The sequence below is a fragment of the Ovis aries genome, chromosome X, assembly GCF_016772045.2.
Source record: "Ovis aries strain OAR_USU_Benz2616 breed Rambouillet chromosome X, ARS-UI_Ramb_v3.0, whole genome shotgun sequence".
Classification (NCBI taxonomy): Eukaryota; Metazoa; Chordata; class Mammalia; order Artiodactyla; family Bovidae; genus Ovis; species Ovis aries.
This window is the reverse complement of record NC_056080.1, coordinates 122,402,622-122,885,257: the sequence shown is the minus strand read 5'-3', so window position 1 is coordinate 122,885,257 and position 482,636 is coordinate 122,402,622. Positions and strand designations below refer to the sequence as shown.

The 482,636-nt window shown below is 39.4% G+C and overlaps 1 long non-coding RNA gene and 1 pseudogene across 2 annotated transcripts; both read left to right on the top strand.

Moving 5' to 3' along the window:
• The first annotated feature begins 729 nt into the window (after nucleotides 1-729).
• LOC132658857 (uncharacterized) lies at nucleotides 730-428,388 on the top strand. Of its 2 annotated transcripts, none has more exons than XR_009598942.1 (3): nucleotides 730-824; nucleotides 4,808-4,872; nucleotides 423,984-428,388. It is a non-coding gene; the product is annotated as an uncharacterized LOC132658857 (long non-coding RNA). The 2 variants fall into 2 exon arrangements; XR_009598941.1 differs by lacking the exon at nucleotides 423,984-428,388 and adding an exon at nucleotides 399,307-404,121.
• On the top strand, nucleotides 133,466-134,090 carry LOC132658856 (protein FAM209-like; annotated as a pseudogene).
• Nucleotides 428,389-482,636: the final 54,248 nt, after the last annotated feature.

Here is a 482,636-nt window from a genome sequence, read left to right as displayed (position 1 = left end):
CGCTAGCTTCTCCCGGCTCGCTGACCCAACCTGGGTGCCTTCAAACACACGCACCCCCTTCACGCAGCGTACTGCACAGTGAGAGCACGGGAAGAAACTGACACGGGAAACTGACAGAGATAGCTGACGCGGGAGTATGAAGGAGACAGAAAAGACATAGGAAGAGACAGAGACCAGCATTCGCACTCTGACATGCACAAACGCATACTCCTGCGCCAGCTGCTAGGTACTGGCTGGCGGGAGCCCCGGTCACCCTTCCGAATCTTTCTAGACTAGAGGTTTCTGTCCCCTTCTGCTGCCGCTTCTGAAAAATGCTATACAACGAAGGGGGAGAGAGAGAAGCAAAGAGGGGTGGGGAGGTAAAATCGAGGAGGCGCGCTCCTGTTCTCCTCCCCACCCCAGCTCCAAAAATGTCCAACCCTGAGCTCTTCCTTTTCGCTTCTATCTGCTCCTGGCTTTCCTCTGCTCCTTTTCTTTTTCCTCTCCTTTGGGTGGCTGCAAGCTGGAAGAACCCGTCGCGATTGGGGGCGGGGGTGTGGGGTGGGGTGGGGGAGACTGCCGCTGTTGGTGAAAGCACCTCTCACCTCCCCCAGTCCGGACCTGGAGCCTCACACAGTCTGAGCTCAAGGCAGGGGCGGGCGGGGCGGGGCGGGGGAAGCGGGCAGGGGGGAGGGAAGGAGGGAGAGGGAGGATGGGGCAGCCTGCAGGGGCAGCAGCTCCTGCTTCTCTGCAACTCGGTAGCCAGGGGTGGAAGGAAGCCGCAGCCGAAACCCCAAGGCAGCCCCGGCGCTGCCCTGTCCCACCGTCTCATCTCTCCCCCCTCGGTACGGAATTTTCTGTTTCCTTCGTTTGCTCTTCCCCGGGCCTCCCCTCCCCTGGGTGGTGGCAGAGTCTGGGTGGCTGAGCGTGGTGGTTTTCGGTAGAGGGGACTGGACTGGAGCACCTCAGAACGCCTGGCTGGCAGAGTCTTTCTTTGCCCCCTTGTCCTGAGTGCCCCTACTTTGGACTGTGACCCCCAACCCCTACCCCGCTCAACCTGGGCTCTGAGCCGGCAGGCGGTGGCGGGGCTGCGCGGGCAGCCACGGGTCATCCCGGAGGAAGTGGAAGTGAGCCAGGGAGAACGCTGGTGAGCGCCGGGGGAGAGGAGGACCCTGAGTGGCCAGGAGCTAACCTGGGGGTCTTCTATCCCTGACGGGTCTAGTGTAACCCAGTGCAGGCAGCCTGGCAGCACAGCCCAGTTCTCACATCCTTGCCCCTCTCACCCATAGGTTAGAGTCGGTCTTCCCAGCGCCAACCTAGATTGAAGGGGAGAAGGGATGGTTAGTGGTATTGTAGCAGGAGAGAGTTAAGTTGCTTAGTGGTGGCAGCGGTTTCTCTATGTGTGTATGTGTGTGGAGGGGAGGGTGTTACTGAACACTTGGACCACTCTTTGATCTTTGCACTTTTGGGTCATGTGAGACACCTTTCCACCCCTACCACTCTGGTGCCCGGAAAGACTGGCGGCCCTCTTGGATCTTCCTGGAAGGGCAGAAATGGCCCTGCCCCCACCACAAGCCTGAGACTTAACACCTGCAACCTGCAGGCGCTTAGGTCCGCTAGCTGGCAGCATCTCCTGGTTTGGCCTGCACAACCCCACAGCTCGGCTTTGTCTTTTATCTCCCTCTCTACCTCTCTCCAGAAAGGTGGGTGCCTGAGTTCTGCCATTCTGGCCGCTGGGCTGATACCTGATACCCCTTTCCCTATCCATTCTTAGAACAACCTAGATCTCAGAGGAAGCTCCCCTGTGCTTCTCACTGTTGCCTTAAACCCCTGAGCACACACTGCGAGCTTGAGTAGAGCTCCAGAAAGAACAGTCTGCCTTGCCTAAATGGCTGAATGTTCCCATTGCTGTGCTGGTGAACTGGCATATTTATGTTGAGAGGGAGCCCTAGCAACTCTCCTAGGTTATCCAGAGAAAGTCCCTTGGGGCACAGAGCAAGACAAGTTTTTACATTGTCATCGGTTCCCTTAGCCTCCAGGTGGCCCAGTATTCTGGAGAATATTAAGCTTTTGTGTGGGAGCGAGGCAATAGATAAATATATTGCTTTGGGGAATGAAGAGTTTGTGTTCCTGTGAGTGGGAAGGGGGAAGGTAGGGATGGGGGGTGGAGCCACCCTTTACACACTCTTTCAACAACTTCAAGTGTTTCTGAAGATTGGCCTATGATGTAGATTTAAAAAAAAAAAATCTCAGTTCTGGAACTCTGCTGCTTTTCTCCCATTCAAAGGCAATTTTGCTGTGGCCAGCCACGTCGAATATACAGCCTTCCAAACAAAAGAGGTCTATTTTGTGATTAAGCTGATCCTTCCTTTGTCAGGAAGCAAGGAGGAAATGAGGCTCTATACAAGACTTTGGGGCATCTTCCTTTCTCAGACCAAACTACAATTCAGTCGAGGCTTCTACTTCAAGCCTAGGGTACAATCAGGAGCAGTGTCCAAGGAGAAGGAAATAAAGTTCCATTCTTGTGAGCTGTCTCCTTCAAAGGCCCTCTGTATATAGTGCAATCATCTTTAACATAGGAGGCTTCTGGGTGGTGGTGAATCTGGGGGCTTTCCCAGTATATGGTAGATAAGACTCATTTTTTTTTCTACCTGTTCTTGCCCTACACCATTAACCTCTTTAAGAGCTTCAGGATATACAAAGGAAAACCCTTTCCAAAATTAAAAGCACCATGCAAAAGTCAGGCATTACTATACCAGGACAAATCTGCTTGTGGATCTCCTAGTGCAATTAAGAAGCTGACCTGAGTAGGAGCCTAAGCTTGCCTAGGTTGCTTGTTAGACTTGGGGGCTGGGGGAACTCATCTTCTCTGGGGATATGGAGAAATTCAGGTTTTCTACTTGGTGGCTTGAAAATATATATTTGTTTGAACTCTCCCAGGGCAGATTGCAACCAGAGGCCACATCTGCAAGAGTGGTTCAAAGTGAAAAACGGAAGTGACTGTGGATAATTTAAGCCCAGATCTATCTGGCTTCTAGGCAACCTTTATTCACATGGCTAGGCCTATCCAAGCACCATCCAGATATGACTGTTAAAGTGCAATGAGACAGAAATATTCAGGGGCCCTCTCTCTTCTCTGCTCTTCTTATAGCCTTGATGAGAGTACTAAGTAGGATATGTAGACTGAAGTGGAGTGTAATAGGCATAGAGAAACTGATATGAGAAACCTACAGAGTAAAGGCATTTTGTTCTTCCAATTAAGCTGAATTTTTCAATCTGGGCACTATTGACATTTTGAGCCAGATGATTCCTTATTGTGGGAGGCTGTCCTCTGCATTGTAGGATGTTTAACAGTATCCCTGGTCTCTATTCACCAAATGCCAGTAATACCCCATGTTACAGATCTCAAGGTCATGTGCCCATTGCACAGTGAGGCCAAACAAACGTAATATCCTGGTTTGGAGCAGAAAAAAGGTGCCTGAAGTTACCTTCCTCCACCTGGGTGTGGACCTTATTTCCTGCAGAAGAACTCAAAGATATAGTTATATATTCCTTCAGGAGGAACCAGGAGCCTGCTCCAAGGCTGTGCGATATTTTCTTGATAGTTCCTCCTTTGTTTCCGCATCCTTCCCTGGTTAGCAACTGTTCGAATCTGCCCTGTGGAAATCAGGAAGTTCTCCAAGGCTGAATGAAGCCCGTTTTTCCAAACAAGAAACTGAGGGTGTAGCGGTGTGGGTGGGGGGATGGCAGGGGTGGGGGTGTGCAAAGGAAGGATTTGTACCTGGGAGGGCTCCACAGCATCCTGCTCAGTTTCACCCCCATCTTGTGATAACCCAAAATGCCAGATTTTGCTAAGTATTCCCTATGCAAAATCATCTTCCCTATGGTGAATGTAATTTAATGTAGTATCCCATTTAATGTAGTATCCCATTTAATGTAGTATCCCATTTCAAAGATGGGATTTTACCTTTATTTTATCCACATGGGCTTGTCCAGATCTTGTATGGAACAAATGGAATCTCAAAAAATATGAAATATTTTGTGAGGAAACAATGGGAAAAGGAGTCCTCATGAATTAACAGATTTTGACAAATGATTGAATTCATTCTTATAAACATTTCTACCTCCCCATCACCATCTAACTTTTGTTGAGCACTCACTATGAGTGTGCGTGCTAAGTTGCTTCAGTTGTGTCTGACTCTTTGTGACCCTATGGATTGTAGCCCTCTAGGCTCCTCTGTCCATGGGATTTTTCCAGGCAAGAATACTGGAGTGGGTTGCCATTCCCTTATCCAGGGGATTTTCCTGACCCAGGGATTGAGCCCAGATCTCTTACATCTGCATTGGCAGGCAGGTTCGTGACCACTAGTGTCACGTGGGAAGCCCTACTCACTTAAGAGTAGAGTGTTGATTATAGCAAAGATCTATAATGCCTAATCCCAGCTTTCAGTACACTTAGAAACTGTTGACTATTTCATCCCCTAAGGGAAAGGGTTACAGATTTTCTTGGAAAGATAGTTTCAGAATTGAATCCTACCTGACTTTCTACCTTTTATTTCACTTTTGTCCCCAAACAATGACTTATTCTTTAAGGCTCTGCCTTAGGGAGATTGCTCTTTGTCTTGCTAATTACCATAGTTCTCTGTTAAATTTTTTTGTGTGACTTACCTATGTAAGACATTCAAACTATAACAGTGTGTTCAGCATTGACATGACCACCTCACAAAGGCTTTAGCAAATCGAGCAGTTTGAAGGCAGGTTATTATTTCCTGTTGACTGAAAAAAAAATGCAGAACCTAAAAGTTGAGAATTATGTTTTATTTGGCAGGCTTTCTGAGGGCTTAAGGCTGGAAGGCAACCTCTCAAATAGCCGTGAGGAAGTGCTCCAAAGAGGTAAGGGAGGAGCCAGAGTATATGGGGGTGTTTGTAACAAAGACCAGGTAGTTGGAACATCAAAAGATTGCCACTGTTAATTACAGAAAACCAGATATCTCTAGTTAATGAATTTAGCAGCTTTTCTATATTTGGGAAGATACAAGACTCTGGGCTCATTGAAATCATTCCTTTGATATGCACCTTAGTGAATCCTGTTCCTTCCCTTGCTGAGCACCCCCTTCCCCATCCTGAGCACACCGCCCCTCCCCGCCCCCCCCCACCTCAGTTTGTCTCCATCCTAAATTCTCTCAGGGCTTACCTTTGGGGATGTGGTAGTGGCTGATGGCTTAATGGCCTCAGCATTCTTTGTTTGCTGATTTGGCAGGCCACACTTTTCATTCACAGTACGTAGGAAAGGACTTCTAGTCACTAGCTTGTTAGAGAAATATTCAACAATGGAAATGGAAAGGAAGAAGAGATGATTCTTAAAATACAGTGGAGTGTTGAAAAAATGTCTTGGTGTGATTGTGGGTTTTAACACTCAGCAGTGTCTCTGCCTCAGGAAGTCAAACAATGCTGATGTGAGTTGTGGAGTCTAAATCAGGGATATAGCAAAAGAAAATGCAGAAGGAAGTGTGGAATATTCCTTCGAAAAACAGCTGAGTAAGCACCTGCCTTGAAAATAAGTTACCAGTGAGCCAGACTTACATCGATGTCACTTTGAATAACTCCTAACCCAACACCATGCATACGTATATAGTAACATGCCACTTATCAAGTCCAGTGCAGGGACCAACAACCAGTATATTCAAACTTGTGTATTCATAAATTTTGATTCTCTTGTCAAGACTAATTACTCATTTAAATAAAAGTTCGTATGAATTGGGACCATGAGTGGCTCTCAGTAACTGAAAACATGTCTCACATTTCAAAAGTATGTTTAGATTTTTATATAGCAAAAGGATCCCTGTAATCAAGGCATAAGGTCTTAAATAGCAATTAATCTTAATAAAATAAGCACAGAGACTCACATCACGGATTAGTTAAGGACTTTGCTGTGCTTACCACTAATAAGAATACGGAGGGGACTGACCCTGGGCAAATTTATTAAGTGCAATTTCAGAATCACAGATTAGAAAACACTGGGCTAGTGAGAAGGGCCTCGCTTGAGGTTCCATGATAGTTAGCGACAGAGACAAGTCTGTGACTGACTGTGTGTGGTCTCGTGTGGTCTCAGGAAATGTAGGTTTAGTTTTTATTCTGTCTGCTCCATCCTCAACTTATTAAAATCTGCCCTTGTGAAGTGGTGTGATCTTCCTTAATCCAAATACCAGTGTGTTTTCTCTCCCAGGAATAGTTCTGTCTTCAGCCTGTTTTTCCAGTTGTGAACCAAAGACTCTTCTCTCCTTAGTAAAGAGAGTTCAAGCATGAGGAGGCAGGTATTTCTTTGTGATAAAGACTTACTAAGCCCACCAAATCACCCCACTTACAGATCAGGCCTTGTGAATCTATGAAGGCTGTTTGTTTTTCCTGCCTATTCAAGGATGGCCTTTTTTTTTTTTTTTCAGGAAGTGTGGTTAGTCGCTAAGTTGTGTCTGACTCTTTGTGACCCCATGGACTGTAGCCCGACAGGCTCCTCTGTCTGTGGGATTTCCCAGGCAAGATTGCTGGAATGTGTTGCCATGTCCTCCTTCAGGGGATCTTCCCAACTCAGGGATTAAACCCAGGTCTCCTGCATTGCAGGCAGATTCTTTACTGTCTGAGCCATCAGGGAAGGCTCAATTTCAGGGAGGGCTTGGTATAAAAATAAAATTTTAATTTGAGATTTTTTTTTCTCTAGGGGGTTTGTTGGTGTGAAGGAATATCTGGTGAACTGTGCTTTATTTTTGATCCGTGACACAGGTCCTTATGGATAGAATAATGAGGGGCTAGCTATGGAAGCTTCTTGGAGAATAGGTTATGCTGCAGAGTGTAGACTTTGGAGTCAGACCTGGGTTTGAATTATACAGCTCCATGTAGTATTAGTTATGAAAATTAAGTTACATGGACCTTGGTTTGCTGATCTATGAAATAGCGATAATGACCCATGGTATTGTTTAGTGGCTTTAATTGGATAATACATAAGCTTAACCTTAGCACAGAACCTAATATATGGCAGTAGGTCAAACAATTGCTAATTTCCTTTCTTTTCCCTTCTACTTTCTTGTATTGGGGTGACACATATAACATAAAATTGACCATCTTAAACTGTCTACCATTAAATTGGGGATGAGTTTAGGAGGGATACAAAATTCAGTCCATAGCAACCACATTTTGTATTATCTATTCATCAAGTGATGGACATTTAGTTGTTTCTACCTTTTTACTATTTTCAGTAATGCTGCTCTGAACTTTCATGTACAAATATTTGTTTGGATACCTGTCTTCAATTATTTTTGGTACATACATGTCTAGGAGTGGAATTGCTGGGTCATATGGTAATTTTATGTTTAACTGTTTGAGAAACAACCAAATTGTTTTCCACAGTGGTTGCACCATTTTACATTCCCACCAATAGTGTACAAAGGTTCTAATTTCTCTACATCCTTGTCAATACTTGTTCTTTTCTTTTCTTTTATTTTTTTTTCCTATTACAGGCATCCTAGTGGGTGTGAAGTAGTATTTTATTTAGATTTTTATTTGAATTTCCATAATGATTAGTGATGCTGAACATCTTTGCATGTACTTGTCAGCCAGTGTATATATCTTTTCTTAATTAAAAAAATTTTTTTTTAATCTAATATATGTCTTTTTTGGAGAAATGTCTATTTATCCTTCAGCCATTTTTAAATTGAGTCAGTTTCCTGTTATTTGTTGAGTTGTAAGATTTCTTTATATATTCTAGATACTAGACCCTTATGAAATGTATGATTTGTGAATATTTTATCTCATTCTGTAGTTTGTCTTTTTACTTTCTTGGTAGTATTCTCTGATATACAAAATGTTTTAATTTTGACTGAGTCCAGTTTATCTATTTTTGTGTTGTTGCTTGTGTTTTAGGTATCATATTTAAGAAACTATCAATCGCATTATTTAAGGTCATGAAGATTGCCCCCATATTATCTTCTATTATCTTCAATTTATGGTTTTAGCTTTTATGTTTAGGCCTTTGACTTATTTTGAGTTAATTTTTGTTTATTATGTGAGATACGGGTCCAATTTCATTTTTTGCATATGAATATCTAGTTGATCCAGCACCATTTGTTGAAGAGACTGTTCTTTCTCTATGGGATGATCTTGGCACACTGTCAAAAATCAATTTGCCCTAGAGGTATGGCTTTATTTCTGGACCCTGAATTCTATTCCACTGGTATAATTTATCTATGTGCCAGTATCACATTTTTTTGATTACTGTAGCTTTGTATTTAGTTTTCATATAGCAAAGTATGAGGCTTCTAACATTGTTCTTTTTCATGATAAATTTGGCTATTCAGAGTCCACCAATTCCATATAAATTTCCATTTCCATTTTTTCAAAATGGGCTAGTATTTCCATTTCTTAAAAAAAGGGCTTTAGGATTTTGATAATGATTATATTGAATCTATAAATCACTTTGGGAAGTATCTTAATAATATTGTCTTCCAATCTATAACACATGATGTTTTTCTTTTCATTGACTTTTTTTTTTTTTAATTTCCTTCAGCAGTGTTTTGTAGTTTTTGGTGTGTAAATCTTATACTTTGGTTAAATTTATTTCAATGTATTTTAATCTTTTTGATGCTGTTGAAAATTTAATTGTTTTCTTAATTTTATTTTTGCATTACTCATTCCTAATCTATAGAAATGTGAGTGATTTTGCATATTGATATTGTATAACATTCAGCTTGTCAAATTCATCCATTGACACTGACGGTTGTTTTGTTTATTCTCTAGCTTTTTTTCTGTATATAAGATCATGTCATCTGTGAATAGAGATAGTTTTACTTCTTCCTTTCCTATTTGTATGCTTTGTATTTCTTTTCTTGCCTAATTGGTATGGCTAAAACTTTTATTCCAATGTTGAATAGAAGTGAAAAAACATGACATCTTTATCTTCTTTCTGATCATAGGAGGAAAGCATTCAGTTTTACATAATTAAGTATAATGTTACCTGTGGGTATGTCATAAATATCCCTTATCAGGTTGATGAAATTCCTTTCTATTCCTAGCATGTTGAGTGATTTTTATCATGAAAAGATGTTGAGATTTGGCAAATGCTGTTTTTCTTTATTAATAAACATAACTGTAATTTTTCCTCCATTCTATTAATTTGATGTATTACATGGATGATTTTCTTGAACCAGCCTTACATTCTTGGGATATTTCTTATTTAGTTCAGTTCAGTTCAGTTGCTCAGTCATGTCCGACTTTTTGCAACCCCATGGACTGCAGCGCACCAGGCTTCCCTGTCCATCACCACCTCCCGGAGCTTGTTCAAATTCATGTCCATTGAGTCGGTGATGCCATCCAATCATCTCATCCTCTGTCATCCCCTTCTCCTCCTGCCTTCAATCTTTCCCAACACCAGGGTCTTTTCAAATGAATCAGCTCTTTGCATCAGGTGGCCAAAGTATTGGAGTTTCAGCTTCAGCATCAGTCCTTCCAATGAACACCCAGGACTGATCTCCTTTAGGATGCACTGGTTGGATCTCCTTGCAGTCCAAGGGACTCTCAAGAGTCTTCTCCAACACCACAGTTCAAAAGCACCAATTCTTCGGCTTTCTTTACAGTCCAACTCTAACATCCATACATGACTTCTGGAAAAATCATAGCTTTGAAAAATGTCTCTGCTTTTTAATATGCTGTCTAGGTTGGTCATAGCTTTTCTTCTAAGGAGCAAGTGTCTTTTAACTTCATGGCTGCAGTCACCATTTGCAGTGATTTCCTACTTAGTCATGGTATATACTCCTTAAATATACTGCTCAATTCAGGTTACTAGTATATTGCTGATACTTTTTGAATTTATATTTAAAAGGGATATTGGTTTGTAGCTTGGTTTTTATGTCGTGGTCTGGCTTTGGTAACAGAGTAATGCTGGCCTCATAGAATGAGTTGGGAAAGACTTCCAAAACTCTTTATTTTTTTTAGAGAGAGTTTAACAAGGATTGGTTTTCATCCTTCTTTAAACAGTCATAGCATTCACCAGTGAATTCTATGTATGATTTCACAGTAAAATCATCTGTATGGAGTTTTTCTTTCGGATATTTTTGAGTATTGATTCAATCCCTTTATCTGTTATAGGTCTGTTCAAAATTTCTGTTTCTTCTTGAGTCATATTTGATAGTTTGTGTATTCTAGGAATTTTTCAATTTTATCTTGGTTTTTTAATATTTTTTGTTGTTCTTCATTTTCTTATTGTTTTTTAGTCTTATTTTTAATATAAATTTATTTATTTTAATTGGAGGCTAATTACTTTATAGTATGGTATTGGTTTTGTCATACATCAACATGAAACCGCCATGGGTGTACACGTGTTCCCCATCCTGAACTCCCCTCCCACCTCGCTCCCCATACCATTCCCTCTGGGTCATCCCAGTGCCCCAGTCCCGAGTATCCTGTTTCATGCATTGAACCTGGACTGGCAATTCGTTTCATATATGATATTATACATGTTTCAATGTGATTCTCCCAAATCATCCCACCCTCTCCCTCTCCCACAGAGTCCAAAAGACTATTCTATACATCTGTGTCTCTTTTGCTATCTCACATACAGGGTTATCGTTACCATCTTTCTAAATTCCATATATATGTGTTAGTATACTGTATTGGTGTTTTTCTTTCTGGCTTACTTCACTCTGTATAATAGGGTCCAGTTTCACCCACCTCATTAGAACTGATGCAAGTGTATTCTTTTTAATGGCTGAGTAATACTCCATTGTGTATATGTACCACGGCTTTCTTATCCATTCATCTGCTGATGGACATCTAGGTTGCTTCCATGTCCTGGCTATTATAAACAGTGCTGCGATGAACATTGGGGTCCACATGTCTCTTTCAGTTCTGGTTTCCTCGGTGTGTATGCCCAGCAGTGGGATTGTCATATGGCAGTTCTATTTCCAGTTTTTAAAGGAATCTCCACACTATTCTCCACAGTGGCTGTACTAGTTTGCATTCCCACCAACAGTGTACGAGGGTTCCCTTTTCTCCACACCCTCTCCAGCATTTATCACTTGTAGACTTTTGGATAGCATCCATTCTGACTGGCGTAAAATGGTACCTCATTGTGGTTTTGATTTGCATTTCTCTGATAATAAATGATGTTGAGCATCTTTTCATGTGTTTGTTAGCCATCTGTATGTCTTCTTTGGAGAAATGTCTGTTTAGTTCTTTGGGCCATTTTTTGATTGGGTCGTTTATTTTTCTGGAATTGAGCTGCAGGAGTTGCTAGTATATTTTTAAGACTAGTTCTTTGTCAGTTGCTTCATTTGCTATTATTTTCTGCCATTCTGAAGGATGTCTTTTCACCTTGCTTATAGTTTCCTTTATTGTGCAGAAGCTTTTAATTCTAATTAGGTCCCATTTGTTTATTTTTGCTTTTATTTCCAGTATTCTGGGAAGTGGGTCATAGAGGATCCTGCTGTTATTTACGTTGGAGAGTGTTTTGTCTGTGTTCTCCTCTAGGAGTTTTTGTTGTTGTTGTTGTTGTTTTGTTTTTACTTTATTTTGCTTTACAATACTGTATTGGTTTTGCCATACTTTGACATGAATCCACCATGGGTATAATTGCGACCCCAAACATGAATATAGTCTCTGGTCTTACATTTAGATCTTTAATCCATTTTGAGTTTATTTTTGTGTATGGTGTTAGAAAGTGTTCTAGTTTCATTCTTTTACAAGTGGATGACCAATTTTCCCAGCACCACTTGTTAAAGAGATTGTCTTTAATCCATTGTGTATATTCTTGCCTCCTTTGTCAAAGATAAGGTGTCCATAGGTGCGTGGATTTATCTCTGGGCTTTCTGTTTTGTTCCATTGATCTATATTTCTGTCTCTGTGCCAGTACCGTACTGTCTTGATGACTGTGTCTTTGTAGTAGAGCCTGAAGTCAGGCAGGTTGATTCCTCCAGTTCCATTCTTCTTTCTCAAGACTGCTTTGGTTATTTGAGGTTTTTGTATTTCCATACAGATTGTGAAATTATTTGATCTAGCTCTGTGAAAAATACCATTGGTAGCTTGATAGGGATTGCATTGAATCTATAGATTGCTTTGGGCAGTATACTCATTTTCACTATATTGATTCTTCCAATCCATGAACATGGTATATTTCTCCATCTATTAGTGTCCTCTTTGATTTCTTTCACCAGTGTTTTATAGTTTTCTATATATAGGTCTTTAGTTTCTTTAGGTAGATATATTCCTAAGTATTTTATTCTTTTTGTTGCAATGGTGAATAGAATTGTTTCCTTAATTTCTCTTTCTATTTTCTCATTATTTGTGTATAGGAATGCAAGGGAGTTCTCTGTGTTGATTTTATATCCTGCAACTTTACTCTATTCATTGATTACCTCTAGTAATTTTCTCATGGAGTCTTTAGGGTTTTCTATGTAGAGGATCATCTCATCTGCAAACAGTGAGAGTTTTACTTCTTCTTTTCCAATTTGGATTCCTTTTATTTCTTTTTCTGCTCTGATTGCTCTGGCCAAAACTTCCAAAACTATGTTGAATAGTAGTGGTGAAAGTGGGCACCCTTGTCATGTTCCTGACTTTAGGGGGAATGCTTTCAATTTTTTACCATTGAGGATAATGTTTGCTGTGGGTTTGTCATATATAGTGTCATATATAGGTTTTATTATGTTGAGGTATGTTCCTTCTATTCCTGCTTTCTGGAGAGTTTTTGTCATAAATGGATGTTGAATTTTGTGAAAGGCTTTCTCTGCATCTATTGAGATAATCATATGGCTTTTATTTTTCAATTTGCTAATGTGGTGTGCTACATTGATGATTTGTGGATATTGAAGAATCCTTACATCCCTGGGATAAAGCCCACTTGGTCATGATGTATGATCTTTTTAATGTGTTGTTGGATTCTGACTGCTAGAATTTTGTTAAGGATTTTTGCACCTATGTTCATCAGTGATATTGGCCTGTAGTTTTCTTTTTTGTGGTATCTTCGTCAGGTTTTGGTATTAGGGTGATGGTGGCCTCATAGAATGAGTTTGGAAGTTTAACTTCCTCTGCAATTTTCTGGAAGAGTTTGAGCAGGATAGGTGTTAGCTCTTCTCTAAATTTTTGGTAGAATTCAGCTGTGAAGCCATCTGGACCTGGGCTTTTGTTTGCTGAAAGACTTCTGATTACAGCTTCAATTTCCATGCTTATGATGGGTCTGTTAAGATTTTCTGTTTCTTCCTGGTTCAGTTTTGGAAAGTTGTACTTTTCTAAGAATTTGTCCATTTCTTTCAAGTTGTCCATTTTATTGGCATATAATTGGTGATAGTAGTCTCTTATGATCCTTTGTATTTCTGTGTTGTCCGTTGTGATCGCTCCAGTTTCATTTCTAATTTTATTGATTTGATTTTTCTCCCTTTGTTGATGAGTCTGGCTAATGGTTTGTCAATTTTATTTATCCTCTCAAAGAACCAGCTTTTGTCTTTGTTGATTTTGGCTATGGTCTGTTTTCTTTCTTTTGCATTTATTTCTGCCCTCATTTTTAAGATTTCTTTCCTTCTACTAACCCTGGGGTTCTTCATTTCTTCCTTTTCTAGTTGCTTTAGGTGTAGAGATAGGTTATTTATTTGACTTTTTTCTTGTTTCTTGAGGTATGCCTGTATTGCTCTGAACCTTCCCCTTAGCACTGCTTTTAAAATGTCCCACAGGTTTTGGGTTGTTGTGCTTTCATTTTCATTCATTTCTATGCATATTTTTATTTCTTTTTTTGATTTCTTCTGTGATTTGTTGGTTATTCAGCAGCGTGTTATTCAGCCTCCATATGTTGGAATTTTAAATAGTTTTTCTCCTGTAATTGAGATCTAATCTTACTGCATTGTGGTCAGAAAAGATGGTTGGAATGATTTCAATTTTTTTTTTTTTTGCATTTACTAAGACTAGATTTATGGCCTAGGATGTGATCTATCCTGGAGAAGGTTTGGTGTGCGCTTGAAAAAAAGGTGAAAATCATTGTTTTGCGGTAAAATGTCCTATAGATATCAATTATGTCTAACTGGTCAATTGTATCATTTAAAGTTTGTGTTTCCTTGTTAATTTTTTATTTAGTTGATCTATCCGTAGGTGTGAGTGGGGTATTAAAATCTCCCACTATTATTGTGTTATTGTTAATTTCCTCTTTCATACTTGTTAGCATTTGTCTTACATATTGTGGTGGTCCTATGTTGGGTGCATATATATTTATAATTGTTATATCATCTTCTTGGATTGATCCTTTGATCATTATGTAGTGGCCTTCTTTGTCCCTTTTCACAGCCTTTGTTTTAAAGTCTATTTTATCTGATATGAGTATTGCTATTCCTGCTTTCTTTTGGTCTCTATTTGCATGGAATATCTTTTACCAGCCCTTCACTTTCAGTTATATGCGTCCCTTGTTTTGAGATGGGTCTCTTGTAGACAACATATATAGGGGTCTTGTTTTTTATCCATTCAGCCAGTCTTTGATTTTTGGTTGGGGCATTCAACCCATTTACGTTTAAGGTAATTATTAATAAGTATGATCCTGTTGCCATTTACTTTATTGTTTTGGATTCGAGTTTATACACCCTTTTTGTGCTTCCTGTCTAGAGAAGATCCTTTAGCATTTGTTGGAGAGCTGGTTTTGTGGTGCTGAATTCTCTCAGCTTTTGCTTGTCTGTAAAGCTTTTGATTTCTCCTTCATCTTTGAAGGAGATCCTTGCTGGGTACAGTAATCTGGGCTGTAGGTTATTTCCTTTCATCACTTTAAGTGTGTCCTGCCATTCCCTCCTGGTCTAAAGAGTTTCTAATGAAAGATCAGCTGTTATCCTTATGGGAATTCCCCTGTGTGTTATTGGTTGTTTTTCCCTTGCTGCTTTTAATATTTGTTCTTTGTGTTTGATCTTTATTAATTTGATTAATATGTGTCTTGGAGTGTATTGCCTTGGGTTTATCCTGTTTGGAACTTTCTGGGTTTCTTGGACTTGGGTGATTATTTCCTTCCCCATTTTAGGGAAGTTTTCAACTATTATCTCCTCAATTATTTTCTCATGGTCTTTCTTTTGTCTTCTTCTTCTGGGACTCCTATGATTCGAATGTTGGGGCATTTAACATTGTCCTGTAGGTCTCTGAGATTGTCCTCATTTCTTTTAATTCGTTTTTCTTTTTTCCTCTCTGATTCATTTATTTCTACCATTCTATCTTCTACCTCACTAATCCTATCTTCTGCGTCCATTATTCTACTATTTGTTCCCTCCAGAGTGTTTTTGATCTCATTTATTCCCTGGTGGTGCAGAGGTTAAACTGTCTGCCTGCAATGTGGGAGACCTGGGTTCAATCCCTGGGTTGGGAAGATCCCCTGGATAAGGAAATGGCAACCCACTCCAGTATTCTTGCCTGGAGAATCCCATGGACAGAGGAGCTTGGTGGGCTACAGTCCACGGGTCACAAAGAGTCGGACACGACTGAGCGACTTCACTTTCACTTTCACTTTCATTGCATTATTTATTATATATTGACTCTTTTTTATTTCTTCTAGGTCCTTGTTAAACCTTTCTTGCATATTCTCAATCCTTGTCTCCCAACTGTTTATCTGTGATTCCATTTTGTTTTCAAGATTTTGGATCATTTTCACTATCATTATTCAGAATTCTTTATCAGGTAGATTCCCTATCTCTTCCTCTTTTGTTTGGTTTGGTGTGCATTTATCCTGTTCCTTTACCTGCTGGTATTCCTCTGTCTCTTTCTCTTGTTTATATTGCTGTGTTTGGGGTGGTCTTTGTGTATTCTGGCAGTTTGTTGATTTCTATTTATTGTGGAATTTCCTCGCTGTGGGTGGGGTTGTACAGGTGGCTTGTTAAGCTTTCCTGGTTACGGAAGCTTGTGTCAGTGTTCTGATGGGTGGAGCTGGATTTCTTCTCTCTGGAGTGCAATGAAGTGTTCCATAATGAGTTATGAGATGTCAGTGGGTTTGGAGTGACTTTGGGCAGCCTGTATATTGAAGCTCAGGGCTGTGTTCCTGTGTTGCTGGGGAATTTGCGTGGTATGTCTTGCCCTGGAACTTGTTGGCCCTTAGCTGGTGCTTGGTTTCAGTGTAGGTATGGAGGCGTTTGATGAACTCCTGTCAATTAATGTTCCCTGGAGTCAGGAGTTCTCTGGTGTTCTTAGGATTTGGACTTAAGCCTCCTGCTTCTGGTTTTTAGTCTTATTTTTACAGTAGCCTCAAGACTTCTCCATCTATACAGCACCGTTGATAAAATATCTAGGTTAGAGGTGAAAAGCTTCTCTAGATTGAGGGACACCCAGAGAGGTTCACAGAGTTACATGGAGAAGAGAAGAGGGAGGAGGGAGATAGAGGTGACCAGGATGAGATGAGGTGGAATCAAAAGAGGAGAGAGCAAACTAGCCAGTAATCACTTCCTTATGTGTGCACCACAGTCTGGGCCGCTCAGAGATGTTCACGGAGTTACACAGAGAAGAGAAGAGGGAAGAAGGAGACAGAGGTGGCCAGGAGGATAAAAGGGGGACTCAAAAGGAGAGAGACAGATCCAGCCAGTAATCTGTTCCCTTAATGTTCTCCACCGTCCAGAACACACAAAGAGATTCACAGAGTTGGGTAGCGAAGAGAAGGGGGAGGGAGGAGATAGAGGTGACCTGGTGGAGAAAAAGGAGAGTCCAAAGGTGGAGAGAACAATCAGGCCAGTGATCTCGCTCCCAAGTAAAAATGGGTAGTGAAGATTGGGTTCTTAAAGGTACAAAATTAATAACAAATACCAAAAATCAAAGATTAAAAATCTAGAGTTTGGCTTTTCAAAAATACAGTATTAAAGAAAAAAGTCACAAAAATTATAAAATATATTTATATGAAGTTTGCTTTAAAAAATAGGTTCTCTTTTTTTTGCAAAGTTATAAAAATGAAAATTAAAGGAGTAATATAGAACTTAAAATTTTTACAAAATTAAAGAATGATAGTAAAAAAGTAAAAATATATCTAGGACTTTCTCTGGTGTTGTTATGGGCAGTGTGTGGTCAGTTCATTTTCAGATAGTTCCTTGATCTGGCTTATATTTCTCAAGAGCTATAGGCCCCTTCCTATGTAGTCGGTACTAACTACAGGGTTTTAATCTATTGCACCTGTCACTTCCAAGGACATTCCCTCTGTTTTAGCTTCTTCTGTTTGCTGGTCTCTTCAGTGTCTAATTTCTGCCCTGACGAGAGGGGGCTGTGGTGGACACTTTTTTAGGCTCACTTGTTCAGTTGTGCTGTGGGGAGGGAGGGACGCTGCAAACAAATAACACTTGAGCATGATCACAGTGTCTCAGCCACACTGGGTTTGCCCCCACTCACAGCGTGTGTGCTTTCCCTGTGTACACTGCTTAGGCTCTAGATTGCTCTGCTGGGAACTGTCTGAGGCTGGCCCTGGGTTGTATGCACTTCCCAGGTCTAAGTAGCTCAGGTTCTGGTACTTGGGTAATCCTCAGAGGCACAGATTCGGTTGGGCCTGCGTTTTGTGCCCTTCCCAGGTCCGAGCAGCTCAGGTGATCAGGTGTTTGGTAGCATGGTCGCTGTGACTTATTGCCTCCCCCAACTCTGCCGTTCATTTTTCTCGATGTACAACCGGCACACCTTCTCAGGCGGATGTTGACCATCCAGCATCCCAAGAACTCTTGGTTAGCAAGGAAGCCTGCTTGCAGTTTGGCAGATAATGCCTTTCTTGGGCTGCAATTGCCCCCTTCCGGCTCTGGTTGCCCTTGCCTGCCTGCTACCAGGGGGGATGGGTCGGTCTGCATCCAGCTAGCTCTGCTCAGTCCTTTGTTCTATGAGCGGGCCTTGCAGTGTCTTAGGTTAGGGATTTTCACGTGGTAGCTATCCCACAGGCTGGTTTGCTATCCCAAGTTAGTTCCCTCAGATTACCCTTGGGGCATTCAGGCCTGGTCCTTATGCTAAGCAATGAAGCCCATGCCTCCCTGCCCAGCCCCAGCTTGCTAGTGGCAGATGCAGTCATCTGTGCTGCTTCTCCACTGGGGGAGTTACCGTTGGGCATGTAATCTGTGAGTTTTCATTATTTATTTATTTATCCTCCTGGTTATGTTGCCCTCTGTGGTTCCAAGGCTCACCACAGACTCAGCAGTGAGAGTGTTTCCTGGTGTTTGGAAACTTCTTTCTTTTTTAAGACTCCCATCCCAGGACAGAGCTCCATTCCTACCTCTTTTGTCTCTCTTTTTATCTTTTATATTTTTTCCTACCTCCTTTTGAAGACAGTGGGCTGCTTTTCTGGGAGCCTGATGTCCTCTGCCAGCATTCAAAAGTTGTTTTGTGAAATTTTCTCAGTGTTCAAATGTTCTTTTGATAAATTTGTGAGGGAGAAAGTGGTCTCCCTGTCCTGTTCCTCCACCATCTTCTGTTCTTCCTTAAATATCTTGATATACAACCGTTTCTTTTATTTTATGGTCTTTTAAATTTCTGTTAGGTTTCCCTGGTTGCTCAGAGGATAAAGCATTTGCCTGCAGTGCAGGAGACCCGGGTTCGATCCCTGGGTTGTGAAGATCCCCTGGAGAAGGAAATGGCAACCCACTCCAGTATTCTTGCCTGGAGAATCCCATGGAGAGAGGAGCCTGGCAGACTACAGTCCACGGGGTTGCAAAGAGTCAGACACAACTGAGCGACTTCACACACAAATTTCTGTTATATTAGTAATAATGTCCCCACTTTCATTTTTTACTTTAATAATTTAAGCTTTTATTTTGTTCTTTCTTAGTCAATCTAAATAAATGTTGTTAATCTTGGTTGATCTTTCCCAAAACACAACTTTATTTATTGATTTCTATTGCTTTTTTTTCTATCTTTGATTTATGTATCTTTAATCTTTATCATTTCTTTCTTTCTACTAGATTTGGGTTTAGTTTGTTCTTTTTCTAGTTCTTCAAAGTATAAAGTTAGGTTATTGATTTGACTTCTATTTTAACATAGGTGTTTACAATATAAATGTACCTTGGAGCCCTTCATTCACTGCATCACTTAAGTTTTGGTGTGATGCATTTTCATTCTTAAAGTATTTTAAATTTTTCTCTTATGATTTCTTCTTTGAGACTTTTGTTGTTTAAGGGTTTGATGTTTAGTGTCTGTCTACAAAATTTCTTTCTATTATTGATGTTTATTCTTAGCCCCTCTCCATTGTGGTTGGTGAAGATACTTTGTAGGATTTTAGTATTTTAAAATTTATTGAGGGGCTTCCCTGGTGGTCCAGTGGTTAAGACTCCATGCTTCCACTGCAGGGGTCATGGGTTTTTTCCCTGGCTGGGAAACTAAGATCCCACATACCAAGCAGCATGGCAAAAAATAAATAACTAAAATAGTATAAAATAAAACTTATTGAGAATTGTTTTGTGATCTAAACTATAGTATGTTCTGAAGAAATTTCCTTGTACACTTGAGAATAATGTTTAATTTTGTTGTTTTGGGATAGAGTGTTTGCATATGGGCTTCCCAGGTGGTGCTAGTGGTAAAAAACCTGCCTGCCAATGCAGGAGACGTAAAAGACATGGGTTTGATCCCTGGGTCAGGAAGATCCCCCGGAGGAAGGCATGGAAACCCACTCAAGTATCCTTACTTGGAGAATCCCATGGACAGAGGAACCTGATGAGCTGGCTACAGTCCATAGGGTCACAAAGAGTCAGACAGCACTGAAGCAACTTTGCACACAACACAAGCATGTTTGGCATGTATCTATTACTTCTAGTTAGCTTATAGAGTATTCAAGTCCTCTGTTTTGTTAACCTTTTCTGTCTCATCATTCTAATCATTATCGAAAGTTGGATATTGAAGCCTCCAAGTATTATTGTAGAACTATCTACATCTCCCTTCAATTCTTGAATCATATATTTTGAATCTCTGTTGTTTGGCATATATATGTTTATATGGTTATATCTTCTTGATGAATTGGCCCTTTTATCAGTATGTAATATCCTTCTTTGTCCCTTATAACAATTTTTGGCTTAAAAATCTGTTTTCCCCCCCCTGATATGAGTATATTCATACCAGCTCTCTTTTGGTAACTATTTGCATCAAGCATCTTTTCCGTCCTTTTACTTTCAACCTATTTGTATATTTGAATCTAAAATGAGTCTGTTGCAGACAGGGTACTTGAATCATGCATTTTTTTTTGAATCATGCATTTTTAAAAATCTATTATGCCTATCTTTGTCTTTTAATTAGAAATTTCAATCATTTACACTTCAAGTCATTACTGATGAGGAAGAACTTACTTGTGCCCTGTTGCTATTCTTTTCCTATACATCATATATATTTTTTTGTCCCTCAGTTCTTCTATTTCTATCTTATTTTTTGTTTGATTGACTTCCCCTTCAGCTTTGGGATTCTTCCTTATATAGGACTGATAAAGGAAAGTATACACCTGTTCTTCTACATTTGTTCAGTAACTGTGTAATAGCACACTCTCACCTCCTTCTGTATCAACTTCTACATCATCTCTCATAGGCATGCAAATGAGCCTCTCTGGTCCCTACCACTCACTGTCATACCTATCCACTTAAATGTTCAACCATCAATGCAAGCTCAGTGGTTCTGAAGTTGACTACCTCTCCCCACAAAATCCATTGTTTTAATAAGTAAAATATAATAACTTTTATCATCCCAGTCTCCTAGACATAAGTTGATCTTGGCTTCTCCCCTCTCACTTATTCCCCTACTTCCATAAAATCACTAAGGTTTTTGTTTTTTTTTTCAGCAATTTCTCCTTTTCACTTGAATTTGGGATGTTTTGAGGGCAAAATTCCAGACAAAAGTAATAGTATGTGAAGACTCTTTGGAAAAGCATGCTATGTTCAAGAAAGTGAAATAAAATAAAGCTACTATCATGCAGATTCCAAGGAGAAAGAATGGCAAGAATAGTCAGGCACTACATTGTGCAATCATGTAAAATCGTGTGAGGACTTATCATGCTAGGGACTTTTAATTTCATCCTATGGAAAATGAGAAACCACTGAAGAAGGAGAATTACATGACCAGCAATCCATGTTAGAAGGATTACTTTGTCTATGTAGAATGGGTTAGAGGGGAGGAAGACTAGAAGAAAAGAGATGAGCTAAGAGGGTGTTAAAATAATATAAGAAAGAAGTGATGGTGGCATTGAATAAGGTAATCACATTCAGCATGCAGGAACAAAGGACAGAACTATAAGATAGTTTGAGCATTCTTTGGCATTGCCTTTCTTTGGGATTGGGATGAAAACTGAAATTTCCCAGTCCTGTGGCCACTGCTGAGTTTTCCAAATTTGCTAGCATATTGAGTGCAGCACTTTCACAGCATTATCTTTCAGGATTTGAAATAGCTCAACTGGAATTCCATCACCTCCACTAGCTTTGCTTGTAGTAATGCTTCCTAAGGCCCACTTGACTTCACATTCTAGAATGTCTGGCTCTAGGTGAGTAATCATACCATAGGGATTATCTGGGTCATGAAGATCTATTTTGTACAGTTCTTCTGTGTATTCTTGCCACCTCTTCTTTATATCTTCTGCTGTTATTAGGTCCCTACCATTTCTGTCCTTTATGGAGCCCATCTTTGCATGAAATGTTCCCTTGGTATCTCTGATTTTCTTGAGGAGGTCTCTAGTCTTTGCCATTCTGTTGTTTTCCTCTATTTCTTTGAATTGATCACTGAGGAAGTCTTTCTTATCTCTCCTTGCTATTCTTTGAAACTCTGCATTCAGATGCTTATATCTTTCCTTTTCTCCTTTGCTTTTTGCTACTGTTCTTTTCACAGCTATTTGTAAGGCCTCCTCAGACAGCCATTTTGCTTTTTTGCATTTCTTTTTCTTGGGGATGGTTTTGATTCCTGTCTCCTGTACAATGTCATGAACATCCATAGTTCATCAGGCACTCGGTCTATCAGATCTAGTCCCTAAAATCTGTTTCTCACTTCTACTGTATAATCATAAAGGATTTGATTTAGGTCATACATGAATGATCTAGTGGTTTTCCCTACTTTCTTCAATTTCAGTCTGACTTTGGCAATAAGGAGTTCATGATCTGAGCCACAGTCAGCTGCCAGTCTTGTTTTTACTGACTGTATAGAGCTTCTCCATCTTTGGCTGCAAAGAATATGATCAATCAGATTTCAATGTTGACCATCTGGTGATGTCCATGTGTAGAGTCTTCTCTTGTGTTGTTAGAAGGTGGTATTTCCTATGATCAGTGTGTTCTCTTGGCAGAACTCTATTAGCCTTTGCCCTGCTTTATTCTGTACTCCAAGGCCAAATTTTCCTGTTACTCCAGGTGTAGCTTGACTTCCTACTTTTGCATTCCAGTCCCCTATGAAGAAAAGGACATCTTTTTGGGGCGTTAGTTCTAGAAGGTCTTGTAGGTCTTCATAGAACTGTTCAACTTCAGCTTCTTCAGCATTACTGGTTGAGGCATAGACTTGGATTACCGGGATATTGAATGGTTTGCCTTGGAAACGAACAGAGATCATTCTGTAATTTTTGAGATTGCATCCAAGTACTGCATTTCGGACTCTTTTGTTGACCATGATGGCTACTCCATTTCTTCTAAGGGATTCCTGCCCATGGTAGTAGATATAATGGTCATCTGAGTTAAATTCACCCATTCCAGTCCATCTTAGTTGGCTGATTTCCTAGAATGTCGATGCTCACTCTTGCCATCTCCTGTTTGACCACTTCCAATTTGCCTTGATTCATGGACCTAACATACCACCTTCCTATGCAATATTGCTCTTTACAGCATCGAACCTTGCCTCTATCACTAGTCACATCCACAACTGGATGTTGTTTTTGCTTTGGCTCTATCCCTTCATTCTTTCTGGAATTATTTCTCCACTGATCTCCAGTAGCATATTGGATACCTACTGACCTGGGGAGTTCCTCTTTCAGTATCCTATCATTTTGCCTTTTCATACTGTTCATGGGGTCCTCAAGGCAAGAATACTGAAGTGGTTTGCCATTCCTTTCTCCAGTGGACCACATTCTGTCAGACGTTTCCACCATGACCAGGCCATCTTGGGTGGCCCCACACAGCATGGCTTAGTTTTATTGAGTTAGACAAGGCTGTGTTCTGTGTGATCAGATTGGCTAGTTGTCTGTGATTGTAGTTTTAGTTTGTCTGCTCTCTGATCCCCTCTCTCAGTGCTTACCATCTTACTTGGGTTTCTCATACCTTGGACGTGTGGTCTCTCTTATGTCTGCTCCAGCAAAGCACAGCTGCTGCTCCTTACCGGAAATCAGTCCTGGGTGTTCATTGGAAGGAATGATGTTGAAGCTGAAACTCCAATACTTTGGCCACTTGATGCTAAGAGCTGACTCATTGGAAAAGAACCTGATGCTGGGGTAGTTTGAGGGCAGGAGAAGAAGGGAATGACAGAGGATGAGATGGCTGGATGGGATCACTGACTCAATGGACATGAGTCTAAGTGAACTCCGGGAGTTGGTGATGGACAGGGAGGCCTGGTGTGCTGTATGTTCATGGGATCACAAAGAGTTAGACACAACTGAGTGACTAAAAGGAACTGATAAGATAGTTAAGAAATATAATTAATGAAACAGTAATAGATTGGGGTTTCCCTGGGGGCTCAGATAGTAAAGAATCATCTGCAGTGCAGGAGACCTAAGTTTAATCCCTGGATTGGGAAGATCCCCTGGAGGAGAGCATGGCAATCCACTCTAGTATTCTTGCCTGGAGAATCTCCATGGATAGAGGAGCCTGGTGGGCTACAGTCCATGGGGTTGCAAATAGTCGGACATGACTGAGTGACTAAGTACAGCACAGGGATAGATTGAATGTGGTTGATGAGAGAGATGTACCTAAGATAACTTCCAAGTTTCTGGTTTGGACAAGTAGGTGAATAGTGATACAATTTTACTGAAATGGGGAAAGTGAAGACTATGCATATTTGATGAGAAGAATGAGTTCAGGTAGAATAGGAAGAGTATAAGTTGACTGTAAGGAGGAAATCTAAGATCTAAGAGAAGAAATCTAAGATCTAAGAGAAGATGTTAGAGTTGGTCAACAGAGAGTTCAAGGTTGGTGACAAGATTTGTAAGTTGTCAGCATGTAGATGGTATTTTAAAACATGTGGACTTACTTGGTGGTCCAGTGGCTAAGACTGAGCTCCCAGTGCAGGTGGCCCTGGTTCAATCCCTAGATTCTAGATTCTACATGCCGCAACTAAAAGATCCCGTATGCCCCATCCAGGATCCATGATCCCACGTGATACAAGTGAGTTGGCACAGCCAAATAGCTAGTTTTTAAAAAGAGTTTCTTGAATTCATGAGTAAATAGTTAAAAGATTAAAAAAGTGATTGAGTGATATTATCTAGGGAGAGAGTATAAACAGAAGCGACTAGAGGGTTGAGCTGTGAGTCCTCCAAAATTTATGTATCAGGAAGTGAAGTCAAGGCCATCAAAGAAGACTGGAAGTACTAGAGAGAAAAGAAGAAAAATAAGAATAATATCATATTCCAAACAGCTGATGATAGTGGCCAAGGGATAAATATTTCACATGGGAATAATCAACATTATCTGATACTGCTGTGGAAGACAAAAAGTGACTAGGGGCATTAATGACATGATAGTCATGGATTCCTTGATTTTAGTTAGAATGGACTGGACTGAGGAATGAGAGAGAGGTGAGGAGATGGAAACAATGAGTATGGAAAACTTGTTTAAGACGTGGAAGAAAAGAGGAAATGAAAGGAACAACTAGTTCGTGAGGCCTATGGCGTCAAGTGAGGTTGGATTTCTTTTTCAAAATAGGAGAGGCTTTGATATGATTAGATACTGCCTAGAAACAACCAACAGGAAAGGAAAGAAGGAGAAAGGAGGTAATCAGTATGGCAGGGTTCCCTAAAAGCGAGCAGGAGTGGCCTTAGAAAGGAGAGGGACATCATTTTCACTCTAACATGAATGGTGGAACAAAAGTATCAGTGTAGACTTAGATACATTTGTAGATTTCATGGTATAAAGGTGTGATGGTTTCCTTCTGACATATTTTCTTTGGAGTTTTAGGAAATGAGACCACTTGCCGAGAGAGGGGGTTCAAGGTATGAGAACCTGGAAGTTTGAGGAGAGCAGAGAAAATAATTTTGAGAATGGGAGGTCTAGCTAAGTAAATAAACTAAAATTACCAGGCAGTGTTGAGAGTGGGTTGGTGATTTTCTAACACAGCTCAGCAGACTGAGTGCAGATGTGCAGAAATGAGATGGTTCACTTATCCAGGGTTTCCCCAAGTGGTATAATAGAAGTTCAGCGGATCCAGAGAGCTGGAGATATGATTAGCCACTGAATCCAAGCTTGAGATAGAGAAAAATGAACGCAAGTGGAGGGTATGAATAGGTTTTTAAAATGAAGGCAAGTGAGGGTTCAATGTCCAGGTGGTCCCAGGGAGGTTGAAGAATATTTTGTTGAGAATTATAGTGTCCATGCAGCAGAAGGACACAAACTTTTGGTAAGAGAGTGGGGTCAGAAATTGTCATTTTAGAGAATGAACAGTTTCTGGTACTGACAACATCAGGGATGTGGCCATGAGTGTGGATGGCTGAGAAGATAATTATCTGAGAGATAATTGGAAACAGAGCTGAAGGGTTAGGGTGCTGTTTGGATCATCCCAACACCTTGGATGTCACCCTTGGCAATGGCAGGAGTTGATATGTAAAGGAAGTTGAGGACCTAAAGTTTTCAGTGAATGGCAGAGGATAGAGATGTGGTGGAGTGTGGTGAGAAAGTGACTGAAACATTATTGTTGCTTAGTCACTAAATTGTACCTGACTCCTTTGAGACCCTATGGACTATAGCTACCAGGCTCCTCTGTCCATCGGTTTTCCCAGGCAAGAATACTGGAGTGTGTTGCCATTTCCTTCTCCAGGGGATCTTCCCAAACCAGGGATCAAATTCACATGTCTTCTGCATTGGCAGATGGATTCTTTACCACTGAGCCACTTGAAAAGCCCTGCAGGAAAGTTGGTGCCTGATAATAAGAATGATTAGAAATAAGACTATTTAGCTGAATGGTGTTAACTTTAAAGCAGCAGTGGTTGTATGGAATCCAGAGTCACACTGCCTGAGCTTGAATTTTGATTTCACCGGAGTAATGACTGTCAAATTACTTAATATCTGTGCCCCAGTATTTTATCTGTAAAATGGATACAATAATAATACTTGCCTCATAGTCTTGTTAAGATTATTTAGAGCAGCATCTGGTCCACAGTAATTGCTATTATGTGTTAATTTTTATGTAGCGGTCTTCTTTACAGAAGATTGGGTACCCATCTCTGATTACATTGAGAAGTAAGATTTCAACCAGCTATCCCATTTATCAGCTTAGGGGTTTTTTATTCCTCTCATCTGTGACCTTCTTACCAGGGCTATGCTGAGTATGTCAGTAGTCAGATTCTCTGACTCAGCAGGGTCATCAGCAGGGAAACCATGCCTTCTGAAGCCTAATTTGTTGAGAAAAAGACTAATGGGAAATATATTAGCAGTACCCTTAAAGACTGTATCAGTAGTGAGTGACATTGGAATTCTTAAAAGCAGAGTGACCTGGCAGGAGCTTCATCAGCACTTTTAGAGTCACATAAAACAATGTGGAGTAACCATTCCCAGTAACCATTTTCCTATTTGGAAACCAGAGCCAGCCTCACAGTATGAGAACCTTACATGACATAACAAGGAAAGGATGTTGGGTAGGGAGGTAAAAGGGTAGATAGTTTTGCATGTTTTCTATTTTCCTCTACTTCCCCAGTAAGTGCCTACTGCTGAAAATGTACTCTTTACACCCCCTCTATCACAATGTGTTCTCTGGAAAAGATCTGATAAAATGATAATCAAAACTTATGATCCATCCAAGAGACAAATTGTACAATGATGGATGTCTTAGGTCACAGATTGAAAGGTATAATTTTAGGCATTAGTGAGCTGGAAGGGGGTAGGTGTTTTGAGGACCAGGAACCTTCTCTTTCTTCTGGCCCTGACTATTGGCCTCTTTTTTGAGAGATACACTGTGCTAGATCTTAAATCTGAACACGATAGTTCTTGATTTAAAAAAATCTCAAGATCTGTAGGAGAGAAACAGACACTGTAAAACGTAATCACAACATGATTAGTACTGTATCAGTGGCATGGGCAAAATGGCGATCTACAGGAGAAAGAGTGACTAGTTCCTAACCCTCTCTGTGGGACTCAGGGAAGATTTCATGGAAAAGGTGATATTTTTAACTAGGACTTGAAGGATGAATGAATGTGCTGGAGGAAGAATACAGGGAATGGAAGATACTCTTTGCACAGAGAAAAATGTGTGCAAAAATATGAATCCATGAAAGGATTTACTAAAAGCATATTTTCTAGTGGTGTGAAAACTCTACTATAGCTAGAAAGTGTGTGGGGAAGGTGTGGCAGGAGGTGAAGTGGAAGGAGTATCACAAATTGCTAAGGAAGTTTATTTTTATTTTTTAGATAATGAGATTTTGGTAGCTTATGGAAAATGAAGGAGAGACTAGAGGAGCAGAGAGCTAGAATGCTGTTGGAATAGTCCAAGTAAGAGACAGTGAGCATCTCAACTAAAGCTATGTCTGTGATGCACAGAATTGAAGAGACATTTCTGAATTAAAATAATAAGATTTGGTAACTAATAGGAAATACATAGTGAGGCAGAAGGAAAAGTGAAGGATCATAGTAAGGCTGGCTGTAAAGAGCCTGTTTACCAGTGCAAGAGACTTAAGAGACCCACGTTCAACCCCTGGGTCAGGAGGATCCCCCGGAGAAGGGCACGTCAACTCACTTGCCCAGAGAATTCCAAAGGCAGAGGAGCCTGGCGGGTTGTAGTCCATAGGGTTGCAAAGAGTTGGACATAATTGAAGTGACTTAGCACACACACGTGTAGATATTAACCAAAATGAGGTATACTGAAGGAAGTAGGCTTAAGGGAGAATAAGACTAATTTAGTTTTGAGATAGTTGTAGGGCATTCAGCTAGGTAGTCAGAAATATAGCTCTGGGCTTCAGGAAGAAAACCTAAAGAAAAAATTATCCTGCAAAAAAAAAGTGTGAAATTTTGCAAAAAGATAAATTAAAGTGGAGATGAAAAATAGGCCATAAAAAATCTAAAAAACACAGCAAACTAGTGAATCTAACAAAAAAGAAGCAGACTCACAGATATAGAGAACTAGTAGTTACAAGTGGGGAAAGGGAAGGGAGGGAAGAGCAATATAGGGGTAGGTGATTAAGAGGTACGAACTATTATAAATAAGCTATAAGGGCATATTGTACAACATGAGGAATGTAACCAACATTTTATAATAGCTATACTTGAAATATAACCTTTAAAATGTATGAATTGCTATATCGTATACCTGTAACTTATATAATGTTGTACATCAACTATATTTCAATAAAAATTAAAAATAATAAGTAAATAAATAATAAAAAGAAAAGTAGGCCACAGGAATTTAGCAATAAATGGACCTTAACTAGAGCGGTTTTAGTGTGTGCGTGTGTGTGAAAGTCACTCAGTTGTGTCCGACTCTTTGAGACCCCATGGACTATACAGTCCATTGAATTCTTTAGGCTAGAATACTGGAGCGGATAGCCTTTTCCTTCTCCAGGGGATCTTCCCAAGTCAGGGATCAAACCCAGGTCTCCTGCATTGTAGGCAAATTCTTTACCAGATGAGCCACAGGGGAAGTCCCTGGAAGTCCCTTAGTGTTGTAGGGGCCAGATTAATATTGCATTGATTTAAAGTTTAATTGAGAAAAGTTAGAAACAAAGAGATTGTCAAAGAATTAAGAAATAGAGTAAAATTCATGTCCAATTAAAATAAAGAGCAAGGCATAAAGTATTAATTAAGAAAAAAACACTATTCTTTATGGACAAAAGCTATAATCTACAGTAAAATATGAATCGTGATCTTTTTATACACCAAGTAATGTAGCATGGCAGTTTGTAAAACAAAGCCTATAATAAGGAGAAATTGACAAAATTATAATCCTAGTGTTAGAATTAGTTTGGGCTGTATGCAAGGAAAAACAGAATAGCAAGGGCTTAAACTGGATAGAGGTTTACTTATCCCTTGTGGAAAAGAAGTCTAGATGTAGATATTCTAGGGCTTATATCTTGCTGTTCTCTCATTATTAGCATATCACCTTATTGTCCAAAATGACTTCTTGAACTCTAGCTATCTTATTTATATTCCATGTAGGAGCAAGGGAGAATGATAGGAGCTGCCCTCAACACACATAAATCACAGTAGCCAGCACTTGCTGCTGCTGCTGCTAAATTGCTTCAGTCCTGTAGTTGTGTCCTACTCTGTGCGACCCCAGAGACGGCAGCCCACCAGGCTCCCCTGTCCCTGGGATTCTCCAGGCAAGAATACTGGAGTGGGTTGCCATTTCCTTCTCCAATGCTTGAAAGTGCAAAGTGAAGGTGAAGTCGCTCAGTTGTGTCCGACTCTTCCCGACCCCATGAACTGCAGCCCACCAGGCTCCTGCGACCATGGGATTTTCCAGGCAAGAGTACAGGAGTGGGGTGCCATTAGAGATGAGCGCTATAAAGGGGGCTGGAAAATGTGGTTTTCTATTCTGAGTGGCAATGTGTGCATGCATCCTAAGTTTGCTTCAGTCATGTCCAACTCTTTGTGACCCTATGGACTGTAACCTGCCAGGCTCCTCTGTCCATGGGATTCTCCAGGCAAGAATACTGGAGTGGGTTGCCATTTCCTTCTCCAGGGGATCTTCCCAACCCAGGGATCGAACCTGCATCTCCTGCATTGCAGGCAGGTTCTTTACCATCTGAGCCACCAGAGAAGCCCCTGAGTGGCAATACTCCTAGCTAAAAGTCAGACAGGCCTCTGCTACAGAGAAGAAAGGAAGAAATGAATGTTGGGTTGGCAAGTAGCAGTCTGCATTATAACTGTCTTAGTCTGTCACAGATCAAATAGTCAGAAAGGAAAGAAAGAAAGTGAAAATTGCTCAGGCGAATCCAACTCTTTGTGACCCCATGGACTATACAGTCCTCGGAATTCTCTAAGCCAGAGTACTTGAATGGGTAGCCTTTCCCTTCTCCAGGGGATCTTCCCTACCCAGGGATAGAACTCAGAAAAGAAAGAGAACCAACAAATTAAATCATATAATTAATAAGGTTAATTTTACACATGTATCTGTATCTACACTTTTGTGCCCTCCACAGAACACATAGTTTTACTATGTGCTCATGAAGCATTTACAAAAAATATTTTAATTTTTAAGATCAAAAAAGAAATCTCAATGTATTACAAAAACAAGGGTGGCTTAGGCTATAATCTTTTACTCTCTGCTCACAACTCAATGTACCTAGATATTAAAGCACAATGGTAAATAAATAAAATCAAAACAACAGGATATTACAGGATATTAAAAAACTTACTCTAATAATTTTTGAATCAAAAGTTAAAACCAAAACTTCAATTATATATTATTTACATAATAATGATGAATGTAACATTAGCAATTTAGAGAACACATATAACACTTTATTCAGAGGAAAGTCTGCATAATTTTTTGTCAAACAGGAAAGGAGGAAACTAGATCCTGAAACTAGAAAAGGAAAATAAAATTAAATTACAAGTACATGAGTAATTTATTACTATAGATGAAAGAAGAAACAAGACAGAAAACAAACTCAGGGAAACTGATAAATAAATCTAAAAGCCAGATTTTGAAATGACACACAAGTGACAAATCCCTGGCAAGAATATAAAAGGAAAAGAAGAGTGAAGCAAAAGAAAGCACAGCATTAGAAATGTTATGTAGTTGGTTGAAGAGTGTCCCCTCTCCTCCCTAATTCATGGCCATCCAGAGGATCAGAATGTAACCTTACTGGAAATAGGGTCTAAGATAAAGTCATACTAGATTAGCATGAGCCCTAAATTCAGTGACTGGTAAACACACAGAAGAGGGGGCACACTGAAACACAGTGATTCAGATGAGCACACAAGGAAACACAGACACAGGGAGAAGGCCCTGAAGATGGAATTATGCTGACATAAGCCGAGAAGTATTAGCCTCCAGAAGCTAGAAGAGGCAAGGAAGGTTTCTCCCCTCAGAAATTTTGGAGAGAGCTGTTGTTTAGTCATTAAGTTGTGTCCAACTCTTTTGTGAACTCATGGACCGTAGACTGCTAGGCTCTTCTGTCCGTGGGACTTCTCAGGCAAGGGAGTGGGTTTCATTTCCTTGGGATCTTCCCACCCAGGGATCAAACTCACATCTCCTGCATTGGTTGGCAGATTCTTTACCACTGAGCCACCTAGGAAGACCTTGGAGAAAGTAGGGCCCTGTAGATACCCTGATTTTAGAATTTGGCTTCTAAAACTGTGAGAGAATAAAGTTTAGTTGTTTTAAGCCTCTGAATTTGTGGTACTTTATTGTGGCAGCCCTAGGAAAATAATATGGATAAAATTTTTAAAAACTGAGAGCTAAGTAATAGATTATATATGTTCTAAATATTTTATATTTTTACACCTATTAACTCATTTAATCTATACAATGCCTAGTGAAATAGGTGCTATTTTACAAATGAAAATACTGAGAGTTTAAGTAATTTGCTCAAATAAAGTATTCAAACCTAGATAGATAGATTTCAGAACCTGTGGTCTAAATTAGTACAATTAACTTTCTCTCAGACATAGTATAGAATTATACATTTAAAATCTTGGGGGAGATGACAAAAATCAACACAAAAATAATAGAAAATTAATAACTATGGAAAGTATCATTGAATATCAACTTTTACACCCCAAAATAGACAACAAAAAAACAAGCAGAAATAATACCATTTGAAGTTCCATAGGTGAGTTCTTTCAAACACTGAAGAAAGTGTTTGTGGAAGGTAATTTGCCTATGTATTTTAAAAGTTTAAAAACATTTATAGGCTTTAAATGGGAAATTCTACCTCTGATAATTTATTCCAGGGAAATAATACTATATGTCTGCAATGTTTAATGTATAGGTACATCAATTATAATATTATTGTAATTTAGAAACAACCTAAGTGTATAATAGTAGAGGATTAACTGGTAAATTATGGTTTATCTTTAAAATATAACAGTTATTAAGAATAACCCTGGGATTTCTTTGGAAGGAATGATGCTAAAGCTGAAACTCCAGTACTTTGGCCACCTCATGCGAAGAGTTGACTCATTGGAAAAAGCTGTGGTGCTGGGAGGGATTGGGGGCAGGAGGAGAAGGGGACGACAGAGGATGAGATAGCTGGATGGCATCACTGACTCAATGCACGTGAGTCTGAGTGAACTCCGGGAGTTGGTGATGGACAGGGAGGCCTGGCATGCTGCAATTCATGGGGTCGCAAAGAGTCGGACATGACTGAGCGACTGAACTGAACTGATGGCTTATAATTATGGACATGGAAATAAATTCTTTAAAAAATTTCCCCCAGCTTTATTGAGGTATGTTTGACAAAAATTATATATGTTTGGGCTACATGACTTTTTAAGGTGTACAATATGATAATTTCTGGGTAGCTCAAATGTAAAGAATCTACCTGCAATGTGAGAGGCCTAGGTCCAACCCCTGGATTGGGAAGGTCCCCTGGAGAAGGGCTTGGTAACCCACTCCAGTATTCTTGCCTGGAGAATTTCATGGACAGAACAGCCTGGCAGGCTACAGTCCATGGGGTCACAAATAGTTGGACACAACTGGGTGATTTCACTCACTCATACATTGTGAAATGATTACCATAAACAACTTAATTAACACATCCATCTTTTCATGCAGTTACCTTTTTGTGTATGAGTGTGTGTGTAGTGGGGGAGAACAATTTAAGATCTACTTTCAGCACATTTCAAGCATACAATACAATATCATTAACAATAATCACCATGATGTACATTATATACCCAGAATTTATTTATCTTGTAACTAAAAGTTTGTATCCTTTGACCAACATCTAACTCTTCCCCCTACTCCTCCTCACAACCTTTGGAAACCAGCAGTTTTGTCTCTGGATCTATGAGTTTGACTTTTTTAGACTCTACATATAAGTGAGATCTACAATATTTGTCTTTCTGTTTCTGTTTTATTTTATTTAGTATAATATCCTTGAGACTCAACCATGTTTTTCCAAATGTCAGGATTTCCTTCTTTTATGGATGAAAATGCTGCATTGCATGTAGCTATATTACATTTTCTGTATTCATCCATTGACAGACACTTTAGTTGTTTAAATATCTTAAGTATTGTGAATAATACAATGAACATGGGAGTCAGTTATCTCTTCAAGATAGTGATTTCATATTGTTTATATATATATATATATATATATATATATATATATATATATATATACACACACACTCAGCTAGATCATATGGTAGTTCTACTTTTAAAATTTAAAGGAACCTCCATACTGTTTTCTATGATTGTACAAATTTACAGTCCCACCAACAGTATACAAGGGTTATCTTTTCTCCACGCCCTTGCCAACATTTATTGCTTGTCTTTTTGATGATAGTCATCTTAACAGGTGTAAAGTGGTATATCATTGTGGCCTTGATTTGCATTTTCCTGATAATTAGTGATGTTGAGCACCATTTCATACACCTGTTGGCCATCTGTATGTCTTCTTCTGAAAGTTGTCTTTTTCATGTCATTAGCCCAATTTAAAATCAGGTGATTTTTTGCTATTAAATTGTATGAGTTCCTTATATATATTAGATATTAACTTTTATTATATCAATGGTTTGAAACAATTTTCACCCATTCTATACACTGCCATTTCATTCTATTTATTGTTTCTTTTGCTGTACAGAATGATGTAGTTCCTCTTGTTGATTTTTGCTTTTGTTGTCTCTGCTTTTGCTGTCATATCCAAAAAAATCACTGCCAAGAGCAATGTTAAGGAGCTTTTCCCTATATTTTCTGTCTTCAGGGAGTTTTATGGCTTCAGGTCTTACATTTTAGTCTTTAATCCACATCAAGTTAATTTTTGTGTATTGTGTAATATAAGGTCACATGACATGTGGATATTGTTTTTCCAATACCATTTATTGAAAAGACTATCCTTTCCCCATTATGTATTCTTGGTAGACTTGTCAAAGATTTATATATATATATATATATATATATATATATATATATATATATATATACACACACACACACACACCTGGGGTCTCTCTTCTGTACCATTGTTCTGTGTCTGCTTTGTCAGTGCCATACAGTTTTGATTACTGTAGCCTTGTAATATAGTTTGAAATTAGGAACTGTGATACCTCTAGCTTGTTTCCCCCCCTCAAGATTTCTTTGGCTGTTTCAGGTCTTTTATGATTCTATAAGAATTTTAGTACTTTTTTGTATGTGAAAAAAATGCCACTGAAATTTTGATAGGGATTGAGTTGAATCTGTATATAGCTAGGGTAGTATGGACATTTTCACAGTGTTAATCCTTTCAACCCTTGAACACAGGATATATTTCCTCTTATTTTTCTTCAACTTTTTTCATCACTGTCTTATAGTTTTCAGTGTATACTTCTTTCACTTCATTGATTAAATATATTCCCGAGTATTTTAATCTTGTTGATGCTATTGTAAGTGGAATTGTATTCATTTATTTTTTTGTATAGTCTACTGTTAGTGTATAGAGACATAGCTAATTTTGTATATTGATTTTTACCCCGAACTTTGCCAAATTCATTTATTATTTCTAATACTTTTGATGGAGTCTTTAGGTTTTCTATATAATATCATGTCACTGCAAATTGAAACAATTAACTCTTTTTTCCTTATTTGGATGCCTTTTATTTCTTTTTCTTACCAGTTTCTCTAGCTTAGGCTTCTAGTACTGTGTTGAATAAGGGTTGTGAGAGTGGGCATCCTTGTCTTCTCTAGATCTTAGAGAAAAAGTTTTCAGCCATTTACCATCAAATATAATGTTGGCTGTGGTCTTGTCATATATGGAAATACACATTACTCTTAAACAGCACAGGGGTTAATTTGTGCATAATTTATAGTTAGCCCTCAGTATCTGTGGGTTCTCTGCATCCATGTATTCAACTGACCATGGACTGTGTGGTACTTACTTACGATTGAAAAATATCCAAGTATAAGTGTACCTGCACAATTCAAACTTACATTATTCAAGTGTCAACTGTATATTCTTGAGAGAAGCTGGTTCCAGAACAATATTGTGTTAATTATTTAATGCTATTTAACAAACTATACCAAAATTAAGCAGTTTTAAATAGCAAACTTTTATCATATTAGGAGTAATAAGTGTTTTTGAGATTCAGAAATCTGGGAGTGGCTTCTCTGGGTGGTTTTGATTCAGAGTCCTTATGCATTTGCTGACAGTACATTGGCCAGGACTGTGGTCTTCTCAAGGCTTGACTGGGATTGAAGAATTCACTTCCAGATTTATTCACATGTTTTTGGCATGCCTCAGTTTCTCCTTGGTAGTTTGCCAGAGGCCTTTTTCTCATCATATGGGCAAACAAATAGGCTGCCTGAGTGTCCTCCTGACATGACAGCTGGCTTCTGCTAGAGCAAGTGATTCAAAACAGAGCAGAGACAAAGAAGGAAGCCACAGTCTTCTGTAACCTAATTTCAGAAATGTCATACCATCACTTCTGTCATCTGATATTTGTCACATAGACCAACTCTGTTAATGTGGGAAGGAGCTACACAGGGCGTGAATACCAGGAGGTGGGAATCATTGGGGAGCATTTTGGAAGCTGGCTCCAACAGCAAATATGCTCAATAAATATGCATATATTTGTGTATAGGGAGATATAGAGGAAAAACATAGCCATCAAAGTACTGAGAATGCATATCTCTGGGTGGTGAGATTATGACTTTTAAAAATTTGTTTTTCTTTTTTATCTATTTTGCAGTTTTTATGGGGAACTCAATTGCTGATGTTTGGTAAAATCAGAAACCAATCAATACAGTTTATTAAAGGAATTGAATGGGAATTGAGGAAATGAAGAAAATGTACTATTCCTTCGAGAATTTTGATAGTAAAAGTAAGGTAGAGGGATGAGTTTAGTTTTAGGAATAGGTGTAATTTTTTTTTTCAGGCAAGGCTTTATTGGGACCCCTGTGGCAGCAGTGGGCAGTGAGAACAAAAACAGTTTCCCTTGCTTGCTCACTCCCTGGTGGGAGAGGGAGCAAGCTTGTTCTTCTGTGGGGTAAGGGTAGGGGTATGTTCAGGAGTGGACCAGAGGGGTGGCTTAGGTGTTTTGCCCACCCCTTAGGTGGTGTTCTGTGCAGAGGGCATGTGCCTTACCCTGCTTTTGCTTCCTAGCCCCTGATTTTGCTTCCTACCCCTTGCTTTTGCTCAAGTCTCTTCAAATGTGGCTGTTGGGTTTTTTTTAAAAAATAAGAAAGAAAATATGTTTGTAGACTGAGAGGAAGAATCTGGAGGGAGAGATCAAGATCAGAGGCACAGGAGAGAGAAAAGACTATTGATGAAGTTTTAGAGGTCGTGGAAGGAAGTGCACTACAGTGTGGAGAGGGAGGTTGTTGTCATAATCACAGTGAATGATAACTGAAGTCTAGATATGTGAATGAGTTGGTCTTGGGCATGAGAATGTGTAAGCCTTGGACAAGATATGTTAGCTTTGACTAAGAATAATTAACCTTGAGTTGGAGTGGGAAAACATCGACCTTTGAAATATGAGGGGAGGAAAATATGGGTGCCATTGTTAGAAAATAACTAGAGTATTAATGCAGGAAATTTGTTGGCATTCACACTTAAATGGTTGTTTTTATTCCTCTGAGAAAGGCAGCAAGACATTCTACTGAGTCTGACTGTGATAGGGTAAAAGGCCTGGAGAGGGTCGTTACAAGTTTAAAACATCTGTTGTTTGGAGTGGTAAAGTGCCAACAAGGAAAAGGACTGTGGAGAAAGCTTGAGAGCCCAGTTGATAGTATCTGTGGTCTCTTGTGTCATCTTTAAACACAGAGAATGGTGTTACTGTGTTTATGTATAATAATGTTTATATGTTGGTCATTAAAATACTTGCTTCCTTTCATGTTACAAGAAAATGTTTCTCTACTCACAATACTTCTGGCACCAAATATATGGCTTTTTCTCTGACATCAACCAATTTTTCCAACTCTCTGGACACTAAGCAAATGTCCTATAATTTAACTCAGTTCTGAGTTAGTCAATTCTAATTATCCGGAGTTACTGTTAGTCTTCATATATTTGAGTTCAGTTCTATAAGAATGCTCTCACTTCAGATGCCATTGACAAGCAATGTTGGTTTTTGTGGTACCCACACTTCTGTTTGACTTGGGTACAAAGTTGGGGGTTCTCACACAACCCTCCTCTGATTTGATAATTTGTGGAATGGCTTATGAAACTCAGTGAAATGTTTTCATTTACTGGTTGATTATAAAGCATGCAGATGGACAGCCAAATAGAGAGGGATGTAGGCCAAGGTCTAGAAGGGCCCTGAGTGCAGAAGCTTCTGTCTCCAGGAGAGTTTACCATACTCTTGGCACATGGATGTGTTCACCAACCTGGAAACTCTCCAAACCCCATAGTTTGGGGATTTTTATTAAGACTTCATCATGTAGGCATGATCAATTATTAACTTAATCTGTATGCCTTCTCCCCTCCCAAGAGGATGAGGATGGAGCTGAAGGTTGCATGTTTCTAATTATGGCTTAGTCTTTCTGGTGATCAGTTCTCATTCTGACTACTACAAGAAGTCTCCTTTTTAGAACAACAACAAAATGCTCCTATCACTCAGGAAATTCCAAGGGATTTAAGAGCTCTTTGTAAGATGCTCCTATCGCATCTATCAGTCAGGAAATTACGTTTCAGGAGCTCTGTGTCAGAAACAGGGGCAGAGACCAAATATATATCTTCTTATGTCACACATGTTATTGGTCAGCCTCTGACATAGTTTATATCTTTTTTAAAAATAGTGAGTTAATGTAATATGTGTTCAAAGCATTTCTCCTTACTTCATATTAAGTTATCTTCCTTGAATTATGTTTACAGAAATCCCATGATGTAGCTAGCTTCAGTTTTAGGATGACAGTTATCAGTCTCTATGGGCCAAACTGAAATTTTGGTCTTCATTTTGAAATAGCTATGGCCATCAAAATGTGATCTTTGCACAGATGTAGGTTATAGGAATTTATGTAGGTAATATGAATTATTTTTAGGTAGAAAGTTTACATAGGTCAAGAGTTTACACATAGGTACATAAAGGTTTGGGTTTTAGAACTCAAAAGCTCATTAACATTTAAGAGAAGCCCTCAGTGTTAGCAGTTTTCCTTTTTCTGAAGAAAACCTCCAAAACCCCATTTACTGGAGAACACAAAAACCACTATGTACCTGAGCATAGGAGCTGAAAGATACATTAAAAACACCTTTCAACAAATTTAAATGTAATTCTTTTCATCCCTCAGAGAATTTGATATACACAAAAATTATATTCACATTCCAGTCCCTCTGTAAAAACCTGTCTACTTGATGTCTAGGACTCACTGAATGCTTGCAGCTAGTAGGCTCCTCTATATTTTTTAATTGGAACATAATTGCTTTACAATATTGTGGTGGTCTCTGCCATACATCAACATGAATCAGTCATAATTTTATACACACACACACACACACACACACACACACACACACACACACACACACACACATATATATATATATATATATATCCTCCCTCTTGAACCTATCTTCCCCCATTCCACACCCCCTCCCACCAGGTTGTCAACTGACTGCCACAGGCTGGGATCCCTGAGTTACACAGCAGCTTCCTGCTAGATACTTTACACATGGTAGTGTATATATGTTGATGCTGCTTTCTCAATTTGCCTTACCCTCTTCTTCCTCCAGTTTGTCCACAAGTCCCGTCTTTCTGTGTCTCCATTTCTTCTCTGCAAATAAGTTCATCAGTATTGTTTTCCTAGATTCCATACACATACATTAATATATGATATTTGTTTCGTCTTTCTGACTTTGTATAACAGGCTCTAGGTTTATCTACCTCACTACAACTGACACACATTTGTTCCTTGATATGGCTGAGTAATAATCCATTGTATATATGTACCATATCATCTTTATTAAGTCAGAATACTCTTGCTGCCAACAGTTGAGAAGAGTGAGTCAAGACAGGGTTGTATTTGTTTTCGTACTTGTTTAGGCCCATTGAACTTGCTATTGTAATTCCATAATTTACCTTTAATATTATGATAACCAATTGAAACATGACTCCAAAAATTGTTATTTTTTCTATAAAAACCAAGTTGACTGAACAATATTAGAAATAAAGCAAAGAACTTAACTAGAATTAGAGATAGATTAATAAGAATATGCTAATGTACTTTGTGCCAATATTGTTGAAGAATTAGATGAAATGAATATATTTCTAGAAAAATATAAATTACCAAACGTGACTCAATAAAACAAAAGAAATGCCTTAATTAACATTAATAACATTCAGGGAACTTACTCAGCATTTGAAAATCTCCTAATAAGGAAAACACCAGGCTCGGATAGTTTTACCATCTTACACAAAATATTTTATGGGAGAAAAAGGAAATAATTCTAAATTATTTTATTGGGTGAGTATATATGATACCAAATCAGAAAATGATAATATGTGGAAGGATAATTAGAAGTCAAATTCACTTATGAATATAGATACAAAATTTTAGTAAACATATTTAAAATTTTATTCTAGCAATATTTAAAAACATAGTTCATTAAGATCCAGATGGATTTATTTCAGATATATAAGAGTTTATTTAAGAAATGCTATGAAAAAAAATCTTTAGGTTCCTCTGTGAGAATTCTTAAGTAATAATATATTAGAAAATTGATTGATGTAATTCACCACATTAATATGTCTCCTTAGATACAGGAAAAGCACTTGATAAAAGTTTTTTAACATATATTCATAATAAACATAAACACTTAGCAAATTAGTTATAGAAGGAAATTAATTTGATAAAGAAGACCTAAAAGTGTCCTAATGCAAACGTCATACTTAAGGTTGAATTTTTAAAAGCATTCCTTCAAAATTAGACATAGGGGTACCTATGAACATCATTTATATTTATTATTTATGAATTATTTATTATTATTTATAAAGTATCTAAGCCAGAAGGCTAAGACAAGTTAAAGAAATAGAACTTATAAAGATTTAAAAGTAAGAAACAAACTACAATCTTTTTCTAAGATGTTATGACTTTGTGTCATTTTTCTCAGATTTTATGCCTATGTAATATTATATGACATTTTTATATCTGGGAGTAGGAAGGGTTAATTTACTTGAAACAGCCATCTTGCTGGTACTGTCTTACTTACATTGATGAAACTGGATGCAGTGTTGTGAACTGCCCTATAGAGATACCCATATGCCCAGGAACTTGTCTTCTGACCAACAAGCAGTGAGGAACCAGAGCCCTCAGCCTCATAGCCAACAAGCATATGAATCATGGCAAGAATTACTAAGTGATCTTGGAATCAGAACTTCGCCCTCCAGAAAAGAACCTTGGGATGGCCATGGCACCAACCAACAACTTCATTGTAGTTTGGTGGGCAATTAACTGAGACGCAGATGCAGGCAAGAATATCCAAATTCCTGGTACACAGAAATCATGAAATAATAAATTATTTTTTAGTCCCTGAGTTTGGGTAGTAATTTTTATGTAATAATAAGTAATACACAGAATTATATTAAAATTAATTGTTTAAACCAGTGATATTATAAGGAGAAAAATCTTAAAAGTAGCAATAGAAAAAGAGAGATATTACTTACAGAGAACAAATAAAGGATGACAAAGATTTCTTATCAGAAAAAATGCAAATAAGGTAGCAGTAGAACAACATCCTGAAAGTTTAAAAAAAAATGTATGAACTTGGATTCCTATAATGTAGAAATATTGCTTTAAATGTAAATTACCTGAACATCACAATTAAAAGGGAGAGATTAATAGCTTGGATAAAAACAACAAAACCCAACTATTTGCTGCCTATAAGAAACCCACTTTAATAAAGAGATACGTGTACCTTTAAAGTAGAAGCTTGGGAAAAGATATGTTTTAGTACTATTTAAAGGAAAGTAGGACTGGCTATATTAATAACATACAAGTAGATTTCAGAGCAAATTATATTGTCGGGAAAGTAATTTCATAAGTGATAATGGTGTTAACTCACCAGGGAAACATAAACCTAAATGTCTTTTTACCTAATAAGAGAGTGCCGTTGATTGAATGTTTGTCCCCTCATACACACCAATTCTTAGAAATCCCATACATCTCATATGGTATTTTCATCTTTTTCATTTGTCTTTCTGTCTTCTGTTCTAACTGGCTGATTTCCATTATTCTAACTTCCAGTTCACTCATTTATTCTCCTGTATTATTTTGTTTGCCATATATTGTCCTAGGTTGGTTTTTCTCTTGGCAATTGAGTTATCTAATTTTGATTGGCTCTTCTTTATTGTTTCTAGTTCCTTGTTCCAGAGATCTGAATTTCCATCAATAGTCTCCCCAAATTCCTTTAGTGTTTTCATTACCTCCTTTTTGAAATCAGCGTCTGGTAGACTGGAGAGGTCTGTTCTTTGGGAGGGATTTGTCTTGTCCTTTTATGAGGGAGTAACTCTTTTGCCTTTTTGTTTTACTTATATATCTTACATGCCTTGGACCCTATGAATTTAGGAAAAATAGTTATCTATTGTCTTAGAGGGCTGTTTTTATATGGGGGCAACCCTGTTTAGACTGTTTGAGGCCAGTATTTTTGGTGTGAGGTTTGGTTTTTGTATGGATGCTTATCACATCTTTCCTCAGGGTATGGTGGCCATTCTTCTCTTGATAGGGGTGTGTTTGGTCTTGTGGTGACATGAGCTGGCACTGGATATCGGGTGGAGCCTCCCCTTTGCTCTGTGGTTGTCACAAACCTGTCAGGGGCAAGATCTACTTCCCAGTTGTTGGAGTTGAAGCCCCTAGATCCAGTTCTAAGCTCTAATGTGAGGTAAGCAGGACTGCAGTCCTCCCTCTGGGGAAGGAGCCACTGTATTTTCTTCTCCAGGACCTCTCTACTGTCATGTGATGCTGCCTTCTGCTTGGTGTCCAAACCCACAAAGATCCTTGTGTCTGGCATTGCTTTCAGGTTGTGTCCTCTATGGGCTGCCCCTCTCTGTTGTACTCTGGAGCTGTTCCTCTGAAAGCTCTGCAAGCTTTCAGTCAGTATTCTGTGAAAAATATTCCATATGTAGATGTATTTTTGATGAATTTGTGGCAGGAGGTAATCTTCACATCGCTCCACTGCACCACTACTTGATCTCTTTCCTTTTATTCTTTTTGATGCAATATAAGTGTGATTGTTTTCTTGCTTTCTCTTTCTGATTTTAGTAGTTACTGCAGATGGTGATTGCAGCCATGAAATTAAAAGATGCTTACTCCTTGGAAGGAAAGTTATGACCAACCTAGATAGCATATTGAAAACTAGAGATATTACTTTGCCAACAAAGGTCTGTCTAGTCAAGGCTAGTCAAGGCTATGGTTTTTCCAGTGGTCATGTATGGATGTTAGAGTTGGACTGTGAAGAAAGCTGAGCACCAAACCATTGATGCTTTTGAACTGTGGTGTTGGAGAAGACTCTTGAGAGTCCCTTGGACTGCAAGGATATCCAACCAGTCCATCCTAAAGGAGATCAGTCCTGGGTGTTCATTGTAAGGACTGATGCTGAAGCTGAAACGCCAATACTTTGGCCACCTCATGTGAAGAAGTGACTCATTGGAAAAAACCCTGATGCTGGGAAAGATTGAAGGAAGGAGGAGAAAGGGACGACAGAGGATGGTTTTATGGTATCACCAACTCGATGGACATGAGTTTGAGTAGGCTTTAGGAGTTGGTGATGAACAGGGAAGCCTGGCGTACTGCAGTCTGTGGGGTCACAAAGAGTCAGACATGACTGAGCGACTAAAATGAACTGAACTGAACAAATGTTTTATATACTAACATTTCATTATTAGTCTATAGAAAAACAACAGATTGCTGTGTATTAATCTGTCCTGAAACGTTACTGAATTAATTTTTAAAATAGCTTTTAGGCAGAGATTTTCGAGTTACATATAGTATCACATCATCTACAAATAGTGACAGCTTTACTTCTTTCCCCCCCATTTGGATGATGTTTTCTTCCCTTTTTCTTGTCTGATTGCTGTGGTTAAGATTCCTAGTACAGTGTTAACTAGAAGCAACAAGAGTGGACATCCTTGTCTTGTTCTTGATTTTAAAGGAAATAGTTTTAGCTTTTCACCATTGAATATGGTGTTAGCTATGGGGTAGTCATAACTGCCCTTTATAATGTTGAGAGGTGTTTCCTCTATACTCACTTTGGTGAGAATTGTTTTCCTTAATGTATGTTGAATTTTTTCAAATGTTTCTTCTGCATTTATTGAGATAATCATGCGGTTTTTATCCTTCCTTTTGTTTATATGGTGTATCACATTGATTTATTTATGAATATTGCACCATTCTTGTGTCCTTGGAATAAATCCTACTTGTTCATGGTGTATGATCCTTTTTGTATGTTGCTGAATTTGGCCTGGTAAAATTTTTTTGAGGATTTTTGCATCTATACTCATCAGAGATATGTCCTGTAATTTTCTTTTGGTAGTGTCTTTGTCCTGGTACCAGGTTATAGGTAGGTGGCCTTGTAGAATGAATTTGTTTCATTTACTTCAATTTTTTGGAATGGTTTATAAGAATCAGTATTATGTCTCATTTATGTTTGGTAGAATTCCTCTGTGAAGCCACTTGGTGCTGGACTTTAATTTGCTAGGGGTTTTTGATTACCAATTCATTTTACTGCTGGTGACTAGTTTATTCAGTCTATTTCTTCCTGATTCAATCATGGATGATTGTATGTTTATAGAAATTTATCCATTTCTCCTAGGCTGTCCAATTTACTTTCATATAACTGTTCCTAGTATTTTCTTATGATTTTTATACCTCTGTGTTATTGACTATTATTTCTTCTTTTTCATTTCTTATTTTGTTTCAGTCTACTCTTTTTTTCTTGATGAACCTTGCTAAAGGCATATCAATTTTAAGTTTTAAAAAACTAATCTTGGCTTCATTCATCTTTTCTATTTTTTGTGTGTTTTAAAAATTTATTTCTTGATCTTTATTATTTCATTTCTTCTGCTTACTTACTTTGTTCTTTTTCTAATTCCTTTAGATGGTTGATTAGGTTGTTTGAGATTTTTCTGTTTCCTTGAGGAATACTTGTATTACTATAAACTTCCCTCTTGGAACTGCTTTTTAGCATTTCATAGATTTTAGAAAGTTATGCTTTTAGTTTCATTTATCTTGAGCTATTTTTCTTTCTTTCTTTCTTTCTTTTTTTTAAAAAGAGCTGAGAAGATGCCAAGATAATTGAATTAGGATCATGAGGAAATGGAGCTATTTTCTGATTTCCACTTGGATTCATTCATTGAACCAATTGCATTTTAGTATGATGATGTTTAGTCTCCATGTGTTTGTATTTTCCCCATTTTTCTTCTTCTGATTGATTTCCAGTCTCATACCATACCACTGTGGTTGGAAAAAATGCTTGATACAAGTTTTATCCTCTTAAATTTGTAGAGACTTGTTTTGTGGCCTAGCATGTGATCTCTCTAAGAGAATGTTCATTGTATACTTAAAAAGGAGGTGCATTCTGCTGTATATGCATGGAATCTTGTAGACCTATATTAAACCCAACAGGTCTAATGTGTCATTTAAGACCTTTTTTTTTCCCCTTTTCGGTTTTATGTCTGGATGATCTGTCCACAGATAAAAGTGGAGTATTGAAGTCCTCTACTATTCCTGTATTACTGTCAATTTTTCCCTTTGTACTATAATTGTTAATAATTGCTATATATATATATATATAGGTGTTTGAATATTAGATGCATACATGTTAACAAATATTATATTCTCTTCTTTATTGATCCCTTTATCATTATATAATAATAATATTATCTTTGTCTTTGACTATAAATTTGTTTTAAAGTCTACTTTGTCTGATATGGGTGTTGCTACCACATCTTTGTTTTCATGTCTATTTGTATGAAATATCTTTTTCCATCTCTTCACTTTCAGTCTGTGTGTGTCTTTAGCTCTCAAGTGAGTCTCTTTTTAACTACCATATTGATGAGTCTTTTATTTTTTTCTAGTCCAATCAGCTACCCTTTGTCTTTTGATCAGAGCATTTAATCCACTGACATTAAAGTGATTATTGATGGATATGTACTTATTGCCAGATTTTGTTTTTCCTGGTAACTTTTGTAGTTCTCCATTCTCTCTTTTGTTTTTGTGGTTTGATAATTTTCTTTAGTGTTACAGTTGTGTTCCTTTCTGTCTAGTTTTTGCTTATCTTTATTTTAGATTCCTGATTTGTGGTCACTATGGTCTTCATATATGTTGATTTATAACTATATGTACGTATTTTAAACTGATATTCACTTAAGTAAAAAATATTCTAAAAGATCTGCATTTTCACTCCCTCCCTCCTCACATTTTGTGTTTTCTTATGTCACATTTTACATCTTCATATTTATCCCTTTACTATTTATTATAGTTGTTATCAATTCTACAATTTTGTCTTTTAATCTTTGTACTAGCTTATTTAAGTGATTAAAACCACTGTTTCTATCATATATTTTTCTTTATGAATGGGACTTTTCCTCTTCTATAAGTTGTTACATCTCTTCCTAGTCTTTTTTTTTCTACTTTGAGAAGATCCTCTAACATTTCTTTTAAGTTTGATTTAGTATTTATGAACTCTTTTTATTTCTCTGAGTTTTCTTTTTTTAAATGTCTCCTGTTATTCTAAATGTTAGTCTTGCTAGGTAAAATGTCTTAGGTTGAAGGTTTTTCACATTGAGCACTTTAAATATATCATGCCCATCCATTCTTGCTTGCAAATTTTCTGCAGAAAAATCAGTTGATAGTTTTATGGGGTCCCTTGTATCTGAGTATTTGTTGTTTTCTTGCTGTCTTTACAATTCTCTCTTTAACTTTTACTATTTCAAAAGTTGTGTATCTAGGTGTGAATCTCTTTGGCTTCATCTTTTTGGGGGACTTTCTGATTCTTATTCCTAAATATCTCTTCTTGTTTAGTATGTTTTCAGCCATGATTTCATCAAGCTTATTTCTACCCCTTTATCTCTCTGTTCTCATTCTGGGACTTCTACAATGCAAATGTTAGTACACTTGATATTGGCCCCAAAGTCCCTTAAACTATTCTGTTTTATTTTTTTAATTGTTCTTCTTTTTGCTCTTCTGATTCATTTTCCATTATTCTATTTTTCACATCACTTATGCTTTTTTCTGTATCACTCAGTCTGCTCTTAATTCCTATTAGTTCATTTTTCATTTTGGTTATTGTATTCCTCAGCGATGACTTGTTCTTTTTTATATTTTTAGTTCTTTGTAAAAGTTTTCACTGTGTTCATCTATTCTTTTCCCAAATCTAGTTATCATTCTTATTCCTAATACTTACAACTTGTTTTCTGATATATTATTTAATTCTGTTTCATTAGTCATCTTAGCAGTTTTTTGTTGTTGTTGTTGTTATTGTTGTTGTTGTTCAGTTCAGTTCAGTCACTCAGTCATGTCTGACTCTTTACAACCCCATGAAGCACAGCACACCAGGCCTCCCTGTCCATCACCAACTCCTGGAGTTCACCCTAACTCATGTCCTTTGAGTTAGTGATGCCTTCCAACCATCTCATCCTCTGTCATCCCTTCTCCTCCTGCCTTCCATCTTTCCCAACATCAGAGTCTTTTCAAATGAGTCAGCTCTTTGCATCAGGTGGCCAAAATACCGGAGTTTCAGCTTCAACATTAGTCCTTCCAATGAACACCCAGGACTGATTCCCTTTAGGATGGACTGGTTGGATCTCCTTGCAGTCCAAGGGACTCTCAAGAGTCTTCTCCAACACCACAGTTCAAAAGCATCAATTCTTCCATGCTCAGCTTTCTTTATAGTCCAACTCTCACATCCATACATAACTACTGGAAAAATGATAGCCTTGACTAGACAGATGGATCTTTGTTGGCAAAGTAATGTTTCTGCTTTTTAATATGCTGTCTAGGTTGGTCATAACTTTTCTTCCAAAGAGTAAGCGTCTTTTTATTTCATGGCTGCAGTCACCATCTACAGTGATTCTGGAGCCCCCCAAAATAGAATCAGCCACTGCTTCCCCATCTATTTGCCATGAAGTGATGGGACCAGATGCCATGATCTTTTTTTTTTTTCTGAATGTTGAGCTTTAAGTCAACTTTTTCACTCTCCTCTTTCACTTTCATCAAGAGGCTCTTTAGTTCTTCATTTTCTACCATAAGGGTGGTGTCATCTGCATATCTGAGGTTATTGATATTTTTTCTGGCAATCTTGATTCCAGCTTGTGCTTCTTCCAGCCCAGCGTTTCTCATGATGTACTCTGCATAGAAGTTGAATAAGCAGGGTGACAATATATAGCCTTGATGTACTCCTTTCCCTATTTGGAACCAGTCTGTTGTTCCATGTCTAGTTCTAACTGTTGCTTCCTGACCTGCATACAAGTTTCTCAAGAGGCAGATCAGGTGGTCTGGTATTCCCATTTTTTTCAGAATTTTCCACAAAATTTTCCACAATAATTTTCTTGTTCTTAGTTTGCAACAATGTCCTTTCTCTTCTGATTTTGTTTAGCTTTTTTTTTCCACTATAACATTAAGTGAAGAAGTTACTTATCTCAATCTTAAAGGGGTCTCCATTTTTATACAGTCTACATGGGTCTGTTAGCTTTGGTGGAAGAGCTAGGTCTGAAGTGAGTATAGTTCTCATCTTTGTCAGTGTGTGCTGACATCTATCTTCTGGGTGGGATGGAGATGGAGGAATCACAGCCAGGTGTGAGCTGATATTTCTCCTATGCTCAGTGGCTGTCTCTGCCCTATCATGGATGAGTTCTGGCCCCAGGATGCTGGAGCAGAATCTTTGAGGGTCTGATTTGAGCTTGTTCTTGCTCTCTTTCCTCTTTACTCAGAGATTAGCAGCTCTAGATCGAGATGGGGTCAGAGTTGGCACTCATCGTAGGCTGGGGCATGTGTTGGGGGTGATCCCAGCATACCAGTTAGAGTTCCAGACTACACACCATATCTCACCTCCATGAACACTCTTAATGGCTGCTTTTGCCCCATTTAGATCCATACTGGGTCAGAACTGACTCTAATACACCCCCCTCCCACCACAAGTACACTCTCTCCTCAGCAATAACAGCCTTCTCTCTATGTGGAGCTGGTCAGTAGCTAGAGATACTGAATTGGGTACTGGGCATGGACTGGGTCATGTGCTGGAATGGTCACAGTAACCTGGCCAGAGCTCCAGGCAGTTCCATACATTTCTTCCTCCTTGTTCCCGGGAGTTAGCAATTATGCATGTACTCTTCACAAGTGGAGTCTAGGTTTCTTACAGCCATCCTGTAAGTCCTACTGATTTTTAAACCAGCTAAGGGTACTCATCTTCCCAGTGTCAGATTCCAGGACTAGAGTGCTCAATACATGGTTTGAACTGCTTATTCTCCAGGGAGGATATCTGAGCCTGTGTAATCCCCTTCCTCTTCTGTGTCCTTGCCTATGGATGTATTAGGTCCTGACATGATCAATTGTCTTCCCATTCTACCAGACTCTGTGTGTCTTTCTTTGCAGCCTTGGTTGTATAAGAGTTTTTCTGGCAGTCTCCAGTTTATTTTCAGTAGAATTGCTTCACATGTAGATGTATTTCTGATATGTTCATGGCGGGTATTTGAGCTCAGTGTCCTACTCTGCTGTCTTGATCTCTTCCCTCTACAATTCTATCTACAGATTGTATAAAATCCCAATAGAAATGCTGGTGTGATTATTTTTTGAAATTAATAAGCCAATTCTCAAATTTACATGGAAATATAAAGAACCTGGATCCACCAAAACAAGTTCAAAAAAGACCAAATTTGGAGGACTTGCACTAGCTGATTTTCAAGTCTTATTATAATGCTATAGTAATCAAAACAGTGTGGTATTGGCATAAAGAGAGATAACTAGATTGACTTTTGTCAGCCTCCATGAAACTGGCAGACCAACTTGTCAGCTTGCAAGTATGATAAAATCTCAGATGCTTCACAGTTCTTGACACAAGGGCTTTGAAGTTATCTGTAGTGATAACTTTCTTAAACTGGATTGTAAGTACATGGATGCTCTTTTTCTTATACTTTATAGCTTACATATACACTATATATAATTTTGTATGACATATTTAATAATAAAATTTAAAATACTAAAATTTTTTAAAATTCAGTGAATCTGTGTCACTAGAAACATTGCTGTCAACCCAGTTGGAATTATGACAACTATATATAGATAAGCATTAGATCATAAAATCTGGAAGGATTCTTTATTTAATATGCTTTGTAATTGTTTGTTGGTTCTTAAACTCCATGTTAATGAGACTGAAACTAAAAGTTATTGATGATACTTATGTGTAAATTTTATAAAATTAAATGATAATATAAGCATTGATTTTGCATCAAAACGTTATAAAATGAATAAACATTTTTGTTTTATGTTAAAATTAAGTATACATGTCATTTTTGTTTTCTGCTTTGAAGGAGATTTTTAAATTAGTAAAACATCTACTTGCCTCTCTTGCATTGGTTGAAAGATTTGTTCCATATTTTAATTAATTATTGTAGCAAAAAAGACCTTGGGTAAGTATTATTTGGATGTTTGGCTTTTCATTTAAGTAAAAGTTTAAGAGCTTGGGGAGAACTTCAAATTTCCATGGCACATAGGGACTTGTTTGCAGCACAGAGTACAGCAGGAAATCTGACATTGATTTTGGCTGAGATTGAGCCATTCAAGGGGATAGGGTATGTTTATATGTAATCATGTATTTATATATGAAATTTCTGGTGAAGATTCAGTAACTCAATAATGAGATATGGTATTCCTTGAAATTTGGCTTACCAAATGGTTTTTATTTTCCATGGACTATTCATGTCTTAGAATCTTGTTAAGTTTGTTCATATTTCCCTGTTTTCTGACAAGTGGATAGCAGGGAAGACAGGTATAGAGTGAGATAAAGAGAGGCATTAAAGAGAGTAAAAGTAAAAGAAATTGAAAAATAGAGTGGGGAAAAAAAGTAAAAGAAAGGGACAATCAGAAAAAAATGATATAATAGTACAGAAAGAAAAATAAGTAGAGAGTATTTTAAAAACAAGAGTAGGAAGACTGTGACTATGATGATAATAGTGAATTCTCATATGAATTTCTAGTTTTTATTATTCCCTTTTTCTTTGCTAGATACCTTGCATATATCATTTAATCTATCCAACAATGTTATGAAGTAGCTCTTATTATTTCCATTTTTTAAATGAGGTAAGAGAGGCTTGGACAAGTTAAGTAACTTGCCCCAGAGCAGTAAGGTCTGGATTTGAATCCAGGTCTGTTTGTCCCTAAAACCAATACTTTCCCCCACTATATCAGGCTACTTCTATATGAAATAGGTTAAAATGCAAAAAGTTACATTCAACAAGTTATTTGGCATCATTTAAAGAGACCACAAAGCACAAAATACCTAACTTATTTCTCTTTATTACCTGTCTTCATGCTCCCTTTAAGATCAGCAGGCAAAATAATAAAGCCTTAGCTTCAATTGTCACTTTAAAAAATTAATGTATATTTTAAAATTGGAGGCTAATTACTTTACAATATTATGGTGGTTTTTTGCTATACATAGACATGAATCAGCAATGGGTGTACATGTGTCCCTTCATCGTGAACTCCCTTCCCACTTCCCTCCCCACCCCATCCCTCTGGATTGTCCCAAAGCAACGGCTTTGAGTGCCCTGCTTCATGCATAAAACTTGCACTGGTCACTTTTACTAGGGCTTTCAGGTCAAGACGACGGCTTACCTCATTCTGATCTCAGAAATGGCGTAATGCCTAGTTCAGTCATAAAACCTTGGTCCAAACCAGAGTTTCTAATCTTACGGGGATTGTGAGCTCCTTTGATTCTGAAGAAAGCTTGACTCACTCTCCAAAAATCTGCACATACCTCAAAAATTTTGCATAGATATTGAAGAGTTTCATAGGCCCCTTCAAAGTTCTGAGATTTGCATCTGAGATAAAAATGCTAGGGTCTAGAATTGCAAAGAAAGTGACAGTAAAATCTGAGACAGAGGGTGAGCACAAAGCCTAGAACCCTGGCTCTGAAAGAAATTTGATGAGTCCTTTTCAAGTGCAGGGTTTCCTATGGTTGTCTTATCTTCCATTTTAAGGCATATTCCTATGAAATATTTGATGCAAGAAACTTAAGCTTAAATTCCTACCTAGATTCCTATCTGATTTGCACTAAGAAAGATAAGTTCTATCATAGAATTAAATTTTTGTACACTCTAGTGTCCACTGGTGGTCAAGGGAAAATCTTTTGTCTTGAGTATGTTGGAGATAGCTATTACTTCCTGGGGAAGGATAGCTCACTCTGAGTTTCAGAATAATAGTTTCTTCTCTCTAGATGTTGCTTACTTTTAATTTTGATTTTTCAAAGGTCATGTATTCTACTGAAATTTTGATGAGATCTTTTTGGGGTTCATGGTAAAGAGGTGGCCTGCAGGAAAGAATACTAGACAAAGAGTCATGACCTACCACTGACTTGCTGTTATTTCTATTGATGGTAAAGCCCATTCCCCTTGTGTTCTCAGTATTATCATCTGTAACATTAAGAGATTGTACTGTTATCAGAGCTTTTCAAACTTCTTAATTTTTTTTGTTTTTAGTGAGTTTTTTTGTATTGAAATCTTGTATGGAATGTGGATATATAAACAAAAGATCTGCTGTGATAGAAAAAAGTGAGAATTGTGATGACAAGGGGTCAAACTCCCTTCCACCTTCTCACTCTCCCTCTACATCACCAACACATCTATGAAACACTTCCACAGACTATAGTTTGAAAACATTTCATCTAGAGAGCAACAACATGTGATGGTCAAGACTGTATGCTTTGGAGTCAAGCATATGTAGGTTCCAGTATGGGCTTCGCCACTTAAATAGCTCTGTGCTCTTGGGAAAACCACTTAAGCTCTGTATGCCCCAGTTTCCTTGTCTGACAAGTGAGGATGATAAGTAGTTCTCATCCCATAGGGCAGCTGTGAAGATTTAATGAGTTAATACATGTAAAGTGATTAGTCTGGTACCTGGCACATGGTAAGTGCTCAATAAATGCTTGCATTTGTTACTAATATTGATCTAGACAATTTTAAAGAAACATGTAGTTCACGAAAAATTAGATCATCCAACTTTCCCATTTTGCTCTCTTTCTCAATAACTCCTTTCTTCCTATTACATGCTAGAGCTGGTGTAACTACAGTGGTAAAAAGGATTTCTCAATCTCTCTAATATTTTAGCTATAGTAAATAACTATAATAAATGGATGTAGTGAAAAATTAGTCACACAGCAACATGAGCTACACCTGTAGATTTTCCACTTTTTTCTTTTCAGTTCTGGAGTGCTTTCATTTTTACAAATGAAATATTACTCTGAGAATTTAGTATGTAGCAGATAAGAATGGAAATACTTTGAAGCAGAATGGAAGAGGGAGTATTATCTTCTATGTCTTCTCAAACCTGGCAACAGCACCCCCCTCCTATACACATACACTGGGGAACTTAGAGGAACTCCAGTGTTCTATGGAGCAATGTTTGAAAACTGCTGAACCACTAAAACCTGTCCAAAACTTAGGTTCCCTGGAACTAACCTTTTTAGACTTGGACATACAATTTGAGATTTTCATATTCCCATCATATCAAGGAAAATATAGATCTCCTACAATACAGAAAATTTACACCCATTGAATGAGAAAGTTAGGGTTCCCTGTCCAACTACTGTGATCTGTCTTGAGCATGCTTACTCTGAACTCCCATAGTACTTTAAAAAATGAAAACAGGTTTGTGGAGGTATAAGTGACATACAATAAACTGTGTATACTAAGAGTGTACAATTTAATTATGTTTTCACATCTGACTACACTCATGAAACCATTACTGGTGATAGTGGACATATCCATCATTTCCCAAAGTTTCAATAGGCCCCTTCAGAATCCCCTCTCAGCCCCTGGATACTGCTTTTGGTCAATGTACATTAGTTTACATTTCTTAAATTTTTGTATAAATGGGATCATACAGTATGTACTCTTCTTTGGGGGGCATCTAGATTCTTTAACTCAATGTCATTGTTTTGAGATACATTTAAATGTTGAATGTGTAACACCAATTTATTACTCTTACTTATGAGCCATTGTGTGGCTATACCATAGTTTGTTAATCCATTCACATGTCGATGGACAGTTGGATTATTTCACTATTTAACTATTTCAAATACAGTTGTTATGAGGATTTATATACAAGTTTTTATATGCATACATGCTCTCATTTCTCTTGGATAAATACCTGGGAGTAAAATGCTATCACAGTTACATATTTAACTTTTAACATTTTAAGAAATTGACAAAATATCTTCAAAAGTGGTCTTAACACTAAATTTCCTGCAACAACGTATGAGACTTCCAATTGTTTGAAATCCTCACCAGTACATAGTAAGGTCAAAGTTTTTAATTTTAAGCCTTTTGATATATGTGTAATTGTATTTTTCTAGTAATTAATGTTGTTGAGCATCTTTTCATATGCTTATTGGTCATTTGTATATTTTCTTTGTTGAAGTGCCTGTTCAGATTTTTTTGTGCATTTAAAAAATTGAGTAAATATTTTCCTTATTATTGACTTTTGAGGGTTATTTGCTTTGCAATGATTTTCTTTCAGTCTATAGCTTGTCTTTTCAGTCTCTTATCAGTATCTTTTAAAGAAAGGGAGGTATAATTTTGATGAAATCCAATCTATCAGTTGTTTAGTGTGCGCTACCCTTCTGGTTTGCAGAAAACAACAAAATCCTGTAAAGCAATTATCCTTCAATAAAAAATAAATTAATTTAAAAAAGAAGCTGATATAAGCTATGGACCTCTTCAAAAGACTGTACATAAGCAAAACTGTATATACATGCAAAACCTCCTTACAACATATATTTCATGGCATTGTAAATCAATTTCTGTTGAATAAACAGCATCTTAAAAAGCAAGAACAAAGAATGAAATTAGAACACTTCCTAACACCATACACAAAGATAAATTAAAAATGTATTAAAGACCTAAATGTAAGACCAGAAACTATAAAACTCTTAGAGGAAAACATAAGCACATCACTTGATGACATAAATCAAAGCAAGATCCTCTATGACCCACCTCCTAGAGTAATGGAGATAAAAACCAAAGTAAGCAAGTGGGACCTAATTAAACTTAAAAAATTTGCACAGCAAAGGAAACTATAAACAAGGTAAAAAGACAACCCTCAGAATGGGAGAAAATAATAGTAAATGAAACAACTGACAAAGGATTCATTTCCAAAATATACAAGCAGCTCATACAACTCAATACCAGAAAAACAAAAAACCCAATCAAAGAGTGGGGAAAAGACCTAAAAAGATACTTCTCCAAAGAAGACATACAGATGGCTATCAAACACGTGAAAAGATGCTCAACATCACTCATTATTAGAGAAATTCAAATCAAAACTACAATGAGGTATCACCTCACACCAGTCAGAATGGCCATCATCAAAAAGTCTACAAACAATAAATGCTGGAGATGGTATGGAGAAAAGGGTACCCTCTTGCATTGTTGATGGGAATGTAAACTGATACAGCCAATATAGAAGATGGTATGGAGATTCCCTTAAAAAACTAGGAATAAGACCACAATATGACCCAGCAGTCCCATTCCTAGGCATATACCTTGAGGAAACCAAAATTGAAAAAGACACATGTACCCCAATGTTCATTCTAGCACTATTTACAATAGCTAGAACGTGGAAACAACCTAAATGTCCATCGACAGATGAATGGATAGAGCAGTCGTGGTACATATACAAAAAGGAATATTCAGTTCAGTTCAGTTCAGTCGCTCAGTCGTGTCTGACTCTTTGTGACCCCATGAATCGCAGCAAGCCAGGCCTCCCTGTCCATCACCAACTCCCGGAGTTCACTCAGACTCATGTCCATTGAGTCAGTGATGCCATCCAGCCATCTCATCCTCTGTCGTCCCCTTCTCCTCCTGCCCCCAATCCCTCCCAGCAGCATATTACTCAGCCATAAAAAGGAACACATTTGAGTCAGTTCTAATGAGGTAGATAAAACCAGAGCCTATTATACAAAGTGAAGTAAGAAAGAGAAAGAGAAATATCATATACTAACACATATATGGAATCTAGAAAGGTGGTACCGATAAATTTATTTGCAAGGCAGCAGTGGAGAAATAGAGATTGAGAACAGACTTATGGACATAGGGAGAAGGGAGGAGAGGGTGAGATGTATGGAGAGTAACATGGAAACTTATATTAACATATGTAAAATAGATATCCAATGGGAATTTGCTGTATGTCTCAAGGAACTCAAACCAGGGGCTCTGTATCAAGCTAGAGGGGTAAGATGGGGAGGGAGATGGGAGGGAGGTTCAAGAGGGAGGAGACATATATATATATATATATATACACACACATATATATATATATATATGGCTGATTAATGTTGATGTTTGACAGAAAACAAAATTCTGTAAAGCAATTATCCTTCAGTTAAAAATAGATTTTTTTTTGCTTATTACTGTAATTTTATTTTATTTTTTAAATATAAATTTATTTATTTTAATTGGAGGTTATGTATGGAAAAATGAATAAAATATTGTAAAGTAAAAAATAAATTTTTTAAAAAAATAAAAAAGAAATTTTGTCTTACCCATGGTCAGAAAAAATAATCTTCTATGTTTTTTCTAGAAGTTCTAAAGTTTTATTTTACATTTAAGTCTATGGTACATTTTGAGTTAATTTTTATATATGGTATAGGATAATGATTGATGTTCCTTCTTTTGCATATGGACCTCCAATTATTTGATAACCATTTACTGAAAACACTGTCATTTCTCCTTTGAGTTGCTCTTGCTGTTAAGTCACTTCAGTCGTGTCCGACTCTGTGCAACCCCATAGATGGCAGCCCACCAGGCTCCGCCATCCCCGGGATTCTCCAAGCAAGAACACTGGAGTGGGTTGCCATTTCCTTCTCCAATGTATGAAAGTGAAAAGTGAAAGTGAAGTTGCTCAGTCGTGTCTGACTCTTGGCAACCCCATGGACTGCAGCCTACCAGGCTCCTCTGTCCATGGGATTTTCCAGGCAAGAGTACTGGAGTGGCGTGCCATTGCCTTCTCCATTTGAATTGCTCTTGAATTTTTGTCAAAAACCAATTGAACATATGCATGTGGATCTATTTCTTGGTTTTATATTTTGCTCTATTGACCCATTTATGCATTCTTACATTAATGTCACACTGTCTTGGTTACTTTACAAAATATCTTACAATTTCACAGTGTTTGTCTCCAACTTGGTTCTTTTTTTCCAACGTTGTTTTGTTACTCTGTTAATTTTATTTGCAAATTAACTTTAGAATTGGTCCATCTATAATAAATATTGAAAGAATTTTCCAACTATTTAAAAAATACTTCTACACTTACTAAACGTTGCAAAACTAGCTCATAACACACCCATTTATTCTTTGCCCAGGTTCTCCTAATATCTTATATAATCATGATATAAGGGTCAAAACTAAGAAATTAACATGAGTACAATACTATTAACTGTAGACTTTATTCAAATTTATCCTGTTTTCTACTAATGTCCATTTATTATTTCAGAATCCAAACCAGGATATCATTGCATTTAGTTTTCTTTCTAATCACTGGAAAAGAGACAGTCTTTCTTGTTTCATATGGCCTTCACATTTTTGAAGAAACCTTCTCAATATTCTATTGAATTCCCCTCAGTTTAGGTTTGTATGATATTTTCTTATTATTAGATGAAGGTAATAGATTTGGGGAAAGAATACTACAGAAGTTAAGTGTTTTTCTGATCACACAATATCAAGGGTTGCATAATATCAAAATAACTTATTATTGGTAATATTAACCTTGATCATTTGTGTAAAGTGGTATCTGATAGATTTCTCCACTGAAAAGTACTATTTTTCTGTTTCTATACTTTTTTCACTAAAAGAAAAATATTAAGTATAGCCAACACTCAACAGGATAGGAATTAAGCTCCTTCCATCTCAAGGAGGGAGGAGTATCAAAAATGATGGTATATGTTAAGACCAACAGTAATTAATTAATTTTACTTGGAGGGTCATTTAAATATCTTGTTTATCCTTAAAGTTTTACTCAGTAATTTAGCATTTATGAGTGGAATTTTTGTTTGTCTGCACAGTAACCCATTACAAAATTTACATAAGTAAAACTCATTCTTTATAATGTACAGTTCAATGAGGTTTGACAAATGCATGGTTTTCCACTGCCACAGTATGATACAGAACAATCATAGCACAGTGTTGTGTCTTTGTAGTAAATTACTTCTCCACACCTACAATCTCATACTGGGGTTTTGATTATGATTACATGTGTTCTATAGATCAATCTAGGGAGAGTCAACATCTAAATATTGAATCTTCTAACCTATATACAGAGCATATATTTCTATTTATTCAGGTCTTTGTTTTCTCTCAGCAATGTTTTGCAGTTTTCTGTGTACAGCTCTTGCATATACATTGTCAGATTTATCCCTAAATATTTTAATATGTTTTGATACTTTTGCAAATGGTATTTCTACTTTTATTTCAATTTCTGAGTGTTCATTGTTAATCTAGAAAAAGATAATGTCTATATTGATATTTTATTTGCAATCTTACTAAACCCACACATTGGTTCTAGTAGCTTTGTTGTTTTGTAGATTCTACATAGACTCCATCAAAATATCTACATAGATAATCCAGTCATTCAAAAATAATAGATAGTTTTACATCTTTCTTTCCAATCTTGACAATTATTGCATCTTTTTTTCTAATTGTAGTTAATAAAACCTTCAATACAATGTTTAAAGGAAGCAGAGAGTATAAATATGCTTTGTTTATTCCTGATCTCAGGAAAAAAGCATTTACCATTAAGTATGTTAGCTGGGCTTCCCTGGTGGCTCAGATGTTAAAGAATGTACCTGCAATGCAGGAGACCTGAATTTGATCCCTGGGTCGGGAAGATCTCCTGGAGAAGGGAATGGCAACGCACTCCAGTATTCTTGCTGGAGAATTCCATGGACAGAGAAGCCTGGCAGGCTAGAGTCCATGGGGTTGCAAAAAAGTGGGAAATGACTGAGAGTTAGCTGTAAGTTTTACATTTATGTCCTTATCGAGTTGAGAAGTTTTTCTTTTATTCTGCACTTGTTGAGACTTTTCCTCAGTATAGATGTTAAAATTTTATAATTTTTTTGCATTGATTAAGATGACCTATATAGTTTTGCTTTTTTTTGGTTTGTCTGATTTAGCCACTCTGACTTTGATTACTGTTAGCAAAGTGTATCTTTTCCCATCATTGTACTTTTATTTGTAGGGTTTTTATTTGAAGAATGTTCTTCAAGACAGCATACAGTTGGATCTTGTTACTTTAGCCAATATAATAATCTTTGTTTTTTAATCAGACTGCTTAGACAGCGTACCTTTAATGTGATTATTGATATGGCTAGGTTTAAATCTCTCCTCTTATGCTTTTCATTTGTCCCATGTATTATTTTTCCTCTTTCCTGTCTCTTTTTTTGGCTGTCTTTCGAATTACTTGAAATTTTAAAATTCAATTTAACCTTCTTTATTGGCTCATTTTAACCCTTTGTTTTGTAATTTTATTGATTGCTTTGGTGTTTATAGAGTACATGTTTAACTAATCACAGTCTATACTTTCTGTGTAGTGTAGGAGTCTTACACCAGTTTACTTCCATTTCTCTCCTCCAAGCCTTTCTGCTGTTACTTTGTAAATCTGTGTGTGGATTAAGCACTCAAGAGCTGTCAGCCTCAGAATTATCTGAAAATCTAACTAAAGATGTAAATTTATAGGCCTTACTCTATACCTGCTAAATCAAAATCTCTGGATGTGGGACCCAAGAATCTACATTTTTAATAAGCTGCCCAGAGGTTTCTGTGGCACACTAATAAATTTTTTAAAGAACTTCTACAAAATTAGTATTTCTTAAAAGAGAGACTCCCCTAAGTACACATCAGCCCCTTTACTGTTAATCCTTAAATGTTTCCAGATATAGAATCTTCTAACCGTGAATTTAATCTTATATTTGCATTTTGCTTCAGTGCTTGTGTTTAAGTCACTAACATCTCTCGGGGGTGGGAGTCCTACAAAAACAGTTCCAGCTTTAGTGCTTCAGTTGTTTGGATTCAAAGTATATCTAATTTGCTTTGGATTGGATTCAAAGTATATCTAGTTTGCTTCCTGCATCGCCAGCTATTTAACTCTGTTATAGTCAGAGGGATATATTCACTTTTCTCAATATGCCACTTGTAGGGCTTGTTAAACCACACATTACTGAGTCCCACCCCTAGAGCTTCTGATTTCTTAGATCTGAGGTCGGGCCCCATGATTTGCATTTCTAACAGGTTCCTAGCTGATACTGTTGCTGCAGGTCTAGTGACCACACTTAGAGAACCGCTGAATTAAGAAAAACAGGCTTAGGATTTGGGTCAGCTAAAAATGGTTCTCAAACTTCACTGCACATTGGAATCACCTGGGAAGCTTAAATAACATAGTATTGCCTGAAGCATACTCCAGATTAAGTAAATCAAGAATTCTGGGAGTGATGCCTAGGTGTGTCTTAATATTCACAGTTGATTCTAAATGTGAATTCAGTGTCAGCCCAGCCACTGTGCTACAAGTGTGTGTGAGAGTGCTTACTCACTCAGTTGTGTCCGACTCTACGAACCCATGGACTGGGGCCTGCCAGGGTCCTCTGTCCATGGAATTTTCCAGGCAAGAATACTGGAGTGGGTAGTCATTTGTTCTCCAGGGGATCTTCCTGATACAGGGATCGAACCCACGTCTCCTGCATCTGTCTTCTGCGTTGGCAGGTATATTCTTTACCACTGTGCCATCTGGGAAGTTCAAAATACAGATCAAATTCCCTTCTATTCCTTCACTTCTTCTTTTCTGTGTAGCTGAATAATGAAGGGAGATAGTGAAAATCCCCCTTACACTTATTACTACCTTCATCGGACAACTTCTCTCCTTGTACAATGCTGAGCAGAGCCATTGTTTTTTAATCTCAACTTTGACCTGTTTTTAGGGCTCCCAATGCTGGCTTGGAGTGATTTTGCACATCAGCATGCTCTTCTTCTCCTCCTCCGTGTCTGTGGTTCTACACATTAGTATCTTTCTGTAGCAGCAAGTCGTTCATCATCAGAACTATTATCCTGAAGAGTTCTGTGCAGGATCTCTTCTCCCATACAATGTTTGCACAGGTGATGTTTTAACCTTTTTATTTATAGCATCTTTCTTAATTGGAATGTGCCAGGCAAGTGGCACTAGTTGGAATATCTTAATTATTGTACATTCATCACAATCATAGGAACAGTACTTTTGATCATGATGGATCTTTTCTCATTAAAATATTGTAGACTGGAGAAATCACAATTTTGCTATGAAAATAAGACTTTCAGAGAGCTATAGTGAAGTCGCTCAGTCGAGTCCAACTCTTTGCGACCCCCTGGAGCCCTACCAGGCTCCTCCGTCCATGGGATTCTCCAGGCAGAGTACTGGAGTGGGTTGCCATTTTCTTCTCCAGGGGATCTTCCCGACGCAGGGATCAAACCCAGGTCTCCCGCATTGTAGGCAGATGCTTTACCGTCTGAGCCACCAGGGAAGACTTCAGAGAGCTATAAGGATGCTTAATTCACCTGTCAGGGTCCAGGTGGGGTGAAAAGCAGTTTCTTCCCAGACTCCTTATGGTCTTATCTAGCATGTGGACTTCATTTTGGAAGGAGACTTCACAGAGACAGGCAGTGCATGTTGGGACCCAGTCAAGTTGGGCCTCTAGTTAAATTTATATTATTCATGTACTAAAAAAAAATATTTTGGGCTTCCCTAGCGGCTCAGATGGTAAAGAATCTGCCTGCCATGCAAAAGACCTGGGTTCGATCCCTGGGTTGGGAAGATCCCTTGGAGGAGGGCACTGCAACTCACTCCAGTATTCTTGCCTGGAGAATCCCCATGGACAGAGGAGCCTGGCAGGCTACAGTACTGCTGCTGCTGCTGCTGCTGCTACATTGCTTCAATCCTGTCCGACTCTGTGTGACCCCATAGACAGCAGCCCACCAGGCTCCCCCGTCCCTGGGATTCTCCAGGCAAGAACACTGGAGTGGGTTGCCATTTCCTTCTCCAATGCATGAAAGTGAAAAGTGAAAGGGAAATTGCTCAGTCGTGTCCGACTCCTAGTGACCCCATGGACTGCAGCCCACCAGGCTTCTCCATCCATGGGATTTTCCAGGCAAGAGTACTGGAGTGGGGTGCCATTGCCTTCTCTGAGGCTACAGTACATGAGGTCACAAAAAGTCGGACATGACTTAGTGACTGAGCAAGCACAGCACAGCACAAATATTTGCCGAAGGCCTACTGTGACAGGCACTCTTTTAAGTGCTGGGGAGAGAGCAGTGGACAAGATAAAGTTCCTGCCTCATAGAAATGACACTCTATTTGTGTGTGTGTATGTGTGTGTTTAAGATATTTCAAATGCTGAGCAAGTAAATATATATATATATATACACGTACATATAGTTTCAAATAGTCAAAATTGTTGTGAAGGAAAGAAGTGGGAGAGCAGGAAAGAAGGTGCCCTGGCAATGAGGGCAGAGTTATACCACTTATCCAGGGATATCCAATAAGAAGTCACTGCAGGAAGTTTCAAGCAGAGAAATTGCATTATCTGAATAATGATTTTCAAATGCTCACTCTGGCTGCTACATAGAGAATGGTCTATAAGGAAGCAAGAGTGAATGCAGGGAAATCAGATTGGAGGTTTTTGCAGTAATTTAGGGCAAAGATAATGGTAGCTTAGCCTAGGATTTTCGGAGAAGGCAATGGCACCCCACTCCAGTACTCTTGCCTGGAAAATCCTATGGACAGTGGAGCCTGGTAGGCTGCAGTCCATGGGGTCGTGAAGAATCGGACACGACTGAGCAACTTCACTTTCACGCATTGGAGAAGGAATGGCAACCCACTCCAGTGTTCTTGCCTGGAGAATCCCAGGGACGGGGGAGCCTAGTGGGCTGCCGTCTATGGGGTCGCAGAGAGTCGGACACGACTGAAGCGACTTAGCAGCAGCAGCAGCCTAGGATTTTAGTAACACAGGGTTGAAAAGTGGGTGAATTTGTGAATATCATGAATCTCATGAATTTCATATTGGAGAAGAAATGGCAACCCACTCCAGTGTTCTTGCCTAGAGAATCCCAGGGACTGTGGAGCCTGGTGGGCTGCCGTCTATGGGGTCGTGCAGAGTTGGACACGACTGAAGTGACTTAGTAGCAGCAGCAGCATGAATTTCAGAGGCATAGCCAACAGTATTTGTTGTTGGATGAGATATGGGAAGGGAGGCAAAAAGAGGAGGTGTCTGGGTTTTTGATTAAAGGTACTGGGAGGGTGTTGGGGGCATTCACTGAAACGGGGAACTGTAGAAATAGAAGCAAACCTGGGAGGAAAATAATTCTATATTGGACATATTTGAGCTGTCTATATTGAAATGGAGACACTAGATTGGTATCTTGACTCTGGAGCCCAGGGGAGAGAGGTCTGAGCTGGAGATATGAATCTGTAAGCCATCAACATACAGAGGGCGTTTAAAGCCCTGGGCCTTAATGAGATGTGGTGTACAAATGGATGAGTGTAGAAGACAGAAAAGATATTTGAAGGCTAAGTGCCAAGGCAGTCTAAAGGTTAATGGTGAGAAAAATAAGGCAGTAGCAGAGAAGGCTAAGAAGGATCAGCTAGTGAGGTAGGACGGGAAACCTGGTGAGTGAGTGCCTTTCCCAGAAATCCAGATGAAAAAAATGAATCCAGGAGGGAAGAGTGGTCAGTGACGTCAAGCCACACTGACTGATGCCTGTCCTGAGGTAGTGTGATGTAGAGAGTGGAATGCCTGTTTGTAAAGCAGAGAACTTGACATTTAAGAAATTAACTGAAACTGATTGCATTATCATCACATTTATGCTACTAATAATCAATATTTTATCCTATATCTAGTATGTTTGTGGTATTGGCATAAGTATTTGAATGCATTAGCTCAATGAAGCTTTAAAGCAACCATATGTTGTTATTGTTCAGTCACTAAGTCATGTTGAACTCTTTGTGACCCCACGCCAGACTTCTCTGTCCTTTACTATCTCCCAGGGTTTGCTCAAATTCAACTCCATTGAGTTGATGATGCTATTTAACCATGTATAATCATATATTACCGTGTGTGTATATATATATATATATATGTGTGTGTGTGTGTATATATATATGTGTGTGTGTGTATGTATAACTATGTATAATCATATGTATCTGTGTTAGTCGCTCAGTTATGTCTGACTCTTTGCGACCCCATGGACTCTAGCCCACCAGGCTCCTCTGTCCATGGGATTCTCCAGCCAGAATACTGGAGTGGGTTGCCAGTTCCTTCTCCAGGGGATCTTCCTGACCCAGGTCAAACCCAGGTCTCCCAAATTGCAGGCAGATTATTTACCATCTGAGCCACCAGGGAAGTATATAACCATTAACCAGGTGTATGTTATAATCATTCCCATTTCACAGGTGGAGGAACTGAGTCTTGTAGAAGTAAAATCACTTGATCAATGTCATACAAAGACATTGGGGTGAATTATTTTCCTTCTTTGAGCCTCAGTTTCCCTCTTCTGTGAAGTGAGTGGATCAGTTTAAATTATTTTCAGCAACAGGACTCTCATCTCAAAAGCAGACACAGAAACTCAATATATAAAACAGCAGAGTTGCATTGTTTCAAGCTTGCGTGTAGAGTCTTTTGCCCCATACCCTGGGTTTCTGCCCTACTCTCTGCCCTGTGGTTGCAAACCACTCAAGTGAATGGATTTTAAAACTCTAGAACTCAGATGCTCACCTGTCCCCCTTGTGACCAAGAGCTGGCATTACAGGTCTATTGGTCACTGTTAGGGAATTCTGTGGCTCTGGACTACATACCACAGAGATACCAGTACACGTGGGATAATGGTATATACTTGAAGTCGTGACCTCTTGCACGTCAGTGAACTGACCATGATGAAAGTTCCTCACTTACTTTACAGATGTAAACATCTGGATGGTTAAATCTTAACACCATATCTTGAAAAAGTTTGTTTCAGTGAGTGGTTGATTTAGAAAAGAATTAACTGAGTGGTGCTTTGTTATCTTGTTAGGAAAACCTTTCTTTACATCCTCTAGTAAAAGCCAGATTTACTGCTTCTTTATGTGCTTCCCGTATCCTCTTCCTACCCCTCATTATAGTCTTTGTTACACTGGGTGGTCATCTATCATCTGATTACATCTCTCTCTCCCCTGTTGGATGGAATCACAGTCACCTTTCTGTCCTTGGCACCTCACACAGGGTCTGGCCTGTGCTCATCTAATATACATTGAGTGAAAAACAGACTCTCCTTTTGGGGAAGGGGTGGCTGTAAGAAATGGAAGAAAATCAATTGGCAGGGGAGTCTGCTGCCTTCTGCTCATTTGGTGTTCAGTTGAATATTTTGTCTCTGGGAGCTTGCTCTATACACGACATAGGCTTGACATTTCTTAGAGCCTATTAGCATTCCATAAACAAGGGCAACTACATGCGATCCGTGATCACATGTGATCAAACTGCTATGTGACAATTACCAAGCAAAATTCTGGTTTTGGTCTTCCAGCTCCAGGTCTGCTAATGGAAAAGAAATATAGTCAGGGAAATATAGGCAAATACAGTCAACAGCCTGCAAGGGAAAAGATTGATATTTGTTGTGATGTGCTCCAGGGAGTAGGACAGGGCAGCAATCTCATTCCTGTCAGTGCAGAGCCTTTTTGTAGCTGGGAATGGAAAATACTACAAGTGCCAAGTCATTTCAAGTCTGAGGGTTTTGACTTGTTTGACAGAATGAAAACTTGGAGGAGGGTGCATTCCCTCTCCTTAACTACTGTAGTACATAGTGCAGAAAGAACAGAGTCTCTGCATGCTATTGACCTGGCTTGGAAAACCAGTTCTGTATATTTCTAGTCATTTGACATTGACAAGTTACTCAATTTCTTGTAGTCTTAGCTTCCTCTTCTATAAAAGTGGGATAATGGTATATACTTGAATACGTTTGTGTAAGGATTTTAAGTGGTTACATAAAGGTCCTGATACACAGCAAATTCTCAATATCTAGTAGCTTAATAAAAATTAGCCAAGTTTTATTTATGCCAGAAATTATTATATCTCATCCTACTAATGTGTCTTGTCCTTTAAGCACCTCACGTAGGGAGGGGAGTGATGAGGCACTTCTGCAGGCAGGTAGGGTAGGCAGTCTCCCTGACTTTAAGTATCTCAGTATCTCTGTCATCTGTCTGCAAATGGAAGCGTGTGTATTTTCATATTTAAGCCATTCAGTTATTGTTTTCTCCTGGAAATAAAAAAAAAAACTCAACTGATGATTGCACAGTTTACCTTAGAAGATTCATCTTTTTCATTCATTTATTCATTCTTTCTTTTTTGTGTGATTTAAAAAAAAATATTTATTTGTTTGCTTTGGGTCTTAGCTGCGACATGTGGGATCCTCATTGTGGGGCATGGATTGTCCAGAGTGAGCAGGCTCAGTTGTTACCACATGCTGGCTTAGTTGCTCCATGACATGTGGGGTCTTAGTTCCCTGACCAGGGATTGAACCCTCATCCCCTACCTTGCATGATGAATTCTTAACCACTGGACTACCAGAGAAGACCCTCACTTACAATTCTTTAACAGATACTTAACAAGTGCCTGCTAGGAGTGAGGTGCTTTCATGGGTGCTAGTGATATAAAATAGACAGAAGTCCTCCTTTTCAGAAAGTTTAAAATCTTTCTGAGGGAGACAGACAATAAAAAGAGCGAAGTAAGCTATGTCATTGTGTGTTAGATAATGCTAAGTACCAGGAAGATAAATACAGCAGGAGAAGGTGATAAGAAGTATTAAAAGGATCCTAAGTGACGGAGTTTTACTTTGAGAGAGAGAGATCAGGGAAAGGATCACTGAGAAGGTGACATTGTGTAAAGAACTGAAGAAACAAAAAATCTGGCACTCTAGGCAGAGGGTACAGGACAAGTGCCCAGGCTCTTGAGCATGGGAATGGCTGATGTGGACACAGGGTGGCAAAGGGGCCAGAGTGGCAGAAGTTGAGTGACCCAGAAGAACAGTCATAGGAAATGAAGCCAGAAAGGTAAATAGGTAATGGAGGGCAGATGGCGAGGGCCTTGTGTTCTGCTTTTTATTCAGTATGAGTTGGAAAGTGATGGAGAATTTAGAAGGATCTCTCTGGTTACTCTGCATGGATTAGACTTCTGTGAGGGGGCAAAAATCGAGGCAGGATATCAACTTGGGTAGTTATTGCCCATTTTACCCACTATGGGCTTCCCTTGTAGCTCAGCCAGTAAAGAATCTGCCTGCGGTGCAGGAGACCTGGGTTCGATCCCTGGGTTGGGAAGATCCTCTGGAGAAGGAAATGGCAACTGACTCCAGTATCCTTGCCTGGAAAATCTCATGGACAAAGGAGCCTGGTAGGCTGCAGTCCACGGGGTCGCAAAGAGTTGGGCACGACTGAGCAACTAACACTTATTTACTTATAAAGAAAAAAAAAGTGGTAGAAAGAGAAAGGTTTTCTTGGAGCAGGCCACTGGCCTGTCAGTCAATCTGAAACAACGACTGATGTAGCTGGGGAGCATGAAAAAGGAGTGTAGAAAGATATGCAAGTCCCAGTTTTTCTATTATCTGGTTTTTCCTGGCCATGGTGTGTGGAGAGGTCACTCTGACAACAGCCTCATCTTGGGTCTGAATCTGGCTGTGGATAAAGGCCCAAACTCCTGGTGAAATGCCAAACTGCAAATGCCTCTTCCTTGATATGTCTCTTTTTCATCATGTTTTATTTTCCCCCACTCAGGTTTAATATTGGATCTTTGCCAGGCACTCATCACCAGTTTCCTTAGTATAAGCTACTGGATATCTGAGAGATCTGAGAAGGTAGTTACATAGTTACATATGTCATTTCCTCTTTGGATGAGGAAATCATGGGTGACATGCTCTCCAAGGTTCAAGGCTTTAATAGTGTCACTTGTCTTAAATTACATTTACTTTGAATGTGAGCATGGGGCTATTTCTAACTTTTCTGTCATCCTAGAAGTGGTCTAGGTTCTTATGGCAGATTGTCACATCCTGCCTGTTGCTAATTGAACCCAGAGGCAGAGAACACATTTGGCAAATTTAGCAAATAAGTAAATAGGCTCCAAGAAGGATGAAAGAGGGCTGTTTTTAGCCATCAGGTGGCCATAATGAGGGAAATGCTAAGGCTGAATGATGTGATTGTGGCAGAGCTAATCTGTTGATTTCCACCACTTTAATGTTACCCTGCTTGCCTCATGGCACAGCAGTGAGTGCAAAGACGGCTGACAAGAATCAGGCTGTTTCACCACACGATACCGTGATGCTAGACTCATCATCTGCCTCCAGTTTTTCTGATACAACATCACTAATATGCTTAGCTCTTTTCAGGTTATTTTCATATGTATCTTATTTCATCATTATAGGATGGGCAAGGCAGGAATTATTAGACCCATTTTCAGATGAGGAAATTGAGATCTAGAAGAGGGGAAGGCTCTTTCCTATAGCCAAAGCACAGACCCATATCTTGAATCTGTCTTTATTGCTCCAACCTGAATGTGAATCACAGTGCCTACCACAAAATTATTAATCAGACTTTATTAAGTGCTTATTTACACTAGAAGCTGTGTTAGGCAAGAAACCAAAAAAGTGCATAGGCTTGTTTTCTCTATATCTTTGTTCTCATATGATAAATAAGAACACAGAGATAAAATAAGTAATAGCCTTGTTGTTGCTGTTGTTTAGTTGTTAAATCATGTCCAACTCTTTGCGACCCTATGGACTGTAGCCTGCTATGCTCCTATGTCCATGGGATTTCCCAGGAAAGAATACTGGAATGGGTTGCCATTTCCTTCTCCAAATATCAGATTTGGTGACATAAAATTTGAGTTGAAGTATGGACTTCCCAGGTGGCTCAGTATTAAAGAATCCGCCTGCCAATCCAGGAGATGTGGATTCGATCCCTGGGTTGGGAAGATCTGCTGAAAGAGGGCATGGCAACCCACTCCAGTATTTTTGGCTGGAGAAGTCTATGGACAGAGGAGCCTGGTGGGCTACGGTCCATAGGGTTGCAAAGAGTCAGGCATGACTAAAATGACTCAGCATGCATGCATGAGAAGGTTTTTGGGACACAGAGCTTTCAGTGCTAAAAGAAAAAGACCTTGGCAAACCAGGACAGGTTTTTCACCCTGGACAGCCAAGCTTTCCTGGGGGCAGAATGTGGAAACAGAAGGATGTGATGGAAGGAAGACTGGACTTGAAGTTAAAATCTAGGTTAAAATCCTGACTCTGTCGTGTACCAGCTGTGTTATCTGGGAAATGTCATTGCTTCTGCCAAGGTCATAGCTTACTTATGTGGAAAATGGTGCTATTAATAGTACCCATCTCCCAGAGTAGTAGAGCATTAAATGAAATAATCCACATAAATAAAAATGCTAAGCTGTGACTAGCTCTGCAAATGTGAGGTTTTGTTTGATGGTAGCTCCAAAGAAGACTCAGGAAAACAATGAGAGCAAGTTTTATCCTTGTCCTCATACATCATCTCTATATGTGAAAATGGAGTTTCAATGAACCTTGAGTGATTTGAAGAGCCAAATCACTCAGCCAAATTGTCAAATCAAAACAAATTAGAGACTATACTACATGTCCGCTTCTTTCATGGATCTGGAGAGTAGAACACTAGCAATTATAGGTGGTACTTATCTTCTGTATTAAACCAAGTATGAGAAAGCATCCTTTTCCCACTTCCTTCTGTTCACCAATTTTCTCAGAATCTGTGGTCAGACACCATATGAATATTGACCACACAATGTCAAAAATGGAAAGTAAAATATTCATGTTAATTGGAGGTTTACTTTCCTAAATGTCCCTGCTTCTTCAAATCCTCAAACAATGGTTTTGTGGGAGTTACCCATTTATTTTTAAAGTGCATCCCCATCATTGGAATTGGAATTGGGATAGCTAAAAAAAAAAAAAAAAGAATTTAACTTCTATAAAGATCTTCTCATTTGTTCATTTACTTGTTCAACTAATCTATTGAGAGTCTACCAGGTCCCCATCAATGCTAACAATACAAGTAGCCAGCAAGGTTGAGCAGTTCTAGTACCCCTCACCAGCTTTCCTTCTAATGAAAGGAAGCATATGTTAAACATCTTCGAAAAATAAATACATGATCATTATACGTGTTGAATAGTGCTATGAAAGAAAAGGACGGGGAGCTTTGACAAAGAATAATGAGCATTGTAATTTAGATTGAAGTTCTTGGCAGTGAAACTTATACTTCAAGGTCTCATCTGACTTTCAAATAGAAATGAAGTGCATGGTTAATATAGATTTTTTTAAAAAAATTTTACTTTACAATACTGTATTGGTTTTGCCATATAGATTTTTTTTAAAATTTTTACCTGAATTCTCAATCAGAAACTCAGCATGGGAACTTTGATATTGAGCTTTTGGCTTATCCTTCACTGCTCATTGTTCACTCAGTAGGTACTATGCACTAGACATTGTCTAGGTGCCTGGATAAGGTATAGGCAGCAAGATAGAGTTTCTGCCTTTGTGGAGCTTACAGTCAAACAGTGGGGGGAGAAAATAAATATATGTCAGATAGTGAGATATACTAACAAAAATAAAACAGAGTAAAGGGAAGCTAGAAAGATGAAGGGGAGTGAGTCACTCTTTCAAATTAGGTGGTCAGGAAAGAGCTTTCTGATCAGGTGATATCTGAGTACAGACCTAAGGAAAGCAATGGAGTTGGCTTTGGTGGTTTCTAGTGGAAGATCGTTACTAGATGCAGTGAACAACCAGTGCATGGGATTTGAGGCTAGAGTGTGCTTGTGTGTTTGAGAAACGTGAGGCAGCCAGTATGGCTGGAGCAGCATGAGAGAGGAGGAGAATGGCAGATGATTTCAGAAAAAGTAGTGAGATTGATGGTGGGGTGGATGGATTGGGTGGATGCAGTCATGGAAACTTTGTAGTCCATTGTTAGACATTTGGTTTTTATTTATCTGCTTGAAAGAAATGATGGTGATCCTTTAAGAAAATACTATTTCTCAAACTTGGCAGGACCATTCTTCTGTCCATATGAAGGGGTATGTACACCGCCTAGGAAGCTAGAATGATGCTCAGCAGCACTAAGTTAGTCATCCATGTTTTAGAATTTGTCAGAAGATAGGCTACTAGCTTTTCTTAGAAATGGAAATTTCAATTTGGTACATGAAAAAGAAAACGAAGACCATGTGATGGGAAGAATTCCAAGTGTGGACAGTGTCATGGGATATGAGTAAAACAAACTTGGCGCCCAGGATAACATTCTTAGAAGAGAATTTTTTAATCAGGTAGAATTTTTCAGATAGAAGTTTGAAGTTTCTTCACTTCTGGAAGGAGCAGATAGCATGGAGAAGGCAGGTATAATCTAAAAGAGATTAAAGGACGTGGGCAGAGCAGTGGAGCTCCTTTTAGCTCTTCCAGCCAGTGGCTCCTGACTGAAATGATCTGCCCCTTTCCACCTGTCCAGACATGGCCTCTTAGCGTTTACCTCTCTCTTCCCTTTGAATCTGCTGAAATTTGAGAGGGAAGACATATAGATGTTCAGTAGTGGCAGCATCCAAAACAGTGGCGTTTAATCTTTTTAAGAGTAAAAGATCCCTTCCCTGGTGGCCCAGTGGTTAAGAATCCATCTTGCAAAGCAGAGGATCGGAGTTTGATCCCTGGTTGGGAAACTAAGATCCCACATGCCTCAGAACAACTAAGCACTGTGTGTCATAACTACTGAGCCTGCATGCTCCAGGTTCTGAGTGCCACAGCTAGAGAGTATGCACTGCAATGAAAGATGCCATATGATGCCAGGAAGATCTAAGATCTTCGAAGATCTATGAACTAAGCATGTGTGCTGCAACTAAGGCCCAAGGCAGTCAGGAAAGAAAAGAGCAAAAGATCCCGTGATGATATGATCAAAGCTATGAAATACATTTTCAAAAAATTATATGAACACATGAATGTGAATTTTTGTTTATTTCCATAGGCTCCTGGCCCCCCTGATGACCATCTGTGGATACTCTTGGGAAACATGGAGTTCCAAGTTAAATAACTGTGCTAAGAGGTCAACCAGGGCTTTTTCTTTAAAAAAGGCAGATGTGGGATGGGATGTGGAGGATTATGAGAAGGAATGATAGAGAGTCATTACTCTGATAGCATTAATTGAGATTATTTTCCCACCTACCCATATTCTCTGCTTCTGTGAAGCACTCTGTTTCTGCCCTTCTTGGTACTGACCATCTGGTTGACACAGGGGCTTCAGGGGGACATCAGGCAGGGACTTCCAAGTATCCTTTGCTTTTTCATTCTTTCATGGGAGAGGGTTCTGGCCACATTGTCTAATATAGAAAGAGGAGCAGTCAGGCTACATTAAGGAGTCCAAATCTCCTTTCATTTTCTCCTTCCAAAAGAAAGCATGTCCGTTTCAATCAGGTTTAGGCTGGCTGTGAATGCTGATGTCAGTGCGTGGTCTCACAGATATTTGTTCCATTGGGGATATTTTTCTCTTTTTCTGGAAGCTTCCTTTTTTGTGCCTGATTTTTAAAGCCTCTCAGCAAATATTCAATGGAAAAAAGCTCAGGCCTGAGCCAAAGGCAATTATGAAGCGCTTATAGAGTTGGAGACTGACAAGTGGTAATTATTTGGAGATGCTTGTTTTCCTTTCTTCTTCACCACTCTTTCCAACCCCACCCCACAACCTGGTGTGGACTGTCTGTTCAGTTTATTTTGTCTCATTACCAAAGTTTCCCTTTATCAATTCTACATTATTTAGAGAAATATCAGTAATGAAGCCATTTATGCTACTTTACCACCACCAGAGTTAGTTAGAAGTCCGATGATTTCATGCCAATGCTGAATGTATTTTCACTAATTCCTTTCTTTCATTAGCTGCTGGGGAAAGGAAGAAACAGATTTTATGGTATTCAATATGCCCTATACAGTTCCCTGGAAGCAAACTGTGTTTAATTCGTTTCTACAGTCTCACCTTTTGTCTTCCTCAGCAAGGCAGGTGTGCATGCTGCTTTAATCCATTCAGAGCAATGACTAATCAAACTATTTTACAGCAATTCTGTTCTAAGCCCTGACCCCATCGTGTCTCTGATCACAAAATCTCCATGTGAACATCCATGCAGGTTTCCAAATGGAATTCTGGAAGGAAACAAAGAAGGAAGTAGATCCTGTGGGTCAACACGGTTTCTAATGTGCTTATTGAGCATTTGATTAAATCCATAAAATGAAGCACCATTTTGGAGGGAGTTGTTCTTCCTGTCAGATGTCTAGGCTTCCAAGGATCAGTTAAAGACAAGGGGATAAGGTTATAGTATCTTGCTCAGGGCACTTGCTATTTTATTTGGAATGAGAATGCTATCTTCAGACTGGGCCTCAGAAGAACAAACATGACAGAAAAGGCTATAGTTTCCCCTAACAGCTTTGCAGGAGATAGTACTATGGTCTTTAGGGTTGTAAATGGGGCATGGGTAAGAATTTGTTGTTTAGTTGCTAAGTCGTGCCCGACTTTTTCTGACCTCAAAAACTGTAGCCTGCCAGGCTCCTCTGTCCATGAGATTTCCCAGGCAAGAATACTGAAGTGGTTAGCCATTTCCTTCTCCAGGGGATCTTAGCAACCCAGGGATTGAACTCGCATTGCCTGAACTGGCAGGTGGATCCTTTACCACTGAGCCACCAGAGAAGCCCCTGGGTAGGGGTAGAGGTTTCTAATTTTTGCCCTATGTTCTGCATTTGAAACATGCTGAAAAATGTTTCACTTCATTCTTGGTTTCAAGTTTTACTAATTGATGGCTAACATAGATTTGGAGTGGACTTTAAAGGCATTGAGGGATCTTTGACGGAAGTTTGTATAGTTGGGAACTTGGAGAAGAAAATTATTCCTTGCCTGACTGTAAACCTCTGTAAGAGTTAGAACTGTGTCCATTTATATTCACTATTGTATCTCCAGGGCCTAGTACAGTGCTTGGTCCATGATACCTTTCTGTTATATATTCGCTGAATGAATGAATGAATGACTTACTGCCCTAGTAGCACCTTGACTTTATCTCCTTTCCTGCAGAGCGAAACAGGCGTTTAGGGAAGAGAGGTACTATAGATTAACCCAGCTAGGTAGCATGCTTGTGAAAGAAGGCCAGAAGAAGCAGCCTCTACCGCCTTTCATGTCCTGTAAACTTTCTGAAGTATTTTCCCAACAGGTTTATACTGGCCTTATCTCCACTAGAGAGTTAGAATCAATGAAAACAAGACTTTGATTGTTTTTTTTTTTTCCTTCGATAAAGTTCATAGTTCTTTCAAATTGTTTGAGACATATTCTTTTGTTACATCAAAGTCTTACTGGGTTTAAGAAAGATACTTTAGGAAGTTGAATTCTTATTCCTGTCCCTAGAAATCCTTAAAGATACTATGAAAAAAGCTTAGTATACGTTGTCCCAGTCTTCCAAAAGCATTCAGTAGCTTCTAGGGTACTTAATTTATAGTCAGATAAAAAATTATTTATGTATCTGAAGTCCAGACTATGTAAAAGATCAAATAAACAGATTTCTTTGTCATTTTCTGCCCACTACTTTGATGAGAAAGAGTAAGCAAACCAACATAAAAAATAGATTTTTTTAAAACAATGTACAAGGACTAATTAGGACTTGCCAACATAAAAAATAGACTTTTTAAAAAACAATGTATAAGGACTGGTTAGGACTTGGTCCATAATCAGCCCAAGTTTCTAAAACCAGTTATATCTCTAGTACTGGATGATGAGAAATCATATTTTCCATGGGGACATTAAAGCTATAAACAAGGTTCAATCACTAAAGAAAAAAATGGTAATTCTCACCAGAGTATATATATTTTCTCTTTTTCATGTTTTTATGTCCTGATTATTTGAAAGATGGCAATTTATGTAAAGTAGAGAGGGCTGACAACTTTTAGTTGCTCAGAGTGATGAATTAAGAAATATGCCATTTCTCTAATCAAACAATAAATGAAAGTTGATTGTTGAGATATTTCTGTAATGGTTTTTATATTTTGATTTATTTAATAATCAAGGTTTTTTCCCCCTCAGAGGACAATTCGCCTGTAAGTACTTTGATTATGGATCCTAGATCCAAGCAATCAGATTCTGTAAGCTAATATAACAACAGAAAATAGTATAATTTCCCATACAAGTATTCATTTTCATAAAAATAAATGTCTAATGCATGTGTTTGGCTATTTGAATATAGAGTGACATAGATAATCCTAAACCATACATTTTAAAATAAAAAATAGAGACAACTAAGTACCATACTTTCAAGATTCTCTTTTTTCTTTTAAAAATTAAGTGTTGAGGTATATCTATCTTCTATTTTGTGGAAGAGAAATCATATTTAAGATTTCAGCATTTGGTTTCATTGGTAGAACACTCCTGCTCTTGGGCCAGAATCAGAATAATAAACATTCTGGCATATTTGCTTCTCAGAAAAAGGGGAAAATCTCACTTTTTATCTTCTAGCAAAATCTATTCTTAAGAAAGACTCAAGTACCTGTTTACGCTAAAGTAAAAATGACTGAACACCACTTAAAATATCATCTTCTCTCCCAAAGGAAGTTGTAGCTTCACAAGGATCAAATCTTTAGGTGAAAGAGTGGAATCCTCCCAATTATTGATTTATGTACTTGTCTGTTTTTTTCTTTCTTAAAATTAATATTGTAACTTTGTTCCAAAGGGAGATTTTTAAGGCCATGCTTCAGATGATAAAAAATTAAAACTAAATAATTGAGAAAACAGATTTTCTTACTTTCTTTGACTTTCAAACAATTTGATTATGATGTATTATAACAAATCCAGAAAAATCAAAATTAAAACCACCAAATCAGTAAGTAGTATTTGTTAAATGTTTATTGTGCGTGTATGAACAGTTCACAAACTGGGAGACTGTAAATTTAAAAAGTGATACAAAGGTCAGGGGCATGATGTTACAGGATGGACTTATAAAGTATAAATGACCAAGTTATTTAAACTTTTATGATTATCAGAGGTATTTATGAGAAGTGGCCCAAGTTAAGTTTCACCTATGTGACTTAAGTGGTTTTGTCTGTTCAGGGAATTTTCGAAGTCAATCTCCATTTTGTATTTAATTTTAATAGAGTCTAATTATGGATCTTTTGAAGTTTATCCTACTTAGAATTAATTGAGCTTTTCATATGCATAGATTAAGGCTTTTCATACAATTTTACAAAGTTTGAGCCGTTACTTCTTCAAATATTTTTTCTGCCCCTGTTTCTTTCTCTTCCCCTGGAACTCTTATTAGGTATATCTTGGTATATGTAATTAGGTCCATAGATCTTAAGGCTCTGTCCACTTTTCTTTCTTCTTTCTCTGTTTCTCAGACTGGATAATCTCAACTGACTTATTAGGTTGCTGATTCTTTCTGCCGTCTCAGAAAGTCCTTTTAGTGAATGCCTCATTTTAATTATGATATTTTTAAATTCCAGAATTTCTATTTGGTTATCTTAATTTCTAATTCTTTATTGATGTTCCTCCTTTAATAAGACAACATTCTCATACTTTGCATTTTTTTAAGTTTTTAAAACATATTTAAAATAGTAGACTTAAAGTATTTTCTAGTAAAGCTAACACCTGAGCTTCCTCAGGAATATTTTTTTTACCAACTGCTACTTTTCCTATGAATAAGTTATAGTTACTTGTTCCTTTGCACGTATTATAAATTTTTATTGAAAACTGTGTCACATTTGGACATCAGATTCCCACTGCCCCAGGGTTTATTGTTGCCATATATTTTGTCGTGGCCATGTTGTTTTTGTTTGCTTATTTAATTACTCTCTTGGATTAACTCTGTGAGTCTGTATTTTTTGTCATGTATGGTCACTGAAGTCTCTGCTTGGTTTTCCTAGTGGTCAGCTAATTATTGGACAAAATTTCCTTAAATGATTTGAACCACAAAGTCTTTTACCTTTTGCAGAGGGTTTCTGTGATTGTTGGGGCATGCCTTCAGCCCTCCAGAAGTTTAACTGTGCCTTATCCTTTACTGCCTGTTTGCAAATGTTGAACCTCAAGGTCATCTAGAGGTGAGATATTAGAACCTTAAGTATTTCCTGAGCAAGTGCACAATCCTACCTTTTTGCATGACTTTTTAGTTCCTGAGAAATGTGTTTGAGCTTTGCAAGCCCCTCTGTATGCATCTCATGCCCTAGTTTTTTCTTGTGAGTTTTTAGGTTATCTTATTTGGTCCAAATTTTATTGGTTTCTTAGGCATATATGATATTAAATGACTGTCAGTGGTGGATTTCAAAACTTTAGGGTAAAGGCTGTTCACCCTGAGAAATGTCTGAGATCAAATAAAGACAAGTACTGTAAATTGAGGTTTTAATGGAACCACAAGGCCGGTCAAATAATGACAGTATTGCAAATACTTTTGGAAAGCTTCAAAACCATTCCTGTTGGTTTTCACATTATGAAGCTCTTGGTTTTTAAGGTTACATAGTAAATGGGGGTTATGAGCAGGGCAAGCACAATATCATAAAGCTCAATGTTTTTCCAAGATTCAACTTTTTTTTAAAATAAATATTGTTCAGTTCAGTTCAGTCACTCAGTCATGTCTGACTGTTTGTGACCTCATGAATCACAGCATGCCAGGCCTCCCTGTCCATCACCATCTCCAGGAGTTCACTCAAACTCACGTCCATCGAGTCAGTGATGCTATCCAGCCATCTCATCCTCTGTCATCCCCTTCTCCCCCTGCCCCCAATCCCTCCCAGCATCAGAGTCTTTTCCAACGAGTCAACTCTTTGCATGAGGTGGCCAAAGTAATGGAATTTCAGCTTTAGCATCATTCCTTCCAAAGAACACCCAGGTCTGATCTCCTTTAGGATGGACTGATTGGATCTCCTTGCAGTCCAAGGGACTCTAAAGAGTCTTCTCCAACACCACAGTTCAAAAGCATCAATTCTTCGGCGCTCAGCTTTCTTCACAGTCCAACTCTCACATCCATACATGACCACTGGAAAAAATACTGTTCAGGTTGTTGTAATTCTGTAATTAATTTCCAGAGCTCTGAAAAAGTTGATTTTGCCATTTTTGGCCATTGTTCTTATTGGTTTTATGGAGGACTAATTTTTTAGAGGTCCTTAGATATACAGGTGACACCATGAAATGCTCGGCTGGATGAAGCACAAGCTGGAATCAAGATAGCTGGGAGAAATACCAATAACCTCAGATATGCAGATGACACCACTCTTACGGCAAAAAGTGAAGAGGATCTAAAGAGCCTCTTGATGAAAGTGAAAGAGGAGAGTGAAAAAGCAGGCTTAAAACTGAACATTCAAAAACTAATATCATGGCATCTGGCTCCATCGCTTCATGGCAAATAGATGGGAAAAGAGTGGAATCCGTGACAGACTTTATTTTCTTGGGCTGCAAAATCACTGCGGACAGTGACTGCAGCCATAAAATTAAAAGATACCTTCTCCTTGGAATGAAAGCTATGACAAACCTAGACAGCAGAGACATTACTTTGCCAACAAAGGTCCCTCTACTCAAGGCTATGATTTTTCCAGTAGTCATGTATGAATGTGATAGCTAGACCATAAAGAAGGCTGAGTGCCAAAGAACTGATGCTTTCGAACTGTGGTGCTGGAGAAGATTCTTGAGAGTCCCTTGGGCAGCAAGATCAAACCAGTCAATCGTAAAGGAAATCAACTCTGAATATTCATTGGAAGGACTGATACTGAAGCTCCAATACTTTGGACACCTGATGTGAAAAGTCAGCTTGTTGGAAAAGACCTTGATGCTGGGAAAGATTGAGGGCAGGATGAGAAGGGGGCGACAAAGAATAAGATGTTTGGATGGCATCACCAACTCAATGAACATGAGTCTGAACCAACTCCAGGAAATAGTGAGGGACAGAGAAGCCTGGCGAGCTGCAGTCCATGGGGTTGCAAAGAGTTGGACAAGACTGAGCAACTGAACAATAGCAACAACTTTGGTGCATTATAACACTGTTAGAGAAGTCTGTAGTTAAAACTTGTTAAAAATTTAAAGTTACTCACCAAAAAATTACTAAAACTTATAATTCCAAGCAGGTGGAGAGGAAATGAAATAAAGGAAACTGTAACTCAAGAAAAAAGTAGGAATGGACAAAAACAAAAGCCAGAACTCACAGTTGATGTAAATTAAACTTTTTCTAAGCCAGGGCCCATCAGATTGGATTTAAGATAACAAAATATAGCTGTAGACAACATAGAACACATCTGAAAGAAGAATACAGAGAGAATGAAAATAAAGGAATAAAGAAAAAATGAATGAGACAAACACTAGGAAAATAAAAGCTGGTGTGACAAAATTAGTATCAGACAAAAATAAAATTTAAGCCAAATAGCATTAAAGGTGATAAAAAGGATACTACCTAGTAATAAAAAGAACAATATGTTTTACAGATAAACTATTATTATTGATAACTAATAAAAGAGTTCAGCAAGTTATCTAGATATAAATATTATAAGAAATCAAGGGCATACTTCTACGACAGCTATTAAGTTTAGAAAAATATGTTGGAAAAATTCACTCATAAAAGTAACAAGCACTATATAATTATAAAACATTTGATGAAGGAAATAAAAATAATCCTGAAGATAAAGACATGGATATACTGTTTTTATAACCAGAAGATTTAGCAGCACATGAAGACTTAAATAAGGAAAGCGAAACTATTATTTTTGTATAGGTGAATATGTAACTTCAGAGCAGGGAAAGATTTCAAAAAACATGACATCAAAAGAACAAACCATAATGGAAATTTTGATAAATGCATTAAAATGAAATTCTCTGTGTATCAAAAGACAGTTCTCAGAGTGAGGTGTCTGTAGTGCATTCAGATGGCAAATGGTCCAGAATATATTAGTAACATACACACACGTATTAAAAAAAGGCTAACAGCCAAACTAGGAAAGTAGAAATGTCTAAACAGTCACTTCACAGAATAGAAACCTGAATGGCCAGAAAAGTTGCCCATCTTTACTAGTTAGGAGGGAAATGCAAATTAGAATAACCAGGGACCACTCATTTATCATATGGGCATGATTTAACAAATCTAACTACTACAAATCTTGTGTATGTTGGGAAAATGATACTCAAGGGGTGCAAAGTGGTGCAGACACTTTTGGTGAGCAATTTGCCAGTGTCTGGTAAAATTGAAGATGTTAATTACCGTATGATGTTGCTGATAGTGAAAGCATACTTGAACCCCACTTCTGACATTTCCTTCCACACTGAAGGAGTCCTACTGGTGTAGCACTTTTTTAAAAAAAAAGAACTAAATTTATTTATTTTTAATTGAAAGATAATTTCTTTACAGAATTGTGTTGGTTTCTACCAAACATCAACATGAATCAGCCCTAGGTATAGTTTTTGCTATACAGTAAAGTTACTCAGTTATGTGTGTGTGTGTGTGTGTGTGTGTACACACACACCCTCTTTTTTGGATTTTTTTCCTATTTAGATCACTACAGAGCACTACAGAGGACAGAAATGGTATGGACCTAACAGAAGCAGAAGATATTAATAAGAGGTGGCAAGAATACACAGAACTGTACAAAAAAGGTCTTCATGACCCAGATAATCACAATGGTGTGATCACTCACTTAGAGCGAGATATCCTGGAATGTGAAGTCAAGTGGGCCTTAGGAAACATCGTTACGGACAAAGCTAGTGGAGGTGATGGAATTCCAGTTGAGCCATTTCAAATCCTAAAAGATGATGCTGTGAAAGTGCTACACTCAATAGACCAGCAAATTTGGAAAACTCAGCAGTGGCCACAGGACTGGAAAAGGTCAGTTTTCATTCCAATATCAAAGAAAGGCAATGCCAGAGAATGCTCAAAGTACTGCACAATTGCACTCATCTCACACACTAGCAAAATAATGCTCAACATTCTCCAAGCCAGGCTTCAGCAATACGTGAACTGTGAACTTCAAGCTGGTTTTGGAAAAGACAGAGGAACTAGAGTCAAATTGACAACATCTGATGGGTCATTGAAAAAGCAAGAGAGTTCCAGAAAAACATCTATTTCTGCTTTCTTGACTATGCCAAAGCCTTTGACTGTGTGGATCACAATAAACTGTGGAAAATTCTTCAAGAGATGGGAATACCAGACCACCTGACCTGCCTCTTGAGAAACCTGTATGCAGGTCAGGAAGCAACAGTTAGAACTGGACATGGAACAACAGACCGGTTCCAAATAGGAAAAGTAGTGTGTCAAGGCTGTATATTGTCACCCTGCTTATTTAACTTATATGCAGAGTACATCTTGAGAAACACTGGGCTGGATGAAGCACAAGCTGGGATCAAGATTGCCAGGAGTAATATCAATAACCTCAGATATGTAGATGACACCACCCTTATGGCAGAAAGTGAAGAACTAAAGAGCCTCTTGATGAAAGTGAAAGAGGAGAGTGAAAAAGTTGGCTTAAAGCTAAACATTCAGAAAACTAAGATCATGGCACCTGGTTCCGTCACTTCATGGTAAATAGATGGAGAAACAGTGGAAACAGTGACAGACTTTATTTTCTTGGTTGCAGATAGTGACTGCAGCCATGAAATTAAAAGATGCTTGCTCCTTGGAAGAAAAACTGTGACAAACCTAGACAGTGTATTAAAAAGCAGAGACATCACTTTGTTGACACAGGTCCGTATAGTCAAAGCTATGGTTTTTTCAGGAGTCATGTATGGATGTCTGGTTCTAACTGTTGCTTATAATGTAATATAAATAAGTATTCATATATATTATAATTAATTATAAACAAAATATATATTATACTACATCTTATATTATGTATTATATTATATTGATTTCATATATTATAATATATAATATATATTATATAATAATATATGATGTATTCATATATTATTATATTGTACATTATATATTACATTATATAAATTAAACAATATATTGTATTTAGTTATAATATATATTATATTTAAAGTATAATGTTCATCACAGCACTGTTTATAATAGCCAGGACATGGAAGCAACCTAGATGTCCCTCAGCAGATGAATGGATAAGAAAGCTGTGGTACATATACACAATGGAGTATTACTCAGCCATTAAAAAGAATACATTTGAATCAGTTCTAATGAGGTGGATGAAACTGGAGCCAATCATACAGAGTGAAGTAAGCCAGGAAGAAAAACAGCAATGCAGTATACTCACACATTTATATGGAATTTAGAAAGACGGTAACGATAACCCTGTATGCGAGACAGCAAAAGAGACACAGATGTATAAAACAGACTTTTGGACTCTGTGGGAGAGGGAGAGGGTGGGATGATTTGGGAGAATGGCATTGAAACATGTATAATATCATGTAAGAAACGAATTGCCAGTCCAGGTTTGATACAGGATACAGGATGCTTGGGGCTCGTGCACTGGGATGACCCAGAGAGATGGTATGGGGAGGGAGGTGAGAGGGGGGTTCAGGATTGGGAACTCATGTACACCCATGGCAGATTCATGTTGATGTATGGCAAAACCAATACAGTATTATAAAGTACAATAAAGTAAAATTTAAAAAAAAAAGAAAAGAAATAAAAACAAAAAATAAATAAAGTATAACACATAACTGTAAATATTATTATAAGTATATTTTCTTGGGCTCCAAAATCACTGCAGATGGTGACTGCAGCCATGAAATAAAAAGACGCTTACTCCTTGAAAGGAAAGTCATGACCAATCTAGACAGCATATCAAAAAGCAGAGACATTACGTTGCCAACAAAGGTCCGTCTAGTTAAGGCTATGGTTTTTCCAGTGGTCATGTATGGATTTGAGAGTTGGACTGTGAAGAAGGCTGAGTGCTGAAAAATTGATGCTTTTGTACTGTGGTGTTGGAAAAGACTCTTGAGAGTCCCTTGGACTGCAAGGAGATCAACCAGTCCATCCTAAAGGAAATCAGCCCTGAATATTCATTGGAAAGCCTGATGTTGAAGCTGAAACTCCAATACTTTGGCCACCTGATGTGAAGAGCTGAGTCATTTAAAAAAAATCCTGATACTGGGATAGATCAAAGTTAGGAATAGAAGGGGATTAGAGAGGATGAGATGGTTGGATGGCATCACCGACACAATGGACATGAGTTTGAGTAAACTCCATGAGTTGGTGATGGACAGGGAGTCCTGGCATGCTGCAGTCCACAAGGTCACAATGAGTCAGACACGGCTGATCAACTGAACTGAACAGAGCACTGAGTAGGGTTCCCTGTGCTATTTTATCTAATTTAAATACAGTAATGTGTATATATCAATCACAATCTCCCAATTAAGTAACTGATTTTTATTGGTGAATTTGGAAGGAGGAACTGAGTCTGTGGAGCCCAGCCCTTCCTCTTGGGAGGCTAGGATCATGCTGAGCACCTGTTCTCCTATACTACTCTGTGGTTTAATGCCAAAGATGCTTGTGACTTGAGTGGAGTAAATTTGTTTTTAGAATTAGAAAGTATACCTGGCTGCAGATATAACCACATTCTCTAATGTCAGCTTTATTTGTCAAAAACCATCTTCCTTATTCTTGAACCAAACTTCTCAATCGATAACATGAGGAACAGAGATGCTGTTTATTGAAATCTCAAAACACAACAGCCATCATTCTACTTATGTATGTGAACTAAAGAAACAATCACACATGTATTCAAGGGGATATTTAAAAAAAATATTTATGGTAACCTTACTTATCAGAATGAAATGAGAAACCACCAAAGTAAATACAATGAAGTAGACCTACTTATAACAAAATGTCACAAAACATGTAGTGAAAACAACATAAGAATGATATGTACTGTGTGAAACCATTTACAAAAATATTTCAAACATATAAAATGACACCATATTGAATACAAACACATAGGAAGATGAAAAATATAAAGACATCTTTTTGAATGATTATACCAATTTAAGAGCATTGTCACCTCTTGTAGGGTCATGTAGGAATGAAGTGAAATTCGAGAAGCATAGAAATGAATTCCAACTGTCTATGTAAAGCTGCTGGAAGGGGTTGGGGGCAGGAGGAGAAGGGGACGACAGAGGATGAGATGGCTGGATGGCATCACTGACTCGATGGACGTGAGTCTGAGTGAACTCTGGGGGTTGGTGATGGACAGGGAGGCCTGGCATGCTGCGATTCATGGGGTCGCAAAGAGTCGGACATGACTGAGCGACTGAACTGAACTGAACTGATGTAAAGCTGGGTTTCTTAAAAAGATCTAGAGCAGGATATTAGAATTTATTAGATCTGGATGGTGGGAATATGCCTGTCTGTTATATTGTTATATGTACTTTTCTCTATGCTTTAATAATACAAAAGATATCCCAGAATATCAGCTTAATAAATTGACCTCGATTTCTCACTGAAAATATTTTAAAAATATCTTTGAACCCTGAATTCAGATCATGGGGCTATTGAATGAACTTGATTCCTTTCTCTGTTGTGTGTTTTCTTTGTTTTTAAAGTGAAGCCTGAAGCATATCCCTTCTATTTTTCTTAGGGCTGAATTTCCTCATTTATAAATCAATGGAGGTTGGGCTAAATGACCCCTAAGTATAGTTTTAGCTCTGATGTTCTGTGAGATTGGAATGTTTTCCACAAGGCAGATATCGAAAGAAAGGGAAAAGTCATATAACAGCAGTCTAAAGGTCTCTGAATTTAGGGAAAACGTATAATGTCCTGCCACTCAACCTTCAGCTTTTCAGGTGTTCTGCTCTGTTTTATTCTCCACCGTCCGTGTGATCAGTGCCTTAGCTAGTATAGCACAGGTGGGTAATGGTAGACAGGTGCCATGTGTTTGCCTAGGCAGCTATGACCTTCCACACATGCACAGTGAGTGCGCAGTCCTCAAGAAGTGCACGGCTGGCAGTCTCTTTCTGTGTATGAAGGATGGGAGAGGGGGGCGTGCTCATGTTCATCACAGAGAGCCTCAGTGCTCACACCCTTCTGTGCTGCTTCCTGGGTGGCTGTCTTGTTCTTTCTGACTAGTCCCTGTTCTTCAGCTATTTCATTTTGATTGATTTAAGGCTTCAGCCCTGGTCTTCCTATAAAAGGCAGATCCTGCTCCCACCCATGCACTTCAGCCCAATTTGATCCTGTAAAAATTGACCTTTGCCAGGCTCACTGGCTGATGTCTTGCCTTTACCCTGTTCTCTCTGGATCCATGGGACACTATGGACAGTCACAGGCCCTGCCCTTGCCTCCCTTGGGACACTACTGTTCCTGTGACCTCTCTTTGCTACACTGGCCTGGCCCCACCTGTCCTGACCCATTGCTTTGTAGGTGGCTGCCTGGAAAGGCAATTTGAATATCATTTGGTTCCAGCCTCCAAGGCTGAAAGGAAACTGCCTGCCTGCCTTTGATAAAACAAGGCATTGTAGCAATCAGCTTAGACCAGAAACTCTTCTAAACAAGTGAACATCTTTTAAATAATAAGTCATTTTTATAAACTAGTAGACACCTAAAGTGACTTTAAAATAATCTTTTAAAAATATAAAAGTAATGTTTATTATGTAAAATATAGAATACAGACAAGCAAAAAGATGATAATAAAGTACTTGCAATTACAATGAGAATACTAACATGTTGGTGCATATCCTTTTGACTGTCTCTCTTCACATATATGTGAGAGCTATTATGTGTGTATATGTACATATCTGTGTGTGCATGCTCAGTCACTTGTCCTGTGAAGGAAAGTTACATGGCTCAAAATAGCCTGGAGTTAAAACTCCCCTCTGGGTCCTCCCCACCATTCTATGCCAAACAAAGAACTCTTTCACCCAAAGGAAAAAAATGGACATTAGGTTTGACTACGCCCAGCTCCCAGGCGGTCCAGCCTCTGGCCAATCTCCAGAATTCCTTGCCCCAGCCGTTTAAGACATAACTACTCCGAACAACCTTGGAGAAAAACAGGCCCCCTTAAGACAGTAAATTTCTACATATATGCCTATATTTACTTAGTCTTTTCTTGGGTTAGTGCAGCAGCTCACTAATCTGACTTCTGCCCTTTCTCGCTTCATTAAAGGTGATCTGTTCCTGTAAAGTGCTGGTCTCGTTCTTTTTCTGAACCTCTCCTCTAACTCCCTTACCCTACATTGTGTCTGTCTCTTTGTGACCCCGTGGTCTGGAGCCCGCCAGGCTACTCTGTCTGCGGGATTCTCCAGGCAAGGATACTGGAGTGGGTTGCTTTACCCTCCTCCAGGGTATCTTGCCAACTCAGGGATCGAACCTGCGTCTCCTATATTTCCTGTATTGCAGAGGGATTCTTTACACACTGAACCATCTGGGAAGCCCATATGTACATATATATGGTGTATATCCACACATATGTGTATACACATACAATATACACATGCATCTGTAGACACAGACTTGGAACTTTTTTTAACCAAACATGATTAGATTGTATATGATGTTTTCCCACTTAATGATATCATACCATTTTTAATGGCTGCGCAGTGTCTACTGCAGAGTAGGAAATGGCAACCCCTCCAGTATTCTATTATGGATGCACTAAGATAAAATTTAACCATTCTTTAATTGTTATACATAAAAGCTGTTGGAGGTTATTTTTGCTATTATAAATAATATATAATTAATCTATCTGTGGCTAAATCTTTATGTCATTATCTGATCATTTTCTGAAGATCAGTCTTTAGATACACTGGGTAAACGAGAATGCATATTTTGAAAGTGTTTGAAATATATAGATTGGCTGGCTTTCAAGAAGTTTGCAAAAAGATATACTGTAATGAGCATATAGAAGAAAATCTCTTTCTGGAATTTTTTGTCAAACTGGATATAACTTATTTTAAATCTTGGAGAATTTGTTAGAAAAAAATATAATTTCATTCTTTAATTTGCATTCTTTGATTATCATCATGATATTTATTTTACCATATCCTTCTTGTCCACTTGTATTTCTTTTTCTATGAATTGCCTTTTTGTGTCCTCTGCCCAAGTTTCTATTAGTGTGTTTGTCACATCTTCTAATGACATTATTTTCAGGCAGAGATGTGAAGTGGCTTCAGTGCAACCTTCCTAGACAATTTTAGTTATAGGTAGGAATAGAATCTTTTGCTCATTTATTATTTCAGCATCGCTGTAAGTCAGGACTGAAGCCCTTAGGCAAGATAGACACAGTTGGGAACATGAAAGTAAGTCCCAGAGAGGTTCAGTGGCTTACCCAGTACCTCTCTGAAGTTCAGTGGCTGATCTGAGATGCAATGCCCAATTTCCTAAGTAGTCTCATGTTAAATGACTAATCTCATGTTCCAAAGAGATCCAGAAGGAAAATAGTGAAAATACATCTTTTAATGCCAATGTATTTAGATTCAAATAAATCCAGAAGCTGTTTTACACGGACTATTTAATAATTGACTGGGCAAGGTAAAGCAAACATTTTATCACTGCATTGTTCTGTCCACTTTATTCCTCATCACATAAACCTCTGGTCACTCTCCATTCTTTCCAGGCATGTCCAGACTCCCTAGCTTGGCATCTAAGACTCTTAGTAATTGCTTCTATACAATTCCATGCTCTTCTCTCTCCCCAAATCCACTCCACTAAGATTGTCCCCCCAGTGATCTCTCATGTGCCATTCTCTGTAGCAGTCCCTGTGGGGGCAGCAAAGAACCACATGAGGGGAGAGAGCCCTAGAGGGCAGAGAATATAGAGTTATTCCTGCCATAGAAGTAGAAATGGACAGGCAGAAACTCAAACACACATACTGAGACCACAGCAACTTGAATTTCCTGAGCACCTGCTATGTGCCAGGAGCTGTGCTAAGTGTAAATATTTTTCTTATTCTTTAAAACTACACACAAAAATACACACAGTGCAACATGGGTGCAATATGGGTCTGAACATTATTCCCATTTTACAGATGAAGAAAGTCAGGCACAAGGAAAAGTTGAGCCACTTGCTCAGGCTATATGGTTACAAATGGGCCAACCCAGAACCCTGGCATGAAGCCAGAAATCCCTGACTCTAGAGCTTGTTTTCAGTAACAACAGCAACATTATATCCCCCAAAGAAATTTTTCTGAAGGAAACATCACATTGAAATTGCATTCATTTATTCTGGGGACCTTTCATCGATAAGTACTTACTGAGCTTCCCCTATATTCCCAAAGAGTGTTAGGCTGTACAGAAATTCATGTTCTAGGGAGGTGCAAGAGGGAGAGGATATATGTATATGTATGACTGAATCATTTGGCTGTACAGCAGAAACTAATATAACATTGTGATGCAACTATATTACAATAAAATAAATAAAATTAACAATAAAAAATAAATGTATGGTCTGATAGGAGAGATAAGACCAATCCATATGAAGTAGTAGAAAGACTCTAGTGCAGGGACTTTGTCCATGTAGCTTGTATGTCTCCATTCTACTCTCTTATGCCCATTGCTAGGTACTGGTAGACTATCACTTCATTCATAAAGTGAATCTGAGTCTATGAAGCCTGGACTCAGATTCAGAATCCTTCTCAACACAGATCTCCAGTCAGTCACTACTAATGAGAAATGGTGTGCAAGATGAGACCTATCTCACTTTCCTTTTCTAGGAGGCCAGAGTTCATGGGGGTGTAGAGCTGTGAGAAAGAGTAGATTGACTGGGAGGGAGAAGGTTGCACCTGCACAGATTATTGTGAGTGAAAGCACATAAATAAGAAAGAGCCTGGTGTATTCAGACACTGTGAAGCTCTTCATAAATTAATATGGCAGTTATCCATGCAACACTGTTGGGAAAATAAATGGAGCCAAATTATGATGGCTACTGAAGATTGTGCAGACCCATTTAGATGTAGTGTTCCTGGCAGTAAATCCTGGTGACTTTCAGAGATAAATAGCATGTTAAACAGTGTCTTTAGAAATATCAGTCTGGTACAATGAGTTTGGGTTGGATTGACAATGAGTATGGGAGCATAGATCTTATGGAAGGAAAAAGTGACATGATTTACTAACTGGATAAGGATGAGTAAAAGTCGTGTGTGTGAGACAATCAGTTATCCTTATATAATAGCTCCCTTTTTTTCTGAAGTATCTTGATTTTGGAGCCCAGAATAATAAAGTCAGCCACTGTTTCCACTGTTTCCCCATCTATCTGCCATGAAGTGATGGGACCGGATGCCATGATCGTTTTCTGAATGTTGAGCTTTAAGCCAACTTTTTCACTCTCCTCTTTCACTTTCATCAAGAGGCTCTTTATTTTCTCTTCACTTTCTGCCATAAAGGTGGTGTCATCTGCATATATGAGGTTATTGATATTTCTCCTGGCAATCTTGATTCTAGCTTCTGCTTCCTCCAGCCCAGCATTTCTCATGATGTACTCTGCATATATGTTAAATATGCAGGGTGACAATATGCAGCTTTGACGTACTCCTTTTCCTATTTGGAACTGGTCTGTTGTTCCATGTCTAGTTCTAACTGTTGCTTCTTGACCTGCATACAGGTTTCTCAAGAGGCAGGTCAGGTGGTCTGGTATTCCCATCTCTTTCAGAATTTTCCACAGTTTATTGTGATCCACACAGTCAAAGGCTTTGGCATAGTCAATCAAACAGAAATAGATGTTTTTTTTTCTGGAACTCTCTTGCTTTTTCGATGACCCATCGGATGTTGGCGATTTGATCTCTGGCTCCTCTGCCTTTTTGAAAACCAGCTTGAACATCTGGAAGTTCATAGTTCATGTATCACTCAACATTCAGAAAACTAAGATCACGGCATCTGGTCCCATCACTTCATGGCAGATAGATGGGGAAACAGGGGAAACAGTGGCTGACTTTATTTTTCTGGACTCCAAAATCACTGCAGATGGTGATTGCAGCAATGAAATTAAAAGACGCTTACTCCTTGGAAGGAAAGTTATGACCAAGCTAGGCATCATATTAAAAAGCAGAGACATTATTTTGCCAACAAAGGTCCATCTAGTCAAGGCTATGGTTTTTCTAGTGGTAATGTATGGATGTGAGAGTTGGACTATAAAGAAAGCTGAGCACCATAGAATTGATGCTTTTGAACTGTGGTGTTGGAGAAGACTCTTGAGAGTCCCTTGGACTGCAAGGAGATCCAACCAGTCCATCCTAAAGGAGGTCAGTACTGGGTGTTCATTGGAAGGACTGATAGTGAAGCTGAAACTCCAATACTTTGGCCACCGGATGTGAAGAGCTGACTCATTGGAAAAGACCCTGATGCTGGGAAGGATTGAGGGCAGGAGGAGAAGGGGATGACAGAGGATGAGATGGTTGGATGGCATCATTGACTCAATGGACATGGGTTTGGGTGAACTCCGGGAGTTGGTGATGGACAGGGAGGCCTGGTGTGCTGTGGTTCATGGGGTCACAAAGAGTCAGATGCAACTGAGCGACTGAACTGAACTGATCTTGATTTGGATGATAAATTTTCTGGTCACCATGGTTTTGAGCCTTGAGAACCAGAATAATGGAGTACAATGACTGAGAGAGACACCTAAGAGAAGGTTATGATGACTTAATACACTGAGTTTGAGGTGACAGTAATGTATGCTCAGTAGACTGGACCCAAGAGCCAAAGATAACCCTCCAGTCTGACTTCCCTTATGTAAATCCCAACAGAAACTAAAATCCATATTCTTGGCTTACTTGTCAAACCTCATCCTTGCTTGGTCTCTACTATCAAATTGCAAATTTTTGGTCTCCTTTTATTTTTTATTTTAATTTTTTTAAATTTTTAAATTTTTAAATTTTTTATTTTTTTGGTCTCCTTTTAATATTCACTTAATCACTTCCATGGAGGGAGAGCAGGTTCTAAAGAGAAGACATTTATAAACCAAGCAGCCAAGCAGCAAATCTAAGACTTCCCTCCACTACAACATCATGCTAGTCACTACTGGGGAGAACAAAAGCAGCAGAATACAAGCTCCTCACTTTTGATCATATAGCAAGCATTTTGTTAATAGTTTATAAAGCAATCTTATAATCAGTTCAATTGATTTTTACATTTTTGATTTAGAGAATAAAATACAGATTGTATTTTAGAGAATAAATACAAATTGTGAGCATGGCATTTCTGTCATCATCTAAGCTTGAAAATTTGAATATTAAAAAGGTTAGCCACCTCTCTAAATCTGACCCTGAAACTTAAATATTCTGACTTTAGGTAGCTAATATACATCTTGAATCATTGGTCTACAATATTTGAACAACAGCAATGTGTTCTCTGAGGTCCAATTATAGGTATTATTTGTTGTAGCTTTCTTTTGCAATATCTATATCTATGTCCTATCTGTTGCACCTCTGGATCTTAAAATAATATAAAGCAAATTAGTAAGTATATTTTTGGAGCAAGTTTTGAAGGAAATAAACATGTAGATACAATATGTTACCTTTCTCTTTAACCCTTCACCATAGTTAGTTAGTTACAGTTTAATCCACCATAAAATTTGCCCTAGTCCTTAATTCAATTTAGAAGCTATCCTAAATACTATCTTCATGTTAAATCACATGAAAGATTGTTGGAACTGCAGTACTGGGGACTTATAACAGTTGAGTTTCAAATCCATTTTAGAGTTTTATAGTTGCCAACTAGAGTACTTCAGCCTAAGGAATCATCACACAGCTTGTTATCAAACGTATTCCCTGTAACTCTTCACCTTTCATTTCTCTCCTTATGTGGGAAAGAAGGCAGAGCACAGGAGATGGTGGCTCAGAGCACCATCAAGTATTGTTCTTGCCAGGACTAGTCTTTCATGTAGCTCTTGTTTCTTTTTTATTTAGAGGAAAAGTCTATTTAATGTCCCCTTGCCTTTCTAATCAATACAACCGTGTTTCCACATGCAAACCATGATCTGCCAGAGGAAAGTCCATGTCCTTATAAATAGCAACTTTTACAACTGGCTTCAAAAGGATAGATTTTTAAAAATTATGTACATTTCTTTTATTTAAACATAATTGCATTAGCTGTTTACAAAGGAGAGCTTTGGAAAGAAATCTTTGACAGTTGTATCACAAGGAGTATTGGGATGTGGTTCATGGTTAAACAAATCAACCTGGTTTAATAATAATGATAACAAAAATAAACAATAAAATTGCATGAAACATTTATTTCACTTAGAGTCAGTCCTGAATGAAGAGAATCTTTGTGAGTCAAAAACTGGCTTCCAGGGAGGCATGTTTTCTGCTTGTAAAATGTAGGAAAACTCTCCATTTTTTTCTTACTCTTCTCATTGGTAGATTGGTTTTTCATACGGATGTTGTAGGGGACAGTGTTTGCATAGTTGGTAATAAAACTAACAAAAACTGTGATATTCCTTTTACAGTTGAGAAGATATTAGCCTTGCACATATTTCCACTAATGAAAAAAGAAGTGATTTGCCTGTAATTTGTTTGAGAACCTCCTGCCCATGATATTTTCTACTATAGTACATTTCCTAGCAGACCTTCCCTTCCCTGAAATAGTTCTTCAGAAAAAATTATATGGGAGAGGGTAACCCTCAGGGCAAAAAGTGACTTTAGCACTAAGCCATTGCTGCTGCTGCTGCTGCTAAGTTGCTTCAGTTGTGTCCGACTCTGTGCGACCCCATAGAGGGCAGCCCACCAGGCTCCCCCATCTCTGGGATTCTCCAGGCAAGAACAGTGGAATGGGTTGCCATTTCCTTCTCCAATGCATGAAAGTGAAAAGTGAAAATGAATTTGCTCAGTCGTGTCTGACTCTTAGTGACCCCAAGGATTGCAGCACACCAGGCTCCTCTGTCCATGGGATTTTCCAGGCAAGAGTATTGGAATGGGGTGCCATTGCCTTCTCTGCACTAAGCCACTTGTAGACCTTTATTATGGTTGTCATTGACCCCATCTCAGAAATTCATAGGTTCATTTCATCTCCTTTGCTGTCTAAAGTAGCCAAATCTCCCCTAAATGTAGTTTCTTCAAGAATTCCTATTACTGATTTGTTTGCTCAGTATTTTCTGCTCAGGAGGCTCCTAAGGAAATAAAGTTGTATCTTGAAAAGTTAGGAGAATTTATTACTATTATTGTCATACCAGGGAAAGGAGATGAATTTATTTAGCAGAGTCTGAAAATAGAATTGCCTCAATGTTGATGCCTGCTGCTGATGCTAAATGATGAATACTAAGCACCTGGCACCCACTTTGCACTTCTCTTCATTTATCTATTCTTCATATGCTGGTGCTTAAGGATACACAGAGCCCATTTTCACAGTGTTCTACTCTGGATTGAGAGCCAGGCCGTAGATGTCATTGATTATTTTTTGAGTGTCCATACCACATGGGGAACTGTACAAAACATAGCATGGGATTGTAGAAAGATCTTAAGTTTGTAGAATCTGACCAGAAATCCAGCATTTGAACTTCACCAAAGTTTGGTGACCTCGGGCAAATTACTTAACTTTCCTGGGATTCACTGTCAACTCTAAAATGGGAGTAATAATAGCTGTCCTGTAATTACTTAGAGAGTTGATATGAGGTTCCAGTGTGTTATTGGTTGGGCTAGAGTTCTCCAAGGGCTTCCTTGGTGGCAGAGTGATAAAAGAACCCACGTACAATGCAGGAGATGCAGGTTTGCTCCCCCGGAGAAGGAAATGACAACCCACTCCAGCATTCTTGCCTGGCAAATCCCATGGACAGAGGAGCTTGGTGGGCTACAGACCATGGGGTCACAAGAGTTACCAACTAAACCACCACCACGAGAGTTCTTCAAAATGTGGTGTTTCTGCATGCTGAAGGCCAAGGACAGTCCCTACTATAGCTATAGTGGGAAGCATCCTCCTTGCTTCATGAAGTACCTCCCAATACTTCTACCATGGAAACTTTGAGCCCTACATTTATTTTACTGGAGTATTAAACCTTTCATTATACAGAGATCTGCTTCAAATGGTGGTCCTATGCAGAGTGGAAAGTGTGTACATGAACTCTGGAGCCAGACACATTCAGCTACTGTGTGATCTTGGAAGTGATGCATAAACTCTCTCAGCATCCATTTCTTTAACTGTAAAGTGGAGATGAGTAGTGGTATGTGCTTCAATAGGGTTGCTAGAAGGTTTGAGCTATGGTTTTTCCAGTAGTCATGTATTGATATGAGAGCTGGACCGTAAAGAAAGCTGAGTGCCAAAGAATTAATGCTTTTGAACTGTGGTATTGGAGAAGATTCTTGAAAGTCCATTGGACTGCAAGGAGATCCAACCAGTCCATCCTAAAGGAAATCAATCCTGAATATTCGTTGGAAGGACTGATGCTGAAGCTAAAGTGCCAATACTTTGGCCACCTCATTTGAAGAACTGGCTCATTAGAAAAGACCCTGATGCTGGGAAAGATTGAGGGCAGGAGAAGGGGAAGACAGAGGGTGAGACAGTTGGATGGTATCACTGACTCAATGGACATGAGTTTCAGCAAGCTCCAGGAGATGGTGAAGGACAGGGAAGCCTGGCGTGCTGCAACCCAGGGGGTAGCAAAGAGTCGGACACGACTGAGCAACTGAACTGAGGAGGTTTGAATGAGATGTCTTCTGAGTACCTAGCAGACAGTGGAATCACTAAATGGTAGTTCCTTTGGGAAACAGGGGAGTATAGTGGATGTCCACAATGCTCTCTCACTTAAGAGTTTTAATCTCTTCCTTTAAGGTAGGCAAGAATTACATGAACCTCTGGGAATTTGACAGTTTGTTTTCTGTCACTGCAATCAGGGGGAAAGGGTTTGATGAAGGACCTAAAAACTCAAAATACATCCTTTAGAAACCTCAGCTACACATCATCAGTAAAATTGAGCTAATTTTTTAAGTTAAGAAAACTTAAGTCCAGAACAGGGGAAATGGGTTGTCCATGTGAGCCAATTAGTAAGTGGTAGAGCTGAGACTAAATGCAGGCAGTCTAACCCCAAAGCCTGTGTGGTTTCCACTGATGCCAAGCAACTTCACGTAACTAGAGTCTCAGGATACTACTTGTGGCAGGTGATGGGGCAGGAGGTACATGGCAGGCATCCCAGCCCCTGGCCCCCACGTCTGTTCACTAATGAGGGTGCTTGCTGAAAATGGTAGTGGCACCTTAACTGTCATTTCCTCCAAAACCATCCTGCTGAAGCTCCCAATGTCTGCTAAGATTTTGGCAGAGGAAAAAATAAAACTCTTCTCTGGAATAAAGTATTAGGGAGATAAAATCTGCTCTGGTCAGTTGCTAAGACCATGGAGGAATGGGTTGATAGGCAAGTCCTGTTTCTCTCTGGTTTCCTCTCTCACTTGCTAGCCTTTGACTACTCACAGATGACCCAGCATGGCATGGAGTGGGTGTGTCACTGTAGTAGTGCTGCTGGTTGTATCTGTTGCCCAGGGGAGACTGAGTCTCAATATCTTTACCCATCTAAATTTGAGAACCCGTCTGTCACCAGCTTCTAGCCTGTCCTTTCTTGTTGGTCTAGAACCCCTTGTCTCTGACTCTGGCCTGTTTCCTGGCTTCTTGTTTGTTTCCTTACAGCTGTCCTTCAAAGGCTCACCCATCTGACTCATCATTTCCGAGTGCCTTCATCAAACAGCTCATTCCCTGACCATGACTATTCAGGTGTAGGATACCTCATAGTGTGTTGTTGTTGTTCAGCAGTTAAGTCATGTCTGACTCTTTGCCATCACATGTACTGTAGCATGCTAGGCTCATCTGTCCTCCACTATCTCCTGGAGCATGCTCAAATTCATGTCCATTGAGTCAGTGAGGCTATCTAACCATTTCTTCCTCTGCTGCCCTCTTCTCCTCCTGCCTTCAATCTTTCCCACCATCAGCGTCTTTTCCAATTAGTCAGCTGTTCACATCAAATGGCCAAAGTATTGGAGCTTCAGTTTCAGCATCAGGCCTTCCAATGAATATTCAGGGTTGATTTTTTTTAGGATTGACTGGTTTGATCTCCTTGCAGTCAAAGGGACTCTCAAGAGTCTTCTCCAGCACCACAGTTCAAAGGCATAAATTCTTCTGTGCTCAGTTTTCTTTATGGTCCAGCTCTCACATCTGTGCATGACTACTGGAAAAACCATAGCTTTGACTATATGACAAGCTGGAATCAAGATAGGTGGGAGAAATATCAACAACCTCAGATATGCAGATGCCATTCTAATGGCAAAAATTGAAGAGGAACTAAAGAGTCTCTTGATGAGGGTGAAACAGTATAGTAAAAAAGCTGGCTTGAAACTCAACATTGAAAAAAATAAGATCTTGGCATCTAGTCCCATCACTTCATGGCAAATAGAAGGGGAAAAAATGGAAGCAGCGACAGATTTTATTTTCCTGGGCTCCAGAATCACTGTGGATGTTGACTGTAGCCATGAAATTAAAAAAAGATGCTTGCTCCTTGAAAGGGAAGCTATGACAAACCTCATAGTGTAGGCTTCCCCAAAAGAGCAAGACCTATTTGTTTCTCTTGCCTGATCTTCTACTATTCATGTAAATAACTTCATCTCAAGCTAAGCTTCCCTACCTATTTCCAGGGCATACTCATTCCCGTACCTGGCACTGTTTGTACTATTTCTCTGTTCCTTACCATTACTGACACTAGGAGTGCCTTCTCTCTGTCTGTCTAATTCCATTGCACCCTGATCAGATACTGCCTCATGGTTAGTGACTATCCTTAATAGTGGGATCAGAGAGATTGTTTCCATCTCAGACAATCAGAGCTCATAAAGCATATTTCCATCATTCTAAGAGGCAGCATTTATTTTTCAGAACAACTTTTCAGAAAGTAAAATGAAACAGTGAAGCACTACATGAAATGTATATAACAAGTAGAAGACAGCTTTCATTTTCAGAACCATTAAAATGCCAAAAGAAACACATGGGCCATAGCCTTGAGAAGAATTTGGTGCTTGTACAACCTTATCCAACACTTGCTCATAGCTTGAGGTAACTACCCTTTGTCTCCTGTGACTCTGTCTTGCTTCCCCAACTAAGTTGTCCATGCACTGGAGGAAAGGACTTCTTATTTTATCTTATTTTTAAAATCCTCCCCCCAGATCCATCTTCACTTTTCCTGTCTATCCTTGTTCTGAGCACAAAGCCAGGCACACAGCAGGGTCTCAGGAAATCCTTGGAGAATCGGATTGATTGAATCCAGTCAGCTTAAATCATCTGTCTCCTGCTGGGCCAAGACCAGTACAAAGTTGTATTCCCTGCACACAGAGCTCACTGGCTTAAGTCTGTTCTCTTTTGTTTTTAATGTTGTTGACTCTAGTTTATTTTCTGCACTTTTCATAACTTTGGCTTTGTGTTCATATCACCCCTCCTCCACAGTCAGGTAGCAACAAAGAAAGGCCTTTCAGAGAGCACTGTGAATGAGCTGTCACTGTAACTGTTTCTTTTCTTGGCTTTTAGATGCTCTTCTTGTCCCAAGATGGTGGGGTCCTACAGGTGTATTATCGGGGGGCCTCCTCAGGTTTCCATTCTGGCCAGCATTGTAGCACTTTGCTTTCCACTCAAATGCCATTAATGGAGAACATGTTCTTTAGAAATGGGAAATATGTTTGTAAAAATCAATTCATACAGAAAAATACAGCCCTCTTCACAAAGAAGGAAATTAAGCATTTTTGCAACCTGAGGAATAATTGACTTTGTTGAAATCCCTCCATCCAAAAGATCAGGCCTTTCTTAAAAGCTCTAAAGGGTAATTAATATGGTGTTCTTGACAAAAGTGCTGATTAGTAGTGGCTTGCAGATCCATATTATTCAGCAATGTCTTTCAGAGGCTGTGTCCAACAAAAACATTCCAAGTGCCAGGGGAGCTGCTGGGTCTGCTAATTGGAAATATGAAGATAGGGTGCAATGCATTCTTTGGGCATTTAATTCTTTCAGTTGCCTTTCTCATTTCCTATAAAAGACCACGTCTTTTGAATGACCTGAATTGGCAGGAGGAGGGAGAGTAGTTAAGTGTGCAGTAGACAATCATTTTTTGTAGGTTGGCAACTACCAAGGGGACAAGATCCAGTAAGTTCAGATGAATGAAAAGCCAGGGAAGAGGTAAGGGGTTAATTTTCAGGACCTGCTGAAGACAATGTCTTACTGCAGTATCTTTTTGAAGATCTTAGTTTTCAGTAAGTGTGGGTGACATGACTGCAGATTGGAGGAGGTGAGCCGGTAGAGATAAAGATGAATTTTTGAAAAGAAAAGCTATCTAGAAAAATGGAGAAGGAGCACTTAGGGGTTAACTGCAGCCTGTGCTTAAGAGCGCTTTCCTTCCTAGCAGAACAACATGGCACTGTGTTTACAAGCCGAGACTTGAGAGTCAGGCTGGTTCTACCACTTACTACCTGGGTAACCTGAGTGAGTCTGTGCCTCAATTACTTTATCTATAAAATGGGTTAGTAAAGGTAGCTACCTCATGAGGTTGTGTGAAGATTAAATGAGTTGATGTATGCAAAGTATTAAGAATAGGGCCTTGATGATATTACTTCCCAAGTAATTTTGAGTATGTTTTTTGGTTTAGGATGATTTGTAATAAATCATAATCCCCTTGTGCTCCAGCTGCCGATCTTCAGCTTTTGGCTTGACAGGCAGTCCCTACTCTGTTCTCTTACTTGATTACCCCTGTCCAAAGACAAACACACTGAAAGTCACTATCTGTGTGTACCTAATAGGAAGCAATGAGATAAGACAAGTGTCTTTAGAGCAAAAAACTATACCATAGACCCTGAGTTTTCAGGTGCAGTAGGTAAGATTGGCTTGAGCCAAACCATTTGTCCATTTAAAAAGTCTCAGATCATTATGGTCAATGACAGAAAGGACAGATTTGCATCTGTGTGTTAGAGTTACATCTAACAAGATGTATTTTCCAGTGACATACTTGGGAACCCTCTTTGGTTTATTGAGTCTTTAATATCACCAGGGAAAGGAAAAACAGGGGAGTTAAACCAAGAGTGGAGTGAACAATGGCACTGCAAATTAGTAGAGTTTGGTTAAGTTTCCCCCTTGGCAATAAGGTTCCTCATTCTATTTAACATGCTTCATGTGTTGCTTTTTCTGACCCCTAGAGGCACAGGCACTTAGCAGTCTACCCCGAATTCAAAGGCTTCTGTTGTTTTCCTTTTTGCAGAATTAACCTCATATTTTTATCACTGGCACCCTCCTTTCAGAAGGCTTGTTTGTTTTTTAAAGAAATATGTATTGAGTTCCTGGACATGTCTTACTGTTTCTTTTGATCATTGTAACAACCTGTAACACTCTGGTGTTATCCTTGTTTTATAGAGGAACTGAGTTTAAGTGAGGTTGGAGGTATCTGAGGTCATGAACTACTTTATTTGTTGTGACATTTTCCAAAATGGAAATAGATTTATTGCTATCATTTTTATTATAGGAAAAACTCATACACGGTGTTAAAATAAATGAGAATATACAGAAAGGCCTAAGGAAATGGAAAAAAAAAAAACACTATGAACATTTTGGTATATAGCCTTTAAAGACTGTTTCCCGTTATCTACATATCTATTTCTTCTTTTTTCTTTTAGATTATGGTTTATTAGAAGACACTGAATATAGTTCTGTATGATACACAGTAGGATCTTCTTGTTTCTCTATTTTATGTATAGTAGTTTGTATCTGCTAATCCCATACTCTTGGTTTATCCCTTCCTCTTCCCTTTCTGCTTTGGTAACAATAGTTTGTTTGTTTTGCCTCTGAGTCTATTTCTTTTTGTTAAATAAGTTTGTTTGTGTCATATTTTAGATTCCGCATAGAAGTGAACATATCTCTTTCTCCATCACTTCATTTGTATTTGAGGAACCTCTAAGATAGCAGTCCGTCGCTAACCAGGGCTGCTCTGACTAACACAAGTATTGTAGAAAGTTCCCCTATTTGTCAATAGGCCCATTTCTGCTTGTGCATCTATCTTGCATGCTGGACATGCAAAGCAGATTAATCAAGAAAGTTGGAATCACTCTAAAATGTTAGACATCAGTTTCCCTTGAATGCCATGAGCTCCCCTCACTCTGGATGGACTCTGCTTCTCTTCCACACTTCCTCTCATAGCCCACTCTCCTAATTTTCTGAAAGGCACTGTGAATCTCTGACATCATAGCAGACCAGGAGAAAAGAAGAGGTTACACATTGGGTGGGTATAAGGCATGAAATCTTTGGTGACCTGAATGTCAATTTTCATCATTTTCAAGGTCAGTGCTTTCCAACCCCCTGCATCGCAACTGTGACATCAGTGGACAACATTTCTATGGAACCCTGGTGTAGAAAGATGAGATTGTAGCTCCCAGGGGTGATCAGTATTGGGACTTTGAGACTGAGGGGTCAATATATCATCAGTGCATAGACAGACTTGTAACCCTTTGCAGCATACCAGAGTGCTAGGCCTGGAGGAGGAAATGGCAACCCACTCCAGTATTCTTGCCTGGAGAATCCCATGGACAAGGGAGTCTGGCAGGCTAGAGTCCATGGGGTCGCAAAGAGTCAGACATGATTAACTAAACCAGAGTGCTGGGGCAGGCTGATTAGGAAGCACTGCTAGTTAATAACATTCTGTCCACCTCTCCTCACATAGCTCTCCTGGTTATATCTCTATTGGCCTCTCCTGGTTCCAACTTCCTCATGGCTTCTGGCAGATATTCTATCAGATAAGATTTGGCTTATAGACTATAATTAGATTGCTGGTGACAATGCTTTGGCTCCAAGAAAGAAGACTGGGTGAGTAACAGGTGCTGCCAGAATATAAAGTGAGCCTGTGAAATCCCTACAGAAACATAAGACAATGCATCAGGTACTCTAGAAAAGTACCTGATCCAAACATACTAAAGTCTCTTGTTTTTCTGATATTTCACTTTTAGCAACAAGGGATGATGGAGGATTACAGAGGATGTGAAGGGCTGTCTAGTGTGGTGGTAAAGAGTGTGCTGCTTCAATCATTTCAAGCTGGGTTCTGATCCCAATTCTGCCACTTCCTGTCTGTGTGATGTGGGACGCATTACTTGGCCTCAGTTTTCTCATCTCTAAAATGAAGACAATAAAAACAATATGGTTCTATACATCTGTGTCTCTTTGCTGTCTCACATACAGGGTTATCGTTATCATCTTTCTAAATTCCTTATATATGCGTTAGTATACTGTATTGGTGTTTTTCTTTCTGGCTTACTTCACTCTGTATAATAGGCTTTTGGACTCTGTGGGAGAGGGAGAGGGTGGGATGATTTGGGAGAATGGCATTGAAACATGTATAATATCATATATGAAACGAGTCGCCAGTCAAGGTTCATTGCATGGTACTGGATGCTTGGGGCTGGTGCACTGAGATGACCCAGAGGGATGGTACAGGGAGAGAGGGGTGGGTTCAGGATGGGGGACACATGTATACCTGTGGCAGATACATGTTGATATATGGCAAAACCAATACAATATTGTAAAGTAATTAACCTCTAATTAAAATAAACAAATATATATATATATATATATATATAAAAGCAATATGGTTGTATGATTTCTGAGGTGTAGGAGAATGAGCAGCATGCTCTTGAGAGAGCCTGAGGAGAAGCCAGGGGACTGGTGGTAGAGCCAGATTTCAGTTAAGGAAAGGTGTTCTGAGAAGAAGTTGGGCGTGTTGGAGAATTTGCCTACCTTGCAGTGCTGATTGCAGAAAGCTCAGTGGAAAAGCTTGGCCAGATGATATAGGGAAAGGAAGTACAAAGAAGTCCTAGAAGTGAAATGGGATTTGGACTAAATCAGGACATTCAGACATTTTGATCCTTTCTCTATTGTACTTTTATGAGAGGTGGTTGGGTGAATGTCTTTTCTTCCTCACTAAAGTCCTAAAGGGGATAACTCCTCTTGGTAGTCCCACAGGCCACACAATAAGTATTTAAGAAAGACTTGAATGATAAAAATATTCTCATCTGGAACTTCTTTGGTAGCCCAGTGATTAAGACTTTGCCTTCCAATGCAGGGGGCATGGGTTCTCTCCCTGGTCAGGAAGATAAGATCCCACATGCATGCTAAGTTGCTTCAGTCATGTCTGACTCTTTGTGACCCCACAGACTGCAACCCACCAGGCTCCTCTGTCCATGGGACTCTCAAGACAAGAGTGCTGGAGTGGGTTGCCATTTCCTTCTCCAAGGGATCTTCCTAAGATCCTACATGCCTCATGGCCAAAACACCAAAACATAAAACAGAAGCAATATTGTAGCAAATTCAATAAAGTCTTTAAAAAATGGTCTACATCCAAAAATTTTTTAAAAAGTTATCTGATGATAATATAATGTTTTAAGGTCACCCAGAAGGTACAACCTTGTCAAAGGAAAGCATTAAAATATTTAAATAGATTATACCCAAGGGTTTCCCTTATTGCCATTTCTCAATATCACTGTACTCCTGCCAAGATCTCCCAGTGCATTGGTCAGGAGTGATTTCCCTCTTCCTGCTACCATGCCATTCCAGCTTTCCTGCGATCTATACTTCATCAGAGTTTCCAGCAACTGGGGCCTGGAGTACAAGCCAGGCTCAGAAGTCTGATCTTTCAAGAGTCTCCAGGGAAGCCTCATTTGTTGCTGAATATGCCCCTGTCCACACACTAGACCTCTGACATAAGTTGTGCATTTGGCTAATATCTGCCCTTCCACTTGATAGAGACCATTCAGGCTCTTATTTCTCTCCCTGTTGATTAAATCTAGATCACTTTCTATAATAGGCCAGCTAGTAAATATTTTGGGCTTCTCTGTTGGCTTAGTGGTAAAGAATCCACCTGCCAATGCAGGAGATGTGAGTTTGATCCGTGGGTTGGGAAGATCCCCTGCAGAAGGAAATGGTAACCCACTCCAGTATTTTTCCCTGGAGAACCCCATGGACAGAGGAGCCTAGTGGGTCCATGGGTTCACAAAAGAGTTGGACAGGACTTAGCAACTAAACAGCAGCAACAAAGTAAATCTTTTAGGCTTTGTGGGCAATAGAGTCTGTCACTACTAATCAACGCTGTCTTTGTAGTGCAAAAGCAGCTATAGACAATACTTAAACAAATGATAAATGACTAAGCATTCCAATAAAATGTTATTGACAAAAATAAGCAGCAGGTTTGGCTGGCAGGGTGGAAGTTTGCAACATTTGGAAAGTTCCATGTGTTTGCACACTTTGATTTCATAACTGTAACATGGCTACTTGATCATACAGGTTTGCTATTCTTTTTTTAATAATATTTATTTGGCCTCCTCTGGTCTTAGTTTTGTCTCACAGGATATTTGTTGTATCATGTGGGATCTTTTGTTGTGGCACATGGACTCTCTAGCTGTGGCACACAGGCTCAGTAGTTGAGATGCTTGGGCTTGGTTGCTCCACAGCTTGTGGGATCTTAGTTCTCTGACCAGGGGTTGAACCCACATCTCCTGCATTTCCAGGCAGATTCTTAACCACTGAAAAGTGAAAGTGTTAGTTGCTCAGTCATGTCCAACTCTTTACTACCCCATATACTATAGCCCATCATGCTCCTCTGTCCATGGAGTTCTCCAGGCAAGATTACTAGAGTGGGTTGCTATTTCCTTCTCCAGGGCATCTTCCCAACCCAGGGTTTGAACCCAGGTCTCTTGTATTGCAGGCAGATTCTTTACCATCTGAGCCACCTTAACCACTGAGCCACCAGGCAAGCCCCCAGCTTTGCCATTCTTAACAGAGTCAAAGACAGGGAATTCATTCAGTGTGTCAGTCTGCATCATCATCTTCTTCAGTCACTGAGTCGTGTCTGATTCTTTGCGATCCCATGGACTGCAGCATGCCAGGCCTTCGTGTCCATTGTGTCAATGATGCCATCCAACCATCTCATCCTCTGTCATCCTCTGAATAATAGGCAGCCTGAATACCTGACTATTATTGCCCTTTTAGCCCTGAGAATGTCTTTGCCACTATGGTCAACATGGGGAACTACTGAATTCTCGGGGTTTCTTCTCCAGGCTGCATTTTCAGGAAATCTGATGAATTTTCAGGAACCTTGGAGTCTCTTGGTAAATGGCCATCAAATTCCTTTTTGTCCACCTAGTCTTTACTTGGCACCTGATGTTGTTTTCTTTCATGCTTTTCCATTATCTGAAAGATGACCGTCCCCTTGCAATATGCTTTTTGATTTACTGTTTAGCCAAGATCCCCTTGACTTTACCCCACAGTACAGGTTAACCAGGATTTGTAGTCAGAAAACGAGAGGCCTGAGTGAGCAGTTTTCCCTTCATGAGCTTGGCCTAGGTTTGGCCTCTTGATTAGATCTTCTCACAATGTACCAAAAAGACATCTGTTAAATGTGAAATGATGATTAGATCCTAAAACAGTAAAAGGGCATTAGTGGAAAAAATGATGAAATCTAGTAATTTAGTTAATAAGAATACACCAATTTTTTAAGCTTATTTTATGTTGGAGTATACATGTAGTGCTAGTTTCAGGCAGACAACAGAGGGACTCAGCCATAAATACACATGTATCCATTCTATCTCAAACTCCTCTCCTATCCAGGCTGCCACATAACATTGAGCAGAGTTTCCTGTACTATATAGTAGGTCCTTGTTGGTTATTCATTTTAAATGTAGCAGTGTGTACATGTTCATCCCAGACTCCATAACTATCCCTTCCCCCTGGCAACCATAAGTTCATTCTCTAAATCTGAGGAATAAACCAGTGTTAATTTCTTCCTTTTGATAAAGGTACTATGGTTACAAAAGATATTGACATAAGGGGAAACTGAGTATAGAGTATCTGGGAGCTTTCTATACTCTTTCTGCAACTTTTCTGTGAATCTAAAATTATCCCCAAATACATAGTATGTATATTTTTAAAGTACTGCCTGCTTAACTGATCTGTGTGGATCACAACAAACTGGAAAATTCTTAAAGAGATGGGAATACCAGACCACCTGACCTGCCTCCTGCAGGTAAAGAAGCAACAGTTAGAACCATACATGGAACAACAGACTGGTTCCAAGTTGGGAAATGAGTATGTCAAGGCTGCATATTGTCACCCTGCTTATTTAACTTATATCCATCATCATGCAAAATGCCGGGCTGGAGGAAGCACAAGCTGGAATCAAGATTGCCGGGAGGAATATCAGTAACCTCAGTTACGCAGATGACACCATCCTTATGGCAGACAGTGAAGAAGAACTAAAGAGCTTCTTGATGAAAGTGAAAGAGGAGAGTGAAAAATTTGGCTTAAAACTCAACATTCAGAAAAGGAAGATCATGGCATCTGGTCCCATTACTTCATGGCAAATAGATGGGAAAACAATGGAAACAGTGAGAGACTTTATTTTGGGGGGCTCCAAAATCACTGCAAATGGTGACTACAGCCATGAAATTAGAAGATGCTTGCTCCTTGGAAAAAAAAAAGCTATGACCAACCTAGACAGCATATTAAAAAGTGGAGACATTACTTTACCAACAAAGGTCCATCCAGTAAAAGCTATGGTTTTTCCGGTAGTCATGTATGGATGTGAGAGTTGGACTATAAAGAAAGCTGAGTGCTGAAGAATTGATGCTTTTGAATTGTGATGTTCAAGAAGACTCTTGAGAGCCCCTTGGACTGCAAGGAGATCCAACCGGTCAATCCTAACGGAAATCAGTCCTGAATATTCATTAGAAGGACTAACATTGAAGCTGAAGCTCCAATATTTTGGCCACGTGAAGCAAAGAACTGACTCACTTGAAAAGACACTGATGCTGGGAAGGATTGCGGGCAGGAGGATAAGGGAACGACAGAGGCTGAGATGGTTGGATGGCATCACTGATGTGATGGACATGAGTTTGAATTGGTGATGGACAGGGAATCCTGATATGCTGCAGTCCATGGGATCGCAAACAGTCGGACATGACTGAGCAACTGAACTGAACTGAGTTAACTGATCTCTTACCCTCACCCCTCCTACTTCATTGCTAGTTATGATGACAATCTTTATCTGTGAAAGCAGCTGCAAGGTGATTTCCTCTGCCCCACCCCCTACATTGCTTCCCTGGAATGACATAGACTGAGGACACTTCTGGACTAGATACAAATGCACTTATTTCATACTTCTCTTTTCTGGCTACATACGTCTTCAAAGACAGATCCTTAACACACAGTGAGAGCAAAGAGTGTGAAGAGTCTTTTGAACTGTCAATAGAAAAAGAATCCTTTTGGGTTTTTGGTCTAGAGGACATAAACTGTAACAGTGGGCAAAGAAAAAAATAGTTTGTTGGGTTGATCCCTTGTTAGGGAATAGATTCCTAATATTCAGTGTTTCCTAAATTCTTTTTCAATGACTGCCTGTTCAATGGGCCAGTGGAAAAGGGGGCCAGACAGAGAGACTTGACAGGAGGTTAAAAAGGTCTGCAGTTTTTGTTGCCCCCTAATTAATGTGGCCCAGAGTTCTTCATTCTTATGAGCTAGGCCTAAGGCTTTAAAATGTTCCCTATTAAAATGCAAATGTTGCCTAGTTAGGGGTATAAGTCAAGTAAAACTAAACAGTGCCTGAATGAAGTATGAGGACCCGCAGGGGAGCTGTGGTGGGTAGTTATGTTTCTGCTTCATATGTTTTGGTCAAAACTATTTTAAGTACTCCCATGTACAATAATATAAAAATAGCTCTAAGGAAAAATACATAAATGGGTTGTTTTTTGGTTGGGCCCTTTTATATGCAAAGATACTTTGATTTAGCTATTTTTTTCATTGGGTTAAATGTAGGTCCAGTTCACCATCTGTTTGTTGGGTAGGACAAGCAAAGGTTTGATGCCTTGCTGCTGCTGCTGCTGCTGCTGCTGCTGCTGCTGCTGCTGTGTTGCTTCAGTCATGTCTGACTCTGTGTGACCCCATCAGGCTCGCCCATCCCTGGGATTCTCCAGGCAAGAACACTGGAGTGGGTTGCCATTTCCTTCTCCAGTGCATGAAAGTGAAAAGTGAAAGTGAAGTCACTCAGTCATGTCTGACTCCTAGCGACCCATGGACTACAGCCTACCAGGCTCCTCCATCCATGGGATTTTCCAGGCAAGAGTACTGGAGTGGGTTGCCATCGCCTTCTCTGGTTTGATGCCCTAGGAACAGTAAAATTAGGCTGATGCAGAAGATTATTAAGATGTGGAGATTGAGGCCCAAAGAGTCAGGTATGGCAAAAAGGAAGAGGCAACCTATCACTCATTCATTGGTTAATTCAACACAGTTTTTGGGGTGCTCAACTGTGAACCAGGCGCTATTCTAGGCACCGAGGGAACAGACAAAATTCACTGTCTTCTCAAGGCTTGTAAACAAACATATATGTTAAGAGGAAGTAAGTGCTATGTAACTAAAAAAAATCGGAGCAAGGAAATAGTAATAATGAGACAAATGGGTGCTGTCTCAGAACTAGGGGAGCATTGATATAGAGGCTGAAAACACCAGTGTAGCAGCAAGCCAACACCAGTGAACAAGTGATGCTAAAGACAAATGCTAACACTTGGGCAGAAGTATTTTTTCTCTACTTTGGTCTGTCCTTTGTCAGATGTGGTGGACTTCAGCCCATAAGTATTGATCAGAATCCTAAAGGAGTCTAAAGAACAGGGGCAAATCTTGCCTCTGATTGAGAGTGGTGTGGAGTTTTATATATGCTCATTAAAATATCTTGACATTTGGAAATATTCCTTTATATGCCAACTGTGGCTTGTATTTATGCTGTCTTGCAAACCACATGCACTTCTACTTTCCTCATAGCCTACAGCTTGGATTAAACGGGTATGTGCTGGAGTTAAACCAGAAAGGGAGGAATTTTCCAAAGCCAAATGGATAATCTTAAAATTGGTGTTAAAATTTTGGCCCTGGAGGCTTAACATCTAAGCAGTTCTTAAAAGCCAAAAAATATGACAATCTCTAATACCATACTTGATTAAAATCTGTGTTTAGTAGATATTTGAATGTATGAATGAATGAATTAAACAAATGCCACACAGGAGAAACTCGAAGCAAAATTTTTTTTAAAAAATGGCTTTCTGTGATAGGAGTTAGACTTTTTCTCCAAACGTAAATTCCCACTGTAGATTTGCATCTTTTGAAATAAGGCCATTTACAAGCAGTTAATGAAACCTCTTTTTTCCTTAAAAGCCACTGTATACTAATTAAATGGGGTCAGTTCATTTCTCTCACTTAAAGAACTGGTTAATGTACCTTATGTACTTATAGGTCAAAACACTGATCTCATTGCATCCACATCATTTCAGGACCTTGGTGTTCATAGACCTAAGAGCAATCTTTTAAAATAAACTAATTCTCTTTAATGATAAGCAGAAGACACCCCCCCCCCAGTTTTTCAGTTATCCGATTTAGATGCCTCAGAATTCTTTCTCCTTTTATGAGATGACTGCTCAAATTATCTTAGCCATGGTACTTGAACTCCTCATTTACCTTAAAATGCTACTATTTTAAAATTTAATCAGAAAAATGTATTCTGTCCAAATTGCAGATCAACAAACATAATTGAACAGGACAAGTATTTTCTCTCTCTTTACTCGCACATATCAAGAAGATACAAAGATTTGTATCCAGACTCTTCAAAATGGAATTTCTAATGCCGTCACTCCTGCTTTATCCCAAGAGAAGAGAGCAAATCAATTCTAGTTTATGTTTTTCTTCCTGGCCAAGGCAGAAAATATTCATCATTCACTGGGCAGAAGGTCATGAGGTCTCCTTGAATCATGCTTTGCTTTCACATTCAGCTATTTGATAAAAGTTTCCCTGGAGACTTTTTGGATAAAGAGATCACCTCTCCAGAATAAATGTGTTCACCTTTTTTTTTTTTTATTATTGCAACACAAGAATTCATCTGAGATCTTGATGAGAGAAATAGCTTACAGACTATAGCCAGTGACTGCAAGACTGGTTTATGCCAAGCCATCCCTTCTTTCTCATCAGGAACTCAAGTGAAACTATCTAAATGTTAACTATCTTGTTTTTGATTAAGAGTCTGCAAACAATCACTTGTGAATCCCACGTTCATTACCCAAGTAGTTTCTTAACTGTGATGAATACCTGGACAGACTCTAATTTTATAGGCTAATGGTTATAGAAACCTAGAACTCGAAGAGATCTTAGAGATTATAAAGTCCAACCGTATCATCTGATAAAGGGGAAACTGAGACTCAGCAGGGAGGTAGCTTGCACAAGTCAGTGGTATACCTGGGATTATAAGGCAATTTTCTTGAGTCCCAATCTAGTACACTTTAAACTATCCTTTCATTGGTTCAGTTTAGTTCAGTCACTCAGTTGTGTCAGACTCTGCAACCCCATGGACTGCAGCACACAAGGCTTCCCTGTCCATCACCAACTCCCAGAGCTTGCGTAAACTCATGTCCATCAAGTCGGTGATGCCATCCAACCATCTCATCCTCTGTCGTCCCCTGCTCCTCCCGCCTTCAATCTTTCCCAACATCAGGGTCTTTTCCAAAGAGTCAGCTTTTCTCATCAGGTGGCCAAAGTATTGGAGTTTCAGCTTCAGCATCAGTCCTTCTAATGAATATTCAGGACTGATTTCCTTTAGGATGGACTGGTTGGATCTCTTTGCAGTCCAAGGGACTCTCAACAGTTTTCTCCAATACCACAGTTCAAAAGCATCAATTCTCCAGTATGTAAATATCTTCAGCATGGTTATGTTCCCAGCAGACTACTTTCTCTGTGTGTTGTTGATGACCATATTCCATTGGTGGTATTAGGAGAAGGAAAGTAATCTTGTCTTTTTTTCACCTTTGCCCTAATGTTAATCACCTTCCATCTGGCATCAGCTATTTTGTTAAAGATACATATTTTCCTCAGTAGATATCTCACACTGATGAGTAGACAGATAACTTCAGGCTCTTTTGTTATCTGCTATTATATAACTATGTTCTTTTTATCATAGTATTTATTTACCTCTGTGTGTCTAATTTCAGACTGAGGTTTGAGAGGCAGATTGTGTGATGGTTAACCACATACACACTCTTAAGTCTAACTGCTTGGGTTCAAAACATGGCTCCCCCAATTTAACTGTTTGACTTTGGGCAATATGCTTAATGTCTTCATTCTTTAGTGTCATCATCTTCAAAATAGAGATAACAATGGTACCCACCTCAGTCTCCAGAAAGGTTCAATCAGAGAAGCAGAACCACTAGAGGTGATAGAGAATAAAGGATTTTGTTATAAGGATTAGATGTGATGCAACTTTAAGAGCTAATTAGTTTCCATAAGGCTCATTTCAGCATTTGACATTGAGCCTAAAGTCAGCAGGGCAAGTGGGAGAACAAAGATAAATTGGAACCTAACAGAACATCATCAATCCTGCAGGACAGTCTGGAAACTGTGACTGGCTTTCATTGCATCCAGCCCTGGTAATGTGAGTGACCTACAGGAGAAGCTGGTGCTCTTCACTGTGTTGCTGCAAACTTACCTGCTCCAGAATTCAGAGTAGCTGTAGTTCTGCTTCCTGTTCTATGCCAGTGAGATAGGCCAGTGGATCAGCAACCATGATCATGAACTGAAGCAGCTCCTGGCCCCACAGTGACCTTCAGAGTGTTAAAAATGTGTGCTGACACACACTGACTGAATTCTTCCCTCAAAGGCCGCAGTTTATTGGGGAGGGGCTCCAATCTCCGACAGGCACAGCTGTGAGTCTCTCCCTGCTGCTGCTAAGTCACCTCAGTTGTGTCCGACTCTGTGCAACCCCATAGACGGCAGCCCACCAGGCTCCCCCATCCCTGGGATTCTCCAGGCAAGAACACCAGAGTGGGTTGCTATTTCCTTCTCCAGTGCATGAAAGTGAAAAGTCAAAGTGAAGTTGCTCAGTTGTGTCTGACTCTTAGCGACCGCATGGACTGCAGCCCACCAGGCTCCTCCATCCATGGGATTTTCCAGGCAAGAGTACTGGAGTGGGGTGCCATTGCCTTCTCTAGAGTCTCTTTCTAGGTTCTAGTAACTGCTCCCTCTACTTGTCCCTGAAGGCCTAGAGGTGGTAAAGGCTCCACTGCTATTGCCAACTTTAGAGTGCCTCATCATCCTTTGTTGGTTCCCCTTAACCTTTCCCACACCACTGAAGTAGCCCCTTCATTAAACTCTTCTCAAATACCCTTCAGAATGTGCCTTATGTTTCCTTCTATAACTTGAAACATCATCAGTCTAATACAGTATGCAAAGGAAGTATTGAGGCTTGTGAGGTATGGGAACAACAGGGTCTAGGTGCCAGATAACACTCATAGTCTATTGTGGAGCAGCATCCTGGTTCTCAGTTATGGTAGTGAGAACCCCAGTATAGCTGAAGGTGCCATGATACAGAACCAGCTTCCTCAGAAAGAACTGGTTAGATCTAGGTGGACAGACAAGATAAACTTTACTCTCATCAGGAAACTAAGGCAGAAGCTCTGTTATCTAGATTGAATCATCATGAGATAAGGAGCAGGCATGTCTAGGAGCCACTCTGGGCTCTATGGATACCATACATGGGGCAGAACAACTGAGGTCAACCCTGCCCATCAGAGGAGATAAAGCTCCCAATACACTCCCAGACATAGTTAGGAGTTGTAGGGTAATCTAGCAGACCTAGGGTCTTCCTGGTGGCTCAGCAGTAAAGAATCCACTGCAATGCAGGAGCCACAGGAGACATGGGTTTGAACCCAGGGTCAGGAAGTTCCCCTTAAGAAGGCATAGCAACCTACTCCAGTATTCTTGCCTAGAGAATCCCATGGACAGAGAAGCCTTGCAGTCTACAGCCATAGGGTTTTAAAGCAGGCCTGTAGTTGCCAGTAAATAGTAAAAGACATGGTGAAGTAGGAGAGGGCAAACTGTGAGTTCAGTTCAGTTCAGTTCAGTTGCTCAGTCATGTCCGACTCTTGGCGACCCAATGAATTGCAGCACGCCAGGCCTCCCTGTCCATCACCAACTCCCAGGGTTCACTCAAAGTCATGTCCATTGAGTCAGTGATGCCATCCAGCCATCTCATCCTCTGCCGTCCCCTTTTCCTCCTGCCCCCAATCCCTCCCAGCATCAGAGACTTTTCCAGTTAGTCAACTCTTTGCATAAGGTGGCCAAAGTATAGGAGTTTCAGCTGTAGCATCAGTCCTTCCAACGAACGTCCAGGACTGATCTCCTTTAGGATGGACTGGTTGGACCTCCTTGCAGTTAGATGAGGCCAAATTGTGGAGGGCATTAGTGCCAAACAAAGGAGTTTGGATTTGAAATTGTATTAGATAATGAGCCATTGATAGCTTTTTAGCATTTAGCTTTTTCAAAGGTCAACTTTTGAAAAGTAAATTGTCATGTTAATGATTTAGGGATGTCTTTACTGCCAATATGGAGAGAAACTGATAGTGGTGATGATAACATTTGTCATTTATTGAGCACATTCTAGGTGTCAAGCACATGCCCCACCCTTTATATACAATATATTATTTAATCTTTAAAATAATTCTTATATACTCAGTATTATTAATATTATGCTTGTTTTACACATGAAGTAACTGAGCCTCAAAAAAGGTAGAACATTTTACTCAAAGTGCTAAAGCTAGAGTTGAGCCTAGGATTGAATGGCTCCAAACTCTGGGCTTAAAATCTCATTAATAGACTGTCTCCATTTCCCATTCTGTTGTCTTCTCATCTCATCTCATCTACCTGTGGCCTTTTTATGCTGAAGTTGGCATTGTCCCCTCAGCAATATTACAAAGGATACCAGCTTTATTCATGAACACCAAAAACTGCCTTCATTCTCAGGCAGATACTGGGCTCTCTGCCAAAGTAATGGCCCTGATAGAAATCTTCATCCAATCCTCCTACATTTGGACAGCAGATGATGAGAAAGGAGAGTCTGGAAACTTTGAAGCTGACTTTGGAGTTGCCCTCTACGGTTTCCCTGAGGAGGCCTTAGAATGAGTTACCAACTTTTCTGACTGCATTTGCTGATCCTTGGAGAGGAACTGTTATCTAGCTCTCTCAAAGGACATTTATGAACCTTGGCTTCCAGTGACCAGCAAAGCTTTGGGAAGATACCTGGTGCTTTTAGAAGAGGAAAGAAATTCATCTGAAAAGCTAAACCTTCGTTATCATGGGATGTTCAATTATCTTCTCCCCACTTTCATATACTCCCTTGGTATTTCTTTTTATTTATTTATTAGTTGAAGGATAATTACTTTAGAGAATTTTGTTGTTTTCTGTTAAACATCAACATTAATCAGCTATAGGTGTTCATATGTCCCCTCTCTCTTGAACCTCCTTCCCATCTCCCTATTTCCTACTTATCTAATTTTTGGCTGCCCAGTTTGGCATGTGAGATCTTATTTCCCAACCAGGGATTGAACCTGGGCAGGCACTCAGCAGTGAAAGCACAGAGTCCTAACCAGTGGACTGCCAGAAAAGTCTCCTTTACTTGTTATTTTCAAGTAAGTGTCTGAGTTAGGAAGAGCCTTGAGGATCTAGTCCACTCTCTTCAGCTTACACATGGGAAAACCAAGGCCTATAGAGCAGAAAGGACGTGCTCATAGTCACAAAGTAAGTTAATGTTAGAGCCAGAACTAGAAACTGTGTCTCCTGGCCTCTTGGTCAGTTACCCCTTCCTGATTCTTTTTACTGTCTATTCTTGGTTTATTTTTTATAGTTAGCATGTAAGCTGCTGAAGAAAGTAATGCATTCTATATTTTTTATATGCTTATGAAATGCTTAAAGGTACTTGGCCTACAATAGATTCTCTGTGAATGATTGTTATTAAAATGTTTTTTCCCCATTGACCACAGTTGGAGCAAAACAAATCTCTCACAGGTTTGAGGCATTGGGTCAGATTGAAATCATCTTTCCCATTTTAATTTCATCTTGGTCCTGTGGTCCTGTGGCCACTTCAGTCTTCTCATTAGGCAAAAGTCCCATCAAACAGGCCCAGGTCACCAAAGGAGATTATCTAATCCTTAGAAAAACTCCTCTAGAAACGAATGTGTTACTCAGTCGTGTCTGACTCTTTGGAATCCCATGAACTTTAGCTTGCCAGGATTCTCTGTGCATGGAATTCTCCAGGCAAGAATACTGGAGTGGGTAGACATTCCCTTCTCCAGGTTTCCTGCATTACAGGCAAATTCTCTACTGTCTGAGCCATCAGGGAGGCCCCCCTCCAGAAACAAACTTCCTAACAAAGCCTGATATCAATTTTTACTTTTGGAGGTAAGAGTTGGTAAAATCTCATTGGAGATTCATTCTCATAAATTACATGCCACAAGAGCCTCTCAATATTTTTTCCTTCATGTGAGAAATTCATGAATGTTAACACTACAACTCAACTTCTTTGTCTTTTCTCATCAGGATCTATAATTAGATGCAATATAAGTGTATTTCTCTTTTCCTGGGGCCAGCAAGTTTGAAAGTGATTTAGAAGCACTGTCAGAGTCTTTGGAAATGAAATAGCTGCATCTTGTGGGAGGAACTCTCTTCCCTTTTTGAGATTAACTTTCTCTATGTGGTTAATCCCTTTGATATGGTCATTGATGATGGGTAACAGTGCCATGGCTGTAGTATTTATACATTGATTTTCAGACAAGATTCCTAAAGCTAGAGGGTCACAACTCACCTTCTACCAAAGCAGAGAAATCCCTTTCTCCATACTCTAAGAATGTGCTGGTAAGACCACCAGGAGCAGGGTAAGCAAAATGCCATAATGCTCAGTCCCTCGAATGGGCAGGGGGTATCTTTCAAGGTAGTGACAGTTCATGATGATGAACCAGTAAGTAGAAAAATTGCCCCCCAAAATGAAATACCGGTTTCATGCTCTGATTGCTGTTTCTGCCTCCTTGTAACTTCTGTTTAGTCTTCAAGTGCCCCATCTTCAATTATTCTATTGGAAAACTGCATGTGTTCTTTCCTAATACTTCTTTCTCCTCAAAATAGTCTTGATCTGATATGTTCACATTAGAAGGTATATAAATGCTGTGGAAAGAGCAACGGACTTGAATTCAGCATATCTACGTTATTTATTAACTTTATTAAGTCTGGTAAATTATATGGCCATTAAAACCACTTTTCTTCCCTGCCAGGGTCCAGCCCTGGTGGATCCAGGGTGATTTGAAGGTGGGGACGGAGTTGGCGTCCTTGGAAAAATACATATTTAATTATAGATATATAGAGAGATTAGAAACGGATAGTGTAGTAGGAAAATTAGTGGAGAAAAAGAGGCTGAATAACTTGGTTTACGTGGAATAGCATCCATGCTCCAGATGGGAATTCAGCAGAAAAATGGGGAGCAAGAAAGAAACGACATGGGGGAATCAGTCTTTCCGGAAACTGATCCAATTTCTTTATTTTGGGGTTTGCTTATATACCTTTTGTTACACATAGGGATGAATACAGAGTCACACGGGGTCAGCAGTCCTGACCTTTATCAAAATCAGGTGCTTCACATAAAAAGGTCTTAGGGATTTTACATCATCTTCTAGCCATGAGACTTGCTGACATTTTATGATCCTTTCTTTCTGATAACCAAAACCTTATTTTTTCCAAGTGTGTTTTTTCTTAAACCAGGCACCACCCTCCAAATAAAGTTGCATTCCTATAGGGTGAGGGTGTAGTGAGTTACAATCAAGAAAGGAATTTATTTAACCCAAGGTTAACATGATTAATCTTAAAGGTTAATGCTTATTTCTCCTATATGCTTAAAGGTTAATACTTATTTCTCCTATATGCTAGTTATATTCATTATAAGGGCAGGGAATATGGAGATTTAGCAGCAAACATCAGCCCAACAAATGAAAATCCTTTCACCAATGTTCCCCTAAAGATCTATTTAGTCTTAAGATAGTGATAAAGTTACATTTTTACATAGCAAGGACATAGTGATTTATAACAAAGTACAGTGATCTATTACAAAAGAGAAAAGTCATTAACTCAAAAAGTCTAGTATTGCTAACCTCAAAAACTACTATATTTCCTTTTCTATATTTCAAATACATTGATTAATATATTCCCAGGTGCCTAAGGATATGGAGGCCTGGTGGCAATCATTGATTCAACAATGAGAAAAGCCCTATGCTAATTAAGACTTTCAAAATACTCCAAAACTCTCTGTGCTGTTTATGGTTGAGAGGTAGTAAACAATCATGTGTGTAGTGGCAGGAGTATGGATAATCCTGTCACACAAGCTAGTCTGTCAGCAGAGAGGTTTGACCTAAGACCCTTGTCCCACCCAGGGCAGGGAATTAGCAGCAATTATTGGCACAACAAATGCAAAACCCTTCACCAATATAATTCCTAACCAACCCACTATACTGACAATTTCCCAAAAGAATTTGCCTTTAGTAAGTCTAAAACATCTCGTGCCTCTCAGGTTAGGAGGCTGCAAACAATCACATGTGGCCGAACGAACCTATACAGGTGGGCTAGATAACCTTCAGAGGAGTCCGTAAGCTGAAACACTCTTGTCACGCCCAGGAATTTCTATTGCCTTGGAGCTGCACGTTTACTCCTTCTCTGAGAAAAACGGTTATAGGGGAGAGCCCCCCGTAAAGTCAGAGGTGTAGGTGAGAACATAAAACAGACTCTGGTTTTGGGGTAGATGCTCGGGAACAGGGGGTTTCCTGAGGCTTGATCACGCTTTTGCATATGCCAAGCCTCCTTCCTCATGACCTTTGCCATGGGCGGAGTTCCTCACGCTGGTCCCCAGCACTTCCCTTCTTCTCTCTCCCTTTCCTCTCACCATTCTTGGCACATGTGGTCATCCTGGAATTTGAGGGTATCATAAAGAAAAGCCTAGACCAGTTTTGATTGAAATAATTTTAGAAATGTTGTAGATTTCATGCTTGCTGTCACCATGGGATTAAGCATCAAAGTTATCTTAGTGTTGTTAGTCACTCTGTTGTGTTCAACTCTTTGAGACCCCATGGACTGTAGTCTACCAGGCTTCTCTGTCCATGGAATTCTCCATGCATGAATACCAGAGTGGGTTGTCATTCCCTTCTCCATGGGATCTTCCTGACCCAGGGATTAAACCTGGGTCTCCTGCATTGCAGGTGGATGCTTTAGTGTCTGAGCCATCAGGGTCTCAAAATATCTTAAATACAAATCAAAGTAGACCTCTTTGGCTGTGTTTTATAATCTTTCTTTTACCACCATTGTTTAAGATTTTCAGGATCTCCTTCTAATTCATATTTTTCCTCCTATCAACAAAGAAAAGGGGCATAGGCAATTTGAAAGACCAAAGGGAGGGGTAAACCTGCAAATGTGACCTTCATCTCCAATTCAGTCATGCCATCATCAGTGATCTTATCAAGTGATTTTTGAATAGTTTTTGGCATCTTGTGGCATAGAGCTGCTGCTCATTGCCTTCTCCTCTCAAGAAAAAAGAGAAAGAAGGCGCTGAGTGCTCCATAGATTTTGGTACTAGAGATGTTGTTTAGCTTCATGTGTCTCTTCCCAAATATTCAGCTTAAATTGATAAGAACTCAAAAATGAAACCACCATTACCAGTCAAATGGAGAAAGGAAAATAAGAAAGCAAGTTGTTGGTGAGCAGCCACATTCATGAATAAGAAAATGCAGAGTATTAGAAAGTTAGAAACATACCCTTCAGGGAGAAAAAGAAGAGAGGAAATACTCATCAAGATAGGCCAAATACAGATCACAACCTCTTAAACTTGGGGGTGGGATAAAACTTATCCTCATTCTGCTAGCAAACAACAATAATAATAATTATTATGATAATAGTAATAACACATTGGATGATCACTCTAAATCAGGCACTATGTTAGAGGAATTATGTTTTTATTCTTATTTATACTACTATTACTGTGTGTGTGTGTGTGTGTGTGTGTATATTTTTTTTTTGAGCTTGCCACATGGCATGCAGGATCTTAGTTCCCTTACCTGGGTTTGAACCTGTGCCCCCTGCAGTGGAAGCATGGAGTCCTAATCACTGGACTACCAGGGAATTCCCTATTATCACTGTTTTATACATGAGGAAACAAACTAGAGACAGTTTAAATAATTTATCAAAGATCATAAAGCCATAACATGAGGCAATTTGGATTCTTTTTAATTCACATATAATTCACATACAATAAATTTCACCATTTTAAAGTGTACTACTCAGTGCCTTTCAGTATATTGACAATGTTGTGCAATCATCACTAATTCCAGAATATATTAATCAACCCCCAAAGAAATCCCACACACGTTAAGTAGTAATTACCCATTCTCAGTTTTCATTCCAATCCCAAAGAAAAGCAATGCCAAAGAATGTTCAAACTACCACACAATTGCTCTCATTTCACACACTAGCAAAGTAATGCTCAAAATTCTCCAAGCCAGACTTCAACAGTACATGTACCAAGAACTTCCAGATGTTTAAGCTGGATTTAGAAAAGGCAGAGGAATTGGAGATCAAATTGCCAACATCCGTTGGATCATAGGAAAAGCAAGAGAGTTCCAGAAAAATATCTACTTCTGCATTATTGACTGTACCAAAGCCTGTGACTGTGGATCACAACAAACTGTGGAAAATTCTTAAAGAGATGTGAATACCAGACTGCCTTATCTGCCTCCTGAGAAATCTGGATGCAGCTCAAGAAGCAACAGTTAGAACTGGACATGGAACAATGCACTGGTTCCAAATTGGGAAAGGAGTATGTCAAGGCTGTATATTGTCACCCTGCTTATTTAACTTATATGCAGAGTACATGCAAAATACCGGGCTGGATGAAGCACAAGCTGGAATCAAGATTGCTGGGTGAAATATCAATAACCTCAGATACACAGCTGACACCATCCTTATGGCAGAAAGCGAAGAGGAACTAAAGAGCCTCTTGATGAAAGTGAAAGAGGAGAGTGAAAAGGCTGGCTTAACTCAACATTGAAAAAAACTAAGATCATGGCATCTGGTCCCATCACTTCCTGGCAAATAGACTGGGAAACAATGGAAACAGTGAGAAACTTTACTTTTTCGGGTTCCAAAATCACTGCAGATGGTGACTGCAGCCATGAAATTAGAAGATGCATGCTGCTTGGAAGAAAAGCTATGACAAACATAGACAGTGTATTAAAAAGCAGAGACATTACTTTGCTGATAAAGGTCCATCTAGTCAAAGTTATGGTTTTTCCAGTAGTCATATATAGATGTGAGTGTTGGGCCATAAATAAAACTGAGCACTGAATTGATGCTTTTGAACTGAGATCTTGGAGAAGACTCCTGAGAGTCCCTTTGACAGCAAGAAGATCAAACCAGCCAATCCTAAAGGAGATCAGTCCTGAATGTTCATTGGAAGGACTGATGCTGAAGCTGAAACTCCAATACTTTGGCCACCTGATGCGAAGAACTGACTCATTTGAAAAGACCCTAGTGCTGGGAAAGATGGAAGGCAGGAGGAGAAGGGGACAACAGAGGATGAGATGGTTGGATCGCATCACCAACCCAATGGAGGTGGGTTTGAGCAAGCTCCAGAAGTTGATGATAGACAGGGAAGCCGGGCGTGCTACAGTCCACGGGGTCGTAAAAAGTTGGACACAACTGAGTAATTGAACTGATACTGACTGATACCCATTCTTCTTTGGCTCTGGCCCCTAGCAATCCACAGTCTGCTTTTAAAAAAAACATTGAAGTATTCTTGATTTAAAATACTATATTATTTTCAAGTATACAGCATAGTGATTCAGTTATTTTTTTCTGATTATATTCCATTATAGGTTATTATATAATAATAATAATATTGTTGCTTATCTGTTTTATGCATAGTAATTTATATTTGTTAATGACATACTCCTAATGTGTCCCTCCCTTCTCCCTCTCCCATATGGTAACCATAAGTTTATTTTCTGCTTATGAGTCTGTTTCTGCTTTGTACAATGTATAGATTCATTTGTATTGTATGTTTAGATTTCACTTATACTATTTTCCTTTCTCTGACATACTTCACTAAGTGTAATATTTCGATGTTTATCCATGTTGCTGCACGTGACAATATTTCATTTTATATGGCTGAGTAATATTCTTGTGTGTGTGTATAATTGCATGTGTGTGTATATTCTACATCCTCTTTAACCACTCATCCATTTATGGGCACTTGAGTTGTTTCCATGTCTTGGCTATTATAAATAGTACTGCTGTGAATGTTAGAGTATCCTTTTGAATTAGCATTTCATTTTGGGGGGATATATAACCAGGACTGGAATTGTTGGATTATATGGTAGCTCTATTTTTAATTTTTTAAGGAGCCTCCATGATGTTTTCCACAGTAGCTGTACCAAGTTACATTTCCACCAACAGTGCATGAAAGTTCTCTTTTTTGCACATACTTTTCAGCAATTATTATTATACACTGTTTGATGATAGCCATTCTGGCCAGTGTGAGGTGATACCACATTGTGGTTTTGATTTGTATTTCTCTAACAGCAATTTTGAGCATCTTTTCAATGCTTCTTTTCCATCTGTATATTTTATTTGAAAGAATGTCTATTTAAATCTGCTGCCCATTTATTGATTGGATTGTCTATTTTTTCAATATTGAGTTGTATGAGCTATTTGTATATTTTTATTTTAATCCCTTGTTGTTTGCACCATTTGCAAATATTTTGTTCCATTCTGTAGGTTGACTTTTCATTTTCTTGATTTTTTTCCTTCCCTGTGCAAAACTTTTCAGTTTGATTGGGTCACATGTGTTTATTTTTGCTTTTATTTCTTTTGCCTTGAGAGAGTGATCTAAGAAAATATTGCTATCATTTATGTCAGAAAATGTTTTGCTTATGTTCTATTCTAGGAGTTTTATGATATCAAGTCTTATATTTAGGTCTTTAAACAATTTTGGGTTTATTTTTGTATGTGGTATGTGGGAGTGATCTAATTACATTGGTATCCATATAGCCATTCAGATTTTCCAGCACCGTTTGTTGAAAAGACTGTCTTTTCTCCATTGTATATTTTTGCCTCCTTTGTTGCAGATTAGTTGACTGTAGGAGGTAAGGATTATTTTTAATTCTGTTCTGTTCAATTGATCTATATATCTGTTTTTGTTCTAGTATCACAGTGTTTTGATTGCTATATCTTTGTAGTATAGTCTGAAGACTGGAAGGCTTATACTCCAGCTTTGTTCTTTTTCCTCAGGACTTTTTTCCCTGTTTTTGTTTTTAATTAATTAATTTTAATTGGAGGATAATTACTTTACAACATTGTGGTGGTTTTTATCATACATTGGCATGAATCACTCACAGGTGCACATGTGTCCCCCCCCATCCCGAAACTCCCTCACACCTCCCTCCCCACCCCATCCCTCTGAGTTTTCCCAGAGCTTGGGTGTCAAATGCCCTGCTTCATGCATTGAACTTGAACTGGTCATCTATTTTACATATGGTCAGGTGCATGTTTCAATGCTATTCTCTCAAATCATCCCACCCTCACCTTCTCCCGTATAATGCAAAAGTCTGTTCTTTACATCTGTGTCTCTTTTGCTGCCTTGCATATAGGATCATTGTTATTGTCTTTCTAAATTCTATATATATGCATTAATATATTATATTGGTGTTTCTCTTTTTAGCATAATTCTCTCTGTATAATAGGCTCCCATTTCATACACCTGATTAGAACTGACTCAAATGCATTCTTATTTATATTTGAGTAATATTCCATTGTGTATATGTGCCACAACTTCCTTATCCATTCATCTGCCAATGGACATCTAGGTTGCTTCCATGTCCTAGCTGTTGTAACTGTGCTGCAATGAACATTGGGGGTACATGTGTCTCTTTCAATTCTGGTTTACTTGGTGTGTGTGCCCAGCAGTGGAATTGCTCGGTCATATGGCAGTTCTATTTCTAGGCTTTTAAGGAGTCTCCAGACTGTTCTGCACAGTGGCTATACCAGTTTGTGTTCCCACCAACAGTGTAAGAGGGTTTCCTTTTCATCACATCCTCTCCAGCATTTATTGTTCATAAACTTTTTGTTGGTGGCCATTCTGACTGGCGTGACATGATACCTCATTGTGGTTTTGATTTCCATTTCTCTAATAGTAAGTGATGTTGTGCATCTTTTCGTGTGTTTATTAGCCTTCTGTATGTTTTCTGTGGAGAAAAGTCTGTTTAGTTCTTCAGGCCACTTTTTCATTGGGTTGGTCATTTTTCTAACATTGAGCCACGTGAGATGCTTGTATACTTTAGAAATTAATGCTTTGTCATTTTTTTTGCTATTATTTTCTCCCATTCTGAAGACTTTTTCACCTCTTTATAGTTTCCTTTGCTGTGCAAAATCTTTTAAGTTTAACAAGTTCCCATTTGTTTATTTTTGTTTTTACTTCCTTTACTCTGGGAGTGGATCATAGAGGATCTTGCTGTGATTTATATCAGAGAATGTTCTGCCTATGTTTTCCTCTTAAGAGTTTTATAGTGTCTGGTCTTACATTTAGATCTTTAATCCACCTAGAGTTTATTTTTGTGTATGGTGTTACAAATTATTCTAGTTTTATTCTTTTACATGTGGTTGACCAATTTTCCCAGCACCGCTTGTTAAAGAGATTGTCTTTTCTCCATTGTATATTTTTGCCTCGTTTGTCAAAGATAAGGTGTCCATAGGTGTGTGAATTTAATCTCTGGGCTTTCTTTTTGATCTATATTTCTGTCTTTGTGCCAGTACCATACTGTCTTGATGACTGTAGCTTTGTAGTGTAGTATGAAGTCAGGAAGGTTGATTCCTCCAGCTCCATTTTTGTTTCTCAAGATTGCTTTGACTATTTGAGGTTATTTTTGTGTTTCCTTACAAATTGTGAAATTATTTGTTCTAGTTCTGTGAAGAATACCATTGGTATCTTGATAGGGATTGCATTGAATCTATAGATTGCTTTGGGTTGTATACTCATATTCACTATGCTGATTCTTCCAGTCCATGGATGTGGTATATTTATCCATCTACATGTGTCATCTTTGATTTCTTTCATCAGTGGTGTATCATTTTCAATATATAGGTCTTTTGTTTCTTTAGGTAATTGTTTTCCTAAGTATCTATTATTTGCATTGCAGTGATGAATGAGATTGTTTCTTTAATTTCAATTTCTGGGTTTTTTTTTCAGTTAGTGCATAGAAATGCAAGGGATTTCTGTGTGTTAATTTTATATCCTGCAACTTTACTATATGCATTGATTAATTCTAGCAATTTTCTCGTGAAGTCTTAGGATTTTCTATGTAGAGGGTCATGTCATCTGCGAACAGTGAAAGTTTTACTTCTTTTCCAGTCTTGATTTCTTTTATTTCTTTTTCTTCTCTGATTACTCTGTCTAGGGCTTCCAAAGTATGTTGAATAGTAATGGTAAGAATGGACGCCCTTGTCTTGTTCCTGATTTTAGAGGAAATGCTTTCAATAGTTTTCATTGAGGATTAGTCTTTTCATTTTTTTTTCATTTGCTCTGGGTTTGTTGTATATGGCTTTTACTATGTTGAGGAATGTTCCTTGTATGCCTGCTTTCTGGAGAGTTTTTGTTTTGTTTTGTTTTGTTTTATCAGTAATGAGTGTTGAATTTTGTCAAAGGATTTCTCTGTGTCTATTGAGATAATCATGTTTTTTTTTTTAGTTATTAGACTTTTAAATATTTTATCTTATTTTATTTTATTTTTTTATTTTTTTATTTTTTTTATTTTTTTATTTTTTATTTTTTTTTAATTTTAGTTTTTTATTTTTTAAATTTTAAAATCTTTAATTCTTACATGCATTCCCAAACATGAATCCCCCTCCCACCTCCCTCCCCATAACAACTTTCTGGGTCATCCCCATGCACCAGCCCCAAGCATGCTGCATCCTGCGTCAGACATAGACTGGCGATTCAATTCACATGATAGTATACATGTTAGAATGGCATTCTCCCAAATCATCCCACCCTCTCCCTCTCCCTCTGAGTCCAAAAGTCCGTTATACACATCTGTGTCTCTTTCCCTGTCTTGCATACAGGGTCGTCATTGCCATCTTCCTAAATTCCATATATATGTGTTAGTATACTGTATTGGTGTTTTTCTTTCTGGCTTACTTCACTCTGTATAATCGGCTCCAGTTTCATCCATCTCATCAGAACTGATTCAAATGAATTCTTTTTAACGGCTGAGTAATACTCCATTGTGTATATGTACCACAGCTTTCTTATCCATTCATCTGCTGATGGACATCTAGGTTGTTTCCATGTCCTGGCTATTATAAACAGTGCTGCGATGAACATTGGGGTACATGTGTCTCTTTCAATTCTGGTTTCCTCGGTGTGTATGCCCAGCAGTGGGATTGCTGGGTCATAAGGTAGTTCTATTTGCAATTTTTAAGGAATCTCCACACTGTTCTCCATAGTGGCTGTACTAGTTTGCATTCCCACCAACAGTGTAGGAGGGTTCCCTTTTCTCAGATAATCATATGGTTTTTAATCTTTCAATTTGTTAATGTGATGTATCACATTGATTGATTTGTGAATATTGATTAATCCTTGCATCCTTGGAATAAAGCCCACTTGATTATGATGTGTGATCTTTTTTAATATGTTGTTGGATTCTGTTCACTACAATTTTGTTGAGGATTTTTGCATTTATGTTCATCAGTGATATTGGTCTGTGGTTTCTTTTATGTGGCATCTTTGTCTTGTTTTGGTATTACGGTGATGATGGCCTCATAGAATGAGTTTGGGAGTTTACCTTCCTCTACAGTTTTCTGGAAGAGTTTGAGTAGGATAGGTGTTAGCTCTTCTCTGAAATTTTGGTAGAATTCACCTGTGAAGCCATCTGGTCCTAGGCTTTTGTTTATTTTAAGATTTTTTATTACAGTTTTGTCTTCATGCTTGTGATGGGTCTGGCCAGATTTTCTGTTTCTTCCTGGTTCAGTTTTGGAAGGTTATACTTTTCTAAGAATTAGCCCCTTTCTTCTAAGTTGTCCATTTTGTTGGCATATAATTCCTCATAGTAGTCTTATATGATCCTTTGTATTTCTGTATTGTCTGTTGTGAATTCTCCATTTTCATTTCTAAATTTATTGACTTGCTTCTTCTCCCTTCTTTTCTTGATGAGTCTGGCTAATGGTTTGTCTATTTTATTTATCTTCTCAAAGAACCAGTTTTAGTTTTGTTGACCTTTGCTATAGTGTTCTTCTTTTCTTTTCCATTTATTTCTGCCCTAATTTTTATTATTTCTTTCCTTATACTAACCTTGGGGTTCTTTTTTATTTTTTCTACTTGCTTTAGATGTAAAGTCATGTTGTTTATTTGATATTTCTCTTGTTTCTTGAAGTAGGCTTGTATTGCTATGAATCTCCATCTTAGCTCTGCTTTTACTGAATCCAATAGGGTTTATGTTGTATATTCATTTTCACTTCTTTCTATGTATATTTTAATTTCATTTTTATTTCTTCTGTGATCTGTTGGTTATTCAGAAGCATGTTGTTCAGCCTACATATGTTTGTACCTTTTTATAGTTTTTTTTTCCCTGTAGTTGACATCTAATCTTACCACATTGTGATCAGAAAAGACCCTTGAAATTATTTCAACTTTTTTAGATTTACCAAGGTTAGATTTACAGCCCAGGATATGATCTATTCTGGAGAATGTTCAGTGTGCACTTGAGAAAAGGTGAAATCCATTGTTTGTGCGTAAAATGCCCTTTAGATATCAATTAGGTCTAAATGGTCCATTATATCATTTAAAGCTTTTGTTTCCTTGATAATTTCTTGTTTGGTTGATCTATCCATAGGTGTGAGTGGAGTATTAAAGTACCCCACTATTGTGTTACTGTTAATTTTTCCTTTCATACTTGTCAGCATTTGCCTTATGTATTGTGGTGCTCCTATGTTGGGTGCATATATATTTATAATTGTTATATCTTCTTCTTGGATAGATCTTTGATCATTTTGTGGTGTCTTTTTTTGTCTCTTATCATGGTCTTTATTTCAAAGTATATTTTATCTGATATGAGTATTGCTACTCCTGCTTTCTTTTGGTCTCCATTTGTGTGAAATATCATTTTCCAGCCCTTCTCTTCAGTCTGTATGTGTCCCTAGGTTTGAGGTGGGTCTCTTGTAGGCAGTATATACAGGGGTCTTGTTTTTGTATCCATTTAGCCAGTCTTTGTCTTTTGGTTGGATCATTTAACTCATTTACATTTAAGGTAATTGTTGATAAGTACGGTTATGTTACCATTCACTTTGTTGTTTTGAGTTCGTTCTCATAAACCTTTCTGTGTTTTCTATCTAGAGAAGATCCTTTGGCATTTGTTGAAGAGCTGGTTTGGTGGTGCTGAATTCTCTCAGCTTTTGCTTGTCTGTAAAGCTTTTGATTTCTTCTTCATATCTGAATGAGATCCTTGCTTGGTAGAGTAATTTTGGTTGTAGGTTTTTCTCTTTCATTACTTTAATTATATCCTGCCATTCCCTTCTAGCCTAAAGAATTTCTATTGAAAGATAAGCTGTTATCCTTATGGAGATCCCTTTGTATGTTATTTGTTGCTTTTCCCTTCCTGCTTTTAATATTTGCTCTTTGTGTTTATTTTTTGTTAGTTTGAATAATGTGTCTTGTGGTGTTTCACCTAGGGTTTATCCTGTTTGGGACTCTCTGGGATTCTTGGACTTGGGTTGCTACTTCCTTCCCCATTTTAAGGAAATTTTCAATTATTGTCTCCTCGAGTATTTTCTCAGGCTCTTTCTGTCTGTCTTCTTCTTCTGGCAAACCTATGATTCAAATGCTGGGACATTTAACATTGTTCCAGAGGTCTCCGAGGTTGTCGTAATTTCTTTTAATTCTTTTTTCTTTTTTCCTCTCTGCTTATTTCCACAATTCTAACTTCCACCTCACTTATTCCCTTTTCTGCCACAGTTATTCTACTGTTTGTTCCCTCCAGAGTGCTTTTTATCTCAATTATTTCATTGTTCATTATTGATCGACTCCTCTTTATTTCTTCTAGTTCCTTGTTAAACATTTCTTGCATCTTCTTAGTGCTTATCTCTAGTCTATTTATCTGTAAGTCCTTTTTTTTCCCTTTTTTTCAACTTTTGGATCATCTTTACTATTATTCTTCAGAATTCTTTTTCAGATAGACTCCCATATCTCCTCCTCTTTGCTTTGGTTTGGTGGGTTTTTATCATGTTCCTTCACCTGCTGAATATTTCTCTGCCTTTTTATTTTGTTTAGATTGCTGTGCTTGGGGTTCCCTTTCTGCAGGCTGGAAGGTCATTGTTCCTCTTAATTGTGGAGTCTGTTTCCTCTGGGTGGAGTTGGACCAGTGGCTTGTTAAGGTTTCCTGGTTGGGGAAACTTGTGTCTGTATTCCGGTGGGAGAGAACTTCCCTTCTAAGAATAGAAGAGAAGAGGGAAGAAGGAGATAGAGGTGACACAGAGGAGAAAAGGAAGAGCCAAAGGGGGAGAGAGCAGTCAAGCTAGTAATAAAATCCCTAAGTGAAAAATGGATATTGAAGACTAGATTCTTAAAGGTAAAAAACTGAGAACAAATAATAAAAGCAAAGATTAACACCTAGAATAGAGTTTAGACTCTCAAAAATATAAAAAATACAAAACAAAATTGATCACTAAAATTAACAACATGTATATGGAATTTGTTTCTAAAAATTAGGTTCTTTTTGAATGGTAATAGTAAGATATGCAAATAAAAGTAAAGAAGTAATAAGGAACAAAAATTTTAAAAAATTGAAAAGTGATAATAGTAAAAATATATCTAGGAGTTTCTCTGGAACTCTTGTGGGCAATGTGGGGTCAGTTCAGTGTCAGATAGTCCCTTGTTCCAGCTTGTACATGTTCTCAAGGTCTGTAGGTGCCCCTCAAATGCACAGTTCAGTTCAGTCACTCATTCATGTCTGACACTTTGTGACCCCATGAACTGCAGCAGGCCAGGCTTCCCTGTCCATCACCAACTCCTGAAGCTTGCTCAAACTCATGTCCACTGAGTCAGTGATGCCATCCAACCATCTCATCCTCTGTCATCCCCTTCTCCTCCTGCCTTCAATCTTTCCCAGCATCAAGATCTTTTCCAAGGAGTCAGTTCTTCACATCATGGGGCCAAAGTACTGGAGTTTCAGCTTCAGCATCAGTCCTTCCAATGAATATTCAAGACTGATTTCCTTTAGGATGGACTGGTTGGATCTCCTTGCAGTCCAAGGGACTCTCAAGAATTTCCTCCAACACCATAATTCTTCAGTGCTCAGCTTTCTTTATGGTCCAAGTCTCACATCCATACATGACTGCTTGAAAAACCATAGCTTTGCACAGTCTCAGCATTAACTGCAGGGTTTTAATCTGTTCCACTTGTCATTTCCAGGGTGGTTCCCCCTTCTTTATTTTGGCTTCCTCTGTTTGCAACTCTCTTCAGTGTCTAATTTCTACCCTGACACAAGGGGGCAAAGGTGGCCCCTTATTTAGACTCACTTGTTCAGTTGTCCAGTGGAGAGGGAGGGACATTGCAAACCAATACCACTGGCATGTGGAGGGAGTGCTTGGAGTGGATGGACAGCACTTGATTTGCCACAGCCCAAGGCAGCTTGTACTTCCTGGATTCACACTGCTCAGGCTTCAGGGTGCTCTGCAAGGGCAGTGTCCCAAGTGGGCCCTGCATTTGGTGCACTTCCCAGGTCTAGGCTGCTCAGGTTCTCAAGTGCTCTGCCAGATGGGTTCTGTGTTTTGTTCCCTTCCCAGGTTCAAGCCACTCAGGCGACTGGGTGCTTGGTAAGTGCACTATGACAGGTGGGCCGTGTGTCTGATGCACATCCCTGGTCCCTGCCACTTGGTTTCCTGGGTGTGCCACAAAGGCACAGTCCCATGTGTGCTGTGTATCTCCTCTGGAGAGCTGATCTCAGGCTGTGACACTGCTTCATATATGAACCACCCAGATTCCTAGGAAGATGTGGTTCGGAGTTGGCAGCCTGCTCCAAGTTTGGTGGAAGATGCAGTTTCTGTGGCCAAGAGTGCAAGAGCCCCTTACCTTCTGGCTCTGGCTGTCGCACACCTGCCTCTCTGCCTCTGGGGAGGGAGGGCCCTAAATGGCAGCTGGCTTGCTCTCCTTTGGTATTCACTAGGGGAAAAATCTGTTTTGTGAGTGTGCCGGTGGTCACCATGTGGGTTACAGTCTTTTGTGGGACAGGTCCTTTTTTCCTTTTGTGATCCTATGGTTCGGGTTTCTATGTCACGTTAGCTCCCTCAGATTGTCGTCAGGTCACTCAAGGCTGGTCCTTACCATAAGGATCAACGATGGAGCCTGCACCTTCCTGCCCCATCCCCACTCACTGCTGGCAGATGCGCAGCATCTGTGCCACGTCTCCACTGTCAGTTGCAGTTAGGTTTTGTTGCCCTCAGAGGTTCCAAATCTCCCCACAGACATGCTTGTGAGAGGGTTTTGTGCTGTGTGGAAACTTCTCCTTCTTCACGACTCCTTCCCTGGGACAGGTCTGCATCCCTAAATCTTTTGTTTCTGTTTTTGTCTTTTATATTTTATCATACCTCCTTTCAAAGAGATTGGGCTGTCTTTCTGGGTGCCTGGTATCCTCTGTCAGCATTCAGAAGTTGTTTTGTGGAAGTTGCTCAACATTTAAATGATCTTTTGATGGGTTTGTGGGGGAGAAAGTAGTCTCCCCACCCTATTTTTCTACCATCTTGGAACTGCTGTCATAACTTGTCTACTTTTGTAAAGCAAAGAAATTTACTAAAAATGGTAAGTAGTATAATATTACCATGTTTAGTCTGAGGTAGTAGATAACAAATATTTTGCATTTAGAACTGATGGTCCTACATTTCATAATTTTGCTTGTACATTGTGAGTGTACAATGATGTTGTGTAGACTATGATGATGTCTTCAGAATGCGCAGTAATTAAGAAAGTTAACCCTAAAAAGCTACATTTTGGGGATGGACTTACTTTTGATGAAATATAAGAATAATGCTTTAGAACATGAAATGCTATTTACCTCTAGATTAGAGAAAAACATGAGAATTACAGGAGAAAAGCAGGATTGGGAAAAGGAAGGAGTGACTTAAAATGGACACAGACTGATATATATTACTAGTGTGCCACAGGAGAAAGATCACAAAAATTAAAAAAAAAACAACTTGATGTGTAACCCCAAAAGCTCTCACTCCAATTCTGCTAATTGTACTATAGAATCTATGTGAAAAATATAAGTTTTATCATGAGCTGATTTTAGCTGATTGGTATTTGAGTTATATAGATAATGCTGTGGAATTTCAGAAGATAGAGGGACCACTGTATCTTTGGTGAGCTCTAAAGAAAATGTGACTTAGAGAAAAAATACCACAGTGCCAAGTTTTTAAAAGATAAAGAGAAATGTGAATGTGTATGAAATATTTTGCTTTATTTTTCTGCTGAATATTTTCTATTTCTCTGACTTATTAATCTAAGTCAAATAGTTTATTAATGACTGTTAATAATGGAGCTCTTTCTTAATTTCAGATTATTCATACAAAAAAAGAAGCCCTTTCCAATCAAGATTCACTCTATTGATTCAATAAATCTGAGTCTTATGGCCAAATGTTAGATATGAAAGTGAAAGTGAAAGTTGCTCACTTGTGTCCAACTCTTTGTGACTCCATAGACTGTAGTCCATGGAATTCTCTTGGCCAGAATACTGGAGTGGGTAGCCTTTCCCTTCTCCAGGGGATCTTCCCAACCCAGGAACTGAACTTGGGTCTCCTGCATTGCAGGTGGATTCTTTTCCAATAGAGCTACAAGGGAAGCCCAATGTAAGATATGAGTCTTATCAAATTGAATTTTATTTAAATGTTGAATAAATTTTATTTTGAATTGATTGTTTTCTTAAATTGTTGTGTTGTTCAGTCACTCAGTCATGTCCTACTCTTTGCAGTCCCAAAGAGTGCAGCACACCAGGCTTCCCTGTCTTTCAACATCTCCCATAGCTTTCTCAAACACATGTCCATTGAGTCGGTGATGCCATCCAACCATCTCATCCTCTGTCATCCCCTTCTCCTGCCTTCAATCTTTCCCAGCATCAGGGTCTTTTCTAATGAGTCAGCTCTTCGAATCATGTGGCCAAAGTGCTGGAGCTTCAGCTTCAGCATCAGTCCTTCCAGTGACTATTCAGGACTGATTTCCTTTAGGACTGATCTCTTTGCACTCCAAGGGAATCTCAGGAGTCTTCTCCAACATCTCAGTTCAAAAGCATCAATTCTTCAGTGCTCAGCCTTCTTTATGGTCCAGCTCTCACGTCCATATATGACTACTGGAAAAACCATAGCTTTGACTAGATGGGCCTTTGTCAGCAAAGTAATGTCTCTGCTTTTTAATATGCTGTCTAGGTTGGTCATAGCTTTTTTTCCAAGGAGCAAGTGTCTTTGAATTTCATGGCTGCAGTCACCATCTGCAATGATTTTGGAGCCCAAGAAAATAAAGTCTCTCATTGTTTCCATTGTTGCCCCATCTATTTGCCATGAAGTGATGGTATTGGATGCCATGACCTTGGTTTTTTGAATATTGAGTTTTAAGCTGGCTTTTTTCACTCTCCTCTTTCAGCTTCGTCAAGAGGCTCTTTAGTTTCTTCTCACTTTATGCCATAAGGGTGGTGTCATCTGCATATCTTAAGTTATTGATATTTCTCCTGGCAATCTTGATTCCAGCTTGTGCTTCATCCAGCCAGATATTTCACATGATGTACTCTGCATATAAGTTAAATAAGCAGAATGACAGTATCCAGCCTTGACATACTTCTTTCCCAATTTGGAACCAGTCCATTGTTCCTTGTCTGGTTCTAATTGTTGCTTCCTGACCTAATCTGTGATGTATTCTTAAAGTGATTTTGACACTTGCACTGAATCATAGAGATATTGTCAAATCTGAAAGATGAGATTCTAGTTTTTGTTTTTGTTGTTGTTGTTTAATTGCACTTTGGATGAAAGTATTCACCATGAATGAGATTATTTGGCTTTAAAATAACCTATGGAGAGGATTAGTAAGAAGCAAGAAGTTTTAAATACATTCATATTCTAAATGTGTGCTTCCCATTTCATGAAAAGGTGGAAACATGCAGTGTGTAAAAGGCTGAAAATTATGAAATGAGGGGAGATCATATTTGGAATATTCAGATGTTACAAACTATACAAGTTTGAGAGTTTCCTATGCTGGTTGGCAGACAGCATTTCCTGATTTCTGATGGTGAGATTTTTTTTTTTTAGTTAGTTCAGAGGCCAAAAAGCACAAGCCTCTGAAATCAGTAAGAAGCCTTTTAAAGGTACTTGCAAATTTCAAACTAACTGACAGTAAACTTCCAGTAGAAGATGTCACTACCTAGGTACAAGACAATTACTTTAAAATTTAGAGAATAATGATCTACAGATTACAGTTAATTTTTAGATCAGTATCTAATATTATTCATAATGATTCTGCTCTGTGGTCCACAGACCATAGAGTGGGGATTTCCTGGGAACTTATTAGAATAAATGAAGAATCTCAGGCTCCATCCCAGACCTACTCAGTTAGCAGTCTGCATTTTAACGTCATCCCCAAATGATACATTTGGACATTCAGTTTGAAAAACACTAACATATTGCAATATTCTAGAATGAAAAAAGACTAAAATAATTAGTCCATGGGCAGATTAACTGCAGCTTTGACTATCATTGGCACTAATCATCTGTCTCTGAAAGGAGAAAAAAGAGCTAAACTGAGATGTAAACTAGAATACCATCCTCTGCTATCACTTGTAATCAGTGCTAGGATGCACCACCATTTCCTTAATGCAGATCTATATTTGTTAAACATTAAAACCCCAATGGTGGGACTTCCCTGGTGGCCTATTGGTTAAGAATCTACACTTCTACTGCAGGGGGCATGAGTTTGATCCCTGGTTAGGGGACTAAGATCCTGCATGCCACATCATGTAGCCAAATAATAATTAAAAAATTAAAAATTGAAAAATAAAGAACAGACTACAAAGAAAGCATAGTATTGATGAACCAATGAATTGATATATAATATAATTGGCATATTTCTCTTAAGTCAGAGCTTTCTAGAGTTGTTCTTAGTGTACTGAGGGATTTGCTGGAGAAAGGAGAAATGCAGCGGGTCGAGGTCGAGGCTAGAACGAGAAATGGTAGGCAACCCCATGTTTGGAGGCTGAGTGGGTCTTCAGGACTTAGTATTTCCATTTGCTGGTTCAGAACATGCATAACAAACTATTCTAATCAAAGATTTATGGATTTACATCAAAGATTTATGTCATAGTTTCTTTCAGATGTTGGGAGTATCATTTCTTTTAGACCCTTTCAGCTAACAGAACAAAGAAATAAATGTGTGTATACTCATGTACCATCCATTTGACTGTTTAATATAAATAGACATGTATAACGGTATCAGGGTTGTTGACGTGTACCCCTACAAGAAAGAACACTATCAACTAGATTACAGTGCTTTTTTTCTTTTGCTTTTAGTCTTGTAAACTCCGTTCATTTTTGAAGTTACTTAAGTCAGGGTATCTTAGTGAGGTGGTTTCATACATTTGTAATATAATTAGATTGTTTAGTCAAATTCTGCATTCCATTCTTAATGTCCAAATGTTGGTTTTCTTTTTTTTTAATATGCATACATTGATTCACTTTTTGAGCTGTAAGTTTCTTTGGGTTTTGACAAATATGTAGTGTCAATGTATTCACCATAACTTTGTACAGAATAGTTTCACTGAGCACAATCATCTTTAGGAATTGTGTAGGCCACACAAAACATACCAGTGGCTCCTAGTTTGTGGCCTCTGGTTTAATATCTTTCTTTCTCCCTTTGCTCTCTGCTCCACAGGGGCACATGCCCCTGGGTCTTCTCTGCTCACCACAGTGTCTTGATTTAATAAATGGAAAAATAAAAATAGAAGATGAGACCCCCTCCCAGTAGAACACCAGGTTCAGAAAGAATACACTGACAAGGAGATGGCATTCTGTCACTCCCTGCCTCTTTTTCAATTACCCACTGGAAATGTCCCTTTAAGCCCTACTCCCAGTTGACCCTTCCTCCCCCACCCCACAAGCCTCCTTATCCTCTGCCTTGAAGTTATCACAATGGCCAGATGGATTCTGGCCAGGGTGGGGCCCTCTGTGACATCACTAAAGGCCTAGCCCTGCTTGTTCCTGAGTCTCAGGGCAGACCAGCACACCACGAGCCACTTCCTTTTGGCTCACTATGCAGTCTGTAATATGGTTCTTTCTCTGGCCTATGTGCGTGTCCTTTTTCTGTACCTATGTGTTTTATGTTCTGAGAGATGAAGTTGTAGATCTCCCGGGGAAGGTGCCCTGTGGAAGGCACTTTTGAATTTGGCAGAATCAACCAGAGCATGCCCAAGGCTGGCTTGGGAGCAAGTCACACTGGGTTTTTCTCCTCCTTGTGGTGTTGGTGATACTGAAGTTTCCAGGAGACAGTGACAAGGGTAAGGTGCCCGCTCGTCGTGCCCATTGGGGCTGTTCATTTTTTCTCCAGGAAAGAAGAAAAAGGCTTCCCCCGACAAAGACTATATGTTCGGTACCTTAATCCAGCTTGAGAGGGACCTTGTGAACTTTGTGTCCAAGGTGCAGAATCTGAAACTCACTGCTGCAACCACTGGTAACCACAAATGTCCCTATATCGAGGTTCCTGCAGACAGACACAATAACATTACAATATATGAGGTATGGGGTGACAACGATGGCTCGAATTGAGTGGATTTGTGTGTCAAAGTAGATGAGGCATAGTTGAGTGCCGACAAACTGTATCCAAACTAATAAAACTATTCTGAAGCAAAAGAAAAAGCTTCTAATATTTTTTATTTGCTGTACAGTTTTACCTTTTCCAGAATGTTGTATAATTGGCATCATGCAGTGTATAACCTTTCCCAGACTAGCTTAGTTTACTTAATAATATTCATTCAGGTTTCATCCATTTCTTTTTGTGATTTGATAGCTCATTTCTTTTTATTCTTGAGTAGTATTCTGTTATGTTGATGTACCATAGTTTGTTTATATATTCATCTGTTAAAGGACACTTTGGTTGCTTCCAATTTGTGTGTTTGTGTGTGTTTGAGAGAGAGAGAGAGAGGGAGTACAAATTAAGCTGTTATAAAATTCATGTTCATGTTTTTGTGTGGGCATTAGCTTTCAAATCATTTGGTAACCTGTCTAGGAGCATAATTGCTAGATCATGTGGTATGACAGTGTTTAGCTATATAAGAAATTACTTCCAAAGTGACTGTACCATTTTGCATTCCCATTAACAATGAATGAGAGTTCCTGTTGTTCCTCATCTTTGCCAGTAATTGGTATTGTCAGATTTTTGTATTTGACCTTTCCAATGAGTGTGTAATGGTATCTCATTGTTTTAATTTCACCAGTCTACTTTAAACAGCTATCTTATTTCCATATTTCCATTGTAGCATTTCCATGGTGTTTTATTACCATAGAGTCCTCGGGTGTTTTATCGTTAATCTGAGGTTTAAATAGATCTGCTGCTCAGCAAAACTTCTGCTGGTGTTTATACCATCAGTTATTACTTTGCTAAGTTAGTTGTCAAATAATTTTTTTCATGAAGGACTGATAACTTGAGATCATGTATGTTGGAAAAAATTTATCTTTAATTGAGCAACACTGACCACATTTTCTTTTCCTGAGTATTCCTTTGTCCACTAATGTTTAATGCCTCCACACAAAAGTTTAAGTTCTGCATGAACTTCTCCCCACTTTTTTGTTTGTTTTGATTTTCTTGTATACATACTAGATGTTAACCAAATCTGTATTAGTACCATTTGCAGTTGTACATTAACTCTGAAGTTTTACTTATAAGCATATATATATTTTATCAGAATCTTGACTTTATTATGTGTCTTTCATGGTTTTGAAAAACTATGCTCATTAGTTAAGTATTTTTAGTCAGCCTCATCTCCATTGAGATTCAAATGAATCCATTTATATAATTTAGAAAGAGGGAACAATCACAAATGTGTTGATATAGTTACTGAAGAAAATATATTTTAAAAAGAACAGTAACAAAATATTTGCTAGCAAAACTAATTTTCTCTCTGTGTGTTTTGTAATTATGAACATCCAGCTGCTCTTACATACAGTCTATAAACAGACCAGGTAAATTAGCAAGCACCTCAATCAAACAGAATTTCCCTCGTAGCTCAGTTGGTCAAGAACCCACCTGCAATGCAGGAGACATGGGTTTTATCCCTGGGTTGGGAATACCCCTGGAGAAGGAAATGGCAACCCACTTCAATATTGTTACCTGGGAAAGTGCAAGGATAGAGGAGCCAGGCTAGCTACAGTCCATGGGGTCACAGAGTCAGACATGACTTAGTAACTAAACTACCAAACCACCAGTCAACCATAGATTTATAGAAAATCTTATGTTTGGTTTTAACTAGTTTATTTAGAGTCTTGTTACAGTTATCAACATTCTTGTTTTTCTCTCAGTAAAAAGAATGTGCTAGTTCTCTTGGGAGGAAGACAGTTTTAATCAATATTTTCCTATGCTTTTGATTTTCAAGAGAACAGAAATCTTAAACAAGACACTTGTTTTCAAGGGTATAGTACTGTGCCTAAAGAATATTTTTCATTAATTAATATGTTATCATTAGTAAAATGTACATTCTGTTTACCTGCAACACTGATTTAAAGTGATTTATGATAAAAGATAAATATATTTGGGATTGACATGTACACACTGCTATATTTAAAATGGGAAACCAACAAGGACCTGCTGTACAGCACAGGGAAATCTACTGAATACTCTGTAACAACCTAAATTGGAAAAGAATTTGAAAAACAATAGATATCTGTATAACTGAATCACTTTGCTTTACACCTGAAACTAATACAATGTTGTTAACCAATTATATTGCAGTATACAATAAAAAATTTAAAAAAGAAAATAAACTCACAGAAGACAAAAATAGCAATATAAACTAAAAAACATTGAGAACAAGGCAAAATACTATTATACTTCACAGTATACTAGCTTTATCAATATAAATAGTAGTCATTATTTGAAATGGCTGAAATTAACTCAGCATTGCTCTTTCACATGAAGGCATATAAATACATATACAAATATAGATATAAACATATCATGGCATTTGTATCAATCATTCATCTCCTTTTATGTTGTTTCATTATGATAAAAACTGTGTATTTGTCATGTCTCAATATAGTGGTATCATTCTCTTTCATACATCAGATGTTTGTTAAGCACCTACTCTGTGTCAGAGTGTTTCAGGCACTGGAGGTACAGTGATTAAAAAAAACTTCCTTGTCCTCACAAATTTATACTTTATTCCCGAGTTAGGTAGAGATAAACAATAAGCAAAGAAGCAAAATATATCATATAATCACTAAAGGCTATAGACAAAAAAATAGGCAGAGAGAGAAAGAACTCAATTAACTAAAGATAGATGGAATAAAAATGAATATTTACTTCTATGTTTTTCAGTTTTGTCGCTAATATAGGAAATCTGAGACTGTGTGAAATTGATATTGAGAATGTCGTGCCCAGAATCACATCTTTTAAATGGCACCCCACTCCAGTACTCTTGCCTGGAAAATCCCATGGACGGAGGAGCCTGGTAGGCTGCAGTCCATGGGGTCGCTGAGTCGGACGTGACTGAGCGACTTCACTTTCACTTTTCATTTTCATGCATTGGAGAAGGAAATGGCAACCCACTCCAGTGTTCTTGCCTGGAGAATCCCAGGGAAGGGGGAGCCTGGTGGGCTGCCCTCTCTGGGGTCGCACAGAGTTGGACAGGACTGAAGCGACTTAGAAGCAGCAGCAGCATTAGTCAAATCATTGCTTAAAGTAGACATGGTGAGGTTTTAGCCATATCCTCAAAATATGCATCCTTTTATGGACTTTGCATACAATCTTCTTTTTAAAGTTGAAGTATAGTTGATTTACAATGTTGATTCTTTGGGTTTTTTAAAGAACTTTTTTTATGTAATCTTAACTGTTGTATTGATGGCAGATTTTTTTTTTTTTTGCACTGATGGCTATCTCTTTGTAGAATCTTAATAAGTTTTAGATTAGAAACAAAGACTTTCCTGAAATGCATGAGGTCTTAGTCCTTTTGCACATTTCTTATTGGATGCTTTAAGTAATAGAAAAATAGCACAGTAATTTTTTTTTTAAATGACAATGTATCTTATTCAGGATTAACTCTGGAACTGCACAAAAGAAGCCCATTTTCCCACTGTTAGTTTTGCATCCCAAAAAGCTCATATCATTAGTCATTTTTCTGGATTATAGCCTTGAAATTCTTAACTGAACCTATGAATTTGGTAATTTTCTAGTAGAAAATAATATCCAAAGGGAATAAGAGACCAAGAAAAAGGTGGGAATGGAGATAGTTTTGAGTAGAGTGTGTGTGTGTGTGTTAGTCGCTCAGTCATGCCCGACTCTTTGCCACCCCATGGACTGCAATCCACCAGGTTCCTCTGTCCATGAGATTTTCCAGGCAAGGATACTGTAGGCCTAGAATTCAAGATGTTCCATAGTATTGAAAACACACATGGGGGATCCTGGTTTTAGAAGGACAAGCCTTGTATACTTCTTAAGTTTGTCTAGTGTTGGCTCATTTCTTGCTATGCAGTGAAAGTGTTAGTTACTCAGTTGTGTTGATTCTTTGTGACCCCATGGACTGTAGCTCACCAGGTTCCTCTGTCCATGGAATTCTCCAAGCAAGAATACTGGAGTGGGTTGCCATTTACTTCTACTGGGGATCTTCCCAATCCAGGGATCAAACCTGGCTCTCCTGCATTGCAGGCAGACTCTTAACCCACTGAGATACCAGGGAAGCCCTTGCAATGCAGAAGAACCATTAAAATTTCATCCCTTAAAGAAAAGAAAGGTAATAAGAAAAACCTCCTTTCTTTGGTCTCCAGAATGTGAGACGACTTTAAAAACATGACCTTTAAAGACTAGTGCCATTATTTGCACTGAGATTTTTATTGAAGACCAATTTTCACTCACTACAGCATTGGATGATATAAACATTTGACTTATTCAGAGTTAAGAGATACATAAGGCATGTTTATCTATTCACTTTGCTAATAGTTCACCACTTTGTTATTATGAAAAAGTCACAAGGACAAATTTGAAACAAAATCATATAAGAAAAGAAGAATTGGGGGGTACTTCTCTGGTGGTCCAATGGCTAAGACTCTGTGTTCCCAGTGTAGGGGCCAAGGTTCAGTCCCTGGTCAGGGAACTAGATCCCACATCCTTCAACTAAGAGTTGGAATACCAAAACTAAAGATCTTATATGCCGCAATGAAGAAAATATTTTAAAAAAGAAAATAAGAATGGGGCTTTAGGTCGTTATTTTTCTAAGCAAAATGAAATTAGTCGTTCTATTAAAAAAAAAGTAGTTGTATAAAAAAAATTGCACGAATGAAAGGAATGCTATACTGACATAACTATGGTATCTATGTACTAACAGATACGGCAGAAGTTGCCAAGTTTAACTCAGTTCTTCTCCATTTATTAATTTATTTATAAAATAATTCCATTTTCAAAATAATTGTACATATCTAACCCTTCCCCCTTTTTTGTGATTTTAATCATAGATGACAGATGGAAGTAAACCTTCATATTTTTCTTGATACCATTGTTCTTGTCTCATTTGTCTTGGTAATAGCTTGTCTATTTTTATAATTATTTATTTTAATTAGAGGATAATTTCTTTACAATATTGTGGTGGTTATTGCCATACATCGACATGAATCACCCATGGGTGCACATGTGGCACCCCATCCTGAAACCCCCTCCCAACTCCCTCCCAACTCCATCTCTCTGAGTTGTCCCAGAGCACTGGCTTTGAGTGCCCTGCTTCATGCATTGAACTTGAACTGGTCATCTGTTTTATATATGGTAATATACATGTTTCAATGCTATTCTTTCAAATCATCCCACCCTTGACTTCTCCCACATAATCCAAAAGCCTGTTTGTTACATCTGTCTCTTTTGTTGCCTTGCATATAGGATCATTGTTTCTGTCTTTCTAAATTCCATATAGATGCATTAATATATTGTACTGGTGTTTCTCTTTTTGACTTAATTCACTCTGTAAAATTGGCTCCCATTTCATCCACCTGATTAGAACTGACTCAAATGCATTCTTATTTATATTTGAGTAATATTCTATTGTGTATATGCACCATAAGTTCCTCACCCATTCATCTGCCCATGGACATCTAGGTTGCTTCCATGTCCTGGCTATTATAAACAGTGCTTGTGATGAACATTGGGGTACACGTGTCTCTTTCAACTCTAGTTTCCTTGGTGTGCATGCCCAGCAGTGGGATTGCTGGGTCATAAGGCAGTTCTATTTCCAGTTTTTTAAGGAGTCTCCACACTGTTCTCCACAGTGGCTATACCAGTTTGCATTCCCACCAGCAGTGTAAGAAGATTTCCTTTTCTCCACACCCTCTCCAGCATTTATTGTTTGTAAACTTTTTGTTGGCGGCCATTCTGACTGGCATGACATGATACCTCATTGTAGTTTTGATTTTAGTTTTTATTTTGATTTTTTTTAATTTACATACTGGCTTACTTAACTGATCTTCAATTCTTTTATATCTTTACTTTTCCTATTGTGATTTTCCCTTTCCTATAGACTGTTGCTTCATTTTTACTTAGAGAATACCATTCAATATAGAGAAGTGTATGTTTAGTATTGCTGAATTCTTTTAGTTTTTCTTTGTCTGAGAGATTCTTTATATCTTCTCCTTACTCTAAATGATAATCTTGCTAGGTAGGGTATCCTTGGTTTCAGGTTTTTCCATTTCAGGTCTTTGAATTTATCATGTCACTTCATTTTGGCCTACAAAGTTTCTGTAACGAAATCAACTGACAGCCTTATGGGGATTCCCTTGTAACTGACTCTTTGTTTTTCTCTTGTTGCCTTTAGAATCCTCTCTTTGTCTTTAAATTTTTCTGTTTTAATTATAATATGTCTTGGTGTGGATCTATTTTGGTTTATATTATTTGGGGCCCTCTATGTTTCCTGTACCTAAATATCTGTTTTCTTGTTTAGATTTGGGAAGCTTTCAGTTGTAATTTCTTCAAACACATTTTTTATCCCCTTTTCTCTCTTCCCCTTCCAGAACCCCTATTATGGATAGATTAGAACATTTTATATTATTCCATAGGTCTTGTATGTTGCTTTCATTTTTTTCATTTGTCTTTCTATCTGCTCTTTAGATTGGGTCATTTCCATTATTCCGTATTCCAGATCACTTATTCAGCTACAAGTCTAAGTTGTAGGAGGCAAAACAGAAACACAGGAACCTCATGTCTGCATTGTTCCCTGGATCCTGAGGTCCCTAGCTGGTGTGTGTGCCTTTTTTTTTTTTTTCTCCTTTTCATCCCTCAGTATCTCCTTATGTTTGTTTCTCAATGTAATTTTCATGATTTTAGTTGTCCTTAGTGGAAGAAATAGGGAGAAGTATGTCTATCACATATTCCTGGAAGCAGAAGTCCCAAATTAGTTTCTGTAAATGTCAATTTTATGACCGTTTCTCTCCACAGCCTCATAAATAGCTAATCCCTGACTGGTTTTCTATGGTACAGAGAAGCAGTAAAAGAGAATTTCAAAACAAAAAGCCCTATCTGAGGGTTTGATACTGGGCACATGGTGGTTGATTAGGACTCAGTGAAAAATGTAGTTTGTCAGAAAATGGAGTACTAAAGAGATTTAATGTTGTGATGGTCCACAGGGGAGGTAGCATGCTCTGAAGAAGATGTGTGCATGTGTGGACAAATAGAGCAGAAGGAAAGAACCTTGGATATGCTACTTTATTTTCTTTTTAATTCTTAAAGAATAGTAAATGAATCCAGAATAAGCTCAGTGTATGTTTAAGGAGCAGATATGGATGTGCAACTTTCTCACACAAAATTTACTTGCCTTATTTATAGTGTCTATCTCCCCACAAGTAGATAAGCTCCAAGAAGGTAGGATTTTTTGCCTGATTTGTTTGCTGATATATCCCTGGAGCCTAGAATGGCGTCTCTCATGTACTGGCTCTCAGCAGATATTTGTTGAATGAAAGTATGAGGGAATGAATAACTTGTAGTTGGAAGACCTAGATTCTGGTTCTGATGTTGCCACTAACTAGAGATCTTAACCAGGCCACATTCCTTTTTTTGGATTCAGTTTCTAAGTTTATGAAAGATGAAGATTACATTAAAAGATCATTTGGGTTCTTTTGTACTCTATTATTCAGTAGTTCTGTGAATATTTATATTTTTCTATGATATTCATTCATCTATTTTCTCATTAATTCATTCATCATCCCCTCTTCATTCTTCCATCTATCCATCCAATATTTCTTGAAAACTTGTGTGATGAGGACTTCAGGATATACAAGGATTTATGTCAGAGGTGAAGTAGGTAAGTAAATTATACAGAGTGTTACTATGGATAACTGTGGGGTATCATGGAATGTATAACTAACTATAAATAACCTCTAAGCTAAGGGGCTAGACAGAGCTCTGTGCTGAAACTAGGTGAGAGCAGTGGGGTTGCAGAAGTGGGTAGAGCATTACCACTAGAAAGATCAATAGATACAAAAGCTCTGAGGCAGAAAGGAGCTTTACCTCTATAAGGGAAATAAAGAGCTGTTCATGGAGGAGTTTAGTGAGCTAAGAGCAGGGTGGGTATGAGATAAATTCAAGAAGCAGATAGGTACATGTAAATCCTTAAAAGGGTGTTAAGAGATCAGCTATGTATTTATCTTATCTTTCCTTTCACCTCCTTGAGGAAGAATAGATGGAATGATGAACAGAGGAGGCCCCATTAATTTCCTATTAGCTTCCCTCTCTATATTTATATTTCTCTCTTGGAGACATTTTATGGAATGAGCAAGTAGTAAATAACATTTTTAGATTAGCGTCAAGAAAGTAATAATCTAGTTAAAATTATTAGACTTGCTGTGAGACTGACTACTGTGTAGGTCACTTCTCATAAGGCCATTTGGAAGAAACTCACTTCCCAGAAGAACCCTTAGGCTCATCAAAGTCTACCAAAAATTTGCTCAAACATTTTAAAATAAATGTTATATACCACCCAGAAGTGGCTATTAATCCCATTGCACAGAAAAGTTTCTATTCAGATCATCTTTCCTCAGATTTAAAAAAAAAATTCCTTTTTTAATTATAAGAATAATAATGTAATAGTAGTTGTAATAATTAAAATTTATGGAGTGTTTACTAGTGTCAGGCACATCAGTAATGATTTTCCATGCATTATTTCATTTATTATGTGCCAAGCACTATTCTAAGTGCTTTACATAACTCACTGAATCCTCACCATAACCAAAAGTTCAGAACCATTATTATACCCATTTTACAGATGAAACTAAAATCTAGAGCAGTAAGTTTGCCATTCAAGATCCCCCAGTTAGTAAGCAGGGAATTAACAATTCAAACTTAGGCAGTCTAAATCCAGGGTTTAGCCATTCAATTGTTTTGCTGTATAATGAGGTAAGCCAACATGAGCTGCCAGTGCCAAGATATTAAGAAATCAAAAACAATAGAAGCTAACAGACACCAGAATCCAGTTAGTGAATTAGGAATTGGAGAGAAGGACAAGCTGAGATATAGGGTTCAGTTACCCACTTGGGCACCAAAGTTGGTGGGGTGATCCTGAGTCAAAAGGCAACAGGAACAAACCAGAAATTGGGGTGGGGACATCCTTTATGAGTCTATAAATAAACTTCTGATTAGTTCTGATGGTTGGAACACATGTTCTCTTTGAAAGCCTGGTGTCTCCTCTCCCAGCAAACTATCCAACTTAAAGGTATCCTTTTGCATTTTTAAGGAACAGCATGGAAAATCAAGAGTGGTAGAATAGAGGGAGTATACAAAGCAAAAGAAAGGAGAGGCATAATGAAGAAGGATCTCTTCAGTTATTATTATTTGAGTGTCATCCCCTCTTTGTTAAATTCCTTGGTGGTTCAGGTGGCAAGAATCTACCTGCAATGCTGGAGACCTGGTTTTGATCCCTGGGTCGGGAAGATCCCCTGGAGGAGGGCGTGACAACCGACTCCAGTATTCTTGCCTAGAGAATCCCATGGACAGAGGAGTTTAGCAGGCTACAGTCTATGGGGTTGCAAAGAGTCAGATACAACTGAGCGACTGCTTCCAAAGTGGTGCATTTGGTAAAGAAACTGCCTGCCAATGCAGGAGACAGAAGAGGTGCAAGTTCAATCGCTATGTCAGGAAGATCCCCTGGAGAAGGGAATGGCAGCCCATTCCAGTATTCTTGCCTGGGAAATCCCAAGGACAAAGGAGGCTGGCAGGCTACAGTCTATGGGGCCACAAGAGAGTTGGACATGACTTAGAGACTAAACAACAACTCTCTTTGTTGTACCATTGTACTATTTCTACTTTGTTGTAAAAACCACTTGCATGCAGTCCCAGATTCCTCAAAAGGAATTCTCTACTCATCTGCTTCCCACAAGCATCTTTAAGAGAGTAAGTGCCTTTCATCAGTGGTTAAAATGCACTCAAAACATGTCAAGGACCAGAGAAATACAAGTAATACACAGCAGGAAGGAGAGGAAACTGAAGAGCACCTAACCCATTGGGAACACAGTTAAGATCAGATAATAAGGAGAAAAAGAGCCTTTGAAAAATCAAATTAGGTTGACACAAGAGCCTGTAGGAGAGCCTTCTTGTATGTGAGAAATGCATTCATTTTAGGACATCGATTTTGCATTATCTATTCAATTTTTAAAGTGTGCATTGACTTTTAAGACATTTTGAGGTAATTTTATTAGATGAAGTTGTAGAAAATAACACAGTGATATCTTAACCTGTACCTAGGTTCTCCCAGTGATAACAGCTATATGTGACTTTAGAACATATCACACTAAGAAACTAATATTGCAACAACCCTATTATCATATTCAGATTTCCCCAGTTTTACTGGTTGCATGTGTGTATGTGTGTGTTTACTTCTATGCAGTGTTGTCACATGAGCAGATTTGTGTGACCACCATCACAGCCATGATAGACAAACATTCGGTAACCACAGGGCCCTCTTTGTTGCCCTTTAAAAGCAAATTCGCAAAACCATACAATATTGTAAAGTAAATAATAATAATAATAAAGTAAAATAAAAATAAAAAGCAAATTCACCTCCCTATAGCATTCACTAAACCTGTCCTTAACCCCTAGCAATCACAAATTTATTCTCCATTTCTGTAATTTTATCATTTTATCATTTTAAAAAGTTATATAGATGAAATCATACAGTATGTTAACCTTTTGTGATTGCCTTTTCCCCCACTCATCATAATTTTCTGGCGATTCATCCAAGTCATTGCTTCTATCTATCAATGGTTTGTTCCTTTTTCCTGCTGAATGGTTTTCCATGGTACAGATGTAATATGGTTTGTTTAATCATTTATTGTTTGAGGACCTCTGTGATGAATCCAGTTTTTGGCAAATGTGAATAAAGTTGCTATTGCCATCTGTGTACATGTTGAAAGTTTTAGTTCTCTGGGATAAATGCTCAAGAGTGCAACTGCTGGGGTCATGGTAGTTGCATGTTTAATTTTATACAAAAACAAAAACTGCTCAACTTTTCTCCAGAGTGACTGTAGCATTTACATTCCCAGTGATAATATGTGAATGATCTTATTCTTTTGCATACTTTACACCATTTGGTGTTGTCACTATTTTTTATTTTAGCGTTTCTAGTAAGTGTGTAGTAATATATCATTGTGGTTTTAATTTTCATCTCTCTAGATGGTTAATGTTGCTAAATATAGGTATATTTCAGATATACTGCAGGTTTGGTTCCAGACCAATATAATAAAGCAAATATGAAAATAAAGTAAGTCACCTGATTTTTTGGTTTCCCAATGCATATAAAAGTTATATTTGCTGTATTGTAGTCTATTGAGTGTGCAATAGCATTATGTCTAAAACAATGTACATACCCCAAAAGACTATTGCTAAAAATTGGTAACCATCATGTGTGCCTTCAATAGTCATAGTGTTTTTTCTGGTGGAAGGTCTTGTCTCTATATTGATAGCCGCTGACTGATCAGGATGATGGTTGCTGAAGGGTGGAGTGGCTGTGGCCACCCATATTTTATTTGTCTTAAAATAAGACAACAGTGAAGATTTCCATATTGATTGACTCTTCCTTTCATGAATGATTTCTCGGTAGTATGCAATACTGTTTACTAGCATGTTACCCACAGTAGTACTTCTTTCAAAATTAGAGTCAGTCCTTTCAAACTCTGCTGCTACTTTTGCCAACTTAGTTTATGTAATATTCTAAATCTGTTGTTGTCATTTCAACAGTCTTCACAATATCTTCTCTAGGAGTAGATTCTATCTCAAGAAACCACTTTCTTTGCTCATCCATAAGAAACAACTCCTCACCCATTGAAGTTTTACATAAAATTGCAGTTGTTCAATCACATCTTCAGGCTGCCCTTCTAATTCTAGTTCTCTTGCTCTTTCCACTACATCTGCAATGACTTCCTCCACCAAAGTCTTGAACCCTTCAAAATCATCCATGAGGGTCAGAATCAACTTTTTCCAAATGCCTGTTAATGTTGATATTTTGTCCTCTTCCCATGAATCACCAGATTCTTAATGGCATCTGGAATGGTGAGTCCTTTTCAGAATATTTTAATTTACTTTGCGTAGATGCCTCAGAAGAATCACTATCTATGGCAGCTATGGCCTTATGAAATGCATTTCTTAAATAATAAGACTTGAAAGTTGAAATGACTCCTTGATCCATGGGTTACAGAATGGATGCTGTGTTGGCAGGCTGCAAAACAATATTAATCTCATTGAACATCTCCATCAGAGCTCTTGGGTAACCTGGTACATTGTCAATAGCAGTAATATTTTGAAAGGAATATTTTTGTTCTGAGCAGTATGTCTCAACAGTGGGCTTAAAATATTTGATAAATTGTGTTGTAAACAGATGTGCTCTCATCCAGGCTTTGTTGTTCCATTTGTAGAGCATAGGCAGAGTAGATTTAGCATAATTTTTCAGAGCCCTGGGGCTTCTCTGGTGGCTCAGAGGTTAAAGTGTCTGCCTGGAATGCTGGAGGCCTGGGTTCGATCCCTGGGTTGGGAAGATCCCCTGGAGAAGGAAATGACAACCCACCCCAGTACTCTTGCCTGGAGAATCCCATGGAGGGAGGCTGGTAGGCTACAGCCCATGGAGTCGCAAAGAGTCAGACATGACTGAGCCGCTTCACTTCTCTTTGAGAGCCCTAGGATTTTCGGAATGGTGAATGAGCATTGGCTTTTCAACTTTAAGTCTCCATCTGCATTAACCCCTAACAGGCCTGTCCTTTGAAGCTTTGAAGCCAGGATTGACTTCTCTCAACTGTGAAAATCTAGGTGGCATCCTCTTCCAATACTAGACCATTTCATCTACATGAAAAATCTGTTGTTTGTTGTAGCCATATTCATAATTTTTTTAGCTACATCTTCTGGATAGATGTACTACAGCTTCTTCATCAGCACTTGCTGCTTCACCTTGAACTTTTATGTTATGGAAACACCTTTCCTCAAACCTCATGAATCAACTTCTGCTAGCTACAAACTTTTCTTCTGCAGCTTCCTCACCTCTTTCAGCCTTCACAGATTTGACGAGTTAGTGATATTAAGGGGCTTCCTATGTGGCTCAGTGGTAAAGAATCTGCCTGCTAATGCAGGATATGCAGGAGACATGGGTTTGATCCCTGGGTTGGGAAGATCCCCTGAGAGAAGGAAATGACAACCCACCCCAGTATTCTTGCCTGGAAAATTCCATGGGCAGAGGAACCTGGCAGGCTACAGCCCATGCGGTCTCGAAGAGTTGGACATGACTGAGCACAATAACAACAAACTTTTATATCAGGTAGAATGATTTCTCCTACTTTACACTTCTTTGTCAAGGTTGTTTTAGCAATACTGGGGCTTATGCCTTTCCATAGTAATTTTAGAATAATCTTATCTATGTCTCAGATGAACTTGCTATGATTTTGATAATAATTGGTTAACTCCAAGTTAATTTGGGGAAAATCTTTACTATGTTGAGTCTTCTAATCCATGAACATGGTATCCTTCCATTTAGTAGATTTTCTTTGAGTTTTCATCAGTGTTTTGTAAATTTTTGTATGCAAATCAGATACATATATTTTAAAGTGTATACCTTAGTAATTCATTTTCACTGGAGCAATGGTAAATGGCATTGTGTTTTAATTTTAGTTTCTATGTTTTCATTGTTAAGCATAGAAAATATGATGGACTTTTCTACATTGCTCTCGTATTCAACAAACTTGGTGATATTTATTCACTTTTATTCTTCTCATAGTCGAACCTGGTTTCCACAATTGCTACTACTTAGGAGGGAGAGAGATTGCTTCAGACAGATGCACTTACAGCACTACAATATGAAAGTTGACATGAGGGGAGGAGGGATGCAATTTAACTAGGTGGGCTATAAGGACTCCCAAAGTACAGGGATATAAAGGCCCTTTGGCAAAGGGGTATACAGATTACACTCCCTCAAAACATACTTGTGAAACTGAGTTCTTGATGACCTAAGTGGTCCTTAAGAGGCTGTATATGACCTAAGAGAACATAAAATGCTGTTTTTAATATATAATAGTTAAGGACAAATGCTGAAATTATAGAAATGTATTTTATTTATTAAAAAAATAAAAACAAAAAATAAATAAAACATGAGATAATTTTCAAAAAAATGTTTTATAAAATAAAGCTCAAATCACATTCTAGGTTCTTTAATAGAGATAAATGCAATGGAATTGTTCATCCTGAATAATTCATTTCTCAAGTATATGATGTGCTCAAATATATGAAGTGACTTCCCTCGTGGCTCAGACGGTAAAGTGTCTGCCTACAATGTGGGAGACCTGGATTGGATCCCTGGGTTGGGAAGATCCCCTGGAGAAGGAAATGGCAACCCACTCCAGTACTTCTGCCTGGAAATTTCCGTGGATGGTGGAGCCTGGTAGGCTTCAGTCCATGGGGTCGCAAAGAGTCGGACACAACTGAGTGACTTCACTTTCACTTTCATGATGTGCTTAAATTCACAGATGCACATGTTCATACACACACACACACACACACACACACACATCTGTGAAATCCCTCCGCATTGCAAAGAGTGAATTGATCTGCATTAAATTTAACATGAGGTACTTATTACCAACAGTTTTAGAAGGATCATTTATTTTTAAGCTAGCCAGTATTGAATCCCAGTGGTAATAAATGATTCTAACTATTTCATCAGTTTGGGTCAAAAGTCCTATCTCTATCATGTATTAAAAGATATATACTGGGGAAACAGCCACAACATTCGGGAAAAAGCTAGTTAAACGTGAACCAGCAAGATAGGAAGTATGTCAAAGTAGGATCTGATAATTATATGTTGCAATATCTTTAGGGACTGGGGCTTGTGGGACATCTTCTTTAAATTTAGATAGTGGCTTTAAATTCTTTGCACATCTTTCTTCCGAAATAATTTAAATGTTGTTTGCACAGGGTTGATATTGGCAGTGTCCTGTGCATATTTCGTATATCTCTGTATTGACTCTTGGTTTTCTCCTTAGGTAGCAAAGGAAGTACTTCTTTCTCTAAACACATCTGTAGTTATGTTATTGCCTTTACCACCCCACTCCCAACAAATCAGACTTGATCTGTTAAATTTTAGTGGGCTAGATCTCATTCCCAGCAACAATTTTAAGCAACAATTGGCAAGAAGATACTTGTTTGCAATAGTTTCTCTTTATAATTTCCTCTCTAGTTCTTTTATGCAGTCTTCTACTGCCCATGGCTGTTCTTATACCATTACAAAGTAGGCAGCTAGCCAAGTGACAGTATTTCAGAAATAATGGAGTGTTTTTCCCAACTTATATGATCCCACTCTCCTAGGTTTTCCCTTACCCGATGGAGTGTTTTTTCTGTTACTTCATTGGCCTCCTTTTTCTCTGTCTTCTAAAATTGGGGTTCCCCAGCATTTATTTTTGTCATGGCTTTTCTTTTCTATGTATATTCATTAGGTTCGAATCTCATTTAGTTTTACGGCTTCTATATTGCCTCTGTGCTGATGACTCCCAAAGTTCTATCTCCTTAGTAGTTCAGACACCCATCTCCAATTGGTTTCTTGTAGGGCAGAAAGTGAAGAGGAACTAAAAAAACCTCTTGATGAAAGTGAAAGAGGAGAGTGAAAAAGTTGGCTTAAATCTCAACGTTCAGAAAACAAAGATCATGGCATCCGGTCCATCACTTCATGGGAAATAGATGGGAAACAGTGGAAACAGTGTCAGACTTTATTTTTTTGGGCTACACAATCACTGCGGATGGTGATTGCAGCCATGAAATCAAAAGACGCTTACTCCTTGGAAGAAAAGTTATGACCAACCTAGATAGTATATTCAAAAGCAGAGACATTACTTTGCCAACTAAGGTCCGTCTAGTCAAGGCTATGGTTTTTCCTGTGGTCATGTATGGATGTGAGAGTTGGACTGTGAAGAAGGCAGAGTGCTGAAGAATTGATGCTCTTGAACTGTGGTGTTGGAGAAGACTCTTGAGAGTCCCTTGGACTGCAAGGAGATCCAACCAGTCCATTCTAAAGGAGATCAGCTCTGAGATTTCTTTGGAAGGAATGATGCTAAAGCTGAAACTCCAGTACTTTGGCCATCTGATGAGAAAAACTGACTCATTGGAAAAGAACTTGATGCTGGGAGGGATTGGGGGCAGGAGAAGGGGACGACAGAGGATGAGATGGCTGGATGGCATCACTGACTCGATGGCCGTGAGTCTGAGTGAACTCCGGGAGTTGGTGATGGACAGGTAGGCCTGGCATGCTGCGATTCATGGGGTCGCAAAGAGTTGGACATGACTGAGCGACTGAACTGAACTGAACTGAATGAGTATAGCAAATATATGCTCAAAACATAATTCAGTTTATTCTGTCCCCTAGTTCCCTCCTCTGCTCTGGTCAAACCTATCTGTTCATTACATAGTATTTTCCATCTGAATGGTAGTACAATTCGCCCAAATGTTTAACTGTAAAACTCAAGAATCATCCTTGATTTCTCATTTGCTCTCAAACTCATATTCAATTCACCATCAAATGCTCTCAGTTTACTTCTAAAAGTATATACTACATATACCTAAGTTTCTCAATCTTCCCTGTTAGCACTCTAGTTAGTAATCATCATTGCTCAACTGAATTATTATAATAGTTTCCTTAATACTTTTTGTCCTCCTCTACAACCAGCCCCAGGACTACTCTTTTCCAAATGTTAATAAATCCCCTTCTTAAAGTCATTTGGTGGCTACATGAAGTACCTCTCTGGTCTCAACTTGAGTGACACTACATAGAATGCAATGGTTTACTAAGTTCTAGTGGAATTGTTTTTTTCTCCAAACCACTTCATCCCAAAAGTTATCCCATAGGTGCTCCTTGACCCTTATCTTATCTAAATAGTTCCCTCATCCACCAAGTCAACCTATCCCATCATCCTGTTTTGTTTTCTTCTTTGTAGTAATGACTATCTGAAAGTACTTGACTGTATTTTCAGTTCAGTTCAGTCGCTCAGTCATGTCCAACTCTTTGTGACCCCATGGACTATAGCAAGACAGGCTTCCCTGTCCATCACCAACTCTTGGAGCTTGCTCAAACTCATTTACATCAAGTCAGTGATGCCATCCAACCATCTCATCCTCTATCACCCCCTTCTCCTCCTGCCTTCAATCTTTCCCAGCATCAGGGTCTTTTCGAATGAGTCAGTTCTTTTCATCAGGTGGCCAAAGTATTGGAGTTTCAGCTTCAGCATCAGTCCTTCCAATGAACACTCAGGGCTGATTTCCTTTAGGATTGAGTGGTTTGATCTCCTTGCTGTCCAAGGGGCTCTCAGGAGTCTTCACCAACACCACAGTTCAATAGCATCAATTTGGCACTCAGCTTTCTTTATGGTCCAACTCTCACATCCCTACATGACTACTGGAAACCATAGCTTTGACTAGATGAACCTTTGTTGGCAAAGTGATGTCTCTTCTTTTAATATGCTGTCTAGGTTTCTCAGGAGGTGGCTAAGATGGTCTGGTATTCCCATCTCTTTAAGAATTTTCCACAGTTTATTGTGAGCCACACAGTCAAAGGCTGTAACATAGTCAATGAAACAGAAGTAGATGTTTTTCTGGAATTCTCTTGCTTTTGCTACGATCCAACAGATGTTGGCAATTTGATCTCTGGTTCCTCTGCCTTTTCTAAATCCAGTTTGAACGTCTGAAAGTTCTCAGTTTTCATACTGTTGAAGCCTAGCTTGGAGAATTTTGAGCATTACTTTGCTAGTGTGTGAGATGAGTCCAATTACTCAATAGTTTGAATATGACTGTAGTTTTGGCTGAAAAATTCACTTCCAAAATGGATGTGATTTAATGGATGGCAAACTTAAACACATAGTTTTGAATGGGCAGCTTTTTTTGACCTCCAATTTAACTACTTGGAGACTACATCCATGGTCATGACCAATCATGTCTGAACTGATTGCAGCAAAGGCTTGTAAAGGTAATATATATTTTTACCAGTAGCATCACTTTTTCAAATGAAATCATCTGTAGAACCCCAATGAATCAAAGAGATAAAAATAGAATCACCTGGTAAAGCAGAGGAAGAATTGATGCTTTTGAGTTGTGGTGTTGGAGAAGAGTCTTGAGAGTCCCTTGGACAGCAAGAAGACCCAACCAGTCCATCCTAAATGAAATCAGTCCTGAATATTCATTGGAAGGAGTGATATTGAAGCTGAAACTCCAATAATTTTGCCGCCTGATGCAAAGAACTGACTGATTGTAAAAGACCCTGATTCTGGAAAAGATTGAAAGCAGGAGGAAAAGGGGATGACAGAGGATGAGATGGTTGGTTGGCATCATAGACTCAATGGAACTGAGTTTGAGTAAGCTCTGGGAGTTGGTGATGGACAGGGAAACCTGGTGTGCTGCAGGCCATGGGGTCACAGAGAGTCGGACACGACTGAGCAACTGAACTGAACTGAACTGAACTGATTGAGGTTGGTATACTGAGCCTGCTCAGTCGGTCTTTAACCCTGAAGCTTCTCTAGAGGGCCCTAACCCCCACCATGCGATCCTGTGGCTCTACACCATGAATGGCTTGAAACATTGGTTTAGACATTTAATAGAGTACAATATACGGTAACAAGACTAAGCCCTATTCCTCTAGCTTAAGGCCATTTTAAATACATATTTAGCAGTATTAATGGAAATCAGAGACCCTGTACAAATTGACCCTATTCAGTTTATGACCAGAGAATATGTCCTATTTAGCAGATAATAGGCCAGGACATGGTTCAGTTTGCTAGGATCAGGGACTTGTGGCACTGAAGTCAAAGATTAAATCTGAGCACCCAGTGCAATGCTGGGGAAATTACCCTTAAGATTAATGGATGATTCCAAACTGCTAGTAGTTGAAGAGTTCAGCTGAGATCACTGAATGATTGTTTTCATAGAAAAGATGTTCATGTTTCTCTTGTTTCTTTATAAGTCATTGGTATTGTTACAAACTGTGACATTCTGTAGTGTTGGGAAATAAAGCCTTGTAGGAGTGGACAGCTCAGGAGACATGCTTGATCTGAGTCCTTACCATCAGTAATCAAACCCAGATACTGTTTTGCCTGAAGGATCATTTTCTTATAATAGTGAGTGGTTCTGTGACGAACAGGTAACTTGGCAAGAGTTTATCAGTATTCTTTTGGTAATCAATTAAAAAAATAAGATTACTTCAGTAAGATTATTTCCAGGAACTAGAATGATATCAATAGCAAAGGCCATTTGGAGAGAATGAAAATGTCAATATAGCTATCATCTATCTATGGCCCAATTAAGCTGGCACTTTAATCAAAAGAGAAAGTCAATTTCAATATCTGTCTTACTAGATAAAGACAGCTGCTTTTTAAAAAGCAGTTTTAAGCTGCTTAAAACCAGTTTAAATGATCAGAGATCCTGTGTGTGTATGTGCAGACCCAACCAAAGAAGACCCATAGATACTCTCTCCCATTTTAGGCCAGAAACTGACCTAAAGAGCACAGTTCAACTGCGTTTCTTCTTGGGAGAAAGGGTAATTTTTTAGCCTCTCTCAAAACCTTCCAGGTCTTACATGTATCCAAGCCTCAATGTGATGTGACAGACTGAGGACTGTACTATGGTTTATCTAGGTCCTAAATCCTTTTGTTATCAATTCACAGGACACTTTTCTTGGGTTTCTAGTGATGACCTGGGTGGTTTAGATGGTAAAGAATCTGCCTGCAATGTGGGAGACCCAGGTTTGATCCTTGGTTTGGGAAGATCCCCTGGAGAAGGGAATGGCAAGCCACTCTAGTACTCTTGCCTGGAAAATCCCATGGACGGAGGAGACGGTTGGGCTGCAGTCCATGGGGTCACAAAGAGTCGGACTAGCTTGAGTGACTAACACTTTCACTTTCAGTAATGACAACATAAACTTTCAGATTGGTACATCAATCAATTCTCCATAAACAGCATTGGGTTAGAAATAGGATCAACCTGTTTACCAAAATGCACCTAAAGAATGAAGGTTCAGTGTAACTGTGCCCTTTCCCACTACTCCTGCCACCATACACAGATGCCCAGAAGGAGGGACAGTAGTGTGGCCAGCCAGTGCTGCCGTCGTCTAGGCGTCCTGGCAAGCTTGAGAACAGGGCTCCCAGTGTCTTCAGAAAAGTAGATCACAATTGAACTTGAACTTTCAGCCCTTTTTTTTAAACATTTCTATTTCTGAAATAAGTTTCTGCCAACAGGCTCTTAAACCTTCTGATTTCATTCTAATCGAAATTCTTGGTTTTGTGGGTTTTTTTTTTTTTCCCCAAATAACTTTTGTGCTAAGTTGCTTGGTCATATCCGACTCTTTTGCGACCCCACAGACTGCAGCCCACCAGGCTCTTCTGTCCATGGGATTTCCCAGGCAAGAATACTGGGGTGGATTGCCATGCCCTCCTCCAGAGATCTTCAGAGAGTTGTTCTTCCAGGGATTGAACCCAAGTCTCCTGCATTGGCAGGCAGATTCTTTACCACTGAGCCACCTAGGAAGCCCAATAATAACTTCATTAATACACAACTCACACACCATAAAATATGCCCCTTTAAAGCATACAATTCAGTGATTTTAATATATGCACAGAGTTGTGCAACCATCACCACTATCTAATTTCAGAACATTTTCACCTCCCCTAAAAGAAACCCCATACTTGTTCACAGTGACTCCCCTTTCCCCAGCCCCAACTACTGTCTCTATAGATTTGCCTACTCTACAAATTATTATTTTGTGAACTGCATTATATTTTCCAAAGGTGTTTTCCTAAATGTTAGAATAATATCCTGTTTTCTTTCAAAGCTTGCATACAATAAGTAGATTCTTAGAGTTTGTTTCACTGTAGAAAGAGCCCAGTCATGATTGTTTCATGCTATTTTTTTTTTTACCTAGTCCTCTTCAATTTACCTACTGCTTGTCTTATCTGAGAGGCATTATAGGTGGCTAAGAGACTGGTATTTGGAGACCTGTGTTTTCATCTCTGCTGTCAGTTATGAGCTCTGAGATAGTGGGGCAAGTTATTTACTTCTCTGTACCGTTCAGTTGCCTCAGTCATGTCCAACTCTTTGTGACCCCATGGACTGCAGCACTCCAGGCTTCCCTTGAATGAAAAAACAAGGCATAGTGCCCGACGTATATAAAGTGCTTTCTTAATGATAGCTTTTATTATATATAAGTTACAGAATATCACCTAAGTTGGATTGTTACAAACATGCAGTCTTGACAGATTCTGAATGAGTTAGTTCAGCTGTAACAATAACATTGAAGATATTGACATGCAAAGCTAATATTTTAGTTTCTTGTATATTACTATGTCATTATTATCTCTTATCCCAAATTCACATTAATAACTTTCCTAAAGATCTGAAATCCCTGTATCTTTTCTTCCCAAATTCAACTAAGGTCTCCTAAGCCAGTGGGGACTCCACAAAGAGTAACACAAACCAGTGATCTAGCCAGTTGATTTGCATTCACTAAAGTCTTAACTGACATTTTCAAATGGGTTTCAGGGTATCACATCCAAGAAGAAAAAAGCCTCTTGGTTGCAGGTCTTAGGTTTTTCAGCTCATGGGAGACTTAGAGAAAACATTTTACATTTTAGCTTGGGTTTCACCAAGTCCTAGAGAATATCAAGTTTTCCCTGAAAGAGAGCTATTTTGCCTGGAGGACTGTCTTCACTGTGTCATGGGATATGTATTCACTTTTCACCATTAGAATCCAGTAATAGGAATGGCAAGGACATAAGGAAGCTATTTCTTCAAAACAGTTGGTTTATGTATTCTAAAACTCTCTGTAAAAAAAGAATAGGAAGGCCTTGGAGACGAGACTTCACCCCCTTCAGAAAATGACACCACATGGAATGCTGAATACATCTTTCTCTCTGCATGAGATGATATTAGTGGCCTAGAAATAGAACTTGGTAAAATGAAGCTCACAGTCATAAATAGACAACTGAAGGTTTGGAAGTGCAGGGAGGGGATTTAATCAGGAAACCGTTCTTTTAATTTTAACAGTTTTTCATAGCAAAGCCACCAAGGAGCTTAGAAAGAGAACTAATTAAAACAGAGGGACAGAGGGTAAAATGATGATTCTTATACCAAGGATGCTGCAATGCAAGAAAAATGCTTTGGCATATTTCCTTCTCAAGAAAATCGTGGACCTGCTTATGTGAGCCACATCCCAGGTCAACCGTACATGGTAGCATGCTTTGTTAGAATGTGTATTCCAATTAGAACAGTGCTGCCTAGAATTGGACCACGAGGGTGGCAAGCAGAGGAAGACAGCATTTAATAGACTGTCTGAGGAGCTGTGCCTGCTGTTAATTTGGCGGCTTTGAAATGGCACATGGATCTGGGTTTATTGTGAAATTTGCAGATGACTGAACCAGAGTATTGGCCAAAATTTGGCGCTGGCAGCCTGCAACAATTCAGCAGCCTCATTTGGTAGTTAAGAGCACAGGCTCTGGAAGTAAATCTGCCTGGGTTTTACTTTTTCTGTCCTTCTTTGCTTACCTCCCTCCTGTAAGTGTTTAGTAAGTGCTAAGTAACATATAGGCACCATGCTAGGTGGAGATACAATGTGGAGCAATACTAGATATGGCTCTTGTCCCTTTAAAGTTTCACATCTAGGATGGGGAACACGTGTACACCTGTGGTGGATTCATATTGATGTATGGCAAAACCAGTACAATATTGTAAAGTAATTAGCCTCCAATTAAAATAAGTAAATTTAAATTTAAAAAAATAAATAAAGTTTCGCATCTAGTTAGGGAATGAACAACAGCAAAAAAAAAAAAAAAAGACAAATTGTAGGAATTAGTCTGGAAGAAACATACAAGGTTTAGTGATGTGGTAAACAGGGAGTGTATAATCAGGCAGTGTGGTAAATTTTACTATCTAAACTGTGTCAATTTGCCCTTTCTTAACCTAAAATTTATCTCATCTATAAACCAGGGATAACAATGGTTTGTTGTCTATTCACTCAGTCGTGTCCAACTCTTGCAACTCCATGGACTGTAGCCTGCTAGTCTCCTCTGTCCGTGGAATTCTCCAGGCAAGAATACTGGAGTGGATTGCCATTTCCTTCTCCAGGGGATTGTCCCAACCCAGGGATTGAACCCATGTCTCCTGCACTGGCAGGAAGATTCTGTACTGCAGAGCCACAGAGGAAGCCCAGGGATAACAGTAGAACTTTCTTTATGGGGTTTTTGTGAACATTAAAAGAAATAATATGTGGTCCATGCTTCAGGTCACTTCTTGGCCGTAACAACCATTGTTATGGCTGTTCTATTATAAACAAGGGCTGCTGCTGCTGCTTCTGCTGCTGCTGAGTTGCTTCAGTCGTGTCCAACTCTGTGCGACCCCATAGACGGCAGCCCACCAGGCTTCCCCGTCCCTGGCATACTGACACTAAACAGTCTCTTTCTCCAAACCAACATTCTAAGTCCTTTGGTCATTCTTCCCCTAAAATGCTTTCTTGATCTCTTGCTGTTTTGTTTCTTTTTTCCAGACATTGAGACTGGTGTTTGGAATAATCTCATAAACTAGCACTGGGAGAGTACTCAACTGAGGTTCTGAGAGATGGTTGCTAGTGGAAAAGTTGAAGTGCAAGCATATTGGCAAGGCGCGGGGGAGGGGCTAAGGCGGAATAGCTAGCAATATATTAGGTGTTCAGTATTTCCACTAGTCTTCTTTCAGTGTCCCTCATTTGATCAGTGGACATTTTCCTTCTCAAGTTCAATCGAGATTCTCTCTCCATACTGGAACCTGTTTATGTAGGAGCTGCTACATTTAATTACAGTGATGTAACCCAGGTGGTGCAGCAGTAAAGAATCTGCCTGCCAATACAGGAGACGTGGGTTTGATCCCTGGGTTGGAAAGAGATTTCCTGGAGAAGGAAATGGCACCTCACTTCAGTATTCTTGTCTGGAAAATTCCATAAACAGAGGATCCTGCTGGGCTACAGTCTATAGAGTCACAAAGAGTTGGACACAACTGAGTACACACACACATAAATGACTAAATTGGCCTTTAATGTGGGTTTCAACCTGCTGACCCCACCTCAGCCCCTTCCCCGATGTTGGCTTTTGGTGTCAAATGCCCCTGGAGGGGGTATAGATTTACTATGTGATATTTGTTATCTTCAGTATTTTTGTCCTTTTGGAAAACCTGATAAGCTCACTTCTATGTCTTTATTCCAAGTTGGGAGGAATAGTCAGTAAAACAGAAAACAGAATAATCATGGCAATGGGAGAGAAATGACAAGGCAGCAATACATGGAAATGAAGAAAGTAACTGGAAGTTTGTAGTCAACAGCAATCTAACTATGTATTAAATGCTTTAGAAGCCACATCATGATGTTGGCAGGCTTTGGTTTCTTCCTCAGTTAAATAAAGCTAAAACCAATTACTTCACAGGATTGTGGGGAGGCTTAAATGAGTTAATAACTGAATGGTGCTTGAAGCAATTCTTTTCATAGTGTAAGCACACATTGAGAAAGTGTCACTATCTTAGTATGAGAATGTATTTGCTTATTAAAATCCCTGAGCTAGATCAAGAGAGGTGGTAAAGTCTACTGTACAGGGTGCTGTCTAGACCTCAATTAGACTCTTGCATCCAGTTCTTGGTGCCATGTGGACACATTTTATTTGTACCACTGGGTATTTTTTTAACTATTAATTAAGCTTCATGTTTGTTCAGATTTAACCATTTTTAAAGTGATAAATATAAATAACATAAAATTTACCATTTTAACCATTTTTAAGTATATACTTCAGTGCTTCCCTTGTGGCTCAGCTGGTAAAGAATTTTCCTGCAATGCGGGAGACCTGGGTTTGATCCCTGGGTTGGGAAGATCCCCTGGAGAAGGGAAAGGCTACCCACTCCAGTATTCTGGCCTGGAGAATCCCATGGACTGTATAGTCCATGGGGTTGCAAAGAGTTGGACATGACTGAGTGACTTTCACTTTCACTTTTCAGTGACATTAAGGATATTCACATTGTTGGGCAACCATCACCACCATCCATCTCCAAAGTTTTCTCATCCTCCAAAAGTGAAACTCTGTACCCATCAAAAAATAACTCTACATTCCCCATTCCCTACAGCCCCTGGCAACAATCATTCTGCTATCTATATCTATGGATTTGATTACTCTGCTACTGCTGCTGTTTAGTTGCTAAGTCATGTCCAACTCCTTACAACCCCATGAACTGTAGACCACCAGGCTCCTCTGTCCATGGGCTTTCCCAGGCAAGAATACTGGAGAGGGTTGCCATTTCCTGACCCCGGATCAAACAAGCATTTCCTTCATTGTCAGGTGGGTTCTTTACTGCTGAGCCACCAGGGAAGCCCTTGATTACTCTAGGTACCTCATGTAAGTGATATAATAAAATACTTGTCCTTTTGTGTCTGGTATATTTCACTTAGTTTAATGTTTTCAAAGTTCATCCATGTTGTAGCATCTGTTAGTATTTCCTTCCTTGTTAAGTCTGATTAATATTCCATTGTTTGGATATACCACATTTTATTTATCTACTCAACTCTTGATGAACATTTGGGTTGTTTCCACCTTTTGGATATTGTAAATAATGCTCCCGTGAACATGGGTGTACAAATATTTCTTTGAATCCCTGCTTTGAATTCTTTTGAGTATATACCTAGAGGTGGAATTGCTGGATCATATTGTAATTCTTTGCTAAATTTTTGGGGAGATGCTGTACAGTTTACACCGTGGCTGTACTATTTTATACCCTTACCAGAAATGCATAGTATTCCAATTTCTTTCCACTGAGTAGTCTTGGGGCTTTCAAATTAGTTGCCAACACTTAAAAGTCAGGAGATTTCACATCTGTCAACACACCTTTCCTTTATGTCAAAGGCTAGGGAGAGGAGGTATTATTTGCTTTAATTTCAGATTGAGAGTCTAGGTACCAACGAAAAGGAGTAGAGGTTCTAGGGACGTCAGTCTGGACTCAATCTGAAACCCCTGTGACATAATGGACTACTTTGGAAAATAAAGAGTTCCCAGTCATCTCTTGGCACCTTATCTGTCAGAGATGTGGTAGAGGAAATTGGTGATCTGAGTGAAAGTTTGAAATTGAAGGCCTCTTTGGACTTATCCACATCAAATATTCCACCATATTAAATACTACATTTACACAACAGGAGTTATTTCCATGAATGCTTTAAAACATCATGACTTTACAACCATCATGCACCTAACCATAAGATATTTGTATTTTAATATCTGCTGTAGTCTTCAACCCCCAATAATGAATCTATCTGTAAAGGAAGAGTTTTTGGGTGTTAGGATCTGGGATCAGAGGAATACTTTGCCTGCCTTACCCCATTACTTATTTTGTCTATATAAGTTCTGGTTGCAGGAGCTTTTATGAAACCTATCTAAAATTCCAGGTTAATCTGCTGCTGCTGCTGCTGCTGCTAAGTCGCTTCAGTCATGTCCGACTCTGTGCAACCCCATAGACAGCAGCCCAGCAGGCTCCCCCGTCCCTGGGATTCTCCAGGCAAGAACATTGGAGTGGGTTGCCATTTCCTCCTCCAATGCATGAAAGTGAAAAGTGAAAGTGAAATCACTCAGTCATGTCCGACTCTTCACAACCCCATGGACTGCAGCCACCAGGGATTGACATCAAGCCACTTAAAATGGAAAAGATAGGGTCCTTCTTGGGTTCATGAAGTATTATGTTTCCTTTGGTCCCCATCTCCTATATTCACATGCCCCATGGACAGAGGGTACCATACATTGACATCCCGCTATGGGATTTTCCAGGCAAGAGTACTGGAGTGAGTTGCCATTGCCTTCTCCAAAGTTAATCTGAAATCTGTATTTTCCACTTCCTCTACTTCCTTTGCTTCTTCATAAATAGCTTTCCTACAATGATGGATGGCCTGTATTTTTAATGGACTTGTAAAGATGGAAAGTATGACTGGCTTAAAGGGAATTGAGATAGAGATTTTGAGTATGTTTATTTTAGTACAAAGGGGATAAGAACCTTTAGGATCCAGCACCTGTAGGATGAGAAGTTGGTCCATTTCCCCTAGTGGCAATGGGAAAGCCCATTAGCATCTATCCATAAGTTGAGGGCATCTTGTTGCTTATTCCAAAATTTTGGCCTCTGTATACTTAATGGGAAATTTAATCTAGCAGCCCTTCACTAGATGTGTGAAGAGTTAATGATCCATTCTTGACAACAGGACTTTATGAGCCTTGAAATCAATAGCTCTCATAACATCAGAAAAATTGACATTCTTCCACCACAGATTAGCACTGGTCAATGCTACCATGCGTGAAAGGAGATTAGAGAATGAGATGGGGAGAGAGAGGAGAATAGAAACAAAATTCTCATTGTTTGTGATCCCAGGGAAGCTGGGCAATATAGGCACTAACTCTGCAGAACCCTTCTTCCCTTCTGCAAGGGTCTGGAACAGTGGCAATAGGCAATGTCCTGAGTAGTCTTAGAAAGTAAGATGTATGGTACCCTCTGTCCATGGGGCATGTGAATATAGGAAATGGGGACCAAAGGAAGCATAATACTTCATGAACCCAAGAAGGACCCTGTCTTTTCCATTTTAAGTGGCTTGATGTCAACAACACTACAACTCTTTCATTTCTGATTCCCAACAGGCAGTATAATGTAATTTTAAGCATACCAACTTCAGAGACACCCTGGGTTTCAAGGTCAGCTCTGCCAATTGCTGTCTGTCTGCTTTTATCTAATTCCTGAACCTCTTCAAATTTTAATGTACTCATCTATTAATGGAGAAAGTCAGAATAGCACAGGCCACATATAATTGTTTTGAGTATCAAGTGTGGTAATGAACACACCAAACAACCAGATGTTGGCTAAGGAGAAAGAATATGTCAATAATATTTCCTGCCAATAGTATATACACAATAAATATCTAACTGCTCTGCTTAACACAGAGTTGGCCTTGAAGGAGCCTAAGTAGTATGATTAAAAGTTATTGGGTGAGTTCCTTATATGAGATATCTCCATTCCCTGTCATGGCATCTGAAATTTCATTTAAGATTTAATTTACTTGTCTATGGAAGACTTTCTGGTCCTCAGTAGTGTCCTTTGCAAAACTGGGGGGGCGGGGGAAGAGGGTAGGGGGAAGAACCTCTGTGAAAAGGAATACCAGAAGCCATTAGTAGACAATTCGTCAAAAATTTTTATTGAAAGTTCATTTGATAGCCAACCAGAACTAGCTTTTTGAGAACATCTCGGTTAAAGTGAAAGTGAAAGTGAAGTCGCTCAGTCGTGTCCAACTCTTTGCGACCCCGTGGACTGTAGCCCTCCAGGCTCCTCCGTCCATGGGATTCTCCAGGCAAGAATACTGGAGTGGGTTGCCATTTCCTTCTCCAAGGGATGTTCCCGACCCAGGGATCGAACCCAGGTCTCCCGTATTGCAGGCAGATGCTTTAACCGCTGAGCCACCAGGGAAGTGGAGAAATCAAGACTTCCAGAAAAGGGGTAAAAGAAATTAAAGGAGAGTTAAAGTGAGTGAAGTTGCTCAGTGGTGTTCGACTCCTTGCGACCCCATGAACTGTAGCCTAGCAGGCTCCTCTGTCCATGGGATTACCCAGGCAAGAATACTGGAGTGGGTTGCCATTTCCTTCTCCAGTGGATCTTCCCAACCCAGAGATTGAACCCAGGTTTCCCACATTGCAGGTAGATGCTTTACCATCTGAGCCACCAGGAAACTGGGGGTACTAAAACCCAATATTACAAATGGTACAATTTGCCCAGTAGTTCATCAGGAGTTCAGGATACTTAGCACAGGTGGTAATTTTGGTAGGGATCAAACTAAACAACAGACTGTATATAAGCAAGGAATACAACCTCCAACTCTGTTTCTTGGCTAGGATGAACTAACCTCTCAGTGTCTCAGTTTCCCTGTCTCTGTAATGCCAATCTGCATCAGGTCATCTACTGAACTCCCAACCAGACAGGCTATGTGTCGCTAGCTGATACTGAAGACAAGCACTTTTTCAGATTTCTCCATCTGTGCAAAGAAGGAGGTAGCTGTCCCAGGATCATGTTGTGAAGTCCAAGAGCTTACCCCATAGGGCGTCTCTCTGTGAACATTGTTGTTCTTTACTCCTTCCCGTTTTCCATTGTCTACCTACTGGCAGGTTGCATTCCCAGTCCTTCTGTACCCAATTCAGTATCCCTCAGATGAAGATCAAGTAGTTTAAGCCATTTAAGTCCTGAGCAAAATTTTCCTACTGTTCCCCCACCACACTCTCATACACAACTCTGGGTACGGTATGATTAGAACTTTCTAGTTCTTGGTTGGTAATAAAAAGTCCATGGGGCCATTGGTTTCTGATCAGATATTCTACCAGTAATGTAAGTAGCCACCATTATGTTAATATCAGTGCTGCTTGGCTGTCAGCTCTGATATTGGAAATTGCCATGGTCAGGGTTGGAAATTGCCATAGTCAGGGTTGATGATGGCTGATAGTGTCTGAAATTTATTTTGCTTCTGCCAGCATTTGCAGTTTAAGTCCTTTATCAACAATTAAGTAAGAAAATCATTTTTCTTTTTGAAATTCATTTTAGGAGTGACAAATACTAAAAGGTGATTTTGGCTCTAAAATGCAGGTGGGGTAGCTCCTGATACTACATAAGACCCAGCCAGTGGATAGGAAATGAAGCTTGATTTAGACCTTTTATGATGGCCATGTCTATGTGTTGTCCTGAAGAGGGTTCTAGAGTGGTAGTCTCCAAAATGGCATTCTGGAAGAAAATATTAGAAATTCTAGTGTTATCTTAACTTTCCTTATATGAAAGGAGTTAAGATATACTTACATTTGATATTCAGATTGATATTTGTACCCTTAGTCTCAGAGGGTCTCATGCCATTTGGATTCACAAGATATGCTGAGGGAAGGGGAAGAATTTCACGACTAGAAACTCATTGATCTGCCTTCAGAACATTGCAATGCATTGCAGTTTGTGTGTTCCAGATCAGTGAATTTATGAATCATATTATCTGATTTTAATTAAATAAACTTGCACAAAATGAACATGTGGCTTAATAAATATTTCTGTAAAGAAACTGTGGATTGAATATCATACTCATCATGTAAGCACAAATGAACAACAATCAAATGGCAGAACTGGCAGCTCTTCTCTTTTGTGGTATGAGCTATTCATCAGCTATTATGAAGGTAAAACCAGGGGTTATATAATTAGTTTAGAAAAGCAGTTTTCCAAGCAGAACAAAACAAAGTTATTGAAAAGGTTATTTAAGAAAAAACATTATGTCCAGTGTTATTAATGGTCATATTTCATACTAGATGTATATTTTGCCTTGAGACATTAGTGAATCATAATGGATCATGTACATAATTTATAAATAAGTAAACAGCTATATTTAGACATTTTATCCAAAAATTTTTTATAATGTGGTACACAATCTCTGCTCTTATGCCAGTTATGGCTCTAGTTAGATTGTTGTTGTTTAGTTGCTAAGTCATGTCTGACTCTTTTGTGACCCCGTGAACTGTAGCCTACCTGGCTCCGCTGTGCATGGGATTACCCTGGCAAGAATACTAGAGTGGGTTGCCATTTCCTTCTCCAGGGGATCTTCCCAACTCAGGGATCGAACCCAGATCTCTTGCATTGCAAGCAGATTCTTTACCACTAAGCTGCCAAGGAAGCCCCTCTGGTTAGGTTATTGGAGAACTAATCCTAAGGATAACTTAGGGGATAAAAATGCTTATTTCTCCACACTTTTTCTCCCTCTGTTCCTTAGCCTTTACTCTACCTCCTCCCTTTCTTATTGTTTCTCCAGTTTCTTAAATCTAAATTGTTCCAATATTCCTATCCCTACCCCCACCTGCACTGTCAAATCAATAATTCCCTCTCTATATAATCAGTTATGTTTACTCATTTAAAACTTCTCATAGCAGATTTATAGCCGGGCTCTTGACACTCATATTTGTTTATGAAGAAACTCTGCCCCTTTTCCTAGAACATAATTGGATTTTTAAATAATCCTATAAAATAGTGACTTCTTAAACTAAGTATAAGTTCAAGATGTTTTGCTAGTCTAGATTGTATTTGCTGAATAGAAAAATATTTATTCTTGTGGGCTCACCATATAATTTTTTAAAGGGCTCTAGTCAAGTTCAAGCAATGGCACAATTGGAGGAAGAGTGATCCTGTTAACAGTGAAGCCAGTAATCATTCAATTAATAGGATTCCCAGGAAATCCAAGCACTCTCCAAGTAACAGCATAATTTGGTTTTACATAAATCAGGACTTTTTCAGTTGTGTGTAAGAAAGGAAATAACTGAAAGTGGTTTTGGAAGAAAAACTGACTCATGTAAGTAAACAATCCAGAGAGATATTTAGCACCAAGCATGGTTGGATCAAAGTATTGCAGCCAAGTCATAAGTAGTCTGTTTCTATCTCTTGGTTTTGCTTTTCTCTAAGCTGGTGTTATTCTCAGTCAAGATAGATACCAACAAGTCTAGATTTACATCCTAGTAGCTTATCAATCCTAGTAGGAAAATCCTCTTTTCCAATAATTTCAGTTACTCTTATTGGCCAGAACTGATTCACCTGCTTTTCAAGTCAAGGGGGTGGGAACAGTCATATGAACTGAGAGTGGTGATGGAGTTGTTTTCTGAAGGAGACCTAGGGTACTGCCAAAGGAGGAGCAGTGGCCTGTCAAAAGCATAAAGATTCAACTTTCTTATTATGGCATCTCTTAGTCTGAATGTGACTCCTTTGGGGCTGGTCAATTGCTTTCATTGTTCAGATGGTCCTGTTTCCAGTGAGATTCTTGGCTTTTGGTGAAAATAGAGCCTTGCTCTTGCTTTCATTGTGTCCTAGACAACAGATAAAATTAACGTGCAACAATAAAACATCTTGAGTTTGTCTTGTGTTCATTCTGTATTCCTCATTCTCTTACTCTTTACTAGATAGATAATAAAGGAAAGAGCTCATTTCTTAGAATGGAGGGTGAGTTCTAAGATTATCACTGTGGAAACTGTATAGAATCTTAAGAAGTCAAGGACTTAAAACCTTTTTTTCCTGAATATGTAGAGGCTCATCAGACCCATGGGATCTGTAGTCATGGCCAATATATATATATATATATATATATATATATATATATGAAGACAATACTCTCCTTATGTTGTCTTGGAGACAAAAAATAATATTTTTACCGTTTCTCCAGAAATTCCCCATCTGTCTTCCCACCCTACCCATTACAGTAGATTCTTTTACAGTGGGGGACAGAAAATGCATTCTAAAGTCTAGAAGACTGGCTAGTACTACAGAAATAGGCCCAGCCTTAATAGCCCAGTCAGTGAGCTTTTAAAATCATCTTTAATAGTAAAGATTTTCCTATCCTTCAGTAGGATCCAGTCAAAGAAATGCTGAATGGGGCTGATGCCAAGAAATTGACAAGAAGATTCCCTGGCCCTAGTATTCTAGTGACACGTGTCTTGGGCTTTCCAGCTAGTCACCAGTAAAAGAAGTGAGTGTTGGGAGAGAGAAACCATTACCAGTGTTCACCCTCATTTAGTCCAGGTTGGACATATTATGATACAAGTGTTGATATATCATGAAAACTGAATTATTGACAATTCTCAACAGGTACTGAAGTGTGCACAGGATGCTGAACACTGCTCCTTTGGATGACATTTTGCAAACAGCCTCAACTGGGTGTGGGAAAGTGGAAGAAGGGTCAGGAAATGAGATTACCATCACATGGATTTTTTTTTTTCTGCTGGTTCAGGCTGTCACTTGTTAATTGTATTCAGCTCTTATCACTGTTGGTAAAGAAGGGCAACTGGAATTATGAATATGAAACCTTCCAGCTTTTAATTCATTTGTAACCAATGACTGATTGACTAGCACAACTAGGTTTGCATTTTAAACAGCTTTTGGGCAACCTTCCACCACCTAATACAATACAGATAATTCCCTGACAGAATGCCAGAGATAATGCAATTACCATCGAGTTTCCTTAGACATGTTTTATATTATCTACTTAAAAGAATCCTATTTCCTTGCTGTAATCTAGTTTAACTTGGACCTGACTATCTTAAATGAGACAGATAGTTTAAAGACAAAAGGATAAACTGGGGATGGACTAAGGTGCTTGTTTCCTTTGCCTCCCCCATAAGACCGCATCTTCTGTGTAATCTGGGTCAATAAAGAGGCCACAGCCCCTAGCTCTGCACCCTCATATACCTAGGGATATTGGTGGTAGCTTCAGGATATTCCCATGGAAGTTTCCAGTTATTATAGGAAGAATTCTCGAGGTAACATTTCATTCATTTCCCTCACTCTAGGAGGAACTACATTGGGACTATTCCAGGAGACCCTGTTAGAAACTGCTTGAGCGAGGTCCCTCAGCTTTTCTGGGCCCTACGCATTAACCACAGAAGTATCCATTACCCTTTTCTCTCAGGAAGTTCTTCTTTACATCTGATCTAAGTTACTGACAGTGGAAATTAGTGCTCATTTTTCCTTAATGAAGATTTACAATACCATCTTCCTCTTCATGTAGCCATGCCCTGTAGTTCCTAGAAACCACAGTCAAATCACTCTTTGGTCCGCCCTTATGAAGTTGTTTCATTGCCTTTTTTTTCTTTTAGGCCTCAGTTTTGAATATCTATTCATTAGCTATCTGCTCTCCTTGGACCCCCACCTGGGTCTCCCACAGGTGCTGAATTTGTAGAGCTCAGAATTGGCCCCTGTTGTTACAACCAGAATACGTGTAGACTGGGACTGCTGCAAAATCAGGGATAAGTCATCTGACTAAGAATCAGTCCAGGAGAGATGTGGCCCACAAAGTTCAATTGTGCAACTTTATGCTTTAGGTAACACCAAGTGAGCCTGGAGAACCACATTATGTCTATTATGAATAACGAAAATAATTACATATCTTCCAGATTCTTTCAGAAAAAATAGTTTAGCCAGGCAGAACATAGATGTTTGTGTCTCCTACTCACTCATATGTCACCTCAATGTCAGGCCAGCTCTCACATTGCTCCCATAAAACAACCCCAGTGGTTTCCATTCCCAGGCAGGTGAGAGTTTAGTGGAGGGGATCCGTGTTGCACTTCCCACCCATTTCAGACTATCATTCAGCCATGAAAACAATGTCTGGCTCATAGCCCTAAGGAACATGTTCCTTTCTGATTGGCCATTTATTTGTTTAATAAACACATATTGTATTTATTCTGTGCCAGGCAGTGTTCTAAGCACTTTACAAATACTAATTCATGTAATCTTCATGACAACCCCAGGAGGCAGTTACTAACAATAACCTCATTTTACACATAAAGAATGTGTGGCCCAGAGTTAATAAATAACTTGAGGTCACACCATGAATAAACGGCAGGACAGATTTAAACCCAAGCAGTTAGATTCCAGAAACTGCCTGCCTACCCACTGTCTCTCTGCCTTTTTGACTCTTTATTCCACCCTCCAAGCCTCATCCCTTTTCCAAGATGAGACTTTGATCTCTCCTAAACTCTTATTTTTCCAGTAATTTTCTCAGGAACTTTATGTACATAGTTCATGATTTGGGGGAGAGAGATAGCTGAGAGAAATCACCCTGTCTAAATGGTAAGTTCTCATTTACTTTGTGCATTTTGTTCTTGTGCTTTTTTTTTTAACCTGCATTACGATGAAAGTTTTCTCTCCAGCTGCTTAATCAATTGCTTTCTCAATGATCAGAATGGAAACCCTGGTGAGAAATTTGGGTGATTCTCTTCATTTCTCAGATGTCTGTGATGGGCGCAGGCTGAGAGGCCAGCATTTTGCTCTTTTTTCATCTATTGCCTGCAGTGTCTGTAAACTTGAGGTGAAACATAATGCCCTGGATCAGTGGTCCTCGACCTTTTTGGCACTAGGGACTAGTTTCATGGAAGACAGTATTTCCATGGGCCGAGAAGGATGTGAGCAATGTGGGGTGGCTGTAAATACGGGAAACTTCACTTGCTTGTTTGCTGCTCACCTCCTGCTATGTGGCCCAGTTCCTAATAGGCCCCAAACGGATACCAGTCCATGGCCCAGGAGTTGGGGACCCCTGCCCTAGATCACCTCCAACAGAATCACGGGGAGTGGGAAATCTTGTAGAAGGACAAATTCCTGGGCTTCCCTCAACCTACTGAATTAGGAAGGTGATCCAGGAACAGCATGTATCAGCACATATATCAGCAAGCTCCCACTGCAGTTGTTCTGATGTATACATAAGGTTGAGATTCACCACCCCAAGAAGCTTTGTGAATGGTTAGGCTGCAGAACTAATGTGGAGCTTCTGAGAAAAGGCAAATCCCCTGTCTCCACTCCCAGAGCGTGCTAGTTAATGTTTGACAACCATCTCTCTGAAAGAAAAAAAAAAAATCTGACTTGTAGCCTTTGCCAATTTCCACGGTGTGAATATTCCTACCGTGATTTATTTCCAGCTCCATACATGGGGTCACTGACCTCAGACTTGGGAAAACATGTGTATAATCAGTTCTTGTAAGCCATAGAAAGCTGACACCTGCACACTGGATGGGCAAATGTGAGAGTGTGTGAGTAAGAAGTTGGTAGTAACATAGGGAGGCCAATGTTATTAAATGAAGCTAGTCAAAAGAAACCATATGCAGAAGAGAGCACAGTATTTGGTTTCATTTATATGAATTTCTAGAAAAAGCAAAACTAAAACAGTTGTTGCTCCTGGGGAAGGTGGGAAATTAACTACAAGAGGCAAGAGGGAAATTTCTGGGGTGATGAATGTTTCTATATATTAACTCAGATATTGGTTGTTGTTGTTCAGTCGCTAAGTCATGTCCAACTCTTTATAACCCCATGGGCTACAGCACACCAGGGTTCCCTGTCCTTCACTATCTCTCAGAGCTTGCTCAAACTCATGTACATCAAGTCAGTGATGCCATCCAACTATCTCATCCTCTGTCATCCCCTTCTCCTCCTGCCTTCAGTCTTTCCCAGCATCAAGGTCTTTTCCAGTGAGTCAGTTCTTTGCATCAGGTGGCCAAAATATTGGAGCTTCAACTTCAGCACCAGTCCTTCCAATGAATATTCAGGACTGATTTCCTTTAGGATTGACTGGTTTGATCTCCTTACAGTCCAAGGGACTCTCAAGAGTATTCTCCAACACCACAGCTTAAAAGCATCTATTCTTCAGCACTCAGCCTTTTTTATGGTCCAACTCTCACATCCATACCTTTCTCCTGGAAAAACCATAGCTTTGACTATATGGACCTTTGTCCACAAAGTGATGTCCTGCTTTTTAATGTGCTGTCTAGGTTTGTCAGTTTGTCATAGGTTTTCTTCAAGATGTTGGTTATATAGTGTAAACACAAATATAAAAACTCAGAAAACAGTTAAAAAAAAAAAAGCTGTAGCTCGTAGGTGGCAGACCTCAGTTTTAGATCCACCTCTTTCTCACTTGAAAGTCCATGCTTTTAACTCCTCCATTTTCTATGCCTTTGTGCACACTATAGCCAGTTTCAGGAATATTCTTTCCCTCCAGCTCTGTCTATGTAAATTCCACCCACCCTTCAAGGCCTAGTTCAGTTGCAGCCTCTTCCTTGATGTCTCCGTATTATCTCCTCACTCCCAACAGATGTGTCCTCCCCCATTGCTGTGGGCTGGGTAATGGAAAGATGTCTTTATTGAAGGCTTGCTCTTGCAGCAGACCTACCCTGATTAAACAGAGCAGCATGGTGCAGGAAAGCAATGGGATAGAGTGACAAGAGCATGGATTTGGTGGCTAGACATACATGAACTCAAACCCCAGTTCCAATATATTAGTTACCTCTCTAAGCCTCAGTTTCAATAGATGTAAAATAGGAATAAGAGTGACCCTGCAGGGTCATTGTAAATAATGGTGATTATTTATGGGAAGCACTTACACATTGTGGCTATTATTGCTCATGTATTTGTACTCTACCAACAAATATTATTCCTGACGTTGCATCTTCAACTATTTGATACTAAAGGCATAGCCTTCAGTGTAGCTTTCCCTTGATCAACTGTGAATACTACTCTTCAACCCACCCAACAAAAAGAATAGTGTTAGAGATTGTCTTTGGTGACTCTCCACCTCACCCTAAGCTTTGGTCAGGTCTGCCAACCCATGCAGAAGCTATGTTGTTAGTTGCCCTGCACGTATAAATGGCTGGCTTGCCTGATATACACTTGTCCCCTCCTGACTCATCTTCTTTATGGCTTTCAGGGCTCTGAGCAAGTCAGGAGGGATAAAGTTGGAGTCGAGATAGGCCCAAGTACTATAGTACCAGAGTATCAGAACCCACTCTCCATACACTGCTTGAGTGGCACCAGGCCCAGTGTGCTGATGAAGTGGTTGTCAAAGAAACAGCCAGTACCAATCCATCAATGCAGCCTTTGGCCTGCAGGCAGGAGAGAGTCAGATGTGTTTGGAGTTCACAAGCTTAGGCCTGGATCCTACAGGATAATTGCTGCCAGCCTGGTGTACTAGAGAATATCCAACTCTACATAATTTTGGTGTCTAAAGACTGTCTAGAATATTCTTCTTTAAAGGCATTATTGAAGGCTGCTTTCAAAGTGTGATAACTGTGAGTGGGGGCACTGTCTGCTGTGGACACCTGTGCAGAAATCAGTTTATCAGCTTAGTCAGTCATTCAGTAACGCTGAGTGAGATTCAGGCAAAATTGTGGCCAGGAATGACTGATTCACTTTCAGAACTGGGCAAGGGTTAACAGAGCTCTTGAAGAGTAGATTGTGAGAGGAGGGGAAATATTAGTGCAGTTTTGAAAGTAAACTTGGCCATTCAGAAATGCGAGTTTTGTGGCTCAAGAGAAAAACTTGCCAGACTGCCATCTTGTCTTGGGTTGATTCTGGATCCCAGACTTAGAGCATCTTCTTTCTTGAATTGCCAAGCACAGGTGAATCCACTCCCTGTTGTCCTACACTGAGAAACAGTAGATGATGCAGTGATGATACTTGGACATACTTGTATGCACTTGCTGACAGCGCAGGGACTCAGGGCTTGCAGAGCTGTATTTCAACAGCCTTTTCACAGCTAACTCTCCCTACCTGTGGATGCAGAGATCCTGGGGGAGCCCCACTGGCTCCCCAGAAGTAAGGATTTGAAGAACACTGAGGTTTGTCAACACTGATCACATTTCTTGGAAGAATCCTAGTTTAAGACAGTGGTAGCCAGTGAGGACAATAGCTCAGGATCATGATTGGCTTTGGTTTGACTCCTTCCCTGCCATACCCACACAGTCAAAGGCACCATTTTCATTTTAATTGTAGTAGTCAGTTCTGTGAGGGATGTGGAGTTCTTTTCCATATATTTCTAACTTTGTCTCAATAAGATCTTATTAGCTGGAAATTATCTTGGAAGAAAATTTCAAATCAATTTATTAAAACCAAGCAACCACACTCAGTCATTCCTCACTGACTTCCTAATAAAGACAAAATGCCAGACAGCCAAACCCTCTATGCAATGAGTGATGCTTGACATATATGCTGAAAAAGATGTCCCCTCTATGGGAAAAAGTCCCTCCACAAGGATTCAACATCATCAATCCTCATTTAGCCCACTCATTATCTTGTCCTCTCCTATCCAGTCTCTCAAGGGTCGATGTACTGCTTGTTTTGTACTTCCTGTTGCAGATGTTAGGATGTTCATTTCCACTCCATAAATATTTACTGAGTGTCTATAGTGTATCAGGCACCATGCCAGGCATTGAGGCTGAAAATATAAATAATTTACAATGTTACCATTTACTGAGTACTGAATATGTACCAGATACTTTAGAAGCATTTTCTCTTGAATTCTCCCAGTTGCTTTAGTATATAGTTACTATTTTCATTCCCATTTTACAGATGAGCAAACTGATGCACAGATAGGTTGAGCAACTAGCTCATGGTCACAAGTAGTAGAAGTAAAACTTTAAACTTGGTTTTCTTTGATTTAAGAGACAAAGCTTTTATTCTATCATGTATATTACTGTGGTAAGGTCTTTGCCTTTTCTCATGCGATACAAAAACCATATAAGAGTTGCTGTTAGTCCCATTTTACAGATGAAAAGACAGATTGAGTGAGGTTAAGTGACTTGCCTGAGCTCATATGAGGAATAAGTAGTAAGGCCAAGATTAAGCCTTGGTAGTCAGACTCCAGAGTGCATGCACTTAACTGCTATGTTCCACTGCCTCCTTGAAAGCAATCTCTGATTATTGAATGGACTTAAAAAGGTTAAGAAAACATCTCAGTGGCAATAAGACAGGAAAAAGTAGAACTAAATGTCCAGGAGATATCTTGGAATTGGCAGGTATTGTAATTCAGGTGGACCAATGGAATACCAACAAGGTTACAAGGAACAACAAACAGGAAATTTAGGTTCAGGTACAGGAGATAAAGCCCAGAAATGTCAGCCATGGCAGATAGTAGCACAAATGCACTCATCAGAGGAGTTGCCTCTGGTTTTTTCCACAAAAGTCTGAAGATTTTTACCCTAGTCTGAGCCCTACCATTACTTCTCTGAGTGATAGTAGGCAAATTGGGTCTCTTTAAGCCTCAGTTTTTCTATCAGTAAAGTCCAAATTAGAGTCCCTACTCTATTTATCTTGTGGCTTCTCAGGTGGCTTAGTGGTAAAGAATCTGCCTGCAGTGCAGGAGATGCAAGAGACGTGGGTTCGATCCCTGGGTCAGGAAGATCCCCTGGAGAAGGAAATGGCAACCCACTCCATTATTCTTGCCTGGAGAATCCCAAGGACAGAGGAGCCTGGTGGGCTACACTCCGTGAAGTCACAAAGAGTCAGATACTACTGAGCATGCACTCTATCTTACAGAGATAGTGTGAGGATAAAACAAAATAATAGACCCCAAAGACATATCAAATGTGTTCATTTCTGTTAAATTCATTTTTAATTAGGTCCATTTTTCTGTCTTTGCAATATGTAGGCACCATCTGAATTTATTTGACTCTTGGTGATTAACTTATCCAAATGAAACTTCCAATTGCTTTTAGATGTATTTAAAGGTAAAAGTCAACTGTTATTCCACAGGTGTTACCCGGAGATCTCACACTAAGTGATCTTGCCCGGGCCCAAGCTGATTTCCAGTCACTTTTACTATCAAGTTTTTAGTTTTTCAACTTGCTCATTTGGTTAAGGGGGAGGTCACTGGAATGCACTTTCCTGAATTTGACAGAAAATACCACCCCCCCCCACACACATTTCTTTGTTTCTTGAACCATTAGCTGGGTTTTTCCTGCCTCCCCATCCAGGTTACAAATTGTAGGAGACTAGCGGGACTTCCCTGGAGGTTCAGTGGTTTGTGGACTTCGCCTTCCAGTGCAGGGGATACAGGTTCAATCCCTGGTTGGGGACCTAAGATCCCTCATGCCCCACAGTTAAAAAACCAAAGCATTTTTGAAAACCCCAGAAGCAATATTGTAGCAAATTTAGTAAAGGTTTCTAATACAGTTCATGTCAGAAAAAAAAATATTAGGAGACTAGGAATTTTCTCTATGTCTTAATCCACCACCCTCATCCCCACCTTCCTTACTTTTTGAGAGGAACTGAGTTAAGGCTTAAAATATATTCCCCATTTTGGACCAGATTCTCAGGAAAAGGGAGTGGGTGTTATTACACCCAGCATTACATTATATTATAAATTGCATTACATTATATTATAAAATAGCAGGAAGGATGGTCAGCCAGTCATACGGTCCTCAGCTTCCTTGGGACCAAGATGTAGTAACAGTGTAGTAGGACTGAATCACACATTTGCTCCAAAGATCATTAATTCATCTTGGTAGGCACAGAGAAGAGAGCAGGCTTAACTCCTCACTGGTCATCTCAGTCACTCACCAACTACACACCTGCCAACAGAATGTGAACTCACAGAAAGGTCACAGTGGGCATAGGGCAACACATGACAGAAAGAAGCTCAAGAAACGGCCAGCGACACCCACCTCCTTCAGATTGGTTAGTTGATTTATCCTGTGGTTATAACTGAGTTGAATGTGTCTTTGGGGCTATGATTTTTTTCATGCTGGGGAGAGCTCAGAAGAAGCCAAAACACATTGTTGTGGCCCAGAGTCAACTGATTTTGGAGCTGAGCTCTATTACGTGCTCACTCAACTCTTCTGTGACCCCATGGACTGTAGCCCAACAGGTTCCTCTGTCCATGGGATTCTTTAGGCAAGAATACTGGAGTTGGTTGCCATTTCCTTCTCCAGGAGATCTTCCCGATCCAAGGATTGAACCTGTGTCTCCTGCATTGGCATGCAGATTTTTTACCACTGAGCTGCCTGGCAAGGTCCAGTTCCACGGCCTTCACTATTTTGGCACCATTTGGCAAGGAGACATGGGTACTGATTTATCTTAAAAACAAAAACTTTCCGTAACAAATAGTAAGTGGTAGGTTTGCTAACCAATAAACTCTTAACCTTCTGGAACTTAAGGGCCAGAGTGTCACCTTGCATATATTTATCCTCTTGTTCCTTCTGTTGGGTCATTAGCCCTGCACAAATAGGACATAGTCATGGAAAAGAGAAATCAGTATGTCTGGAAACCTAACCTGGGTTGATGCAATAGCTGACATTCCTAGGGTCCTCCACTGCAGTGTCTCCATCACTACCACCATATATTCTAGGGACTGGAAGCCCCTGGGTCTTTGATTGAAATGTGCTGTCTCTATGGTTACAGTCAGCTCCAGAACTAGTGATCAACCTGGCAGCATTTGTGATTTCCACAGGCTTCACCTGGGGCAAAGGCTGCAAGCCATGAGTCATCCTTGAATCCCACCCACCCACCTGTTCTCACCCCTCCTTTTCCTCTGTCACTGCCAGAGCAAATGAGTGGCTGTAGAGAAGCCAGGTTGATGAGCTCCATTTTGTACTCCAGAAAAATTTGATTTTGGGTCTCTACTGCAGGCAAGTAGGGTCAACATCACTGCCCCAGTAAATATAAACATGGATGACTTGACTTATCCCTCTCAATTTCATTACAATCACTTTATGCTTAAAGGAGCAAAATAGAGGGGTTAGTACTCAGAGTTTTATGATTCTGATCTGCTGGCTGATTATATTCACCTTGGCCTTGAATTTGGCTAGTACTTATCAAGTAGGAGGGTAGGCTTGGCTTCTTAAATATGTTTAGTGCTTCTGCCTTTGGAATTTATGATTCACACTTGCATATTTTCAGGATTCAGATACCTTTCCTTCCCTTTTTCTACTCCAAGTTATTTCTGGCAGAAAAAATGAGAAATATTATCAAGGCCTGCTTATAGAATTATTTTCCACAAATGATACCAGACTTGAATAAATACATGCTCCATTTTGGCTTCTTTAAAACCTACTGCTTGTCCCCCCACAGCCAACTTATATAGTGGGCTTGTAATTGAAAGTGGGGTCCAGCTGACTGCTCATTGCTCTAAAGCCAATAAAGAGACAAGGTTGGTGGAAGGGAAAATTTACTTTATTTTGGATGCCAGCAACCAGGGAGGAGTGCAGACAGTTGTCCAAAAAGCTGACTCTCCACCCACCCATCACCCCCAGCCAGTGGGCAATAGCTTTTATAGGCTGAGGGAGGGGGCAACATGCAGAAAGTCCAGTCAACTCCGACGGTCATCTTGAAATCAGTCATCAGTGGTCTGACAAGCATCATCTTGATTGTTTTAAGTAGTTAATCTTTAGTTTCAGGGTAAGTTTGTTCCCATTTCTTTGAAGCCAGTTCTCAGAATTGTGGCAGCTTAGGTCATGGCTATAGTCTGGTCATCATGTAGATAACATCGTCTACCTGATAGGGGAATAAGTATCTGCAAGACAGCTCACAGGATATGCCTCAGAGTATTTTCTAAAACATCCTTGATTCTCCTTAATGACTAAGCTATTATTATTTGTTTTCCTTGGACTATTTTCCTTTGTTTCTGCATTTTCTCACTTCTGTGATTAAACTCATTCTTTGGCTAAAGTTTTTCCATAGACAAAAGGCAGGTAAGGAAATGGGGGGCAAGGACCATAGGGTCCTGTTCCATTTCAGACTCAGTCAAAGACAAATAGCTATTCTACACCAGAAGACAGTCTTCTTAGCAGCAAGTGCAAGTGACATGACTATATCCCAAATGTGAGTCCAACCTGAGCCTGCAGCCTATTTGATAAAGGAAAGTGGATTTCAGTATCTAGGTCTAAAGTTCTGGGATAGCTCTGGTAAATTCCCAGAATGACTTTTTGCTTCATAACAGTTATGTTCCTTTGGTCTTGGCCCAAAGCAATCCCTGTAATTGACTTCACTGCCAGGACCATATTTTGCCTCACAGGCAGATTGTGTGCCCGACTGTGTCTTTTGTGAAGGCAGGGTTTGGCCACACAACCTGTCATAGAATTGAGTCCTAGAGCGCTAAAACATTTCTTCTGTAATTATTGGACAATATCTTTTTAGTTATGGTGACTTAACTTAAAGTAGAAATAGTAGTTGTAGCCAACAAAAATGCCCAGCCAATTCAGAGCTCCATGAGGTCTAGCCAAGTTCTCATTGAAAAGTTGGACCTGGCATCCTTCCCAGAAGGTCAACTGGCTGGCTTATTGATGCATCAAGGAAGGAACCATTCCAGAGGCGAGAATTCTGACTTGCTCCCACCCTGTCCTTGGCTGTTTAAAATATGAGAAATTTTATCAGGAGCATATTGAGAAATCTCAATATGAGAGTCTACTCATGAGTAAGGCTGAAGAAATGATCCATTTTAGAGCTGTAAATGTTTGTGGAAATAGCTCCTTAGAAGTACTCATATGGAGTTACGCATCCCAGGCTGTACCAAATGTTTTTGGCAGTAGAAAAAGCTATTGCTTTGGAGGCGGAGTGAAAAGAGATGAAGAGAGGAGGGAAAGTGCAAAACAGTTTAGACTGCGATGTTGGCCCAAGTGCCATGGATGAGAAGAGAATGGTTTGAATGAACCTAGCAGCTCACCTATCAGGTTATTTTGCCCACTTTTGATGGATTGGTTCAGGGCACTCTGGTGTCACAACAGTATTCTCTCAACTATGGCTTGCCATTTCCTATCTGTGTGATCTAAATTGATGATATAATCTCTATGAACCTATTTTCTCATTTACAAATGGGGAAAATAATATCTACCTTATAAGTTCATTGTGAGTATTAAATGTCCTTCCCTCCCCCTCTACATGGATAGAACCTGTTCCTCATTTTCTTAGGTACACACTTAACATTTGTTATTTTTCAGAGTAACCAAAAGATAGAGAAATTCACATTGTCAAGACTCAAGCCAGGGTCATTACTAGAAATCAGCAAACATCAGAGACAAATTTTGCATCAGGAGTCCAGACCATGAAGTGAATAAAGAAGCAAAGCAGAATAATACCCCACCCCAACCAAAGTTATCCACATCCTAATCCATGGAATCCATAGATATGTTTATTTTACCTGGAAAAGGGGGCTTTACACATGTGATTAAATTAAAGATCTTGAGATGGGGACATTATCCTGGATTATCTGGCTTGAACCAATATAATTACAAATGTTCTTAAAGAGAGAGAGAGAGAGACAGAGGATCAAAGGCACAGGAAGACAATATGATAATAGAAGCAGAGGTTGGAGTGATGCCATTGCTGGCTGTGAAATGGAAGGGGCTGACGATTCAAGAGAAGTGGGCATCCCCTAAAATGTGGAAACATTAAGAAAAGAGATGCTCCCAAAGAGCCCCAGAATTAAGTGTCTCTATCAAATAATCCTAGATTTCAGGACAGTCTTCTCTTCTTTTGATCAGGACTAACTTTCTATAGCATGAGGTCAGCTGCCAAAGATGGTTTGATTTTACAGGCGTCTAAAAGGGGTCCCTTGCTCATAAGAATTCGTATTCGAATTGTGGAGGGAAGACTTGTGTGGTTTTATTGAGGAAGTAGGACAGTTAGCAGTCTATGGGAGTAGAATGGTTTGCTACATAGCTACTCCACTCCTACAATTTCAAGGGGGCTGGGTTTTTGCCTGGAAATTCCCTGAAGACCAAAGTAGTGACCTCCAACTTGATCTCTCTTGAAGCGGCGTCCAAAGGGCAAGTTCATAAGGGAATAATTGCAGCCAGCAGTGGGACAGATGGCTACTGTTTGTTAACTGGCAAATTCTCTAGGGATTAGTTCCTACACCGCACTAGTTTAAATACAAATTTTTTCCTCCCTCTAAGACTTTAAAGCTCAATTATTATATCTTACCAAAGTCTAAGGGAAAATTAGTCTGAACATTGCTATAATAGAGGTAATTAATCTGTGTACATTTCTATTATAGCTCTTATATATTTTATTTCTAAACACTGCCTGTGTCTTATTCAGCAGTATAAGCTCAACATGTAGCATAGAGGGGGGCACTTACTACATTACTTGAGTGAATGCAAGAACAATTTGTTCTGAGAGTCAAGTGATGCTGAGTTCGTCTCAGTGAGTTTTGGACATGAGAAAGGCTAAAAGCCATGATGTATTAAAGGAGTACAGAGTAAGGAAGGTGGAGCCACTAGAGACTCATAGTAACCACTTCAGAAGAAGTCCTGTTTCCCTAACACGGCTCCTACAACAAAGCAAATGTGTCCTTTGCCTTCCATTGAAACATACCAAAATACAGAAAAGTGCAAAGAAAAATAATGCCTATATCCCCGACTCCAGTCCTGTAATTAACTCTTAGCATTTTGTTTTATTTCCTTCTATTTTCTTCATTATTTCACTCTTACTGCTATCACAGAGGGCACTGGAATAACTTTCTCTTTGCAGACAAGATGGAGCAGCCTCATTCCTCTTATTTTCTCCCTCTTACAGATAGCTAGGTCTTACAAAACATGGTCTTACTACATCAAACAAATAAGAAATATCCAAAAGGATGAAATAACAAGGCAGGCTGCTTTAGAAACCTTGGGACTTGAGGAACAACACAGAAGTAATTCTGTTGGGCTTTCTCTCTCTCTCTTTTTTTACCTCTCCTCTATCCCAGACAGGATGTTGGAGTAGCCTCCAACCTGGAACTAACAGGCACAGCCGAAAAAGCCTGTTACTCCTATCCAAAGCAATGTGAAAAGAGTGACCTAGCAAAATGAAATCTTGGCAACACCTGTCCTACCCCAGCTAAACACCAATGGAAAAACTGTACGATTTCCACCCCTACCCACCCGTCTTGCAGGAATAGGTGACTACACTCCAATTCCCCCACCGGGCAGCAGATCTTCCACCCTGTCACCACCTGCTGAAAGCAGATGGTAGTACCCTGAGTACCTCCCACAGGTGATGTTGATAGACACAGTAGGGAGATGAACTTCCACTCCCCTACTCCTTTCCTCCATTACCTCCTGCTCCATGGAAGTAGGTGATATTCTGATTCCTTCCCTGGGGTGGTATTTGGCAGGGTTGAGCAGTATGGAGCTGATTTTATATTCTGCTACCTGGCAGGAGCAGGTAATACTGAAGAGTTCTTAGTTTGAGAATCAGTGGGGCTCAGTGAGGAGGTAGGCTTCCACTCCTGCCCAACATCCATAAGGTAGGATGAAGCAGAGCAAGATGGAGCTAGTAGGGTAGACATTACCACCATCACCACCACTATCCCTTCCCCTGCCACCATGTCAGCACAGCACAGTAGGTAGACCAGCGCAGAGCTGAGTTTCCCTACTCATCAGCAATGAGACTGAATGATAGGGCATAAGACAGGGCAAATGAACACTCTGCTTTTCCCCTTCTTGGTGTCAGCTTGGCTTGGAGGGGAGCCAAGAGCTGAATTTCCACACACACATAGCAGCAACTTGGTGGAACATGGCTCTGCAAGGTGGTGAGAGTTGACCCTCTATTTCTTCTCCCATCTTTGGTGTCAGTACAGCCCAGAGAGGTGCTGAGCTTATACTCCCGCTGGTGTGAGTTGGTACCCCACATTCACTGAGACAGTGGCAAAAAAAAAAAAAAAAGGGAGCTAAACTTCCATTCCACCATCTGCAATGGGAGAGTATGATTTAGTGTCCACTTTTTCCAAGGTGGTATTAACAGACTAAGACAGAAGCTGAATATCCACTTCTGCCCATGCCCACAAATTATAACTAAACATGGTAACTGCCTGCAATAAAACAGTTTAAATAAGACCCAGAGACTCACAACATGATATCCAAATTTTCTAGAATACAACAAAAATCAAGAAAACTACATTGTAAAGTAATTAGGCTCCAGTTAAAATAAATAAATTTATATTAAAAAAGAAAACTATAACTTGAATAAGAAAAGATAATTAACAGACTTTGACAATGAGATGGCTCAGATTTTAGAATTAGACATTTTAAAACAGCAGTAACACTCTTAAATGAAAAATTAAATATCTCAGTGAAGGAATTGAAAATCTAAAGAAAGGATTATTATAGAACTGAAAAATATAATAACTGAATTTAAAAATAAAAACTTTCTATGAAGGCTCAATAGTAGATCACAGATGACAGAGGAAAGAGTCAGTGAACTTGAAGACAGACCAGTGGAAATTACCCAATGTGAACAACAGAGAGAAAGTAGGCTGACAAAATAATGAACAGAGCTTCAGGGACAATGGACAATAAAAAAAAAAAATTAACATTTGTGTTATCAGAGTCTGGGAAAGGAGAAAAAATAGGACTGAAAAAATGCTTGAAGAAATAGTGGCCAAAACCTTCACATATTTGGCAAAAGACATAAACCTCTAGATTTAAGAAGCTTAAGTGAATCACAAACAGGATAAACCCAAGCCAAGATTCCATGATAATCAAAATTCTGAAAACTGAAGACAATTAAAAATATTGAAAGAGGCTAGAGTGAGACAACAAACTACCTCTAGGGGACCAGTGATACAAATATCAGTGAGTTTATCACCTAAAGCCATGGCAGCCAGAGTGGCACTGAAGGAACTGTCAACACCAAATTCTATTTAGAGCAAAAATACCCTTCTGAAATAAAGGGGAAATTAAACAGTCTCAAATTAAGAAAAACTAAGAATTTGTTACCAGCACACCTACCCTTAAAGAATGGCTAAGGAAAGTTTTCTAAACAGAAATAAAATGATAACAAAAGAAGGCCATACAAAGGGTTCAGTTCAGTTCAGTTCAGTTGCTCAGTCATGTCCGACTCTTTGTGACCCCGTGAATCGCAGCACGCCAGGCCTCCCTGTCCATCATCAACTCCCAGAGTTCACTCAGATTCACGTCCATCGAGTCCGTGATGCCATCCAGCCATCTCATCCTCTGTCGTCCCCTTCTCCTCCTGCCCCCAATCCCTCCCAACATCAAAGTCTTTTCCAATGAGTCAACTCTTCTCATGAGGTGGCCAAAGTACTGGAGTTTCAGCTTCAGCATCATTCCTTCCAAAGAAATCCCAGGGCTGATCTCCTTCAGAAAGGACTGGTTGGATCTCCTGGAGTAAGCGTCTTTTAATTTCATGGCTGCAGTCACCATCTGCAGTGATTTTGGAGCCCCCAGAAAGAAAGTCTGACACTGTTTCCACTGTTTCCCCATCTATTTCCCATGAAGTGATGGGACCGGATGCCATGATCTTCATTTTCTGAATGTTGAGCTTTAAGCCAACTTTTTCACTCTCCTCTTTCACTTTCATCAAGAGTCTTGTTAGTTCCTCTTCGCTTTCTGCCATAAGGGTGGTGTCATCTGCATATCTGAGGTTATTGATATTTCTCCCGGCAATCTTGATTCCAGTTTGTACTTCTTCCAGCCCAGCATTTCTCATGGTGTACTCTGCATATAAGTTAAATAAGCAGGGTGACAATATACAGCTTTGACGTATTCCTTTTCCTATTAGGAACCAGTCTGTTGTATGTCCAGTTCTAACTGTTGCTTCCTGACCTGCATACAGATTTCTCAAGAGGCAGGTCAGGTGGTCTGGTATTCCCATCTCTCTCAGAATCTTCCACAGTTTATTGTGATCCACACAGTCAAAGGCTTTGGCATAGTCAATAAAGCAGAAATAGATGTTTTTCTGGAACTCTTTTGCTTTTTCCATGACCCAGCGGATGTTGGCAATTTAAACATCTTTAAATCTTTGAGGTTTTAGATGAAGTAATATGTATTTATTTTGTACTATTGTGAGTACTTATTTATCTAGATTATCATGCTTAATCAATATAAGAGGAAGACATTGCTATAGATAGCTATAATTATTTTCCAGTGAAACTTGCAAGTTTCAGGGAAATTTGGTATTTCATTCTCTAGATCCTTTCTATAGTCACTTAAAAATATATTTTTTTAGTGGTGAAAAGAGCATTTTGAAATTTCCTCTCAGAGACTGGTGAGTGGAAAATTTGTTGAGCAAATAATGTGCAGTTGGGAAAAGCAGCTTAGGTAGCCAGATTTTCAGTGGATAATTTGATATTCTTAGATTGTCAGATACTGTAAGCCATCCAGGTAATTTGCTGCTTTGAACCAAAACACAATTTCCTCCCCAAGCCCCCACAACTTATTTTTGTTGTTTGAAATGTTGCCTAACAATGACTTTCTCCTTTCAACTCACCATTCTACACCATCTGTTAGGAAAGTGCCTATTTTGAACACAGTATTTCATGCACCCTATCATTCTTATAGCTCCTGGAGGAGCCAGGCTGCTTGGAGAAGGAATCCTGGCATTGGGAAAGAGAAGAAGGAGAAAGGAGAACATATTTCTATAAAGTTTCCCTGCTATAGTGGGATAACTGTTTCACAGAAGCCCAGTCGTCAAATATGTGGAGTGATGTTAAAAATAGAGTTTAGAGGTTCATCAGTACTGTCTTTCTAGATCCGTATGCATGCATCAATATACAATATTTGTCTTTCTGAATTCACTTTGCTCTAGATTTGCTCTAGGTTCAGGCATAGAGAACCAGCTTGTGGACTTAGTAGGGGAGGAGAGAGTGGGATGAATTGAGAGAGTAGCATGGAAACATATACATTATCATATGTAAAATAGATAGCCAACAGGAATTTACTATATGACTCAGGGAACTTAAACAGGGGCTCTATGACAACCTAGAGGGGTGGGATGGGGAAGGAGATGGGAGGAGGGTTCAGGAGTGAGGGGACATATGTATACCTGTGGCTGATTCATGTTGCTGTGTGACAGAGGCCAACACAATACTGGAGAAGAATTGTCCTCCAATAATTGCATTTTGTTCTATATTTTATAATATTGTACAATTATAATCTTTGATAAGTAAAAAAAAAGAGAGAGGAAAAAGCACAAGGAAAAAATGGAGAGTTTAGGGGCCAAACACCAATGAGTGCTTATGTGAGTGCTTAATTTTATTTGCCCTTCAAAGCGATGCATTGCAGGTCAGGAAGATATTTTTAACTGTGTATGGTTAATATCAGAGGTGGAGTCATGAATAAGAACCTAGGCTAACTATAAAGGTAGCTATAGAACTGTCCTGGAAAATGAGATAAAGCTAGTCTAACTTTTTACTTCCTGTGAGCCTATTGCTGCCACAGGCTTATTTTTGAAGTCTTTGGAGCATCCCATATAGGCTGAAATGCTGTTTGTCTTTAGAGCATTAACCAGAGCCCAGCATTATCAAGTGGCTGGGAAGATAACAAAGCTGAGATATTCAGTAGTTTTCAATGTAGTCAGTCAGGGTGAGGTTAGTGAGTGGGTTAAGAAAACAGTCTTATCTTCTTACCCTCATAACCTTAAATAATCTGTTTATGGACACTTACTGGGGAAAACAAAGTGTTGATGGTTAGCAAACCCTAGGTTATACTGAGGCCAATGAATAACGAACGATTTGGGGAAACAGGAAATAGAGATCAGTATGTGAGCAGTTTACTCTTTCATCTGACAATCCTGATCAACCCTTAGATCCTGTGATGGTTAATTTTATGTGTCAACTTGACTGGGACATGGGGTGCCTAGATATTTGATTAAATGTTGTTTCTGGTCGCGTCTATGAGGGTGTTTTGGATTAGATAAACATTTGACCAGTAGACTGAGTAAAGCAGATTGTCCTTCTCAGGGTGGCTGGGTTGAGTAAGAGCGAATATTTTCTCTCTGCCTCATTATCTTCAAGCTGAACTTTGGTCTTCTTCTGTCTTCAGACTTGGCTTTCCCAGGTCTGGATTTCTCAGTTTCCATAGTAGTATAAATCAATTTCTTAAAACCAATCAATCTTTCTCTCTCTGTCTCTGTATACACACATCCACCCCATTGGTTCTGTTTATATGGAGAACCTTAATACAGTACCAAAATTCCCATTGCTTGCCCCAGGCTTCACATCTGATCAGTCCAATTTTCCCACAGGTGACATTCTTGGGATAATAGAGAGGAATGTTCTTTCACTGTTCCTAAATGAAGAAGAAATCTCTCTGGCCTAAACCCACAACCATCTTCTTCCATATAATCCCAGAGACCCACATATAGACTTAAAATTTTGAGGCCTGAGACAAAGTTGTCTGGTTGTTGGTTTATTCAGTCTTGTGCTTGACTGTCTATAGCTATGACTGTATGGGATCAGCTCTTCTGGCTGAAATGACTGGCCAAATGGAAATGGTAAGTAGACTCAGACTGTACCTTACTTATGCCTGGGCGTGTTACTTCTCTAAGTGTTCACTGGGTGGAGACTGCATTGCTGTTTTGTGTTTACAATGGCTAGAGTAGTGCCACATTCAGATGGAGGCTTCACTGGCTATTTGATGACTCAGTAACTAACCAGAAGCACTGTTATGTCTGTGGAACAAAAAATGTTTAAAGTCACAAAAGAAAAATACAACTGATCTTCGAAATGTTTGATTGTTATCAAAAGTGGGGGACATTTAGCCCTCAGAGGGCGAAGATCAGATATGTAGCTTAGTTTCATTTAGCCTGCAGGTCAGACTTTAGGAGATGATTCCTTTAATGTGTGTAGTTGGGAACATAAACATGACATTTAGAGTATTTTGTGGATGTATTTAAAGCATAATAAGAGAGGAATGATTTTCCCTGCAGGATCTTTATCTTGACAAAAATGCAAGGACAATGATGATGACTATAATGTTGAGACTGTATTATTTTCTTTAAATAAGTCAATGTGTTAGACCTTTGTTTCTTGGCACTTTGACCAACATATAAGCTCTTTCTGTCTTTTCTGCCCTTGCCTTCTTCCCTCTGCTGCTTCCTTCCATCTTTCCTTCCTTCAGTGGCCATCTATAGAAAGATAAAATACATTATTTATTGTGGGCCCTGTTTATATACTGCAAACTGTAACACTGCACATTAGGCCATTTGAAAATTTCTGGATTACTAAGGGCATTTTTCAATGTTTAGAGTAAATTAAGTCTTGATACAACCAAGTTATATATCAGATTAGTTTTGACTATTTTTGACAGTTGCATAGACAATATATATTATGTGTGTAGGTGTATTTGTTAGAATTGAGGATAAAGGATTAGAAATGACTCCATATTGACCTTGCAGGCTGGCACTCTACTTATAAAAGATTTACAGCCATAACTCCCAGTCCCTAGCCCTCAAATACTTGGTGATGATAAGCCAGGATGAAATAGCTTTTCGTTTTAAAGCAGATATACGGCTTTATTTTTTCTTTAAATGTCCCATGCCTAAGAGAAAAACAGGTGCACTTCTGTTTCAAAGGATTTACTTGGTGAAGTTGTAAGCATTTTAATAAAAAAATGTGTCTTTGATTCTCATGAAAATGAGATACAATGAAGCATGGAAAGTGGATATAAACCAAAGAACACAGAGAGAGAAAGATCCATCTTTGAGCTCTCTGCCATCCGAGCTCTGGGAGATGATTTATGTGGAACTTTTCCCATACTATCAGCTGCTGCCCTGTTTGTCCTAAAAGATACATAAACAGCATCTTCAGGTACAATGAAATTTACCTAAAATGAACTGAGTTTAAAGTAAACGGGTTCATATCTTCTTACTTGACCTAAATTATTTCAGGTGTCTTATTATAGGAGTCACATTATTAAATAAAATGAAGCAATTTTTTTAAAGCCCTCCTCCTAAGCTATGAGCTCATATTTTCGCTAAGCCCAGTCCCCTAACAGGTACTGCTGTGATAACATGAGCTTGGGAAGTATTTGTTTTATGACTTCCATTGCCAGCTTGGTTACGGAAATAAATATAGAATCGATTGTGAACTATTGTATTTGGAGAGATGGAGTGTGTGAGAAAGAGAGTGACTGAGTGTGTGTATATATATAAGGGTCTGCCTGTGAATATGGAGGATTGGGCTTGAGCACTGAAAAATCATGAAGCAAGTAAATTTTGTGATTTAGTAAACTATGTGCTCCAACAACTGTGGGTGCCCCAATTTTCCTGCTATCTCTGTCCCATAGCTGCCCAAGCCCCCCACCCCATCCCACCCCCTGGCTATAGTGCATCTACTTGGCCCCATGCAGTAACTCCTGACCTATACATCTCTCTCTTCATGTTCTCTCTCACAATTTGTCTATTTGGAAACTTGCTAATTAGGTAGCACTTACTAGCTGATAATGACTGCCCTTCTGGCCTGAAAAACTATAGAAGCATAGAGAATCAGAACTGGATGAGACTTGGTCTAATCCCCTCATTTTTACCTTGGTGATCCTGGAGCCCAGAGATGGAAATGACTTCAACAAAAGTCACACAGCTGGTTATTGAGCACTAACAGGTCACCCTTCCCATGTCTTATTTTAAGTGTCAGCGTGTCAGGTCCTGGTGTTAGTGCTTCAGCTCAAAGATTTGACTCTACTGGTGGAGTTACTCCGCGATTGGTGCAGAGCAATAAGATAAGGTTTTGAGCCATTTTGGGGTTTTCAGTGGGAAGCGTTTCCCTCTTTTATGCTACTGACTTGGCTCCTGTCTCCTGAGGTGCAAAGCATGGGCCCTTGTAGGTGAGCATGGCATCCTAGCTGGTTGCTGTTATGCTGTTTGCTGTAGGAGCTGCCTCTGATACCTTCTCTGAGATGAGTCTGTCGCAAGCTGCTTTCACCATTCTGTTGACTCATTTTCATTCTCTCTCTTTTTCAAACCACTGATATGACTTGCCCACATAAATAGAAAGAAGCAGCTCCAATTAAACATGCATGGGGCTGTTCCCTAAGAATTTCACAGTGGGAAGCCATCCAGGAACGCTCTAGAAATCACAGCCATCTTTATGCTTTGCTTCCTAGATTCTAGTTGGTATTTAATATGCCAAAAAAAAAAAAAAAAGGCCATGTGGGCTGGTATCAGGGGCCTGTGGGTGACACACAGATGTAGAGTTCTTTTTGTCTTATGCTCTCTTTCTCTTGAAGTGTTCACAGATGTATGATGCAGACCTTGGCTCTAATATACTACATTGCAATGACCTTCGAGTGAGAGATACCCATAGAGATGATTTATTGCAACCTACCACTTAACAAGAGCTTTCTGGTGGTGCTAGTGGTAAAGAACCTGCCTGCCAGTGCAGGAGATGTAAGAGATGCAAATTCAATCCCTGGGTGGGGAACATCCAATGAAGGAGGGCATGGCAACCCATTCCAGTATTCTTGCCTGGAGAATCCCATGGACAGAGGAGCCTAGAAGGCTACGGTCCATAGGGTTGTAAAGAGTTGGACACAACTGAGCTAACTTAGCACACACAGACCTATTGATGAAGATTGTTTACTTGACCAATCTTTAGTCAGGATACTTGGAGCCCTCTTCTTGCCTATACCTCGATCTTGGTCCCTATCCTCTCTTTGGCCTGCCCAGTCCAGTCTTAGCAAAATATTCTGCTAAGAATTATTTGATACTTCCCTCTTGACACCTACTCATCATTGATATATAATCAATTTTCTCACCCCCCATCTTTGATGTCTAAGCCTTTGGCCTGCTTTTACTGCTATTAGCAAGAATCTTTTATTATTATTATTATTATTATTATTTTTGCCATGCTGAAAGGCATGTGGGATCTTAGTTCGCTGACTAAGGATGGAACCTGTGTCCCCTGGAAGCTCAGAGTCTTAACCCCTAGACCAACAAGGAAGTCCATAGCAAGAATTTTATTAGGTCAGTTTAGTAAGAATGCCCCCTACCATTGATACTTCCTCTTAGTAATTTTCCATCCATTGCCCTCTTCACTCTGTGCATTGACTATAAATTCCTAGGTGTCTTTGTCTTCCTCCAAGATGAGCCCAATCTCTCTCTCCCATTGCAGTACCTCTACTACAGCAGTTTTTGAGTAAAGTTTGCCTTATTGTTTAAACAAGTGTCAAAATATTTTTTTTAACATCTCCAAAGTCAGAATCCCACCTTACCAGGCTCTTCTTGAATACTTCCAATGACAGAAAGTTCATTTTTCTGAGGTAGATCATTCTCTTGTTTAGATGATGTTAAAAATGTAAAAGGCAGCAACTTATTGGAAAGAGCGTAGGCTTTGGTGTGAGGCAGACCTGATTTGTTTGGTTGATTTCTTCCTTCTAACCTTGCTTTTACTTTCATTCAACAAACATTTTATAAATACTTTGCTGGCAATAGGGGAAGATTGTGTAAGGAATCTGTTCTAGATATAAGAAATAGGTTATGTGAAGGCCAAGAGTGAAGAAATAGGCTAGAAAGAAGATTGCTTGGTATAGGTTAAAAAATAATTTTCAGAAAGAGGTACAATTATGATGCTTATACATTTATAAAAATGAATATGTGTTAAAGTATTTATTTTATTTATAGTAATGAACCAGGCAGATGTTATAACTGGTTCAAAAGTCAAAAGAGCACAGATTTATATGGAATAAAGAAATATTAAGATGAATTGCAAATGGAGACAAAACTGTTTTTTCCACAAGAGTTAGGAAGAATCAACTAAATCACTGTTGGGTAGGACATAACGTACATGCCTCTCAGTTATCTACAACTTACAAAGAACTGTAAAATGGCTCATAAAAAATGAACAGATAGAATCTGATAACCTAGAAAAGTAGGCTAAGAAAATGCATAGTTTTCCATTGAAACACAATTTTTTTCTATATGTATCTGAGTAATTTGAAGATATTCAGTGTGGCCCCAGTATAGCTCCAAGCAGTACATGGTTACAGAGAAGTAGGCAATGGCCACGTCATGAAAGGCTTCATAAAAACTTAAGCAGAGAAGTAACATGATCAAATTTATGCTTTAAAAAGAGCATTCTTGCTACACTGGTATTGGATGAACAGTAATGGATGTATGAAAATCAAGTTAGGAGCTTATTGTAAGCTGGATTCATATTCCTTGCTCTGCTTCTACTTACTGTAGAATCTTAGGTGAAGTTACCCAACATTTCTGAGATTCCATTTTCTCCTCTGAAAAATGAAGAATAATATCTTCCTTGCAGGATTGCTGTGAGGTAGGTAATGGGTTTGACATGTTATAGACAGTAAATATTAATTTCCTTCTACTCTGCTCCTACTCCACAACCGAATTGTTAGAACATTTTTATAATGAGCTGAAACTTGTTTCTCTTAGCCCTTGTGATTGTGGAGGTCCTGGTAGCGCTGTTTGAAAGGATATAAATTAATTCTAACTGCTCTTGCCTTTACCTATTTGAAGATAAATTTCTTATTTCCCTTAAGTCTTCCATTTTGAAACAAATCTGTTTCAGCTACTTCATAGTTTTTCTGTCTCTCCCTGATAGTCTCCCTTACATAGGTAACTATCTCTCCTAAATCATGTCATGCAGAAACGAAATTAACATAATACTTAAGGTATGCTTGAGATAGCACATAGTAAAGTAGAACAATCAGTTTTCTAGAGCTGGATAATGAAAGTCTGTTATGGTCCCTAAAATTGCATTAGCCTTTTTAAGCAACCATGTCATACTATAGCTTCCCTGGTGGCTCAGAGGTTAAAGCGTCTGCCTCTAATGCGGGAGACCTAGGTTCGATCCCTGGGTCGGGAAGATCCCCTGGAGAAGGACATGGCAATCCACTCCAGTATTCTTGCCTGGAGAATCCCATGGACAGAGAAGCCTAGTAGGTTACAGTCCACGGGGTCATAAAGAGTCGGACACGACTGAGCGACTTCACCTTATGTCATACTATTGATTCATTTTTAGCCCACAGTTTACTAAATTGTCCAGATGTTTTTATTTTTCATATGAACAGTTGTTTAAGTGAGTTTTCCTTTATTCATAATATACTCAACATCATTTTAAACTTACAGACAGGGTTTTGTTGCACCCACTAAATTTCATTTTTATCTTGGAGTAGCTTTCTAGCATGTGTATATAAGTATATGTGATTATTTATATATGACATATATACATTCAGACATCACAGAATTGTATAGCAATAGCAATAAATTTCCCTCCATTGATATACTGACTCTTATTCTTCCCTCGAATCAACCACTGTTGACATTTTCTTGTAAATACTTTCAAAAATATTCCAGTTCTCAGAAAATCTTAACAGACCCACCACAAGCATGGAAATCAAAACTGTAATCAAAAATCTTCCAGAAAACAAAAGCCCAGGACCAGATGGCTTCAAAGCTAAATACTACAAAAATTTAGAGAAGAGCTAACACCTATCCTACTCAAACTCTTCCAGAAATTTGCAGAGGAAGGTAAACTTCCAAACTCATTCTATGAGGCCACTATCACCCTAATATCAAAACCTGATAAAGATGCCACAAAAAAAGAAAACAACAGGCCAACATCACTGATAAATATAGATGCAAAAATCCTTAACAAAATTCTAGCAAACAGAATCCAACAACATATTAAAAAGATCATACATTGTGACCAAGTAGGCTTTATCCCAGGGATGCAAGGATTCTTCAATATTCACAAATCAATCACTATGATACACCACATTAACAAATTGAAAGATAAAAACCATATGATTATCTCAATAGATGCAGGGAAAGCCTTTGACAAAATTCAACATCCATTTATGACAAAAGCCTTGCAGAAAGCAGGAATAGAAGGAACATACCTCAACATAATAAAAGCCATGTATGGTAAACCCACAGCAAACAGTATCCTCAAGGGTGAAAAATAGGAAGCATTTCTCCTAAAGTCAGGAACAAGACAAGGGTGCCCACTCTGACCACGACTATTCTACATAGTTTTGGAAGTTTTAGCCACAGCAGTCAGAGAAGAAAAAGAAATAAAATGAATCCAGATTGGAAAAGAAGGAGTAAAACCCTCACTGTTTGCAGATGACATGATCCTCTACATAGAAAACCCTAAAGAAACCACCAGAAAATTACTAGAGCTAATCAATGAATAGAGTAAAGTTGCAGGATATAAAATTAACACATGGAACTCTCTTGCATTCCTATATACTAACAATGAGAAAACTGAAAGAGAAATTAAGGAAACAATTCCATTCACATTGCAACAAAAAGAATAAAATACTTAGGAATAAATCTACCTAAAAGAAATAAAAGACCTATATATAAAACACTGATGAGAGAAATCAAATATGACACAAATAGATGGGGAAATATACCATGTCCATGGATTGGAAGAATCAATATAGTGAAAATGCATATACTACCCAAAGCAATCTATAGATTCAATGCAATCCCTATCAAGCTTCCAATATTTTTAGAGAACTAGAACAAATAATTTCACAATTTTTATGGAAATAATAAAAAAAACCCCTTGAATAGCCAAAGCAATCTTGAGAAAGAAGAATGGAACTGGAGGAATCAGCCTGCTTGACTTCAAGCAATACTATAAAGCTACAGTCATCAAGACAGTATGGTACTGGCATAGAGACAGAAATATAGATCAAAGGAACAAAATAGAAAGTCCAGAGGTAAATCTATGTACCTATGGACACCTTATTTTTGACAAAGGAGGAAAGAAAGTACAATTCAGAAAAAGACAATCTCTTTAACAAGTGGTGCTGGGAAAACTGGTCAACCACTTGTAAAAGAATGAAACTCGAACACTTCCTAACACCGTAGACAAAAATAAACTAAAAATGGATAAAGATCTAAATGTAAGACCAGAAACTATAAAAATCCTAAAACATATTAAACATATTAAAAGACCAGAAACTATAAAACTCCTACAACATATTCAGCATATTAAAAAGATCATACATCATGACCAAGTGGGCTTATTCTAGGGAAGCAAGGATTCTTCAATATTCACAAATCAATCAATATGATACACCACTTTAACAAGTTGAAAGATAAAAAATATGATAATCTCAATAGATGCAGAGAAAGCCTTTGACAAAATTCAACATCCATTTAAGGTAAAAACCCTCCAGAAAGCAGGAATAGAAGCAACATACCTCAACATAATAAAAACCATATATGATAAACCCACAGCAAACATCCTCAATGGTGAAAAATTGAAAGCATTTCCCCTTAAATCAGGAATAAGACAAGGGTACCCACTCTCACCACTACTATTCAACGCAGTTTTGGAAGTTTTAGTCACAGCAATCAGAAAAGAAAAAGTAAAACTCTCACTGTTAGCAGATGACATGATCCTTTACATAGAAAACCCTAAAGACTCCATCAGAAAGTTACTAGAGCTAATCAATGACTATAGTAAAGTTGCAGGATATAAAATCAACACACAGAAACCCCTTGCATTCTTATACACTAACAATGAGAAAACAGAGAAATTAAGGAAACAATTCCATTCACCATTGCAATGAAAAGAATAAAATACTTAGGAATAAATCTTCCTAAGGAAACAAAAGACCTATATATAGAAAACTATAAAACACTGATGAAATAAATCAAAGATTACACAAATAGATGGAGAAATATACCATGTTCATGAATCAGAAGAATCAATATGTGAGCATGAGTATACTACCCAAAGCAATCTATAGATTCAATGCAATCCCTATCAAGCTACCAATGATATTTTTCAGAGAACTAAAATAAATAATTTCACAATTTGTATGGAAATACATAAAACCTAGAATAGCCAAGGCAATCTTGAGAAAGAAGAATGGAACTAGAGGAATCCACCTGCCTGACTTCAGTCTCTACTACAAAGCTACAGTCATGAAGACAGTATGGTACTGTCATAAAGACAGAAATATAGATCAATGGAACAAAATAGAAAGCCCAGAGACAAATCCTTGCACCTATGGATACGTTATCTTTGACAAAGGAGGAAAGAAAGTACAATGCAGAAAAAGACAATCTCTTTAACAAGTGGTGCTGGGAAAAGTGGTCAACCACTTGTAAAAGAATGAGAGGGTGAGATGATTTGGGAGAATGGCATTGAAACATGTATACTATCATGTAAGAAACGAATCACCAGTCTATGTCCGATGCAGGATACAGGATGCTTGGGGCTGGTGCACGGGGATGACCCAGAGAGATGTTATAGGGAGGGAGGTGGGAGGGGGGTTCATGTTTGGGAACGCATGTACACCCGTGGTGGATTCATGTCAATGTATGGCAAAACCAATACAGTATTGCAAAGTAAAATAAAGTAAAAATAAAAATTAAAAAAAAAAAAGAATGAAACTAGAACACTTTCTAATACCATACACAAAAATAAGCTCAAAATGGATTAAAGATCTAAACATAAGACCAGAAACTATAAAACTCCTAGAGGAAAACATAGGCAAAACACTCTCTGACATAAACCACAGCAGGATTCTCTATAACCCACCTCCCAGAATATTGCAAATAAAAGCGAAAATAAACAATGGGACCTAATTAAACTTAAAAGCTTTTGCACAATGAAGGAAACTATAAGCAAGGTGAAAAGACAGCCTTTAGAATGGGAGAAAATAGTAGCAAATGAAGCAACTGAAAAAGAGTTAATCTCAAAAATATACAAGTAGCTCCTGCAGCTCAATTCCAGGAAAACGAACGACCCAATCAAAAAATGGGCCAAAGAACTAAACAGACATTTTTCCAAAGAAGACATACAGATGGCTAACAAACACATGAAAAGATACTTGACATCACTCATTATTAGAGAAATGCAAATCAAAATCATAATGAGGTAAGATCTCATGATGGTCAGAATGGATGGTATCAAAAAATCTACAAACAATAAGTGCTGGAGAGGGTGTGGAGAAAAGGGAACCCTCTTACACTGTTGGTGGGAATGCAAACTAGTACAGCCACTATGGAGAACAGTGTGGAGATTCCTTAAAAAACTGGAAATAGAACTGCCATATGACCTAGAAATCCCACTGCTGGGCATACACACTGAGGAAACCAGAATTGAAAGAGACATGTGTACCCCAATGTTCATCACAGCACTGTTTATAATAGCCAGGACATGGAAGCAACCTAGATGTCCATCAGCAGATGAATGGATAAGAAAGCTATGGTACATATACACAATGCAATATTTCCCAGCCATTAAAAAGAATGCATTTGAATCAGTTCTAATGAGGTGGATGAAACTGGAGCCTATTATACAGAGTGAAATAAGCCAGAAAGAAAAACACCAGTACAATATACTAATGCATATATATGGAATTTAGAAAGATGGTAACAATGACCCTGTATGCAAGACATCAAAAGAGACATAGATATAAAGAACAGTCTTTTGGACTCTGTGGGAGAAGGTGAGGGTGGGATGATTTGGGAAAATAGCATTGAACCATGCATATTATCTTATGTGAAACCAATTGCCAGCCCAGGTTTGATGCATGAGAGAAGGTGCTCAGGCTGATGCACTGGGATGACCCTGAGGGATGGGGAGGGAGGTGGGAGCAGGGGTTCAGGATGAGGAACACATGTACACCCATGGCTGATTCATGTCAATGTATGGCAAAACCAATACAGTATCGTAAAGTAAGTAGCCTCCAATTAAAATAAATAAATTAATTTTTAAAATATTCTGTTTCTCTAAAAGTAAATGTAGAACTAAAAATATTATGGACAGCATACTATACATACTAGTCTGCCCTTTGTCCTTTACATTTAATAATTCCAATAGAATATAAGCTCTAGGAAGGCAAGATATTGTTTGTTTTCACAATATCTAGAAAAATATCTGACCTGTACCAGAGACTTCATAAATATTTGTTGAATGATGAATGATATATTTGGAGATTTTTCCATATCAGCATGTACCCGGGATTAGCAAACATTTTCTACATAGGACCAGATAGTAAATATTTTGAGCTTTGCAGGCCATATGTTCATCACAATTACTCAAGTGGTCATAGATAATACATAAAAAAATAGGTGTGACTGTGCTCCAATAAAATTTTATTTTAAAAAATTAAATGGTGAACCAGATTTGTTCTGTGGGCTATTAGTTTCATGGCCCCTGGTATATACAAATCAGTCTATCCTTTTTCATATCTGCATACTGCTCCGTCATGAATATACTATACATTCATTAATGAGAACCCATTTATGTTCATCTATTGCTGTTATAATCAATGTCGTAACTATGTTTCAATAAGAAACTTTTTTCTTTGTGCACCTAATGGTCAAGTAAAAGTGAATAGGCATTCTTTTTAATTTTTTTTTAATTGGAGGATAATTGCTTTACAGTGTTGCATTGGTTTCTGCCATACAACAACATGAATCAGCAATAAATAAGCATATATCCCCTTCCTCTTGAACTTCCCTCCCACCCCCCTTTCTCATCCCACCCCTCTAGGTTGTCACAGAAGACCAGGTTGAGGTCCCTGTGTTATACAGCAAATTCCCACTAGCTATCTATTTTACATATTATAATGTATATTTTCAATATACTTTCTAAATTCGCCCCACCCTCTCTTCCACTGCTGTGTCCACAAATTTGTTCTCTATGTCTACATTTCTATTCCTACCCTGCAAATAGGTTCATTAGTGCCATTTTTTTAAGATTCCATATATATGCACTAATATACAATGTTTGTTTTTCTCTTTCTGACTTACTTCACTCTGTATAACAAACTCTTGGTTCATCTACCTCAGTAGAACTGACTCAAATTCATTCCTTTTTATGACTGAGTAACATTCCATTGTGTTTATGTACCACAACTTCTTTGTCCTTTCATCTGTTGATGAACATTTAGGTTGCTTCTGTGTCCTGGATATTGGTAAGTTGTGCTACAGTGAACATTGGGGTATATGTATCTTTTTGAGTTATAGTTTTCTCAGGGTATATGGCCAGTAGTGGGATTGCTGGGTCATATGGTAACTTTATGCCTAGTTTTAAAAGAAATCTCCATAATGTTCTCCATAGTGGGAGCACAGGCATTCTTAATTAAATGCATACTGCACAGTTGCCATCTCAAGAGATTACATTAATTTGTCCTCCCACCTGCAGCGTATGACATTCCCTGCTTCTCTACTCTCTCTCTCTCAATGCTGTATGCATTATTAAATTTTGATTTTTGCTGACTTAGGAGGCAAAAACTAGATGATCATTCATTTTCATTTTTATTTTTAAAATCATTCAAACATACAGAAAGCCCAGAAAATAGTATAGCAAACATAGCAAAAATTAAATAGATGCTCATATTTTACTTTATGTGCTGTATATCCTTCCTTTTTTAAAAAGAGAAGATGAAGTTATTAATATAGTTAGAGTCCCACTTTCTACCCTTTCAAAACCTCTCCCTCAATCCTCAGACGTAACTTATACCTTGAAGTTGAAATGTATCACTACATATAGGCACATGTATTATATAATATATGACAAATGTGTATATGGATAGTGGTATACGATAATATATAATATATGTCATTTTATCTATATGTGTGTATGCATATATATAATATATATGTGTGTGTTTTTAACCTTTACATAAGTGGTATTATACTCTTTCTGAAAGTTGCTTTTTTACTTCAAATTATTTTTAAGGTTTATACAACTTGCTTTTATTCATTCAAAATTATGTTTGAGATTTATATGGATATATGTAGATCAAGTTCATTCATTTTACTTATTATGGGATTCTTGGGGCAAGAGTACTGGAGTGGGTTGCCATTTCTCTCTCCAGGGGATCTTCCCGACCCAGGGATCAAACCCGGGTCTCCCGCATTCCAGGCAGACGCTTTAACCTCTAGCCACCAGGGAAACCCATTATGTACTGGACCATTGTAGAAAGAAACCATAATTTAATTATCCATTCCCCTCCTCTGGAACTGTTCAGTTCAGTTCAGTTCAGTTGCTCAGTCGTGTCTGACTCTGCGACCCCATGAATCGCAGCACACCAGGCCTTCCTGTTCATCACCAACTCCTGGAGTTCACTCAAACTCATGTCCATCGAGTCGGTGATGCCATCCAGCCATCTCATCCCCTGTCGTTCCCTTCTCCTCCTGCCCCCAATCCGTCCCAGCATCAGAGTCTTTTCTAATGAGTCAACTCTTCGCGTGAGGTGGCCAAAGTACTGGAGTTTCAGCTTTAGCATCATTCCTTCCAAAGAAATCCCAGGGCTGATCTCTTTCAGAATGGGCTGGTTGGATCTCCTTTGCAGTCCAAGGGACTCTCAAGAGTCTTCTCCAAAACCATAGTTCAAAAGCATGAATTCTTCAGTGCTCAGCCTTTTTCACAGTCCAACTCTCACATCCATACATGGCTACTGGTAAAACCATAGCCTTGACTAGATGGACCTTTGTTGGAAAAGTAATGTCCCTGCTTTTCAATATGCTGTCTATGTTGGTCATAATTTTTCTTCCAAGTTAGAAGATGCCAAAGGTCAACACAGCTGGTTACTAATTAAAATGGTAAAGACAGACTTCAATCAGTAATCTACTATTGCAACAGGGATAAGAATCCAGTGTGAACTGAACTCAACTCTGATTTATACAAAAGTGACTGGGAGTTTTAAATGAAGAATGAGGGAATAGGGAGGGGAGTGAGTAGGGGCTTAGCAGAGTCAGGGAAGTGAAAAATTACAATAAGTCAGAAGAGGCTTTTGGTCCATGAGAAACCCATCTGGTTTTGCTAACTGGCCCTTATTGAAGTTAGGCTTCTCCCGCCCCTGCACAGACTGGGGGACAGGGGTGCTATCTTAAGATGTTGGCTGGAACAAATTGTTGATTCTTTCAGCAGACGAGTTTTCTCAGGCAGGCACTATAAGGGGATCTAGGATCATCCTAGGAATGCGACTTTGTGCTGTTAGAAATGATGTTAATATTTTCTTCAATTCTTTATAGGCCAAGATTGAGGTCTAGTTAAGAAAGAGCTCAGAGGACCCTGGATAAGGTTTGGTCAAGGAGAGAATCTTTGTCAATGATTGCCTTTTATTTTGCTAGAAGAATGCAGCAAAGCAAACCCTTGTACACTTGTGTACTAGTGTAAAATTTTCTTTAAGACAAATCTTTTAGAATTTGTCTTGAAGACTTTTCATTCTGCACCAGAAACCTCTACTATCCTTCAAGAAAAAGGGGGGAAAAAAAAGATAGGATCCTAGAACTGGAATTAGTGTGATGTAAGGTATGGCATCTTCAGTATTATCAAGTGACTGTCCAAAATAGTTGTCATTTTTTTATATTCCTACCAGAAATGCATAAAAGATTTAATTTCCCCAAACCCTCACCAGCCCTTTGATCCAAAAACTCCCAATTAGAATTAAGACAAATAAGATGAGTCATGTAAGTGCATGGTGAGATTCTATTTTGGCTTAAAAATCTGATACTTTGTTCATCATGGATTTTTTTTGGTAAATTTTTAGTTTTGAAAATATTGTATTAAAATATTGTTTATATTGACTGAGTTTTTTGGTGCTCCCTTACATTTTGTGCCTGAGGAGAGAGTGCCTAACTTACCTCCTACCCTGCTCAATGTTAGTGAATTTTTCACCATTTTGATGGATACAAAATGGACCTTCATTATCCTAACTTGCACTTGCCTGATTATTAGTGAACTCAAGTATGTTTTCTTACGTTTATTTCACCATCTAGGTTTATTCTCTGAAGTAGCTGTGCTGCTGCTGCTACTGCTAAGTCACTTCAGTCATGTCCGACTCTGTGCGACCCCATAGAGGGCAGCCCACCAGGCTCCCACATCCCTGGGATTCTCCAGGCAAGAACACTTTAGTGGGTTGCCATTTCCTTCTCCAATGCATGAAAGTGAAAAGTGAAAGTGAAGTCACTCAGCCGTATCCAACTCTTAGCTACCCCATGGACTGCAGCCTACCAGGATTCTCTGCCCATGGGATTTTTCAGGCTGTACATATCCTCTAATCAATTTTCTGTTGTGTAGTTTGCCTTCTCTTTATTAATTTATAGAATGTATACATATTCTGTGGGGCTTCCCAGGTGACATTAGTGGTAAATAACCTGCCTGCCAATGCAGGTAGATGTAAGAGACACAAGTTCGATCCCTGGGTTGGGATGATCTCCTGGAGGAGGGTACAGCAATCCACTCCAGTGTTCTTGCCTGGAGAATCCCATGGACAAGGAGCCTGGTTGGCTGCAGTCCATAGGTTTGCACAGAGTCAGACACAGCTAAAGCAACTTAGAATCCATTCACATGCATGCACATACATGTTCTGCATTAAAAAAATATCTTTGTTAGCTATATGTATTACATATATCTTCTCTTAATCTGTATCTGGGCCCATTTGCTTTATGGTGTGTTTTAGTCAAATAGAAGTTTGTAATATAATTTTATTTATTTTTTTATTATTTATTTATTTATTTTTTTAAAAAAATTTTAAAATCTTTAATTCTTACATGCATTCCCAAACATGAACCCCCCTCCCACCTCCCTCCCCACAACATCTCTCTGGGTCATTCCCATGCACCCGCCCCAAGCATGCTGCACCCTGCGTCAGACATAGACTGGCGATTCAATTCTTACATGATAGTATACATGTTAGAATTCCCATTCTCCCAAATCATCCCACCCTCTCCCTCTCCCTCTGAGTCCAAAAGTCCGTTATACACATCTGTGTCTTTTTTCCTGTCTTGCATACAGGGTCGTCATTGCCATCTTCCTAAATTCCATATATATGTGTTAGTATACTGTATTGGTGTTTTTCTTTCTGGCTTACTTCACTCTGTATAATTGGCTCCAGTTTCATCCATCTCATCAGAACTGATTCAAATGAATTCTTTTTAACGGCTGAGTAATACTCCATTGTGTATATGTACCACAGCTTTCTTATCCATTCATCTGCTGATGGACATCTAGGTTGTTTCCATGTCCTGGCTATTATAAACAGTGCTGCGATGAACATTGGGATACATGTGTCTCTTTCAATTCTGAGTGTAATATAATTTTAATGTGATCAAAGTCATCCATCTCTTCATTTCTAATCTGTGCTTTTTAGTGTGTTTTATTGAAAACATTTTTTCAACCCCACTATCAAAGCTCTTCTCCTCTCTTTCCTTCTGAAAGTTTTACTTTTTGTACTTACCTCTTTAATTCAGCAGGATGAAGTAGGAATCTAATTTTGTCTTTCTTTCATATAGATAGCTAGTTGCCCCAAATAAATTTATTTAATAGTTCATCCCATTTTTCTTAATTGATTTATTATGGGATATATTCATAGATAAAGCTCATGTAAAGTGGGTCTGTTTCTGTGTTTTCTCTTACATTCTATTAGTCCATCCTTATACCAAAGCTACACTTAAAAAATGATAGCTTCTGTTATAATTGTTCTATTTTATTATGTTATCATTGATAATCTCTTGCAATCTCTAATTTATAAATAAACTTTAACACAGGTGTGTGTGTGTGTGTGTATATATATATATATATATATATATATATATATAATTCAGTATTATCCACAGTTTAATGCTTCCCCTGGGGGTCCTAGAACCTATCCCCCACAGATGAAGGGCAACTGCTATACAAAAGTCTGCTTTATAATCTTGATTTCATGGTAGGTAAGTCCTCTGTTTATTATTATTGTTATCATCATCATCATCACCATTAAGTGTTATCCTGACTGCTCTTGGCCTTTTACTATTCTTTAATATAAATTTCAGGACAAACTTTTGAAGGAAAAATTTTGTTTTAATTATATTTTGGGTTTATAGGTTAATTTGATGGAAATCACAATCTTCATGATATTTTCCCATCCGTGAACATGGCACATGAACATTTAAAATTCTCCATCTATTTATCTGTATTTTATGATTTTAACAATATTTTATGATTTTTTTCATAAAAGTCTTATAGTTCTTTAAAAATATTTTTTATAATCTTTTTTCTTTTTAAAAATTAAAAAAAAAATTTAACACCAAGAACATTTTGTATTGGGGTATAGCCAATTTAACAATGTTATGGTAGTTTCAGGTAAACAGCAAAGTGACTCAGCCATACATAAACATGTATCCATTCTCCCCCAAACTCCCCTCCCATCCAGGCTGGCATATAGTATTGAGCCGAGTTCCGGGTGCTATACAATATATCTTTATTGGTTATCCATTTTAAGTATAGCAGTGTGTAAATGACCTTCTCAAAGTCCCTAACTATCCCTTCCCCCTGGCAACCATTAAATTGTATTCTAAGTCTGTGAGTCTCTTTTTGTTTTGTAAGTAAGTTCATTTGTATCATTTATTTTTAGATTCCACATATAAGGGATGTCATATAATAATTTTCCTTCTCTGTGTGACTTACTTCACTCAGTATGACACTCTCTAGGCCCATCCATGTTGCTGCAAATGGCATTATTTCATCCTTTTTAATGGTTGAGTAATATGCCATTGTATATATATATCACATCTTCTTTATCCATTCCTCTGTCAAAGGAATTGGTTACTTCCATGTCTTGGCTACTGTAAACAGTGCTGCAGTGAACACCGGGTGCATGTATCTTTTGAGGCCATGTTTTTCTCCAGATATATGCCCTGGAATGGGATTGCAGGGTCATATGGTAGCTCTATTTTTAGTTTTTTAAGGAAGCTCCATACTATTCTCCATAGTGACTGTACTGATTTACATTCCCACCAATAGTCCTGGATGATTCCCGTCTCTCCACACCCTTTCCAACATTTGTTGTCTGTGGATTTTTTGATGATAGCCATTCTGACTGGTGTGAGGTGATATATTATAGTTTTGATTTGCATTTCTCTAATAACTAGTGATCTTGAACATCTTTTCATGTGCCTATTGGCCATCTGTATGTCCTCTTCGGAGAAATATCTGTTCAGGTCTTCTGCCCATTTCTTGAGTGGATTGTTTGTTTTGATGTTATTATGTTATAAGCTGTTTATAAACTTTGGAGACGAATCCCTTATTGGTCACATCATTTGCAAATATTTTCTCCCAATCTGTGGGTTGTCTTTTTGTTTTGTTTATTATTTCCTTTGATGTGGAAAAGCTTTTAAGTTTAAGCAGGTCCCATTTGTTTATTTTTGCTTTTATTTCCATTATCCTGGGAGATGGATCTAAAAAGATGTTACTGTGATTATGTTTGAGTGTTCAAGTATTATACTTCCATTGTGAGATTTATTAATACTTGTTGCCTTCTTTTTCTATTGTAGTGTCCATCTTTGTTATTTTTTTTTATTTTTATTTTTACTTTATTTTACTTTACAATACTGTATTGGTTTTGCCATACATTGACATGAATCCACCACGGGTATACATGCGTTCCCAAACATGAACCCGCCTCCCACCTCCCTCCCCATAACATCTCTCTGGGTCATCCCCGTGCACCAGCCCCAAGCATCCTGTATCTAAACTATTTGTTGCTGAGATAGAAAAACACAATCTTTGTACATGAATTGTATACCTAACAATATTTTAGTTTTAAAAGCTTGTAGTTTTTCCTTGGATTTTCTGTGTAGATGATCACATTATCTCCAAATAATGTCAGTTTTATTTTTTGTTTTCTATACTGAAATAATAGATATTTTTCCTTGTGCAGTTGTGTTGGACAGGTCTTCCAATATAATACTAAATAAATCCATGCTACTAGGCATTCTTTATTTATTCTTGGCTTTTAGGCAAATAAGTATTTGAAAAGTATCACCAATTGTAGTTCTTATATGTTTTCCAAAAGTTTACTTTTATCAAGTTAAGCAAATTAACTTTTTGAAAGACTATTTTTCTAGAGTAGTTTTAAATTTACAACAAAATTGAGAGGGAGACACAGAGATATACCCTCAGCCCCCACACATACATAGCCTCCCCTGTTATCAATATCATTCACCAGAATGGTATATTTTTTTAAGCAAAGATGGACTTACCTATGCACATTGTAATCACCCAGAGTCCATAATCTACCTTAGAATTCACTCTTAGTGTTATACATTTTATGGGTATGGACAAATGCATAGTGACATATATTTATCATTGTAATATACAGAGTATTTTCACCACCTTAAAAATCCTCTCTGCTCTCCTTGTTCATCCTTATCACTACTGGGAATCACTGATATTTTGGTCTCCATAGTTTTTACTTTGAGGAAGTTAATTTTTAGTTTCAGTTTTCTGAGTGTTTTTCTTTGCTGAAAGTGTGTTGACATTTATCAATAACTTCTCCTGGATTTCATGAAATTGTTTTTATTTGATCCTATAGCATTAATAAACATTAAATACCTTTTTTTCTTCTTGAATGTTAAACCATTCTTTCTGTTTTCAGATATGCCACACTTGGTCATGATGTAATACACAGATGGATTCATTTTGTAATATTTTATTTAGTATTTATGTGTCTATGTTCATAATTCAGTTTGGCTTATAATTGTTCATTTTCCTTCTCTCCTTTTCTGCTTTTGATGTCAAAGCTAAATTAGGCTCTTTAGAGGATTGAATACTTTTTCTGGAACATTTATGTAAATTAGAGATTATGTGTTCTTTGAAAGTTTGTTTTTTGAAATTTTGTTGGAGTAGATTTTTAACTATTTATTCAAGTTTTAAACAAAAATTGTACAGCTTGTCAGATTTCCTGTTTCTCTATGGGTCAATTTGAAGAGAATTTTCCTTGAGTTTAGTTTTATTAGCATACAGTTCTTCATAGTCTTCTCTTTTGACAGTTAAAAATATTCTCACTAAAAAAAAAAATGCATTCAATTACAATGCTGGGTACCTGTCATTATACATCTGTTTAATGCAAAGGCATTCTGTTTAATGAAAAATGCCAAGCTTTTGAGACAGTAAAAAGTGTCTCCAAAAGTGGTAACAATGGTTACCAGGACCTAGGGAGGGGGTGGGGTAAGGATGAACAGGCAGAGCAAAGAGGATTTTTAGGGCAGTGAAAATACTCTCTATGATACCATAATAATGGATACATGGTCATTATCATTTATTCAAGCCCATAGATTGTACAACAGGAAGAATGAAAACTAATGTAAACTATGGACTTTGAGTGATTATGATGGCTCAGTGTAGTCTCATTGATTGTCACAAATGTACCACTTCAGTGGAGGATGTCAGCAGTGGGGGAGGTTGTGTATGTGTGGGGAGACAGGAAGTATATGGGAAATTTCTGTACCTTCTATTCAGTTTTGCTGTGATCATTAAATTTCTCTGAAAATAAAATATGTTATACATTTAATTATGGGTGAAATTAAGCATTTATATATTTAAAAGACACTTTAAATATTTCTGTGAACTGCATGTCCATGTGGTTTATTCATTGTCAATGGAATTGTCTGTGTTTTCTGATGGATTTCTCAGAATTTTTTTTTTTTTTTTTTTTTTACTGCACTGCATGATGGGTGTGATCTTAGTTCCCTGACCAGGGGTTGAACCCATGCCCACTGCATTGGAATCACAGAATCCTAACTGCTGGACCACCGGGGAATTCCTTTAGAGCTCTTTATATATAAATGGAATTAGGCCTTTGCCTATGTTGTAAATATTGTTTCATTTTTCTTTTGAAGTCTAGGATAGGTTTCCTATCAGAAGTTCAATTTTTCTGCATTCAAGTCTATCAGTCATGTACTACATGATTCTTAGGTTCTGTGTGTTGCTTAAAATAGTCTTATTCAATATTAATTATTTTATAAATATTCTTACATATTTCCATTTATTATTTTTATTATTTTTTATATTTAAAGCTTTTATTCTCTGGAATGTATTTTAAGTTAGGGAGAGTCATTGTAATAACAATAGATAATATGAGTTATCAATAAATTATCCATTCAATAACATCAGTTGCTGACAGATTTTAAGTACCATCTATAGAGTATAAATCTCCTAAGTGTATAGGGGCTCTTTCTGGACACATTGCTCTGTTACTTTGACCAGCTTGTTTTCATATTAGCCAATCCTGTATTATTGTAATTACCATAGTTTTATAATGTTTTCTTCATTACTTTTCTGGCTAGTCTTGAATATTTATTTTTCCCCATGAACTTGATACCTTCTTGTCTAAATCTAAAATGTCCTGTTGGTCTTTTCATTTGCATCACATTTAAATTAATAGACTAAATTTTAAACTAATATGTAAATTGTTACAATATTGAGTTTTTATATTCAAGAACAATATGTCTATTTGTGCATGTTTTCTTTTAATCCTCTCAGTAATACTCTAAAGTGGTCTTCATAGAAATCTTTTATGCTTTTCTTTAATATGTTGTAAATGGAATATTTATTCTGTTTCAGTTCAGTTCAGTGACTCACTTGTGTCCGACTCTTTGTGACCCCATGGACTGCAGCACGTCAGGCCTCCCTGTCCATCACCAGCTCCCGGAGTTTTCTTAAACTCATGTCCATTGAGTCTGTGATGCCATCCAAGCATCTCATCTTCTGTTGTCCCCATCTCCTCCCACCTTCTATCTTTCCCAGCATCAGGGTCTTTTCAAATGAGTCAGTTCTTTGCATCTGGTGGCCAATGTATTGGAGTTTCAATTTTAGCATGAGTCCTTTCAGTGAATATTCAGGACTGATTTTCTTTGGGATGGACTGGTTGGATTTCCTTGCAGTCCAAGGGACTCTCAAGAGTTTTCTCCAATACCACAATTCAAAAGCAACAATTCTTCAGTGCTCAGCTTTCTTTATAGTCCAATTCTCACTTCCATGCATGACTACTGCAAAAACCATAGCTTTGACTAGACGGACCTTTATTGGCAAAGTAATGTCTCTGCTTTTTTAATATGCTGTCTAGGGTGGTCATAACTTTTCTTCCAAGGAGCAAGCATCTTTGAATTTCATGGCTGCAGTCATCGTCTGCAGTGATTTTGGAGCCCCACCCCCCCAAAAAAAGTCTGTCACTGTTTCCACTGTTTCCCCATCTGTTTGCCATGAAGTGATGGAACCAGATGCCATGATCTTCTGCCACCAACTGGCCAGGTGACCCTGCACCAATCTCCCTGCTTACCTGGGCCTTGGGGTCCTCATCTGTGGAGTGAAGGTCCTAAGTGTTGCTCTGCCTCCTTCACGGAAGTTCCCTAAAGAACAATTTGCCTGACAATCATGAAAGCTCTTTGCAAAATGAAAAGGGTGCAGATGTGAAGGGATATTAATTCCCAGGGCCAGACCTTGACTCAGAAGAAGACAGAAAGGAAGCGTCCCTCCATAACCTGGGCATATGGGGGCTTTAATTTGTTTTCCTTCTCTTTACCGACATCCATGATGCAAGCTGGTACTGTGTATGGAACTTCTGTCCTTTGAGATCCTTAGGGACAGGGGAATTTGTCAAGCACTGAGGCAGCAGCCAGCTCAGGGCAGAGTGAAAAATAGATGAGCTATGGTGGGATTCTCTTTGTGCTTCTTGAAGCCTTGCCTGGCTAACAGCAATCAGGGGAAAGGCAGGAAGCTTTTCCTCTATTCACTTCCTTGGTAAACCTTCTTCTCCTTGCCCCTGCATGCTCCTGAAGGGTGGTCAGGCCCCAGAACTCTCATTTGAACCCTTTCTCCTTCCTTTATCTTTCCTTCTTTCCCCACATAACCTCATCTGTTCTCTCTCAGCCTTGAGTGCTACTTCTCAAATCTGTGCCTGCAGCCTCGAGCTCTGACCCAAGCTCTAGATCTGAACCCACTTGGGCATCCTAGAGGTGTCGCAGATTCACCCTCTCCACAATCTAACTTCCCACTTCCAACCTGCTGCTTCCCCTTCAGCTTGAGCTATGTAGAAGAGATTACCAAAGAGACAGAAGAGGTTTGGATTTGAGGATATGATCCAGGCCCTTCTCTTGTGAGGCTGAAAGGAAGTGAAGTTGCTCAGTCATGTCCAACTCTTTGAGACCCCATGGACTGTAGGTTGTCAGGCTTCCCCGTCCATGGGATTTTCCAGGCAAGAATACTGGAGTGGGTTGCCGTTTCCTTCTCCAGGGGATCTTCCCAACCCAGGGATCGAACCCAGGTCTCCCACATTGTAGGCAGATGCTTTTCCATCTGAGCTACCAGGGAGGCTGAGGAGAAAGGAATAAGGGTGAAGACAAGAGAGGTGGATGGAGTTAGAGGAAGCTTTGTGTTAACTGATTTCACTTCATGTTCACCACCATTCATCTCAACTGGGCCCCTGGTACTGAATGCCACTATATACATTTCCTTAGTTCATTCACTCTCTCACTCTCTACTTTTCCTTCTTCCTCAAAGCTCCAGCACTCCATCCCTCAAAGCTCTTCACAACAGCCGACCTTCTGAAGCAGTCAAAAGAGAACTCTCACAGACTCCCACATCTACCTACCTACCTGCAAACACACACATATTCTTTCTCTTCTCTATTGATCATATGGAAGAACCATCTCTGCTCCTATCTAAGACCAAGTCCCCCATTTCTATACTATATCCCAACAACTCTAGGTTACTCAAGGATGTTGTATTGCTCTAGAATTTCTCCCTTGATCTTCTATACCACTTGTTTTCACTCACTACTGGTTCATTCCTACCACTGTAGTTCATACTGTTACTGCTCATGTCTTAAAACAAGCAAAACAAAACAAACTCTCCTCTTGACTCTACTTGCCTCTATACCTATGGCCTCATTTCTCAGCCCACCTTCTTAGCAAAACTCTTCAAAGCAGTTGTCTTCAATCCTCTTTTGAGGACACTCCAGTCAGGCTTCTGCCTCCATCACTCTACCGAGATTGTTCTTTGTAAAAGTGATCTTCACTTTGTTATATAAATGACAGTTCTTCATCCTTACCTTGCTAAACCTATCAGCAGTGATTAATACTATAAATTTGCCTCCTGAAATGCTTTCTTTTTTTAAAAAAAAAATTGAAGTATAATTGATATATTTATTTTTAACTTATTTTTGTTGAAGTAGAGTCAATGTAAAATTACATAAATTATAGGTATACAAGATAGTAATTCCCAATTTTTGAAGGTTATATTCCATTTATACTTATTGTGAAGTATTAGCTATATTCCCCATGCTGTACAATATATCCTTGGAACTTATTTATTTTATAGATAGTAATTAGTACCTCTTACTCCACCACTATTTTGCCCCTCTCCTTTGCCTCTCCCCATTGGTAATCACTATTTTGTTCTCTATATCTGTGAGTCTGTATTTTGGTATTATATTCACTAGTTTGTTGCATTTTTTAGATTCCACATATAATTGATAACATATAGTATTTATCTTTGACTTATTTCACTTAGCATAATGCCCTCCAAATTCATCCATGTCATTGCAAATGGCAAAATTTCATTCTTTTTATGGCTGAGTAGTATTCCATTGTGTGTGTGTGTGTGTGTGTGTGTGTGTGTGTGTGTGTGTATCACATCTTCTTTATCCATTCTTCTGTTGATGGGCACTTATATTGCTTCCATTATCTTCATAATTGTAAATAATCTGCTATGAACATGGGAGTACATGGATATTTTTGAATTAGTGTTTTTACTTCAGATATATATGCAGGAGTAGAAATACTGGATCATATGGTAGTTCTCAGTTATTTTAGAAACCTTCATACTTTTCCATAGTGGCTACATCAATGTTCCCACCAACTATTTACCAGGGTTCCCTTTTTCCATATCCTTGCCAACATTTGTTATTTGTGTTCTTCTTGATGATAACTATTCCGAAAGGTGTGAGGTGATAGCTCACTGTGGTTTCCACTTGCATTTCCATGATGATCAACAATATTGAGCTTTTCATGTACTTATTGGTCATCTGAATTTCTCTTTGGAAAACTGTCTATTCAGATCTTCTGCCCAATTTTTAATCAAGTTTGTTTGTTTTGATGTTGAGTTGTATGAGCTGTTTATATATTGATATTTTGGATACTAAACTCTTATTGGTCATATGATTTGCAAATATTTTTTCCCATTCGGTAGGTTGTCATTTTGTTCTGTCAGTGGTTTCTTCTCCTGTGTAGAAGTTTTTAAGTTTAATTTTGTCCCAGTTGTTTATGTTTGCTTTTATTAATTTTTCCATGGGAGATTAACCTAAGAAAATATTTATGTCAAAGAGTGTTTTGCCTATGTTTCTCTGTAGGAGTTTAATGGTTTCTGGTCTTACATTTAGGACTTTAATCTCTTTTGAGTCTATTTTTTAGCACGGTGTTAGAGAATGTTCTAATTTCATTCTTTCATATGTAATTGTTCAGTTTTCACATCACCACTTATTGAAGAGATAGTCTTTTCTCCATTGTATATTTTTGCCTCCTTTGCCAGAGATTAATTGGCCATAAGTGCATAGGTTTATTTCTGGGCTCTCCTGTTCCATTGATCTACATTTCTGTTTTTGTGCCAGGACCATATTGATTTGATTATTGTAGTATACTCTGAAGTCAGGGAGCCTGATTCCTCCAGCTCTCTTCTTTTTAAAGATTATTTTATCTATTAGATATTTGGCTGATCAATTTATTTCATTGGTATCTTAGTTTTTGAACTGTAAGACTTTTACTTCCTTAAGTAGGTTTGTTCCTAGGTATTTTATTCTTTTAGATGTGATGGTAAGTGGGGTTGTTTCCTCAATTTCTCTGATAGTTCATTGTTAGTATACAGAAATGCATGAGATTTTATATATTAATTTTGTATCTTGAAAGTTCACTAAATTCATTGAGCTCTAGTAGTTTTCTGGTGGCGTCTTTAGAATTTTCTATATATGATATGATGTCATCTGCAAAGAGTGATAATTATATTTTTCCTTTCCAATTTGGATTCATTTTATTTCTTTTTCTTGTCGGACTGCTGTGGCTAGGACTAGAGTAGCCATCTTTGTCTTGTTCCTGATCTTAGAGAAAATGTTTTCAGCTTTTCACCACTGAATATGATATAAACTGTGGGTTTGTCATATATGGCTCTTATTATGTGGAGGTAGATTCCCTCTATGTCCACTTTCTGATGAGCTTTGTTTTGTTTTGATTTTTTATCATAAGTGGGTGTTGAATTTTGTTGAAAGCTTTTCCTGTATCTATTGAGATGATCATATGGTTTTGATTCAGTTTGTTAATGTGGTGTATCACACTGATTTGTGGATATTAAAAAAAATTCTTGCATTTTAGGATAAATCCTACTTGATCATGGAGTATGATCCTTTTAATGTGATGTTGGATTTACTTTGCTAGTATTCTGTTGCATCTATGTTCATCACTGATGTTGGCCTATAATTTTCTTTTTCTGTGATATCTTTGTCTGGTTTTGGTTATAAGGGTGATGGTGGCCTCATAGAATGAGTTTGGAAGTAATTCTCTTTGCAATTTTTTGGGGAATCATTTCAGAAGAATAGGAGTTAATTCTTCTCTAATTGTTTGGTGGAATTCACTTGTGAAACCATCTGGTCCTAGATTTCTGTTTGTTGGGAGTTTTTAGACTATTCATTCAATTTCAATACTGGTATTTGATCTGTTCATATTTTATATTTCTTCCTGGTTCAGTCTTGGGAGATTGTACCTTATAACTTGCCCATTTCTTCTAGGTTGTACATTTTATTGGCCCATAATTGATCATAGTTGTCTCTCATGATTCTTTGTATTTCTGTAGTGTCAATTGTAACTTCTTTTTCATTTCTGATTTTGTTGATTTGGGTCCTTTCCCTTTTTTCTTGATAAGTCTGGCTGAAGATTTGTCAATTTTTGTTTATCTTTTCAAAGAACTAGCTTTTAGTTTCATTGATCTTTACTATTATTTTTTAGTCTCTGTTTCAGTTATGTCCAATCTGATCTTTATGATTTCTTTCCTTCTACTAACTTTGGATTTTGTTTGCACTTCTTTCTCTAGTTCTTTAAAATACTGTCTTTACTTGACTTCCAGGACTTGGCACTCTTCTGGTTCTTCTCCTATTTTACCGGCTACTACTTTTCTGCCTCTTTTACTGATTCCTCTTCCTCCCTGTTTCCTCTAATCTCTGTGATCCCTAGGGTTACATCTCACAACTATTTTCTATCTCTACTCATTCCTTTAGTGATCTCATCCAGATTTAAGGCTTTAAAATTTAAGTATAAAATGTTGAACCCCAATTTGATATCCCCAGCCCAGACCTCTCTCTAACTTGAAGAGTCATACTTCCCAAACAGAATTCCTGATCTTCACCTCCAAATGTGTTTCTCCCATTGTCATTCTCATCTCAGTAAATGTCAACTCCATCCTCAGATCTCCTCTCTTTATTGTTCTCCCTCTACATGCAGTATTTAAGGAAACCATGTTAGCATTGCCTTTATATCCAGATTTCAACACTTCTCACCATTTCTGTTGCCACCCTGGTCCAGGCAACTTGATTTCAAGTCAGGATCATTACAGAAGCTTCATCTAACTAGACTCCCTGTTTTTGCCCTTTATCACTGCATTTTATTTTCCACACAGAATTATGAGTGAACCTTTGAGACCTAAGTCAAGTCATGTCACTCAATACCCTCCAATGGCTTACATTTTACTTAGAAGAAAAGCAACATTCTTATAATGGCCCGTAAGATCCTATCTACTATGGCAGTGATCCCCATCCTTTCCTACTCTGATCTCATCTCCCGCCACTCTCCCCTTTTGTTTGACTTTGCTGTAGCCACACTAGTGTCCTGACTCTTTTTAGAACATGCCAGTTATATTTCCTTCTGCCTGGGGGAATTTTCCCCATGTATCCGCATAACTTGTTCTGTCAGTGAATGAAATAACCAAAACAATTAGTGAATGATAAACAACCTCCTGAAGCCCTCATACACCCAAGCCCACAAGGCCATTCTTCATCTTTATATATACTCTCTCTGAGCAGTTTCAACTCTCATCTATAAGGTTCTGGCCTTGTTGTTCATTCAGTCATGTTCACCTCCTTGCAACCCCATGGACTGTAGCCTGTGAGGCTACTCTGTCCATGGAATTCTCCAGGCAAGAACACTGGAGTGGGTTGCCATTTCCTTCTCCAAGGGATCTTCCTGATCCTGGGATTGAACCCAAGTCTCCTACACTGCAGGAAGATTCTTTACCACTGAGCCACAAGGGGAAGCCCCTATAAGATCATAACTCCCAAATTTTATATCCAGCCCAGATAGTTCCCTGACCTCCAGACCCACATCTGCAGTTGGCTACTGGCAGGGTAACTGCAAATGGTTCTGGAGGAAGTGGGGACCTTAATTTAGCTGATGTTCTGCTCACCACATCCTATACCAGGCTTCATTAGGCAGAGGAAAGGAGTGCTTTTTGTTTACATGAAGGTGCTAACTGTCTATCAACCAAGTCTTGTGCTTAGAACTGTCTACTTGGAGAGGTTGTCTTGTTAAATATTCACATGACAGCTACAAAAAGACTAGCTGAAACTCTGCCTCCCAGGCATCATGGCCTGAATGTTTCCACTGGCATCTCAAATACAACATGTCCAAAAATGAACTCATCTTCTCTATCTCTACTGTGAATCCACTCCTGTTCTCAACTTCCAAATGTCTGTTAGTAGCATCATCATTTTCCCAGTCATTTACGCTCCAAACCTCAGACATCTTCCTCCCACTACCTTCTGCCACTTGAAAGCAGAGTTTCAGGTTCTGTCAGTTCCATGACATTTCTTGTCTTTGGAATCCTGAGACCTCATTGTATCCATTCGACTCTAATCCAGTCTTAAGTAATTCTGAGAGCTGTTTAGGAAATTCACTCAGCAAATAGCTATGGAATTTGTGAGCTGCAGATAGGTAATTATCCATTTTAACTATAAAGCTGGTTTATCTAAGAAAAAATTGGAGAAGAATACCTCCTTTCCATGTTCCTCATCTGGATAGGAATGGGTAATGCAGAATGAATTATAGACTTACTCAGAATATTGAGGTAGGAATTTGTAGCCCCATTCCTATTTTATAATACAATCCAGTATGGCACACTCCAATGTTCTGAACTTTTGTTTTCTCATCTGCAAAAAGTGATGTAATTAAATAAGATGAACTTTCAATTTTCCTTGATCTAATAGTCCAAGTTTCTAAGACTTTTGCTGAAACACACACATAACATTAGGGAAAAAGAAGGGGATTAGCCCTTATTAATTGGGGGAATTATAATAATAAAGAGGGGGATTATACCTCCCTTTAAGTACCAAACTTATTATAATCATTATGCAATTTAATACTCAGTAAAACTAAATAACTCTGTGAAGTAGGGACTGTTATGCCTGTTTTTCAGTTGAAAAAGCTGAAGTTCAACTAAGTTAAATAAAGAATTTAGGGCCACACACTCGATAAAGACTGGGCATGACCTCAGGTCTCTTTGCTTTGAAAGCCTGTCTCCCAGTTATAGACATAATTTGCTCCTGTGATGTTTTTCACTTAGTTGCCTTACTTTAATCCCAAATTACAAGACAATTTATTTTCAAACTGAGTGTACTAAATCAATCATCTAAGCATCATTTATAATCACTTGAACTCTGGGGTTCACTTTTCTCTCCCTCTTATTGTCCAGTTCACTTCTAGCTACATATTGCAATAATCTTGAAGCATGGTGTTCCTCCAGGGAAAAAGTAGTTGTGCATACTTTTGTGGCATTAGCAGGATTAATTACAGAAAAGGATACTTAGACTGTTCAGTTCAGTTCAGCCACTCAGTCATGTCCGACTCTTTGCGACCCCATGAATCGCAACACGCCAGGTCTCCCTGTCCATCACCATCTCCCGGAGTTCACTCAAACTCACGTCCATCAAGTCAGTGATGCCATCCAGCCATTGCATCCTCTGTCATCCCCTTTTCCTCCTGCCCCCAAACCCTCCCAGCATCGAAGTCTTTTCCAATGAGTCAACTCTTCGCATGAGGTGGCCAAAGTACTGGAACTTCAGCTTTAGCATCATTCCTTCCAATGAACACCCAGGGCTGATCTCCTTTAGAATGGACTGGTTGGATCTTCTTGCAGTCCAAGGGACTCTCAAGAGTCTTCTCCAACACCACAATTCTAAACCGTCAATTCTTCGGTGCTCAGCTTTCTTCACAGTCCAACTCTTGCATCCATACATGACCACTGGAAAAACCACAGCCTTGACTAGACGGACCTGTTAGGTGGCATCATTTATAACACCTTTCAGTCAAATTTTTGGCAGCATTCTTAGGACCCATTCCTTTCTCTCTGCTCTAATTGAGTCTCCTTTTTCTGATACTCTGGAAAAACTCTGTTGGGAAAGTCCAACTTTAGATGAGAAAGTGTAACCACATCCATTAGAATCACATCTACTAGTTGGAAGGTGAAAGAATCAACTTGTTGACTAGGCATTTTGGAATCTCCTGAGGTGCCACGACTGGTTTTGGTGATTTTTTAAATTATAAATGATAGACTAGGGTTTTTCCTACAATACCCACAATACTGTGAAACTACAAAACATCTACTAGTTTAAAAGTGTAGTTACATATCTGTAGTCCTGTTTTTCAATTCTATTGAAAGCATAATGACTATTTTGATAAACATAAACCGGAGTGGAGTACATTAAGATTATACTACTCATTAGTGCAGATTAATTTTTATGACAGCAGCATTATCCAACAGGACTCCTAGGGAGGAAGACATAGAACAGGTAAATTTTGATGGGAAGAAGGGGGGTTATAGAGTTTGGGCAATGGTTCCAGTTGCTATAACTGAATTACCCTGTTATTTAATTATTTTTTCTGTCTTTCCAGGCTAAGTCCTTCTTATCTAGACAGCTGGCAGACAGGTCTATGCTCTTCTTTGAAGAGAAAGTGAGCTGGCAATTAGGTGGTGGCATGATGATGTGTTGGGTGCCTAGACAGGAAAAGAGTTATGTTTGGAGGAAGAAGGATATGCCTGAAGAGAATGGGACTCTCTCAAAGCTAAACTTAGAGAAGTGAGTAATGTGAAATGCCACTTCCTTTTTGTATCCCAGGCTATAAGGAAGGAGCATTTGAAGGGCAGTGAGCTTTTTTCGAAAAGGCCCTTCTATAACACAGAGGTAACTGATGCATCAGGCAGCTGTGTCTATCAGTGATCATAGTTCCTCAGGGTTAAAGAATCAATGACAATCAATGAGAGTCAAGAATCAATGAGGCACCCACTCTAAGCTGTGGAACTGCTGTAAAATATTTGGTCCTAGAGAGAGCAAAACCCAGAATAGAACAACAGTCCGCTACATCAGTTAGGGTTTGCAGAAAAGAGATAAGAACAGCACAATGTGAACTAACTGGATACTCTCTGATGGGATTAAGGAGAACAAGCAGGGTTTTCAGACACAAAAGAGTGATTCCTGTATAAGACAAAGCATGAGGTTAGCAATGACTAAAAAATTGTCAGAAGCCTGAGCTGTTTTGAGATCAGTTTTGAAAGGAGCAAGATAAGAAAATAAATCCTTAGAAGTTTGAACAATTTGAAGGTTTGGCAGGAATTGGTATAGACCAAATTGCCCCCAGCCAACTGCTTCATTTACTGTGTTTGTTCTGAGATTACTCATCCATATGATTAATTGCTTTTGACTGTGCTTCTTAGATGTTTGTACATAGCAGTGTTCTGTTTCATTTGTTTATGCATTAAGCATTTAATAATAATAATAATAATAATAAAAAACTTCTTGTGTACCTAGAACTGATGAAGCTATGAGCACTGAAAAAATGATTGAAGCCATACATGTTTCCTGCCCATCAGGACTTTATAATATTGTTTGGGGGACAGGATTTTCACTCATTAAACAATTTCAAAATCATGATGATCCTGACATATTCTTGAAAGAAGTCAAGAAATTCAAAATTTGTGAGTTAAATAGTTCTTTTGGTATTCTGATCCTGAATGAATGATGATGTCTACCATTATTTTCTGTAGGAAAATTGACTCTGAGCTGTAAATTTAGAATCAAAGTGGTTGTTATGAGTTGGGGTTCATCTAGGAGGTGGATGTTAAACTGAGCTGGATGAAGGACCATGGAAGAAGGGGAAAGTGAAGTGATAGGCACAGATCCAGAGGCAAGGACTGCAAAGGTATACTTGGTAGCAGTAAATAGAAGGGTTTGATTAAAATCTAGTTTTCATGTTGAAGAGGTAAGGTAGGCTGTTAATGTAAAGTCTGTGGAACATCAACCTGAATATTCCTTTGAATTCTACAGGGCTTTTGAGTAGAAGAATGGCAGGATTGCCTCTGCTTTCTTCTTTGGTCATTTAACAGTATAGCGTGTCTTTTCCACACATCATATAGTGTTTGAAAAGAGTGCACTTGAGGCTGAAATAATTAAATAAGAATAAGGTATTAAGAACTGTTTCCAAGATTTTCCAGGATCCTCGTGGCCATTTGGAGCCTAAAATTAATATTCCCAGTTGAAGGCATTAGGTGGGGTACTCTCCTGAACTGAAGTGTGCCATCCTGGTATTTTTTGTTCTTTTTGGAGGATAATTGCTTTACAATGTAGTGGTGGTCTCTGTCATACATCAACACAACTCAATCATAAATGTATATCTATCCTGTCCCTCTTGAGCCTGTGTCCCCTCCCCTATTCTACAATTCTAGGTGCCAGAATGGGCTCCCTGTGTTACATAGAAGCTTCCTGCTAGTCATCTATTTTACACATGATAGTGTATATATGTCAATGCTACTTTCTCAATTTGTACTAGCCTCTCCTTCCCCTGCTGTGTTCACAAGTCCATTCTCTATGTCTGTGTCTCCATTTCTTCTCTGTAAATTTACACCCAGGTGAAATCTCATGACAGAAGAACACTTCCAGTTAGCAAACCATTATCAACATCTATGGACAATCACCATCTGGTTATAACAAACTTCACAATAACCTTAAAGACAGGAATACTCTTTTCCCCTTTCATATGAGAAAAGAGCTTTCAGGAAGGTTAATAGTAGTGCCTAGGAGTTCAGGGTTTTAAAAGCCACACAGATCTGGGATTAGAAGCTGACTCTGTCACTTCCTAGCTGTGTCACTTTAAGTAGATTTCTTCACCTCCTTGAGCCTCAGTTTCTTCATCTATAGAATGGAAACAAGCATCCGTATCTCAAAAGGTTTCATGCAAAACTTTCAGTACAGAGTCTCTGACACATAGCCTTCAGCATTCAGTAAGTGTTGAAAGTGGTTTAAGAGTTTTGAGTGCATACAGCATGGAAGGGGCAAGAGTGGGGGTGGTTAAGATAAGAGCATGACTTCTGGAGCCAAGCTGCCTTGACTTGAACACCAGTTCTGCTTTGTGATCTTCTGCAAGTAACTTAAACTTTCTCTGTCTGAATCTTCTCGTCCACAAAATGAGAATACTAATGGTAACCACACCACCGAACTGTGAGGATTAAGTAAGTAAATATATGTAAAAGGTGCTAGAACACTACCTGGCACATGGTGGTGTTGGTTTAGTCACTAAGTCATGTCCAGCTCTTGTGACCCAATGGACTGTAGCCTGTCAGGCTCCTCTGTTCATAGGATTCTCCAGGCAAGCATACTGGAGTGGGTTGACATTTCCTTCTCCAGGGGATCTTCCCAACCTAGGGATCTAACCTTGGTCTCCTACATTGCAGTCAGTTTCTTTATCGGCTAAGCCACCAGGGAAGCCCCCACCTGGCACATAGCAAACCTCCAGGCACTATGCTGAAGGTTTTACGTGCTTCATCTCATGTAATCCTCATTTGCCCTAGGAGGAGGTAGATACTATTATCCCCATTTCATATAAAAGGAAATTGAGGCTCAGGTGAATTATAGTTAGCAATGGGTTAAGGGTCACACCACTTGCAAATAACTCAAATGCAGGTCGGTCTGACTCTATAGCCCTGTAAGCCTGTTAACCACTGTTTCATAGTAAGGCTTGCTTCTTTAGGAGCAGTTCAAATGTGATATTCCAGGGGTCATTGGGAATGGAGGAAGACTAGTCTGGCAGGAAAGCAGATTTGATGTGAGAATCATCGAATCTGCAAGGCTGGAGGGGACTTTCAGAGGAGTATGTTTTGCTATTTTCTGTAGCAAGATGTGTCCCCTTTAGAAGTAAGCAGTCTGTTCTGAGTCCATGCTGTAAACACTTTAGGAGATTTGTGGTGCTTCATTAGAAAACTTGGGCAATATTTTGAAACACAAACTTCTACTTTAAAGGGCAAAAAGCTAATGAAAAGTAGTTGTAAAGTGAAGAGCCATCCTCCTAACTGACAAAGGTCAGTTATGCCAAATGAATACCATATTAAGAATCAAACAGGGAGCAAGGTTAAGAACACAAAAGAGCTGAGGTGGGTGGGATTGGGAAAGTCTCATAAGTCACACCCACAGCTGTAAAGTAGGACTTAAGAGGTAAGGCAGCAGCAGGAAGGAAAGATCCCAGAGTCTTAACCACTTGACAGTACTTGGTTAGAGTATCCGTTTCCCCATGGTCTTTACTTACAGAGTAATTCCTGTTTTCCTGCTTTCTTTTAGAGTGCTTGTGATCTGAAATTCTACATTTTGAGATTTCTTTTTTTAGTTTTCCATAATCAAATAATGAAAGCCCCACGGGTGGGATAATAATCATAATAAAAACTAATAGAGCATGTATCATGAGCCAGATACTGTTCTAAGTGCCTTACATATGTTAACTCACTTAATCATTACAACAGTCTTGTGAAAAAGATCCTACTATTATCCCCACTTGATAGATGAGAAAACTGAGGTATAGAGAAATTAAGAAATGTATAAACCAGCTGATAAAAAGCAGAGCAAGAATTCAAACCCAGGTAGTTGGCATCAGGGTCTGCCTGTTACTCATCACATTATCCTGCTTCATTGGGCCATTATTTGCTACTAACACTTTAGTTTGATCTAGTTTTTCTGCTTTTTCAGTTGTGATCACTGACCAAGAGCTAGGGAGATAAAATTCTTGAAGTCACTGAATTCACATGTGGGAACCAGTCACAGAGCTGAATAAAACAGTTCTGGGCTTTCCTCCAGGGGAGGATGTATTGTGGGTAAAGATGTGAGTGTGCCAGTTAGAGAAGCCTTGGACTAGCCCTAAAGTTAATTGCCTTCCCCTGGCATTGTCATGATACACTCTTTTAGTAGCCTGTTCAGTGAGAGAATCCAATATGGTGTTTAAAAGCACCACCCATTGTTGTTCAGTCACTAAGCTGTGTCTGACTCTTTGTGACCCCATGGACTGCAGCACACCAGGCTTCTGTGTCCATCACTATCTCCAAGATGCAGGCTCAAATATTTGCCAACCATGTGATCTTATGTAAATTAAGTTTTCTATCAATAACTGGTAAGTTAGGAGAAAACTAGGAACAAACTCTCATGATTGTTAGAAGGAGAAATGAAATGATCAATGTTTGCAAAAAAAAAAAAAAAAAAAGAGTAAGCACTCAGTTCACTGGGCTGTTATTCCCTTTGGGGAACTTTTGGGAGCCTCAGTAGTTCATTTCTGAGCCTGACTTACCAGCCATTTTTGCCTTTTTCGGTTGTCTTTCAGGAGGTCTCTGAGGTCTTCATTCATTAGTCTCCATGGATTTTTCTTTCCCCTATGTTTGGCTTTCAGTTTGAAGGAAGAGGGCATTTATTCAAACCAGTAAACCCTTTGGCAGCCTCAACCATGTTCTTTCCTAAAATGTGTCAGTAAATCCAATCATTTTGCTCAGGGTCAAAAGTGAAAGGAAACATGAACAAGTGATGGATGTTGAAAAGGCACCAAGATGGCAAGATCTATGTTCTTAATGAAGCCTTTTCCATACTATGGTCTGTGGAACATTAGTCTGAGATACTCCTGGGGGAATAAAAGATTTACATTGTCAGAAAGTTTGGGAAACAGAGCATACTGTATCTCCTTCTCAGAGAACCATACTCCACACTAGTCTGTTAAAAGCTCTAAATAATTTTATAATCATTAAATTTGTTTAACCTTGTATTATCCAACACAAAAATTAATCTGAGCTCAGAAACTTTCAGAGTGGGAAATTATCTTGATGCAATGGTCATCTCCAAGTATGCTATACTCCAGGCAAGCTATCCTAGAGGTCATAGGGCAGAAAGGCTTATAGACTGGATTAAGATGCTTGAACTATATGGTTTTTTAAATGTACAGTGAAAAGCAAAGGAAAATAGATGGGTGTCTTAATTCATAGGATATGGGTCTGTTGATATAGCTCATTAGTTCATTAAATTTTGGCTATTACACTAGTTATTTTCAGATGATAGTAACATTTAAAATTTTTTATCAGAGTATAGTTAATATGCAATGTTGCTTTATGTTCTGCTATATGGAAAAATGAATCAGCTGAAGGAAAAAGACAATTCACTGGACCCTGATGCTGGGAAAGATTGAGAGCAGAAGTGGATGACAGAGGATAAGATGGTTGGATGGCATCACTGACTCAATGGACATGAGTTTGAGCAAACTCTGAGAAATAGTGAAGGACAGAGAAGTGCTGCGGTCCATGGGGTTGCAGAGTTGGACATGACTTGGCAATTGACCACCAACAAAAATAAATATATGTCTATCAGTTCTTTTTTAGTTTCTTTTCCCATGTAGGTCATTATAGAGTATTGAATAGAGTTCCCTGTGCTATATAGTAGGCCCTTATTATAGTAATGTGTATGTGTCAATCCCAATCTACCAATTTATCCTTTGCACCCCTCGGATTATAGTAACATAACTGACACATTGAGTGCTAGGCACTGCACTATTGTTTGTATATATACTTAATACAGCCTTAGTTTTGCATATTTTGTGGTAAGGAAGTGAATAAAATGTTCAGTTCACAAAATACATGCTTGGTTTTATCCTAAGTCAATGACTAGAATACCTAAATTTCCTTATTTATAACATCTGTATAGATTTAAATTAAAAAAAAAAGATCAGATTTTGCATGTTAAGCTGCTGGTGGACTGAATACATGCATTTAATTTCACTCCAAGAGTTTTCATCATTTCTTGGGTCCAGTGAAAACTGCTGGTGTAATTCAGACAAGGGTGAGAGTGCTGAATCAAAAAAGGGGGAATTGAGTGAATCTATGTGTACTAAAGTCAGAATCCTCCTGCCTTTTCCCTCTACTCAACTTTTTAAAATGTTAGCAGCCAGATCTTTCTTCTGCAAACAGGAAATTAGAATCATATTTGCTGGGAAATCTTAGCAGCTTAGGAAGTATGACCCAAAGATACTGACATTAGAAAGTTCATCAGACCTCCTGAAAGATGCCTCTAAACTACAATAAAAGAATAATCTTTTAGAGGTGTAAAGCTCAGACGGATAGACAGAAATAGAGGGAAGACAATAATATTTTGGAAGATAGAAAACAAATAGATTGAGGTGAACTAAATTAGCAAATCTGAGCAAGATAAATTCTGGACTAGCAGTGACAAAAGCTGAGAGTCAACCTGGTTTACTCTAAAGAATCATCAAAATGATTACAGTTGGAGGCACCGTGTACCTCTGGACTGGGCATAAAGTAGAAACTATTAAAAGAGGATTGATGAAAAACTGTTAAAGAAATAGACCCCAAGATCCCTTCCCTCAATTCCAAACTTTTAGGCTACTTCTCCTCCTCTACCACAGCATAAAACTAGAGATTTATTCTCTAGAGATGGTAAAACTTTGAGTATCTGGACTGTTGTTGTTGTCCAGTTGCTAAGTCATGTCTGACTCTTTACGACCCCATGGACTGCAGCATGCCAGGCTTCCCTGCCCTTCACCATCTCCCAAAGTTTTCTCAAACTCATGTCCATTGAGTCAGTGATGCCATCCAACCATCTTATCTTCTTTTGTCCCCTTCTACTCCTGCCCTTGATCTTTCCCAGCATCAGAGTCTTTTCAAATGAGTCAGTTCTTCGTATCAGGTGGCCTAAGTATTGGAGCTTCAGCTTCAGCATCCATCCTTCCAATGAATATTCAGGACTGATTTCCTTTAGGATGGACTGGTTGGATCTCCTTGCAGTCCAAGTGACTCTCAAGAATTTTCTCCAGCACTACAATTCAAAAGCATTGTTTCTTCAGTGCTCAGCCTTCTTTATGGTCCAACTCTCACATCCATACATGACTACTGAAAACACCATAGCTTTGACTACATGGACCTTTGTCAGCAAAGTAATATCTCTGCTTTTTAATATGCTGTCTAGGTTTGTCACAGCTTTTCTTCTAAGGAGCAAGAGTCTTTTACTTTTGTGACTGCAGTCACTGTTCACAGTGATTTTGGAGCACAAGAAAATAAAATCTGCCACTGTTTTCACTTTTTCCCCAACTATTGCCATGAAATCATGGGACCAGATGCCATGATCTTAGTTTTTTTTAATGTTGAGTTTTAAGCCAGCCTTTTAACTCTCCTCTTTCACCCTCATCAAGAGGCTCTTTAATTCCTCTTCCCTTTCTACCATTAGGAATGGTATCATCTGCATATCTGAGGTTGTTGATATTTCTCCTAGCATTCTTTATTCCAGGCTGTGATTCATCCAGCCTGGTATTTTGCATGATATACCTGCATAGAGTTGGACCAAAAAGAAGGCTGAATGTCAAAGAATTGATGCTTTTGAGCTGTGGTGTTGGAAAAGACTTGAGAGTCCCTTGGACTGCAAGGAGATCAAGCCAGTCAATCCTAAAGGAAATCAATCCTGAATATTCATTAGAAGGACTGATTGAAGGCAGGAGGAGAACGGGATGACAGAGGACAAGATGGTTGGATGGAATCACTGACTCATTGGACATGAGTTTGAGTAAGCTCTGGAAATGTGGTGAAAGACAGGGAAGCCTGGTGTGCTGCAGTCCATGGGGTTGCAAAGAGTTGGGCACAACTGAATCAATGAACAACAACACTGTGGATAGAAGTTAAATAAACAGGGTGATAATATACAGCCTTGATATACTCCTTTCCCAATTTTGAACCAGTCTGTTTTCCATGTCCAGTTCTAACTTGCTTCTTGACCTGCACACAAATTTCTCAGGAGGCAGGAAAGGTGGTCTGGTATTGCCATCTCTGTAAGAATTTTCCACATTTCCATTTTGTTGTGTTCCACACAAAAATAGCATAGTTAGTGATGCAGAAATAGATGTTTTTCTGGAATTCCTTTGCTTTTTCTATGATCAAATGGATGTTGGCAATTTGATCTCTGGTTCGCCTACCTTTTCTAACTCCAACTTGTACATCTGGATGTTCTCTGTTCATGTACTATTGAAGCCTAGCTTGAGGAATTTTGAGCGTTACCTTGCTAACATGTGAAATGAGTGCAATTGTACGGTAGTTTGGACATTCTTCGGTACTGCCTTTCTTAGGGATTGGAATGAAAACTGACCTTTTCCAGTCTTGTGGCCATTGCTAAGTTTTCCAAAATTGCTGGCATATTGAGTGCAGCACTTTCACAGCATTATCCTTTAGGATTTGAAATAGCTCAGTTGGAATTTTGTCACCTCCACTAGTTTTGTTTATACTAATGCGTCCTAAGGCCCATTTAACTTTGCACTCCAGGATAGCAGGCTCTAGGTGAGTGACCACACCATTGTGGTTATCTGGGTCATTAACTCCTTTTTTGTATGGTTATTATGTATATTCTTGCCCCCTCTTCTTAATCTCTTCTGCTTGTGTTAGGTCCTTGCCATTTCTTTCTTTAATTGTGCCCATCTTTGCATGAAATTTTCCCTTGGTATCTCTGATTTTCTTGAAGAGATCCTTAGTCTTTCCCATTCTATTGTTTTCCTCTATTCCTTTGCATTGCTCACTTAAGAAGGCTTTCTTATCTCTCCTTGCTATTCTCTGGAGCCCTGCATTCAGTTCGGTATATCTTTCCCTTTCACTTCTCTTCTTTTCTCAGCTATTTGTATGGTCTCCTCAGACAACCACTTTGCCTTCTTGAATTTCTTTTTATTTGAAATGATTTTGGTCACTGACTCCTGTAGAGTGTTACAAACCTCTGTCCATAGTTTTATGGGCAGTCTTTCTACCAGATCTAATCCCTTGAATCTATTTGTCACTACACTCTATGATCATAAGGGATTTGCTTTAGGTCATAACTGAAAGGCCTAGTGTTTCACCCTGCTTTCTTCAATTTAAGCCTGAAGTTTGCAATAAGGAGCTGGTGATCTGAGCCACAGTCAGCTCTACGTCTTATTTTTTGCTGACCATGCAGAGCTTTTCCACGTTTTCCAGCAAAGAATATAATCAATCTGATTTCCAGATTGTCCATCTGGTGATGTCCGTGTGTAGAGTCTTTTCTCGTGTTGTTGGAAGAGGGTGTTTGCTATGACCAGTCCATTCTCTTGGCAAAATTCTGCTTTATTTAGCCTCTGGACTGTTAGCCTCTGGACTGTATGATACCATGAATTGCTGACAGCTTGAGTATCATAAGTAACATGTTATTATGTGAAAATAATCCTGAATGCTAAAATCCTGGATTTTTTCCTCCCTTTAGGTTTACAAGAAAAATTATGCAAAAGTTGGAAAGAAGGGTAAAAGAATACAACATGTTCTTTTGATGTTATGTGGAACATTGTTTAATAAGCTCACCAAATGATGATTTAATTATCTAGGGAAGTATACCTACATCTGACTGCTATTTATATCAAGGGTTCAGATTCTCTGTGTATTTTTATGTTAACTTGCAGATTTTACCCAGAAGAAATAAAATAATTTTTGTCCAGAAAAAGATAACATCAAAATTATAGTTTTCATTGCCTCATTTTACATTAATCAGTTGTGTCTTATCTAGCAATCATACTCTACAATTTCTTCTTAAAGGACTATAAGTAAAATGCCTAGTTCCTCAAAATATCCTTTGAATCTGCTCAACCTAGATTTATATGAGAGTCATGTTTTTAATTTTTTAACATTTTATTTTGGCAGTTTCTCAAATGTTAGCAGTCAGACCTTTACCTCTAGGTGGGGAAATGAGAGTATTCCCTGGAAATTTGCCTAGCCAAAGATTAAAAACTTAAAGATACTGACTTCTGATTTCCTAGCAAATGACCCAGTCAGATCTCCCTGTTTTTAGGATGACCATATATTTTATCATATAAAATAGAATTTTTGAGAGTAAGAGGAGGCTTTATTTTTTTTATTGAAGTATAGATAATTTACAATATTGTGTTAGCTTCTGGTATACAGCAAAGTGACTCAGTTATATATGTATATATTTTTTCATATTCTTTTCCATTATGGTTTATTACAAGATATTGAATATAGTTCCCTGTGCAATACAGTAGGACCTTGCCATTTATCCATTCTATATATAATAGTTTGCATCTGCTAACCCCAAACTCCCAGCCCATCTCTCCCCCACCGTCCCTGCACCTTGGCATGCACATGTCTGTTATGTATGTCTGTGAGTCTGTTTCTGTTTTGTAGATAGATTCATCTGTGCCACATTTTAGATTCCACATATAAGTGATATCATATGGTATTTGTGTTTCTCTTTTTGACTTACTTCATTTAGTATGATAATCTCTAGGTCCATCCATGTTGTTGCAAATGGCATTATTTCATTCTTTTTAATGTTTAAATAATATTCCATTATTTATGTACACACATACCACATCTTCCTTACCCATTCATCTGTTGATGGATATTTAAGTTTCTTCCATTTCTTGGCTATTGTAAATAGTGCTGCTATGAACATAAGGGTACATGTATCTTTTCAAACTGTATTTTTTTCCTTGATATATGCCCAGGAATGGAATTGATGGATCATATGGAAACTCTGTTTTCACTTTTTGAGGAACTCCCATACTGTTCTCCATAGGGCTATACCAATTTACATTTTCACCATCAGTGTAGGAGGGTTCCCTTTTCTCCACACCCTCCCAGCATTTCTTATTTGTAGACTTTTTAATGATGGCCATTCTGACCAATGTGAGGTGGAACCTCATTGTAGTTTTGTTTTGCATTTCTCTAATAATTAGTAATGTTGAGTATCTTTTCATGTGCCTATTGGCCATCTGTATGTTTTCTTTTGAGAAATTTCTGTTTAGTTCTTCTACGTATTTTTCAATTGGGTTGTTTTTTGTTCAGTTGTATGCACTCTTATATTTTGAAAATTAAGGCCTTGCTGATCCCATTGTTTGCAAATATTTGAAATGAAGTAGAGAAAACTCAAAATAATGTCAACAAAGATTTTGGACTTTCTAATAATAAAACAGGAAACCAGAAAATAATAAAGCCATCCTTTGAAAAGTCTGAAGAAAAAAATATTGCTCAGTTCACTTCAGTCACTCAGTCATGCCCAACTCTTTGCGACCCCATGGACAATAGCACGCCAGACCTCCCTGTCCCATCACCAACTCCCGGAGCTTACTCAAACTCATCTCCACTGAGTCAGTGATTCCATCCAACTTTCTCATCCTCTGTCATCCCCTTCTCTTCCAGCCCTCAATAGTTCCCAGCATCAGGGTCTTTCAGATGAATCAGCTCTTTGCATCAGGTGGCCAAAGTATTGCAGTTTCAGCTTCAACATCAGTCCTTCCAATGAACACTCAGGACTGATCTCCTTTAGAATGGACTGGTTGGATCTCCCTGCAGTCCAAGGAACTCTCAAGAGTCTTCTCCAACACCACAGTTAAAAAGCATCAATTCTTCAGCGCTCAGCTTTCTTTATAGTCCAACTCTCACATCCATACATGACTACTGGAAAAATCATAGCCTTGACTAGATGGACCTTTTTTGGCAAAGTAATGTCTCTGTTTTTAAATATGCTGTCTAGGTTGGTCACAACTTTCCTTCCAAGGAGTAAGCGAACCCCAATGATTAATTTCAGAGAAAATAAAAAGTTAAATAGCAAAGGAAAAATAATAAAGATTACTTTATTGTTATAATAATGTAAACCCTGGTCTGAACTAAATATAATTATCTAGGGAATTTAGGAAGATGGAGGGCGCCTGTTATTTGTGGTAGGTAGGAAAAAGAATACCAAATTTTCATCTTCCAAACAGGCACTTAGATAGATATGCCTGAAACTGAAATTTCATGAGTTAGTAATACAAGCATATAAATTTATAGATATAAAGATTTTCAGGAAAAGAATCAGTGAAAATAATTGAAATGTTTTCCTAATGGGAAGGAAAAATGGAGTGAGGGAAGAAGAATAGGGACTGTTGTCTGGCCTAACAAATTTTAAGGATTAGTAGACTTATTATAATAGGTTAATGTGTGACTTTTATTTTTAAAAAGTTTTTAAAAAGAAAAGAAATAGTCATTTTTACATGTCATGGTTCAGGAAAAAATACTAGAGTTTGGAAAATTAAGTGCTTGGTTCAGGTTGAAGTTCATATTTTGGTAGCTTACAGACTTAATTCAAAATAACAATGTAGAAAGAGTTTTCCCTTTCATAGAACCTATTTTGTCTCCTAAAATGCTTAAATTATTTTTTATCATATATGATCAAAATGGAATTGTTTTGAGGTAGTGTTTCCTTAGGTAATGAGTACGTAAGAATCAAGAGATTTTTTTAAAATTTCTTTTTAACCAAAGGATAATTGCTTTACAATATTGTGTTGGTTTCTTCCATACATCAGCATGATTCAGCCACATGTATACATGAATCAGGAGATTTTAATGAGTATCTGTTCTGCCACTGAGTGCTATATTGTGTTGAACAAGTCATTCATCTTCTTTGAACATAAGTTTCCTCAGCTGTCAGATGGATGTAGTCAAAGAATTTATGTCTACTACATGCAGTGGGTTCAGAGTTCTCTCCTCCAGAACCCTGATTCCTATATCAGAGGGATCTGGAACTCTTAGAGAAAAAGGCTAATGAAGGGGCAATGTTTTCTATATATTTGAAAACACTAGGTTCATAGTGAAGTCTCAGGATCCAAAAGGTGGCTGCAGTGGGGATTGAGGGGCAGGATTGAGGCCTAGTTCACAGTGCTCCAGGTGTTCTTCACTTTTAAAGAGAATGTAGATATACATAGGGACTTCCCCAATGGCTCAAGCAGTAAAGAATCCACCTGCAATGCAGGAGACACAGGAGACATGGGTTCAATTCCCTGGTTGTAAAGATCCCCTGGAGAAGGACATGGCCACTTACTCTAGTGTTCTTGCCTGGGGGGGAAAATACGCACACACACACACACATACATACATACATGGCTTTTGCACAAAACTTTGGGAGAAGGAGTTCTTCTTTAAAAACTTAATTAAACTGGAATGTTTCTGACTTGATAAATATAAAAAGTATTACTTGGATTCAAATTCCAGGTGTTTTCACTCACTGGTCCTTGTTGATGACTGCCATGGGTAAGTTACTTCTTGCTGAGTCTCAGTTTACCAACCAAAATATACTATAGATTAGGAAAAAAGGAGAATTCAAAGGTCAGGGGACATTATTTTTGCATTCTCCCTGAACCTTCTTATGCCAATATCACAGACAGTTGTAAACTTCCACAAACGTCTGTCCTCTGCCCATACTAAATTTAGGGGTCAGCAGGCAAGGTTCTTTAAACTATGAAAAGCCCAAGTACCATTCGATGGCCTTGAATGGTTCTACATGGCCCATAGGAATCTTTGCCTGGGTCAGGCTGTAATCACTATTTAATGGGAAACAACTTCCTTCCTTCCTTCTTTCCTTTAGGGCATGACTCACAAACACCTGGCATCCAGGCCTCTATGACTCCTCTGCTCACACTGTTTTAATTCCTGACAGCTCACTGTACCTCTGACACAAAAGAACCATATTGTCCTGGGCATCATCAATTTAGCATGTTTCAGTTGCCCACTCTGATCACAGAGTCACTCCTGAACCTTAAATGCTAACTGTTGAAAATTAATCTGACACTTTGCACATTCTCAGATGGAGACAAATGGACTCTAAATATTTTAAAGGACATTTTCTCAAAGCATCCAGCAGAATTGAAGGCTCCTGATTTTCATTTCTCCTAAAACCTAAGCCAAATAAGCTAAATGACCAATATTGATGCTTCAGTTCCTCTAAAAACAAAGGCTCTGTGTACATGCTAGGTGATCAGAATGCATTTGCTTATCAAAGTTGAAAATCCATTTTGAGGAGCTTGTATCTTTGGATCTGCCTCCATCTGGGTTCCTGACACTGAAGAATGAGAATTGGTTCACCTTCTTTTAAAATGTTTTAACTGTGCTGTAGTTAAAAAGAAGGAGGGACAAGCATAGGAAGTAAACTAAATACAGGCCAAGGATGATCTAGTAGTTATAGCAATATAGGCTTGAGTTTTAATATTAATGGAATTTTCAATAATTGTTATCTTAATAGATTTCTTAAGTAGCTCTAAATTGTGAACCTTAATAAACATTATTTAGGCAAATTTTTAATGAATGGGTCCTTCTGAACTATGACTCACCCCTTAGAAGAATCAGAAAAATACTACCCTCTGAGAGTGGGTTTTATTTTGTATCTGTAGCAATATTTGTCTCTTTTTTAACCCAGCATCCTGCCAAATCAAGACAAACCTGCTGGAAATGGACATTTAAGATCAAAGGGATAATTGAGAGAGACTGAAGGAAAAAAAAATTTAAGGATGCTAGTCATCATCCTGGTGTTTACTATTGTTGGTTGTCATGACCCAGTCGTGAATCCTTTCCTCTTTTCACTGTATACTCCTCTCCAGTTTACCTTGTCCTCACTCACTCCCATGGCTTGAAATACCATCACCATGGTATTTCTTATGGCTCTCAAATTTCTATCTCCAACTTGGTCTGAGTTCCAGACTCCAATATGCAACTGCCTACTGGACGTCGTGATTTGGTTGTCAGCAAAACAACTCCAAATCAATACATCCAAAACTAAACTTCTTGTCTTCTCCTGCCACTGCTCCTGCTTCAGTTCAGTTCAGTCACTCAGTCATTCCAACTCTTTGTGACCCCATGAATCACAGCACGTCAGGCCTCCCTGTCCATCACCATCACCTGGAGTTCACTAAAACTCAAGTCCATCGAGTCAGTGATGCCATCCAGCCATCTCATCCTCGGTTGTCCCCTTCTCCTCCTGCCCCCAATCCCTCCCAGCATCAGAGTCTTTTCCAATGAGTCAACTCTTCACATGAGGTGGCCAAAGTACTGGAGTTTCAGCTTTAGCATCATTCCCTCCAAAGAACACCCAGGGCTGATCTCCTTTAGAATGGACTGGTTGGATCTCCTTGCAGTCCAAGGGACTCTCAAGAGTCTTCTCCAACACCACAGTTCAAAAGCATCAGTTCTTCGGCACTCAGCCTTCTTCACAGTCCAACTCTCACATCCATACATGACCACAGGAAAAACCATAGCCTTGACTAGATGGACCTTTGTTAGCAAAGCAATGTCTCTGCTTTTGAATATGCTATCTAGGTTGGTCATAACTTTTCTTCCAAGGAGTAAGCATCTTTTAATTTCATGGCTGCAGTCACCATCTGCAGTGATTTTGGAGCCCCCCCCCCCCAAAATAAAGTCAGCCACTGTTTCCACTGTTTCCCCATCTATTTCTCATGAAGTGATGGGACCAGATGCCATGATCTTCGTTTTCTGAATGTTGAGCTTTAAGCCAGTTTTTTCACTCTCCTCTTTCACTTTCATCAAGAAGCTTTTTAGTTCCTCTTCACTTTCTGCCATAAGGGTGGTATCATCTGCATATCTGAGGCTATTGATAATTCTCCCAGCAATCTTGATTCCAGCTTGTGTTTCTTCCAGTCCAGCGTTTCTCATGATGTACTCTGCATATAAGTTAAATAAGCAGGGTGACAGTATACAGCCTTGACCTACTCCTTTTCCTATTTGGAACCAGTCTCTTGTACCATGTTCAGTTCTAACTGTTGCTTCCTGACCTGCATATAGCTTTCTCAAGAGGCAGGTCAGGTGGTCTGTATTCCCATCTCTTTCAGAATTTTCCACAGTTTATTGTGATCCACACATTCAAAGGCTTTGGCATACTCAATGTAACAAACACAATTTTGGGTACTTGAGATATGCAATAAACACGTTTCTGACTTCCAGAATTTACATTTTATTTTTAAAAATATACATTTATTTATTTTAATTGGAGGCTAATTACTTTACAATATTGTATTGGTATTGCCATACATCAACATGAATCTACCATGGGTGTACACGTGTTCCCCATCCTGAATCCCCTGCTCACCTTGCTCCCCATCCCATCCCTCTGGGTCATCCCAGTACACCAGCCCCAAGCATCCTGTATCATGCATTGAACTTGGACTGGTGATTCATTTCACATATGTTATTATACATGTTTCAATGCCATTCTCCCAAATCATCCCACCATTGCCCTCTCCCACAGAGTCCAAAAGACTGTTCTATACATCTGTGTCTCTTTTGCTGTTTTGCATGCAGGGTTATCATTACCATCTTTCTAAATTCCATATATTTGAGTGAGTATACTGTATTGGTGTTTTTCCCTCTGGTTTACTTCACTCTGTATAATAGGCTCCAGTTTCATCCACCTCATTAGAACTGATTCAAATGTATTCCTTTTAATGGCTGAATAATACTCCATTGTGTATATGTACCATGACTTTCTTATCCATTCATCTCAAATGGACATCTAGGTTGCTTCCATGTCCTGGCTATTATAAACAGTGCTGCGATGAACATTGGGATAAGCGTGTCTCTTTCAATTCTGGTTTCCTCAGTGGGTATGCCCAGCAGTCGGATTGCTGGGGTCATGCTACTGCTAAGTTACTTCAGTCGTGTCCGACTCTGTGCGACCCTGTGGACTGTAGCCCACCAGGCTCCCCCATCCCTGGGATTCTCCAGGCAAGAACACTGGAGTGGGTTGCCATTTCCTCCTCCAATGCGTGAAAGTGAAAAGTGAAAGTGAAGTTGCTCAGTCTTATCTGACTCTTAGCGACCCCATGGACTGCAGCCTACCAGGCTCCTCAGTCCATAGGATTCTCCAGGCAAGAGTACTGGAGTGGGTTGCCATTGCCTTCTCTGATTTTCCAGTTTTTTAAGGAATCTCCACACTGTTCTCCATAGTGGCTGTACTAGTTTGCATTCCCACCAAAAGTGTAAGAGGGTTCCCTTTTCTCCACACCCTCTCCAGAATTTATTGCTTGTAGACTTTTGGATAGCAGCCATTCTGACTGGTGTGAAATGGTACCTCATTGTGGTTTTGATTTGCATTTCTCTGATAATGAGTGATGTTGAGCATCTTTTCATGTGTTTGTTAACCATCTGTATGTCTTCTTTGGAGAAATGTCTATTTAGTTCTTTGGCCCATTTTTTAATTGGGTCATTTATTTTCCTGGAATTGAGCTGCAGGAGTTGCTTGTATATTTTTGAGTTTAATCCTTTGTCACTTGCTTCATTTGCTATTATTTTCTTCCATTCTGAAGGCTGTCTTTTCACCTTGCCTATACTTTCCTTTGCTGGGCAGAAGCTTTTAATTTTAATTAGATCCCATTTGTTTATTTTTGCTTTTATTTCCAATATTCTGGGAGGTGGGTCACAGAGGATCCTGCTGTGATTTATGCCAGAGAGTGTTTTGCCTGTGTTCTCCTCTAGGAGTTTTATAGTTTCTGGTCTTACGTTTAGATCTTTAATCCTTTTTGAGTTAGTTTTTGTGTATGGTGCTAGAAAGTGATTTAGTTTCATTCTTTTACAAGTGGTTGACCAGTTTTCTCAGCACCACTTGTTAAAAAGATTGTCTTTTCTTCATTGTATATTCTTGCCTCCTTTGTCAAAGATAAGGTGTCCATAGATGTGTAGATTTATCTCTGGATTTTCTATTTTGTTCCATTGATCTATATTTCTGTCTTTGTGCCAGTACCATACTCTTTTGATGACTTCGGCTTTGTAGTAGAGCCTGAAGTCAGGCATGTTGATTCCTCCAGTTCCATTCTTCTTTCACAAGATTACTTTGGCTATTCGAGGTTTTTTGGTATTTCCATACAAATTGTGAAATTATTTGTTCTAGTTCTGTGAAAATACCGTTGGTAGCTTGATAGGGATTGCATTGAATCTATAGATTGCTTTGGGTACTATACTCATGTTCACTGTATTGATTCTTCTGATCCATGAACACGGTATATTTCTCCATCTATTAGTGTCCTCTTTGATTTCTATCAAAGTGTTTTATAGTTTTCTATACATAGGTCTTTAGTTTCCTTAGGTAGATATATTCCTAAGTATTTTATTCTTTTCATCGCAATGGTGAATGGAATTGTTTCCTTAATTTCTCTTTCTATTTTCTCATTATTAGTGTATAAGAATGCAAGGGAGTTCTGTATGTTGATTTTATATCCTGCAACTTTACTCTATTCATTCATTAGCTCTAGTAATTTTCTGGTGGAATCTTTAGGGTTTTCTATGTAGAGGATCATGTCATCTGCAAACAGTGAGAGTTTTACTTCTTCTTTTCCAATTTGGATTCCTTTTATTTCTTTTTTTTTCTTCTCTGATTGTTGCGGCCAAAACTTCCAAAACTAGGTTGAATAGTAGTGGTGAGAGTGGGAACCCTTGTCGTGTTCCTGACTTTAGGGGAAATGCTTTCAATTTTTCACCATTGAGGGCAATGTTTGCTGTCAGTTTATCATACATGGCTTTTTTTTTTTTTATGTTGAGGTATGTTCCTTCTATTCCTGCTTTCTGCTAGGCTTTTGTCATAAATGGATGTTGAATTTTGTCAAAGACTTTCTCTGCATCTATTGAGATAATCATATGGCTTTTATTTTTCAATTTTTTAATGTGGTGAATTACATTGATTGATTTCAAATATTGAAGAATCCTTGCATCCCTGGGATAAAGCCCACTTGGACATGATGTATGATCTTTTTGATGTGTTGTTGGATTCTGATTGCTAGAATTTTGTTAAGGATTTTTGCATTTATGTTCATCAGTGACATTGGCCTGTAATTTTCTTTTTTGTGGCATTTTTGTCAGGTTTTGGTATTAGGGTGATGGTGGCCTCATAGAATGATTTTGGAAGTTTACCTTCCTCTGCAGTTTGCTGAAAGAGTTTGAGTAGGATAGGTGTTAGCTCTCCTCTAAATTTTTGGTAGAATTCAGCTGTGAAGCCATCTGGACCTGGGCTTTTGTTTGCTGGAAGATTTCTGATTACAATTTCTGTGCTTATGATGGGTCTGTTAAGATTTTCTATTTCTTCCTGGTTCAGTTTTGGAAAATTGTACTTTTCTAAGAATTTGTCCATTTCTTCCAAGTTTTCCTTTTTTTTGGCATATAATTACTGATAGTAGTCTCTTATGATCCTTTGTATTTCTGTGTTGTCTGTTGTGATCTCTCCAGTTTCATTTGTAATTTTGTTGATTTGATTTTTCTCCCTTTGTTTCTTGATGAGTCTGACTAATGGTTTGTCAATTTTATTTATCCTCTCAAAGAACCAGCTTTTGGCTTTGTTGATTTTTGCTATGGTCTCTTTTGTTTCTTTTGCATTTATTTCTGCCCTCATTTTTAAGATTTCTTTCCTTCTACTAACCCTGGGGTTCTTCATTTCTTCCTTTTCTAGTTGCTTTGGGTGTAGTGTTAGGTTATTTATTTGACTTTTTTCTTGTTTCTTGAGGTATGCCTGTATTGCTATGAACCTTCCCTTTAGCACTGTTTTTACAGTGTCTCACAGGTTTTGGGTTGTTGTGTTTTCTTTTTCATTCATTTCTATGCATATTTTGATTTCTTTTTTGATTTCTTCTGTGATTTGTTGGTTACTCAGCAGCATGTTGTTCAGACTCCATTTGTTGGGATTTATAAGTTTTTCTCCTGTAATTGAGATCTAATCTTACTGCACTGTGGTCAGAAAAGATGCTTGGAATTATTTCAATATTTTTTGAATTTACTGAGGCTACATTTATGGCCCAGGATGTGATCTATCCTGGAGAAGGTTCCGTGTGCACTTGAGAAAAGGTGAAATTCATTGTTTTGGGGTGAAATGTCCTATAGATATCAATTAGTTCTAACTGGTCTATTGTATCATTTAAAGTTTGTGTTTTCTTGTTAATTTTCTGTTTAGTTGATCTATCCATAGGTGTGAGTGGGGTATTAAAATCTCCCACTATTATTGTGTTATTGTTAATTTCCCCTTTCATGCTTGTTAGCATTTGTCTTACATATTGCGGTGCTCCTATGATGGGTGCATATATATTTATAATTGTTATAGCTTCTTCTTGGATTGATCCTTTGATCATGATGTAGTGTCCTTCTTTGTCTCTTTTCAAAGCCTTTGTTTTAAAGTCTATTTTATCTGTTGAGTATTGCTAGTCCTGCTTTCTTTTGGTCTCTATTTGTGTGGACTATCTTTTTCCAGACCTTCACTTTCAGTCTGTATGTGTCCCTTTTTTTGAGGTAGGTCTCTTATAGACAACATATATAGAGGTCTTGCTTTTGTATCCATTCAGCCAGTCTTTGTCTTTTGGTTGGGGCATTCAACCCATTTACTTTTAAGGTAATTATTGATAAGTATGATCCCGATGCCATTAACTTTACTGTTTTGGGTTTGAGTTTATATACCCTTTTTGTGTTTCCTGTCTAGAGAAGACCCTTTAGCACTTGTTGGAGAGCTGGTTTTGTGGTGTTGAATTCTCTCAGCTTTTGCTTGTCTGTAAAGCTTTTGATTTCCCCTTCTTATTTGAATGAGATCCTTGCTGGGTACAGTAATCTGTGCTGTAGGTTATTTCCTTTCATCACTTTAAGTATGTCTTGCCATTCACTCCTGGCCTGAAGGGTTTCTCTTGAAAGATCAGCTGTTATCCTTATGGGAATACCCTTTTGTGTTATTTGTTGTTTTTCCCTTGTTGCTTTTAATATTTGTTCTTTGTGTTTGATCCTTGTTAATTTGATTAATATATGTCTTGGGGTGTTTCACCCTGAGTTTATCCTGTCTGGGACTCTCTGTGTTTCTTGGACTTGGGTGATTATTTCCTTTCCCATTTTAAGAAAGTTTTCAACTATTATCTCCTCAAGTATTTTCTCATGGTCTTTCTTTTTGTCTTCTTCTGGGACTCCTATGATTTGAATGTTGGGCCGTTTTACATTGTCCCAGAGGTCTCTGAGCTTGTCCTCATTTCTTTTAATTAGTTTTTCTTTTTTCCTATCTGATTCATTTATTTCTACCATTCTATCTTCTACCTCACTAATGCTATCTTCTACCACACTAATCCTATCTTCTGTCTCTATTGTTATTGTTTAATCCTATCTTCTGTTATTCTACTATTTGTTCCCTCCAATTGTTTTTGATATCATTTATTGCATTATTCACTACATATTGACTCTTTTTTTTAATTTCTTTTAGGTCCTTGTTAAACCTTTCTTGTACCTTCTCGATCCTTGTTTCCAGGCTATTTTTCTGTGATTCCATTTTGTTTTCAAGATTTTGGATCATTTTCACTCTCATTATTCAGAATTCTTTATCAGATAGATTTCCTATCTCTTCTTCTTTTGTTTGGTTTGATGGGCATTTATCCTGTTCCTTCCAGGCCACTGCCCCTGGCCTTGGGCGGGGGTAGCTCCTCTAGGCTGCTCCTGTGCTGTCACAGCCTGGCACTCTCAGCAGCTGCCCTGCCAGGAGGAGCAACTCCACATCCAAGGAGTGGTGGCTGTGCAGGTGCCAGAGGGCCTAGAGGAGCTATTCCATGTTCAAGGTGGGGAGGGGCAGTGGTGAGGAGATATCCCTCCTCCAAGATAAGGAGCACTGGCTGCCCTTTGATAGAGCAGCAGTGAAGAGATACCCCATGTCCAAGGTAAGAGAAACCCAAGTAAGAGGGTATTGCAAGACGGTATTGCAAGAGGGCATCAGAGGGCAGACACATTGAAACCATAATAACAGAAAATTAGTCAATATAAGCACACTAGGACCACAGCCTTGTCTAACTCAATGAAACTAAGCCATGCCCTGTGGGGCCACCCAAGACGGGAGGGGATGGTGGAGAGGTCTGACACAATGTGGTCCACTGGAGAAGGGAATGGCTAACCACTTCAGTATTCTTGCCTTGAGAATCCCATGAACAGTATGAAAAGGCAAAATGATAGGATACTGAAAGAGGAACTCCCCAGGTCAGTAGGTGCCCAATATGCTACTGGAGATCAGTGGAGAAATAACTAGAGAAAGAATGAAGGGATAGAGCCAAAGCAAAAACAATACCCAGCTGTGGATGTGACTGGTGATAGAAGAAAGGTCCGATGCTGTAAAGAGCAATATTGCATAGGAACCTGAAATGTCAGGTCCATAAATCAAGGCAAATTGGAAGTGGTCAAACAGGAACGGCAAGAGTGAACGTCGACATTCTAGGAATCAGCGAACTAAAATGGACTGGAATGGGTGAATTTAACTCAGATTACCATTATATCTACTACTGCAGGCAGGAATCCCTCAGAAGAAATGGAGTAGCCATCATGGTCAGCAAAAGAGTCCAAAATGCAGTACTTGGATGCAATCTCAAAAACGACAGAATGATCTCTGTTCGTTTCCAAGGCAAACCAATCAATATCACTGTAATCCAAGTCTATGCCCTGACCAGTAATGCTGAAGACGCTGAAGTTGAACGGTTCTATGAAGACCTACAAGACCTTTTAGAACTAACACCCAAAAAACATATCATTTTCATTATAGGGGACTGGAATGCAAAAATAGGAGGGCAAGAAACACCTGGAGTAACAGGCAAATTTGGCCTTGGAATGTGGAATAAAGCAGGGCAAAGACTAGTAGAGTTTTGCCAAGAAAATGCACTGGTCATAGCAAACACCCTCTTCCAACAACACAAGAGAAGACTCTATACATGGACATCACCAGATGGTCAACACAGAAATCAGATGGATTATATTCTTTGCAGCCAAAGATGGAGAAGCTCTATATAGTCAACAAAAACAAGACCAGGAACTGACTGTGGCTCAGATCCCGAACTCCTTATTGCCAAAGTCAGACTGAAATTGAAGAAAGTAGGGAAAACGACTAGACTACTCAGGTATGACCTAAATCAAATCCCTTATGACTATACAGTGGAAGTGACAAATAGATTTACGGGCCTAGATCTGATAGATGAACTATGGATGGAGGTTCATGCCATTGTACAGGAGACAGGGATTAAGACCATCCCCATGGAAAAGAAATGCAAAAAAGCAAAATGACTGTCTGGGGAGGCCTTACAAATAGCTGTGAAAAGAAGAGAAGTGAAAAGCAAAGGAGAAAAGGAAAGATCTAAGCATTTGAATGCAGAGTTCCAAAGAGTAACAAGAGGAGATAAGAAAGACTTCCTCAGTGATCAACGCAAAGAGGTAGAAGAAAACAACAGAATAGGAAAGACTAGAGATTTCTTCAGGAAGATTAGAGATACCAAGGGAAAATTTCATGCAAAGATGGGCTTGATAAAGGACAGAAATGGTATGGACCTAACAGTAGCAGAAGATACTAAGAAGAGGTGGCAAGAATACACAGAAGAACTGTACAAAAAGATCTTCATGACCCGGGTAATCATGATGGTGTGATCACTCATCTAGAGCCAGACATCCTGGAATGTAAAGTCAAGTGGGCCTTAGAAAGCATCACTATGAACAAAGCTAGTGGAGGTGATGGAATTCCAGTTGAGCTATGTCAAATCCTGAAAGATGATGCTGTGAAAGTGCTACACTCAATATGCCAGCAAATTTGGAAACTTAGCAGTGGCCACAGGACTGGAAAAGGTCAGTTTTCATTCCAGTCCCAAAGAAAGGCAATGCCAAAGAATGCTCACACTACCGCATAATTGCACTCATCTCATGTGCTAGTAAAGTACTGCTTAAAATTCTCCAAGCCAGGCTTTAGCAATACATGAACCGTGAACTTCCTGATGTTCAAGCTGGTTTTAGAAAAGGCAGAGGAACCAGAGATCAAATTGCCAACATCCGCTAGATCATGGGAAAAGCAAGAGAGTTCCAGAAAAACATCTATTTCTGCTTTATTGACTATGCCAAAGCCTTTGACTGTGTGGATCACAATAAGCTGTGGAAATTTCTGAAAGAGATGGGAATACCAGACCACCTGACCTGCCTCTTGACAAACCTATATGCAGGTCAGGAAGCAACAGTTAGAACTAGACATGGAACAACAGACTGGTTCCAAATAGGAAAAGGAGTACGTCAAGGCTGTATATTGTCACCCTGCTTATTTAACTTATATGCAGAGTACATCAAGAGAAACGCTGGGCTGGAAGAAGCACAAGCTGGAATCAAGACTGCCAGGAGAAATATTAAAAACCTCTGATAGGCCAATGACACCACCCTTATGGCAGAAAGTGAAGAGGAACTAAAAGCCTCTTGATGAAAGTGAAAGAAGAGAGTGAAAAAGTTGGCTTAAAGCTCAACATTCAGAGAACGAAGATCATGCATCCAGTCCTATCACTTCATGGGAAATAGATGGAGAAACAGTGGAAACAATGTCAGACTTTATTTTTGGGGGCTCCAAAATCACTACAGATGTTGACTGCAGGCATGAAATTAAAAGACACTTACTCTTTGAAAGAAAAATTATGACCAACCTAGACAGCATATTCAAAAGCAGAAACATTACCATGTCAACAAAGGTCCATCTAGTCAAAGCTATGGTTTTTCCGTGGTCATGTATGGATGTGAGAGTTGGACTGTGAAGAAAGCTGAGTACTGAAGAATTGATGCTTTTGAATTGTGGTGTTGGAGAAGACTCTTGAGAGTCTCTTGGACTGCAGGGAGATCCAACCAGTCCATTCTGAAGGAGAACAACCTTGGGGTTTCTTTGGAGGGAATGATGCTGAAGCTGAAACTCCAGTACTTTGGCCACCTCATGTGAAGTGTTGACTCACTGCAAAAGACTCTGATGCTGGGAGGGATTGGGGGCAGGAGGAGAAGGGGGCAACAGAGGATGAGATGGCTGGATGGCATCACTGACTCGATGGACGTGAGTCTGAGTGAATTCCGGGAGTTGGTAATGGACAGGGAGGCCTGGCATGCTGCAATTCATGGGGTCGCAAAGATTCAGACACGACTGAGCGATTGAACTGAACTGAACTGAACAATCCTGTTCCTTTACCTGCTGAGTATTCCTCTGCCTCTTCATCTTGTTTATATTGCTGTGTTTGCAGTGGCCTTTCTTTATTCTGGCAGTTTGTGGAGTTCTCTTTATTATGGAGTTTCTTCACTGTGGGTGTGGTTATACCAGTGGCTTATCAAGGTTTCCTGGTAAGGAAACTTGTGTTGGTGTTCTGTTGGGTGGAGCTGGATTTCTTCTCTCTGGAGTGCAATGAAGTGTCCAGTAATGAGTTATGAGATGTCAGTGGGTTTGGAGTGACTTTGGGCATCCTGTATATTGAAGCTCAGGACTATGTTCCTGTGTTGCTGGAGAATTTGTGTGGTATGTCTTGCCCTGTAACTTGTTGGCCCTTGAGTGGTGCTTGGTTTCAGTGTAGGTATGGAGGCATTCGATGAGCTCTTGTTGATTAATGTTCCCTGAAGTCAGGAGTTTTCTGGTGTTCTTAAGATTTGGACTTAAGCCTCCTGCTTCTTGTTTTCAGTGTTATTTTTGCAGTAGCCTCAAGACTTCTCCATCTATACAGCACTGTTGATAAACATCTAGGTTAAAGATGAAAAGTTTCTCCATGGTGAGGGACCCCCATAGAGGTTCACAGAGTAACATGGAGAAGAGAAGAGGGAAGAGGGAGATAGAGGTGACCAGGATGAGATGAGGTGGAATTAAAAGAGGAGAGAGCATGCTAGCTAGTAATCACTTCTTATGTGTGCTCCATGCTCTGGACCACTTAGAGATGTTCACGGAGTTATACAGAGAAGAGAAGAGGGAGGAAGGAGACAGAGGTGGTAAGGAGGAAAAAGGGGGAAATCAAAAGAAAAGAGACAGATCGATCCAGTAATCAGTTCTCTAAGTGTTCTCCACTGTCCAGAACACACAAAGAAATTCACAAAGAGTTAGGTAGAGAAGAGAAGGGGGAGGGAGGAGACAGAGGTGACCTGGTGGAGAAAAACGAGAGGCCTAAGGGGGAGAGAGCAGTCAAGTCAGTAATCTAGCTCTCAAGTAAAAATGGATACTGAAGATTGTGTTCTTAAAGGTACAAAATTTATAACAAATACCAGAAAGCAAAGATTAAAAATCTAGAGTAGAGGTTGGATTTTTAAGAATACAATATTAAAGGAAAAAAAAAATCACAAACATTATAAAATATATATATATATATATATATATATATCAAGTTTGCTTTGAAAAATAGAGTCTCTCGTTTTGCAAAGTAATAGTAGATTATTAAAATGAAAATTAAAGGAGTAATAGAGGACTTAAAAATTAAAAAAAAATTAAAGAATGAGAGTAAAAATAGTAAAAAATATATCTAGGACTTTTTCTGGTGGTGTTGTGGGCAGTGTGGGGTCAGTTCATTTTCAGATAGTTCCTTGATCCAGCTTATATTTCTCAAGAGCTATAGGCCCCTTCCTATGTAGTCGGTACTAACTACAGGGTTTTAATCTATTGTACCTGTCACTTCCACAGAGGGTCCCTCTCTTTTAGCTTCTTCTGTTTGCTGGTCTCTTCAGTGTCTAGTTTCCACCCTGGCACAAGGGAGTGGTGGTGGACACTTCTTTAGGCTCACTTGTTCAGTCATGCTGCAGGGAGGGAGGAACACTGCAAACAAATAACACTGGCCCGTGCTCACCATATCTTGGCTACACTGGGTTTGCCCCTGCTCACAGAATGAGTGCTTTCCCTGTCTACACTGCTTAGGCTCTAGGTTTCTTTGCTGGGAACTGTCCGAGGCTGGCCCTGGGTTGCATGCACCTCCCAGGTCTAAGCCACTCAGGTTCAGGCACTCGGGTAGTCCTCAGAGGTGCAGATTCAGTTGGGCCTGCATTTTGTGCCCTTCCCAGGTCCAAGCAGCTCAGGTGACCAGGTGTTTGGCAAGCATGGTCGCTGTGACTTTTCGGCTCTCCGGTTCCTGCCACTTGGTTTTCTGGGTGTACAACTGGTGCACCTTCTCAGATGAATGCTGATGGTTCAGAATCCCAAGATGTCTTGGTTAGCAATGAAGCCTGCTTGCAGTTTGGTAGACAATGCCTCTCTGGGGCTGCAGTTGCCCCCTTCTGGCTCCGGCTGCCCTCGTCTGCCTGTCACCGGAGGCAGATGGGCCGGTTTGCAGCTGGCTAGCTCTGCTCAGTCCTTTGTTCTGTGAGTGGGCCTGATGGTGTCTTAGTTTAGGGCTTTTCCAGTAGCTCTAGTCAGTCTTTTGTTCTGTGAGCAGGCCTGGTGGTGTCTTAGGTTAGTGCTTTTTGCGTGGTAGCTATCCCACAGTCTGGTTTGCTAGCCCAAGTTAGTTCCCTCCAACTGCCCTCGGGGCATTCAGGCCCGGTCCTTACTCTAAGCTATGCAGCCGGTGCCTCCCTGCCCAGCCCCTGATTGCTAGTGGCGGATGCAGGCATCTGTGCTGCTTCTCTGCTGAGGGAGTTACGTTGGTTACCTAATCTGTGAGTTTTCATTATTTATTTATTTTTCCTCCCGGTTATGTTGCCCTCTGTGGTTCCAAGGCTCGCCACAGACTCTGCAGTGAGAGTGTTTCCTGGTGTTTGGAAACCTCTCCTTTTTAAGACTCCCTTCCAGGGATGGAGCTCTGTCCTTACCTCTTTTGTCTCTCTTTTTATCTTTTATATTTTTTCCTACCTACTCTCGAAGACAATGGGCTGCTTTTCTGGGTGCCTGATGTCCTCTTCTAGCATTCAGAAGTTGTTTTGTGGAATTTACTCAGCGTTCAAATGTTGTTTTGATGATTTTGTGGGGGAGAAAGTGGTCTCCCTGTCCTATTCCTTTGCCATCTTAGGACTTCCTCCCCAGAATTTACATTTTACTGGTAGAGAGTAATAATGAAAGTCAAACAAGCAAGTAAATAATGGGTGTGTATGCACACACCTACATATACATATGCATATATATATATATATATATATATATAGAGAGAGAGAGAGAGAGAATTTTAAAGCAAAGTTGCTAAGGAGATAATGATGGGGAAGATAATGTATTTGATAAGAGTGATTAAGGAAATTTTCTCTCTGAGAAGACATATTAAGGAAAACCTGAACAAAAAGAGGTATTAATAATATATCATGCAAATATCTGGGGGAACATTTTTTGGTGGAAACAGAGAGTGCAAGTGCCCTGAGGTGTGAAGATGCTTGGTGTGTTTGAGAAAAAGCCTATTGGCTGGAAAGCACTAAGTGAAAAGAAAAATTTTAGGAAATGGAGTCAAATAGGTAGCCAGGAGCCAGATCATATATGTGCTTATAGGCCATTATGAGGAGAATTGGATTTTTGTTCTGATTTGATTTTTGCTCAAGTGTGATAAAAAGCCATCAGAGCTTTCTGAGGAGAGAAGTTGCATGATTGGATTTAGATTTTTAAAAGATCTCTAGTCATTGTGATGGAAGTAGACTGCAGGGGAGCTGAATGGAAGCAGGGAGACCTGTCAGAATGCTGTTGCAAAAGTCCAGGAGAGAGAAAATTGTAGGTGCACTCAAGTGGTAGCAATGCATATACTAAGATGTGTTTAGATGCACTCTGTATTTTGTACACAGAGCTAATGAATTTATCTATCTAAGGGAATGGCATGACAACCATCAATCCAGTCTGCAAGCCAGAAAACTAGGACTCATTCTTTACCCTTTCTTTTTACTTCACATCTACCCACATCTATAATCCATTGCTAGAATCTGTTGATTCTCCTCAAGTGAAGACTGGAAAGAAGGGCATTTCTGGCAGAAAGAGAGGCATGTGGAATGAAATAAAATGCATAGTAGGATCAGCTAGACCACAGAGTATTTTTCAAGGAAACTATTTGAAGAAACAGCATCCAAGTTTAAATATTGGTACAAGGAATAACCTTGTCTGACTCCTCCCTCAACTTAAATTATGTTAACCGCATTTCATGCTCCCATAATTCCTTGTTATTTTCCGTAATGGCATTTGTCACAAGTTGTGGGTACATACTCATTCATTTGCTTACTCTATGTTGGTTTAATCTCACTAGGCTGAAAGTTGATGTTAATGCAGGGACCAAATCTTACTTTATATCTCTAGTGCCTAGTACTTGGTTCATAGAATGTTCTCAGTGTTTGATAAATCAATAACTGAGTGAATGTAAACATAAAAACATTATTCTAAAGAGAATGCTGATGATCTTCTATGAGTGACTTAGAGGACTGACAAAGAATGAGGTTAGGCATAAGAAAAATCGTCTTGACCAAAATATTTTTAAATCCCAGAATGAACCTAAAACTAATAGGATCTCATTTCTTATATTTAGCAAATAAGAGACTTCTAGGTACTGGATATAAAAGAGTTTGTTTCCAAATGACCTAAATGGTCTCTAAATTTCCTTCTAGAATTTTAAGATTCTGAGAAGTATAACTGACAAACCATGAATCTAAAGAGCATTCACTGACTTGTTGATTTGACAAAAATGTATTGAGTACCTAGTCTATACTAGGCAATGGGCTGGGCATTCTGGCCTCAACATCAATTTACATTTCCTACTCAAGAGTCTGCATACTAGTAAGGGCATTCATTTGACAGATACACAGAGTATAAGTGGACATGATTTCCTATTTCCAGGCCTAGGCGTTAATTGTGACATCTTCAGTTCAGTTCAGTTCAGTTCAGTTCAGTTCAGTCGCTTAGTTGTGTCTGCCTCTTTGTGACCCAATGAATCGCAGCATGCCAGGCCTCCCTGTCCATCACCATCTCCCAGAGTTCACTCAGACTCACGTCCATCGAGTCCGTGATGCCATCCAGCCATCTCATCCTCTTCCATCCCCTTCTCCTCCTGCCCCCAATCCCTCCCAGTATCAGAGTCATTTCTAATGAGTCAACTCTTCACATGAGGTGGCCAAAGTACTGGAGTTTCAGCTTTAGCATCATTCCTTCCAAAGAAATCCCAGGGCTGATCTCCTTCAGAATGGACTGGTTGGATCTCCTTGGAGTCCAAGGGACTCTCAAGAGTCTTCTCCAACACCACAGTCCAAAAGCATCAATTCTTCAGTGTTCAGCTTTCTTCACAGTCCAACTCTCACATCCATACATGACCACAGGAAAAACCATAGCCTTGACTGGACGGACCTTAGTCGGCAAAGTAATGTCTCTGCTTTTGAATATACTATCTAGGTTGGTCATAACTTTTCTTCCAAGGAGTAAGCGTCTTTTAATTTCATGGCTGAAGTAACCATCTGTATTGATTTTGGAGCCCAGAAAAATAAAGTCTGACACTATTTCCACTGTTTCCCCATCTATTTCCCATCAAGTGATGGGGCCAGATGCCATGATCTTCGTTTTATGAATGTCAAGCTTTAAGCCAACTTTTTTGTTCTCCTCTTTCATTTTCATCAAGAGGCTTTTAGTTCCTCTTCACTTTCTGCCATAAGGGTTGTATCATCTGCATATCTGAGGTTATTGATATTTCTCCCGGCAATCTTGATTCCAGCTTGTGTTTCTTCCAGTCCAGCGTTTCTCATAATGTACTCTGCATAGAAGTTAAATAAGTAAGGTGACAATATACAGCCTTGACGTACTCCTTTTCCTATTTGGAACCAGTTTGTTGTTCCATGTCCAGTTCTTCCTGACCTGCATACAGATTTCTCAAGAGGCAGGTCAGGTGGTCTGTATTCCCATCTCTTTCAGAATTTTCCACAGTTTATTGTGATCCACACAGTCAAAGGCTTTGGCATAGTCAATAAAGCAGAAATTGCTTTTTCCATGATCCAGTGGATGTTGGCAATTTGATCTCTGGTTCCTCTGCCTTTTCTAAAACCAGCTTGAACATCAGGGAGTTCACGGTTCATGTATTGCTAAAGCCTGGCTTGGAGAATTTTGAGCAGTACTTTATTAGCATGTGAGACGAGTGCAATTGTGCAGTAGTTTGAGCATTCTTTGGCATTGCCTTTCTTTGGGATTGGAATGAAAACTGACCTTTTCCAGTCCTGTGGCCACTGCTGAGTTTTCCAAATTTTCTGGCATATTGACTGCAGCACTTTCACAGCATCATCTTTCAGGATTTGAAATAGCTCAACTGGAATTCCATCACCTCCACTAGCTTTGTTCATAGTGATGCTTTCTAAGTCCCACTTGACTTCACATTCCAAGATGTCTGGCTCTAGATTAGTGATCACATCATCACGATTATCTGGGTCATGAAGATCTTTTTTGTACAGTTCTTCCGTGTATTCTTGCCACCTCTTCTTAATATCTTCTGCTTCTGTTAGGTCCATACCATTTCTGTCCTTTATTGAGCCCATCTTTTCATGAAATGTTCCCTTGGTATCTCTAATTTTTTTTTGAAGAGATCTCTAGTCTTTGCCATTCTGTTGTTTTCCTTTATTTCTTTGCATTGATCGCTGAAGAAGGCTTTCTTATCTCTTCTTGCTATTCTTTGGACATCTTAAAGAATGTCAGTAAATTGGTCCATGTGGTTGTCAAGGTTCTCTGAGAAAGAGATACCAAGATGGATTTTAATATCTATGGATTTTATTAGGGGAAACACCTGTGAGAGGAAATGGGGAGAGCACCTATAAAGTCTGGGAGAACTGTCAGATCAGAAGTTAAGCCTGACCTTGAGTAAAAGAGAGAGGGAAGGAAAGTCCAGCAAGGTGCCCTAGACTTCTGAGCAGTCTACAGAGATTTGTTTGGGCCTTGAGATGGCAGCCATCAGAGAAGTCCTGTGTCTTCCAGGGATGGGGCTTCCTTCATTTCTCTGTAGTACTTAGAAGTGTGATTTGGGAGCAGATGATATGATGGATTTCAAAGCGCAGTACCGATGGCCCCTGGTCAATTATGTTCATTGTAGTTGTGGGAGGGAAGGGTGTAAAAAACTCATCCTTATGGCTGCCACATCCCATTATGAAGTTATGAAAACTTATGCAAACTACAGGTATCTACTTGGAGGATATACTGTGAATAGTTTACCAGGGAGAACATTAGACATGTACTTTCATGGAAAAGAGCCAACTGAAATAGTGAAACATAAGAAATTGACTACCAGGTTGTTAGTGAGAGAAGCACTCAAGCTTAGCATTCCTGGTTTATATGTTCAGCAGATCCATGCAGTTAGATGTATTCTGTTTCATTGTGCTGGTCTTTGTTTTTATTGACACTCTATAAGAAAGGTGTTACCAACTTTGGCGAGGGTATTGCCATATCGATGACTGACTTCTAGCATTGTTTCCCCTCAAGTTCAGCCTTCTAAATATGCCCATATTCAGCCTTCTAAACACCATTAGTCAATGAGACAGCTATTGGTAAATCCATAGTAACAGTTGCAAAGGTGAGTGGGATCCTGTTTTCTTTATTTTACTCATTTTACTCCATATCAATTATGGTATTTTAGATTATGCAGCAGTAAGAAATAACTTGATAAACTACAGCAGTGTGAATTGTTGTTGTTCAGTCACTAAGTCACATTCGACTTTTTGTGACTCCATGCACTGCAGCAGGCTAAGCTTCCCTGTCCTTCACTATCACCCCAAGTTTCCTCAAACTCATGTCCATTGAGTCAATGATGCCTTCCAACCATCTCATCCTCTGTCACCCTCTTCTCCTCCTGTCCTCAGTCTTTCCCAGCACCAGAGTATTTTCCAGTGAGTCAGCTCTTCGTATCATGTGGCCAAAATATTAGAGCTTCAACTTTAGCATCAGTCATTCCAATGAATATTCAAGGTTTCTTTCCTTTAAGATTGACTGATTTGACCTCCTTGCAGTCCAAGGGACTCTTGAGAGTCTTCTCCAGCACCACAGTTTGAAAGCATCAGTTCTTCAGCACTCAGCCTTTTTTATGGTCCAACTCTCACATCTGTACATGACTACTGGAAACATCATAGATTTGACTATATGAATCTTTGTTGACAAAGTGGTATCTCTGCTTCTTAATACACTATCTTGGTTTGTCATAGGTTTTCTTGACTTTAATTGGCAGAAGTTTATTTTTCATTCCCCTTGTGGACGGGCTGGGGCTCTTCTCTACATTGTCTTTATTCTGGGACCCAGGCTAAAGGAATTTCCACCATCTGTAATACTGCTACTCATTGCTGTAGAGAGGAAAAACAGCAAGTAACCAAACATGCAGTGTTAAAACTTTTGCCCAAAAGTGGTGTGTGTCTCATTATACTGACCCAAACAAACCAGATGCCCAAGCCCTGACCTCCAGGGAGTGGGAAGTATTATCCTTCCACAGGGAGGTGATCCTCATGTTACTGAACACTAACACAGGGCATACATTGCCCATCTGGACAGTCCTGTCTGTAGCCCTGGTACCTAGGAAGGTACTTGGCACATAGTTGGTGTTTGTTCCATATAGATTTGTTGAATGAGTTAATGATATTTAAACCTGAATGTGAAAGACCCTTCAAGTCCCTAGCATTTCTTCATTTCATCTCTTGAACTATGGATTATCTAGCCTGATAAGTACAAAGGGAGAGAGTTATAAGAAACTTACAGGCAGGATTGGTAAGTAATGATCACCTACCAATGTGATCCCACTTACCAATGGGAGCCTGATAAGTCCTAGAAAAGAAACCCTTTTCATGAGTTTGTCAACAAGAGAAGTGATACTCCTGTGCCCAAGGGATTATAATTTCTAGGCTTGATTCCAAAAGTGCTCTCCAAGTCAGTAAGTGTTTATTAGAAGCCAACTCCATGGCAAATTAAAACTAAGGATTACAGTGGAGAGAGCAGGGCATCTATCTATGAGTATTATAAGACATAGATTCTGCTCTTGGAAGTTTATAGTCCTATTGGGAAGACAAGGTATATGTAATAAAAACAACATAGTGGTTGAATAAGCACTATGTAATGGAAAGAACATTGACTTGAAGCAAGGTCAATCTGGATTTGAATTCTGGATCTACCGGTTTCTTCTGTGTGATTTTGGAAATGTGTTTTAACTTTCCTGGGCTTTATTTTATTCATCTGTGAAGTGAGGTTAATGGCAGAGCCTATGTCACAGGGTTGTTGTGCATATTAAATGGGATAATGTGTGTCACAATCCCAGCACAGAGTAAGCAGGAGGGAAATAATACCTAATATTTACTCAACACCCATTAAGTGATTTTACAGTTCTAAGTTCTCTGTGTGCACGTGTTTCACGGTTCATATCAAGATGGTGGTGGTGATGGTGTATGTGTGTGTGTAATCCTTTAATCTTTGACACAGCCCTGTGAAGTGGGTGATTTAGATACTATTATTAGCCCCATTTTATAAATAAGAAAGCTGAGGCACAGAGAGATTATATAGTTTACCCAAGATATATAGCTAGTAAGTGGGAGTTGACTTATGAAGTCAAACAGCCTGGTCCTAGGGGCTGTACTCTTAATCACTATGCTATGCTGGAGGTCAGCATGGAACATGCAGAAAACATTAAGACAAAACCACACATGGCATAAGTGTATATGTCAGAGGGCAACAGCCTATAGAGCGGGAAGTAGATCGCGGTAACGTAGAGTTTTGAAAGTAGACAAATTTTGATTATTGAAATCATTGTCTTCAAATACATTAAAGACAAATACCAGTGGCTATTATTAATTGTAATGAGGCCTTCTGGTGGCTCAGATGGTAAAGCATCTGCCTGCAGTGTGGGAGACCCGGGTTCGATCCCTGGGTTGGGAAGATCCCCCCTGGAGAAGGAAATGGCAGCCCACTCCAGTACTCTTGCCTGGGAAAATTCCACAGGCTAAGGAGCCTGGTAGGCTACAGTCCATGGGGTCGCAAAGAGTCGGACACGACTGAGCAACTTCACATACAAGGAGTAACTTGAGAAAGATTTGAGAGTATTCATAAAAAAGGGCTTGTATTTCTTGGCAGAGATATAAATGTTGAGGTCTTTAAAGAGGGAAGCTGTCGAATCAGGGTGAAATAAAGACAGCTTCATGAAGAAAAGCAGAATCTGAAGACTTGAAATTTTCAGATAGAAAAATGAGCCAAAGAGCATGGTGTGTGGAGAGGTGATGACAAACAAGACAGGCAGTCTTGACTGAAGAGGCAGGATTATCTTAAGGAATCATGATACAAATTGATACCATAATAATAAAATAAGGACAGTGGCACTATTACTTTTCCTGAGTATTGCTCAGTTCCCTTTGTACAGATCAGTTCTCTGTGGTAGAAAGAGCACTGGACTGTGTCTGTAGACCTAAGTTCACACATCACTGCTGTCACATACTAACTGGATAACATTGGGCATATGGCTGGCCTTTTCTAATTCTCAATTTACCCATTTCTAATGTGAATATAAGAATGCAATATTTAGCAGAGAGTTGTTTTAGGAAATAATTCATACAGTAGCTATGAAAATAGCGAAGTGAAGTGAAAGTTGCTCAGTCGTGTCTGACTCTTTGTGACACCATGGACTAGACAGTCCATGGAATTCTTCAGGCCAGAATACTGGAGTGGGTAGCCGTTCCCTTCTCCAGGGGCTCTTCCCAACCCAGGAATCGAACTCAAGATCTCCCACATTGCAGGCAGATTCTTTACCAGCTGAGCCACCAGGGAAGCCTGAAAATAGTGAAAGGACTCCTCAAATGCTCTTTTTTTCTATATCTCATTGGATCTTCATGTGAAGTGGATAGTGCAAGTCTCGTTACTGAACAATTTTTTTCCCAGAGAAAAAGAAACTGAGATTCAGAGAAACTGAAGTTTACACAAATTAGGTGATTTGCCCCACAAACTACATGGCCATTTGGCAGTTTCAGGTCATTTTGACTTTCAATCTAAAATAAATCCCTTGTCATTACATGTCCAGTAAGACAGTTACTGTACTCTTGAGAGTCCCTTGGACTGTGAGGAGATCAAACAAGTCAATCCTTAAGGAGATCAGTCCTGAATATTCATTGGAAGGACTGGTACTGAAGCTGAAGTTCCAACACTTTGGCTACCTGATGCAAACAGCTGACTAATTGGAAAAGACCCTGATGGTGGGAAACATTGAAGGCAAAAGGAGAAGGGAATGGCAGAGGATGAGATGGTTGGATAGCATCACTGACTCAATGGACATGAGTTTGAGCAAACTCGGGGAGATGGTGAAGGACAGGGAAGCCTGGTGTGCTGCAGTTCATGGGGGCACAAAGAGTCGGACACAGTTTAGGGACTGAGCAGCAACAAAGACAGTTAGAGGACACTGTGATTTTGTGGGAACAGGACCCAAGATAGGAACATTTTATGTAAGAAAAAGAGGGGCAGAACCATGTCTGAGTGGGTCCTTGCATGGGAAAAGGGGATTGGAAGAGAGCTGTAAGTAGCCTGGAGGCAACCTGAAGGTCTGGTGTGTGGGATAAGGTACCTAAATTGGTAGCAGGATACAGAAATTGTGGAGAGCATCACTGACCAATGTTCCTTCCCTCTGAGTTTGACCAGGACCAGTTTGACCAGGATGAGCATTGACTCTGTCTCTTAGAATGTGCATTTTGCAAAGAGAATTTGAGCCAGATTTATGAATATACACACACACACACATATATGTGTGTGTATATGGGCACATGTATGAATACACACACAATGATGGGGTGATGGGAGAAAAGGGAAAGAGTGATGTTTGAGTTTGTTTTCAACAGAAACATGGCATCTAAACATGAGTTGCATACATCTGTACAAAACGTCACAAAGCAAAAGCCAGAATAAACACCATTCGTCCCTATGTACTTGACCTAAATAGACACCAACTAGTTCCATCAACTATCTCCCTGTCTCTTTCCCTCCCTAAGCACTGGATTGCATCCTCCCCTTCTCCTACATGCACCAGTTGCAGCATGGTGATATGTGGAGAAATTGAATTAATTAGGATTTTTATGGATAATTATAGTTGCCATATGCTTGGAGTCATTTTATTAAAGCAGTTATGAGGTAATTAATCTTGTCAATAACCTCTGGAGTGAATGTGCCTTTTCTGTATTCTCCAAGCTTTTTGCCTCTGTTCATTTCAGAAAGTATCCAAATGTATTTGCTACTTCTGATGCTCTCACCACCCCCACCCTCCACCTCCAGAGCTGAAAGCCAGCCAGGAGCCCAGAGAAGAATTATTTTCTTGACCAAGGAAGAAGATAGAAAACAGAAGACCTTTCATTGCCCTTTGCTTTTTTTTTTTTTCTTGTTCTTTACTATTTACGAATGAATCACTATCTGGGGTCAGGTATCTCTCTGTAGCTAGTTCTCTCCAAATTAGGAGCACTAAGTGCTGCTGGAGAATGACTAGCAACGTAAGGGTCTCTGAATCCTGTTCCCCACATTGAATACCCATGTGCTTCAATTTCCAAGACCACCTCATAAACAAAAGCTGAATATACAGTACCATGAAATTTGGATGCTTAGCATCACAATTGTCAAAAGATGATTCATTACCCAGACATTCCCTATAAATAGGCATTTAATATAGGATCTAGTTTACAAAACCAATTAAACAAAAAATCCCATGAACTTAAACTTTTAGAAAATGCTTGTTTGCTAAGCCCAGAACCTAACTCTGCCTCAGTATTTTAAAAAATATTACTGAACTAAGCTAAAGAAAAATACATTATGTTTCATATGTGTGTGTGCATATATGTCTCTTTTTTTAAGTAAGGACCATACTAGAAACTTGAAACCTTTTTTTAATGCAACTGTTCATTGACTTTCAGTCCTCAAGTTCCACTTGACTTCCCAAGAACACATCTACTGTGTAAAAAGGCCATCTTTGCCCTTCCTATTGTGCTTTTGAAAGCTTCTGTCCTAAGAATTGCTAATGGTAATGCAGGCAGCCTGTGGAGAATCAAAGGATAAGCCAGTCTTGTTTGATCTTCTTCTTATGACGAGTTCTCTAACTCAAAGGTAATGCCAGGAATAGTCATTATTCTCCATGTAGGTGAGATGGCTGAAGAGATAGATGTGACAAGCTGTCATCTCTGTTAGGAGAACTTTTGTCTTTCTTCTGTGGTTGACTGAGTCAGAGAGGGCCTGCATTAAATGCCCCCATTTATAGACATATACCCAGTTCTGAAAGCCTGAATCCTAGTAATTGATACATTTTCCTCAATTTGTTTCTTTTGTGTTATTCTCTTTCTTTAGCTGCTAGCTCTATACAGAACACAGTATCTATTATCCACTCAGTTTTTTAAATGAAGCATACACTTCCAATGAGTTTTTGGAATGCTATGGTTATCTGCTAATATTACCTGAAAATTATCTGCTAATATCTTTGATAATCTTAAAAATAAGAATGGGATACCAGTCTCTATGGTGTCACGTGAATAGCAGGATGTCTACCTACCATGGGACAGAATAAAGGGAATTGAGATCATTCTTGGTTAAGATTATTTCCCTTTCTGGCACTAAAAGAAATCTAATTAAAAATACAATTTACATTATAACATACACATATACACACACACACACACACACACTGTAATATTTTATGGTTATAAAACCATTGCTAAGGTTATAATGTTTGCAAGATAACATCCCAGTTTTGGGACATGGAAGTAGTGCCCACAGTGAAGTTGGTGGCTGTTCGGAATATTAGACAACAAGCAAAATTGTAACTCTACAGTAGTTTGAGCAGTTTGGGGGTTTTCACACACTAAAGCAGGTTTCTAGATGTGTTGCTTGACTGGCTTGTTGTTGTTTAGTCACTCAGTTGTGTCCAACTCTTTGCAACCCCATGGACTGCAGCTCACCAGCCTTCCTTGTCCTTCACCATCTCCTAGAGTTTGCTCAAATTCATGTCCATTGAGTTGGTGATGCCATCTGACCATCTCATCCTCTGTTGCCCCCATCTCCTCCTGCCCTTAATCTTTCCCAGCATCAGGGTCTTTTCTAATGAGTCAGCTCTTTGCATCAGGTGGCCAGGTATCAGAACTTCAGCTTCAGCATCAGTCCTTCAATGACTGGCTAGTGTCTAGAATTTAGAACTGATTGAGAGACATAAAAAAGCAACTGTTAATACCCAGAAAACTTCACTGGGACTGTTCTTTATAAATAAAACATGTCTAGAAATGGTTCTTCATTTCTTAGGGGATCTTTGATGACTTTGGAAATCAGATGAAAGCCATTTATTCTCTCCAGAGAAATACCTATGTGCACATATTTTGTCAATAATTATGGGAGGTACACTGATCTTATAAATCCTGTCCTAGGTAAATATTACAACAAGTTGCTGAGTGGGGAAGCCTAAGCAGTCTTTGGACCTACAGCATAGGCAAAGCTTTGGTTGATGAGGGCAGTGGATCAAATGTTTTCAGTGAGTCCTCTGTTGTGCTTAGTCACTCAGTCTTTTTTGATTCTTTGCAGACCCCTGGATTGTAGCCCGCCAGGCTCTTCTGTCAATGGGGATTCTCCAGGCAAGAAGTGGTTGGCCATGCCCTCCTCCAGGGAATTTTTCCAACCCAGGGATTGAACCTAGGTCTCCTGCATTGCAGGTTGATTCTTTACCATCTGAGCTACCAGGGCTACTCAAAATAGAACTGTTTGTCCCTCAGAACTTGTCTGTATCTGTTACATAGTTTGCATCTCACACTACTTCTAACCCCAATACTTTGACTCAGTCTTAGTCTTTGGGGAATATATAGCATATTTTTTTGTAAGTTCTCTGGTGTTTTTCCATAGTTAACATCCTAGGAAATTCATTTCATTAGTAATTAGCAAGCTCAATACCTGATCTGACTATGAATAAGAGATGACCTCTTTTAATGCTCTGTGTGCATTCTACTTTGGGTTTTCCAGGTGGCTCAGTAGTAAAGAATCTGCCTGCCAATGCTAGAGACCCAGGTTCAATCCCTGGGTCAGGAAGATCCCTTGGAAAAGGAAATGGCAACCTACTTTAGTATTCTTGCCTGGGAAATTCCATGAACAGAGGGGCCTGATGGGCTACTGTCCATGTGGTCGCAGAGTCAGACACAACTGAGTGACTGAGCAGTATACCTTCTAATATACCCATCAGTGTACCATTCAAGGACAGGAGAGACCAGTTTCTGAGCAGGCCTTGGTTTGTCTACTGTAATTAGATGTTGCTGTAAACATGTTTTCTTATAATTTAACTGTACAACACTCTTTCTTTTTGTCTCCAAGGCCTGCTCCCAAAAGCTAAGGGCTTTTGATTCATAGTATGTTCATGAGTTTCCATATGTTAATGCTCCACTCTAGAAGATGTTATGGAGGCAATGTAAGAGCTACTTGCTTTTTGAAAGTGATTTTGTTACTTTTAAGTGCATCCAAAACAAGTTTTGTTCTCATAGAGTCCTTGAACGAAACTTCTCCCAAGACAAGAACTGGTGTGTTTTTTCATCTTACTTCTCATAGTCTCCTGCTACTGACACCTTCTGCTTTCCTTTTGATATTGTTGCCTTCTCTATCCCCCTTTCTCCCTGACTTCCAGGACATTATGCTTTTTGCTGTTTGCCATGAACTTCCTTTCTTCGTGTCCAGTTGAATTGTAGAAATTCCACTACTTCCCTTTTCTTCCCTTGTTGCCCACAAGTGGTTCCAATAAGCCCTTATCCTCAAAGGGCCAAACCAAGTGCCTCACTGGTCCTCACTACAGGTTCTGCCTGTGCAGATCAGAGCTGCAGGGACAGCCCATCCATGAACTATGGCAGTGGCACATACCAGGGCCTTCTCCCTGCCTCTTTTCCTCTTACCCTTCTGAGATTCTAAGCCTCAGAGTCAAATTCAGTACCTGGAACTTCTGGGGTGTTATGGGCAATTGTTTTCAGCTGTAGCTAATGTAAAGGGTCCCAGAAAAGAATGAGCTAATGGGTCTCTTTCCATTCCCACCCTCATCTCTAATGCCAACAGAGATGGCACACTAAGTGTTCATCAAACACACTAAGTAGAGCTCCTTAAATTTGTATGTCTTTTTTCTTTCCCATTGGAATTACTGTGCAATTTGTATAGTGGGTTTTTATATTGAAGTACATGAAGATTGTACCCAAATGTCTCAATTCCAAAAATTCCAAAAAGGTTAGTGACAATAATCAGTTGTATTTTATGTTGCTGAAATATATTACTGAAAAATACTGCTGAAATATATTCCTTGATACCAGAATGAACTCTCTGACCATTTCTTTGCATGTCCTTTACCACATGACAGAGGGGTGGAAGGATCAAAACTGCCTTTCTCCCAGAGAAGTCAAGGTTCTGTGGGAACAGCTTCCAAGGTCCACCTTAAAGTATGCAAAATCCTTTATCATTTGCCCTACCAAAAGACCTGGAATTCCCCAGCCCTAACATTCTCTCTCTCTCTCTCTTTTTCTTTTAAATACAATTCATGAGGTTCTCACGGCAAGTATACTGGGGTGGTTTGCCATTCCTTCCTCCGATGTAATGGACATGAACTTGGGCAAACTCTAGCAGGTGGTGAAGGACAGGGAAGACTGGTGTGCTGAAGTCCATGGAGTCACAAAGAGTGGGACACGACTGGGTAATTGAACAACAACTATTCTCTGGGTTGCCTTAGTGCCTTCAGTTCAGTTCAGTCGCTCAGTCATGTCCGACTCTTTGCAACCCCATGAATCGGAGCACGCCAGGCCTCCCTGTCCATCACCATCTCCTGGAGTTCACGCAGACTCACATCCATCGAGTCTGTGATGCCATCCAGCCATCTCATCCTCGGTCGTCCCCTTCTCCTCCTGCCCCCAATCCCTCCCAGCATCAGAGTCTTTTCCAATGAGTCAACTCTTCACATGAGGTGGCCAAAGTACTGGAGTTTCAGCTTTAGCATCATTCCTTCCAAAGAAATTGCAGGGTTGATTTCCTTCAGAATGGACTGGTTGGATCTCTTTGCAGTCCAAGGGACCCTCAAGAGTCTTCTCCAACACCACAGTTCAAACGCATCAATTCTTCGGCGCTCAGCCCTTTTCACAGTCCAACTCTCACATCCATACATGACCACAGGAAAAACCATAGCCTTGACTAGATGGACCTTAGTCGGCAAAGTAATGTCTCTGCTTTTGAATATACTATCTAGCTTGGTCATAACTTTTCTTCCAAGGAGTAAGCGTGTTTTAATTTCATGGCTGCAGTCACCATCTGCAGTGATTTTGGAGTCCCCAAAAATAAAGTCTGACACTGTTTCTACTGTTTCCCCTTCTATTTCCCATGAAGTGATGGGACCAGATGCCATGATCTTCGTTTTCTGAATGTTGAGCTTTAAGCCAACTTTTTCACTCTCCTCTTTCACTTTCATCAAGAGGCTTTTAGCTCCTCTTCACTTTCTGCGATAAGGGTGGTGTCATCTGCATATCTGAGGTTATTGATGTTTCTATTGTCCCCTTTCCCTCCTTTGTCTGGTAAATTCCTATGGATATTTTAAGACTCAGCCCAAACATGGGTTCCACTCTAGAATCCCTGGGTGCATCTTAGGAGCTATTGCAGAATTAAATAAGTCCCCTTTAACTGTACTACACTCTGTGTTAACTTCTCCCCCAAACTCAAAGACATCTGTGATCTCCTCCTAGAACCCCCTTCCCTATTCCGCACCCCACCCCAGCTCTCAGAATAACCTCAGAGTATCCCGCCAGTCTCTTGTTTTGCCTTCCCTCTGAGTTTTCATCTCTTAAGAATCTGTTTCCTCAACATTTACATCTCCATTCCTTAGAAGGGTGGGATGGGGGAGGGGAGGGAAAAAAAGAATCCCTTTTCTTTGCCATCTTTTTCTTGGCCCATTTTCTTTGGGGGGAAAAAACTCTAAAGATGAGTTAAGAGAAATAGGAAGACCAATTGTGTCTATCTCTGTCCTTTTTCCACTTCTGACTGCCTTCTCCTGTGTTCCAGTGAGCTCTATCTCACCTACCAGAAGACTCTAGAAGAGAAGCTACTGCTGTTCATGCTACCCATCCCCATTTTCTCTCTTTTCTCAGCCCCAAGTGTCTACAGCATGGTACAGAGGCCATACTGCAGTTACTGGTTTCCTCGTCTCTTTCCCAACCAGATAGTGGATTCCAGCCTTTTTTTTTTTTTTTTAATGTGATACATTTGTTCATTTACCTTAGATTTTTCCTGGGCCTGTTTTGCTTGGACATTGTAGAAAAGATAGACTGAGGGTTCTGGGATGCTCATTTCAGGGAAGTTCTAGATGTAACTCTGTCTTTTCTCACAACTGAGAGCTGGCTGATAACTCCTCAATTTATTAGAGTTAGGATTTCTTTAGGACCAGGCCTGGGCCTTAATCTGTACCCAAAGTATGTATGACTGAATATGTTTCTGGAAACGTATTGGTTGGCTGCCTGACTGGCTGGTTGGGTAGATGGGATAATAGCATTGTAGTTTAGAATGAGAGTCCCATATTTGCCATTTACTTTTGACTTGTCCTTGGGCAAGTTATCTTACGTCTCTGGATGTGAGTTGCTCCAAACAGTAAGAATGGATAATATACATCTGTGTCTCTTTGGCAAAACCAATACAATCCTGTAATTAGCCTCCAATTAAAATAAATAAATTTAAATTTTTTAAAAAAAGGATGGATAATATATTCACTTTAGAGCACTTTTTGTTTTAGCTCAGATTTAATGAGTGTTTATTATATGCTAGACACTGTCATCACTGCTTTATGTGGATTAACTTATTTAAAATTCCCTGTGAGGATTAAATGAAATAAATCATGTAAGCTGTGTAGCATAGAGGAAATGCTCATTGTTGTTGTTCAGTTGCTCAGTTGTGTCCAACTCTTTGCGACCCCATGGACTGCAGCATGTCAGGCTTCCCTGTCCTTCACCATCTCTCAGAGCTTGCTCAAACTCATGTCCATTGAGTTGGTGATGCCCTCCAACCATCTCATCCTCGGTCATCCCCTTCTCCTCCTGTCTTCAGTCTTTCCCAGGATCAGGGTCTTTTCCAATGAGTCAGCTCTTCGCATCAGGTGGCCAAAATATTGGAGCATAAGCTTTAGCATCAGTCCTTCTAATGCATATTCAGGGTTGATTTCCTTTACAGTTGACTGGTTCAGTCTCCTTGCAATCCAGGGGACTCTCAGGAGTCTTCGCCAGCACCACAATTTGAAGGCATCAATTCTTCAGTGCTCAGCATTTTTTATTGTCCAGTTCTCACATCTGTACCTGACTACTGGACAAACCATAGCTTTGACTACACGCACTTTTGTCAGCAAAGTAATGTCTCTGCTTTTTAATATGTTGTCTAGTTTGTCAATTCTTTTCTTCCAAGGAACAAACATCTTTTAATTTCATGACTGCAGTCACCATCTACAGTGATTTTGAGCCCAAGAAAATATAGTCTGTCACTGTTTTCGTTGTTTCCCCATCTATTTGTCATGAAGTGATGGGACTAGATGCCATGATCTTCGTTTTTTGAATGTTGAGTTTTAAGCCAGCTTTTTTTACCCTCCTCTTTAATCCTCATCAAGAGGCTCTTTAGTTCCTCTTCACTTTCTACACAAGGGTGGTGTCATCTGCATATCTGAGGTTGTTGATATTTCTCCCCACAATCTTGATTCCAGCTTGTGCTTCATTCAGTCTGGCATTTCACATGATGTACTCTGCAACTAAGTTAAATAAGCAGGATGACAAAATACAGCCTTGAGGTATTCCTTTCTGAATTTTGAACAACAGTCTGTTCTTCCATAAATGCTCATGAAGGTTAGTTATTACCAGAAAGAAACAACCTGGGTGTTGAGTGTGGCTGTGAAATTCTACCCCTAAAATACAAGTCTTAGGTTATTATTCTTGGATTTTCTTTCTACAGGGTCTCCCTAAATACCTTATTCCCCAGGAACTTGAGGCAGATGGATTGGTAGTCTAGGTCTTAATAATTGTTTCTCTGCTTACTGGTTAGTTTCATGTTCCTGACCCCAGACTTTGCTGGACTTGGATAAGTCCAGCCGTTGTGGCACCAGTGACTGAGTATAGATCCCTCTTGAGGGGCATTAGGGTTTTCAAGGACCCATTTCTCTGCTCTACCCAAGAAGCAAGGTGAGCTCTTACTTTTCCTCAGGTACATGGTATCAATGACAGAATAAGCTCTTGAACTGACCTTTATTTAAACTGACTTGCTAGATTTACCAACCATTTGTAAAACTGCCTGATGCCCATGATACTCTGTTCTCCTTTCACTAGCATAATATCCTCCAGGTCCATGTATGTTGTTGCAAATGGCAAATTTTCATTTTTTCCAACAGTTGAATAGTATGTATATATATATATATATATATATATATATATATATATATATATATGTATGTATCACATCCTCTTTATCCACTCATCCACTGATGGACACTTAGGTTGCTTCCATATTTCAGTTACATAAATAATGCTGCTATGAACATTGGGGTGCAAGTATCTTTTTCAGTGAGTGTTTTTGTTTTCTTTGGATATATACCCAGCAATGGAATTGCTGCATCATATGGTAGTTCTGTTTTGAGTTTTCTGAGGAACCCCTATGCTATTTTCCATAGTGGCTGCACCAATTTATAATTCCACCAACAGAGTAGAAGGGTCCCATTTTATCTACATCCTCACCAACATTTGTTATTAAATGTTTGTGGTTTTCTTGATAATAGCCATTCTGGCAGGTGTGAAGTGATATCTCATTGTGGTTTGGATTTGAGTTTTTCTGATTTTTGTATTTTTTTGGTATTTTTTATTGCAAGTTTTGTATTTTTTATACCTGTATGTCCTTCCAGAAAAATATTTGTACACAAAACTACCTATATGTAATATAATGGGCCATTTTACACATGTAATTTTGTACTTTTCCCATTTTAATTAATAACATATCTTAATAATCATCCCATGTTATCACTTAATATTTTACATCAAGCTTTAAAACATCTGCATAGTATTCTATTGGATGGTAGTACCATATTTTATTTAATTACTCCTTTAGTGATAATATTTAGCTTGCTTCCAATGTGTCTGAAGAGCAAAGCATTTGAAAAAATCTAAATGGTCAATATCAAGGAATTCATTAAATCAACTCTATTGATATATGCTATATTGCAGCATAGTCTCTTTGTTATAATTTTATTTATTTATTTAATTTTGGCTGTGCTCAGTCTTTGTTGTGACACAAGCTTTTCTCCACTTGTAGCAAGAGGAGGCTCCTCTCTAGCTGCAGGGCATGAGCTTCACACTCAGTGGCTTCTCTAGTTGCAGAACAGGTTCTGGCATGTATGGCCCAAGCAGCTGTGGCTCCCAGGCTCTAGACCACAGGCTCAATAGTTGTAGCATATAGGCTTATTGCTCCACAGCATGTGGGATCTTCCCAGATCAGAGATCGAACCCCTGTCCCCTGCATTGGCAGGCCAATTCTTAACCACTGGACCACCAGAGAAGTCTTATGGTATAGTCTTTTAAACATGATGTCAAATCATATTCAACACTATAGTAAAGTGTTCCTTATTTCTTTTTGTAGGAAAAACAGGTTACAAATTAGTTAGAATAGTTGAGTCCTGATGAGTTAAAAAAAAATTGGAGCAGTCATTCATGATCTAGGTATAAACTATGTGTGCTAAATTGTTAAACTTTTAACAAAGCTTCTCTCTAGGTGGTTGGATAACAGGGTTTTAAGTCTATTTCTTCATTTTGCTTATGTATATTTTCTAAATTCTCAAAAATAAATGTATATTGCTTTAATAATAGAAATAGTACAATAAAAGTTAATTTTGTAAAAAGAAAAATTCATGTGTACCTGTACTCTGGCACGGAGAATGCAATGTCACCCCACTCCAGCACTCTTGCCTGGAAAATCCCACGGATGGAGGAGCCTGGTGGGCTGCAGTCCATGGGGTCGCTAAGAGTCGGACTTGACTGAGCGACTTTACTTTCACTTTTCACTTTCATGCATTGGAGAAGGAAATGGCAACCCACTCCAGTGTTCTTGCCTGGAGAATCCCAGGGACGGGGGACCTGCCGTCTATGGGGTTGCACAGAGTCGGACACGACTGAAGCGACTTAGCAGCAGTACTCTGGCAGTCACACTCTGCTGTCCCTCCTGTACTTGTGGTGGGGAAATAGGCAGCCAAACCAACTGTAGGGGAGAAAAAATGATCTTCCCTTTACCCTTCTTGGTAGAGCTGCAGATGCACAAAGCTGAAGTGGTGCTGAAGCTGCAGCTGTGCGGTGCTGGAGCAACTTTGAGGAGATACCCCATGTTCAAGGGCAAAGAAAAAGTCCCAGAAAGATGGTAGGAGGGGTGAAATCATGTTTAGAATCAAACCCCATACCCACCAGAGACGCTCAGAGGGTTCAAACATACCTTATGTGCACCAGGACCCAGAGACCCCACAGAGACTGAGACAGAACTGTGTTTGGGTGTCTCCTGAGGAGATACGGGTCAGCTGTGGACTGCTACAGGGGCAGAGGCTCTGGGTACAGTAGACCTGAGTATGGCATATGCCCTCTTAGAGGAGTTCACCATTAACCCCACCGTAGAGCCACCAGTGGAGAAGGGAATGGCACCCCACTCCAGTACTCTTGCCTGGAAAATCCCATGGATGGAGGAGCCTGGTAGACTGCAGTCCATGGGGTCACTAAGAGTCGGATACTACTGAGCGACTTCACTTTCACTTTTCACTTTCATGTGTTGGAGAAGGAAATGGCAACCCACTCCAGTGTTCTTGCCTGGAGAATCCCAGGGACAGGGCAGCCTGGTGGATTGCCGTCTATGGGGTCACACAGAGTCGGACACGACTGAACTGACTTAGCAGCAGAGCCACCAGAACTTACACATGACTGAGGAAACAGACTCTTGGAGGGCACAAACAGAACCTTGTGCACATCAGGACCCAGGAGAAAAGAGCAGTGACTGCACAAGAGACTGACACAAACTTGCCCGTGAGTGTCCAGGAGTCTCTGGCAGAGGTGTGGGTCGGTGGTGGCCTGCTGCAGGGTTGGGGGCACTAAGTGTAGCAGTGCATGCCTGGGGCCTTTTGAAGGAGGTCACCATTATCTTCATCACCTCCACCATAGTTTGGCCTCAGGTCAAATAACAGGGAGGGAAGACAGCCCTCCCCCACCTTCAACAGAAAATTGGATCAAAGATTTACTGAGCATGGCCCCGCCCATCAGAACAAGACCCAGTTTCCCCTCAGTCAGTCTCTCCTATCAGGAAGCTTCCATAAGCCTCTTATCCTTCTCCATCAGAGATCAGACAGACTGAAAACCCCAGTCACAAAAAACTAACCAATCTGATCACATGGACCACAGCCTTCTCTCACTCAATGAAACTATGAGCCATGCCATGTAGGCCCACCCAAGATGGATGGGTCATGGTGCAGAGTTCTGACAAAACATGGTCCACTGGAGAAGTGAATGGCAAACCACTTCAGTATTCTTGCCTTGAGAACCCTAAGAACAGTATGAAAAAGCAAAAAGATAGGACACTAAACATGAACTCCCCAGGTCAGTAGGTGCCCAGTATGCTACTGGAGATCAGTGGAGAACTAAGTCCAGAAAGAATGAAGAGATGGAGCCAAAGCAAAAACAACACCCAATTGTGGATGTGACTGCTAATGGAAGTAAAGTCCAATGCTGTGAAGAGCAATATTGCATAGGAACCTGGAATGTTAGATCCATGAATCAAGGCAAATTGGAAGTGGTCAAACAGAAGATGGCAAGAGTGAACATCAACATTTTAGGAATCAGCAAACTAAAATGGACTGGAATGGGTGAATTTAACTCAGACGACCATTATATCGACTACTGTGGGCAAGAATCTCTTAGAAGAAGTGGAGCAGCCATCTTGGTCAACAAAAGAGTCTAAAATGCAGTACTTGGATGCAATCTCAAAAATGACAGAATGATCTCTGTTCGTTTCCAAGGCAAACCATTCAATATCACAGTAATCCAAGTCTATGCCCCGACCAGTAATGCTGAAGAAGCTGATGTTGAACAGTTCTATGAAGACCTACAAGATGTTCTAGAACTAACACCAAAAAAAAGATATCTTTTTCACTATAGGGGATTAGAATGCAAAAGTAGGAAGTCAATAAACACCTGGAGTAACAGGCAAATTTGGCCTTGGAGTAAAAAATGAAGCAGGGAAAATGCTAACAGAGTTTTGCCAAGAGAGTGCACTGGTCATAGCAAACACCCTCTTCCAACAACACAAGAGAAAACTCTACACATGGACATCACCAGATGGTCACTACTGAAATCAGATTGATTACATTCTTTGCAGCCAAAGATGAAGAAGCTCTATACAGTCAGCAAAAAGAAGACCGGGAATTGACTGTGGCTCAGTTCATGAACTCCTTATTGCCAAATACAGACTGAAATTGAAGAAAGTAGGGGAAAACACTAGATCATTCAGGTATGACCTAAATGAAATCCCTTACGATTATACAGTGAAAGTGAGAAATAGATTAAGGGACTAGATCTGATAGACAAAGTGCCTGATGAACTATGGATGGAGGTTCATGACATTGTACAGGAGACAGTGATCAAGACCATCCCCAAGATAAAGAAATGAAAAAAGGCAAAATGGTTGTCTGAGGAGACCTTACAAATAGCTATAAAAAGAAGAGAAGCAAAAGGTGAATGAGAAAAGGAAAGATAAACCCGTTTGAATGCAGAGTTCCAAACAAGAGCAAAGAGAGATAAGAAAGACTTCCTTTGTGATCAGTGCAAAGAAATAGAGGAAAACAATAGAATGGGAAAGACTAAAGATCTCTTCAAGAAAATTAGAGATACCAAGGAAACTTTTCATGTGAAGATGGGCTTAATAAAGGACAGAAATGTTATGGACTTAAGAGAAGCAGAAGATATTAAGAAGGGTCAAGAATACACAGAAGAGCTGTACAAAACAGATCTTCATGACCCAGATGATCACGATGATGTGATTACTCACCTACAGCCAGACATCCTAGAATGTGAAGTCAAGTGGGCCTTAGGCAGCATCTCTGCCAACAAAGCTAGTGGTGGTGATGGAATTCCAGTTGAGCTATTTCAAATCCTAAAGGATGATGCTGTGAAAGTGCTGCACTCAATATGCCAGAAAATTTGGAAAACTCAGCAGTGGCCACAGGACTGGAAAAGGTCAGTTTTCATTCCAATCCCAAAGAAAGGCAATGCCAAAGAATGACCAAACTGTCACACAATTGCACTCATCTCACATGGTATCAAAGTAATGCTCAAATTTCTCCAAGTCAGGCTTCAACAATATGTGAACCATGAACTTCCAGATGTTCAAGCTGGATTTAGAAAAGACAGAGGAACCAGAGAGCAAATTGCCCAAATCCATTGGATCATCAAAAAGCAAGAGAGTTCCAGAGAAACATCTACTTCTGTTTTATTGACTATGCCAAAGCCTTTGACTGTGTGGATCACAATAAACTGTGGAAAATTCTGAAAGAGGTGGGAATACCAGACTGCCTGACCTCCCTCTTGACAAATCTATATGAAGGAAGCAACAGTTAGAACTGGACATGGAACAACAGACTGGTTTGAAATAGCAAAAGGAGCACCTCAAGGCTGTATATAGTCACGCTGCTTATTTAACTTATATGCAGAGTACATCATGAGGAATGCTTGGCTGGATGAAGCACAAGCTGGAATCAAGATTGCCAGGAGCAATATCAGTAACCCTAGGTATACAGATGACACCAAGCTTATGGCAGAAAGTGAAGAAGAACTGAAGAGCCTCTTGATGAAAGTGAAAGAGGAGAGTGAAAATGTTGGCTTAAAGCTCAACATTCAGAAAATGAAGATCGTGGCATCTGGTCCCTTTACTTATGGCAAACATATGGGGAACCAGTGGAAACAGTGACAAACTATATTTCTGGGCTCCAAAATCACTGCAAATGGTGATTGCAGCCATGAAATTAAGAGACTTGCTCCTTGGAAGAAAAGTTATGACCAACCTATATAGCATATTAAAAACCAGTGACATTACTTTGCCAACAAAGGAACATCTAGTCAAAGCTAAAGAAAGCTGAGCACTGAAGAATTGATGCTTTTGAACTGTGGTGTTGGAGAAGACTCTTGAGAGTCTCTTGGACTGTAAGGAGATCCAACCAGTCCATTCTAAAGGAAATCAGTCCCGAATATTCATTGGAAGGGCTGATGCTGAGACTGAAACTGCAATACTTTGGCCATCTGATGCAAAGAATTGACTCATTTGAAAAGACTCTGATGCTGGGAAAGACTGAAGGTGGGAGGAAAAGGGGACGACAGAAGATGAGATGGTTGGATAGCATCACTGACTCAATGGATATGAGTTTGAGGAAACTCCAGAAGTTCGTGATGGACAGGGAGGCTTGGCATTATGTAGTCCATGGGGTAGGAGAGAGTCAGACACAATGAGGGACTGAACTAAACTGAACTGAACTGACCCTTCTGGGAAGATGTATTGGGGTTGTAGATGGGACACAGGCGGACAGCTGGACACATAGTCATCAGCAGCCCACTCTTCACAGTGAGGATCCAGCCAGGCAGTGCCTCCAAGAACCTTCTAGGTTCTTGGCTGAGATCCCTCCTTTAATAGGAGACATTGATGGGAGAAAAACAAATTTAGTAGCATGTATTTGTTGTTGTTGTTAAGTCACTAAGTTGTTTCTGCCTCTTTGCAACCCCATAGACTATAGCCCACCAGGCTCCTCTGCCCGTGGGATATCCCAGGCAAGAATACTGGAGTGGTTGCCATTTCCTTCTCCAGGGGATCTTCTCAACCCATGGGTGGAACTCATGTCTCTTGCATCTACTGCATTGGCAAGTGGATTCTTTACCTCTGTGCCACCTTGGAAGCCCAATAAGATGTAAACCTCCTGTATATATATATGAGAGACCTAGGAAAACTGAGTAACTCTCCAAAACAGCCCAAGTCATCTCCTTAAATAGCATCTCCAGTTGTCATTGCCTTCATCCCAGAGAAAGAAGAGTTGCTAGAGATTGGTTCAACCACCTCTTCTCGATGCAGAGAAGGAGACACCCTTATAAATGGAGATTTCCTATAGGCTGATTCATGCTGATGCATGGGAAAAGCCACCACAATATTGTAAAGTAATTATTCTCCAATTAAAATTAGTTAAAAAATATATACATATAATGTAAATGTCCTTCACAAAAGGGTAACTTCTATTCAGTTTTCAAATATTTTCCTGTGTCTGCTGTTTTCTAAAAATAATCAGCTTATGACAATCCTTATGCCAAAGACACATTTTCAGGTAACACATTCTGGTCCCCTTCACAAGGAACCTGGCCCTCACTATGTGAGCTCCCAGTCCAGTGAGGACAGCTGCAGCAAAGAGGCCAGAGACCAGTGCAGGGAACTAGGAACTGACCGCTCTTTTAAAAACATATTTATTTATTTGACTGTGTTGGATCTTAGCTGCAGCATGTGGGATCTTTGTTGCAGTGCTTACTTGCTCCACAGCACATGAGATCTTTGTTCCCCAACCAGGCATCAAACCCACCTCTCCTGTACTGCAAAGCTGATTCTTAACCACTGGACCCAGGGAAGACCAAGGAAATGACCGCTCTTTGAGGCTTACACATGGAGTGCTGAGGGGGACCAAGCAGAGGGAGCAATCCCTGAGGAGTGAAAGAGCAGTATTAGAGAAGGCTTCATGGAGGAAGTCAAAATTGAAAGAACAGGACAGAACAGTAGTACATGCAAAGGTCAAGAAGAGGAGGGCAGGATTCCTTCAAGCCCTGGCAATAGTTGATAAGGCAGCAGCAGTAAGGACTGCTGTTTTGTCACAGCAGCTGATTGGACAGCTGATCACCAAAGAAATGTGGTGAGTGACTGAGATCATTTGCTTTGTTCTGACACATGTGAGTTCAAATTTCAGCCCTGTCATTTACTGGATATTTGCCTGTGGAAGTTACTTAACTTTTCCAAACCCTAGTTTCTTTGTCCATAAAATGAAAATTATAACAGTATCTACCTCATCAGGTTACTGTGAAGGTTAACTGAAATAGTGGATATAATACAACATAGGAATGGCACCCCACTCCAGTACTCTTGCCTGGAAAATCCATGGACAGAGGAGCCTGGTAGGCTGCAGTCCATGGGGTCGCTACTAGTCGGACACGACTGAGCAACTTCACTTTCACTTTTCACTTTCATGCATTGGAGAAGGAAATGGCAACCCACTCCAGTGTTCTTGCCTGGGGAATCCCAGGGATGGGGGAGCCTGGTAGGCCGCTGTCTATGGGGTCACACAGAGTCGGACATGACTGAAGTGACTTAGCAGCAGCAGCAGCAGCCCAGTGCCTGATTGGTATATAATAAAGGCTTAATCTATAGTAGCTGTAATTATTATTAATATTAATAAAAATAAAATGTCATATTTAAAGATAACTTAATACTAATGAAATCACATGTAGAAAATTCATAATTCTTAGAAGTGGTTTTTTTCAAGGTCTCTGATATGAGATGCCAGAAAATTCTATAGCCTATCGAACCCAAGCAGGTGTCTGGATTTCCAAGTGAGAGAAGTGAATCATACAGGATGGTGGTTAAAAACATGGCTTCTGAACTCAAGAAGACAAGATTCAACTTTCTGGCTCTGACACATGCACTATGTAATGTTGGTTAAGTTCCTCTTTAATACTAGGCCTCAGTTTCCTCATCTGAAAATGGGAGTAATGACACTATCTACCACATAGCCTTGTTAACATTAAGATGAAATGAGATAACACACATAAATTGCTTAGTGCCTGGTACTCAATGTATACTCAGTTCATTCATTGACCCAGTGTTTGTTGAGCACCTACAACATGCTGAACTTTGTGCTTAGATGCTGGGAATATATTGGTAGTGAATGAGACAAATTAGGACCTTTATTTTAAGTAAAGTTTTCAGTAAATGAGAACTACCACTACTGCTGCTACTAAGGCTATATAGGTATTCCTCACTATCAGAAGTCTCACGATCTAGATTTTCATTATAATAACTTTATTAAAAAAAAAGATTTATCCCAAATTCACTATTCAAAAATTGAAAGCCTTCAGGTGGAAACATTTGAGTTGCATGGGAATCCCCTCCAGAGGATGTAGAATGTACTCCCACTCTAGATAGGACAGCATCTTGAGTTCCAACTGATTAAAAGCATTGTATATCATCACTACCATCTCCCCTACCATTTCCCTTGAGTTTAGCCTTTCATGAGTCACAGTATTTGCTTACTTCAAGTGCCTGGGGGCACTATCAACCAAAGCCCATGTGAACAACATCTTGAGACTCTCTAATTTTTTATCTCATTGTTTATTCATATTACAGGCTTCCCTAGTGGCTCAGATGGTAAAGAGTCTGCCTGCAGTGCAGGAGACCCAGGATCGATCCCTGGGTCAGAAAGAGTCCCTGAAATAGGAAATAGCAACCCACTGTAGTATTCTTGCCACAAAAATCTTATGGACAGAGAAACCTGCTGGGCTACAGTCCATGGGGTCACAAAGAGATGGACATGACTGAGCGATTAACCCTTCACTTCTTTTTTATGTTTCAGTATATGTTCATGCAGTTTAGGAATGAAATATAATTTGTTTCTGGGGCTGTAAATTATTGTATCCTAAACAGCCCATGGGGTCCCAAAGAGTTGGGCACGACTGAGGACTCAGCACAGCACAAACATAAAAAATACCAGTTGGTGAGTTCCTTAAGTGTTAAATAATTAGATATTGACATTTTAAATGCTTTTTGTCACTAACAAATACTTTGTGGTTGATGTATATAGTTGTTTAAGAGGGTTTTAGCAATATTTAGAAAAACTGGTTGGAGTTTGTGTATGTATTTTATTATTTCTCTCATTCAAATGAATGAAATATGGGGTTCCATTTTATGTTGCTTCATTATATTACACGTTCTCAGTAATGTTTTATACTTTAATATGCAGAGGCACCTGTACTAGAACCACTACTACAATATTACTTCCACCCACTATATAGTGCTTGCAAACTAATAATTGTTATCTACTAGCTTCCACCAAATACTGACCCCAGCAATACATTTTCAGTATTTACAGAAGCCAATGTTGCCCTTTCTCTGTTCTATGTTTGAGTATGGTCATGTGATTGGGGGTGGATTCTAGTCCTCAAGATAAATGACCGGAAACTTATTGACCTTGTTGTGGCTGATGACCAAGGAAGGTTGCTTAATGATGAAGTGTACAATTCCAGTCATATATTTTGGTGGCTCTGAGGCCAAGCAAGGAAGTCAGCAACCCCCAAAGTCAAAGGTCTTGGCAACGAGGAAGGAGATTTCACATGGAAAGGTAACTAGGATGACCTTCTCCAGCCACTGCCTGCTTAGTGTGTGTGTGTGTATGTGTGCACATGCACGTGCATTTGTGTGTCTAAGCATGTTGTCCCCTAGAACAGTGATCCCCAAACTTTACGGCATCAAGGACCAGTTTTGAGGAAGGCAATATTTCCACAGACTGGAGGTGGGGAGATGGTTTCAGGATGATTGAAGCATGCTACATGTATTGTGTACTTTATTTCTATTGTTACTACATCAGCTCCACCTCAGGTCATCAGGCATTAGATCCTGGGTGTTGGGGACCCCTGCCCTAGGGTATTGCAAAGGCACATGTTAATTGTGGCAAATGTTGATGAGTACCTGAATGGGTAGATGTTGAATGGAATTCTAGTTTTATTACTGATTAAAAATATTTTGAAAGGACCTGTTCTGGTGAAAGGACCAAGAGCACATTCCCAAGTCAATGAAGTTTGTGGGAACACTGTATGCAGTATCTCCTGTGGATGTGGTCAATATATAAAAGGCTCCAAGTAGGCCTGAAGTAAAGAAATTGATTACTCTTCATGTACCAGAATTTTTCCCACACTTTTGTTCTTGCCTCACAGAAATCTCTTTTGTATGGCGGACCACTGAACACTATTCCACAACACGTGTTTTGAGAAACCCTCTTGTCTATTGTAGAATGAGGTATAACAAATGCTAAGACACTTCCTGCCCCGTCCATCATCCTCCTACTGCCTCCCACCCCATCTTTCCTTCTGCTTCTCTCTTCCCATCCCATTCTTCCATCTCTCCTTTCCTATCTTTCCTTTCTTCTCTTCCATATTTATTGACACATGATTAAGAGATTTGATCATTACCAAAAGCATTTCAGTAGTCCCCTATGCACTGAAATGATGCTGAGGGCTGTCAAAAGGTAAAAAAATATATTCTCTGTCCCTTCCCCTCAGGAGCTGTCAGTAGCTCATAGATCTGGAGTGGGTGAATATGCAGATTCTTGATAATGTAAGTAATCTACATGCGAGCAAATGGCTGAACACATGGCATGTTCATGGAGGGGATGGGGAATGATCATAGTGAATTACAGCTACACCTTTTTCAGTACCAACAACTTGCCAAACACAGCTCAGCAGGGTGAGAAGAAACACAATTGTTTTTCCCTGTATAATATATGCCATTGTACAGCCAGTGCTGTACTCTCAGAGGTACATTGTGCAATTTTCATATTTCACCACGTACTGCCTCCCTTGGGAAGCTGCACAATAATTAGGAGGTTTGTTTTCTACTGCCAGCTCCACTACAGACTTGCTATGGAACCTTGAGCAAGCCCCTTGCCCTCTCTGGGCCTTAGAGGAGGATTCATTAGATAACCTGGGAGTGGCCCGTCCCTTCCTGGTCTGAAACTCTGTGATTGGTCTGACAGGGTTGCTGCTGCTTGGTGGTGACTTAGGGTGAGGTGGGAAATTCAAAGGAGATATTTCCCTCAAAACCTATTTCTGGTTTTCACTGGCCCTTTGCCAAATGTTACTTGTGAGGTGGGGAGACTAGCAGACTTATAAGTTGGAGCTGATTGTGGGTGGGAGTTTGTGTGTCCATCTCCATATCTTGCTCCCCTCTCCCCAATTCCATCATTGCTCCATTCAAACAATATTTGATTGTGAAGCACATTTTTCAGATGCCATTTACATTCTTGGAGTAAGTTATGATGTGCTAGTCAAAAGAATAAGGTGTGATATTTACCTGGCATGGGCGATACCATGTTCCCAAAGAGAACAACATGTGACAAATAACTGTAGCAATCCTTTATCTAGAATTTAGACATAGGCAGGGCTCTAGGAGAACGTAGTGTGTGTTCTCTTAAGCCTCACAATTGTGTAAGGTAGGGCAGTTCAAATTATCCCCATTTTACAAGGAAGAAAGTCAACTCTTGTAGAGAGAGATGCCATGACCTACCCAATTCCACACAGGTATCTGGAGGAGCCAGCTTTCAAACCCAGCCAGGCTGACTCCAGAGCTCTTAACTGGTCTGCTTTTCCTTTAACTGGATAAAACAGATACCTTGGAAGTCATCAATTATAGAGAGGGGAAGGATGGAAGCAGAGAAACACAGACCAGATCTAGTGAGCCCCAGGCTTGGCAGAGGTTCTCTTTCATTCACTGGCTTTATGTAGAAGCACTGGATGCGGTGGAGACCAGGGTTCCTACTCAACATCACCCCCACCAGGATTTGGCACTCTCTGTCACCTCTGCGGGAAATGCTATTCTCTGGGTGGCTGGTGGGAGCTAAGTGGAAGGGCCTCTGCAACGATCACATCAGGAAGCTTATCCCAGTGCTGTCTGTATACAAGATTTGTGTGTGCTTCTTGTATTTCATTGCTCAGTTGTGTCCGACTCTTTGCAACTGCATGACTGTAGCTGGCTAGGCTCCTCTGTCCATGGGATTCTCCAGGCAAGAATACTGGAGTGGGTTGCCATTTCCTCCTTCATGTGATCTTCCTGACCCAGGGACTGAACCTGCATCTCCCGCATTGGCAGGCAGATTCTTTACCCACTGAGCCATCAGGGACTGGCCGAGAGCTAAATCCTGAAAAATGAGGGCTTGTCATTGACACTTTCTGTCTTCCTTTCAGTGCACTTGTCCCTCTCTTCTTGGTATCTGTCAGGAACTTTGTGTGCGTATGCTTTGTCTGGGCTGTTAGGTCCCTTAATGCTGACTCTCAACCCATCCACTTGCCATCCTCAATAGATCTTTCCATCCTAATTAAGTTAAAATATTCTGATCCTACTTCTGTCATTGACTGTAGTGATAATAGCAGTCTCTAACATGTATGACTCATTTTCAATGTGTGGGGCTCTGCTTTCAGTATTTGCATGCAGTATATCATTTAATAGGGCTTTCCAGGTGGCACAATGGTAAAGAATCCAACTTCCAGTGCAAGAGACACAGGAGACTCTGAACTGAACATTGAGTGGGGAAGATCCCCAGGAGAAGGAAATGGCAACCTACTCCAGTATCCTTGCCTGGGAAATCCCATGGACAGAGGAGCCTGACAGGTTACAGTCCAGGGGGTTGCAAAGAGTCAGACATGACTGAGCACATACACACATGCATCTCATTTAATTCTTATAGTCCTATGGGCAGGCACTCTTATTATGTCCACTTGACAGTGAAAGTCACTCAAGTTCAGAGTTTACCTTGTCCACAGTCAACCAATCAGTAAGTGGTGGAGAAAAACTTACATCCAGGTCTTTCAAACACCAACACCCACGTCATGTCCATGTCTGCTCACGTATGTTACCTTAGAAATACTATGTCAATAACCTGGATCCCATCTGCCTAGTTGCATGTTACTTTCCTAAACAGAATACACAAGATATGATTCCTCAGGATTAAAAAAAAATGCTCATTTCCCCCCCTCCATTTCTTCCTTTCAACTCATGTCATCCAAATGTAGCACATTTTCCCAGGTACCTCCAGAGTTTACACTCACATGTGATCCTTACTATGCCCTAGCTTGGTTAATTCAAACTGAGTGCCACTGTTTTCTTAATCTTGCCCTGATAGTCTTTCTGTTGCTTTTTCATATTTTTTCTCTCTCAACCAGAACTGGCTGGCATCTGCCCCTACAGTTCTCTTACCAGCTTCTTCTCTTCCTGGTGGCTACTCACTCACAGGAGGGACTCACTAGCTGTGATGCTATCCTTGTGAGGCCGGCAGTACCACTTATGTTGTACCCATTGGATAGATGAGAAAACTGAGGCTCAAGCAGCTTGAATGACCTTCAAGGGCTCACACAATCTCTGTTCCGAGTGGAAGGTTTTCCCTAGTACTACTAGCTTCAAGCAAAAGTGGGTGTTGAGAGTGCCTGAGATATGTGGGGGCTTCTAAAATAGAATTTAGACTTAAAAATCACAACATTTTCTCAGTGTTTTTGCTAAAGCACCAGGACTAGAATGGGATAAACTGAGTTAGAGGCCTCAAACAGGCCTCAAATATGCTAATCAACAGGGAGAAGATGAGTTTGTGACTTTAGGCAGTATTTAAATATACCAAAGTAAATCACCTGCCACTCTGAGACAAAACCAGGATGAGAGTTGGTAGCTTTTTACAACATGATTTCATTTCTGGGCTGGATCATCCTGATACCCCAGTGAATACAAATGTCAAAGGAAAACACACAACTAATGATATGTAGACATTGGTGTTGTGAACAACGAGCTGTTTGGGGGAAAGCCCCATGTTTTCCTCTGTACTTAGCTTCACAATGTTCAAGAAGTAGTGATTTTAGTTCTCTGAGTTGATCAAGGGTTAGCATGCATGCTTATTCGCTTTCATGTCTGACTTTGGCAACCCGATGGTCTATAGCCTGCCAGGCTCCTCTGTCCATGGGATTTCCCCAGCAAGAATACTGGAGTGGGTTGCCATATCCTCCTCCAGGGGGTCTTCCTGACCCAGAGTTTTAACCCTCATCTCCTGCATTTCAAGTGGATTCTTTACCTCTGAGCCATCAGATAAGCCATGATAAAGGGTTAGTAAGTAGGAAATTTGAGAGCAGGTTGCACGTAGAAGGAAAAAAAGAGTGTCTTTCATTTTCTCCTAGATGCCAGACACATCTTCCTGGTTAGATTTCTCCATTCAAGATTTTGTTGGAATCCTCTCTTGTTCTATACATACTTGTTCTATTGCTTGGGAGATAGCAAAGGTTTAGTAAGCAATGGCTGTCTAGGTGGATGAGTGGATGCTGTGTGTTGATTGCTTTTTCTGGATAATCATTCCGTGTGTTAGCTTATGCTGTCCTTATCAGGGACACTTTAGAGCCAATAATGCTCAAACCCTAGATGGAGTAAACCACTTCACATGATGTGGGAAGGCAGGGGAGTTAAGATGATTCTAATAAACTAAAAATAAAAATTCTTCCTATTACTCAGTACCTTTCAAATAAGTACTTGCTTCCTGCTGAAATGCAAATACCCCTGGGTGAGATGCAAAGTGTGGACCAGAGAGCCTTCCCTGCCTATGCTTCTCAAATTGAACTCAGAAGCAGGGGGCACTCAAAGCCAGAGGATAAACAAGCCACATCTTCCTGGAGGGTCCATTTTTACTCCAAGATTTGAGGGATGGGAAGTTAGAAAACTTCAGATAATTTAAACTATCATTTATACATTGAAGCAAGCATTAGTATGTGTATGATTGAGCTTGGGCAGCCATAACAAAATACTATAGACTGGGTGGTTTCAACAACAGGAATTCATTTGTCACAGCTGAGAAATCCAAGATCAATATGCTGCCCAGTTTGGTTCCCCAATGAGGATTCTTCCAGATTCATGAATGGCTACCTTTTCACTGTGTCCTCACATAGCAGAGAGAGAAAGCAAGCTTTCTTCTTATGAGGGTACTAATCCCTTCATGAGGGCCCCACCCTCATGAACCCATACAACCCACGTCCAATACTATCACTTTGGGGGGTAGGGCTTTGATATATGAATTTGAGGGGTGGACACAAATTCAGTCCACAACAATATCTAGTAGAATAAACTGTGAAAGTCACTTGTTTTTCTTTTGTTCTACAATAACAAGAGAAAAGAAAATAGTTACAGTTTTGCAACAGATCACTTTGGGTTCTACTTCTAATGTCCTGGGGGATAGTCTTTCCTTTCTTCTGCCTATGGATGCTTGAGGTGAAGTTTAAGAAGCAGTCAGGGTTGCAAAAGCTGCTCCAATATGAATGAGTCCCCTTGGTGTTGTGCCCTGAAGAAGCCTTAAGCCTTATGAAACTGTTGGGAATAGTTTATAAGTGGATGTGAATAAAATATCTGAGAAGAAATTTTGGTGACTATGAGTAGAAGCAGATTTCATAAGACTAGAAACAGGAAAACACTGAGGGAGAAGGTGAAGAACTAAGAAGCTGGGGCTCTTGATCATTCTTTTCCCCAATTTCAGTTTGATTGGGGGAGGACTGGCCTACCTGAGACCTCTTTCCCATCTAATTCCCTGATAATTTCAGCTGTACTTCTAAGATGGTTCTCAGATGAATTCTAGGGGAAAAGATTAATTACTGGATCCCAAAAGGTTTTATTTCTGGGGCTGGAAATGAGGGGTATTGGACAATAATACTGATGTTATAATCTTGAAGTTCTACAAAGCACACATGGCCAAGATCACTGAGACTTCCCCCACCTCCCCCAACCTGTATTTAGTAAACAGTATCCAGTGAGCACACATTCCTTCCTTTACTTCATGTAACTTAGAATTAAATGCAACTTAAATGGTTCTTCCACCTAGTAGTGTATTTAGGATTTCCTGAAGCTTTGTTTTAAAATCTTCCTTATAGGTGCTCTGGCCTGCCTAACTCATGCTGCTTCTTAATTTATCCAGTTTTCACATCCACTTCCTTTCAGTTCCTTTGCCCCTTTCTCTACTTTCACAGACACCTGCCTCTTTGGTCCCCCTGTGCACTTAGAAAGGTCTCTCTTTCACATCAGAATGTTTGCTCTGACTTTTCCAACATAAATCACTGTTTCTTATTCATTTCATTCACTTAAAATAATTGACACTACACATATGGCTCCTGTTCACAACTACGGCTACCTTAGCTCACTTGAAAGAACTGCTTCCTTTATAAAAATCCATTCTCTTGGCAATAATATTAACAATAGCAATGACAGCTGACATTCAATGAGCACTTGTGTTATTTTTTTTTCACATTTAATCTTGCAAACAACCTTATGTGGCAGATATGAATGTTCTCATTTTAGAGCTGAGGAAACCAAGGCCCAGAAGAACAGACTAGCCTAAGTTTCTGCTAGAGATAGTCCCCTATTCAAAAATATCTCTGCTGCTAACTTAGTACAGAGTCATTCCTTGGATATGAAATTAAAAGGTTTAAATTCCTGGGATAGGTAACTGCTTAGCCTCTTTCCAGGAAGCAAAGTATCATCATTTAAGGCACACGTCATGGCATTGGACCAATGTGGGTTTGAATTATGGCCCTGCTGGTTGACTTTGAAAAAGTCACTCATCTCTCTTGATCTGTTTCTTTATCTGTAAAACAGGGACAATAATTCCCATGTAACAGAGTTATTATAAGAACTAAATGAGATGGTATCTATAAAGTATGAACAGAGTAAATATTCAATAAATGACAAGCTGTCATTTAAAATCTTAAGATTCAGATTAGAAATGATACAGATCCTGCCAAATAAGGAGCAGAGCTTGACTTCCAGCCATTTAAAGAAGTTAATCTATTTTGGAGAAAATACCTCAGGACTCCTGGGAGAACTATGGAAAGATTCACAGTTAAAGTCTGTGTTCTTTCCCTTAAGGAATGAAGCACTGGGTTTAGAAAATAATTTGACCAGGTTTAAGAGTTCTTGCTCTATAATTTGAATAAAGCCCACTTGTGTCACAGCCCCATCTATCACAGTGTTATGATCAAAGGAAAGCAAGTCCCATATCCAAACTAATCAAAGCACAGTTAAAATCTTCACAGCAAGCTCTTTCTAAAGTGCCAAAGACCTCACAGGGAACAGAAAGAGTTCTCCAAAATCCCCTTTGCCATTTCCTATACTCTCAGTTTTTTCCACACACAGCAGCTGCCTCCAGGTCCCATTTCTCCCCAACTCTGGCTTCCCATGTGGCTCAGCAGTAAAGAATCTGGCTACCAAGGCAGGAGACATGAGAGGCACAGGTTTGATCCCTGGGTCCAGAAGATGCCCTGGAAAAGGAAATGGCAACCCACTCCAGTATTCTTGCCTGGAGAATCCCATGGACCGAGGAGCCTGGTGGGCTACCATCCATAGGGTCGCAGAGTCGGTTTCGACTGAGCATGCACACGCTGTCTCCCTAAACCTTTCTTACAAATGGAGTCTAAGGAGACTTGTGTCTTTGTCTCTTCCTCTACCCATTTCCCCTAGATCAGCTCTTTATTTTGTAATTCCACTTAGGTAGATTCTACATCAAAAAGGACAGCTGAGATGATGCTCTTGATGGCCTGACCACAGCCAGGGAGTGGGAGTTTGTGTGGGGGGAAGTGTAGATTGAGAGGTAGATTGCAAACACTTATCATTTAATGACTTCTAGATTTGGAGCAATTTAAGTCAATTGAAATTTTATACTTACTAAAGGTATGGCTTTTAGACTAAGAAGCACCTTTTTTCTCCTTCAGATGGGAATTTAGCAATTCACAGATACAATACCAAAGTTTGAGACTGTTCTGATTGGTGGCTATTTATGTTTTTCAGAAAAAAAATGTTATATATATTTTAGTAAAAAAAAAAATCTCAAAACTCAGCTGTGGTGGTTGGGGAAGATAATAAGATGGGCTTTGAGTGGTGAGAAGTAGGTAAAGCTTTGATTTGGTGCTTCCCAAAATACACATAATCCCATTTAGTCCTCAAAACACCCTGTGAGATGGATGCCATTATTGCCATCCTGCAGGTAAGGAAATAGAGACTTACAGAAAGAAATGAAGTATGTTGCCTAATGTCACTCGGTTTATAAGTGATAAAATTGGGGCTTGGTGGGATCTAATTAAACTTAAAAGCTTTTACACAATGAAAAAAACTATAAGCAAGGTGAAAAGCCAGCCTTCAGAATGGGAGAAAATAATAGCAAATGAAGCAACTGACAAAAAATTAATCTCAAAAATATACAAGCAGCACCTGTAGCTCAATTCCAGAAAAATAAAAGACCCAATTTAAAAATGGGCCAAAGAACTAAACAGACATTTCTCCAAAGAAGACATATAGATGGCTAACAAACACGTGAAAAAATGCTCAACATCACTTATTGTCACAGAAATGCAAATCAAAACCACAATGAGGTACCATTTCACGCCGGCCAGAACGGCTGCTATCAAAAAGTCTACAAACAATAAGTGCTGGAGAAGGTGTGGGAAAAAAAGGAACCCTCTTACACTGTTAGTGGGAATGCAAACTAGTACAGCCACTATGGAGAACAGTATGGAGATTCCTTAAAAAACTGGAAATAGAACTGCAATATGACCCAGAAATCCCACTGCTGGGCATATACACTGAGGAAACCAGAATTGAAAAAGACACATGTACCCCAATGTTCAGCACTGTTTATAATAGCCAGGACATGGAAGCAGCCTAGATGTCCATCAGCAGATGAATGGATAAGAAAGCTGTGGTACATATACACAATGGAGTATTACTCAGCCATTGCAAAGAATGCATTTGAATCAGTTCTAATGAGGTGGATGAACCTGGAGCCTATTATACAGAGCTAAGCAAGTCAGAAAGAAAAACACCAATACAGCATATTAACACATATATATGGAATTTAGAAAGATGGTAATGATGACCCTATATGCAAGACAGCAAAAGAACATACTTTTGGACTCTGTGGGAGAAGGCGAGGGTGGGATGATTTGAGAGAATAGCATTGAAACATATATATTTTCATATGTGAAATAGATCGCCAATCCAGGTTTGATGCATGAGGCAGGGTGCTCAGGGCTGGTGCACTGGGATGACCCTAAGTGATGGGATAGGGAGGGAGGTGGGAGGGAGGGTCAGGATGGGGAACACATGTATACCCATGGCTGATTCATGTCAATGTATGGCAAAACCCACCACAATATTGTAAAGTAATTAGCCTCCAATTAAAATAAATTAATTTTTAAGTACTAAATATATATATATATATATATATATATATATATATATATATATATATATAAAATGTTAGGGTTTGGTCCCAGAGCTGTATGACTCCAAAGTGACAAGAGGAATAAAGCAAAGTTGCCCATATAATTCCTCCATCCTCCCCCTGACCTCTCTCTCTCTCTCTCTCTTTTAATCCCACCCCCGGCATAGAAAATACATATCCAATCTGAGATGAGTAGACTTAAAATAGGTATGGTGATATGAAGGCCAAACCCAGTTATAGAGCTTGAAGATGACTTAAGTCTGGCAAGAACGGGAGGAGGAGGAGATTAAGGTACATAGGAACTAACAAAGGTCATCCAAATGACAAAGTCATAATTAGCAAAGGTCATCCAAATGACAAAGTCATAAAGATGGATGCCACAATAATAATAATTTATGTATCCACCACTTAGTGCAAGATGTTAAACATTAACAGTACATTTGAAGTCCCTGTGTAACCCTGCTGCCATTTTAGAAATAAACACTATATTGAATTTGTCTTTTTCATCATTCCCCTCCCCTAAAAAGCAAAGATAGATTGCAATGGGAAATTTGACAGTACCAAAGAGAAAGAGCGGAGAGGCTGAGTAGGTGAATATTCTCAGTATGGAATTTAGGAAGGAAAGAGATATCAAAAGGAAATTGGGCAAATTCTGAATGCCTTTCATACACCAAGCACTATAATATATATAAGTGAAACTTACATCATTCTAATAGCTTACTACATATTGCTTATCTCTCAACAGCCTTGTAGGCTTCCCTGGTAGCTAAGAGGTTAAAGCGTCTGTCTGCAATGTGGGAGACCTGGGTTCCATCCCTGGGTCGGGAAAATTCCCCTGGAGAAGGAAATGACAACCCACTCCAGTATTCTTGCCTGGAGAATCCCGTAGACAGAGGAGCCTGGTGGGCTACAGTCCACGGGGTTGCAAAGAGTCGGACATGACCTAGCGACTTCACTTCACTTCTTCTTCACTTCAACAGCCTTGTAAGAAAGAAATTCTTTCATCTTGAATTTCTTTCATCAGTTTACAGATTTCCTTTAAGTTCTTCAGACATGAAAATGCCTAGCACTGGCTAGGGTCAAAAACTCTGACTTGGAGACATTAGATACTTTATTAATCCACACTAGACCCTTGAACCTAAGTTTAACTGGTGCTAAGACCCACTTTCCAATACCACAGTGGAAGTTTGTAAGTTGAGAAATAAGATAAAACCAATAAAGCCATTCCCAACACTAGTTTTCCTGAAGTTATGTACAACACCTTAACACCATATGTAATTATAGTGATGGGGAATTTTTCGGTCCTGGTTGGCAAGAGCTCATCTCCCTTCACTGCTTTGTTGGAGTTTAGAATAAATAATGTGGAACAACATGGATGTTGACAACTGTAAAATGTGCAAAAGGGACACAGAAATAGATGATTCAGCAGTGATGATCAAGGTAATCCAGGTGAAGAGTATATAAAGGACTTCTGAGATTCTTGTGTCATTGGCAAACTAATAGGCTATGTATATTGGAAATTTTATGAGATTTGGCATTTAGGCATATTGTTAATATGAAAATACTTATATGATATAGTGAGTTTGAAACTTTATGCTACTTCCATATCCACTCTTTCATTGGAGCCTCACAATTTGTTCTTTTGTTTTCCTCTTCAGTGTGCTCTTTATAAGCATAAGACATTATTCCTAAGGCACCTGTCCCATCAGCCCAGTTTTTCTCACAGTCTGCCAATCTTCAGGACTTTACAAGTTTTTCTTTTTTAAAAAATAATTTGCTTCATGATTTTTATTTATTTATTATTTTTGGCTGTACTGGATCTTCATTGCTGAGCATGGGCTTTCTTGGGGTGCTCAGGCTTCTCACTGAAGTGGCTTTTCTTGTTCTGGATCATGGGCTCTAGGACACGTGGGCTTCAGCAGTTGTGGCACATGGGCTCAGTAGTTGTGGCTCCTGGCCTCTAGAGCAGTCTCAACAGTTGTGGCACAAAGGTTTACTTGCTCCACAGCATGTGGGAACTTCCCAAATCAGGGATCAAACCTGAGTCTCCTACATTGGCAGGCGGAATCTTTACCATTGAGTCACCAGCTAAACTCCTCAAGTTTTTCTTCTATTCCATGCACACTCCATTTCTGACCAAGCTCCTCAGGGTGACCTTAAAAGAGATGAGTCCTTGTTTCTTCTGTCTTCCTTGTTCACCTTCAGACATTTAATCCCATGCCCCTAGGATTCTGGGCTCTGCAGCCTTCAGAACATTTCTTTTTACTGTGAAACTTGGAAGTTGCAAAATAATCATGGGTTATCATTGGCTGTAATACATGTTTTCTGTTGCCTGGAAAGTAAATATGGAGTAGCAGCCCTTACAGCAAACCTTTTTGAGAGAAACGAGCTGGAAAGCAGACTTCCTTATGCTGAGGTGAGAAAGTCCCAGAAGTCAGGACAGGGATGGAGGCAAAGGTAATCAAGGCAGGGAACTTTTTTTTTTTTCAGGAACCATTTGACTAGGAATTGAGAATGAAAAATGGTACAAAGTAAGTCCAGCATTTTCCTTTAACCTAGATATCTCTTCAGGCCATACTGAAGAGAAGGTTACAGTAAAGGGGCCAGGATGGAACCGTTTGATCCTTAAATGAAGCCCATGGTTACCCTGAATGGTTCAGGGCCTTTCAAATTCTTCCACCTCAGTACCCTAAGGGCAGAACCAGTAGTTTTCCCCACCCCTCCCCCACCACTACACTATACAAAATTAGGGACAAAATCCAAAGTCAGTCTCAAATAGAAAATTTATTTGAAATCTACTGTTTTCTTTTAAAGCTACATGTGAATCTGGCATTCCATCTCTTATTTATTTCATTTTAATCTTATTCCCCTTTAGCCTTTTACCCTCCTTCCCTTTTCCTTTCCCCATCATAAGCAACCATGTTCATGTCTTTTGGTGTATCTTTTTCTTTGAATTGTTCCAAAATGTATTGTTTTATGTGCATGCATTGTATTTTATGAAAATGATATTTATTACATACCTCTGCTCAGTTCTTAGATTTTTATTTCTCAGCACTGTGTATGTAGGAGACACCTGTGCTCTGTGTGTACATCTAACCTGACGCTACTCACTGAGACATTACAATGTTTATATCTAGTGTGTGTATCCACCACATTTTACCTGTCTACTTTCCCAGAAAAAGACAGAGAAGCTCTATACATTCAGCAAAAACAAGACTGGGAGCTGACTGTGGCTCAGATCATGAACTCCTTATTGCCAAATTCAGACTAAAATTGAAGAAAGTGGAGAAAACCACTAGACCATTCAGGTATGACCTAAATCAAATCCCTTATGACTATAAGTGAAAGTGAGAACGAGATTTAAGGGACGAGATCTGATGACAGAGTGCCTGATGAATTATGGATGGAGGTTCATGACATTGTACAGGAGACAGGAATCAAGACCATCCCCAAGAAAAATAAATGCCTAAGAAAAAGAAATGCGAAAAAGCAAAATGGCTGTCTGAGGAGGCCTTACACATAGCTGTGAAAAGAAGAGAAGTGAAAAGCAAAGGAGAAAAGGAAAGATCTAAGCATTTGAATGCAGAGTTCCAAAGAAGAGCAAGAAGAGATAAGAATGCCTTCCACAGCGATCAATGCAAAGAAATAGAATGGGAAAGACTAGAGATCTCTTCAAGAAAATTAGAGATACCAAGGGAACATTTCATACAAAGATTGGCTCAATAAAGGACATAAATTATAGTGACCTAACAGAAGTGGAAGATATTAAGAAGAGGTGGCAAGAATACACAGAAGAACTGTACAACAAAGATCTTCATGACCCAGATAATAATGATGGTGTGTGATCACTCACCTAGAGCCAGACATCCTGGAATGTGAAGTCAAATGGGCCTTAGGAAGCATCACTAGAAACAAAGCTAGTGGAGGTGATGGAATTCCAGTTGAGCTGTTTCAAATCCTAAAAGATGATGCTGTAAAAGTGCTGCACTCAATAGGCCAACAAATTTGGAAAACTCAGCAATGGCCACAGGACTGGAAAAGGTTAGTTTTCATTCCAATCCCAAAGAAAGGCAATGTCAAAGAATGTTCAAACTACTGCACAATTGCACTCCTCTCACATGCTAGTAAAGTAATGCTTAAAATTCTCCAAGCCAGGCTTCAGCAATATGTGAACTGTGAACTTCCAGATGTTCAAGCTGGATTTAGAAAAGGCAGAGGAACCAGAGATCAAATTGCCAACATCCACTGGATCATGGAAAAAGCAAGAGAGTTCCAGAAAAAACATCTATTTCTGCTTTATTGACTATGCCAAAGCCTTTGACTGTGTGGATCACAATAAACTGTGGAAAATTCTGAAAGTGATGGAATACCAGACCACCTGACCTGCCTCTTGAGAAATCTGTATGCAGGTCAGGAAGCAATAGTTAGAACTAGACATGGAACAATAGACTGGTTTCAAATAGAAAAAGGAGTACATCAAGGCTGTATATTGTCACCCTGCTTATTTAACTTATATGCAGAGTACCTCATGAGAAACGCTGAGCTGGAAGAAACACAAGCTGGAATCAAGATTGCTGGGAGAAATATAAATAACCTCAAATATGCAGATGACACCACCCTTATGGCAGAAAGTGAAGAAGAACTAAAGAACCTCTTGATGAAGATGAACGAGGAGAGTGAAAAAGTTGGCTTAAAGCTCAACATTCAGAAAACGAAGATCATGGGATCCAGTCCCATCAGTTCATGGCAAATAGATGGGGAGACAATGGAAACAGTGGCTGACTATTTTTCTGGACTCCAAAATCACTGCAGATGGTGATTGCAGCCATGAAATTAAGAGATGCTTACTCCTTGGAAGGAAAGTTATGACCAACATAGACAGCATATTCAAAAGCAGACATTTCTTTGTCAACAAGGGTCCGTCTAATCAAGGGTATGGTTTTTCCAGTAGTCATGTATGGATGTGTGAGTTAGATTATAAAGAAAGCTGAGCACTGAAGAATTGATGCTTCTGAACTGTGGTGTTGGAGAAGACTCAAGAATCCCTTGAACTGCAAGGAGATCCAACCAGTCCATCCTAAAGGAAATCAGTCTTGAATATTCATTGGAAGGACTGGTGCTGAAGCTGAAACTCCAATACTTTGATCACCTTATGCGAAGAGCTGACTCATTTGAAAAGACCCTGATGCTGGGAATAATTGAGGACAGGAGGAGAAGGGGACCACAGAGGATGAGATAGTTGGATGACATCACTGACTCAATGGACATGGGTTTGGGTGAACTCCAGAAGTTGCTGATGGACAGGGAAGCCTGGCATGTTGCGGTTCATGGGGTCGCAAAGAGTCAGACACTACTGAGTGACTGAACTGAACTGAACTGATCTTTCCCAGAGATGAACACTCAGATAGCTGTCAACTCACTACCTCACCAGGCAGCGATGCAGGGAATATCTTTGTGCCATGTCCCCATATGGACTCATATGAAAATTTATTGGGGATTATATACCAAGAAGAGAATTGCTGGCCCGTAGAGTATGTGTTTTCTTCATTAAACTATGTTATGCCAGATTGCTCTCCAGAATGGCTACACCAGATTTTACTCCCACCAGCACTGGAGGAGAGTGGGAGTCTTTTCCCTCAACCATTCCCACCTTTTGTGTGCATGCTCAATCACTTCAGTTTTATCTGACTCTGTGACCCTATAGACTGTAGCCCACCAAGCTCCTCTGTCCATGAGATTCTCCAAGCAAGAATACTGTAGAGGGTTTCCATGCTCTCCTCCAGGGGATCTTTCCAACCCAGGAGTCGAATCCGCATCTTGCATTGGCAGGTGGTTTCTTTACCACTAGCACCACCTGGGAAGCCCTCCAACCCTTTAGCAGTATCCAAATATTTTATTTTTGTTAGCCCCAAATTTGTGATAGTCCAGTGAATTTTTTGATTTGCAGATTTTTGATTATGAATGATTTTTGATTATGAATGATTCATGTTTATATTAAATGACCAATCCATAGTAAAGTTGATGCACCAAGAATCAAGAAAGGTTGTGTTACTCTTGTTTCCAAGTTCCCTTCACATACCTGGATCTGCTTCCTGGGTTAGGCACATATCACAGTTACTAGCTGTGTGATCTTGGGAAAGTTGCCTCCTTTCTCTGATCTCTACTTCCTCTGTAAAGGAAGACTAAACCAGTCCTCAAGATATAACATTTGTGATTTGAATGATATCATCTTGAACCATCAAACAGTGCATTACCCCCTCTGTATTAAATGCTCCCTCAACCAAAAAAAAAAAAAAAAGAGAAAAATCTGTTCAGTTCATTTTCTATGTGGTAGCAATTTACTCTCCACTAACAGTCCACATCTTTCCCTCCCACTTCTCCCAATCAAGGAAGTAAACTGTCTCTTTACACTCTCTTGCTAGCCTGGAACAGAACAACACCAATTTGTTCCTGCTGTTCTCTATTCTCCTGTACATCATTTGCCCAAATTGTGGACCTATCAAACTTGGCTGCCCCCAGTCACAACAACGGGAAGATTAAAAGAGAGACTTGAGCTTAGCCACATGCTTCTGTAAATATGAAATGCAAAACAGGCTAATAATATGACATGATAGGCTGACAATCCCATGGTACTCATCATTCTTGGCACAAAAAAAAATGCTATTTATGCCCCTATTTTGCTAGGGGGTGAGGAGGAACAAGTCATTCCTAAGCCTTCCCTGATTCAGAGAGAGAAAATTTAAAAACAATTAAACAAATTCTCTTTTTTTTTTTTTGAGGTTTTATTTTTTTAATTTAAATTTATTTTAAAATACAGTAATGAACACCCTTCCCACCTCCTTCCCCATTCCACCCATCTAGGTTGTTACTGAGTCTCATTTTGAGTTCTCTGAGTCATACAGCAAATTCCCATTGGCTGTCTGTCTTACATATGGTAATGTATGTTTCCATGTTGAAGTGGGAGGGGATATAAATAAACCTATGGTTGATTCATGTTGATGTTTGGTAGAAACCAATGCAATATTGTAAAGCAATTATCCTTCAGTTAAAAATAAATCAAAAAGAAAGGGAAAAATATCCATAAAGTACAGTAATGAAATATTAGGTTGTACCATATGACACTGCACTTTTTGTAGGTAAAAGAAAAAAATATTTAATATCAGCAAATTCATATAGTTCAACCTAGTAGATGTGACATAGTCAAAAAGTCTCTTAAAAATTTCAGAGGGGTCATTATCAATGACTTCATTAATACTACTCTCACTCCTTTCCAAGTAAGACTGCCATATATTCTTTACCTGGTAGACATGGCATCATCAGAGCAAACTGCTGCTTTCTTGATGTTGAATGACTGTAATGGGAAGTCTTCTTCCAGCTAGACCATGGGCTCTCCCTTTCCAAGAATATTTCCTGTGTTTTCAGTGTCACTCACTGTAATCCTGCCTCCAGGGCTCTTGTGTGAATCAAATGTGATAGAGTTAGGTAAATTTGTTTATCTAGCATCACTTACTCAATGGACATGGATTTGAGCAAATGGTGGGAGATAGTGAAAGGATGGGGGCCTGGCATGCTGCAGTCCATGGGGTCAAAAGAGTTGGACAGAGACTTAGCAACCGAACAACAGTAACAAAACTTATTAATTTACAGTGTTGTGTTAGTTTCAAGTGTAAGGAAAGTGATTCAGCTATGCATATGTATGTATTCTTTTACAAATTATTTTCTGTTATAGGTTATTACAAGATACTGAGTTCCCTATGTTATACAGTAGGACCTTCTTGTTTACCTATTTTACATACAGTAGTTTATATCTGTTAATCCCAAACTCCTAAATTTTTCCCTCCCCCACCCTTCCCTCTTTGGTAACCATAACTTTGAGACTATTTCTGTTTTGTAAATAAGTCCATCTTTTTATCTAGTTTTAAAGTCACAAGGCAAGTGCAAGGAATGGGGAGGAGTTTCTATTTGTTAAATATGTGTCAGACATGGTGCTCAGCATTTCACATACACAGTCTGTTCTAATCTTCAAATGCCTGAGAAAATACTTTTATATCCATTGTATAAATGAGGCTCAGGCACGGAGATTAAATAACTTGCTAAAGGTCACATAGCTAGTAAGTGGGAACATTGGAACTCAAACTCAGGTTTGTCTGACTCCAAAGCTGATCTTTCTGATGTTTTGTTCTGCTTTTTATCAAGGTCTTGAATAATTTTCTAACAACTTTATTTGTGGATCATACTTCAACAATGACATTGGAAATTGCTGAAAGGCAGGAGCTCTTGTACCTGAATCAGCTAACCATTGGTTCCCATTGTAATTACATGCAGCACTTATGTTACAAAAATTTATTGAGTATCTGTGTATATCAAGCAAAGTATTACCGCCAACACTGCCATAAGCAGCCCTAATTTACAAATGGCTTTTTGACTTGGGTTTCATTTGAGCCTTCCCTGGTGGCTCAGATGGTAAAGCGTCAGCCTACAATGCCAGAGACCCGGGTTCTATCCCTGGGTCGGGAAGATCTCCTGGAGAAGGAAATGGCAACCCACTCCAGTATTCTTACCTGGAAAATCCCATGGACAGAGGAGCCTGGTAGGCTACAGTCCATGGTTGGACATGACTGAGTGACTTCACTTTCCCTTTCCCTTTCATTTGGTCGCTACCCCCAGGTTGCTTTCTGCCATGTATTCCAGAACCTATCACAATCTTTCTCAACCCTCTATCTCAGAGACTTGGAATTTACTCTGTCTCTCTCTGGAATATTCTTACCCTTGGGCCAAATGTCACTTCATCATAGAGCCTTTCCTCAACCACCTGATCCAATGTAAAAGTCCCTGTCACTTCCTATCTTGTCTCCTATCTTGATTTTCTTCATTGCATTTATCATCATTAGATTTGTTTAATGTCTATTTTGTTCAACACATATTCCCGACTATCTGGAACATCCCTGGCACACAGTAGGTGTTCAGTATTTGTTGAGTGATTGAGGAAATAGTTTCCACAGTTGAAGGAGATTATGTGTGCCTGTTTATTATGCTATCATCATTTTATGACTGAAACAAAATATGTATTATTTTGTTATTATATAATATTTGTAATAATGTCAGATCACTTTTGTTAGGAGCTATTTTTTTTTTCTTACTGAAGTACCAATTCTCCAGTTTCTACTTATTCTTTATATGGCTTTTCATTTACCAACTTCTCTAAGTAAGACACTTGAATTACATGGTGTACTTATTATAGCTGATGGGATCTAAACATTCTGCCCCCCCCCCCAACTCAGACATTACCTTAATTACTCTTTATAAAAAACTCACCTTTTAATACCTACAAAAGATATTTCAGGAACTTTCAAGCCCTGGGTTATTGATTACTGACAGCCGGATTTCATAAGAACCTATAAATAGGGAACTGAATGAACTTAATATAATTATAATCAGCCTAAGAACAAAAAGCTCACATTAACACAGTTGTCTTATGGCATCAAGCTCACATTAACGCAGTTGTCTTACATTTTGGTTTTCTTACCTACCCCCTAACATACTATTAATGAAAATAAAATCTTATCACGTGTACTTGACTATAAATATCTCCATATTTAAATGCATAGGAAACAATTTACCACTGTTTCTAAAAAGAGGTAGCAAGTAGTACCATGAATGCAGTCAAGGAAAGATAATGGTTATTAGACACATTAAATAATGGAGAAAGACTGAGTGTGCTGTGTTAGTCGCTCAGTCGTGTCCAAGTCTTTGAGACCTTATGGACTGTAGCCCACCAAGCTCCTCTGTCTATGGGATTCTACAGTTAAGAATACTGGAGCAGGTAGCCATTCCCTTCTCCAGGGGATCTTTCCAACCCAAGGATCAAACCCAGGTCTCCTGCATTGCAGGCATATTCTTTACCATCTGAGTCACCAGGGAAGTCCAAGGAAGACTGAGGTTGCTATCAAAATAACATGCACCTCATTGTCCAAATTCAACATCTTGGGTTTGTAAGACCTACTTTCAAGGAGCTATTGCTTCTCTCTATGTACCATGATGACCATTTGCTGGATTGTATTATCTGGGGTTATATATAGACTCACAAATTGAATAGGGAAGCTTTCTTCTGTATAATGAAAAATAAAAATAAAAATGATTAGTGTGCTTTGCCACTCACCTGTTTCTTCTGAACCTCTTGCCTCCAAATAGCATTTTTGTTAAAATATTAAAGAAAACTAACTTTGTTGAATCCCTACAAAGAGAAAGGTATCGGGCTACCTATTTTTATATAAATGGCATCTTATTTAATTCTACCATAACTCTAGAAGATGCTATTAGGCCCATTTTTGAATGAGGAAATTCACAGAGAGACTAGTAACTTGCTCAAAGCCAAATGTGTAGGTAATATCAGAATTGGGAGTGAATCCAGGTCTTTTGATTCTAAATCCCACATTATTATTCCCATACACTCCCTTGGAAATCATATGTTTCAATAAAATCAAACGTTTAAAACATCATTTAAATGAATAAAAACTCCCAGTCACAGTCAGAGAGTGTACCAAGTTATCAATGACTTTAATCCAACTATGTTTCTTCTTCCAGCTTAGACTATAATACTTCTTCCAACCCTTAATTTTACAGGCATATGCAGGATTCTGGGGACTTCCAAGTAGTTTGGGATCAAAAGATCTTGAAAGTATAGCTTTTTCCATCTAATAGCTTTGTGGTATTTGTGGTGACTAAATAAGTCTCAGTTTGCTAGGCAAATTCTATATGAAGCTTCTTCTTGTCTCTATAATCCCACCTAATCAAAACCATCTTTCCCCAACCAATTTCAATATTATACATCAAAGTAAAATAAGGACATAACATTTTCACTAATGAGTTGCCTGAAGTAAAGATGTTTTCAGTGTTATAGTATAGGCGGTTTCTTAGAATTGTTATATACGTATTCCTATTTCCTATTACTAGAGTTTTATAGTCTTATCTATTTTTGTTTTTATGATCTTTCCAGTTCACAAAGCAAAGCACATTCAAATTAGCTTTCTCATTTGATCTTTAAGCCAGCTGCGGTGAATAGGGGATTTGTCCAAGGTAATAGTCAAATGATCTGATTATCAGTCTCTTGGTATTGTTCTACTACCAAATATCAGAAAATGAAGACTCTACAGAAAATGATAGCTGATGTGTGTTGAGGGCTAACTATACACTTGGCAGTTTTTTCTTAGCAATGTATGTGTCATGTCTGATTTAATCCTTAAAACAATTATAAGAGGTACTTTCATCTGCAACAACTAAGGCACAGAGAGGATAAGGAACTTAATTATGATCACATAGCAAATGAGTAGCAGTTGCTGGATTTCAACCAAGGGAAACTGATTATAGCACCCAAACTCTTAACCAGTATTTGCAATTACACTCCTAAACATTGAATGCTTGCTAAAACAGGGTATGTGTGTGTGTTAAGTCACATCAGTTGTGTCCGACTCTGTACTACCCCATGTACTGTAGCCCTCCAGGCTCTTTTGCCCATGGAATTCTCCAGGCAAGAATACTGGAGTGGGTTGTCATTCCTTTCTCCAGGGGATCTTCCAGACCCAGGGATCAAACCCACATCTTTCATGTCTCCTGCATTGACAAGTGGGTTCTTTACCACTAGTACCATCTGGGAAGCCCCTGCTAATACAGGAGGGTATACATAATATTTTAGTAAGATCTTCTTATTGCCTAATTTGAGGAATTGTAAAGTGATTTTCTAAAGCAGCAGGGTATATATTGCCACCCATAAGCAGTGTACAATGGTTCCAATTTCTTCACATGTTTGTCAACATTTGTTATTGTCTTTTTGACAAGCACATCTAATGAATATGAAGTGGCATTTCATTATAATTTTGATTTGCATTTCCCTGGACAAATGATGTTGAGCATCTTTTCATGTGTTTGTGGCCTTTCTGCATTTTCTTTGGATTAATGTCTATTCAAATCCTTTGATCATATTTTTATTTTTTAATTGAGGGATAATTGCTTTACATAATTTTGTTGTTTTCTGTCAAACCTCAAGATGAATCTGCCATAAGTATACATATGTCGCCTCTTGAAACTCCCTTCCATCACCCTCGCCACCCACCCCTCTAGGTTGATACAGAACCCATGTTTGAGTTCCCTGAGACATACAGCAAATTCCCATTGGCTATCTATTTTACATATGGTAATATAAGTTTCCATGTAATTCTCTCCATACATCTCACCCTCTCTTCCCCTTGTCCCATGTCCATAAGTCTGCTCTCTATGTCCATTTCTCCACTGCTGCCCTGCATAAATTCTTCAGTCCCATCTTTCTAGATTCCATATATATGCATTATTATATGATATTTATCTTTCTCTTTCTGACTTACTTCATTCTGTATAATAGGCTCTAGGTTCATCCACCACATTAGAGCTGACTCAAATGCATTCTTTTTATGGCTGAGTAATATTCCATTGTGTATATGTACCAAAACTTCCTTATCCATTCATCTGTCGATGGATATATAGGTTTCTTCCATGTCTTAGCTATTGTAAACAGTGCTGCAATGAACATTGGAGTACGCGTGTCTCCTTCAATTCTGGCATTGAGTTATATGAGCTGCTTGTATATTTTGGAAATTAATCCCTTGTCAGTTGTTTCATTTGCTATTATTTTCTCCCATTCTGAGGGATATCTTTTCATCTTGCTTATAGTTTCCTTTGCTATGCAAAATCTTTTAAGTTTAATCAGGTCCCACTTGTTTACTTTTGTTTTTATTTCCTTTACTCTAAGAGGTGGATCATAGAGGATCTTGCTTTGATTTATGTCATCGAGTGTTCTGACTATGTTTTCCTCTAAGATTTTAATAGTTTCTGGTCTTACATTTAGGTCTTTAATCCATTTTCAGTTTATCTTTGTGTATGGTATTAGAAAGTGTTCTAATTTCCTTCCTTTACATGTAGCTGTCCAGTTTTCCCAGCACTACTTATTGAAGAGGCTGTCTTTGCCCCATTGTATATTCTTGCCTCATTGGCCAAAAATAAGTTATGCATAGATGCATGGGTTTATTTCTGGGCTTTCTATCTTTTTCCATTGGCCTATATTTCTGTTTTTGTGCCAGTACCATACTGTCTTGGTGACTATAACTTTGTAGTATAATCTGAAGTCAGGAAGGTTGATTCCTCTAGCTGCATTTTTCTTTCTTAAAACTGTTTTGGCTATTTGGGCTCTTTTGCGTTTCCATATGAGTTGTGAATTTTTTTGTTCTAGTTCTGTAAAAAAATGACCTTGGTAATTTGATAAGGATCACATTGAATCTTTAGATTGCATTTGGTAGTATAGTCATTTTCACAATATTGATTCTTCCTACCCAGGAACATGGAATATTTCTCCATCTGATTATCTCGTCTTTGATTTCTTTCATCAGTATCTTATAATTTTCTGTATACAGTTCTTTTGTCTCCTTAGGTAGATTTATTCCTAGATATTTTATTCTTTTTGTTGCAATGGTAAATGGGGTTGATTCCTTAATTTCTCTTTTTGGTTTTTCGTTGTTAGTATATAGAAACACAAGTGGTTTCTGTGCATTGATTTTGTATCCTGCAACTTTGCTAAATTCACTGATTAGCTCTACTAATTTTCTGATTGTATCTTTAGGGTTTTCCATGTAAAGTATCATGTCATCTGCAAACAGAGAGATTTACCTCTTCTTTTCTTATCTGGATTCTTTTTATTTCTTTTTTTTCTCTGATTCCTGTCACTAGGACTTCCAAAACTATGTTGAATAATAGTGGTGAGAGTGGATACCCTTGTCTTGTTTCTGATCTTAGGGGGAATGCTTTCAGTTTTTCACCACTGAGAATGTTTGCTGTGGGCTTATCATATATGGCCTTTACTATGTTGAGGTAGGTTCCTTCTATGCCCATTTTTGGAAGAATTTTAATCATATATGGGTGCTGAATTTTGGCAAAGGCTTTTTCTCCATCTGTTGAGATTATCATGCGGTTTTAATCTTTCAATTTGTTAATATGCTGTATCACATTAATTTATTTGCGTATATTGAAGAATCCTTGACCCCTGGAATAAACCCAACTTAATCATTGTGTGTGAGCTTCTTAATATGTTGTTGAATTCTGTTTATTAGAATTTTGTTGAGGATTTTTGCATCTATGTTCATCAGTGATATTGACTTGTACTTTCCTTTTTTTAGCGTTGTCTTTGTCTGGTTTTGGGCCTTCCCTTGTGGCTCACCTGGTAAAGAATCTGCCTGCAATGTGGGAGACCTGGGTTTGATCCCTGGGTTGGGAAGATCGCCTAGAGAAGGGAAAGGCTACCCATTCCAGTATTTTGGCCTGGAGAATTCCATGCACTGTCTAGTCCATGGGGTCACAAAGAGTTAGACACGACTGAGTGACTTTCACTTCACTTTCACTTGTCTGGTTTTGGTAGCAGGGTAATGGTGACCTCGTAGAATGAGTTTAGATGTGTTCTTTCCTCTGCAATTTTTTGAAAGAGTTTTGGAAGGATAGCTCTTCTCTAAATGTTTGATAGAATTCACCTGTGAAGTCATCTGTCCTGGGCTTTTGTTTTTTGGGAGATTTTTGATCACAGTTTTAATTTCAGTGCTTGTAATTGGGTTGTTCATAATTTCTATTTCTTCCTGATTCAGGCTTAGAAGATTGAACTTTTCTAAAAATCTTCTAAGTTATCTTCCAAGTCCATTTCTTCCAGGTTATCCACTTTATTGCCATATAGTTGTTCATAATAGTCTCATATAATCCTTTGTATTTCTGCATTGTCCGTTGTAATCTCTCCTTTTGATTTCTAATTTTGTTGATTTGATTATTCTTTTTTAATTTTTTTAATCTGGCTAAAGTTTTGTCTATTTTGTTTGTTTTCTCAAAGAACCAGCTTTTGGTTTTATTAATCTTTACTATTGTTGGTTGCATTTCTTTTTCATTTATTTCTGCTCTGATCTTTATTATGATTTCTTTCCTTTTGCTAATTTTTTTTTTTTTAGTTCTTCTATTTTCAGTTGTTTTATGTGTAAAGTTTGGTTGTCTATTCGATGTTTTTCTTGTTTCTTGAGGTAGGATTGTATTGCTATAAACTTTCCTCCTAGAACTGCGTTTGCTGCATCCCATAGGTTTTGAGTTGTTGTGTTTTCACTGTCATTTGTTTCTCGGAATTTTTAATTTTTCTTCTGAGTTCTTCAGTAACCTGTTGGTTATTTAGACATGTACTATTTAATCTCCATGTGTTTGTGTGTTCTAGTTTTTTCCCTTGTAATTAATATCTAGTCTCACAGCTCATAGTCTCATCAAGAAAAGATGCTTGATATGATTTCAATTTTCTTAAATTTACTGAGGTTTGATTTGTGACCCAAGATGTGGTCTATCCTGTAGAATATCCCACGTACCCTTGAGAAGAAGTTGTATTTTTCTGCATTTGAATGGAATGTTCTGAAGATATCAATGAGATCCATCTCTTCTAAAGCATCATTTAAGACTTGTGTTTCCTTATTAATTTTCTGTTTTGATGATTTGTCCATTGATATAAGTGGGGTGTTCAAGTCTCCTACTATTATTGTGCTACTGTCAATTTCTCCTTTCATGTCTTTTAGTGTTTATCTTATGTATTGAGGTGCTCCTATGTTGGGTGTATAGATATTTACAGTTGCTATGTCTTTCTCTTGGATTGATCCTTTGATCGTTATGTAGTGTCCTTCCTTATCTCTTGTAATATTCTTTATTTTAAGGTCTTCTTTGTCTGATATGAGGATTACTACTCCAGCTTTCTTTTGCTTCCCATTTTCATGGAATATATTTTTCTATCCTCTTACTTTCAGTATATATGTGTCTTTAGGTCTGAAGTGGGTTTCTTGTAGACATATATATGGGTCTTGTTTTCGTATCCATTTAGCCAGTCTGTGTCTTTTGGTTGGAGCATTTAATCCATTTATATTTAAAGTAATTATTGATATATATATGTTCTTATTGCCATTTTCTTAATTGTTTGGAGTTTGTTTTTGTAGATCTTTTTCTTCTCTTATATTTCCTGACTGTATAAGTCCCTTTAACATTTGTTGTAAAGCTTGTTTGGTGGTACTGAATTTTCTTAACTTTTGCTTGTCTGAAAAGCTTTTTATTTCTCCATAAATTTTGAATGAGATCCTTATTGGGTAGAGTAATCTTGGTTGTAAATTTTTCCCTTTCAGTACTTTAAATATATTCTGCCATTCCCTTCTGGCCTGCAGAGTTTCTGCTGAAAGATCAGCTGTTAAACTGATCTTTGGGGTTTCCCTTTTATGTTACTTGCTCCTTTTCCCTTGCTGCTTTTAATAGTTTTTATTTGTGTTTAATCTTTGTTAGTCTGATTAGTATGTGTTTTGGTGTGTTTCTCCTTGGGTTTAATCTGTATGGGACTCTTTGTTCCTCTTGGACTTGATTGATTATTTCCTTTTCCATATTGGGGAAAATTTCCACTATAATCTCTTCAAAAAGTTTCTCATAGCCTTTCTTTTTCTCTTCTTCTTCTGGAACCCCTATAATTTGAATGTTTGTGCATTTAATATTGTCCCAGAGGTCTCTGAGACTATCCTCAGTTCTTTTCATTCTTTATATTTTGTTCTGCTCTTCAGCAGTTATTTCAACCATGCTATCCTCCAGTTCACTTATCCTTATTCTGCTATTGTATTCCTGCTATTGTCCCAGCATCATCTGTTGAAAAGACTAATCTTTCTTCCACTGAGTAGTCTGGTTTCCATGTCAAAATCAATTGATCTTAAATGTTAGAGTTTATTTCTAGACTTTTAAAATATATTCCTGTCATTTGTATGTCTCTTCTATGTCAAGCCATACCATCTTAATCATTATAGCTTTATAGTAAACTTTCAAATACAGAAGTAGCTTTGAACTGAGTTCTCTAGTTTTGGCTATTCTGGGCCTCATATGTATGAATTTTAAGATCAGATTGTGAATTTCTACAAAAACAAGCAAAGAACTTTGGAAGGTATTGGGTTTAAATCTGTAGATAAATTTGCCATCTTACTAATATTGTGTTCTAATTCATGAAAATGGAATATCTTTCCATTTATTTATATCCTTAATTTCTTTCAACAATATTTTATCATTTTCAGTGTACAAATCTTGTATATCTTTGGTTACATTTATTACTAAATATTTTATTTTTGATGCCACTGTTAATGAAATTGTTTCATTACTTCCATTTTTGGGTTGCCTATTTCTAGTGTATAAAATGACTTTTTTTGTGTGTGGATCTTGTATCTTACAACTTTGCTGAATTTATTATTAACTTTAATATTATTTTGTGAAGTCTTTATACATATAAGATAATGTCATCTTCAAACAGCAGTAGTTTCACTTCTTCCTTTCCAATCTGGATACCTTTTATTTCTCGTCTTTTTTGTTCCTATATTTCTCTATGAATACTCATTTTTGTGTTAAATTGATATTTTCTAATCTGTTATTTTAATTGCCTTGTCACTTATTTTAGAATATTTTTTGAGTTATTTTCTTAGAGATTCCACAGTTACGTTAAATCATAAGAATTTTGATTGGATTTTTACTATCAACTTAGCTTCAACTGTATGCAAAATCTTTACGAATACTATTTTATTTAAAATTTTTCTGATATTATAAAATGGTTTAGAGAGCCTATTATTGATTTCTATGGCCTGGAATAATTTACATTACATAGGAATATTTCATTTTTAAGGTCATATTAAACTTGGTTGTAGCCCCTGTTTCCTGGACGAAGTTGTTTTCAATGATAATACATTTCAGTCAGCTCAGTCACTCAGTCATGTCCAACTGTTTACCATCCCATGGACTGCAGCATGCCAGGCTTCCCTGTTCATCACCAACTCCCAGAGCTTGCTCAAACTCATGTCGACCAAATCAGTGATACCATTCAACCATCTCCTCCTCTTTCATCCCCTTCCCCTCCTGCCTTCAATCTTTCCCAGCACCAGGGTCTTTTCCAATGAGTCATTTCTTTGCATAAGTTGACCAAAGTATTGGAGCTTCAGTCTCAGCATCGGTCCTTCCAGTGAATATTCAGGACTGATTTCCTTTAAGATAGATTGGTTTGATCTCCTTGCAGTCCAAGGGACTCTCAAGAATCTTTTCCAACATCACAGTTCAAAAGCATCAATTCTTTGGTGCTCAGCTTTCTTTAGTGATAACACGTTTATCTTTCCAATATTCCTCTCTGATATTTGATCTAGTCAAGTTTCTCACTTCTTTTTGGGTCAGTTTTGGAAAGATTTTCAATGTTGTGTCATAAAGTTTCATCATTTCTCTTTCTATGATTGTTTATTTCTTATTTCTACACGTGTCTTTTTTGGTTCTCTCTCTCTTCCTGAAACAGAAACATCAAAAATTCATTTCCCCCACCCAAAATATATTTATTCATTCAATAAAAATCTTCATTCATTTTTATTAATAGCTTTTATTTCTTCCTGTTTTCTTAAACTTTGTTGTTTTTCTATATTTTGAAGATGAGTAAATTTCTTTCTTCTTCATCAGTGATGAAGACTATACTATGTGTTTTCCTATGACTGCAGTTTTCAGTGTCTCATAAACTGCAGTAAAAACTGTTTTCCTTTCCAGGCCTTCTAGGTATTTTATAATTTCTTTTTATATCATCTTTGATCCAAGAGTTATCTAGGAATGTTTCTTAATTTAGTTTCTAAGTCATTAAGATTTTTATGTCCAACTTCTTGTCTCTAATATTTTTTAATTATGATCAAAGACCTCAACCAGTAATATCATTATTTTTCATTGTTTTATGATTTTCCTTGTGGCCAAGTACCTGATTAATTTTGTTAATGTTCCATGGACATAACAAAGAATGTATGCCCTCTGTTTGAGAAATGTAGGTTCCTATATATAATTAATTAAGTTTGCTCGATTGTTTCCTTCTATTTTTCTATATTATTTCTTTGTTTACTAGAGTAGTCTGATCCGAAAAAGGTATATATGATCTCCAACTATAATTTTATTTTATAAAGTTTTCCTTTTATCTCTAATAGTTATCATTTTGTATAGTTTTATATATACAAGCATATGATTTTTAGCATTGCTTTAATATCCCTCTCATTCCATTTTGTACATTAAACCTTATGTTCCCTTTGGCATCATGATTGCCAGTTCTGCTTTTTCATTTCATCACTACCACCACTTCCACCACAACTCATAGACTTTGCTCAAATTATTTAGTGTTGTTTTCCTAAACTTGTGTTGCACAATATAGTAGCCACCATCCAAAAGCCATATGTGACCATTTAAACTAGACATAGTGAAAGTAAATAAAAATAAAAATTTAGTGACTTAGTTAGTCTAGCCACACTCCAAGCACTGAATAGGCACACACAGCTAATGGCTACTGTATTGAACAGCACATATATGGAGAATTTTCTCATCACAGGAAGTTCTGTTGGATAGCACTGCTCTCTACCAGGGATTGACAGAGTTTCTGTCGAGGCAAAAATACTAGAGTGGGTAGCCTTTCCCTTCTCCAAGGGATCTTCCCAATGCAGGGATTGAAGCCAGGTCCCCTGCATTGCAGGCAGATTTTTTACCAGCTGAGCCACAAGGGAAACCCAAGAATACTGGAGTGGGTAGCCCATCCCTTCTCCAGAGGATCTTCCTGAGCCAGGAATTGAACTGGGGTCTCCTGCATTGCAGGCAGATTCTTTACCAACTGAGCTATCAGGGAAGCCTATAAAGGGCAAGATAGTAAATATGTTAGGCTTGGCAGGGCTTGTTGTCTGTATTGCAACTATCCAGGTCTGCTTTTCCTATAAATCAGAGATAATACATGAATAAATGAGTATGGCTGTGTTGCAATAAAGCTTTATTTATGGATACTAAAACTTAATTTCCTATAATTTTCACATGCCATGAAATATTCTTCTTTTGATATTTTTCAGAAACTTAAGAATGTAACAATCATTCTAACCACACAGGCTATACAAAAATATATGGTATGTCAGATATGATTGGTGAGCTATAGTTTGCCAGCCCCTGCTGTAGACTCTCTTAGAGTGTGTCCCTTTTAGGTTGACTTTTTTTTGTTTTTGACTCTTTATTAAATATCTTAAACATTCCCAGGCCATCTATCTTAACATATATATAGCAATTCATTTTTTAATAATGACCATCTTCTGTTTCAGTTTATTTACAGACTTGTATAGATGGATAATTGTTCTTTTTCAGTCCTGAAACTGTTTTCTGTACTGCATGTGAACATCCTTCAGTGCTCTATTTTTCATTTAAGTTTTCATCTTTCCCTCCCAGCAGCTCTTATTTCGCTGAGCATATATTCAGTTTGTTCTGCTTGATCTTCCCCTCTCTAGCTGCTGGAATGTGGTTGTTACTTTTCACTGTCATTTCTTTGGGATTTTGGTAGGCAGCATGTCCTACGTGTCATCAGTCCTACAGTGAAAGCAAAGTACTCTCTGTGCCCATAACCCAGGAATATAGGGGTAGGTAGGGAGTATAGAAATGTTTACTGAAGCACTTGGAAGAATTCTCTTTGCTCTCTTGTATTCTTCATACCTTCCTAGACTCAGGAGGGAAGGAAGGACATGGATTACTACTTCAGTTTCTTCTTGGATTTTTTGGAGCCAGAGTGATCTGCCATTCTCATGTAAGGCCAACATTAGCCCTCTCCACAAGGATTCACAGCTCTGTAAAATCAAGATGTAACAATTTACAACCTTCACCTTAGAGGATCAATAATGCTAGTCTTCATAAACTTATATATTATTCAGGGAAGGGAGATAGTCCTATATCAGTTTTCTCACTAGGACCTAAGAAGGCCTTGCTAATACCCAGCTGCCTATGGTACCCATTTCTGTTCAGAAGAAGTATATAGCTTATAGTTAGGAATTAAGGAGAAAGGTGCTGTACATTTAGTTCACTCTATTCCCAGAGTCCCCCTCTACTAAAACTTGAGCAGATCAGTTTGTTATTAGAACATTTGTGTTTTACTATAACACAGTCACTACACTCTAAATGAAATGTTTCTCTGTCTCAAGAACACAATTAGAAGTATCACAATAAACTGTGGAAAATTCTGAAAGAGATGGGACTACCAGACCACCTGAACTGTCTTTTGAGAAATCTGTATGCAGGTCAGGAAGCAACAGTTAGAACTGGACATGGAACAACAAACTGGTTTCAAATAGGAAAAGGAGTACATCAAGGCTGTATATTGTCACCCTGCTTATTTAACTTCTATGCAGAGTACATCATGAGAAACGCTGGACTGGAAGAAACCCAAGCTGGAATCAAGATTGCCAGGAGAAATATCAATAACCTCAGATATGCAGATGACACCACCCTTATGGCAGAAAGTGAAGAAGAACTAAAGAGCCTCTTGATGAAGATGAAAGAGGAGAGTGAAAAAGTTGGCTTAAAGCTCAACATTCAGAAACTTAAGATTATGGCATCCGGTCCCACCACTTCATGGCAAATAGATGGGGAAACAGTAGAAACAGTGGCTGACTTTATTTTTCCGAACTCCAAAATCACTGTAGATGGTGATTGCAGCCATGAAATTAAAAGATGCTTACTCCTTGGAAGAAAGTTATGATCAACCTAGACAGCATATTAAAAAGCAGAGACATTACTTTGTCAACAAAGATCTGCCTAGTCAAGGCTCTGGTTTTTCCAGTAGTCATGTATGGATGTGAGAGTTGGACTATAAAGAAAGCTGAGCATCAAAGAATCAATGCTTTTGAACTGTAATATTGGAGAAGACTCTTGAGAGTCCCTTGAACTGCAAGAAGATCCAACCAGCCCATCCTAAAGGAGATTAGTCCTGGGTGTTCATTGGAAGGACTGATGTTGAAGCTGAAACTACAATACTTTGGCCACCTGATGTGAAGAACTGACTCATTTGAAAAGACTCTGATGCTGGGAAAGATAGAGGGCAGCAGGAGAAGGGGACAACAGAGGATGAGATGGTTGGATGACATCACCAACTCAATGGGCTTGGGTTTGGGTAGACTCTGGCAGTTGGTGATGGACAGGGAGGCCTGGCTTGTTGTGGTTCATGGGGTTGCAAAGAATTGGACATGACTGAGTGACTGAACTGACTGAACTGATTCTGACGTGTGTGAGGTCATTGTAGTTTTGATTTGCATTTCTGTAATAATGAGCGATATTGGACATCTTTTCATGTGTTTGTTATCCATCTGCATGGCTTCTTTGGAGAAATGTCTGTTTAGGTCTTTTTCCCACTTTTTGATTGAGTTGCTTGTTTTTCTGGCATTGAGTTGTGTGAGCTGCTTGTACATTTTACAAATTAATCCTTTGTCAGTTGTTTAATTTGCTATTATTTTCTCCCATTAAGAGGGTTGTCTTTTCACCTTGCTTATAGTTTCATTTGCTGTGCAAAAGCTTTTAAATTTAATAAGGTCCCACTTGAAGAATTGATGCTTTTGAACTGTGGTGTTAGAGAAGACTCTTGATAGTCCCTTGGACAGCAAGGAGATCCAACCAGTCCATCCTAAAGGAAATCAGTCCTGAATATTCATTGGAAGAACTGATGCTGAAGCTGAAACTTTGGCCACCTGATGCGAAGAACTGACTCAATGTAAAAGACCCTTTGCTGGGAAAGATTGAAGGCAGGAGATAAAGGGGACAACAGAGGATGAGATGGTTGGATGACATCACCAACTCTATGGACATGAGTTTGAGTAAGCTCCGGGAGTTGGTGATGGACAGGGAAGCCTGGCTGAGTGACTCAACTGAACTGTTTGCTTTTGGTTTTATTTCCATTACTCTAGGAGGTAGGTCATAGAGGATATTGCTTTAATTTATGTCATCAATTGTTCTGCCTGTTTTCCTCCAAGGTTTTCATAGTTTCTGGTCTTATATTTAGGTCTTTAATCCATTTTGAGTTTATCTTTGTGTATGGTGTTAGGAAGTGTTCTAATTTCATTCTTTTACATGTAGCTGTCCAGTTTTCCCAGCACCACATATTGAAGAGGCTGTCTTTGCCCCATATTCATACAGCCTCTTCAATACACAGCCTCTTCAATCAGTGGTGCACCATACTGTCTTGATGACTGTAGCTTTGCAGTATAATCTTAAGTCAGGAAGGTTGATTCTTCCTGCTATAATGAGCATTTTTAACAAAATTTTCTAACAGAAGAGTTAAAACTATAGTTATCATCTTAACGTTTGATCACTGTGGCCAAAAGCATGCTCCTACTATCTGTGACATTACAGTATATTCCTTGTGTGGCCCAGCATGTATCAGCCACCACTGTCTTCAACTTCTTCTCTAAGCACTTCTCCCAGGGAGATGGTGGCAAGGAGCCGGTGATGAGGGTAGGTCATCCAAGAAAGGAATAGAAATCTTAGCAATGTACTCAAATGGCATTTTTCCTGTGAAGACATAAGGGTAACATCACTGTGATGCTCTCTGTTTTAATGGAATGGGCATGACATAAATTCAAGCCACCCTTTGTGGCTGCTGTGCAGAGTTTTAGGGGTAAAATATCCTTTTCAGTATGAAACATAGATTTATATCTTCTGTGAAGCAGCAGAGACCAATTTACAATCACAGTGGAAGAGTAGGCTTACTGAAAACTGAATGTGTACAAAACACAGGTATGCAGTGAGCAGATCATGTAGAATGAAACCACGCCTATTGAACTCTATTCCGGAAACATAAGATGTATATGCATATTAAGGGTAATACATAGAAATAGTTGGGAAGGAATAATGAATACCAAGGAGCTTTGTAAGCATGAAAACCTATATAAACTCAAAGGAGTTGCCACCAGTAGACTTTGGTGCACTCATTCTCATAAACTTCAGTGGGTATCTGAACCTCCAATGGATAGAAAACAGGTTCCCAGACCTCCTTCTCAGAGTTTATCCCTCAAAAGGTTGAAGGTATAACCAAGAAACCTGTATTTGTGTGATTTTTATGCCTTTTGTTTATGGATTGCACCTTGAGAAAGCATGGTATAGTGGTTAAGAACCTGGATCACGGAGACAGAAAAAAAAAAAACTGTTTAAATTATGACTGTGCCATTTACTAGTTGTGTGACCATATGCAAGTTACCTGAAAACTCTGAGCCTGTTTCTTCATCTTCAAATACAAGAACTTATATCATAGCATGCCAGAGAGAAGTGTGATCATTCATGAAAAGCTGCTAGTACAAAGAAGCCTTCAACAAATTTTAGCTACCACAACCAACCACCACTACCATCATTGTTAAGGTGTATGGTAAATGTTAAAGGGTGGCAAAGATAGAGTATGTTATAGGCATTGGAAGAGATGAGAGATCACTTCTTTCCAGAATGGTCAAGGAAGATGTAACTTGAATTGAGCCTTGAAAACATGAAGATTTAACCCGGTACGGATAAGAGAAGATGAACAAAAAGAGTATAGAAGTCAAACTTCAACCACTCCCTAACTGTTCCAAGGTCTGGGCCTGAAGGAAAGCAGACCACACAGTCCTAATAGACCTAGCTACCGTCAAGACACAATCCTGGAAAAATCTGTAGTTGAAACATGATGGGGAACAGAAACTCGGAGACCTTCTATTCCTTTGACTGGAAATTATCTCTAAGGCCAATTTGACTATTTAGGCAGAGCTGAAAGTAAAATTCTGTGCTATGTAACTGAGTGACTCATTATCCACCAAAATAAAAGCCAGTAGAATCTTACCACCATTGAGATGTTTTCACCCTAATGGACTTGTGGGGTCACAGGGCTGGTCTGATTCTTAGATTTGCTGTTAACCAGCTGTAAGACTTATGACAGCTTCTTAGCCGGTCTTCAAACTCTTTCCTCAAGTGCAAACTATTGCTGTAATGTCTGTCATGAGTTTATACTTTTGAGTTTACAGGTTTGGCATCCAAGACTCTTTTTCCCCCTGATTATTCTCCTGTAATTAGGTAACTTTGTAGCATACTCCTTGATACATATGGTCTCATGAACTAAATTCTAAACCACATGTTTTATATGATATACTGATAGGAACCAGGAAATGTTTTGAGACCTTTACTATTTTACCAATATATAACTTACCTGCATTCCAAATATAATTTTACAGAGCAGGCATAAACAATCAATACCTAGGGACAACTTGATATGCCTCTCACTAGTTGATATTAAGTTGTTTTGTTGTTGTTGTTCTTGTTATTAAGTCCTGGTCTTATGTTTTTATTAAAATGTTCCATTTCTGATTGGACATGGTTCCACAATTAGTTCATGTGCTAGGATTTTGTTGGGTTGTATCATAATTAATTCCTTCAACAGTTACGATGTTTCTTCTTCTCTCCTTGCTGAGTAATATAATCATCATGCTTTGATTGTTCAAATTAATTAAAGGGGTGACTTTAGTTTGTGTTTCTAGTATTCCAGATCAGTTAGGTGGTCTCTGCTATTCCTTTAGTCTCCTTTTCTCTTTTCTTCACAAGACAAGAAAAACTGATGAAAAAACAAGCAGATATCCTAAAAGACTCAGAAAGAACTGACCACATGACTTTATCTCTTCTCATGGTAAAATAAACCTATCATGATAGAGTTTTGCCATTAGAAAGTGGTGCTTTTCCACTCTTCAGACAGACCCAGAATTTGAATGTACTGTGTTCCTAGAGACTGTGTCTTGAAGTTCCATGTGGCAAAATCCTGCCTTTGCATGTGCCAAAATCTGACTATATAAGCTATTGCCTTTATTCTGTTTGGCCACAGACAGAAACCAAGGAACAAGTGGGAAATGCAGTTAAAGGTGAAAATAGAGACGTGAATAAATAGTATGGTGGAGAGTTTGGGAATATAAGAACAGTTAAGAACTTCCTGTGCTATTTTTCAATCCTATAATTATTGATAATAATAGAGAATATATAATTCTTATTACAGGTCTTCCCAGGTGGAGCTAGTGGTAAAGAACCTGCCTGCCAGTGCAGGAGATGTAAAAGATGCCTGTTCAATCCCTGGGTCAGGAACATCCCCTGGAGGAGGGTATCACAACCCACTCTAGTATTCTTGCCTGGAGAATCCCATGGACAGGGGAGCCTGGCGGGTTACAGTCCATAGGGTCACAAAGAATTGGACATGACTGAAGCAACTTAGCACACAATGCTTATTACTGCCAGACACTTTTATAATATCTGTAAATATATTTACTTGTTTAATCCTCACAGAAATCCTATTAGAAAGTACTATCATTATCCCCATTTTAGAAATGAGGAGACAGAGGCATAATATGGTTGAATGACTGGCTCAAGATAACAGCAAATTACAGGTAGCAACACTGGGATTAATGACAAGAATTGGATCTGAACACAGGAAGTCTGGCTCCAGAGTCCATGTGCTTAAATACTACACGGTTTTTGTTTTTTAAAGAAATTGCATTCAGTTTAAAGAGCAACAATGAAGGATGTGTGATGGGTTCTGATATCAGCTTGTAGTTTTCCTTCTCTAGAGAAGGAACATGACTCCGTCTGTTTTGTGTGCCTGATGTTCCTCTAACCTCTCTCTGACTCTATAGGGATGCCCTCTTTCTGCTTCAAGATTTGGAGTCAAGTGGCCTAATTGTTAAAAATGGAGCTTGCAGCCTTTAGAAAGAGTGAGCTCCATCCTTCTGCTATTGTTTTCTTAAATTCAAGCAAAGCAAGTGACTGGCTCAGGGAGAGCTTTGGTGTGTTGTGAAATACATGCCCAAGAGAGGAAGTTCAGTTCTGTTCAGTTGCTCAGTTGTGTCCAACTCTTTGCAGCCTCATGGACTGCAGCATGCCAGACTTCCCTGTTCATCCCCAACTCCCAGAATTTACTCAAACTCATGTCCATCGAGTCGGTGATGCCATCCAACCATCTCATCTTCTGTCTCCCCCTTCTCCTTCCACCTTCAATCTTTCCCAGCATCAGGGCCTTTTCCAATGAGTCAGTTCTTCGCATCAGGTAGCCAAAGTATTGGAGTTTCAGCCTCAGCATCAGTTCTTCCATTGAACATTCAGGACTGATTTTCTTTAGGATGGACTGGTTGGATCTCCTTGCAGTCCAAGGCACTCTCAAGAGTCTTCTCTAACACCACAGTTCAAAAACATCAATTCTCCGGCACTCAGCTTTCTTTACAGTCCAACTCTCACATCTATACATGACTACTGGAAAAACCATAGCCTTGACTAGACAGACCTTTGTTGGCAAAGTAATGTCTTTACTTTGTAATATGCTGTCTAGAGTAGTCATAGTTTTCTTCCAAGGAGCAAGAGAGGAAGGAAAAGTGATTTTTCTAAAATTCATCAGTTAAAGGGATGGAAGATAGTAGCTTAGAGCTGAAGGTATATTCATCTCCATGGCTCTGGCTACTACCTTTGCAGCACTCTGGGCAACTGTGTAGTTATTCCATGCCCCTCTTGGGGAAGCAGTTTTATCTCCTAGATAGGGAAGTTGACTAAGGTATGCATGATTTGCTACCTGAAGCTTTCTTTCCAGAAGTCTATAGATGCTGAGAGGGGAGTTACTTGAGTAAGTGTTGGCCCATCACCTCTCAAGAGGATGCAATTGCATGGGGGAGGAAGTGCAGCATTATCATCTGGAGTTTAGGGTAGAATCAGGTTGCTTAGGTTTGAATCTAGGCTCTAATGCATGGTGGCTTCATGGTGGGGAGCTATTTGCACAGCCCAACTTTGCTGTTGGCTTCCCTGGTTGCTCAGACAGTAAAGACTCCACCTGCAATGCAGGAGATCCTGGTCCTTTCTCTGGATCAGGGAAATCCCTTGGAGAAGGGAATGGCTACCCACTCTAATATTCTTGCCTTGAGAATTCTATGGACAGAGGAGCCTGGTGGGCTACAAACCATGGGATTACAAAGAGTCAGACATGATTGAGCAACTAACAGTTTCACTTCAGCTTCCCAGGTGGCGCTAGTGGTAAAGAACTCACCTGCCAATGCTGGAGACATAAGAAATGTGGGTTCTATCCCTGAATCAGGAAGATCCCCTGGAAGAGAGCATGGTAACCTACTCCACTATCCTTGCCTGGAGAATCCCATGGACAGAGGAACCTGGCAGGCTACAGTCCATGAAGTTGCACAGAATCAGATGCTACTGATGCAACTTAGCACATGTGCACACAACTTTGCCTCAGTGTCCCACCAGGATGACACATAGATATGGATCAAGTAAACTGTCGATAATACATAATTTAATGTACAGCCCTCTGTCTCCAAAAACTTGTATAACTGTGCCTTGACTTCTAATTGGCAGAACGGTTCTCAGAACTTTGTGAGCTGCTTTTCTGGGTTATACTCCTCTAATTTGATTTGAATAAGATTTTCAAGTTCTTCTTAGATCTGCTGATTAATTTTTGTCTACAGTTCTCACAGTAGGCCAGGAACTGTGCTAATATATCACATGCATTATGCCATGTAAATCCTGTTTGGTGCTACTACTTCTGCTGTTGTGTATCTGAGAACTGGTTTGTTCTTTTCTTAAGCTAGAAGGAAACAACTAAGACTTTACACAAAGAAATCAAATTGGGTTTTATTTTTCCAACAATGAGGGAAAAAATATTCACTTCCTTCTTTGCTTCTAAGTTGTTTTAACAGAGCTTTGAATAGTTATTAATTCCTTAAATAACCTTGTTAGAGTAGGCATTTTTAATGACAACAGGCTCATTTTAATAATACACGAAAAAGCATTCTCCTCATCAAAGAAAAGGAAAGGATGCTCAAATAAAGGAAAGAACAAAAGGAAAAGAGAGAGGAAGGAGTCGTGAGGAACGGAAGATAACTCTGCACCCAAACGATTAGAATCACAGGCTAGAAAATAATGTCACCAACATATACTTTGTCTCTTTAAGAGACAGAGAGAAACTGACTAACTTTTCAAGTCAAAGAGAAGGTTTCTTTCATGCACCCAACATCACTCTTTTAAGGTTCCTGCTACTTCCTCAGAACTGAGCTTCTGGGGAATCCTATATATACTGTTAAAAAGGAGACAACAGGTCCAAAATAGACTTTCTTGTGCTAAGCCCCTCATCACCAACTGAGACTTAATACCTAACTTAAGTTTCAGCCTCCCCTAGGAATAGAATAAATCTTCAACTAGTAAATCTGGAAATAACCTAGTCAGTAGTGTTGGTGTTCAGTCACTGAGTCATTTCCAACTCTGCAACTGTAGCATGCGAGGCTTCCCTGCCCTTCACTACCTCCCAGAGTTTGTTCAAACTCATGTCCATTGAGTCAGTGATGCCATCCAGCCATCTCATCCTCTGTTGCCCCCTTCTCCTCCTGCTCTCAATCTTTCACAGCATGAAGGTCTTTTCTAATGAGTTGGCTCTTTGCATCAGGTGGCCAAATTATTGGAGCTTCAGCTTCAGCATCAGCCATTCCATTGAATATTCAGGGTTGATTTCCTTTAGGATTGACTGGTTTGATCTCATCACAATGGACTCTCAAGAGTCTTCTCTAATACTAGTCAGTACTAGTGAGGTAATCTGCCTGATAGACCCCTGCTGTGCCTAAAGGAAGTTAGCTTGCCACAGATAATGAGATATTTGCTAGTGTACCTTTCTTGTCCTGCCCCTTCTGTCTATCAAAGTCTTTCATTTTGTACAGCTCTTTGAAGGTCCTTTATATCTGCAAGATGGGATGCTGCTCAATTCATGAATCACTGAATAAAGCTAATAAGATCTTTAAAATTTACTCCATTGAATTTTATTTTTTAACAGTAGTAAACCTGAGGCATGACATAGTTGGGCCCCAGGCTGAGCAGCTGGAGTCTGTCTCCTGTGGACAGATACTCCAAAGTAGCAGGGGCAAGAGAGGAGCTGAGCCCTGCCCAGATAAGAAAGAAAAGACCACATGGTCCTCATTCTCCAAATCAAGGAGATCTTCCTGACTATATGTGTGAAGAATGGGTCCTTGGAGGTTAAAATAGAGGGGGCACCACCCCATAGTAAATGATGTTAAGCTACTCATAGGCCTCTTCACTAGAATCCATCTTGGCTAAGAGATGCGAGCTGCATGTACACACGTTTGAGATGTGTGTGCACACATGCGAGATGCCTGTGCACACATCTCAGGATCCTGAGATATACCAAACACAGATTCTGAACCGGGAAAATGAAAATGATTGGCCAAAGGAAACCCAGAAGAAATGCCTCATAAGAGTGATTCAAAGAGTGTGGAGAGGGCTCCACTCTCTCTCTCTCTGTCTACAGGTGTGTCTATCAACATGTACTCTTTTCCCTCCTAATAATTACTTTAATTGTTTCACTACTTTTTGTCTCTATATGGAAATTCATTTCTACACAGCAGATGAGCCAGAGCCTTGTCATTGCCCACCAGCCCCCGTGGTCTAGTGGTTAGGATTCAGTACTCTCCCAGTTGTGACCTGACCTCAATCTCTGGCCGGGAACTAAAATCCTGCTTCAAGTCACTGCAGGCCGAGGCCACACAAGATCAAACCCTTTCGTTATTTCCAAATAATCTCTCACTGGGTCCATGAGCCACTTCAGAAAATAGTTTAAGAGAAACAATGGACAAGATATAACCGGGATACCATTATATTTAGTTTTTTCCTGTGCTAGGATGGAATTATTTTATCCTACTTTGGTGGGTACGTTTATGGTAGCCCAGAGGATGAACTAGTTGGGGAACCTTAATTCCATAGATGGTGACTGCCTGCTTTGAACTAAAACTTTGTGATCCCATCCTGCTAGGTACCTCAAGGTCTTTTTTTCTTTCTAGAAGCATTTTGGCCTGCTTATATTCTGTACAGCTGGAGAACAGACTAGGAACAGAATAGTAACATGTTTTAGGGCATCCATTTTCAAGTTTAAATTTACCTCATGCAGGACAATGAGAATCATCTGTTCTCCCCTAAATCTCCAACATAATCTCCTAAGCCATTTAAAACTAGCTGGGAAGGTGCCAGTTAAATGAGAACTGGATCTACATGTTGCTGTTACCACAGTAGCCTTCTGAATACACACAGAGTTCATTTATTGATATGCAAAGTGCTCATTAATGTGTACACACAGAGTAATTGAGATGATAATTTAAACATTGTTATAAACACTTGTGGGGGAGATCTTCCCTAGTTTCCTGCACAAGGAAGTCAGTCCACAGATTTTAGGCTTTAAATTGAGAGTCAGAGAATTGAGACCTAGCAGACAGTCTTCTATATGTTCAAAATTCATGCTCTAGACCAACCATAGTCTTCTGCTTTTGGCTATCAGTATAATTCCTCGCATCCAGGTAGGTTTGTAATGAACTTTCCTTAACCTTTGGTATAGTGCCAGGATCTGTGACTGAAAGGTCCAGTTGGTTGTATAGAATAGAAGCCCACTCAGGCTAGTTTAAAATCATAAAATGATATTAAATTAGAAGGATAAATGTGGGTCATGGTTCTGGAAGGAGTGACATGAAGACAACACCATGTTATTTGTAGAAAATCATCAGGCAGCTCCATCTTCCTTTTTTTTTTTTTTCTTTTTGCTATGTGACCCCCTTTTTATGTATATTTGCTCTATTCTTGTGTTTCATCTTTACAGATTAGCTCTATTGATTCATGGTTTCTATGTTTTCTTATAACTATGGTTTGTAAATGACTTTGTCTTGCCATGGCTCCAGCTCTGGCCCAATTCAACATGACCGTAGGTAATTCATTCAATCACTGTGTGCAAATGATTGTCTCCACATAGCTTATGGATTGATAACTCCTGGATCAGGTGTTCACCTTCACCTAAAACAAGGCCTTTTATCTGAGACTAACACTATGTAGACAGTTTCGAAAAAGGAGGCTTTGGTTAGGTGACAACTCATATCGACTATACGTGCTATCTGTGGATGTGAGAAAGATCAAAGTCTGCATTAGGGTTCTTTTGGTAACAGAACATATAGTACAAACTAGTTTAATTAAGAAAGGGGAATACATCAGGTTATGTATATGAAAGTTTCAAGAGTAAGGCTGACTAGAGCAGGGAATTCACATATCTTTAGAAATCTCTATCATCTCTCAGATTGACTTTCCTTGTGCTAGAAACTATTCCCAATAACGTGATAAAGAAGAGCATCAGCATCTCTGAATTTACATTCTACTAGCATAAAAACTTCATCCAAACCAAACAAAACAGTAAGCTCCTTATCTCTAATAATTTCCACAAGTGTCCCAAGATTTTCTCTGATTCAGCTGGTTTAGATACCCACACTCCTAAGCCAATCACTATGGCCAGGAGGATATTGTCCTCCTCAGGTTATTTGACCATTTCTGGACCTAGGAGGGGTGTTTAAGCCAAAAGGAAGAGTTGGGCTCTTTAGCCAGGAAAAAAAGATGTCAGCTAAGTGAAAATAACTGATGCCTACCTCACTGGCACATACAGGATTAAAAAGATGCCCTTAACCTCATCTGTACTTTGCTCAAATCAGTAGCCATCTAACTTCTAGGGCAGCAAGTAGGTTGAAACATCATGTATGCTACATTGATGGCAAAGTTTCTAGTAAAACATATATATACACAAAGAACTTATGTGTGGCTATACAAACAACATTGAGGTTGTATGTTGATGTATAAACAAGACTGACATAATCATGGCATGATGTTTAGCTATTAACTCTGTGGGATAATTACCTCTCTGGACTTCAGTTTATCCATGTACAAATGACAGTGCTTGTACTAGACCTTCTAAGAACTTTTCAAACACTGACATACAACTCAACTTCAGGTGCTCAGACAGCACTTAGAAGACTATTAGGTAAGCATTTAAACAAGAACTGATCCTTATGTCCAGGCACCCAAAATAAAAGAAAGTAATTATATCTTGAGTTATACTGTCAGTACTATTCATATGTCTTGAATATAGGCCTGTTCTCTGAATTTTTCTTTGTAGTTGCAGAAATGTGTTTCCACTGAGTCATCCAAACTCACTTTCATCCAGTTCTAGAATGCATCTCTGAAACAGCTGATCACACTTACATGGCAGATATAACATGGTCAAAGGCAACTTGCCCATTTTGTAGAAACAAACCAAGACAAAACTAAGTTATCCATTAGAACTCTCGATGTTTTAAGTGACTGAAATACAACTCAAAGTGAAAGTGAAAAGTGAAAGTGAAGTTGCTCAGTCGTGTCCGACTCTTTGTGACCCCATGGACTGTAGCCCTCCAGGCTCCTCTGTCCATGGGATTCTCCAGGCAAGAATACTAGAGTGGGTTGCCATTTCCTTCTCCAGGGGATCTTCCCGACCCAGGGATCGAACCCGGGTCTCCCACATTGCAGGCAGATGCTTTAACATCTGAGCCACCAGGAAGCCCTCAAACTCAAAGTAATTTATATAATAAAGGGAATATATGGAGGGGACTCATATTACTTAAAATTCCAGTGGTAATCAAAGCTCAGCGCAGCAGCTCAGATAATATCACTGACAACCCAGGTTCCTTACATCTTTCTACTCTAATTTCTGCATGACTGGACTCAACCTCATATTTCATTTGGTAGATACTTGGCAGCTCTAACCCCTCCCACCTCATGGTACCAAAATGGCTGCTGCAATTCAGACCTCTCACTCCCCTTATACTACATAGAGGGAAGACAGAATTTCTTCCAGTAATTTCTATGCTAGTCCTACTCACTCGCTATGATTCATATTAATTAAATCAAGTACTCATCTTTAAATGAATTGCTTTGACCAAGGGGATATTTGTGGATTTGTTTAGACCAATCTGTGTACATCTCTGGTTTTAGGGTGGAATCAACCCCATCTAAGCTGGTTTTTTTTTAATATAAATTTATTTATTTTAATTGGAGGTTAATTACTTTACAATATTGTATTGGTTTTGCCATACATCAACATGTATCTGCCACAGGTATACACGTGTTCCCCATCCTGAACCCCCCTCTCTCCTCCCTCTCTGTACCATCCCTCTGGGTTGTCCCAGTACACCAGCCCCAAGCATCCAGTATCATGCATTGAACCTGGACTGGCAGTTCATTTCATATATGATATTATACATGTTTCAATGCCATTCTCCCAAATCTTCTCAGCCTCTCCCTCTCCCACAGAGTCCAAACAGTCATCTAAGCTGTTTTAACTGAAAGTCAAGTAGGAGTGAATTCCTCAAAGGGGAATCAATGCATCGCTGCTGAAAGAATGGAGTATGGCTGTTGGAGGTGAAACAACAAATGCTATTTTTAGCTAATGAAAATAGTAAGTCTACAGTATACCAAATCTACAGAACTGTACTTTTTAGTTAAATGTTGTTTGTTCAGTCATGTCCGACTCTGCAACCTCATGAACTGTAACCCATCAGCCTCCTCTGTCCATGGGATTTCCCAGGCAAGAATACTAGAGTGGGTTGCCTTTCCTTCTCTAGGGGATCTTCCCAACCAAGGAATTGAACCTGTGTCTCCTGCAGTGGCAGGTGGATTCTTTACCACTGAGCCACCATCAGAAATCCTTTATTTTTCTATGAAGATAATTTGATTCTGTAACTGGCTCGTTAATAAACAAGTTCCAGGACTTGAAGAGATCTGAACAGGAAATCACTTTATTTTTTCACTCATTATTTTAAATTATGCTATTGAGACTCTCCCTTTCTTATCCCACAATGATCCCTAGGAAGAGTATATAGCTTTTCAGGTACTTTCAGTTATAGGGACAACTTTATTTTGAACATTCATACTTTTTTATTTATTTATATTTAAAAATTTAATTTTTAAATGGTTGTGCTGGGTCTTCATTTTTGCATAGGCTTTTCTCTAGTTGCAGCGAGCAGGGACTACCCTCTAGTTGCAGTGTGTAGACTTCTCATTGCAGAGGCTTCTCTTGTGGAATCCAGGCTCTAGGGCATAAAGGCTCAGCATTTGTGGCTCCCAGGATCTACAGCACTGGCTCAACAGTTGTGACACATGGGCTTAGTTGCCCCACAGCATGTAGGACATTCCTCAATCCACAGTCGAACCTGTATCTCCTGCATTGGCAGGTGGATTCTTTACTACCGAGCCACCAGGGAAGCCTAGATTTTTTTCCTGTTAATAAAAATCTAGCCAATATAAAGTAAGACTTCAGTTTCCTGTGTTTTCCCTTTCCCCAGCTCAAGGATCTTCAGTTGGGGAGAGGGAATGAGCTCTCTTTTTCTATTACTAATGGCTTTTATACCCCTGTTCTTTCATCCTCCAATTGGTTGCAACTAAGGAAGAATAAGGAAGTTGTTGTTGTTGTTGTTGTTTTAACTTAATTGGTGCTTTTGACAGTTCTCACTTGACTAACACTGACTGGCCTTTGTGACAGGCTTTGAAATCCAGGCTCTATAATGAGGCATATTTTGGTGTTCTCTGAAGCTCTGTAGAGACCATAACATTGCATGGTTTCCTGAAGCAGGCAATACATGCTCCCCCTGGCTAGAACTAATACACATTTTGAAAGCTACAATTTTTCAAATGGGAGCAGTAATTTACTAAGTCAGAGTGAAGATCTTGCAGGAACATAGAAAAGCCCAGAGGATCTTAGGCGGAGTTAATGTAGAATAATCACAATAGCAATTGTGAGAAAGGAATATCTGTTATATAAGCATCTTGTTTTAGCCTGTTTTTCACATGTGTTTCATACATTAAGCCTTTTCTGTCTAAGCCTCACTGTCTGAATCTCATTCACTCTTCTTTCTAGTTTCCCATCCCTTACTCACTGATCATCCTTTTACAGATACTGTTCTACTACTGATTCTCTCTATCTTTTGACCTCTTTTGATATGGACTCTACCCTATCCACTTCCAGGTCCATTTTAATCAAGCTGTGGATTGTTAACCGAAGGGTGTTCTTAAGTTTCAGACCTAGTCCTTCTTCCCTGCTTTCACAGTCTAGTGCTAAATTCTAATTATGGACCCAGTGAATGGGTGAGTGCTCAGTTGTGTCCAGCTCTTGGCAACCCTATGGACTGTTGCCTACCAGGCTTCCCTCTCCGTGGGATTTTCCAGCCAAGAATTCTGGAATGGGTTGCCATGCCCTGCTCTGGAGGATCTTCCTGACCCAGGGATCGAACCTACATCTTCTGCATCTCCTGCATTGGCAGGTGGGGTCTTTACCACTGAGCTACGGGGGAAGCCCACATAGACCCAGTATCAAGACACAGATCCATAATATAAGGATTCACACAAATTGTATGTTCTTTTGGGTTTAAAGTGTAAGGTAGCAGAACATAAAGAAGAAACTTTAGTAACACTACAGCAACACAGACTCCAATCAACTTTTTTTTTTTTTAATGAAAGGACCTAGATCATATTAGTGCTAAGACGAAATGTTTCAGAGCATAAAACCTCCAGTTAAAGTTTTTATTTTGACTTTTTTTTCCTCTTTGTGTGACAGGTCTTTGAACTTTTCGTCCTCCTTCCCCCATCCTCATACTATATTACTATATATATCTGACTTCTTTTATTTCCTTTCCTAAACTCATTTCAATACTTATCTTTGGCCTTTTGTTCACAAGAATATTATAGTAAGTGAGTACCCTCATTCCATTCCTCTCTTGGTAATTTTGTGGCAATTTTTCCTACTCTATGCTTATAAAAAATGAAGAAGCATTTCATTAAATCTGATAGGCACAATGAGTCATTTAAGATAGTTATGAAACCCAATTCATAATAGTATGTCTTATTCCAATGTCCCTGGAGTTATTTATGTCCTAGGGAGGCAGAGTACTTTCTGTGTTCCAGAGGAGAAACAAAAAAGGAAAGAAAGAAAAGCTTTAGTTCTTCTAAATCAAATTAACTTTGAATTAGCCAGCACATAACAAAATGAGGAAATAATCTTGACACTTAAACACACACACACACATAATCTCACACAAAACTCACTTCAAAATTTGCCTGAGAGCTTGTTTTTCCAATTGCATTGTGGTCTCTTTCGCTAGGGACACAGTTTTCCCCAAGATAAGCTGTTATTTCAATTGAAAAAAAAAAGTGATATATACTAACACACACACACACACACACATTTGGTAACCATTTTAGTTTATAGCTTTAGAAGATCAACCAACAGTCTCCACACTTCTCTTCTTGCTCCTAGGGTCTCTGTTTTTAGCCATTCCCTGTTTCTCTCTCTCACTGTCCTCACTCCCATCTTACTTATAGGGATAGATAACTTTTATAATTTACTCGTTGGTATCAATCTCCAAAAAGTTCAAAGCCCAACTTTATAATTTTCTTTTTACCCTATTTACTGAGTGTTCTGGGCTGCATTATTATTCTAGCTAGATAGCTCTGTCTTCACAGACAGCTCCAAGAGTTTCCTATAAGCAAGCCCAAGCACCTTTGACTTCCTTCTGATCCTGCCTTGTAATCCAACCTTTATACTCTACTTTTTCCATCCAGGGGAGAGGTTCTTCTGATAACTCTGGGCAGCCATATGGAATATCTTCCATGATAAGTGTTCTGGCCACCTGAATGTGCTTAACACTTCTGTTAAGTTCCTGATTTCTCTCTCTTGATCTCCCTCCTTTAATTATAGTCTCATTTTGATTAATTGAAATCTCTGGTATCAGGAAGTTCTATTCTTAACTCTGATGAATTTACATTTCTTCATGGCAACTACCAGTTCCAACTGATAGGTCAGTCTTTTTGCTGAACCATTCACTCCAAGGAGGCTAAATTCACTTTCTTTCTCTATTTTCCAACTTTGACAACCATCTTCTGCCAATAACATGTGCCACTCCCAAATAACTATAGATTTCTTTTTTATCCTCCATACCTGCAATGTAGGCTTAGTTGGTTCAGTCGTGTCCTGAGTGTAATCATTCAGAAGATAAACAGCAAAAGATAGGAATTGAATCACAATTTCACTTCAAAAATAGATAGCCACAGGCTCCCTCTTCAATTGCACTTTGTGAAATGTTTTAATTTCAAATGCCCCTGTTTTGCTGTTGCATTTTTTTTTTTAAAGTAAAGCTCATTATCTGAAGCACCATTAACCTTCAGCACCATTGACACATATAAGATGCAGTCTCCATATTAAACACAAATGGTTCAGCAGTTTGAGGACTGACCAATAAACAGGGCATTTAGGAGGTGACCACAGTGAGATACACAGCTAGATAGGGAGCCAGAGGCACTGATGGGGGATATTTTGGGGGAAGGTGGATGATGAGGGAGGGGAATAAAAATATTTCTGATTAGTGAGGGGCTTTGCTATAGTTAACCATTAGAGAAATATGAATATTTGTTGTTTTAGAACTACTAGTACCATGGGCATTGAAGGCAGGAACTCAGAAGCACTGGGTGGATTGAATGGAACAGGAAGAACAGGAGTAATAGAAATCTACTTTACCCAATAGTTGCACAGTTACTTTTAGCAGAGGTTCTAGTTCCTCCCTGTGGGTTTCCCAGGTGGCGCTAGTGCTTAAGAATTCGCCTACAATGCAGGAGACCCAGTTTCGATCCCTGGGTCCAGGAGATCCCCTGGAGAAGGGAATGGCTACCCACTCCAGTATCCTTGCCTGGAGAATCTCCATGAACAGAGAAGCCTGGCAGGCTACAGTCTACGACGTCACAAGGAGTGGTACACGACTGAGCAACTAAACGACAACCCTAAGCTCCTCCCACAGAAGTAAATGTGGTTGAGTTAGATTTTCTCTTTCATGGTTTCCCTAGCCCAAGCCTGTAATGACAGTGAGACCACGTTGACCATTGCTTGGGTCACTGTGTGGTTGTGAGGATCCCCCTCCCCCGCTTCAGCACACCCACCACTCCCCACCAGCATCCATTCACAAACCTGAAATCCCACTCAAATTACAAAATCACAGATTTATTTATCCGCTTTATGGCACTGGGGCTTCAGAAAGTGACTGTATAATCACAAATGAAGTGAAGTGAAGTCACTCAGTCGTGTCCGACTCTTTGCAACCCCATGGACTATAGCCTACCAGGCTCCTCTGTCCATGGGATTTTCCAAGCAATAGTCTTGGAGTGGATTGCCATTTCCTTCTCCAGGGGATCTTCCCAACCCAGGGATCGAACCCAGGTCTCCTGCATTGTAGACAGACGCTTTACTGTCTGAGCCACCAGGGAAGTCGTATAATCACAATCACTTTGCAAATCCTGAAACTTAGAGTAATTGTTAGGTTGAGCATCAGCATCTTGACATGAGTTTATAACTTTGAACTACATTCTAGAATAATAACTGGATACAAATATGAGATTTTGGGAAGAAGATTTATCATTTTTGTTGAGAGGAGATGGTAGTGTGAGCACAAGGCATAAAGTTCAGTCTCAGAGCATGGATCATTGTGGGGGAAGGCAGGAAGAATGATGGAGGCACCTCTGAGCAGCTACGGAAACAGAGGTTGGGAAGCAGTAGAGAGCAGAAAGTGATATAAAAAGAGAGGTAGGAGCATAAAGAGGAAATATAAATGATAAAACAGCCAGTAGATAGGAAAAAGAGAACAAAGCTGGATTAAACAAAGTCTAGGTTTACTGGCATGGACTAGTAGGCTACTGCCCTGAATGCTTTATGACACAACACATTTTCTGAGACTGAATTGTTGTTGATATTAACTCAATTAAAATTTGGTTGCCTACTTTATGTCATGCACTGTGCTAAATATACAGCAATGACAGAGACACTCATGGGATTTCCATTCTGGTAAAGGTTACCTGGAATTGCAATCAGTGTATGGGACAGAAAATGGTGGGTAGATCATTGTGTAAGGGAGTAGTGGGGAGGTGCCTAATCCAGTCTTGGGTTGGGGCATGGAAAGCTTCTCAGAAGAAAATACTTTTAAGCTGATGCCTGAAGAATCAGTAGAAGTATGTCAAGAGGATATGGTGGAGATGAAAAGAGAGTTCCAGGTGGGAGAAATAGCCTACACACCAGTCTAGAGGCAAAGTGTTTGTATTTCAGGGAACTAAGAAGAACCTGATTGGAACACACAGTGCAGGTGGAGGGAGGGGAGAAATTAGGTTGGAAAAAAAGGCTGGGGTCATATAATGAAAGAGCCATGTTAATTTATTTATGCTTTATCTTAAGAGCTATAGGAAGTTATTTCATTTCAGTCTTCCCAGGCTAATATTCTGGGGTCAGGCCCTTCCAGCTTATTCCTGCCAGTTGTCATTCTTTTGTCTAGGAGACAGTTAGTTATATAGAGGTTTAGCCATCATGGATTAAAATCTTCAAAGCACCAATGTTAAATACCTTTTGGTACCTGTTGAAGTTAATATGAGAAGTTTATAGACTCCCTGGGAAGGTCATCTGACTCAAGATAGAAAGTATTACGCAGGGAATTTAATGTTGATATCTGTCTGACCCACAAATAGGACACTTTAAACTCTTATGTCCCTTCTGACTTGAGTGCCAGTGATTTTTGACCTAGATATTCTGCCTTTCACCTCTGTACTCTTTCTGTCACCCCCAGCTACCTGCCTAAGTGTGAGGATACTAGGAAGGTACAAACTATTGATATAACTACATGGGCGATAAGCCCAGCTTCATCCAACTTGGGAAGACAACTTACTCCATCTTCTCAGCTATCTTTGAAACCAATCAAGGTCTTCCTTACCCTGCTTATTGAAGCCAGATGCCTCTTCTGATTTCAGTCTGTACTCCTCCTGTCTAAGCTCCTCTGGTTGTTCAGGAGGTCTGTCTCCTCTGGTGCAGAGCACCTACTAAATTTGCAGACTCTCTTTCTTTCCCTCGCCTCTGATACACTCTTGGAAACTTAGATTCTGCTTGGGCTGTGGTTTGCAGTAACCACAGGCACCTTCAACTTTCCAGAGGAGCTGGAAAGGCTTCTTTCTTGTGGCCATTTGATAATCTTATTTAAATAAGCTAAGACCACTGAGGCAATGTCATTGAAGGGAAAGAAAATGTACATCAACAGATCTGACTCTTAGTTCTGCTCTTCTCTGCCCTGGCTGTGGGATCTTGTAATTCACTTATTTATTTTTTCTGTCTTGGTTTCCCCTTGAAAAAGAAATAATGGATATGACAGTACTCTGAAAAGTACAATATGCAGAAATGATAAGGTAATAATTATATAATCATCATCATATACAGACCTGGCATATGCAATACAGGTCATGCACGCAGGTACATGCATTGGCAGGTGGCTTCTTATAAGCTCTGAACATACCACAGCCCTCTCCCTACTCAGGAAAGCTGAAGCATGATCCTGGAATCTACAGCAGGATATACACTCACATAATGAAACTTCTCCATCCGGACAGCTATTCTGCACTCCACAGTTAAGTTTCTATTTATTCAGTGGCTTATTTCATCAATATGCTAGGCCACCTTCCCAGGCTGACACACATCTTCATGTGCCCCTGCCTGCCAAATTATTCTTTTGAAGGCATCCCTCCCTTTTCTTTGTATCCATACTCCATACATCGTGGAAGTTTCATATCTGTTTGCCTTTGCAGCATTCACAAATCTTACCTGTATTTTTTCTCTGTGTGTACCTGATAGTGACAATAAAAATGACAAGTCTTTCTTCCTTGCTTGAGGACCTGAGGTGTCAAGTGGCAAGACTGGAATTCTGGTCTGTGAGGCAGCTTTGGCCAGCCCTGAAATGGAATCCTAAGAGGCCAGTTCTGACTCCAACAAACAGGGTATGGCTCCCAGCTACGGGGGTAAGGAAGATGATTAGAGAGTTGCCTTTTAGGCCACTTGTCCTTCTAGGATCACAGCTGAAAAGCGAGGCAGCTGTACAAAGGGCTGCTAATGGTCAAAACAGCTGCTACATACCCTAATATTCATATCCTTTACACAGGAAGAAAACGCCTTCATCCTCATCCTATGTCAATACAGTTTTATCCTGTATACAGTTCTAGCAGAACTGGACATTTTCTTCCCCTGTCTATGGTAGATTAGAAGCCACAAAACCGGAACAGAGAATAGGAGTCCCCCATTCCTAGTGCTGGGTTATTAATGTCAGACATGCTAACAGCTGCAGAGTGGCACACGAGTAGAAAATAGTAACTAAAAAGACCAAAGAATAGAAAACTTCAGTTGTTTGGGAACTCTGAGGGCCAAGGAAAATAGTAATACCTGTTTTCAGAGTCCCTAAAGGCATCATGACATGAAAGCACCATACTATGCTTAATGACACTAAGTCGTCAGGAAGAAAAAAACCAAATTACATTATATATCTTCTCTTTAAGTAAGCATAAACCTCTATTTGTGTGTAATTTTAAAAGAAGAGAGAATATAATTAAAAAAACTGAAATTCAAAAATATAATTTCTTTCATTGATTCTTTCATTCATGAGATATAAATTGAGGACTCTGCTATGTATCAGGCACAGGGGAAAGAATGGTGAACAAGACATAGCCCATGTCACCTTGAAGATAACATTCTAGTGGGAAAGACTGACAAGGTAACAAGTGATTAACAAGCAGGGTGAAAAGAGATCACTTGGGAGGGACACTTAACTTGGACATTAGCATTCAGGGAAAGCTTACTGGAGGATATGATGTCTAAGTTAATAAATAAATCAGACAAAAGTAAGCTGGAGATAAAGAGTTCTATGCTGTGTGTGCCTGCTAAGTTGCTTCAGTCATGTCTGACTCTTTGCGACCCCATGGACTGTAGCCCACCAGGTTCCTCTGTTCATGAGATTCTCCAGGCAAGAATACTGGAGTGGGTTGCCATGCCCTTCTCCAGTTCTATGCAGAGGCAGCATCATATATGATTGGCTGAAAGTGAAAGAGAATATGGCTCATTTCTGGAAATGCCAGTAGTTTGGTGAGAAGGGAAAGATTGGTAAGTACCAGAAAATAGGTTAGGATGTTTGATGTTTTCATAAAGAACAATGGGGAGCCATTAAAGAGTTTTCAGTTCCCGAATAATGGGAATCAATTTTTAAAATTTAAAATGTTTACTCTGGCTACAGCGTGGTTAATAGATTGGAGGGAGCAGGACTAGAGACAAGGAGTAGAGTTGGGTGGCTGTTTAAGTAACCTAGGTGAAAGAAAATGGAAGCCTGTTCTAAGACAGTGTCTGTATATATGGAGAGAAAATGGATTTGAAAGAGACTTAGAAATACCACTGATAGGATATTGTGTGAGAGAGAGAGGAATCAAGGATAATGTCTAATTTTTTGTATGGTGGCATCATGGTGGTAGACAGTGGCAGTGCTATTTTCCTTAATATCCCTACTTAGCTACCCACTAGCTATGAAATCAAATTCAGCTTCCTCATTTTTAAAATGAGTAATTTAGACTAGATTATTGGTTCTCAATGGGATTCCCAGGTGGAGCAGTGGTAAAGAATCCACCTGCCAGTATAGGAGACACAGGTTCAATCCCTGGGTCAGAAAGATCCCCTGGAGAAGAAAATGGTACCCCACTCCAGTATTCTTTCCTGGAGAATCCCATGGACAGAGAAGCCTCGTGGGCTATAGTCCCTAGGGTTGCAAAGAGTTGGACATGGCTGAGTGACTGAGCACACACTCATGTTGGGTCTCATTAGGGGAGATTTTGTCCCTCACTCAGGATACATTTGGAGGTATCTGGAGACATTTTGGAGAAGGAAATGGCAACCCACTCCAGTATTCTTGCCTGGAGAATCCCAGGGACAGAGGAGCCTGGTGGGCTGCCATCTATGGAGTCGCACAGAGTTGGACACGACTGAAGCGACTTAGCAGCAGCAGCAGCAGCAGCAGCAGCAGCAGCAGAAGACATTTTGGCTGTCACATTCGAGGTGGGGTGGGGAGGGGGAGGTGTTACTGGCATTGAATGAGTAGAGGTTAGAAATGCAGCTAAAGATCCTACAGTGCACAGGAAAGTCCTTTTACCTCATCTAAAAATGATTTGGTCCCCTACTGTATAGCACATGGAACTCTACTCAATGCTGTGTGCTAGCCTGGATGGGAGGGGAGTTTGAGGCAGGATGGATACATGTCTATGTCTGGCTGAGTCCCTTCACTGTTCACCTGAAACTGCCACAATATTGTTAATCTGTTCTATCCCAGTACAAAATAAAAATTTAAAGTTTGAAAAAGAAAAGAATTATTTGGTCCCAAATGTAAATAGTGCCAAAGTTTTGAAGCCCTGGGAGAGATAATGTAAAGGATTTAGATTAGGTAAACGCAAAAGTCTAGTCAAAGCTTTTGAGTTGTGTATACTTTGACACTATAGGGAATCAAGTTTTAGTGACTGTCTTCTGGAAGACTCTCTTCTATGTACCAGGTGGATAAATGAGGCATTACTAGAATTATATGACTAATAATATCTAGACATTGGTGGATATAATCTCAATAACCTACATCAGTTTTCAGGAGGATCTAGGTGAATCATGTACTGTAGATATTTGGAGTATGTGTACACATGGCACTTAGAAGGTATCTGGAAACTTAATCCAATCTTCCAGAGACCTAGAGTGCTTCCTGTCTGCATTCTTTTTTTTTTCCCCCAAAATGCAATGTGCCCACTTATACTTCAGTGCAAAGAACAGGAAAGAGATAATGGGGCAATGGCAGCTCCTGCCTGAGCTGTGTATCTCCTAGAATCATCCTTGTTCCTTGTTGTCAGAAACCCTGATGTACAGCACTTAGCTCCATGTATAGGACTAGAGGTGGATCCCCACAGAGTGTCTATCCCAGGCCAAGATATTTTATTAACTTTTGGTTTTAGAATGTAGCTTACATTTTGATAGCAGGTGCTGCCTCCATTCTGTATAAGAAATACCCTTCCTGAAGGTGTGTCTCCCACTCTTAAGGGCTTCTTTATAGGCAGGGTATAAAATTCAGACCATTTGTGTAAGGCTATAGAGTTCCCAGTCCTTACTCAAGGCCTTCATGGCACATGGTAAGCATTCAATAAATAAATGCTTGTTGAGTGAATGAATGAGTTCCCTACATTTTGGGGGCCAAAGAGGAACCTCTCAGTCCCTTGAAAGGGAAAAAGGAGAAAGACAAATCTATCTTTTTTAAGTTGTTAAATTTATTTTTAACTTTTTATTCTGTATTGAAGTACAGTTTATTAACAATGTTGTGATAGTTTCAGGTGGATAGCAAAGGGACTCAGCAATATATGTACACATGTATCCATTTTCTCCAAAACTCCCTTCCCATCCAGGCTGGCACATAACATTGAGCAGAGTTCTCTGTGCTAAACAGTAGGTCCTTGTTGTTTATCCATTTTAAATATAGCAGTGTGTACATGTCCATCCCAACTGCCCAACTACCCCTTCCCCACATCCTTCCCTGCTGATAACCATAAGTTTGTTGTCTAAGTCTGTACATCTGTTTCTGTTTTATAAGTAAGTTCAGACAAATCTACTTTTTATTAGTAGATATTTACTGAGTGCCCACTATGTGGCAAAGTACTTAGGGTTTTCACATTATGAACCCTCACCAGACACTGAATTTACTGGAACTCTTATCATGGACTTCCGAGAGTCCAGAACTACGAGAAGTAAATTTCTATTGTTTATAAACCATATAATCTGTGATATTTTTGTCATGGTAGCCCAAGTGGACAAATACACTAACTTATGCTTTAATATCTTTAGATAGAAGCTAGAAGGCCACCTAGGAATCTGTTGCAATGCTGCTGCTACTAAGTCGCTTCAGTCATGTCTGACTCTGTGCGACCCCAGAGACGGCAGCCCACCAGGCTCCCCCGTCCCTGGGATTCTCCAGGCAAGAACACTGGAGTGGGTTGCCATTTCCTGCTCCAATGCATGAAATTGAAAAGTGAAAGTGAAGTCACTCAGTCGTGTCCGAGTCCTAGTGACCCCATGGACTGCAGCCTACCAGGCTCCTCCATCCATGGGATTTTCCAGGCAAGAGTACTGGAGTAGGTTGCCATTGCCTTCTCCCATTGCAATAATCAGAGGCAAGTAATTATTGCTATTGTTCAGTCACTAGTCTTGTCCGACTCTTTGTGACCCCATGGACTGAAGCATGCCAGGCTTCCCTGTCCTTCACTATTTCCAAGAGTTTGCTCAAACTCATGTCCACTGAATCCATCCAACCATCCAGCCATCCAGCCATCTGATGGCCATCCAGCCATCTCATCCTCTGTCACCCCCTTCTCTTCTTGCCTTCAGTCTTTCCCAGGATCAGGGTCTTTCCCAGTGAGTCAGCTCTTCCCATCAGATGGCCGAAGTGTTTGTTGGATCTTCAGTATCAGTCCCTCCAATGAATATCCAGGGTTGATTTCCTTTAGGATTAACTAATTTGATCTCCTTGCTGTCCAAGGGACTCTCAAGAGTTTTATCCAGCATCACAGTTTGAAAGCATCAATTCTTCAGTGCTTAGTTTTCCTTATGGTCCAACTCTCACATCCATACATGACTATTGGAAAAACCATAGCTTTGACTATATGCGCCTTTGTCAACAAAATGATGTCTCTGCTTTTTAATATGCTGTCTAGTTTGGTCATAGCTTTTCTCCCAAGGAGCAAGCATCTTTTAATTTTATGGCTACAGTCATTACACACAGTGATATTGGAGCCCAAGAAAATAGAATCTGTCACAGCTTTCACTTTTCCCCTTTCTATTTGTCATGAAGTGATGGGATCAGATGCCATGATCTTTGTTTTCTGAATGTTGAGTTTTAAGCTAGCTTTTTCACTCTCCTCTCTCACCTTCATCAAGAGGCTCTTTAGTTCCTCTTCATTTTCTGCCATAAGGGTGGTGTCATCTGCATATCTGAGGTTATTGATATTTCTCCCGGCAATCTTGATTCCAGCTTGTGAGTCATCCAGCCCAGCATCTCACATGATGTACTCTGTGTATGAGTTAAATAAGCAGGGTGACAATATACAGCCTTTACATATTCCTTTCCCAATTTTGAGCCAGTCGGGAAAGGAGTACGTCAAGGTAACAATGCTGGTCAAAACAAACAAGGCAGCAGTGAATGTGGTAAGAAACGAGTGGACTCTGGATATATTTTGAAGATGGAATCAACAGGTTTGCTGATAGATTGAATGTGGCTGCAAGAGAAGAGAGCACTCCAGAATGACTCTTAAGTTTTTGAACCTGAGCAATAGGAAGTATGAAGTTTTCGAACTTCGAACTGAGATGAGGAAAGCTGCATGAATTGAAATTCAGTTTTAGACAAGTGAGTTTGAGATATGTATTAGACATCTAAGTGAAGGTGTCCAGAAGGCAGCTGATTGTATCATCGAGCTTAGAGAGAGGTATGAGATAAAGATGTGAAAGCCATGAGACTGGATGAGATTCTTAAGGAAGGGTGTATAGATAGAGGAAAAAAAAAAAAAAACCACACACACACACACAATCTAGATTCAACATTAATAGACCTTTGTCATTTGACCAGGGGAGGGGGCTGACTCTGCCTGTTTACTTTTCATGGAGTGAACATTGCAGCAGCCAACCCGCCCCCAGCAGCCTCCAGAATGGGGCTTGGAACTTTAAAACCTTCACTCTCTACACTAGGTCCTACTGTGCATACTCCTCTCATAGAAACAATAGCTAAATCTTCATGTGATGTTTAAACTTTTAAGAGGTTACTTGGTTATAAATATTTATCATTTCCTCCAGGCTAATATAATAATGATCATTAATCCTAGCTGAATAAGAATCCATTGTTACCAGGGTGAGGGGAATTTTTTTTTCCCTCTGTATAATTCATATGCAAATATTTTGAAAAGCAGTTTGAAATGCAAGCTGCCACCTGTCAGTTTGCTTTTTGCAATGGAGAGGAAGTCACCATTGTCCCCTGAATTCTGAGAAGAGCAAGCATTTGCCTGACTCCATGCATCTTGTTGGCAGGCTGAAAGGTTCCTATGGTAGGTGTTACTTTAGGTAGGAGATTCACTCCCAAAGCTGTTGCTTGGTGTTTATCATCATTTCAGAGGACATTTCTCTTCCTTTGAGGGCATTGATCTTATCTCCTCTTAGGGTGCAGACGCAGAGATAGAAACACAAAGAAGGAATGAGAAAAGGTGAGGCAGCAAGTACTGGGGTGAGGCATTGCTCTAAGGTCACCATATTCCTTGCCCTGCCTCTCAGATAGGAATGCATCCAGCATTGGTTCTAATTCCCTTGAAACTGTCTAGGTGTATTTCACACTGTAATCAGTAAATTAACCTTGATTTCTAAGTTCTGTGGTTCTGGTGACTATGGTCATTCACATGTACAGGCTTTAGGTGCAGGGGCACACATGCTGTCTAAGATAACAGTTTTCATACCCGGATGAATGTACCCTTGGGGATACATGAAGACTTCCTAGGGGACACACAGACACAATTTTAAGACAATCGGCTGCCAGATTCTCAATTTTCATAAGTGCTTTTTCCTAAAATAGATGTATAGTTGGAGAGTCACACTAGTTCTCCTTTTGTACCTCTTCTTTCAAAGTCAATATTCTTCTCTGCGTAAGAAAGGCATACCCCTTACTCATCTGAATTATTATGATCTGTTCCATCCTCTGACTATTGTGGGGAGGGTGGTGGGAGGGGGGTTCAGGGTTGGGAACTCATGTACACCTGTGGTGGATTCATGTCAATGTATGGCAAAACCAATACACTATTGTAAAGTAAAAAAAAATTAAATTTAAATTAAAAAAAGAAAGAATGCAATATTTTGAATAGAGGGTCTTGTGAGAGTAAACATAGAACCTTGGTAAGAAATGCCTTTTATAAGTTCGCATATACTATTAACCAAAACCTATCTTCTGCTTGCTGTTAATTTCCACAAAGTACATTAAAGTCTTAAAAGCATAACATCTACCTATATATAGAAGTAGGACAAAATGTTCCCCAAATGTACAGTCTAGTATGTAATGACTTGAACTTTAGAATATCAGGTTCATTTCATTAGGGTTAATTTCTCCCTCTCTAGAATAGGTATGTTCTATTTCTGTCAAATTGTTTTTAATCATGAAATGAATTATTGACCTATCTATGTACAATAATTCTCAAATATCTGTCTCTCTATTCATCTGTCATATCATTTAAAGGTACTTTAAAACCATCTGAAATTGAAATTTAACATTAAATATTTAGATCCTAATTCACAGCCGATGGGGAAAAATATATGCACACTTTCAAATTTTGAGTTGTTCATTCTCCAATTTTGTCTAATTTCATAGACAATGTGCTTCTAAGTGAAAGTTATATATACACTAATGTTTTTATCTTTATAAATGAATTGCTTCTGTTAATTCATAAATATATACAGAGAAGTATGCAACCAATAAATGTACATTTTTATAAATTATCACAAAGTCAATAGACCCATGTAACCAGTCAAAAACTGAAAACATTTTCAGCTCTACAAAAAGCCCCTTGAGCTTTCCAATCACTATATCATTCTTCCTCCCTGTAGGTAACCACACTCCTGAATTATAAAAGCATAGATTTATCTGTTTGGTTTTTTTTAAACTTTTTATTTAAGTTAAATCATACAGCATGTATTCTAGTGTGCCTTGTTTCTTTTATTCAACATTATATTTGAGGCATTCATTTATTTTTTTGTGTGGCAGTATCCATTTATTTCCATAGCTATATAATATTCTATTAAATGAATATAACAAAATATATTCATCTTTTCTACTATTGATGGACATTCAACATTTCTACTGTTTCCAGTTTGGGGCTATTAAAAGAAATGCTACTACTCTTGTGAGAGTTGTGAGTTAAGTTTAATTTGGGGCAATATGAGGACTGCATCCTGGGAGACAGTACCTCAGATAGCTCTGAAAAATTTCTCCAAAGATGTAGGGGGAAAGGACAGTATAAATGTGATTTTGGTAAAGGGGGAGTACATGCAATCAAACACATATTTTTGATAGAAAGTTTCTACTGGTCTCATTAAGTTTCTGCTAGTCATGGGGGAAAAAAAAAACAGTCACTATGGAAGATTTTAATGCTTTTCTAGATATGAGGAATACAGGAATTGGGCCCATAAAATCAGCTTCTAAGAATACATGACTATCTGAAGACCTCTCTTGCCAGGTTTCCTGGAGCACAGAGTGCCTCATTTCTGCTGCTCTCCACCCTGAACTCCTGCAGGGGTGCAGCAGCATATGACTTAATCCTTGTAGAGGTAGATGGCAAGCACCCATGGCAAGTGCCAACTTGTGGCTGACAAGAGTAAGAGGATTTTCTACTCACCCCTCATCCAGAAACAGATAGGGATTTCTTCTGCTTTGGGCCCAGAATCAATGGATTTTTGCTTGCACTTTATGGGAGAAAGGGTTACTTGCTCTTCTACCAACAGCTTGACCTTTACTTTGTAGGAAAGAAGTATGCTGGGAAGTAACTGGACATCTTACTTAACTGTCAAGCAGCAGCTAGTTACATACTGCATCACCAAGGGGTGAAAGTGGGGGAATTCTCTCAGTCTTCAGCCGTACCTCCAATGTTCTTCCAAATACCTGGAGATTTCCACAGATGTGAACTTGTGAATCAGTGTGAGCTTTTCTTGTGTCAAGAACTTCTTGTTATTCCAAACTGATTGTCATCTATACTTGCCTATAAGGATTTCATAAAATTCCAGCTGATTGCATCTTACCATTTTGCTTGGTGGCCTTTTTTTTTTTTTTTTTTTCTCTTATGTCCTGCCAAAAAGTGGAAAAGTTCTGTTTCATCTCTCCTTAGAGACACTTGTCACTTTGGTATGTTTATTTGGTTGCTTTGATACCTCAACTCTATGACAGGCTCAAAAAAAGTTATTTGGTAAATTATCCATCTTCCCTGAACTGAGAGTGGGAGCAGTTTCCTCTTGTGGCTTTCTGTATCCTAAGCATGAGTGGAACTCTCAAATATCATTACTATGGACATTCTTGTACATAACACTGGTATACTCATGTATACCTTTCTGTTGGGTACATACCTAGAAGTAGAATTCTTGAGTCATGCATGCATGTGTTCAACTTTAGTACATACTGTCAGTCTTCCAAAGTGTTTTTTTATCAATTTAGTATCCTAGCAGTGTGTAAGAGTTCTAGCCAACACTTGGTAACACCATTTGTGGTTATTTGGGCCATTCCTATAGGCATATAAAGGTAATTCATTGTGGTTTAATTTTAATTTCTCTATTGAGTATATTTTCATTTGCATAATTTTATTTCTTTTGCCCTTTGTGGGAATTCTTTCTGTATCATAGAAATGAGCTCTTAAAAGTCATATGTGTTTCAGACATTGTTTCTCACTTTGTGGCCTGCTACTTTGGTCTCTTAATGGTGCCTTTTTTAAAAAGCAAATTGACTGAGATGTAATTTATATACCATAAGTATAATATAATACTGTCCTGTCCTGGGCTCACTCTTACGCTACATTCCACAATTGGTCTAACTGCTGGGTCTGTGGAGTGCTCACCTCTTCATCAGTGGAAGATTTCCCATGGTGGGCATCTCCACTTCAAGGAAAGGATTTTCTCCAAGTCTGCGAATACCTTTGGCAACAACAATCATATGTGATGCCTCTTCTTAATCTGATGACATCTAACAGTCCTAAGATGGACTGGTGCAACACTTTGTACCTTAACTGTGGACATAATGTGACTTAACTTTGCTGATTGTTCTGTTTTTGCTGTTTGCTCCCTGCATCTGTAACTGTGTGACTAGATTTGTTTCTAGCCACATGAAGGTTTTCAAGTAATAAATGTTTGCTCAAACTCCTGCCACTGTGGCAGTTTCCTTCAATTACTAATTGGGGCCCCTGGATCAGAGACCCTCAGTATGAGAGTTAGGAAAATATGTTTCCTCACCAATTTAGAAATGATGCCCCTTTCCCTAGGCAACATAATTCTCCTAAAAGAAAAGGGGGGAATGAGACAGTAACATGTAAGAAGGCTCAGTTCAGTTCAGTTCAATCGCTCAGTCGTGTCCGACTCATTGTGACCCCATGAATCGCAGCACGCCAGGCCTCCCTGTCCATCACCAACTCCCGGAGTTCACTCAGACTCACGTGCATTGAGTCAGTGATGCCATCCAGCCATCTCATCCTCTGTCGTCCCTTCTCCTCCTGTCCCCAATCCCTTCCAGCATGAGTCTTTTCCAATGAGTCAACTCTTCGCATGAGGTGGCCAAAGTACTGGAGTTTCAGCTTTAGCATCATTCCTTCCAAAAGAAATCCCAGGGCTGATAGGGGTCTCCAAATGGAGGAAATAGGCTGCAAGTGTCAGACATTTTTTATCTCTCTCTCAAGCAGCAAGAGGAAACAAACTGCATGTCAGATTTTTGGCTTCCCTGATAGCTCAGTTGGTAAAGAATCCCCCTGCAATGCAGGAGACCCCCAGTTCAATTCCTGGGTCAGCAATCCCCTGGATAAGGGATAGGCTATCCACCCCAGTATTTTTGGACTTCCATTATGGCTTAGCTGGTAAAGAATCTGCCCACGATGCGGAAGACCTGGATTCAATCCCTGGGTTAGGAAGATCCCCTGGAGAAGGGAAAGGCTACCCACTCCAGTATTCTGGCCTGGAGAATTCCATGGACTATAGAGTCCATGGGGTTGCAAAGAGTCGGAAATGACAGAGCTACTTTAAATGTAAATAATAATAATAATAATAATAATAATAATACAATACATACATACAATTAAATGTACCCATTTTAAATTTATCAATGAATTCTGACAAATGGATATGCCACCACAATCAAGGTAGAGAATATTTCTATCACTGAAAAAATTATCTTCTCCCTCTTCCCAATCTATTCTCATCCCCACCACTGATTCCTGTCAATCATTTGTCTACTTAGATTAATCTTTTCTAGAATTTCTCATAAAAAATTTAATATATTTTGTTTCTTTTTTTCCTCAATGTAATTTTTTGAGATTCACCAGTGTTTTTTCAGTAGTTTATTCCTTTTTATTGCTAAAATGTTTAATGTTCACTTTTGATGGGTATATTATGATATTCTCTTTATATAAATTAAGCCAATTTATCTGGAGAAGGAAACGGCAACCCACTCCAGTATTCTTACCTGGAGAATCCCAGAGACAGAGGAGCCTAGGGGGCTGCTGTCTATGGGGTCGCATAGAGTTGGACACGATTGAAGAGACTTAGCAGCAGCAGCAGCAGCAAGCCAATTTATCAATCATTTCTTTTATTGTTGATGTTTTTGAGCCCATTTTGTCTAAGAAATGTTTGCCTACCCTAAGTTCATGAGGATGTTTTTCTATGTTATCTTCTAGAAGCTTTGCTATTTTACCTTAACACATTTAGATAAAGATTTACCTGGAATAATTTTTGTGTCTATATTGAGACAGGGTCAGTTTTCATATTCAGTGTAGATACCTAAATTACCTAATACCATTCTTTGAAAAAACTGTGTTTTTATTCAATGCCACCTTGGTTATTAATCAGTTGTCCATACATACACTCTGAGTTTGTTTGCATACACTCTATTCTGTTCTGTTGATCCACCCTGTCTGTCTTTATGTCAATACCATACTGCCTTGATTTGAATAGCTGAAAAAATCAGGTTAAATCATCCAATTTTTTTCCTCCTCAAAATTTCCTTGCATGTTCTTGATCCCTTGTACCTCTATATACATGTTAGAATTACCTTGTCATTTATTTTCTATGAAAATATCTGTTGCAATTTTCATTGATTTATAGACTAATGTCATAATTAGCATTTTCACAGTATGAGGCTCCCAATCCATGAACATGGAATGTCCCTGTTTATTTAAATCATTTACATTCTATCTCCAAAGTTTTCTAACATTTTCTGTGTAGACATCTTGCATATCTTCCGCTAAATTTACTCCTAGCCAAAGTAGAAACTGTGGTGTTCTATCCATATTTCCTCCTTCAATACTAAGAAACTCATTTCCCTAGCTGCTGGGAATCTTGAGGGCTGAGAGGACTATTGGCTGAGTCTTTTTCCAGGAATTACTCTCAGCTGAAGAGAGGTACGTAGTTGTCTCACCCCTCTCCCAATGACTGGTTGATACAGGAAAGTAGTTATAAGAATTTGTTCCTTTTCTGCAAGAGTACAGTGTTAAATGAAAGATTAAACACCCAGTTAAATTTGAATTGCAGATGAACAAGAATTCTTATATCAATGTTTAAGTGAAGTCGCTCAGTCGTATCTGACTCTTAGCGACCCCATGGACTGCAGCCTACCAGCCTCCTCCATCCATGGGATTTTCCAGGCAGGAGTACTGGATTGGGGTGCCATTGCCTTCTTCAGGGGATCTTCCCAATCCAGGGATTGAACCCAGGTCTCCCACATTGTAGACAGACACTTAACCGTCTGAGCCACCAAGGAAATGTACTTACAAAAAATTACCCCATCTTCATCCAAAATTCAAATTTAACTGAGCAGAGTACTTTTTGTTTTGTTTTAGTTTTTAACTAAATCTGTCAATGCTACACAAGTGTGGACAACAATTAAGTGCCATCCCAGCTTCAGAGCGGAGAAGGCAATGGCAACCCACTCCAGTACTCTTGCCTGGAAAATCCCATGGACGGAGGAGCCTGGTGGGCTGCAGCCCATGGGGTCGCTAAGAGTTGGGCATGACTGAGCGACTTCACTTTCATGCATTGGAGAAGGAAATGGCAACCCACTCCAGTGTTCTTGCCTGGAGAATTCCAGGGACGGGGGAGTCTGGTGGGCTGCCGCCTATGGGGTTGCACAGAGTCGGACACGACTGAAGCGACTTAGCAGTGGTAGCAGCAGCTTCAGAGAGTCCCCTGAGTTTGGAGGAGGCTCTGGGATTTCCTGGTGGCTCAGATAGTAAAGAATCCGCTTTCAATGCAGGAGACCTGGGTTTGATCCCTGGGTCAGGAAGATCCCCTGGAGGAGGGCATGACAACCCACTCCAGTATTCTTGCCTGGAGAATCCCCATGGACAGAGGAGTCTGACAGGTTGCAGTCCATGGGGTTGCAAAGAGTTGGACATGACTGAGTGACTAAGCACACACACACTGTTGCTATTGCATTGCACTTCAACTCCTTTCTTTGCATAATTCTACTTTTTAGACTCTTCCATAAGTTCTGACCCTGAGGGTACTTCACAGTAATTTTATAAGAATACAAATATTTGTTTCAGAGGCTGTTACCTAAGCCAGTTAGTATTTGAGTGGTCTTCCACCGGGCTTCCCCAGTGGGGAAAGAATCAGTGGTAAAGAATCTGCCTGCAGTGCAGGAGATGCAGGAGTCCCGGGTTCATGCCCGGTCAGGGAGATCCCATGAATGAGGGCATGGCAATCCATTCCAGTATTCTTGCCAGGAAAATCCCATAGATAGAGGAGGCTGGCAGGCTATGGTCCATGGAGTCACAAAGAGTCAGACACAACTAAAGTGACTGAGCACACACAGCACATGAGTGGTCAGAAGATGCAGATTAAAACTGGAATTTGGGACCTGAGTCACTGACTGGGATTCTGACAGTTAGGATTTCATCACTAGTAGTAAGATGGAATGCCTGGCATGCTCTAGTAGTCTAACTGTTAAAACTTTCGCTTGTGGTGAACAGGATAGAAGTGAAGTGAAAGTTGCTCAGTTGTGTCCAATTCTTTGTGACCCCATGGACTATAAAGTCCACGGAATTCTCCAGGCCAGAATACTGGAGTGGGTAGCCTTTCCCTTCTCCAGGGGATCTTCCCAACCCAGAGATCAAACCCAGGTCTCCTGCACTGTGGGCAGTTCTTTACCAGCTGAGCCACAAGGGAAGCACAAACAGGACAGGATACTAGTTAAGAGAATATATTGATCACTGACTGGTGTAAAATCAAGATTTTGAGAGTTTTTAGAGAAGCACCATTTGTAAAGAAAATGGAATCAGTTGGCTGTTCAGTACCATGAGTGCATTGGAGAAAAGCTATGAATAGCTAAGTGTGATTAATCACTGACTGAAAAACAAAATGTAAAGTCAAAATGTCTATTTGGCAGTATATAAAAACATCATCTCCTGCAAAGGAGAGAAAATATTAAAGGTCAGATTCATAACTCAACTATAGGGATAGCAGTGCTCCAGAGAAGGTTGGTTTCCCAGCCACAGAAAGTCCAGAATGTCATCTATGTCAGATTTGGAGACCTTATTGTGCAGGGATCATAGGAGTTACAGTGAGGCACCAGAGTCAGATAACTAAAAATCCTTGCAACCCCAGTTTCCCTTGAACCCTCTAGGCCTGAGAAAGTGATCTACTCTTCCCTGTTAAAGACTAGCATTCCTCCTTTCCTTGAAGATGATGCAGAGGACTGTGCCTTACAAAGCAACATGTGATTCCTTCACAGTTTCCTCCTATCTTCGCTACTGGCCATAAGACCACAAAATAGGTCTAAGTCCCAACGTAAACTGAACTTCTAAGGAAGAAAAGGGACTATACCCCCAAACACCTCGAGGGCCAGGCAAACAGGAGCCACCCTTATGGCAGAAAGTTAAGAGGAACTAAAGAGTCTCTTGATGAAAGTGAAAGAGGAGAGTGAAAAAGCTGGCTTAAAACTCAACATTCAAAAACTAAGGTCATGGCATCTTGTCCTATTACTTCATGGCAAATAGATGGAGAAACAGTGGAAACAGTGACAGACTTTATTTTCTTGGGCTCCTAAATAACTGCAGATGGTGACTGCAGCCATGAAATTAAAAGATGCTTGCTCCTTAGAAAAATAGCTATGGCCAATCTAGACAGCATATTAAAAAGCAGAGACATTACTTTGCTTAAAAAGGTGCATATAGGCAAAGCTATGGTTTTTCCAGTAGTCATGTGTGGATGTGAAATTTGGACCATAAAGAAAGCTGAGTGCTGAAGAATTTATGCTTTTGAACTGTGGTGTTGGAGAAGACTATTGAGATTCCCTTGGACAGCAAAGAGACTAAGCCAATCAATCTTAAAGGAAATCAGTCCTGAATATTCACTGGAAGGACTGATACTGAAGCTGAAGCTCTAATTCTTTGGTCACCTGATGTGAAGAATTGACTCACTGGAAAAGACCTTAATGCTGGGAAAGATTGAAGGCAGGAGGAGAAGGGGATGAAAGAGGATGAAATGATTGGATGGCATCACTAACTCTATGGACATGAGTTTGAGCAAGCTTCAGGAACAGGTGATGGACAGGGAAGCCTGGTGTACTGCAGTCCATGGGGTTGCAAAGAGTCGGGCATGACTGAGTAACTGAACTGAATTGAAACAAGAGCCAAGAGAGTACATTTGGGACTGAGTCATGAAGGTGTTGGATCAACGTGGAGGGGCAAGGGAAATATAAGATTGGATAAAAGAGAATATATTGGTATGGGAGCATTCTCTGTTAATCCAGAATTTACTCCCCTGGAAAAGACCTTGGGAAGCTATGCTAGGAAGCTGCAAGAATGGCTCCTAGAAACTTAGAGCAATTGATGGCTCGCATTTAGTGAAGTAGATAGGCCAGAATTGCCATAGAAGACAGTAAACACAGATCACAAGGCTCAAAAAGGTGTATTTTAGAGTGGGTATACCATATTAGGCTAGAAAACTCATCAGTTGATTATGTTTTTGTGAGAGAACCCAGTGGTACTCAGTTCACCAAAGCATTAATGAATGTGGTAGTGAGAAGTGGGGATCAGAATTGTTGAGATACTTAGGAGGGGCTGTCTTATTTGGATTGAGATGATGGAGTACTATTACAAAAGTAGGCTCACTGATAGCCATAAGGGAAAAAATAATCCTGAAATAATGGAGGCTAGCTGGTGGTGCTTTACCATTAGAAACAAACAATAGGTAGTAAAATGTAGCATCCTTAGAGACAAGTTAAATGGGTAATTGGAAAAAAAAAGGTATTACCCAATCTGTATTATGGGTCAGTAAACTATAACCCATGGATTAGCAGCCTATTTTATAAATAAAACTTTATTGGAATACAACCATGCCCATTTATTTTCATATTGTCTGTGGTTGCTTTCACACTACAATGGCAGAATGGCAGAACTGGGTAGTTGTGACAGACCAAATGACCTACAAGTCTGAAATGTTTGCTGTCCAGTCCTTTAAACTAAAAATTTGCTAACCTCAGACTCATATAATGAATGGAAATCAAAGATAGATAATCAAGAGACTGAATGTTGTCACACAAATAAAAAGTCACATTCCTTTGCTCAGTTTCAGGACTGGACATGAATCAAGCCCCAAATACTTACAGCACAATAGAAAATATATACAGTATTGATTTCCTCGGTCTTTTTCTACAACATTGATTCTCAACTAGGAGTGATTTTTTTTTTCCTCCCAGAGTATATTTGACAATGACTGGAGACATTTTTTTATCTTCATGATTGGGGGAATACTACTGTCATCTAGTGAGTAGTAGCCAAGAATACTGCTATACATCTTACGATCCATAGGATAGGCCCCTATACCAAAGAATCATCCAGCCACAAGTCTCAGTCATGCTAAGGTTAAGAAATGCTGTCCTAAAGATATCTAAAGCCATTTACTCAGATAACTGTACACTAGGAAAAGGAAAATACCCAAATATTTCAATAACCATTGGCTCTGAGTCAATATACTCAAGAACTGGAATCATCATCATTAAAAACCCCCTCTTTGAATGGAGAAGTATGAAAACTAGGTCATAAATGGAGTCCTAACCCAGGATCAATTTACAAAAGATTCAGAGTCCAAGCCAGTAGTTATTCCCCAAGTCCTCAAATGTCTAATTGGAATGTAGATATTGGTAATTGTTAGGACACTGCTCTAGTTATTTGGCCTATAGGATAAGAACTGTCATAATAGGGGAGGGCCCAGTGGAAGAAGCCTCTCAAAGTCCTCTCCACCAAACCCAAGGCCAAGATAGTAAAGTGAAAAAAACAAAACAAAACAAAGAAAAAAAACCAACAACAGTCTAATGAAATAAATGGGACCAATTAGTACCCTCCTTAAAGATCCTAGTGGTGGCGGTACCCTTCATATCTCCATTTATTTTTTTAATTTTTTAAAAATTTTTACTTTATTTTACTTTACAATACTGTATTGGTTTTGCCATGCATTGACATGAATCCACCACGGGTGTACATGAGTTCCCAGTCCTGAACCCCCCTCCCACCTCCCACCTCATATCATCTCTCTGGATCTATTTTACTTTATTTTACTTTACAATACTATATTGGTTTTGCCATACATCAACATTAATTCACCAGCCTGGCTTTTAGAAAAATCAAACATATACTGCAGGATGACAGCGGGTTCAAGCAAATCATAAGCCTCAGTAGCAGCTGCTCTACCAGAATTTATATCTTTGCTAGAGCTGATTAACAAGGCCTCAGGTATTTGGTACATGGTCATTGATCTTATGAGTGAGTTCTTTTTCATCCCTACTAAGGAAGAAGATCAGAAGCAGTTTGCATTTACTTAGACTAGATAACAGATTACATTTGCTTTATTTCCACCAGCACTATTAATTCACCTATTCTGTTGAATATAGTTCCAAGAATTCTGAATTTTCTGAACATTCTACATAGTATCATGTTGATACATTATATCAATGATGTCATGTGAATCAGACAAGATGAAAAATAAGTGGCAGGTAATTTGAAGAAACATGAGCACCAGAAGTTAGAATATAAAACCTATGAAAGATTTAGAGGCCCATGACATTATTAAAGGTTTTAGAGTGGTCTAGGGTATGCTAGGATAACTCCTTCAAAGTAAAAGAAAATTTATTTCATCATACCTCTTATCACTAAGAAAAGAGACCAATACCTGATAGTGGTTCGACAGGTAGTATATTGCACATTGGGAATATTACTTCAATATATTACCTGGTGCTATGAAAGGATGCAAGCTTTGAGTAGGGGCCAGAGCAGGGAAAATCTCTGTAACTGGTCCAGGCTGTCATATAAGTGGCCCTGTTGTTTGGGTCATGTGACTCAGAAAACCCTATGGTACTCAAAGTTTTGAGAATAGGAAAAGATGTCATGTGGAATTTATCAAAGTTTTAGTAGGGGAATCACAGTGTAGACCAATGTGTTCTAGAATAAAGACATGCCACTTTCACTGGAAAATTGCATACCATTTGAAAACCAGTCCCTGACATTCTATTAAGCTATGGTAGAGTGACTCATCATGGAACATCACGTGACCATATGGCCAGAACTGTCCATATTGAGCTGGGCTCTAAAAGATTCTAGACTAAGTTATAAGGTTCCGTGGACCTAGCAGTGATTTACTGTAAGATGAAATGGTACATCTAGGGCTGGTTGTGAGCAGGGCCAGATGGTACAAGTAAACTACATGAGTAGATGGATCACATTTTCACGTCACCCATCACCATTGTATTTGTACCTTTTTCTCAGTTTTCACTTATAGCCACATTTGTGATGGTGGTGGTGATGGTGGTAGTGCACCTTACAATTGGCTGATGGAAAAGGGAAAACACCAAGCTTCATTCACAAACTGACCAGTTCAATATGTGGGTGCAAAGCCAAAAGTGGACTTTCGGTATACTATAGCCCCACTCAGAAAGGCAACAAGCTAAACACATAGTCATCCACTCTGTCTGAAAGAAAGATTTGAGGGAAATTCTCAGATGGTACAAATGACAATTTACTATGTATGGGGAAAAACTGGCCTAAGTTGAGAATATTTAGGAACTTATTTTAGTGAAAGATCAAAAGATCAGGGGCAAAAAGATCTAGAAAAGAGGCAAATGATAGACTTAGGGAAGTGTGGATAAACCTCTAGGAGTAAAGAATCCACCTGCAAATCAGGAGACACAGGAGATATGGGTTTGATCTCTGGGTCGGGAAGATCCCCAGGAAGTGGGCATGGCAACCCACTCCAGTACTCTTGACTAGAGAATCCCATGGACAGAGGAGCCTGGCAGGCTACAGTTCATAGGGTCACAGAGAGTCAGACATGCCTGAAGTGACTCAACACACACACATGTACCAGGTGTGAAGATCTTCAAACCACCTGTTAAAACACACCAGAATCATCTGCCACAGAGGGGCACTAACAACCAAGTAGACAGGATTATTTGGCTAGTTTACATTGCCTAGCCCCTGTCATGGACAACTCCGGTGCTGACAAAATGGGAACAGAAATATAATATCTCAGGTGGCAGAGATGGAGGCTATGTATGTGCCAAATAAAATGAAGTTCCACTCACAAAGCTGATATAACTATTGCCTCTGCCAGAAGTCCATCCTGTTAGCAACAGAGAGAAGCTGAATCTCCAATATGGTACCATCCCTCAAAGAGACTAGCCAAGCTTTTGGTGGCAAATTAATTATATTGAATCCCTTCCATCTTGGAAGGGCAGTGATTCATGTTGACTAAGACTAACATGTATCCTGGATCAGAGTCTCAGTCATCACCACTATCTGAGGGTTTACACAATGTTTATTCCAATGACATGTTATCCCACGTAGCATTGTATGTTTGATATCAAGAAACATATTTTACAGCAAAGGAGGTGAAACAGTGGACACATCACCATGGGATCTGCTAGTCCTATCACATCCACATTACACAAAAGTTACTGGCCTGATAGATCAATAGGACAGCCTTTGAAAGTGCAACTAAAGCATCATATTGAAGATGGTAGCCTGTGAGATGGGAGTCCCATTCTCCATGAGGTAGTGTACACACGAAATCAATGTACTTTAGTATTCACCACTTGATGCAAAAAGCTGACTCATTGGAAGACTCTGATGCTGGGAAAGATTGAAGGCAAAAGGAGAAGAGGGCAGCAGAGGATGGGATGGTTGGATAGCATCACTGATTCAATAGAAATGAGCTTGGACAAACTCCAGGAGATGGTAAGGGACAGGGAGGCCTGGCATGCTGCAGTCCATCGGGTCACAGAGTCAGATACAACTTAGCAACTGAACAGCAACAACAGTCCTTGCTTACTATAAGCTCCAAGTAACCCATTTGGAAAATGTATACTTCCTGTCCCTACAAATCTGGGCTCTGTGAATTTAGAGGTCTTGGCTCCCAGAGAGGGATTGCTTCCACCAGGGGACACAGAATGAGCACTTGTACACTTCAGATTCTTCAGACATGTCACTCTAATAGATAAGCAGAGAAAGGAGTCATCATCTTGACAAGGATAATTTACTCTGATCATGAGAAGGAGATAAATCTTTTTTTACACAATGAAGGTAGGGAGGAATATTTGACACCCAGTTCATCTATTAGAATGTTTCATTACTCCTTTGTCTAATTTTGATGGTCAAGAGAAAATTTTATTAGTTATGGGATTACAAGAGCATAGTAAACAGGGAAGAGGGTTTGATCACACCAAATAAATCATATAGACCAGCAGAAGTAGCAGCCAATGGTGAGGAGAATCTAGTCTAAACTGTGAATATTAGATGTACCTTGAGATCAATGCTGTGTCAGGAACTGTAGTTTATCCTACTAGCCTTCATCTTGTAAATTCCTATTGGGAAAAAATAAGACCAAATAGAATTCTATTAATATTCTGTCCTTACAATTTACTAAGTAAATGAATTGAAGTGATAAAAATCGTGAACTGTAGTCAGCATCATTGTGCATGACAAATTTCCCATGAGAACTGAGATACTCATTCTCCCAGCTACTAAGAATATTGGTACCTGAGTGCTTGCAGCTAACCTCCTTTCTGAGAATTTCCCTCTGTTGAAGAAAATCATCTTGGTCTAAGTGATGCCAAACTCTATGAGCACGTTGTGTCCAGGACTGTCCATGTAGGGGGGATAAAGGTCAAACCCCCATGCCTGCAAGTACATTATAGTTTTAGAGTACCCACTGAGACCACAAGGGCTTTGTTGCAGCCACATCAGAATTCAACTCTCACTTTTCTCAATCTTATATCCTTCACTCCCCAACAAGTACTTACCTTGAGGGCACAACCCCATAAAATTCTTGGATGTCAAGTTCCATCATCTACTCAATAGCCCAGGGAAACTGATCTAAGATATGTTGCATTTGATTTTCTGTGCTATTTTGATTGATATATTTTTTTTTTATTTTATAGTCATTTATTGCTGATTTAAATAAGTGCATTTTGCGTATTGTCTTTGTATCCAGTAGCCTTGCTAAATTAATTTATTCATGTAGTTTCTCTAGAGTCATTTTTTTCTATTTTCTACCTATACAATCATGTGATTTATGAATAATGGCATATTTACTGCTGCTGCTGCTGCTAAGTCGCTTCAGTCGTGTCCGACTCTGCGACCCCATAGACGGCAGCCCACCAGGCTCCCCCATCCCTGGGATTCTCCAGGAAAGAACACTGGAGTGGGTCATATTTATGTCTTTTCAATTCTTTTCTATACCTTTTCCTTGCCTAATTGCACTAGCTGGTACATGCAAGTACAATGTCAAATAGAGGTAGTAAGAGCAAGCATATTTTTCTTATTTCTAATCTCAGGGGGAAAGCTATAACATGTCACCATTGAATACGATGTTTGCTGTACATGTTTTGCATATATTTTAATCAGAATAAGGGCCTTACAATTAACTTCTAGTTTTCTAACATTTTTGTTTAGTTGTTGATTTCTGTCTAATACTTAATGTATTATTTATTGATATGATCACAAGATTTTTCCTTTATAAGTAAGTAAGTGTCAGTAGCTCAGTTGTGCCTGACTCTTTGCGACCCCATGGGCTGCAGCCTACCAGGCTCCTCTGTCCATGAGATTTTCCAGGCAAGGATACTGGAGGGGGTTGCCATTTCCTTCTCCAAGGGATCTTCCCAACCCACAGATTGAAACTGGGTCTCCTGCACTGCAGGCAGATTCTTTACTGACTGAGCTACACACTATTAATATGATGAATTACATTAATCAGTTTGTTTATTTTTATATATTTTTAATTCACATACAACAAATGTCATTCTTTTGGAATGCAGTTCTATGATTTTCAACAAAAGCATGTAGTCCAATAATTTTCATCAATCAAAACACAGAACAATTCAATCACCAGAAAAAAATTTCTGCATATGCTTCTTTGTACTAATCTCACCAAATCTGAGCCTCTCACAGTCACTGATTTGTTCTTGGTCCCAATATATTTGCCTTTTTCAGAATATAATCTAAATGAAGTTAGAGTAAACTACCTCCTTTTAAACCTGATTCATTTTACTGAGTACAACAGGTTTGAAATCCATACATGCTGTATAGATCAATTCATTTTAATTTTTGTCACAGTGTAGTATTCCATTGTAAGGATGAACCAGTTTGTTTTTCTAGGCAGACACTGAAAGAAGTTTGCATTGTTTCTAGTTTGGAGTAATTATGAATAAACCACAACAAATATATTCATATGTGATTTTTGTATCAGTCAGTTCAGTCACTCAGTCATGTCCAACTCTTTGCGACGCCATGATCTGCAGCATGCCAGGCCTCCCTGTCCATCACCAACTCCCAGAGTTCACCCAAACGCATGTCCATTGAGATGGTGATGCCATCCAACCATCTCATCCTCTGTTGTCCCCTTCTCCTTCTACCTTCAATATTTCTCAGCATCAGGGTCTTTTCAAATGAGTCAGCTCTTTGCATCAGGTGGCCAAAGTATTGGAGTTTCAGCTTCAACATCAGTCCTTCCAATGAACACCAAGAACTGATCTCCTTTAGGATGGACTGGGTGGATCTCTTTGCAGTCCAAGGGACTCTCAAGAGTCTTCTCCAACACCACAGTTCAAAAGCATCAATTTTTCAGTGCTCAGCTTTCTTTATAGTCCAACTCTCACATTCATACATGACTACTGGAAAAACAATAGACTTGACTTTGGGCAGCCTGTATATTGAAGCTCAGGGCTATGTTCCTGTGTTGCTGGAGAATTTATGCGGTATGTCTTGCTCTGGAACTTGTTGGCCCTTGGGTGGTGCTTGGTTTCAGTGTAGGTATGGAGGCATTTGATGAGCTCCTGTCTATTAATGTTGCCTGGAGTCAGGAGTTTTCTGGTGTTCTCAGGATTTTAACTTAAGCCTCCTGTTTCTAGTTTTCAGTCTTATTTTTACAGTAGCCTCAAGACTTCTCCATCTATACAGCACTGTTGATAAAACATCTTGGTTAAAGATGAAAAGTTTCTCCACAGTGAGGGACACCCAGAGAGGTTCACAGAGTTACATGGAGAAGAGAAGAGGGAGGAAGGAGGTAGAGGTGCCCAGGGTGAGTTGAGGTTGAATCAAAAGAGGAGAGAACAAGCTAGCCAGTAATCAATTCCTTATGTGCACTCCACACTCTGGACTGCTCAGAGATGTTCATGAATTTATACAGAGAAGAGAAGAGGAAGGAAGGAGACAGAGGTGGCCAGGAGGATAAAGGGGGAAATCAAAGGAGAGAAACAGATCTAGCCAGTAATCTGTTCCCTAAGTGTTCTCCATCGTCCAGAACACACAAACAGATTCACAGAATTGGGTAGAGAAGGGGGATGGAGGAGATAGAGGCGACCTGGTGGAGAAAAGGAGAGTCCAAAGAGGGAGAGAGCAATTAAGCCAGTAATCTTGCTCCCAAGTAAAAATGGGTACTGAAGATTGGGTTCTTAAATGTACAAAATTGATAACATGTATACTAACACATATATACGGAATTTAGAAAGATGGCAATGATGACCCTGTATGCAAGACAGCAAAAAAGACACAGATGTGTATAGCGGACTTTTGGACTCAGAGGGAGAGGGAGAGGGTGGGATGATTTAGGAGAATGGCATTGAAACATGTATACTATCATGTAAGAATCGAATCGCCAGTCTATGTCCGATGCAGGATACAGCATGCTTGGGGCTGGTGCACAGGGATGACCCAGAGGGATGTTGTGGGGAGGGAGGTGGGAGGGGGGTTCATGTTGGGGATCACATGTACACCCGTGGTGGATTCATGTCAATGTACGGCAAAAGCAATACAGTATTGTAAAGTAAAATAAAGTAAAAATACAAATTTAAAAAAAAAAAAGACAAAAAAAGAAGAAAGCAAAAAAAAAAGCAAATATCAAAAATCAAAGATTAAAAATCTAGAGTAGAAGTTGGATTTTCAAAAATACAATATTAAAGAGAAGAAAGAAACAGTCACAAAAATTATAAAATACATATATATGAAAGTTGCTTAAAAATAGGGTCTCTCTTTTATTTGCAAAGTAATAGTAGGTTATAAAAATGAAAATTAAAGGAGTAATAGAGGGCTTAAAAAGTAAAAAAATTCAAATTAAAGAATGATAGTAAAAATAGTAAAAAATATATCTAGGACTTTCTCTGGTGTTGTTGTCACATGACTGAGCAACTTCACTTTCACTTTTCACTTTCATGCATTGGAGAAGGAAATGGCAACCCACTCCAGTATTCTTGCCTGGAGAATCCCAGGGACAGAGGAGCCTAGTGGGCTGCCATCTATTGGGGTCGCACAGAGTCGGACACGACTGAAGCAGCTTAGCAGCAACTTAGCAGCAGCTGGTGTTGTGGGCAGTGTGGGGTCAGTTCATTTTCAGATAGTTCCTTGATCTGGCTTATATTTCTAAAGATCTATAGGCTCCTTCCTATGTAGTCGGTGCTAACTACAGGGTTTTAATCTATCGCTCCTGTCACTTCCAAGGAGGTTCCCGATGTTTTAGCCTCTTCTGTTTGCTGGTCTCTTCAGTGTCTAATTTCCACCCTGACACAAGGGGGTGGTGGTGGACATTTTTTTAGGCTCATTTGTTCAGTCGTGCTGTGGGGAGGGAGGGACGCTGCAAACAAATAACACTGGTGTGTGTTCGCAGTGTCTCAGCCACACTCGGCCTGCCCCCCGCTCACGACACGTGTGCTTCCCTGTCTACACTGCTTAGGCTCTAGATTACTCTGCCGGGAACTGTCTGCGGCCAGCCCTGGGTTGTATGCACTTCCCATGTCTAAGCCGCTCAGGTTCAGGTACTCGGATAGTCCTCAGAGGCACAGACTCCGTTGGGCCTGTGTTTTGTGCCCTTCCCAGATCCGAGCAGGCCAGGTGACCAGGTGTTTGGTGAGGACGGTCGCTGCGACTTATCGCCTCCCCCGTCCCTGCCAGTCGGTTTTCTGGGTGTACAACCAATGCACCTTCTCAGTGGATGTTGACCGTCCAGAATCCCAAGAAGTCTTGATTAGCAAGGAAGCCTGCTTGCAGTTTGGTAGATAATGCCTCTCTGGGGCCGTGATTGCCTCCTTCTGGCTCTGGCTGCCCTCGCCTACCTGTCTCCGGAGGGGGATAGGCTGGTCTGCAGCCGGCTAGATCTGCTCAGTTCTTTGTTCTGTGAGTGGGCCTGATGGTGTCTTAGGTTAGGGCTTTTCTCATAGCTCTAGTCAGTCCTTTGTTCTGTGAGCAGGCCTGGCGGTGTCTTAGGTTAGGGCTTTTCGCTTGGTAGCTATCCCACAGTCTGGTTTGCTAGCCCAAGTTAGTTCCCTCCGACTGCACTTGCGGCATTCAGGCCCTGTCCTTACTCTAAGCAATGCAGCCCTCACCTCCCTGCCCAGCCCCCGCCTGCTAGTGGCGGATGCAGGCGTCTGTGCTGCTTCTCCACTGGGGGAGTTACTGTTGGGCACGTAATCTGTGGGTTTTAATTATTTATTTATTTTTCCTCCGGTTATGTTGCCCTCTGTGGTTCCAAGGCTCTCCACAGACTTGACAGTGAGAGTGTTTCCCGGTGTTTGGAAACCTCTCTTTTTTAAGACTCCCTTCCCAGGAAGGAGCTCCATCCCTACCTCTTTCCTCTCTCTTTTATATTTTTTCCTACCTCTTTTTGAGACAATGGGCTGCTTTTCTGGGTGCCTGATGTCATCTGCCAGCATTCAGAAGTTGTTTTGTGGAATTTACTCAGCGTTCAAATGTTCTTTTGATGAATTTGTGGGGGAGAAAGTGGTGTCCCCAACCTATTCCTCCACCATCTTAGGATCACCACCTCAATTATGTTCATTTTAAATGTTTTTATCTACTAATTCTATCATCTATATTCTTTCCGTATTAAATGATTTTTCCTTTTCCTCATTACAAGTTATATTTACATGCTGCTTTTTATGCCTGGCAATTTTTGTTTGGAAGACAAACATTGTGAATTTTACTTTGTTTAGGTTGGACATTTTTGTATTCCAATAAAATTCTTGAGCTTTGTTCTGGGACACGTACTCTGAAATAGAATAATCACTTTGGGTTTGTTTTGGAGGTCTCATAGTAAGGAGTGCAGCTGTGCTTAGTCTAGGGCTAATTTTCCTATTATTGAGGTAAGAATTTTCTGTATATTCTACTCAGTTATCTGAATCCTGAGTTTGCACAGTCTCACTAGTGGCAACAGAAACTATTCTCAGACTGTTTGAGCACTGAGTTCTTATGCCTAGTCATTTCAGATGGTTCAGCAGACATATGTTGGATTAGCACTTAGTTGAACACTTGAGGAGACTATCTCCAGATCTGCATGGTTCTTTTTTTGTGTAGGTCTTTTCTCTTCGGTACTCTGTCCTGCAAACCCAAGTTGCCTTGGTCTTCCAAGATCTTTAGTTCTGTCTTTTCAAATCAAGGAGACTCTCAAACTTTGCCTGACTTCCTGTTCCTTGCATTGCAGCTTGGAAATACTCCAAAGGCAGTATGCTAGGGCAATCATAGAGCTTCCTGTGTTTGTCTTCCGTCTCTCAGGGGTCACTGCAATGTATCCCCTGGTGTCTAATATCTTGAGAACTGTTTTATATATTTTGTCCATGAATTTAGTTGTTTCAGTCAGGAGAGTAAATCCAGTTCCTTTTCATTTTTGCCCAAAGTGAAAGTTTCCCATTCTTTATTTTGAAAAATCTTTTTCTTGCCTCCTGTGACATGACTTCCTCTTGATTATCCCCCTACTTTTGTTCCACACATCTCTTAATTTGGGTATCTCTGTTCTTGTCTTTACATTCTCCCTCTCAGAGCTCATCTGTGATTTTGAGTCCAGGTACTATCCCTTCTGATAACATCTTAAGTATTTATTTGCTTGAATGTCTGTATCATATCTACAACTGCCTAAAGGAAATTCTACTTAGATGTCTTGTTCTCATTTAAAATTCAAAAGGTTGCTTTTTTTTTAGGGTGTTGAATAGCCTGGATTCTAGTCCTTACTTTGCCACTACCTTATTAGGTAACCTTAGAGAAATCACTTACACTTTCTTAGCTTTAATTGCATCATGTATATATTGAAGAAGCTTGATTAGATAATTTCTGAACTTTTTTCCTAGTTGTAACATTCTTTTATTCTAGGTAACTCTGGTTAAAACTTAAATTTTTATTATCTTCTTTTTCTGAAAGCTAATTGCTTTCACTTCACATCTGCCTTATACCGTAACCTCCTAATAAGCTTTCTTTCTCCTATCTAAGCTGTTGGACATAACAGCCAAAATATTATTCCTTAAATATTCTTATCAACTCATATTCTTGTGAGAACTTGCAATAACTCTTTGTTGCCTGACACATTAAATACAATCGTCTACCTGACTTTTAAAATTCTTATCCTTTTTATGCACTCTTATGTCCTGCTACTCACCTATATGAACTTTCAGCCTCACTGTGGATGATCTCTTCTTTATTCCATCTTCCTATTCCTCCTCCTATGACTACTGTTCTCATAGCTTGATATATCCTTTTTTTCCACCCATCCAAGTCCTCACTATCTCTCAAGGTCCAGCTCGAACCTCACTTCCTCCATTGAAGCCTTTGCCTACTGCTTTAGAACACAGTGACCTCTTTATCTTGTAAGCTCCTGTTCTACTTCCTCAGTACGTACACCTCATGGTCTAATTGCTAAATATCTGATTATTCCATGCCTGGTAATTTTTTTGTTTTCTCATACAGAATTTAAGATCTTTAGAGACACAAACCATGCCTTCTTGTTTTTTAGGTATGATTTCTTCCAAACATGTGGTATTTGTCAAGAAATTATCGTTTGATTAAGCCATTCAATTGGGGATTAATTTGTCTTTTTCCTGAATTATCATTGTGTCTGTGGTGTGTGTAAATAGTGCTGGCTCCTAAGACAGTTTGTGCTTATGTTTATTCATTTTATGCTGAGATTTGCATATGCTTTCTGACCACTGTCCTTTCCTAACTTTTCAGAAGCAAGTCAGTCCTTGGTTAATGATTTTGAGCTGGAATTTTGGAATACAGATCTGTCTTGATGGCAGGAGCTATGCTAGTACCACATCATCTATCCCTTAGTGAACTTGGCAGATCTTTGTTGGGAAATCTGTGAGTGAATCATCGTGACAAAGAGGAAGAGAAAAGCTCAAAGCTCTAGACCTTGATGGCTTAAGAATGCATGCATGCATGCTTAGTCACTCAGTCATGTCCAACTCTTTGCAACCCCATGGACTATAGCCCACCAGGTTCCTCTGTCCATGGGATTCTCCAGGCAGTAATACTGGAGTAGGTTGCCATTTCCTTCTCCAGGGACTTAAGAATAAATATTTAATACTAGCAGGGAAAATAAAAGAGAGAGAGAGAGATGACAGTACTATGTCATGGTACCCCTAGGATAAGCAATAAGACAATGGCCATGATCTGAAGAATGAGATAGCTTTAAGGAAAGGTGGAGAAAAATTTTTGTCAGCAGGCTTTCTTGGAAATGAAAATGTGCTAAATAAAGGAAAGGAAGCAAGGAGCTGTGAAAGGATTTCACAGAAGCAAACGTCTTGAATTTGTTTTGAGTAACTTAGCATGCAGTATGAACAGTATTTTAAGACTTCTGAAATCACACTTTACCCTGTTCAACTCAGAACTCATTCTTAGGCTTCTGAAGTAGTGAAGTGGAAGCGACTCAGCTTCTTGGTTTCATATAGATATGGTTGGAATAAATGCATTTCATTTCTTTGCAACCACCACCTCATTCCCAACCAAAACTGAATGCTCAGAATTTTGCTCTTTTTTCCCCATTTACTTTTCCCACCAAGTTGTCTTTAGACTACAGTCTCTACCACTGTCTCTTGTGCCCAGGGACCACAAAGCTTTGGTCACAATCAGGTGTTTCACAGTCATCTATGTGGAGAAAAACAAAGATATGTCAGTTGAATTGCTGAGAGACAGTCATCTTTTCTTTTCCTAAGTTTGATTTATTAAAAGGTTCACTGAACTGTCCCTCTAAAGAAAGCATGGTTTAGTAGAAAGAGTACTATAATGAGAAATATTAGATTAAACAGCAGTAACTCCCTGTTTGACTTTCAGCAACCAACTTAACCTCTGTATTAGGTATGTCATCTGTTAAATTAAGTGATTGAATTATACAATCTTTCCAGTACCATTCAGGGGTAGTGTTTGATGTATGTGTGACTACTTTCTTTCATGAAGTGTTTCTGATAATGTCTTTTCCTGATGCCCTGTCCACTCTTGGATTCTGAGAAATTTTTTCACTTCCTAGACCAATAGCTTTTTCCCCTCCAGGTTTTGTTTGTTCCTTTTTTTTTTTTTTTTTAATGGATGAAAGCCAGAAATATGTTAAATGTAACTTGATTCAGAGGTCACAAATAATTCAAGGGTCACCCCAGCTAATTATTATGTCTGTCTGACCATGACAGTGTTTAATTTTTCTTTCCTTTTTCAGTACTTGTTTTTTACAAAATTGTATTAGTTGCCAGCATTTGAAAGTCTAGTGATCTCATATAAATATTCAGATTTCTAGCATGTCAAAAAGAATCATGATATCAGGAAGCAGGAGCCCCTCATTTCTACAAGGGATGAATCAGTTGGTATGAAAGAGTGCCACACCCTTTTAGGCTGGGCTCTCTAGTTTACCACCCCCAACACTCCCTCTTTCCATTGTCTTCCTGGCACTGAAGCCAAGAGTAACTGCCTTTTATTATCATGCCTTTTGTTGCTAGTTTACACTTTATGTGGGGCATTGACTCCACAGTTTATTGCAGCCCCAATGAATGTCAGTTACCACTTAATGTCACACTTGCACTCCTGTTGTTCTTTTACCAGATTTTAAAAACTGAAATTTTTGTACCTTATCTATCAAAAATAAGAAAGCACATCTAAGCCAAAGAATCAACAGTTTTATTTGTCTCATCTAATTTACTGTTTTATTTTACCTTCTTGAACTCTATTGGTCTTTGTATTTATAACCTCTGTTCTAAGCTAAATATATCTTCAATATATTTCTCATTCATAAGGACAGTTTAATCAACAAATGGAATTAGGAAAACTGGATATTCATATGCACAAGAATGAAAGTGGATCTCTGTCTTATACCACACACAAAAATCAACTCAAAATCTATGAAAGACTTAAACTAAGACCTAAAATTGTAAAACCCCTACAAGAAAACATAGGAAGAAATATTCATAACATTGGTTGTAGTAATGATTTCATGAATATGACACATTAAAGGCATAGGCAACAACGAAAACAAAAATGTGTGGTTATGTCAAGCTAAAAAATGTCTTCAAAAGAAAGCAAATCAAATAAAAGGAGAGGAAAATAATCAACGCAGTAAAGGAAATAATCAACAGAGTGAAAACGCAACCAGCACAATGGGAAAAAAATATATGTAAACCATATGTCTAAAAAAGGGTATATCCAAAATATACAAGGAACTTATGCAACTCAATAGAAAAAAAAAACCAAACTAATAATCTGATTTTTAAATGGGGAAAGGCCTTAAATAGACATTTCTCAAGGAAGACATTCAGTTCAGTTCAGTTCAGTCACTCAGTCATGTCCGACTCTTTGCAGTCCCAAAGAGTGCAGCACGCCAGCCGTCCCTGTCCTTCAACATCTCCCATAGTTTTCTCAAACTCATGTCCACTGAGTCAGTGATGCCATCCAACCATTTCATCCTGTGTCGTCCCCTTCTCCTCTCACCTCCAATCTTTCCCAGCATTAGGGTCTTTTCAAGTGAGTCAGCTCTTCGCATCAGGTGGCCAAAGTATTGGAGGTTCGGCTTCAGCATCAGTCCTTCCAATGAACAGTCAGGACTGAGTTCCTTTAGGATGGGCTGGTTGGATCTCCTTGCAAGGAAGACATACAAGTGGCCAAACAGATTATGAAAGAAATGCTCAATGTCACTAATCATCAGGGAAATATAAATCAAAATCACAATGAGATATTATCTTATACATATCAGAATGCCCTTTATTTTTTAAAAAAGACAAATGACAACAAGTGTTGGCAAGGATATAGAATTGGAACCATTGAACACCATTGAAGGTAATGAAAATAGTGTAACCACTATAAAAAGTAGTGTGGAGGTTACTCAAAAATATAAAAAACTAGAACTTCCATATGATCCAGCAATCCCACTTCTGGGTATTTATCCAAAATAAATCAGGATCTAAAAGAAATATCTGCATTCCCATGTCACTGCAGTTATTCACAGTAACCAAGATGTGGAAACAATCTAAACGTCTACTAATAGATGAATGGATAAGGAAAATGTAGCATATATGTAAAATGAAATACTATTTAGCATTTAAGCACAAGGAAATTCTGCAACATGCAACAACCTGGATAAACCTTGAGGACTTTATGCTAAGTGAAATAAGCCAGACAAAAAGACAAATATTATATTATTGCACTTATATTAAATATCTGAAATAATCAAATTCACAAAATCAAGGAGTAAAATGGTGATTGCTAGGAGCCAGAGGTAGATGTGGGAAGAGGGGAGTTACTAATCAATGGATATATAGTTTAAGTTAAGCTGAATGAATAAACTTGAGAGATCTGCTCTATAACATTGTACCAATAGTCAAGAATGTACACCTAAAAATTTGCTACAGAATAAATCTGTTAAATGTCCTTACCATAATAAAATTTTTAAAAAGAACAATGGGAATCATTGTGGGGTTTTCATCTTCGGGTAGGATTGCCAGGTAAAATATAGAGCATCCAGTCATATTTGAATTTCAGAAAACAACATAAATTTTAATATAAATATGTCCCGAATGTTGCATGATACCTACATATGCTAAAACACTATTTGTTGTTTTTCTGGAGCCCAAATTTAACTGGGAACTCTGTATTTTTATTTTGGGGATTTAACAACACTATCCTGGGAGCAACCTGATTAGTTTTGTAATTTAAAAAGATTACTTTGTTTGCAAGTAAAGAACAGATTAGATGGGTGTAAGGCTGGAGGCAGGGAGACATTTTAGAAGACTTGATTGTACCAACTAGATGACAGATAATTAGTAACTTAGGTTAAGGTTGTAGCAGTGGAGATAAAGAAAAGGAAATATCAAAGTAAATAGGTCTTGGTGAAAGATGAAGACAGAGGGTGGAGGTATTACAGAGAATGTCCCACAGTAAAGTAACCTTTTGATTTCTGATTTGAGTATATGCAGGATGATCATAATTTATCATCTAGAATTGAATATTTCTGAAAATGAAAGAGGATGCCAAACCAGGATGTATGGCCACTCTAGTAATTTGTAGCTTCCCTCTTTTTTTTCTTGATATTTATTACCAATGCATATCAATTTTGCTAGGTCTTTTCAAAGAACAAATTTTGGGCTTTGTTTATCCTCTTAATTGTATAATTTTTTATTCATTTAATCTTTGCTCTTGTTTTTATTCCTTCCTTTTTCTTTGATCTAGCTCTTTTGTTTATACTTCCTTTGCAAAGATACTTAGATCACTCATTCTCAATATTTCCTCTTTTTTAATACATGTATGCTCTCTAAGACTATACATTTTCCTATGAGAACAGGTTTACCTGCATCCCTGTCGTTAAGATGTGTAGAATTTTCAGTCATTCAATTAAGAATATCTTCTATTATTCATTGTTGTGTTTTCTTTGACCCTTGGGTTATTTAAGTGTATTTCTTAATTTTCTATCATATGGGATCATACTAGATCTCTTTTTGCTGTTCCTTCCCTGGTGGCTCAGACAGTAAGGCATTTGCCTGCAACGTGGGAGACATGGGTTTGATCCCTGGTTCAGGAAGATCCCCTGGAGAAGGAAATGGCAACGCACTCCAGTACTCTTGCCTGGAAAATCCCATGGATGGAGAAGCCTGGTAGGCTACAGTCCTTGGAGTTGCAAAGAGTCTTTTTGCTATTCAATACTTATTTCTACAGAACCTATGCTGTATAACTTCAATCTTTGAAATATTTGGGACTTGCTTTTTGGTTCAACATATGACCAATTTTGGTAGATGGCCCATGTGGACTTGGAAAGAATTTGTATTCTGCAGTTGATGAGTAGTGATCTAAAATTTGCCAAATTAATTTGGTTAATAGTGTTCAAAGAGTACATCCTTGTTACTTTTTTTTTTTACTTTCAAATTTTTGCTGACTTTTTGCTTGTTCTATCATTTTATATGTGAGGTATCTTAAACCTCTTTTGAAAATTGGTTTTTATTAACCTTTTATAGTTTTGAAATGCAGTTACAAATTTAAAAATTCTTATTTCCTTAAAGCTTAGTTCTGTGATATAAATATAGCTAGTCAACCTTTGTTTGGTTAGTTTTTGCAAGTTATAGCTTGTCTCATCATTTAACTTTTAACCTTTCTGTATCACTATAATTTAGATGAGTCTCTTGTTAGAAACTTAAACTTGTTTATTTTTCTCTCAAATCCAGAATGATAATTCTTATATTTTAATAGGATAAGACTACATTTATTTTTGATATGATTTTTGTTACTTGGGTATAAATCTAATATCTCAAAATTTCCTTCTTATATCTAATCTGTTTCAAGTTCATTGTTGTTCTTGCTTCTTGTCTTCTTTCGGATTTTTTTTCCCTCTAGCATTGTTATTATGTATTGTTTTAATGGCTCGTCTAAAAATTACATTTTTTTCTTGACTTATCAAAGTCTAATATTAATTAGCCCATCTATTCTTTAATAGAAAATTCAAGAATCTTATAGCGCTTTGAAGGTTATGGAGAATTCTTCCCAGGTATTAATATCCTCATATTACAGATGAAAATACTGATGTTCAGAAGAGTTGAGTGACTTGATTATGCTCTCAGAGCTAGTAAGTGGCAGAGAGATTTGACCTATGACAGAAACATGTTGCATTTTCTAGAATCCTTTATGGTCCATTGCTAACAGATATTCCTATAGCTGTCGTGCATCTGCAGAATGTTTTGTTTGCAACAGCCCAGAGGCATATGGTAGTCTCATAGTCTACCCTCCCAGCCACCACCCCCAATAGTACATGCTTTTATTTTTAATATTTATATCAGTTTATCCTTTACTGTACATCTTCACATGCATTATCGTACCTAATACTCGCAATAATTCTATTAAGTAGGTTGTTGTTCAAGACAGTTGTTCAATCACTCAGTCTTGTCCAGATCTTTGTGACTCCATGTCAGGCCACCCTGTCCATCACCAACTCCTGGAGATTATTCAAACTTATGTCCATCGAGTCAGTGATGCCTTCCAGCCATCTTGTACTCTGTTTTCCCCTTCTCCTCCTGCCTTCAATCTTTCCCAACATCAGGGTGTTTTCTCATGAGTTGGCTATTTGCATCAGGTGGACAAAGTCAGCATCAGTGCTTCCAGTGAATATTCAGGATTATTTTCCTTTAGGATTGACCGGTTTGATTTCCTTGCAGGCCAAGGGATTCTCAAGAGTCTTCTCCAACACCACAGTTCAAAAGCATCAATTCTTTGGCACCCACATCCATACGTGACTACTGGAAAAACCATAGCTTTGACTAGACAGATCTTTGATAGCGAAGTAATATGTCTGCTTTTTATTTTTTTATTTTATTTTTTTTTTAAATAGAAAAATGAATTTTATTAGAGCCACAAACTAAATACAGTTAGGCCTTCCTCATAACACTAATATTGTTCGTAACTTAAAGTGTTTATGTGTATGGTAGCGGTGGTGGTTTAGTCGCTAGGTTGTGACCGACTCTTGTGACCCCATGGACTCCAGACTGTCTGCTTTTTAATATGATGTCTAGGTTGGTCATAGCTTTTCTTCCAAAGAGGCATTGTCTATTAATTTCACGGTTGCAGTGACTTTAGAGCCCAAGAAAATAAAGTCTGACACTGTTTGTATTGATTCTTGCTTTTTTGCCATGAAATGATTGGACCAGATGCCATGATCTTAGTTTTTTGAATGTTGAGTGTTAAGCCAACTATTTCACACTTCTCTTTCACTTTCATCAAGAAGCTCTTTAGTTCCTCTTTGCTTTCTGCCATAAGGGTGGTGTCATCTGAGTATTTGAGGTTACTAATATTTCTCCTAGCAATTTTGATTCCAGCTTTTGCTTCATCTAACCTGGTATTTTGCATGATATACACTGCATAGAAGTTAAATAAGTGGGATGACAATATACATTCTTGACGTACTCCTTTCACAATTTGGAATCAGTCTATTTTTCCATGTGTGGTTCTAACTGTTGCTATTTGACCTGCATACAGATTTCTCAGTAGGCGGGTAAGGTGGTCTGGTATTCCCATCTCTTTCAGAATTTTTCCACAGTTTGCTGTGATCCACACAGTCAAAGGCTTTAGCATAGTCAGTGAAGCAGAAGTAGATGTTTTTCTGGAATTCTCTTGCTTTTTCTATGATCCAATGGATGTTGGCAATTTGATCTCTAGTTACTCTGCCTTTTTAAAATCCAACTGGAACAACAGACTGGTTCCAAATAGGAAAAGGAGTACGTCAGGGCTGTATATTGTCACCCTGCTTATTTAACTTATATGCAGAGTACATCATGAGAAACCCTGGGCTGGAGGAAGCACAAGCTGGAATCAAGATTGCCAGAAGAAATATCAATAACCTCAGATATGAAAATGACACCATCCTTATGGCAGAATATGAAGATGAACTAAAGAGCCTCTGATGAAAATGAAAAAGTTGGCTTAAAGCTCAACATTCAGAAAACTAAGATCATGGCATCCGGTCCTATCACTTCATGGCAAATAGATGGGGAAAGAGTGTAAACAGTAGCTGACTTTATTTTTCTGGGCTCCAAAATCACTGCAGATGGTGATTGCAGCCATGAAATTAAAAGATGCTTGCTCCTTGGAAGGAAAGTTATGACCAACCTAGACAACATATTAAAAAGCAGAGACATTACTTAGCCAACAAAGGTCCGTCTAGTCAAGGCTCTGGTTTTTCCAGTAGTCATGTATGGATGTGAGAGTTGGACTATAAAGAAAGCTGAGTGAAGAAGAACTGATGCTTTTGAACTGTGGTGTTGGAGAAGACTCTGGAGAGTCCCTTGGACTGTAAGGAGATCCAGTCAGTCCATCCTAACGGAGATCAGTCCTGGGTGTTCATTGGAGGGACTGATGTTGAAGCTGAAATTCCAATACTTTGGCCACCTGATGCAGAGAGCTGAGCCATTTGAAAAGACCCTGATGCTGGGAAAGATTGAGGGCAGGAGGAGAAGGAGACAACACAGGATGAGATGGTTGGATGGCATCACCGACACAATGGACATAGGTTTGGGTGGACTCTGGGAGTTGGTGATGGACAGGAAAGCCTGGCGTACTGTGGTTCATGGGGTTGCAAAGAGTTGGACATGACTGAGTGACTGAACTGACTGAACATCTGGAAGTTCTTGGTTCATGTACTGTTGAAGCCTGGCTTGGAGAATTTTGAGCATATCGAATGAGTGTAATTGTGTGGTAGTTTGAACATTCTTTGGCATTGCCTTTCTTTGGGATTGAAATGAAAACTGACCTTTTCCAGTCCTGTGGCCACTGCTGAGTTATCCAAATTTGCTGGCACATTGAGTGCAGCACTTTAACAGCATCATTTTTAGGATTTGACATAGCTCAGCTGGAATTCCATCACCTCCACTAGCTTTGTTTGTAGTGATGCTTCTTCCTAAGGCCCACTTGACTTCTCCAAAATGTCTAGCTCTAGGTGAGTGATCATACCAACGTGGTTATCTGGATTATTATGATTTTTTTTTGTATAGTTCTTCTGTGTATTCTTGCCTCCTCTTCTTAATATCTTCTGCTTCTGTTAGGTCCATATTATTTCTGTCCTTTATCGTGCCCATCTTTGCATGAAATATTCTCTTTGTATCTCTAATTTTCTTGAACAGATCTCGTCTTTCCCATTCTATTGTTTTCCTCTTTTTCATTGCACTGATCACTGAGGAAGGCTTTCTATCTTTCCTTCCTATTCTTTGGAACTCTGCATTCAGATGGGTATACCTTTCCTATTCTCCTTTGCCTTTCACTTCTCTTCTTTTCTCAGCTATTTGTAAGGCCTCCTCAGACAACCATTTTGCCTTTTTGCATTTCTTTTTCTTGGGGATGATTTAAATCACTGCTTCCTATACAATGTCATGAACCTCTGTTCACAGCTCTTCAAGCACTCTATCATATCTAATCCCTTGAATCTATTTGTCACTTCCTCTGTATAATCATCAGAGAAGGCAATGGCAACCCACTCCAGTACTCTTTCCAGGAGAATCTCATGGACAGAGGAGGCTGGTGGGCTGCGGTCCGTGGGGTTGCTAAGAGTCAGACACAACTGAGCGACTTCGCTTTCACTTTCCACTTTCATGCATTGGAGAAGGAAATGGCATCCCACTCCAGTGTTCTTTCCTGGAGAATCCCAGGGATGGGGGAGCCTGGTGGGCTGCTGTCTATGGGGTCGCACAGAGTTGGACATGACTGAAGCGACTTAGCAGCAGCTGCTGCTGTATAATCATAAGGGATTTGATTTAGGTCTTACTGGAATAGTTTAGTGGTTTTCCCTACTTTCTTCAATTTGAGTCTGAATTTGGCAATAAGGAGTTCATGATCTGAACCACAGTCATCTCCGTCTTTTTTTTTTTTTTTTTTTTGGCTGGCTCTACAGAGCTTCTCCAGCTGCAAAGAATATAATCAATCTGATTTGGGTATTAATCAATTTGTGTATTGACCATCTGGTGATGCCCATGTGTAGAGTCGTCTGTTCAGTCCAGTTCAGTCGCTCAGTCATGTCTGACTCTTTGTGACCCCATGAATTGCAGCACGCCAGGCCTCCCTGTCCATCACCAACTCCTAGAGTTCGCTCAAACTCACGTCCGTTGAGTCAGTGATGCCATCCAGCCATCTCATCCTCTGTCGTCCCCTTCTCCTCCTGCCCCCAATCCCTCCCAGCATCACAGTCTTTTCCAATGAGTCAAGCCTTCGCATGAGGTGGCCAAAGTACTGGAGTTTCAGCTTTAGCATCATTCCTTCCAAAGAAATCCCAGGGCTGATCTCCTTTAGAACGGATTGGTTGGATCTCCTTGTGGTTAAATTGGGTCATAGTAATTAGACCAGAGGCAGGTTTACCAGATGCACTAGGAATTTACCATAAAATAAACTCTGACTTAAGCCTAGAACATGATCTAGCAGTCTCATTCTCTTCAAAGAATTCCCCTCACATAATTCTTCCCTATTCTACCTCTCTAGGATAAAAATAGGTGGCATCCCTTATTGGCTAGGGGTAAAGTGCTGGAATTAGCTTACTTGCCCCTCTAGAATCTCTTTTGTTAATTGATAAAAATAACTTCCCCCAGTGTAGTGAGATGGAGAAGGCAATGACACCCCACTCCAGTACTCTTGCCTGGAAAATCCCATGGATGGAGGAGCCTGGTAGGCTCCAGTTCATGGGGTCACTAAGAGTTGGCCACGACTGAGCGATTTCACTTTCACTTTTCACTTTCATGCATTGGAGAAGGAAATGGCAACCCACTCCAGTGTTCTTGCCTGGAGAATCCCAAGGACAGAGGAGCCTAGTGGGCTGCCATCTTTGGGGTCGCACAGAGTTGAACACGACTGAAGCGACTTAGCAGCAACAGCAGCAGCAGCACGTGACTTTCACTCAATTAATGTACAACATGTGTAAGTTGAAGGTATAGAGTGTGATGATCAGATACATGTATATATTGTAAATTATTTCCAAAATAAACTTCGTGAACACATCCTTTACCTCTATAATCACCATTTTATTGTTACTGTTATGATGAGAAGATAAAGGCTCTACCCTCATAGCAACTTTCAAGTATACAATATGGCATTGTTAATTACAGTCACCATACTTTACATTAAATCCAAAGAACGTATTATTTACCTTGTAAGTGGAAGTGTGTACACTTTGAGCAACATTTTCCTATATCCCCTACCTCTTGTTTCTATTTCTATGAATTTCATGTGTTTAAATTCCATGTGTAAGTGAAATCATACAATATTTGCTTTGCTCTGTGTAACTTATTTAATTTAGCATAATGCCCTCAAGGTTCATTCATGTTGCTGTGAATGGCAGAGACTTTCTTCTGTTTTTCTGGCTGAATAATATTTCATTGCATATATATACCGCATTTTTAAAAGTCCATTCATCTGCCATTAAACACTTAGGTTATTTTCATGTCTTAGCTATTCTGAGTAATGCTGCAATGAACACGGATGTGCAGATATTTTTTTGAGACAGTGATTTCATCTTCTTTGAATATATTAATATAACCAGAAAATGATTGGGTTGTAGAGAAGGAAATGGCAACTCACTCCAGTATTCTCGCCTGGAGAATCCTGTGGACAGAGGAGCCTGGAGGGCTGCTGTCCATAGGATCACACAGAGTTGAACACGACTAAAGCAACTTAGCATACATTGGAGAAGGAAATGGCAACCCAGTCCAGTATTCTTGCCTGGAGAATCCCAGGAACAGGAGAGCCTGGTGGGCTGCCATCTGTGGGGTCACACAGAGTTGGACACGACTGAAGCGACTTAGCAGCAGCAACATGATTGGATTGTGTGGTAGTTCTGTTTAAAATTTTTGGCGGACCTACATTCACCTCTATTTTCCTAAGTGGCTATATCAATTTACATTTCTATCAATAGTGAACCAGGGTTTCCTTTTCTCCATATCCTTAGGAGCATTTTTTTAATCTCTTGTCTTTTTGACCATAGTCATTCTAACAAGTATGAGGTGATATACCATTGTGGTTTTGAATTGCATTTCTCTGATAATTAGTATTAATATGGAACAACTTTTCATGTACCTGTTGGCCATTTGAATATCTTCTTGGAGAAAATGTCTATTCAATTCCTTTGCACATTTTAAAATCAGATCGTTTGTTGTTTTGCTATTGAGTTGTATGAGCTCCTTTTATTTTCTATATTAAACATGCATCAGTTATGCAAATTGCAAATATTTGCTTCCATTCCTTAATTGTCTTTTCATTGTCTTGTTTCTTTTACTGTGCAGATCCTTTTAGTTTGATGTAGTCCCATATTGAATTTTGTTTTTGTTATTTGTGCTTTTGGTGTCATATCAAAAAATCCATTTTTAAGACCAATATAAACAAATGTTTTCCCTAGATTTTCTTCTTGGAGTTTTATGATGTCAGGTCTTATGGTTCAGTTCTTAATCCATTTTGAGCAGATTTTTGTGAGTGGTATAAAACAGGAGTCTGATTTCATTCTCCTGCATGTGGATATACAATTTTGCCAGCACCATTTATTTTTTCTGACTAATATGTATATTTATTTTATCCTGCTGCTGCTGCTAAGTCACTTCAGTCATGTCCGACTCTATGAGACCCCATTGACGGCAGCCCACCAGGCTCCCCCGTCCCTGGGATTCTCCAGGAAAGAACACTGGAGTGGGTTGCCATTTCCTTCTCCAGTGCATGAAAGTGAAAAGTCAAAGTGAAGTTGCTCAGTCATGTCCAATCCTCAGCGACCCCATGGACTGCAGCCTACCAGTCTCCTCCATCCATGGGATTTTCCAGGCAAGAGTACTGGAGTGGGGTGCCATTATTTTATCCTATGGAACTTAATTTTTTTCTTTTGTTTATTCTACATTCTTTTTTATTAAACTTTTTATTTTATTTTGGAGTATAGCCAACTGACAGTGTTGTGATAGCGTCAGGTGGACAGCAAAGGGATTCGCTATACATATACATGTATGTACTCTCCCCCAAACTCCTCTCCTGTCCAGTCTGTCACATAACATTGAGCAGACTTCCATGTGCTCTACAGTAGATCCTTGTTGGTAATCCAGTTTAAATACAACATTGTGTATATGTTGATCCCAAACTCCCTATCACTTTCCTCCCACCTTCCCCCCAGGAACCATAAATTCATTCTCTAAATCCACCCAGTAGCATTTATTGAAGAGTATATCTGTTCCCCATTGAGGAACTACCTCATCAAATATTAGTAGACCATACCTGCATGTGTTTCTGTGTTTAAATTTTGTTCCATTAGTCTACATGTCTGTTTTTATGCCAATACTGCACTGTTTTGATTACTATAGCTTTGTAATATATTTTGAAATCAGGAAGTATGATGGCTTCAGCTTTGTTCTTCCCTGTCAGGACTGCTATGACTATTCATGGTCTTTGTGGTTTCATATAAATTTTAGGATCCTTTTTTTCTACTTCTGTGAAAAATGCTATTGGGGTTTTGCTTTTTTGTTTATGGCCACACCATGCAGCTTTGGGATCTTAGTTCCCCAACCAAGGGTTGGACCTGGGCCCTCAGTAGTGACAGTGTGGATTCCTAACCACTGGACCACTAGGAAATACCAGCTATTGTGGAGTGTTAATAGACATTATATTGCATTTATAGATGGCTCTGGGTAGGATGAATATTTTAATAATATTAACTCTTCTGATCAATGAACATGAGATAACTTTCTATTCATGTCTCCTTTCTTCTTTCATGAACGTGTTATAGTTTTGCCGTTTAGATTTTTCACTTCTTTGGTTAGTTTTATCCATAAGTATTGTTTTTGACATGGTTGTAAAATGAGATTGCTTTATTTCTATTTCAAAAATTCATAATTAGTGTATAGAAATGCAACTGATTTCTGGGTATTAATTTTGTATCTTGAAACCTTACTGAATTTGTTAATTAGATCTAACAGCTCTTTGATGGAGGCCTTAAGATATTTTTTTCTGAATGTTGAGCTTTAAGCCAACTTTTTCTTTCACTTTCATCAAGAGGCTTTTCAGTTCCTCTTCACTTTCTGTTGTAAGGGTGGTGTCATCTGCATATCTGAGGTTATTGATATTTCTCCTGGCAATCTTGATTTTAGCTTGTGCTTCTTCCAGTCCAGGGTTTCTCATGATGTACTCTGCATAGAAGTTAAATAAGCAAGGTGACAATATACAGCCTTGACGTACTCCTTTTCCAATTTGGAACCAGTCTGTTGTTCCATGTCCAATTTTAACTGTTGCTTCCTGATCTGCATATAAGTTTCTCAAGAGGCAGGTCAGGTATTCCCATCTCTTTCAAAAGTTTCCGCAGTTTATTGTGATCCACACAGTTAAAGGCTTTGACATAGTCAATAAAACAGAAATATATGTTTTTCTGGAACTCTCTTGCTTTTTTGATGATCCAGTGGATGTTAAGATCAAAAAGATGGGGAAACAGAGGAAACAGTGTCAGACTTTATTTTGGGGGGCTCCAAAATCACTGCAGATGGTGATTGCAGCCATGAAATTAAAAGACACTACTCCTTGGAAGGAAAGTTATGACCAACCTAGATAGCATATTGAAAAGCAGAGGCATTCCTTTGCCAACAAAGGTCCATCTAGTCAAGGCTATGGTTTTTCTAGTGGTCATGTATGAATGTAAGTGTTGGACTGTGAAGAAAGCTGAGCACCGAAGAATTGATGCTTTTGAATTGTGGTGTTGGAGAAGACTCTTGAGAGTCCCTTGGACTGCAAGGAGATCCAACCAGTCCATTCTGAAGGAGATCAGCCATGGGTGTTCTTTGGAAGGAATAATGCTAAAGCTGAAACTCCAGTACTTTGGCCACTTCATGCGAAGGGTTGACTCATTGGAAAAGACTGATGCTGGGAGGGATTGGGGGCAGGAGGAGAAGGGGATGACAGAGGATGAGATGGCTGGATGGCATTACTGACTTGATGGACGTGAATTTGAGTGAACTCTGGGAGATGGTGATGGACAGGGAGGCCTGGCATGCTGTGATTCATGGGGTCATAAAGAGTCGGACACGACTGAATGACTGAACTGAACTGAAGATATCTTAATATGTACAAGATCATGTTATTAGCAAACAGATCATTTTACTTCCTCTTTTCTTTTTAGATGCCTCTTCTTTTTCTTGCTTAATTGCTGTTCTTCCATAGGGCTTCCAGTACTATGTTGAATAGATTTGGTGAAAGTAGGACCCTTGTCTTATTATTTATTTTAGAGGGAAAACTTTCAACCTTTTGAGTATGTTAGCTCTGAATTTTTCATATATGGCCTTTATCATGTTGTTATATGTTCTTTCTGTATCAAATTTGTTGAGAGTTTTAATCATGAAAGGATGTTGAATTTTGTCAAATGTTTGTTCTGTATCTATTGAGATGATCATATGATTTTATCTTATATTCCATTAACTGATTGCATATATTGAACCACCCTTGCATCCTAGAGATAAATTCCACTTGTTCATAGTGTATGATCTTTTTAATGTTCTGTTAAATTTGGTTTGTTTGCATTTTGTTGAGTAATTTTGCATCTATATTTATTATAGATATTGGCCTGTGACTTTATTTTCTTGTACTACCCTTATCTTTAACATCAGGTTAATGCTGGCCTTGTAAAATGAGTTTGGGAGTGTTCCCCCATCTTCAATTTTTTGGAAGAGTTTCAGAATATTTGACATTAATTCTTTAAATGTTTAATAGAATTAGCTGCTTTCTAGATGGCACCGGTGGTAAAGAACCTGCCTGCCAGTGCTGGAGATATAAGAGAGGTGGGTTCGATCCCTGGGTCAGAAGATCCCCTGGAGGAGGGAATGGCTACCCACTCCAGTATTCTTGCCTGGAGAATTCCATGGCCAGAGGAGCCTGGTAGGCTACAGTCCATGGGGTTGCATAGAGTCAGACACAACTGAAGCAACTTAGCATGCATCATGGTTGTTAAGCTAGTTGATCCTAATCTTTTGGGGGAGATTTTAGGTTACTGATTTAATATCCTTGTTATTGGTCTATTTCTTTATGACACACACTTATATTTCTAGGATTGTATACCCATTTCTTGCACACTGTTTAATTTGTTGGCAGATAATTATTCAGAGTAGTCTTTTGTGATCTATGGTTATCAGTTGTAATGTTTTATTCTTCTTTTATAATTTTATGCATTTGCCTCTTTTCTCTTGATAATTCTAGCTAAAGGTTTGTCAATTTTACCTTCTTAGAAAGTCAATACTTAGTTTTGTTGATATTTTCCATTGTTTTTCTAGTGTCTATTTCATTTATTTCTTCCTGAAATAAATTTCTTATTTTATCTCCTTCCTTCTGCTACCTTTGGGCTTAGTTTTTTCTTGTTAATTTCTTGAGGCTTAAAGTTAGGTTGTTTGTTTGAGATCTTTCTTTTTTAAAATACACTTTGGCTTGTTGTACCTCCATTTTTGTTTGTTGCAATATATCTTTAAAATTTCATTTTTTTTTTTGACCTATTCATTGTTCAGGGGCATTTTAATTTTCCACCTAATTGTAAATTTATCAGTTTTCTTCCTGGTATTGATTTCTAGTTTTGTAATATTGTGGATGGAAAGGATATTTGGTATAGTTTAAATCTTTTTTAAGTTTACTGAGAGTTGTTTTGTAACCTAACATATCTATCCTGGAGAATGTTCCACATGCCCTTGAGAAGAATGTATATTCTGCTCTTCTTGGATGGAATGTTCTTTATATCCCTGTTAGAGCTGTTTGGTCTAAATATAGTTCAAGTCTAACATTTTCTTATTGATTTTTTGTTTAGATGATCTATCCATTGTTGAAAGAGGAGTTTTGAAATATCCTATTATTACTGTATTGTTGTCTATTACTTCCTGCAGATATGTGATTATTTGCTTAATATATTTAGGCTTAACATATGTTGGGTACATATATTTATAATTATGTCTTCCTGATGAATTTCCACCTTTATCATTATATAATGGTCTTCTTTATTTAATTCCAGTTTTTGACTTAAACTCTATTTTGTTTGATGCTCTTTTGGTTTCAGTTTGTTTGGAATATTTTTTTTTGCATCCCTTCACTTTGAGTCTGCATGTGTTTTTGAAGCTGAAATGAGTCTCTTGTAGGCAGCATACAGTTTGTTGTTGTTTTTTCATTATTCATTCAGCCACTCTACCAGGCTGTATCATTTAGATTAAAGAACACAAACTTTAAACCATACAGATAATTCTGTAAATCTTGGTTATTTCCGTTATTAGCCAAATAATTGTACACATGTCACTCTGCTTCAGTTCGTTTATCTGTCAAAAGGAATAATGATATTTGTTATGCTACCTCATGGAGCTGTTATGAATATTAAATGCAATAATTCATGTAAAGTGTTTAGCACTATTCAGAGAAGATAATAGGCTCCCATTAAATTATGCCTCTTATTTCTTTTCCCTAAAATTAGGAAGATAAAATCATACAGTAGTTATTATCAGGGGTTTATAAACAAACAGACCTGGGCTGTATGAGTAAATTACTTAATTTCTCTGAGGTTTAGATCTCTCTTCTACAAGTAAAGTTAGTGTCTACCTCACAACATTGTTGGACTTCCCTGGTGGCTCAGATGATAAAGAATCTGTCAACTATGCAGGAGACCAATATTTGATCCTTGGGTCAGAAATATCCCCTGGAGAAGGAAATGGTTACCCACTCCAGTATTCTTGCCTGAAGAATTCCATGGACAGACAGGAATTCCATGGCAGACTATAGTCCATGAGTTGCAGAGTTGGACATGATTGAGCAACTATCGCAGGGTTAGTATTGATAGGTATCATAAATTATAGCATTGATACAAAGTAGGAACTTTAAATAACAGCTAGTATAACTGTTGAGAAAAAAATAAATAGGAAATTGTATCAAAAACAAAGAATTGTATCACCAACTGTTCTGCAATTTAATAGTAATTAAGAAAGTTAATGGTACAGGGAGGGAGATGGGAAGGGGGTTCAGGATGGGGAACATGTGTACACCCATGGCAAATTCATGTTGATGTATGGCAAAACCAATACAATATTGTAAAGTAATTAGCCTGCAATTAAAATAAATAAATTTAAATTTAAAAAGAAAGATTAAAAAAAAAAGAAAGTTAAGTGTGAGTTTTCTCCTATAGTTGTTGAGCAAAAGACAACAAAGAAAAATACACTTTATTGAGTCTCTGCATTCCCAATTTAACCAGTCATTTCATAGAAATAGTGGTAAGAACAAAATCTTGTTCATATTGTATTGTAATAAATATTAGTTAAATCTGAATTTGGACTCGTTCATTTAGTTCATATTGAATAATTCAATATTCCATGTAATTTTTGGTTGTTGGCATTATTTTTAAATTTTTAAATACTAGTTTTATTGCTGGCTGTGGTGAGTCTTCATTGCTGTGCATGTGCTTTCTCTGGTTGCATAGAGCAAGGGCTACTCTCTAGTTGTGGTGCACAGGCTTCTCATTGTGGTGGCTTCTCTTGTTGTGAAACAGGGGCTCTAGAGCACAGGCTCAGTCATTGCGGGACATGGGCTTAGTTCCCCTATGGCATGTGGGATTTTCCTGGACCAGGGATCAAACCCATGTCTCCTGCATTACAAGGTCTATTCTTAATCACTTGACCACTAGGGAAGCCTTGTTGGTATTGTTTTTAATTGAAAACTAATATATAGATGGACATGGTAAAAAAAAAAAAAGAAACATTTGTAAATGGGTATGTACAATTAAATATATGTTTAAATTCCAGCACTATTATTTATCAACTGTATGGCCTTGAGCAGGTCACTAAACCCCTGTGTCTGTTTCCTTGGCTACGAGAATCATGTCAATAACTACTTTATAGAGTTTGTATGAGACTCAGATGTGTAAATCACTTAGAATGGTATTTGGCCTTTGATAAGTTCTATATGACTTTAGCTTTTTTTCATTCGTTATTTGTATTTTTCTGTGAATTTCTCATTCATTTTCTTTGCCCTTTTTTTAAAAAAACATTGGGTTGTGAAATTTTTTCTTTGGATTTGTAAAAGCTCTTTATTGTTAAGGTAATTTGTCTTCTACCATATTTTCTTAATCTTTTTTTCCCTCATATTTTATTTTATCTATGGATTTTTCTCATATATTAATTTTTCCAGAAATAAAATTTAAATGTTTTATAGTCAGATTTATCAGTATTTTGCCTTAAGGTTTTCAGGGGTTTGTGTCTTGCATACAGAGCCCTTCCACATTCCAAAACTATTTAAAAATTCTCCCATGTTCTCTCCTACTGCTTTTACAGTTATCCTCTTTAGTCTATCTGGCATTTATTCTGATGTAAGAAGTAAAATAGTCATCTACTTGTACTTCTTTTCCAAATGGCTACTCAATTGTTCTAGCAATACTTACTGACTATTCTATGTAAGTTAAATTCTTACTACCTCCCAGATGACTGGGTATTCCATTTTTCTTAAAGTCCAGATAGTGTGTAGCCCAATCCTAATTCATTGCACTTTAATTTTTTCTTTTGGTTTTGATTTGAATACAAGTAGACTTGGGGAGACACATTTCTTAGGCAAGTTACTTTCTCTCCTTATAAATTAAAAAAAAAAAAAAAGAGGCCCAAAGTAATAGGTTGTGCTTATCTTTAAAATTCTTTAAACTAACAGCCTATGAAAATTGTTTAAAGAAAGTAAAAATTCCCTGTTGAAGGACTGGATATAAAACTCTTTGTCACCTAAGATTCTATTATGCGGGTAAATCATGTTTGATTAAATTTAACCCATAACTTTTCTAATGCATGCATTTCTGAATGTTAGATGCTAAGGAGCAGGCATATACCTAAAAAATAAATGACTATTGTGTATATATACCTTAGAAATTAGTGGATCTTACAGTATGCACATATGAAGCTTTATGTATTTTTATACCAAATTGTTTTCCAGAAATGTATATTTATAATAATAGAAAACAATCACCACTCATAAGTGATAGACCCTTTCCACTTTAAATATTTCATTTAATGCTCATAATAATCCCATGAGGTAGTGGCCCTTTTTTTTTTTTTTAATTGATGAGTAAACAGAGGTTAAGACCCCATGGACTGTAGCCTGCCAGTCTCCTCTGTCCACGGAATTCTCCAGGCCAGAATAGTGGAATGGACATTCCCTTCTCCAGGGGATCTTCCCAACCCAGGGATCAAACCCAGGTCTCCCACATTGCAGGCAGTTTCTTTACCATCTGAGCCACCAGGGAAGCCCTTCAGAGGTTCAGAGATGTTAAATAATCTGCCCAAATCCATGGTTAGAAAATGGCAGTCAAAATTTGAACATGCGTTTGACTTTCGAGGGTATGGTGCTTCTACTAAACCTCCTGTATTGGATTCTTAGGGCTGTTGACAAGTTACCATCAACTGCATGCCTTAACACAATAGAAATTTACTCTCCTGCAGTTCTGGATGCTTCAAGTACAAAGTCAAAGTGTTGATAGGGCCAGGCTTTATCGCCTAGCTTCTGGTTGTCACCAACAGTCCTTGGTGTTCCTTGGCTTGTAGCTCCATAACTCCAATATCTGCCTTGATAGTCACATGCAGTCTTCCCCCTGTGCATCATGCTTTCCACAGGGCTTTCTTCCATCTGTGCATTTCTGTCTCTGTGTCTTTTCTCTTTTTCTTACAAGGACATCAGTCATACTGGATTAAAGGCCTACCCTACTCCAATATGACCTCATTTTAACTTGATTACATTTTCAAAGACCTTATTTGCAAATAAGATTGTATTCACAGGTACCAAGGCTTAGGACTTCAGCATAGCTTTGCCAGGGTGGGGGGGTGGGGTAGGGGGATAAAAATCTAACCCACAATACCTTTTTACATATCTTATTTCAATCAACTGAGCATTAAACATATTGGTTACAAAGATACTATGTTGTTGTTTAAAATTACAGTTTTTATAACTGCAGAGCTGATGCCTGTGAGGTATGTACCTGCAGGAACAACACTTGTATTTGACTTGCCAGGAGGATGGATGCAGTGGCTGGGCTGAGTTCAGTGCCAGGGTAATGTTCTTTCCACCTGATTGGCTTAGCAACCCAAACATCCATAACACTAGCTAGAGTTTTCTTGTTTCCCAAATGCAAAGTTCACAAACTAGTAGCCCAGGATTTGAGCCCAACCCACAGATATTTTTTTGCTTTTGTTTTTCCCACATACATTTTTTTTTCAATTTCAGTTATCATATTTCTGACCTGTTTTTGAAATGCAGCTGAGTCCATGTTCTAAGATGGCCCAGTTGAAGCTGTTCCCTTTTAGAAGGCAAGCTCCTGATTTGCTACGGTCCCCACCAGTGTTAATGCAGGGTCACATTTTGATGTTTTCTACTTGATTCCTGAAGCTTTTGACATTGTGACCCCTGCTCTACATTTTTGGCTAGGATAGATTTGGAACGAGACCAGATCCAACTCTCTGCTAAAAACAAATACAAAACATAGCAGCAAAATTGAGAGCTCAGTTATTTTGGAGGTGATAGAAGTATTCTAAAATTGATGGTTGAACTACTTTGTTGATATACTAAAAAAGAACCCATTGAATTTTTATACTTTAAATGGCTGAAATATATTGTGTTACATATCTCAATAAAGTTGTTTATAAAAATAGAAATTAGACAACATAGAGGAAAACGTAAATGATAAATCAACTTCTTAAAGGCTTTTTCACTGAACTCTTAGAAAGTCTAAAATCGTAATACTAGGATGGCAGCAGACTCAAATGGTTAAGAACAAGAGAAATAAGGTTTAGAAATACTACCTACCTCATGGGGTTGCTATGAGAAGTAAATGAGATAATCCCTGCAAAGCACACAGCACCCTGCCTGGTACATGGCAAGCAATGGATAAGGGTTAGGTATTATGGGCTACTATGGCACAGAAGATACCTAACAATACTTAACCTAACCCCACTGACATTGTATACTCCAGTACCCTGAACCCTGGAACAGTTCTTCCTATGGCCTCTCCAAATGTCCAGTTAGTTCTAGGTGGCTATAGATCCTCAGCTAGAACTGTAGAAGCCTCAGAGGTTCTCAGCGATAGACAAAAAAACATAAGCATCCTAATACTGTGGTGTCTAGGGAGGTGGGGACAAGCTCTTTGTGGCTTATTCAAGCAATATGATGTAGCAGAGTCTCCACAACGCTGAGAGTAGGGAGACCTGACTTCTAATTTTGCTTCCACTCCAAACTGGATTCCCCCTTAAAGAATATTAAAAGTTTCTATGTGTTTGTTTCCACATATACTGAAGGACAATGATATTTACCGAGCTACCTTATAGACCAAATAGGGAGCATAAAGCTACAGGGAATGGCACAGAATTACATATAAGGTAAGGTATGTTTATTCAACAAATCAGCAACCCCAGTTAGGTGACAAGCATACTCTCAGAGAAAGACTGAGGGCCGTAGATTCTTATAATGAGAGGAATTTGAGGATGGCTTTATGGTTTTAGACCCACTGTCTTTGTAAAGATTCCTCAGAGGATGGTGAAGCTCTTGGCAATTAGAGCAGATGTAACATGGGCTACTATATGCCATGAAAGAAAAAGAGCTTCTGGCCAAAAAAAACTCATTAAACCAATGTCTTCACCCTATCACAGAATGGAAAATGGCAGCTTCCCTAGATTATAGGGTAGGGTTCCAAAGCAGAGAAAATTACATTCACAACCAAAAATGGGAAATTTCTTCTCTGGGAAGAGCTAAGCTGTTATTAGGAGACTGGGTAGGTGGCTGTGATTCTTTTCTTCTTCTTCTGAAGTTCTTTGTGAATTTCCATAAAATTCTAAGAAAGGTTTAGAAATTGATTAACCCTGTTATATCTCCAGATAGCTTCAGGTAAGTCATCCAGTAGATATGGGATAAGCAGGGGCATTTTGCCAGTGCAACAGTTGGCAGGTCATCTTAATTACCACATTCAAGCACATTCAACTCAGGCAGGGTCTGGGGGTACTAAGGCTTGAGGGACAAGCTGATCTCTAATGTTCCCAACACAATCTTTCAGTTGAAACTGGTGAATTAATGAAGTAGTAGCCACCAGCTTCTTCTAACACATTTTGCTATGTCAAGAGATGTTTTAATATTAAAGAGTCAACTTTCAGTTGAAACTGGTGAATTAATGAAGTAGTAGCCACCAGCTTCTTCTAACACATTTTGCTATGTCAAGAGATGTTTTAATATTAAAGAGTCAAGGAGGGAGCTGAGGGAGATGGAGTAAGGTGAAAGTATTCATGGGACGTGAGAGGAATGGAGGATATCTTAGTTGCAGAGTGGTTAAGAGCTTGGGTTGTGGCATCAAATAGACCTGATCTATATCCTGGCTCTGACACTTAAATTCTCAGTTAATTATAAAATGAAATGAAAACAATAGTGATCTTAAGCAGCTCTTATGAGGAGAAAATGAGATTATATACTTAAAGCAAGTAGCACATTTCCTGGTACAAAGGAAGTGTTAAAATTAAAAGTAGTTATTAAAGATACGTGCACCCTAGTGTTCACAGCAGTATTATTTAAAATTGGCAACATATCCATAAAAGACTGCTGCTGCTGCTGCTAAGTTGCTTCAGTCGTGTCCGACTCTGTGTGACCCCATAGATGGCAGCCCACTAGGCTCCTCTGTCCCTGGGACTCTCCAGGCAAGAATTCTGAAGTGGATTGCCAGTTCCCTCTCCACCATAAAAGACTACTCAGCCATAAAAAAAGAATGAAAGTTTGCCATTTGCTGTAACATGGATAGACTTGGAGGACATTATGCTAAGTGAAATAAAAAAGACAAATATTGTATGATATCACTTATATGTGGAACCTAAAAGATACCAAAAACTAGTGAGTAAAAAATGCCCTAAGGAACCCTCCATTCCTCTCATGTCCCACGAATACTTTCATCTTACTCCCTCCCCTTCAGCTCCCTCCTTGACAAAAAAGACTCAGATAATGAACTAGTGATTGGTTACCAATGGGGAGAGGAAAGTGAGGAGGGGAAATATAGGGACAGGAGGGAAAAACAGAAGGTTAGCAGCCTAACTAGCAATAGCAGCCACAGTGAGGGCTGACATGATGCTTTGAATGACACAAGGACACTCCTTCAGGAGCACATACTTTAATTCCTTCCTGTAATACACATATTTAATGATGATGTTCAGTTTGAGATTTCATATACCTTTTCATTCTTTGTGCCTAGAATTTTGTGTGAATTTGATCTTGCCTTCAATTCTATAAGCTCCCTAAGTTCAGGGACTTGGTTTTCTACTTATGTGTCATCGAAAACAGTACTTAGCATCGCTAGAAACATTGGGAACTCTTGATAAGTAATGACTGAATATCAATGAATTTAAGGAAATGTGTACATAAGTTAATACATAGAATAGAATAAATTAAATGGCAGTTTTAGATTCAACAAAACATTGTTTATTGCAATTAGATCTTTACCTTGAGGTAAAGGGGATATTTTAGGGTGATAGCCCAGAAGTCTTTCCTAAAGGATCCCTGTTCTCAGCCCAGCCTAATGGGCTGAGTGAATTGACTCTTCTGTAAAGCAGCCTTATTATGTGATTTTTTTGCATGGGTTCATGCGCATTTGGGCTTCCTTCATGGCTCAGACGGTAAAGAATCCACCTGCAATGTGTGAGACCTGGGTTCAATCTCTGGGTTGGGAAGATCCCCTGGAGGAAGGCATGGCAACCCACTCCAGTATTCTTGCCTGGAGAATCCCCATGGACAGAGGAGCCTTCCAGGCTACAGTCCATACAGCTGCAAAGCGTCAGACATGATTGAGTGACTAAGCACGCCCACGTGCTCATTCAAAACTTGCACAGCTATGTGTCTGTCTTGGTCAGGACTTGGTCAATAGATGTGGATCACAGACTTACTTATAGAAACAAAGTAACTTACTGACTAGCCCAAGTTTTTAGTTCAAACCAAGGGTCAATCTTTGACAGGAAAGGAAATAGAGTTTCTTAGAATCTACTGGTCAACATCACCTCCCCAAAGTGCCTTGGTCATCTAGCCCAGTGGTTTTCAAAACTATAATTTTCAGCTTCAGAGGGCCCCATGGGGGGTGCCTCAGGGGATTCCTTATATACTTTTAAAAATGATCTTTCTGTGAATGAGTGAATACAAAGTTATAAAAATACAGTACATTGTTTATCTTCTCTTGCTTCAGATCCCTCTTTGATTCAATCTAGTATGTTCATTAATTGATATCCTGCTCAGGCTCTAAGGCTGTGCTTATCTAATATCCCCAAACTGGGCCTTTATATACTTGGCTTGGACTTTCCCATGTTTTCTCTTTCTACCCAGGTTCCTTTTCTAAATTTGGATGCTTAGTACCCATTGCTAACATCTGTCATGCACACAATGGCTGGAATGATTTTGCAAAATCCCCTTATAGATTAATGAGAATCAGTCATGTAATTCCAAAAGGAAAGTTCTTTCTAGTTGGTACTTGATATTTCTATATTTAATATAAGTGAAAATACATAAATTAACTCAAGTACAGTTACAACAATCCAAGGACATGCTATGGGTGTGTTGATGAAGTATCTTTTATATACTATTTTCTAGGGCAATAGATTGGGGAAACAGTGGACACAGTGTCAGACTTTATTTTTTGGGGCTCCAAAAGCACTGCAGATGGTGATTGCAGCCATGAAATTAAAAGACACTACTCCTTGGAAGGAAAGTTATGACCAACCTAGATAGCATATTCAAAAGCAGAGATATTACTTTGCCAACAAAGGTCCATCTAGTCAAGGCTGTGGTTTTTCCAGTGGCCATGTATGGATGTGAGACTTGGATTGTGAAGAAAGCTGAGCACCGAAGAATTGATGCTTTTGAATTGTGGTGCTGGAGAAGACTCTTGCGAGTCCCTTGGACTGCAAGGAGATCCAAGCAGTCCTTTCTAAAGGAGATTAGTCCTGCGTGTTCATTGGAAGGACTGATGTTGAAGCTGAAACTCCAATACTTTGGCCACCTCATGCAAAGAGTTGACTCATTGGAAAAGACCCTGATGCTGGGAGGGATTGGGGGCAGGAGGAGAAGGGGACGACAGAGGATGAGATGGCTGGATGGCATCACCGACTCGATCGGGAGTTGGTGATGGACAGGGAGGCCTGGCGTGCTCCAATTCATGAGGTTGCAAAGAGTCGGACATGACTGAGCCACTGTACTGAACTGAATTGAACTGAGACAGCAGATACATAGACTTTGTTAATATCCCAGGAGAGCTTGACTTTGAGAGAATTATTTCCATTTAAAAATTCTCTTTGGTCTAGCTCCACTCAATCTGATTTATCTTTCGACTCTGAGTTACAGAAAAGTTAACAGGCACTGCAAAATACTCAAGGTTAAGCTGAAACTCAAAGGTCTGAAACACAAAGGTTGATTATAATCGTGTGAGCAGGTTGTAAAATAAAATCTTTTGGCAACTGTTACATCTGGGGGTTGCAGTTAGTAACCCTTTTGCATCAGTTCCAGGACACAGATCTTCCATGTGCTCGGCCCTGCTAAGGTTGCAACCAATCTGAAGTAGGTGGGGTGGCAGTATAAGAAAACAGCCTGATATAAACAGCAGATTAAAAGCACTAATGTCATCATGTCTGCCTGGGAAAGGTCTTTCAATGGCCTTGGCTTTTTTTTTTTTCTTCCCCATGTATAGGGCAAGTATGTAAAAAATAAAGCTAGGAACTTTTTATTGAAATTTTTAATTAATATTTTAATTTTAGAGCAGATTTAGGTTCTCAGCAAAAGTGAATGAAATGCACAGAGATTTCTCATATACCCTCTGTCAACTGCCCTAACACACAACATCCTTCACTATCAACATCCTAAACCAGACTAGTATATAGTATATGGTGCGTGTGTGTATACAACTATATATATATATATATATATATATATATATATTTGCAACTGATGAACCCATAATCACCCAAAGTTCATAATTTACATCAGGGATAACTGTTGGTCTTGTACATTTGATGGGTTTTGACAAATGTATTATGATATGTACCCACCAGTGGAGTATCATAAACAGTTTTACTTCCTTAAAAATATTCTCTGCTCTGCTTATCTCTCCCTCCTCCTAGTCCCTAATAACCACTCATCTTTTTACTGTCTTCATAGTTTTGCCTTTTCCATATGGTTGGAATAATACAATATGTAGCCTTTCCAGATTGGCACTTTTTTTTTTTCACTTAGTAATATGCATTTAAGTTTCTTACATGAATATTCATGGCTTGAGAGTTCATTTCTTTTTAGTGCTGAATAATATTCCATTGTCTGGATGTACTAGAGTTTATTCACCTACTGACGGATATCTTGGTTGCTTCCAAGTTTTGGCAGCTATGAATAAAGCTGCTATAAACATCCATGTGCATAAAATTTTTATTTTTTGAGGACAGAAATTTTCAATTCATTTGGGTAAATACCAAGGAGTGCATTTTCTGGATCATATGGTAAGAGTTCGAGAAGGAAATGGCAACCCACTCCAGTATTCTTGCCTGGAGAATCCTATGGACAAAGGAGCCTGGCACAAAGGAGCCTATGGACAAAGGAGTCTATGGGGTTGCAAGAGTCAGACACAATTCAGTGACCACCACTACCATGGTAAGAGTATTAAGAACTCACCAAACTGCTTTCCAAAGTAGATGTACCAGTTTGCATTCCCACTAGCAATGAATGAAAGCTCCTGTTGCTCCATATCTTTGTCAGCATTTTGTATTATTGTCAATGTTTTAGATTTGAGGTCACTCTAATCAGTGTGTAGTGGTATCTAATTGTTTTATTTTTCAATTTTCTAATGATATATCCTGTTAAATATATATTCATATACTTATTATCATTTGTATGCCTGATTTGGTGAAATATCTGTTCATGTTTTCAGGTTGTTTTGTAATCAGGTGGTTTTCTTATTGTACAGTCCCTTAAGAGTTCTTTGTATATTTTGGATAATAGTCCATCAGAGGTGTCTTTTTCAAATTGTTTTCCCAGTTTAGGCTTGTCTTCCCATTCTCTTGATATTGTTATTCACAAAGTAGAAGTTTTTAGTTTTAATAAAGTACAGCTTATAAATTATTTCTTTAAAAAGATCATGCTTTTGCTGTTATATCTAAAAAGTCATCACCATGCCCAGGGTCATGGAAGTTGTCTCTTATATTATCTTCTAGGAGGTTTCCAATTTTGTGTTTTACATTTAGTTCTATGATGCATCTTTTGTCAATTTTTGTGAACTATGAAAGGTCTGTGTCTATATTAATTTTTTGCATATGCATGTCCAGTTGTTCCAGAACCATTTATTAAAGGGACTAACTTTGCTCTATTTTGTCATTTGCTTGTTGTCAAAGATCAGTTGATCATATTTATGCAGGCCTATTTCTGGACTATCTATTATCTTCCATTGATCTGTTTGTCTAATCTTTCCTTGATACTACAGTATCTTGATTACTGTAGCTGTACAGTAAGAGTACAGTAAGCTGTATATCATCAGTTCTCCTACTTTGTTCTTCTTTTTGAATATTTTGTTGGCTTTTCTGGATAGTTTGCCTTTCCATATAAACTTTAGAATCAGCCAGTTTAGTTTGTCAATATCCACAAAATAACCTTCTATGATTTTCACAGAGATTGCGTTCAACCTATATATCAAGTAGGGAAGAACTGACAACTTGAAAGTGTTTAGTCTTCCTGTCTACAATTATGGAGTATCTTCCATGTATGTATTTCTTTGATACCCTCCCTCAGAGTTTTGTGTTTCTCTTCACATGTTGTACATATTTTGTAAAATTTATACCTATTTCATCTTTGAGTGAAAATGGTAATGTGTTTTTAGTTTTCCCAAGTTATTGAATTTAACTGACATATGATATTGTGTAAGTTTAAGGTATACATTGTGGTGAGTTGATGCACATACACATATATACATATGTAGTGAAATATTTATCACAATATGGTTAGTTAAGACATTCCTCACATCATATAATTACCATTTTGTTGTTGTTACAGTGAGAACATTAACTACTCTCATAGCAACTCTTAAGTATACAGCAGAGTATTGATAGCTATAGTCAATATATTGTATGCTAGATCCCTGGAATTTATTCATCTTATAATTGAATCTTTATCCTATAAACACCTCTCCATTTCTCCCACCCCCCCCCATCTTTAGCAACTGCCATTCTATTCTCTGTTTCAATGAGTTTGGTGTTTATAGATTCCACATTTAAAGGAGATCACACAGTATTTGTCCTTCTCTATCTGACTTATTTCACTTAGTTGATGCCCTCAAGGTCCATCCATGTTGTTCAAATGGCAGGTTTTTTTTTTTTTCCTAATTTTTGGCTGAATAATATTCTTGTGTGTGTGTGTGTGTGTGTGTGTGTGTGTGTGTGTGTGTATTATATACCACATCTTCTCTATCCATTCATCCATCCATTTGTGAATAATGCTTAAAAGAACATGGGAATGCAGATATCTCTTTGAGATGATGATTTCATCTTCTTTGGATTATATACCCAGAAGTTGGATTGCTGGATTTATATGATCATTTTATTCTTAGTTTTTGAGGAACCTCCATGCTCATTTCCATAATGGCTGTAATGCTTTACATCCCCACCAAGAGTGCACCAGGCTTCCCTTTTCTTTTTATCTCTTGTCTTTTTGATAAAAGATATGAGGTGATATTTTACTCTGGTTTTGATTTGTATTTCCCTAATGATTAGTGATATGGAAAAATCTTTTTTGAACCTGTTTGGATATCTTCTTCAGAAAAACATCTATTCAGATCCATTGTCATTTTTAATTTGGAATTATTTGCTATTTTGCTATTGACTTGTAGGAGTTCCTTATATTTTGGATATTAAATGCTTATCAGATATGTGATTTGCAAATATTTTCTCCCATTTATGGGTTTCCTTTTCATTGTATTAATCATTTATTTGGCTGTGCAGAAGCTTGAGAGTTTGATATAGTCAAGTGAAGTTGATTTTTTCCTTTTGTTTCTTGTACATTTGGTGTCATATCCAAAATGCCACTGCCAAGACCGATGTCAGTAAGTTTTTTCTTTATATTTTCTTCTAGGAATTTTTATGGTTTCAGGTCTTATATTTAAGTCTTTAATCCATTTCAAGTGAATTTGTGTGGGTCATGTACAATAAGGGCTCAATTTAACTCTTTTGCATGTGTATATCAAATTTTCCCAGCATCATTTGTTGAAGAGATTATCCTTTTCTCTTTGAGAGTCCCTGGCTTTCTTGTGAAATATTAATTCACTATATCTACAGTGGGTTTATTTCTGGGCTTTTGATTCTGTTCCATTGATCCATATATCTTTATACCAGGAATATAACATTTTAATTATTGATACTATAGCTTTGTAATATAGTTTGAAATCAGAGTGACATGGCTCCAGCTTTGTTCTTCTTTTTAGGATTAAATAACTACATGGGATCTTTTGTGGGCCCAAACTAATTTTAGGATTTAAAAACAATTTCTGGGGAAATGCCATTGGAATCTTGATAAAGATTGCATTGACTCTATAGATGGCTTGGGGTAGTATGGACATTATGACAATATTAAGTCTTCCAAACAATGAACATTATTTATTTGTTTTCAGCTTCATTCATCAGTATCTTTCAGTTTTCAGTGACTAGATGTTTCATTTACTTGATTAAATTTATTCCCATGTATTTTATTGTTTTTGATACTATTGTAAATGGGACTGTTTCCTTTCTTTTTCAGATAACTCACTGTTTTTGTATAAATATGCAACTGATTTTAGTATGTTGATTTTGTATCCTGAAACATGGCTGAATTCCTTGATTGTATCTAAGAGCTTTTAGGTAGATTCTTTAGAATTTTCTACATATAAAATCATGCCATCTGCAAACAGACAGTTTTACTTATTGCTTTCTGATTTGAATGATTTTTATTTACTTTTCTTGTTAATTGCCCTGTCTAGGACTTCTAGTGCTATGTTGAATAAGAGTGGAGAGTGTGAGCACCTTTGTCTTATTCCTGATATTAGAGAAAAAGATTTCAACCTTTTACTGTTATATATGATGTTAGCTATGGACTTGTTTATATGATCTTACTATGTTCAAGTTTATTCCTCTATACCCAATTTGTCGATAGTTTTTATTATTTTTGTATTAGCAGGTTGAGTTTTGTCAAATGCTCTTTCTGCATCTATTTAAATCATTTGATTTTTATCATTTTTAATTTGCATATGTTGAACAATCTTTGCATCCCAGGGTTGAATCCCATTTAACTGTGGTGTATAATTTTTTTAATGTCCTATTGAATTAGATTTGCTATTATTTTGTTGAGAATTTTGCCTCTATATTTATTTGTAATATTGGCCTGTAGTTTTTTCTTGTGGTGTCCTTATCTGTCTTTTTTTTTATGATAGTAGTGCTGGCCTTGTTAAAAAAGAAGTTTGGCAACGCTCTTTTCTCTTGAAATTTTTGTAAGGGTTTGAGTAGTTTAGTTCAGTCACTCAGTTGTGTCCAGTTCTTTCTGACCCCATGGACTGCAGCACGCCAGGCCTCCCTGTCCATCACCAACTCCTGGAGTCTACTCAAACTCATGCCCATTGAGTCGGTGATGCCATCCAACCATCTCATCCTCTGTTGTCCCCTTCTCCTCCTGCCTTCAATCTTTCTGAGCATCAGGATCTTTTCAAATGAGTCAGCTCTTTGCATCAGGTGGACAAATTATTGGAGTTTCAGCTTCAACATCAGTCCTTCCAAAGAATGTTCAGGACTGATTTCCTTTAGGATGGGCTGGTTGGATCTCCTTGCAGTCCAAGGAGATCTTCTTCAACACCATAGTTCAAAAGCATCAACTCAAAGAGTTTGAGTAGGACTGGTATTAATTCTTTAATTGTTTGGAAAAATTAACGAGTGAAAGCATCTAGTTGTGGACTCTTTTTGGTGGAGGATTTTGGATTATTGATTCAGTCTCCTTACTCATTATTGGCAGTTCAGATTTTCCATTTCTTTATGCCTCCATCTTGGTAGATAGTATGTTTCTTTCTAGGAGTTTATTAATTTTTAAGGATGTCTAATCTGTTGATGTATAGTTAATATTACTGTATTATAAGCCTTTGTATTTCTGTGGTATCAGTTACAATGTCTCCTCTTTCATTTATAATGCTATTTACTTGGGTCCTTTCTTTTTTCCTTGATTAGCCTAGCTAAAGGTTTGTCAATTTTGCTTATTCGTATTGTATTAATCTGTCCTATTGTTTTGTTATTCTCTATTTCATTTTTTTTGCTCTAATATTTATTATTTCATTCTGACTAGCTTTGTCCTTAGTTTCGTCCTTCTTAGTACTGCCTTTGCTGCATCGTGTGAATTTTTGTAAGTTACATTTTCACTTTAATTTAATTACAAATGTAATAAAATTTCTCGAGATATTTAATATATGTTATTTAGAAGCATGCTGTTTAATCTTCAAGCATTTGGGGATTTTCTAGCTATATTTTTGTTGTTGACTAGAGGATATATTATCTTAGCCCTATTTTTTTTTTTTAATTTAAAGTGTGTTTTATGGCCTGGGATATAGTCTATCTTGGTGAGTGTTTCATGTGTACTTAAAAAGAATGTGTATTCTGCTGTTGTTGGATGAAGTAATCTTTAGATTCTTTATGTCCAGTTGATTGATGGTGTGGTTGAGTTCACCTGTGTACTTTTGATGTTTTGCTTGCTGGATCAGTCTGCTTCTTACAAAGCGATGTTGAAGTTTCCATACATTATAGTGGATTAATCTATTTCTCCTTATAGTTCTATCTGTAAGGGGATAAGTCTCCTGGCAATGTGTGTATGTTAGTCAATTCAGTCATGTCCAAATCTTTGCAATCCTGTGGACTGTGGCTTGCCAGGCTCCTCTGTCTATGGGATTCTCCAGGCAAGAATACTGGAGTGGGTTGCTGTGCTCTCCTCCTACTGGCAATAAATTCCCTCGATTTTTGTTTATCTGAGAAAGTCTTTCACTTTTGAAGTATAATTTCAAAGGGTACAGAATTGTAAGTTGGTGTTTTCCCTTAGTATGTTATAGTTCATTCTCTCTTTTTGCCGCACTGTGAGGTATATGGAATCTTAGTTCCCCGACCAGGGATTGAGCCCATGCCCTCTGCAGTAGAAGCATGGATTCTTAACCAGTGGAGCAAGAGGGAAACCCCTGACTCTACTCTCTTTTAGTTTGCAAGGTTTCTGAGAAGAAGTTGGATATAATTCTTATTGTTGCTCCTTTCTTGGTAAGGTGTTTTATTCCTCTGGCTTGTTTCCAGATTTGTACTTTGTCTGATTATATGAAGTTTGAAAATATGTCTAAATATAAGGGCTTGTTTGTTTGTTTGTAACTATCCTGCTTAGTGTTCTCTTAGTTTCCTGGATTTTCGTTGTGGTGTCTAACGTTAGTTTTGGGGAAATTCTCAGGCATTATTGCTTCAAATGCTTCTTTTTCTTTTTTTTTCTGGTATTGCCATTACGTATCTGTTATGCCTCTTGTACTTGTCCCACAGTTCTTGGACATTCTGGCTTTTTGTAGGTTTTTTTCCCTTTGCTTTTCAGTTTGGAAGTTTCTATTGTTATATCCTCAAACTCAGAGATTCTTTCCTCAGCCACGTTTAGTCTACTAATGAGCCCATCAAAGATATTCTTCATTCCTTTTAGAGACTTTTGCTCTCTAACGTTTCTATGTGATTCTTTCTTAGGCTTTCCATCTCTCTTCTTACATTATCCATGTTTGTGCATGCTGTCTACCTTTTTCTTTTTTTCATTAAAGCTCTTAGCATATTAATTATAGTTTTTTTAAAAAGTTACTCTCCTGATAATTCCAACATTCCTGCCATACCTGACTCTGGTTGTGATGCTTGCTCAGTGTCTTTGCACTGAGTTTTTTACCTTTTTAGTGTGTTTTGAAATTTTTGTTGAAAAGCATACATGGTGTACTTGTAAAAGGAACTGTAGTAAACAGACTTTTTGTAATGTAGAGGTAAGCTGTGGGGCAAGAGCAAGCGTTCTATAGTCATATGATTAAGTTTCAGTCTTCTGAGGACTCTCTGTCTCTGGACTGTGAGATTCACCAGTGCTTCTCAGTTTTGTCTTTCTCTCCTTAGGTGAGATAGGATGGCTAGAGAGACCTAGAGTTTTATATTTCCCTTTCCCCATATGGAAGACTAGAGGAGGTTGACATTGGTTATTTCACTTCTCCCAAGCTGATTGGGCTCTGATAAAACCCCAGCAGGCTAGGTTCTGGTAAAATAGTTTCTCATGAGGGTAGGCCATATTAAGCAGACTGTTTTGGCATATTTCATAATTGTTCCTTTTACCCTCCTGCTAGAAACCTGAAGGAATTTTTCTCCAATATTCACTATAAGAACCAAGTTGAGTTCATGGAGGTAAAACTCAAAAAAATGTGATTCTCCTTATGGTTGGGCCTCCCTGTTTTTAACTCTTAGAGTTGTCCACATCGAGCCTCCAGGAATTTGTCATTATAGTCCAGATTTTTCTACCCAGAACTGGTTTCCATGGAGGTTTCTGTTTGGGGTTTCTGATCTGATAAATAATGATTCTCTGAATTCCCCATGTATCTCTCCAATTTGGGAGCCAGTGGTTTGCCCTGTGACCTTACTTCTTTATCAGACCTAAGAGGAGTATTGACTTTTTTCCCAGTTTCTTCAGCTTTTTACTTTTGTTAGAATGGAGTGGCAACTTCTCAGCTCCTTACATGCCAGACTAGAAGCCAAAACTAAAGCAATAAGTTTGTACCTAAAATTCTTAGTTGTATTCTGGGCCCTCCAGATCCATCATGGATCTTCTGCACCATGTTAGTAAGTGAATCCCTAGGTAAAGCCACACCAATACTCATGTACCACCAGCACTACCAAGCATCACAAAATATTCACAACCCCTTACACATGTTTAAGTTCCTCTTCAAAACATACTCACACTGAATATCAGCTATGTATCCATTTGCTTTTTTCTCAAGAAGACAGTTCCATGTGTTTGGAGCCTCTGTGTGATTGTCTATAATTTATGATACAACTTCTATGTACTTACTATTCTTATCTTCTTGAGAGTTTTATGAAATAACATTACATTATTTTGGAACTTTTTTTTTTTTAAGGAAATACATTTTGTAAAGGAAACAATTTTGAAAGAGGTGATTGCTAAATAATCCCCATGCCCTCATGGCCCATCTCCAGTAACTGACTTCTCTTAGATTCAAGCTAATTTTTGGCAGGAGTAATGGAGGTGGAAAGGAAGCAGAAGGTTCCCAGAGAGGAAGCTGAAGGAAAACTCAGTGTGAGGCAGAGGCTAGAAAGAAGCCAAAATGAGCCAAGGGCTATTATGTTGAGAACTATTGACAAAGTATAAACAAAGGCTTTAAAATTTTCTTTTTAAGCTTTTTTTTTTCCCCTTAAGGGTATGATAATAGTCTGTTAAATCTAAGCACACATATCTTATTTTCTCTTTTACCTTTTTAAGAAGGATATTTATCAGATGGTCATGTTCTAATGAAAATTTTTTCATATGTTTTAATTTATTATAAATAACATACCAGAGGTTTCTCCTAAATTAACTTTGTTTCACTTCTTTATCAAAATTGATTTGCTAGGGATGTTTAATGAGAAAAATGGAAGTGGGATAAAATGGTAGAATGGAGAAATCATAGATATTTTAAAAAAATCTTAATCTCTACCTCACAATGGAAGAAAAAAAATCTTGATAATTGAAAGTGCCAAGGCTCTCATTTCCTCATCTGTGAGTATGGGTGTTTCGGGCTAAGTCATGTTATTTCAGAAAAATCAATAAGTCTCATAAAATTACCAGCCTCCTCACAAACGCAGAACAGTGTTTCTGAAAGCAAATATGATATGATGTGTATACTTACAGAAATCGATGAGAGATATGGAATAATCAGATAATTCCTTGGCAGTCTCTGATAAGGCACTTTTCTTTTCTTTCTTTCTTTTTTTTTTTAAGGGAACTACATGTTTATTTCAAGCTTCATGTTTTCTTTTATACTTTGACAAAAGAATTAGGTCAGAGGTTTGATAAGAATATTTTATCATTATGGAAATCCCAGAGTAAATTTCCACTGGCTTCTCTGGCCAGTGAGAAGCCCCACTGAGAAGTATAACCTAAGCTCTGTGTTCAGCATAACTTTCAGTCAGTTCTTTTAGGCTCAGTTCAGTTCAGTTGCTCAGTCGTGTCCAACTCTTTGCGACCCCATGAATTGCAGCATGCCAGGCCTCCCTGTCCATCACCAACTCCCAGAGTTCACTCAAACTCACGTCCATCGAGTTGGTGATGTCATCCAGCCATCTCATCCTCTGAAGTCCCCTTCTCTTCCTGCCCCCAATCCCTCCCATGCATCAGAGTCTTTTCCAATGAGTCAACTCTTAGCATGAGGTGGCCAAAGTACTGGAGTTTCACTTTAGCATCATTCCTTCCAAAAAACACACAGGACTGATCTCCTTCAGAATGGACTGGTTGGATCTCCTTGCAGTCCAAGGGACTCTCAAGAGTCTTCTCCAACACCACAGTTCAAAAGCATCAATTCTTCGGCACTCAGCCTTCTTCACAGTCCAATTCCCACATCCATACATGACCACAGGAAAAACCATAACCTTGACTAGACAGACCTTTGTTGGCAAAGTAATGTCTCTGCTTTTGAATATACTATCTAGGTTGGTCATAACTTTCCTTCCAAGGAGTAAATGTTTTTTAATTTCATGGCTGCAATCACCATCTGCAGTGATTTTGGAGCCAAAATAAATAAATAAATTCTGACACTGTTTCCACTGTTTCCCTATCTATTTCCCATGAAGTGATGGGACCTTTTAGGCTATTAGACACAAAACAGGTCACAAACATTAATTCTTCTGCATGGGCCATTTCCTCACCATTCAGACAAAGGCAGCAGTCAACCAGGAGCCCCAGTAGAAGTCACAGAACAGCCTACTAAACAAGAAACATCGGACTGCTGTTGAGGGTATTTGAGCCCCATAGTGGATACTCTATTGTTTAAATTTGCCATCTATAAAACATGAAAATCAATGTCTTTCAAAATTTGCCATCTATAAAACATGAAAATCAATGTCTTTCACATACTAATTATAATGGAGATGAACAAATTCCACAGAAAATCCTCCAAATTATGTTACACATGGGCTTCTGCATACATTTTTATCTCAGCCATCACAGCTTTCTACATCTTTGCCCTGGGGAAATTATTGGGAAACAATGGAATGGCAAACAATGGATGGAAGGATGCAGAGGCAATAAGAATGGAAGGGTTTCCACCAATTAAGGAACTGATGCTTCTCTCAACTCCAGCATATTTGTTACCAGGTCATCTCTACCAGACAGTTCAGCACAATTAGTTAAGAACATAGGGCTTTTGTGTTATGTTTGGGTTTGAATTTTGTTTCTACCACTCACTTACTCACTGTGGGGTCTTGGACAAGCCCCTACTCTTTCAGGTTCAATTTCTTCATCAGTAAAATGAAGCTAAGAATGCCTTCATTGGCTTCTTTTCATGACTAAATGAAATTACTGATGTAAAAGTAGTGTAGCATGCAGCCCCAAAGTAGTACTTTGTGAGTGGAGTTTGTGATAGTGGTGTTTATATTTGTTGTCTTTCTTTGGAACCCATATCCACCATATGTTTGGTTTCTTTTAACATTATTGTTGAGGGCAGGTTCAGTTCATGCTGTGTAAGCTGGTACAAAAGGCCATTGCTCTGAAGCCATTGAATACCTGTTTTTGTCATTTTTCAAAGATGATTTTTGTTTTTGTAAAATTTCTACTCATCTTTACGAACACAGGTTGACTTTGGGTCATGACTCTGGAGCCTAAGGAATTGCCAGGGATTCAACAAAAAGTTGGGTGACATGTACAGAAAGAGTAACATGGAAACTTACATTACCATATGTAAAATAGCCGACGGGAATTTGCTGTATAGCTCAGGAAACACAAACAGGGGCTCTATATCAACCTAGAGGGGTGGGATGGGGAAGGAGATAGGAGGGAATTTCAAAAGGAAGGGATACCTATGGCTGATTCATATTGAGGTTTGAAAGAAAACAGCAAACTTCTGTAAAACAATTATCCTTCAATAAAAAGAAATTAATTAAAACAAAAAGTAATGATTAGCTGGTTGTCATTACTAACTAACCAGAGCTTTGAGAAAAAGTTCCTTCCCAACTAATCTGCTGATAGAGAAGCCATTCAATCAAACTGAACCGAGGCCTTGTGTTTCAGGCCTCTTATCCTTCACTAAGTGGTAAGGCCTGTGAGAGGTAGTATTAAACTATGGGTCATGAAACCAGAAAAGTTCAGTCACTTGCAAGATTATAGAAGCTATTAGGCTTTAAAATAATGAATTCTAGAAGGGATGAGTCAAGATGGCAGAGTAGGAGGACCTAGAGTTTACCTCTCCACACAAATACATAAAGAATACATCTACAAATGGGCCAGTTCTCATAAAGCACCCACTGAACACTATCAGAGGACCTTGGACACCTAAAAGAAAAAGAAAGACCTGGGTAGGATGAAAGATAGAAGGGAAAAAAGAGGAAGCAGGATGGAAACTGTGCCCTTGAGGGGAGCTGAAGGAGAGGTTCCTGCACCCAGGGAAGCCCCCACACCAGCAGGGAGATCAACTGGGACAGAAGGGGGGTGCTTTGGGGACTCAGAGAACAGTCCAGCAACCAGTTTGTGGTAGGCCAGACAGAGTGAGACCTACACAGATGGTCTGTGCCATAGCCTATGGCCCCAGAGAGAAGTGTATCCACTGCTGTGGACAGGAGCTGGGTGCTGGAAAATGGGGTTGGGAGAGAGGACTGCTGTTGGCTGCAAAGAGATAGCCTGAAGAGATAGGAGTGAGGAATTCTACAACCAGGAATGTTCATGGAAAAAGCCCAGGGCACCATAGAAATGAAGTGCCATTGTTGAATAGCACGTGAAGGTGAGGCCACTATTGCAGCATCTTTCCCCAGATGCTGGCCCTCCCTCTGCAGGCACTGGGCAGAGCTCCTGCCTAAATAGGCTCATATGCCCTGGTTAGTGGCTGCCTCAGCCCCTTGCACCTGGGCAGGCTAGTGTGCTCCTGGGCAGCCTCACTAGCAGATGCCAGTGGATGGCCCATGAGCAGAGGTGGGGCTGAAACCACAGTTGAGCCCCAGAAACATGCAGCTAAGCAAGAAGAGTTGAAATCTCCCATCATGACTGTGTGAACCATGGATTTACACCCTTACTGCTGGCTTTGTGAACTCAGTGCCCACAGAACATCTGAACAGACCACAAGTGCTCTTGAAGCTGAGATGGGTCTAGCTTAAGCAACTGTGGCTTTGTGGGCATGTACATGTAAGGGCTGGTTACAGCCCAGAGTCTGAGCTTCCTTTATAGCACCCACAGCAGGCCCAGATGCAAGATGGCTGCAGTCTTGGGACTTGACTTCAGTAGATCTACACTAATTGCCTGGTGAAAATAATGCCTGTGAGATACTAGAGCCAATTACCAGCATATCCATGGTTATGGTGGGGCCAAGAGCAGTGACAATTAGTACAATTTGTGAACTTGCAGAATGGGTGAAAGGTGACATAGCAGAGCACACCCACAGGTAAACAGCTCCAGAAGAAGAATACTCAGTGGATTTTCTCCCAGTGATTTCTCTCCTAGTGGGAACACTTCGATCCCACATACCTCACACTGCATATCAGAAACACAGCTAAGAAACCGATCTGGGGGGAACCTCTACAACAACAACAGAGCATACCCCACCCCTGACAGGGCAGTGGGGCAGTGACAACCACAGAGCAAAAGGGAAGCCCCACTCAATATTCAGTGCAGATTCTGGTCACCACAAAATCAGTCACATCTCCTATCAAAGGGATAATGGCCAGCATGTCCTGAGGAAGGAGGCAGCAGATATCCATAGTGAAAACAGTCCTTGCACCAAAAGATATTAAACCCGCATAGGCTACACAGGGCTATTTCCCCATAAAAATAGTCCTCCAAGACAGTCTGAGGGTCTGGCATTGGTAGGAAGAACCTACAGAACATATAGCCTTGAGAGGGAGAGGGGCTTGAGTATAGGAGTTCCACAGGGCTGGGGGAAATGGGACTGCACTCTTGTAGGGCACGTACAAAGCAGCACCTCCATAGCAACCTGAGCTAGACATACATAGGGATCTTGGAGGAGCACCTGTAATTAATTATGGGGTCAAGGGGCAAGAATACTGCTAGCAGAGGCCTCAAAGAATATTGACTGGTGTGAGCTTTCCCAGAGGTCCCCATTTTGGCACTAAGACCCAGTCCCACCCAAGGGCCTATAGGCTCCAGTGCTGAATGCCTCAGGCCAAACAACCAGCAAGATGGCAACATAGCACACCCATCAACAGACTGGCTGCCTAAAGTCATATGGAGCTGACATCCACCTCAAAACACACCCCTTGACATGACCCTGCCCACCAGAGGGCCAAGACCCCAGTTCCACTCACCAGAGGGCAGGCTCCAGTCCCTCCCATCAGAAAGCCTGCAGAAGCTATAGACTGGCTGAATGGATAAAAAATGAGATAATATATATGCTCTCTATAGGAGACCCACTTTACACCTAGTGACACATATAGATTGAAAGTGAGAGAATGGAAAAAGCTAACCCTTCAAAAATGGAAAAAAAAAACTGGAGTAGCAATACTCATATCAGAAAAAATAGACTATAAAATACTGTTACAAGAAACAAGGACATTACATAATGATCAAGGGATCAATCCAAGAAGAAGACATAAATGTAAACACTTATGCACTGGACATAGGAGCATGGTAAAGAATCTGCCTGCAATGCAGGAGACCATGTTTCGATCCTTGGGTCAAGATCTTCTGGAGAAGGGAATGGCAATCCGCTCCAGTATTCTTGTCTGGAAAATCCCATGGACAGACAAGCCTGGTGGGCTACAATCTGTGGGGTCGCAAAGAGTTGGACACGACTGAGTGACTAACACGCGCATACACATAAGAGCACCTTAATACATAAGGCAAACACTAACAGGCATAAGAGTGTAAACTGAGAGTAACAAAATCAGAGTGAGGGACTTAAACACTCCACTTACAGTCTTAAATGACACAATATACCAAACTTATTGATATTTATAAGGCATTCCACTTGAAACCGGCAGAATAGACTTTCTTTTCTAGTGTACATGGAACATTCTCCAAGATGGATCACACCTTGGACTACAAATTAAGCCTCAGCAAATTTAAGAAAATTGAAATCATATCAAGCATCTTTTCTAACCACAACCATATGAGATTATAAATCACTTGCAGGAAAAACATGTTAAAAAAAAAAAACTAACACGTGGAGGCTAAACAGTATGTTACTGAACAACCAGTGGAGCACTGAAGACATGAAAGAGGAAATAAAAAAATACCTAGAGGCAAATGAAAATGAAAACATTATGATCCAAAACCTATGGGATGCAGCCAAAACAGTTTCTAAGAGAGAAGTTTAGAGCATTGCAATCTTACCTCAGGAAACAACAAAAATCTCAAACAATTTAAGCATATATCTTATGCAACTAGAGAAAGAAGAACAAACAAAACCCAAAGTTAGTGGAAGGAAAGAAATCATAAAGAACAGAGCAGAAATGAATAAAATAGAGACAAAGAAAACAATAGCAAAGATCAATGAAACCAAAAGCTGGTTCTTTGAAAAGATAGACAAAATGGATAGACCTTTAGCCAGACTCATCAGGATAAAAAAGGAGAGGGCTTAAATCAATAAAATGCAAAAAGAAAAAGGAAAAGTTACAACTGACACCACAGAAAGGCTCATTAGAGACTACTATAAGCAACTATTTTCCAACCTAGAAGAAATGGAACACAGTGTTAGAAAGGCTTCCAAGACTGAAGAAAAAATGAATAGAAAGTATGAACAGACCAATCACAAGTACTGAAATTCAAACTGTGATTTTAAAAACTTCCAACAAACAAAAGTCCAAGACTAGATGACTTCACTAGCAAATTCTATCAAATATTTTGAGAATAGCTAACACTTACCTTTATCAACAGTGTAAAACTAAAAGCATTTCCTCTAAGGTCAGGAACAAGACAAGGGTGCCCACTCTCACCGCTTTTATTCAACATAGTTTTTGAACTCCTAGTCATGTCAATCAGAGAAGAAAAAGGAATCCAGATTGAAAAAGAAGTAAAGCTGTCAGCATTTGCAGATGACATGGTACTATATACAGAAAACCAGAAAACTACTAGAGTTCATCAATGAATTTGGTAAAGTTTCAGCATACAAAAGTAATACACAGAAATCTCTTGCATTTCTATACACTAACAATGAACAATCAGAAAGAGAAATCAAAGAAGCAATCCCACTTACCATTACATCAAAAGAATAAACCTACCTAAGGAGACAAAAGCCCTGTACTCCAAAAACTATAAGATGCTGATGATGATCAAAGATGACACAGATAGAGAGACACACCATGTTCTTGGACTGGAAGAATCAATATTGTGACAATGACTATAATACCCAAAACAATCTACAGATTCAATGCAATCCCTATTAAATTACCAATGGCACTTTTCACCAAATTAGAACAAAAAAATTTTACAACTTATATGGAAACACAAAAGACCACAAATAGCCAAAGCAATCTTGTCACAGAAAAACAGAGCTGGAGGAATCAGGCTCCCTGACTTCAGACCATACTGCAAAGGTACAGTCAACAGAACAGTATGGTACTGACACAAAAACAGAAATAAAGATCAATGGAATAGGATATAAAGCCCAGAGAAAAATCCATGCACCTGTGGTCACCTAATCTATTACAAAGGAGGCAAGTATGTACAATGGAGAAAAGACAGTATTTTCAATAAGTGGTACTGGGAAAACTGGACAATACATGTAAGTGAATGAAATTAGAACATTCCCTAACACCATATAGGACTTCCCTGGTGGCTCAGACGGTAAAAGCGTCTGCCTACAATGTGGGAGACCTGGCTTCAATCCCTGGGTCAGGAAGATCCTCTGGAGAAGGAAATGGCAACCCACTCCAGTACTCTTGCCTGGAAAATCCCATGGATGGAGGAGTCCAGTAAGCTACAGTCCATGGGGTCGCAAAGAGTCGGACACGACTGAGCAACTTCACTTTAACTCCATACAGAAAAATAAACCTAAAATGGATTAAAAAGACCTAAATGTAAGACCAGATACTATAAAACTCTTACAGGAAAGCATAGGTAGACACTCTTTGACATAAATCCCAGCAATATCTTTTTGGATACATCTCCTCGAGTAATGGAAATAAAAACAAAAATTAATAAATGGGACCTAGTTACATTTAACCAGAGAAGGTGATGGCACCCCACTCCAGTACTCTTACCTGGAAAATCCCATGGATGGAGGAGCCTGGTAGGCTGCAGTCCATGGGGTCGCAAAGAGTCGGACACAACTGAAGCAACTTAGCAGCAGCAGCAGCAGCAGCAATTACACTTAAAAGCTTTTGCACAATGAAGTAAACCAAAATGAAAGATAACGTATGAACTAGGAGAAAATATTTGCAAATGATGCTACTGACAAGGGGTTAATTTCTAAAATATACAAACAGCTCAAATAGCTTAATATCAAAAAAAGCAAACAACCCAATCAAAAAGTGGGCAAAAGACCTAAACACAGATTTCTCCAAAGAAGACATACAGATGGCCAACAGGCACCTGAAAAGGTGCTCAACATCATTAATTATTAGAGAAATCCAAATCAAAACTTCAGTGAAGTATCACCTCACTCCAGTCAGAATGCCCATCATTAAAAAGTCAACAAACAATAATTTCTTGAGACAATATGTGGAAAAGGGAACTGTCCTACTCCGTTGGTAGGAATGTAAATTTGTACAGCTACTATGGAGAACAATACGGAGGGTCCTTAAAAAACTAAAAAGATCTACCAGATGATCCTGCAATCCCACTCCTGGGCATATATCTGGAGAAAATCATAATTTGAAAAGATACAGGCACCACAATGTTCATTGCAGCAATATTTACAATAGCCAAGACATGCAAACAATATAAATGTTCATCAACAGATGAATGGATAAAGAAGACCTGGTACATGTATACAATGGAATATTACTCAGCCATAAGAGAGAAATAATGCCATTAGCAGCAAAATGGATAGACCTAGATATTATCATCGGAGAAGGCAATGGCACCCCACTCCAGTACACTTGCCTGGAAAACCCTATGGATGGAGGAGCCTGGTAGGCTGCAGTCCATGGGATTGCAAAAAGTCAGACACAACTGAGTGACTTCACTTTCACTTTTCACTTTCATGCATTGGAGAAGGAAATGGCAACCCACTCCAGTGTTCTTGCATGGAGAATCCCAGGGACGGCGGAGCCTGGTGGGCTGCCGTCTATATGGTCACACCGAGTCAGACATGATTGAAGCAACTTAGCAGCAGCAGCAGCAGATATTATCATACTGTGAAAAATCAGACAAAAAAAGACGAATACCATATGATATCACTTATATTTGGAATTTTTAAAAAAATGGTACAAATGTACTTATTTACAAAACAGAAATAGAGTCATAGATGTAGAAAACAAACTTAAGGTTACCACAGGGAAAGGGGAGGAGGAATAAATTAGCAGATTGGTAGTGACATATATACACTATGGTATATAAAATAGATAATTAATAAAGACCTACTATATAGCACAGGGAACTCTACTCAATATTCTATATTCTAATATTCTAACTCAATATTCTGATATTCTATACTCAATAGTCTATATGGGAAAAATCTAAAAACATGGATGTGTATGTATGTATAACTATATATGTATAACTGATTCACAGTATATATATATATGTACAACTATATATGTTTAACTGATATATATATATGCATAACTGATTCACCTTGCTGTATACCTGAAACTAACACAACACTGTAAATCAACTATACATCAATAAGAATGAAATATAAATAAAATAAGTTTAAGGATGAGGAGTGTCCATACAGAGCCCAGAACCAGGAAGGTAAACCTATCAGCTTCCTCCAGTTCCTCATAGCTCCATCTCCTTATAGGCTTCTCTTGTAAGCCTCAACTTACACTGGTTCTTCTTTTAATTTATTTATTTAATTTATTTATTTTCATTGGAGGCTAATTACTTTACAATATGTAGTGGTTTTTGTCATCCATTGATATGAATCAGACACATCCCTCCCTATCCATCCCTCTGGGTTGTCCCAGTATACCAGCTATGAGTTCCCTGTTTCATGCATCAAACTTGGACTGTCTATTTCACATATGGTAATATACATGTTTCAATGCTATTCTCTCAAATCATCCCACCCTTGACTTCTCCCACAGAGTCCAAAAGTCTGTTCTTTATATCTGTGTCTCTTTTGCTGTCTCACACTGGTTCTTGAACCAATACTGATGGAGTCATGAAGGCTTTACGCTGATTAAACCACTACCACTAAATCAAAGGTAGGGAGTATGGGGATCTTAAATGCAATATTGCTTTGGCAACACTGTGTCAATAGTGAGGTTAATAGCCAGTTTGCAGCATTCTCATATCCTCTGCAATGCTGGCCAAACTTGACTGAATTAATGTACAAATAAGTAAAACAAGTACAAGTAACAAGGGATATCACTGGGAACTTTTTACTCTGGCACTGCTTCAAGGTCTCCCTGCAGACTGAAACCCTGATGCCTGGTGGCATATCACAACAAGTTTCCTTTATGATGACACATTCTTATAAAAGACAGGAAGACTTGACAGTCTGACAGACACCTGAAGTGTGAAGATTAATAAAAGATACATCATTCATGATGGGTGTGTGTGTGTGTATATATGTATATATGTATATATATATATATATATATAAGCTGTCAGTCGATGTAAGCAGTATTCTAAAAACATACAGTACCATATCAGTGCTAGAAGACATTGGATACAAGAAAGAATTGGCAGATGGACAATTTGATAGTCAGGTCTATGTGGATGTGAAAATAAAGCTGAGGAGAAGTAGCCCTGATTTGAAAATCAAATTTGGAAGCTTTGCTTTCTTTCCCTTTGACTTCCCTCAAGGGCTACATTATTAGCCAGATGATCATCTAGGTGCTATGTTTAATGTGAGTGACATCAGGCATGAAATTCTACCTGAAACATCTTACTTATTGCCTGTTGCTTTGTCTGAAATTCTACCATCAGAGATTCTTATATGGGATCATACTACAACTCAGACACTCTGGAAAAAGGAAATCTCTAGCTTACTCTAGTGAAGATTGATTTCCAGCCATTTCTGCTACTGTGGAATTAAGGATTGTGGGTTAGCCAGAAGTCAGGTGAAAGGGCAGAGAACAGGAATGAAGAATCATAAGGCACAGAATTTCAATATTATCTGCTTCACAGTGTCATAGAAATATCTGAGGATATTCATCTAACCTTTTCCTGGTATATGAATCTGCTTAAGAACATCCCCATGAAATGTTCATCCAATTGCTACTTGAAAATGCCTAGTGATAGGAAGGGCCTTAATTATTAAAGTTCACTCTCTTATAAGGTAGTTCTAAAATCTAGTAAGTTCTATGCTATAGGAATCCCAAATTTTCCTCCTTGCATCTTCCATACGACTGCTGTTTGTTCTTTATAGACTGCCTCCCATGAGGGCTCTCTGGATAGGTACAGGCATCTTTACTGATTGCCACACAATTTGTGTATGTTAGTCACACAGTTGTGTTCGATTCTTTGTGACTCGATGGACTGTAGTCCTCCAGGCATCTCTGTCCATGGAATTCTCAGGCAAGAATACTGGAGTGGGTAACCATTCTCTTCTCCATGGAATCTTCCTAACCTAAGGATTGAACCCGGTTCTCATTGTAGGCAGATTCTCTATCATCTGAGCCAACAGAGAAGTCCCACTGATTTCCTATCCCTAGGTAATAAATAAAGCTTCTCCTCCCACTTCTTACCATATTTCTCAAAGGACATAAAGGTAGGATGATAGTGACCAGCCAATAGCAGAAAGATCTAATGGCTCAATGTTCTTTAGGAGCTTCTGTAAAACCCCATACAAATAAAATGTAAAAGACTGACAATGCCAAATGTTGGCAAGGGTGCATGACTGGAATACTCGTATACTGTTGATAAGAATACAAAACAGTATAGTCACTTTGTTCACTATCTTATGAAGTAAAACATTCTTACCACATGACCTACACCTCAGTATTTAACCCATGATAAATGAAAATATATGTATGCACCCAAACTTATACACAAATGGTCATAGTGGCTTTACTTGTAATGACCCCAAACTGCAAACAACCTAAATATCCATCAGTAAGGCAAAAAAAGATGTGTTACATCCATACCACAAAATATTTTTGGCAATAAAAAGGAATGAGGTCTTGATATATGCCACAACATAGATATACCTCAAAAACATGCCAAGTAAAGGAAGTCAATCACAAAAGACCACATACTGTATGATTACATTTATACGAAATATCCAGAAAGGGCAAATCTATACAACTAGAAAGTAGATTCATGATTACCTGGGGTCAAGGATGGGGAAAGTGACTGCAAAGGAATGTGATAGAATTTTGAAGTAATGGAAATATTTTACATCTCAAATGTGGTGGTTTATACACACACACATTTGTCAAAACTCATTAACTCCACATACTAAATTGATGAATTTTATTATGTGTAAATTATATCCGCAATATATTTTCAGATTTTTTAAGGTCAGGCAGAGCCCATCTTTCTGCAGAATCATGTTACTGCTGGTCCTTTTGCATCCCCAGTTATCCTCTGGGAACTCTATTTGCCAATGTCAGTACAGACATTGCCAATCCTCAATACAGAGGTCACCAAGAACACAGGTACACAAGTAGGTGGAAAGAGTTAAGTCTTATTGGAAATATGATTCAATGAGAAAAGATGGAGAAGTAGATGTGACCTTACTGAAATCTGGAGCTCAAGACAGAAGGGCTTTGCAAAGAGGGCATTTTGAGTTTATTATGAGCAAAGGCCATGAATCTGGTGACAGCATTTTCTCACCTGTGATGGATGTGAAGAAGGGAGCTGTCTATTTGTCATTTATGAAGTAGTTCACTGCCATAATATCTGTACTTAGAGTGCCATCAGTTTTTGGCCCCTATAACAATAGTTCTTCCATTTACCTTTCTTTTTACTCCAGACAAATTTCAAGCAGTTCAAGAGATACTTTCCTCAAAAGGCCTTTTGTTTTTGGTCCAACTAGACTTGTGTATGTACTGAGTCATTACCTCTCAGAGGGAGAAGACTTACAGGGAGTTTCATATTACTCTTATATGATCTTTCCAAGCTTATAAAACAGTTAAGATCATTATTAGTTACTTTACAGGCCAAGAAATTGAGGTATGTAACATTAAAAAATCTTGCCCAAGTTCTCCTGACTAATATGTGGAGCTCACATTCTGATAGAACTGGAACCCCGGTGTGACTCCACAGCCTGGACTCTTAACCATCATATTCTTATATTTCAGGCTGTTAAAATAATAACTATAAGCAGTTGTTATGAACCGGGCTCTGAGACAAGCAGTTTGCATAACATTGCTTCAATAATTCTAGAATGCCCGTGCTCCATGGGGACGGCTTTCCAGTTCCCAACACAGCACCTAGAATATTACAGATACTCAACCAAGATTTATTATGTAAAAGCCCTCTGTGGTAGATATTAGTGGCCACATGAGCTTCAAGGATATGAACTTGCTGAGTTTACAGAGCTCTGAGCTGGCAGAGCCCCAAGTTCTATCACCTTGTACCTGGTATCTGTCCCAGTCAGTGTCAGGGCATTGGGGAATGTCAGCCAGTGAAAATGGAGCACTCTAGCAGTCAGACCACAGAACTAAGGTTGCTGCTGCTACTTAAGATGCTAGAGATTCCCACTACTTCCTATTTGGCCTTTTTCCATCCTCCAGAATCTGCTCCACTGCTGAAGCTTGCAACCTGCCTATGTTTGGGGCACAAAATGGGAGAGGTAAATAATTCTGTCTTCACTTAAGGGTGGTTGAAAATATGTTGTTAAATAATTCTTGCCTGGATTATTTTGTATTCATTTTCTTTCCAAATCTGATGGATATTTTTTTTTGACCTAAGGGCCTAGACATATCTGGAACTCTTCTAAGAAGAGAGTAGCCACAAACTAAATGACCCATTTGCCCAACTGTAGTACAGTCTCAGGACTTCCCCTGGTGGCTCAGATGGTAAAGAATCCATCTACAATGTGGGAAATGCGGGTTCAGTCCCTGGGCTGGGAAGAGGCCTTGGAGGAGGGCATAGCAACCCACTCCACTGTTCTTGCCTGGAGAATCCCATGGACAGAGGAGCTTGATGGGCTATATTCTCAAGGGTCTTTAAGACTTCTCACTGCTCTGGCTAAGGTCACCATAACTCCAGGGCTGGGACATCTTCCTCCTGAGCATTAGTCTTACTGCCACAAGTCTTTCTTTGTCTATATTTCTATCTAGTTAACTCAGGTTATCTGTAATGCAAAAACATGATGATATGCACTGCAGCAGAGCTAGCTTGTTCAGTCACTTCAGGGACAAATAATAGAAGTTATATCAGGAATGGGAAACAGTAAGACCAATTAGCTACTATCTAATGGCTGCTGCTGCTGCTGCTGCTACTAAGTCATTTCAGTCATGTCCGACTCTGTGCAACCCCATAGACAGCAGCCCACCAGGCTCCTCCCTCCCTGGGATTCTCCAGGCAAGAACACTGGAGTGGGTTGCCATTTCCTTCTTCAATGCATGAAAGTGAAACGGGAAAGTGAAGTCGCTCAGTCATGTCCGACTCTTCGTGACCCCATGGACTGCAGCCTACCAAACTCCTCCATCCATGGGATTTTCTAGGCAAGTGTACTGGAGTGGGTTGCCATTGCCTTCTCCTATCTAATGGCAGACACTATAAATTCAACAAAGAATTACTGAATGCCTCTATGTGTAAAGAAGTATGCTAGGACCTAGGGATACAGAGTGAAACTGCATGACTCCTTTCTTGATTAACCCATAGTCCAGTAGGAAAAACAGTTCAGTTCAGTTCAGTCACTCAGTCGTGTCTGACTCTTTGTGACCCCATGAATTGCAGCATGCCAGGCCTCCCTGTCCATCACCAACTCCCGGAGTTCACTCAGACTCACATGCATTGAGTCAGTGATGCCATCCAGCCATCTCATCCTCTGTTGTCCCCTTCTCCTCCTGCCAACCAATCCCTCCCAGCATCAGTCTTTTCCAATGAGTCAACTCTTCGCATGAGGTGGCCAAAGTACTAGAGCTTCAGCTTTAGCATCATTCCTTCCAAAGAAATCCCAGGGCTGATCTCCTTCAGAATGGACTGGTTGGATCTCCTTGCAGTCCAAGGGACTCTCAAGAGTCTTCTCCAACACCACAGTTCAAAAGCATCAATTCTTTGGCACTCAGCCTTCTTCACAGTCCAACTCTCACATCCATACATGACCACTGGAAAAATCATAGCCATGACTAGACGGACCTTAGTTGGCAAAGTAATGTCTCTGCTTTTGAATATGCTATCTAGGTTGGTCATAACTTTTCTTCCAAGGAAAAACAAGCATGTAATAATTAATTACAAGTATTACAATTGCTATGACTGCTACAAAGGAGAAAAACTGACAGGTTTTTATGCTAAGTGACTTAGTTTAAGCCACTTGCTCGACACCAAGAATTACCTTCCCCCAAGATGGTGAGGACACTGGAGCTGGTGAAAGGGATGTTTGAAAGGTAACCTTTCAGTGTCTACGGAAAACATGTCATCAGGGGCATCTATCATTGGTGTCTGCTGAATACCAAGAGTTTTATACACAGTATCTCAACTCATCACAGCTACTTTGCACTACAGATTTTACAGATACTAAAACTAAGGTTCAGAGTGGTAACTTGTCCAAAGTCTCAAAGCTTTAGCTTTGAATTCAGATTGGGATTTTAATCTAAATTCTATCTAACTCCCAAGCCCATAATTTTTCACTGTTTCAAACTACTTTCAGGATGCAGTGTTGTTAGGAGCAAGAGTTGAGGATTCTAGTCCAAGATCTAATACTAAATTGTTGTATAAGTGTGCTAGTCACTCAGTCATGTCCAACTCTCTGTGACCCCATGGACAGTAGCCCACCAGGCTCCTCTGTCCATGGAATTCTCCAGGCAAGAATACTTGAGTGGGCAGCCATTCCCTTCCTCAGGGGATATTCCCAACCCAGGGATCAAACCTGGGTCTCTTTCATTGAAGGCAGATTCTTTATCATCTGAACCACCAGGGAAGATAAATAGTTATATATCCTTAGACAATTCTTTTTTATCTGTTGGTGGGAGTGTTGAATACATGCCTTGCTTACTTTGCAGTTTAGAAAGATGATAAATGAGACAGTACAAGAAGACTTAGATCAAACAGAATGCTCTGGATATGTGTGGGATGTTACCAGTTATTGAATACTTTGAAAGGTTTCCTCTTATACTATTATACTCTTCCTCTTCCTATTATACTCTTATAATCCCTGCATTGCGTGTTAATTCATAGTCAAGCCTGGGAGAGGAAAGAAAGGCTAACTGGAAAGCTTTGGGATTGGAACCTAGCAAAGAGAGTCATAACATGACCTGAATAGTTTTCCAATTCCTGAGCCTTAAATTCCTCATCTCTAAAGTTGCTTCTTATAATTGAAAAACATGATATGTACTAAGTTGCTTATATTAATTTTTCTCCACCTTGAGCAGGGCTGCAGATTGCTTGCATACCACAGGGACCTGGCAAAGCAAAAAAAAAAAAAAAAGTTTAAATCTAAGTGGGCTAGGCTCTGTCAGCTCATCAGTTGCAAGTGGTGTTCAGCACTAAGTGAATTGCACTAATGAATTAAAGATGAAAGAGGCGGCAGGGAGCACGAATGCATGAGAAGACCTTTCACTTCAAATTTAAAGAGCTCATTTTATGACTATTTGAGATCTGCAGATCAGAATGTTTCCATTCTTCCGCTAATTGTTTACTTGAAACAGTATATGCTCTTTAAAATGATGGAGGCATGGGGAATGAACAGAGGAACCAAGCTAAGTCCTCAAATTGGTAAACAAAACCTGCTGTATCTTAGTGACTGAGTCTTCTGTAGTAACAGGAGCTGTGAGGTAGGTGGACAAGATGGATAAGGTTGGCTGTAGATCTGAGGATCAGATTCTAGATTACATACAATGATGGTCAATGTCATTGCCAGTCTTTTAGCTGTGTGCTCAAGCAAATTATAGAATCTATAGCTTTGAAATGATTTGAAATGAGGCATCTTCATGGTGCCTTCCTTTTATCTAATTCATGGAGTCTCCATTCTAATAACTCTCTGAGTAGTAATCCTAACTCTGTTTACATTTTTCCAATATATGAAATTCATAAATTACTTCATGGAGGCAATCATCCAGTTTCTACCCTCACCCTCCCAAATATATCTTCAGGTAGCTCCTTCCTTTGTCTCTGAGAATATGTATTTCCCCCAAGAGCCCTTCAGAAACAGTTACACATGTACCAAGTTTCCCCTTTGACCCTTGATTTTGCTTAACATCTCAGTACCTTAATTTTCTGACCTGGAAAATGATAAAATTGCAGTCAAAATGGAATGTGATAATGAATATTAAAGTGATTTTTAAGATACTTAAATCTCTATACACACAGACAGTGAAGCTCCATGAGGATGAGAACATAATCATTCCTTTTTGGTTATTCTTTTAATATTTTCATGTATTGATTAGATAGATATGGTGATAGCTCCACCCAGATTTATGGAGATGGTCCCAATTTAAAAATGCTATCTCATTATTCTTACAAAACACGACAAGGTACACATTCAGTTATGCAAAGCACTCCCCCAGATTGCTATTTTGAACCTAGAAGTAGTAAAGAAGTCTTACCCAGACATCATCATTTGTTTTGCCTTGCCAAAAAAAAAAAAAAAAGTCACTAAATTCATGGGGTTTCAGGAAGTAGGGAAGATACTGAATGGAAAGCCCAAAACTGGTGATACTAATGCCTGCTGGTCCTTCCTTCAACTTCAGATCAGTTCTACAGAATTACTATTTCCTGCTCTCATTCAGCTTCTTAACACTTTGACAAGATTTTCATGGCTGGATTCCAGGTCTGATTTTTCTTATCACAATTTTAGCCTCGTGCTGAGTCTCTTCAGACATGTCTAACTCTTTGCAACTCCATTAGGCTCCTCTGTCCATGGGATTCTCCAGGCAAGAATACTGGAGTGGGTTGCCATTTCCTTCTCCAGGGGATCTTCCTGACCCAGGGATTAAACCCATGGCTCTTCTGTCCCCTGCATTGAAGGCACCACCTGGGATGTGCAAGGTATTGAGGGAGCTTAAAGGAAAGAACATACAATCATGTGTTCTTCAGGGAATGAATAAGTTGTAAGGGTGTGAGTAGTCAGAGAGACTGTATTGAGGAGGGTGAACCTAAGGTGAGTATAGGAAGAAAAGAGCTTTAGAATGAGGGGAGAAAGAGTAAAAAGCAGTAGTGGGCATGACTACATGTTCTGAAGTGGAGGTAGGGGCTTGGTTTCCTTACATGTAGGATGCATATAATCATATCTACATTGAAGACCACTGTGAGGATCATAAGGTCTAGGAGAGAGGCAACAAATACATGTTCAGCATGGTGCAGTTATTGCTCCAGAGCCCATGACAGACATTGACAGTCCTTCATGACATTCTACCAGAGAAGCAAGTCACAGGCCCAGAATCCTCTCACACACAACACCAGGCAGCCAGTACCAGTCAGAGTATGCAGTTGGCATAAATTAGGAACTCAAGAAGTCATAAGTGTTATTACTCCCCCGCCCCCCGAGACCCACAAAATGTTGGGTACAGCTGAAGGAATGCAGAACTTGCCCTTCCTAATCTTACCAAACACAAGTGAAAGTCCATGCATGTACAGTGTGTTAGAGGCCTTCCATGTCTTCAGCACTTGAAAGTCTGACATGAGACTGAGAGACAACACTTATGAGCTGTAAGTAGCAGCATACTTGATCTTTAGGATTTGAAAAGCCTCCAGAACATGGCTACTTTCCCTAATGTCTTAATTTACCACTCATGTAATGTTGGTACCCCTCAGGGCCTGAATCAAGTTGGAAAGTATAGCCGAGAAGCAATACTGTCTGTTTTGGGGTTTTTTTCCTTGACTCTATCTAATGCTCTATGTTCAGCCCTAGTGATAGGAGGTCTGCATGCATGCTAAGTTGCTTCAGTCATGTTTGAATCTTGTGACCCAATGGGCTGTAGCCTGCCAGGGGCTTCTGTACATGAGATTCTCCAGGCAACAATACTGGAGTGGGTTGCCATGCTTTTCTCCAAGGGATCTTCCAGACCCAGGGATTGATCCTGTGACTCTTATGTCTCCTGCATTGGCAAGTGAGGTTTTGTTGTTGTTGTTGTTGTTGTTTTACCACTAGAATCACCTGGGAATCTGATATGATGTCTACCTATTGGCAGATCACCTTGCCTTCCATCCAGCATCCAGATCCTTGCCTTCCCAGAAAAACTGTCCCAATGCTTCTAGACCTTCTTCTTTGTTGAACTGAGAGAAAAGATCAGTGTAAATGGGTCGTGTATTTCAGGGAAGATGTTATTCTGGCTGGTGACTGAGCAAAATCATTCAAACATATGACCTGGCTGCCAGCAAAGAGTAGGCAAAAGAGAGAAGGTAGATGAAGGGAGAGACTGGAAAACATGACCTTAAGAGGAATGTTAAATAGGTACATAGAGCAGGGAGGCTGAAGAGATTCCTCAATAGTGCTGTGCACATTAGGAAGGAAAACTGGGAAACTGACAGGACATATTGGAGAGACATGCTGAACTTCATAAGCAGTTGAACTTAGAAAGCAGCTACACCATTGGTCCAACTGAGCCAGAGGAGGATTGAAGCTTAAAGGAAACTATGAGGCCTGAGTATAGCAATGGATAAATTTATCCCAGCTGTACTGATGTGTCTCTGATATGGGGATATGAGTTTTTCTACCTCATTTACAGAGCAGAGTAACTACAAAGTCCTGAGAGAAGAGTCAACTCAATTGTTACTCTCTCTCTTTCCTCTGAGCCGTTACACGTCCCAAGCCTGAGCCAGGTCTGTTCTAGTCCACTGTTTAGAGGTGACCATGCAGCCCGAAGTAGAGTCTAGGAATAAGCAAGCCACATCTCACACATTTAAGAGGTCACTTTTGGAGTCAAATGTTTCCTACGTTCAAAAATGTAGATAGTGCCAAAGCAGAAAGGGCATTTTGAGACTACTCAGCTTAGAGTTTGTTTTTTTTTTTTAATGTTGCTGGAGAAAGTTTCACAATAGTGTTATCCATGGAGCTTGATTGGAATGCAAATTATCTGGTTTCATCCCAGACCCACTAAACCATACTGTCTAGGGGTGAGTCCCAAAAATCTGTATGTTAAAATTCCAAGGGATTCTGATGTATGCTGATATTTGAAAATCTCTGATAAATGTAGGGGTTTTGTGTGGGCAATCACACAATATTCCCAAGGTAAAATCTGAAGACCTTTTAACACAGAATAACTTGGGGTGCCTATAAAAATTCAGATTCCTAGGTCTCCTGCTAACCTTCTGAATCATAATTTCTTTTCTTTTTTTAAAAATAAACCTTAAGAAACCCAATCTTTTCATTATACAGATACAGAAAATACCCAGAGAGAGGAAGTAACTTGCCAAAAGTTATCATCTATACAATCTATATGATGGTGGCATAGTTGGAGTCAGAACCAACTCTTCAGAGAAGTCCAAACAGTATGCCCCTTATGGGCATAAGTGGTCACCTTATGAGTGTTATTTATGTATCAATTTAGCTCTTATGGGCTTCCCTAGTAGCCCAGATGGTAAAGCATCTACCTAGAAGGCAGGAGACCCAGGTTGATCCCTGGGTCAGGAAGATCCCCTAGAGAAGGGAATGGTTACCCACTCTAATATTCTTCCCTAGAGAACCCCATGGACAGAGGAGTCTGACAGACTACAGTCCATGGGGTCAGAAAGACTCTGAAAAGAGTGAGCGACTAACATATACACATTTAGCTTTTATATTAGCATCCTGTAGAAGATCTGGAGACCAAGAGTAAGAATGCAACTAATCTGGGTAGTTGTATAACCCTAGTTCAAAGTGTCTCCTCCAATGGATTATGTAGAACAGCTTGAAAATAAAGCTGGGTAAGGTCTCAAAGCTCTCTTATAAGCAGCAGGGAACAATAGGTCCTTCTTCAAATGAAGTCTCAGGGAACCCCAAAGTGGAGTAATTTTATATCTGGGAAAACTCTTAACTGTGGCTTTGAGTTGAACTGAACACAAATATCAAAGTGAGCTGCAATAGTTTACTAAGCCTATTTTTGTGCTGTTGCTTTTGTGTTGAAACTCATACTGATTAATGAAAATTTTAAGCATATGCAGTTTTTCATCAGACCTAGTCCAGGCTCACAAGTTGAATCCCTTGAGACTGTTCATTTGAGTTACAAGCTCTGTTTCTACTTCATCTCCAAAAGATTGTGGTCTGGAACTCCTCAAGACTGTCAGCTCAGCCCCAGGATCTGCTGGGACAATCCAAATGAAGGCCATTGACTTCTAAAAAGGAGAGTGATTTCCAAAATGATATGTCAAGGTAGATTTTCATTGAGGGATTAGGAATCACCATTGACAACAGTGCCATTGTATGATTTAAATTTGGGCTTAGGCCTATAATTTTAGCAAGTGTTTCACCAGTGGTACATTAACCATAAAAAATTAAATGATCTGTTACTTTCAATAAATAATTCTGTGAAGAAACAGGAGACCTTAACAGATATTCTGGAACTTCTGAGAGTAGCAGGAAAGGGCAGAAAGAAGTGACAGAGAAGGAAAAGTGAAGGCAGAGTTCCAAAGAACAGCAAAGAGAGATAAGGAAGCCTTTCTAAGTGAGCAATACAAAGAAATAAAAGAAAACAAGAGAAAGGGAAAGACTAGAGATGTGTTCAGGAAACCTAGAGATACCAAGAGAACATTTCATGTGAAGATGGGCACAATAATAAACAGAAACAGTATGGACCTAAAGAAGCAGAAGAGAGTAAGAAGAGGTGGCAACAATACACAGAACTATAAAAAGATAATCTTAATGACCCAGATAACCATGTTGGTGCGATCTTCACCTAGAGCCAACATCTTGGAGTGTAAAGACAAGTAGCCTTAGGAAGCATCACAATGAATAAAGCTAGTGGAAGTGATGGAATTCCAGCTGAGCTATTTCAAATCCTAAAAGATGATGCTATTAAAGTGCTGCACTCAATATATCAGTGAATTTGTAAAACTCAGCAGTGGCCACAGGACTGGAAAAGCTCAGCTTTCATTCCAATACCAAGGAAGGGCAATGCCAGAGAAAGTTCAAACTACTGCACAATTGCATTCACTTCATGTCCTAACAAGGTTATGCTCAAAATCCTCCAAGATAGGCTTCAAAAGAATGTGAACCAAGAACTTATAGATATACAAGTTGGATTTAGAAAAGGCAGAGGAACCAGCGATCAAATTACCAACATCTGCTGAATCATAGGAGAAGCAATAGAATTCCAGAAAAATGTCTAGTTCTGCTTCATTGACCACACTAAAGCCTTTGACTATGTGGATCACAATAAAAGTGGAAAATACTTAAAGAGATGGGGCTACCAGACCACCTTACCTACCTCCTGAGAAACCTGTATGCAGGTCAAGAAGCAAAAGTTAGGATCAGACATGGAACAACAGACTGGTCCCAAATTAGGAAAGGAGAATGTAAAGGCTATATGTTGTCACCCTGCTTATTTAATTTATATGCAGAGTACATCAAGTGAAATGCTGGGCTCGATGAAGCTCAAGCTAGAATCAAGATTGCTGGGAGAAATATCAACAACTGCAAATATGCAGGTGACACCACCCTTATGGCAGAAGGCGAAGAAGAACTAAAGAGCTTCTTGATAAAGGTGAAAGAGGAGAGTGAAAAAGCTGGCCTAAATCACAACATTCAGAAAACTAAGATCATGGTATCTGGTCCCATCACTTCATGGCAAATGGATGGGAAAACAGTGGAAACAGTGTCAGACTTTATTTTCTTGGTCTCCAAAATCACTGCAGATGGTGACTGCAGCCATGAAATCAAAAGATGCTTCCTCCTTGGAAGTAAAGCTATGACAAACCTAGAAAACTCATTTAAAAGCAGAGATTTGACTTTGCCAGCAAAGGTCCATATAGTCAAAGCTATGATTATTTAAGTAGTCATGTATGGATGTGAGAGTTGGACCATAAAGAAGGCTGAGCACTGAAAAATTTATGCTTTTGAACGGTGGAGTTGGAGAAGATTCTTGAGAGTCCCTTGTACTGCAAGGAGATCAAGCCAGTCAATCTTTAAGGAAATAATTCCTGAAGATTCATTAGAAGGACTGATGCTGAAGCTGAAGTTCCAATACTTTGGCCACCTGATGGGAAGAACTGACTCATTAGAAAAGACCTTTATGATGGGAAAGATAGAAGGCAGGATAAAAAGGGGGTGAAAAAGGATGACACAGTTAGGTGGCATGAGCTTGAGAAAGCACCAGAAGATGGTAAAGGACAGGGGAAGCCCGGCATGCTGTAGTCCGTGGGGTCACACAGTCAGACAAGACTGAGTGATTGAACCCCCAAAAAAGTTTGATAGATTTTCACAAACCTTATCTTCAATTCTGAAATCAAAAATCTCTATACAACATAAGAATTTTTAAATTAATTTGGTGCCAAAACTCATTTTGCAGAAAAACCTGACCCAAACTCACATGAACATAGTCTCATAGTCTTTGAATATTCAGACATTTTTTCCTGCAGAAGTGTTAATGGCTTAATTATGGGATGTTTTCCCAGACACTACTGAGAGTGTTATCTAATAAACAGTACATACTCTGTGTTGCCTTTCTAAAATTTGACATAATTTAAATTCTAAAACTTAGACTGTGGACCTAGAATAATGATAACTAGCATTTATAGAGCATTCACCATCTATATGAAGCTGTACTAATCTCTCTTTATCTCATTTACACTCATGAAACCGTGAGGCAGGTATTAAAATCATCTCCATTTTAAAGTTTGGAACTTATTCTCATAGAGTTTAAATAACTGGTCCAGAGTCACACAGCTTTTGGCCAAGCCAAGGTTTGGACCCAGATCAGTATGATTCTAGAAACTTCATGCTGAACTCTTGCTCTCTACTACCTGAGAGATACGAACAGTTGTTAAGGACACTGTGGACTATTTGTGGGCTTTATTATGGAGAGAGAAGAGCCTACTACCTATTCTGTTTCATTTCAAGGTCAACCTCCTATGCCCAAATGTCCCCTCCCCATTTCTACTTCTCAGAGATGCAACTAATATGGGTTTATTCCATGATGTTTGTGTGTATGGCTTTTCTCACAAGGACCACAAGCAAAAGAAATCTGCTAGCCAACTGGTACAGGTTCCTGCTATCCATCCAGACTTACTGAATCAAAATTTCTAGAGACTGTGACCAAGCAGATTCTTATACACATTGAGGGGAAAAAAATGAAAAAGCCCTGAGAAAGGCCAATCATTAACCTTCAATAATTAATTAACATCTCATATCAGTTGACACCTAGCTGTGTTGGCAGAAATAAACTTACGGATGGGCCCTGGAAAGTGAAAGATGTCTGAAAGGTGAATAAGAAAATAGGTAGGTGAGATATGGAAAACAAGATATAGAAAATAAGAAAGGATGTATGACAGTAACTTCCTACTTTGGTATCATGTGATGAGGGTAGAGTCTCACCACTGGAATTGTCAGCTGCATTGGAACAATCTTAGAAGCGAATCACTCATTTTTTGTACTGGGTACAAAAGAGTACTGGGGTGGAGTGCCATTGCCTTCTCCGAGAAAGGACAATAAGAAGAATTAAATCTGTAATAGAATATTTCAACCAATATACAATATGTTTGGGTTTGTTTTAAATTTTTCCTGGATTCTTTATTCTTGCTATCTTTGCAGGGAAGACTGAACATTTTGAACTTTAAGAATATTCTGTTCTTGTCTCTGAGGTTCTCAATCTCATCTCTTCATCTTGCCTGAGATATTTTAATCATCTTCATGGCAAACAATATGACCTCAGACACAGACTAGAAAGCCAGAAAAAATACATTAACCACCACCACAGCAATAAGATCCCCATAGCACTGCAGGTTATGGTTGGAGCACTGAGGATCAAGTTCAACCAGTAAGTATTCCAATTCTGTCAAAGTATTCTCTAGAACAGCACTTCTCAAACTTCAGTGAACATTCAAATCACCTGGAGAATCTTGTTAAAATGGAGTACTGATCCAGTAGTTCTGGAATTGGGCCTTAGAGATGATATTTCCAACAACCTCCCTGGCGATGCCAAAGCTGCTGGTTCCCTAATAGGTTTTGGTGTAGCAAGGGCAAAGAACCGTCATTATGCCAAAGTAGTGTAAGCACATTTGTAGTCCTGGAGGAAGTGCTATTTTGGACAGCAGTCCTGCTGAGCATGCCATCTCTGATATTAACTAGTTGTGTGACCCTGGGTAAACATTTTTCATCTCCGGATCTCTGTTTAGCTCCTCTGTGAAATTACAAATTTGGCCTGGATAATTTTTAAGATCACTTTGGATTGTGATCTTTAGATCACTAAAATTGTTTGAGTCTCTGATTCTTTGATAAAGAAACTAGAACCAAAGATTATGGCAAAATACACATATATTACCAAGAAAGGGAGTGGAGAAAGCAATCTACTATATCTTTTGTTTTTATATACTTAATTCCAAAACTTCTGTGTGTCCTAAGGTAATTTTTTTTCTTTTGAATGTGCAGAATATTGGCATTCTCCATGAAGAAGATGTAACGTTGAATGGTGGACAACAATTTTGAGCATTTCTCATCTGTCAGCATACATTTGTGACCTCGCGGCTAACAGCTATGCCTACTTTCTCATGATGCTGTTGCTCTGATCACAGAGTAAATCCACTGTCTACCCACTAGTATCCAGTACTGGTACTCAATTCTGCCTAGTCCCACTTGCTTGCAGAAGATACAATAGACAATTACAGGGAATCACCAACTATCACCATTGTTGAAGCAGAATGAGAATTTTCTTACCAAGTTCCAGCAGTCATTTGATGAGCCCATAAAACAGAAAATGAATCACTTGGTGAATACTAAGGTTGACAAAGAGGACAACTTCTCTCAGCAAAATGCCAGTACATTCCACCTCCTTGCTCAGAATCTGAGATATGATGGATTCAATCAGAGTGATCACGTCCAAGAAGAACTAACTGACTCCACTCAGGATGAAGTAAGTGGCCCAGATCCATTGGACAATCTCCCAGACCTTATCACTCAGTGTATTCAGTTGGACAAGAAACATAGTGACTGGCCAGAGCTTCTAGAGTCAGAGGTCCAGATGCCAGTGTTGGCTCGCTGGATCCACCACCAAGCTTTCTCCAACCCCACAGGTCCAGCACCCAAGGAAGACCCTATACAGCTGCGAGGAAACCAGCCACCTCTCACTCCAGCCAAACGAGCCCACCAGCAAGAAGTTCAGGCATGCCTCTACTGCAGCCAGCCTGGTCACCTCACATTAGATTGCCTTGCCAAACGTTCTCGAGCCCCAGCAAGGATAAATAACCCAACTCATCAGTAAGAGGAATCCAGGCAAGACACATTGTAAACATAGCCCGCTCACCTCCAGACTTACTGATTTATATTGTGCATTAATGTTTAAAATACAGATACAGAACCATGATACCACTTTATGGACAGTCTTAAACTCATGCTTCTGAGAATTTCAACAAACAGATCTTGTTCATCACCAAACCTGATCCAGCAATGATGAAAACAACTTCCATGCACTTTCTGAAGCTGGGACTAATTTTCCAAGAGGACTAAAACCCAAAGGCAAAACTCTGCCTAGTCTGACTCAGTGGAAACCACTTGACAATGCATTGGAACACTCCATCCACACCAATGGTTAAAAGATACCTGCGTTGAGTTTGTTGGCCCAAGTCCTTGTGTCTATAGTTGGGACCAAGCCTTTTACCTTCATGCTCACTGCTCTGTAGTTCCTGTAGATTTAGAACTCTTGGCTGAGGTCCTGGTTGCATTTCCACTGGCTGCAGCTAAACAATAACAACTAGTTATCATTGTGTACTCCTTATGTACTTTTTACATATAAAAATATCACTTTTTTAATGCGGGCTTCCCAGGTGGCACTAGTAGTAAAGAACCCACTTGCCAATGCTGGAGATGCAAGAGACGCGGGTTCAATCCTTGGCTTGGGAAGATCACCTAGAGTAGGAAAAGGCAACCCACTCCAGATTCCATGTATAAGGGAGCATGGAGGGCTACAATCCACAGGGTCACAAGGAGTTGGAGATGGGTGAAGCATATAATACACATACACTCTATTTTATTCAGAACAGTTTCCCTCTGCAGCAACATAACCTCCTTCCCCAGATTTCATTGCCTCTCAGAACATATAATTAAACCTGGGCTATGAAGTCCAGTTCACCTCAGACTTCTAGAAGCCACTTGTTGAGAAATTCCCAATCAGGGACTTCTTGTTCTCTTTGTGACACCATCCAAGAGCCAGACTGAGTGTATGAATAGGATGCTGGGACAATGCTTTACTGCCTATTAGCTAGCAGTCATTTTGTTTACCACTTCAACATATTGTTACAGTGACACCATACTCTTCAATTAGAATTAGTTTACTATTTAGAAGAAAGAGAGTTACATGGATGAGTCCTATACCTAAGTCAATTTCTCTGAGAGTGAAACTAAGTAAAATCTACAGAGAACAAATGACATGTACCCTACTCAAAGGTGCAGTCTGAAATTGCAAAGACTTGGGGAAACTCCAGGTCCAATCAAGTTTGTAGTTTCAGAGAGGCAGATTTGCTATATGATTGATGCCAGCAGGAAGGAAAGAATATAATCATTTTACAAGTCTGAAGAAGGAATCATTAACAAGTGGATGGTTGGTTTTCATGGGATCTAGAAGTGGGAGGGAACAATGAAAGAGCCATAGGATGTCACTAATTCTCCAGAGTCAGAGAGGGGATATTGACAAGACGATTTGGCAGGTTCATATACAATGGGATAGAGCCACTGGGTCATCCCAATTTATGCCATTAGCCATTAAGATAGTCACCTAACTCACCTTGCTCTGACTCCGTGCTCTAAGATATAATCTAATATTCATTACTTTCCCACATATACTTTGTTATGGGGAGAAAATTTGCTGACAAGTTGACATGAAGTGTTCTAACCTGCTTTGCAGTTAATTCTCATTATAAGTGAATAAATTGGTGTTTTACTTATACAACAGTTTGTGTGGTTTTAATAGCATCGATCCTCCAGACCTCCTAATCACCTCTGAGCACACTGGACACAAAATAAGATTCTCACCATGCAAACTCAGTATTCCCAGCATGAACTACAGTGAATTCACAGAAGATTGACACCACCACCACCACCACCACCCCCCCCGGGAGCCTTGCCTCAACAGTCTCCCTGTTTCTCTCTCTCATATGTCTACAACTCTAATAATATTTCTAATAACCTATGGTTTTCACTTCCTGCACTTGCTTCCTACTCAATACCCAGTACCATGTACCTTGCATAAGTAATTGCTTCTTATAATACCATATAGTTTAATCTAATCATCAGAATATACTGCCCTGGATGAAGACACAGCACATGACTGTAGACATGAACCCCTGGCACACGTCTTTAGAGAGAGAAGGGTGTATGATTGTCCTAATTCTCACAGCTTCCATTCTGTTCAGTTGGCAACATATTAGACCTATGTCATTGCCTTCACCACTATCCATGATGGTTAAAACAAATATCATCTATTTTGGGGACTCGAACATATTCACCCAGAACCATCTTGCCTATGACCATAATAGTCATTGCTGAAACAAAATAGAGAATTTAAAGTATACCAGCATCTTGGCAAAATCTAACACCTAATGCCCTTTTGAGAGCTCTTAAAGCTCGTGTTATGTCTGTAAACCCTTTTCCAAGGATGGCGAGGCTTTCTTACCTCACTGCTGCTACTGCTGCTGCTAAGTTGCTTCAGTCGTGTCCGACTCTGTGTGACCCCATAGACGGGGGCCCACTGTCTCTGCGATTCTCCAGGCAAGAATACTGGAGTGGGTTGCCATTTCCTTCTCCAATGCATGAAAGTGAAAAGTGAAAGTGAAGTCGCTCAGTTGTGTCTGACTCTTAGCGACCCCATGGACTGCAGCGTACCAGGCTCCTCTGTCCATGAGATTTTCCAGGCAAGAGTACTGGAGTTAGGTGACATTGCCTTCTCTTCTTACCTCACTATGAATCCTCAATCCTCAGGTCTCACTTTTCCAGAAAATGGAAAAAAAACATTCAATGGACTATAGTGTCACAAATTTTCACTGTCATCTTTGTGTGAGTCACTGCTCACATTTTGCAAACAAAAGTACTAGAAGTGAATTATACTTTAAAAGGTGTAGAATCAGTACAAATAACTTAGTATCTGGACCACACTTTACAGTCATTGATTGCCTCTATAACTTTGAGTTTTCATACACTAAATTATTGGTATTACTTCCTGGCATTGGCTTTAATTCTGCAGTCTGTTTGAACCTGCTTCTTGCTCACTGATTTCTAGTATATACCTCATATGGCACTGGTTCTCTTATATCTCCACCTCAGTGATAAGCCAACATTGATTGCATTCTACCCATCCCACTTACTTTCACATGGAAAACCCTGTAGAATTGCACTTTTCCCTATGAGTAGAAGACATCCCTTTGGCATAAAGTCTGGCTTTGTGTGCATCTAGAGAAAGGGAATTAATAATTGGTTTATGTCAGACATTGTGCTCAGTGCTGTGTTAATGATACTCATTTAATTTCACATTACTAAAAAATAGAATATCAATTTCTGATATTTAAGAATTAAATTACATTACAGGGCAAGGTTTTATTATTCAACTTAAGGATGATAACATGAAAGTTCAGATCAGTTAACATATCCGCCCTCTGTTCAGTTCAGTCACTCAGTTGGGTCTGACTCTTTGCGGCCCCATGAATCGCAGCACGCCAGGCCTCCCTGTCCATCACCAACTCACGGAGTTCACTGAAACTCACATCCATCGAGTCGGTGATGCCATCCAGCCATCTTATCCGCTGTTGTCCCCTTTTCCTCATGCCCCCAATTCCTCCAAGCATCAGAGTCTTTTCCAATGAGTCAACTCTTCACATGAGGTGGCCAAAGTACTGGAGTTTCAGCTTTAGCATCATTCCTTCCAAAGAAATCCCAGGGCTGATCTCCTTTAGAATGGACTAGTTGGATCTCCTTGCAGTCCAAGGGACTCGCAAGAGTCTTCTCCAACACCACACTTCAAAAGCATCAATTCTTCGGTACTCAGCTTTCTTCACAGTCCAACTCACACATCCATACATGACTACTGGAAAAACCATAGCCTTGACTAGACAGATCTTTGTCGGCAAAGTAAAGTTTCCGCTTTTGAATATGCTATCTAGGTTGGTCATAACTTTCCTTCCAAGGAGTAAGTCTCTTTTAATTTCATGGCTGCAGTCACCATCTGCAGTGATTTTGGAGCCCAAAAAAATAAAGTCTGACACTGTTTCCACTGTTTCCTCATCTATTTACCATGAAGTGATGAGACAGGATGCCATGATCTTCGTTTTCTGAATGTTGAGCTTTAAGCCAACTTTTTCACTCTCCTCTTTCACTTTCATAAAGAAGTTTTTAAGTTCCTCTTCACTTTCTGCCACAAGGGTGGTGTCATCTGCATATCTGAGACTATTGATATTTCTCCTGGCAATCTTGATTCCAGCTTGTGCTTCTTCCAGCCCAGTGTTTCTCATGATGTACTCTGTATATAAGTTAAATAAGTAGGGTGACAATATACAGCTTGACGTACTCCTTTTCCTATTTGGAACCAGTCTGTTGTTTCATGTCCAGTTCTAACTGTTGCTTCCTGACCTGCATATAGGTTTCTCAAGAGGCAGGTGAGATGGTCTGATATTCCCATCTCTATCAGACTTTTCCACAGTTTCTTGTGATCCACACAGTCAAAGGCTTTGGCATAGTCAATAAAGCAGAAATAGATGCTTTTTCTGGAACTCTCTTGCTTTTCCCATGATCCAGCGGATGTTGGCAATTGGATCTCTGGTTCCTCTGCCTTTTCTAAAACCAGCTTGAACATCTGGAAGTTCACTGTTCACGTATTGCTGAAGCTTGGCTTGGAGAATTTTGAGCATTACTTCACTAGCATGTGAGATGAGTGCAATTGTGTGGTAGTTTGAGCATTCTTTGGCATTTTCTTTCTTTGGGATTGGAATGAAAACTGACCTCTTCCAGTCCTGTGACCACTGCTGAGTTTTCCAAATTTGCCACACAAAGCTAGTAAGTGGCAGAGCTAGTTTTTGAAACCAGTATCCTGCTAATGTCAGAACTTATCTCTCATAGAGGAGGGCAATTCTCTTAAGTCACACCCTTCATGACGAGACTAACTAACCCAATTACACCTCCCAAAGCCACTCAGTAGAGAAAGGCCATTCTAATAACTGGTATTCATATAGCGACTGGTTGAAATGCATGTTCTGGACTACAGTCTATAAAAGAAGAGCAAAGCAAATCAACACCTTCCAGAACTTTGAGATTTCATTTGTGTTTCTAATAGTTGTAGAAAATTCCTTGAGAAATCTGGAAATACACTGCGTCTGTTGTATGTGACGGGATAGGCTCTTGCTTATTGAGTCAGGATTCTAACAAAAGTTTCTGGCTATCACAAAGCCTCTGTTTTTCTGTAGATTTTAATTTAAAACTTATCTTTTTGAATAATAATGTTCAATAATGTTTATAGTGTTTTTACAATGCCAAGAGACTATAACGACTTTGAAGTTTTCTGATGGTTGTTACCTGCCATTGTCATAGGAATACCAAAATTAAAATAAGAGTAATTACTTCTGACAGTAGTTTGCAGGACATTTAAACTTGAGTCATACCCCCACTATATTGACCTCAGGGAATTCCATGTTATCTCTCTAAGAAGCATTTCTAAGAATATAGCCATTTTCTCTTTTATGTTAACCATGATATCAGCAAGAACTGGAGTGGGTTGGCATTTTCTCCTCCAGGGGATATTCCCAACCCAGGAATTGAACCCCCATCTCCTGAGTCTTCTACTGAGCCTTCCGGGAAAGATCCTGGAGAAGGAAATGGTAAATCACTCTATTATTCTTGCCTGGAAAATGCCATGGAGAGAGGAGCCTGGGGGGCTACAGTCTATGGGGTTGCAAAAAGTCAGACACTAATAAGCACGCACACATTAGAAAAAACTATCAAACATCATGTTCCCTTATTAACCCATGATAAGTCTGTTATGTATATATCCTTTATTAAATATGTTTTCATTCTTTAATACTTCATGGGGGCAATGGATACCATTAGCTTACAGTCTGCTATTAATTTCAGAATCCCCCTTATTCCATTAGCTTTATCTAGGTATCATTTAAAGGCATTCCCCTCCCCATTCAATTGTTCCAGGATATGGAAGAGTCTGTCGTGATGCTGATCATTTCATACATGATTTTGGAGGTTTCAAAATTGTCACTGAGTGCTCACAATGTGCTGAACAAAAGATTTATTGGTATAATCCTTACAGTAGTACTGTCAGTATTTGCATTTTAATAGGTGAAGACAAGTAAACTCACAAGGTTAAGTAATTTGTCCAAAGATTGAAGCTATTACATCATGGAGCCAGGATTCATCTCCAGATCTATCCAACAGAAAAGGACATCTACTTGAGCACTCTCCTTCCCACACTGACGTCCCAGGCTGAAAAGTCTTAGTCTTTTATGCAGGCCATAAAATCTCTTCAACACACCCTTTCTAAACCTTCTCTATCTCCACTCTGTCTTCAGTGAAAAAAATTACCCACACTTACACAGAATTCCTTGTGTGGACACAAAAATCTGAACAGCATTTTCTTTTTTGCTACTAGAGCTTTTAAAAATAATATCCAACAATTTTTTGGCCTTTTGGAGATTCATCAGTATCTTGAGGAAAGAGTACATGTAGACCTTTCCCTGAAGGCTGCTATTCTCTTTCCTGAGATGTAATTCATGACACAAATCCCACTACCCTAAAAATGTAGTCGGAATGTTTAGTGAATAGGTACACTTAACATTGGGCTTCCCAGGTGGCCCTAGAGATGAAGAGCACACACAACCCTGAAGCTCATCTTTCTTCCCTCTAGTAATATTTTCTTATAGGTTTTTTTTTTTTTCTCCATTGACTTTACAATACTACCAGGTATCAATACTAACCACTTAGTACATACCAGGCACTGTGCTTTAGGTGGGTTTTTCTCTTTTAATTCTTACACCAAAGCTCTTAGACATCTGTTATATCTCTCCCTACTAAGCAGATGAGGAAATTGAGGTTTAGAATAGTAAAGAAAATTATGCACAGAACTAGTAAGTAAAAGGCAAGATTCAAATCTAGATACTTCTAACAGCAGAGACCAGACTCCAACACAGTACATTACTATGGATCTAGAGCCAGAGTCAACAATTGCCAGATGTGGGCCAAATCCAGCCTACGGCCTGTTTTTAATAATACAATTTTATTGAAACTCAGTCACACTCATTCATTTACATGTTGTCTTTGGATGCTTTCATACTGGGACATGCAGGGCCCACAATGCCAAAAGCATTATCTGTTCCTTTACAGAAAAAGCTTTAACCCCTGATCTAAACATATTAAGATATTAAATCAGACCAGCTCATGAAGCATCTCATTGTTTTTACTTCTCATTTCAAATGGCCCATTTATCCCTATTATTTGTTTCTTGCCTCTAAATTAGTCTCATCTACATGATGAAACAATAGGATTTTTGTAGAGGCTTAACACTGGATGTTTTCGGTATTCTGATTATATTTCCTTGACGGTCCATTATCAAATGCATACTTTCTCCATGTGAAGTGAAAGTCACTCAGTTGTGTCTGACTCTTTGCGACCCCATTGACTATACAGTCCATGGAATTCTCCAGGCCAGAACACTGGAGTGGGTAGCCTTTCCCTTCTCCAGATCTTCCTAACCCAGGGATTGAACCCAGGTCTCCTGCATTGCAGGCAGATTCTTTACCAGCTGAGCCACAAGGGAAGCCCACTTTCTGCATGAGACAACTCTAATAGATCATCCAGGTGTGGCTGAAGTGCACGCTTACTATTTGCCCCCCAAGCCACCAAGCATTATTGAATGTGGTGGCAGAGGATGACACAGTGAGATAGAAACAACAACTCAATGGACATGAATCTGAGCAAACTCTGGGAAATAGTGAAGGACGGAGGAGCCTGGCATGTTGTGGTCCATCGGATTACAAAGAGTCAGACACAATTTAGTGACCTGACAGCAATAGTATGCATTGTATTTTTGGCAATGGTCCCTAATTTTCATATGGAGATCCAACTTCTTTCCCAGAGCAGTCTACCTTTCTGGGTGGTAGTCCACCTCAAAGCCTGAGATGTAGGCCTAAACCAATAATCTGGTGGCATCTACCTGGCCACTGTGACTGTTCCAGGTATGGCTTTGTGTCTTAAATGTATCTAGAAAGAGTGAGTTTTATGGCCTTTCTTGGATACGTTAGAAAATTAGTCTTATTTTCCACCCCACCAGAATCAGATATAGAAGGATAGAGCCATGATGACTGCTGACAACCCTTCTGACAAAGACAGGAGAGCCCATTTAAGAGTGGAGGCTTCTTGGGAAAGTATAATTTAGGGGTAGAGAGGAAGAACTCAAGTCCTGTTGATTTTTAAGTATAAATTATTTATTGAAATATAGTTGATTTACAATATTAGTTTTAAGTGATATAATAATGACTCAATATTTTTATAGATTACACTTCACTTAAAGTTATTACAAAATAAGTTATTGGGTTGGCCATAGGGTTCATTTGGGTTTTGATATTATAGAAAAACCCAAATGGACCTTTTGGTGAACACAATATATTTAACTGTGCTTTATGTTATATCCTTGTAGTTTATTTATTTTATACATACTAGTTGGCACTTCTTAATCCTATAATCCTGTCTCACTCCTCCACCTTTCCCACTCCCCACTTGTAACCACTAGTTTGTTCTCTATATACCTGAGTGTGCTTCTGTTTTGTTATATCAGTTTATTTATTTAATTTTTAGATTCTACATATAAGTGATTTTTTAGATTCTACATATACTGTTTGTCTTTGTCTGACTTATTTAACTAAGCATAATACCGTCCAGGTCCAACCATGTTGTTACAAATGGCAAAAAAGTTCATTTTATGGCTGATTAATATTCCATTATAGATGATACCACATGGCCACCTCATGCGAAGAGTTGACTTATTGGAAAAGACTCTGATGCTGGGAGGGATTGGAGGCAGGAGGAGAAGGGGACAACAGAGGATGAGATGGCTGGATGGCATCACCAACTCGATGGACGTGAGTTTGAGTGAACTCTGGGAGTTGGTGATGGACAGGGAGGTCTGGCGTGCTGCAGTTCATGGGGTCACAAAGAGTCGGACACGACTGAGCAACTGAACTGAACTGAACTAAACATCTTTATCCATTCACCTGTTGATGGGCATGTGGATTGTTTCTATATCTTGGCTATTGTAAATAGTGCTGCTATGAATATTGGGGTGCATATACATGATGATAGCATTTGAATCACTAAATCCACTTATCATTGAAAGTGTTTAGCCTAAAATCCTTTTACAGAAGCAGAAAGAATTCCGATACAATGATTTTCCCTGCTATAACTATACTATTTTTAGCTCAATCTCTTATATCATTTTGAGGAGTCAATGCCTAGTAACAGAAAAAAAAAAAAGTTTCTACATTGCAGTGCTGCTATTGGACAAAGAACAGATTTATGTACTCTGACCCAAGTTTAACCCTCTGATATAGAAAGTTTCAGCATTTCTGCTAGCAGAAACTTTATAGAATCATCTGGATTCATTTATTTTGTTGGGGCTACTGGGCAGAAACAGACTAATCCTGTGTAAACCCATCACTTTCCAAAAGGAATACAAACTTCTACCCCAAAGTTCAGCCATTACTTAAATGTGAGATGGTTCATTAACATTTGGGGGACAAGTTGTGGCTTGAGACTTCTCTTCCCATCATTAATGGAGAAGGCAAAGGCATCCCACTCCAGTGCTCTTGCCTGGAAGATCCCATGGACGGAGGAGCCTGGTGGCCTGCAGTCCATGGGGTCGCAAAGAGTCGAACACAACTGAGCGACTTCATTTTCCCTTTTCCCTTTCATGCATTGGAGAAGGAAGTGGCTACCTGCATCTTTGCCAAGTATAAAGCAAGACAGGGAAGTATAGTGGGTTAAGAATGAAGAACTCTGCCTGGGTACAAATATTGGACCCTTCTTCTCACTAACTAAATGAACTTTCTCAGTTTCCTTAACCTCTCTGTGCCTCAATTTCCTACTTTGTATAGATTATCGGGTTTCCATGGTGACTCAGACAGTAAAGAATCTGCCTGCAATGCACAAGACCCAAGTTCAATCCCTGGGTCAGGAAGATCTGCAGGAGAACGGAATGGCAATCCACTCCAGTATTCTTGCCTTGAGAATCCCATGGACAGAGGAATCTGGCAGGTTACAGTCAATAGGATCACAGCAAGTCGGGCACAATTGAGCAACTAACAAACACATAGGATTATGAATCTAAATTAATATTTATAAAAAACATAACATAGCACCTGGTACACAATAACCCCAATGGAAGTATTTGTTACAATAATGAATAAATACCATACAAGTGCTACTAACATTTGACATATATGCAGAGGATTTGTCAAAAAATACATGGTCCCAAACCAATAGGATACATGATGGGAAAACAGCGCAGATATCTCTGGATGAGAAAAATGTTTAATTCTGATGCATAGGTTAGGATAGTCTATCCTATCCTACTCGCAATCCCATATCATGAATTCTTGTTTTAATCCATTGGGATAATTTCAGATGTAGTGTTGGTTGAAAGCTATATATGCACGGAAGTCAGTATGAACTCAACATATAGTCTTTGCCTTTCCCAACTAAGGAAGCATTTATACATCTCTCACTTTATTTTATCCTCAAAATGATACAAGTCAATTTCACAGCTATGCTTTTGTTTCATTTTAGTAACCTAGGAAAATCTAGGTTCAGATTCTCAAATTTCTTCTCCTATCTCCCACATTCCCTAAACTCCCTCAATGTGCTCAGTCATATCTGACTCTTTGCAACCCCATGGACTGTAGGCCACCAGGTCCCTCTGTCCATGGGATTCTCCAGGCAAGAATACTAGAAGTGGGTTGCCATTTCCTCATCGAGGGGATCTTCCAGACACAGGGATCCAACATGGGTCTCCTGTGTCTCTTGCACTGCAGGGGAATTTTTAACCACTGAGCCACCAGGAAAGACCCTGTGTAGTTAGAGAAGACTGTTTTGAGGAGGCTGAATTTAAGCTGAACATGGTAATAGGGGTTTTAGGTGAGGGGAGAGAGAGATTAAAAGCAGGACTGGGGATGACTCTACTTTGTAAGAACACTGTGAGGATTATAAGGTCTAGAAGTGAGGTAACAAATACATGTTCAGCCTGGGACGGTTATGCCTCCAGTGCCCATGGTAGACATTGACAGTCTTTACAACATTCTACAAGCAAGGCCAGTCACAGGCCCAGAATTCTCTTACATACACCTTCAGGCAGCCAGTACAATCACAGTATGTAGTTGGCATAAATTAGGTACTCAAGGAATCATAACTGCTAATACCCCCAGGAACCCACAAAATCTTATGTACAGTGGAAGAAATGCAGAACTTGTCTTTATTATGAAATAAGATTTATGAAATAAGAATTATGAATAATTCTTTAGAATGAAAGTCTCTGCATTTACAGTATGTCAGAGGCCTGCCATGTCTTTAGTACTTGAAGGTCTGACATGACACTGAGACCCAATCCTGCTACAAAGATTATCTGCCATATGTTGTAACATCTCTTATGAGCTATAAGTAGGAGCTTGATCATTAGGAGTTGAGAAACCTCCAGAACATGGCTACTTTCCCTAATGTTTTCATTTACCACACAAAGAAATGTTGGAATTCTACAGGTCCTGAATCAAATTGCCAAGTACAATCAAGAAGCAATAGTCTGTCTTTGGGGTTTCTTCTTGACTCCATGTAATGCTCTATGTTCAACCCTAGTGATATGATATCTGCCTAATGGCAAATCACCTTGCCTTCTATCCAGCATCCAGATCCTAGCCTTCCTAGAAAAACTCTCCCATTGCTTCTAGGCCTTCTTCTTTGTTGGACGAAGAGAAAAGAACAGTGCAAGTGGGTCATGTATTGAGGGAACCATGTTATTGAATGTGTATTGCAGGAACAAAATGTTTGAACATTAAGATGTCTGAAAGTTACATAGGAAAATATGTAGTTGAGATATGTAAAAGAAGAAAGGTATGACAGTAACTTCTTACTTTGGTTTTATGTGATAAGGGTGGAGTCTCACCATTGGAATTGTTCAGCTGCATTGGAACAACCTGGAGGCAATTCACTCATTTTATCTTGCTACTCAGAGCACCTATCTATTGTTTCATTGATACTCACAACACTGCTTTGATGAAGACAATATGGTCATCCTCAGTAGATATGAGAAGAAACTGAGAAGCAAAGTTCTTCTATCAGATCATCCAACTGAAGATATAGGTAAGTTTCTAGCTCTCCATCTTACACTATTTCCTTCTTACAATATTATCTTCCATAGGTCTCGGCAGGAGGTGCCATTAAATAAAACATAGGGAATCAAAATTGCATTTAGTGACACACACTTTTTGCCCACTTATGGCTAATTTATTTATTTTTATTGTTAAATTTTTGTTATTTTTTATTTTTTAAATCAATTAATTATTATTTTTTTAACTTTACAATATTGTGTTGCTTTTGCCATACATTCACCTGAATCTGCCATGGATGTACATGTGTTCCCCATCCTGAAGACCCCTCCCACCTCCCTCCCCATCTCATCCCTCTGGGTCATCCCAGTGCACCATCCCTGAGCACCCTGTATCATGCATCAAACCTGGACTGGTGATTCGTTTCACATATGATAATTTACGTTTCAATGCCATTCTCCCAAATCATCCCACCATTGCCCTCTCCCACAGAGTCCAAAAGAGTGTTCTGTACATCTGTTTCTCTTTTGCTGTCTCACATAGAGGGCTATTGTTACCATCTTTCTAAATTCCATATATATGCATTCAGTTCAGATCAGTTGAGTCGCTCAGTCGTGTCCGACTCTTTGTGACCCCATGAATCACAGCACCCTAGGCCTCACTGTCCATCACCAACTCCCAGAGTTCATGCAGACTCACGTCCATCGAGTCAGTGATGCCATCCAGCCATCTCAGTATACTGTAATGGTGTTTTTTCTTTCTGGCTTACTTCACTCTGTATAATAGGCTCCAGTTTCATCCAACTCATTAGAACTGATTCAAATATATTCTTTTTAATGGCTGAGTAATACTCCATTGTGTATATGTACCACAGCTTTCTTATCCATCCGTCTGCTAATGGATATCTAGGTTGCTTTCATGTCCTGGCTATTATAAGTAATGCTGCGATGAACACTGGGGTACATGTATCTCTTTCAATTCTGGTTTCCTCAGTGTGTATGCCCAGCAATGGGATTGCTGGGTCATATGGCAGTTCTATTTCCAGATTTAAGAAATCTCTACACTGTTCTCCACAGTGGCGGTACTAGATTGCAATCCCACCAACAGTGTAAGAGAGTTCCCTTTTCTCCACACCCTCTCCAGCATTTATTGCTTGTAGACTTTTGGATAGCAGCCATTCTGACTGGCGTGAAATGGTACCTCATTGTGGTTTTGATTTGCATTTCTCTGATAATGAGTGATGTTGAGCATCTTTTCATGTGTTTGTTAGCCATCTGTATGTCTTCATTGGAGAAAGGTCTGTTTAGGTCTTTGGGCCATTTTTTGATTGGGTCATTTATTTTCCTGGAATTGAGCTGCAGGAGCTGCTTGTATATTTTTCAGATTAATTCCTTGTCCGTTGCTTCATTTGCTATTATTTTCTCCCATTCTGAAGGCTCTCTTTTCACCTTGCTTATAGTTTCCTTTGTTGTGCAGAAGCTTTTAAGTTTAATTAGGTCCCATTTATTCTTGCTTTTATTTCCAGTATTCTGGGAGGTGGGTCATAGAGGATCCTGCTGTGATTTATGCCAGAGAGTGTTTTGCCTATGTTTTCCTCTGGGAAGTTTATAGTCTCTGGTCTTACATTTAGATCTTTAATCTATTTTGAGTTTATTTTTGTGTATGGTGTTAGAAAGTGTTCTAGTTTCACTCTTTTACAAGTGGTTGACCAGTTTTCCCAGCACCACTTGCTAAGGAGATTGTCTTTTCTTCATTGTATATTCTTGCCTCCTTTGTTGAAGATAAGGTATCCATAGTTGCACGGATTTATCTCTGGGCTTTCTCTTTTATTCCATTGATCTATATTTCTGTCTTTGAGCCAGTACCATACTGTCTTGATGACTGTGGCTTTGTAGTGGAGCCTGAAGTCCGGCAGGTTGATTCCTCCACTTCCATTCTTCTTTCTCAAGATTCTTTTGGCTATTCGAGGTTTTTTGTTTTTTCCATACAAATTGTGAAATTATTTGTTGTAGTTCTCTGAAAAATACCATGGGTAGCTTGATAAGGATTGCATTGAATCTATACATTGCTTTCAGTAGTATGCTCATGTTCACTATATTGATTCTGCTGATCCATGAACATGGTATATTTCTCCATCTATTTGTGTCATCTTTGATTACTTTCACCAGCATTTTATAGTTTTCTATATATAGGTTTTTGTTTCTTTAGGTAGATAAATTCCTAAGTATTTTATTCTTTTCGTTGCAATGGTGAATGGAATTGTTTCCTTAATTTCTCTTTTTCTGTTTTCTCATTGTTAGTGTATAAGAGTGCAAGGGATTTCTGTGTTGATTTTATATCCTGCAACTTTACTCTATTCATTCATTAGCTCTAGTAATTTTCTGGTGGTGTCTTTAGGGTTTTCTATGTAGAGGATCGTGTCATCTGCAAACAGTGAGAGTTTTACTTCTTCTTTTCCAATTTGGATTCCTTTTATTTCTTTTTCTGCTCTGATTGCTGTGGCCAAAACTTCCAAAACTATGTTGAATAGTCTTGGTGAGAGTGGGCATCCTTGTCTTGTTCCTGACTTTAGGGGAAAAGCTTTCAATTTTTCACCATTGAGGATAATGTTTGCTGAGGGTCTGTCATATATAGCTTTTATTATGTTGAGGTATGTTACTTCTATTCCTGCTTTCTGGAGGATATTTATCACAAATGAATGTGGAATTTTGTTAAAGGCTTTCTCTGCATATGTTGAGATAATCATATGGTTTTTACTTTTCAATTTGTTAATGTGGTTTATTACATCAATTGATTTATGGATACTGAAGAATCCTTGTATATCTGGGATAAAGCCCACTTGGTCATGATGTATAATCTTTTTAATGTGTTGTTGGATTCTGTTTGCTAGAATTTTGTTAAGGATTTTTGCATCTATGTTCATCAGTTATATTGGCCTGTAGTTTTCTTTTTTGTGTGTGGCATCTTTGTCAGGTTTTGGTATTAGGGTGATGGTGGTCTCATAGAATGACTTTGGAAATTTATCTTCCTCTGCAGTTTTCTGGAAGAGTTTGAGCAGGATAGGTGTTAGCTTTTCTCTAAATTTTTGGTAGAATTCAGTTGTGAAGCCATCTGGTCCTGAGCTTATATTCCTGGAAGATTTCTGATTACAATTTCAATTTCTGTGCTTGTGATGGGTCTGTTACGATTTTCTATTTCTTCCTGGTTCAGTTTTGGAAAGTTGTACTTTTCTAATTTGTCCATTTCTTCCAAGTTGTCCATTTTATTGGCATATAGTTGCTGATAATAGTCTTTTATGATCCTTTGTATTTCTTTGTTGTTTGCTGTAATCTCTCCATTTTCATTTCTAATTTTATTGATTTGATTCTTCTCCCTTTGTTTCTTGAGTCTGGCTAATAGTTTGTCAATTTTATTTATCCTTTCAAAGAACCAGCTTTTGGATTTGTTGATTTTTGCTATGGTCTCTTTTGTTTCTTTTGCATTTAATTCTGCCCTACTTTTTAAGATTTCTTTCCTTCTACTAACCTTGGGGTTCTTCATTTCTTCCTTTTCTAGTTGCTTTAGGTGTGGACTTAGGTTATTTGACATTTTTTCTGTTTCTTGAGTTATGCCTGTATTGCTATGAACCTTCCCCTTAGCACTGTTTTTACAGTGTCCCACAGGTTTTGGTTTGTTGTGTTTTCATTTTCATTTCATTTCTATGCATATTTTTATTTCTCGTTTGATTTCTTCTGTGACTTGTTCGTTATTCAGCAGCGTGTTGTTCAGTCTCCATATTTTGGAATTTTTAATAGTTTTTCTCCTGAAATTGACATCATACTGCATTGTGGTCAGAAAAGATGCTTGGAATGATTTCAATTTTCTTGAATTACAAAGGCTAGATTTATGGCCCAGGATGTAATCTATCCTGGAATAGGCTCCATGTGCACTCGAGGAAAAGGTGAAATTTATTGTTTTGTGGAGAAATGTTCTGTAGATATAAATTAGGTCTAACTGGTCTACTGTATCATTTAAAGTTTGTGTTTCCTTGTCAATTTTCTATTTAGTTGATCTATCCATAGGTGTGAACGAGGTATTAAAGTCTCCCACTATCTTCTGCCTCCATTATTCTACTGTTGGTTCCCTCCAGAGAGTATTTGATCTCATTTATTGCATTATTCATTATATATTGACTCTTTTTTTATTTCCTCTAGGTCATTGTTAAACCTTTCTTTCATCTTCCCAATCCTTTTCTCCAGGCTATTTATCTGTAACTCCATTTTGTTTTCAAGATTTTGGATCATTTTCTCTATCATTATTCCTAATTCTTTATCAGGCAGGTTCTCTATCTCTGACTCATTTGTTTGATTTGGTGGCTATTTATCCTGTTCCTTTATCTGCTGGGTATTTCTCTGTCTTTTCATCTTGTTTATATTGCTGTGTTTGGGGTGGCCTTTCTGTATTCTGGCAGTTGGTTGTTCCTCTTTATTGTGGAAGTTCCTCACTATGGGTAGGGTTGGACAGGTGGCTTGTCAAGGTTTCCTTGTTAGGGAAGCTTGTGTCGGTGTTCTGGTGGATGGAGCTGGGTTCTTCCCTCTGGAGTACAATGAAGTGTCAGGTAATTAGCTTTGAGATGTCAGTGGGTTTGCTGTTACTTTGGGCAGCCTGTATATTGAAGCTCAGGGTTGTGTTCCTGTGTTGCTGGAGAATTCACGTGGTATGTCTTGCTCTGGAACTTGTTGGCCCTTGGGTGATGCTTGGTTTCAGTGTAGGCATTGAAGCATTTGATGAGCTCCTGTTGATTAATGTTCCCTGGGGTCAGGAGTTCTCTGGTGTTGTCAGGATTTGGACTTAAGGCTCCTGCTTCTGGTTTTCAGTCTTATTTTTACAGTAGCCTCAAGACATCTCCATCCCTACAGCACCTATGACAAAACTTCTAGGTTAATGATGAAAGGTTTCTCCACAGTGAGGGACACCCGGAGTGGTACACAGAGTTACATGGAGAAGAGAAGAAGGAGGAGGGAGATAGAGGTGACCAGGAGCAGAAGAGGGAGAATCAAATGGGAGAGAGCAAGCTAGCCATTAATAACTTCCCTATGTGCTCTCCACAGTCTTGATCCTTCAGAGAGGTTCATGGAGTTACACAGAGAAGATAAGAAAGCTAGAAGGAGTCAGAGGTGGCCAGGAGGATAAAAGGGGGAATCAAAATGAGAGAGACACATCCAGCCAGCAATCAGTTCCCTAAGTGTACTCCACAGCCCAGAACACACAAGAGATTCACCGAGTTGTGTAGAGAAGAAAATGGGGAGGGGGGAGATAGAGGCAATCTGTTGGAGAAACAGGAGAATCAAAAGAGGGAGAGAGCAATCAGGCCAGTAATCTTTCTCCCAAATAAAAATGGGTACTGAAGATTGGATTCTTAAAGGTACAAAGTTGATAACAAATACCAAAAAGCAAAGATTAAAAATCTAGAATAACATAGAAAACCCTAAAAACTCCACAAGAAAATTACTAGAGCTAATCAATGAATATAGTAAAGTTGCAGGATATAAAATCAACACACAGAAATTCTTTGTATTCCTATACACTAATAATGAGAAAATAGAAAGAGAAATTAAGGAAACAATTCCATTCACCGTTGCAAGGAAAAGCATAAAATACTTAGGAATTTATCTACCTAAAGAAACTAAAGACCTATATATAGAAAACTATAAAACACTGGTGAAAGAAATCAAAGAGGACACTAATAGATGGAGAAATATATCATGTTCATGGATCAGAAGAATCAATATAGTGAAAATGAGTATACTACCCAAAGCAATCTATAGATTCAATGCAATCCCTATCAAGCTACCAATGGTATTTTTCACAGAGCTAGAACAAATAATTTCACAATTTGTATGGAAATACAAAAAAACCTCTAATAGCCAAAGCAATCTTGAGAAAGAAGAACGGAGCTGGAGGAATCAAACTGCCTGACTTCAGGCTCTACTACAAAGCCACAGTCATCAAGACAGTATGGTACTGGTACAAAGACAGAAATATAGATCAATGGAACAAAATAGAAAGCCCAGAGATAAACCCACACACCTATGGACACGTTATCTTTGAAAAAGGAGGCAAGAATATACAATGGATTAAAGACAATCTTTAACAAGTGGTGCTGTTAAAACTGGTCAACCACTTGTAAAAGAGTGAAACTAGAACACTTTCTAACACCATACACAAAAATAAACTCAAAATGGATTAAAGATCTAAATGTAAGACCAGAAACTATAAAACTCCTAGAGGAGAACATAGGCAAAACACTCTCCGATATAAACCACAGCAGGATCCTCTATGACCCACCTCCCAGAATATTGGAAAGAAAAGCAAAAATAAACAAATGGGACCTAATTAAAATTAAAAGCTTCTGCACAACAAAGGAAACTATAAGCAAGGTGAAAATACAGCCTTCGGAATGGGAGAAAATAATAGCAAATGAAGCAACTGACAAACAACTAATCTTAAAAATATATAAGCAACTCCTGCAGCTCAGTTCCAGAAAAATAAATGATCCAATCAAAAGGTGGGCCAAAGAACTAAATAGACATTTCTCCAAAGAAGACATACAGATGGCTAACAAACACATGAAAAGATGCTCAACATCACTCATTGTCAGAGAAATGCACATCAAAACCATTTCACACCAGTCAGAATGGCTATGATCCAATAGTCTACAAGCAATAAATGCTGGAGAGAGTGTGGAGAAAAGGGAACCCTCTTACACTGTTGGTGGAAATCCAAACCTATACAGCCACTATGGAAAACAGTGTGGCAATTGCTTAAAAAACTGGAAATAGAACTGCCATATGACCCAGCAATCCCATTGCTGGGCATACACACCAAGGAAACCAGAATTGAAAGAGACATGTGTACCCCAATGTTCATTGCAGCACTGTTTATATTAGCCAGGACATGGAAGCCACCTAGATGCCCACTAGCAGATGAATGGATAAGAAAGCTGTGATGCATATACACAATGGAATATTACTCAACCATTAAAAAGAATACATTTGAATCAGTTCTAATGAGGTGGATTGATTCTGGAGCCTATTATACAGAGTGAAGTAAGCCAGAAATGAAAACACCAATACAGTATGCTGCTAATTCGCTCCAGTCGTGTCCGACTCTGTGCATCCCTATAGACGGCAGCCCACCAGGCTCCACCGTCCCTGGGATTCTCCAGGCAGGAATACTGGAGTGGGTTGCCATTTCCTTCTCCAGTGCATGAAAGTGAAAAGTGAAAGTGAAGTTGCTCAGTCATGTCTCACTCTTAGCGACCCCATGGACTGCAGCCTACCAGGCTCCTCTGGCCATGGGATTCTCCAGGCAAGAGTACTGGAGTGGGTTGCCAGTGCCTTCTCCCCAATACAGTATACTAATGCATATATATGGAGTTTACAAAGATGGTAACTATAACCCTGTATGTGAGACAGCAAAAGAAACACAGATGTATTGAACAGCTTTTTGGACTCTGTGGGAGAGGGCAAGGGCAGGATTATATGGAAGAATGGTATCAAAACATGTAGATTATAATATGTGAAACGAATCTCCAGTCCAGGTCCAGTGCATGAGACAGGGTGCTCAGGGCTGGTGCACTGGATGACCCAGCAGGATGGGATGATGAGGGAGGTGGGAGGGAAGTTCAGGATGAGGAACACATACACCCATGGCGGATTCAAGTAAATGTATGGCAAAACTGATACAATATTGTAAACTAAAATAAATAAATGAATTAATTTAAAAAAAGAAATAGAGGAAAATAATAGAATGCAAAGACTAGAGATCTCTTCAAGAAAATTAGAGATACCAAAGGAACATTGCATGCAAAAAATGGCTGAATAAAGGACAGAAATGGTAAGAACCTAACAGGAGCAGAAGATATTAAGAAGAGGTGGCAAGAATACACAGAGGAACTTATAAAAAAGTTCTTCATGACCCAGATAATCACGATGGTGTGATCACTCACTAAGAGCCAGATATCCTGGAATGTGAAGTCAAGTGGGCTTTAGAAAGCATCACTATGAACAAAGCTAGTGGAGGTGATGGAATTCCAGTTGAACTATTTCAAATCCTAAAAGAAGATACTGTGAAAGTGCTGCACTCAACATACCAGCAAACTTGGAAAACTCAGCAGAGGCCACAGACTGGAAAAGGTCAGTTTTCATTCTAATTCCAAAGAAAGGAAATACCAAATGATGCTTAATTTCAGTTCAGTTCGGTTCAGTCACTCAGTCGTGTCTGAATCTTTGCGACCCCATGAATCGCAGCACGCCAGGCCTCGCTGTCCATCAATAACTCCCAGAGTTCACTCAGAGTTGCGTCCATCGAGTCAGTGATGACATCCAGCCATCTCATCATCAGTCGTCCCCTTTTCCTCTTGCCCCCAATCCCTCCCAGCATCAAAGTCTTCTCCAATGAGTCAAGTCTTCACATGAGGTGGCCAAAGTACTGGAGCTTCAGCTTTAGCATCATTCTTTCCAAAGAAATCCCAGGGTTTTTCTCCTCCAGAATGGACTGGTTGGATCTTCTTGCAGTCCAAGGGATTCTCAAGGGTCTTCTCCAACACCACAGTTCAAACGCATCAATTCTTCGGGGCTCAGCCTTCTTCACAATCCAACTCTCACATCCATACATGAACTGGAAAAACCATAGCATTGACTAGATGGACCTTAGTCAGCAAAGTAACGTCTCTGCTTTTGAATATACTACCTAGGTTGGTCATAACTTTTCTTCCAAGGAGTAAGCATCTTTTAATTTCATGGCTGCAATCCCCATCTGCAGTGATTTCGGAGCCCCCAAAAATAAAGTCTGACACTGTTTCTCCATCTATTTCCCATGAAGTGATGGGACCGGATTCCATGATCTTCGTTTTCTGAATGTTGAGCTTTAAGCCAACGTTTTCACTCTCCTCTTTCACTTTCATCAAGAGGCTTTTTAGCTCCTCTTCACTTTCTGCCATAAGGGTGATGTTATCTGCATATCTGAGGTTATTGATATTTCTCCCGGCAATCTTGATTCCACCTGGTGTTTCTTCCAGTCCAGCGTGTCTCATGATGTACTCTGCATATAAGTTAAATAAGCAGGGTGACAATATACAGCCTTGACGTACTCCTTTTCCTATTTGGAACCAGTTTGTTGTTCCATGTCCAGTTCTAACTGTTCCTTCCTGACCTGCATACAGATTTCTCAAGAGGCTGGTTAGGTGGTCTGGTATTCCCATCTCTTTCAGAATTTTCCACAGCTTATTGTGATCCACACAGTCAAAGGTTTTGGCATAGTCAATAAAGCAGAAATAGATGTTTTTCTGGAACTCTCTTGCTTTTTCCATGATCCAGCGGATGTTGGCAATTGGATCTCTGGTTCATCTGCCTTTTCTAAAACCAGCTTGAACATCAGGGAGTTCACAGTTCATGTATTGCTGAAGCCTAGCTTGGAGAATTTCGAGCATTACTTTACTAGCGTGTGAGATGAGTGCAATTATGCGGTAGTGTGAGCATTCTTTGGCATTGCCTTTCTTTGGGATTGGAATGAAAACTGACCTTTTCCAGTCTTGTGGCCACTGCTGAGTTTTCCAAATTTGCTGGCATATTGAGTGCAGTACTTTCACAGCATCATCTTTCAGGATTTGAAATAGCTCTACTGGAAGTCCATTACCTCCACTAGTTTTGTTTGTAGTGATGCTTTCTAAGGCCCATTTGACTTCACATTCCAAGATGTCTGGCTCTAGATGAGTGATCACACCATCGGGATTATCCGGGTTGTGAAGATCCTTTTGTACAGTTCTTCTGTGTATTCTTGCCATCTCTTCTTAATATCTTTTGCTTCTGTTAGGTCCATACCCCTTCTGTCCTTTATCGAGCCCATCTTTGCATGAAATGTTCCCTTGGTATCTCTAATTTTCTTGACGATATCTCTAGTCTTTCCCATTCTGTTCTTTTCCTTTATTTCTTTGCATTGATGGCTGATGAAGGCTTTCTTATCTCTTCTTGCTATTCTTTGGAACTCTGCATTCAGGTGCTTATATCTTTCCTTTTCTCCTTGGCTTTTAGCCTCTCTTCTTTTCACAGCTATTTGTAAGGCCTCCCCAGACAGACGGTTTGTGTTTTCGCATTTCTTTTCCATGGGGATGGTCTTGATCCCTGTCTCCTGTACAATGTCATGAACCTCATTCCATAGTTCATCAGGCACTCTATCTATCAGATCTAGGCCCTTAAATTGATTTCTCATTTCCACTGTATATTCATAAGGGAGTTGATTGAGGTCATACCTGAATGGTCTAGCGGTTTTTCCTGTTTTCTTCAATTTCAGTCTGAATTTGGTATTAAGGAGTTCATGATCTGAGCCCCAGTCATCTCCTGGTCTTGTTTTTGTTGACTGTATAGAGCTTCTCCATCTTTTGCTGCAGAGAATATAATCAATCTGATTTCGGTGTTGACCATCTGGTGATGTCCACGTGTAGAGTCTTCTCTTGTGTTGTTGGAAGAGGGTGTTTGCTATGACCAGTGCATTTTCTTGGGAAAACTCTATTAGCCTTTCCCCTGCTTCATTCCGCATTCCAAGGCCAAATTTGCCTGTTACTCCAGGTTTTTCTTGACTTCCTACTTTTGCATTCCAGTCCCCTATAATGAAAAGGGACAGATTGTGGTCCACTGGAGAAGGGAATGGCAAACCACTTCAGTATTCTTGCCTTGAGAACCCCATGAACAGTATGAAAAGGCAAAATGATAGGATATTGAAAGAGGTACTCCCCAGGTCAATAGGTGCCCAATATGCTACTGGAGGTCCGTGAAGAAATAACTCCAGAAAGAATGAAGGGTTGGAGCCAAAGAAAAACAATACCCAGCTGTGGATGTGACTGGTGATAGAAGCAAGGTCTATTGCATAGGAACCTGGAATGTCATGTCCTTGAATCAAGGCAAATTGGAAGTGGTCAAACAGGAGATGGCAAGAGTGAATGTCATCATTCTAGGAATCCGTGAACTAATATGGACTGGAATGGGTGAATGTAACTCAGATGACCATTATATCTACTACTGCAGGCAAGAATCCCTCAAAAGAGAGGGAGTAGCCATCGTGGTCCACAGAATAGTCTGAAATGCAGTACTTGGATGCAATCTCAAAAACGACAGAATGATCTCTGTTCGTTTCCAAGGCAAACCATTCAATATCACAGTAATCCAAGTCTATGCCCCAACCAGTAACACCGAAGAAGCTGAGGTTGAACAGTTCTATGAAGACCTACAAGACCTTTTAGAACTAACACCCCAAAAAGATGTCTTTTTCAATGATGCTCATACTACTGCACAATTGCACTCATCTCACACGCTAGTAAAGTAACGCTCAAAATGCTCCAAGCTAGGCTTCAACAATATGTGATCCGGGAACTTCCAGATGTTCAAGCTGGTTTTAGAAAAGGCAGAGGAACAAGAGATAAAATTGCCAGCATCCACTGAATCATGGAAAAAGCAAGAGAGTTCCAGAAAAACATCTATTTCTGCTTTATTGACTATGCCAAAGCCTTTGACTGTGTGGATCATAATAAACTGTGGAAAATTCTGAAAGAGATGGGAATACCAGACCACCTGACCTGCCTCTTGAGAAACCAATATGCAGATCAGGAAGCAACAGTTAGAACTGGACATGAAACAACAGACTGGTTCCAAATAGGAAAAGGAGTACGTCAAGGCTGTATATTGTCAGCCTACTTATTGAACCTATATGCAGAGTACATCATGAGAAACTCTGGGCTAGATGAAACACAAGTTGCAATCAAGATTGCTGGGAGAAATATCAATAACCTCAGATGTACAGATGACACCACTCTTATGGCAGAAAGTGAAGAAGAACTAAACAGCCTCACGATGAAAGTGAAAAAGGAGAGTGAAAAGAGTTGGCTTAAAGCTCAACATTCAGAAATCAAAGATCATGGCATCTGGTCCCATCACTTCATGGGAAATAGATGGGGAAACATTGGAAATGGTGGCAGACTTTTTTGGGTGACTCCAAAATCACTGCAGATGGTGACTGCAGCCCTGAAATTAAAAGACCCTTACTTCTTGGAAGAAGTTATGACCAAACTAGACAGCATATTGAAAAGCAGAGACATTACTTTGCCAACAAATATCTGTCTAGTCAAGGCTATGGTTTTTCCAGTAGTCGTGTATCTATGGGAGAGTTGGAATATAAAGAATGGTGAGCACCAAAGTATTGATGCTTTCGAACTCTGGTGTTGGAGAAGACTCTTGAGAGTCCCTTGGACTGGAAGGAGGTCCAACCAGTCCATCCTACAGGAAATCAATCCTTAATATTCAATGGAAGGACTGATGCTGAAGCTAAAAGTGGAGTTTCAGCTGTGGTCACCTGATGCATAGAGCTGACTCATTTGAAAAAACCCTGATGCTGGGAAAGACTGAGGGCAGGAGGAGAAGGGGACGACAGAGATGACATAGTTGGATGGCATCACTGACTCAGTGGGCACGAGTTTGAGTAAACTCCAGGAGATGGTGATGGACAGGAAGGCCTAGCATGCTGCAATCCATTGTTTCACAAAGAGTCACACACAACTGAGCAAATGAACTGAACTGAACCACCTACCAGAATGTTCTGTTGAAGCAATAAATTTCTTCTTGAATTCCAGCAGTCATTTTGTGTGCCCACCCAATAGGAAATGAACCTGCTGGTTAATACTAAGGTTGAAAAAGATGACAACTTATTTCAGATGGATTCAACTACTTTTCAACTCAACTCCTTGCTCAGAATCTGAGATATGATGAATCCAATCAGAGTCATCATTTCCAAGAAGAGCTAGCAGACTCCACTGAGGATGAAGTTAGTGGCCCAAATCTGATGGACAATTTCCCAGACCTTATCACTCAGTGTATTCTGCTGGTACAGGGATGACCCAGAGAGATGTTATGGGGAGGGAGGTGGGAGGGGGGTTAATGTTTGGGAACGCATGTACACCCATGGGGGATTCATGTCAATGTATGGCAAAACCAATACAGTATTGTAAAGTAAAATAAAGTAAAAATAAAAATTTAATTAAAAAAAAGAAACCTAGTGACTGGCCAGAGCTTCTATAGTCAGAGGTCCAGATCTCAGGGTTGGCTCTTCAGATCCACCACCAAGCCTTATCCAACCCCAGAAGTCAAGCATGCAAAGAAGGCCCTATACAATTGCTAGGAAGTCAGCCACTTCTAACTCCAGCCAAAATAGCTGGCCAGTGAAAAGTTCAGCCATGCCTCTACTGCAGCCACGCTGGTCAGTTCACAATAGATTGCCTTCCCAAAGATCCTCAAAACCCAGCAAGTATTAATAACCCAACTCATCAGTAAGAGGAGCCCAGACAAATCACATTGTAAACATACCTCTCTCATCTCCAGACTTACTGGTATATATCATGCATTAATGTTTAAAATACAGATGGGGAATTGTGATACTACTTTACAGAAATTCATAAATTCATGCTTCTGAGAATGTCAACAACCATATTTTGCTTATTTGGTGACCCATTACCAAACCTGATCCAGCAATAATAAAACCAACTTCCAGGCACTTTCTGCAGCAGGGACTAATTTTCCAAGAGTACTGAAAGCCCACAGGCAAAACTCTGCCCAGTCTGACCCAATGGAAACCACCTTGGCAATGCCTTGGAATACTCCATCCTCACCAATGGGTAATAGATACCTAGGTCAAGAGTTGTGGCCCAGGTCTTTGGGCCTATACCCTCACTCTCACTGGTCTGTATGCTAGTTGCCTGTGGGTTTAGGACTCTTGACTGAAGTCCCTGTTGCATTTCCATAACCTATCAACATTTTCTACTAGAAGCTGATTCATGTTCCAAGTGTTAACTAAAGTTTATCTTAAAATAAAACAACTTTCATGGAACCACAGCACTGCAACCATTTTATGATTATTTATTTTATTACTATTTAAATGCTTCTACTTGCCCAACCACCTGGATATTTTTCTACTGACAAGCTAGATGGTATGGACATCCAAGCTCTCTGCTTGGAACTTTGTGTCCACTTCTTTGAGAATTAGCCCTTCAGGGAGGTACATGTTTTTAGCCAAGCCCTAGACTCCTCCCTTTTCCTCCAAATCTACTTCAGGTTCCAGTATCTCTTATGGCCAAGTCAAAATGCTCTAAGATAATGATCTCTGATAACTATTTAGTAAGATTTGGTGGGATCATAACGACTATATCTGAAACATGTCCTTGTTGCCTTAAATAGGGAACTGGCTGACTAAACCTCCACTGAAGACTGAGAATTAGGCCCTTCAGTAGCTTCAGACTCTACAGTCCTCAGCATGGTCACCATCTAAGATCTCTGCCCATTGATGCTTTGCTCTACCCCTATAGATCACCTCAGGTGACACTTACCTAGTTGAGGATCTTAAAGAGCAATTAATGGCAGACAATTTTCTGAACCATCTCGTGTTTAAAATCATAGGGTATATACATCAATACCATATGTATAGAAAATCATGAAATGGGGGTATGCTTGCTTGTGCTATGCTTTTGGCATATCTCCTCTCTGTATATAGATACCTAATGCTTCTGAACAAAAATAAGGCTACGCTGAAAAGGAAAAAAAAATCCCTAAAATGTTAAGACTATTCAGGGATAATTGGTGTTTCCTGGTAATGATATGTCTTAGTTCCCTGATTCTTGATGCTGAACTATGTCCCCATAATGGATTCCCTGAGGTAAAATCAGTAAATCAGTATTTCCTATTAGCCACGAAGGCTGCTCAGAACCTGATGCACCACTGTAGTTTGCCCTAGAAAATTATGCTTTGACAATACCTAAGACAAGCTAGGACCTTATTAGTCCAGCCTATACACTAACAGATCTTTTCACCCATCAGTGCCTCACTAACCAATTAGTGTGTGCCAATTCTTATTTGTATTTACAAGGAGTCTCTCTTATCAATAGCTCACTGTATATCCACCTTACTGCCTATGCTCTCACAACAAGACCTGAATGCACATATTTCCATTGTGCTGAGAAATTCCCACTAGTATACTAGGATTGTATGAGAGTCTCTAACAGGTAGTTCTATTTGAAATTTAAGTGACTCTGGCATTACCTGCAAGTGTCCTAATCTAGGGCCACCAATTCTGTCATAAAGGACTAACCCAATGGCGTCCAGTCACTTTCCTTACTGACTCCAGTGTGGTTCTGGTATGTTGATAGGAGCATTCAATTGACTTAACCACCAATATTTCTTTATCTTAGTGCCACAATTTTCATGGGCTTACCAGGTGGCTCAGTGGTAAAGAATCTGCCTGCCAAATAGGAAACATGGGGTCAATCTCTGGGTCAGGAAGATCCCCTGGAGAATGAAATCCCAACCCACTCCAGTATTCTTTCCTGGGAAATCCCATGGACAGAGGAACCTAGTGAGCTAAAGTCCAGGGGGTCGCAAAGCATTGGATAAGACTTAGCAACAATGACAACAACAACTTATCATTTTGTCCTCTTTATGTACATGTACTTTTTACACATAAAAAGTCACTTTATTTTATGCAGAATTCCCAGGTGGCATTAGTGGTAAAGAACTCACCTGTCATTGCAGGAGACATGAGAGGCAGTTTCGATCCTTGGGTCGGGAAGATCCCCTGGAGTAAGAAAAGGCTACCCACTGCAGTATTCTTGCATGGAAGAGTAGATGGACAGAGGAGCCTGGCGGGCTACAGTCTATGGGGCCACAGGGTCAGAGACGACTGAAGCAACATAGCACACACAAACTATTTTATGCAGAAGACTTTCCCTCTGCAGCAAAATTACCTTCTTCCCCAGATTTCATAGCCTCTCAGAACCGATAATTAAACTTGGGCTATGAAGTTCAGTTCACCTCCTACTTCTAGAAGCCACTTGTTGAGAAATTCCCAATCAGGGACCTCTTGTATTCTATGTGACAGAATCCAACAGCCAGACTGAGCATATGAATAGGATGCTGGGTCTGTTCTTTATTGCCTACTAGTTAGTGACCATTTTGTTTAGCACTTCAACATGTTGTTATAGTGACACCATCCTCTTAAATTAGAATGAGTTAATTACTTAGCATAAACACAGTTACACGGATGAGTCGTGTACCTAAGTGAATTTCTCAGAGAGTGAAACTAATCAAAATCTATAGAGAACAAATGGCATGTATACCACCCAAAGATGAAGACTGCAGTTTTAGATATTTCAATGTTTGAAGAAGGACTTGTTAACAAGAAAATGGTTTTCATGGGCTCTAGTATATGGGGGTAGCAATTAAAGACCCCAATAAACTCTCCAGATTCTGAGAGGGGATGTTGACCAGCAGATAATTTTGCAGGGTCATCTATAATGTGATAGAGGCAGTGGGTCATTCCAATTTGTGCCATTAGCCATTAAAATTGTCACCAATTCCCCATGCTCTAACTCCATGCCCTAAGATATAATCTGATTTTAATTACTTTCCCATAAAACTTTGTTACGGGGAGGAAATTTGCTAACAACTGATGTGAAGTGTTCTACCCTGCTTGACAGTTAATTTTCATTAAAAGTGAATAAATTGGTATATGGGTTATACATCAATTTCTTTGATTTTAATAGCATCAATCCTACAGATCCTAATCAACTCTGAGCACACTGGAAACAAAATAAGATTCTCACCATGCAAAGTCAGAGTTTACAGTGTGAACTGTAGTGAATTCCCTGAAGATTTTCCTCTGTGGGAGTCTTGCTTCAACAGTCTCTCTATTTTTCTCTCATTTATCTACAACTCTAATACCATTTCTAAATACCTATGGTTTTCATTTACTAAACTTAGTTTCATTCATACCTTGTACCATGGTACGTGGCATAAGTAATTGCTTCTTATACTACTACATAGTTCAGTCTAACCATCACAGTATACTGCCCTGGATGAAGATACAACACATAACTGTAGACAAAAGCCCCTGACACAAACCTATACATAGAGAGAAGAGTATATGATTGACCTAAATCTCATCCCCTCCATTCTGTTCCCTGCCAACATATGAGACCTATGTTGCTGCCTTCACTTCTATCCATGACAGTTAAAAACAAATATCACCCTTTTTGTGGACTCTAGAACATCTTCAGCCAGCACCATCTTGCCTTTGATTATAATAGTCATTACTAAACAAAATATAAAATTTAAAATACACAAATATCTAGGCAAAATATAACACCTTATGCCTTTTAGAGAGCTCTGGAAGCTCGTGTTACATTGGTAAAGCCTCCTAAATTGATGGCCATACCTTCTTACCTCACTATGAATCTTCCTTCAGGTCTCACTTGGCCAGGAAAATGGAGCAAACACTAAATGGATTATAGTGTCAAGAATCTTCAGTGTACATTTGTGCAAGAGCCACTGCTCATACTTTACAAACTAAAGTCCTGAAAGTGAATTACACAATTTAGTAGAATCAGTGGTACTACTTTAGTATCAGGACCACACTTTCAAGTCATTGAATGCCTCTATAACATTGAGTTCAGTTCAGTTCAGTCACTCAGTTGTGTCTGAATCTGTGTGACCCCATGGACAACAGGATGCTAGGCCGCCCTGTCCATCACCAGCTCCCAGAGATTACCCAAACTCATGTCCATATAATCAGTGACGCCATCCAAAGATCTTATCCTGTCGACCCCTTCTCCTCTCTCCTTCAATCTTTCCCATCATCAGGGTCTATACATATGAATCAGCACTTTGCATCAGGCGGCCAAATATTGGAGTTTCAGCTTCAACATCAGTCCTTCCTAGGAATACTCAGGACTGATCTCCTTTAGGATGGACTGGATAGTCTCCTTGCAGTCCAAGGGACTCTCCAAATCTCCAACAAAGGACACTCTCTTTTTCAAGTCCAAGAGTCTTCTCCAACTCTCACATCCATAAATAACTACTGGAAAAGACATAGCCTTGACTAGACGGATCTTTGCAAAGTAGTGTCTCTGCTTTTTAATATGCTGTCTAGGTTGGTCATAACTTTCCTTCCAAGCAGTATGCGTCTTTTAATTTCATGGCTGTAGTCACCATCTGTAGTGATTTTGGAGCCCCCAAAATAAATCTGACAATGTTTCCACTATTGCCCCATCTATTTGCCATGAAGTGATGGGACCGGATGCCATGATCTTAGTTTTCTAAATGTTGAGCTTTAAGCCAACTTTTTCACTCTCCTCTTTCACTTTCATCATGAGGTTCTTTAGTTCTTGTTCACTTTCTGCCATAAGGGTGGTGTCATCTGCATATCTGAGTTTATTGATATTTCTCCTGGCAATCTTGATTACAACTTGTGATTCCTCCAGCCCAACGTTTCTCATGATGTACTCTGCATATGCGTTAAATAAGCAGGTGGCAATATACAGAATTTACATACTCCTTTTCCTATTTGGAACCAGTCTGTTCTTCCATCTCCAGTTCTAACTGTTGCTTCCTTATCGGCATAGAGATTTCTCAAGAGGCAGGTCAAGTGATCTGGTATTCCCATCTGTTTCAGAATTTTCCACAGTTTATTGTGATCCACACAGTCAAAGGCTTTGGCATAGTCAATAAAGTAGAAATAGATGCTTTTCTGGAACTCTCTTGCTTTTACAATGATCCAGAAGATGTTGGCAATTTGATCTCTGATTCCTCTGCCTTTTCTAAAACCAGCTTGAACATCGGAAGTTCCCGGTCCACGTGTCACTGAAGCCTGGCTTGGACAATTTTGAGCATTACTTTACTAGCATGTGAGATGAGTGCAATTGTCTGCTTTATTGACTATGCCAAAGCCTTTGACTGTGTGGATCACAATAAACTGTAGAAAATTCTTCAAGAGATGGGAATACCAGACCACCTGACCTGCCTCTTGAGAAACTTATATACAGGTCAGGAAGCAACAGTTAGAATTGGACATGGAAGAACAGACTGGTTCCAAATAAGCGAAGGAGTATGTAAAGGCTGTATATTGCCACCTGCTTATTTAACGTATATGCAGAGTACATCATGAGAAACGCTAGGCTGGGGGAAGCACAAGCTGGATCAAGATTGCAAGGAGAAATATCAATAACCTCAGATATGCAGATGACACCATCCTTATGGCAGAAAGTGAAGAGGAGCTAAAAAGCCTCTTGATGCAAGTGAAAGAGAAGAGTGAAAAATTTGGCTTAAAGCTCAACATTCAGAAAATTAACTTCATGGCATCTGGCCCCATCACTTCATGGGAAATAGATGGGGAAACAGTGGAAACAGTGTCAGACTTTATTTTTTTGTGTGTGCTCCAAAATCACTGCAGATGGCGATTGCAGCCATGAAATTAAAGGACGCTTGCTTCTTGGAAGGAATGTTATGACCAACCTAGATAGCATATTCAAAAGCAGAGACATGACTTTGCCAACAAAGGTCCATCTAGTCAAGGCTATGATTTTTCCTGTGGTCATGTATGAATGTGAAAGTTGTACTATAAGGAAAGCTGAGTGCCGAAGAATTGATGCTTTTGAACTGTGGTGTTGGAGAAGACTCTTGAGAGTCCCTTGGACTTCAAGGAGATCCAACCAGTCCATTCTAAAGGAGATCAGTCCTGGGTGTTCTTTGGAAGTACTGATGCTAAAGTAATTTGGCCACCTCATGTGAAGAGTTGACTCATTGGAAAAGACTCTGATGCTGGGAGGGATTGGGGGCAGGTGGAGAAGGGGATGACAGAGGATGAGATGGCTGGCTGGCATCACTGACTCGATGGATATGAGTTACAGTGAACTCTGGGAGTTGGTGATGGACAGGGAGGCCTAGCGTGCTGCAATTCATGGGGATGCAAAGAGTTGGACACGACTGAGCTACTGAACTGAGGTACAGAAAGTGAAAATCACAGGTCTTTAGAAATGTTATTAGAGTTGTGGACAAACGAGAGAGAGAGAAACATGGAGACTTTTGAGACAAGGCTTCAGGGAGGACAATCTTCATGGAATTCACTGCACTTCACACTATGAATGCTGACGTTGCATGGTGAGAGTTTTATTTTGTTTCCAGTGGTCTCAGAGGTGACTAGGGTCTGGAGGGTGGATGACATTAAAACCACAAAAAATGAGGTATAAACCAAACACCTATTTAATCATTTATAATGAGAATTAACTGCAAAGGAGAGTAGAACACTTCATGTCAACTCGTTAGCAAATTTACTCCCCTTAACTAAGTTTATATGGGAAAGTAATTATAATCAGGTTAAATCTTAGAGCATAGAGTCAGTTCAGTTCAGTTCAGTTGCTCAGTCGTGTCCAACTCTTTGCGACCCCATGGACTGCAGCATGCCAGGCCTCCGTGTCCATCACCAACACCTGGAGTTTACTCAAACTCATGTCCATTGAGTCGGTGATGCCATCCAACCATCTCAAACTCTGTCATCCCCTTCTCCTCTCACCTTCGATTTTCCCCAGCATCAGGGTCTTTTCAAATGAGTCTGCAATTCACATCAGGTGGCCAAAATATTGGAGTTTCAGCTTCAACATCAGTCCTTCCAATTAACATTCAGGACTGGGTTCCTTTAGGATAGACTGGTTGGATCTCCTTGCAGTCCAAGGCACTCTCAAGAGTCTTCTCCAACACCACAGTTCAAAAGCATCAATTCTTTGGCACTCAGCTTTCTTTATAGTCCAACTCTCACATCCATACATGACTACTGAAAAAAACATAGCCTTGACTAGGTGGACCTTTGTTGGCAAATGAATGTCTCTGCTTTTTAATATGGAGTCAAGGGGTGTTAGCTGACAAACTTAATGGCTAATGGCACAAATTGGGATGACCCGGTGCCTGTATCCCATTGCATATGGACCTGCCAAATCGTCTGTGGGTTAGTGTTCCCTCTCTGACACTGGAGAGATTACTTGTACCCTATGACTCTTTAATAATTCCCTTCTACTTCTATATCCCATGCAAACCATTCTCTTGTTAACAATTCCTTCTTCATAGTTGTAAAACGATTAGATTATTTCTTGCTTGCTTGCATCAACCATGTAGCACATTTGCCCCCCTCTGAAACTACAACTTTGATTGGACCTTGGGGTTCCCCAAGCCTTTGCATTTGCAGACTGCATTTTTTGAGTAGAGTACATGTCATTTGGTCTCTGTAGATTTTAATTAGTTTCACTCTGAGATACATTCACTTAGGTATAGGAATCATCCATGTAACTTTATGCTAACTCATGCTAATTGAAGAAGATGGTATCACTACAACAGCTTGTTGAAGTGGTAAACAAAATGATCACTAGCTAGTGGGCAGGAAAGCATTAACCAGCATCCTCTTCGTATACTCAGTCTGGCTATTGGCTTACATGACATAGAGTACAAGAAGTCCCACATTGGGAAATTCTCAACAAGTGGCTTCTAGAAGTAGGAGGTTAACTGAACTTCCTAGCCCATGGGTAGCTGTTCTTAGAGGCTATGAAATCTGGGGAAGAAGGTAATGTTGCTGCAGAAGGAAAGTCTTCTGCATAAAATAAAGCGTGTGTGTGCTAAGTCTCTTCAGTCATCTCTGACTGTTTGTGACCCAGTGTACTGTAGCCCGCCAGGTTCCTGTGTGCATGGAATCTCCCAGGCAAGAATACTGGAGTCTGTTGCTGTTTCCTCTCCAGGGGATCTTCCTTACCCAAGGATCAAACACGCATCTCTTGGCTCCTGCATTGGCAGGCAGGATCTTTACCATTAGGGCCACCTGGAAAGTCTGCATATCATAAAGGGACATTTTACATGGCAAAAGTACATGCACGTAAAAGTTCTTCAAGAAAATTAGAGATACCAAGGGAACATTTTGCAATGGTGGGCTCAATAAAGGACAGTAATGGGATGGACCTAACAGTAGCAGAAGATATTAAGAAGAGGTGGTGCCGGGGTCCAACCTCGGTGGATCCAGGGTGATTCAAAGGTGGGGACGGAGTCAGCGTCCTTGGAAATAACTTATTTAATTACAGATAGAGACTGATTAGAAAATTAACAGAGAAAAAGAGGCTGAATAACTTGGTTTACATGGAATACCAATCATCACCTACTTAGGCCACTGGCGTCTTCCCGTTCTCCTGAAGGAGAGGAGGCACTGGGGCCCCACTGGTCCGATCTTAGAAACCCAGGGAAAATTAGCAGGCTTGGTGGGTACCCATGCACCAGATGGGAGTTCTGCTAGAAAATAGGAGAGAAAAAGAGGCTGAATAACTTGGTTTACATGGGATACCAATGAAATTCCAAGACAAGGAATTTGCACCATCTACGTTAGGCCACCAGTGCCACTTGAATATCAGAAGGTGCCCCTCCGTGGGCTCCTTCTCGCATGGGCTTGAAAGCTAGGACAAGTAAGTAGACATGGCGGGCACCCACGCTCCAGATGGGAATTCAGCCAGAAAAACGGGGAGCAAGAAAGAACGACATGGGGGAATCAGTCTTTCCGGAAACTGATCCCATTTCTTTATTTTTTAGATTTGCTTTTATAGCTTTTGTTACACTTAGGGATGAATACAGTGTCATGTGCAGGTCAGCAGTCCTGACCTTTATCAAAATCAGGTGCTTTACATAAAAAAAAAAGATTTTAGGGGTTTTACATAATCTTATGGCCATGAGGCCTGCTTACATTTTACAACCCGTTCTTTCTGATAACCAAAAAACTTATTTTTTCCAAGAGTGTTTTTTCTTAAACCAGGCACCACCCTCCAAATAAAGTTGCATTCCTTTAGGGTGAGGGTGTAGTGAGTTACAATCAAGAAAGGAATTTATTTAACCCAAGGTTAACATGATTAATCCTAAAGGTTAATACTTGTTTCTCCTATATGCTTAAAGGTTAATACTTATTTCTCCTATATGTTAGTTATATTCATTATAAGGGCAGGGAATATGGAGATTTAGCAGCAAACATCAGCCTAACAAAAGAAAATCCTTTCACCAATGTTCCCCTTAAGATCTATTTAGTCTTAAGATAGTGATAAAGTTACATTTTTTGCATAGCAAGGACACAGTGATTTATAACAAAGTACAGTGATCTATTACAAAAGAGAAAATTCATTAACTCAAAAGGTCTAGTATTGGTAGCCTTAAAAACTACTATATTTCCTTTTCTATATTCCAAATACATTGATTAATATATTCCCAGGTGCCTAAGGATATGGAGGCCTGGCAGCATTCATTGACTCAACAATGAGAAAAGCCCTATGCTAATTAAGACTTTCAAAATACTCCAAACTCTCTGTGCTGTTTATGGTTGAGAGGCAGTAAACAATCATGTGCCTAGTGGCAGGAGTATGGATAATCCTGTCACACAAGCTAGTTTGCTAGCAGAGAGGTTTGACCTGAGACACCCTTGTCACACCCAGGGCAGGGATTAGCAGCAATTATTGGCACAACAAAAGAAAAACTCTTCACCAATATAATTCCTAGCCAACCCACTATACTAATAATTTCCAACTTCCCAAAGGAATTTGCCTTTAGTAAGTCTAAAACATCTTGTGCCTCTCAGGTTGGGAGGCTGTAAACAATCACATGTGGCTGGAGGAATGTATACAGGTGGGCTAGATAACCTTCAGAGGAGTTCATAAGTTGAAACACTCTTGTCACACCCAGGAATTTTTATTGACTTGGAGCTGCAAGTTTAATCCTTCTCCAAGAGAACCGGTGGGGAACAGCCCCCCCATAAAGTCAAGAGGTGTAGGCAAGAGCATGAAACAGTAATGTAGATAGACTCTGGTTTTGGGGGAAGATGTATGCCAAGCCTCCTTCCTCATGACATTTACCATGGGTGGAGTGCCTCACGCTGACTCCCTGCAAGGGGGCGAGAATACACAAAAACTGTACAAAAAAAAAGATCTTCATGACCCAGACAATCATGAAGGTGTGATCACTCACACTCACCTAGAGTGAGACATCCTGGAATGCGAAGTCAGGTGGGCCTCAGGAAGCATCACTATGAACAAAGCTAGTGGAGGAGATGGAATTTCAGTTGAGCTATTTCAAATCCTAAAAGATGATGCTGTGAATGTGCTGCACTCAATATGCCAACAATTTTGGAAAACTCAGCAGTGGCAACAGGACTGGAAAAGGTCAGTTTTCATTTCAATACCAAAGGAATAAAAATGCCAAAGAATGCTCAAATTACTACAAAATTACACTCATCTCACATACTGGTAAAGGAATGCTCAAAATTCTCCAAGCCAGGCTTCAGCAATACATGAACTGGGAACTTCCAGATGTTCAAGCTGATTTTATAAAAGGCAGGGAACCAGAGATCAAATTGCCAACCTCTGATGGATCATCAAAAAAACAAGAAAGTTCCAGAAAAACATGTATTTCTGCATTATTGACTTTGCCAAAGCCTTTGACTGTGTGGATCACCACAAACTGTGGACAATTCTGAAAGAGATGGGAATACCAGATCACTTGACCTGCCTCTTGAGAAATCCCTATGCCTATCAGGAAGCAACAGTTAGAACTGGGGAAGGAACAACAGACTGGTTCAAAATGAGAAAAGGAGTATGTCAAGGCTATATATTGTCACCCTGCTTATTAAACGTATATGCAGAGTACACCATGAGAAACGCTGGGCTGGAGGAAGCACGGGCTGGAGGAAGCACAAGCTGCAATCAGGATTGCCGGCAGAAATATCAATAACCTCAGATGTGCAGAGGACACCACCCTTATGGCAGAAAGTGAAGAAGAACTAAAGAAACTTGTGATGAAAGTGGAAGATGAGGGTGAAAAAGTTGGCTTAAAACTCAACATTCAGAAAACGAAGATCATGGCATCTGGTCCCATCACTTCATGGCAAAGAGATGGGGAAACAGTGGAAACGGTGGCTGACTTTATTTTTCTGGGCTCCAAAATCACTGCGGATGGTGATTACAGCCGTGAAATTAAAAGACACTCGCTCCTTGGAAGGAAAGTTATGCCCAACCTAGACAGCTTATTGAAAAGTAGAGACAACACTTTGCCAACAAAGGTCCATCTAGTCAAGGCTCTAGTTTTTCCAGTAGTCATGTGTGGATGTGAGAGTTGGACTATAAAGAAAGCTGAGTGCCGAAGAATTGATGCTTTTGAACTGTGGTGTTGGACAAGACTCTTGAGAGTGCCTTGGACTGCAAGGAGATCCAACCATTCCATTCTTCATGAGGTCAGTCCTGGGTGTTCAATGGAGGGACTGATGTTGAAGCTGAAACTCCAATACTTTGGCCACCTGATGTGGAGAGCTGACTCATTTGAAAATACTCTGATGCTGCGAAAGATTGAGGGCAGGAGGAGAAGGGGATGACAGAGGATGAGATGGTTGGATGGCATCACCACCACAATGGGTGTGGGTTTGGGTGGACTCTGGGAGTTGGTGATGAACAGGGAGGCCTGTCGTGCTGTGGTTCATGGGGTCGCAGAGGGTCGGACATGACTGAGCGACTGAACTGAACTAAACAGAACAGAGAAATTGATGGTAAATTGTTGTTGTCAATGCTCAGTTGCTAAGTCATGTCCAACTGTTTGTGACCCCATGACTGTAACCCACCAGGTTCCTACATCCTTGTGATTTCCCAGGCAAGAATACTGAAGGGGGATGACATTTCTTTTCAGTGCATCTTCCTGACCCAGGGATTGAACCCATGTCTCCTACATGGTAGGCAGATTCTTTACCATGGGGATACCTGGGATGTCTGTGATAAATTGTGGCACTAAGATAAAGAAAGATTGGTGGTTACATCAACTGAATGCTCCTATCAACATGCCAGGACTACACTGGAGTCAGTAAAGAAAGTGACTGGAGGCCATTGGGTTAGTCCTTTATGACAGAATTGGTGGTGCTAGATCAGGATACCTGCAGGTAATGCCAGAGTCACTTACACTTCAAACAGAGCTACCTGATAGAGCCACTCAAATAATCCCAATACACTTGTGGGAATTTCTCAGCACAGGGGAAATATGTGCATTCAGGTCTCCTTGTTGTGAGAGCATATGCAGTAAGGTGGATATATAGCAAGCTATTGATAAAGCAGACTCCTGGCAAATACAAATAAGAATTGGCACTGTGGTTAGTGAGGCACTGATAGCTGAAAATATCTCTTTGTTAGTGCTTTAAGCTAAGGGTAATAAGGTCTTAGTTGGGTTTAGGTATTGTCAAACCATAATTTTCTAGGACAGACTACAGTGGCGCTTCAAGTCCTGAGTGGCCGTGCTGGATGCTAGGAAATACTGATTTACTAATATTACATCAGGGAAGCCATTATGGGAACATACTCTAGCATGAAGAATCAGGGAACAAAGAGCAGATAATTACCAGAATACACCAATTATCACTGTATACCCTTAACATTTTAGGGACTTTTCCTTTTCAGCCTTGCCCTGCTTTTGTTCAGTAGCATTAGGGATCCATACAGAGTGGAGCTATGCCAAAAGCATAGCACAATCATACCCTCATTTTGTGAGTTTTATGGACAGAGGGTGTTGATGTTTGTGTGCTGTGTGCTTAGTCGCGTCCAACTCTTTGCGACCCCATGGTCTGTAGCCCCCAGGCCCCTCCATTTATGGGAATTCTCCAGGAAAGAATACTGGAGTGGGTTTTCATGCCCTGCTCCAGGGGATCTTCCCAACCCAGGGATCGAACCACGATCTCCCACATTGCAAGAAGATTCTTTACTGTCTGAGCCAACAGGGAAGCCCATTTATGTTTATACCCCAGGACTTTAAACATGAGATGATTCAGAAAATTGTCTGCCATTAACTACTCTTTAAGATCTTCAACTAGTTAAAGGGTCCCCAGAGGTTATCTTTGGGGTAGAGCTTAGCGTCAAGGGGCAGAGATCCTAGATCATGCTGATGCCTCTAGAGTCAGAAACTACTGAAGGGCCTGATCCTCAGCCTTCAGTGAGATTTAGTCAGCCAGGTCCCCTATATAAGGAAGCAAGGACATGCTTCAGACATAGTCATTATGATGTAACACATTCCCCAACTCTCACTAAATAGTTATCAGAGGTCATCATCCTAGAGCATTTTGACTTGGCCATAAGACATGCTGGAACCTGAAGTAGGTTTGAAGCAATAGGGAGGAGGCCAGGACTTGGCTAAAAACATGTACCAACCTGAAGGGCTAGTTCTCAAATAAGTGTACCCAGAGTTCCAAGCAGATAACTGGGAGGTCGATACCATCTAGTCTGTCAGTAGCAAAAGTTTCAGGTGGTTGGGCAAGCAGAAGCATTTAAAAAGTAATAAAATAAAGTATCATATGAAACGGTGGCAGAACTGTGTTTCCATGAAAGTTGGTTTATTTTAAGGTAGAACTAGTCAACAGGTGGATCAGGATTCAGCTTCTGGTAGAAATGTTGGTAGGATGTGAAATGCAACTGGGACTTCAGCCAAGAGTCTTAAAAAAAAAAACAAGGAACTAGCATACAGACCCATGAGAGTGAGGGTGAGAGGCTTGGAGCCAAGTGTAGGCACAAAGACTAGGGCCACAAAGCTCAACCCTGGTGTCTATTACCGATTGGTGAGGATGAAGTTTCCCAATGCTTTGCCAGGGTGGTTTCCACTGGGTCCGAATGAGCAGAGTTTTTCCTTCAGGCTTTCAGCACTCTTGGAAAGTTAGTCCCAGGTGCAGAAAGTGCATGGAAGTTCATCATTGTTGGATCAGGTTTGGTGATGGGTCAGCAAATGAACAAGATCTGGTTGTTGAAGTTCTCAGAAGCATGAATTTATGACTGTCTGTAAGGTGGTATCCCAGTTCCCCACCTGTATTTTAAACGTTAATGCAGGATATAAATCAGTAAGGCTGGAGGTGAGGGAGTATGTTAACCATGTGACTTGCCTGGGTTCCTCTTACTGATCAGTTGGGTTATTCATGTTTGCTGGGGCTTCAGAGCTTTTGTCCAGGCAATCTATTGGGAACTGACCTGCGTGGCTGCAGTAGAGGCATGCCTGAATTTTTCGCTGGTGGGCTCTTCTGATTGGAGTGAAAGGTGTCTCGCTTCCTTGCAGCTGTATCGGGTCTTCCATGGGTGCTGGCTGCGTGCTGTTGGTGAAGCTTGGTAGAAGCTCTGGCTGGTCACTACGTTTCTTGCCGAACTGAATACACTGAGTCATGACAAGTTCTGGGATATTGTCCTTCAGATCTGGGCCACTAACTTCATCCTGAATGGAGTCAGCTAGGTCTTCTTGGAAATGATCACTCTGACTGGATTCATCATATCTTAGATACTCAGCGAGGAGCTGAAAAGTAGTGTCATCCTGCTGAGAGACGTTGTCCTCTTTGTCAACCTTAGTATTCACCAGGGGGTTCATTTTCTGTTTTGTGGGCTCACCAAATGACTGCGGAACTCAAGAAGAAATTTCTCACACTGCTTCAACAGAGCGATAGGGTAGGAGGTGATTCTGAGTAACTCTCTCTTGTATCTTCTGGAATGAAATGGGGCTAGGCAGAATTGAGTACCAGAACTGGATACCAGTGGGCAGACAGTGGTTTTGCTCTGTGATCAGAGGGACAGCGTCATGAGTGAGTAGCCAAAGCTGTTAGCTATTAGGTCACAAGTGTATGCTGAGAGCTCAGAAATGCTCAAAACTCTTATCCACAATTCAATGTTGCCTCTTCCTTAGGAAAATGCCAGTATTATCCCCATTTAGAAGAAATTAATTACCTGAAGACACACAGAAGATTTGGAATTAAGAAGATAAAGGAAAGAGTTATAGTAGATTACTTTCATCCCTCCTTTGATAATATAGGGGCATTTTGCCCTCAGACTACGCCTACGGTTCTAAATTTTTCTTGTTTATAAGAGACTCAAACAAGTTTACAATCCAAACAGATCTTAGAAATCATCCAGACCACATTCATAATTTCACAGAGAAGAAAAAGAGGCTCAGAAAGGTAAAAATATTTACCCAAGAACACAGAACCAGTTGATATCAGAGGTGTCGTGTTCATCAGGACTGCTGTCCAAGACAGCACTTCCTCTGGGACTCCAAATGTGCTGACATTACTTTGGCATAATAACAGTTCTTGGCCCTGGCTACGCCAAAAACTCAGGGAACCAGTAGCTTTGGCATCTCTAGGGAGGTTATTGGAAATATAGACCCTAAGACCCCGTCCCAGACCTACAGGATGGGTATTCCATTTTAACAAGATTCTCTAGGTGATTTGAGTGTTCACTGAAGTTTGAGAAGTGCTGCTCTGGAGAACACTCAGTCAGAAGTGGAATGCTTACTCGTTTAACTTGATCCTCAGTGCTCCAACCATAGTCTGCAGTGCTGTGGGGATCTGATTACTGCGCTGGTTGTTAATGTATTTTCCTGGATTTCTAGTCTGTCTCTGAGGTCACAACCGTTGCCATGGAGATGATTAAGACATCACAGGCAAGATGAAGAGGTGAGATTGAGAACCTAGGCAACAAGAACAAAATATCCTTAAAGCATAAAGTTCAAAATGTTCAGTTTTCCCTGCATTGATAACAAGAGTTAAGAAACCAGGAGATGCTTAAAAACACACTCTAATCATTTGTATATTGGTTGAACTTTTCTGATACATATTTAATTCCCCTTATTGTCCTTTCCTTGTGCTATGTAGCATTTAAATTGTCCCTTTGTGGGCAAAAAGTGTGTATCACTGAATGCAAGATTTGATTTCCTAAGTTTCATTTGATGGCACCTCCTCTCTAGACCTATAGAAGGTATTATTGGAAGAATTAATTAATTAAACATTGCTGGCAGAAACTTGGGCTGGAGAACTTGCCCAAATCATCAGTTGGATGATTCGACTGAAGACTTGTTTGCTACTCAGTTTTCTCTTTTATGTATTAAGAATGACTATTTTGTCTACCTAAAAGGGGTGTTGTGATGAAACCGTGAATGTTGTTGTTAATGAAACAACAAGGATGTTGTTAATGAAACAATAGGTAGGTGCTCTGAGTAGCAACAAAAAAATGAGTGATTTGCTTCCAAGTTTGTTCCAATGTATGTCTAGAATGCCAGTGGTGAGACTCTTCCCTCATTGCATAGTACTAAAGTAGGAAGAAACTGTCATATATCGTTTCCTCTTTAACATATCTCACCTACCTATTTTCCTATTTACCTTTCAGAGATCTTCCACTTTCCAGGACCATCCGTGAGTTTCTTACTGCCTACCCAGCTAGGTGTCAACTAATAAAAGATGTTAATTAATTATTGAAGCTTAATGATTGACCTTTATCAAGGCCTTCCGTTTTTCCCCTTAACTTTAATGTGTATAAGAATCTTCTTGGTCCCAGTCTCTAGCAATTTTGATTCAGTGAGTCTGGAGTGGATATCTGGAACCTGTACCAGTTGGGTAGCAGACTTCTTTAGCAGGTGAAAGTGAAAGTGAAGTCGCTCAATCCTGTCCGACTCTTTGTGACCCCATGGACTGTAGCCTATCAGGCTCCTCCATCCATGGGGTTTTCCAGGCAAGAGTGCTGGAGTGGATTGCCATTTCCTTCTCCAGGGGATCTTCCCGACCCAGGAATCGAACCCAGGTCTCCTACATTGCAGGCAGATGCTTTACCGTCTGAGCCACCAGGGAAGCTCTAAAAGCCATACACAAAGACATTATGGAATAAAGCCATATTAGTGCACCTCAGAGAAGTAGGGATGGGGAGATGACATTTCAAAGAAGAAGGGATGGGGGGATGACATCTGTAGGTAGGAGGTTGACCCTCAGATGACATGAAATAGGTGGTAGCCTATTCTACCTCCATATAGAGCTCACAAAGAGCCCTCACTGTCCTTATCAACTGTTCATCTCTCCCTGATAGTAGAGAGCAAAAGTTCAGCACGGAGGTGCAAAGTGCAAACCCTGGCTTCCCAAAACCTGAGTGACTGGACAAATTATTTAACCTCTCTGATAATCGGTTGCAAAATTTAAAATGGAGATGATTTTAATGCCTGCCTCATGGTGTCATGAGGATTAAATGAGATGAAAAGAGATTAGCAAAGCTCCATGCAGATGGCAATGCTCCACAAATGTTAGCTATCATTATTCTAGGTCCATAGTCTGTGTTTTGGAATTTAAATTATTTTCAGATTTTAGAAGGTGACACAGAGTATGTACTGTTTATTATATAACTCTCCCAATAGTGTCTGGGAAAACATCTCATAATTTATCTTTTAACATTTCTGCAAGAAAAATGTCTAAATATTCCAAGACTAAGTTCATGTGAGTTCAGGTCAGGTTTTTGTGCCAAATGAATTTTGGCACCAAATTCATAATAATAATAATAATAATAATAATAATAATAATAACAAAAAGTAGCTTCTGTTGTATCCAGCATTCATCTCCGAATGGAAGATAAGTGTTTGTGCACCTCTACCACACTCTTTTGGGGAAGATGTGCAATTATTACTTTTCCTTCTCTGTCATTGCCTTCTGCCCTTTCTACCTTCAGAAATACTAGAATATCTGTTAAGGTCTCCAGTTTCTTTACAGAATTATGTATTCAAAATGACAAATCATTTAATTTTTTCCTAATTAATGTGGCACTGGTGAAACACTTGCTAAAACTGTAAGCATTAACCCAAATGCAAATCATACAACGGCACTCTTGTCAATGGCAATTGCCTAAACTCTCCAAAAAACCTACTTTGCCATATCATTTTGGAAATTGCTTTCCTTTCAGAAGTCAGTGGCCTCCTATTGAATTGTCCTAACAGATCTTCAGGAGTCAGCTGACAGTCTGGTAGAGTTCCAGACCACAGCCTTTTGGAGATGAAGTGGAAACAGAGCTCATTACTCAAATGAACAGGCTTGAGGGATGCAACTTCTGAGCCTGGATCAGGTCTGATAGAAAACTACACATGCTTAAACTTTTCCTTAATCAGTATGAGTATGAACTACGAAAACAACAGCATGAAAGTAGGCTTATTGAACTATTGCAGGTCACTTGGATATTTGTCTTCAGTTTGACTCTAATCCATAGTTAAGAGAGTCCCCAGATAAAAAATTGCACCACTCTGCGGTTTGCTAAGACTCCTTGTAGAGAAGGACCTGCTGTAACCTGCTGTATTTAAGAGATCTTTGAGACCTCACCCTGTTATATTTTCCAGCTGTTCTATATAACGAATTGGAGGAGACACTTTGAACTAGGGTTATGCAACTACACTCAGCAGAGTAGTTGCATTCCTACTCTTGGTCTCCAGATATTCTAAGGGGTGCTATTCAGTCAGTTCAGTCGCTCAGTCGTGTCGACTATTTGCGACCCCATGAATTGCAGCATGCCAGTCCTCACTGTCCATCACCATCTCCTGGAGTTCACCCAGACTCACGTCCATCGAGTCCATAATGCCATCCAGCCATCTCATCCTCGGTCGTCCCCTTCTCCTCTTGCCCCCAATCTCTCCCAGCATCAGAGCCTTTTCTAATGAGTCAACACTTCGCATGAGGTGGCCAAAGTACTGGAGCTTCAGCTTTAGCATCATTCCTTCCAAAGTAATCCCAGGGTTGATCTCCTTCAGAATGGACTGGTTGGATCTCCTTGCAGTCCAAGGGACTCTCAAGAGTCTTCTCCAACACCACAGTTGAAAAGCATCAATTCTTCGGCGCTCAGCCTTCTTCACAGTCCACCTCTCACATCCATACATGACCACTGGAAAACCATAGCCTTGACTAGACAGACCTTTGTCGGCAAAGTAATGTCTCTGCTTTTGAATATACTATCTAGGTTGGTCATCACTTTTCTTCCAAGGAGAAAGTGTCTTTTAATTTCACAGCTGCAGTCACCATCTGCAGTGATTTTGGAGCCCAAGAAAATAAAGTCTGGCACTGTTTCCACTGTTTCCCCATCCATTTCCCATGAAGTGATGGGACCGGATGCTATGATCTTAGTTTTTTGAAAGTTGACCTTTAAGCCAACTTTTTCACTCTCTTCTTTCACTTTCATCAAGAGGCTTTTTAGCTCCTCTTCACTTTCTGCCATAAGGATGGTGTCATCTGCATATCTGAGGTTATTGATTTTTGTCCTGGCAATCTTGATTCCAGCTTGTGTTTCTTCCAGTCCAGCATTTCTCATGAAGTACAATGAATAGAAGTTAAGTAAGCAGGGTGACAATATACAGCCTTGACGTACTCCTTTTCCTATTTGGAATGAGTCTGTTGTTCCATTTCCAGTTCTCACTGTTGTTTCCTGACCTGTATACAGATTTCTCAAGAGGCAGGTCAGGTGTCTGATATTCCCATCTCTTTCAGAATTTTCCACAGTTTATTGTGATCCACAGTCTAAGGCTTTGGCATAGTTAATAAAGCAGGAATAGATGTTTTTTCTGGAACTCTCTTGCTTTTCTCATGATCCAGTGGATGTTGGCAATTTGATCTCTGGTTCCTCTGCCTTTTCTAAAACCAGCTTGCACATCAGGGAGTTCATGGTTCACGTATTGCTGAAGCCTGGCTCGGAGAATGGTGAGTATTACTTTACTAGCATGTGAGATGAGGGCAATTGTGTGGTAGTTTGAGCATTTTTGGCATTGCCTTTCTTTGGGATTGGAATGAAAACTGACCTTTTCCAGCCCTGTGGCCACTGCTGAGTTTTCCAAGTTTGCTGGCATAATGAGTGCAGCACTTTCACAGCATTATCATTGAGGATTTGAAACAGCTCAACTGGAATTCCATCACCTCCACTAGCTTTGTTTGTAGTGTTGCTTTCTAAGGCCCACTTGCGTTCACATTCCAAGGTGTCTGGCTCTAGATTAGTGATCACATCATCATGATTATCTGGGTCGTGAAGATTTTTTTTGTATAGTTCTTCCGTGTATTCTTGCCACCTCTTCTTAATATCTTTTGCTTCTGTTAGGTCCTTACCATTTCTGTCATTTATTGAGCCCATCTTTGCATGAAGTGTGCCCTTGGTATCTCTAATTTTCTTGAAGAGATCTCTAGTCTTTCCCATTGTCTTCTTTTCCTCTGTTTCTTTGCATGGATCGCTGATGAAGGCTTTCTTATCTCTTCTTGCTATTCTTTGGAACTCTGCATTCAGATGCTTGTATCTTTCCTTTTCTCCTTTGCCTTTCACCTCTCTTCTTTTCACAGCTATTTGTAAGGCCTCCCCAGACAGCCATTTTGCTTTTTTGCATTTCTTTTCCATGGGGATGGTCTTGATCCCTGTCTCCTGTACAATGTCACAAACCTCAGTCCATAGTTCATCAGGCACTCTATCTATCAGATCTAGTCCCTTAAATCTATTTCTCACTTCCACTGTATAATCATAAGGGATTTGATTGAGGTCATACCTGAATGGTCTAACGGTTTTCCCTACTTTCTTCACTTTCATTCTGAATCTGGTAATAAGGAGTTCATGATCTGAGCCACAGTCAGTTCCTGGTCTCATTTTTGTTGACTCTATAGAGCTTCTCCATCTTTGGCTGCAAAGAATATAATCAATCTGATTTTGGTGTTGACCATCTGGTGATGTCCATGTGTACAGTGTTCTCTTGTGCTGTTGGAAGAGGGTGTTTGCTATGACCAGTGCATTTTCTTGGCAAAACTCTATTAGTCTTTGCCCTGCTTCATTCCACATTCCAAGGCCATATTTGCCTGTTACTCCAGGTGTTTCTTGACTTCCTACTTTTGCATTCCACTCCGCTATAATGAAAAGGACATCTTTTTTGAGTGTTACTTCTAAAAGGTCTTGTAGGTCTTCATAAAACTGTTCAACTTCAGTTTCTTTAGCGTTACCGGTTGGGGCATAGACTTGGATAACTGTGATAATGAATGCTTTGCCTTGGAAACGAACAGAGGTCATTCTGTCGATTTTGAGATTGGATCCATGTACTGCATTTTGGACTCTTTTGTTGACCATGATGGCTACTCCATTTCTTCTGAGGGATTCCTTCCCACAGTAGTAGATATAATGGTCATCTGAGTTAAATTCACCCATTCCAGTCCATTTTAGTTTGCTGATTCCTAGAATGTCAACGTTCACCCTTGTCATCTGTTTGACTACTTCCAATTTTCCTTGATTCATGGACCTGACATTCCAGGTTCTTATACAATATTGCTCTCTACAGCATCAGACCTTGCTTCTATCACCAGTCACATCCACAGCTGGGTATTGTTTTTGCTTTGGCTCCATCCCTTCATTCTTTCTGGAGTTATTTCTCCACTGATCTTCTGTAGCATATTGCGCACCTAATGACCTGGGGAGTTCCTCTTTTGGTACCCTATCATTTTGCCTTTTCATACTGTTCATGGGGTCCTCAAGGCAAGAATACTGAAGTGGCTTGCCATTCCCTTCTCCAGTGGACCACATTCTGTCAGACCTTACCACCATGACCCGTCCATCTTGGGTTGCCCCATAGGCATGGCTTGGTTTCATTGAGTTATAAAAGGCTGTGGTCCTAGTGTGATTAGTTTGACTAGTTTTCTGTGAGTATGGTTTCAGTGTGTCTGCCCTCTGATGCCCTCTTGCAGCACCTACCATCTTACTTGGGTTTCTCTTACCTTGGGTGTGGGGTATCTCTTTTCGGCTGCTCCAGCAAAGCACAGCCACTGCTCCTTACCTTGGATGAGGGGTATCTCCTTACCACCGCCATTCCTGACCATCAACGTGGGATAGCTCCTTTAGGCCCTCTTGTGCCTGCTCAGCCACCGCTCCTTGGGTTGTTCCTCCCGGCCGCTGGCCATGGCCTCGGGCATGGCTGGCTCCTCCCAGCTGCCACCTCTGGCATTAGGCTTGGGGTGGCTCCTCAGGGTCACTGCCCCTGGCCTTGGGCACTAAGTGGCTTCTCCCGGCTGCCCCTGACCTCGAACGCAGGGTGTCTCTTCCTGGCCGCCACCGACCTCGGACGCGGGGTCACTCCTCCCTGCGGTTCCTGTGCCATCACAGCCTGGCACTCTGGGCCGTTATCTCTGACTTCCGACGTGGGGTAGCTCTTGGCTGCGCTTGGTGCATCACCGCCGCCACCTGAGCTTAGTGCGGTGGCCTGCTGCTGCTGCCTGTGCTTATAGAAGCTAAATGTCAGCATATTATTCCTTCAGTTGTGTCCAACTTTTTGCGGCCCCATGGGCTATAGTCTGCCAGACTCCTCTGTCCATGGAATTCTCTAGGCAAAAATACTAGAGTGGGTAACCATTCCCTTCTATATGAGATCTTTCTGACCCAGGATCACACCTGGCTTCCTGCCTTCTAGGCAGATGCTTTACCATCTGAGCTACCAGGGAAGCTCATAGGAGCTAACTGGTACACAAATAACCCTCATAAGGTAACCACAGGGGCATGCTGTTTGGACTTATCTGAAGACTTGGTTGTGACCCAGCTCTGCCACCATTTGTACTGACCAACTGGGGCAAGTTACTTCATCTCTCCGTGTCAGTTTCTGAATCTGCATAATGAAAGGAGAGGTTTCTCAAAGTTTATCAAGATAAGATATCATGATTCACAAGGGTTATCAGGAGGCCTAGGAATCTGTATTTTCATGTTGCAGTTCAGTTCAGTTGCTCAGCTGTGTCCAATTCTTTGTGACCTCATGCAATGCATCATGCCAGGCCTCCCTGTGCATCAATAACTCATGGAGTTTATGCAAACTCATGTTCATTGTGTCAGTGATGCCATCCAACCACAGCCAGGGATTCAATCTGAAGAGATGAATGGTGTCGGCGATGATGATGTAGCCTTTGACTCAAATATGGGACTACATGTTTATTTCAAGCTTCAGGTTCTCTTTTATAGTTTGAAAAAAGCATTAGGTCAGAGGTTTGATGTTTTTAGTTTCCCCCACCCAGATTTACTTTACTTAAATTGTGATTACATTGTAAGTCATGCTACATTCCTCTGGAGAAGGCAATGGCACCCCACTCCAGTACTCTTACCTGGAAGATCCTATGGATGGAAGAGCCTGGTAGGCTGCAGTCCATGAGGTGCGAAGAGTCAGACACGACTGAGCGAAGTCACTTTCCGTTTTCACTTTCATGCATTGGAGAGGAAATGACAACCCATTCCATGTTCTTGCCTGGAGAATCCCAGGGAAGTGGGAGCCTGTTGGGCTGCTGTCTCTGGGGTTGCACAGAGTTGGACACGTCTGAAGCGACTTAGCGGCAGCAGCATGCTACATTCCTCAGTTTATTTCTTGTCTTTCTACATCCTGTTTGCCCCTAGCATCTTAAGATCATTATCTCCTAAAACGGGTTCTAGCTATTCTTAATTAATCCTAAACCTTAAACTCAGCAAACTTCTTTTGCCATAAACATTCCCCTCACAAACAGGTCTCAGATAATAATCCTTCCCATGGCCTCAAGCTGCAGCCTGCATGCTCATCCTGGACATTCTCTCTGAAGATCCTTGAAAATGTCAATGATTATTTTATAGATTATTTTCTGGCACAACTGGAGAAGGCTTTGTGCTTTCTCATGTTTCTCTCAAGCACCTTAACATTCTTTCCAGCCAACTGAACCAAAGAAAGGAAAGAACAAGTCAGAATCACAAGGCCTAACTCCTTCATCCTGGGACTATGCCTGTGAGATGAGGAGAGGGGGTTGGGGCCGTGCCTCCATTTTGTCAGTAATGCCTAATGCGGCTCCCAACATGTTGTCCTCTTCTCCTACCTTCAATCATTCTGAGCATCAGGGTCTTTTCAAATGATTCAGTTCTTCGCATCAGGTGGCCAAAGTATTGGAGTTTCAGCTTCAGCATCAGTCCTTCCAATGAACAGTTGGGACTAATTTCCTTTCAGATGGACTGTTTGGATCTCCTTGCAGTCCAAGGGACTCTCAAGAGTCTTCTCCAACACCACAGACCAAAAGGGTCAAATCTTTGGTGCTCAGCTTTCTTTATAGTCCAACTCTCACATCCATACATGACTACTGGAAAAGCCATAGCCTAGATGGAACTTTGTTCTCAGAGTAATGTCTCTGCTTTCTATTTGTTTATTTATTTATTTTACCTATCCTCTTTGCACGACCGGCCGGTGCACTGATCGAGGCTGAGAGGAGCTACCCCACGTTCGAGGTCAGGGGCAGAAGCCGAGAGTGCCAGGCTGGGATGGTGCAGGAACAGCTGAGAGGAGCTACCCCGTGTCCAGGTTCAGGGGCGGTGGTCGAGAGGAGCCACCCTGTGCCCAATGCCAGGGCAGCGGCACCTGGAGGAGCAACCCCACGTCCAAGGAGCAGTGGCTGCCTGGGCGCAGGAGGGCCTAGAGGAGCCATCCCCCGTTGCAAGTCAGGAAGGGCGGTGGTGAGGAGACACCTCTCATTCAAGGTAAGGAGCAGTGGCTGTGTTTTGATGGAGGAGCCATGAAGAGATACCCCATGACCAAGGTAAGAGAAACCCAAGTGAGATGGTAGGTGTTGCAAGAGGGCATCAGAGGGAAGACACACTGAAACCATACTCACAGATTGCTAGTCAATCTAATCACACTAGGACCACAGCCTTGTCTAAAGCATGAAACTAAGTCATGTCCCAGACGGGCAGGTCATGGTGCAGAGGTCTGACAGAATGTTTTCCACCGGAGGAGAGAATGGCAAACCACTTCAGTATTCTTGCCTTGAGAACTCCATAAACAGTATGAAAAGGCAAACAGATAGGATACTGAAAGAGGAACTCCCCAGGTCTGTAGGTGCCCAATATGCTACTGGAGATCAGTAGAGAATTAACTCCGGAAAGAATGAAGGGAAGGAGCCAAAGCAAAAACAATACCCAGCTGTGGATGTGACTGGTGATAGAAGCAATGTCCGATGCTGTAGAGAGCAATATTGCATAGGAACATGGAATGTCAGGTTTCTGCAGGAAGGAAGTTTCTGAATATTCAGAGATTCGTTTTATGTCAGTTTGGGTCAGGTTTTTCTGAATAATGAGTTTTGGCACCAAGTTAAAAACAACAACAAAAAGTGTTATGATGTGCAGAGCTTTCTTTATTTCAGAATTGAAGATAAGGGTTTGTGAACCTCTACCAAACTCTCTTGGGGGTTGTTCCGTCACTCAGTCCCGTCTGAATCTGTGACCCCAGGAACTGCAACACACCAGGCTTCTCTATCCTTCACCATCTCCTGGAGCTTGCTCAAACTCATGTCCTGTGAGTCGGTGATGCCATCCAACCATGTTATCCTTTTTTTCACTTCCTTCTCCTACTGCCTTCAATATTTCCCAGCATCAAGGTCTGTTCCAATGATTCGGCTCTTTGCATCAGGTGGCCATATTATAGGAATTTCAGCTTTAGCATCAGTTGTTCTAATAAATATTCAGGAATGATTTCCTTTAGGATGGATTGGTTTGATCTCCTTGCTGTACAAGGGACTCTCAAGAGTCTTCTGCAAAACCACAGTTCGAAAGTATCCGTTTTTTTCTCACTTAGCCTTCTTTATGGTCCGGCTCTCACACCCATACCTGACTAATGGAATAACCATAGCTTTGACTATACAGACATTTGTTGACAGGTAAAGTCTCTACTTTTAAATATGCTGTCTATGTTTGTCATAGCCTTTCTTCCAAGGAGCAAGTGTCTTAATTTCATGACTGCAGTCACCATCCACAGTGATTTGGAGCCCAAGAAAATAAAGTCTGTCATTGTTTTCATGTATACCCATCCGTTTGCTGTGAAGTGATGGGACCAAATGCCATGATCTTAGTATTTTGAATGTGATTTAGGCCAGCTTTTTCGGTTTCCTGTTCCACCTTCATCACGTGGCTCTTTAGTTCCTCTTTGCTTTCTGCCATAAGGGTGGTGTCACCTGCATATCTGTGGTTGTTGATATTTCTCCCAGCAATCTTGATTCTAGCTTGTGCTTCATCTAGCCCAGCATTTCACATGATGTACTCTGCATATAAGTTAAGTAAGCAGGGTGATAATAAACAGCCCTGACATACTCCTTTCCCAATTTGGAACCAGTCTGTTGTTCCATGTTCGATTCTAACTGTTGCTTCTTGACCTGCATACAGGTTTCTCAGGAGGCAAGTAAGGCGGTCTTATATTCCCATCTCTTTAAGAATTTCCCACTTTTGTTATGATCCACATAGTCAAAGGCTTTAGCATCGTCAATGAAGCACAAGCAGACATTTTTTCTGGAACTGTCTTGCTTTTTCTGTGATCCAACAATGATTAGTAATTTGATCTCTGGTTTTGCTGCCTTTTCTAAATCCAGCTGTTTCATCTGTGAGTTCTCGGTTCACATTCTGTTGAAGCCTACCTTGGAGGATTTTGAGGATGACCTTGGTAGCATGTGAAATGAATGCAATTGTGTGGTAGTTTGAACTTTCTTTGGCATTCATTGCCCTTTCTTGGTATTAGAATGAAAACTAACCTTTCCCAGTCCTGTGGCCACTGCTGAATTTCCCAAATTTGCTGACGTATTGAGTGCAGCACTCTAACAGCATCATTGTATAGGATTTGAAATAGCTCAGCTAGAAGTCCATCATTTCCCCTAACTTTGTCTTTGTTCATCATGATACTTCCTAAGGCCCACTTGTCTTGACAGTCCAAGATATCTGGCTCTAGGTGAGTGATCATGCCATCATGGTTATCTTCTGTGTATTGTTGCCACCTCTTCTTAATCTCGTCTGCCCTCTGTTAGGTCCATCTGTTTCTGTCCTTCACTGTGCCCATCTTCACATGAAATGTTATCTTGGTATCTCTAATTTTCTACACTTCTCTAGTTTTTCCCATTCTATTGTTTCTCTCTATTTCTTTCCATTTTTCACCTAGGAAAGTTTCATTATCTCTCCTTGCTATTCTTTGGAACTCTGCATTCACTTTTGCTTTTCTCTCCCTTTCTTCTGCCTTTTCTATCCACTCTCAGAAGTTCCAGAACATCTGTTAAGGTCTCCTGTTTCTTTATAGAGTTATGTCTTCAAAGTGGCAGATCACTTAATTTTTTCTAACTAATGCAGCACTGGTGAAACACTTGCTAAAATTACAAGTTCAGATCCGTTCAGTCGCTTCGTCATGTCTGACTGTTTGCCACTCCATGGACTTCAGCACGCCAGGCTTCCCTGTGCATCACCAACTCCTGGAGCTTGCTCAAACTCATATCCATCGAGCTGGTGATGCCATCCAACCATGTCATCCTCTGTTGTCCCCTTCTCCTCCCGCCTTCAATCTTTCCCAGCATCAGGGTTTTTTCCAAAGAGTCAGTTCTTCGCATCAAGTAGCGAAAGTATTGGAGTTTCAGCATCAGTCCTTCCAATGAATATTCCAGACTGATTTTCTTTAGGATGGACTGGTGTATCTCTTTGCAGTCAAAGGGACTCTCAAGAATCTCCTCCAACAACACAGTTTGAAAGCATCAGTTTTCGGTGCTCAGCTTTCTTTATAGTCCAACTCTCATATCCATACATGACTCCTGGAAAAACCATAGCTTTGACTAGATGGACCATTGTTGGCAAAGTAATGTTTCTCCTTTTTAATATGCTGTCTAGTTTGGTCATAACCTTTCTTCCAAGTAACAAGCATCTTTTAATTTCATGGCTTCAATCACCATCTGCAGTGAGTTTGGAGCCCAGGAAAATAAAGTCTGTCACTGTTTCCACTCTTTCCCCATCTATTTGCCATGAAGTGATGGGACCAGATGGCATGATCTTCATTTCCTGAATGTTGAGATTTAAGTCAACTTTTTCACTCTCATCTTTCACTTTCATCAAGAGGTTCTTTAGTTCTTCTTCTCTTTCTGCCATAAGGGTGGTGTCCTCTGCATATCAGGTTATTATTTCTCCCGGCAGTCTTGATTCCAGCTTGTGCATCATCCAGTGCAGCATTTCTCATGATGTATTCTGCATATAAGTTAAATAAGCAGGGAGACAATATATAGCCTTGAACTCCTTTCCCGATCTGGAACCAGTCTGTTGTTCCATGGTCAGTTCTAACTGTTGTCCAGTTCATCGTTTCCCCATCTATTTGCCATGAAGTGATGGGAATGGATGTCATGATATTAGTTGTTTGAATCCTGAGTTTTAAGCCAACTTTTTCATTCTCAGCTATCACTTTCATCAAGACGCTATTTAGTTCCTCTTCTCTTTCTGCTATAACTGGGGTGTCATCTGCATTTCTGAGGTTTGATATTTCTCCCAGCAATCTAAAATTACAAGCTTTGGCCCCAAGGCAAATCGTTCAATGGAACTGTTCAATGGCATTGCTTAATCCCGTAAAGAAAATCTACCTTGACATATTATTTTGGAAATCTCTATCCTTTTAGAAGTCAATGGCTTTCTACTGGACTGTCCCTGCAGACTCTGTGGCCGAGCTGACAGTCTGGAGGAGTTCCAGACTACAATTTTTGGAGATGAAGTAGAAACCGAGTTCATGACTCATATGCACAGGCTTGATGGAACTAACTTGTGAGCCTGGATCAGGTCTGATAGAAAACTGCATATGCTTAAACTTTCCCTTAATCAGTATGAATTTCAACTACCAAAACAACAGCACAAAAATAGGCTTAGTAAACTATTGCAGGTCACTTTGATATATGTGTTCAGTTCGACTCAAAGCCACAGTTCCAGTGTTTCCCCAGATATAAAATTACTCCACTCTGGGGTTCCCTGAGACTCCATTTGGAGAAGTGCCTGCCAAACCCTGCTGCTTATAAGAGTGCTTTGAGACCTTACCCTGCTTTATTTTCAAGCTGTTCTACATAACCCATTGGAAGAGACTCTTTGAACTAGGGTTATGCAACTATCCAGAGTAGTTGCATTCTTACTCTTGATCTCCAGATCTTATGAGGGACGCTACAATACAAGATAAATGTATGTGTGTTAGTCACACAGTCATGTCTGACTCTTTGTATTGCATGGACTGTAGTCTGCCAGGCTCTTCTGTCCATGGAATTTTCCAGGCGAGAATACGGGTTGTGTAACCAGTCCTTTCTCTAGAGATCTTCCTGACCCAGGGATCAAACTTGGGTTTCCTGAATTGCAGGCAGATTCTTTAAAGTCTGGGATAGCAGGGAAGCACATAGGATCTAAACTGATACACAAATAACCCTCATAATATGACTAGAGGACATACTATTTGGTCTTATCTGAAGACTTCGCTGTGACTGCAGCTCTGCCACCATCTATACTAACAACCATGGACAAGTCACTTCCTCTCTCTCGGTCAGTTTCTGAATGTGTACAATGAAAGGATTGGGTTTCTCAGTGTTCAGCAAGATAAGAAATCATGATTCAGAAGGGTTCGCAGGAGACATAGGAATCTGAATATTTACGTGTGGGTTCCCCAAATTATTTTGCGTTATGATGTCTTTAGATTTTATTTTGGGAATATTGGGTGACTGTCTACACAAAACTCCTATACTTATTAGAGTTTTTCAAATTTCAGGATACATCAGAATCCCCTGGAATTTTAACATACCGATTTTGGGGCCTAACCCTTAGACAGTGTGATTACATGGGTCTGGGATGAGACCAGATAATTTTCATTCCGATTAAGCTCCATGGATAACGTTGATGTGGAAGTTTCCCCATCATTGTGCATTCATAACAAGTCACTTCAATTGTGTCCCACTCTTTGTGACCCTATGGACTATAGCCCACCAGGCTCTTCTGTCCATGGGATTTCCCAGGCCAGAATACTGGAGTAGGTTGCCATTACCTTCTCCAGGGGATCTTCTCAACCCATGGGTTGAACCCGTGTCTCTTAATCTCTGGTTATAGCAGGCAGGCTCTTTACTGCTAGTGCCACCTGGGAAGCCCCTTCAACACTTTCCAGAAAACTCTAGGCTGAGTAATAGTCTGACAAGTTCCTTTCTGCTTCGGCACTATCTACGTTTTTGAACTGAGAAAATATTTGACTCCACAAGTGCCCCCTGAAGTGTATAAGATGTGGATTGCTTATTTCTAGTCTCTGCATGGAGCAGCATAATCACCTCTAAAGAGTGGGCTAGAACAGCACTCACTTGGACATGGAACCTATAATGGCTTGGAGGCAAGAGAGAGGATAGTAATTTAATTGATGCTTCTCTCAGGGCTCTGTAGTTCTCGCTGGGAGTTATACACAAAGTTCTTCTGCTCTGTCAGTGAATAAGGTAGAAAAATGGTCCTTATATTCCCATATCAGACACGGAACAGTCCAGCTGGGATCTATTTTCCCATTGCTATGACTCAGATCAGATCTCATAGCTTCCTCAAGATTCAACATTTCTCTGGTCAGTTGGACCCACAGCTAGCTGCTTATGAAGTTCAACATATCATGAACACTCGCTCCAATATTCCCTTTCAGTTTCCCAGACTTCCTTCTTAACATGCACAGCACTATTAAGGAGCCTCAGCAGCCTTCCTGCTCAATGGGCCTATTACCATTCTTCTTAAGATCATGTTTCCCAGTCTCCTCCATCACCTAGCTTCTCTTCTTTGCCTACTCTCTGCTAGCAGCCACATCACATGTCTGAATGATTCTGCTCAGTCACCAGCCAGGAGAAGATTGTCCCTGGAATACATGTCCAGCAACATGGTCCTTTCAATACATGACCCACTCGCACTGTTCTTTTCTCTCTGTCTAACTGAGAAGGCCTAGAAGCTATTGGAGAGTTTTTCTAGGTAGACAAGGATCTGGATGTCTAACTATATCTAGATAGGATCTGCCTAAAAGCGGATTAGGCAGACATCATATCACTAGGGTTAAACATAGAGCATTAAATGGAATCAAGAGGAAACCCCAAAGACAGACTCTATTGCTTCTTGATTGTACTTGCCAATTTGATTCAGGCCCTGAGGGATACCAACATTTCTATGTGTGGGAAATAAAATCATTAAGGAAAGTAGCCATGTTCTGGAGGTTTTTCAACCTAAAGATCAAGTGTGCTGCTACTTATAGCTCATAAGAGATGTTACAACATATGGCAGATAACCCTTGTAGCAGGATTGGGTCTCAGTCTCATCGCAGACCTTCAAGTGCTTAAGACATGGCAGGCCTCTGACACACTCCCACCTTCAACCTTTCCCAGCATCAGAGTCTATTCCAATGAGTCAGTTCTTCCCATCAGGTGGCCAAAGTATTGGAGCTTCAGCTTCAGCATCAGTCCTTCCATTAAATATTGAGGACTGATTTCTTCACAATCGACTAATTGAATCTCCTTGCAGTCGAAGGGACTCTGAAGAGCCTTCTCCAACACTACAGTTCAAAAGCATCAATTCTTTGGTGCTCAGCTTCCTTTACAGTCCACTTCTCACATCAATACATGACTACTGGAAAAACCATAACTTTGACTACATGGGCCTTTGTTGGCAAAGTAATGTCTCTGCTTTTTAATATGCTGTCTAGGTTGGTCATAGCTTTTCTTCCATCTTTTAATTTCATGGCTGCAGTCACCATCTGTATTCACTTTGGAGCCCAAGAAAATAAAGCCTGTCACTGTTTCCATTGTCCCAATCTGTTTGCCATGTACTGATGGCAGCAGCTGCCATGATCTTAGCTTTTTGAATCCTGAGTTTTAAGCCAACTTTTTCACTTGCCTCTTTCACTTTCATCAAGAGGCTTTTAGTCCCCCTTTGCTTTCTGCCATAAGTGTGGTGTCATCTGTATATCTGAGGTTATTGATATTTCTCCTGGCAATCTTGATTTCAGCTTGTGCTTCATCCAGCCTGGCCTTTCGCATGATGGACTCTGCATATAAGTTAAATAAGCAGGGTGACAATATATAGCCCTGATGTCCTCCTTTCCCAAGTTGCAGCCAGTCAGTTGTTCCAATGCTTCTTGACCTGCATACAGATTTCTCAGGAGGCAGGTAAGGTTGTCTGATATTCCCATCTCTTTAAGAAATTTCCACAGTTTGTTGTGATCCATGCTCTCAAAGGCTCTTGTGTGGTTGCTAAAGCAGAAGTGAATAATTTTCTGGAATTCTCTTGCTTTTTCTATGATCCAACGGATGTTGGCTATTTGGTCTCTGGTTCCTAAGCGTCTTCTAAATCCAGCGTGAACATCTGGAAATTCAAAGTTCACATAGTGTTGAAGCCTGGCTTGGAGAATTTTGAGCATTACTTTGCTAGCGTGTGAGATGAGTACAAGTGTGCAGTAGTTTGAACAATCTTTGGCATTGCCTTTCTTTGGAATTGGAATGAAAGCTGACTTTTTCCAGTCCTGTGGCCACTGCTGAGTTTTCCAAATTTGCTGGCCTATTGAATGCAGCACTTTAACAGCATGATGTTTTAGGAGTTGAAATAGCTAATCAGGAATTCCATTACCTCCACTAGCTTTGCTCATAGTGATGCTTCCTAAGGCCTACTTGACTTCGCATTCCAGGACGTCTGGCTCTAGGTGAGTGATCACACCATAGTAGTTTGCTGGGTCATTAAGATCATTTTGGTATAGTTTTTCTGTGTATTCTTGCCATATCTTCTTAATGGCTCCTGCTTCTGTTAGGTCCTTACCGTCTCTGTCCTTTCCTGTGCCCATATTTGCAGGAAAATTTACCTTGGTGTCTCTAATTTGCTTGATGATACCTCTAGTCTTTCCTATTCTACTGTTTTCCTCTATTTCTTTGCATCGATCTCTGAGGAAGGTTTTCTTATCACTCCTTGCTCTTCTTTGGAACTCTGCATTCAGATGGATATGTCTTTCCTTTCCTCTTTTGCCTTTCACTTCCCTTCTTTTCACAGTTATTTCTAAAGCCTCCTCAGACAACCATTTTGCCTTTTTGCATTTATTTTTCTTGGGGATGATCTTGATCACTGCCTCCTATACAGTGTCACGAAACTCCATCCATACTTCTCCAGGCACTCCCCCTATCAGATCTAATCCTGCATATCTATTTGTTGCTTCCAGTGTATAATCATAAAGGATTTGTTTCAGGTCATACCTGAATGGTCTAGTGGTTTTCCCTACTTTCTTTAATTTAAATCTGTATTTTTGACAGGGAGTTCATGATCTGAGCCACAGTCAGCTCCCGGTCTTTTTTTTTTCCTGACTATATTGTGTTTCTCCATCTTCAGCTGCAATGAATATAATGAATCTGGTTTGGCTATTAACCATCTGGTGATGTTCATGTGTAAAGTCATCTCTTTTGCTGTTGGAAGAAGGTGTTTGCTATAACCAGTGTGTTCTCTTGGCAAATCTCTGTAGGCCTTTGTCCTGGTTTATTTTGTCCTCCATGCCCAAACTTGCCTGTTAATCCAGGTACCTCTTGACTTCCTACTTTTGCATTCCAGTCCCCTCTGATGAAAAGGACTTTTTTCTTTTTTTTTTTTTTTTTAAGAGACATACAGGAACAGGAACAGAACGTCGCTCAGTCTTGTCCGACTCTTTGCGGCCCCTAAAACATTCCAACAACATTTTTAGGGTAATGGGATTTATGTCATGTCATCAGTTACATCTCAGGAACGAAAACAGCAGCAATAAGGAAAATGTCTATAGTGACTCTTTCCTCAAAATACTGATGAAAGTCCAAAAGACCAAAAGATTACTAAATATTATTTTAAAAGGCTTTAGTAACAATAAAACAAAATGCTGTGCAAATTTATTTTGTGTCCATACAAGGATTTCTGCATAAGTGTAGAATGATAATTTTTCACTGAAGCAGTGAGGATAGAGAAGACTTGGAAGGGGTGTGCTGAAGAGATCACTGGCCTGCATAAAAGACTAAGACTTAAGAGCCTGGAATGTAAATGTTGTAGTGACAGGTAGCATAGTCATCGAATAGATGCCTTTTTCTGTTAGTTAGACCTGGAGATGAATCCTGACTCCATGACTTATTAGGTTCAGTCTTTGGACAAATTATTTAAACATCAAGAGTTTACTTGTTTTCACCATAAAATGCAAATACTGCTAGTGTTACTGTAAGGATCACACCAATAAATCATGTACTCAGTGATAACAAGCACACAGTGACTATCATTAATTGAAGCCTCTAAAATCATGTGTGACGTGATCAGCATCAAGACAGACTCTTTCATATCCTGAAACAATTGAGTGGGAAGGGGAATGCCTTTAATTATACCTGGATGAAGCTAATGGAAGTAAGGGGAATTCTGACATAAATTACAGATAGTAAGTCAGTGGTATCTGTTGCACCCATGAAGGATTAGAGACACAGGCTGAAAACGTGTAAAAAAGGATACATACATGATAGACTTGTCATGGGTTACCAAGGGAAGATGCTGTTTGATAGTTTTTGTGTGTGTGCATGCTCAGTACTGTTTGACTCTTTGTAACCCCATGGAATATGCCTGCCAGGCTCCTCTCTCCATAGAGTTCTCCAGGCAAGAATCCCAGAGTGTGTTGCCATTTCTTACTCCAAGAGATCGTCCCCTGATGGCTCAGTGGTAAAGAGTTCACCTGCAATGCAGAAGACACAGGAGATATGAGTCAATCCCTGAGTTGGGAAGATTCCCTGAAGGAGGACATGGCAACCCACACCAGTTCTTGCTAACCTCATGGTTAAGGTAAAAGAGAACATGGTATCTTCCCACAAATTCTCCTCAGAGAGATATTCCTTACCTGGACATTCCCTGAGGTTCATACAATGGGGGCAGAACTCAAAATTAAATGGCCAACTAACTAGTGTCAGAAGCTACCAAACTCTTGTTTTAATTTTAATATTCCTATGACAATGGCAGGTAAAAACTATCAGAAAATTTCAAAGTCTTTGTTCTCTCTTGGCATTGTAGAAACCCTGGAAATATTACTAAACTATTATTCAAAATGACTGTATAGTTTTGAATGATGTTATGATAGCCAGAAACTTTTAATATAATTCTGACTGAAAAAGCAATAACTTATCCAGTCTGATAAAGCAGACACAGCGTATGTCCAGGTTTCCCAAGGAATTTTACACAACTATTAGAAACACAAACGAAATCTCAAAGTTCTGGAAGGCATTGACTTCTTATGTGGTTCTTTTATAGACTGTTGTCCAGAAGATGCATTTCAACCGGTCACTGTGTGAATACCAGTTACTGGAGTCCTATCTCTACTGAGTGGATTTGGGAGGGGTAATATGATCAGTTAGGCTGGTCATGAAGGGTTTGTCTTAAGCGAGTTTCTCTCCTCTCTAAGAGATCAGTTCTGCCAGAAGCAAAATACTACTTTTAAGACTAGTCCTGCCACTTACTAACTATGTGTGAGTTAGTGAATTAGTGAACTAGTTCACTGCTCTGAGGGTTCATATTATCATATTTAAATGGAAAAACGACACCTGTCCCATAAGGAAGTAATCATTAAATACCAGAAACACATATTCTATTTTTCAGTAATGTGAAATTCAATGAGTATCATTAACACAGCACTGAGCACAGTGTCTGACATAAACCAGTTATTAATTCCCTTTCTCTAGATGCACACAAAGCCAGATTTTTTACCCAAAGGGATGAGTCTTCTACTCATAGGAAAGCTAAAAATTCTACAGGGTTTTCCACGTGAAAGTAAATGAGGTGGGTGGAACACAGTCACAGTTGGCTTATCATTGAGATGGAGCTACAACTGAACCAGTTCGTTCCATGTGAGGTACATACTAGAAATCAGTGAGCAGGAAGCGGGTTCTAACAGACTGCAGAATAAAGTCAAAACCGGAAGCAATTCCAATAATTTAGTGCATGAGTATTCAAAATTATAAAGGCAATCAATGACTGAAAAGTGTGGTCCAGACAACAAGTTAGTTCTGCTGATTCTACTAAATGGTATAACTCACTTTCCCAGGACTTTTGCTTGTAAAGTATGGGCAGTGACCTTTGTACAAAGGTGACACTGAAGATTCATGACACTATAGTCCATTGAATGTTATTCCATTTTGCTGGCCAGATGAAACCTGAATATTCACAGTCAGATAAGAAACCATGACCATCAACGTAGAAGGCTTTAGAGATGTAACACGTGCTTCCAGAGCTCTCCCAAGGGCATGAGGTGTTAGATTTTGCCAAGATGCTGGTATATCTTAAATTCTCTATTTTGTTTCAGTGATGACTATCAAGGTCATAGATGAGATGGTGCTAGTGAAGACGTTCCAGAGTCCAAAAGAAGGGTGACATTTGCTTTAACAGTCATGGATAGAGGTGAAGGCAGTGACATATGTCTCATGTGTTGCAAAATGAACAATATGGAGGTGGGTGAGAATTAGGTCAATCATACTCTCTTCTCTTTCTTTTTTTTTTATGTTTACACATATTAAAAGTTTATTATAAGCTTCACAAGGCATTTTCTGTCCCCTCCTAAAAAGGCCATCTCTCTCTCTTTTTTTAAAAATAATTTTAAAATCTTTAATTCTTACATGCGTTCTCAAACATGAACCCTCCTCCCACCTCCCTCCCCATAACGTCTCTCTGGGTCATCCCCATGCACCAGCCCCAAGCATGCTGTATCCTGCGTCATACATAGACTGGCGATTCAATTCTTACATGATAGTATACATGTTAGAATGCCATTCTCCCAAATCATCCTACCCTCTCCCTCTCCCTCTGAGTCCAAAAGTCTGTTATACACATCTGTGTCTTTTTTCCTGTCTTACATACAGGGTCGTCATTGCCATCTTTCTAAAGTCCATATATATGTGTTAGTATACTGTATTGGTGTTTTTCTTTCTGGCTTACTTCACTCTGTATCATCGGCTCCAGTTTCATCCATCTTATCAGAACTGATTCAAATGAATTCTTTTTAACGGCTGAGTAATACTCCATTGTGTATATGTACCACTGCTTTCTTATCCATTCATCTGCTGATGGACATCTAGGTGGTTTCCATGTCCTGGCTATTATAAACAGTGCTGCGATGAACATTGGGGTTCATGTGTCTCTTTCAATTCTGGTTTCCTCAGTGTGTATGCCCAGAAGTGGGATTGCTGGGTCATAAGGTAGTTCTATTTGCAATTTTTAAGGAATCTCCATACTGTTCTCCATAGTGGCTGTACTAGTTTGCATTCCCACCAAAAGTGTAGGAGGGTTTCCTTTTCTCCACACCCTCTCTAGTATTTATTGCTTGCAGATTTTTGGATCACAGCCATTCTGACTGGTGTGAAGTGGTACCTCATTGTGGTTTTGATTTGCATTTCTCTAATAATGAGTGATGTTGAGCATCTTTTCATGTGTTTATTAGCCATCCGTATGTCTTCTTTGGAGAAATGTCTATTTAGTTCTTTGGCCCATTTTTTGATTGGGTCATTTATTTTTCTGGAATTGAGCTGCATAAGTTGCTTGTACATTTTTGAGATTAGTTGTTTGTCAGTTGCTTCATTTGCTATTATTTTCTCCCATTCAGAAGGCTGTCTTTCCACCTTGCTTATATTTTCCTTTGTTGTGCAGAAGCTTTTAATTTTAATTAGATCCCATTTGTTTATTTTTGCTTTTATTTCCAGCATTCTGGGAGGTGGATCATAGGGGATCCTGCTGTGATTTATGTCTGAGAGTGTTTTGCCTATGTTCTCCTCTAGGAGTTTTATAGTTTATGGTCTTACATTTAGATCTTTAATCCATTTTGGGTTTATTTTTGTGTGCGGTGTTAGAAAGTGATCTAGTTTCATTCTTTTACAAGTGGTTGACCAGTTTGCCCAGCACCACTTGTTAAAGAGATTGTCTTTACTCCATTGTATATTCTTGCCTCCTTTGTCAAAGATAAGGTGTCCATATGTGTGTGGATTTATCTCTGGGCTTTCTATTTTGTTCCATTGATCTATATGTCTGTCTTTGTGCCAGTACCATATTTTTTTGATGACTGTGGCTTTGTAGTAGAGCCTGAAGTCACGCAAGTTGATTCCTCCAGTTCCATTCTTATTTCTCAAGATTGCTTTGGCAATTCGAGGTTTTTTGCATTTCCATACAAATCTTGAAATTATTTGTTCTAGTCCTGTGAAAAATACCATTGGTAGCTTGATAGGGATTGCATTGAATCTATAGATTGCTTTGGGTAGTATACTCATTTTCACTATATTGATTCTTCTGATCCATGAACATGGTATATTTCTCCATCTATTAGTGTCCTCTTTGATTTCTTTCATCAGTGTTTTATAGTTTTCTATATATAGGTCTTTAGTTTCTTTAGGTAGATATATTCCTAAGTATGTTATTCTTTTCGTTGCAATGGTGAATGGAATTGTTTCCTTAATTTCTTTTTCTACTTTCTCATTATTCGTGTATAGGAATGCAAGGGATTTCTGTGTGTTGATTTTATATCCTGCAACTTTACTATATTCATTGATGAGCTCTAGTAATTTTCTGGTGGAGTCTTTAGGGTTTTCCATGTAGAGGATCATGTCATCTGCAAACAGTGAGAGTTTTACTTCTTCTTTTCCAATTTGGATTCCTTTTATTTCTTTTTCTGCTCTGATTGCTGTGGCCAAAACTTCCAGAACTATGTTGAATAGTAGCGGTGTAAGTGGGCACCCTTGTCTTGTTCCTGACTTTAGGGAAAATGCTTTCAATATTTCACCATTGAGGATAATGTTTGCTGTGGGTTTGTCATATATAGCTTTTATTATGTTGAGGTATGTTCCTTCTATTCCTGCTTTCTGGAGAGTTTTTATCATAAATGGATGTTGAATTTTGTCAAAGGCCTTCTCTGCATCTATTGAGATAATCATATGGTTTTTATTTTTCAGTTTGTTAATGTGGTGAATTACATTGATTGATTTGTGGATATTGAAGAATCCTGGCATCCCTGGGATAAAGCCCACTTGGTCATGGTGTATGATCTTTTTAATGTGTTTTTGGATTCTGATTGCTAGAATTTTGTTGAGGATTTTTTCATCTATGTTCATCAGTGATATTGGCCTGTAGTTTTCTTTTTTTGTGACATCTTTGTCAGGTTTTGGTATTAGGGTGATGGTGGCCTCATAGAATGAGTTTGGAAGTTTACCTTCCTCTGCAATTTTCTGGAAAAGTTTGAGTAGGATAGGTGTTAGCTCTTCTCGAATATTTTGGTAGAATTCAGCTGTGAAGCCGTCTGGACCAGGGCTTTTGTTTGCTGGAAGATTTCTGATTACAGATTCAATTTCCGTGCTTGTGATGGGTCTGTTAAGATTTTCTATTTCTTCCTGGTTCAGTTTTGGAAAATTGTACTTTTCTAAGAATTTGTCCATTTCTTCTACGTTGTCCATTTTATTGGCATACAACTGCTGATAGTAGTCTCTTATGATCGTTTGTATTTCTGTGTTGTCTGTTGTGATCTCTCTATTTTCATTTCTATTTTTATTGATTTGATTTTTCTCTCTTTGCTTCTTGATGAGTCTGGCTAATGGTTTGTCAATTTTATTTATCCTTTCAAAGAACCAGCTTCTGGCTTTGTTGATTTTTGCTATGGTCTCTTTTGTTTCTTTTGCATTTATTTCTGCCCTAATTTTTAAGATTTCTTTCCTTCTACTAACTCTGGGGTTCTCCAATTCTTCCTTTTCTAGTTGCTTTGGTTGTAGAGTTAGGTTATTTGACTTTTTTCTTGTTTCTTGATGTATGCCTGTATTGCTATGAACTTTCCTCTTAGCACTGGTTTTATAGTGTCCCACAGGTTTTGGGTTGTTGTGTTTTCATTTTCATTCGTTTCTATGCATATTTTGATTTCTTTTTTGATTTCTTCTGTGATTTGTTGGTTATTCAGCAGCGTGTTGTTCAACCTCCATATGTTGGAATTTTTAATAGTTTTTCTCCTGTAATTGAGATCTAATCTTAATGCATTATGGTCAGAAAAGATGCTTGGAATGATTTCGATTTTTTTGAATTTATCAAGTTTAGATTTATGGCCCAGGATGTGATCTATCCTGGAGAAGGATCCATGAGCACTTGAAAAAAGGTGAAATTCATTGTTTGGGGGTGAAATGTCCTATAGATATCAATTAGGTCTAACCGATCTAATGCATCATTTAAAGTTTGTGTTTCTTTGTTAATTTTCTGTTTAGTTGATCTGTCCATAGGTGTGAGTGGGGTATTAAAGTCTCCCACTATTATTGTGTTATTGTTGATTTCCCCTTTCATACTTGTTAACATTTGTCTTACATATTGCGGTGCTCCTATATTGGGTGCATATATATTTATAATTGTTATATCTTCTTCTTGGATTGTTCCTTTGATCATTATGTAGTGGCCTTCTTTGTCTCTTTTCACAGCCTTTGTTTTAAAGTCTATTTTATCGGATATGAGTATTGCCACTCCTGCTTTCTTTTGGTCTCTATTTGCGTGGTATATCTTTTTCCAGCCCTTCACTTTCAGTCTGTATGTGTCTCTTGTTTTGAGGTGGGTCTCTTGTAAGCAGCATATAGAGGGGTCTTGTTTTTGTATCCATTCGGCCAGTCTTTGCCTTTTGGTTGGGGTGTTCAACCCATTTACGTTTAAGGTAATTATTGATAAGTATGATCCCGTTGCCATTTACTTTATTGTTTTGGGTTCGGGTTTATACACCCTTTTGTGTTTCCTGTCTAGAGAATATCCTTTAGAATTTGTTGGAGAGCTGGTTTGGTGGTGCTGAATTCTCTCAGCTTTTGCTTGTCTGTAAAGCTTTTGATTTCTCCATCGTATTTGAATGAGATCCTTGCTGGGTACAGTAATCTGGGCTGTAGGTTATTGTCTTTCATCACTTTAAGTATGTCTTGCCATTCCCTCCTGGCCTGAAGAGTTTCTATTGAAAGATCAGCTGTTATCCTTATGGGAATCCCCTTGTGTGTTATTTGTTGTTTTTCCCTTGCTGCTTTTAATATTTGTTCTTTGTGTTTGATCTTTGTTAATTTGATTAACATGTGTCTTGGGGTGTTTCGCCTTGGGTTTATCCTATTTAGAACTCTCTGTGTTTCTTGGACTTGGGTGATTATTTCCTTCCCCATTTTAGGGAAGTTTTCAACTATTATCTCCTCAAGGATTTTCTCATGATCTTTCTTTCTGTCTTCTTCTTCTGGGACTCCTATAATTCGAATGTTGGAGCATTTCATATTGTCCTGGAGGTCTCTGAGATTGTCCTCGTTTCTTTTAATTCGTTGTTTCTTGTTTCCTCTCTGATTCATTTATTTCTACCATTCTATCTTCTATTTCACTAATCCTATCTTCTGCCTCCGTTATTCCACTATTTGTTGCCTCCAGAGTGTTTCTGATCTCATTTATTGCATTATTCATTATATTGTGACTCTTTTTTATTTCTTATAGGTCCTTGTTATACCTTTCTTGCATCTTCTCTATCCTTGTCTCTAGGCTATTTATCTGTGATTCCATTTTGATTTCAAGATTTTGGATCATTTTCACTATCAATATTCGGAATTCCTTCTCAGGTAGATTCCCTACTTCTTCCTCTTTTGTTTGGTTTGGTGGGCAACTCTCCTGTTCCTTCACCTGCTGAGTATTCCTCTGTCTCTTCATCTTGGTTATATTGCTGCGTTTGGGGTGACCTTTTTATATTCTGGTAATTTGTGGAGTTCTCTTTATTATGGAGCTTCCTCACTGTGGGTGGGGTTCTATCAGTGGCTTGTCAAGGTTTCCTGGTTAGGGAGGCTTGTGTTGGAGTTCTGGTGGGTGGAGCTGGGTTTCTTCTCTCTGGAGTGCAGTGGAGTGACCAGTAATGGGTTATGAGACATCAAAGGTTTTGGAATAATTTTGAGCTTCTTGTATATTGAAGCTCAAGGGAGCTTCCTGTGTTGCTGGAGAATTTGAGTGGTATGTCTTGTTTTGGAACTTGTTGGCCCTTGGGTGGAGCTTGGTTTCGGTGTAGGTATGAAGGCATTTGATGAGCTCCTATTGCTTAATGTTCCCTGAATTCAAGAGTTCTCTAATGTTTTCAGGCTTTGGATTTAAGCCTCCTGCTTCTGGTTTTCAGTTTTATTTTTACAGTAGTCTCTAGACTTCTCCATCTATACAGCACCGATGATAAAACATCTAGGTTAAAGATGACAAGTTTCTCCACATTGAGGGACACTCAGAGAGGTTCACTGAGTTACAAGGAAAGGAGAAGATGGAGGGGTTAGTTAGAGGTAACTGGAATGAGATGCAGTGAGATCAAAAGAGGAGAGTGCAAGCTAGCCAGTAGTCACTTCCTTATGTGCGCTCTATAGTCTGGACCGCTCAGAGGTATTTACGGAGTTATACGGGGAAGAGGAGAGGGAGGAAGTAGACAGAGGTGGCCAGGAGGATAAGAGAGAGGAATGAGAAGGAGAGAGAAAAATCCTGCCAGTAACCAGTTCTTTAGGTGTTCTCCACCGTCTGGAACACACAGAGATTCACAGAGTTGGATAGAGAAGAGATGGGGGAGAAAAGAGACAGAGGCCACCTGGTGGAGAAAAAGGAGAGTCCAAAGGAGGAGAGAGTGGTCAAGCCAGTAATCTCGCTCTCAGGTAAACTTGGGTAGTGAAGTTTGGGTTTTTAAATGTACAAAATTTACAACAAAAACCTAAGAGCAAAGATTAAAAATCTAGAGTAGAGGTTGGATTTTCAAAAATACAATATTAAAGAAAAGAAGCAGAAGGAAAAAGGAAGAAAGAAAAAAAAAGCAAGAATTATTAAAAAAAAAAAACAACAACCAAAAAACCACCAACAACCGTCCAAAGACTATATATGGTGTTTGTCTTAAAAAAAAAAAAAGTCTTTTTTTTTAAAATAGTAATAGTAGGTTATAGAAATAAATATTAGAGGAGAAATGGAAGACTTAACAATTGAAAAAAAGTTAGAAAAAAAAGAAAAAAGAAAAAAGAAACCAAAAAAACAAAACAAAAAAAAAGGGAATGATTTTAAAAATAGTAAAAATATAACTGGCCCTTCTCCGATGTTGTGGGCCGTGTGGGATCACTTCCAAGGTGGTTCCCTCTGTTTAACTTCTTCTGTTTGCTGGTTTTTTAGGCTCACTAGTTCAGTCGCGCTGTGGGGAGGGGGGATGCTGCAAACAAATAGCACTGTCGTGTGCACACAGTGTCTCAGCCCCGCTTGACCTGTCCCTTCTCGCCGTGCACAAACCGCTCCGGCTCTACGATGCTCAGCCGGGAACCATCTGGGGCTGGCCCTAGGCTGCGTGCACTTCCCTGTTCCAAGCCGCTCAGGTTCAGCGCTCAGGCAGCCCTCAGAGGCACAGATTCGACTGGGACTGCGCTTTGTGCCCTTCCCAGGTCAGAGTAGCTCAGGAGTTTCGTGAGCGCGATTGCCGCAGCTTGTCACCTTTTCTGCCGCTGCTGCTCAGCTTTCTGGGTAGAATGCTGGCGCCCCCCGTTAGGCAGATTGTGACTGTCCAGCACCCCCAGAAGTCTTAGCAAAGAAGCTTGCTTGCAGTTAGGTAAGTAAAGTCTCTCCGGGTCTGCAATTGCCCCTTTCTGGTCCTTACGGATCTGGCTGCCTGTCCCCGGCGGGGGATGGTCTGCAGCCGGCTTTTTCCGTTCCATCCTTTGTTCTGTGCTCGGTCCTGGCGGTGTCTTATGTTCAAGCTTTTCATGCGGTAGCTATCCCACAGTCTGGTTTGCTAGCCCAAGTTAGATCGTTCTGGTTGTGCGTGGGGCGTTGCTGCCCTATTCTTACAAAAGCACTGCAGCCTGCGCCTCCCGCGCATCCCTGCCCTGCCCCCACTTCCCAATGGCGGATGCAGGCGTCTGTGCTGCTTTTCTGTTGGGGGAGTTACTGTTGGGCTTGTAATCTCTTGGTTTTAATTATTTATTTATTTTTCCTTCCTGTTATGTTGCCCTCTGTGTTTCCAAGGCTTGCCACAGACTCGGCAGGGAGAGTGTTTCCTGCTGTTTGGAAACCTCTCTTAAAATTTCCTTCCCGGGACGGGTTTCCCTTCCCAGGATGGAGCTCCCTCCCCACCTCCTTTGTCTCCTTTTTCGTCTTTTATATTTTTTCCTACCTGTTTTTGAAAACAATGGTCTGCTTTTCCGGTTGCCTAATGTCCTCTGCCAGCCTACAGAAGTTGTTTTGTGGAGTTTGCTTGACGTTGAAATGTTCTTTTGAGGAATTTGTGAGGGAGAAAGAGGTCTTCCTGTCCTACTCCTCCACCATCTTTACTCTTCCCGGTCACTCTCTTCTCTTTCTAAAGGTGTATGTCAGGGTCTCATGCCTACAGTCATGTGTTGTGTCTTCATCCAGGGCATATACTCTGATGGTTACAATTAACTATGTGGTATTAAAAGAAGCTATTACTTATGCTAGGTACCATGGTACTGGGTATGACTGGAAGTAAGTACAGGACCACGTTCAAGGTAAGGAGGGGTGGCTGTGAGGAGATATCCCTTGTCCAAGGTAAGGAGCAGCAGCTGCGCTTTGCTGAAACAACCACGAAGAGATACCCCACGTCCAAGGTATGAGAAACCCAAGGAAGATGATAGGTGTCCCGAAACGCATCAGAGGGCAGACACACAAATGATAATCATGGAAAACGAGTCAGTCTAATTACACGGACCACGGCTTGGTCTAACTCAATGAAATTAAGTCATGCAGTGTGGGGCCACCCAAGACAGGTGGGTCATGGTGGAGAAGTCTGACAGAATGTGGTCCACTGGAGAAGGGAATGGCAAACCACTTGAGTATTCTTGCCTTGAGAACCCCATGAACAGTATGAAAAGGCAAAGTTATAGGATACTGAAAGACGAACTCCCCAGGACAGTAGGTGCCCAATATGCTACTGGAGATCAGTGGAGAAATAACTCCAGAAAGAATGAAGGGATGGAGCCAAAGCAGAAACAATATTGTGACTGGTGA